General features: G+C 41.5%; 1 protein-coding gene and 49 non-coding genes across 50 annotated transcripts; 1 reads left to right on the forward strand and 49 right to left on the reverse strand.

Annotated features, from left to right (window-relative positions):
• Positions 1 to 78256: 78256 nt before the first annotated feature.
• On the forward strand, positions 78257 to 392542 carry ADRA1D (adrenoceptor alpha 1D). Its single transcript, XM_033952751.1, has 2 exons — positions 78257 to 79523; positions 391170 to 392542. Exons 1-2 carry the CDS (start codon positions 78575 to 78577, stop codon positions 391730 to 391732), a joined length of 1512 nt encoding a protein of 503 aa, XP_033808642.1. The 5' UTR covers positions 78257 to 78574; the 3' UTR covers positions 391733 to 392542.
• A 24060-nt stretch (positions 392543 to 416602) lies between these two features.
• TRNAT-UGU lies at positions 416603 to 416675 on the reverse strand. The gene has a single exon. It is a non-coding gene; the product is annotated as a tRNA-Thr (tRNA).
• Positions 416676 to 417183: 508 nt separating this feature from the next.
• TRNAT-UGU lies at positions 417184 to 417256 on the reverse strand. Its single transcript has one exon. It is a non-coding gene; the product is annotated as a tRNA-Thr (tRNA).
• A 1649-nt stretch (positions 417257 to 418905) lies between these two features.
• Positions 418906 to 418978, reverse strand: TRNAT-UGU. Its single transcript has one exon. It is a non-coding gene; the product is annotated as a tRNA-Thr (tRNA).
• Positions 418979 to 420721: 1743 nt separating this feature from the next.
• TRNAT-UGU lies at positions 420722 to 420794 on the reverse strand. Its single transcript has one exon. It is a non-coding gene; the product is annotated as a tRNA-Thr (tRNA).
• Positions 420795 to 422128: 1334 nt separating this feature from the next.
• Positions 422129 to 422201, reverse strand: TRNAT-AGU. The gene has a single exon. It is a non-coding gene; the product is annotated as a tRNA-Thr (tRNA).
• Positions 422202 to 422728: 527 nt separating this feature from the next.
• Positions 422729 to 422801, reverse strand: TRNAT-UGU. Its single transcript has one exon. It is a non-coding gene; the product is annotated as a tRNA-Thr (tRNA).
• Positions 422802 to 423328: 527 nt separating this feature from the next.
• Positions 423329 to 423401, reverse strand: TRNAT-UGU. Its single transcript has one exon. It is a non-coding gene; the product is annotated as a tRNA-Thr (tRNA).
• A 1755-nt stretch (positions 423402 to 425156) lies between these two features.
• TRNAT-UGU lies at positions 425157 to 425229 on the reverse strand. The gene has a single exon. It is a non-coding gene; the product is annotated as a tRNA-Thr (tRNA).
• Positions 425230 to 426564: 1335 nt separating this feature from the next.
• TRNAT-AGU lies at positions 426565 to 426637 on the reverse strand. The gene has a single exon. It is a non-coding gene; the product is annotated as a tRNA-Thr (tRNA).
• Positions 426638 to 427164: 527 nt separating this feature from the next.
• TRNAT-UGU lies at positions 427165 to 427237 on the reverse strand. Its single transcript has one exon. It is a non-coding gene; the product is annotated as a tRNA-Thr (tRNA).
• A 527-nt stretch (positions 427238 to 427764) lies between these two features.
• TRNAT-UGU lies at positions 427765 to 427837 on the reverse strand. Its single transcript has one exon. It is a non-coding gene; the product is annotated as a tRNA-Thr (tRNA).
• A 527-nt stretch (positions 427838 to 428364) lies between these two features.
• TRNAT-UGU lies at positions 428365 to 428437 on the reverse strand. The gene has a single exon. It is a non-coding gene; the product is annotated as a tRNA-Thr (tRNA).
• Positions 428438 to 430192: 1755 nt separating this feature from the next.
• TRNAT-CGU lies at positions 430193 to 430265 on the reverse strand. The gene has a single exon. It is a non-coding gene; the product is annotated as a tRNA-Thr (tRNA).
• A 1334-nt stretch (positions 430266 to 431599) lies between these two features.
• On the reverse strand, positions 431600 to 431672 carry TRNAT-AGU. The gene has a single exon. It is a non-coding gene; the product is annotated as a tRNA-Thr (tRNA).
• A 527-nt stretch (positions 431673 to 432199) lies between these two features.
• Positions 432200 to 432272, reverse strand: TRNAT-UGU. The gene has a single exon. It is a non-coding gene; the product is annotated as a tRNA-Thr (tRNA).
• Positions 432273 to 432799: 527 nt separating this feature from the next.
• On the reverse strand, positions 432800 to 432872 carry TRNAT-UGU. The gene has a single exon. It is a non-coding gene; the product is annotated as a tRNA-Thr (tRNA).
• A 1756-nt stretch (positions 432873 to 434628) lies between these two features.
• TRNAT-CGU lies at positions 434629 to 434701 on the reverse strand. The gene has a single exon. It is a non-coding gene; the product is annotated as a tRNA-Thr (tRNA).
• A 1335-nt stretch (positions 434702 to 436036) lies between these two features.
• Positions 436037 to 436109, reverse strand: TRNAT-AGU. Its single transcript has one exon. It is a non-coding gene; the product is annotated as a tRNA-Thr (tRNA).
• A 527-nt stretch (positions 436110 to 436636) lies between these two features.
• TRNAT-UGU lies at positions 436637 to 436709 on the reverse strand. The gene has a single exon. It is a non-coding gene; the product is annotated as a tRNA-Thr (tRNA).
• A 527-nt stretch (positions 436710 to 437236) lies between these two features.
• TRNAT-UGU lies at positions 437237 to 437309 on the reverse strand. Its single transcript has one exon. It is a non-coding gene; the product is annotated as a tRNA-Thr (tRNA).
• A 435-nt stretch (positions 437310 to 437744) lies between these two features.
• On the reverse strand, positions 437745 to 437817 carry TRNAT-UGU. The gene has a single exon. It is a non-coding gene; the product is annotated as a tRNA-Thr (tRNA).
• Positions 437818 to 439572: 1755 nt separating this feature from the next.
• On the reverse strand, positions 439573 to 439645 carry TRNAT-CGU. The gene has a single exon. It is a non-coding gene; the product is annotated as a tRNA-Thr (tRNA).
• Positions 439646 to 440980: 1335 nt separating this feature from the next.
• On the reverse strand, positions 440981 to 441053 carry TRNAT-AGU. The gene has a single exon. It is a non-coding gene; the product is annotated as a tRNA-Thr (tRNA).
• A 528-nt stretch (positions 441054 to 441581) lies between these two features.
• TRNAT-UGU lies at positions 441582 to 441654 on the reverse strand. The gene has a single exon. It is a non-coding gene; the product is annotated as a tRNA-Thr (tRNA).
• Positions 441655 to 442181: 527 nt separating this feature from the next.
• Positions 442182 to 442254, reverse strand: TRNAT-UGU. The gene has a single exon. It is a non-coding gene; the product is annotated as a tRNA-Thr (tRNA).
• A 1755-nt stretch (positions 442255 to 444009) lies between these two features.
• TRNAT-CGU lies at positions 444010 to 444082 on the reverse strand. Its single transcript has one exon. It is a non-coding gene; the product is annotated as a tRNA-Thr (tRNA).
• Positions 444083 to 445416: 1334 nt separating this feature from the next.
• TRNAT-AGU lies at positions 445417 to 445489 on the reverse strand. The gene has a single exon. It is a non-coding gene; the product is annotated as a tRNA-Thr (tRNA).
• Positions 445490 to 446016: 527 nt separating this feature from the next.
• TRNAT-UGU lies at positions 446017 to 446089 on the reverse strand. The gene has a single exon. It is a non-coding gene; the product is annotated as a tRNA-Thr (tRNA).
• A 1755-nt stretch (positions 446090 to 447844) lies between these two features.
• Positions 447845 to 447917, reverse strand: TRNAT-CGU. Its single transcript has one exon. It is a non-coding gene; the product is annotated as a tRNA-Thr (tRNA).
• Positions 447918 to 449250: 1333 nt separating this feature from the next.
• Positions 449251 to 449323, reverse strand: TRNAT-AGU. The gene has a single exon. It is a non-coding gene; the product is annotated as a tRNA-Thr (tRNA).
• A 530-nt stretch (positions 449324 to 449853) lies between these two features.
• Positions 449854 to 449926, reverse strand: TRNAT-UGU. Its single transcript has one exon. It is a non-coding gene; the product is annotated as a tRNA-Thr (tRNA).
• Positions 449927 to 451682: 1756 nt separating this feature from the next.
• On the reverse strand, positions 451683 to 451755 carry TRNAT-CGU. The gene has a single exon. It is a non-coding gene; the product is annotated as a tRNA-Thr (tRNA).
• Positions 451756 to 453089: 1334 nt separating this feature from the next.
• On the reverse strand, positions 453090 to 453162 carry TRNAT-AGU. Its single transcript has one exon. It is a non-coding gene; the product is annotated as a tRNA-Thr (tRNA).
• A 527-nt stretch (positions 453163 to 453689) lies between these two features.
• TRNAT-UGU lies at positions 453690 to 453762 on the reverse strand. The gene has a single exon. It is a non-coding gene; the product is annotated as a tRNA-Thr (tRNA).
• A 1755-nt stretch (positions 453763 to 455517) lies between these two features.
• Positions 455518 to 455590, reverse strand: TRNAT-CGU. The gene has a single exon. It is a non-coding gene; the product is annotated as a tRNA-Thr (tRNA).
• Positions 455591 to 456925: 1335 nt separating this feature from the next.
• Positions 456926 to 456998, reverse strand: TRNAT-AGU. The gene has a single exon. It is a non-coding gene; the product is annotated as a tRNA-Thr (tRNA).
• A 527-nt stretch (positions 456999 to 457525) lies between these two features.
• On the reverse strand, positions 457526 to 457598 carry TRNAT-UGU. Its single transcript has one exon. It is a non-coding gene; the product is annotated as a tRNA-Thr (tRNA).
• A 1755-nt stretch (positions 457599 to 459353) lies between these two features.
• On the reverse strand, positions 459354 to 459426 carry TRNAT-CGU. The gene has a single exon. It is a non-coding gene; the product is annotated as a tRNA-Thr (tRNA).
• Positions 459427 to 460760: 1334 nt separating this feature from the next.
• On the reverse strand, positions 460761 to 460833 carry TRNAT-AGU. Its single transcript has one exon. It is a non-coding gene; the product is annotated as a tRNA-Thr (tRNA).
• Positions 460834 to 461360: 527 nt separating this feature from the next.
• On the reverse strand, positions 461361 to 461433 carry TRNAT-UGU. The gene has a single exon. It is a non-coding gene; the product is annotated as a tRNA-Thr (tRNA).
• A 1755-nt stretch (positions 461434 to 463188) lies between these two features.
• TRNAT-CGU lies at positions 463189 to 463261 on the reverse strand. Its single transcript has one exon. It is a non-coding gene; the product is annotated as a tRNA-Thr (tRNA).
• A 1336-nt stretch (positions 463262 to 464597) lies between these two features.
• Positions 464598 to 464670, reverse strand: TRNAT-AGU. Its single transcript has one exon. It is a non-coding gene; the product is annotated as a tRNA-Thr (tRNA).
• Positions 464671 to 465197: 527 nt separating this feature from the next.
• Positions 465198 to 465270, reverse strand: TRNAT-UGU. The gene has a single exon. It is a non-coding gene; the product is annotated as a tRNA-Thr (tRNA).
• A 1755-nt stretch (positions 465271 to 467025) lies between these two features.
• TRNAT-CGU lies at positions 467026 to 467098 on the reverse strand. Its single transcript has one exon. It is a non-coding gene; the product is annotated as a tRNA-Thr (tRNA).
• Positions 467099 to 468433: 1335 nt separating this feature from the next.
• Positions 468434 to 468506, reverse strand: TRNAT-AGU. The gene has a single exon. It is a non-coding gene; the product is annotated as a tRNA-Thr (tRNA).
• Positions 468507 to 469033: 527 nt separating this feature from the next.
• TRNAT-UGU lies at positions 469034 to 469106 on the reverse strand. The gene has a single exon. It is a non-coding gene; the product is annotated as a tRNA-Thr (tRNA).
• Positions 469107 to 470861: 1755 nt separating this feature from the next.
• Positions 470862 to 470934, reverse strand: TRNAT-CGU. The gene has a single exon. It is a non-coding gene; the product is annotated as a tRNA-Thr (tRNA).
• Positions 470935 to 472269: 1335 nt separating this feature from the next.
• Positions 472270 to 472342, reverse strand: TRNAT-AGU. The gene has a single exon. It is a non-coding gene; the product is annotated as a tRNA-Thr (tRNA).
• A 527-nt stretch (positions 472343 to 472869) lies between these two features.
• On the reverse strand, positions 472870 to 472942 carry TRNAT-UGU. The gene has a single exon. It is a non-coding gene; the product is annotated as a tRNA-Thr (tRNA).
• Positions 472943 to 505393: the final 32451 nt, after the last annotated feature.

Here is a 505393-nt window from a genome sequence, read left to right on the forward strand (position 1 = left end):
GGCTCTGCCACGAATCGGGTTGACATAGCCGTCGTAGCACAAGTGAGCACAGGTTATGGCTCTCAAAAGAAATCTTAATCATTGTACTGCTGATGTTTGGCTCTTTTGACTAATGAGTTTGCCTACCACTGCCCCAAGGCAATGAAAAGGGATTGCTGTATAAGGATGGGGATGGGTTGAGGACTTGAATTATTTAGTGCCCTGTAACAGATTAGAAGCCCTTGCATTGTCAGAAACCCATGATAGTGGGGGTGGGAACTCAGATGGGACTAGAACCATCATAGTGTAATGGGTGGTACAGTTCACATACACTACTGACCATGAGATAGAGGCAGGTCAGTGAGGGGGTGGTGTTTATGGAAAAGCTAGAGAGAGATTCCTAGTGGTGATATTTAAAGTGCATAAGTTGATTGCAAAGCATAAGAGAAGAGCAAGGTGAAGGCAGGGTGGCCTTGGCCGGCCCTGGTGCCTAGCTGAGGTAACCCAGGTTCAAAGGACTTTTCCTGCCATCAAGGATGAGTTGGGAGGGCAGCAGTGCTATGTGAAAAGGACAGATGTTCAATGAAGTTTGAGGAATGCTAATGAACTATTTTTGGCCATTCAAACTCTGATTGGCATGTTCTGTGATTTGTGCACCTGTGGAATTGTCTTTTTCTTGTGAGTGGCATTTAAGCTCATTCATCAATGGGTGCTAAGCAATTTAGTGTATGCTAATCATGTTAGTGCATGCTAAACGCTAAGATATCCATAGGAATATAATGGGTCCCTTAGTATTTAGAGTGTGCTAATCATTAGTCCACACTAATGCAGTTAGGGGGGATTCTCTTACCGGCTTTCATCGGCCGGCACCTCCAGAAATGATGGCAGTTATGTGTCATTCACATGATGGTGTCGATAAGAGAATCGTGGCCGAAATCAAAATTATGCGCAGGATATGGCAACACTCGAGAGGGTCCAGAGAACAGCAACAAAGATGATAAGGGGCATGGAAGGCCTCTCATATGCTGAGAGGCTGGAGAAGCTGGGGCTCTTTTCCCTGGAAAAACGAAGACTTAGAGGAGACATGATAGAAACTTACAAGATCATAAAGTGTATAGAGAAGGTAGAGAGGGGCAGATTCTTCAGACTGGCGGGGGAAACAAAAACAAGAGGGCACACAAGAAAATTGAAGGGAGATAGATTCAGAACAAATGTTAGCAAGTTCTTCTTCACTCAGAGGGTGGTGGATACCTGGAATGCGCTTCTGGAGGTGGTGGTAGAGCAGAGTACGATTTTGGGTTTCAAAAAGGGTTTGGACATGTTCTTGAAGGAAAAGGGGATTGAGGGGTATAGTTAGAGGGGTACTATAAAGGATAAAATGTCTTAAGTAAAGGATCACTACAGGTCACGGACCTGGGGGGCCGCCATGAGTGCGGACTGCTGAGCACAATGGACCTATAGTCTGACTCGGCAGAGGCGATGCTTATGTTCTTATGTTCTTATAAATGTAGGCCTACCTGTCCTGTTCTGATGCTTAAAGCCACTTCTGGCATTGGCCACGCCTACCTCGGTCTTAGGCACTAGAAGGTAACTCCATAGCCACGATTCCAATGCTGCTGCGGTTAGTGAAGGTAAGCCACCACATCTCCTCTTTTAATTTCCTTTTAACTAGACTTTTAGGGCCGCTGGACTCTTAAGTTAGGCGGCGGTAGGATGCCTACCATGCCTAACTTTGGACATCCCATCGAGAATCTGGCCCATAGTACATGCTAAGTTACTTAGTGCCTGTTGATGAATTCCGCCCTAAATTTCATATATACTTTTGAACTAATGATACTTCAAAACACAAAAGAATAGGGTTAAATTCAGAAAGAACGATGAACCAAAAATCTAGTGGTGTTTTCTTTTATTCACCGAACGCCATGTTCTTAAAACTGTGAAATAAAATATAAAAGGTATATCAGGAAACTAATATAAAATATTTGAAATAAAATTACTACTGTAATCTTATTTTACAAAATGAATACATTAGCATGAGATGACTTATGTACAGTATAACTAAATATTTTATTACCATAAAAATATTTAAGAATAGAGCCAGTGCATGAAAAGTACTTACTGGATTCAGATCCAAGATGGCAACGGTATAGGGACGCTGTGCGGAAGCTCCTGAGAGTTTTCTCAATTGGATACTTTTTTTCGGATAATAACGATTTCCTACCTTCGACATGCCTAAGCGGAGAGGGAAAAGCGCCGCTGGGGCCTCGCGGCACTCAGAGACCTCCGTGTTCGGCAATATTGATGAAATCATCAGGCGCATGCAGGGAACGTCGGCAGGATCAGGGCTACCCCCACTGGAGACACTGCAGGAGAACGGCGTGCAGCAGTCCTCCTTGGGGCTTGAAACCACCTTTAGCCCTGACAACCGAGCACCTCCCCCGCATCCACGAACGGCTAGTTCCCCGAGGGAGGGGGAACTTCCGGGAATCGGAGTGTTTCCTACTCTAGAGGCAGCGGAGATCAGTCCGGGGGACAGAAAATCGGTTTTCCAGATTTCTCTGGGAAACCTGAATAAGGAATTCGAGGACAGGACATCTACGGGGGAAGGAATAGCCCAGTCCGGACAGATATTGGAAGACTTGCCAGTGGGTGAGCATAAGACTTTACATTTTCAATTTCCTCAGATAACTAAACCCCAGGAGGTTACACTGGACGCTCTGTGGGACCTGGTAGTTACTATTCCTAAAACTATAGCATCCCAATTAAATCAAGAGGAGGAACGGTTTAAATTGTATGATAAAGACATCCTGGAAATACGGAAAACTGCCACTGAAAATAAATTACAGATTGAAAATCAACAACAGAATATTAATTCCCAAAAAGTAATACAGGAGGCTTTAATTAAAGATAACACCAATTTAAGAAGGAAATTAGAGTCACTTGAAAATTCCACAAGAAGTAATAATCTTAGATTAATTAATTTTCCTAAGATTATAACAGTGACTCCTAGAGAAATGATTACTCGTTATTTGACGGAAATATTGGGAATTTCTGAATCTTCTATACCACCTCTAACTCAGGTGTACTACCTTCCTGTTAAGGATGTTAAAGAAGTTAATCAAGAGCCTTTGGATGTTACAGCTTTATTAGAATCCTCAGATAGGGAAGTAGCTACGCCGGCAACATTGCTTCTTTCAGTAGCTCTCACAATGGACAAGATATGGTTATTGAAATTATACTTCAAAAATAAATATAAAGAATTTTTGGGACTAAAAGTTCAAATGTTTCCTGATTTGGCCAGAGACACACAGAAGCGGAGAAAAGAATTTCTTCTGATGAGACCAGCAGTAATAGCCCTGGGAGCTACTTTTTTCCTTCGATATCCTTGTAAATGTATAGTCCATTATAAATTGCATAAATTTGTTTTCTTTGAACCATCTCAACTGACAACATTCCTATCACTGTCAAGACTGGAGAAAGAGCCAGCTCAGGATGGATAAGAAAGATAGACGACTGTTAGCACAGTATTAACTATAACTGTTTTTCTTCTTTAATTGATTACTTAAATTCCGTTTATTTTTAATCTTAGATCCTAAATAGAGGACTTGAGTGAGATTTAAGATACAATTATTTCTTGTTTTGTATTATGTTGTGGAAAAAATTTTTTTGCTTCTTCAATTTTGCTTTTCTGTACAAGTTTATACTTGATTGTTATATTGAAAATTTATAAATAAATAATAAAAAAAAAAAAAAAATATTTAAGAATAAATGTTTATTATGCACAGAGACAGGAAACCTCATAAAGAAATATCCGGGTCATGACAGGGATGTTATTCTACAGTAGATTATAAATTAATAATAATAATAATTTATTCTTGTATACTGCCAAAGCCATAATAGTTCAAGGCAGTTTACAATGAGAAGTACTGGACATTCAGTGAAAAAATACAATACAAATCATCAGAAATACATACAAGATAAAAAAGATAAGGATGTGCTGGAAACTATAGTGAATAGTGATCTAATGATACTATTATACGAATATCAAAATTAAATTACAGGTGCAATAAGAAAATGATCATTTTTATTATTATTTCAAAGTTTGAAATAACCACCACTTAAACATGAAAATCCAGTGGCATATAGGGCCCTATGTTTAAGAACTTTAACAGGGTAATTCTATAAGTAGTGCTCATAAATGGCCCCACATAAATGTTCATGTAGTTAGGGGACACACTGTACAGAATAGGGGCATATGCAAGCCTAATTGTTACAGTGTACATAAGGGGTGTACAACTTTGACTCTCGACAGGTTGGGTTTTCAGGATTTCCCCAATGAATATGCACGAGATCCATTTGCATATAATGGAAGCAGTGCATTGAAATATATAATTATACGCATTGAAATATATGATATTGCGCAGATAACAAATCTTAATAATTAATAATAATGTTTCAAGTTTATTATAAAATTTGATTAATCACCTATTTCGAATTCTAAGCGATGTACATATTTATAAAAATTACAAAGTTAAGGAAGACAAACATAACTGACAATTGCTAAATCTACTAAAACATATTAATAAGTCAACTTGCACATACATCAAACACAAAGAAAACTAGGAAAGAAATATAATCTGGTTATAAAGAAAAACAATTAGGGTTAAAAACAATAGGAAAGGGAAATGAAAACTATCAAAAATATCTAAAGATGGATTAAGAGCCATAAGCAGTTCATTTAATCATTGAATGCATCTTTAAAAAGAAAACACTTGAGTTTGCTCTTAAATTTCTCGTGCATATTTGTTCGGGAAATCCTGAAAACCCAACTTGATTGCAACCCTTGAGGACCGATGTTGGACAACCCTGGTGTACGCCCATCCGAGAAAGGGGGCAGAGCAATCAGTGCATAAATGCACATGTTGTATATCTAACGGAGCAGGCATGAGGATTATCATAGACTAGCTGCCACAGGCAGAAAGCTCAGCTTTGGTGCTCCAGGCACCCTCCTCCTAGCTGTTCTTGGGATGGGAACAGCATCTGTTTGGAGTGTCTGAAGATATGCAGGACTTTTCAAAGGCTAAATAAAGATAAGACAATACAATACAACGCAATGGTTTGTATGCTACAAGGTCAGTAAGAATAATAAAGTAGGTCCTGGGAAGTTGACAGTATTATTAAAACAAACTATAAAAAGGAAGGTTTAAAGGCATAATAAAAATCAATCATCTAGAAAAAAAAATTCAAATGAATGAGTTTTTAACTATCTACTGAAACAGGCAAGCATCATATCCCAGAGAGCTACGTGCAACAGGAAGAACATTCAAATGTGTCTGATAGTGTCCTCAGGGCTTCAAAAGCTCTGCATACAAGGGATAGGCAGGGAAATAGAAACAAATCACCAATATTTACTAAACTGCATTGGGGCTGCGGAGGCCATAGACCCTGATACACTCACAAAGAAACAACATAGATTCCCTTACACTGTGTCAAATAATGTGCTTCAGTCTAATGGCACATGTATCTCTTAGTGAAAGCAGAAGCCATGGATCCTGGAAGCTGCACTGTGATGTCATCAATCTGTTAGTCCACTAGCCATTACCATGCCCAGACATTCCTTAATTAAAAATAAATATGAAACACAGCACTGGTCCAAAGACTCACAAGAGTGACAGAGTGAAATAGTTAAAGTGTTAGGGTAAAACTATATTGGGCAATTTACCAAATGTGTGAACTTTATCTCTTTTACTATGCCTTCACCCAAAGTCTGTATTATTTTAAAACTATTGTCAGGAAACTGTTTCCAGATCCCACAAATCTCCCTTCACAAACAATTCTCCCCAAATATAACAACAGAAACCAGAAATGAACTTAAACAATCAAATTAGTTTATTGGAAAATTTAATTCAGAAAAATTACAAAGTAAAAGAACTTAACTTAGTACAGCTGGTTAAACTGGAGGCAAATAGATGATTTTCACATTTTAAACTTAACCAAAGTCAGCTCACTCTTACTCTAAATACTCCTAACCCAAAAGACAAACTAGTTCCTCAGTATTATAGTTGTACTACAGACTATATTACCCAAGCGTCACATGCTCTTAGTGGAAGAGAGCCAACAGAAACCCCTCAATCTATCTCTGAATCTTTTATCCATAAAATTTATACCATGTGATCATATGGAAAGTTCCAAAATTTCATGCATATGTGACCCAGGGCACAAGTCCTCTTTGCACAGCTCTCTCTAAGGAGGGGCAAAATACACACCACCAGACACTCTTCATCGGCTAGTTTATGCTATACCCCTTCTCATTAGCATAGGATTGGTGGATACATGATCATGCCAATCTTCTTTTCCCAGAACCTCTCTCTCTTAGGCTCAGGTCACTCTGCTCCGCACATCCAGGCATGTCATGACACTGATAAGTCTGTTCTTCAGCCCTGTTCTTCTTTGCATTATTATCTGTATTTGGGTCCAACTTAAACATATGGTCATTGCCAATCATCAGATAGCAAATCAAAGGGCTTCTACTAATCTGAAAAACAACCCAATTAAATAACTCAGGTCTGGCAGCCATTTCAGAGAGAGACAACTTCCTCTTGTCTTCCAATTTAAAGTTAGCAATTGTCTCACTAATCCTTTTATCCCAGTTCATAAAGATAAAATAATATACTTAATTCCTTACAAATGTAGGATAACAGTTGTCAACCTGCATGACACACTCTAATGAGGTGAAAGATTGATATATATATATTGTGACCAGTAAGGCTCCAGGCCTGCCAAGGTCCCTGTGAAAGCTGGAAGGAAGGGTGGCAAGAAGCCCAAAAAGGGGATTGCCAAGGCCAACTCCCAGTACCAATCTGACCCACCTGAGGATACCACAGACCCAGAATGGGGGGACAAGGAAACCCTACACAGCCACTACCCTCCACACAGCAGAGCTAGGGACATAGATTTTAAACCTATTCCTAGGAATAGGGAGGAAAGCTATTGCCCTAGTGTCTACCAGGGGAGCCAGAGAGAGACCCAGAGGAGAGCAGGCCCAGTCAGAGCAGGGCGTGGCTCCCCACATGAAAAGCCTGTGGATTTAACTAGGCTGTTAGGGAAGCTAGGGAGAAAGCACAGGTTTCTCCCTCAGGAAGAGGTTTCAGGCTCAGATGAGGGTAATGCCTTAGACCAGTGGTCTCAAACTCAAACCCTTTGCAGGGCCACATTTTGGATTTATAGGTACTTGGAGGGCCTCAGAAAAAAAATAGCTAATGTCTTATTAAAGAAATGACAATTTTGCATGAGGGAAAACTCTTTATAGTTTATAAATCTTTCCTTTTGGCTAAGTCTTAATAATAATATTGTCATTTATAGCTAAAGAGACATGATCAAGAAACTGTTTTATTTTTCTTTTGTGATTATGATAAACATACCGAGGGCCTCAAAATAGTACCTGGCGGCCGCATGTGGCCCCCGGGCCGCAAGTTTGAGACCACTGGCTTAGACCCAATGGAAGTGGAGGAATCTGGGTCCACTCCAGAGATTACAGCCCCAAACCTAGAGGAGCCGATGGCATTTAAGGGAGAGTTGGTTCCTGAAGAATTGTTAGCAGCACCTAAACTGATAGAAGTGGGTCTGGCTGCCATTTGCAAAGACTGAATGATGAACTGTGAGTTTTGTTTTCTGAATAGGGACATTTGCATGGAACTGTTTTGTTTTTGCTCCTGCCATTTTGATTGAGGATATTTTTCTTTTTGCCTTTTCATGATATGCAGGAGCTGTGGGTGTTTTTCTTTACATTGCTGTTTTGATCTCAGCTCATTTTGGGTAGGAAGCTGAGAGTGACTTTTTGTGGGAGAAATTTGTCACCAATTGGGAGGGATTTTGAAAGCTGTTTTTTTGCTTATTTGAAGACAAGCTTTAGGTACTTCTCCAAAGCCCAGCAGTGCAGTGATAAATGGAGGCTTTAAAATTTGGGCTGTTTGAACGTTGGGACTGTTAAAGCTAAGGAGTTGGACTTACCTGAGACTTGCAGTGTACAGGCTAGGGGAAAGAACTTTGTGGAGATAAAATACAGTTGGAGTTAAATTAACTGTATGGAGAAATCTTGAGAGTTACCCAGGATTTTCCCCTGAAGTTTTTCTTTTGGAATTATATTTTGTTTTCTTTTGCTCGGCACATTCTGACCATTAAACTTACTTTAAGAATTGTTTATCCTGGAATTTTGTGGTTTGGTTGTTTTTCTGTTTTGTTTTTTTTTTTTTTATAAAGTATTGCAGTTTCTGCAGGGTTGACTCCAGATCGATTTTAGCTGTAGCCACTAGGGGCACTGTGAAACCTGCTTAGAGGCTCTGGTGGTGGCTACAATATATCTCAAGAGACCTTGGGTGATGTGTCTGAGGATCTCAAGGTGACAAAACAATATGACTAGGTGGTGGCCATGGCCAGAAGTATTCTGGGCTACATAAAGAAGGGTATAACTTGCAGACGAAACGAGGTGTTGATGTGAGGGTATATGTGAGCACTTACATCTAATCTCAGGAAGTACTTCTTTATTTATTTATTTGTTTATATTTTTAGAGAGGGTGATAGATATCTGGAATGCCTTGTTGTGGAAGAGGGTGGAGATGAAATCACTAACAGAATTCAAAACTGATGGGTTAAACAAAAAAAGAATCCCATGTGGAAAGAATGGATCCAAACAAATTTAGATGGCAAATCTAGTAATTGGAAAGCAAGGCCAGTGCCAGGCAGACTTCTATAGACTGTACCATGATCATGGCTGGACAGATTTGGATAGGCTGGAGTAAGGCTTCAATGACAGCTTCAGTAGTTGGAGAACATAGCCAGCACCAGGCACACTTCTATGGTCTGTGACCTAAGAATGACAATTATGCATATGCAATATTGTATTAAGCCTTCAAAACTTGCCAAACTCATATTCCAGTTTATCTAGATCATCTGCATACCCTCTACATTACATCTTGTATCCTTCGTTCCTCACAAATAATAGACAAATTACCTACACACCAAAAGTCATGCATTCTTCTCAGTTAAAGGTCCATTCCTTTGGAGTGCCCTCCCACTGCACATTTCATCAGAATCTTCTATAGACAAATTCAAGTCTGCCCTAAAAATGTTCCTGTTCTGGGATGCCTATGATTAGAATAATAAATCTCAATTCTCTTTTTCAAATTACCTTTACATGCAGGTATTCGTGATCAACTTGCCCTGATACATCCTACCTATTTCTCCCCCCCCCCCCCCCGTTTTCCTGTCAGTTATTATATTTCCACCTACTTCCCCCTTCTTTTCCCATCATCTCATTCTTTACAGATTTTTTTCTTCCATATTACCATATTCTACCTGCTGATTATATTATTGTACACCACCCAGATGTATTTATGATGGATGGTATAATCAAGCACTAATAAACCTTAACCTGAAACCTGCAATGAGTTTATCTTGTTGGACAGACTGGTCTTTATTTTTATACAGGTCTTTATCTTCTGTCATTTATTATGTTACTATGTGACTGTCAATAGCCTGGCCTGAGGTTGCATCTTGAGGAACAGGTAGGTGGGGGGATCACATATTCACAGGAACCACACACATGAGAAAGATCAAGCATCCGCTGCTCCATATAGGTCTCAGCTGCCAATCCTGATCCAGCACTAAAACACCCTCCTCTTCTACCATCATGTTGGAATCATACCCAGAACCCACATTATGCAACAACACGCTAAAAGAAATGAAAAAGAAAGTGTGAACGATATATCAAAGCACAGGTTGCTACAACAAAGTCAAAAGCCCATGCTCTGGTTACTAGAGCCATCCCTGTGTCAAATATTTATTTATTTATTATTATTTATTTATTTAGGTTTATTCATCACTTTTTATGAAGAGATTCACCCAAAGCAGTTTACAATACATTGAATAATAATCAGGCATTCTTAAGTATTTTCCTTGTCTGTCCCGGCAGGTTCACAATCTAACTAAACATTGAACCCCAGAAGACATCATTAGGAGGCTAAGCATATACATATGCAATAAAGGAAAGTGCCTCCATCATTCTTCAGAATCCACGATGGACATAGCAAGATGGAAGAAGAAACCTCAGTCAGTGAACAATGACAACCTCTCTCTACTCTTTCTCCCTCTCTATGCAGATCAAAGATTTAAAGAAAAGAGCAGATTCCTGTGCCAGCATCACCGAGAATGGCTTCAGGAGGCCCAGGCAGAGGAGGAGAATGTAGTTCAGTACCAAGTGCTCACATATACCCACACATTTAGGGAATAGACATATAGATAGTCACACAGCCCAGCTCATGTATCAGCTGTAATTGGTATATTTAACTGCAGCATGCCACAGTGTACACCCATTACCTTTGTATGCCAGCAGAAAGTATAATAATAATAATAATATAATAATAATTTTATTCTTATATACCGCCAAAGCCATGATACTTCAAGGTGGTTTACAACAAGAAGCGCTGGACAATCAGCGAAGAGGTCACAATTCAAAGTCATCAATACAATTTTACATAATGGAAGAAGTGGAAAGCTATATAGTTCTTAAGGTTACTTGTTGAATTAGATTATGCAGGAAGACAATGATCCAAAACAGAAAAACAAGTCTACATCTAAATGGCTGAAGAGAAACAAAATGAAAGTTCTGGATTGACCTAGTTAAAGCCCTGATTTGAACCCAATAGATAGCTGTGACAGGACCTGAAACAAGCAGTTCGATAATGCGCACACTAGCTACAACAAGCAACACATTTCAGCCACCTCACCCAATACCTCAGATCTGCCTCTAAGGTAATCTGAACATCACTTCCTTCTCTTCTCTCTAGGGGCAGGACAACATCTTTTGGTTTAGAGGGGCCCAACAAACCAATCTCCTTCTCCAGTTACTGATGCAGAATTGGACAAAACATGGCTTAATCCATGATCCCTGTATCTTACACCATTTTACACCTAGCCCTCATTCCCCACACATTAGCACCTCTACCAAGCAAACATCTCTAGAAGCTCATCTCTAGCACCCAACCAGTAATCAATGACAGTTCACACTCTCTGTAAGAAAGGCCTCCAACCTCAAATTCCATGTTATGTTATGTGCAATCTTATATCCTGCCGAATCCTTGTTAATTAGAATTCTAGGCAGGTTACAGGCAACATATTGTTACACAGAATTTTTTTACACAGTTAAATATGTTACAAAAAATTATACTTGCTACATAAAAGTTATCAAACTATACTTAGAGTCTGAGGTAATATATGATAAATAGCAGCTGATCAAACTATCCCATTCCAACAATACCAAAAGCCTCTCTAATATCACATTGGCCATATCTCTTAGGCTCCTCCTAAGGGATCTGGTCAAGCAGAATCTTAGGCCACTCCCAGTGCATCTCAGAATGCACTGGGAGATGGGTTTAACATTCCAGTTGACCCAGGTGCCTAAGGTTCCTCTTACAGGAGGGACCTTAAGCGCCTGGACCAATCAGTCCCTTAGGCCCGCCATTCCTTTGAAGGCGGGTCTGCCAGCTGGATGCAGGTAGGATCTGTCCAGCAGGCCAACTAAACTATGCTAGGGGGGTCCTAGTGGGGGGTTGGAGGGTCTGAGTGGGGTTAGAGAGGTACTGGTGGAGGTGGGGAGTCTGGATGGGAATGGGGCAAACTTTCAGGGGATGGGGGGTCCAGGTAGGGGTGGGGCAAACTTTCCTGGGGTGGGGGGTCCAGGTAGGGGTGGGGCAAACTTTCCTGGGGTGGAGGTGAACTTTTGGGAGGGTGAGGAAGTGTCATCAGGAGGGACTTGGAATCCCTTCTGCTGGTCAACTTTTGGGGGGTTTGGGTATTGGCAGGAGGGACTGGGCATCCCTCCTGCCACCGACCATTGGATGTGTATGTGGGGTGTCGGCAGGAGGGACTGGGCATCCCTCCTGCCGCAGATCATTGGAGGGGTTCATGCTATGAGTCGGAAGAAGAGATTGGGCATCTCTCCTGCCATGATCATTTGGGGGGGTATAGCAGCGAGTGCTGGGAAGGAGGGATTGAGCATCCCTCCTGCCGCAATCATTGCAGGATTGGGGGGCATGGTTCCATGATTCTCTAACTAGCGCTTATGACAGATGCTGGTTACAGAATCATATTTGTAGGAGAAGGCCTGGTCCCTACCATGCCTAAAAGGTCTTGTTTTGGCGTTTGGGACTTGGACAATTTTTTTTTTTTTTTGAGAATAGGGCTTAAAGGTAGATGTAGTGGCAATCTGAGTGATTAAACTCCTGAACATACAGGTAGGTCATTCTAAAAAACAAAACACATTTTGGTCTTTTTTTCGAGAATGGACATTTCCCTGCTGTCTACTTTGGGCACCTAGGACCTTAGGCCAAAAGGGGACTTAGATGTTTTGTTTTGTTTTTATTATGATCCTCCAAGTCTTGTAACAGAGTGGAAAACATGAAAAAGGATCTGAATACGTTAAAAGAATGGTCCAATGTCTGGCAACTAAAATTCAATGCAAAGAAGTGCAGAGTGATGCATTTGGGGGATAGTAATCCAAGGGAACCATATGTGCTGGGAGGTGATAGGTTGATAAGCACTGACAGAGAGAGGGACCTTGGGATGATTGTGTCTGAGGATCTAAAGGCATCTAAACAGTGTGATAAGGCGGTGGCTGTAGCCAGAAGGATTCTAGGCTGTATAGAAAGAGGAATAACCAGAAGAAGAAGGGAGCTTCTTCTTCAAAGATTAGCCTCAATTGGTCTTACCATTCAAACTCTTTGATGGTTCCAATCTTATTTTTCTGATAGGTCTTCCACAGTACATTTCAATACATCTTCTTCCTCCTTTAAAAATAATTACGGCATTCCACAGGGTTCCATACTACTTCTCTTTAACATCTATCTAGCTCCATTACTAACTCTTTGTCAGTCAATTGGGTTTTCAGTCTTTGCTTATGCCAATGACATACATATTCTCCACACTATTGATCCTTCCAATCTTGCTGATATCAATTCTATCAACTCTAAGCTAGAAATAATCAGAGAATGGCTCCATTGTAACATTCTCTCTCTCAGTATCAATAAAACAAACTGTGTTCTCTATCCATGGAAGGATAACCTTCATCTTCTTGCCCCTTTGTCAATTGAAAACACTCCGATTGAATTACTCTCCTCAATCAAAATCTTAGTTGTCATCATTGATAACAAGCTTACTTATCGCCCACAAATTAGTGCCCTTGTTAAAAACTGTTTTTACAAACTAAGAATGATACGTTCATTAGCTTCTGTCCTAGATTCCCAATCACTTAATATTCTGATACATTCTGTAGTCATCTCAAAAATCGATTATTGCAAAAAGATATCAGATGCCTTTAAATGATCCAAAACTCTGCCATAAAAATCATTACAAATTCAAAAAAATATGACCACATCACTCCTCTATTGAAAAAAGCATACTGGCTATCTATACCTCACCGGATCACATACAAAAAACTAATGAACCCGCTTTTATAGACCATCTTTTGATGCTATACAATCCTCCAAGGGCTTTAAGATCCACTTCTCAGTGAACTCTCCACGTCCCCTCGCTAAAAATTATCGGCACTCATCGTGCCTCCATTTTCTCAATCACAGCACCCATGATCTGGAACTCTCTTTTTTCCATCAGAGCAGAACATAATTTAGATAAATTTAACGGCATTAAAATGCTTCCTTTTTAAGGATGCATATGAGTAATTTTCTTGTTTCTATATGATTTTCATTCTAATTTTTCCTCCCCCCCTTTGTGTCTTTTCCCTTTATTTATATAAGATTGTAGTTCCTCCCCCTTTCCTCTTGTTTTCCAATCATCCCTATGTCTACTAAGATTAGGACGGTTGTCTTGTTGGTAACCTGGAGTTTGCTTTCCTTTTTTAATCAATGTTTTATTTAACTGTACAATGCTTCAAATTTTATGATTTGCATTTAATCAAATTTTAATAAACTATGAAACTATGAGGTGTTGATGCCCCTGTATAGGTCGTTGGTGAGACCGCACTTAAAGTATTGTGTTCAGTTTTGGAGGCCGTATCTGGTGAAGGATATAAAAAGACTTGAAGCGGTCCAAAGGAAGGCAATGAAAATGGTAAGGGGTTTGAACCAAAAGAAGTATGAGAAGAGACTGGAAGACCTAAATATGTACACTCTGGAGGAGAGGAGGGACAGGGGAAATATGATACAGACGTTTAAATACTTGAAAGGTATTAATATAGAATCAAATCTTTTCCAGAGAAGAGAAAATGGTAAAACTAGAGGGCATAATTTGAGGTTGCAAGGAGGAAGACTTGGGACCAATGTTAGGAAATTCTTTTTTACAGAGAGGGTGGTAGATGCCTGGAATGCCCTCCTGAGGGAAGTGGTGGAGAGGAAAACGGTGATATAATAATAATAATTTTAAAAAGTGGGATAAACATAGAGGATCTCTAATTAGAAATTAATGAGCTAAGGCCGGTACTGGACAGACTTGCACAGTCTGTGTCCCATATGTGATGATTTGGTGTAGGATTGAGCTGGGGAGAGCATCGATGGGAACTCCACTAACTTGGAACATGAGGATGTTACTGGCCAGACTTTATGGTAGATATCCTGCAAAGAGGATAGTTGGATAGGCTTGGATGGCAACTTCAGCATTTGAAACCTAGGACAATACCAGGTGGACTTTACAGTCTAAGACCCAGGAATATCAAAGAAGAGACAAGTTAATTTAATCATGTATTTTTAATGAGTATAACTAATGGGCGGACTGGATGGACCATTCAGGTCTTTATCTGCTGTCATTTACTATGTTACTATGGTTTATGCTGTCTTTTGGGCATTATCTTTTTTTTTTTTTTAATGAGCCTGAATGTTTATAATTACCTTCATAAATTAGCACAACTGGCTCCCTTTTTGGCCACCTTCAAATTCTGTTTCAAACTCACCATTTTGACACTGTAGAATTATAAGCCCATTTTCCATAACTGTACTTCACTGCTGAATGTTCTAGAGGAGAAGGTGGTAACAATGAAGCATCTAAGCATAAGAGCCATTTTGCTTTTAACTGAGGGAATTAAAGATGACATTGATCTTCTAGCAAGGAAGTCTGAGGTTATACTTAGGGCTCCTTTTACGAAGCCATGTTAGCGTTTTAACGCGCGTAAAAGCACATGATAATTTGCCGGCCGCGCTAGTTGCTACTGCCTCCTCTTGAGCAGGCGGTAGTTTTTCGGCTAGTGTGGGGGTTAGCGCGCGCTAAAAAGGTACATGCGATAAAGCCGCTAATGCGGCTTCGTAAAAGGAGCCCTTAATTTTTTTATGCTATTAAGTTTGTTATATTTTCCTCTTTTCAAAGCATTGCTTCAGCCAGGTACTATAAGTGATTAAATTACATGTTGGGGTTATATTAAATTTTGTACTCAGATACAACAATGGCAAGACATCAATATTCTTGAATTTATAATTCAGGGAAAGACTAAATGCAATAGTTTTATGGAGCATCAGTGCTGCCTTAGAACTAGAGAGGGATCACTATAATGCATTTATTTTGTTTATTTTGACTGTTCTATTTACTAAACTACATTAGTGCTATCAAGGGTCTTAATGAATATTAAGACAATTCTAAGACATTTCATAAACATTAACTCAGTTTGGAAGGTACAATTTGTGCTGTAAGGCACTATTAAAATGTCTTTCCATGCTGGAAAGCAAATGAGTTCCTTATCAAAAATAGTCATGCCAGTTTGCATAAGCAATGTTTATGTTGCCAATGAGAAAATTAACTACATATGTAACGTGTGGCCCTATGATGTTCCTGCAAGCACGGAGCCTTCAGATCTGTGTAATACCAGGGGACGCTGAAAAGCTCTCAGCCCAACCAAGAAGAGAATGATGTGCAGCCATGAAACTAACAAGTTATTCCACACTTTTCTTGACACTTTTCATTTCATTTCATACCATTGAAACGAAAAGTGGCAAGAAAAGTGTAGAATAACTTGTAAGTTTCATGGCTTCAGTCCACATCATTCTTTTATTGGTTGAGCTGAGAACTTTTCAGCGACCCCTTGTACCTTCAAAGGAAGGGTTTTAGTACCCCTTCCATGCCATGTATGTCCCTCTTACTGACACTCCTTCAGTATATCCTAAAGCAGTTTTGATGAATCATTCATGCTCAAATTACTCTCCCACCCAGTACAACTCACTTGATAATGGCATCCATGATACTGCCAACCAAACAAGCAGAGAAAACCTGGATCCTTGCTGGGACGAACATTTTAAGGAATAAAAATATTGCTGGTTGAAAGGACATCTCTCTTGCTTTTTGTGTTCTGTATCCTTAAGACTGCAACATTCTTTTATTGCCCAAAGACTAAGGTGGATACACATCAAAAATCCAATGTTAGAAAGCCAGGATTTACATGTGTAACACACCCTTGTTAGCATTCCTAAGTCTGGGACTGACCTGACAGGAAGCTTGAATTTTTCCTTCTGTTACAATGTTCTGTTCAAAGTCTTTCTTATGTTTCTTATTACTATTTTACATCAAAATTGAGTAGCAAGATTCTCCAGCTTTTGTCAAAACAATTTGCATAATTATTTTTAGACAGATGCCATATCCACTTTCAGTTTGTCAGCCAATCAGATACCTGGCCAATTGGAGTCTTAGGCCACTCCCAGTGCATCCCAGAATACACTGGAAAGGAGGCCTAAGACTCCGATTTGCCCAGGTGTCTTTAGGGATCTGAGCCAATCAGAAAATTAGGCCTCTCCCTTATGCATCCCAGAATGCACCAGGAAGGGGAAGGCATGTCATTTTGGAATGGCTGACCTACCAGCCGGAGGGTATGAGCATCCCTCTAGCCGGACTTTCTTCGTACAGGTACAGGGAAGTTGGAGGGTGGGGGGAGGTTGTCGGGGTAGACTTAGGTATGTTGGGGGGGGGTTAGCTTTAGTGGTTCTGGTGAGATGTTGGCCAGAGGGAGTGTATAAATGCATCAGTGTATGGAAATCTGAATGATTGTGCATGTTTGCTGATCCTATATTCAAAATTTGTAGTCTAAGGAAATAACATTTCTTGTCCGGACACTCCTTTGTGAGCTATCATTAGTCTTTTAAAAACCGCTTGTGTTCTTACTTTTCTTTTCTTCTTTTATATATTTACTTTACTTTTTATTTTTTATTTTCACTTATTAGTCGCAATAATATAGCAATTTTCACTGCATATTAACTGTTAAATTACTTAGCTTTAGCTGGGAGCTGGTGGGTGAACAGTTGGGACCTTTTACTAAGCTGCGCTAGTTGTTTTAGCGCGCATTACAATGCCGCGCATGCTAACACCTCCATAGAGCTTGCGTTAGTATTTCTCTTTTAGCGCAGGGTTTGTGTGCGCTAATCCTCAGCGCGCGCTAAAAACGCTAGCACACCTTAGTAAAAGGAGCCCTTAATCTTCTTTCTCAATGGAGCGTTCCCATTTCACTTCATTAGGACCTTCTTCAGGAGTAGCTTTTCCCAGTAATAATAATAATTTTATTTTTTATATACCCCCAAAGCCAAAGTAGTTTGAGGCGGTTTACAACAAGAAGAGCTGGACAGTCAACGAAGAAATAACAATGAAGTCCTTGAATACAATGAAGTCTTAGAATAACAATGATGTCATTGAATACATGAATATTTGAAGGGAGGAAGAGAGAGAGTGAGAGTCACATTGTAGGAACGTCAAGTGCAAGTAAGTAGAGTACAGGGGTGAGGCTTTTTAAGAGTTCTTGGTTACAAATCGGTTGAACAGGATGGTTTTAACAAGTTTTCTGAAGTTAAGGTAGGATGAGGAGTGCTTGATGAGATTGCCTAGCCAGCCGTTCTGTTGACTTGCTTGGAAAGCAAGAGTTCTGTCAAGGAATCTTATGTATCGGCAGTTTTTTATTATTGGGTAGCTAAATATATGTATTCTGTGTGTGGGCCTGGTGGGACAAGCCAATTTAAAATGGGCGACCAGGTATAGGGGGTCCAAACCAAGAATGGATTTGAAACAGAGGCAGGCAAATTTGACCAGCACTCTTGCTTCTAGGAGCAGCCAATGGAGTTTTTGATAGTAGGGGATTATGTGGTCCTTCTAGGGGCAGCCAATGGAGTTTTTGATAGTAGGGGATTATGTGGTTTTTTTAATACCGAAGATCAGTCACACTGCTGAAATTTTGTATTATTCAGAGTCTTTGAATGGTTTTCTTGAGGAACTCAGATAGATGATGTTGCAAAAGTCGAGCAGGTTTAAAATTGAGGATTGCACCAGTAATCGGAAGGATGCTGCGTCGAAGAACTTTCTGATGGTTTTTAATTTCCATAGTGTCGAGAAGCCTTTTTAGATCAGTAGCTCTGTGTGAGTATTTAGAGTGAGGTGACGGTCTAGTGTCATTCCCAGGATTTTTATGGTGTCAACAAAAGGGAAGTTCTGTCCGTTCAGGGAAACTGAAGTGTCTTTGATTTTGTCGTTCGGGCTTGCCAGGAAGAATTTGTTTTTTTCTGCATTGAGTTTCAGTTTGAACTCAGTCATCCATGATTCAATTTGCTTTAAAGTTAATGCTAGATGATTCCTCGTCTCAGGAGCCAGGCTTGTTAGGGGGAGGATTGTGGTGATATCATCGGCGTAGATGTAAAATTTGATTTTTAATTTTTGCAGTAGATTCACCAATGGGGAAAGGTAAATGTTGAATAGAGTGGGGAACCCTGTGGGACTCAGTTACCGACAGGTCTGCAGCAGTCAGGTTTGTCATGACTCAAAATAGCCAAGCAAGTTAGTGAATCAATCGCTTGGCTATTTTGCATGGGGTTTTACTAATTTGCATGGGAGGATTGGGATCGGATCACTATAGGCTTTAGTGAATAGTGCAGGAGGGAAATTTGGTTGCAAAGGGCTTGCAAACCGATCGGTATACGATCGGTTTGCTTAGTGAATCCTGCCCTATGCCATTCACATACAGCTCTGGGGAAATGTGTGAAATAGCTTTATACTGGATAAACAGACAATTGTTTGCTGTCTGTGCTGGTAGGTAGCTTATGGCTGATGTAAAATTTGAATGTGGATATTATATGAATCACAATAATGATAATTATCTGGATTTTATTGCTCAGGTATAGAAGTATTCTCAAAAGCACTGTGCAAATATTCTTCAGTACTGTCTGCAGAAGTTTCTAACTATTTTGAGCTTGCTACCTTTAAATACTCATTTGCATAATTATGGAGGGAAAATTAGTTAATTTAGAATTCTTCGTCTCTGTTCTACATTTAACTATCTACCTAGTTATTTCATTTTATATAATTAACACTTTTTGACTTACTTCCATTTTGAAAAGAACATAACATGTATAATTACTATAGAATAAAACAAACACAGTTAAGTTCTGTGGTACAAACAAAGAAAAGTAAAAATGTTTCACATTCAAAAGGAACATTCTTCTGCATCCCATGGGACCACTCAACAAGGATAGTGCTTCATTAAAACACATTCTATTAAGCTTCTTTTTAAAAAGTACCTGTTTTAAAGAAACATAAAACACCCCAGTATCACTTTGAGTATCATGTACTTTCTCAGGAAATAAAATTCATTCCTGGAGAAGGCAGTTTTCAAATGATTTACATGAGTAAAAACAATTTTCCAGGAATCAGCTGAAAGTTGGATGGCTATAGCCCTTGGGTAGTATATCGAATTTTAATAAAACTTGAAACTTGAATTCTACACATTATGAAATATCACATGTACCTTTAGGTACATTGAAAAGATGCATTCCTGTGGGCATGTTTAGGTTAGGGAGGGAGAAGTACACATGGAACTGGCATTTTCTTTTTTCTTTAAATTCTTTATTCAGTTTTAACTCTTGCAACAAGTGTACAATATGCAATAAGATAATTCGTACAAATCACTTGACATTCTAACAATTATTGTCAAATGCATATAAAAAAGGCCCTTCCCCCACCCATCCCATTCATCAGGAATAAACCCATTAAATCACATAACATACCTCCCCATCCACACATTAAATATAGTCCTATGTAATAAAAAGGTGTCCAAGGTGTCTAATCATTAGAATATGCAATCAATGGCCCCAAATGACTTTTGCTGCAAAAATCTGCAAGTGCAAGTGGCTATGTCTCTTTGACCTTATGATAATTTTCCAAAAGGCAAAATATGTACATTCTTTTAAAAAAAAACAAGTGCAACATCCGTGGATTAAAAAATATGCGAGGTGTTTATCCAAGTGCAGACAGCTTTTATTACTGAACTGAACTGGAAATGGTCTCTGTTGGGCTAATTTCACTATTTGCTGGGCAAAGAGGAGAGGTCTGCAGGTAAAGGGACACTACTGATAAAGGACCATTTTGAAGGGATGAATGAGGTTGGCATGGTCTTACGTAGCTCCTAGAGGGAACTGGTATTATTTTGCAGAAGAGAGAGGATGGGACAGAAGAGGCATACCGTTCTCGAGCCCTCTTCTATTCACACTCGAATTCACTCCCTGATCATCTCACACATTGATTACTGTAACTCACACTATCATGGCATAACTCAAAAAGAAATCCATCGATTACAACTGATTCAAAACACCACCATCAAACTTAGTCACAAAGCAAAAAAATATGACGATGTCACTCCGCAGCTCCGTGAAGCCAATGATTACCAGTTTCCCATCGAACAACATGCTCCAACTCGCCTTCAAAATTAAACTCACTCACTCCGTAGCCTTCTTAGACAAATATCTCTTATGCATCCTCACAGGCCCCGAGATCCACTAATCAGAATTTGCTGATTGTTCCTCCAGTCAAGGAACTTTTCTATACACGTAGCACCATTTTTTCCGCTACAACCCCTGCTCTCTGGAATGCTCTGCCATCCGACATCCACCTTGAAGAATCCCTCAAGAAATTTAAAAACAAATTCAAAACCTTCCTATTTCAGGACACCTATCAAAACACAAGATAAGATCCTTTTCCTGCTCACATTAACAATGAAAGAGAACCACTTTTAAGAAGCAATTTCCCCTCCCTTACTTTCATCCCCTTCACCTTCTTACCTCCCTTTTAAATTTTATTGTAACTTCGATGTAATTTAACTTTTATCCTTACCCCAGTCCCTCTCATATCAAATTCGTCTATGTCTCGTCTAATACCTATGTTATTTATATACAGCCCCATTTGCTTTTCATTTTTATTCTAATTTTAGCATTGAAAACTGACCAGATACTAGTCGATGGTCGGTATATCAAATAGTAAATAAACTTGGATTCCTCAGTGGGCGAAACATGACACTAGATGTGGTGTATTTAGATTTTAGCAAAGTCTTTGACAGTGTTCCACACAGACATCTAAGAAAAGGACTGAGTGCCTTCGGGATGGGTCCCAAAGTGACGGAATGCGTCAAAAACTGGTTGAGTGGAAGGCGACAGAGGGTAGTGATCAATGGAGATCGCTCTGAGGAAAGAGATGTCACCAGTCGTGTGCCTCAAGGTTCTGTCCTTGGGCCTGTTCTTTTTAACATTTTTATAAATGATATTGCTGAAAGATTGTTGGGTAAGATTTGCCTCTTTGCGGATAATACCAAAATTTGCAATAGAGTAGACATGCCATATAGTGTGAATCTTCCCCACTAGTGGGGAAGATTTATTTATTGAATGGTGAGTCAGCTAATGGTGATATAGTGTGAATAACATGAAGAAAGACCTGGCAAAGCTCGATGAAAGGTCTGAAATTTGGCAGCTAAAATTTAATGCTAAGAAATGCAAGGTCATGCATTTGGGCTACAAAAACCTGAGGGAACGGTACAGTTAAGGGGGTGAAAGATTTATGTATGTGAAAGAAGAGTGGGACTTGGGTGTGATTGTATGTGATGACCTTAAGGTGGCCAAACAGGTTGAAAAGGTGACGGCGTAAGCTAGAAGGATGCTAGGTTGCATAGGCAGAGGTATGGCCAGTAGGAAAAAGGAGGTATTGATGCCCCTGTATAAGACTTTGGTGAGACCTCATTTAGAATACTGCATACAATTCTGGAGGCTGCACCTTCAAAAAGATATAAAAAAGGATGGAGTCAGTCCAGAGGAAGGCTACTAAAATGGTGCGTGGTCTTTGTCATAAAGCATATGGGGACAGACTTAAATATCTCAATCTGTATATTTTGGAGGAAAGGAGGGAGAGGGGTGATATGATAGAAACGTTTAAATACCTACATAATGTAAATGCTCATGAGTTGAGTCTCTTTTGTTTGAAAATAAACTCTGCATTGAGAGGGCATAGGATGAAGTTAAGAGGTGATAGGCTACGGAGTAATCTAAGGAAATTGTTTTTTTATAGAAATGGTGGTAGATGCATGGAACAGTTTCACAGAAGAGGTGGTGGAGCCAGAGACTGTGTCTGAATTCAAAAGGGCCTGGGATAGGCATGTGGGATCTCTCGAAGCGAGAAAGAGATAATGGTTACTGCAGATGGGCAGAATAGATGGGCCATTTGGCCTTTATCTGCCATCTGTTTCTATGGGCTCCTTTTATCAAGCCGCACTAGCAGGGTTAGCGCGTCGGACATTTCATCATGCACTAACCCCCGCGGCCGGCTAAAATACTAACGCCTGATCAATGCAGGCGTTAGCGGCTAGTGCAGCAGGAGGTTTAACGCACGGTATTACGTGATTTAAACCCCTACCGCAGCTTGATAAAAGGACCCCTATGTTTCTAGCCATGAAAAAAAAAAAATGCTGCTCCGAAGTCTATTCTCCTTGCAAGCTTTATATCAGGCTCCTTGGTTCCACAGCTTCCTTTTCTTTAGAAAAGGTTTTTCTTGTGTATTAATATTTTTCAGCTATTTTATCTTTTGCATTGTTTTTGTTTATTTTATTTAGTCATATAATTTTAACCAAAGGACAATTAGATGGTTTACAAAAATAATTTAAAATATCAGTAAACAAAACAAGACAAAAGATTAAGACAGACAAAAACCAGGCTAAAAGTTACACTCCTCATTTAGAAAAAGGGGAACACATAATGTAAAACAATAAGGAAAAACAGCAGTCATGTGCCAAGTCCATCACACCTCACCCCCAAAGACCTGAGAAAACATCTATGACTTTTTTAATTTAGATCAGAGTTCTTACGTCTCTATTAGCTAGACAAAAATTCCACAAAATATGGGACTAAATAAATGAAAAAAGAGCACCTAGTAGAATCCAATCTAGTTCTAGAAAGAGAAAGTACAGCCTAAAGATTACCTCATAGATATGGATGGAATGTAAGGAGTTATTATCCTATACATTACATTACATTAGGGATTTCTATTCCGCCTGTGCCTTGCGGTTCTAGGCGGATTACAATATAGAAGATATCTGGGCATTTCCAGTAGAATTACATTACAGAATAAGAGTAAGTTACAGGAACCGTAAAGAATTATGATACTTCAATTTCACGGAAGATAATACTTATCACAGAAGATAATACATATCACAGAAGATAATACATATCAACTGAAACAAGTTAAGTTACAGTAATTCTAGATCACAGACAAAGAGATTGTCCAAAGGCGTTGATTGGGAACTCATTGGATGGTGGTTAGAGTGATGGGAGATATTTTTTGAACAGTAGTGTTTTTATTTCTTTACGGAACTCTTTTATGTCTGTTGTTTTGGTCAGTAGTTTTGAGATGTCAGAGTCAATTTTAGCTGCCTGTGTCCCCAGAAGGTTGTCGTAAAGTTTCTTACGACGAGTACTGTTGAGAGGTGGGTAGGTGAAAAGGTTCTGTGTTCTCCTTCTTCTGGGTGAGAGGTAGTAGTGAAAACGGTTGTTTAGGTAGCTGGGTGCCATGCCGTGGGTTACTTTGAAAAGGAGACAGTAGAGTTTGAATTGTGTTCGTGCTTTTATTGGTAGCCAGTGAGATTCTAAGTATGCATTGGTAATGTGGTCGTGTTTGTTGAGTGAGTATATGAGTCTGAGGGCTATGTTCTGGATGGTCTGTAGTTTTTTTATTGTGTTGGTAGGGCAAGGTAAGTAGAGGCTGTTGCAGTAGTCTACGATACTTAGCACAAGGGATTGGACAATGATCCTGAATTGGTCTTTATTAAAGAATTTTCTGATTTTTCTTAGATTTCGCATTGTGAGGAATGCTTTTTGGGTGATTTTATGGATTTGTGTTTGCATTATGCAGCATCTGTCTAAATGTATACCTAGGATTTTGAGGGAGCTCTGTATTGGGTACTTGATTGAGTTTACTTCCAGTTCTGTTAGGGATGGTTTTTTGTCCTTCTCTAGTAGTAGGAGTTTAGTTTTGTCTAGGTTCAGCTTCAGCTTATGGTTTGTCATCCATTTTTCTACTGTTTCCAATGTGGTTTTCAGGCATCCTGTGGAGATTGGGTTATGGATGGCGAATGGAAGGATGATGGTTATGTCGTCCGCATAGCTGAAAGAAGTAATGTTTAGGGCGTCCAGGGTGGTGCCTAGGGAAGCTAGGAATAGGTTGAAAAGTGTGGGAGAGAGGGGAGAACCTTGTGGCACTCCGCATGGGTTGGACCATGGTTCAGATAGAGTGTCTTTTGACTTGACTCTATATGTTCTTGTTTTAAGGAAGCCTTGGAACCAGTTGTGAACTTTACCTGAGATTCCTATTGCGTCTAGTGTCTGGAGAAGTATGGAGTGGTCCACTAGATCGAAAGCAGCTGAGAGATCAAATTGGATGATTAGCAGTCTGTTTCCTTGGCTGAGGTGTCTTCGAGCTATGTCTAGTAAAGATACCAGAAGAGTTTCTGTACTGTGGTTGGTTCTGAATCCGGATTGGGATGGATGTAGGATGTTGTGGGCTTCTAGGTACATGGAAAGTTGTTGTGCTACTAGCCCTTCTATTATTTTGACGTATGTTGGGATAGAAGCGATTGGTCTGTAATTTGATGGGTTATTTATTAGGCCTTTGGGGTCTTTCAGTATAGGCGTAATTATGATTTCACCAAGGTCTAGTGGGAACTGGCCTTCCCTGAGTGTGGTTTGCAGCCACAGCGTGTAACTAGCTTTGAAATTGGTGGAAGCTGTTGCTAGTAGGTATGGTGGGCAGTTGTTCAGATCACATGAGGATTTGCAATATTTTTTGTAGAGCCTGTCCAGTTCAGACCACTGGGTTGTAGTGCAGTGAGATAAAAAAGAAATTCAATAGAAAATGCATGAAAGGTCAAAAGCAGGATTTTTCATTTAATCCCAGCTGCAAATGGAAATAAGTAATTTTTTTATATAAAGAAAGGGGTAATTCTGTCATATTTTTGTAAGAAATGTATTTTAAATCATTGGCTCCAGGACTCCCCACCCACCGTTTGGTATTGTTGCAACAAAATTCCATCTTTTAATGGTATGGGAATCCTTGTCCACTCAGTTTTTTCGTCATCATAGTAAGCTCTTCTTGTCCATTTGGGCGTCTTATTTAGATACTTTACCCCCTCTTATTAAAAGCCAAGTACTCAACCAGCTGCAGAACCCAGTAGTACTTGTGAAGCCAGTGGGTTGAGGATGGGCCAGGGGGGGGTTCTGTAAGGTGGGGCTTGGATGAGTCCAGGTATAAGAACCCAACCCGAGCTCTGACTATCTCCGCCTGTTTGGTGGTTTAGTGCTTTGTGCACTGTATTCTGTATTCCAAAAATGTTATATCCGCTGCTTTCTTGGTTTGTACTTTGTTGTTCAATAAACTGTTTTGAAAAAAAAAAAATAGCTTTATAGCTGTGTTTTGCAAAAGTTACATATGCCTTAGTGGTAAAAGAGCTTACAATGCACAATTATTATGTGATTTTTTTAGGTGGTTTTTTCAATAAATATACTGTTTAAACTCGACAGTGATCTTAACCATCTGAGATAGTAAACACCTAATATCATACAGTTTTTTGGAACCTCAGGCCACCACTCAGAGCTCAAACTCGTTCATTGCTCTAAGCTTTATGTGGAAGCTCCTCATTGGATCCTTTTATATTTTCTAACCTCTTTTTGCTTTTGTAATAAATTTTTTTGTTATTTCTTAAACAGTTTTATATAGACTCAAGGCTTAAAATATTAAGCACTACTTAGCTTGGTCTTGTGGTCTTTGGCTACGGGGAATTTCACACCAACATATTTCGCTGGATAGCTTTATCAAGGTTTTACCCCTTTCAAATTTTCCGCCAAAACTTGTGACCACTTCTCCACAAATATTTGTGGAGAAGTGGTCACAAGTTTTGGCGGAAAATTTGAAAGGGGTAAAACCTTGATAAAGCTATCCAGCGAAATATGTTGGTGTGAAATTCCCCGTAGCCAAAGACCACAAGACCAAGCTAAGTAGTGCTTAATATTTTAAGCCTTGAGTCTATATAAAACTGTTTAAGAAATAACAAAAAAATTTATTACAAAAGCAAAAAGAGGTTAGAAAATATAAAAGGATCCAATGAGGAGCTTCCACATAAAGCTTAGAGCAATGAACGAGTTTGAGCTCTGAGTGGTGGCCTGAGGTTCCAAAAAACTGTATGATATTAGGTGTTTACTATCTCAGATGGTTAAGATCACTGTCGAGTTTAAACAGTATATTTAGTGGTAAAAGAAACACCCATTTTGCAATGTTGCAATTTTCTAATCTACTGGTAGTAAAATCATGCATAAGGATGTGGATAGACGACTTGTCAAGATAAGAACAAAAGAACATAAGAGCTGCCTCTGTTGAGTCAGACCAGAGGTCCATCGTGCCCAGCAGTCCGCACCCGCGGCGGCCCATCAAGTCCACGACCTGTTAAGTGGTCTCTGCCTTTTCCTATAACCTATCTCTAAAACTATCTGTACCCTCCAATTCTATCTGTACCCCTCAATCCCCTTGTCCTTCAGGAATTTATCTAAACCTTCCTTGAACCCCTGTAGCCCTGCTCTATTACAATCTCCGGGAGCACATTCCATGTGTCCACCACCCTCTGGGTAAAGAACTTCCTAGCATTTGTTCTAAACCTGTCCCCTTTCAATTTCTCTGAGTGCCCCCTTGTACTTGCGGTTCCCCACAGTCTGAAGAATCTGTCCCTATCTACCTTTTCTATGCTTTTCAGGATTTTGAAGGTTTCTATCATGTCTCCTCTAAGTCTCCGCTTCTCCAGGGAGAAGAGCCCCAGCTTTTCTAACCTGTCAGCATATGAAAGGTTTTCCATACCTTTTATCAATTTAGTTGCCCTTCTCTGGACTCCCTCAAGTATTGCCATGTCCTTCCTGAGGTATGGTGACCAGTACTGGACACAGTACTCCAGATGCGGGTGCACCATTGCCCGATACAGCGGCATGATGACTTCCTTTGTCCTGGTTGTGATACCCTTTTTGATGATACCCAACATTCTGTTTACTTTTTTGGAGGCTGCTGCACATTGTGCTGATGCTTTCATTGTTGTATCCACCAACACACCTAGGTCTTTTTCAAGTTTACTTACCTCTAGCAGTGATCCCCCCAAGCAATAGTAGAGGGTTTCAGTTGAGATAACTACATCCGAATAACTGCTCTTCATCAAGACTGACAGCATGCTGTAAGACCAAAGTGCTATGAGTTCTCCATGGGCACCGGCCCCCGACTGAGAAGAGATCAATGAAGAGAGAGACGGAGTATCTCGTCCCAATGAAGATGGACCATGGGCATACCATGGGCAGAGGCCAGTCCGGAGATACTAGAATCACCAGGCCAAGAAGTGTTGCTATCCGGTAGAAGGCAAGACCAACCAGAGGCCACAGAGGTAACACATACAGCTTGTGAGCTGGCCAGGGCTGAACCAAGGCATCCAGCCCTAGGTTTCTGCACTGTATTCATCAACTGAAAAAGGCGACCAGGCCTTAGAGTTATCTGTTTCGGCTTTCTCTGCTGAAGACATCAAGTCCAGCTGGAGCTGACCCCTGTCCTATACGATCAGACGGAATGCCATCTGTGAGAGGGACCATTCTCCTGGGTCCAGGAGCTGCCGGCCGAGAAAGTCTGCCTAAATGTCGTAGACTTTGGCCACATGGGCTACTGAAAGAGACAAAGATGTGCTGCCCAAGGGAGTTCTTCTTGTGCCCCCTTGACAATTTACGTATGCCACTATCGTAGTGTTGTCGAAGAATACTCACAGTGCATTTCCTTCCAAAAGAGGCTGGAGACCAAGAAGCACCCTGAGCTCCAGGCGATTGATCAACCATTGCTCCTGAATGGAGCAGTTCCCGCAGTGAGCATCCCAACCTGACAGGCTGACATCCATCATAAAAGTCATCCACTGTAAAATCCAAAGAAGCCTGCCCTGGCAGAGAGCCCCCTCTCTTTGAAGCCACCAGCTCAACCTGCTGAGAACAGACTCTGTCCATCTTAAGGAGCGGCATCTTAAGGAGACAACACTTAAGGGGACCACTGAGAGGAGGGACTCTTGTAAAGGGCGTATGTGTGCTCGGGCCCAGGGGACCGCTTCCAAGGAGGCTGCCATTGACCCCCGAACTTGCAGAAAATGCCAGGCTGTGGGAGCCAGACAGTCCAGGAGATCTCTGAACTGTTGTTGAAGTTTCTTTCTGCGTGCCTCAGGAAGGATAGCATTTAACTGCACAAATGAGTCTGCGAGAAGATAAAATCTTCCTGGTTATGCAGGGCAGCTACTGTATAAGTCAAAAGCAAGCTGATTGTCTAGAACAGGGGTGTCAAAGTCCCTCCTCGAGGGTCGCAATCCAGTCAGGTTTTCAGGATTTCCACAATGAATATGCATGAGATCTATTTGCATGCACTGCTTTCATTGTATGCTAATAGATCTCATGCATATTCATTGAGGAAATCCTGAAAACCCGACTGGATTGTGGCCCTCAAGGAGGGACTTTGACACCCCTGGTCTAGAATGATGCCTGAGAGAGGATTTGAACTTTTCATAGTAATCTTTGACCTAGCAATAGTTGCCACATTTGGAATAGGCATTCCTTCCTTGAGAAAACCAAAATAGCCTCAGTCTTATCAGTGGTAAGCTTAAAATGATGAATAATGCACAGGAAGCAAAAGCCTCCAAAGAGATCCATGTTATAAAAAAAGATGAAAAGACTAACGGATTGTAAGAAAAAAATGAGTTAAAGTCTCGTACCAAAGTGACCAGATGGGCTATAAAATGTTAAATATTTAAGATTTGTGAGGTTTGAGCCTTGCATATACCACAAGTAACAGCTGTTGATGTTTAGACACTAGATCTTACAACAACATTCCCATCAGCTCACCAGATATGAATGAAATCATCTTAGAGCAAAGCCTCTGGTCCCAGTTTCTCAAAGTATGTTGAGAGGAATGATCAGTAAGATCAAATGCTGCAGTATCAACTAAAACATAATATTCCAAACAAACTGGCCCAAACCCAAATAAAAGCGAATCTTACTAATCAGTTCAGTAATAGCTGTTTTGGTACAGTGACCACACCTATAAGCAGATTGCTTAGGGGAAGGACATTGATGCTGTCTAAAAAAAAAAAAAATAATGACCAAAACCCCCCTTTCCTCAACCATTTTTACCATAGTAAAAGGACCCCAAAGTTTGTGTGGGGGCATGGCTGGGGACAGGGCCACACATCCTCTTTTTTTTTTTACAGACAAAATCTGGTAACCCTAATTTGCAGGTCGGGAGATAAATTAAGAATAAAAGTGACAGTCGTATGCCAGTCATATGCCTTAAAAGGCTGGGGGAGAGCGTCGGGAGCAGCACGGGCCATTCAGCGCGGCTCTGTGCGCTAAAAACTGCTAGCGCAGTTTTATAGAAGAGACCCTATGTCTTTTTCATGGTAGCAAAAATATACATTGTAAATTTGGTGCCTTGTCATTTCCTAATGTAATTCACTTATTGATTTGAGATCCTGAGCGCTGTCACTGTTATTACCAGGGCATGATGTCACTGAAAATCCCTAAATAATTCATTTGTATATATTTATTTCTCTGTTATGTATGGGTCAATCTCCTGAATTATTCTCAATTCAGAAGTTTCAGGAGTTTTATATGATATATATATATATATATATATATATATATATATATATATATATACTAGTTGTTTAGCCCGTTACATTAACGGGTGCTAGAAGGTAGTTAGCATCTCCCCTTTCTCCCATCCCCCCACGGTAGCCAGCATCTCCTTTTCCATCCCCCCATTCAGCATCTACCCTTTCTTACCCTCAGGTAGTCAGTGTGCCCTCTTCCTCTCTATACCCTATTTTGAAATGCAGTCCTTGCTCGGCCGCCGTAGCCTGCAGCCGCCGACAGCTGCCGCGGCCGACATCCACCTCGGGCCGCCAACAGCCGCCGCGGCCATCATCCACCTCGGAGGGGGGGGGAGAGTGTTTCGCGCGCATGCGCACTCCTACCTGCGGTGCCCTACACCGCACAGAAAACGGAACACGCGATGGGAGTGCGCATGTGCGGCTTAGGCTTTTATTATATTAGATATATTTAAGATAATCAGAAGCAGCACAGCAGAAATATTTGAATTCATACCTGCCAAAATATTGCTGAACTAACTTGTCAGTTTAAGACAGAGGAGTATTTGGAAAGGGAAGCACACAGGAAGAGGTTCACTTTACAGTGTCTGTGTTACAATCACATTCAGATATTTTAAAAGTATGAATAACATCTGTTTCCTAATAAATCAAGTTATTAAAGCAAATATGCTGCCATATATCTGATAATTTACACAATCAAAAGTGCTCAGTTATGTTTTATACTGCTTTCTAAAGGAAATATGAGAAACCCAGCAGATGGGTTCAGTGCTGAGTATACAAAGCACATATGCTCAAATCTTATCTTATTTTGTGTGATGTGGTTATGAATTAAGCAGTTTCTGTATTTGTAGTTAAAGGACACAACAGATGGTGAATGTTTGGTTTAAGTAATGCATCAATTTATGTGACCTTTGCTAATGATCAATTATTACTCAACACTACTCGAAAGTGCTTCTCTTCAGCATTCTGGACTTGATTTATCTAGATTCAAGAGTTGAAAAATCTGTTACATCTCTTATATTAGTTTTAAAGGTATCTTTTCACTTTGGATTACAGGGAATTTTATTATGTTCCTCCCACCTCCAAACTGTGTGGTAGACTTTCACTTTACTATAAGGCAGGGTTGTCAAAGTCCCTCCTCGAGGGCCGCAATCCAGTCGGGTTTTCAGGATTTCCCCAATGAATATGCATGAGATCTATTAGCATACAATGAAAGCAGTGCTTGCAAATAGATCTCATGCATATTCATTGGGGAAATCCTGAAAACCCGACTGGATTGCGGCCCTCGGGGAGGGACTTTGACACCCCTGCTGTAAGGGGTATTTCTTTTTCCAATGGGTTCCTCAGTGAATTTTTCTAGAAGAAAATGTAGCATCATAGTAAATGATAGCAGATAAGACAAGCTTGGTCCATCCAATCCATCCAGACTATCAATTTATGATTTAACCAATAATCAACAACATTACAAATTAACAATGTAAGATGTCTTCCCCTCTCCCATTGAAATACACAGCACTTGCACATGTGAAGGGGCATAATCAAAAGAAACATCCGTTTTTGGCCTAAGTTGCTAGTTGCTCAAAGTTGGCTAAGTAAAATGTCCATTCCCAAAAAACTCACTATTATATACAGTCCAATCACACAAAAGAACGTTTACATTGCCAATGGGGTATCAGATTTCCCTCCAAGCAACATAGCTTTAAGGGGTTAATTCCTCATGTTTCCCCGGAGGCACATTTCTTACTATTTTTATTGTGTTTCTTTACTTCACTTTTTTATTTTTTATCTTTTGGTCTTACTTTTTAACTTTCATTCTTATAATTTTTCATTCTTATATATAAATAATTCTATAAATATTTTCTTTCAATAAATACTTTTTTTCAATGGTTGAGTAATTAAATATTTCACTTAGCTTAATTTAGCTTTATTTAGCTTTCAGCCATTGCTTTAGATCCCCTCAGCCAACGCGTTTCGCTCTCTTTCTCAAGGCAGTGGGGAGGCTGAAAGACAAAAAACAAACTGCTGTTAATATTAAACCCGTGACTTCCCTGCCCTGTACTCACTAATGGTATGGACCTCTCTTACCTAATTCCTTTCACATCACTCATACAGCTGTCGGCTCTCCAAAGATGGCCGTGGCGTCCTGGCCTTGGACTGAAATACTTCCACCCCAATGACGTCACATCTGGACACCCAAAGATTATTTTTAAAAAACTATCAGATACTAATATTGATTTTAATATTAATTTAAGTCATTTACGTAAACTCCCCCAATTTCAAAATCACTACTCTCACTTACAGATCTACTTGCGCTATCCAGTCAGACATTTCATTAAGTCCTCCCAGGGCCATGGAGTTCAATTTAAACATCCATCTTAATTCCCGCAGGTTAAGCCTACGTTCAGCATTCCCTCCCTCCCACCCTACTACAATTCAATCTAACACTCGCCATTTCAAATCTTGAAGAGTGTGCCCAAACCCTTCCAATGGCGAACTAAGGGGGAAGATTAGTTTTCATTATGTACCCTCGATTTATGTTCCATTAAATGTATTCAGATCAGGCGTGTTGTACGGCCCACGTATAATTTAGGACATGGGCATTGAACCACATAGATAACATGGTCCGAATTACAATTAGTACAATATTTGGCTTGAAAAATCTCACCCGTACCTGGATGGGCACCACTGGCTTTGGCCACATGGCAGATGACAGCCCCTAGTAGTTGGGGCTGTTTCTTGCAATCTGTTGTGATTAATATATTCCCCTATGTTTTTCTTTCATCTGTAGGAAAATAAAGGGTGATCCGCTAGAATTGGATTTGCCAACCTAACTATGTGCCAGTGCTTTAATATAATTTGAGTAATATTGTAGGCATGAGTCGATTGGTCCTGAACAAACGCCAGTACTTCAGAAGAGCTTGCTTCCCTATCAACTTCCTGTAATAACCATTCACGTTGGGCATATTTCGCCCTCTTGTAAGCATTCTTCACCACTTCCCGTGGGTACCCTCGCTGATAAAACCGGTGCTTTATTTTCTTAGCTTGTACCCGAAAGTCATCTAGGGATCCACAAATCCTCCGAAGTCTGAGGAACTGGCTTATAGGTAAGCTTTTTTTTGAGACCTATTGGATGGAAACTGTGGTAGCGCTATAAGCTATTACGATCTGTCTCTTTACGGTATAGGGTAGTTGATAATTGAGCAGTATCCTTACTAATAATAATATCCCAAAAAGGAATTTCATCATGTCGAATAGTTGTTGTGAACTTAATATTTGCATCTATCAAATTCAATTCCTCCACAAACTGAAGAAGATCATCTTCCTTAGATGACCATATGCAATTATCAACTACCCTATACCATAAAGAGACAGATCGTAATAGCTTATTGTGCTACCACAGTTTCCATCCAATAGGTACCCATTTACTCAGTCAGGGGAAACATGGACCCATCCAGGTACGGGTGAGGTTTTTCAAGCCAAATATTGTACTAATTGTAATTCGGACCATGTTAAGTAAGACCAAAAGATAAAAAATAAAAAAGTGAAGTAAAGAAACACAATAAAAATAGTAAGAAATGTGCCTCCAGGGAAACATGAGGAATTAACCCCTTAAAGCTATGTTGCTTGGAGGGTAATCTGATACCCCAGTGGCACTGTAAACGTTCTTTTGTGTGATTGGAATGTATATAATAGTGAGTGTTGGAAGAATAAGAGATAATAGAAACAGTATAAAGGATGGCATTCCCAAAAAATACATCCAAAATATATATATATATATATATATATATATTTGAAAATCATCTAGTTGGACGACCAGCCGTTTGATCGTTCAGACTGCTAAGTCATCTATCGTTATACCCCATTCTCATCCAAAATTAATCCAAGTCAAAAACACCCAGAACAAGACCTTTTGGACGTGGGTGGGGTCAGCAAAGTGAGACTGGACACCCAAACATTGCACCAGAGTAGTGGGGTACCTTTCATGGCACTGCTGTGAACTTCACAAAAAAGGTGCTACATACACATCTCACCAGAACAACCTTATAGGTCATGGTGAGCCCCCCCAAAACACCCCCTCCCCAGAACCTACTAGACCCACCTGTCTACCACCCCAATAGCCCTTATTGCTGCAGGTGCACTTATATGGCAGTACATATGGGTTTGGACATCCACGTGTTTCACCATGCATGCAGTGGTTAGAGTGGGCCTGGATCCTACTCTCCATGGTTCACAAGCCCACTCCCAGACCACTTAAGCCACCTCTGTGCAGTTCTACTAGGCTTTCCTATGCCAGGCTGCCAGGTGCTGATGTTCTGGAAGCAGATATGTGACATTTTTATTACGATTTTGATGGCATTGGGGGCAGTAATCACTGGGGGAGTAATCACTGGGGGATCTGTACTTTGACTCTACAGTGGTTATCTGGTTACTTTGGATACATTTTTGTGACTTAGACCTGGTTTTAGATGGCCTAAGTCACAACGTCCAAGTTCCTTTTAGGCATAGAAACATAGAAACATAGAAAGATGACGGCAGAAAAGGGCTATAGCCCATCAAGTCTGCCCACTCTACTGTCCCACCCCATTAAGTCAGAGTGCTGCTCGACCCACGTAGAGATCCCACTGGATGTCCCATTTATTCTTAAAGTCGAGCACGCTAGTGGCCTTGATCACCTGCACTGGTAGTTTGTTCCAGTGATCCACCACCCTTTCTGTAAAGAAATACTTCCTGGTGTCACCACCAAATCTCCCTCCTCTGAGTTTGAGCGGGTGCCCTCTTGTGACTGAAGGTCCCTTAGGAAAGAATATGTCATTTTCCACCTCGACACGACCTGTGACGTGCTTAAATGTCTCAATCATGTCACCCCTCTCCCTGCGCTCCTCCAGAGAGTAGAGCTGCAACTTGCCCAGTCTTTCCTCGTATGAGAGACCCTTGAGTCCGGAGACCATCCTAGTGGCCATTCGCTGGACTGACTCAGCTCGAAGTATATCTTTACGGTAATGTGGCCTCCAGAATTGCACACAGTACTCCAGATGAGGTCTCACCATGGTTCTGTACAGTGGCATTATGGCCTCAGGTTTACGGCTGACGAAGCTTCTATTGATACATCCCATCATCTGCCTTGCCCTGGATGAGGCCTTCTCTACTTGTTTGGTAGCCTTCATGTCTGCACTGATGATTACTCCCAAGTCCCGTTCTTCTGAGGTCGTAGATAGTGTTTCTCCATTCAAGGTGTATGTTCTGCATGGATTTCTGCTGCCGAGATGCATCACCTTACACTTCTTTGCGTTGAAGCCCAGCTGCCATGTTGAGGACCAGTTTTCCAACTTGATCAGATCCTGCGCCAAGCCATCCGTGAGATCGCTTTCACCTACTGTATTACAGTTTGGCGTTGTCGGCAAACAGTGCTACTTTTCCCTGAAGCCCTCGGGACTAGTCCCTTATGAATATATTAAAAAGGGATGGTCCCAGGCAGTGTTGTTAAATTTTCGGTTATACATACAGTACGACTAAGGGCTCCTTTTACTAAGCTGCGATAGCGTTTTTAGCACACACAGAATTTTAGCGCGTGCTAAACCTGCGCTACATGGCTAGAACTAACGCCAGCTCAATGTTGGCATTAGCGTCTAGCGTGCATGCTAAAACCACTAGTGCAGCTTTGTAAAAGGAGCCCTAAGTGTAGGACAGCCCAAATCCCACCCTCGCCACTCATCCTGAAACACCCCTTTTAGCTCTGGGCATACTGCAGCACTGTGAAGGCCTACGTCATTTTTAGATACATCTAAAACCCGGTTCGATTATCGGCACTTGGATGACTTGTCTCACTGATCATCAAAGTGCCGATTTAGGCCGGTTTTTAGATGTATTTCTGTTTCAATTATGAGTTCCATAGCATATGAATGTGGTATAAAATGTGCATACTTGATCTTGATCTGCCTTTGAGCATATTTTTGGACATACACCACAGAAATCTGCCTTGCACTGGTCTTACTTTTAAACTACTGGAATTGTCTTTAAAGCCCACTGCAGCCCATTCTGATTTGTTTTTCCATTTTCAGGACACACACTGAACATGTCTGCCTGGTATTGGCATTACTTTCCCACAACTGGAGTTCTGTTACATAAGCACAGGAGTCTGTAAGTTAGGTGATCAATCCATGTTCATGAACTGCTTGCAGAAGGATGTCAATCACATATTTCAGCCCCTTGTCCTTCACAAGTGGAGTATAGTGCCCTCTTCAGCTTTTCTTTCTACAAGTAAACTGAGAAGGTTTGTTCTGATCTGCTCTGTTCAGCAAAGGTTGAATATGCGGAGCGTTTTACTCCACTACCTGGAAAGAACCAATGATTCTTGACTTTGTGACCATTTTTTGTTCTAACCAGTCAGTCAAGACAAAGTGTACCAGCCTCCAAAGCTTCTATCACCAGAAGGATTTACAGTGCAATTTTGACGACGTATATTGGCTGTGGCAAACAGCCACCTATTTCTCTCAAAGCTCATTCAACCAGAAATGTCTTCATTGGTGGAGTCCGACTTTATTGAACAAACGTCCTTTATCCTAATCTGTAAACACCACTCAACAGAATTGTCCTTGATAGGGCTGAGCACCAACATTATTTACCACCTGGATCATCATAAATCAGTTCTACTTATTTCATTGGATTTATCATTGGCCTTCGACACTATAGACCATCAATTATTAATTTGCAGGCTTCAGGATATAGGGATCACTTATCAAGTTTTAGACTGGTTTAAATCATACTTTAAAGATTGCTCCTCAAAAGTAATGTTTAACAGTACCTCCTCTAGCACTTTCTCTAATGATTTCAGGATCCCTCAAGATTCCATTCTTTCCCCTATGCTGTACAATATTTTCCTCGCACTGCTTATCACATTAGGACAATCCATTGGGTTTTCAATTTTTGCTTATACAGATGACATCCAACTTGCTCACCCTGTCAATCTTGACAACTCTATTCTCTGGAACTGGAGTTGAACTTGTATGAATAATTACTAATAAAGTACAGAGTTTGTTGAGTGCTGGGATTCCTTATGTGTTAGTGGTAGTTGCACACATCAGGTTGGTTCATTGATACACTTATGTTGCAAGTTCATGCTAATTATTGTTCTGTTACATCAGTTTCTTCAGTAAGAGCAGAGCAGAACAGAAATGTATGTTATCTCCAGGGAACTTCCCCATACCTCTCTCTTTTCTTCTGTTACAGTAGAGATTGATTGCTTTGGTACAAACTGAAGAGGGCTCTATACTTCACTGATGAATGAGGAGGTGGTGAAAGACGTAATTGACATTCTTCTGCAAGCAGTTTGCGAGCACAGATTATACATTAGGTGATCAGACTCCTGTGTGTATTAAAAGAAAGATTATTCAGGTATGAACCTGATCTTTCAATGATGTATAAGCACTAGAGCTGCCCAATTCTCAATTCAAATTGATTCACCAATTCACTGGCTGAATCAATTCAAATTAAATCATTAAAAAAAAAAAACGTCCTCACTGATTCAGTGGTCGGATCTCAGCTCCTTCTTTCCCATAGCAGCACAGGACCACAATCGGAGTGACAGTGCAGAGGAGGCAGATAGAAGAGCAGAGCTTCCTCCCACTAGAGAGCCACAGGAGCCACTGTGAGCAGCCAGTTGTCAGCTCCTGCAGTTGATCTCCCACCAACCTAAGGTGGGCAGCTATAAGCTACACTCCAAAGCATAGATCTCTGGGCCGGGCAAAGCTGCATACACCCAGCACCAAGAACCCAGCAGCTGCAGGCATAGACTTTGGAACTGGGGGCCATGGACTCCCCAAAACTGTGTCCTTTTGGTCTCTCCTCCTTCCCTCCCCTGCGACAGCTCCCCCATCCCTGCACTCCTACCTTCCCAGCTGGCAGTGCTTTCCCTTACACACTAACACTGCCGGCTGGTTGGCTGGCCAGTTCAAGTCTCCTCTCTATGGCAGACTGCACTAAGGGCAAACACATCTAGAAAGGTCATTTTCAAAAAAACCTCCAAACTCAGATGTCATATCAAAAAATCTCCCTCCATGTCTGTTAACATATTTTGAAATATATTGTTTAGATTTTAAAGAAACATTGGCACATTCTTCAGAATCTTGCTTGTCTTTCTGACAGAGAATTGGCGACTGTGCACAAGAAAGAAAAGAACCTATAAGACATCTTAATGCCATGAGCATTGCTAGAGTTCAGAAGAGTAGATAAATGTTCAGCAGGACATAATACATGTGGTACCTGCTCTACTTGTACAATCAATCTACTGACAAAACTTTTAAAGACTCCAGAACAGGCTATAACCTCCAGTTAAAACAATTCAGTAATTGTAAATGCATTGGAGTTGTATCTGCAGCCACAAAGTCCTTGTGGTCTGATATGGACTGGGAAAATGTCACATCAGTTCAGTAAGAGAATTATTAAACATAAAAGTGCTCTCAAATGTAGAGTGCAGAACAAACCACTTGCAGGATGTTCTAATCAACAGAACCATCTTTTTGAAGACTATAACATCTGTGTGTTACTACAACCAAGATGTTCTTGGAGAGGTGGAAATTTAGATGTTACTACTGAGGTCAGAATAGAGACTCGTTTCTCAGTTGAATACAGTATACCCATATGGGTTAGATCAAGAACTCAATCTTTTGTTTTATTTATGAGCTTTTGCTTTATTTTTTTATGATCATTACTTTATTTTATGACTGCACCATCTGGTTTCATTTATCTTTCTATGAGGGTCTGATTGAAAAGTAATGAGACTGTTTTCTTTCTTTTAATTCAGAATCAGATGGGGATCTGAACATTTTTCTTCTTCAAAACAGCATCCTTCACATTCAATACTTTTTTTATGCAGCATTTCAAAAATGATTCAAAGACATGTAGTAGACTGTTTTGCAAAATCACTTTAGTGCTGCGGCTATGGCGTTTTTCACTTCATCATCTGAAGAGAACTTCACCACCGTATATTTGCTGTAACATTTCAAGAGTTTGATTACCGCTCTTTCCAAGTTAAACACAAACTTCTATCACACACCTCATCTGTCAAGACAAAACGTATGATGTTCTTCCCTTCACTATGACCCTGCAATGAAGACTATGGCATAAAAACATAAGAATAGCCTTACTGGATCAGACCAATGGCCCATCAAGCCCAGTAGCCCATTCTCATGGCTGCCAAGCCAGGTCACTAGTACCTGGCCAAAACCCAAGGAGTAGCAATATTCCATGCTACCGATACAGGGCAAGCAGTGGCTTCCCCCATATCTTTCTCAATAACAGACTATGGACTTTTCCTCCAGGAACTTGGCCAAACCTTTCTTAAAACCAGGTACACTATCCACTCTTACCACATCCTCTGGCAACGCGTTCAGAGCTTAACTATTCTCTGAGTGAAAAAAATTTCCTCCTATTGGTTTTAAAAGTATTTCCCTGTAACTTCATCAAGTGTCCCCTAGTCTTTGTAATTTTTGATGGAGTGAAAAATTGATCCACTTGTATCCGTTCTACTTCACTCAGGAATCATATCTCCCCTCAGCCGTCTCTTTTGCAAGCTAAAGAGCCCTAACCTTTTTACTCTTTCCTCATACGAGTAGAGTTCCAGCCCCTTTACCATCTTGATCGCTCTTCTTTGAACCTTTTCTAGCACCACTATATATTTCTTGAGATAAGGAGACCAGAATTGAACGCAATACTCCAGATGAGGTCATACTATGGAGTGATACAGGGACATTATAACATTCTTAGTCATGTTAATCATCCCTTTTTAAATAATTCCTAGCATCCTGATTGCTTTTATGGCCGCCACTGCACATTGGGCGGAAGGTATAATCGTATTGTCTACGATGACACCCAGATCCTTTTCTTGGGCGCTAATCCCCAAGGTCGACCATAGCATCCAGTAACTGTGATTCAGGTTATTCTTCCCAATGTTCATCACTTTGCATTTGTCCACATTAAATTTCATTTGCCATTTGGACGCCCAGTCTTCCAATTTCATAAGGTCCGCCTGCAATTGTTCACAATCTGCATGCATTTTAACAATTTTGAACAGTTTAGTGTCATCTGCAAATTTTATCTTATTTTTAAGATGTGTTGCCTTTCAGTTAGCATTAGAAGGTTTTTTTGTCATATGATTCACAAAATTTTTTTAGAAATATTTATGGTTGTTATTATTAGAAGATAAGTTGAAGAATTAAAAATAAAGATATAATAGGGAATGGTTGGTGGTGGTGGGCATAAATGATTATAAAGATATACAAGACGGGGACTTGAAACGATATATATATATATCATAAGAGGTTCCAAAGACTGACCTCTGTATAGTTATGATATGCCCACCATAGATTTAATTGCTCAAAGAGGAAATAGGAAGAATACTAATAGAGACATATGGTAGAAGTTGATGTTAGGAATTGATGACAATAGTCTATCTGTTATCATAACAATAAAAACTTGAACAAAAATTTTTTTTTTTTTTAAAGTTTAAAATTATACTCTATTTTTTTGCTATAAAGGTAACTGTGTTACCGACAGGTCTGCCAATTTTTTGACAGGTCTGCCTGTTTTGTTTTGGGTTTTTATTCCATGGCACAGATATTTTGTGTGTATTACACACTAGAGAGTTGTGTGGGGACAGAAATCAAACCCATCCCTGGTAGAATCAAACCCATCCCTGTCCATCCCCGCTAGGAGTCATACTCGTCCCTTCTGGAATTAAATCCATCCCCGCCCATTCCTATAAACTTCAGAAGTAGTTATTTCATTTAATTATGCTACTGAATTAAAGGCTCTGGTAGAGACCCATTTACAAATAAACAAAAATACTTTATTAATTTGGAAATATTAATTGGGAAGAATACATACTTTGTAAATGGGTTTCTACCAGGGTCTCTAATGTAAATATAAAATATAAATAGTCTGATGATGAGGACCCCCAAACTGTCAGCTGAGGACTTCCTCTGCAGCTGACCAGGGGTCCCTTTTGCCAAGCTTGGCAGGCAACAGTAGTGTCCCTGAGTCACAGATGATGACACCTGACTGGCTCATGGATGCTGCCATCGACTGCTGTGCTTGGTGGAGGGGAGTTCTGGCAGTCTCTAGAGGAGGTCTTCTGCTGGCGATGCTTGGGGATCCCTACCAGCCACAGCAAGGGTCAGCAAGTACTTCAACACTGTAGAAATAAAACCAGAAATACATTTCCTTTTCTTTTGAATGCAATACAAAGACATCTGCTATATACATTTCCCAAAGCTAACATATTTTAGTCAATAAATTCCGTTTTTTACCTTTGTTGTCTAGAGACTTATTTTTCCATCAAGTTGGTCTCAGTTTCTTTTTTCTGCTTTCTCATCTTCTGTAAATTCTTCTGTTGCTGTCCTCCTACCATGGTCTAGCATTTATCCCTCTCTCATCCCCCGGACCATGTGCATAATCTTTTGCCCCTGCCCACCAGCCCCATGCCCAACATTTCTCCTTCTATCACCCCCTCTCCAGCACCATGCCACATCTCTCCCTCTATTCCCTCCACCACTATATCCAACATTCCTTGTTCTTGCATCCCTTTCAATGTCTCACTGTTCCCTTTCCACCATAATATTTATCCCTCTCATCTTTCTCTTCCCTATCATCTGTATCTCATTTCCTTCCTATGACCCAAAAAAATCTCCTCTTTCTTCCATTCCCCGTGTACACAAACATCTCTCCTTCCCTCTCACTAACAATTCTCCCTTTCTATTCCCTCCCCCACCTCAACATCTCTTTCCCTCCCTTCTTCCATCATCTCTCCCAAGTTCATGCCTTCTGTGTCCAAAAACGCACTCCCTCACCCCCCCCCCTTTCTGTGTCCCATATTTGCCTCCCATGTTTGAGTCCAGATAACAGCAGGTATTATTTAATTTGTCAGATATTTTCAAAATGAGGCTGCCATAGTATTAAAATCAAGGTATAACCCAGAAAGAAATCCTCCATTTACAACTTTTGCAAAATACTGCTGTCAAATTAATCTATCATGCAAAAAAATATAACCATGTCACTCCTCTCCTCCATAAAGCACATTGGCTACCTATTGCTCATCACCTATAAAATACTCCTCCTCACCTTTAAAACAAAAAACTCTAACCAACCGGCATTCATAGATAAACTTTCTCATCATCCAGGGCCCAACGATCTAACAATCAAAACTTATTTTCCATTCCATCAATACATGAACTGTTTTACAATACCACTCGCAAATCCATTTTTCCAGTCGCCACCCCCTCTCTGTGGAATGCCCTCCCATTAGATCTTTGATTAGAAAACTCTCTTGAAAAATTTAAAGCTAAACTTTAAACTTTTTAAAGACACCTATACTCTTTAGTACCAGCTCTCGCTTCGCAAACCCTTAACTCTTGTGAAGCCTTGAAACACCAAATGCTTCTTTTGAAGCGATCCCTACCCTAATGTCTCACCACTCCCCATTTACCTTCCTTTTTTACTAATTTTACTTTGATGTATTAAAAAAAACTTCCCCTCCCCAACTTCCCTTTTGTTTCATGTACATCAATGTGAATCCATCTAGTATTTTTAATATTTGATAAGATATTGCTTTTTTTACCTTTTTTTATTGTTTTCTTCAATCTCATTATATTGTGCACCATTTAGACACTTGTTTTGATAGGCAGTATATCAAAAATAAAGAAACTTGAAAAGGAAACATTTTATGCACTGTTCCTTTAATTTTATATGTGCTTTTCTTTTCAAAGTACAACCTCCTTTTTGTACTCCCTTTCAACATATTTCCTCTTTGCTGCATCGCACACATGCCCACACCCTCCCTCCTTTTCTGCCCCCTCCCGCAAGACTACTTTCTTGCCAGTGCCTTCCAGCCGCATTTTTTCGCAGGGCTGCGGGCCCTGCTCCCTGCATGTGACTGAAGCCTTCCCTCCGATGTCAGCTCTGACATCGGGGGAAGACTTCCGGGTCAGCTGCCTCTAACCCCGCGGGATCCTCAAGACCATGACCCAAGGGAGCATCCCCTTGGGATCTCTGTGACCTGAAGGAGGAACCCGTGGGATCCCCATAGTTCCTGATCCTGTACAGCTCTCTATTACATACACAAAATATCTGCCCCATTAAAAAAATCAAAAAAAAACAAAAACTAGACAGGCCTGTCAAAAAAATGGCTCCCCCAACAAACGCGTGTCCCCCCAGCATGTGGCGACACACAAATGGCAGGAGGGATGCCTACTCCCTCCTGCCACCCAATGCTCCCCCCCCACCACCACCACCACCACGCTGAAAAATATGGCACTCCCTCCTGCCATCGGCCCCTCCTCCCACCCGCCTGCCAGCCAAACACCCCCCCTCCGTGCTGAACACCCCATGCCGAAATGGCAGGAGAGATGCCCACTCCCTCCTGCCACCGCAATGCCCACTCCCCTCCCCTCATACCTTGGTTTTTGGGAACAGGAGGAACCGCAAACACCTCCTGCTTCTGTTCCTCCGCCCGGCCTGCTATACCACTTGGCCCTAGGCCCCACCCCGGTGTATTAAATGATGCATGAGGAGGAGCCTAAGGCCCTAACTGACTCAGATGCCTCATGCTCCTCTCTTGGGAGGGGCCTGAGGCATCTGAGCCAAACAGAGACTTCCTTAGGAAGGAGCCTAAGGAAGTCCCTGATTGGCCAAAATAAATGGAGGGCTGTGTATACCTTACAGATGGGGACTCAATCACTTGCTCTTTTACAGCCCACAGCTGAAGAGTCACCAGTGTGTGGCTGACTCATCCTGCTTGTCCATGGACAAAGTACAGTTACTTACCTGTCAACCACACAGAACTGCCTTCCTCACCTGCGGATGAACCTGTGGACCATAACCTAGGTACTTCTGAAGCAGGAGAAGCCAACAACAAGGCTATATAGGGCCACCAACGCATGCTCAGAGGAGGCTCTCCAAAAGCTTCCTCTAAGTTCTGGAAGCGCAAATCTGCTTTGGACTCGTCGGATGATGTCACCAGCGTGTGGCTGACAACTTGCTGTCCACAGAAAACTCGTCACAGGCAAGTAACTGCACTTTCCCCTCAATCCCATCAAACATCTCCTAAAAAATCAGGTCTTGATATCCACAAAGAATATTTATGATCTGTGTTTTGAATACTTTACTTCAAATAATTGGACTAATTTTCATATCTAAGAGTGAGAATCAAAACATAGCTCTAATGGCATACATCCCATTAAACAGATTGCTATGGGGATAAAAAATGATGTATTTGTCATAATGCACTGTGGAATCAATTCAGATCTCTTTGGTCAGTATTCATCAGCTATACAGAGGGAAGTTTTGCATCAAAACAAAACAAATTTGCCTACTATCCAATTTTTTTTTTTTCTTTTGATATGTCAAATACATTTATTCATGTAATATGCTTTGAACAAAAATGTTTGGAATATGCCCCAATTTACCTAACGGTCACTCTTAAATCATGTGGTATAAACTGATTGCTGTACATTTGAAGGTGGGCTGTGACTACATATCATAGTGCAGCAGAACGATAGGCATGAGAAGAGGTACTTGCTCCATTGCTACTGTCAAATAGTGAAGCACCCTGGATGCTTATACGAGCAATATGTTTGGAGAAATATATTCTCCAACTGAACTGAATTGCTTGATTCTCCTTCCTCCTTTCCCAGGCACTGTGCTTAATTGATCACATGACAAGGTAATTTTAAAATAAACACATCACTGCCCTAATTCATTCTCTTCCTGGTAGCAGGGCAGATTTATTTTTACCTATAAGAACATAAGAATTGCCACTGCTGAGTCAGACCAGTGGTCCATCATGCTCAGCAGTCCGCTCACGCGGCGGCCCTCTGGTCCAAGACCAGCACCCTAACTGAGACTAGCCCTACCAGCGCACGTTCCTGTTCAGCAGAAACTTGTCTAACTTTGTCTTGAATCATTGGAAGGTGTTTTTCCCTATAACAGCCTCTGGAAGAGCGTTCCAGCTTTCTACCACTCTCTGGGTGAAGAAGAACTTCCTTACGTTTGTACGGAATCTATCCCCTTTCAACTTTAGAGAGTGCCCTCTTGTTCTCCCTACCTTGGAGAGGGTGAACAACCTGTCCTTATCTACTAAGTCTATCCCCTTCAGTACCTTGAATGTAGCTAAACCCTGGCATAACCATGCCTTTTGCACGTGACCACTTCTGGTAAGTTACCTCCCTATGTGGCTTCTCACCTTCATTGTCTGTCTGAGATTAGCTCATAGCCTGTTTCTTCCCATGGTTCCTCTTTCTTAGGGTTGCCAGATTTTCAGGAATGAAAATCCGGACCCATGGCCCCGCTCCCAGGCCCGCCCCATTCCGCCTGAGTCATGCCCCGTTCCGCCCCAGCCCAGCCCCACCCCCTCAACTTGGTCACTTGTTGGGAGGGCATCTGCGCATGCGCTGGTGCGACATGATGATATTGCAAGCATGCACGCATGCGCGTGATGTCACCGCGTTGCATCCGCACATGTGCAGATGCCGCCCCGACATCGCTACTAGCTGGAAGCTTTTCAAAACCTGGACATGTCCAAGGAAATCCGGACGTCTGGTAACCCTACTCTTTCCCCTTCCACCACTATGGCTTCTGCACTCTTCTTCCTCCTGGTACTGACTTTTCCCAACCTAAACTAATGAACTCCTCAACACCACATCAATCACTTTTTGAACCCATTACCTCACCCTCCCTTTTGTCTACCTCCCGTTTCTCTGCCCTAAAACTTCAATACTTTCTCCCTTTCATTCAGCCATCCCCATTCTCCCTGCAAGCATTTCACCTGAGATGCAGCAAGCCCTCCCTTATTACCCCACTCTATTGCCCGTATCTTATTGCTCCTTCTTTTGCTCTCTGCTGGGGATATTAACCCCAACCCTGGTTCTCCCAACCAACTCCCACCCTATTCATATCAATCATACCACAATATCACCAATCTTATTTCTGTCCCTTTCGTTCGCCCCTCTTCCATGCCCTTCTCAGGTGCTCTATGGAATACCCGCTCTGTCTTCAATAAGCTTGCCTTTGTCCATGATCTTTTCATCTCTCGATTTTTCCATCTGCTTGTATGATTTACCGACATTTACTGATAAGTCCCTCTCTTCATTCCTCACTGACTACGACATTCATACTGGCAACCCCTCTGACTTATGCTTCTAGGCGTCTAGCCCTAACATCCTCATTTGATCTTCAGCTGACCACTGCCTTGATCTTGTCTTCTCCAACAGCTCTATCACACAATTCTCCGCGGCAGTCCTTCACCTCTCTGACCATCATCCGATAACCTTCACAATCCATCACCCTCCCCCCAACCCTGGCCGATCTACTGTACATTTAGGAATCTTCAGGCCATCGAATCTGGCACTCTCTCCACCACTGTTTTGCCCTTTCTCTCTACCACTATGCTACACAAGTCTGTAATTGAGACTGTCTCCTCCTATATCACCATTCACTCCTCTGTTCTAAAGATACTTGCTCCCCTATCCCATGCTCTGTAAGGCACCCCAAAATCCAGCCCTGGCTAAACTCTAAAATCCACTACTTACAATTCTGTGCCAGGTCTGCTGAATGGCTCTGGCTCAAATCCCATACTCATGTTCAGTGGCGTAACGAGGGTGAGCGGTGCCTAGAGCAGTGGCACCCCTCTACCACTTTCTTCCCCACCCCCCCTGCAATGTGCATGTGCCCCTTCCCCACACCTTTTTAACTTTGGTGCAAGCAGCCATGAGTTTGTTGCCCGCATTGGCTTCGGTGCTCTCTCTGATGTCACTTCCTAAGTGCGGGTCCCAAAGGTGATGTCAGAGAGCGTGCCGATGCCAACGATGGCAGCAAGTTGGTTGCTGCTTGCACTGAAGTTAGAAAGGTATGGGGGAAGGGAAGGGGCATGGGTGCAGCAGTGGAAGGCTTGGGAAGGGGGAGGCGGAGAGATGGAGGGGTGCCAACGCCCCGAGCAAGACCATGCCTGGGGCAGCCCTCCCTCTTACTCCCCCATTACCACACCACTGTTCATGCTGACTTCATTCATTTCAAATTCCTCCTGATCTCCTGTCAATATGTTCTCTCACTTGCCAAACAAGATTACTACACCCGGCTGACTGACTCTTTCAGCTCCAATCCTCGTCGCTTCTGTCACACTGAATTCCTTACTCCAGGTCCCCCCACCTCCAACCCCTCTGTCACTGGCTAAGTACTTCTATGACAAGGTTCTCAAAATTAACCTTGAGTTCTCAACCAAAACAGATCCTCCAGTCCGCTCTACAACCTCTCCCCCCCAGCCTTGTTCATTGCCACCTTATCTTCCTTTCCTGAAATTACTCCAAACTCACCATCTGTTTCTCTGATCCCATCCCCACCCATCTACTTACCACTGTCTCTCCAATTGGCATTCCCTCTATCTGCTATAACCTCAACCTATCACTCTCCACCACAACTGTGCCTAATGCCTTCAAACATGTCTTTTCATCTATCATCCTGTCTCCCCCTCCCCTTCTTATCCAAGCTACTTGAATGTGCTGTTCACTGCCGTTGTCTTGACTTTTTTTTCATTTCAATCCATCCATGACCCGCTTCAATTAGGCTTTCGCCCTCTTCACTCTACAGAAACTGCTCTTATGAAAGTATTCAATGACCTTCTCCTGGCCAAATCGATAGACCTATACTCCATCTTCTTCCTTCTTGATTGATCTGAAGCTTTTTACACAGAAAATCAATACGCTGTCCTCGCTTGGATTTCGGGGTTCTGTTATTGAATTTTCTTCCTATTTTCCCCATTGCACCTTTAGCGTATGCTCTAGTAGATTTTCCTCCACTGCCTTCCCGCTGTCGGTTGGTGTACCTCAGGGCTTTGTCCTGAGACCACTTCTTCCCTTAGTGCTCAAATCAAATCCCATGGCTTTCAGTGTCGCATCTATTCCGATGATTCACAGATCTATCTCTCTACACCTGAAATCTCGACAGACATTCATTCCTGCTTGTCTGACATCACTATCTGGATGGCTCGCCAGAGGAAGGCTACTAAAATAATCATTGATCTTCATCTTAAGGCGTATGAGGACAGACTTAAAGATTTCAATATATCTACTTTGGAGGAAAGGTGAGAGAGAAGGAATATGATGGAGAAATTTAAATACTTACATTTTCTATGCTTCCACCTAATCTTGCTCTCTATTTCTCACTTAGACCTTCTTGCATGCCAACTCTCCGACAACACACTCACAGACACCCTGAACTGTCTATTATGCTACATCACTCCAGGAAAATGGAACACCTCAAAACTTGAACTCGAAGAATTCATATTCCAGAACTCTCTAACCTCCACATACAATCTGCTCCTAGGAGACATCAATCTCCACCTCGAGGACCACACATCCAAACAAGTAGACGATATACTCTCATACCTCGACGCCCTATCCTACCAGATCCTCAATCCTGAACCCACACACGAAAAAGGCCACCAACTTGATATAGCAGCATTCACGTCTCATAACCTCCACACCCCAAAAATTCATATCACCAATGGTACCTGGCATCCCTCTCTTTGGTCAGACCACCACAAATACACTTTCACCATCAACTGGCCTCAAAATAACACAAAACCCAAACCACAAAAAACAACCTTCAAATCTAGACAGAAAATTGAGCCTGCCACATTCTGGGATAAAGTTGACCCTATAATCGCCCCCATCGACCCAACTGACTTCGTAAATCACTGGCGCATCCTAAGTGAAACAACCTTGAACGAACTAGCCCCTGAAAAAACCAAACATAGAACCTGCAGATCCTCAGACAAGTGGTTCGACTCCGAACTCCTCCTACAAAAAAGGCACTGCAGACAACTTGAAAGATCTTGGAAAAAAAAGAAAAATGATCAAACCAAATCCGCATGGAGAACCCAAATCAAACTATACAACATCAAACTAAAAGAAAAGCGCAAAACATACTACTCTAAACTAATTGGCACAAACACCTCTGACACAAAAACACTCTTCAACTTAGTAAAAAAACTTACGGACACAAACCCATTCCTTGCCACTCAAGGCAATAAACCACCAACAGCTTCTCAACTAGCAGAACACTTCAAACACAAGATCACTACAATCAGAAATACCCTCAACAACTCAACCACCAAACCCTACGAGATAATAACCCCCACAACGGAAGAAACCATATCTGCAGACAGAACATGGACCACATTCCCAACTCTACAATGGTCTGATTTGAACCGACTATACAAAAAATACAGCCACGCCTCATGCGACTTGAACTACTGCCCATCGTATCTGCTAACAAATGCCTCCCTTAAATTCAAAACCAACCTCATGCAATGGATTCAAAGCACTCTCATAGAAGGTCAATTCCCGCAAGATCTTGGAGAGATCATAATCACACCCCTACTGAAAGATCAAAAAGGCCCTATAGACGCTCCTACCAACTACAGACCTATCGCTTCGATCCCATTATATGTCAAACTGATTGAAGGACTTGTGGCTCAATACCTCACCAACTACCTATTCGACCATAATATACTTCACTCCTCTCAATCAGGATTTAGATCTCACCACAGCACGGAAACACTACTAGCAACACTACTAGACATAGCACGACAACACCTCAGTAAAGGACACAGGATCCTAATTATCCAACTGGATCTATCCGCCGCCTTCGATCTAGTCGATCACACCATATTACTCCAGATACTTGATGCAATCGGGATCTCAGGGGTGGTTTACAATTGGTTCCAAGGATTCCTCAAAACAAGAACGTACAGAGTTAAGACAAACAACACGAAATCTAACTCTTGGTCAAATCCATGCGGAGTCCCGCAGGGGTCACCACTATCGCCCATTCTATTCAATCTCTTCATCTCCTCCCTCGGCACCACTCTAGACAACCTAAATGTAACATCATTCAGCTACGCAGATGACATAACTATTATCCTCCCCTTTGAAATCCAAGATCACACCTCAACAGGACACCTGGAAATAATTCTGGATGAAGTAGAAAAATGGATGACAAACCACAAACTGAAACTAAACTCGGACAAAACCAAATTCCTAATGCTTGAAACGGACAAAAACCCATCCATAACAGACCTAGAAATTAAAGCAACCAAATACCCAATCCAGACCTCACTCAGAATCTTGGGAGTGCTGATAGACAGATGCTGCACTATGCAGACCCAGATCAACAAAACTACCCAAAAAGCATTCTTCACAATGCGCAACTTAAGAAAAATAAGGAAATTCTTTGACAAAGAACACTACAGGATAATTGTACAATCCCTGGTACTAGGTCTCGTGGACTACTGCAATATCCTTTATCTCCCATGCCCCACAAACATGATCAAAAAACTTCAAACCGTTCAGAACACAGCCCTTAGACTAATTTACTCACTCGGAAAATTTGACCACATCACCAATGCCTACCTAGACTCACACTGGCTACCGATTCGAGCCAGAATTCAATTCAAACTATACTGTCTACTCTTCAAAGTAATTAACGGTACTGCACCCACCTACCTAAATGACCGCCTAAACCGTAACCTTCCAACCAGAACAAGAAGAACACTGACATCATTCACATACCCACCACTCAAGGGTACTCACCGCAAAAAGCTTTATGATAGCCTCCTGGCAACACATGCTGCAAAACTCGAACCTTCCATCACCAAATTGTTAACCACAACATCAGACCTCAAGACATTCCGTAAAGAAATCAAAACACTGCTGTTCAAAAAATATATACAATCTACCTAACCTCCCTCACCCCTTCCCCCAAGAAACCAAAACACTGCCGTCCAAAACATCTTCCGATGTTATTAAGTCTTTACTATCATTCTGTTATTAAGTCTCAATCCTCAAACTGTATTCTCTATTGTCATGTACCATCCTGGAAATGTCCAGTTCTCTTCTTATGTAATCCGCTTTGAACCGCAAGGTACAAGCGGAATAAAAATCACTAATGTAATGTAATGTAATGTAATTTCTGTTAACAACACCCTCATCCTCTCTGTCTTGCTAGCTCTCAACCTTGGGGTAATCTTTGACTCTTTTTTTCTCCTTCTCTTCATATATCCAACAGATTGCCAAAACTTGTCATTTCTTTCTCTACAATATTGCTACAATCAAACCCTTCCTTTCTGAGTGCACTGCCAATACCCTCATCCATACCCTCATCATCTCTCGCCTAGACTACTGTGACCTGCTTCTCACTGACCTTACGCTAAACCATCTCTCTCCCCTTCAACCTGTTAAGAAGTCTTCTGCACACCTCATATTCCATCAATGTCACTATGCCAACATTACCCCATTCCTAAAGTCACTTCAATGGCTCCCTATCCATTTCTGCATAAAGTTCAAACTACTCTTACTGACCTACAAGTGCTGTGCAGCTCCTCAGTATCTCTTCTCTCTCATCTCCCTCCCACCCCCCCACCCCCACCCCGGCACTCTGCTCATTGGATAAGTCTCTCTTATCTGTACCCTTCTCCTCTACAGCCAACTCCAGACTCTGTCCCTTCTAACGTGCTGCACCATATGCCAGAATACATCAGGGTCCGTCTATGGCAGCATTCAATTCCAGACTCTGTCCAATTCTTTGAAGATGCTTTCAATTCCAAACTCCAACCTACCTTCTAAGTACCAATACCTGTCTTATCATTCCCTCTGTAATTTCCCCACCTGAGCACAATGTATTGATGCACCTACTTGTCCAGTTTGTCTGTCTTGACTAGATTGTAAGCTCTTTTGAGAAGGGACAGTCTCTTCTGTGTTTTGATGTACAGTGCTGCATACGTCTAGTAGCGCTATAGAAATGAGTAGTAGTAGTAGAAAGAAGATGTAGCAGTCTACAAAAAGCAAAAAAATAAAAAATCTCAAAGAGCAGCTGCTGATAATTTTAATAAATATTTCAAACACTGTCACAGTAAGAAACATAATTATTTAATAGAAGAATTTCTGGCCTCTGGAGATGCAGCCTGTTATTTTCCATGACATTTCCCTTCATTCAGTGTGCTCAGTGCTTATGACGTGCTTTAGCACGACTTACAAAGCAATTGTTAAACCAACCTAAGAAAACGAAAGCTGCTGATGTACAGTAGGTTATTAAAATAACGCAGACACGCTTGGAGAACTGAAGAAATCCCTGCATGCGGCTTTGATGGAAACCCAGAGGAATTTTGTTGTTTCATCTTGCTTTATTTTTCCTGTCACACCAGCTTGGCTACAGTTCTATCAGTTAGATGGAACAGAAAAGCTATTATGTCTCTTTCCTATAGTGTTCACTGACTTTTGTAGGATTTCTCAGCTAGCATGAGAAAACTGATACGCCATACCCTTCATGCAACTGGCATTTAGGCAGCCAAAGTTGAACACATTAAACGAGGTACAGGGGAAGCAGGGGTGCAAGCCAAGCCTCAAGGGTTCTAATCTCAGCTTTACCATGGGCTCTATAATCGCAGCAATAAACGTAATTACTAAAATGAGGAATGGATGAATCATTATATATTTTGCTTTCAGATCTCATCCAAATCTGTCTGCCTCAGCTGGAGAGGAGCATATAAGGGGTGAGTCATGTAGTAGTGTACTCATTCAGACATAGACCCAATTCTGTAAGGAGAGCTATTGTTATCCCTGGGAAAGAGCCCATTTATGAAAGGGCTATGTATGGTGTTTATGGAATTATTTACTCTGGTCTCTTGTCCCTGGTCCCAACTCTGCTCTCTTCACTGGCAATAAGAATGCTGACAAGAAACAAGGAAAGAGTTAGTCTGCAAATGGTAAGAACAAATCAAAACTATCAATATTTTTCTTAAGAAGTAATTTTGTACATAACAACCTTTCTATACAACTAATAAATAATTCCTAATGAAACAAAAAACAGAATATTTCCAGCTGATCCCCCTTACCCTATGAATATAAATAGCCATACAACCTTGTGCCTTCTAGTTTGTTTCCAGAAATCCTATGCAATACAAGTTCTAGTTACCCGATTCTTTGGAGGGAGACCCACATATATGGTGTAGTGGTTAGAGCTACAGCCTCAGCACCCTAATTGAAACCCCACACTGCTCCCTGTGACCCTGGGAAAGTCACTTAATCCTCCACTGCCCCAGGTATATTAGATAGATTGTGAGCCCACTGGGACAGACAGGGAAAGTGCTTGAAGTACCTATATGTAAACTACTTTGAGTGTGGTTGTATGACTACAAAAAGTCCCAATCCCTTTCCTTATAGAATTAAAACTTTGATACAACTTACTTTAGACTACTAGTGCAATCTTTAGTCTTGAGTATACTGGACTATTGTAATATAATCCATTTAGCAGGTCCTTAAAAATATTTGTAGACTGCATATTATTCAAACTCCCCAACCCTGAGAAACCCTCTCTATCCAAATTAGATTGTAAATTCTTCTGAGTAGGAACCATCTATTGAATATTAAATGTGCAACACAGAGAGAGAGAGAGAGAGAGACATAGAGAAAGAAAGAGGGCATGGAGAGAGAAAGAAAGAAGGGGGCAGGGTGAAACAAAGAAAGAAAGAAAGAAATGGGGCACGGAGAGAGAGAAAGACATAGAGAAAGAAAGGAGGCATGGAGAGAGAAAGAAAGAAGGGGGCAGGTTGAAACAAAGAAAGAAATGGGGCACGGAGAGAGGGAAAGACAGACATACAGAAAGAAAGGGGGCTTGGAGAGAGAAAGAAAGAAGGGGACAGGGTGAAAGAAAGATATGGGGCACGGAAAGAGAGAAAGAGACAGACAGAGAAAGAAAGGGGGCACGGAGAGAGAAAGAAAGAAGGGGGCAGGGTGAAACAAAGAAAGAAATGGGGCATGGAGAGAGGAAAAGACAGACATACAGAAAGAAAGGGGGCATGGAGAGAGAAAGAAAGAAGGAGCAGGGTGAAAGAAAGAAATAAATGGAGAATGGAGAGAGAGAAAGACAGATGTACAGAAAGAAAGGGGGCATGAAGAGAGAAAGAAAGAAGGGGGCAGGATGAAACAAAGAAAAAGTTGGGGGAAGGAAAGAGGTCTGGAGGAGAGGAATCATACAGGAGGCTAAAAGAAGGGAAAAAATATTGGATGCACAGTCAGAAGAATAAAGTGCAACCAGAGACTGATGAAATTACCAAACAAAGTAGGAAAAATGATTTTATTTTCAATTTAGTGATCAAAATGTGTCCATCTATGCTGTCTATATGGCCCCTTTTACTATGGCCCCTTGCACTATGGCCCCCTTTTGCTAAACCACAATAGTGGTTTTTAGCGCAGGGAGCCTATGAGCGTTGAGAGCAGCATGGGGCATTCAGCGCAGCTCCCTACGCTAAAAACCGCTATCGCGTTTTAGTAAAAAGAGAGGGGGTATATTTGTCTATTTTTGTATAGTTGTTACTGAGGTGACATTGCATAAAGTCATCTGCCTTGACCTTTTTGAAAACCTGCGGAATATAAATGATTATTAACATTTTCTCTGCGTACATTGTGCATTGTGTTTTTAAAATTTTATTGTTGGTAGATTGTTTTGACTTGGCCACGAAGGTAAGGGGGAGGGAGGGAGGGAGGGGAGCTGCTGAAAGACATCAAGTAATCCTTGCAGGCTTGACTGTGCAAGGAATTATTTTTGTAAAATCATGTTTTGTTATGTGACTAGCATTATTTAGACTTTAATTTCTATGAATGAATAGAATGAAAATGATATAAAATTACTTGCTTATTTTTATGTGCGTGCGCTGAAGGAAAATGGAGAGAGTGTGCTGAGGACGCTGAAGGGAAGTGGGGAAGAAAGAGTGGGGAGAAGACGCTGATTTATAAATTGACAATTGTACAGAATATTGTTTCTTTTTATACTTTAATATAATAAGTTCAATATAAAACAATTCAAGGCTTGTGTGGATGGAATCAGGTGGTTTGCGGGGATGGGAACCGAGCTTACAGGGATTAGTCCAATAAAATGGTATTTTCTTATTTCTCATTATATGTTTTATTTTTATTTGTTAATTTGTAAAGTGGTGATTATGTATCAGTTTTTTTCAAATTTACATCTACTGTCTTTATATTTTGCACGGTATACTCTTGTTGTGCAATATGTGGATTGTTACTAAAAATCATATTTTTCATATAGACAGGAGGTGGGGGTGTCAAATAATGATGGGCCCCGGGTGTCACATATGCTAGGTACGCCACTGCAGGTTACTGAAGGATTTATATTATTCAGTTATAATATTAGTGTCTTTTAAAGCCCTAAAAGTGTATCTAATATATATATTGGTTAGGGGGCCATATTAGTTATGCCCCTTCCCATTATATTCTGCACAATACAATTATCGCCATCAAACTGACGCGCGCTGTTCACCAGCAGGAGGAATGCCCAGCCCCTCCTGCTGGACTCCCCTCACCCTCCTTTGACTTTGGAGCAAAAAAATTAGCAAGGTTGACTTCTGTGCAATCTGGTCTTATACAAGAGAAATATGCAATCCATAGGAAATTGGAGATATTGGAAAATAGATCAAGAGCTTTAAATTTGAAAGTGCTTACTCTCCCTAAGAGACTGCTAGAATAACCAATTTATCTTTTTAAGAAATATTGTCAAAGGTTTTGGAAATTAACCAGGATTTAATTCCACCTTTAAGTAAAGCTTTCTATTTGCCCAACAAGCCCTTTCCTTTTGTTTTTTTCCTTATTTGTCTTTCGTTCCTATCCAAATTGTATTTCTAACCCTATTTCCTTTTATCTCCCATCTGTGTCTCATTTATCCCTTTTTAATATGCCAATTATTAGTTGATGTTTCTTTGTAATTTGTTTGGTTTTTTTCTTTTTTGTAAGTATTAATGGTATTGTTAATGGCATTTTTATTATGTTCATACTCTTTTTTTATATATATTGTAAACTATCTTAGAAATTAGATAAGAGATTAAATCAAATTTTAATAGAACCTTGAAACCTTGAACCCACTGGGGACAACATCCTGGTAAAAGGGTTTCTGTTCTGCCAGGTGATGTCTCTCTGAATACTGTAGTTTGAATATCTGGATTATTAGAAAATTCAGGGGATGAAGAATTAAGAAGAGCAATACTGCTTGTGGCTTTTGTGTCCCTTTGGATAAGGTCATCTATTGAGACTTTTCTTTTGTAGAAGGCATGTTTTCAGGCCCAAGGCAATTGCCTACTGGGCCTACCCTTTAATTCGGCCCTGAGTACAACAAGATGAACAACCAGTAGAACAATGCCAAGATGCACCAAAATTAGATATATTACATATTTTAGAGGTCTCTGATAAAGAAATGGACCAAACTTCTACCTTACTGACATCAGTGGCACTATTGCCAGGCAAAGTTTGCATTCTGAAACTATTCTTTAAAAATAGACAAAAAGAATTTCTAGGACTTCGAATTCAAATATTTCCTGATGTGTCGTGTGAAACCCAGAAATGTAGACAACAATTTTTACTTCTGAAAACAGGAATCACTTTGATTAGTGGGACTTTTTCCTTAAAATATCCATGTAAATGTATAGTTAATTACTGTTCTGTAAGATATGAGGTACATAATTAAAAAAAATTGTGTCCAAAAACCCGCCTATATCGACACTTGGATGATCAAAAAGACAGGTCGTCCAAGTACCAATAATCGAACAGGGTTTTAGACGTATCTAAAACCAGCTTAGGCCTTTTTACTGCCTCTGTGTGCCCAGATCGAAAAGAGGCGTTTTTGGAAGAGTGGGTAATGCGGGAGGTGGGCCGACCTAGACTTAGTTGTCCGGCAGCCATAATCAAAAAATTTGACAGGTTGTCTGGATGGAACTTATACTGTACGTTTTGACTTAGACCAAGTCAAAACAGGAATATATTCAGATCAGGCCGCTGAGCTGATCGCAGCTGCGGTGATCAGCTCAGCGGCCAAGGCAACCCGTCCTCCCACCCCCGTAATTATCATGGCAGGAGGGATGCCCAGTCCTTCCTGCTGACACCCCCACTCCATCTCAAAGGTTACCCACCCAGACCTCCCAAAGGCACCTCCACCCAGACCCCCCCACCAGGACTCCAAAACCCCCACCCTCCTCACCCCCACCACTACCAGCCATTCCAGCGAAGGCAGGCCTGCTGGCCAGATTCAGGCATGAGCCATCTAGCCGGCCATCTAAAACAGGTTAGAGGGGATCTGGGTGGGGTTAGGGGGGTCCAGGTGGAGGTGGCCTTTGGGTGGGCAACCTTTAGGGGTGGGGGTGTCGGCAGGAGGAACTGGGCATCCCTCCTTGCTCAATGCTTGCAGGGGAGGGGATTTGTGAGTGTCGGCAGGAGAGATTGGGCATCTCTCCTGCAGTGATGCTTGTGGGGTGGGTTTTGCGAGTGTCGGCAGGAGAGATTCAGCATCTCTTTTAACGGTGATCATTCTGGGGGGGGGTCACAGTAGATGTCGGCAGGAGAGATTAGGCATTTCTTCTGCTGCAATCATTTGGGGGTTTGTGGCGGGTGTCTGCAGGAGAGATTGGGCATCTCTCCTGCCACGATCATTGGGAGGGGTATGGTTCCACAATTCTTTAACCGGCGCTTATGCTTTTAGGTGAAGGACTGGTCCCTCCTATGCTTAAAAGGTCTTGTTTTGGGTGTTTGATACTTGGGCAATTTTTTCTGGGAATAGGGCTTAAAGGTAGACATAGTGGCCATCTGAATGTACAGGTAGGCCATTAAACGCCTGAATGTACAGGTAGGCCATTCTTGATTTTAAAAAAAACGACACATTTTGGATGTTTTTTTTGAGAATGGACATTTCCCTGCTGCCTACTTTGGGCACTTAAAGCCTTTGACCAAAAAGGAACTTAGACTTTTTTAAAAAAAATTATGCCCCTCCACGTGTTCTTTGAATCTTCACAACTGACAGCTTTCTTATCTTCAAAACTTCTTGAGGGAGGTAATATATAGAGCTCAGATAAAAATATGTATCTCTTATAGTCTTTAGCCGATTGTTTTTCCTTTTTGGGTGACTATTTCCATTCTTTCTGTACAAGAGGTAATGCTTGGTAAAAATGTAAACTTGATAAAAATAAAAAAAATAAAACAAACAAACAATATTAATTGCTTACTAATCTGTGCATATATTTAAGTGCCACTGTGTACAATCAAAGATCCACTGCCACACTCAGCCCATAATGTAGCTTGATGTTACTTGGTGTCAAATATGACTTCTCTATTTCCCCTGACAATGCATTCTTAATACTAAGGTCAATGATCCCTGAGGGTGTGCACCCTCTCCCTCCTAATCTTGCTTGCAGATCGTCAGCAGCTTTATCTATAGTTCATGTCGTTTTGACCATGTCATCTTGACCTGATATTGTGGCTTTCTTGTGGCCCAAACATTTCTTGGCATGTCCTAGAATCACTTGTCACAGTCAGCAGACAATTGTCAGCTTCTAGGGCAAAGATGAAGTCCTCTTGCAAAAGTATTATTTGTGCTGTCAGGAAAATAAGCACTTTTTGCACAGTCCTTAAACCTTATGGTAGGTTGGATTCAGCAGCACAATGTCTCTCCTGAGGGTCTCCTAAGGGTCTTTTTCCCTCTCACACCCCAGACTGTGATAGAAACCTCTACCGTGGTTTAGTAAAAGAAGGTCTAAATCTCTATTATGGTACATTATATAGCATGCCTGAATTTTTCCACCTTATGGCACTACATAACATTTCTTCTCTTGAGCAAATGGATTAGATGCTTCTGTTTGCTTGGGAGAACAAATACTTTATACTGCTGATTCTGCTTAGATTGCTTTAGGCAAAACAGTAAGTAATGGTCAGATATGGTCAGTTCAGCAAGGCATAAGCACCCATGCCACATGGCTCTAGAAAAAGGAGGATGGATTGAGACATCCAGGTTTTACTTCCATTGAAAGCAATAGAAGTAAAACCCGGATGTCTCAATCCATCCGCTTTTTATCTGGAGCCATATGGGAACCCTATCCATGGGTCAATGCAAAAACTTTAAGTGAAGGGAAAGAAAGCAGTTTTCTTCAAGAGTCTTTTGCACATCAACATTACACTTCATTGATTCTGCATTTTACGCCATACAAGGTCACAGTATAGAACATATATTAACAAATGATTCCAGAATAGATTGATAGCACATGTCTGTCTATATAGGAACCCAGTTAGGGATAGCTGAAGACAACTGCAGATATAAATCCTTTGATGAATTGTCCTTGTGATTTGCTAAAGCGGTATCATTCTTCCTCTCTATTTTTTCCTTGAAAATAGATAATGAGTTATTCATATGTCATAGACAAAAACAATATATTGTCAACAGTGAGACACTGAGAAAAACTGAATGAATTTCCCTGAAATGTAGTGGGATGCATTCATGTAACAGTGATGATGGAGACATCATGCAAAAATATCCTTTTTGACAAGATTAAGGGCTCCTTTTACTAAGCTGCGATAGCGTTTTTAGCACACGCAGGATTTTAGCGTGCACTAAACCCACGCTACATGGCTAGAACTAACGTCATCTCAATGCTGGCATTAAGATTTAGCGCACATGGCAATTCAGTGCACGCTAAAACCGCTATCGCAGCTTAGTAAAAGGAGCCCTAAATTACTGCGGTGCTCAGCTGTCATATGTTTTGCTTATCAGCATTCAAAAATTGAAACTTCCATTCACCTACAAGTGAAGTCAATCTGCAGTTCCTTTTCACTTTTCTTGTCTTATTTCTCTTAACTCCTCAAACTAATGAAAATAGATTTATTTATAGAATAGCTACTAATAAATATTTACAGGTTCTAGGGATTATTAGAATTATATTTTATTTATTCTTTTTATTAAAGAGGTTGGGCTCAGGAAGGACATGGTGGGACATAGCTATGATCCTAGACAATTTATTTGTCTGTGGTCAAATGGGGTGTGATAATTTGGGGGATAATTTGGGGGGTAATTTTGGGGTTAGATGGAGGATTGTGATGGGATGGTCAATGGGAAGGGGATTTTGGATATGGGCGGGGGGGAGTATAGGAGGGAGAGGACTGAATGAAAGATGACCATAAATATGAATAAAAATTTAAAAGAAATATGGAAGGTAATGGAAGTTTATGTTTTTCAATACAAAATGGGGACTGGTGGCTGGGACAGTTTCCATTATTTGAATGGTTATTATTTAGTATATTTATATTTTTTTATATGATTAAGTGAATAAATGTCTTTAAAACTTATCTCTTGGAATGTGGAGGGGATTTCATCTCCAATAAAAAGTAAGAAGATATTACAAAGTCTACAAAGCTTTTATAGTTTTTTTGCAGGAAACACATTTGTCTACACAGGAGCATGCAAAACTTCATACTTGGTAGATGGGTGATATTATTGTAGCCCCGGCCCTTAATAGGAAAGCAGGGGTAATTATTATTTTCCATAAATCTTTGATAGTAGAAAAAATACATACAAATATTGATCCAAAAGGTAGATATATTTTGGCAATTCTAAAAATTAATGGGCTGGAATTGACGCTTTGCAACCTATATGCTCCTAACACTTATGATTAAAAAATTTTTTCCAATATATTAAATAACTTGATTCAACAGGATTCTTGTTCTATTATAATAGGGGGTGACCCAGAAGTGGCAGACCCAGAAGTTGACAAATCAGTTCTTAGAAGGACAGATAAGCTTGACACTTCAAAAGGGGTTCCTTTATTGCGTGATTCTCTTCATTTATTAGATATATGGAGAGTGATGCATCCATTAGAAAGAGATTATATACATTGTTCTAGAGTGCACAATACTTATTCTAGAATTGATTATATTCTTTGTTTAGATATACTTTTTTCTAAGAAATCTCTGATCATGCATTTGTTTGGACTATATTTACTTTAATTTCTGAACCTTTGAGTACACCACAATGGAGATTCCCTTTAGATTTATATTATGATGAAAAATTTAAAGAACATATTTTTAAATGTTGGAATAATTATCAACTGAATAATGAGCAACATAAGGAAACTCCTATTTTATTTTGGGAAGCTGCAAAAGCGGTTTTGAGGGGAGAAATTATTGCATTTTCAAGCCAAAAAAAGAAAGTTCGGGATAGAGAGATTTTGAGATTAGAAAAGCATTTAATACAGATTAGACGTTATCATGCTAATTTACTAGCAATTTACTGGCAATTTATCATGCTAATTTACTAGCAATTCAACATCAATTGAATGAACTTTTGCATCAACGAGCTATCAAATCAGTCAAATATTATCAATATCAGTTATATAAACATGGTAATAAGACTAGAGCTTTGTTAGCTCGTTTGGTTAAAGGTGCTAGTGGTAACACTAGAATTTTCAAAATTCAATCCTCCCAAGGTCAAATATATACTAAAGAAAAAGATATTTGTAAAAAATTTCAAGATTATTATTCATCCTTGTTTACATATAGTCATGATGATGGTTTATTTATTGATACTTATTTATCTAGTTTAAATTTAAAATGTATAGGGCAGAATGACCAAATTCATTTAAATCATCTAATTGGGGAAGAGGAAATATTATTAGCTATTCAGCAAAGTCCATTGGGTAAAGCACCAGGATTGGATGGATATAGGGCAGAATTTTATAAGATAATGGGGAAAAATATCTCTTCCTCTTTAGTTTCTCAAAGGTTTAATAATCAAATTAATGAAAAAATTTTATCACAACTTTATGTTAATCACAAATTATTGTATTTCCAAAGCCTGGGAAAGATCCTAAAAAGGTTAAGTCTTATAGGCCAATTTCTCTATTATGTTATGAGGCTAAATTGTTGGCAAAAATTTTGACTAACAGATTGTCAAAAATTTTACCAGATTTGATTGCTGAGCTACAAGTAGGGTTTATTAAGGGAAGAACGGCGGTCAAAAATATTAGATTAATATTATCTTCTTTGGAATAGGTACATCTAAAAAATATTCCTTCGTTACTTATTAGCTTTGATGCTGAAAAAGCGTTTGATAGGGTTAGATGGGACTTTTTATTTGCAGTTTTAACTAAATATGGTTTTATAGGGTTTAAACATTGTATTCGGAAACACAGGCTAGAGTTTATGTAAATGGGATTTTTTCAGATTTTTTTCAAATAAATCAAGGAACGAGACAGGGATGCCCTTTATCACCGTTATTGTTCATTTTAACATTGGATCCGTTAATTAGAGATATAATTTCAAATACTGATATTAGAGGGGTTACTATAGGATAATTTACTTTCAAAATAGCTGCATTTGCTGATAATATTTTAGTTCATCTAACAAGTCCACATTTATCTTTGCAAACATTATTAGAAAGTTTTAGAGAATTTGGAGATTTTTCTGGATTTAAATTAAATATGGATAAGTCTGAGGCTTTAGCTACTAATGAAAATTTAATAAGAGAATGGGGTGCAAGTTTTCCATTAGAATGGACAGAGAGTCATTTTAAATATTTAGGTATTTATTTGCCAGGGGATCCTAGAAGGTTGTATAAAGTAAACATCCCTATTTTGTTTAACTATACAAAAATTAAATTACAAAATTGGCAAAATTTACCTTTATCTTTAGGGGGCAGGGTTGCTTTATTTAAAATGGTTATTTTTCCAAAATGGTTATATGTTTTTCAGATGATCCCGTTGGAGTTGAATAATAGTGATTGGCGTAAGTTACAAACATTAATTACAAAATTTTGTTGGACAAGTAAAAAACCAAAATTATCTTTTGAATTTTTATTGGGTTCAGGGACAAGAGGGGGATTAGGTTTTCCAAATATATGTATTTATAATCAGGCATGTCTGTTAAGACACATCAGAGATTGGATTCTTGAGGATGATTTGTTTACCCCTTTGTCATATGAGAAGGCTTTTTCCATCCATATCATTTATTATTTTTAATTCAAATACCAAATTCAAGATTACCAGATTATCTTAAAGATAATTCTATTCTAATTTCTTTGAGATCAGTTTGGAGTAAAATTCTGAAACTATGGGAATATCAATCTAATATAACAGATCTTTTACCAATTCAGGGAAATGGAGATTTTTCCCCAAATGGTACTTTTAGATTATGGGTAAATAAAGGGGTTAGTTTTATAGCTCAGATTTTGAATGATTCTGGAAAAATAAGAAGTTTTCCAGATATTTCTTTAACAGTGGATAGCGGTCCAGGATCATTATTCGGATATATGCAACTGGCACATTATATTAGTAAAATACGAAGAAGGAGAATTTCATTGGGTGTTCATGAAAGGTTTTTCAATTTTTTTAAATCAAAGTAATGATATTCCAATTTCTGTATCTTTATTAAATAAATGGTGGTGGTGTTTAATTCCAAATAGAACATATGATACTATTATACAAAAATAGTGTGATGAAATCGGGATGCAGATTTCTCTACAAGATTTTAGTCAAGCTATTTATCGTATATCCAAAATTGTTAAAGGTTATGGAGAGAATGTACGTATAGAGTGTTGCATAGGGCTTATTTCTCACAAGCATAAGCATTTCATGCAGGTCTAGTAAATTCTCCTATTTGTATCAAATGTGAGAAAGACCCAAATACTTTATCTCATGCATTGTGGCAATGTCCACTTTAAATCATTTTGGTCTGCCATCTTATTATTTTTAGGTGCTTTATGGAATATTCAATTAGTGGAATCTGTAAGGGAGGTAATATTTGGTAAAGCTGCTGCTTGTGGGGTTTTTGGATTAGAAATAAATATTTTATTTCAGAAGGCATGCATGATTGGTCATAAGTGTATTCTACAATATTGGTTACAGAAAGATCCTCCTAGTTTTTGGCATTCATGGAACCAATTCCATCGGATAATTTTATTTGAGGTATGGGAGGTTTGTAAATTTCCTAGAAGAACTAGGTATTTCTTGAAAATTTGGAATCCATATATTCACAATCTTTCCCATAGAGCTTGTAGTATGATTCTTAATGTTTTATATTGAGGAATAAGAAACTTTCATTACTTCTTAACACTTTGTAATATGTGTCATTTTTCATTATGGGGTAGGGAGGGAATTTGTTTGATGATAATAATAGTTGGAATTTCTTGAATTGTATATTTATATAATTAATTTATTACATTGTTATATTTTAAAAATTGGGGGATGTAAAGGGGAGGGAAGGGGGTTGGGAAAGGTATAGGGGGTATATATGGTATTATGAATAGGTAATATGGAAAATATATTTTGGAGAAATGATAAAATTATTTATGTAATATTTGAGCTTTGAATTTAATTGTAATGAGCATATATTGTATTATTGTATATTTGATTGATTTCTTCAATAAAATGTTTCAACATAAATCTTATTGATGAAGCTACTCTTACTTTTCTCCATTTTTATTCCAGTGAAGCTTTTAAACGAACCATTGATTTGAAAAAAAAGTTTTATTTCAAAATTATCCATAAATTCCCAAAGCTTCATCAAAAAGGAAATCATGTCAGTGAATATTCTAAAGCCAGCTTATTTAATTAATGTAACCCGGTTGTTAAAAATACTCCCCCACCCTTTTTTTTTTTTTTTTTTAACTAAATCGTGATAGTGGTTATTAGCGCAGGGAGGGAGCCATGCTGAATGCTCCGCACTGCTTCCGACGCTCATAGGAACTCTTTGGTCATTACCGCTATCACGGTTTAGTAAAGGGGGGGGAATTATTGGGAGGGTCCTGGTAGCCATCAGGTATCTGCAACAGGGGCCTGTTGTGTGCCAACTCGTAGTGTGTGGTGCAGTAGTTAAAGCTACACCTTCAGCATCCTGCAGTTGTAGGTTCAAACCTACACTGCTCCTTGTAACCCTGGGCAAGTCACTTAATCCCCCCATTGCCCCATGTACACTAGATAGATTGTGAACCCACCCAGACAGACAGGGAACATGCTTGAGTACCTGAATAAATTCATGCAAACCATTCTGAGCTCCCTGGGGAGAACAGCATAGAAAATTGAACAAATAAATAAATTGTGGCAGATACAAGCTCCTGTGAACTGCAACTGTTCTGGCCCATGGGAGGTGCTGGAGAGGCATGATTGGAAGAGAGACCATAGAGTTCTTTGAAAATAGTACCAGTGATTGTAAACTGGCAGTTTGACACTTAACACTTTAATATGTAAACACTGGATCAGTTGGGAGTTTAGAGATGGGTTTTGACTTATTCATTGGCTTTTAAAGATTTTAACATATTTAAAGTTTTAGCCTTTTATAAGTGCAGTAAACTTAAATATTTTGCACTTTATTATCGTGTGGTTACTATAGCTGATACTGTAACACATATTGATTCTCTCTAGAGTACAATCAAAAACGAATTCATTTGTATTTTACCTGTTCCTCACACCGCCTAAGTGGGTAAAGTACCACCTCGATTCCCCGAAAGTGAGCCCAATCCAAGTTACTTAGCCTTATCCATGATTACACCAGTAAAATTAAGGCTGGGTGATGTCCTCTGAGGTGCAGGGCTGCATTTATCTCATCCTCCTGTTTAGTGAATGGATTTGAACTTTGTCAGTTGATATCAAGCTAGTACTGGCTCCAAAAAAGTCTTTAGCTCAATTTGAATAGAAATTTCTCACCTCTGCCCAGAGACAGATCATTGTTCGCCTGCCCATCCCCCACCCCTCCAGCAAGATATCCTTTTCCATGGCACATCTTTCCAATCATTCTGCAGGGCTGAGGCCACCAATTCCCTTTCTCAAGAACTTATTCGATTACCATTGCATGGTATTCTCAAGAACTCTTCATAAGAACTGGGAAACCCCCCTTCCTATCCCTGTGGCCCCCAGAAAATTGGACACTGTGTAAAAAATAATTTTTTCTCCTGGTTTTGACAAAACACTACTCCAGCATCAGTCCCTGGTGGTAGTCAACTTTGAAAAAATCTACTCCATCCAGAGTCTATGCATTAGTGCCACCAGGACATGAAGGGCACTCTATAGACAAATTTGGCAGTCGTGTACCAAAACTCTATGTTGGCCAACAGAGTCCTAAACTACATTTTCTATATTTATCCCAGGACAAGCAGCCAGTATATTCTCACATGGTTCGAAGGATTCCTAAAATCCAGAACCTACAGAGTAAAATCGGATAAAAAATAAAAATCAGAACCCTGGTTCAATCCCTGCGGCGTACCCCAAGGATCTCCACTATTCCCTACTCTTTTCAACCTCTACACTGCCTCCCTCAGTGTCCACCTGGACAAACTAGGCCTATATTCCTACAGCTATGCAGATGTCATCACCATTCTCATACCATTCTCAACCAAAGCCCTCTAGAGTTCTCCATAGTTTATTGTGATCTACATAGTCAAAAGCTTTGAGGTAGTCGATGAAGAAAGGTATAAGGTTTTTTGATATTTTTTGCTCTTCTCCAATATCCATTTAACATTGGCAATGTCTCTTATTCCTCGATCAGTTCTGAAGCCAGCCTGAACTTCAGATAGTTCTTGCTCTCCTCAGGTTCCAACCTCCCCAGTTCCATTTCTCACTCCGTCTGAACTTCTCTCTAACTTCCAGCAAAACCCCTAATTCTGTATGTTCCTAAAGTCATCTCCTGCATGCAATACACCCACCTCTCATTCCCCCTACCCCTTTCCAGCACATGCCCCTACCTCTTATTCTTTTTCCTCCCTTTCCCGCCTATCATTGTATCTCTGCCCCACCTCAACCCTCACCCTCAGTCCAATCTCCACTTTTCTAACAACTCCCTCATTCTTTTGGCACATGCGCTGCTTTTCTCTGCTTCCTCCCATCCCCATGGCCTCACTAATCTTCAGCATTCCTTACACTTCTCTACAACTAGAGATCCACTTTTCTTTTCTTTTTTTTAATTTATTGATGCAAATTTAAAAATCATAGCAAGAAAAATCTAAACTGCCCAATAAAAAGCCTGTTTTTGCTCCTCCTCCTCTCCTGCGAGAATGTACCTGCCTCCAGGCCCATCCAAGTGTTGCCTCCTGCTTTCTTCTTCCTTAATCAATGTAATATAGCCACATTTGCAGTTTTCAAAAGGCATCCAGTAGCAGTACCTACACACTGCTGGCAGCTGACCTGGAAGCCTTCCCTCTGACGTCAGGTGATTTATCCTGTACAAAATCATATATGTTTTTTGTAGGTGCTATAGAAATAGGAAAAATAATAACATTTTCAGAGGTTTGTGCAATCAGCCATATCTCTACCCTCACCATTCCACAGCTGAAGTGCTGAAAGGGTCCAGTTGCTGTTGGGTACAAATGTCAGAACAAGAAAGTAAAAAGGTTTGCTGCTCTCTAGTGGTTACTATGAGTATTCATACTCTGATCTATGAGTGGCGACATTAACAATAAAAATTAATTCACTAAAGCCCTAGGTAGATTACAGAAGATGGACATTTTTTTCCTCTACTGATACATTGCATCCTTACAATGTAGAGCTACACAAAGCCAAAATATTTCTGAAAACTACAAACTGAGAACTCCAAAGTCTTTGTGGAACTAAAAAATTTCTAGACTAGCAAAACACAAATACTTCAAAAGATCAAACATTTAAAATGCCTTATTTTGTTTTTTGAGAAATCTAATGGAGCGTCTATCATCATAGGTTCGTGAAAAAAACTCCACAACATGAATAATAATGACTCGCATTTAATCTTGACTTTCAAAATGGTCATACTTCATTTGTGGAAGCAGTGTTCGAAGAGATTTAGATAAGTAAAATATCTTGTCATATTAAGTGTTTCGAACAATTCTCTGGAAGTTGGTGCATGGCTACATTTTGAAATTTTCAACTACAAATAATTGAAATCATATCACTACAAGTTTATTGCTGTGGACACAAAATGAAGTATGACCATTTTGAAAGTCAAGATTGAATGCGAGTCATTATTGTTTATGTTGTGACGTTTTTTCACAGACCTATGATGATAGAAGCTCCTTTAGATTTCTTACAAATCAAGGAGCCAAAAAAGTGAGATCTGTTTTTCTCCACTGTGCGGTCTTTATATAATTTCATTGTACTGTGATTTGATTCAATGTGTGACCCTGCAATAACTCAACAGCAGTACGCTATTAGTTAAGTGTGTGATGAGCATTTAAAACGTCCTTGTCCATTAGGTCAGTGGTTCCCAACCCTGTCCTGGAGGACCACCAGGCCAATCGGGTTTTCAGGCTAGCCCTAATGAATATGCATGAGAGAGATTTGCATATAATGGATGTGACAGGCATGCAAATCTACCCCATGCATATTCATTAGGGCTAGCCTGAAAACCCGATTGGCCTGGTGGTCCTCCAGGACAGGGATGGGAACCACTGCATTAGGATATAGTGTAATCACATTGTTTTGTTTTTTACCCTCCCTCACCCCTATTAGTTTATGGGAAGATAGTCAACAACTTTGTGGATGGTATCAGCAAAACATTGCAGTTAGTAGTTATAAGCTACAAGACAATACCAGGCATTGTCAGGACCGATAACATGACTGGGTATGCACCCCTGGCATTTGCAGATGGTGACAGCTTCTGAGGTGGGGAGTGGGGGGAGTGCAACCAAAGGAGTTGACAGGATTTTCAGGCAATACCAGCTGAAGAAAAGGAAAAACTAGCAGCTGGATCATAGGGTTGGTAAGGCATCATCTGGCCCTAGAAGATGAAGAAAAATAAAAGGAGCCAGTGGCCATTCCTACAAGACTGGCAGGGTCCCCCAAGTCTTGCCAACTCAAGAGAAATGTCAGGAACGGCAACTGCAGCTTTAGGAATGATGGGTATCACAGGCCCTATCAGCCAGAAGTGAGGAAATAACTGGAGACTACAGCAATTTGGCTGGATAGGTTTTCCTAGAGTTTACTAGTCAAAGAACTGGCAATCAAAGACTGAGAGGTAAGAGAGGTATATAAAAACTGAATAATGGATACTGCATAGGGCAGATGATGGCAGGCGTAAGAGAAAGCCTGATGGGAGTGTGGAGAGGACCAGTAGATCACGACTGCTGGAAAAGGGCACGAGGTAGATGTGGATTAGGACTTTTGACGAAGGAAGAGATGAGGTCAGTTGTAGCACAGTCTTCCATTTCCTACCCTTGTTCATCAAAACCCTGATCAGGATGTCATGGGGCATGGAATGGATGAAAAAGGCAGTCCTGAGACAGAAAACAATTATGATCTATGAAGGTCCAGAGAGACAGCAGTAGCAGCCTTTAAGTGAGAGAATTCTAGGACAATCTAGAGGGAAACAAGTGATAGAAAAGGTGGCAAGGAGCCATAAAATGAATGGGGAAGAGACAATATGACAAGCAGAAAGAGATTTAAAAAAAGATGGTAAGCATGACAGAGGAGAAAAAAAACAATTCATCATCAGTTTATTTTAATTTCTCTCATTAAATTAGTTGCCTCTAAAATAATTTCTCATAAGTAAATAGTTGGTCTTCTCAGACTCTGACCCACACACTCCCCTCCCCTAGTAGGCTATCATTAGTTCTCTGCATTCACTTTCTCTCGACTTGAAAATAGTATAGCAGGCATTGCAAAGAATACTCCTCTGAACCAATATTTGCTTGCACTTCTCATTCCATAGGAAATCCAGGGGGGAAGAAGGGTCATTTTGGTACCTGTGAACATGCACAAGCCTTGCCCTCCCTGTCTTAGGCCATGCATCACTGCTACTGCCAGAGGGGTAGAAAAACAAGCAATTTTCTGTCTCAATTTTAACAAAGTTTCTCTGTCACCAGCTGTATCCGTTGTAAGAGCAGCACTCAAAGTGCAAGCAGCAGCAATAATGAGAAATGCTCCACTCAGTGAACACTTATTCCAAACTAGCAAGCCATTTCTGTGAAGATAATTGATAATCCATAAATGATTCGGTTCAAGAGGAATCCTCTGATTTCCTGCAATAATTAGCCTGAGGTGCTCTATGTTGATCAGCACATTATTGATTTTCATTTGAGCCTTGGGCCTTGGTACTAAATGAACATTTTTCAAATAGACACAAAATGGGAAAAGCTTTACAACATCTGGCCCATAATTTAAACCAGCTGTTCAATCACTCTCACCACCCAGTTCTTCTTGATTTGAAAGCAGTGGGACTCCTTTAAGTAATTCATCAATTTGTTTGGAATAATTGAACCCCTTGTCCCATTTCCTATATTCTAGCAATGCAGGTGATAACCTGATTGATAAACAACCTAAAGAAAAAAAACAAAGAAATTGCCTGTCAATTTCTTTGGAGCCAAAATAAAACTCCAGAACATTAGATCATTTATTATATTATTGTCCCTTGATATTTCAGTTTTGGAGATCCATTTGGGATCAGATGAACAAAGTAATGGAAAATCCAGTGGCACTAACATACAACACTGTGCTATTTGGCTCTTTGATGAGAGCTAAAAGCTAAATATCATCTCACAATAACAAACTTCTCTTTATTATGACAGGGGTTGCCATACAGCTTATTTTAAGGAATTGGAAAAACTGGGATCGATTGGACTATACCTTTTGGAGGGAGTCTCTGTGTCACGTCTTTAAAATGGAACGTATTATGGCTATACTACAGGGACATTATAAGAAGCTTCTGATGATTTGGGAACCATTGACAAAATTTTGCAAAGAGTGATTGTTGATTTTGCTCTTTGTTCATGCACGTCCAGGGTGGGTGGGTGGATGAGTGGGAGGGGAGGTTGGAAAATATTTTTAATTGAGTGCAATTTTTGAATATGAGTATGGGAGGGTGAAATATCTATTCATCATAGATTACAATTTTGATTGAACTTAAATGCTTTTATAGTGTAATATGATTGTATAATATGATGCACTTATTTATGGCTTCAAAATGAATAAAAAAATTTTTTTTAAACCCCAGAACCACAAATAGTCCACAAGACAAGAAAAATCGCAACCTTATCCCCCTCTTTTACTAAGGTGCACTATGCTTTTTAGCACACGGCTAAACATGTGCTAAACACTAACGTGTGCATGTTATCCTATGGACACATTAGCTTTTAGCGCAAGTGTTGATTTAGCATGTGATAAACGCACGCTAAAACGCTTAGTGCACCTTAATAAAAGAGGGCAATAGTCTCTTTCTACTTCTCCCATCCCAAACTTCAGCATAACTACCAAGTTACCCGGTTCCAGGATGAAGACCTTTTAGTCTTATTTGTTTAGATTTATTTAACCGTCTTTTTCATGAAGAGATTCACTCAAAGCAGTTTCAAATTTATTTCCCAAAGCAATGTGGTTTTTGTAGTTCCTAAATCGACCCATTGAAATCAGTGCTGCAGGTCGAAACAGGATGAAGTTACCAGAAATCCAGGTCTGGCTTAAAAATATCCTTCCTGGCACTGACCTATGGAGGGTGTGGAGGTGGGGGTCCACCCCGGGCATGATCTTTGTAAAGGGTGAAGGCACCCGTCCTCCTCTCTGCCCCCCTGTCACGCACGTGCACCCCTTCCCTTGTACCTCTTTAATTTTTCCTGCGCAAGCAGCATTACGAGCTTGTTGCCTGCGTCAGTGTCACCTCTCTCTGACATCATTTCTAGGAAGTGACATCATAGGGATGGACAACACGACGCAGGGAGAAAGTTGTGCTGCTGCTCTCGCCTGGAAAATCAAAAAGGTATGGGAAAAGGCAAGGGAGAGTGCATGCGGCAGGGGGGTCAGGAAGGAGTGGGGGGTGGAAAAGAGGGCAAGGAGGGATGCCACCACCCCGGGCGCCACTTACCCTCGCTACGCCACCGCTTTCTGGGGGCCTTGCAACCTAAAGCAAAGCTCTCCTACTCTCATTTTCTCAAACTCTTCAAGGAAAAAAGTTTTGTTACTCACCTGACCCACTCATTAATGTGAATTGATTAACAGTCTATAAATTAATGAAGAAAAACAGGTGCAAATTTGTATGGTACTAGATGTTGAGGGCATTTTGCTTGCCAGGTACAAAGCTTTGGCTAACAACGGAATGCAGGGCAAGGTTCTCAAAGTCTTTCATTTCCAAGGTTTCTCGCCCCAGCCCTGAGGATCCCCCACATTCAGCCAGGATTTCAGGATATCAGAATGAGGTACAACTATACGATGGGAGGGATGTTATTGAATGAGAGTACCCAGGAAAGGGACTTAGGGGTAATGGTGGACATGACAATGAAGCCGACGGCACAGTGCGCAGCGGCCACTAAGAAAGTAAATAGAATGCTAGGTATAATCAAGAAGGGTATCACAACCAGGACGAAAGAAGTTATCCTGCCGTTGTATCGGGCAATGGTGCGCCTGCATCTGGAATACTGCGTCCAATATTGGTCGCCGTACCTTAAGAAGGATATGGCGATACTTGAGAGGGTTCAGAGGAGAGCGACACGTCTGATAAAAGGGATGGAAAACCTTCCATATGCTGAGAGATTGGAGAAACTGGGTCTCTTTTCCCTGGAGAAGAGAAGACTTAGAGGGGATATGATAGAGACTTATAAGATCATGAAGGGCATAGAGAGAGTAGAGAGGGACAGATTCTTCACACTTTCAAAAAATAAAAGAACAAGAGGGCATCTGGAAAAGTTGAAAGGGGACAGATTCAAAACAAATACTAGTTAGTTCTTCTTTACCCAATGTGTGGTGGACACCTGGAATGCGCTTCCATAGAATGTAACAGGGCAGAGTACGGTACTGGGATTTAAGAAAGGATTGGACAGTTTCCTGCTGGAAAAGAGGATAGAAGGGTATAAATAGAGGATTTCTGCACAGGTCCTGGACCTGTTGGGCCGCCGCGTGAGCGGACTGCTGGGCATTATGGACCTCAGGTCTGACCCAGCAGAGGCATTGCTTATGTTCTTATGAATATGCATGAGATGTGCATACATTGAAACCTCGCCATATGCAAATTATCCACAATGAATATGCATGAAGTAATACGGAAAACTCTCCAGGCTATGGGATACCCAGGACAGATTTGGAATGCTCTATCTTAATTGTATATCAAGAAATAGACAACTTTGGTCCTTAAGGACTAAGACCCAGTGGCGTCCCAAGGGGCTGGGGCAGTCTATCCCAGGTACAGCCAATAAAGGGGTGCTCTGATGACTCCTCTGAGAGCCGGCGTCAAGAGCTTCTTCCTGGCAGCAGCAGCAGAATTCACACTTCACTGCCTTTCTGCCAGATCTTGCCTTTGCAAAAACTGGAAGTAGGCAGGACTCAGCAGAGAGGACGGTCCGACACCAAGAACAGCAATGAATTGCGAACACTGCGCTGCTGCCTGGAGGGTGACATAGAGGGGGAGGGGGAGAAATGCTGCACTCAATTGGGGGAGAGGAAGGGAGGGAAGGACCAAGAAAGGAAGAGTAGATGAAAGAGAGATGCCGGACCATGGAAGGAAGGAAGGAAAGGATATGCTAGGCCATGGAGGGGTAGGAAGTGATGCCAGAGCATGGAGAGAGGAAATGGAAGGAGAGAGCTACTAGAGCAGGGAGAAAGGAGGGAGGGAAAGATAGGAGATACTAGAGCATGGAGGGGGAGGGAGAAATGGAAGAGAAATAGAGGAGGGAGATGCCAGGGCATAGGGGGAGGGAAGGAAAGGGAAGAAGACTGAGATGCCAGAGCATCAGTAAGAAAGAGAGGGAAAGGAGATGCCAGAGTATGGAGGGTGAGGGTGGATGGAAGGAGAAGAGAAGAGAGAGATCCCAGGGCATGAGAGGTAAGGGAAGAAGATGCTAGACTATGGGGTGAGTTGGAGTGGGAAGGAGATATAGAAAGGAGAAGAGAGAGATGCCACAACATGGGGAAGGAAGTGGAGACAGAAAGAGAAAAATGGAAGGGACAGAGAAAGAGGGCAGACGCTGAATGGAATGGAGAGTGAAGAGAAGATGAGGAAAGAAGAAACCAGAGATGACAAAAGGTAGAAAAAAGATGGGGTTTTTTTGTTGCTTTAGAATAAAGTAATATTGTAGCTGTATTGACAAATGCTTATAAATAGAAAATGGAAATAAGGTAATCTTTTTATTGAAATAATTTTATTACATTTTTTACTTACTTTTGGAGACCAAAATCCCCTTTCTTAGGCAGTGCTATACCAAGGGGGGGGGAGGGGGGAGCGGTCCACTCCGGGTGCAGCTACTAGGGGGTACTCCTCCAATCTCTTTTTATGTGGGGGAGGGGGAATTAAAAAATGATCGGTCACATACCCTAGGTACGCCACTGCAGCAACCTAGGGTCAGATTTTCAAAACTTACGGTTGCCTTTAACGCGGTCACTAAACCGGTTCCAGCCAGTTTAGCCTGCATGCATTGTAGCGATGGATTATCAAAACGGCTCATTGAGGTCTTTTGCGAGCTTTCTAGCAGTTTCTGACACTGCCAAGCAAATGGGCTCTTGAATATTGAAACGAGCACTCCAGAGGATTCTTCAATATCACCGAGTCATTCTCCAAGCGCAGCGGTGGCTTTTGGTGATAAAAATTCAGCAACAAGTCCGGGGGTGCTGGTACATTAACAGCACTGTGAAAAGTGCAACTTGTGGCATGTGTTTGACTATGATTAAAATAAAAATTACATGATTCACATAAATTATAGTTTTGGGGGGTGTTTTTTAAGGGGAGTGGTAAAAGCATGATTCTTGAGTGTGTGTATTATAGCCATGTCTTATGTGTTTCTGGCTGTGGTTCATGATAAAATTAAATATTAAAAACAAAAAACAAATTACAACATTTACATGGTTTTGTGGGAGAAAAGGCATGTCTTATGCATGCTTGTTAAAATATGACATTGCATATCCCCCCGCCACCATGCAACACCCCCCCCAACCCCCTCGGTAGCGGAAGATATGCCCACTCTCTCCTGCCAAGACACAAACTCCCTGTGTCTCCGACGACCCCCACCCTCTCCCCCTGGCTGGAGAGATGCCTACTCCCTCCGGCCAGCAAACTTGCCTCTTCAAAAGAGCATGCCTTCTTCTTCCCAGTGCATCCTGGGGTGCACCGAGGAGCCTGAGGCTCTGATCGGCACAGGTTGTTTAAGGTATCCTGGGTTGCACCGGGGCACAGCCTAATGCTATGATTGGGCCAGACACCTAAGGCCCCACCCATAGGAGGGACCTTAAACATCCTGGGCCAATCAGAGCTTCAGGCCCCTCCCAAGTGCATCCCATGATGCACCGGGGAGGGGATGGCCTGCAATTTTGAAGAGGCGGGCCTGCTTGCCAGAGGAAATAGGCATCCCTCCGCTGCTGTGGGTATGTGTTGCTTGGCGGCAGGAGAGAGTGGAAATCTCTCCCACTGCTGAAGGGATGTTGGGGGATGTTGCTTGGCGGCGGTGAGGGGGTTTGCTTGGCTGCAGGAGAGAGAGGGCATCTCTCTCGCTATCAGGTGGATGGTTGCTTGACTTTGACAGCTTGATTTGTTGTTATTGGGTGGGGGGGTGTTTATTCTGCACGTGCCCATTGCTATCACAAGCGATGGGTATATGCAAATTTAGTGAATCTTCGCTACTCTCTACCAACCTCATTTGCATGAGCATTTTTGGAAGAATAACTTGCTTTTTTAAAAATCGTTACTATAACGGCTGTGAATGCAGCCCATTGGTTTTTAATGCAAATTTTTGAGAATCTAGGCCCCCGTCAGGTTTTTAGGATTTCCCCAGTGAATATGCATGAGATCTATTTGCATGCACTGGCTCCATTGTATGCAAATAGATTGTATGGATCTCACACACTTATTGGGGAAATCCTGAAAATCTGACTGGGTTGTAATCCCTGAGGACCAAGATTGTCATCCCTGGAATATCACCTTTGTATTAGCAGAGATTCTCGAGCCAGTCCTTGGTACACACCCAGAAAGTCAAGTTTTCAGGATATCCATATCAAATATGCATGAGATAAATTTGCATTTACTATCTCCACGGTATGCAAATCTTTTTCATTTCTATTCATTGTAGTTTTCTTGAAAACCTGACTAGCTGAGTGTGTCTCAAGGATTAGATTGAGAACCCCTATTTATGACATTCCATGCATCCACGGTTTACTTAACCTCTCTTTTACTAAAGCCGGCAGTACGGGGCTGGCACGATATTGCTCCGATGCCCATAGGAATTGAATGAGCATTTGGCACATGACACTTGGCTGCGTGGCTTTGTAAACGGGGGGGGGGGGGGGGGAGGCTTTAATCTATACGAAAAATTTCCAGTTAATTGAGAATATGATATTCTGAGCAGAAAAGTGTTAAGAGGAGAAAACTAAAATATCTTTGGAAAAAAACACTTTAAATTAATTCTCTCTCTGATAATTAATTGAATGTACTAGAGCTGTACCAAATATCCGTATTCAAATCAGCTCCGATTAATTGCCCCAATTGCCTTATTTGTGATCAGCTGAATAGTGATTTAAATTTGAATACAAATAATCTGCGGTGTTTCTCAATTCGGTCCTGGAGGACCCCCTTGCCAGTCAGGTTTTCAGGATCTCCACAATGAATATGCATGAACTTGATTTGCATACACTGCCTCCATTATATGCAAATTTCTTTCCTGCATATTCATTGCGGAGATCATGAAAACCTGACTGGCAAGGGGGTCCTCCAGGACCGAATTGAGAAACACTGTTCCACAATGCTAAATCCTAATGAAACCCCCTCCCCCCCACATGATCTCTGATTTCATGTTGCTTCTTCCCCCCTATGGGCGTCAGAAGTAGCGCAGAGCATTCAGCATGCCAGTCTGTGTTAAAAACCGCTATCACGGTTTTGTAAAAAGGGGGGGGGGGGTATTATTTGTATTGTTAAAGTTCAATACCCATTATTTGAATTTGGCCAAATAATATTTTTCATGATTTGTATTTGGCTGAATAGTAAAAATATGCTATTTGGTACAGTTCTAATATGGGCACTGCTAATGTGCATATGTCCTGACGAAACAGAAGCCTGTGTACTCAGATCTTAGCTGAACTTAAATGTACAGCGCTGCGTACTGTAACGCTCTAGAAATGACAAGCATTAGCAGTAGTAAACTTGACTCCAGCATCTTGAAAGCAGAGTTACCGCCTTAGGTAGGGTCAGCCCAAGCCGACCGAACCAACCCTGCTTTTGCTCCATCTCGCGCCTGAAGTTGCAGCTCGGATTTCCCTCTGCAAAGCAGAATAACATTCAGTGAGTGAACCGGGTCTCCGAATTCCCAATTGAGGCGGGTTAGATGCTAGTCGGGCGTTAAAGTTTTAAGTAAACAGCAGAAATGACTGTGCCTTCTAAAAAAGACCGGGTCCCTTTATGATTCCACCGAATAGCTGAAAATACCGCAGGTGGCTTTCAGGCACTGCTCCCTGCCTCCGTCTCTTGAGCACGTACCTTTAAGGAACTTGCTGGCTCGGGAATGGAGCTGGGGAGAGGGAGGGGGTAAAGCTAAGTATATGTCTTGCTCCCGAGACCTGTTGGTGGAGCAGTCAGAACGGAATGATTAGGATTCGACAGCTTAATCTAGGATGAGCATGTCTGAGCATTTTTTTGCTGGAGAGAAAAAAAAAGAAGCAGGAAGTGCATTGAATGGGACCATCGGTTTACTCCGATTACCACGCTTTTGTGAGAGGGCTTTTCTGTCCTCCAGTTGACTGCTGGAAAAGCAGCTCTGGGCTTCACCTATCAGTCTGCAAGTGCCTGCTTGTTTGATATCGTCAGGACCAAGTTTCTGCTACAAAAAAAAAAAACAACCACACACCAAACCTCAGCACTCATCCCCCCCCCCCGCCCGCTGCATGTGGATTTATCACCGAAGTGAGTGTACAGTGGATGTAGCAGCGCAGACAGGGCTTTTCCCTTCTTCCTGAATCGAACTTTGTGGATCGCGGTCAGAGCAAGTTCGGAGAATCGCAATTCCGGTTCGCGTGTGGCGCCGTCGGACGAAGCGCAAAGGCCGCATGGGCGAGGAGGAGGACGACACGGTGCCTGAAGCGAGGGGCTCGGCTCCCAGCACCCACCTATGGAGCCCCTCTCGGGGGGGGGGGGTTGCTGCTTTCTATCCGCAGCGCGTTGTTTCTAGCGATGGCTGTATCGATTGAACAGGAACCCTTTTGAAAGTTTTTGGGGGTTTTTATTTTATTTTTTTAAATGACTGTTGTTTCGTCTGGCGAGCTATTGATGTTCCCGGACAGAGAGCTCAAGGTAACTTTTTTTTTTCCCCTGAATTATTCCGCCTAGAATAATTAGTTCCGCCTAGAACTGAAAGGTATTGGCGGGATAGAAAACACGAATGCAACGCAATTATTCTTTCACTGAGCAGCCTGGCACGGATTTAGGGCGAGGGTGAATATCGCAGCGGGGGAGAAGGAATCGCTCCGCTGTGCCTGCTTTTTACCACTGCCCAGAGCCACCCCCGGGACCCCCCCCCCCCCGCAGCGCCGATCTGAAAACGAAAAAAAAAAAAAAAGGAACTCCCAAGTTGGGAGCGGACTTTTCTTCTCGCTTTCCGGAGGGGGGACAGGGATGCTGAACTTCCTGGCTGATGTGAGCTCTGGCCGCCGGGGCTGCTACGCTGGTTGCGTTGCTGGTGAATGCCGGCTACGGACTCTTCCCCAGGCTGAGCGTCTCTTCTCGGAGATTGCGTTGGGCAACCGGGCGGGGGGAGGGGGGAGGGGATGATGTTCGCTCCCCTTGGCGCGATTACTTTGATACTGAAACCCAACCTTTATGGGGATCCGTTCGGCTTAAAATGACGTTTCCTGAGGTGGTCAATGTCAGCCTCAACTGGAGTCACACCGAAGGCAGCCGGCTCTCCCCGGCGGCCAATGCCTCTGAAAGCAATGCCAATGGCACCTACAGGGCAATAACTTTGGATCTGCAAGCCATTGGTGTGGGGGTCTTTCTTGCAGTGTTCATTTTGTGTGCCATTGTGGGCAACATCCTGGTCATCCTCTCTGTGGCTTGCAACAAGCACCTGCAGACAGTCACTAATTACTTTATCATCAACCTGGCCATAGCTGATTTGCTGCTGAGCACCACTGTGCTGCCCTTCTCCGCCACCCTGGAGGTCTTAGGATTTTGGGCGTTTGGACGGGTCTTCTGCGACATCTGGGCCGCGGTGGACGTCCTCTGCTGCACTGCCTCCATCATGAGTTTGTGTATCATATCGATTGACCGATACATTGGGGTCAAATATTCCCTGAAATACCCCACCATTATGACTGAAAAGAAAGCGGTGGTCATCCTTATCCTGCTTTGGCTGGCCTCCATGGTCATTTCCATTGGGCCTCTCCTGGGATGGAAGGAGCCCCCACCCCCCGATGAGAGCATCTGCTTTATCACTCAAGAACCTGGCTATGCGGTCTTTTCGTCTCTTTTCTCCTTCTATTTACCTTTGCTGGTCATTCTGGTCATGTATTTTAGGGTTTACGTAGTGGCCAGAAAGACCACTAAGAACCTGGAAGCAGGAGTCAAGAAAGAGAGGAATAAGTCCATGGAGGTGGTTCTCAGGATTCACTGTAGAAGTGCCACGGAGGAATCTACTGCCGCTTCCAGGAGCAAGGGGCACAATTTCAGGAGTTCCCTCTCCGTGCGGCTTTTGAAGTTCTCCAGGGAGAAGAAAGCTGCAAAAACTCTGGCTATTGTGGTGGGGTTCTTCGTTCTTTGCTGGCTGCCATTCTTTTTCATATTTCCTTTGGGTACGTATACATCTAAACTTTCTTTTAAGTTTCCTCTACTTGTGTTCTTATAAAAAAGCCTTTAGACAGTAATCTTTAACTCGGATGGAAAAACCGTTTTGAAAGCAGGATGAAAGGAACAATACAGTAATTGCATTTTCAATATACCTACCTAAGCTTCTTTTTACATGATGGCAATATGAGTATTATGCATAATATTGCTTTAGAAGAAACTTTTCTGATAGCTTTGTGTCACAAATTAGGTTTATGAAATGGTGGTGGTTTGCTTTGATGAGATAATAATGTTTCACACAAACTTGTATATACAATCCAAAAAGTACATTTATTTCTGAGTCTGTAAGGCGTACCGTGCCCTTTCTTTGGTACTCATTCCGGTATTATGAATAGCTACGCCAGCCCAGCATATTATATCAAAATATTCCATTCTGAGTGTATATGATCTTTGAAAAGCCTATTCAAAAAAGTGAATGGATAGTATATAAAATGGATTTGCAGTGGAACTGTATTATCGCATGACAAAGTTTTTTGGTCGGTTCTCGGCTGATGTGTATCGCAGCTCTTGGTCTTTCTCAGCTGTGTCCCTTTTGTGGTGCTCCTTGTAAGTCTGTGGCTTCTCAGAGTGCTCAAGTTCTTAGTATGGATGTAACTTTTTGTGGAAAAGACTGCATTGCCTCTATCACAGATACATTAAAACAGCTTGTGTTCCACAATAACTAGATGAAAGGGTATTATTCCCTGGATCAGATGGTTTTATTTATGTGATAGCTGTGGTGCCCACTGATTTCCTGCCAGTGCACTTTTTTCTTGGAAGGAAGATAATGTTTCAAAAAATTCCAGTTTTGCTTTGTCCATTCTCTTATTACACTATCACCCACCATTTCCTGTCTGCCATGCCTTATCTAGAATATTCCTCATGCCATCATGCCTTACCTAGAATATTTCCCCATTCATTGCTGTGGAAATTTAAAGTAACTCCTAAATGTAGTTCAACTAAGTAGTTCTGGGCAAAAAAAACAAAACGATTTATTTCTATTTTTCTCCTGTGATCTAGACCATTCCTGAAAAATCCAATCTATTTGCTATGCTTGACATTAACACCTCAAAACAGTGCCTGCATGCCTACTGACTTTTAGCTTTATCTTCAACAGAAACCTCAGCAAAATTACTCTAAACGGCACTTGTTTAAGAAAATTTGTTCCCTCTCTCTTTTGCTCTTGTAAATTGTGGATTCATATTTAGGAGTGTAAACCTGCATCCTCCCTCCCCCCCAAAAAAAACATCCCACAAAAAAAACAAGAATATTTTGTTGTTGCTGGATAAACAGTGGCTGGCAAATTTTCAGGACCAGTAGTGAATCATCAAGAGGGATTTGCTTCTCTAAAACGGAATCCCACACAAGAATAACAGCTTTCTTTTGAAAGATTTAGTTTGAATGACTCAGAAGGTACTTTTTCTGTTGTATTATGAGACAATGATTAGGTAAGAAAAATAGTCACAAAATTGTAGTGCTTCTGGGGAAGGAAGAGATATATTCTTGTTCTTTATTGCTGATCCAGCATGTTAGAGCATGTAATGACTCAACAGGTGACTTTGCACTTCTAATAAAATAACTTTCTGAACCTCAGATAAGCCCAGATTTGCCGAAGGAGGTAAACAGAGGAGAGGGGAAAAACATTGAGAAGAGAGAAGTAAAGGAATGCAGTCACTTGTCAACAGTAAATCTTGCTCTTCACAGAATAAGGTTGCTCCCATTGCAGCCCAAATGTGTGTGTGTGTGTTTTAAAATAAATTTTTAAAAAGAACAGGGATGATTAAAGGCCAGTTATTATATATTGCGATTTTATAGAGTATCTTGTAGGTCAGTGGTTCCCAACCCTGTCCTGGAGGACCACCAGACCAATCATGTTTTCAGGCTAGCCCTAATGAATATGCATGAGAGAGATTTGCATATAATGAAAGTGGCAGGCATGCAAATCAGCTCCATGCATATTCATTAGGGCTATGCTGAAAACCCGATTGACCTGATGGTCTTCCAGGATAGGGTTGGGAACCACTGCTGTAGGTAAGACAAATTGTGACCCATCTTGACTGTATACTATTCTGAGCTCTTTGGGGAGAATGGGATGGAAAAGAAATTACATAAATAAATAAAAGAAACATAAGAGGCCTTCAAGTTCTGAGCAATCACAAATCTATTTATTAATGGACCTGACACGGTCTGAGTTTCAGTGTGTCTACATGCATCAGAGGTAGTTCAATTCAACCCACAAAAGATTAGCCAAACATGCATACTGACTACCGTGTGCCCTTAGGGCTCCTTTTACTAAATGGCTCTAGAGGTTTTTGGCGCGGGTTTGAAAATGAAATGCTCCAGTGCTCATAGAATTCCTATGAGCGTTAGAGCATTCACCTCGCTGGCCTGCACTAAAAACCTGGAACGTTGTTTAGTAAAACCCAGCTTAAGTTAGGTGCCTATTTATTTAGGCACTTATCTTTAGGTGCCTCTTATAGAATTTCCCCATTTCAGTTCAAGGTTAGGCACTCTGACCTTGTAAAAGGTCAGAGGCCGATTTAGGAACATAATTCTCAAAGGCAGGATCACAGATCCTTTGAATATGGAAGACCTAAATTACTTCTTCGTTCCCTCAAACCCCCCCCCTCCAAAACCTATAAAGATAGCTATTACAAGGTATTCTGTCAGGAAAGCAGGCAAAATCAGTGTCTTTGTCACATTGCATAAGGCCAAGCACTCAAAACCAGAGATCTTTTCATGACACACAATGGTGTCAACTAAGGAGATGGAACCTTCAATGACAACTTTATAAACTAAAGGCCCCTTTTACTAAGCTGCGATAGAGTTTCTAGCGTACGCAGGATTTTAGCGCATGCTAAACCCACGCTACGCGGCTAGAACTAATGCCAGCTCAGTGCGGGCATTAAGGTCTAGCGCGCTAAAACCGCTATCGCAGCTTAGTAAAAGGAGCCCTCAAAGATATAAGGGAAAGCCTATGGAATGACAAAGGAATTCAAAGCATACTATTCTTGACTTCATAGCATTAAAGGGCAAATTCTATAAGAAACACCCAAAAGTTAGGCGCCTATATAGGCACTGTTCAGCGTGATTCAAGTAAAATTGGGTGCTGTTTAGTGAATCACGCTGAGCGGCACCTATTTGGGCACCTATTTTGGAGGCGCCCATTAAATAGGCCAGCTCTAGGCACAACTTAAGAGTTAGGCGCCTAGCTGACCGCTTAAGAGCCGTGATTCTATAAGAAGGCGCCAAACACATAGCCACGCCCATGCCTAACATGCATAGCGCCTATTTTTTTTGAGGGCCGCCTAAATTTTTAGAGGCGCCTTGTTACAGAATCGCGTTTTTCTTGATAGGCGCCTATGTTTCAATCAGTGCTGATTAAAAAGCTTAATTGGGCTTGTTCAATTTAGATAGGCGCCTATCTTGATGGGCGCCTCCGAAATAGGTGCCTGGCTTTAGGCGCTGGTTACAGAATTTGGGCCTAAGTGTTTCAAAACCTGAGCCAAGAAATGGAGGTATGGGTGCTGATGTTAAAAACCAAAAGTGATAAGCAGACATCTTGAGGATTTAAGCAAAGAAATGGATCCTGAAGGGTATGAAATGAATGTTTGGATAAATTTTCAATTCTTCTCCCTTTTCAGCACTACTGATTTCATTGGTAGCGAAAGTTCAGGATCTTCTATCTCAGGATCGCTATGTAATTTTGCTACAATTTGACTTATCAGTGGTTTTCGATGTCCTTAACCATAATACTTTGATTCAATTGTTAGCTAATATTGGTCTTAACAGAAAGGTATTAGACTGATTTAAAGGGTTTTTGATGTTAGGATTGTATTTTTTTTTTTAAATAAAACTTTATTAATTTTCCAAAACTTCAGTAGTGCAATACAACAAATGTAACAAATAATTAAACAATAAAAGCACATTCAACTTACACATGTTCATAATCAACCATTCCCCCCCCACCCAATGATTATTCAATAAAACACAAAAACATATATTACCGCAAAAACCTTACCCCATTCAAAATACTGATATCTTCTCATCCACCCCAAGTGTAAACATTTAAAAATCAATTTGTAACAGAAATAACCCCCCCCCCTTCCTTGGATATGTACCAAAATAACAAATACTGACTCACATTCAATAATCAATTATAATGAGGTAACATTAGATGTCAATGGGCCCCATATTACTTTAGATATATTACCATATCCCAAAGTTATAGATGTGATGTTAAAATTGTATTGAGTCCGTAATGAGGGCAGTTTTCATCTATCTGGACCTCTGCTTGTGGGGTACTGCAGGGCTCACCATTGTCCCCTATTTTGTTTGGTCTTAACAGAAAGGTATTAGACTTCTTTAAATGATTTTTGCTGTTAAGATTGTATCAAAAGTCCATAATGAGGGCAAGTTTTCATCTATCTGTATCACTACTTGTGGGGTACTGCAGGGCTCACCATTGTCCCCTATTTTGTTTGCAATCTTTGAAACTATTTTCAATCAAAATAATTTATAATTAGGCTGATGATATTTTTATTTTGTTGGAAGTCAACCCTTCTCTGAATAGTTTGAAATCAGATAATAATTCATGCATCTCAAGAATCCAAGATTGGGCATTTTCAATGTGCATGAAATTAAATACTACCAATACAGAATTATTATGGTTTGGGCCAAAAATTGAATAGTTGCCCAGCTCAATTTTTTTAGCCTCTGGTGACTCACTGAAAATTGATTTTTCATCTAGAATTCTGGGTTTTATTCTGGATTCTTCATTTTCATTATCTAATCAAATTAATCATGTTACAATTTTTTTTTTTTTCATTTTAAAGATGCTTAGAAGAGTAGTTCATCATCTTTTCTTTCAGCAACATTTTGCAGTTCTGGTTCAGGCCATTATTTTATCTCAGCCGGATTATGGCAACTCGCTTTATGCTTGTTTAAGTAAATGTAATTTGAGGAGGCTACAACTTATCCAGAATATGGCAACTAAATTGATATACGGTAAACATAAATATGACCAGGTCACACCTTTGCTGAGATCCCTTCATTGACTTCCTGACTGCTGGAGGATCCAATTTAAGCGTGCAACTGTAATTTTCAAAATCCTATATGGTATTTTTTTTTTCTCCTTTGGTCTCTGTTTCATTTAATTCACAAGAAATCTCTAATTCTAGGAGCTCTCAGAAATATAAACTTGGCTTTCCCACTGTTAAAAGAATTAAAACTGGCCAATTTTTGTTGATCATTTTCTTTTTTATTCGTAAAAGTTTGGAATGACCTTCCTTTCTATAATTAGAGTTCTCTTTCATCTACCTACCTGGATGACTAACAACAAACTACAGCTGAATGCCTCCAAGACCAAACTTTTTTATGGATCAGGAAAAAAAGTGCCAAATACACACGCCCAACACTATCATGGGACTCCACCTTACTAACAGCAGCAGATCAGGCACGCAGCCTGCCGCGATAGCAATACCACCAAGTGCCACCAAACGCGGCACTTGGGATTGCTATCGCGGCAGGAGAGATGAGCCATCTCTCCTGCCGCAATCCACACCCCAATCGGATCAGGCAGGAGGGAGCCTAAACCCTCAAACCATAGGATCAATGGTTTTGAATTTGCATTTTCAGTATTCATGGGGATTTCTAGCAGCCTAACACCAGTGAATAGTGAGAACGCACTGTGGGCTTGATTCTACAAATGACACCTAACTTCTAGCTGCTAGTCAGTGCGGTCGTTAATCAACCAATAGGTGCCTTTATAGAATCATGCTCAGCCATGCCTAGGCATACTTAGGCATTGCTAAGCGTCCCTGTGGTAGGTTCTGGTGTATTGTGCCAGGTTTTACCTGGCCTACTTTACTGGCACCTAAGTCAACCACACCTATTCTCCATCCCTGATTTTCAGGCAAGCGTCATTAGGTGTTGCAGGGCACCTTGAATTAGGTGTTGCTAGGTGTTACATGATATTTCACAAATTTATGAGCTGGCTTGGCGAAATCCACTGCTTATTCCTAGGATAAGCAGCATAAAATCTGTTTACTAGGGATCTAGCTAGGTACTTGGGACCTGGGTTGGTAGCTCTTAGGTTCTTATGATCATAAAAATAACTTTTAATAGGTTTTTAATGATGTGGTCAATTACCACATCATTTAGACCAATTAAAAACAATTTAGTTCCATGCAGAATTAAGTTAGGCATTACTAGGCATCTGTGATTAAAGCACCTAGCAGCACCTGACCTAGGCATTGTTTATAGAATCAGACCCTGTATGTTTATTTTGGGGTTATTTGGAAAGATATTGGAGAAATATTTTTTCCCAGACACTGTGTAGATTTGTCTGTTGTGATGTGATCTGGCATAGGCAGTGGAATGCTTTTTCATTGGGGGGGGAGGGGCAAAGGCTCCACCCGAGCCCCAGCAGGATCCTATGGCACAAACTCTCTTCAGCTCCTGACTCCCTTACCTACCTTCCCCAGTTGCTGTAATTTAAAATCTGGCAGCCGCCACGCAGCGTCAATGAGCAGGCCTGCACTGAAAGTCTTCATTCTGCAGCGACGCTACACAGCGGCTGCCCGAAGAGTTAAAATTAAGCTGCTGGGTGGTGGTGGTTGGTAGAGGTCTGCACGGGAACGGGGATCATGGGAATCCCGCGGGAACCCCCCCCTAACTAACAGGACTCCCACAGGGACTCCCTGGCCCACGGGACTCCCACGGGGACCCCCCCTCTAGCCAACGGGACTCCCACGGGGATGGAAGGCTTTGGAAGCAGGGTTTGTCCATATAATATAATGGACACGTCAGCCTTAGTAAAAGAGGGGGGTTTATAAGTTAATTACATGAACAGAAAACAAAAAAATAGTTCCACCAAAGAGATTCCACAAGGAAAACAGCAGCGCAAACACAAAAGAAACTGTGGAATTGATGATCCTGTCAGAACTAATTGCTGCTTTTTATGGGGACGGGCGGGGATGGAGGTAATTCCTTGCGGGGACGGAGAGGATATTGACGGGGATGGGTGGGGACGGAGAGGATCCTGGTGGGGACGGGCGGGGATGGGTGGGATTTCTGTCCCCGCGCAACTCTCTACTGGGTGGCCCCTTTGGCCTCCCCTGTTTGGATGCCTATGGTCCTCTTTCATGAGCTGAAACCCCAAGGGATGAAGCCGTTTTATGGTCTTTTCCCTTTGCCTTTTTATGGACTACCTTCCTTGTATCTCACTCTTCTGTTGTTGCTTCTGTAGTAGAAGCATTTGAATGACAAAGTTGTTAGCAGTTTAAAATTGTAATGTTGGATTCTTCTGGTTATACAGGCAGTGCACTAGTACCGGTAATATGGAAACCTTCATATTATTGTGTCTCGGTATGAAATAAAATGCACATGTTGGACATGTGGACTGTGAGAAACAAGCAGTGAAAAAGTGTTGATATTTTGTTGTAATCTGAGAGAATTACATGAATAAATTACTTAAGCACGGCTTAGTTTGATTAGAAACAGATATTAACTGAAAATGATGATTTTTTTTTTCTGGAAATTCTGCATCATTTCTCAAAGGATTTAGGTTCCTGGCTTTGGGAGTTAGATTCTTAAAACAGCCTGACCCCAAGGAGGTCAACATTCTAAATGGTTTAACTGGTCAGGAGAGGCTCCTATTTGGTTTAACCCTACTGAACGAACTGTCTGCCGATTTATTAACTGGATAGTGCTCCTGGATTTCACTGCTAACTGGACATCCCCCCAAACAAGCTAGGTTACAAGAGGAGTTAGGGTGGAGTGACAACTTAGCTGGTTAGAGGAGATATTCACTCCCTTAACTGGCAAAAGAAGTTGAATATCGACTGATGCTTGGTTAAATTCCAGGTCAGTGAACAAGGACATATCATAAATATTCAAAGTCTGGAGCCACACATGCTCCGGCATTGAATATCCATGGATCGGTCTGTCTTCAGCTGGAAGCCGTTTACAAGCCACTCACCATAACGGGCTGGGTATTACTCCCTAATTTGCTAAAATTAGGAGCTTAATAAATAAGTAGATGTGGGTGCATAGTTAGGATAAAAATACTGATTTTCAGAACTAGATGCCTAATATAGGTGACTAAGGAGTTCATTTTAGGAGGCTTCTGTGGCATTCACTATATAAATAAGAGGTTTATGAATGTAAATGGCTCAGTATGTTTAATGATTTCCAAAAAGCTACTTACTAAACTAAACCAAACCTTAAGTTTGTATACCGCATCATCACCATAAAGATAGAGCTCGGCACAGTTTACAGGTAAATTCAATAAATGAGGGAGGGACAAAATAAGAAATTAGAGGTTATGAAGAGGATAGCTAGCTTTACATTTTAAAGAGATAGCTTTACGTTTAGGAGAAAAGCCAGGTTTTCAGATGCTTTCGGAATAATTGGAATGAGCCTAGGTTCCGCAGCGGGGGCAGGGAGGTTATGCCAAAGCTCAGTGAATTTGAAGAAAAGGGGTTTCCCTGATTTCCCTACATACATGGCGCCTTTTTACACTTACACTTAAACAAAAATCACTATGCCTCCCAATTTATCTACAATCACACTCCTACATTTAATATTCTTCCTACTCCTAACCAACAGAAAAGCAGAAGGATATCATACTTCCTCTATCCCAACCTTAACAAAATCCCATAGATTCCCTCCACCTACCAGAAAACTATACTCGCCCAGAAACTTGATAGACTGCTCCTCACTCAACCATATCAGCATACCAACCAACTGGAGAAATAGACCAACCCTAAAACCAAAATCGGTAAACCACAACTATCACCCACTAACCAAAGAAAATCTCCTCCACCCAAACTGCTCACCCACTCCCCAAACACTTAACACTACATTATCCTGTGCATATATGAACATCAGATCAATAAGCACAAAAGCAGACCTTATTAAGGACTGGATAATTAAAAAACAACTAAGCTGCTTATTCCTATCCGAAACTTGGTTAACCTCAGAATCCGATCCCTCCATCACAGAACTCTGCCCAATGGGTTATAAAATTGAATTAATCTGCAGAAGAAAAAAAACATGGTGGAGGCCTAGCCATCATACTCAAAAACAACATCAATATAAAGACCCTAGACAAACACTCCACTCCCCACCTAGATCTCCTAGCCTGTCAACTATCCGATGATTCTCTCATAGAAACTCTAACATGCATCCTCTGTTACTCAACACCAAGAAAATGGAATGACAACAAACAAGCGCTTGAAGAATTTATTTACCAGAACTCCCTAACATCACCTCATAACCTTCTCCTAGGAGACATAAACCTCCATCTAGAAGATCACACCTCAAAACAAGTAATAAATTTACTCTCATACCTCAGTGCACTAAACTACCAGATCCTCAATCCCCAATCCACACACGAAAAAGGACACCAATTAGATCTTGCTGCTTATATGACCCAACATCTTCACAAACCCAAAATCAATATCTCTAATGGGGCATGGCACCCCTCCCTTTGGTCAGATCACTATAAATACACCTTTGACATCAACTGGCCTCAAAGCATTAACAAACAACCTCCAATAAAAACCTCCTTCAAAACACGCCAAAAAATCAAACCCTCCATATTCTGGGATAAAGCAGACCACGCCACCACCAACATAGCTCCCAACGAATTTATATCCCAATGGAGATCCATAAGCGAAACCATTCTAAATGAGCTAGCCCCAGAAAAACTAAAATTCAAAATATGCAGACCTTCTGATAAATGGTTCGACGCCGAACTTCTCCAATCTAAAAAGCTCTGCAGACAACTAGAAAGAGTCTGGAAAAAAACAAGAGTTTAGAACACACTAAAACTGCATGGAGATACCAAATTAATCAATACAAAACCAAACTCAAGGAAAAACGAAAAGCCTACTACTCCAATATGATAGGCAAAAAACCCCCAGACACAAAAAAGCTATTTAATCTAGTAAAGAACCTCACAGATACTAAACCTTACCTCTCCACCCAAGGTATCCACCCACCAACAGCCATCCACCTAGCAGACCATTTCAAAAACAAGATCACCAATATCAGATCTACATTCATCAACACACACACCCATCTAGAAAAGATAACAACAAACCCATCAACTAGCGAAGCCATCGTAGCAGACAGAAGCTGGTCCGATTTCCCAATTCTAGTCTGGTCGGATATGAACCGACTCTACAATTAATACAGCCATGCTTTCAGTGACCTAAATAATTGCCCCACCTACATATTATCAAACGCCTCCACCACATTCAAAACCAACTTCATGCTATGGATTCAAACCACATTGACAGAAGGCCAATTCCCACAGGACCTAGGAGAGATCTTAATCACTCCAATCATAAAGGATCACAAAGGCCCAATAGATAGCCCCTCCAACTACAGACCTATCGCTTCAATACCATTGTACGTTAAAATAATAGAAGGCCTAGTGGCACAATACCTCACTGAATATCTGGAAAAACATAACCTACTCCACTCCTCACAATCAGGATTCTGAACTAACCATAGTACAGAAACACTACTTATCACATTACTAGATACAGCCCGACAACACATCAGTAAAGGAAAAAAAAATGATATTAATACAATTAGACCTCTCCGCAGCATTTGACCTAGTTGACCACACCTTATTACTACAAATTCTCGACGCCATAGGAATCTCAGGCAAGGTCTACAAATGGTTTCAGGGGTTCCTCAAATCTAGAACCTACAGGGTAAAATACAATGATATCAAATCAGAACCATGGACAAATCCCTGCGGAGTTCCACAAGGATCACCTCTCTCACCTACGCTCTTCAACCTCTTTATCTCCTCCCTAGGAGCCACTTTAGATACCCTAGATGTCACATCTTTCAGCTATGCTGATGACATCACCATAATCCTCTCATTCGACCCATCAGAGACCACCACCACAACAAAGCTAGAAACAACCTTAGACACAGTAGAAAAATGGATGATGGATCACAAACTAAAACTAAATTCTGAAAAAACAAAATTCCTTTTGCTCGAAAAAGCCCAAACTCCTACCATCACTGAACTGAAAATCAAAAATACCAAATACCCAATACAACCCGAATTAAAACTCCTAGGAGTTACGATAGACAGATGTTGCACAATGCAGCCCCAGATCAACAAAACAACCCAGAAAGCTTTTTTAACCATGAGAAATCTCCGCAAAATCAGAAAATTCTTTGACCAAGCACAATTTAGACTAATCGTCCAATCCCTAGTCTTAGGTCTGCTGGATTATTGCAACTCCCTATATCTTCCTTGTCCAGCCACTATGATAAAACAACTCCAGACCATACAAAACACCGCCCTCAGATTGATCTACTCACTCAAAAAATATGATCACATAACAACTGCCTTCTTAGACTCTCACTGGCTACCCATACAAGCACGAATCCAATTCAAATTCTACTGCCTGATATTCAAAGCATTACACGGCTCTTCCCCCTCCTATCTAAATAACCGCTTAAACCAAATCTCCACCTCAAGACACAGAAGAACCTCGAACCCTTTCGCCTTCCCCCCACTCAAAGGCACACAACGCAAGAAAATGTTTGACAACCTTCTGGCAACACAAGCAGCAAAAATCAACCATTCCATCTCCAATCTTATGACAATATCAGACAACCTCAAAACATTCAGAAAAGAAATCAAAACCCTGCTTTTCAAAAAATTCATCCAAATATCTTAACCCCTCCTCTTTTACCTCCAGAAGATTCACCTACCTTCAGATAACCTTCCCCCAAATTACCCACCTTAACACCTTCCAATTAAACAAATACCATAAATAGATTGTAACCTACCCTCTCTAACTGCATTCCATATGTATTTTTCATACAGTTCTTCACTGTCAGTTTAATTTCCATCCTATAAGTTCACATAGAATTTTTCTTTTTTCAACCATCTTTATTTTCTCTTCTTTATTAATTTCCAGGTACTTTAGTTAGATTGTGAGCCTTCGGGACAGTAAGGGAATTTTTTAAGTACCTTCTTACTTCTCATTTATAATCTTAATGTATATTTTCTTCAAACCGCTTAGAACCTAAAGGATATAGCGGTATATAAGAAATAAATTACATTACATATGTATGACCACGGCATGCACAGTTTTCAAAGGGGTGTGGTTTGAGCAGGGCCAGATATATTTCATATTTTGCAAAGGAAATATATACCTTCTTCATTAAGGGGTCCATTTACTAAGGTTCGCTGGCCTTTTTAGCGTGTGCTAAATGTTAGCCAGCGCTAAACACTAACGTGCCCATTATAGTCTATGGACGCGTTAGCATTTAGCGTGAGCTAATATTTAGCGTGCGCAAAAATGACTAGCGCGCCTTCGTAAAGGACCCCTAAATGTAGATGTCTCTATTTATACCTTCTCTAAGGCATGCTTGCAGCTAAGTAATCATTTGGACTTGCATATTATAATACAGAGGAGCGATGAAGGAAAGGCAATTTTGCTACTATTCATGGCGAGGAAAAATGCCTGAAAAAAATGCAAAACGTAATCATTTTCTTGCTTTGCTTTTTAATGTGATTCCCTGGTATGTCCTGTGTTTTTTTTTAATCTGGAATTTGTTTGATTTTACCAGTTCTTTTCAAGCGTAGAATGCAAAATCATCACTTGTTTAAAACTCCAAGGGATGCCACTCTCTCTCTCTCTCTTAAATGTATTATTTTATTAAGTGGCTGTTTCCACTAGATCAGCTGCAACTTCTTGTGGTCTTCTTACAGCCTTAGAAGTGCTGTACAAAATGAGTGTAGTAAGCGTTTTGTACAATCCTCTGCAAGTTATGAACATTTAGACTTGGACATCCCTTTTTCTAATGTAACAACGTATGTAAAACGACTTTTAATCTATTGAAATAAATTGCAGATATACTGTATATTTAGAGAATCCAAACATTTAGGTGTCTAAGTTTGGGTGAATTTTCAACTTGACCTCGATTGGCCACCGTGAGAATGGGCTACTGGACTTGATAGACCATTGGTCTAACCAATAAGGCTATTCTTATGTTCTTATGAGTATTTTTATTTTTCAGATTACAAACTGTAAGCATACAATGTAACATGACAATAAAAATATACTTTATCAAAAGTATACAAGCTGAATATCCAAAAAAATCAAAAAAATAACCAACAAATATTCAGAATAAAGCTGCTAATAGTGGAAGGAAACAGGCTGAAAGGCAAGTAACTAACAAGGAGAAAAAGACCTCAGTGTTTCAAGGAAACAACCAAGAAACTATATGTTCAGTTATAAACTGCCATACAAAACACATTCCAGGTCAAAAAACTCAATGGAAAAGATTCATAAAGATACAGTTTAAAATACACAAATTAAACTGCAAAAAAACCCAGCAAAAAACTGTAAAAACTTGCACTTATCTTCCATTCATCTCCCACAAGCAGTGGAAATAAATATCCGTTGCTCCAATACGGAACCAGACACACTTTTCAAAGAATGAACACAGTATTCCCGACAGGCCCTGTTTCGCCAAGTGGCTGCGTCAGGGGAATATCTTTAGAAAAAGAGCAACAGCTTCAAAAATCTTCCTCAGGAAAAATGGAAGATTTTTTGAAGCAGTTGCTCTTTTTCTAAAGATATTCCCCTGACGCAGCCACTTGGCGAAACAGGGCCTGTCGGGAATACTGAGTTCATTCTTTGAAAAGTGTGTCTGGTTCCGTATTGGAGCAACAGATATTTATTTCCACTGCTTGTGGGAGATGAATGGAAGATAAGTGCAAGTTTTTACAGTTTTTTGCTGTTTTTTTGCAGTTTAACTTGTGTATCTTAAACTGTATCTTTATGAATCTTTTCCATGGAGTTTTTTGACCTGGGATGTGTTTTGTATGGCAGTTTATAACTGAACATATAGTTTCTTGGTTGTTTCCTTGAAACACTGAGGTCTTTTTCTCCATGTTAGTTACTTGCCTTTCAGCCTGTTTCCTTCCACTATTAGCAGCTTTATTCTGAATATTTGTTTAATAAAAATATACTGACACATTCAAAAGCCCTTTGCTATACATAAAAGTTAGGTGCTAAGGGGCTCATAATTGAAACAGAAATACATCTAAAAACCGGCCTAAATCGGCACTTAGACGATCAGTGAGACAAGTCGTCTAAGTGCTGATAATTGAACTGGGTTTTAGACGTATCTAAAAATGACTTAGGTTTTCACAATGCTGCAGTACGCCCAGAGCTAAAAGGGGTGTTTTAGGAGGAGTGGTGAGGGCAGGACGTGGGCTGTCCTAGATGTAGTCTTACTGCATGTATAACCAAAAGTTTTACAACACTGTCTAGAAGGAACTTGGACGTTGTGACTTAGACCGTCTAAAACAGGTCTAAGTCACAAGTAACCAGATAACCACTGTAGGGACAAAGTACAGACTCTTACACACTCCCCCAGTGATCACTGCCCCCCCCTCCCCGCCATATAAATTGGAATATCAACTTTACATATCTGCCTCCAGAACATCAGCACTTGGCATAGGAAAGCCTAGTTGAGCTACACAGAGGTGGCTTAAGTGATCTGGGGGGTGGGCTAGTGAACCATGGAGAGAAGGACCCAGGCCCATACATGCATGGTGAAACATGTGCATCCCCCCAAAAAACCCCAAACCCTTATATACTGCCGTATAAGTGGCACCTTCAGCCATAACGGCTATTGGGGTGGTAGACAGGTGGGTCTAGTCAGTTTGGGGGGTGTTTTGGGGGGCTTACCATGACCTATGTGGTGAGATGTGTATGTAGCACTCTTTTTGTGAAGTTCACAGCAGTACCCTGTAAGGTATCCCACTACTCTGGTGCCATATTTGGGTGTCCAGTCCATCACTTTGCTGACCCCTCCCACATCCAAAATGTATTTTTCTAGGTGTTTTTGACTTGGATGAATTTTTGGATGAAAATGGGGTATAAAGATAGGCGATTTAGTGGTCTGGACGATCAGACGGCTGGACGTACAGTTAGACGATTAAAAAAAAAAAAATATATATATATGTTGGACATATTTTTCGAAAATGGACATTTTCCCATGTCCGACTTTGGTGACTAGTGACTTAGGCCCAAAACTGACTTAGACAAATCTTTTGATTATGCCCCTCCACACGTTTTCTTTTAATGTTAAAACTGACCCCTCTGATTTAAGATGGTGCCTATTGTGGTAAGAGCACATAGCATAGCTGGTTTTAAGAAGGGCTTGGACAATTTTCTGGAGGAAAAGTCCATAGTCTGTTATTAAGAAAGACATAGGGTAAGCCACTGCTTGCCTTGGATTGGTAGCATGGAATGTTGCTACTCTTTGGGTTTTGGCCAGGAACTAATGACCTGGATTGGCCACCGTGAGAATGGGCTACTGGACTTGATGGATCTTTGATCTGATCCAGTAAGGCTATTTTTATTTTCTCTATAATTTTGTTATGCTACAATAAACATTACATTACCAAGTATGTTTTACTAAAAGGAATGTGATGTTTTATTTAGCAATTAAAACAGTATTTGCAAAAGAAAGAGTGTGAACTATATTGCTCAAGGTGTATGGAAGATGTAATGGGGCAATTTGACAAATTGTACAGTAGCAAATCGCCTGGACCTGATGATATACATCCCAGAGTACTGATAAAATTGAAAAATGAACTTGCAGAGCTGTAATTTATCTTTAAAATCTAGCATTGTACCGGAAGACTGGAGAGCAGCCAACACAACGTCGATTTTTAGGAAGGGTTCCAGAGGTGAATCGGGAAATTATAGACCAGTGAGTTTGACGTTGGTTCCAGGCAAAATGGTAGAGATTATTATAAAGAACAAAATGACAGAGCATATACATAAGTATGAATTAATGAGACACAGCTAACATGGATTTAGTCAAGGAAAATCTTGCCTCACCAATCTACTACATTTCTTTGAAAGGGTGAATGAACATGCAGATAAGGGCGAGCTGGTCAATATTATGTATATGAATTTTCAAAAGACATTTGACAAAGTACCTCATAAAAGTCTTCTGAGGAAATTAGAAAGTCATGAGACAGGAGGTAATATCCTATTATGGATTAAGAACTGGTTGAAAGCTAGAAAACAGAGAATACGGTTAAATGGTCAATATTCTCAATGGAGAAGAGTAAATAGTGGGGTTACCCAGGGGTCTGTGCTGGGACTGCTGCTTTTTTAACATATTTCTTAATGATCTAGAGATAGGAATAACTAGTGAGATAATTAAATTTGCTGATGACAGAAAGTTGTTAGATCGCAAGAGAATTGTGAAAAATTGTAAGAGGACCTTGGGAGATTGGGCATCAAAATGACAGATAACATTTAATGTGAACAAGTACAAAGTGATGCAAGTGGGAAAGAGGAACCAAAGCTATAGCTACATGATACAGGGTTCCACGTTAGGAGTCACCGCTTAGGAAAAGGAGCTAGGTGCCATTATTGAGGATATGTTGAAGCCCTCAGCAAATACAATGTTAGGAATTATCAGGAAAGGAATGGAAAACAAGGATGAGAATGGTATAATGCCCTTATATTGATCAATGATGTGGCTGCACCTTGAATACTGTGTGCAGTTCTGAATTAGAAAAGGCACAGAGAAGGGTGACAAAAATGATAAAAGGGATGGGACAACTTCCCTTGAGGTAAGACTAAAGTGGATAGGACTCTTCAGCCTGGAGAAGAGACTGCTCAGGGGAGATATAATAGAGGTCCATAAAATACTGAGTGGAGTGGAACGAGTAGATGTGAATTGTTTGTATACTTTTTCCAAAAATACTAGGACTAGGGGGCATGCGATGAAACTACTAAGTAGTAGATTTAAAACAAACAGGAGAAAATATCTCTTCACTCAATGGGTAATTAAACTCTGGAATTCATTGCCAGAGAATGTAGTGAAAGTAGTTAGCTTAGCAGGGTTTAAGAAAGGTTTGGATAATTTTCTAAAAGAGAAGTCCATAAGCCATTATTAAGCTGGCTTGGGGAAATTCATTGGGGAAATTATTCCTAGGATAAGCAGCATAAATTCTATTTTTCTCCTTGAGATCTTTCCAGGCTCTTGTGACCTGTGTTGGCCACTGTTGGAAACAGGCTACTGAACTTGATCGACCTTTGGTTTGTCTCAGTATGGCAATTCTTATGAATATATGAGGAGGAGGAAAGCATGATGTGAGGGTAGAATTGTTTATAGAAGGTTCTACTTGCAAGTATCTTTTGTATGGTTAATTGTCTGCAAGCTGAAAATAGGTTTAGGTTTGTACTGAACGGAGGAAAAATAATTGAAATAAATGGTATAGTGCTAATCATGTATAATGATAAATTGTGTCTTCTGCTTTGGCGCTCTCATGCAGGGGATAAGGCCTTGGTTTTCATGTCCTGTCTTCATTGGCCACCAGCTGTTCACATTTTCAGGATATCCCTAATGAATATTCATGAGAGCGATTTACATGCTCACTACCTCCACTGCATCCAAGTCTCTCTTATGTATATTCATTAGGGATATCCTGAAAACCTGACCAATTATGACCCTCAAGGACTAGGAATGAAGAGCACTGAGATACGGTTTATTAAGTCAAGTTCTGAGCCAGTTAAGCTTTATTGTTCTTTCTGGGTTAAATTCAGCTGCAGATATTGATTGGTTTATTCTATCAGGTGTTCTGTTATTAAGAGCATTAAAGGAAACTTGGAAAGACTGGAATGATCAGTCCATTTTCACCACCGAAAGGCAGCAATATCTTTAACCCATCTCCAGATCAGTAACATTCTGTAACTGCTAACATGGAGCCGCTGTATTTTTACAGAAACCAAAACTCTCTCACCTGCAATCATTGTCCAATACCACTGTGCCCCCTCTACAAAAAATTATCTGCCCACCCCTCCACCCACCTGGATTCCCAGACTGCCCAACCCAATCTGAAGGTCTAATTATTCCAGCTGAACCTGAGTGGCAAATTATGGCTGTAGAACCAAAACCTCTGGTTTTATTTATTTATTAGGATGTATTTTCCACATTTTTGAAGGAATTCACTCAAGGCAGTGTACAGCTTTGATCAGCCTCTATATTGTATGCTAATTGATACACTAAAAGGACAGCTGTATGCTGAAGTTACAGAGTATTACTTTTAAAACCAATAGGAGGAAATATTTTTTCACTCAGAGAATAGTTAAGCTCTGGAATGCGTTGCTAGAGGATGTGGTGAGAGTGGTTAATGTAGCTGGTTTTTAAAAAAAGGTTTGGACAAGTTCCTGGAGGAAAAGTACATAAACTGCTGTTGAGACAGACATTGGAGAAGCCACTGCTTGCCCTGGATTGGTGGCATGGAATCCTGATACTATTTGGGTTTTTGTCAGGTACTTGTGACTTGGATTGGCCTCTGTGAAGATGGGATACTGGACTAGATGGACCATTGGTCTGAGCCAGTAAGGCTATTCTTATGATCTTATGTACCCAGAACCAATACCAGTACAGCACAAGTGATTTTGCATAAGAAAGAAAGTACAGTGGTACCTTGGATTACGAGCATATTCCATTCCAGGAGCATGCTCGTAATCCAAAATGCTCGTATATCAAAGCAAGTTTCCCCATAGGAAGTAAGGGAAACTTGCTTTGATATGTTCCCACCCCCCCCCCTCCACGAGGCCAGCAGCGCTGCTCCCCCCCCCCCTCACGAGAACCGGCATTGCTCCCCCCGAAGGCCCCCCCGCGAACCGGCACCCTCCCCCCTGCGATCCGGCACCCCCCCACCGCCATCAGGCACCCCCCCCCCGCCGCAACCTGAGGTCCCCCCAACCCACCCGAACCCTCTTCTTACTTTTCTGTAGCCTCCCAGCGGTACCAGCATCAGCATGTCCTGTGCATGCCGGTGCCTGAAGATGTGCTTCCTGTGCTGGGCCTTAGAGTTCACGTTCAACGTGAGAGTTCACGTTTGACGTGAACTCTCAGACCCAGCACAGGAAGCACATCTTCAGGCACCTGCACCACGCACAGGACATGCTGGTGCCAGTGCCGCTGCGGAGGCTACAGAAAAGTAAGAAGAGGGTTCGGGTGGGTTGGAGGGACCTCAGGTCGCGGCGGGGGGGAGGGTGCCGGATCACAGGGGGGGCGCTCGCAAATCGAAGCGCGCTCGGTTTCCGAGGCGCCGATTTTGCAAATGTTTTGCTCGTCTTGCAAAACACTCGCAAACCGGTGCACTCATAAACCGAGGTACCACTGTATAAGTCTTTGCATGTACTCTGTATGTCCACCAGTGCTCCCTCTAAGGAGTGGCCAGGTGCATGCAATTTTTTTTGTGTGTGTGAGCAACAGGTTTTTAAAAATAACAATTTCTGATCCCAGTATTAGCAATGCATTTCTATATATAGCACAAAAAGCCATCACACATATGGTAATTGATTTAGTTTAAGTTTAATTAAATTTTTATAGTTTAATTTTGTTTGAAAGTCAGGTTGGGTTGTATTTTTGTGAGCGACCATATAATGACAATGTAAAATGTATGAGCGATTGCTCACACACTCCACTTAGAGCAGGGGTCTCAAAGTCCCTCCTCGAGGGCCAGAATCCAGCCAGGTTTTCAGTATTTCCCTAATGAATATGCATGAGATCTATTAGCATACAATGAAAGCAGTGCATGCAAATAGATCTCATGCATATTTATTGGGGAAATCCTGAAAACCCGACTGGATTGCAGCCCTCGAGGAGGGACTTTGAGACCCCTGACTTAGAGGGAACGTAGATGTCCTCATATATTTTAAGTATATGCATACATCTCAGCTTTGCTCCAGCTGCGCCCAATCAATGCCCTAGGAATGCCTACATATGGTGCACTCTTTCCATGAGCCTGCTTTATATACATATAAACATGCTTTACGTATGGAAACTGCTGGTTAAAATTACCCCATGACATATTAGAAGATGACATTGGAACAAAGGTTAGCTGTGTCAGAATCTGTATGCATAACAGCAGCCATGAATCCTGCCTAGAATGCTTCTGAACTGTAATGAGTAAAATGCCATGCTCATGAGGACTGGAGTGCAGGTCTTTTTAAGACGTGCTACCAGAATGTGGGAAATTCTCACACACAGAAGCCGTCTCCCAGAATCCTCAGCAGTTCTCCCAATCAGGGCATGAGTTATAGCAGTGCTTGTCAAATTTTTTTGTGGCTGAGGCCCCATGATTATGGCCAAATAAAATTGATGATCCCATGGAGTTTGTGACTCTGATGTTTGGATCCACAGTTTGGGAACCTCTGGTTCCATGTTTCTTTGTAAGGACACAATAAAAATCAAAGTTGTTTTCCTCTATTGCCAGCATGTGGCAGCATATCACCTAAAGAAGGCATAAGCAGAGTCTGAGCAGAGAGGACGCTAATAAGAGCAGTAGTACTATAATTTGGTTTCAGAACATAATGTTTGATGCAAATAACAATAAAAGTGAGCATCTCATGATACACTCGAAGCATTAAAAATCAGCAGAAGGATTTATAGAAAAACAATGAGCTTGTGGCGCAATCCAGGGATTATTATTTAATCTATGTCAAAAGAAAAAGTGTGGTATCAGTTTTGCGTAATATTATTTTTAAAGACATAATTTGCCCTATTTGTTTAGCGAGACAAAGGATTAGGAACTCATATGGGCTAGAGTCACCATAAGGAGAATGGATTGAGACATCCGGGTTTTACTTCCATTGAAAGCAACAGCAGTAAGGACAGATTGAGACATCTTCATGTTACTTCCACTGAAAGCAATGAAAGTAAAACCCGGATGTCTCATTCCGTCCTTTTTCTAAACCCATATGGTAACCTAGCATGGGCAAGGGTAAACTTCTCTCTTCTTCTAAGATTGGCATTGATTAACTTTCTCCCCTACTGACTCTCTCTCTCTCTTTCTCTCTCACACACACACTTCTTAGATTTTTATCTCTAACCTTTTCTAATTCATTTTCATCTCTTCACATCTCCACATTTCCTCTAAGTTTTATTTTTCTCTTATCCGTTTTATTCTCGCAGCATTTCCTCTAAATCTTTCCATCCTGTTATCTATCTTTTTGCAGTCATTCCTACATTCCATTTCTTTTCTCTTTTCCTTTATTTATCCTACCTAAATTCTGCCATTCTCCTCTTCCTCACACACCTCTCACTCTTCCCCCCCCACCCCATACACATACCTTCTTCACCACTCACTCACTCTCCTTTCCACACCTCTCCATAATTTCCTTATCCATGCCTCCCTTATTTGTTCTTCTACCCTCCCTCCATACTTTTCTATTCTCCATACAAACTTCTCCTTCCTTCTCTCTCTCCCCGCTGCTTCCCTTTCCCTTCATTCAGCTCTTCATTCTCTAAATCTTTTCCTCTTGCATTTTTTTATCTCTTGCTATGACCTTTTCTCCCTTCTTTATCTTCAACCCTTCCCCTCTTATCTTTCTCCATTCCTCCTCCTTTCTCCCATCTGTCATATCCCTCCTCCAAACACTCTCTCTCATACACTCTTCTGTCCCTCTTGACACACACTCTCCTCTCTTCCCAGGCCTTTCTTTCTCCCTGCCCTTCTCCACCCACACTTTCTCTTTCCTTTCCTTCCCTCATGGGATAGACTCTTCCTCCCTTTCTTTCTCACCCATAGCATACTCATGTCACCCCTAGTGTACTCATGTCCTCTCCCATTCCCTGTTTCCCTCCCTCCATCCTTTTCCAGCACATTATTTTTTGCCAACCTTTCTACAGGTACTCTCTCTCTAACTCCGTCCCAGGGCACGCCTGTTCCTTCACACACCTCCAGCAAAGCCCTCTTATTAAGTTATTTTTGTGAAACTTATGTGAAGACATTTTCACATGCTGGTTTAAAGACATCACAGATAATATGTTGCTAGGTATCATTATTCACGACTTGCATTAACTTTCCTATCTAGTGGGCGATGCGTAAAAGTTTACTATGAGAAAAGGAATGGAGAAAACGGTAATGCTCTTGCATTGATCCATAACGCAACTGCAGCTCGGTCACTGTGTCTCAAAAATATAGCAGAATTTAGAATCAGTATAACATAAAATAAGCCATTTATATACCGCAACACCACTCAGTTCTATGCAGGGAATTATATGCTTATTTGTAAAATACTTATTTATAAAATCTAGTAAATATATGAGCTTTCAATATCCTTCTAAAAATTTGGTACAAACTATAACTTGTTACCAAATTGTTACCAAAATGCTTATCCCAAAAACCAGCCTGATAAGCTAAAGTTCAATTAAGAAAGTGCTTATAAATACAGCCCTTTGCTGTTGGAAATGAAAATAAATGAAGTTTGCGCAAAGTTGGTTTTCTATCTGCAAAATTGAAATGATTTGCAAGGTAGGTTGGTATTAACCCATACAATGTCTTCTAGCAGATGCAACCCATTTAAAAAAGAATCCTTGCTTCAATTGGAAGCCAATGCAAAATCTCATATTTCAATACATGATCATCTTTTTTTCAGATTGAAAATCAATTGGGCTGCTGTATTCTGAATAAGTTGTCGTCTATTAATGTTCTTCTTATAAGAAGCTAGATAGATAATATTGCAATAATCTAAAAGGCTTAGAATCAAAGACTGCACAAGAAGTCTGAAAGCTGAAATTTCAAAATACAATCTGATAATCCCTAGTTTCCATAGCATAAAATAACTTTTTTTTTTTTTAAATCAAGGTGTTAATCTGAGCATCAAAAGAGTGGTCCAAGTTAAATCCTAAGATTTTAACGGAGATAATAGGATAAATGGACCCGTTCAAACTCAATGTATCCTCCTTTATTTTTTCTAGTAGTGATGCCAGGGAAAACTTTTTCTCTGTGTTAAGTTTCAGTTTAAATTCTCTCATCCATGATTCTACTACCTGGATTATTAGTATTAGCAACTATAAAGTTTCAAAAGATAAAAAAGAAATTTAGATGACAATAGTTATGTCATCTGCATAGCTAAAAATTTGGTTTTAAAAGAGGCTAACCTATTTCCTAATGAGGTTAGATAAAGGTTAAATAGCACAGGGGAAACTGGGGAGCCCTGAGGAACTCCACTTGAATTTTTCCATGTGAATAGTTGTTGGAACGAACCTGGTAGGTTCGATAGCCTAGGAAACCACTGAACCATTTTAGGACATCCCCAGATATACCAATTACATCTAAGTATTTTACCAAAATTTCATGATCAACAAGGTCAAAAGTGCTATTAAGGTCAGACTGCAAAATCATAGCATTCATACCGTTACTAAACAGCTGGTGAAGATAATCAAGTAAGGATGCCAACATAGGGCTCCTTTTACTAAGGTGTGCTAAACTTTTTAGCGCGCGCTAACCACGCACTAAACGCTAATACGTGCATGTTAGTCTATGGACGCGTTAGCAGTTAGCTCGTGCATAAATTTAGTGCACGCTTAACGCGCACTAAAATGCTTAGCGCACCTTAGTAAAACAGGGGGATAGTCTCTGTACTATAACATGATCGAAAACCAGACTGGGAAGTACGCAAAATGTTACATTTTTCAAGATAGTTTGTTAATTCAATATTTACCATGCCTTCCATAAGTTTAACAAAAAAGGGGATAGCTGCTATGGGCCTATAATTACTGCCAAAGTTAAAAATTCCCTGAGCAACTAAAATGGTAAAGGGAATAGAAAGACTCCCTTATGAGGAAAGCATAAAGAGTTGAGAACTCTTCAGCCTGGAAAAGAGACAGCTGAAGGGAGGTAAAATAGAGATGTATAAAATTATGATTGGGTGGATCAATTAAATTGTTTTTATTCTTTCAAAAACTACAATTAAGGGTCAGGCCATGAAGTTACCACATGATACATTTCAAAAAAATCAGAGGAAATATTTTTTCACTCAACATCTATTTAAGCTTGGGAACTTATTGCTGGAGGAGGCAGTAATAGCAGTTGTAATGTAATGTAATTTATTTCTTATATACCGCTACATCCGTTAGGTTCTAAGCGGTTTACAGAAAATATACATTAAGATTAGAAATAAGAAAGGTACTTGAAAAATTCCCTTACTGTCCCGAAGGCTCACAATCTAACTAAAGTACCTGGAGGGTAATAGAGAAGTGAAAAGTAGAGTTAGAGGAAAAATAAAATAACAAAAGCTTTCCGTGCTGGTAAGACTCTTTAAATCAGTCCTAATGGCAGGGAAGCACAGCTTCTGATGCACAAAATGGTTCTCTGTAGCTGCTACCGATCCTCATAGCAGCCACCGAGAACCCCTTTGCCAGTTCTCAGCTGATGGCATCTCCAGAGCCGCCATCAGCTAGATAGGATAAGGAGCTGGGCCTAGCGACTTCTCTTCTGAGCAGGTGCCAGGTACAGGTTGTCCCTCTTTTGCAGGACTACTCTGCACACATTGGCGTAGTAAGGGGTATGTGAGGGGGTGGTCTGCCCTGAGCACAGTCTTCCTAAGGGCACCGACACCCCTCCTCTTCTCTGCCCCCCCCCCCCCCACTTATCCCCTGATGTGTGCCCATGCCCCTTCCCTGTACCTTTTAATCTTTGGCACGAGTAGCGTCAAACTTGCTGCCCGCGTCAACTTTGACGCTTTCTCTGCCATCACTTCCAGAAGGAAGTGATGTCAGAGAGCTCTGAAGTTGATGCGGGCCGAAGTTAAAAATGTACAGGGAAGGGGCGTGCGTGGGTGTGGCAGGGGGCAGGGAAGAGAGTGGGAGAGGGGTGCCAGAGCCCCAGGCGCCAGTCACCCTCGCTACGCCACTGTCTGCACAAATAGTATGCATATGATTTGCATGTTATTTCTGTATGCATAGCCCTGTAAAATAGAATCGCTTCCAGTACAGCATTTTTTTTTACCATGTTTTTTGGAGCATTGTGCATCTTGCCATGAGTTTATAAGAGGTTTGGCCAAGTTCCTGTAAGATAAATCTGTAACCTTATTGTCCAGGTTGAGGTAGATGGGAAAATCCACTGTTTTCCACTGGGGGCATGCATTGAGGTGTGTTTTTTTTGAGTGGAGGAGGGGGATCGTGTCAGGTTCTTGTGTCCTGGACTGGTTATATTTGGAAGCAAGATCCTGGGCTTGATGGGCGTTAGGTCTGACCCAGTATGACATTTCTTAAGTTCTTGGGCTAGCAAGTGTTGAGGCTTATACAGATGAGGACAGAGCTTGCAAGGATGGGGCAAAAACAAGGAAAAAAACTTGCGGGAACAGAATTGCGATGGTGATAGATCCCACAGGGACAAATTTGTTCCCCGTGTCATTCTTTACTGAAGAGCTCATTGGCTCATGGCTCCTAAGATTTATACTCCACCATTGTCATTGGTTCGATGAACTCTGATGATTGCAAATTGAATGAGAATACATTAGCATGATGCTGTGATATGAAACTCAGTGTTTAAAATGTAACCATTCTTGAATTAACTGGCATGTGTAGCCATAAGACATTGAGCATTGACCAGAACTTATGCCTCTCCAGAAGATCAGAATGAAACTGAACTTAGCTCTCAAAGACTAAACTGGACTCTGTGAGGCACTCTGTATTTGTAGCAGGGAAAACTGGAATGCACTAAAGTTTTTTAATAAGAAGCTTGCATCCTTGAAAATGGCTTCAGGGTTTTATCAATATTCGCAGAACGTATTTACTGGGGGTTACTGAGAAGTAGAAAACATGTTGAAAAAAAGGTCTTGGGGAATTATATAGAAGCTGCATTATGATGATTTGGAGCAAGACATTGTGACCTTTAATGTTCTCATTTCTCTCTGCTGTTTGTTATGGCTCCTAAAGAAGCCTGGACACTAGTGAAATTTCCAGACTTAATGCAGATGAGGATAATAAATATTTGTTCTGCTAAATAGAGATAGGTGGTGGAGAGGCAAACTATGATGGAATTTAAAAAAAAAGGGAGTGTGTGGCACAGTGGTTAGAGCTACAGCCTCTGCACCCTGAAGTTGTGGGTTCAATTCCCATGCTGCTCCTTGTGAGTCTGGGCATGTCACTTAATCCTCCATTTGCCCCAGGTGGATTAGGTAGAGTGTGAGCCCACCAGGACAGACAGGGAAAAATGCTTGAGTACCTGAATGTAAACCACTTAGGCCAGGGGTGTCCAATGTCGGTCCTCGAGGGCCGCAGTCCAGTCGGGTTTTCAGGATTTCCCCAATGAATATACATGAGGTCTATTTGCATGCACTGCTTTCATTGTATGCTAATAGATCTCATGCATATTCATTGGGGAAATCCTGAAAACCCGACTGGATTGCGGCCCTCGAGGACCGACATTGGACACCCCTGACTTAGGCAATAAGTGATATATAAATGGGAAAAATAAATGAACACAGAGGATTGCTAATTAGAATATGAATGGGCAAACTTTCACAGTGTGAATCCAGCAAAGGATTTGTTTTGGATAGGTTGGAGGGAGCTTCAATGACAACTCCAGTAGTTGGATCCTAAGGACAGTAGTGAGCAGACTTCTAAGGTCTATGGCCCAGAAATAGCAAAGAAAAAAAGACATTTGAATTTAATCATGAAATTGTAAGATTGAATGGACCATTCGGGTCTTTATCTGCCGTCATTTATTATGTTACGCTGTAAGAATTCAGGAAATCTAGAAACCTGTACTTCATTGTGTACCCGAAGTGCTATAACATTAAATTAATGGTGTGCTACAATATGATGGTAATATTCTACTAAGTGAGTTGGTGCTATGTTTATTAAATGGAAACTGTATTGAAAATTCTGAATTTGATTAAAGATGAAAATTAAAAAAAAAATAAATAATCAAAACGTTTGTTGGTATCTGGTATTCATGTTGGTCTGCATAGTATGGTGATCACTGAATCTCAGAATGCTTTCTAATGTAACTTCAATATCTGTCTCTATTTGTCAACCCAGGTCAAGTAACAATTTATAGGAGAGAGCTCGCCAAATGTACTGTGAGATATTTTGATTTTTTGTTTTTTTTTTATATCTTTATTAGATTTTCAAACTACAATTGTGCAACAAATAATTCATATACATAAAATATTGCAAGACAAGCACAATAAACTTTCAGACATTAATATACAATTAAATTTTCCCCCACCCTCCCACCCAATACTCAAATAAAATAAAACCCACAAGAAACTATCTATCTATCTATCTATCTATCTATCTATCTATCTATCTATATAAGATGTTTCTTACAAGGAAATGGGATGGATTCTGATACTGTATATTGCCTTTCTTTCTGTGGTTACAATCAAAGTGGTTTACATATTATATACAGGTATGTATGTTGTACCTGGGGCAATGGAGGATTAAGTGACTTACTGCATCCCACTTAAGTTCCTTTTCTTGTAGATTTAACTCATCTTGAACATAAGAACATAAGAATTGCCGCTGCTGGGTCAGACCAGTGGTCCATCGTGCCCAGCAGTCCGCTCACGCGGCAGCCCTCTGGTCAAAGACCAGCACCCTAACCGAGACTAGCCCTACCAGCGCCCGTTCTTGTCCAGCAGGAACTTGTCTAACTTTGTCTTGAATCATTGGAAGGTGTTTTCCCCTATAACAGCCTCCGGAAAAGTGTTCCAGCTTTCTACCACTCTCTGGGTGAAGAAGAACTTCCTTACATTTGTACGGAATCTATCCCCTTTCAACTTTAGAGAGTGCCCTCTCGTTCTCCCTGTCTTGGAGAGGGTGAACAACCTGTCCTTATCAACTAAGTCTATCCCCTTCGGTACCTTGAATGTTTTGATCATGTCCCCTCTCAATCTTCTCTATTTGTGGGAGAAGAGGCCGTTTCTCTAATCTTTTGCTGTACGGCAGCTCCTCCAACCCCTTAACAATTTGGACCCTTTCGAGTAGTACCGTGTCCTTCTTCATGTACGGCGACCAGTGCTGGACGCAGTACTCCAGGTGAGGGCGCACTATGGCTCGGTACAGTGGCATGATAACTTTCTCTGATCTGTTCGTGATCCCCTTCTTTATCATTCCTAGCATTCTGTTTGCCCTTTTTGCCACCGCCGCACATTGCGTGGACGGCTTCATCGACTTGTCGATCAGAACTCCCAAGTCCCTTTCCTGGGAGGTCTCTCCAAGTACTGCCCTGGATATCCTGTATTTGTGCATGAGATTTTTGTTACCGACATGCATTACTTTACACTTATCCACGTTGAACCTCATCTGCCATGTCGATGCCCATTCCTCGAGCCTGATTATGTCACGTTGCAGATCTTTGCAATCCCCCTGCATCTTCACCACTCTGAATAACTTCGTATCGTCCGCAAATTTAATCACCTCGCTCGTCGTACCTATTTCCAGATCGTTTATAAAGATGTTAAAGAGCATGGGTCCAAGCACCGAGCCCTGCGGCACCCCACTGGTGATTCTCTTCCAGTCCGAGTATTATCCATTTACCCCCCACTCTCTGTTTCCTATGCTCCAGCCAGTGTCTAATCCACGTGAGTATTTCACCCTCGATTCCATGGCTCACAATTTTCCGAAGTAGTCGTTAATGCGGAACCTTGTTGAACGCCTTCTGAAAATCCAGATATACAATGTCGACCGGATCGCCCTTGTCTATCTGTCTGTTTACTCCCTCAAAGAAGTGCAGCAAGTTTGTCAAACACGATCTGCCTTTGCTAAAACTGTGCTGACTGGTCCTCATCAGCCCGTGTCCGTCAAGGTGATCAATGATGCTGTCATTTATCAGTGACTCTACCATCTTTCCCGGTACCGAGGTCAGACTCACAGGTCTGTAGTTTCCCGGATCTCCCCTCGAACCTTTCTTGAAGATCGGCGTAACATTCGCCACCTTCCAGTCTTCTGGAATCTTTCCCGATTTGATCGATTAGTTGAAGCAGTTGTGACTTCCCATTGACCACAGAATTTGATCATTTTCCTGTCCCACTCTTCCTAGCTCCAGGTACATTCCCCTCCCCTTTTGCACAGCAGCACTTCCCTTGGCACTCACGGATTCCAGGCCAATGGCTACATTTCTGACTGCAATGTCTACATCAGATTCAATGGAAGAACCAAGAAAGGGTCCTGATTAACCCTCACCCACAACTTATAAATACCAAAGTAGTGAGAAATGTAATAACAAAGCAATTAACTCAAAACAATACACTCAACAAATCTTTCATCTTCAACAAGGGAAGACATCATAGATATGCTGTGAGATCAAATTTCTAATCACACATCCTCCTTCTACACCAAAGATCAATGGAAACCACACCAGCGCTGGAATCTTCATAAGATGATCAAGATAAGTGATACCCACTTTGAATTATTAATTAATACATAATATTGGTACTATTTATTTAAGGGGGTGCAAGCTCACAGAGTTTTTGTAAAAATTTTGATATAATTATATTATTATAACAATTTCTTTAGTGTACGGGGAGGACATGTGATTAGAAATTTGATCTCAGGATTGGGATTTGAAATAACTGAGGGTTATAAGAGATCCTATGATCGCAGCATACCTTTGATTTCTTCCCTGTTGAAGATGAGAGATTTTATGAGTGAATTGCCTAGTTATTACATTTCTTTCTACCCAAAGTCTCTTTGGTATATATCAAATTCTTTGCCATTAAGCTTTGGAAGTCCAGCAAGGATCACAGTTTGAAACCTCAAGGATTACATACCGGATGCCACTGACTTTATACATCATAAGCCCTCTTGAACTAAGTTGCGCTAACCAGTTAGCGTACGCTACTCGATTTAGCGTGCGCTAAACGCTAACACGTGCATGTTAGTCTATGGACGCGTTAGCGTTTAGCACGCGCTAATCGGTTAGCGCACCTTAGTAAAAGAGGGGGTAAGTGCTTCCAGTTTTAGTGTCAATTAAATGCCTCTCTCCTGAGACATAAAGATTTCAAAGGACACTTATCTTAATTTACGGCCTCTTTTACAAAGCTGCGGTAGCGGCTGCCACGCGGCAACAGCCCAGAAGCGCTTTAAATCTCTATGGGCTTCAGGGCCGTTAGCGCAGCCGCTAGCGCGGCTTTGTAAAAGAGGCCGTTAGTAATTGTATCCAGGTCATTTTTCTGCTCACAAGCACTGGCATATGCATTATCAACATTCCAAAATTGGCGCTCGGCACTTGTTGCCTCCCATCCAACTCTTAATACTTGCAAGTACTACACAGACACACTGTTCTTCGACAATATGTGGATTTATTAATGGCCACAGCCGTAAATGCCCTACTGCAACATCATCTACAAACAGGCAACGGCCTCGGCCCTTTTGTCGTTGCGCCCCCCCCCCCCCCCCTATAGGGTGGGGCGCTTGTCCTTTACATTAACAAACCTCAGCATTTCCAAAATCTAACCTGACATTGGCCAGCTTTTTGTTTGTGGCTGCATCAGGGAATTCTTCTGACTATAAAGGGAAACATATATATTAACAAACAATTCTATTGCTAAACAACAACAAAAATAGTGTATATATTCATGCAGCAGACAGTTTTAAATCTTCTTTATCGTGGTTCAACAGCTGGTAAAATTTGCTCTTGAAAAACCATTGTAACCAATTTCTGTTTAAATAGACATCATCATTCAGAAATATTCATTGACTGTACTCAAAGATATGTTTTATCCAGACACTTAATTAAAAAAACATTAGCATTTATAAATTACAATAAAGAAAACAGCTTTGAAAGGAAACACTAAAAAAACAAAAAGGATTATAGTTCACATTGATGGAAGCAAGAATTAAGAAAACCATAGGAAGATGGTATATATTACAATAAACAGCAAGGAAACAAAAGCAAATTATACATCTTGTTGAAACTTTATATGCCCTGAAATAACAGATGCATTAAGGCCAGTCAATATATTAATTAGAGACACTTTCCCCTTCCAAAAAGAATCTCAGCTGAGAAACCTCATAAAATATATCTATTATTCTACAAGAAAAGTATACATTTACACAGGGAAACACCTATATTGGAAGGTGGCTCCAAGTAAAATGACATGCTGTTTTAATTCTGGGAATAGTTTCCTCCTAAGCTGAGTCTGTTTGGAAACATCTAGAAAGATCGGGACTTTTTGAACATAGTGTCTCTAACATGAAAAAATTCTATCTTATTTATTTTGGTGAAAAATAAAATCAGTAGTGTTAAACATGATTTGATATCTTCTACCGATGACTTCTGTGTTTCCAGATATTGAAAGTAGCAGGACTAGTATGACCTGCTAATTTTTGGCCACAGATTTTTTCAGATGGTCTATGCAAGGAGTTTCTACATTCAGTTTAGTTTCTAAATCCTGCAGCTTACTCATTGAGGAGGTTATGATGGTAACAAAGGCAGAACAAACCTTATATAGACTTTCAACAGCTGACCAAAGTGCATCACCTGTTTTGCCGTCATTCCAGATCATTGATTGAACCATATCTGTGTCATTTTCTTCTTGGTTGGGCTGAGAACTTTTCAGCATGCCCTCAGAGAGAATTTGTTAATATTGAAAAGGAAATTTGAGATGCAGCACTAGCTGCAGAATCTCCAGTTCTCCCCTTCTCCGTGGTGCCTCCCTCCATGGCTGATACTTTCTGTTCAGTGGGCTTTGAATCCAGGTCAATTGCATTCATTCAATTCATTCATTCGGCTTTCCCGCAGAGGAGAGAATCCTGCATTCACCGTGGGCCTCATCTGGGGCAGCCTCCTTGGAGCGGCTGGGGCACGGGCAGTGTGTTTGGGAGGGAATGAATGGATGGGAGAACATCGCAGGGGAGGAGACATAGGCATCCTGGGACTGTCTGCCAAGTCTCTTCCCTGAAGAAGCCCTTTCTGGAAACGTCAATCGCTCCTCCTAAACTTACTTGCTCCACTTCATCACTGACGCTGAAACCGTGGATTGAAGACAAAGTTTTATTTTATTTTTCTTTCCAGCTTATGATTTATCTTTAATCTTATCTATTGTTTTGCCTTTTGTCTTTGTTTTGTTCTATTTCTATCATTTAAATTTCTCCAGAATTCTTCTGTTCAACGGCTCCCCCTTCTGCTTCTATTCCTTTCTCTCCTCTCTTCTACCTTCCAAAGTATTTAGATCAATGCTGTCTTGTTAAAATGTTTATTTTATTTTTATTTTTCCTCTAACTCTACTTTTCACTTCTCTATTACCCTCCAGGTACTTTAGTTAGATTGTGAGCCTTCGGGACAGTAAGGGAATTTTTCAAGTACCTTTCTTATTTCTAATCTTAATGTATATTTTCTGTAAACCGCTTAGAACCTAACGGATGTAGCGGTATATAAGAAATAAATTACATTACATTACATTGTGTCTCTGGCTTCCATTCTGAACTCCTACCTATGCAGTGATCTAATACTCATAATCCTGAGACATGGAGGGCTAAATGAAACCTCACTGGCTAAGACAGAGTTCTTCCTTGCTCTCACAGCAGCTTGGCCCACAGCAAGAGGGACTACAAAACCGGCTATTGCAGTTTGATGCAAAGAAAGAGATGGCACGGAAAGAGGGATGGGTGAAAACACTTCTTATCCTGCCCTGACATTAGGCAAGGAAAGCTTTAAGGAAAAATATGAAGGAAAGCAGGAGTAACTTATTGACATGTCTTACTCAGTTGCCATCTCGCTCCCCAGTTATATCAAATTATTGGCTAATTTTACTGATTATTTGGATATATTAACTGCCTTTTCATAAAGAGATTCACCCAAAGTGGTTTACAATCATTGAATAGTAATCAGATATTTTAAGTATTTTCCTATCTGCCTTGGCAGACTCACAATCTAACTTTGGAACCTGGGGCAATGGATTGCAAGGTGACTTGCCCAGAGTCACAAGGAACAGACTGGGATCAAACTCACAGCCTCAGGGTGCTGAGGCCGCAGCTCTAACCACTAGGCCATTGTTTCTCAACACGTGGTACACGTACCCTTAGGGGTATGTGAGCCGCTTGTTGGGGGTATGCAGCATTGTGCAGGTCTCCAACCCCCCTTCCTCCTTTGGCCGCCACCACTGCTGAGGATCCCATGCCCTCCTTATTGCCTGCTCACCCAGCCCCATCTGCCGAAGCCACTGCCGCTGCCGGGGATCCCATGCCCTCCTTCCTGCCTTCTCCCCTCCACCAAAGCCGACCCAGAAGGCTTCCCTCCGATGTCAGAGCTGACATCAAAGGAAAGCCTTCCGGGTCAGCGGGGGATCACAGTTACCTCCTTCCAGGGGGGATTTTCCTTCCTGCCTTCGGTGGCACTTGTTGCAAGGATGCAAAAGCGGCTCTTTTACGCTGCACGTGGCTGACTTGGAAACCTTCTCTCTGACATCAGAGCTGATGTCAGAGGGAAGACTTGTGGGTCAGCCACATGCAACGTGTGAACCGTTGCCCACTGAAGGCAGAAGGAGCAGTCCAGCTGGACGGCCCTGCAGGAAGCGAGTGCAGCCTTGGAGTGAGCAAGTAAGGGAGAAAGGGGACATGATCTGGGACATGGGGGGAAAGAGCATGTTGGGACATGGGAGGGCCACAATTTTGGAACAAAGGCTGGAAGGCAGAGAGAGGAGCATGAACTCAGGACACAGAAGGAAGGAAGGGGCATGAACATGGGATATAGAAGGGAGGGAGGGAGGGGGCACTAACTTGGGACATAGGAGGGAGGGAGAATTGTTGGGCATGAGTTTGTAAGTGAAAGGGAAAGAGATGGTGCACATGGGGAAAGGAAGAAAGAGGAAAATTGTGCATAGAGAGAGAGGAGTGAGATAGAGATGCATGGGGAATAGAAGGATTAGAGGGAGAAATGTTGGATAAGGTGGTGGAGAACTGGAGAGATTGAAGGGGATGCAAGGGGAAGAATGTTGGACATAATGATGTAGAAAGAGATGTGGCATTGTGCTGGAGAGGGGTGATAGAAGAAGAAATTGGCATGGGGCTAGTGGACAGTGGTGAAATATGCTGCACATGATCCAGGGGATGAGAGAAGGAGAAATGTTGGATGTGGCAGTACAGGAGGTGAGAGATGCACCATGGATCTCTCTCTCTCTCCCCACTCCCTTTTCAGCAAGGGAGGGAATGAGAGGACAATGAGAGAGAGAGGGAGATATTGCCAATATGGGTGGAGTAGAGAGGAAGAAAAGTTGGATTCATGAAGGGACAGAGAGAGATGTTGGTTGGGTGAAAGGAATGAGGTCCGAAAGAAAGGAAGCTTGCAGGAGGCAAAAAGAACAAATTATTGGATGCACAGTCAAAAGGAAGTGCAACCAGAGACTCTTGAAATCACCAGACAACAAAGGTAGGAAAAATGATTTTATTTTCAATTTAGTGATCAAAATGTGTCAGTTTTGAGAATTTATATCTGCTGTCTATATTTTGCACTATATTTGTCTATTTTTCTATAGTTGTTACTGACGTGACATTGCATATTTTAAAGTCATCTTCCTTGACCTCTATGAATATATAACATTTTCTCTGCGTACAGTGTGCATTGTGGTTATTTTAATAATTTTGTGGTTACCATTTTGTATTAATAAGATTATATTGTGTGTATATGAAAAATGGATGGAAGAAATTGCATTACAATTAGTACTATTGTTATGAGGGGGGGTCAGGGGCGGAGTTTGGGCAGAGGTACTCGGTTGATATTTGTGAGACTTAGGGGGTACTTGGCTTGAAGAAGTTCAGAATCTCTGCACTAGGCCACCCTTCCACTCCATTTCTAAAATGTGCAGACTACTTAATATGTATAATTCAATCCAACATGTTCAAAACTCTAAATAAAACCTCTATTTTTGCTCAAGAAGTATCATCTACATTTTTCAATCAGTACCTCTTATGACTGGATGCATTCATGGTATGCCACTAATAATCTCACTAACCAATCTGAAGTTTCATTTAATCCTTCCGGAGCCATGGAGTTCAACATGAACATCCATCTCAGTTCTTTAAGGTTCAGGTTTTTTTCAACATTAATCTCAGACATCAATCAATCTCAGACATTAATCTCAGACATCAATCAATCTCAGACATTAATCTCAACTAATAATCTCAGACATCAAGCGTTTTATAAAAAAACATAAAATGCAATTGATACCCAAGCACAACAATCGATAATAAAAATACAATTAAAAAAAGTTTATCTAATATTCAGAGGCAGGGAAGGTGACTATTTAGAGCAGTGGTTCTTAACCTTGTTGGAGGTACTGAACCCCACCAGTTTCATATGTGTGTTCACCGAACCCTTCTTTATTGGAAAAATAAAATATGATTTTTACAAATTCAAAACATAGGTATACAGTGAGGGAAAAAATAATATCAATTTTGAAAACAAAAAAGTTCTCCTATATTTTGAATAATAATAACATAATAATGAAATTTACTGCAAATCAGTGTGACTTCTGCTGTTGCCTCTCAGAGACCAGTTCAGAAATGTGCGGCTTTACCTTGGCAAGTGCCACTCTCATGTCATTTTCACAACAAAGTCTGTTCCTTTTCTTCGTTTTTATGTCCAGCATCCTCGAAAAGGATTGCTCGCAAAGATATGTTGTAACAAACGGTATGAAAATTTCCAGAGCTTTCTTAGCAATAACAGGGTACGTTACCAATTGTTGACACCAAAACGTTGAGAGCGTTGTTGTTCTGAAGAGTTGCTGTTGAACCTGACTCTGCTGAATTTCAATGATTTCATCGAGGTATTCATCATTGACATCTGTTGTCTCAACACTAAACGTGAACGGCTGTCTCACCCATGCTGGATATGACTCTCTTGTAGGGAAGTATCCGTCGAGAGACTTTGCAAGCTCATCTAAGTGCGTGGCAATAGTTTGCTTCAGTTCCGCGGGTACAGAAATGTCTCCGATTCCAGATACATCTTCGATCTTACTTACACAGTTGTCTAGCAGGGGAAAGTTTGCGAAGTTATCGCTTTCTGTTCGTCGTTTCCATAATGGTAGCTTTTTTTTTTAAAAGCTTTCAGGTTTTCTTCCGCTTCGATGATGTTGACTCCACCACCCTGCATCTGCTTATTGAGATGATTGAGAGCTGCAAAGATATCAGCCATGTACGCTAAAATGAGAATGAACTCAGAATTTTTGAAGCAATCTGCATGACAATGTTGCTGCTCTTGCAAAAACAGAGCTAATTCCACACGCATGGCAAAAACACAATTCAGCACCTGTCCCCGGGATAACCACCGAACGTTAGAATGGTACAGAAGTACCTCGAATTCAGATCCCATTTCTTTACACAGCTCCTTGAAGATGCGGTGCTTCAGAGTATTATTTCGCACATAGTTCATGCATTCCACAACAATTTTTAAAACTTCTGCCAGTTTTGGAGGCAAGGCTTTTGTTGCCAACGCATGCCTGTGCAGAATGCAATGCGTAACAATGATGTGTGGTGCATCGGCATTCACTAGCGCACCAAAACCGGACTTTCTTCCGAGCATGGCTGGAGCTCCGTCCAAACAAACTGCAGAAACCATATTCCACGAAAGATTGTTGTCTTTGAAGAAGTCATCCACAAGTTTCTTCACATCAGTTGCCTTAGTTGTTGTTGTAAGAGGCTTACAAAATAAAAAATCTTCCTTTATCATGTCGTCTTTCACATAGCGCACGAATACTGCAAGCTGGCTTAGACTGGAAACGTCTGTGGTCTCGTCGAGTTGAAGGCTGAATTTTGCCGAGCTTGAAATCAGAACTGCAACTACTTGAGCCAAGATGTCTTTGCTCATGTCCTCTATTCTGTTGGTGATGATGTCATTTGAAAGAGGAATTTCAGATAACTGAACTTCAGCCGCTTTTCCCAGCATGATATTCGCCATCTTCAACACAGCTGGTTTTATGAGTGTTTCACCAATGGTGTGTGGTTTGCCCTGCTTTGCGATCAGGTAAGCAACTTTGTACGATGCTGTGAGGATCGGTTTGTTGATGGGTACAAAGCCGAGAACAGGCAGAGTAGCCTTTTCATCGAATCTTGCTCTCTTCACCTTGAATTCAGCGAACATTGTGTTCTTGTATTATCCATCTCCATGCAACTTAAGAAAGTGTTCCCTTAGTTTTGCCGGAGCTAGACTAGAATTACTCAACTTGGCATTGCAAATCATGCAATTAGGACGCTGACTCCCATCACGTTCCGTTATACATGTGAATCCATATTGTACATATTCGTCCAACCACTTTCGTATTTTTCTCGACATAGTTAGTAAGGGATTAAAATATTAAGATAGGTATCACACGACGTACCATCACAACAGTTACAATTCAACTACTGTGTGCATCAAATCCCCTGCAGCACAGATAGGCCAAGCGATGTTGCGTGATCACCTGCAGCCAATTATGGACAAGCGGGGCGTATCATCACGAATCATAAGCGCTTCGGTCATGTTCAATCATCTATCAGTTAAATCACAAATTTTGATCAGGAATTGATTGATGTATATAAGGCGTTAGTTACAGATTGATAGATCAAGAAACCAAGTACACGATCAGTCTTGGATCAAAATCACTGAATAACTGATAAGATGATTGAACGTGACCGAAGCGCTATATGAGTCGGAGGTGTGTTTTGACCTCCGCCGAACCCGCGAGACTGACTCACCGAACCCCTGGGGTTCGGTCGAACCCAGGTTAAGAACCACTGATTTAGAGGCTTGTTTACTGAAGTACACTAAAAATCGGGCACTAACTTCATAGGGCATGGGTACTGGGTGAAGAATAGTTATGAAAAGGACAGTGCAATAAGTGTACAATACATATTGCGCCTGCTGTCAGTTGTTCAGTTAGCCCAGGTGCACCTACAAGTAAGTCCGCACTTATTTCAGATAAACATAACACATGGTAAATACTAATTTCTAATGCTAATCTAGTGTTTACTTGTATATTCCACATTTACATGACACGTTCAGTGTGAATCACAAAGGGCCTGTCTTACAAAGCCGCGCGGCAACAGCCCTGAAGCCCTTTAAATCTGTACAGGCTTCGGGGCCGTTACCGTGCTGCGGCCGCTAGCGCGGCTTTGTAAAACATGTCCTAAGAAGGACAAATGGTAATAGCAAGGATGTCACGTCTGAGCCCTATTCTACGAGAGCTGATTGAAAAGTATTGAGACTTTTTTTTATTCAGAATCAGATGACTCCACAGGATCTGAACATTTTTCTTTTTTAAAGTATCATCCTTCACATTCAGTACATTTTTTTGCAGCTTTTCTAAGGCAATTCAAAGACGTGCAATAGACAGTTTTGCAACATCATTTTAGAGAACTTTCTGCGCGGTTGTTTTTTTCAAGGTTTTAGGGTTTCAAGAGTTTCATTAATGCTCTTTCCAAAATTTAACACAAACTTCAATTACACACCTCTGGCGTACTCTCACAGGCATGTCTTCCTCAACTGCCATGATGAAACGTATGAAGTTCTTCCTCTCGCTGTGGCCAACCAATGAACACCATGGCAGTCCAACTGCAGGTTCTGAAACGTCGATATATGAGCTTCCCAAGAACCAGTACAGAGTTGCCACTTCTACTTCTTGGAAAGAAAAACAGAGGTAGCCTCATTACTTTTAAATCAACCCTCATATAAAGTGTGCTTAAAATTTAGGCACTGACTAATGTGGCGCTAAGCATGATTCTATAAAAGTTACTCATACTGTATAGAATCACACTTAGGACTGCCTAAGCAGGCTTAGGCTTCGCTAGGTGTCCTAACTTTAGGTACACCCAGTTTATGCTAGGGTTTTCTTTGCCCAAATACTTGTGCCAAAGTTAGGTGCCTAACAGCGCCTAATTCACAGCGAGGTGCCTAACTTAAAAGTTTGTCCACAATCCACCCTTGACCCTGCCCACTTTTAAGTAGGTGCTTTGGATAAGGCGCCTACTTAGCGAAAGCTAGAAGGATGCTAGGTTGCATAGGGAGAGGTATGGCCAGTAGGAAAAAGGAGGTATTGTTGCCCCTGTATAAGACTCTGGTGTGACCTCATTTAGAATAATGTGTACAATTCTGGAGGCTGCACCTTCAAAAAGATATAAAAAGGTTGGAGTTGGTCCAGACGAAGGCTACTAAAATGGTGCGTGGTCTTCGACATAAGGCGTATGGGGACAGACTTAAAGATCTCAATCTGTATACTTTGGAGGAAAGGCGGGAGAGGGGAGATATGATGGAGTCATTTAAATACCTACGTAATATAAATGCGCATGAGACGAGTCTCTCTTATTTGAAAGGAAGCTCTGCAATGAGAGGGCATAGGATGAAGTTAAGAGGTGATAGGTTCCGGAGTAATCTAAGGAAATACTTTTTTTACGGAAAGGGTAGTAGATGCATGGAACAGTCTCCCAGAAGAGGTGGTGGAGATAGAGACTGTGTCTGAATTCAAAAGGGCCGGGGATAGGCACGTGGGATCTCTCGGAGAGAGAAAGAGGTAATGTTTATGGGGATGGGCAGACTGGATGGGCCATTTGGCCTTTATCTGCCATCATATTTCTATGTTTCTTTGTTTATAGAATCATGTTTTTCGAGTTAGGCGCCTAACTTTCAATTAAGTCTAATTAAAGCTAATTATGAGGTGTTAAATGCCAATTATCGGTGCTGATTAAATCTATTAATTAAGCTAGGCATCTACATTGGCTAGGTATGCCAATGTAGGCACATAACTTTAGGCAGACTATATAGAATTTGCCAGCTAGTGTTTAAATAATGTTAAGAAATTTTTGAAACAAGTAAGTTTTTCGCCATATGATGAAATGGCATATAATCAGGTTGGATTCTTACCTCAGAAGGTTTATTATTTCATACTAAAGCAGCCTGATAGGTAAATGTTGCTCTAACTTGTTATTTGTAACCCAACCCTTTTAACATGAGGAAAATATAAAAACTGCTGAACATTTACTAGTGATTCTGAAGATAAGATTACATGATACATATATATACAACAGGTTTTAAACCACATACGGCAACTAATGCAATTTCTTTAGCAAAGGTGTTGCAAGATCAAACTTGCTATCAATGCATAACCATCTAGCTGCCACATTTTGGAGTAATTGTAATCGAATATATAATTTCTTGGAGCTTCCCAAATAAAGAACATTACAGTAGTCAAGCTGAGATAAGACATAAGCCTGCACTATAATTTTTTTTAATTGCTCAAATTAAAAATAATTGCATAATTGGAATAATTGGCAAAATCTGAAAAACACTTTTGCAACCAGCATCTTAAACTGAACTTCTATAGTCATAAAAGGATCTAAACCCCTAAAAAGTAGTTTTCTCAGATGGGATCTCAGTATTGCCCAAAATAAACTACCATAAAATGTAGGGTCATATTGAGACCCTAAACAGAGCATCTTCTTTTCCTTCTTTAGATTCAGGTGGTGAGAGGAAACCCAGTTGTTCACAATATCGAAACTCAGACAAGTGAATGTAAATTTGATGTTACTGGTGGAATCGGATTCAACAGTGTAATGTCATCTGCATAACTGTAGTCACTTATTCCTAAATTTAGGAGATCCTCTCCAAAAGATCTCATAAGAATATTAAACATAGAGGGGGATAACAGTAAACCCCAAGGGACCCCAGTAGCTTTTCATGAATAAGGAAGAACTCTAGGCATTTTATCTCGGTAGGTTTTGCATGTCAAAAAAAAACATGGAATTATCGTAATACTAGAGCTGATATTCCTACTTCACTTAGGCCCTCTTTTACTAAGGTGCGCCAACTGATTAGCACATGCTAAATGTTAACACGTGCATGTTAGTCTATGGACGCATTAGCATTTAGCGCATGCTAATCGGTTTGCGTACCTTAGTAAAAGGGGGGTTAATTTCATCATAAGAACATAAGAATAGTCATTCTGGATCAGACCAGTAGTCAATCTAGCCCAGTATTCTGTCTTCACAGTGGCCAATCCAGGCCACAAGTACCTGGCAGAAACCCAAATAGTAGCAACATTGTATGCTATCAATCCCGGGGCAAGCAGCGGCTTCTCCCATATCTATCTCAGTAGCATGCTAAAAGGACGTGTCTCACTGCTTCGTGTGTCCCTTTGTGGGCACCTTTAGTGGGCACCCTTAGTAAGCATCTATGAGCATCTCAGTAAGTACTTTGTGAATAATCTGAGTTAGTTTAAGATTCATAAGCAGGGCAGCATTAACCAATAGGCCAAGTAGGGTCCGAAATGGTCAGGGGGGCCCGATGAAGGAGGGCATCAACATTGTTTTTTCCAAACGGCGATGGGCCCCTCCAGCATCTATAGGCTACGCGGCCCCCCCCCCCCAAATCGGCAATGCGGGCCCCACCCCGATCGGCAACACAGCCCCCCCATCGACGGAAAGTAAGACAAGCAAGCAACGTGGGTAAGAAAGGCAACGGGAACTGTAATTGTGCAAGCGGTGCTGCTTGCCCAAAGCTTCCCTCTGACGCAGCTTCCTGTTTCTGCCTGGGCGCATGGTGGGGTGGGGCGGGGCAGGGGGCCCAGTGTACTTGTGTGCCTAGGGGCCCTTGACGAATTAATCCTGCCCTGTTCATAAGTGCTATTAATCTAGGGACCATTTTATAATAGTTTGTACACACTTTTTAGTATATGCTGGAGCTGTTAATTAATATTGAGTAATTCCTTTGAGACCTTTATAGTCAAATTCATCATGAAGCTTATCTCATTACTAAGTTGCTTTTTATTTTTGTTTTTATTTAATCATATATGTTCTACTTCAAGCCCATCTTTAGCTATTTCTTCTAATTCTATCTTAAACAATGTTACTCAATTAAACCCATTCCTCATGATTTTGAGAATCCAGTTCAATTCCTCCTTCCACATCTGCAGCACAATATGCCGAAAGTTCAGATGAAGAATGCGCCTCTGCTGCTGAGGAGGAGATGTATGAACCTGAAGTGGATGAAAAACAACCTCATCTGCTAACTAAAGAAGATCTTAGTGATCTGGTTAGATACTTGTCACTGTCAAAGGAGAAAGCAGAATTGTTGGGTTCAAGGCTGAAGCAATGGAATCTTTTAAGGCAGGACACCAAAATATCTTTTTTTCCGTGATTGTCGCACCATCCTGGCTTCCTTTTACCAAATGGAAGGAAACATTTGTTTCTGTACTGATATTAATGGTCTCGTGCATGAACTGGGATATGAACATGTCTGACGAATGGAGACTGTTCATTGATTCAAGCAAAGCAAGCCTTAAAGCGGTGGAAACCTGAAGCCACATTCAGAGCAAGATTTTGTAAATAGTATCCAAAACTAGGTGCCAAAATTCTGTATTCTCTGAGCATAATGATCTTTAAAGAATACTAGTTTGGTGCACATTTTGGCGTTGATTCTATAAATGGCTCCTAACTGCTGGTAGCTGTTGAGCAGAGCTGTCAATCATCCACAAGGCAAAATTTATAGAATCATGCCTAGTGGCACCTAAGTGCTCGTAACGCAGGGTTTTCTTGGCCTAAATGAGTATACCTAAGTTAGGCACCTATGAGCGCCTAAGTCAAGCCATACCCCAAATCTGCCCCAAATTTGTCCCAAATCCGCACCTAACCATACCTACTTGCTGGTAGGTGACACGGTGTAGATGCCTACCTTGAACTGGTAGGTTCCTACCTATTTAGGCACCTACCCAGCCAATTTTTTTAAATCTTTTTTTTAATTATTTAATTGTTTTTTTTTAACAGTGATTTCAATTAATGGTACCAGTTTACGAGCCCTTTGTGACCCGATTTCCCTCTGACCCGATTCACTAACCTGTGTCCCGATCATCCTCCGATCCACGCATACAATTTAGGGGGAACAGCATTCAAATGATGGCAGGCAGCGATTCACAAACCAAAACCCTGCAAAGCCGACTGGGCTGGCCAATCACAAACAAGCAACTGCTGAGGAGCAGTCGGTCGGGCCCTTTCTGACTGCTCTGTTCTCTGCCCTGTTTTTCTGCTCTCTGCCCCAAACTCCTGCTTTCAGCCCTGATCGCTTGCCTTCCCCAAACTCCTGCAGCCTTGACTCTCCCGCCTGTCCTGATCTCCTGCTGCCCTGAACTCCTGCAGTCCTGACTCTCCCGCCTGCCCCAATCTCCTGCTGCCCCGATCTCCTGCCTGCCCTGAACTCCTGCCTGCCCTGAACTCCTGCCTGCCCTGAACTCCTGCAGCCCTGACTCTCCCAACCTTCCCCGCAGTGCAAGCCCGTGGTTTTAACCCGCAGGCTTAAAGCGGGTTAAAACCACGGGCTTGCAAAAAAAAAAAAAAAAAAAAAACCACAAAAAAATTCCTATTGAGAGCATGCGCAGACTATCTACAGGCAAGGAAGATGGACTGCGCATGCTCAAGGATCACTCTCTAGCAATCTATGCGGTGGGTGGGGGTGGGGGGGGCGTGTCAACGATCATCCCCATTTGCATGCAGGCCTTTACTGAATTCGTTGGCTTGCATGCAATCGGGCACGGATCGGACACGGAATCGGGGGTTAGTGAATCTAGCCTCAAATCTGGAAGATTTATTTAGTACTGACCTCTATGTAAAAACTCTGCTGTTTAGCAGGTGCACTGTGAATTGGCTCTTTAATCTTTCAACATTTACCCCATTTTTTTATATTAGTTATTGGGGTAAAGGCATTTCTGAGTGTCATTGCTTAAGGATGATCACACTGCTAGGGAGTCTAATAAGTAAGCAACAAGGAACTTAGGATTCACCATAAGAGAAATGGAAATATGATGTTTTCAGTAGCAGGTGTTCAGCTCTGGAACTCACTTCCTGGAGTTATGAGACTGTGTAAAGATCGGGTATGTTTCAGGAAACAACTGAAAACTCAATTGTTCGTTGATGCATTTATGGATTAACTCTATGTTGTTATAATTTAGCATCATATTGCCTCGATGGGTTAATTAAGGGATGTTGAGAGATAAGTAAGAGTTTTAGTTTCACTGTCCTGCTAAGTAGATGTTATTTTGTTTGATGTACTTACGGTTTGTCATTATATTATGTATGTTACTTTATACATCGCTTCGATTGTACGCGGTTTATAAATCTTTTAAATAAAATAAATAAATAAACTAGTAAAAATACTTTCCTGATGGTTTTCCCAGATTTCCTTGTTTCTCTGTTCTTAGCTGCACTCTGATCCAACAAGGTCAGGCTCACTGATTAGTCCCTGCAGGGACCAGGGAGCTTCAACATTAACATGAGAAAGAGTGGGAGTGAGAAAAACATCTTCCCTGAGTGAGATTTCAGCTTGTCTTCCCCTCCTGTAGAAGAAGATGCACAGTGTGCATATAGCAGAATGAGGGAGGAATGCCCTTCTCATACTGTCAGAAATTATGCACTGGCTTCTGCTGTATACCTACTTTTATCTGTGTTAAAAAGTCTTTATTCATTCAATTTTCTGTACTGTTCTCCCAGGGGGGCTCCGAATGGTTTACATCAGTGGTCTCAAACTCAAACCCTTTGCAGGGCCACATTTTGGATTTGTAGATACTTGGAGGGCCTCAGAAAAATTAGTTAATGTCTTATTAAAGAAATGACAATTTTGCATGAGGTAAAACTCTTTATAAATCTTTCCTTTTGGCTAAGTCTTAATAATAATATTGTCATTTATAGCTAAAGAGACATATGATCAAGAAACTGTTTTATTTTACTTTTGTGATTATGATAAACATACCGAGGGCCTCAAAATAGTACCTGGCGGGCTGCATGTGGCCCTTAGGCCACGAGTTTGAGACCACTGGTTTACATAAATTTATTTAGGTACTCAAACATTTTTCCCTGTTTGTCCTGGTGGGCTCACAATATATGTAATGTACCTGGGGCAATGGGGGGATTAATTGACTTGTCCAGAGTCACAAGGAGAAGTGGGGGAGGGGGGTTTGAACCCACAACCTCAGGGTGCTGAGGCTGTAGCTTTAACCATCGTGTCACACTCTCCCCCTCTTATCGGGGTGGAAGAGGGATTTGATTTGAAATTTTAAACTGGATAGCTTGTTTGTTTGTTTGTTTTTTTGTAAATCTTTATTGACATTTCAAACTTTATAATGTATACAATTAAAGAATCAGAAAAAACTGTATGAAAATACATTGTTATCATCACATTATTACATTGAACAATTTTTTTTAACCCCTTCTTATCTTAATTATAATAAACAAAATGTAAAGTACGCCCATTAAGAGCACCCATGTAGTATTCACTCGCTATTTGTGTGGGTGGTTGATTTGAACTGAAATTGCACGTGTATATTTTAGAATAAAATTGCGTGCATGATATTTTCTGTCCCTTACCTCTCTCTGCCTTTTCCTTCTAGAACACCTCTTTTTAACCCAGATATTGAAGCCCAGTCAATTTACCCTTCTCATAATGTGAATAACAAGTTATGCTTTTAATCTAATCTATGAATAATAGTTAACAGAAAGCATATCAGCTACAAAGAATGCAAGAAACCAATGTTAAAAATGTTCATAATAACGACTGTGGTCTACCAGTTCAGTGTGGCAGAAATTCCTTATTAATATTATGAAGGTCAGGCAAAGGGCTCTGCATACTTAGTGGAGTACTGCAGCCAAGTGTACCTTCATCTCAGCGCTTTGAAAACCAACCACTTTCCAAAGTTTCAAGGAATGTTATGTTAACCGGCGATGGATCAATCATTAGCAACACACTAACAATTTGGAGCCAGCTCTGTGGGTACCGAATACCCCCAACAGTTGCTTATCGTGTCTAGAGAAGGTCATTTAAATTGCGTTTTGCACTCCCACCTATTTTGAAATGTCAGTACCTATGACTTTTGCTAAATTCTTTCTGCAGAAAAGGAGGACTGGGCAGTGTCTAAAGATGGATACAGGGTCATTATGAAATTATCACAAAACTGTTTAGAGATGTGAAAGTACTTAAACCACTCACAGAAAGGAGAGCAGATAGAGCAATCAGACTGGTTAGAGTATAGCACAAGATACTGAAATTGTCAAATCACCACTTACAGCTCTGCCTAACTTGTCTGTAAAGACAGGGGAGTTTGTGCAAAAGTACAGGAGGATGGATGTAGTCCACTCCATAAATATGAGAAGTAAGAAGAGACAGGGTGACGACAGACCCATCATTCTAACTTAAATAGTAGATAACGCAATCAAAACATCACTTAAGAGTAAGTTAAAGTGGATTTTAAGGACCCTAGATAATATGATATCAAAGGCAAGATCTTGCCAAATAAAGTAGGAATAGGACAGCATTTTAGTTGAGGGACTGGATAAGCAGAGAACTCAGTGCTAGATGCACTAAAGCAGTGCCTCGCAAACTTTTTTAGCTCCAGCACACTAAATGGAGCGAATGTTTTTTGCGACACATTATAACTGAAATTATAAAATTGGAAAGCCAACAAAAAATTAAAGGATCTTTTTACTAAGGTGCGCTATCCGTTTTAGTGCACGCTAAATATTAGTGCGCACTAAACGCTAACACGTCCATAGACTATAATGGACGCGTTAGCATTTAGCACACGCTAAAATGGCTAGCGCGCCTTAGTAAAAGGACCCCTAAATTTGAGTTATTTATTTAGCGTTCCTTAAGCCATGTATGGGTAATTGTAACAACGGTGAAACTAAAGTAGACAGAATAGAATTGCTAATCAATACGATGGATGTGCTTATTTTTGAGTGCAAAACACAGCTTGATAGTCAACAAGCATTTCATCATCCGCCATCTGCAATCGTTCTCTTTTTTTCAATTTAATTTCTGTCGGAGCTGAAAATCCAAGTTCACAAAGATAAGAAGATCAAAACAGTAACAAAGCCTTGATTGCTTTGTTGCTCAAGTTAGAATAACTAATGTATATAAAATTATAAATAAAACTAAATTACTTGCCATTAGTTTTCAAGGACAAATCACGTCGAAGAATGATGCTTGTCTGGATGGTTGTATCCACATGTACACAGACGCTCTGGTGGTCTAATGGTAGGCCAGGACAGGGTACAGGGCAGGTCTAAGTGCAGTCCCAGGTCTAAGTTCAGTCCCAGCCTCTAAGCAGTCCCAGTCCCCAGCCACTCCCAGTCCCCAGCGGGACTTGTGAGAACTGATGGCAGCCATTCAGGAAGCAGCGCAGGGCCAGGCTGGAGTGCAAAAAGTTTGCTCCTGCCTTGTGCGCCGCTGGCCCCGAGATAACGAGGACTCAGGAGGCATCCATCCAGCAAGGGAGGGGCAGGAGCACGGAAAGCTCGCTCCTGCCGATGCACCACTGAACCACCACAATTTAAAGGTACCGGGGTGGGGGGAATATTCGCTCCATAAGACACACTTTTATTTCCACCCATTTTTGGGGGGGGGGAAAAAGTGTGGCTTATGGAGCGAAAAATACGTAATACACAAGACTGATAAGGAAAAACAAAAAAAACAGAAAAGTAGAGAAAAATAGACCTACTTATCTAGCTCCTTGATTTGCTAGAAATCTCATGGAGCAAGTATCATCATAAGTCTGTGAAAAAAACTCCACAGCATTAATAAATTCTTACATTCATAAACAGATACTTTCATGAACTATGGGTTTGAAAATGAAGGCATCCTTTCTGAAGCCACAGCCATTTTGAAGAAGACTGATGAAGTGGTATGCTGGCATAATAGTAAAAACATTTTTTGACATCATCTGACACAGCTATGTTTTGAAGCGAAACTAAAGGGCTTCTGTTAGGTTCTGGGCATGAAAGGATGGCGCTTCAGAAGGATTGAGGTGTAAGGAGCACAATACTTTGAAAACATTGTTTTGAAGAGCACTGATGTGTTTGAGATAAGTACCAGTTTGAGTCGTACAACTTAGGTTGTTGCAAGCTGATGGTTAGAGTGATCCCTTGTTTCCTCTATATTCCATGCAATATCACATTTATTTCCATAAATAATGAAAAGTCATATCCCCATGAATGATTATAGAGGATCCACAATTTAAAGACATATAAGTGATTTTTGGAACTGAATGAAAGTACAGTATGGGGCTAATAATCAAAACGGAAATACGTCTAAAAACCGGCCTAAATCGGCACTTGGATGATCAGTGAGACAAGTCGTCCATGTGCCGATAATCAAACTGGGTTTTAGATGTATCTAAAAATGACTTAGGCCTTAATAGTGCTGCAGTACACCCAGAGCTAAAAGGGACATTTCAGGAGGAGTGGTGAGGGCGGGGCATGGGCCGTCCTAGACTTAGTCGTACTGCATGTATAACCAAAAGTTTAACAACATTGCCTAGATGGAACTTAGACGTTGTGACTTAGGCCATCTAAAACCAGGTCTAAGTCACAAGAAGGTATCCAAAGTGACCAAATAACTACTGCAAGGACAAAGTACAGACCCCTACGCACTCCCCCAGTGATCACTGACCCCCCCCCTCATAAAAATCAGAATAAAAATGTCACATATCTGCCTCCAGAATATCAGCACCTGGAAGCCTGGTATAGGAAAGCATAGTTGTAGAACTGCACAGAGGTGGCTTAAATGGTCTGGGGGCTGGGCTAGTGAACCATGGAGAGGAGGACCCAAGCCCATAAGCCACTCTAACCACTGGATGCATGGTGAGACATGTGCAGCCCCCCCAAAACCCTTATGTACTGCCATATAAATGGCACCTGCAGCCATAAGGGCTATTGGGGTGGTAGAGAGGTGGGTCTAGTTGGTTCTGAGGGGTGTTCTGGTGGGTGTTTTGAGGGGCTCACCATGACCTATAAGGTTGTTGTGGTGAGATGTGTATGTGACACCCTTTTTGTAAGGCTTTGGATCAAATTAATACACTTTTCCTCATAGACACAGAACTGGGAAAAACATTCTTGCTAGTAAATTAGGTTTTTAGTGTGTGATTCAGTATTTTCAAGTGTATTTTATGCATGATAGTATCCTACATCCTACTATATCGTGCTCTATGGCAGTGGTATTCACTCATTTTTAGTCAGGGCCAATTGGCATTCAAATGAACTGAAGGAGAGCCACCAAATATCTTCCCATGCATGGCCATGACACTACCAACCAGCAAGTTTCATTGGCATCCATCACTTCCAGACTGCCTTCAAACATTTCACTGGGGATGCACATTTCCAAATGTATTCTCTTCTTCTATTGAGAAATAACCGTCAAGCATACAGCTCTTCCTCTCATCTTCCCCCCTCCCCTCCTTTCTGACCTAAGCATGGATAGAGAAGCAGAGAGTAGTGGGGGTAAAAAACCTCAAAAAGACAAGGTGGGCTGTCCCAGAGATCTCCGTGGGCTGTTCTTGTCCCCGGGCCTTGCACTGAAGAATATTGCTGTATGGGTTTTGCCCCACTGATAGATTTTTGGGCCAACAGGAAAATCAGCTGTCATCAAGTTTGAGCCACTGTAGCTTTAGACAGCATTAGCGAGCAAATAGGAAGGCCTCCATCATTGGTTTGGTGGACAAGCTCAGAATGGAAGTATCTAAGGTTTAAAAAACAGTAACGATCCTCTTCAAAATCAGCCAGACCTGACACCTGTTCACACTAGAAGGTAGGAGACTAAAATTCTTTTACAGGAGGGGCTCACAGTTGACTCTAAGTCCTTGCCAGTTTAATAACCACTTAACTATTACTGTATATTGAACGTGTTCTGAAAAATAACTATATATCAGGTATTGTTATGTATGTCTTCTGTGATTATTGAGATGGAGACTAATTAATAGATATGCAACCAGAAATTTAAATGTGGTGGAAAAATGCAGGGAAGAGTCACGGACCTGGCCTCATTGAAAGAAAGCTGTAAGGTGTTTTACTATTTCAACTCTGGGCACAGACCTTTCTAGAGAGACAGACTCCCTCCACTGGAGAATGTTTAGTACAAAAATGGTTAAATCACTTTTGACTTCAGCACAGTGGGCGCAACATACCCTTGTAGGGGTAGGAGGTAACTATGGCTTAAACAGAGATCACGGGTGTACATTCTGAACATCTTTTTTTTTTCCTGCAAGCATCTAAACACTTTTAAGTAATTAAAAAATGAACGAGTTGGCAGACATAGTATTGTTTTTCAGGCTGCATAGCTTCCCTTGGTATGTATTTCATAAATGAGCGGCATTTTTCATTGCATGCAAAAGAACTGTTTGCTTCCCCAATAAAACCTAACGCTGGCAGACTCTCTACAAGCTTGCCTCAGACTTCTTGTCTACACACACATCCATTCTGACCTGTGGCAGTCCCACTGCGTAAATCCTTGTCCTTTCCCAGTAATGAGCCCCAAAGGTGCTGGAGAACATTGTTCCGTTTTGAACAGGGTGACCTGTTTGTAAACACCGTGAGAATCGGACCGGCAAATTACATGAGCCGTTCTCCAAGGAAATGCTAGCGAATTTCAGCAAAATAATGCGTATTGCAAATGTGAGGAAAGTAGCCAACCCATTTTTATTTTCTTCAGTATGTTCACAAGTAGTTTGGGACGTGGGATGAAAGTATTTCTATAGGCAGATAACCACCAGCGTGAAGTTCATGTGAGCTAAGGGCATGGCATTTCTGAGATACATTCCTGCCCATTTGGGTTTCATGTTTTGCTTTCCCAAACTTTAATTGTCTTATGACTTAAAAATCTGGCGCCAACCTTCAGTAATTGTGTGTATGTGTTTTCCATATAACATTCCATGGATCCTAGACCTAGTTTTCCATTGTATATATACTTTCAACAATCTAACACCTGGAAGAAGTAAAATGGCTTTTACTGCAAAGTAAACATGGGTTTTCTAGATTTTAGTTCAGTGGTTATGGCATTTCTCAGGCATGCGACAGTGACAGGCAATCTGTCTTCTCAAAGGTCTCTGCTTATCTTGTAAAAGATCTACAGTCCATGTTGTGGCCAGGGAACACAATTCCAGGCTGGAAACAAGAAGAGCTGTGGAAAATGTTGCCAACAAATATAAGTACTCTTGGGCTGGTTGAAGCAGCAGGCGACCCTTGAAAGGGGACAGATTAATTAGATTTAATTTAGCCTTGTCCAGTTCCAGGTGAGGGGGGAGGGGGAGTCAATGGATTTTGGATTATCTGTGCTCTAGCTAGAGAATGACAAGGGGACAGATTTGTCCCCAATCCCCGCAGGATCTGACTCCATCCCTGTCCTGTCCCCACAAGTTCTGACCCTGCCCCATCCTTGCAAGCTCTATCCTCATCTGCACCAGCCGGTTCATAGACAGTGGAGCGCAAGACGTCAGCGCGCTGACAATTCGGCGGAAGGCAGAAGCGCGCTTGGGAAAAAATAATTTTTAAAGAGCTACGACGGGGGGTTTGGGGTGGCAAACCCCTCCCCCACACACATACACACACTTTATTGGTTAGTGTTCACGCTGCTGTTGGAGAGGGGGTTCGTGGGGGTTGGAAACCTCCATTATAGCGAAAACGGAACTTTTTTCTGATTTTTTTTGGGAAAAGTTCAGTTTTCTCTATAATGTGGGGGATTTCACCCCCACACGCCCCCACAACGGCAGCGCGAACACTAACCAATAAAGTGGGGGGTTGCCACCCCAATCCCCCAGTCGGAGCTCTTTAAAAATTATTTTTTCCCCTGCGCGCTTCTGTCTTCCGCCGAATTGTCAGCGCTGGATTGTCGGCGCGGCTGGTGTCTGGCGCGCTTTTATCCCGTCACCGCACCAGCCTGTATGCAAACAAAAGTCCGTCTGCTTTAAATAAAGTATCTGGCAGTGGAAGGAATGCATACTGTTTCTGAGTTGAGGATCACAATTTGAATATTTTTGCATGGTAAATTGTAAGGGGGATAAAACATTTAACTGCCTAGGATAATAATAATAATAACAGTTTATATACCGCAGTACCATTAAGTTCTATGCGGTTTACAAAAGATTAATGAAGTACAAGTTGAGAGAACTTAAGGGATGGGAAAACAAGAGGGGGATAGAGCAAGGGAACCGTTATAGAGGGGAAAGAGAGGAGCGGGTCAGCTGTCTAGATACTTCAGGAACAGGTGAGTTTTGAGGCGCTTCCTGAATACCTCGTAAGTGGTGGGTGAGAGCAGTTGTTCTAGATCTTTACCCCATAGAGCTGCTTGATGTGAGAGAAGGTGTTCATGGTGTTTTTTTTTTTAGTTTGCAACCTCTAACCGGGGGAGAAACGAAGTGCAAGTGGGAGCTTCTCTTGTGTCTGTTGGCTGAGAAGGAGAAGAGGTCAGTTATGTATTTAGGGGCTAGACCATAAAGAACTTTAAAGCAGAGGCAGGCGAATTTAAACTTTACACGAGCTTCCAACGGCAGCCAGTGTAGCTGTTTGTAATATGGCGTCACGTGATCAAATTTCTTTAGACCGAAGATAAGTCTGACCGCAGCGTATTGCATTAATTGTAAGCGTCGCATATTCTTTTGGGAGATTGCTAAATAGGCGATGTTACAGTAGTCGAGTTGACTCAGTACGAGGGATTGTACCAGGATTCTGAATGCAGAGTTGTCAAAATATGATTTAATGGATAGCCGCATAAAACACAGTTTGCAGGACACAGTTCATCCTAGCCAGTTAAGCATTGAATACCACACTTACCGCCTCCTTTACAAAGCCGCACGAACGCTTTTAGCACTGACACTCATAGAATTCCTATGAGTGTCCGAGCTGTTACCACCACGGCTGGCGCTAAAAACACTAGCGCAGCTTTGCAAAGGAGGGGGTTAACCAATTATGTTTTATCTAGCTGCATACTGCATATGTCTGAATATCCAATGCCGATGCCTGGATATGGCCTGGCATTGAATATCTGGGAATAAAGCCAGCAGTGGTCAGCAAAACAGTGATTTCCGCTGGCTGAATATCGGACCCAATGTTTGATGCTACAGCCTGTAGAAGGGTTATGTTGCTAATACTGAGATAAACCCAGAATCAGGATTGGGGGTTTCTGTACAGTGAATTCTATGGGGAAATACTCTAATTCAGTTCTGTACCCATTGTTGCATGAGGAAGACCCTTGTAGATGCAGAATATATTCTTACATATAATACCGTGGCAGTGCAAAGTCAGATGTCAAGTTTTTTTTATAAATAGAGTTCCAGGCAATGCAATTTAACTCATATAATTTTTGTTGAGTATAACCAATGTTGTTCTGTTTAGTTTGAGAATATAATTCTTGAGGCAACTGCCTGACTAGGGTTTAGAATGAAGTGGACCTCTTCTTCCTCCGTACTGATCAGAGTTTTCAGGTGATCCTCTTTTTTTGTTGACTGAGAGATGCCACCTCATCCTTCGACTTAGAAAGCAGATTGCTGTGAGGTGCCCCTGGGGGTAAGCGCTGTCAGTAGAGTGGGGCCAAGAGGAAAACAGATATGCCTGGGGACAAGTGTTGGCTCTGGGGAAGGAAGGCAGGAAAAAAGTGCTGCCTTATAGGTGGAGGGAAGAAAAGTACTTCTAATGGATGGCACCAGGAAAAATATTGCTGCCCATTTGGGGTGCTGGTGGGGGAGGGGGGAGAGAGAGAGATTTTCCTATCCATGCAGTATAGTATGGGGAATTGCTGGTAAGGAGGGCGAGAGGAAGGGAAAAAGAGCTGGGATTTCAAGAAGGAAAAAAAAAGGATGCTGGTATCAGACCTTGGGAAGGGAGAGAGGGAACGTGCACTCTCTTCTTGCTAATCATGTGAATGTGAAAGGGGGCATAATGAGATAAATTTCCCATAGTTCTGGCTCATTTCAGTTAAATTTTTTTTTACTGTTTTAATATGCTGGCTTCATATATTCAGTGTTTTAGTCTGGCATGTGTGTAATCATAATGAATATGTATGAGATGAAATGCTAATGTGCCATACTCTACCCTTTGCCCTCTCCCCCAAATGAAATAGTCAAACTGTGCTCATGTTCGAGCTCATTAAGTCTCTAATGCCTGAAAAATATGCCTGTTCAGTGGGAATATCATGAAAGCCCAACTGGTTGGCTGCCAGAGTTTCTTCACTTTCTACTTAACTGTATCCATGGCATCCTGTTTGTCTGTCTGGATTGTAAGCTCTTTCGAGCAGAGACTGTCTCTTTTGTGGCTCTGTACAGCGCTGCATGCTTCTGGTAGCGCTGTAGAAATAATTCATAGTAGTACTAGTAGTGTGAAGAGTTTCAGTCTTTGAGAAGTAGAGCTGAGATTGTGATGTCATAATGCCTCATTCTACCAACTCCTAAGAGCCAATCTCATCAGTGATGTCACAATGGCTTGATTGTCCTGTACTCCCCTCTGCCCTTCAATCCATGACATCATGTTTGTCTGTTTTGGCAGTTTAGATTGTAAGCTTTTTTGGGCATGGACTGTCTTCTTTGTGATTCTGTACAATGCTGTGTATGCATTATATAAATGGTAGTAGTACTAAGGCATTCTCTTGTTTTTGTGTCAGTGGGACAGTATTACCATAAATGGCCCTGTATGCCAAAGTGTCTCAAATTAAATTTTGCGCCAGTTTTCACCCTAACTTCAGTTTTCACCTAGCTCACAGTTCTAAATAACTGAAATAACTTGTACTCCATATGCTCTCTTCATTTCACATTGCTATTAGATCATTACAGACAGTAATAAGTGAAATGGGAGAATGACATGGATCAGATGAAATCCCTTCCTTCTGCCACCCTTCAACTTCATCTAATGAGCTGAAAAACTGCCAGTTTCCACTGAAAATAAAATACAACTTGCACCAGACATCTGAACTGAGATGAGTCAAGCATATTCAAGTCAGATGAGAGATATATCAGCCAAAGTGACTGAAAATAATGGAGAAATAGGCAAAGAAAACAGAACAAACTGAAGCTGGCATGAACAGCAAAATACAGTTTTTCTGCAGTCCTTAATCAACATGTGGTTGGTCTTCCATCAACTTGGGGTGAGGATGGCTCTGAGGTACTACAGAATAATTTAGTTAAGAACATAAGAATAGCCTTACTGGGTCAGACCAATGGTCCATCAAGCCCAGCTTGGAAAAAAAGACAGCTGAGGGGAGATTTGATTGAAGTCTACAAAATCTTGAGTAGGGTACAAGTGGATCGATTTTTTTACTCCATTAAAAATTACAAAGACTAGAGGACACTCAATGAGGTTACAGTGAAATACTTTTAAAACCAATAGGAGGAAAAAAAAATTTCACTCCGAGAATAGTTAAGCTCTGGAACGCCAGAGGTTATGGTAAGAGCAGATAGCGCAGCTGGTTTCCTGGAGGAAAAGTCCATAGTCTGTTATTGAGATAGACCTGGGGGAAGCCACTGCTTGCCTTGGATCGGTAGCATAGAATGTTGCTATTCCTTAGGCTTTGGCCAAGTACTAGGGACCTGGATTGGTTGCCGTGAGAACGGGCTACTGGGCTTGATGGACCATTGGTCTGACCCAATAAGGCTATTCGTATGTTCTTAAACCCAGCTGGATTTCCAGACTATTCAAATTAAATGTACGAGAAAAACTTGAATATGTTGGTGATCCAGTTTAAATAAATTTTATCTCGTGTACATTTTTAGTGGATATTTAAAAATCTAACTAGCTGCAATGTCACCAGGAGAGGTTTTGGAACATGTAATGTAGGGAAAAGAAGAGATATATAATTTTATGTGTAAATATGTGTTATATCTGGTTTGGGCTTACAAACACAAATATCCGTTCAATTGAATGCAAACATTTTCTCCAAACCTTTCAGCCTACCAGCATTTCATTGCATCTTCATAGAGCATGGGGTAGATGGCATGGTAGCATGCCTGAGTCCTGAAGGCTGCTTAATAGTTTTCAAGAGAAAAATGAGAAGAAATAATGTTCTTATGCTGTGCTTATTACACAAGTGCCCTTGGGTACATGAGGTAGCAGTAAGCAAGAAAAAAAAAAATTACTTGTACAAAGCCATTATATTCAGTGGATTTTATTTCTGTGCCCAATCAGGAACCACATATCTCAGGTGATGTTCCATAAGAAACTAGGGAAAATAGTATACAGCACATTTCCACGAAAATAAGATGACATATTGCGGGTTATGTGATCTGTCCTGCCTCAGGCAAATCAGAACTTTCTCCCCACCCCCACCCCATGTCCAGGGTGGCTTTCAGGAATATGGCTCTCCACACTTGAAGTGTACAAGACACAAAAGATAAAGGCAATGAGCAGTTTGAATATACTAGGTGCAAATATAGAGAAAAGGTAAAAAAAAATGGTTTGGACGAGAGTGGGCCACTGGATGAGTCACACAGGGTAAAACTACGGTTTGGTACAGTTCTGGGAAAAGGCCTACTCCCTCTCCTTCACCAGGAACAACACAGTAGAACAAGACGCTGAAATCAAAAGCAAAACAAATACAATTTTATTTGTATTATATTCAAATAATTGGACTGCAGTCACAAATATAAATTCATAATGAAAGCATGGCTCATTGCTCTTCTACCTCTGTTGCTCTGCTTTGTCTCTCACATACTGCAGCCTGCAGCAATCCAGCTTTTGGGCCCCCCCCCCCCCCCTTTTAACCTTTTGGCTGCCAAGACTTCAGCTCACTTTCCCCTGTAGCTGTTCTACTCCTGCAGTCCTTCTAGTCTGGCATTCTTTATAGACAATGTAAATGGGTTCCAAACTAATTATTGTTACACAGTATTGTATAGCTTAGGCACTTGTGCTTTGTAAACACATTAGTTTCAAATATAGGGTGTTATGTTAAAATGGCAAGTAAAAATGTCTGCAAACATACAAAAAAAAAAAAAAAACCCTGAAAAGAAAAATATTGTGAAACAAATACATTTTCATGTGCAGATGTCATCGGTCAGTCCCAGAGCAAAAGAAATGCCAACCACCCACTCTTTCCCTGGTGGTATTTTATATCATGTTATCCAGCCAAGAACACTGAGGTGAACTGGTATCACACTGATATTTTTTTCTCTGCAGGAACCAGAGGTAGAAGCATCAGTATGACCAGAATAGAAATATGTAATAGACTCATCACTGAATGCTGGGAAGCCTCTAACCACTCAAAGATCACTGTGTCTTTCAGTCAGCGGGGTCTGGTCTCTCTGCCAGCCTTGCTGCCTTTGGCCAAGCCACATAACAGCTATACAGCTCACTATTAGATTGGTAGAAGGCACTTATAGATGCTCTGGAGAGAGACAAACACCGCCTGATACAAGAACTGTCCCCCTTATATGTAGTCCGCAAAAATATAAGAATTTATATTCAAATATACCTGTGATTCCCAAACTTGTTGTCAGGTTTTCAGAATATCCATAATCATTATGCATATGCTTAGGAAGAAGGTGTGGCCTAGCGGTTAGAGCAGGGGTGTCAAAGTCCCTCCTCGAGGGCCGCAATCCAGTCGGGTTTTCAGGATTTCCCCAATGAACATGCATGAGATTTATTTGCATGCACTGCTTTCATTGTATGATAATAGATCTCATGCATATTCATTGGGGAAATCCTGAAAACCCGACTGGATTGCGGCCCTCGAGGAGGGACTTTGACACCCCTGGGTTAGAGCTACAGCCTCAGCACCCTGAGGTTGAAAGTTCAAACCCCATGCTGCTCCTTGTGACCCTGGGTGAGTCACTCAATCCTCCATTGCCCCAGGTACCTTCGATAGATTGTGAACCCACCAGGACAGGTAGGGAAAATGCTTACTTACTATAAACCACTTAGATAACAGCTCTGATGCTCATAGAATCCCTATGAGCATTCGAGCTGTTACTGCTGCAGCCAGCGCTAAAAATGCTAGCGTAGCTCTGTAAAGGAGGGGGAAAATAAAATATTACCATATTTTTTTGCTCCATATGACGCACCTAGTGTAGAGGAGGAAAAATCAAGAAAAAAAAAATTCTATACCAAATGGTATACCCTGCCTGCCTACGCTGACATGAAGTCTTCTTTCTGACGTCGGAGAGGACGTTCTGGGCCAGCCAATCGTAGCGTTAATAGCAGCAGCCTAAGGGCGGTAAGATAGTAGCGGACCGGGGGAAAGGAAGGAGGGAGGCTTTTTTTTTTTTTTTGCGCAGTAGGGAGGGAAGGAGGTAGGCAGACAAGCAGGCTGGCTTTGGCCAGGGAGGGAGGGAGAGAGGTAGACAGGCGGGCTGGCTGGCTTCGGGGGAGGGGGTGGGGGTGGGACAAAGTCTGGAAGGCAGTGAGAGGGACATAGGAAGGAAGCACTGGGGGCACTAAAGACATGGGAAGGAGGCACTGGGGGCACTAAAGACATAGGAAAGGGCACTAAGGACATGGTAAGGAGGCACTGGGGACACTAAGGACATGGGAAGAAGGCACTGGGGGCACTAAGGACATAGGAAGGAAAGAGGGAGGGAATAGAAAGGGACAATTCTTGGGCCTGAGTGCAGAAAGAAAGAAATTAATGAAAGAAAGGATGCACAGTCAGAAGGAAACGCAACCAGAGACTCATGAAATCATCAGACAGCAAATGTAAGAAAAATGATTTTATTTTCAATTTAGTGATCAAAACATGTCAGTTTTGAGAATTTATATCTGCTGTCTATATTTTGCACTATATTTGTTTATTTTTCTATAGTTACTTAGGTGACATTGCATATTTTAAAGTCATCTGCTTTGACATCTTTGAACCCCCCCCCCAATATAAATAATTAACATTTTGTAGTTTTTAAAAATTTTATGGTTACCATTATGAATTAATAAGATTATGTGTACATGAAAAATGAATGGAAGAAATTGGGGGGTGGGGCTAGGGTGGGCTTGGGAAAGGGTTGTGGTGGGGCTAGAGCGGGGTTAGGGCAGGATTGGGGGCGGGACTGACAATTAATAGATGTTCCCTTTTGATGAAAAAAATAAATGGTCATGTTAAGCATAACCCAGAGTTCTGAATCAATAAAGTTTATTGAAAGTCTTGAGAGGAGATGTAGCCTAATAGTGCAGTGGGCTGAGAACCTGGGGAACTGGATTCAAAAACCACTGCAGTTCTTTGTGATCCTGGGCAAGTCACTTAACCCTTCTTTGTCCCAGGTAAAAAAAAAAACTTAGATTGTTAAACCACTAGGGACAGAAATAGCACCTACATATAATATGTAACCACTTTGGATGTATTACAGAGAGGGGGAATATGGAATCCATGACTCTTTATACAAGACAAAAAGGAATCGTTAAGTGTGTAGAGTCTAAACACAGTATATAGTTCACCTTGTCTCCATTCCTGCCACCCTGGGTTTGATGAAAAACTCCTCTTCTCACTGGTATTATCCTAATCAGAGGAATCCAGTGTTCTCCAATCCTCTCTTAGTATTTCTCCTCTGGAGGCAGCCTACAGGCACCCCTTACCCTGCACACTTGGCCAACTCCTGTCCTCTGATTCCTCTGCTTCACTTCCATGATCAGTGGAAATCTTTTTTTTTCCTGTCAGAGGCCTACTTTTGCTCTAATAAATGTGCTTAAGAAATACTAAAGTGTTGACTTAGCCAGTCAACTACATAACACATGGTAGTACAATGGTTATGTCAGACCCAGACAGGAATCTGCCTTATAAATACTGTTCTGCATCCCCTCTGAGATGATATTTTCTCCTGCCATTACCTTACTGGTAAGGAGAACCTTCCCAAGTTTCTAGAAAGTATTAAAGATCAGATGATGTAGTTAGCAGAACCACTAAAGGTCTGTATGCCAAGATATGGAACTTTAGAACATACAGCCCTGTAAAAAGAAAAGCCACTTTTAAAAGCAATTTAAAGCAGTGAAGCTGAGTTCCTTCAAGCAGAGGCAGAGGAACGCCTTTTTGTTTGGGGATGCCCAAGCTTTGCCCCATAATAATAGTACTAATTGTAATGCCATTTCTTTCATTCATTCTTCATATACATGCAATATAATCTTATTAGCAATATACAATCTATAATGGCAACAACAAAATCAAACTACTCAAAGCACATTGAAACATCTGCATTCCTTAATGCCATATACTGAAAGGAGTTTTTCCTCTTTGTCTCTTAAAGCAGCTAATACAACAGTCTTATCAATTCCATCCTACATCTACTTAGAAGGTAATAAAAACCATATTAAAAAAAGCCTCTCCTTTCTCAGCCCCTAATGACTGCTGCTTTAATAGGAATTTTGTCTATTGGTTTAACAATATTTAATTCAGCTGTACCATTCCATATCTAATTAACTCAAAAATGTACATGACACCTGAAATATGAAAATGAAAATTGTCACGCTACTAAAATATATATTTTTGTACTACTGATAATGGGCTTTAAACAACATTTGGGGCAGCCCCCTCATGCTCTACAACCCCCTCCCTGATGCTCTCATCTACAGCACCCTATGTTCTCCAGGCCACTCCCTGATACTCTCCCAAGAAGCCACAGTGCCACATTTGAGAAAGAGAAAAAGTGCTCCCCTGTGAATTAACGGTCAGCGATTCGCAATCCCGGTCATTTGCAGTATTTTCTAACCTCGAATGACCGGGCAGCCAGAGAGGCAGGAGAGGGCAGCCAGAGCGCCGACAAGTGATGGAAATCATTCGTGGTATGCTCCGACCGCCTCTTCCTGCACTAAAGTCGGGCCTCACCAATCAGGAGTTGCTTTGACATGCCAGAGGTGTTCACATATAGGTGAATGGGGGGTAAAGAGGACTCCAGCTAATGCCCAAAAGTAGACCTGGTTTTACAACACCTACATTTTAGGTGTTAGGTAGACACGTTAGGACGCTGGGCGGCATGCAATTCTGTAAATGGACATCTATATGAAAGCCATGCCCATGCCTATCCTGATAGGTGTAGCTTTTTTCTATGGGCATCCACAAAATTGTGGATGCCTATTTTGTGAATTGCATCCAGCCTTTGGACGTCTAACTTCCAATTATTGCTTGTTAAAGTCATTAATTGAGCTTATTATCCACTTTATTTGGATGCCTAAATTGATGGACATCCACATTGTGGACCTAAAGTTAGACATCCTTTATAGAATCTGTCCCTTGTTGTCTGGTCATTTTCTTTTTCTAAATATGTTGGTCCCAGTCTTTGATTTCTGCTTTCCTTGTTTTCCTCTTAACAATCTTGACAAGATTTCCTGTCATGTTTCTCTTCTTTCTTACCCTTTTCCACTCAGCTTTCTTCAATTTATTTTTCTTCCTCAGTCCAGATTTGTCTCCCCGGCCCCCTTTTACTAAGCCGACATAGAGGTTTCTACCATAGCCCGGAGTGCTAAATGCTCCACCGCTGTTCTGACACTCATAGAATTCCTGTGAGCATTGGAGCAGCATCGGCGCATTTAGCGCTCCAGGCCACGGTAGACACCTCTACCATGGCATAGTAAGAGGGTTTTAATTCTTTCCAACTATACAGTATAGTCTACAGTTTCCTTTTTCTTTTTTCTTTTTTTTTTTTTTTTACTGTGTCTACCTACAGCTTCCCTCACTCTGGCTCTCCTATTTAAATTCTTATTTCCCAGTGTCTCACAAACTCTATCCAATTTCTTCCCCCATCCAGCATTTGACCCTGTCTTCTACTTCCATCCATCTGCTCCTCCTCTTTCTTCCAATTTCTATCCATCTACTTTCCACTTTCCATCCATCTGCTCCTCCTCTTCCATTCAGTGTGTACTTCCTCTCTCTTCACCATCCAGCATCTGCTCCTCCCTCTCTTTTCTCCCATCCAGTCTCTGCCCCTTCTCTCACTCCCCTTCTATCCAGCACCTGACCTCCTCTCTCCCCCTTCCATCCATCACCTGACCTCTCTCCCTTCCATCTAGCATGTGCCTCTCTCCCTTCCATCTAGCATGTGCCTCTTCCTCTCCTCCCTTCCTTCCATCCATGTCTATTTCCTCTTCCCCTTCTATCCAGCATCTTCTCTTCTCTCTCTTCCTCTTACATCCAACATCTGCCCCTTCTATCTCTGCCCCTTACATTTAGCGCCTGGCCTCCTCTCCTCACTTCCATTCAGCATCTGCTTCCTCTTCCCCTTCTATCTAGCATCTGCGCCTCTCTCCTTTCTCTTTCAATCCTGCATCTACCCATCTTTCTCCATCTTCCATCCAACATCTGCACCCTCTCTCTCTCGCTTTATTTCTCTTCTCTCTTCCAGACTGTACCTGGCCCTTCTCTTTCCCTCCCCTTCCATCCAGCACCTGACCTCCTATGTTCACTTCTATTCAGTGCCTAACCCCTCTCACTCCCCTCCACTTTTATCCAGCAAATGACCTCCTCTCTCCCCCTCCCCTTCCATCCAACACCTGACCTCCTGTGTTCACTTCTATCCAGTGCCTGACCCCTCTCACTCCCCTCCACTTCTATCCAGTGAATGTCCTCCTCTCCCCTCCCCCTTCCATTCAACAAATGACCTACTCTCTCCCTCTCCCCTTCCAAATGACCTCCTCTCTCCCCCCTTTATCCAGTGTTTGTTCCTCTCTCTCCCCTTTCTATCCTGCTTCTGCTCGCTCGCTCTCTCTCTCTTCCCTTCCATTCAGCATCTGACCTCCTTCTCTCCCCATTTCCATCCAGCACCTGACCTCCTCTCTCCCCCTTTCCAGCCATTGTCTGACCCCCCTTCATCCAGCATGTCCCTCCCCTTCTCTTTGGCTGTGGCAAAACAAAGATAAAAGCATTGCAGGGCTGCGCTGCTCAAGTTGCAGCTGCAGGCCCTGCCCCCTTCTGACATCACTTTCAGTTTGGGGGCAGAGCCAGAAGCTGTGATGATGAAAAGAGTAGCCCCATGATGCATTTATTGTTGTTTTGCCACTGCTGAAATAACTGCAGTGGTAGAGGGGTATGGGGAGATTTTTGGGGGTGTCATGCACCCATGGCTCCCCCTGTTCTGATACCATGCCTTTAAGAAAACACTGTCAAAGTAATCATTGGATTTAATTGGTTCTTAACATTTAGTACCCAGATTTTCGTTTCATTCTTCTTTAAATAATCTGCCTTAACAAATATACAGTGTTATTTTACTTTTGCCCATACACTTCTCTGATTACGCCCTCCTTTCCAGAGCAGGTGGCAGTGGAGACATTGGAAAATACCACAAGTTTGAGAAAATATTTGGAGACACATTTGTTTTAACATCAAGAAAGAAACAACAGCACTGTGTCCAAAGCACTTACTCAAATATATTGAGCGGTAAGTTTGATTTGGGAGAAAGCTGACAAATGAAAACAGATATTATCAAAATAAATAAACAGCAAGCTTTCCCCTAGAAACTGAAGACAAGGAGGCACTGGAAAAAGAGAGGCACAAGCAAATAGTTTTTGAAAAAGCTGAACAAAAAAGATTTTATAAACATAAGGGCCCTTCTACCAAATTATGTTTAGTTTTGCACTTAGGCCCTGATTCTGTATAGGACGCCCAAGAGAGGTGTCCTATATAGAATCGGTCCTACACTAAACCCCGATTCTGTAACCGGTGTCCAACCGGATGCCCAATCCTCCTGCCAGAAAGCTCGATGACCCGACGACCCCTCCCTCCCCCAACTAACCTTTACATGTTGGTCGTCTGGACGGGTCTTGCTGCCGTCCAGCCGATGGGCCCGCCTCGTGAAAATGATACGGGCCCGCCCCTTCCCGGCCCATCCCCGCTAAATCTAAGGCCTGATTGGCCCAGGCTCTAGAAGCCTGGACCAATCAGGCCTTAGGCATAGCGGGTCCGCCCATCCCCACTAATCCTAAGGCCTGATTGGCTAGAGAATAGCATGGGGACAAAGTTTGTCCTTATCTCTGTCCCTTCTTTCCCCATCCCTATCAGGCCCCTGCGAGCTCTGTCCCTATCCTTATCCCCGTTCCCATCTCCACTCCATCCCTGAAATCTCTGATCTCATCTGCAGAAGCCTCAAACAGTTATGTAGTACACAACCAGAGATATAGAAAGAGATGCCTTTATTACTGTTCTGTGCAAAATGTAAAGATGGCAAATGCCAGGGATGGTATTAAAGAAGTGTAATTAGGGCAACTGCCCTTGGTTCCTGTTGAGAGAGAGCCCCAAGTCTGCTGGAAACTGGAGAATATGCAGCCTGGTAGTGGGCTTTGGGAGTCCCCTTTCAAATTTCTGCCTTGGGCCCCAACCATGTCTAACATCAGCTCTGGCAGGATGTACATTTCAAATCTGACATAATCACAAAATAGAAAATAAAATTTTTTTTGTACCTTTTGTTGTCTGGTCACTTTATTTTTCAATTCATGTTGCTCTCAGGCTCTGGTTTCTGCTTTCCTCTGTCTTCTCTTAACTCACTCACTAGGGTCTCCTATCCATTTGACATCTCTTCTGTCTCCATGCCCACCATAACATTACATGACAATCTGCTTCTATACTGAAGTACTGTGAAGCTCTATGTGGTTTACAAAAGCAAAGTAGTTACAATAGGATGAAATATCTTAATTACCCAAATATTTATTGAACAAATACATTTTCAAGTGTCTCCTAAATACTTGATACGTGCTAGAGATCGTGATGAAGAGATTTAGGTCTTTATCCCAAGATGTTGCCTGATAGGACAAGAGGTGATTATGGTATCTTTTGAATCCTTTGACAGATGGAAAGGTAAATGTTGTATGTGAACTCCTAGAGGGGCATAATAAAAAAAAAAAAAGTCTAAGTCCCCCTTTGGCCTAAGTCAGTAGACACTGAAATTGGCAGCAGGGAAATGTCCATTCTAAAAAAAAATCCAAATTGAGGGTTTTTTTTGAGAATGGCTTGCCTGCACGTTCAGCAATCTACTGGCCCAGACTGCTACTATGTCTATCCCTATACCACATTTCCGCTCAAAAAATCACCCAAGTCTCAAATGCCCTACCCAGACCTTTTAGGCGAAGGAAGGGCCAGTCCTTCACCTAAAAGCTGGATTCTGTAACCGGCATCTGTCAAAAACAACACCAGTTACAGAATCCCCCCCCCCCCCTTCTATGGATCCAGCACCTTTCTCATTTCCCTCCAGTCCCCTTCTTTCTCCCATGGGTCCTGCCAGAACTTCTCTCCATTTCCATCCTCCTCCCTTTGGGTCTGGCATCTTTTTCTTCCCACTGCTTATAACTTACATGCTTTTGCAGTCCAGCAGAGATTCATACATGCTGGCTCCATGGCCTTCCTTCTGCCTCCATGGCCACTTTCTTGACCTCTCTAGTGTGAATTCCTGCAAAGCAGTCAAAACAGGAAGTTGCAGTAGAAAGGGTGGTATATGGCAGAAAGAAGACCATGGAGCTGGCCTATGTGAATCGCTGCTGGGCTGCAGGTGCATGTAAGTTATAAGCAGCATTAAAAAGAGGTGACAGATCGATGGGGAGGAGGACAGGAAAGTAGCAACGGTCTTTTTTTTCCCGTGGGAACAAGGCTTTTTATTATTTTCATAGGGAGGTATTTTCATAGGATTGCAGTGTTACCATTACTGCAGATTTACTGTGGTAAATCCACAGTAACGGTAACCATGTCATTCTCTAATCAGAATGTTGCCAGGGAGTGTGAGCAACCACTACAATGAGAGACAATTGACTGGATTTCTTGATTTTAGCCATTCATTGTTTCGGATGCAAACTGTTCTCGATGCAAATAGTGTAGAGAGTTTATAGTCCTCAAAAAGTAAATTCATGCCAGAGATAGTTACTTATCTATATATATTTTTAAAATTAAGATTTATGAATCATTTGTTTCTTTAGTCAAACATATAAGATAATCACCATAAATCTGGCATTACAGTTTGCCAGCTGTATGAAGTCCATTCGGACTTGCCATCCAATAAACCGTAGACTGTCATTTGGTCAAAGATCAGTTTCATTGTGACAATCCAGTCTCTGTTAAGAAAACAGAGCTTGTCTGAAGATATAATTTCTGACTTGGAGCTCATGGTTTTTCCTGCTTGTGTTCTTTGGTCTGCTACCCATATAAATAGTATTTAAAGTAAATACATCCTTTGAACACTCCTGTGAGAGTGGCAGCAGGATAGCCAAGCTCTGTAGGAGGGAGAGTTGAGTGACCAAACGGTGGCTTGTGTGCTCGTAAGTCACATCCTTATATCACTTTTTATTTTGCACTGTATTGCTCAAATAATGTTTCCTTTTGTGTCAGATGTGCTTCACCATTTGGCCACATGATACTGTCGCCACATCTGTTTTTAAATTTTCAGTTTTATTCCAATTTTTTTTTTTTAACTTAACATTGTATGAAATCAAAGCATATATAAACAAGACCCCTGTAGATACAAGCTTAATGCAAACAAAACTAAATAGGCCACTAAAAAGAACCTTTAAATATAGTGTATAATGTTTATAATGTACCTATTATAGATTATCTAAACAAAGATGGGGAGATGGAGGGATAGTGACATGAAAGAGAAGAAAGGAGACTCATGATGAGTAACTCCTAACAATAAACATGGGAAACGCGGGGAATGGAACAGAGCTTAAGGGCTCATAAGAACATAAGAAATGCCACTGCTGGGTCAGACCAGTGGTCCATCCTGCCCAGCAGTCCGCTCACGCGGCGGCCCTCAGGTCAAAGACCAGTGCTCTAAATCAGTCCAGCCTCACCTGCTATGTTCCAGGGTGTCAGGTCAAAAGCGCGCCGGGACAAAGGCGTGCGCAGACAATTGAGCACAGCGTGGAGGCGCGCGCTGCAGAAAATTACTGTTTTTAGGGCTCTGACAGGGGGGCGTGGGGGGGAACCTCCCCACTTTACTTAATAGAGATCGCTCCGCGTTGTGGGGGGTTTGGGGGTTGTAACCCCCCACATTTTACTGAAAACTTCACTTTTTCCCTGTTTTTAGGGAAAAAGTTAAGTTTACAGTAAAATGTGGAGGGTTACAACCTACCAAACCCCCCACAACACCGGCGCGATCTCTATTAAGTAAACTGGGGGGGCTCCCCAACAAAAACCCCCGTCGGAGCCCCTAAAAACTGTTATTTTCTTCAGCGTGCGCCTCCGTCTTGCGCTCAGTTGTCGGCGCGCGCCTTTGTCTTTCGCGGGGTTGTCTATGAACCATGTTCCAGTTTAGCAGGAGCTTGTCCAACTTTGTCTTGCATCCCTGGAGGGTGTTTTCCCCTATAACAGACTCCGGAAGAACGTTCCAGCTTTCCACCACTCTCTGGGTGAAGAAAAATGTCCCTACGTTTGTACGGAATCTATCCCCTTTCAACTTTAGAGAGTGCCCTCTCGTTCTCCCTACCTTGGAAAAGGTGAACAGTCTGTCTTTCCCTACTAAGTCTATTCTCTTCAGTATTTTTACAAAGGTGCGTTAGGGCCTTAACGCACGGAGTAGCACACGCTAAAATGCCGCGCGTGCTAGCTGCTACCACCTCCTCTTCAGCTGCGCACCTTTGTAAAAGGAACCCTAAGTTTACTTAACAGTGCCCTGGGTCTCTCAGTTCTAACCAGTAGCCACAAAAAAAAGATTTGGTTTTCAGGATATCCAACAGTCAGAGAGCAGAGCATCTAACTAACAACCCGTTCCGTTTAATTTTTCTTTATTGTTATTTTATGTTTATCGGGTTTTCTTTTTTTTCTTTCTTCTTTTTCTTTTCTTTTTTATTCATATTACAGCTAGTTCACTTCATGATTGTTAACCGAGTCAAGCTCCATTTTTTTATAGAGATGACCTGGTCTATAAATTTAACTTTTCGGGGTCCTTTTACAAAGCCGCGCTAGCGGTTTTATCGTATGCATCGGATTAACGCGCGCTGTAGCGCGCACTAGCCGGAAATCTACCGCCTGCACAAAATGAGGCGGTAGCGGCTAGTGCGTGCGGCAATCTAGCGCGCGCTATTCCGCATGTTAAGGCCCTAGTGTGGCTTTGTAAAAGGAGCGCTAAGTTTAATTTAGAAAACTGTCCATTTGTTGGAATGGAAAATTTTTTTTTATAGTATCTACCATGTCTAGGGTGTTTGTTTAACATCATTCTCACCCATGAAGACATTGAGCTGTACCTGACATTTAATGAGTCATATTTTAAATCTAACAATAACAACAACAAAAATCCAGGCGAAGTTCAAAGCAAATAATACACTAGTATAAAACAGAGTAACCGAAGATAGCATCAACAATTCAAGACAATCAGACTTCCTCAGCTGGATGTTCTAGATTTATCCTAAAGAATGCAACAGCAAGTGAGCAATGAGGTCAGTGCCTATCATATAAACCCCTTACGTCAGTTAACTCAATAAATAGCTTTTTAGATTACAAGTACAAGAAAAAGTCACATATAAATTAATTGAAACCTTCCCAAACTCATTGTTAATATATGGAAACGGGGTAAAATGTGAACCTTCCTGGTGGTTTTGAATGCAAGCAGCAGCTCAAACTTTTCAGAACTAGTTTATGAGCAATTTAAACAGCTACAGGTACCAGTGCAAAATATCAAATTCCTAATGTTTCCAAACAGCTAATGGCCAGAAAGAAAGATTGGTTACTTGATAGTTCATCTTGCTCATAATTCTAATAAAAGATCAGCTGATAGGTTCTCATTTACTGAAGTCATATAAGTACCATCCCCATAGATTTCTCTGTTAATTCCTCATCTAGAAATCGTTTAGCATCAGTTGTAAAACAGATAATGTGCTTCAACTCCAGTCAGGTTTTTTTTCCCCCCACAGTATAATGTAGCAATGGTAGCCTTTATTAAACCACCTTTTAATGCAAGCACATTTGAAAACAATTTTCAAAGTGGTTTGCCCATGTAAATAGCAATTTACCTGGGTAAAATGGTCTGACTGATAATTGCATGCCTCGAGGGCCAGCTTAGCAGAAGTGCAATGTACTGGTGCAAAGTGATCTGGCTTTGATTCCTGGCAGAGCTCTGCTGTTCCCGCTTTCTTGGGTTAACCAGGCTGAGAAATGAGTCATAGTTTGTATTCTAAACTGACAGCTAGTGGCCAGATATGGGTGCCATGATTGCCACAGTAATTTTATTAAAGGAGTCTGGGAGGTGAGAAACCAGCTTAAGCATTGGGCAAACTAAGATGCTGCCCAGGACAGCAGCCTCTAGGAAGGCAAAAGCAGCTGCAGTCAAAAAAAATTAGATTCTGAAAGATAATTGGGTGTGGAGGTCAGAAGCCTGAAACTTTGCCTTAGATGTCCCCTTTTACTAAACTGCAATAACGGTTATTAGTACAGGGAGCCACGCTGAATGCTTCGTGCTGCTCTCGACACTCATAGGAACTAAACATACAGCGCTGCTCCCTACGCTAATAACTGCTATCACGATTTAGTAAAAGGGGGTGAGGGAGTAACATCCTTGTACTGGGCCTGATTGGAGAAAAACATTGCCTAGTCCTTGTGAGTGAAAACTCATGTTGCTAGATCAAAGTCTTATTTCTGATTGAGCTGATATCCAAAGGACCAGGATGAAACTATCAGAGAGGCACTACTGTGGATACATTAGGGGCAGGGGAGTAAAACACACAGTTGCAAAAATCCAGCCAGTAAAAAGAGAAGTGCAGCATACCCATAACCCTTTCTGCATTTAAACATGGTTCTTGCATTTGTTGCAGGGAAATTATAATGTACAAACACGATGGTACTAGAGGTTTTTGGCACAGGACGGTGAGGTAAATGCTCCAACGCTCATAGGAATTCTATGTGCTCTGAAGCATTTACCTTGCTGGCCCATGCTAAAAACCTCTAGCCCCATTTAGTAAAAAGAGCCCTTAGTGATAAATTCTATAAAAGTGTGCCACTGTGTTAGCAATCATTAATGCTGTCTATTCTATAACAGGTCACTTAAATTAGGCATCGATTTGGGACCTTAAGTTATAGAATCTAGCACTTGGGCACATGTCTGTTAACAGTTAGACATTTAAGTGCTAGCTGAGTGCTAACGGGTAGTCTTTAACCTTAGCATACAACGCGCCTATTTGTCATATTCGATGAGGGGGGGGGGGGTCAATAATTTATCTACCTGTGTATGAAAGAACATAACAAGCGTGTTGAAACAAGTCTGTGCATGTTGTGACATGTCTCAAGGTTACTCATACACAGTTGCAGCTCAGTGCGAGTCTAACATTCTAAGAGGCAGGATGTCAGGAGAGTCCTCATGTGAATCAAATAAGAAACTGCTAGATTTGGAGCACCGTTCCGTGATAAAATTTCTCATAAAAGAAGGGAAAAAGCCAAGGAAGATCCATGAACACATAACTGCAGTTTATGGTGTCTGCCCCATCATCCTACAAAGTAACATTTTGGAGCAAGCAGTTTACCATATTTTTTGCTCCATAAGACGCACCTGACTATAAGATGCACCCTAAATTTAGAGGAGGAAAACAAGAAAAACACTCATTCTGAACCAAATTCTCCCTGCTAGGCTCTGTATCCAACCCCACACTCCTTGCCAAGCTCTGACCCTGTCCCCCTCCCTGCCAGGCTCTGTACCCTATCCCCCCTCTGATGGTCTAGTGGTAGGTTGGGACAGGGCAGGCAGGGACAGGGCAAAGGGCAGGAAGGGCTAGTAGCTGGCAGGCAAGGACAGGGAACAGGGCAGGCTAGGCTAATAGCTGGCAAGCAGGGCAGGCAGGCAGGGCTAGAGCTGGGAGGCAGGCAGGGACAGGGCAGACAGGGCTAGTGGCTGGCAGACAGGGCCCCCCACCCCAAGGCAGGCAAGCAGGCAGGGCCCCCACCCCCCGGCAGGGCTCCCCACCCCCGAGGCAAGCAAGCAGGCAGGCAGGCCCCCATACCTTTTTTAAAATTCTGCCATCTAGCGCTGTATGGCAGGAGCTTTTAGCACTCCTGCCCTTCCCTCCGCTGGCTCCCAAACTCTTGCATCAGCAGCAGAGGGGAGCACTTTTTAAAATCCTGCTGTCCAGTGCAGTATGATGGAATGATGAGTAGATTCTGATGAAGTGAACAAAATGTACAAGATGGAAGATATGGAATTAAGAGTTGATCAAGATAGGGAGTGAATGGTTACTTCCACAGACCTTCCAGTATGAGGGTCATCTTCAATGGACTCTCTACGCCACTTACCGTATTTTTCGCTCCATAAGATACACTTTCCCCCAAAAAAAGTGGGTGGAAATAAGGGTGCATCTTATGGAGCGAATACCCCCTGTACCCCCTTACCTTTTTAAAAATCCTGCCGTCCAGTGCAGTATGGCAGGAGCTTTCAGCGCTCCTGCCCTTCCCTCAACTGACTCCAAAACTCTTGTGGCAACGTCAGAGTGGAGCACGAGGAAGATTCAAGCTTTTTGCGTTCCTGCCTGGTCCCGCTCCGCTCCGTGAATGGCTGCCGTCAGACCCGCTAGAATCACATCTTTGTTTTCTAACAGACGCCTTAAATGTAAGCCAGCATTTTACAGGCCTACATTTAAGGCGTCTGTCTCATGCCTACAGAAACAAATAGGGACATTTACGGATGCCCAAGGCCACTTGCAGTGGAAACCATTTTGGATTTGGGCATCGGTAGGCATGTCTAGATGCCTCCATAGGTACATCATATGCCTATATTGTAGGCATCTTTTATGGCACGGATTAAAAATAAATAAATGTGCATCCCGATTGGCTGGTGAAACGGCAATAGGACGTCTACTGCCACCTACAATTGGGACATCATTTGTAGAATCAGCCCATAAGGTATGATGTGATTCTACATATGCATACTTGATTTGCCCTTGCCATTTTCAGGGCAGAAACTGTAAAAGTCTGCCCAGCATTGACATTGCCTTTCAATTACTAGTGTTGCCATCTAATCACCACTAACCCCCTCTTTTACTAAGGTGTGCTAACTTATTAGCGCACGCTAACGCTAACGCGTCCATAGATTAACATGCACGTGCTAAATCGATTAGCACAACTTAGTAAAAGAGGGCCTAAGCTTGTTTGGTTCCACGCCTTCCATACAGGTTAGTGATTTTTATTTATCTTTTGAGATAATTATTTTTCCTGAAATAATGTTCAAACCGTTATCCCTTTAAACCCTATAACTGTATGTTGAATAATTGTATTCTTTATAATAGTTTCTACCATTTTTCCCAGCACTGATATCAGGTTCACTGGCTTTCAGTTTTCCAAGTTTATTAAAATCCTAGTCTAGAAGCCCGTTACATTAACGGGTGCTAGAATATATATCTGTCTGTCTCTCTCCATCCCACTGTCTCTCTCTCTCCCTGGCCCCCTTTCTCTGTCTTTCTGTCCCTCTCCCTGACCCTGTGTCTTTCTTCCTTTCTTTCTGTCTCCCTCCCTCCTGCTGTGTGTCATTTTTTCCCTGCATTTCCCCGTGCAGCAGCAACAGCATTTCCCTTCCCCCCCACCCCACTTCCCTGTGCAGCAGCAGTATTTCCCTTCCCCTCCAGGTCCCTGTGTAGCAGTAGCAGCATTTTCCCCCACCCCCCTTCCCTACTCTTACCACGATGTGGCCTGCTCCTTTTGGCCCCTCCCCCTTCCCTTCCCGCGGTCTAGCCTGCTTCAAGGGCCCCCCTTCCCTTATTGCGTTCTTTGCAGGCAGGCCCAGCTTCTCCCTACTTGTTACCTTTTATTAATTGTGTTGCCCTCCCTCGCATGGCTGCCTGCCTTCCTGGTCCCGTTGAGTGGCTTGCGGCTGTAGTTTTTTTTGTCAGCGCTTCCCTGACCGTCCCGCAGTCTGGCCTGCTCCGGGCAAATCTTTTTTTTTTTTAAGTATTAAAGTTGTTGCAGCGGCTCCTCTCAATCCCCGCCAGCGTCGGAATTGAGCCGACACCGCGATCTTTTGGAGAGCAGGAAGTCCAGTGCTGGCGGCCAGTCCTGCCGGCAAGTGTAAGTAGATGCTGTAAGGCTGGGGACTCATGCATGCGCACTCCTGCGGCCACGGACTTACATCTCACAGATCAGAGATCACGGAAGCACGCAGGTATGTGTGCGCGTGCACAGCCAGGGTTTTATTATATAGGATGGTATCCCAAAATTCAACTGAAACCATCTAAGCAGTTTATAATCTAACATAAAATTATTCTACTAAAATATGGTATTTTATAGAACATCACATAAAAGTGAGGACCAGGGGAGAACTACAATATTACAATAAAAAAGATAGGGAGGGAAATGCACTATGATAAACTATCCCCCTCTTTTACTAAGGTGTGCTAACTGATTAGTGTGCACTAATCGATTTAGAATATCATAGACACGTTAGCATGTAGCATGCGCTAAATCAATTTGCGTGCGCTAATCGGTTAGCGCACCTTAGTAAAAGAGGGGGGTATGTCTTTCAGAATTTTCTCTCCTGTTGATAGGTTAATTCTATTTAATTAAAAGCATCATTATATTAAAAAAAAGTCTTCAAATCTGTCTTGAATTTATCTAAAGATGATTGTAATCAACTAAACACTGGCAGTGAATTCATAATGAAGGGCCTTGTATTGAAAAAAAAAAATCAATCGTCAAATGTGTTCATGAATAATTACTTCTAATAATCCTTCGTAAACAGTACTATGTTGAGGTCATTGCGGTTGTCCAGGTTGTGCTGTATTCGACTAAGTGGAACCAAAATTTCAGTCATTGTGCTATGGCTTTCTTCAGGGTTTTATCTTGGCTAATCCGCAATCTTTAGGTATCATAGCTAATTAGTTTACAAAAAGATTTTATTAAGACTACGATTAGTTCAGAATACAGCAGTTCGCTTGATTTTTGGTCTCAAGAAGTATGATCATGTTAGTCCTTTTTATGCTAGATTACATTGGCTGCCTTTTGAGGCCAGAGTGCTTTTTAAATTTGGGTGTATCTGTTATAAGGCCCTTTTTGGTTTATTACCTTCTTATTTGGTATTTTATTTGTAATTGTTCACTTCATTAAAATTTACCAGATATTCAGGTATGTTTCTCTTCCCTACCCCAAAGGCCTGCCTAAAAGCCTTTGTTTTGGATGTTTGAGGCTTAGGCTTTTAGGTTGATTATATAGTATAAGTTTAAGTTTCACAAAGTATAAGTATAAGTTTCACAAAGAGTAACATATAAAATTGCCCTTTTAACATTTGGAACTCTGCAGACAAATGCCCCAGCCTTCATAGACAGATTACTGATTCCATACGACCCACCAAGATCCTTAAGGTCCATAACTCAATTTAACCTCAATATTCCTTCCCTAAAAAATATTGGCACACGCCGTACCTCAATTTTTTCAGTTACAGCCCCAACAATCTGGAACTCTCTTCCATTATATTTAAAAATGGAAAAAAACTTAAAAAAATTTAAAAGCAACTTAAAATGCTTCCTTTTTAATGACGCTTTTAACTGAAAAAAAAAAAAAAAAAAAAGAGAGGCTCATTTTAGAGATCAAATAAATAATATTTGTTTTTAATTCATACCCATTTCCCTAATTCCTTTTGTGTTTACCTTAAATGTATCTTACATTTACTTTATTAATTGTATTTCTTACCCTCTTTACCACTTGTGTCTATTGCATGTCTGCCTATAATTACCTAGTACGTTCAGCCGTCAGTCGTGTCGATCATAGAAAGTTTGTATTAAATGTTTTATTTACTTTTTACTGTAAAGTTATTTTATATTCTGTACAACGCTTTGAAGAAACGAAAAAGCGTTTAATCAAAAATTGAATAAACTATAAACTATTAAACGTAGTGGTGGTCTGGGCATTTAAACAGCTGAACGTAGAGGCAGGCCATTATAAAAAAAAACCTCCTTTTGGACGTTTTTTTTTATAATGGACATTTTCCCTGCTTCTACTTTCAACGTTTAAGGCCTTAGGCCGAAAGGGGACTTAGACATTTTTTTTTTATTATTATGCCCCTCTACGAGTTTCTGTCTCTATGACAAGCCTCTTTCACCTACCTTACTGACACTTTGGGCTCTTTTTACTAAGGTGCGTTAGGGCCTTAACGCACGGAATAGCACACGCTAAAATGCCCCACGCGCTAGACCTTAACGCCAGCATTGAGTTGGCGTTATTCTAGAAGCATACCGCGCGGTGTAGCACGCAGTAATTTCATGCATGCGCTAAAAACGCTAGCGCACCTTAGTAAAAGGAGCCCTTTGTCTCGAACTTGTCAATATTATATTCTTTTTCCTATTCTTGTCATTTGGATCCATCTTTTATTTTTAGAAAAATTGTCTATAATAGCCTCTCTCACCTCACCTTAAACCATGCCTGCAGTCATTCTGCCTTCCTTCTGCCTCTTTTAATGTGTGCAATATACCTAGGTCTGTACTTACAAGTTGGAATTTATATTCTAATGTTTGTAGCCTCTCCTTTGACCTTTTTTCCTATCAATTTTCTTCATTTTTTTTAGCTCAATCTCTTGACTAAATCTTTGAAAAAGAAATAAGAAACATAATAGAGCAGCAACACTCCATAGCCCCAAACATCAAGAAAGTGAATATCAGGAAATATTATAAAATAAAATACGCAAGTCAGTCTGAAAGTCATCAGTGAGATCCCTAGAAATGAACAATGACTAGATGAAAAAGCAGCAAAGAAGAATTAAGAATCATTCTAAAGCTGTTGCTGTGGTCGCCAGATTTTTTTTTAGAATGATTGTAATTGTAAATGTTTCTGGGCCGCTACCACCTCATATTTATAACACTGTAGAACAGTATTCCAGCAGAAAGCAAAGTTGTTATTATAGGATATTTTCCAATTACCGAGTAGCTATTGTAAAGCAAGAGAAATCATGATATATTGGCCAATAATCATCCCTAGGCAGGGGATAACTGTAAAATTTTCAATGAGGAACAAAACATAATTTCCAAAGTAGGTGATGGGGGACTGGAAATAAAATAAAAATATCCTTTAATATGGAGGCCCAAAAGAGGGAAATTTGAGCGTACTCTAAAATCAAAGACTCAGAAAGCTGATAACTTGGTCAGAGTGCCAAAATTGTGGCATAGGATATGGGCCAACACTGTACAATTTACTCCAATTAACTTGATGCATGAAAAACAGAAGGGACGGCATATTGTTAGCCAATTGGGTAGAGTGAGATACCTTTCTCCAAAAGTGATCCAATTAACATCAAAAGGGGCTAACTTTGCCTCCTCCAACTGGTATATGACCTGGATCACAAGGGAATGCTTTTGCGTTGAATCATGAAGAGCTTTATAACAAAGGGATGCAAAGTGACCAAAACGTCCACCGACTCGCGCTGAATGAAACAGGCAGCCTCCATGATCTGCCAGTATTCACTCTGCAGACCTGCAACTCTGTAGACAGTACCAGAATTGCAATCATTGGGAAAACTTGGTGTTAAAAAGTGAGCACGAATGCTTTGAGAAAAGCAAAATCACAAAATTCATTTGAAAATACTTGGTAAATATACCAAATTCCACAGTGAACCTAGTCATTCCAGTACAAAAGCACATTATTAATCTTAATTAAAGGATGTTTCCAAATGTAGGACATAATATGTACTAGACAAAAGATCATGCTAACACAGAGAGTGCCTGTTAGCAGGCACCAGAATAGCTGCAGATTCCAGCTGGATCCAAACAGGAAGTAGAATAGTTTCAGCCAGCACAATCCATAATGTAATAAAAAAAATAATAAAAAAGCAATATGGTAAATGTACAAGTCGGGGAAGTTGACCCCATCTGCAGGCCTCAGCACCTTAAGTGTATGGAAGGCGAGTCTTGCAGGTTTGCAACTCTAAAGGAAATGAGCAAGTGCTGATTCACAATGTTTATAGAATGCTGAGGGAAATATGAAAGTCTCATGAGAAATCCACTCCAAAGTCTCTGCTGGCCCATTTGAAATCAAAAGCTGCTACATCAGCATGGATGCAAAGATCATTCATACGCATTAATTCTGATTTAACTCTGTTGATCTTATAACAGGAGAACCGAGATAATTGTGTGATCATCAATTGAACAACGACTTATAGAGAATCCTCAACATTAGGTAAAAACAGGAGAGCATTGTCCCCATAGACAGCCTGTTTGCCTGCTGATTCTCTTGGCCCAGTGCCTCTGTGTCTGCTTGCCAAGTAGCCAACAAAAGGGGTTTGAATAGCAGAGGTGAAAGGGGAACCCTTGCCTAGTGCCACAAGCAAGTGGGAAAGCTTCACAGAAATATAGAAACATAGAAACATGATAGCAGATAAAGGCCAAATGGCCCATCTAGTCTGCCCATCCATAGTAACCATTACCGTATTTTCAAGCATATAACGTGCGCATTATATACAATTTTACAAACCGTGCATTACCATGCGCGTTAGAGGCGTGAGCGCGTTTTACAACTTTTTTTTTACATAGTTCCCCCCCCGACGTCCGATTCACCCCGCAGGACCGCTCACACCCCCACCCCGAAGGACCGCTCGCACTCGCACCCCGAAGGACCGATCACACCCCCACAGCCTCCCCACCCCCCACCATGGAGAAGCTCCTACCGTTGTCCTGCTGCTTCCTCTGCCGGCGGTCCCGGCCCTTCTGTGAGCCCTGCGTCTGCTGCTTCCTCTTCCGGCGGTCCCGGCCCTTCTGTGAGCCCTGCGCCTGCGCTGCTTCGTCTTCTGGCGGTCCCGCCCTTTCTCTGATGTCAGAGAAAGGGCGGGACCGCTGGAACAGGAAGCAGCAGACGCAGGGCTCACAGAAGGGCCGAGACCGCCGGAAGAGGAAGCAGCAGACGCAGGGCTCACAGAAGGGCCGGGACTGCCAGAAGAGGAAGCAGCAGACGCAGAGCTCACAGAAGGGCCGGGACCGCCAGAAGAGGAAGCAGCAGGACAACAGTAGGAGCTTCTCCATGATGGGGGGGTGGGGAGGCTGTGAGGGTGCGAGCGGTCCTTCGGGGTGCGAGTGCAAGCGGTCCTTCGGGGTGGGGTGCGAGCGGTCCTGCGGGGGGGGGTGAATCGAACATCGGGGGGGGCATCAGGCTTTCAGGGTGGGGACAGGACTTCAAGGGGGAGAGGAGAGTCGGGGCGGGCGAAAGGAGAGTCGAGGTGGCCAGAGGAGAGTCGGGGCGGGCGAAAGGAGAGTCGGGCGGCGACGGGAGAGTCGGGGTGGCATGTGCGGTATACGGGTGTGCGCGGTATATAAAAATTTCTTTACATAAATTTGTGTTCCCCGCGCGCTATACCCGTGTGCGCGTTTTACACGGGTGCGCGGTATATGAGTGAAAATACGGTACTTCCTCTCTCTAAGAGATCCCATGTGTCTATCCCATGCCTTCTTGAACTCAGACACAGGCTCTGTCTCCACTACTTGTTAACTCTGATGCAACATTGTGGACAGGAATAAAGAATAGCAATATATTGTGCAAAGGTAGTCCCAAAGCCAAACCAGCAGAGAACAGTAGAACTCCCACTCAGTCCTGTGAAAGACTTTCTTGGTATCGAAGGACAATGCCACTGTAGAAGACTCACTGACTATTATTTAGCACACAGCAATCTTGCAGTATATTGTCACAGGGCTGCCTCTGTTCCTAGTGAGGAAGCCTTGCCAGAAAAGGATAAATGAGGTTAAAATCCTTGAAAGTATTCCTAAGCCGGCTAAGGAGAGTCCCAAAGCAGCCCCTATGAATACTTACAAGCCAAGCCTACCAGCAGTGAAACCTCCTAAAGCCCTGCCTAAAGCAGGCAGATCTGGTTTAGCTTTACCTAAGCCAGTTATAAGAAAGCAAGTGGACAGACTACAACTCCCAGCAGGCATAGAGCCAGGGAAAGGAAAGAGCAGGGCTGGAATACAAGCCACTCCCAATCGGGATCAAACTGGAGGCTGCCCTAACACACCTGCAGGGAGGATTAATCAGCTCCCTGCAGTGAAAGAAAAGGAAGTAGTTTTCTCAAAGCAGGGGAGCCAGCTCCAGAAGCAGTTGGAGAGTCAGCCTCAGAGTACACACCTGCTCCCGACCCAGCAAGCCAGAGCCAGTCAGCAGATTGCAAGCCCAGAGAATCAGGAAGCCACAGTCTACTTCCTGGCTACTAGCCCAGGCAGAGTTTGATAAGATAGAAGCTATAGAGGACGGTGAGTCTGTGTTTGGGCAGGACAATGAGATGGCTGATGAAGACCTTGCTTATGATATGGAGATAGAAGAAACAGAGTTGCCCATTATAGAAGGAATGGAAATAAGCTAATCTTTTCCTGTTAAGGAGAGCTGGGATAAAATTTGGACTGTGTACTAGATTAAGAGAAGGCTGAGATTTTTGTTTGAAGAAAACTTTACAGTTGGGACAAGTTTTTTTTCTATTTGAGATAATGGGCTTGGAACTGACAATTTATATTTTGAATGCTGCAATGATATACCAGGTGATACAAATCTGGAAAAGCCTGTTTGAAAGTTTGCTTTTGCTTTTGATCAATAAATTATACCAGGAAATTGCACCTCTGTCATTGGACCTGTTTTTGTTTTTTTTAATTATTATTCCAATACCAAGCTACCAATAGAACCTCACATTACTGCTCGGCTGAGGGTAAGCCACTTGTTGAGCCCAGCTTGGCCACGCCTGGTCACAATATACAGTATTCAAACAAAAACAGAAGAAAACTTAAATTGTCCAAAAATGAAATCAACTGCAAGTAGAGGTCAAAAAAGGTTTCAAGTACAAATTAACTACCAGAGCTTAATTTTCCCAAGGCTTTCCATTTTTAGGCACTTTATGTACTCCAAGCACTTTATTGATTTAAAATTTTTGCACAGCATAAGTCACTTTACCTAATGACCTGTGATTGATTGTTTTTCCCAATAAGGTCTAAGAAAACTTTGAATAAAACAATGCCTTGGGAAAGTTAAGGTCTGGTAGTTAATTTGTACTTGAAACCTTTTTTGTCCTCTGCTTGCACACAATATACAGTATACAAGCACAATTTTCACTATATACAGATATACCTTCACTTCAAATTAGAAATTTATTCTTGTACTTAAATGACTTTCTGAGGTATAGCCTTTAAGATTTATTAGCTAAATGGTATCTCTTCTAAGAATTTGCCAACTTCTTTATTAGGTCAGTAGTTTTTTAAATTGTCTTAGCTATTTTTTCCTTATATTATGAAATTCAAAATTGAATGCACTTATCTATCTTCTCTTCAGTTTGTTAAAGTCAATGAACTGGAGACATTTTCACCCCCTCAATGAATTCATGTTTTGGTGAAACAGCTAATTCTTGAGGGTCTCCTACAAAAACCAAAAATCCTTATCAGAAAAAATATATATGTATTCATTTTTACAGCATTCCTTTAAATAAACTCAGATTTCAATATATTGGAGAAAAAAAATACTCTTGTAATACGGCTGTTTTCTAATACTGAGAGGTACCAACCTTTAGTAAGATCAGGAATGTTTCTTTTGTGGTTCTTTCAAAAATGGCCGTGGCGTTCTTAAATTTCTATAACAATTTGCATGTGAGCCAGCAACCTATCACAGAGCCTGGCTTATACTGACGTCATCCATTCTATCTCTCAATTCACTTCTGTTGGAATTACTGAATCTAATTTAAAAATATATATATATATATATATATATATATATATATATATATATATATATCCAGTGCTGTTCTTTTTAATTTAAGATTTTCTCAACATTCAGATCAGACTTTATCAGGGGTAAACAATAAATAGCATCTACAATAAAACAAATAAATAAATATATAAGTAATATAGAGAGCAAAAATACCTATATAAAATCATATATATATATATATATATAAAATAAAATCATACCCAGGACTCATGCCTGCTGAAACCTAGTATAAATGCTGGCACCCAAGTTACATGTGTTGAGGCAGTATCCTGTAACCATGTATGCAACTTTGTGGAAGGCCCTGATGCACCTATGAGATTCTTCGAGAGTAGTCCAGCTTTGACTACCTCCTAACCCTCATCACAATGTTATCTTAAACACCCAGACCCTCAGAAATGCCACCAAGATACTCCGAAACAGACTGGAGTATCTCTTTTATATCAAGATAACAGGAACTTTGTGGTTGCGACGTGGAAGAGTAGCTTCATACAGGGATAACAGCCCTGAAGAAACCCTCGGGGTGAAACATGTCGGCTTTTATATCCCTTAGCATTTGACCACTTTAAGCTAAGTATTGTTAAAATCACTAATATAAAAGAGATTTATTATAAAGTATTTATTGTTTTATAAGAGACCCGGTGAGGATTGAATGCATAAAGCCAGATACTATGAAACAGACTTGAGTATCTTGGTGGCATTTCTGAGAGTCTGAGTGTTTAAGATAACATTGTGATGAGGGTTAGGAGGTAGTCAAAGCTGGACTACTCTCGAAGAATCTGATTGTATACTCTCTCATTCATTGAGACACGCTGTCACACAATTTATTACTGATGCACCTATGGCCACATTGATGGAAAGAAGTACAATTCTTGCAAAGAGGAATGACTAAGTCAGTTTTTACAGTTTGACCACAAAGAAGAATTCCAGCCTTCTGGTGCATCAGAATGAGAAGCTTTCTTCAGCTATCTCAAGGACATTTCAGAATATGTGTCGTGATATCCAGGACTGTAAATTATGGCACCCTAGCATTACTTTATAATACAAACCAGAGGAATTCATGCCACAGCAAAATGCTACTGTTAAAAGCTATTCCTACTTCCCTACATTTTTGAACTGTTTTTTGTTTTGCTGTGGTAAACCAAGTAGAATTGGTAAGTAGCAGTCCACTCCTCTTATGCTGATAAATGACGTGTACATGTGGAAACAGTGCTGGAAAAACACCACTTTTCTCCGTGCTTCAAATCAGTGTGTTGCTCTTTAAATGTCTGCACTGAATTATTGTCAGTAGCTAATAGCTTCCACTTTTGCAGAAGCGAAGATGAACCTATAGCATTGGTGCCCAAAATGATACTCGCAGCCCAAGCTAATGGCACTTACCTCCTCTCCAACACAAAAGAAACCCTGAGCATGTTTTGCACATGGGAAAGGGCTGTTATAAAATTCTGTGGGTCTGTACACATGCAGACAAGACCATGAATGTTTTAACACAGACCATGAGTAGGTCTTACTGGTGACATAGTTTATGCAGGGGCACGGAGTCAAGTGCATGCATTGATTATGTGTATTTGCACAAAATGGAGGTAGTGTACAACAGGACAGGTGTGTAAGAGGTTTTAGAAAATTGATTTAAAATAGGCATTTTTTTGAAGGTAACATAGGCACCTATGTACCTTTTCTTAAATAGGCTTCCAAGAATCAGTATGTTTGTTTATCAAAAATTGATATTCTGCCAAATCTTGCAAAAGTTTTAAGCAGGTTACATATAAAATACAAAGTTAAAACTAAAAAGAACTCCATGACATAAAGAAAAGACCTAAGCTCCTCATTCATATATCTAAGATATGATCAGAATCTATTCTCACAAAAAAAAAAAGAAAGATTAATCAGTGGGTCAGTTGCCTGTGAATCTCTTGAATTAATGAATATGTTCATTTGGAATAGAATCAATACCAAAAGCCCTTTGAAAAAAAATGTTTTCAGTAATTTTTAACGTTTTATGATTCAGTTCGGTACGAATAGCTTGCTGGGTGCTAAAAAGAAGAATGCCTTATCACATGTTGATTCCTATTTCGTTCTATACACCGATGGAAGGACTAGTCTATTGTCCTGTAAAGGTCTTAATGTTCGATTTGGGGTATATGGAATAGTCAAAGATTACAGATAGCAAGGTTCAGAAGTATGTAATGCTTTATGCATCAATATTAATACCTTGAATCAAATTCTATAAATAACTAGTAACAAATGATATTGTAAAAAGAAGGGGGTGACTCTATCATATTTACTTTTATGCCTTAGTAGCTTTAATGCTGCCTTCTGCAGAGTTTGTAGCCATCTTATATTAAATTTTGATAAACCAGCATAATAGTTATCCCATCCAAATTCAACGTCACATCTGGTGCTGGAATATTAATAACTCTTACCGAAATTTACTATTAATTTAAGATCCACAAGCCAGGTTTTAACTTTGGCAAGACATTCATGAAGACATGATCAAATGTAAAATTGTACACCTCTTCCAGTGATGATGTACTTGTACATCTGTGCATATCCGTGTATTTTATAAAATGCATACATACAGTGCAATTCTACTTCTGCTGCACCCAAATAGTACACTAAGAATGCTTATGCACAGGAGTAATTTAAGGAAATACTCTAAGGAGTAATCTAAGGAAACACTTTTTTACTGAAAGGGTGGCAGATGTGTGGAATAGTCTCCTGACAGAGGTGGTGGAGACAAAGATTGTATTTGAATTCAAGAAAGCATGGGCCAGGCATGTGGGATCTCTTAGGGAGAGGAGGAAATAGCGGATGTTTCGGATGGACAAACTGGATGGGCCATTTGACCTTTATCTGCCATTGTGCTTCTATGTTTCAATCATTGCACATGTTCAATTGCCCCAATCTGATCATTATAACTGTGCCTGATAAGGAGAGATTCTGCAGCTCCAGGCGAAACGCGTCAGAACCCAGAAGTGTTTTGAATGAATGATCTCAGTGCGAATAAAGTGAAAGTGAATCAGGCACAGTTATAATGATCAGATTGGGACAACTGAACATGTGCAGTGATTGAAAGAGGTCATAAAGACGCTTGATTTTCGGGTTTCAACTTGTTGGTATGGTGTGGTAGCCTCATTTCTGAGCACTGTTCTAACAGGAGCTTCAATATTCCTCACGATTGAGTGTGCTAGATTTTTGCATTGTTTAGCCCAAAGTTTGGCACCAGAAAACATCAAGACCCATCACTGTTGTATAAAGTGTGCTCTAAGTTAGCGCCCTTTATGGAATAGTGCATAGCATCATTTCCTGTGTCCATATTTGGGCACCAGGCAGGGCAGGATTAATTTGTCGAGGGCCCCTAGGCACACAAGTACACTGGGCCCCCTGCCCCGCCCCACCCCACCATGCGCCCAGGCGGAAACAGGAAGCTGTGTCAGAGGGAAGCTTTGGGCAAGCAGCACCGCTTGCACAATTACAGTTCCCGTTGCCTTTCTTATCCGTTTTGCTTGCTTGTTTTACTTTCCGTCGATGGGGGGGGGGGGCTGCGTTGTCAATCAGGGGGGCCCGCATTGCTGATCGATGCTGGAGGGGCCCATCGCCGTTTGATGTGCCACTTCCTATATTGAAGATCCCTGCCTTTCTGTTGGATGGCGCTCTGCAGCAGCATTCACTGTATTTTGTGATCACACATATATATATATATTTACTACCTTGAGCAGAAGTGTATTCATTTTTATATACTGATTTCAAAATGAGAATATTTTGCATTACAGCAGAACCTCAGTATTTGTGGGGGTTGGGGCAGAGCCGGCCCACAAATATTTAAAAATCGCAGATAATTTTTTGGGCCGGCTGTGACCCACCCCTGCCTCCCTCCTGTGTCCTGGACCATCCCCAGACCTTACCGGGTGGTCTAGCAGCGACGTAGGACAGGATCAATTGTCCTATGTTCCTGCCCCTTGCAGAGCCGTCTTCAAAATGGCTGCTGTGAGTTCCCTTTGTAGTCTTGAGACTATAACGGGAACTCGTGGCAACCATTTTGATGATTGCTCTGCACGGGGCAGGAGCATTGGATGATTGATTCTGCCCCGTGTCGCCGCTAGACCACCAGGTAAGGTCTGGGGAATGTCTGATGTAGAGTTTTGTTGTGTTTTTTTTAAATCACGAATAACCGAATCTGCGGGTATTGAAAACGCAGATTCGGAAGGGAAACTGTAGAGCCCACCAACTCATCATGTTTTGTTTTTTCTAAAATCACAGGATTAAAAATAAATTTTTTTTTCTTCATTCGTTGTTAATAGAAGGCACTGTTCTGAAAGAGTGCACACATTCTCAAATATGTGTGAATGGTGCATGCAAATAGTATGCACTTTTATTTATTTAAAAAAAAATTATATCCTGCTTTTCAAACAAAAAAAATATCAGTCTTCCATCCCTTACTGATACTCACAATTTAGTATGTAAGTGTATATGGGAAACAAAAATATCAGATATTTGTGACCATACTTTGGGCCTGTTTTACAAGGCCGCGCTAGCGACTGCGCTGCGGTAACGGCCCTGAAGCCCATAGAGATTTAAAGGGCTTCGGGGCCATTGCAGTACGGCAGCTGCTAGCACGGCTTCATAAAACAGGGGGTTTATATTAGGACTCCTGTAAAAATTTACATGCATATAATAAATGAGACAGGAGACCTATTTGTATCTTTCAGGATCAATGTCTGTTCCCAAATCCCACCCAATATTTGCCTTGCTTAATTGGAGTCCAGTAGCTTTTGTGGAGCAGGGAATATCCTGTGGACCATGAATTTCTGTTGCAGCTCACAAATACCTATATCTATAAACAACCTGATACATCTTATAAACCCACCACTACTACTATTTAACACTTCTATAGCATTGAAGGGCATACACAGCACTGTGCATTTTGACATTAAATAGACAGTCCCTGCTCGGAAGAGCTTACCGCCTATCTTGAACAGACAGACATGACATAGAGGGTTGGGGATGCAGATCCCAAGGAGGAGAGTTAGGAGTTGAAAGCAGTCTCAAAGAGGTGGGCTTTTAACTTGGATTTGTACACTGCCAGAAACATAGGCCGCCACAGGGATTCAAGCTGTTTGTTCCAGGCATACTGGGCAGCAAGACAGAAAGGACAGAGTCTGGAGTTGGCAGAGGAAGAGCAGGGCACTGATAGGAGGGACTTACCAGTTGAATGGAGTTTGCGGGGGGGGGGGGCGGATAGGGGGGAAAGAAGTGAAGACAGATAATGGGGGCAGCTGAGTGAATGCATTTGTAGGACAGTAAGCATTGGCTTGCTCAAGTTGAAAAGCAGTCATCCATTTCTTTAAAAAAAAAAAAAAAAAAAATTTATTTAGTTTTTAATGCCAACAGAAAGTGCAATACAACTTACCTACAAATAATAATAATCAAATAAGCCCTTATAAACAATCAATCTATACAAAAAATAAAAATTCCCTCTCCCATCCATCATTACCATCAGGAATAATACCAAACCAAAAGATATACCCCCCTTCCCGCTCCCACCCCCCCTGGATACAATACAACGGAAAATAAAGACAAAGAGCAACTATAACAAATCTACAAAAGACATCAATGGACCCCAAACCAATTTGAATATCTTATTATACCCCAGCAAGTCAGCATTCATTTTCTCATACTTATAAGTTAAGCATAAGCTCACCCACCAGAAAGGAAAACTAAGGCGATCCCAATTCTTCCATTTGCGAGTAATCATTTGCATGGCTATCCCAGTCATAATTAGGAAAAGCCTGCATTTATAGCAGTCCAGAAACTTCTATGTAACAAAAAAAAACATGTTTGTCTCATAGATGCTGATGCTGTACATCTCATCCTCCAAATTCATGGCCATTGAGATGCAGAAATATGCTGCTTAATCTCAATGCTCCAAATGTCTCTAAGACAAGTTTTTGGCTTTTTATTCAAGAATTCAGATATGAATTTATACCATCTGATGTCCTAGCAAATCTGTCTGGAAGCATAGAACCTGCAAGCTATAATATTTTTTTTAAATTTCGCCATTAAGGGAATCCCTTCTCAATGGCTTGCTTCAACTGCAACCACTTATAAAGTTGAGACTTTGAAATACCAAAAGATTGTTGCAGTTGTGAAAAATTAAGCATTTTCCTATTTGAAATAACATCATCTAGTGTACATATGCCTGCCTGCATCCAGTGCTTCCAGGCGATCTTAGACTCGCCAATTTGAATCTTGGAGTTTAGCCATAAGGATTGACACATAGATTTCTCTACTAGAATTTCTGTTAAATTGTTAATAAATTTCAAGGTTTTCCAGGTGTCAGATATAATACTATTGTCCTTAACGTAACTAGGTAACTTGATACTCAACACATGAGCCAGTTGTAATGGGGAGATAATTTGCCACTCTAAGTGCAGCCAATCAGGAAGATGTTCCATGAGCTCAGGAAGGACCCAATCCATACCCTGACACAGTATATAGGCCTATAAAAGTTTGGGAAAGTTACCCCACCTACCGTAATTAGTTTTTGTAAAGATACTAAAGCGATTCTAGCAGTTTTACCTTGCCAAATAAATTTGATAAGAATGCTATTCAACTTCTTGTAAAAGGACCCCTGAAAATAAACTGGCAACATACCCATTTGGTAGCAAGCCACAGGTAAAATCATCATTTTAACTGTTTGGACTCTCCCCCACCAAGACAGATGTAGTGGGTTCCACTGCTCACACATTTCTGAGACCTTTAGCAATAAGGATTTTTCATTTTACTTTCATCGTCTCTTCCAACGTTTTCTGAATCCAAATGCCTAAATATTTTATACCCTCTTCCTTCCAAAGAAAAGGGAATCCTTTTGGACAATGTACGTTTAGCAGAAGAACCTCCGATTTACTTCAATTTATTTTATATCCAGAAAATTTTCCAAATCGGTCAATCAAACTTAGTAAATGCGGAATGGTAGATTCAGGATTCCTCAAATGAAGCAAAATATCATCTGCATAAGCAGAGACCTTATATTCCTGACCTGCATAAGGAATACCCTGTATCTCCTCTGCCTGTTGAATAGCCAATAACAAGAGTTCCAGAACAATATCAAATAACAAAGGAGATAATGGACACCCTTGTCTAACTCCCCTCTCCAGACAAAAACAAGCAGTCATCCATTTCAATTAAATTGTAGTGTAAAAAACCACACTGCATTAAGGGGCCTGAGGTACTAAAATGATTTTCCCATTTATGTGTCTATGGGGAAAAGTACTTAACTCATAGGGCTCTTCCTGAATGCCAATCTGGCATAAACAGAAAGCAGATCTTCATACAAACAGTAATTGGTTCAAACTCAAAATAGAGAAACTCTGTATATAACTCCTGCCAAGAGTGCAAAGATACTAATTAATTCTGGAATATAAATCAAGTCCTGCATTAAGCCTAGTCCATTAGTTGTTGGCAAACGATGATAACTATATTCAATCTACTGAATTAATCTAAGACATAACAGATTTAGCTAGCAAAGGCTACTGAATGGAATAATACACATTTAAAAAAAAAAATAAAAAACAACTCTTTTCATAAAATTGTTGTGACTGAAAGGATGCAGCTTGTTGTCATGCTTTTTAGAAATATGCCCTCCTCCTCCTCCCATTTGGCACATGATAGTGACGATACTGAATTGTTCAGTCATCTGCTATGCAATGGCTCCCCGCAGTCTAGTAGGCTGATTTATTAGTCAAGAGAATCTGGCCTAGGGCCACTCTGATGGACCAGTGATCAGTCCTCTACACTTTCCAGAAGGCACCTGGGTTTGAAGTTTGGTTCACATTACTTAGGCAGAAGAAAGCTGAGAATGTGGTGTTGGAATAAGGATAGGAAGTAGTGCCAAAGTGGTTCAAGAACTCCTGGTGGCCACTAAAAGCACAGACCTATACATTAGCCATAAGGAGACTGCATCTTTCTGACTTTGCTACGACATCGTACTGAAGCACTGGTTTGTCTATGGAAGTGGCTCTGGGGGAAATACAGAATAAATGGGAAATTTTGAAAGAGGAAACTAGAAAAGTGTAAAAAAAATGTATCACATTGATAAAGTTTAATGGAGATTTTTAAGAAAATGGTACCACGCATGGGAAGAGTCACTGGTGTAGTAAGGAGTGGGGGAGGTGGACCACCCTGGGCGCCTTATTTGCCATCAAGTTTCTATGTTTCTATCTTCCCGGGGGTACTGGCGCCTCTCCTCCTCTCTGTCCCCCTCCTGCGTACCTCTAGAAATGTTTGCCGGCATGAGCATCATCTTCCACCTGCTGCTTGCGCCAGCCTCGGATCATTTCTGATGTCACTTTTTGGTCGCGGGACATGATGTCAGTAGGGAGCTGAAGCCAGCACAAAGCAGCAGGTGAAAGATGCTGCTTGTGTCAGTAAACATTTCAAGAGGTACATGGGGACAAGGAGAGATGTTCAAGCAGCGAGGGATGAGGGGCAAGGAGGTGTACTGCATGGTGGGGAAGAGCAGGGGGGGCACATGCACCAATGCACCATTCTCCCTAGCTCCAAGGAAGTCTTCGCCATTTGGAAAAAATAGCTTTCATTATGATTTGCTGGAGTCCCAGAACTTCAGCAATATCTTTGTAAGTCTTTCCCTATATATGAGTATTTCAACAACTTTTTTACTCATTTCTTCTGGAATATCCTTTGATCATAGCATAGCATTTTTGTAGAAACTGTTAAATGGCAACTTCACTCTCATGGTAAGGTTCAATGAATAATGTTTAGATTCAACAGGGTAGCCAGGATGTGGTCAATCAACGGAATCTACAGTAATTATCAATTAAATTTGATCAATTGGTTGACTTTCTAAGGGGGTTATAGATGTTTGATAACTTTGTTCCTTAAATAAATGATGTAATAATTTAAAATCTATGTTATGTATTTACTCAGGTTCCCGTTGTCTAATATTACGTTTGGTTTAAAAAATGCAAACCATTCAGTATGACTTACTGTATGTGCAATAATAGGATAAATCAGGAGAAATGCAAGAACTCTCACATCCAGTGCCAAATGGGCTTCTTGCACCATTCTATTCGACTTTCCAACTAAACATTAATTTTGTTCAAATTGTTCAAATCTTCGTCTACATGCAAGAGAGTTGGCAGTTGCAATGTAACCTTCCATGAAGGCAGCTGGGGTTTGATCCCTATTTTCATCTTGTTGCTACTCCTAGATGGTCCCCTGGGGGGTAGAAGAAGAGCCTTACATCTGCTATATTCTGGTGGATGTTGGACAATCGTTGTGCCTTCAGATTTGGAAGCTAGATGCTAAACACTCTAGCCAACTTCTGAAGTAGCCCAAAACAACTGATGTGCAATAATCTGCAAAAAAAAGCTTACAGTAAATTATCTTGAATTCATCTCCATGCATATTCTCTTTCACTCTTGTCCAATGAAAGCGTGAAATAATGGAATTAGCATCCAGTCTACCCCCTGTCTCATAAAATGTAAAGGCTACTGAGACTGTCAGTCTTAAATGTTGCAAGACAGATTAGCTGGCATGCTTTTTTATTGTTATTAAAAATTTTGGATTAAGATGTTAGAAATATTATTGTATTTAATGAATCCCCTCATTGAGAAGCTAAAGTTTTTGTTCCAACAGACGAGATATCTGGATCTGAACCCACATTTGCAAGGATCAAGGGCCACTCCACTAACCATTAGACTACTCCACTCTGTTCCAATCTACTTCTGCTCTAAGAATGAGAAAATTCAAGGTAGAAACATTGAGAAGAAAAAGAAAAGTAACATATCAAGGGGGACAAATAAGTTTTGCAGGTTTGAATAGAGGTAGAGCAGAGGTTAGTAATAGAGAATACAGATGACTTTGCGTTTTACTCATTCAGAATATTTTGGGTCATTTGGAGAAATTTTGACCATCTGGTCTGTTATCTATCTTCATATAAATGACAGCAATACCTGTGATCCAACCAATAAATGCTTTAAAACAATTGTTAATATGAAAGGAACCCTCAGACCAGACAAAATGTTTATTTATATACCACTTATAATCTAAGTGGTTTACATTCAGGTACTCAAGCATTTTTCCTTTTTTGTCCTAGGAGGCTCACAATCTGTCTAATGCACCTGGAACAATTAGAGATTAAGTGACTGCCCAGGGTCACAAGGAGTAGCATGGGATTTGAACCCTCAACCTCAGGGTGCTGCGGCTGTAGCTCTAACCACTGTGCCACATACTCCCCTATATGTTGTCCGCCTTATATAAGGGCTTTAAGGGTCACAAATGGTTCTAGCTTCCTTTGGGTCCATTAACTGTGTTGGTGAAACCATAATATGTGTTCACTAACCTGCTACTGTGGCCAAGCTCAAAATAAAATGTAGTTTGTACTGAATATACAGTACATATAACTTATCTGACTTGAAGGGACGCTGGTATCAATAAAACCATTATTCAAAATTCAAATTGGCCATCAATGAAGTCCAGTCTAGTCAAAAAAGAAGACACTCCCTCAAATAAAACACCCAACTCCGCAAGTTTTGTATGCAAACTGATTCCAGGGACTCGGATGGAAACTTGGAGTTCACTGCATTTAGCAAGTAAGTCTTTTAAGCATCAAGTCAGATATTGGATTGTAGGTCCAGTATTTTTGTTTGTCCACTATTAGAGTCTGTGGACTGGTTCATAGCAAATGAGCCAGATATTCAGTGACCCACAGAACAGACAGGATAGCCAGTAAATTTTAGCAGACTTTTTTTAGAAAAATATTCAGCTGTATCTAATTGGCTCAGTTTTCAGTTGAGTATTCCTTTGAATCTAGCTGTTAAATTTCATCTGGTTGGGAATGCTAAAAAAGAACAGCCTTTTATCCCTTTTTTATTGGGGGGGGGGAACAGGAGGGAGATGGGGTATCCCAACCAGGCACTCTTTTGTCAGCTGAGAAACAGAGAGGGAGAGTGGAGAATTAAGGGACTCTTCTTTTTTAAAATGAAATACAGTTGAGAAGAACTTTTTTCATATATTTCATAATTATGAAATGCAGGAAGAGAGTGCAAGGAAGAACTTAGGGAAATGTTATACATAATTTTGATACGTGGAAGGAAAGGAAGGATGGCCAGACAGATTTAGGCCTGCTCTTGTGGCATATACCAGTAGATTTGTCAAGCCAAATTGGCAGCTGGCAGTGAAACTCAATACTAGCTTCCTAATTTCTCCTCCCACACATGTCCATAATTTGATAGCTAGATTTAGTCTCCTACTGGAAATTTGATGAATAAATTTGGTGAGATAAATGAAATCCTTTGAAAATTGACTATGTTATATCCTTAGCCATTTACATATGCTTGAATATTGACCTCTATAAGGATCATTTTATAAGCCATTTCTGTGAGTAACATACCCCGTCTTTTACTAAGGTGCACTAACCGATTAGCGTGTACGCGTTAGTGTTTAGCGCAAGCTAAATCGATTAGAACGCGCTAATTGGTTAGCGCATTTTAGTAAAAGAGGGCCATAGTGGTTTACATGCAGAAATAGGCTTTTATAAATTTCTTCAGGGTATGTGCATGCACCTTTCATGCACATAGGGCTCCTTTTATGAAGGTGCGCTAGCATTTTTCTAATGCCTCCATAGAGCTGGCGTTAGTATTTTCCATGTAGCGTGGGGTTAGCGTGTGCTAAAAACGCCAGCGCACCTTCATAAAAGGAGCCCATAAATTTCTCGAACCTGAGCAGACAGGTTCCTATGGGTGAAGTTTAAGGAGGGTTTGAATTTTCTATTTTATAAGTTATATATATTATAAGGTTGCACATAAGGATGTAAAATAAAATGGGAAAATGGTGTGTACTTCAGAGCTGATGTAACCTTCAGCAGGAGCCTTCCAGGGTGAAAGTTTTATAATGACATGTATGTGCATAGGCTTCTTTTATAAATTAACAAAAATGATGCACAAATCAGCCATATAATTTAGGTGACCTGTTTAAAAAAAAAGCTACTTTAAACCTTCCAATCTAGTCCCTTTCTCAGTCAGCATCATTCTCCCCAAACTGATCCTCTTCCCAATAAACCTAATTACTCTCAAATCCAGTCCCCTTCCCAATCAGCATCACGGTCAGATTCTGATTCCCATTTCTAATCAGCATCATCCCGGTGCCCTTTCAAAAGAGAATCACATGACATACCAGATGTTTCCTGGTGGGGTAATGGTAGAGGAGGAGCAATTCCCAGATATTCCTGCTCCTTTGCCAGCTCAGGTTCAAAATGATGGTTCTGACTCCCAGCAGTACTCACAGAACTGCTGCTAGGACTCAGCTTCCAGCTAAGCTTCTTGTGGTATTAAGTGTGGTGGTAACAGCACATGGCAATATACTGTGCATTACATTTAAATGCTGTCCATGCTCTACTCATAACCTGCCCAGTTCATGCTCCGTACCACATTAGGCAATAAGCAGTTAGTATGAGAATTTTAGTGCACTGGCTGTTTTAGCCCCTATTAACATTAGTGTGTGGAAAAACTGCTAAGTGCATTTCATTAAACATGGCCCAGTGTTCTGAATATATTTTGGATGAGAGAAAACACACCAGATATCAGGGAAACAAACTAAAAAATGTTCTGTAACCCTTTCTTGACAGGTATGCATCAAACTGATTATTTTCAGTATAATTTAACAGTTTAGAGTTGGCATAAGGCTGGAACCAGCTGGAACTGGAAGGCAGATGGCACAGAAGTCCACTCAGTACGCTTCTTTCATCCAGTAAGTCAGTCCATGCCAGTATTTAGCTTCTGAATCAAAGGGTTTATGTAAACGTGAATTCTTCAGGCAATAACATGGGGTGATTTTCAGCAACTCCGTGTAGGCAAAAGTAGAAAGCAGGTGTCAACAGAGCTTCTAGTAACTGTCCTTAGGGACCATCCTAGGGTTGCCAGATTTTCCAGAACGAACCCTAGACCATCCCATTCTCAGTAGAGATCCCTAGCAAAAGTTATTTTATGGCTTTATGCTGTGGGCCCAACCCCTAAAGGTTAGCTGCTCTGTAAGCCTCTTATCAGTTAGGTTGGGCTTTATGAGCCTTGTGACCCACCAGCTAGGTCAGGACTAGGTTTACCATAAGGATCTAGAAAAAGGAGCACAGATTGAGCCAGTCTAGATTTTGCTTTCATTAAAAGCAATGAAAGTAACACTTGGACTGGCTTAATTGGCCCTCCATTTTCTAGAGCCATATTATGATAACTCTAGTTAGGACCCCAGGGGTCTTGGAGTTTAGGAGTTAAAATAAGTCCTTACCTGAGATAGAAATATGCCATCTGCTTACAGCAAAAAAATCCCTGTAGCCAAACAGGAGTCTTGGGGGACCAGGAAGTGATGTCAGACAGAGAGCCAAGGTCAGCACGACCAACAGGTTGGAGATGTTGCTCGTACTGGCAAAGAGCCAAAGAGGTACGCGGGGGTGGACAGAGAGGAGGAGAGTTGCTGGCACCCCCATCAAGAAGGCACTCAGGGTGGTCTGCCAGCCGCCAACCCCCTTACTAGGCTACTGACCACAGTAGATCCAGGAAAGGAGTGTGGCTGAAAACACTCTAGGGAAAAACCACTATAAGAAGGAGCTGCTAGGGAGAGAAGAAAGGAAAATTCTGCTACGCTCCTGAAGGTGAAGGGGATACTTTTTAAATGAATGAAAAAGTTGTTACTCAAGCCTTTTGAAAGCTTGGTTATTTGCTAGACAACCACCTAAGCTAAGGAGGTGGCTGATATCTGAGAGGTTAAAGTAGTGAGAAGAGTAGTTCAGCCATTGTAGAAAGGAATTGCCTTGGGGCTAGTCCTCCCTGCTGCAGAAAGGCAGACTCTATTCATGCAGTCCTTGGCTCTGGTGGAAGCTTTAAGACTGGGACAAACACTAATGGCGACAGCCTTAAAGTCATAAACCATATCATACCATACTATACCACGTTGTTTCTTATACCCCACAAATATCAACTGGGAATTCTATGTGCGTCAGAGCATTTACCACGTCGGCTTCCACTAAAAACTTCTGGCACGGCTTAATAAATAGAGCCCAGAGTTTATGGTTCACTTTTTTATGTATCGTTACATCTACCCAAAATCGAAGTAGTTTACAGTATCAATATAAAAGCTAATTTTTTTAAAAAAAAAGACAAATCCAAGAATGAGGAATAAAAGTTACAGTTTAGCAAGCTGTTATGAGCAAAGCTGTAAATGTCCTAAAATATGAAAGATGCTTCCAAAGAAGCAGAGGGCTCAAAACTCATCCACTAAAAGAAAGAAGTGTAGGGGATGCAGTAGAGCAGAAGTGATAGCACACCATAGAGGAGATCAAGGACTGGGAGCACTTTTTTACATGGTGTAAAACACCCTGCCCCCCCCTGCAGACCATACACTTCAGCCTTTTGTCACCTAAAATTTGTAGTAGTTGTTGGTCGAGTTACCTCAAGCTGAGTGCATGAACCAGAGGTGAGATATGTACAGAGAAATGCACCAGCCAAATCTTGACTTTAGAGTGAGTGTCAAGAAGAACCAGGCCAGGAGGTTTTTATTAGTTGATTAAAAATTCAGTTTTGATCTTACAATATTTTTTTTAAGAAAAATAAAACTCTGTAAAATGCATATAATTAATTTCAAAATTGCATTTACATCAGTCATACAAATACTTCAAAAACTTTTCCTCCTCCCTCCCACCCCAATACAAGAACAAAAAACAAATGCATTATTTCAGACATATAGTGAAAACCATATTGAACTTATTGATCAATGAAAACATCCCACCCACCCTCCCTGGCACAGTTTGATAGAAGAGGCCCCCAGGGTTTAGCACGCCTTAGTAAAAGGACCCCTTACAGCATTATCTTTGCTGTATAATATAAAAAAAAACTTTAAACTTTTTAAAATATATATTTTTTTAAAACCCTCTGTCTGGTCTCTCTTGCTCTGAGACAGCTGTAACATATATTTATTTTGGTTACATTGGTTTTATGGATCATAGGGGAAAGGACCAATAAATGGGCATTTTTTATTATCATCCTTATCAATATCATTTAATTGTTTTTCTGTGTGGGTTTTTCATTCGTGTCCCAAGGATATTCAAAGATTATAAAGCAAGCCATCAGAGACCCTTTAACTTGTGCTGTGTGCTTGGGATGAGGATTTTGGAGAAGATTTTGATTTTATACTCAGAGGCCAAAATAACCTGTGCACCCCATTCCTGGAGGACTGGCTATGCTTTATTTGATCATAATGGATAGTAGTTTTCTCAAATAAACACTTTGTAATGTATTGTCCACCTTCAAAGAACCTTTTAAAATAACTGTCTAATCAAATGAGAATAAAAACACATGTTTAGAGACTTTATTGAAGCCCTCTGGTACTTCATTAGCAAAGTTTTATGTACTTTATTTAAGAAAGAATTATTTTTATATGCCTTCTGGTATCACACCAGAATTTGTGCAGCTGAAAGTCATGTCGGCTGCTCACAGGGGTACATTCACCATGGTGACAGGGCCTAGTAGCCTGGAATCAGAGCTGGGAACGTCAACTTTTTTTTTTCCATTTGCTTTTTTTTTTTTTTCTTGGTTGCGGTTTTTTCACTGACCCACAAAATGAGGACACTGCTCTAAAATCTGTTTTCAGTTAAAGCAAATAAGCAAGAATCAACGAGCCTGTTACTTACCCATTAGTGCTCTTCCAACTCCAGACAGAGGGCTGAGTGGAAGAAAATGGTTCAGCTCAACGCAGCAAAGAGAACTATTTCCATCCCTCCTAAATTCAGTCCATAAATGTACATAGAATGGTTCAACTGAATTACTTGTTCTGAAACTCATAGCAATTTTCAGTAATATCTCACTCCAATAGCATGAATAAAGTATAGCTCATATCAGACATGGTATGCAGTCACGAATGCCCTCCTGAAGGAGGTAACGGAGAGGAAAACAGTGATGGAATTCAAAAAAGTGTGGAATCTCTAATTAGAATATGAATGGACAGACTTTCATGGTCTGAATCCTGCAAATGAGATGGTTTGAATTAGGGTTAACAGATGTCCGGATTTCCCCGGCCATGCCCTCCTTTTGAGGACATGTCCAACTGTCCGGCTGGCTTTTTAAATCCTGTCACTTTGTTTGGGTTTTGAAAAGCATCCTGACAAAATTGCGTCAGGACGGGGTATCCACGCACGCGCGGATGTCACACGGTGACATCACATGCACGCATGTGTGACATCAATGCGTCACATCTGCACATGCGTGGATGCCATCTGGAGGCGGGACGTGACAGAGGTGGAACTGGGCAGTCCTAGGGGCATAGCCATGGGCCCCCAGGGAGCTCCTCCACTCAGCAGCACTTGCACCAGACTTAGGCAAACATTTAACCTCTTATCAACAATGCAATCTTTGTAAATGTTGCCTTACTTTAAGCCTCTTAGGCAAACAACTCAGCAGCACTTGCACCAGCTTCCAGCCATCAGCCCCCCTCCCCGGGAGCTGCATCAAGTCCCGAAACCTCTGCTGACCCCCTCGGGGCTCCACAAACACCGGGAAATGAGAGTGACACCTCGCCAGCCGCTTTCCTTTCTCCTGCTTCGGGGCCAGCGGCGCACAAGGCAGGCACGAGGTTTTTGTGCTCCAGCCTGGCAGCTATTCAGGAAGTGGCGCGGGCCAAGGCTGGAGCACTAAAAGCTTGCGCCTGCCTTGTGCGCCGCTGGACCAGCACAAATTGAGACAAATTTGGCAGGCCGGATCAAAAAACTACACGGGCCGGATATGGCCCACGTGCCGTAGTTTGCCCATGTCTGACCTAAACCCATGAGACATTAAATTGACTTAGAGGAAAAGTATGCCCATTTGCAGATGATACCAAGATTTGTAACAGAGTAGAGGGAGTGGAAAATATGAGAAAGGATCTGCAAAAGTTAGACGAATGGTCTAATGCCTGGCAACTAAAATTCAATGCAAAGAAATGCAGAGTAATGCATTTGGGGATTAATAATCGGAAGGAACCGTATATGCTGGGAGGTAAGAAGCTGATATGCATGGACGGGGAGAGGGACCTTGGAGTGATAGTGTCCGAAGATCTAAAGGTGATAAAACAGTGTGACAAGGCAGTGGCTGCTGCCAGAAGGATGCTGGGCTGTATAAAGAGAGGCATAGTCAGTAGAAGGAAGAAGGTGTTGATGCCCCTGTACAGGTCATTGGTGAGGCCCCACTTGGAGTATTGTGTTCAGTTTTGGAGACCGTATCTGGTGAAGGACATAAGAAGACTTGAGGCGATCCAGAGGAGGACGACAAAAATGATAGGAGGCTTGCGCCAGAAGACGTATGAGGAGAGACTGGAAGCCCTGAATATGTATACCCTAGAGGAAAGGAGGGACAGGGGAGATATGATTCAGACGTTCAAATACTTGAAGGGTATTAACGTAGAACAAAATCTTTTTCAGAGAAAGGAAAATGGTAAAACCAGAGGACATAATTTGAGGTTGAGGGATGGTAGATTCAAAGGCAATGTTAGGAAATTCTACTTTACGGAGAGGGTAGTGGATGCCTGGAATGCGCTCCCGAGAGAGGTGGTGGAGAGTAAAACTGTGACTGAGTTCAAAGAAGCGTGGGATGAACACAGAGGATCTAGAATCAGAAAATAATATTAAAAATTGAACTAAGGCCAGTACTGGGCAGACTTGCACGGTCTGTGTCTGTGTATGGCCATTTGTTGGGGGATGGGCTGAGGAGGGCTTCAGTGGCTGGGAGGGTGTAGATGGGCTGGAGTAGGTTTTAACAGAGATTTCGGCAGTTGGAACCCAAGCACAGTACTGGGTAGAGCTTTGGATTCTTGCCCAGAAATAGCTAAGAAAAAAATTAAAAAATTTAAATTGAATCAGGTTGGGCAGACTGGATGGACCATTCGGGTCTTTATCTGCTGTCATCTACTATGTTATGTTATGTTATGTTACTTCTAAATGAGTGAAACCAGTTTTAAAATGTATCAGTCATTTTAAGAGTAGCGTACGATATACAGAATTAAAGCCAGATGATATATCAAGTCAACTGTGTACTTCCATGCCTATTTCCCACTCTAATTTGGTTTCCTCATGACAACAATTAGTCACACTCTTTCCAGCCCCCTCTCTGTGGAGTGTCAGATTCCATATGTTGGAAACCAGCTGAACATTTTCCTGCCTCTTCTCTGTGTGAGATTGGGCTCTTTAAGGCCATGACCTTTGGGAATCACTACTATAGACTTAAAATTGTGTCCAAGATAATATTGGTATACTGTGTACTAAAGTGCCCCATTTATAAGGCGTTCAAAGGAACATTTTAAAGTCTACAATTGTTTGCATGCTAAAGGGAAATTGATTTGGCTCTTCTCATAGAGAAGGCCACATTTAGGAGCTGATATCCAGTTGGTAAGAACCAAATTACCGTAAATAACATGTTATTTTAGGCCTGCTGTATCATCCAGTCAATGTTAACCAAATAGCTCTGAATAAGAACACATTCTGGTTTACTATTTTGGCACTTTTCTGGTACCTTCCAGTTTTAAATTAATTTATCTAGGCCAAACATCAACTTGCCCAGCCAAATGTTAGCCATCTGAAGCCAAAGTGAAAGTCCATGCCAACTCCACAAAAATAAAATGACTGTAATCTGCATTTCTGACCTCTCAGCAGGAGCTCTGCTTTGTGCAGTATGAAATTACTAAATCAAATGGGCCCAAATGTTCAATGAACTGTATAGCTCCTTTGGAAAAAAAATGACAAGATGAAAACTGAAAATACATCCATAACTAGGGGAAAAGAGGGAGTTAAAGTTGCTCAGACTTGCTCAAGTGTTTGATAAATGAAACTGAAAGTTGTTATTTTTACAGTATTTTTAATGGAGCTTGTCATTTTGATGAAAAGTAGCGTTCAGCAAAAGCCCTCCCCTCCCCCATTTTTGTTTGTGTAGCTAAGGAGGTATGATGGTAAATCAAAATTAGACCTAGAAGATTTAGCTGTAAAGACAGAAATGAACTTTAATTTTAAATAAATGTTTGCAAATAAATAAATACTGATATTTATTTCTTTTTCAAAGTTATTACCGGTAAGTCAACATATATAACAGCTCCCTAAATTGTAATTTTCCTGCAAATGTCCAGTTATCTTCTTTTGTAATCCGCCTAGAACTGCAAGGTACTGGCGGAATAGAAGTCACTAATGTAATGTAATATAATACCAAGTTTAATATGATATGAGTGGCTGGCAAATGTCACTAAGCACCATCACCTGCAGTTAGGTTACTGTTCTTCTACATATAAAGTCACAGGAACTAGGCTTTTTCTCATTTTGGGGTCCTTTTACTAAGGCGCAGTAGCCGTTTTAGAACGCACTAAATGCGTCCATTATATTCTATGGAAGCGTTGTTGTTTAGCGTGTGCTAGCGCACCTTAGTAAAAGGATCCCTTTGTGATTTTCCAGGAATTTTTGACATTTTACACAAATTTTTATCATTTGTTCCTGTTTTCATTGTGCTCTTACTATTTATTTCCTTTTTCTCTAATTTTATATTTGATACATATAATATAGCTAGACAGACTTTTTACTTAAATGCACTATATTTATTAAATAACTCAAATCATAGCACCATTTTACATATTAAACAAAATGAACGAATCCATATCGCACTTCCAATTAATAAAATGTGTGTTATCCACCTGGGCAGCAGCCTGGTGGAAGAAAACCTGGAGCTTGTACTCAGTTCATTCAAAGACCTTTTCTGAATAGTCAACCTGTTCCACCTCATAGTCTGTGTGTTTTATTGCATTCCTCCAATGCTCTAACAAGCATTTGCTGGTTCTTATTCCAATTCAGACTGTATCCAGTCAGCCCGATGTAGCACCACGTTTCGCTATTACAGCGTCATCAGGAGCTGAAACTTTAGCAGGTTTTCAACTTCATTACTTCTTCAGTTCATCATAGAATAGCAACTACACGGGTTCACAAGCCTACTCTCTCTTCATCTGAAACTTATGTTAGATTCCTCCAAGTGCTTTTCTAAATTCTTCTTGTGCCATTCTGAAAAAATGCTTTCTTTGTGAAATTCACCCCCCACCCCCCTATTTAGGAAGCTGGGTTAAGCTTTTTTTATCGCTGGCTGTGGCAGCATTAGCCCCAGCGCTCATAGAATTTCTATGAGCATCGGAGCTAATACCACAGTGGCCGGCGACAAAAAAGCCTAACATCTTCCTAAAGGGGGGGAGGGGGTAATTTTTTAGGTGCATTGCTAAATAATCATTTTATTTTAATTCAAAAACATGGCTTTGCAGGAATGTTATGTTTCATTTCTTAAATTTTAACATTTTTGGTCCAAATAATCTAACAGAATTATTGCTCAAGTGGGCCCAGCATTGATGGAATATTACTGTTATTGAATTAGTGAGAAAAACATTGTGTCCATGCATACAATCTGTATTTCTGCTGCTAAGGAGGATAGGGGACTGGCATTTAGGGTCATATGTTTTATAAAGGCCACACTGGCACCTATGCATCTTTATGAAACTTTAGAGAAAGTAGCTGCACAAGTCAATCACGTACTCCAAGGCCCATATAATTATGCACTTGCATATGCCAGGAAGAATAGATGCCTAAAGGTGGAATGTATATGGTTGAATACCAGTCTCACACCATCCTCATAGCTGGAAACACCTAAGCATGCAAGAACTGCCATACTAGGTCAGACAAGGTCCATTCCAGCAGTGGCCAATGCAGGTCACTAGTACTTATGTATACTTTCAATAAAAGCAGTCACTGTGATCATTTTATTAGATGGTGCCTATCTGGAATTTCTTAAAGGATAAATATTTTATAAAGACAACATAGACACCAAAGTGCTTTTCTAAAATAGGCTTTCAAAACTTAATTTACAGTAGTTCTGAAATCATGCTGCAAAGAAGGTGAAAATGAGTAAGTTACTATGTGTGCATTTATATATGGTGTTCTCCACAAACAGTACTTCATAATATGGTCATTTCTAATTTTTACTTATTCATTGGTCTTCAGAAGTACCAGTATTAGCCAATTGGTTTGAGTGGCTAAATACTATGTGGCACTAGCTTCCTCTTCAGACCATTATGTTTTATATAAAGTGCTTTAGTGCTTCTATACTTCAGTGATTGAATAAATAAATAAATAAATACTTAATCTTTCAACTTATCTTTTTTTCTACATTTTCTGAGTTTTCCCTATGTCAGTAGTTATCGGGAAGGGACCTGTAATTCCGACATGTTTCGCCCGAAGGCTGTATCAAGAAAAAGTCCCCCCTTCTGCTTTAGCTCCACACCATCCCGATCATTGGTAATTTTGTGACAATCAGCAGCCTGGAAGCTTTCCCTCTACCGTGTCCTGCCTCTGTGGGAGCAGGAAGTTAAAGTAGAGGGAAAGCTTCTGGGGCCACTGAAGGCAGTGTGCTCAGCTGACTGACGCTGCTAATGGCCCGAAGATTACACATTAGGATATCAGCTATGGATCTGCATTTGCCATAATGCATGATGACTTAGAATATAGGAAAGTCTGCGTACAGTGGGTTCCCAAACAGCTTACTGATCTGTACAAGCAACAGCATGTGGAGATTGCGACCCAGTTCCTGAGATGCTTTAAAGAAAATCCGAGTATTCTGGAGAGAATTGTCACATGGGTGCATCACTGCAACCCAGAGAGCAAAAGACAAGCATGATGAAGTAAAGGAAGCAGTGCTCACCTAGCTTGAGGAACAGCTGATAAACGTCTTCTTTGCAGGAATGCAGAAGCTAGTTGAACGATAAAACAAATGTGTCATCTTGCATGGAGGCTATGTAGAAAAGTGATATGTTCAATTGCTCACAGTTACTTCTATTAAAGCCGTTAAATGCTTTTTGCCTTTACTTTTTGATTTACCCTCATATTTCCTATGATACAAAGCATATGGATTAGTAAACCACCTTTGACAAGATTTTAATCTTTCTTCCCCCCATCCCTGCCCCACCAGACACAGACATCTACACATACACACACACAACATGAACCAGATGAACCTGATCCTACTCAGTTTATCTAATACACAACTGTGTGGTCCTCAATGTAGATGGTTTAGATTAAATCCAAGCTTCCATGTTGTATGAAAAATCAGAACCATTTCCAATACAGCTTTGATTTCCCTTTTCCGACCTATCTCCGAGGGTCAGAATCAGCCGTGTTGCACAATACTTATTTGGATTCTGCACACAGAAAATGTCTTTCCCATAGCAATGCATTCTCTGTTTATAGGTAATTATGTATAAGACAAACAAGATTTGCCCAGTTTAATTGACATTCAGACTATTCTGGTGTGCAGAGCCCCTTATGTGGGCGATGAATACCACTTGAAAGAGTTTGTAGAGATAAAAATGCAAGATTTGAAATACTCAGCTTTGGGTTTGACATTATGACTCAACTGACCTGTAATGCAACAGTTTATTAGCATTGATTTCTTCTGTAAACTAGAGTATTTTTCAACCGAGAAACAAAACATAAGAGCTGTTTACATGTCACTCTAAATTACAGCGGTATGTTAGAAATGCTCAGTACCTTCCACTGAAATGCAAAGCTCAAATCGATGATGGCATTGTTCCTTGGCCTGGCCAATTTCTCAGAGCGGCCTCTGTATTTCAGGAAATGGCTCTCCCTGTATTAAGAATAACCAGAGCTGATTCTGTTTGAACCTCTTTTTAGAACATAGATTCTCACCTAGTCCTCAGGACATATCCAACCAGTCAGGTTATCCACATGAATATATTGATTAGATTATAAACCCTGTCGAGCAAGGATTGTCTCTTACATGGTTAATGGAATGTACAGTGCTGCATGCATCTGTAAACTTATTCCAGGACATTTCTACCTAGGGTAGACATGTCCTGGAATAACTTTACTACTCCTTCCTGGCAACAGTTCTGCAAAACCTACATGAAATACGCTGATTCCTATTGCAGATTAGACTGATTATGAAAGTTGCTCCAGTCACCTTCAAAGCCAAGCTATACAATTGGCTTTCCTCTCTCTTACTGACCGGTACATTTCCCGAGGATCTAGGTCAGATTTTGATCACACCAATTGTAAAAAATCCTAAAGAATCTACTAAGCTGACATCAAATTACAGACCTATTGCGAGCACTCCCTTATTTGTAAAGCTGATGGAAGGTTTGGTCAACCAGGACTTAGTAATGTATTTAGACAAATTACTACATGACAACCAATCAGGCTTTCGATCTGGGTTTAGTACTGAAACAGTCATTGCATCGTTGCTAGATTTCCTTCATAGCTTATTCAGTCAAGTTAAAAGTGCTCTAGTACTGCAATTAGACTTAAGCAGTGCCTTCAATTTGGTCGATCATGCCATTCTGATTGAGTGTTTGGTGTCAATTGTTCTTTCAGATAATGTGTTAAAATGGTTTCAGGGTTTTTTGACTAAACGATCATATCAAGTCTATAGTGATTATAAACAATCCAGCAGCTGGGTAAACTCTTGTGGAGTGCCGCAGGGCTCTCCCCTATCCCCAACATTGTTTAACATTTACCTCGCCTCACTGGGGAACTTATTGCAAAGCTTAAAAATCAAATTCTATATATATGCAGACGATATCACTATAGTCATCCCCCTTACAACCCTGTCGTCTGAAACAAGGAACAATCTGTCATTCATTTTAAAACAGATTGAATTATGGATGACTAAATTCAAATTTAAACTCAACTCAGACAAAACCAAATTTTTCTTAGCAAGCCCAAATGACAAAATTAAAGACTCAACAATTTTTGTGAATGGTCAGGCCTTCCCTATTGAAGATTCCATAAAAAATTCTGGGAGTGACTCTGTACAGACACCTTACCCTAAATGTACACACAGATTTATTGGTTAGGAAATGCTTCTCAATATTATGGAAACTCAGAACCATCAGAAAACATTTTGACGCAGTATCATTCCGCTTATTGGTTCAATCTTCCATTCTAGGCATACTTGACTACTGTAACATCATTTATTTGGGAACCTTCAAAAAAACCCTCCAAAGACTCCGAGTCATTCAAAATTCGGCAGTTCAACTGATTTTTGGGTTGAGAAAATGGGAACACATTAGTCCCTATTATCAAAAACTTCACTGGCAGTCCCTGGACGCACAAATTTTGTTTAAATTTTTTTGCCTGTGATATAAATCAATTTTTGGCCAGGCCCCTATGTACCTGGTTTCTCAATGTAATCTGGACAGTTCTTTTTTTTTCCCCCTCTTTATTGATTTTTAATCTAAAACAGTGCCATATAAATAAAAGAACAATAATTATTACATACATTGCACTATTAACTGTACAGGTAACATATATATCATTCATAATTTTTCCAGTTTTCTACAATTAGTAGTAACATAACATAACATAATATATAATATGTAATGAAGAAAATAAAGTTACCCAAATATAACTCTCAATATTTAATATTTAATCTAGACAGTTCTATTAGGCCCATACGCAGAATTCATATGTTCACCTATCCATCTTTAAAGGACTGCCGCTACAAAATATTCCTGGACAGAACTCTTGCCTCCCAGGCAGGTAAATGGAACGACTGGCTGGGTAACATTATCATGCATTCCTCATCCTACTTCAATTTTAGAAAATCAATAAAAACAAATTTGTGTAATCTGTGTAATCTTGGTTCCCGTTTGCCACCCCAAAAAGAATCAACATGTTTTCCCCTCAGGACCAGCATAGCCTCCCTACTTTCCTTCTCCCTTCACCCCAGGTTCAGTCTCTCTTCTATCCAATCCAAGTATACAAAGTTGTTGAGGTCACTGGCACAAATCAAATTAGGCCTTCCTCTGAACAGCCCCGGTTCTTCTCCTTGCCACCATTTCCTTTTACCATTTGGTGCTGGTCCAGAAGAAGGACTGGTCCAATCGCTGCCAGAAACCACAACAAAGTATGTGGACTCGCAGTGGAGGGAAGAGAGACTGAACCCATGGGAGGGAATGTTGTTGGGGAGAAGGAGAAACAGTACCAGAGAGAGAAGGTGAGTGAAATGTTGCCCATAAGGAAAAGGAGAGAAATGCTTCCCATGAAGGAAAGGGAAACGGGAGAAATGCTGCACCTGAAGGGATGAGGGAAAACTAGATTTGAGGAGATGAAAAAGATGAACATGAACATGTCCAAACAGACATAGGACAGAAAGTAAATAAGAAAGGAGTTGAGAAAATAAATAGGAAATGGACAGGAAGCTGTGGAAACAGAGTTAAGAGCAAATACAGAGGAAAGCAAGTTAATACAGTGACCCCTGGGCAGCGATCATCTTCGATTTACACAGACTCATGTTTGTTTTGTTTGTGGTTTAATTTGATACCTTGTCAACCTAGGACCACTGATGAAGGCGTGTTAACCGAAACACAGACTGTGTTGGGTCCCTTGGTTTGTTAAAAGGTGGTAACATTAACCACATTCAATTATTGGTATAATAAACATAGCCTGCATCTTGTATGCTTGTCTGCAGTTTTCCTTTGTTTTCCTTTGTGTTGTTTCTTACTGCAGATTGTGTTGGATTTTCTTTTTGTTTTTTGTTCAGAATAATAAAATCATCAGACCACAATGGTAGGAAAAATGATTTTATTTTCAGATTACTGATTGAATTATGCTGATGATGAAAATTTACAGCTGTTTGCTTTTATTTTGTACTGTACAGGAGAACATGCATTTCTTTCTACCAGTAGAATCCCAGTTAACTGATATTCAATAACCAGCACGCTGCACCAACCATAAAAAAAGATTGCCAACAAAAAAAATTGTCTCCTGCGCTCCTGACCTGTAGAAAGATTTATACATGACTAATCAGTTACATAAACAAATATGTGCCTGTTTGTCAGATGCTAGGAAAAACCATAATCTCCTTACCCAAGGTTCGTTATTATGCCAGTTTATACTAAGAATAGAGACCAAGGCTATGGGAAGAATTTTATTATGAAAAAAGAAAAATATAAATCATAAGCCAGTAGCAATAACTAATTATTGTTCACAATGTCTCTGTACATACATATATGAAACTCAGTACACAATTATCACACCACACTTGCTAGATAAATGAGTAAAACTAATTCTTACACACATTAAATAATTCCTTATAATAATAATAACAGCTTATATACCGCAATACCGTGAAGTTCTATGCGGTTTACAAAGATTAAGCAAAGGTACAAATTGATTGACTTTAAGAGGGGAGGAAGAAAGAGGACAGGAAATCCATTTTTGAGGAGAGAGTGATCAATAGAACAAGTTAATTGCTATAGAGGGGAGAGAGAAGAGAGGATCAGTTGTCTAGATACTTTAGGAACAGGTGTGTTTTCAGACGTTTCCTAAATTCCTCATAAGTAGTGGGCGAAAGCAATTGTTCTAGGTCTTTACCCCATGATGCTGCTTGGTGTGAGAGAAGATGTTCATGGTGTTTTTTCAGTTTACAACCTCTCACTGGGGGGGGGAAACAAAGTTGGAATGTGAGCTTCTCTTGTGTCTGTTGGCTGAGAAGATGAAAAGGTCAGTTATATATTTAGGGGCAAATCCGTGTAGTGCTTTGAAGCAGAAACAGGCAAATTTAAACTTTATGCGCACCTCCATTGGCAGCCAATGCAGCTGCCGGTAGTAGGGTGTCACGTGGTCAAACTTCCTCAGCCCAAAGATCAGTTTGACCGCTGCATTTTGCATCAATTGTAAACGCTGCATGTTCTTTTGGGAAATTGCTAAATAGGCGATGTTACAGTAGTCAAGTAGACAGTACGAGGGATTGGACTAGGGTTCTGAATGCCGCTGTATCGAAATAAGCTTTAATGGATCTGAATTTCCAGAGAGTGAAAAATCCCTTTCTGATCGAGGAGTCCACCTGGTCTCTCATGGTTAGGCACTGATCCAAAGTTACACCTAGTATCTTTATGGTAGGTTGGATAGGGTAATTAAGATTATTGATACATAGTGGTGATTTGGTGTCAAGCGGATGTGGCGAAGCAACGAAGAAAGTTGTCTTTTCTGAATTTAGTTTGAGCCTAAAGGTTGTCATCCAGTGTTCCATCACGTTTATGGCTTCTGAAGCTTTAGAAATAGTTTCAGAGATAGAATTAACGAATGGGATGATGATCGTAAAATCATCTGTATAACTAAATAGTTTTATCCCTAACTGGGTTAGCTGCATGCCTAGTGAGGACATGTAGACATTGAAGAGCAATGGAGATAGCGGAGACCCTTGTGGCACACCAGATGGATTGCTCCAGGTATCTGAAAGTTCATAATTAAAACGTACTTGATAAGTGCGGGACATAAGGAAGCCACGGAACCAATTCAGCACCTCGTCCCTGATACCAATGGCGTCTAGGCATTGCAGCAGTTTCCCGTGATCTACTAGATCAATAATAATTCCTGATTAGCAGCAACTAAAAATATAGCTTATCACCCCGAGTAACTTTACATCTCCTTATCCCGAACCACAATAGAATTCTTTTATCTAACCCCCAGCTGATAAGATAGATAAGTTCCTTATTCTCACCATCCGATTAGGTCAGGTGAAAGGGAAGACGTCTTCTACTCAGCACTGAAGATAAGAATTCTCTTGGTACAGGAACAAGAGTCCGTTAATCACTGGAACAGCTATAAATTAGGTTGGCAGCCGAGGTTTCCTTTATGTAATGGAATCCAGATGTATAAAAGTCCGGTTTCTCTCTCTCAGGCAGAGAGTCACAAGAGGTAACTTTTCAGGTCTTAATTATTATAGATGATGTGCAGACAACACCTATGATAAGATGCAAGCTCCCTCACATCCTAACACAGACTAAATTAATAATTAGGCACATTCCACTTGGTTCATCAGATGACCTCTCCGGACCAATCCAGAAACATAACTTAGATGAATAGCCTTTCTGTATAGAGTCTCGTTCAGGCCGTGAAACAGAGGCACCTTCATTAGATAAGAAGCACAGGAGCAATTCCTCCCCCAAGATTCACACAGGCTGAGCATGTAGGCATAGCTGGATGTCCTTGACTAGAATACAGTTCTGGTACATACCCAGAATGCATCAAGCAGAAACAGCAAAGATGTTTTCTTCTTTGTCTTCTTGCATTCATGGTTCATGCTGGAATGATTTCTTCCATACAATGGTTCAGGCTTGATGATGTCAGAGAGGCCTAACCTTCAGGAGCAAATAAGGAAATACCCCTACAGACCCAACAACCTCCAAAATCGTGCGCTCCTGACCCAACAAGTCCCCCTCCAGATTCCAAAGCAACAGCAGCAACAATAATCTCCCTCCCCTCTCTCCAGCCCCTGAAGCAGCAGCGGCAGCCAATCCTGACAACACCCTCTCCCTCCCTCCGGCCCCCAAAGCAGCAGAGCCGGTCATGACAACCCCCCTCCCTCCATCACTTACCCAAAGCAGTAGCAGCAACTGGTGAGCAGAGGCAGTGTCATTAACAGGTTGCTTTTCGCCAGCCCCAGCAGGGCCTTTCCTCTGCCGTATCACTTCCAACACGGCAGAGAAAAGGCCTTTCCGGGTTGATCAGAAGCAGCCTGTGCACAGTGCTGCCTCTGCTCACCAGCTGTCAAGTGGTCCTATACTGAAAATCATCCCCACTCGACGACTTCCAAATTGAATAAAATTTTGTGTGGATGTTCCCTATAGCTGCAAATGATGCCGTGTAAAATTTTTCAGCTGGATCTCTACTGGTTTGAGACCTAGAGGCTGCTGAATATAGGTCACTCTCAGAGCACTGTGTTCTGCATAACACAAAATGACAACTTTGTCCTGCCACTACAGCCCAACAAAGCCTCCAAGAGTATTGAAATTTTGCAGATTAATATAACCCCTGGCACTAACTTCATGTGCAAAGTTTGGAATGTAATACTAGTTTACCTCCCCTTTTATGAGCCAGCAAAGTAATAATAATAATAACAGTTTATATACCACAGGACCGTGAAGTTCTATGCGGTTTACAAAGATTAAAAGACGGTACAAATTGATTGAACTTAGCAGGGTGAAAGTTAGTGATTAACAGCTCAAGGGATCAGTTATTGAGGAGAAAGAGTTGTACGGGTCAGCTGCCTAGATACTTCAGGAACAGATATGTTTTTAGGCGTTTCCTGAATTCCCCATAAGTAGTAGGCGTAAGCAATTGTTTTAGATCTTTACCCCAGAATGCTGCCTGATGTGAAAAAAGGTGTTGTTGGTGTCTTTTGAGTTTACATCCTCTAACTAGGCAAGAAATGTTATAAAATAAATTTAATGCTTTCTTTGTCTCCTCATTGCTTCTGACCTGTATTATGGCATCATAACATGCACATAGGATTTGCATTAAGAGGCTTTGCAGTCAATTGGAAGCAAAGATATGCAATAAACTCTCAGGTAACCGGCACTCTCAACTAACCTGAAAAAAATTGTTGGTAAAAAAAAATAAAATTGGCTGCCGCATTCCTAGACAATGTCCAAAGTCATACTCTTGACCCAACACCCCCTTCCCTCCCTCCCTCCAGCCCAAGAGGCATCCATCCCTCCCTCTAGCCCTAGAGGCATCAGCAGCAGAGGAATGACTGCCAGGGCTGGCCAGAAGCTGCCTGTGTACCGGTGCTTCCTCTGCTCGCTGGATGCTGCTACAGCTTTAGGTAAGTGAGGGAGAGGGATTGTCAGGACTGGCTCTGCTGCTTCAGGTAAGAGAAGGAATTAGGAGAAGGGGAAAGAGAAAATGGGGAGAAGGGGGAGAGAAAGTGACCCAGAAAGAAGAGAAGAACAGATGTTGGACCTATAAGTGGGGGTGGGGAAAGGAGACAAAACTAGTTTTTACAGTAATTCTCTAGCAACCAGAAACTACAGTTATCCGGCATCCACCAATCCCCCATGTGTGTCAGATAGCTGAGAGTCTACTGTAATTGCACAAAGAACTGATATTAATGCTTTATACAAATTTTGGCCTTTTTTGGGTGCAAATACCTCAATTGTACATTGTACAATTTTTTAATTTTTTTTATATCACTTGAAAGAGTGTCTCTTTTTTCTACAAAAGCTATTTTGGTTCATATTGGCCTTGCTTTGGCTAGAAGTTAGGTTTCAAATACAGTGGTACCTCAGAATCCGAACGCCCCAGAACTCGAACGTTTTGGAATCTGAACTTTTTTTTGTAGTAAATTTTGCCCCAGAATTCAAACTCTGCTTTGGAATCCGAACACCCTGCACATTGTGGCCCTGATTCTGCAAAGTGCTCCCGATTGTAGGAAGATGTAGGCGTCCTACAGCTGTCTAATCAGCCAAACGGGAGGCACTTTTTCTAAAATAAAATGTTCCACAGGCATAGCGGCCACGGCTACGGCCGCCAGTCTCCCCTCCCCAACCCCCGATGATTGCAGCAGGAGGGTGCCCAACCCTCCTGCCGGACACCCCAATGGCCCCCCTAAGATTGCTGGCAGGAGGGTACCCAACTCCTCCTGCTGGACCCCCCCCAACAAAAGCCCCCACCCCGGAACCCCTCCTTGGGCTTACCTCCAATTTGGCTGGATGGTAACTCACACTGTCCAGCCAGCAGGCCCGCCTCCGTCCAAATGAGGCGAGCCCGCCCCTCCACTGCCCAACCCACAGAATCCTAGGGCCTGACTGGTCCAGATGCCTAAGACCCCTCCCGCTATAGGGCTTGTTTGAATAATAAAAAGCTCATGATTAGCGGGGTCTCCACATCAGGTAGAGCAGTGCATCTTAGCCCAGTTCTCAGAACATACCTAGCCAGTTGAGTTTTTAGGATATTTACAATAAATGTATATGAGATAGGTTTGTATGCCAAGGAGGCAGTGTATTCTCATGTACAGGCAGTCCCTGGGTTAAGAACGGGTTCCATTTTTTTAAACAGTTCTTAAGTTGAATTTCTATCTAACTCAGATCCTAATATTCTCTCCACCTCCTTGAGGCCCCTCTTGCATCCCTGTCCATCCATCCTACTGTTCCCTCTCCACCACCACATCCAGCATTACTCCCTCTCATCTCTCTCTTCTCCATTCATCTTTATCTCACTCAGACTTCACTGTTCCCTCTAAGCTGAGCAGGAGTCCTCCACCCATAGTCTCACCAATAGAGGGTGCTGTTTTACTGTCACATTTTTCAATTGTGAGGGACAGGCAAGTTCTGCAGGACTCCAGGGAACATACCTGTCCTTAGCGACTGAAAATATTCCACCCCCTAGTGGTAGCAATGCAGCTGGAGGACACCTGCTCAGCTTAGAGGGAACTGAAGTGAGTCCTCTCCCACCACCATGTCTAATATTCTCTCTCCCTCCCTATGCCCAACAATTCTCTTTCTTCATCTCCCCATGTGCACCATCTCTCTTTCCTTCTCTCTCAGACACCTAATTCACCTTTCTATTCTCTCCTCCATCTCAGCATCTTTCCTTCACTCCCTCCATTCTTCCATCCTATGGCGCATGCTCCCCTCCCTCCCTCCATTCTGTGTCCCAAGTTCATGCACCCTCTCTCCTTCATTCCATCCTTTGTCCGAAGTTTGTACTCCCTCCCTCCCAAGTCCCAACACACCCATCTGTCTACCTTCTTTAAGATGCGGCCCTCTCTCTACCTCCCTCCATTCTATGCCACAAGTACATGCTTCCCTCTGGCAGGTGTTTACCTTCTGGCAGGCTCCCTCCTCCATCCAGCCACAGTTGTTTCTCTGCACAAAGTGGCAGGCAATGGTTCCTACGTGCATTAAGTGGCTGAGCCGTAAGTCTTCCCTCTGACGTCAGTGGAAGCTTTTCCCTCCCTGTGCAGAGAAACAACTGTGGCTGGAAGGAAGAGGGAGCCAGACAGAAGGTAAACACCCACTGGAGGGAGGAATATACTTGGGGCATAGAATAGAGGGAGGGAGGGAAAGAGAGGGGCATGATGGAACTTGGGGAGGAGGGAAAGAGGCATGTTGGGACTCGGGAGGGAGGGAGAGGGGTATGTTGGGACATCAAAGGTAGAGCCGGAACCCCCATTCATAAGTATGAGTCCGATGTAAGTCTGATGTTCGTAAAATGGGGCTGCCTGTATATTCATTGTGGATAACCTGAAACCCAGCTCACCCATACACATCATAAAATGAGGACTGACTGTATATTCATTGTGAATATCCTGAAAACCAACCCAAACAAACAAACACACACACACACACACCTGCTTTAAGCAAAGTGCCTGGCAGTGGAGGAGGCTTCTGTTGTTCCTGAGGTGATCATCACAATCTGAATATTTTTTGTGTAATGTGTTGTAAGGGCAATAGCTTCATTGTTGGGGAATATGGAGTTTGTGGTACAGAAACTTCAAAGTTTATATTAATATTCTGATGAATCCTGTAGAGAATCCAATTTCCATGCCCACAAAGAAAAATTTGATGAATGATGCAATTAATTTTAATAGCAGTTTTACCAGCTAGTTGAAATTGGCTAGAGACAGTGGAGGGCTTCTATTATATATGGAAGACTGCTAATTTAAAAGTGCCCCCCTGTTGCCACCCCATATATTTTTGTTTCAGATGTTGATATCATTCACATAGAAGCAAATCTTTCTAAAAAACTATTCCACATTATCACTTAAGAAAATGTTGGAAAAAAATGAAATCAAAGACTAATCCCTGTGCTGTATCACTGTTTTATTTATCATATATATAAATAGTATACAGTCAAACCTCAGTTTGCGAGTGTTTTGCAAGACGAGCAAAACATTCTCGCAAAACTTGTCTCGCAAACCGAGTGTTGACTCGATTTGCGAGCACCCACCCCGAGAACCGGCACCCCCCGCCCGACCAACTTTAACTCCCCCCCCCAGTCTGGCACCGGCACGAGAATCGGCATCGCTCCCCCCGCTCGCAAAGCCCCCCCCCCCCGCTCAAATCGGCACCCCCCCCCCCCCGGTGAGAACAGGCATCCCCACCCGACCAACTTTAACTCAAGCCCCCCCCCCCATCTGGCACCGGCACACAGCCACAGGATGTGCCAGTGCTGCTTGAAGATCTTCTTCCTGCCTCTGCTGGCTTTGAGCATGCTCAAGCCCTTCTAATTCTCCCTCTCACCATGATCGCCATGATCTTCCTTTGGTTAAAATATGCTGCTTCAGGTCTGGCAATTTGCTGAATTCAAGATACTTCCCTCTCCTTTTCTTCTGATAAATTGAATTTTCCATCAGCAAGGTGAGCCTAACTAGCCTGTAGTTCCAGCCACCTCCCGCTTTCTACCATTTCTGATTCATTTTATGAAATGTTTAACATAAGCACTTTTCTTTCCTATTAGGAGAATAGTCTCAAAATCCAGTTACAGAGCTGCCCTTTTACATAGAAATATGTAGGAGACAATTTGCAGCATCCACCATCTCCATCTCTCCCTAAGAGATCCTACATGCTTGTTTCTTGCCTTCTTGAACTCAGACACAGTCTTTGTCTCCACTAGAGAATGACACTGGGAATAATTTTCCCTGTCCCCGCAGGAAATCATTTTCCCGTCCCGTCCCCACGAGTTCTTTTCCTGTCCCTGCTCTATTCCTGCAAGCTCCATCCTCATCTACACAAGCCTCAAACACTTTAAAATCATATGTGGTTGAGGCTTATGCAGTTAAGGCAGAGCTTATAGGAATGGGGCAGAGACAGGGACAGCGACAAAACTCATAGGGATGGGAAATTGAGTTCCTGCGGGGACAGGGACAAATTTGTCCCCGTGTCATTCTATAGTCTCCACCACCTCTACCAGGAGATTATTCCATGCATTCACCTCTTAACTTTACCCTATGCCCTCTCATTCCAGAGCTTCTTTCTTAATGGAAGAGATCTGCCTCATGCGCATTTATGCCACATAGGAATTTAACCCTTTATGTGGCATTGTTGCTCAGAAGCAACATGTGTCTTCTTTGGCTCTTATAGGAGATCTGAATCTCAAATGCCAGTTTACTTGGCACTGTTGCTCTTGTTCAACATCAAGTTACATAAAGCAGCTGTTTCACCATCTGCCAATTAAAGGGTTAAACATCTCTGTCATATCTCCCTTCTCCTTTATGAAAAAGACCTTATGACAGTTTGTAAAGGAGAAATTTGCATGTTGCTTTCCATTTTGAAATTGAGAGCCTAAATGGGCAGTTTAACATTATACCCTTAAATTTTGGTTACTGGCTTCATTTTACTTTTCTTATTCTAGGCCCCAGAACTATGTCTGTGGTCTGTCATAAATTCTCTTTTGTAGGATCTGGTCTGAGGATGGATCGAGATGGTTTTCATGTTGGCTGGAAGAGAGGTTACAGCTGTTTACATCTGGCAAAAGAAGTAGGTTTCTTACATGGTTGTGTTACTTTGTGTAATCATATTTCCTTACCTGCTTTGGCTTGTAGGGCATGTGTAACTAGAACAGTAGGCAGATGGTCCACATACTGTTGTTGTTATTATTTTTTTAAATTTGATTTTGCTGAATTTCCCCTGGCCAGACTTCAGAAAATGTGCGAAGCCACAGAAAACATAAATTCCTTCTCATCACATCTTGGGTTCCACTGGTTAACTTTTTGTTTATGTTTATATTTTTAATAAAAAACATTTTGCTTTGCTGCAGAGTCAGGATAGTAGTGTCGCAGTCTTGCATGGACTAATTCGGATCATTCAGCTTGCCACATGCAACTACAAAGCACAGTGAAATACACACGTGGTATCTTCAAGCAAGGAGGCACTAGTGAATACATAATTCACAAGAAACCCACAATAACTTTTGAAGCCTGGAATTGCCAATTGGATTCTTTTTTGCAGAATGTGCCGATCCATTTCTGGTCCCTACCTCCCATGGCATGCATGTGTGGAATGGGAAGAAGCAGGACTGGATTACCCTGTCATGGACATAACATAGTAACATAGCAGATAAACAACTGGAATTAGTTAGAAATATGATGGCAGATAAAGGCCAAATGGCCCATCTAGTTTGCCCATCCGCAGTAACCATCATCTCTTTCTGTCTCTGAGAGATCCCACGTGCCTATACAGTCTCTGCCTCCACCACTTCTTCCGGGAGGCTGCTCCACGCATCTACCATCCTTTCCATAAAAAAGTATTTCCTCAGATTACTCCAGAGCTTATCACCTCTTAACGAATGCTAGGAAGTTCTTATTTACTCAACGTGTGGTGGATACATGGAATGCGCTTTCCAAAGAGCGTAATAAGGCAGAGTACGGTAGTGGGGTTCAAGAAAGGATTGGACAATTTCCTGCTGGAAAAGGGGATAGAGGGGTATAGATAGAGGATTACTGTACAGGTCCTGGACCTGTTGGGCCACCGCGTGAGTGGACTGCTGGGCACGATGGACTTCAGGTCTGACCCAGCAGAGGCATTGCTTATAGTCTTATGTTATGTTCATCCTATGCCCTCTCATTCCAGAGCTTCCTTTCAAATGAAAGAGACTCGACCCATGCACATTTACATTAAGTAGTTGCCAACCTCATCCCTGCCACCTCTGCATGATGGAAGGAAACAGGCAACCCTCTCAACAGACCCTGGAATGCAAATTCTCTGGTAACATACAGAGCTTTAATGTGCATTTCTAGCAGTTCTGACTGGCAATGCACCCTTGCCAAAGCATCTGGAATAAATGGGAATGATAAAAACAAAATATGTACCCAGCAGCCTGACTGCGCTTTTTAAGTGAGTTGAAAAAAAATAAATTGCAAGGCCTAGAAATGCATAAACAAGCTATAACCACGCACCATGCAAATGGCTTTCAAAAGAACTTCTAGTTCATATTTAAAAAGCCTTTGAAATCTGTTTTCCTGGCAGCCAGCTGTACAATAGCACTTGAAAAAGACTCTACTCGTATGGATTCTCGATCCAAAATTCAGGGGCAGTAGGGCATCTTGTTGCTTAGGAAGGCCAAGTTCTGTGCCTGCCCTTTCATCTGCCTGGCTGCTGCTGTTGTGTGTGGCTAACATTTGATAGGCACCCATGGTCGTCATTGATCTCAATAGATATGTGTTATAAATATTTATAAATATTTTACTTTAAATAATTAAATAAATAGAAATACTCATCTTCATCTACGCGCGTAGAGAAAGATGAGTATTTCTATTTATTTAATTATTTAAAGTAAAATATTTAAAAATATTTATAACACATATCTATTGAGATCAATGACAACCAAGGGTGCCTGAACACTGTATGATCCAAAAGTCTAGTGGCATACGGGTGGCACTACTGAGATCTATAAGTCAAACAAAGCTGTACTTGGACTCTATATATGTTCTACTGTGTTATTGCCAAATAGAGTTTAGAGAACACTATTGAGCTAGTTGGTTTCATTGTATTAGCATTTGATAGGGCCGCGGCCCCTGTTGTCTTCCCTATTTCACGGCCGATAAAATCAGTTTATATCAAGAATCTGAAGAGGGGTTTTATTTATTTATTTATTTAATTCATTTTCTATCCCGTTCTCCCCAACGAGCTCAGAACGAGTTACAGGCTAACATACACGGAGGGGCATAATCAAAAGAAATGTCTAAGTCTGATTTGGACGTAGGGCGCTAGTCGCTTAAGGTTGGCAGTGGCAAAATGTCCATTCTCGAAAAGTACGTCCAAATATTTTTTCCCCAAAAAAATCATCTATCTGTATGTCATCTGTATATCATCCAGACTGCCAGTACATCTATATTTATACCACATTCTCGTCCAAATATTTGTCCTAATCCCAAACATGTAGAACAAGATCTTTTGGATGTGGGAGGGGCCAGCAATGTGATGAACTGGCCATCCAGACATGGCAACAGAGCAGTGGGGCACCTTAAAGGGCACTGCTGTGAACTTCACAAAAAGTGTGCTACATACACATCTCACCACAAATCCCTTATAGGTCATGGTGAGCCCCCCCCCCCCCCCAAACACACTATACCCACCTGTCTACAACCCAATAGCCCTTATGGCTGCAGGTGACACCTATATGGCAGTTCAGTAAGATTTTGGGGGGGGGTTGGTGGGCTCACATTTTTCACCATAAATTGTGATTAGAGTGGCTTATTGGCCTGGGTCCTCCTCTCTATGGTTCACTAGCCCAATCACCAGACTACTTAAGGGGTGGCCTAAGGGATCTGGCCAATTGGAATCTTAGGCCACTCCCAGTACATCCCAGAATGCACTGGGAGAGAGGCCTAATATTCTGGTAGGCCCAGGTGCCTACGGCCAGGTGCTTAAGGCCCCTCCTCTGGGAGGGGCCTTAAGCACCTGGGCCAATCAGGGCCTTTGGCCCCTCCCCAGTACATCCTATGATGTACTGGGAAGGGGAAGGCCCGCCCTTCAGTGAAGGAAGGAAGTGAAGTGAAGTGAAGATGGAGGAAGCATCCGGCTGGCTGGCCAACTTAAAACAAGGTACTTTGGGGTCCGGGTGAGCTTGGGGGAGGTTCTGGTAGGAGGGACTGGGCATCCCTCCTGCCAAAGTTCTTTGGGGGTGGGGGGGTTCTGGTAGGAGAGACTGGCATCCCTCCTGCCGATGTTCTTTTCGGGGGGGGGGGGTTTCTGGCAAAAGGGACCAGGCATCCCTCCTGCTGGGGGATGTTTTGGGAGCTGGCAGCAGGAGGAATTGGGTTCTCCTGCTGTGAACATTCGGAGGTGGGGGGAGGGGGTTGCTTTGTGAGTTCTGGTAGGAGGGATTGGGCATCCCTCCTGCTGGTAGTCTTTGTGGGTGGGGATCTCTGCCGCAGCCGCTAAACTGATTGTGGCAGGGAGATTCTCTTGCCGCGATCAATTCAGCAGCAACCCGATTCTCTAACAGGCGCCTGTGACATGGATGCCGGTTAGAGAAACGTGGTGTTAGGCGGACTTAGGTGTATGTCCGTGAGGACAGACACAATTCTATATACAGTAGGATATCCGTGTGCACTACGAAATTAGCACATGTCAATTTAGTGAACAATTACAGTAAGCATTACCATGCAGGCAGGAGAGGATGTGTTCATTCACATGCCAACTGCATAGTCTGTTATGGGGCAGGAAATGTAGTGCATTTCAATTAGTATGTGATGCCTTACCAGGCTCTGCCACCAGTACAGGTGGCATGGATGCAAATACCATCTCTTAATGGCACTAAAAGAAGAGTGTCCAAGATGACAAAGACGATGGAGCTCCTCCCGCATGAGGAAAGTCTGAAGAGGTTAGGGCTCTTCAACTTGAAAAAGAGATGTATGTAACTCTGTATCCTGTTCTGAGCTCTTCCAGAAGGATGAACTATAAAACCAAATAAATAAATGAATACATTTCATCCCCTTGCATTGATAATTATAATAATCAATTTATTCTTTTATACGCCATAACCAAGAGCTCTAGGCGGTTTACACCATAAGAAATCGAACAGTCAGCAAAATACATTCATACCATAAAAATAAAATCATTATAAAAAGTTAAAAATGAATTGCAATCTTAAAAATACCCAACTAAGTAATAAATTTGTCAAACAAAGAAGACTTAACTAATGTTCGAAAAGAACAGTAAGATTTGGCTTGATGAATACATTCCCCATGCCAGGATTGTAATTTACCTGCCTGAAACGCTAAGGTCTTATCAAAAAAGGTGGTAAGGAGCTGACGAGGGACTCGGGAGCCAAAATCCTGGTCCCCTTGCTTGAAGGTATAGTGGCCGGGGACATGATCCAAAAACAAGAAATCTCTTCCATGGGCTGGGTATTTGCCCTTCAAGGGATGTATTCTCTTGCCGTATCTGTCAGGAAAAAGCAGAGGGATATATCCTTTAAAGGGCTTGTTTTGGAAATTATGGGGTGAGAGAAAGAAGTCAGAGCCAGTGGCGTACCTAGGGTATGTGGCACCCGGGGCCCATCATTTTTTGACACCCCCCCCATGTAAAAAAATATTTTTTGTAATGACCATGAAACGGAATAAATGGTCAGAATAGAAACAGAATAGAAAATTTTCTTATATTCCAAACATAACATAACATAAATTATGTCTGAATTGTCATGACATCAGAAGTACATATGGAGTAGTTGCAGGTGATGCTTGGGACAGTTCTGATTGTGTTAGTTCGGTTTTATGTGTTTTTTGAATAGAAGGGTTTTTATTTCTTTTTGAAGGTTTTGCAGTCTGTGGTCGATGTCAATTGGTTGTAGAGTTGGGGGTCGAGTGTTGCAGCTCGAATGGCTAGGAGGTTGTCGAACAGTTTTTTTCTTTTGACGTTTTTGGTTGGAGGGTGTGTGAATGGTGCGTGAGTTCTCCTATGTCTGTTTGAAGTGGATTGAATTATTTAGCTGAAGAAATTAGTTACCCCCTCATCCCACACACATTAATTCTCTTCCATTTTTGTTCCCATTATAAAAAACACTGATAAGTTCCCAGAAAAAAAATACATTAAAATAAGAAGTGAAAACAAAGGCCCCTACAGATGAGAACATAATATAAGAATAGCCTAACTGGGTCAGACCAATGGTCCATCATGCCCAGTAGCCCATTCTCATGGTAGCCAATCCAGGACACTAATACCTGGTCAAAACCCAAAGAGTAGCAACATTCCATGCTACCGATCCAGGGCAAGCAGACTCTTCCCCCATGTCTTAATAACAGATTATGGACTTTTCCTCCAGGAATTTGTCCAAATCTTTCTTAAAACCAGCTACACTATCTGCTTTTACCATAACTTCTGGCCACTTCATTTTTAAGTTTAGATCTTTCCTTTCAAACAGAGACCTTGCTAGATGTCAAATACAGCACAAGGTAACTTCACATGGACTTAGCTGTGCAGGAAATGTGAATCTCCTCATACACCCACCATATAGTGCAAAAATGTGCAAAGGTCTGTTTTTTTCTTTCGATCACTACATAGCCTAATGCCACACAAGCAGCGCTGTTACAAACATATTCTGTAGGTCAATGCTAAGGATAACAAAGTTTCCTTCCTTGGACCAGAAGGAGATATTGATAAACCACTGGAAGAGATCCCAAAACAACACCCAAAGACCCACTCAGTGTGTGAACCAGTTAAGTGGAGTGGACTAACTGGGGGGTGGAAATGGGCCCGGAGTTTGCTCAGCAGAATTTCCCAGACCACCTCTTCCTCTCAACACATTGACACGCTGCCACAATCACCACTAGGAACACCTCACTGGGTAGGCCAGCTATGCTATAAACTTTATAAAACACATTATTATATTTTCTTAAAAGCACATATTTTAACTGAACTCTCTGACATCCTCAGCCTTTCCATTCACAAAAATAGAAGGAAGAAAAGTTCCCATTTCCTGCTGTCTCATGTCCCCAGCCTATACAAAAAGTCTGACCAAATCCTCGTTTCACTTGCATTATAAAGTACAGAGGATGCTATCTCTCCTCAATCCCAGGTCCTAAAGTCTAAGACAGTAGCGCAAACTAATGCTGCCAGATTCAGGAAAAAAAATTTTGATTCGATTCAGCCTATTGAATTGGTTTTTCAATTCGATTTTCCTGCCCAGTTGGGTGATTTTTTTCAAAACTCCTGGTGGGTTTTATAGCTTTTTCACCCCCTTTGGCTTCTCCTAACCACACTGGCGCTGTGGTGTAAATAAAATAAAGAAACAAAAATGACTTTTCCTCTCTCTGTTAAATCCTAGCTCACGTTTGCAGTCCAATACTAGCTCTGACAGGATACACATTTCAAATCTGACATATTATAATCACAAAACAGAAAATAAAATTAATTTTTCTACCTTTTGTTGTCTGGTTATATTTCAAATCTTGTTGGTCCAAGGCTCTGGTTTTCTTCTGATAACTTGCTTGCCAGGGTCTCCTTCTTTCTGCATGCTAACCATCCATCTGCCAACTCTGTCCTACCTTTCCATTTCCCTTCCCTTCCCAGGAAGTCTGGTATCTTAACTTTTTTTCATCTCCCTCCACAGATCCACCTTTTCTTAACTACCCTTTCATCCGGCATCTCTCCGTCCTTCCCCACCACCCCAGAGTCCACCATCTCTCCCTTTCTTTTCCTAATTACTCTCCTATCCAGTATCTCTATCCCTCCTCCACACCATCCCTTGTGTCCAATTTCTCTCCCTTTCTGTTCCTTCCCTCCCTAAATCCCATGGTCCATCATCTCTCTCCCTCTCCTCTATTTTCAGACCCATTATTTCTTCCGCCCCCCCAAAGTTTGGCATATGCACGTCTCTTTGAACACCCCCTTCCCTCCGTGTACTTCTAAACCAGGGTCCCCCCAAAGGCCTGTCCCCCCTTAAAGGTCTGCCTGTCCCCCCTTGAAGGCCTGCACCCCCCTTGAAGGCCTGTCCCACCCCCTTGAAGGCCTGTCCCACCCCCTTGTAGGCCTGTCCCCCCCTTGAAGGCCTGTCCCCCCCTTATAGGCCTGTCCCCCCCATGAAGGCCTGCCCCCCCTTGAAGGCCTGCACCCCCTTGAAGGTCTGCACCCCCCCCAAAGGCCTGCACCCCCCCGAAGGCCTGTCCCCCCCTTGAAGGCCTGTCCCACCCCCTTGTAGCTTGTCCCCCCCTTGTAGGCCTGTCCCCCCTTGAAGGCCTGCCTGCCTGTCCCCCCCCCTTGAAGGCCTGTCCTCCTTGAAGGCCTGCACCCCCTTGAAGGTTTGCACCCCCCCCGAAGGCCTGCAGCCCCCCGAAGGCCTGCACCCCCCAAAGGCCTGTCCCCCCCTTGAAGGTCTGCATCTCCCCCGAAGGCCTGCACCCCCCCCGAAGGCCTGTCCTCCCCTTGAAGGCCTGTCCCCCCCTTGAAGGCCTGTCCCACCCCCTTGTAGCTTGTCCTCCCCCTTGTAGGCCTGTCCCCCCTTGAAGGCCTGCCTGCCTGTCCCCCCCTTGAAGGCCTGTCCCCCCCTTGAAGGTCTGCACCCCCCCCGAAGGCCTGCACCCCCCGAAGGCTTGCACCCCCCCAAAGGCCTATCCCCCCCTTGAAGGCCTGCACCCCCTTGAAGGTCTGCACCCCCCCGAAGGCCTGCACCCCCCCGAAGGCCTGTCCCCCCCTTGAAGGCCTGTCCCACCCCCTTGTAGGCCTGTCCCCCCTTGAAGGCCTGCCTGCCTGCCTGTCCCCCCCCCCTCACCCTTGAAAGCCTGCCTGCCAGCCTGCCCGCCCGCCCCACCCTGAAGGCCTGATGCCCCGACCCACCCCGAAGGACCGCTCGCCCCCCTGGCCTCCCCGCACCACCTATGAAGCAGCCGCAGCAGGATCGTGACGTCAGCGATCTCTGCGCTGCTTAGGCGCTGCTTCCTGCGCCGCGGTCCCGTCCCTCCTCTGATGTCAGAGGAGGGGCGGGACTGCGGCGCAGGAAGCAGCGCCCAAGCAGCTCAGGGATCGCTGATGTCGCGATCCTGCTTCACAGGTGGTGCAGGAAGGTCAGTGGGGCGAGCGGTCCTTCGGGGGTGGGGGGGACTGAACGGCAAGGCCGGGAGCACCCCCTCACGACTGGCACCCGGGGCGCACCGCCCCCCCCCCCGCCCCCCCTTGGTACGCCACTGGTCAGAGATCCTTTTTTTCTAGTAGAGCAATGAAGGTTCCAGCACTGCTTGACAGGCAAAACCTTAGAGGTCTCTACATTAATGTTTTATGTTTATTTGGATGTACTGTCTTACAATAGCAAAATGTTAAAGTACTATACGAGTACAGATTAAAATACAGTAAAACTTTGGATTGCAAGTAACTTGGTTTGCAAGTGTTTTGCAAGACAAGCAAAACATTTTATTAAATTTTAACTTGATATACAAGCAATGTCTTGCAATACAAGTGCATACGGTATACACGCATCACAACTGAGCCGATGGTTCTTCTCTCTGTGACGCTGCAGGAGTGTAGTGACTGTTCTAAACGAGCGAGGTCTTATAATACAAGTACGTATAATATTTTGTATTAAAGTTTTTGAGATGTGGAACAAATCGTCTATGTTTCCATTATTTCCTATGGGGACATTTGCTTTGATAAACGAGTGCTGAGGATTACAAGCCTGCTTCTGGAACGAATTATGCTCGCAAACCAAGGTTTTACTGTATAAGGAAAAGGGGTACATTTGCACAGGAAAGGAGAGTAGAGAAATGAAGAACAGTAGGGGAAAGGAGATAAAATAGACCTGCATTCCCCACCCTACCACTAATTACCTCCACTCTGGACACCAGGAAAGGTGAAGGGAAGAAAAAGAATTTCATGTGGTAGCCTTCATTCACAGATAGAAGACAGCATATTCCATAGGAAATGGGCTAGAAATAAAATGTTGTCTGCCTTGTAGATTCTAGTCTCGTGCAAAAAAAAAAAAAAACCCAAAACAAACAGGGGGCAGAAAAAGCTGATAATCTTACAAAGAGTAAAGTGAACATGGTAATGAGGAGTGTTAAGTCAAAAACATGGGCCAAGGCCAATATTTCAAACTGAATCCTACAACATACTGGTTGCCGGTAATGCTGAATTAGTAAAGGTGTGATATGAGTAAGATTGTGTTTCTGGCCCAAAAGTGGACTTTAATAGCAGTATTTTGAATGGTCTGGAGATGCTTTAGGTCAATAATAATGATCCCAGTGTAAACTACATTGCAGAGGTCTAGAAACATGAAGGAGAATGAATTGAGCATTATCATCTAACTAACATTGAACAGGATGAAATTTTCTGAGGGGAAAAATGCTAGTAGTGGACACCTGGGTTGAGAATAGAATGTGAGCTGATAATAAATTTCCATTTTTTCAAGAGTCTGGGAACTTTTGGGCGTGGAGGGCTGCCAGTGGAACCAGGAAGCAACCAGCTTAGAGGAATTCAGAATAGTCAATGAGTCAATGAAACAATTCTGCAGCTGTGTGAGATTAGGGGAACAGGGATCAACATATGCTATAAGCAGGATGTCATCTCTACAAGAGTAGAAACTGATGCTTAGATCTGTACTGACTAAGGAAAATATTAGATTAAAAGCACAAGCAAGGAACCCAATAGGACACCACAAAGAAGCAGGTAGTAGGGCGAGTCATAGGTGATGGAAAACAAACTGTTATGGAGAAAGCACTTGAACCATTGAAGAACAAGACCGCCTAAGCCAATTTCCATCTCTTTTTTTTTTAAGCTGTCTTATTTTATATTATAAACCATTTTGTTCTGAACAAGTTTCATAAGCAGCATAGAGCCCATGTATTATAACACCTCTACAGAAGCTCATGCAAACCACTCTGAATTGACTCCCCAGTCATTAGTAGTGGTATAGAAGCTCACAGTAACCCATATGAAATCACAAGAGATGGTGATTTTTATCTCATCTCTTGTGTTTTCATATTGGCGCACTAAATGCTAAGGCGCCTATTATATTCTATGGACGCCTTAGCATTTAGCACGCACTAATCATTTCATATTGTGACTTTCATATTGTGACTTAGGGGTTCTTTTGCTAAGGCGCGCTAACCAATTTAGCGCGCACTAAATGCTAAGGCGCTCATTATATTCTATGGGTGCCTTAGCATTTAGCGCACGCTAATCTTTAGCGCATGCTAAATCGGTTAGTGCGCGCTAAATCGGTTAGCACACGTTAGTAAAAGGACCCCTTAGTGAGATCTTGGGGGGAGGGGGTTGTTTTTGTTTAATTTTTGTTTTATATCAAATACATAAACATAAATATGTCATGAATGACCAAATCAAGTGTGGAAACTGAATCGAAAGAGATAACTATGGCTACCATCCATCTGTCGAGTATGCTTTGGGTTTCACTCAGAAGGGTGACAATGTCTTTTTCTAGCACTGGTGATACATACTTCGAGTCACTGTAGCACTTTCTTGGACAGCTTACATCCTCTCAGTATCCTTAAAATTAAAAAAAAAAAAAATTTAAAAAAGGTACCAACTTGCAATCTGAACAGTAATCAAACTTATGCAATGTTACTTCATTTTTCTTAATTAAATGCTGTTGCTTCGTTCAGTTGACTACCCTGAGATCATGAGATACATATTACTGTATATTGACATGAACAATCATAACTCTTGACCACTATTCACTATTTTATTTCATACAATTATTAAAAAATAAAAAAGCAAAAGGGGCAGATACAAAATGGAGAGAACACATTCAATTGTCCATTACTAAAGAAAAAGGCAAAGAAAGAAAAGAGAACTGGAAAAGAAACAACAAAGGAAGATATCAGAAAAATAAAATAGATGAGGGAACAAGAAAAAAAGATGCTGAGCCAGGAAATCAAGCCAGAAACATTGAAGACTAGAAACTATTTTATTATCTGAAAGACAGTATTAAGTAGAATTTTGAGGGAGGGCGAAAGATGAGAGATACTATACTGTATAGCCCAGTACCTTCTCACTCCCCTCACCCTCTTCCTCTGCTTCAGTCTCCTTAAATAAGTGAGTCATCAGCTGTATTGAAAGGATATAAAAATCTATTCAAAGCTTATCACAGATGTATTGTTAGTCTTATAAAGAGGTATCATCTGCAACTTTTTTAATGACCTTTATTTTTACATAGCTATGAAAAGATAAATAGATGTGTAGGAAGACATTTAAAACAGTCTCTCAGCTGAACTGCGAATTTTATGTCCAAATGTTCAGCCTAGATAAGTGAGAAATGCATACACTGATTGGTGCCTGTAGATGTGGCATGTAAGTAATTTCCTGTGTAGACAACTCCAAATCAACTTTAAAACACCAGCTATGGAGCTGCCTGCAATTATAATAATTCCTGAAATCACTGAACCTGAACTATGCGGAGATGACGGGTCATTTTTGATAGCTATACCTAATTGATCTTAATTTATAGAATCGGAAAGCTATTTAGGATAATCCCACTGATCATACAGTTGATTGTAAGATGGCAAAAGTACATATGGGGTAAATTCTATATATGGTGTCTAGATAATTGACGTCAAAAAACCCACTATTCTATAAACCATGCTTAAAGTTAGTTGCGATTTATAGACTAGTGATTAAGCCCAGGAACTGTGCCTGACTTCAGGCATGGCCAGTTGTCCCAACAAAAATGTGGTGCAAATGCCTATACCCAAATTTAGGCGTAGATGCCCTTTTTCTATAACTACTTAAAGGAACGCCACCAATCTACCAATGATCCACTCATTTCTGTGCCCCATTCTTTGGCTCACTTGAAAAATTTAAATTTGGATCCCACACCTAAATGTACATGCCTAACTTGTAATTGATTCTAATTAGCACCAATAATTGCTTGTTAACAATTATTGGTGTTAATTAGCTTGTTATTAAATTGCATTTGCAAATCAGCACTTTTATAGAATTAGGAGGATAAAGGGCAAGTCTATGAATTGGATGCTAACATTTACTTGCCCACTGTCGTCCAAATTCTATAAAGGGCGCAGATCAGCACCCAAAATAATTAACTGATGGGCTCCAATTATTTAATTAACAAGCATTTAATTGGCACTAGTTACGCTTCGGGCACCTATTGGCAATGGGTGCCCAAACTGGATTATGTGCAAGTCAAAAAGGGTCATTAGCATAGGAGGAGCATGAGCAGGCCAGGAACATTCACAGAAGGTGCACACAGTGTGTGGGACAGGATTCTGGCTAGGCCCAATTGCCCCTCTGAATCCCGGTCCCTGAGTTTGAATAAAGGTAGCGGAACACAGCCCTCAGTGCCTCCAAAGATTGCACACTGACATTTCCCTGGTTGAATAAGGCAAACACTTTAATGGCAAATAGACTCCAAATATAATGGCAGAAATGGCACGAGCAAAAAGAAAAAGGCTTCTGTGATTTCAGTTCATTCTTATTAGAAAACAAATAAGTTCCACCTCAGCATCAGCACCTTTAGACTCAGTCCAGTCTTCAAACAAAAGTCCAAAACTTTTCCTTCTGGCCCCACTCCTGGGCCTATCAAAACAGTGCATTAATCAAACACTTTTTCTTTTGGGAAAAAAACACTCTCCCTGGCTCTGGCTGAGGCCCTGTTGGGTAGAGCCGAATCCCCAACAGGCTGGGAGGAAATTGGCCCGTACACTACAGGTGTTGCCGCCTTCCCAAAAGACAGGCTCCGGTTTTAATGGTTTCAATTCCTCACCCACAAGCACAACTCAGGGCAGTGCACAAGCTGCTCCAAAAATAAAACCCAAAATTGCAGCTACTGGTTTTCTACAGTTCCTGTAGATATTCCTTCGGGATAGCTGCCCCCCCCCCCCCCAATGTCCCCAGCACAATACTCTGGCAGGAGTTAAAACAAAAATATCCAAATGCAAACTTCAGTGGAAAAAAACTGCTTGGCTTAACAGCCTACTCACAGTCCATCTGCTGTTCTCCCCAATCAGGCAAAACATAGTCCTCTGGGCACTCCATATCATAATCCTCAGGCTGGGCTCCTGAGACTGGCTTGGTATTGCTGTCTTTCAGTTCCTCCATTTCCCAGTTCCCAGAGTAACCGCCTTGTGCTTGCCCTGGTTCAGCTGGAAGGACTGGCTTCCTTCCCAGCTTACGTTCAGCTGCTTGTTCCAGCTGTTTCCCCCCTTTCTCTGACGAGGAAAGCTCAGTAAATGGGAGCCTCGGCAACCAGCCACGCCCCCCTCCTAGCAGGGATAGACAAGCTCTTAAAGGGCCATGCGCTCTCAATGTCAGCCTGAGCTCTGGGCACTCTTAAAGGGATGGGCTCCTTTCCTAAAGTTGTGCAAAGGATTTCTAAATTGTTCAGGATGTTTCCTATACCTGATAACAGGGTTTTTAATGGGGCTTACAGGGACTTTTTACCTGTTTCTGGTAGGGCTAGCAGGATTTCTGTCACAAGTGTAACAAAATAACGGGGATCGGTGCCCAACTTAAACACCAGGATTTATACCAGGTTTCAGTTGGCATACATCTTCATGCCCAAATTTGAGTGCAGAATTTGGCTATTGTATAAAGAGCACTCATCCAAAGCCCCTTTTATAAAATAACATTGAGGGCTGATTTTAATTGGCGCCTCATTTCCAGTGTCATTTATAGAATTTCCTCCTGTGCTTGTAAATATTTAGAATGCTAGCCTTAACATATGTACGTGCACACATACCTGCGTAATTGCTAGCAGGCACCAGAACACTATTCTGCAAATATATACATTACTTTCATCGTGTATTTAGAAACATAGAAACATGACGGCAGATGAAGGCCATATGGCCCATCAATTCTGCCCATCCACAGCGTCCACTATCTCATCCTCTCCCTAAGAGATCCCACATAACTGTCTCACGCTTTCTTGAACTCAGACACAGTCTATGTCTTCACCATCTCCACTGGGAGACTATTCCACGTATCTACCACCTTTTCTGTAAAAAAATATCTCCTTAGATTATTTCTGAGCCTATCACCTCATAACTTCATCCCATACCCTCTTCATTCTGGAGTTCCCTTTCAATTGAAAGAGACTTGCCTCATATATATTTATGCCGCATAGGTATTTAAACGTCTGTATCATAATTCCCCTCTCCTGCCTTTCCTCCAAATTAAGGAAGACATTCCTATGAATGAAATATAGGTGTATCTCCTACGTATGCAGGTAACTTACAGAATACAGATACTTGCAGAATACAATACAGTAAGTTACACATGTTCCTTCTACATTTGTGTGTTGCATTTATTTATTGGGGTTTATTTACCACGTTTTCATGAAGAGATTTACCCAAAGCAGTTTACAATACTTTGACTAAAAATCAGGTACTCATAAGTATTTTCCCTATCTGTCCTGTCAGGCTCACGATCTAATTGTGGCACCTGGGGCAATGGTGGATTGAGTGGCATGCCCAGGGTCACAAGGAGCAGGCTGCGATCAAACTCACAATCTAAGGGTGCTGAGGCAACAGATCTAACTAGCCCACTTCCCTCCCTCTCCCATTGCTATGGCTGGTATCAAGCTTCCCTGGTGGTCTATGATAGAACCTAAGCTCTTACAGTGTGGGCACAGTACCCCTAAATGAAGGTGCCTGCTGATAGAATTGCTTTCATGCTGCTTCCCCGTAACACCAGCAACAAAAATGATTTGAGACCATTCATGACGCATATTTTGTGAGACCCTCAGCTATTTAAAATTCTGATAAAGTTAAGGCATTGGTACCTATGCTATAGGAAAGTAAGACATCTTTGACTACTCCAGATTAAATTTAGCCACAGCACAGATAAACAAACTTGTTTATAGCAGGGTTATCCCTGTTCTGTCTTCGAGGGTCACAAATAGGCTATGTTTAAGATATACCTAATGAATATGCAAAATGCCCTCTCTGTACAAGAAGCTATTTGATATCATAACATACAATAAATATTACCAAAATATCAGTTTTTATTATACTTGTATATTAATCTTCACAAAACCACTTAAATACATACAGTGCTACTACATCACTCCAGAGAAAAGAAGATTTACCGTAATCACAAATAATTGTGCAAGTGAAATCAAGAAGGACAGACATTATGATCTTTTGCCAAGGAGAGTAACAAGTTTAAGAAGTTCAACATTCGACTTTTTATTATGAATATGTGAATTGTGGGGTGTAAGCAGTGGGGGATAGTCTCGTTGGGAAGGTTTGTGATTGATGTAGGAGCACTGCTGGAGGTTGTGATAGGACAGAGCACACTACGGGGTTTTAAAGAAGGATTGGATAAATTCCTGACAGATAAAGGAATTGAGGGATACAGATAAGGGCAAAGATAGAATATAGAAAGAGTATCAAGGCGAAATTTAAGGGATCACATACAGGTCATGGACCTGATGGGCCGCCGCGGATATGGACTTCTGGGCGCGATGGACCACCGGTCTGACCCAGCAGAGGCGACTTCTTATGTTCTTATGTGGTGGCACCCATATGGCAGTAGAGTAGGGTTTTTGGGGGGGTCTCACATATTCCACCATGAATGTAGTGGTTAGAATGGCTTATGGGCTTGGGTCCTCCTCTCTATGGTTCACTAGCCCACCCCACAGACTACTTAAGCCACCTCTGTGAAGTTCTATTAGGCTTTCCTATGCCAGGTGCTGATGTTCCGGAGGCAATTATGTACATTTTTATTCTGAAATTTGTGGGGGTCAGTGAATATGGGGGGATAGTGTGTAGGGGGTCTGGTTATCTGGTCACTTTGGATACCTTTTGGACACTTATACCTGTCTTTACATTGTCTAACTCACAACATATAAGTTTCATCTAGGCAGTCTCGTCAAAACATTTGATTATCGCTGCAGGACGACTAGGTCTAGGTTGGCTCACATCCCGCCCTAACCACTTACTCCAAAAATGCCCCTTTCAGCTCTGGGTGCAAAGCAGGATTCAAAGGCCTAAAATGTCCCTGGATGCGTCCAAAGAGTCGTTCCGATCATCGGCACTTGGACAACCTGTCTTTCAGATCATCCAAGTGCCAACTTGGACAGGTTTTAATATCAATTATGAGCCCCATAGTGCATATGTTACCTGGACATACCATGGAAAAACTGAAGGAAGGAATTTTTGATGGTCCTCAGATCAAACAATTTATAAATGACCCACATTTCATAGCATCATTGAATGATATCGAATCTTGAGCCTGGTCTTCATTTGTTGTGAAAAACTTTCTTGGCAACAAGAAGGCAGACAACTACACACAATTAGTAGAGGATATGCTCTTTCATTTCAATAGGCTTGGCTGTATGTAACATGAGTGTTAAAGTCCATTATTTGCACAGTCACTTAGATCGCTTTCCAGAGAACCTTGGTGACTTAAGCAAAGAGCAAGGTGAAAGATTTTACCAAGACATAAAAACAATGGAAGCCAGATATCAAGGAAGTTGGGATGCACACATGATGGCAGACTATTGTTGGAATCTTATGCATGATTGTCCTGGCAGATCCCACTCTCAGAAGTCTTACAAAAGGAGCTTCTTGTGCGTTGAATGACTGGAAAGTTTGTATCATAAACTTGTGCTTTTGGTATGAAATTTAAGTAGATTTTCATATTGTGTACTTTTCTTTTAATTTTTAATATGTTTCCTTCATGCTTAAAAGATCTTAATTTAAATACTACATTAAAATATCCAGATTTTTTAATGGATGAGTAGAGTGAAGAGTGAGAAATGGCATATGTTCTCAGTGGCATAGTAAGGGAGGGAAAGGGGGGGTCCTCACTGGGCGCTATGTTGGTGGGGGCGCCAGCACTCTTTCTCCTCTCCGTCCACTCCCCACCTCTTCCCACTCCTCCCCTCACCACACGCACGCCCCCTTCCCTCTAGTTGAAGTTGTTGCTCGTGGCAGTCAACAATGTGCTCCTCACGATCCCGTCTCCTCTCCCGCTGATGTCACTTCTGGGTGCTGCACATAGGAAGTGATATCAGAGGGAGAGCCGACAGGGATTTTAGGCTGCCGCGGGGGTTAGCGCGTGATGAAATGTCTGACGCGCTAACCCCTGTAGCGCGCCTTGATAAAAGGAGCCCATAGTTTATATTTTGCCTTTAAACAAGGTGGATTACAACCAAACATACACAATTAAAAAATAACAAAACAAAACAAACATATCTAAAATACATCCAAATTGCCAATTCATATAACATACTTCATCTGCATCTGCATAACAAGAGGGATACCATTGGTAATCTGCAAGTTTGCTTTGAAAGTTTCTTTCAGGTGCATAATGCAATTTCCATAATGTTGTTGAGGGTAAATTGATTCTAATAAGATACTGAGGCATGGCAAAATGCTGAGATCTCAGAGGGGCGGAACTGCCTTGATATGAAATTTGCAATAGTTATGTGCAGATGTGCTCCTGAGAATGTATGAAAATGATTCAGGGTTGTGACTATATGAATTGGTTCAGCTATATAGTATTCTTGTTAAAATGAGTGAATGGGATGGATGTTCACAGGGAGCTGAGATAAAATTGCAGAGCTATGTCTGGAATAAGTGAACTGATGAGACTGGAAAGTGACTGAGTGAAAAAGAAAGAGCAAGTGCTTTTTTTTTTTTTCTTCTTCTTCTTAAGGGCCATTTCCAATATATAGTGTTAGATTGCTGTTTTTAGACCTACTGGGAGAAGTAATGCTTTCCATGAGACATGCAGTGGAGGGGAACTGAATAGCAGATTCTTCTTATGGAGTTCTGAATGCAACATTTGGATCCAAGTTTTTGCTCTAGGGTAATTTCACAGTTCATACTTCTGGAAGCATTCAACTGCACAAATCGCAAAAGGTTTATTTTATGTTGGGTGCTGATACTAAAACTACGTAGTGTAGATAAACTATGCTTTACAGTGTTAGTATCCTTTAAATGCTAATGTTGATTTGTTCAATTCATAAAGGGGTCCTTTAATTAAGGTGCGCTAACCGGTTTAGTGCGCACTAAAGATTAATGCGCACTAAATGCTAAGGCGCCCAAAGAATATAATGGATGCCTCAGCATTTAGCATGCGCTAATTTTTATCACGCACTAAATCGGTTAGGGCTCCTTTGTAGAAGGTGCGTTAGCGGTTTAACGCGCATAATAGCGCACGCCTAACCGCCAGCCGTGCTAGCCGCTACCGCCTCCTCTTGAGCAGGCGCTAGTTTTCCGGCTAGCATTGGGGGTTAGCACGTGATGAAAAGTCGCACGCGTTAAAGCCGCTACCGTGGCTTCATAAAAGGAGCCCTTAGTGTTTCCTTAATAAAAGAACCACATAGAAAAAAAAAATCCTATAAATTCAATAAAAGTATGAACATTTTGTAGCGGTTGCCAATAGCTCATTGATTCTAATGTATTTTAATAATTAGGAGGAATTTTAGTAAGCTATGGCCCCCTTTTTATCAATCTGCATTAGAGCATTTTAGAATCATCATTTGCTTTGATTTTTGTTATAAACTTTACTTATTGTAACTATTTCTGTATGGGCAAAGGTAATCCTTTGGCCTTATTTTATACAATCTGTCATGATTCATTTGTATTCATAATATAATAAAAATTGATTAAACTTAAAAAAAGAACAGGCCGGTGAGGTAAACGCTCCATCGCTCATAGGAATTGAACGAGGATCAGAGCATTTACCTCGCCAGCCTGAGCTAAAATGCTCGACTGCAACTTGATAAAAGCGATCCTGAATTAGGTACCAACGCACCTAACATAGCAAAATTGGTCTAAAGTGCCTTATGTTTTGCCATATGCACACGGTAATTATTTTTGTGTATTTGTTGAGGGGGCATGTCAGGGGTGAAGAGGGGGCACTCCTGTGCTAACCAGTTAGGTGGTGGTAAGCACTCCCGTGGTAATTTTTAAAAGCAACTGTGCACTAATGGCAATATTAGCACACAGATGTCACTAGGAAAAAAATGGAAAAGGATATGATATGATAATATGTATCCCAAAAATTCAAACAATGTCACTCACCAGCAGTGGGTTGCCACTCTAAGATCTAACATGTCTATTGCTATTTTGAATGATCAAGTTTATTACATATTTTACAACCGTGATAAAAAATGTCCTTAAAGTGCAGGAATGACCCACATAAGGGCGAGCTAAAGCCACTTTTTGCTGCATCTTAGTATGACACCTATGCCCTCACTGATGTTACCTAAGCTACAAAGATCGTAATGCATCTGCTCTAATTTTACTGATGGTTCCTTAGCTATAATACTAATGAGCATGCAAATGGTTAAAATGCAGGATGGTGTTGGGACAATGCTGAGTGCAAACTTGTCCTGTCTTCCTGGCTTCGCTGAGGGAAATTTTTATGAAGCTCTTTGTGAGCTCCTGGGAAGAGGGGAAGGGTCAGGGGTAGGAAGAAGAGCCAGTATTAAAAAATATGTGGGTGGATGGAAGGATAGAGAGACTGTCTAACTGTGGCATACTCTTTATGGGAGAGGGGAGGATGGCTATGTGGTGTATTTTATTTTTGAGAGGTTAGGAGAGGACTTAGCTCCTTTGGGAAGCAGCATGGAAATATTAGGTAATACTTCATCCCAGCAGTCTCCAGTGTCAGTGAAGGAACTTTTTCCTGCTTTCCTAGAAATTTCATATCTATAATGGCTGCCATTATTGGCTATTCAGTGGCATTGCAGACTCTAGCAGGTGGGTCTTTGAATACAACAAATTTGTTCATAGGGCTAGTTTTAATGGCATTTTTCGAAGGGATTACTTTGGGCCCTTTCATGTGCTTAGGCTTTGCATGGTAAAACAGAACATAAGAGCTGCCATACTGGGACAGACCGAAGGTCCATTAAGCCCAGTATTCTGTTTCTAACAATGGCCAACCCAAGTCATAAGTATCTGGCAAGATCCCAAGGAGAAAAACAGAATAAATGCTTCTTATTCTAGGAATAAGCAGTAGATTTCCCTAAACTTAAGGACTTCTCTCTTAGGAAATTATCCAAACTTTTTTTTTAAATTCTGCTAAGCTAACTGCTTTCACCACATTCTCTGGCAATGAATTCCAGAGTTTAATTACTTTAAGTGAAGATATATTTTCTCTGGTTTGTTTTAGATCTACTTCTACTACTTGACCCCTTATATTGTACCTGTTCACTGCTTACATATATTAATTGTATCTATATTCGCTGATTGTCCTCTTTCGCTGATTGTCCAGCCCTTCTTTGTTGTAAACCGCCTCGAACTACTAGGCCTTGGCGGTATATAAGAAATAAAATTATTAGTCTACTACTTAGGGCTCCTTTTACTAAGCAGTGCTAGCAGTTTTAGTGTGCGCGCTGGACGCTAACGCCAGCATTGAGCTGGTGTTAGTTCTTGGCGCATAGCGCGGGGTTAGCACGCGCGGCAATGCAGTGCGCGCTAAAAACGCTAGCGCACCTTAGTAAAAGGAGCCCTTAGTCTAGCCCTAGCAGTAAAAGAAAGAAACTGACTTTTCCAGTGGAAGGCAGAAGCTGACAAACATCTTGACCATTTCTAGAAGAAAATGGCATTCTCTGCAAGTTTTACTTCCTTAAATTGATATCTAATTTATTTGCATATTTTGCTTATACAAATGACTCCACACTAGATCCAGTGTCCTTTTGGTTTATACAGCATAGAAACAGAGAAAATGACTGCAGATAAAGACCATATGGCTGCCTATCTATACCAACTATTAATCTTTTTATCTGATTCTCTGTGATTGTCCTGTACTTTCTTGAATTCAGATACAGCCTTTTTTCCTCCACTTGGAGTTTGTTTCACACATCTACCACCCTGTCCATAATGAAGTATTTTTTAGATTACTTCTGAGTTTTATCTCCTTTTCCCTTCATCCTATGTCCCCTCATTCCAGAGCTTTTTTTCGGTTGAAAAAAGACTCGTCTCCTGTGCATTTATGACTTGGAGACATTTAAATGTCTCATTCATTTCTCCCCTCTCCTGCTTGGTATATCTATTGAGATCTTGATTTATTTACCACCTTTTTGAAGGAATTTACTCAAGTTGGTGTACAACAAGTATAAGTCAAACATAAGCAGTAAACAATTACAGTAGCAAAAATATTCAAATTACGATCAAATTTGGCATGATATGTCAGTCCTTTCTGTTCTATCAAGATGCATTTAAATTCACCTATTTAAAATGTCACTAATATATATGCTGGAAGAGTAGGGCCATGCCTATACATAAAAACATAAGAATAGTCTCACTGGGTCAGACCAATGGTCCATCAAGCTTAGTAGCCTGTACTCACGGTGGCCAATCCACTAGTATATGGCCAAAACCCAAGGAATAGCAATATTTCATGCTACCAATCCAGGACAAACAGAGGCTTCCCCCATGTCTTAATAAGAGACTATGGACTTTTCCTCCAGGAATTTGTCTAAACCTTTCTTAAAACCAGCTATGCCATCTGCTTTTACCACAACCTCTGGCAACATGTTCCAGAGCTTAACTATTCTCTGAGTGAAAAAATATTGCCTCCTATTGGTTTTAAAAGTATTTTCCTGCAGTTTCATTGAGTGTCCCCCTAGTCTTTGTAATTTTTGACAGAGTGAAAAATCAGTCCACTTATACGCATTCTACTCCACTTGGGATTTTTTAGACTTCTATCATATCTCCCCTCAGCCTTCTCTTTTCCAAGCTGAAGAGCCCTAACCTTTTTAGTCTTTCCTCATTACAGAGGAGTTCCATCCCCTTTATCCTCTTAGTCGCTCTTCTTTGAATCTTTTCTAGTGCCACTATATCTTTCTTGAGATAAGGAGACCAGAATTGAATGCAATACTCCAGGTGAGGTCGCACCATAGAGCGATACAGAGGCATTATAATATCTTTAGTCTTGTTAACCATCCCTTTATTTGAATACAAATATGCTTTCGTACCATGCTCCACAAAACAGAGAAAAATGAAGGCAGGTAAAGATTTTATGGCCTCTCTAGTTTGTCCATCCAAGCCAACTACACTCCTCACTCAATATTCATGGGGGTTAGGGGCAATGTTCCCTCTAAGGATTGATGAGGTGTGTGCAAAAAAAATATGCATGAGTGACAAGTTACATACTCCACAAATTTATGAGCAGGCGCGGAGGACGAGTGCCCGTGAGATTGTGGGAGGGTTAAATACTCAAAACTTAGAAGAATAACAATTTACTTAAAGTTTTTGCTTTGCCAACTTTCTGGTATCTTTACATACAGTGGCGTACCTAGCATATGTAACACCTGGGGCCCATCATTTTTTTGGCACCCTCCCCCCCCATCTGTACGAAAAACATGATTTTTAGTAACAAGCCACACGTCACACATGAGTACCTAGGAAAAGGCAGCATCTTACATATTGCAGTGAGCAGTACATCAATACACCCATTGTAAAACTAAACAAGCCAGACCAGCACAGATCAATCCTACACCGTCTATCCTAACAGAAAACCATGTCTTTCGAACACATAGAACACAGAAAACACCTTCGCCTAGTATGGAATATGTCATCACAAACTAACCGCTCCCCCTTTTACAAAACTGTAGTGTGGATTTTAGCCACGGTGGTAACAGCTCTGATGCTCATAGAATTCTGAGCATCAGAGCTGCTACCACCACGGCTGGTGCTAAAAAACACTCCACAGTTTTGTAAAAGGGGGGATAAAATAGAAATACACAGCTTCAATGCTTTAGCTCAGGGGTGCCCAAACTTTTTGGGCTTGCGAGCTACTTTAAAATGGCCAAGTCAAAATGATCTACCAACAATAAAATTAAAAAACACAAAGCACACTATACGCTGAGAAAATGTTAATTATCATTCCTATTCTGGGTTTTTTTCAAAGAGGTCAAGACAGATGACTCTATGCATTGTCACCTCAGTAACAACCATACAAAAATAGACAAATATACCCCCCTTCCTGCTGCTCTCGACGCTCATAGGCTCCCTGCGCTAAAAAACACTATTGCGGTTTAGTAAAAGGGGGCCATAGTGCAAAATATAGACCGCATATATAAATTCAGACACATTTTGATCACTAAATTTAAAATAAAATAATTTTTCCTACCTTATCTGGTGATTTCATGAGTCTCTGGTTGCACTTTCATCTTCTGACTGTGCATCCAATCTTTCTTCCCTTCTTTCAGCCTGTATGCTTCCTCTCCTCCAGACCTCATTCCCTCCCCTAAATTTTTCTTCCTCTCTCCCTGCCCTTTCTTTTTTTTTTCTCTCTTGATGCCCCCTTTCTTTTTTTCTGTTTCCCTTCTGTCTCCATGCCTGCCCCCTTTCTTTCTTTCTTTCTTTCTCCCTACCCTCCACAAAGCCACTGCTGCCACCATCGGGGGAAACAGGCCCCAAAGCCACCGCCGCAGCTGCCCCAAGCTCTCTCTGCTTCCCACTGTCGGGCCGACCAGCATTCCCCCGAAGTCAATTCTGCCGTCGGAGAGGAAGTTCCGCCCAGCCAGTTCCTCTCCAACGGCAGCCTTAGGGGGGTGCACAGCCGGCCAGATCCGGACCTGGCCGGCTGTGCACCCCCCCTAAGGCTGCACCCGGGGCGGACTGCCTCCCCCCCCCTTGGTATGCTACTGAAGACGTGGCAGCGGCTCCTCTCACGAATCCCCACTTGCGTCGGAAGTCCGATGCAGTCGGGGATCTTGAGAGGAGCCGCCGCTGCATCTTTCAACTTAAAATACACTAAGGCGAGCAGGGCAGACCGCCGCCGCTTCCTCTCACCTCCGCCCGCCCTCGATTGAGCGACATGAGAAAATGTATGAGCAACGCCACTGAAAATAGTGAGCGATTGCTCATGCGCTCAGCTTAGAGGGAACATTGGTTATGGGTAGAGCTGGCCCACGAATATTGAAAATTCACGAATAACTTTTGGGCCAACTCTGACCCACCCCCGCCTCCTCCCCGGCATCCCAGACCTTACCTGGTGGTCTAGTGGTCTTTCGGGGCAGGAGCGATCTTCCTACACTCCTGCTCCGTGCAGATCACTCATCCAAAATGGCTGCTGTGAGTTTCCATAGTCTCTCGAGACTACAACAGGAACTCATGGCCGCCATTTTGGATGAGTGATCAGCACGAGGCAGGAGCTTAGGAAGATTGCTCATTCCCTAAAAGACTGCTAGACCACCAGGTAAGGTTCTGGGAGGTTCAGGAGGCAGGAGGTAGGTGGGGGTGATTCTGGTTTTATGAAATCGTGTAAAATCGAAATCGCGAGCCCTAAAACTGTGAATCGAGAGCGTGAAGTGTACTGTCCCTTTCTCTCCTTTAGAGATCCAATGCACTTGTTTCAAGCCTGCTTAAATTCAGATACAGTCTCCAATTATATATAGTACTTTTTCAACTTGCTAAAATCCTAGAACTTTCCTTGCATGTCATTTATGAAGTTCAGTCAAATACATTTTCTCATGTATGTCCAGGTTCAAAAACTAACAACTGTGTGTCCTATTCTTGCTTAAGCAGGACATAGAACAATATCTTTAAAAGAGGGAATGGGGACTTTGACATTTCAAAGTGGTGGGCATTGGAGGATTAAGTGACTTGCCCAGGGTCACAAGGAGCAGTACCTTTCCATAGAGCAGAAGGAATAAGGCAGCAGCTCTACCAGTGAGCCACATCTTCCCCACCGAGTCACACAGTCCTCTGTTAAACAGCAACAACAACAACAAAAGGTCCAGGAACTGAAGCTTTTGAAATCTTGCTTGGTATTATTTATCATAGTCAGAATTAACTTGCCAAGTCTGGATTAATACATACAGGGCAGATCTGTAAGTTCACCAACCATAAGAAAAGCTTTGGCCTGAGGTAAAACCTAAAAAGGGTCGGTTTGACATATTGTCCTAGACTGAGTTATCAGTGTTTTTGGCCACAACTTGAGAAGAAAATGCCAAGAAAAGCTAGAGCTCTCTGTAGCAGCAAAGCAAAACAAAACGATCAGTCCCTTTTTCCCCGATGTGTTGCCTATGTCGTCTACAGTTTTGTTTATATTTCTACATAGACAACCCTTCACATTATTGACATAAGATAATTTAAGCATTACTGAAAGATATGCTAGGACTTTGGGGGGAATTATTGTAGAAGCATCCCCTTGCGTACATAACAGCTTTTATCATATGTAGATCAGTTACCATTGAAAATTATGATTTTAGAATGCCGTTGTTTACATGTAGATATTCACGTCATGTGCAGATTGTAAGGGGGAATAGTTTGGATGAGCTGAAAATCTACATGTGTAGCTCACCTTTTACAAGGCGAATACCTCTGGAATCCTAAAAATCTCCCGAACCTGGCACTTTGTCTGGGTTTTGAAAAGAGTTGAGATCTTGGTCATGTCTGAAGGGCATCTGCGCATACGGTGGCATTCATGCATGTGATATCATTGCATCACACCGCACATGCGCAGATGTCCTCCAGATGCGGCCCCAGAGAGATGAGGTTCGTGTGGGACCAGAGTTAGGGGGGGAAGGCGGAATGAGGCAGGACAGGGGACAGAACGGGGCAGGGCCACGCATTCTCTTTCTTTCAACCCCAAATCTGGTAACCCTAGCTACCACAGCTTTGTAAAAGGGGCCCATAATTTGTAGTCATTTCCATTTCACTTTCTTCTGATATAATATACATGCTGTTTGTTATGGGCCAATAAAAGCATTTTCAACAAAAAGGGGGGAATTGGGGAATGCCCTGACCTGGATGGCTCACTTCACATCGCAGCGTTTTGTGTAAAATGGGCTTTCACGTATTTCATGGCATTACTGTAGTAAATAGTGGTTTCACAGTATAGTATATATTGCTATCATTATTTTTAATCTTTTCAGTTAATTCATATTTGGGTCTTTCGTAGTCATCTTGCCCCCATCCTTTTTCCCTCCTGTAATTATCTATTTGTGTATCTATTTATACCAAACATACCATATATAGAGAGAAGGAGTGTGGGAGTGTGTGGCGCAGGGGTTAGAGCACTCTGAGGCTGTGGGTTCAAATCCCTCGCTGCTCCTTGTGACCCTGGGCAAGTCACTTAATCACCTCATTGCCTCAGGTACACTAGATAGAGTTTGAGCCCACCGGGACAGATAGGAAAATATGATAAAGTGCCTGAATGTAAACCATTTAGGATATAAGTGGTATATAAGTCATAAAATAAAAATAAATAAATGTGATAATGGATGCTGCGGATGAGCAGACTGGATGGGCCATTTGGCCTTGGTCTGCCATCATGTTTCTATATACTGTGAAAGTACAATGAATCTTCTTGCTAAATTGAAATCTACAATAGAAACGGATCATAATGTTGCAAATGCTCTCAAAATGGGATGCCCATTTCAGTAAGATACCTCTTCAACTAAAGAAGTAATGGGGGCACACTGGCAACGCTGTCTTGAGCTTGTCAGAGAGGAAACCATTACAGTGACACTTGCCAAAGAGTGATATCTTTCACTGCATGTTTACCAGGGCCAGCTCATGGGACTCTGGTGCCCTGTGCTAACTTTTGCATTAGCCCCCCACCTTAGGGTTGCCAGATTTTCCAATTGGCAGTGTTTGGCTATTGCCAAACTGTCAGGCATGATGATGGAGGTTTCATGGTGTAGGGCAGTGGTTCCCAAACCTGTCCTGGGGGACACCCAGCCAGTCAGGTTTTTAAGATATCCCTAATGAATATGCATGAGAGAGATTTGCATATAATGGAAGTGGCAGGTATGCAAATCTCTCTCATGCATATTCATTAGGGATATCTTGAAAACCTGACTGGCTAGGGGTCCCCCAGGACAGGTTTGGGAACCACTGGTGTAGGGCAACACTGATACATCAAGATCTTGATGGTATGTCAACCTTGAAGGAAGCAGAAGTCTATTTTATACCAAAAACTTCAGGAGGAAAATTTTTGGACATTGACTGATGAGCTGAGGCTGACCTGAATGTTGGTCAAGCAATGACCTTAAATAGTCAAGTAAATCTGCTAGAGAATGGCTGAATAGATTTCACATTTCAGTTTGAAGAAATCAAAGCTCTGACCTAAACCTTCTTAACATGTTGTGGCAAGACCTGAAGCAAACTGTGCAGGCAAGAAATACAGTATTTACTTGAAGTTATTGCGGCTTCAGGAGCAGTTACCCAAGTGAAGGATTTACATTCCTGCTCAAGCAAAGATATTTACTGTTGAATTGTTTTCTTAAGTAAGTAATATGCATGTAGTTTGAGTGCGTTATTTATTAAGTAGAGTTAGCTTCCTCTCTTTTCAGGGTTTAGATTAAGTACTAGTGTTTAGAGTATAAATTATGCTAAAATACAGACCACCCTAAGAAGTTCAAGTTTCAAGTTTATTGAGATTTTGATTTAAACGCAATATCAAGTATTTTCAATGCATATAACAATAATAATTTGGGGGGGGACAAATAAAACAGTTTAAAACCATAAACATACAGTTTTATCCATAGTTACATTAAAGATACGTAAGGAATGAAAGGTTAAATTACATTTGATTTAAAATAAACAATTAAATATAAAATAACAGTTAGGGAAGAACTTTAGGAGAGGTATTAAAGAGAAAAGAAAAAAAAAAAATTTTATGAAGACATAGTCTAAGAGTAATTGTTTAGGTAAGACCTGATCTAAAAGTAAATAGGAGAGTTTGAAATGAGTATATGGTGGAAGAAAAAAAGGACAAAATGCACACACATGCATATATATAGAGAGAGAGAGAGAGAGAGGAGGGGTGTCCAATAATTTATCTACCTCAGTAAGAAAGAAAAGAGTTTTTTAAAAATTTTGTTCTATTTTTCAATATAGTCCCCTGATAGCGCCATACACTTCATCTACTTTACATGCAATGGCTTTAACCGCTTTGAAAATAATTCTTCTGTTTGACCTTCAAACCAGGATGTCACAGATTTCTTGATGCCCTCATCACTTGAAAACTGCTGTCCATTGAGAGATTTCTTCAAAACTCAGAACAGGAAATAATCTGAGGGAGCCAGGTCAGAATTGTAGGGTGGATATTTCAGCAGCTGAAACCCATATCTCAGCAGCCTGTGATTGTCGTGACATGTGCACCGACGCATTGTTGTGCAGAAGCAGCATGCCTGCTGTGAATTTTCCTTGTCTTTTCTCCTTGATTGACACTCGCAAAGCAATCATTGTGTTGGCATAATTCTTCCCAGTTATGGTTGTCTTGTGTGGCATGAACTCCAGAAACAAAAGTCCTTCATCATCCCAGAAGACAGTTGCCATGACTTTGCCTGCAGATTTTTCCACCTCAAACTTTTTTGGAGTGGTGGATGACTTGTGCTTTCACGGTGACACGTCAAAACCACACGGGACATTGCTAAAAACTGTTACTGTTAGCGCCCAGGGGATGGAACCCCCCCACTAAACTGACAACTATTTGCACTCACATTGGGGGTGGAGTGGAGGGAACCCCCCCTCCCCACTACACTAAAAACTGCCGATTACCCGAAAACCAAAGGAAAATGGCAGTTTACAGTGTAATGGGGGGGGGGGGTTTCTCTCCCCCCACACACCCCAACATGAATGCAAACACTTCTCAGTTTACTGGGGGGGGTTCCCCCAGACCCCCACTCACAGCGGTAACAGGAACAGTTTTTACCCGGCGTGCAGAAGTCCTGTGCAGGATTGTTGGTGTGTCAATGTCCCGCGCGAAACCGCTTCCACTGCATTGATTCCATTTTGAACTCAGGATCTCTGTGATAGACCTGTCTCATCTCCAGTCACCAAATGATGAAAAAAAATTCACTTGTTCTTCACGAAGTATCTCCACGTTTTTCTGTCAGCACTGGAGCCTTGTGGCCTTCTGACATGGTATCAGCATTCTTGGAACCCATCTTGTGCTAACCTTGAACATGCCCAACTTTTCATGAATTATTTTCTAAACTGTACCTGCCAAGATGCCCATTTCTTTAGCTATTCAGGAAACCTTAGTTTGTCTGTCTGACAAAATTAAATTCTCAACTTTCTTGCACATTTCTGTGATCAGTGTGAGGGTCATCTTCAATGGACTCTCTACCCCACTCACGGCAACCAATCAGCCAGTGGCCTCAAACAGAGTGGGAGAGCTAGAAGATTGTTCCTGCTCCATGTACCGAATGGCTACCAAAGTCCCAAAAGGAACGCGGGGGAGGTGGAATCATCCAGCAGACTCGAACAGAGCAGAAGGGCAGGAAGATCGCTCCGTGCACCAGCCGGCCACATGGGACCCGAAAGGTATATGGAGGAGGTGGGAGGGAGGTGTGGATGTCCAATTTTGGCAGGCACAGGAGGCAGAAGGGATTCCTCCTGTCCTAACCACCGCGAGACTGCCAAGGAGTCAGGGGGTATGCGGGGTGGTGGGGTGGATTTGGCCAGGGCAGGAGACGGGTCTTGCGGCAGGCCTGTGGAGGCCTGCAATAGGTCCGAGAGGGGGGGTAGGCGATGGCCCAAATATAAGCCAAGACCCCCATTTGTGGGCCATTTTTTTTAAACCCAAAAATCTCAGCATATATTTGAGTATATACGGTATTAACATCTTAAAGAAGTTAAAAGTTCTGGATATAGGGAAGCATAGGGAAGTAAAGTGACTTGGTCATGGTCAACTGGTAGGGGAAAGCAGTTTGGGTGTCTAGTTTCATTCACTTCCATGCTCTAATTCTGCTGCCTTGTCATTCCTAAACTGCAAGCTAGGTAAAATGTAGGGCCTGTGAATTAAATGCAGCTGAGATTAGCAATGAACGACTCTGTGTATGAGCCAGAGTTTCATACTTCTTATTAGAAAGAAAAAACAATCTGTGTAAAGAGCTCCAAAATAAGCACGCAAGACCCTGGGCTGTTTAAACTTGGAGGCTGGAATTCTTTAGCAAAAGTTAAACATGAAACAAAGAGGATTTTTTTTTTTTTCCTTTGTTTTAATTTTCCTAAATTATTTTAACTTTTGTCGATTAAATCTGTGACTTCAGGCTCCACTTACTGTGAATGATTGAAGAAAAGGACCTGACATTTTCCCATACAGTACTTGCCATTACTGAGAAGCCAGGACATCTGACTGCATTCAGTTTCAGCAAAGAACCCCTTTTCCTGGGAAAATTGCTAGAGAACAGAATGAGTATGGAATACATTGGAATACCAGAATGAGTTTTTTATTCTGGAATGGAACATTACTACTGTACTTCACAGAAACAAATACAATTGTGAGTCTAACAATGTGCTAGCAATCTCTGAATGAATATTGTTTTAATAGCTACTTATTTTCACTTGGTATATATACATATAAGGAGGAATTCAGTAAAAGTCGGCCAAAGTTAGGTGCTGGGATGATGTGTGCTAAGCGCAAATTCTGTAATAACATTTAAGTGCAGAACTGCTTTTAAAGAATACTAACTTAAGTTCACATTCTTATGCCTAATTTTAGGCATTAAATACATCAAAAAGCTCTCTCCCCAGAAAAAGCTTTACCCCCCCCCCTCCAGATTCTCTAACCGGTGCCCATGTCGGCAGCCACTGATCACATGTCAATCATGTGACATGGCTGGTTAGAGAATCGTACCACAAAGATAGGCAGCTGAAATGTAGGCTGGAAAACCCTGGTCTACATTTCAGCCACCTATCTTTGCCAGGGGATCCTTGCCATTAGCTCATCATGATAGGGGATTTTCTCCCAATCAGCTGAGCAGCTTTGGGGAGTCCTGACGGCTCAGCTGATCAGGGGAAGTTCCCCTGCTGTGATCAGCTCAGATGGCTGTGATGGGCAGAAGACCCCCCCCCCTGCCCCACAATCAGCAGGAGGAATGGGATGCCCACTCCCTCCTGCCTGATGCCATTCCCTCAATACTGGCATTGGCCCTGCCTACTTTGGTGTTTGGTGGCCTAAAGCACCTACATAGGTGTGGTTCCGGCACCATTTATTTAGACGCTGGTAGGTGCCTCAATATTTTGCTGTTTCTAATGGCGTTTTTCAATTAATTTAGGCATTGGTAGGGTTTGCCAGTTTTAGAATTTCCCCCTTAATGCCTGACTTATACTATTCAGAAAAAATAAATATGTCCAGAATATAGTATTTGCTCAGAGACCAAATGAGACAGAGTCCCAAAATGTGTCTCACCTACCAATCATCGCATATGCTTTATTTGATGACCAAATAAATTAATATGTTCACTATGTTTCACACGGCTGCCTCAGGAAACCCACCAACATATTTCCAAAAAATTTCCAAAACACAGGGACTCTATGAGTCAAAAACAGTATGTTAAAACTTAGGAGCCAACTTTTCAAAATAATTGGAAGTGCTAAACCCAGTTACCCATTCTTGGATACACTTAAGGAATTTGCTCAATATTGGGGGTGCTCAAGCATCCACAGCACCCATAGAGCTGGCTCCTGTGAGTTAAAAAATGTATAACATACAACATATATCCATATCAGGTGATCATAATCTCTCCTAAAAACTTTAAGGCAGCAAACCGGAGTTTACCTGTTATTTTGTTCCTCTTCAGTGTCCTTCATGTTTCCAACTGTCAAAAAACACCACAATCATATACAGTATATGTGCTAATGTTCAAAAATGCACGTGGTGATGTCAACAGTTGGCAGCAGCCAATGAAAAAACTGCTGTCAAACTTTCTAAAAACTAAAAGGTACTTTTGACCTCGATTGACAACTATGGAAACAGGAGACTGGGTCAGATGAACTATTGGCCTTACCCAGTATAGCTATTGTTAAGTTCTGTGAGGAACAAGTGAGTACAGGCTGTGTTCAGTGGGGTGTCTGTGCCAGCACAAATAAAGTGATCTTTTCCCTGACACAGTATGTAGTAAAATTCTGGCTGGCCATCATCGGCTTTTACTCCTTTGAACATATAAATCGTCCCTTTTGATGTTTCTTTAGAGAGAGTTATTTTTTCTTTGTTTGATAGAATCAAACTCAGTACCCCTGGTTCTTAGGCAGCTATGAAAAAGGGCTCATGTGGAGCCTAAATAATGAGGGAAATAAGGTATCTCAACAATGTACAGAAGAGAGGATCCAACCCAGATTCTGCCTCATTGCGGATATGCTGTAATACAACATTGAAACCTGCCTGTACAAGTCATTTTGTTTTCCTGCTTGACAAAACTTTTTTAGTACCAGGCTTATTTGTGGCACACCACATTTCTGACTGGAATACTTCTGTTAAATAGAAGCATTATGTATCGGGCCTTAAAACTGATTTTCCTTTTCTCCAGTAAGATAATCCATGCCTGGTTTTCCCAGAAGCTTACGGGAGTGAGGGACTGGATCTCCGTGAATCCTCTAGGAGCTCCATAAGCAATATCAAGACAGAATATGACATTTACAACCCACGTGCAAAAGCTTCTTATCCAGAAAATATGCAGAACTGTTCTAGAGCAATGATAGGAGAAAGCAGTGGCGTAGCGACGGTAAGCTTTTCTTCTCCCGCTTTCTTCCCCAACCCCCTGCTGCGTGCAAGCGCCCCTTCCCTGTATCTTTTAAACTTTGACGTGAGCAGCTACTAGCTCTCTGCCCGCGTCGGCTTAGGCGCTCTCTCTGATGTCACTTCAAAGGTGCGGGTCCCAGAAAAGATGTCAGATAAAGTGCCGAAGCCAAAGCGAGCAGCACGTTGGTGGCTGCATGCGCCGAAGTTAAAAAGGTACAGGGAAGAGGGGCACGCACATCAGGGGGAGGAGTGGAAAGAGGGGGTGGACAGAAGGAGGGGTGCCAGCGCCATGAGCATGACCGTACCCGGAGCGGACTACCCCCCTCCCATCCCCTTACTACGCCACTGGGAGAAAGTAAGTACATGTTTTTAGTAAGGGTAAGCCCGGTTTATTAAGTGAATGATTTCATTAAGGGTCAGCCTAGTTCTGTTGGTGGGCACTGTTCCTTCTAAGCTGAGCAGGAGTCCACTTATTGTCCTGTCAGTTGAGAGTATGCTCACATTTTCAATAGCGAGAGAAAGGCAAGCTCTGCAGGATTCCAGGGACCCTGCAGGTCATAGGCATCAGAATGGAGGGGGGGTCCCAGGGGCTGTGGCCTCCCCCAAAATTGCTATCCTTGGTGGTCCAGAGGTGTAGCGGGCAGGTGCGCACTTTCCGCCCTCCTGCTCCGTTGCTAACCCGGTCGGTGTTGGCTGGTTTCTTCTGACGCTGAGCGGCAATGAGCAGGAGTGTGCTTTGGCGCTCCTGCTCAGCGCTCAGTGGCTTCTTGATTGGGTCCCGTGAATTCTCGCGATTTGCTAGGATTTGCGGGAGCCAGTCAAGAAGTCACTGTGCGCCGAGCAGGAGCGCCAAAGCACACTCCTGCTCATTGCCGCTCAGTGGCAGGAGAAACCAGCCGACATAGACCGCATAAGGCCAGAGGAATAGGAGGATGGGGCAGGGTGGAGAGCGAGCGAGGGAGGGAGGCTGGCTGGCTGGGTACAGAGTCTATATAGAATACTAAGTTTAAGTTTAAGTTTATTAGGATTTTATATACCACCTATCAAGGTTTTCTAAGCGGTTTTACAATCAGATACTCAAGCATTTTCCCTGTCTGTCCCGGTGGGCTCACAATCTATCTAACGTACCTGGGGCTGTGGAGGATTAAGTGACTTGCCCAGGGTCACAAGGAGCAGCGCGGGGTTTGAACCCACAACCCCAGGGTGCTGAGGCTGTAGCTTCAACCACTGCGTCACACACTCCTGAGGTCTGATGAGAACCAGAGAAGTGACATGTTCCTAAACTATGATTGGCACTTTAACTGGAGTTTTCTGTTTATTTAAGGAGCAATTCAGTTAACATTCACTGGTTTTTCACATTCCACTCACTGAATATCAGCAAGAGAAGTTAGCCATCGTCCTTTTGAATTTGATAAGGCATAAGATAGGCTACGTTCTTGGCAAGGAGGTCACTCAACCAGGGACTTGTCCTTCAATCATGTCTTCCTTTCAATATCAATGACCCAGCTCTGCTCTGTTTCAAGTTTCAAGTTTATTCAGTTTTTGATGAATCGCCTATTACAGGTTCTAGGCGATGTACATATTACAATTTAAATAGAAGAAACTTACAAAAATAATTCAAATTACAATTTACAAAATTAAAAGAACACTCACATGAGGTTAAGGAATGGGGGTAAAAGTTACAATAATTGGGTATAGTTAAAGAAAAGGAAAGAACAATGGGAAGGGTGTTATAAGACCAGAGCACCATGTAAGAAAAAAAATTTCAAAATAATTAAGAAAAATCGTAGGCATCTTTAAATAAATAGGTCTTTAAATGTGTTTTGAATTTAACAATATCTGGTTCGGATCGAATATACTGTGGTAAAGTATTCCACCATTGAGGGCCCATTACTGTAAAAATATCCAGTCTTCTGGTCCCAATAATTTTTAATGAGGGTACGGAAAGTAAATTTTGTTCTGATGATCGCAGTGAGCGTTTTGGCTTATAAGGAATTAATAGTTTGGATATGAATTGGGGTTCATTAGATGCTAATGTTTTAAAAATAAGAAACATTATTTTAAACATGATCCTGTGACCTATAGGTAACCAGTGTGCGTCCTTCAAGAGAGGGGAAACATGGTCAAACTTTTTTGCATTATAAATTAATTTCACAGCTGTATTCTGGATGATTTGTAGTCTCCTTTTCTCCTTATTGGTAATATTTAAAAATAAAGCGTTACAATAGTCGATTTTTGATATTATAAAAGAATGTATTAATATTTTCAAAGATGATGTGGTAAGGAATTTAGAGATTGACCTAATTTGGCGAACTTTATAGAAACAGTTTTTAACTACAAGGGAAATATAATCATGGTATGATAGATTCGCGTCAATCAGTATACCAAGGATTTTAACAGAGGGGACCAAATTAATTTGAATGCTATTAAGATAAAAAGGTTTAATGAGTGTTATTTCTTTCTTCCAAGTAAACAGAATAGATTTTGTTTTGTTTATATTTAATGCAAGTTTATTTGTATCTAACCAGTTTTGAATTTGTTCCAATTTTTGATTTATTGCTGAAATTTCTGAGTAGTTTTCGGGGTCCAAGGGATGTATAAGTTGTATATCGTCTGCATAGGAAAATGGTATAAAGCCTAAGGCCTGACTAATTTCTAATAACGGAGATAGGAAGATGTTGAATAATAAAGGGGACAAGATAGAACCCTGTGGTATACCAAATGATGTAGTAAATGAATTCGAATTTACATTATTAAATCTAACTGTAGAAGTTCGGTTTGTAAGATAAGATTTGAACCATTGTAGTACTTGTTCGTTTATTCCTTTTTCCTCAAGTCTAAATAAAAGTAAATCGTGATCTATGGTGTCAAAGGCAGCCGAAATGTCAAGGGAGAAAAGAATAACAGATCTGTGGTGATCTAGAAAGTATTGAATATTGGAAGTCAGTCCTATTAATGAGTATTCAGTGTTATGAAATTTTCTAAAACCAGTTTGATTCGGATGTAGTGCGTTTGTTTTCTCTATGAAGTCGGATAGTTGATTAAATATCAGCTTTTCTGTTAATTTTGCTATGAATGGTATATTAGTGATTGGGCGAAAATTTGATGCTTCATTTATACTAATTTTGTGATCTTTGACGATAGGAGTAATGGATGCCTTTTTCCAGTGGGATGGGACAGTAGATGTAAGCAGATTATTCTGAATAAGAGATAGTATAAATGGACCAAAATGAGAAAAATATTTTTTTAGATAGAATGGAGGTATCAAATCGAATTGAGAACTTTTTAAATTCATTTGCGGAAATAAGGATTGAATTTCTTGAAGAGACGGAATTTTGAAATTAGAACATTTTGATGTTGGAATTAATGCTGTAGAAGAATCTAGGTTATTTAAGATAGAGGGTATAGATTGAGTGAATGAGTTTCGGATTTTATTTATTTTTTGAACAAATGCATCTGCTAGATCTTGAGCTGTTAGAGTAGAATTTTGCATAGAGTTATTTATATTGTTTTTTGGATCCATAGATTTTAAGATTTTATATAGTATCGACGTGTTTTTTGCTTTTTCAATTTTTTTAGAATAATATAATTTTTTGACTAAGTTTATTTTTGTTTTGTAAAATGAAACCTTATCTCTATATAGTTGAAGATTCTCAGTTGTTTTATTCTTTCTCCATTTTCTTTCGAGGGAACGCACTTGTTGTTTAATTAATTTTAATTCTGAGTTGTACCAGGGATTATTGGTACGGCGCAAGGGGAGAGGTTTAATTGTTGATGGGGAAAATTTATCAAGAAGGTTTAACAGAGTTGTATTCCATGCCGACATCTGAGTTTCAATGGTACCAGATTGTGTTATTAAAATTTCTGGATCGAGGAAAGACGTTATATCTATATTTTCTAGCTTATCAAAATCTCTAGTGGATATAGTTTTAGTTTTAGTTGGTAAGAAAAGGTTAGTATTATTAGCAAAGTTAAAAATAAATGTTATAAAATGATGATCCGACCAAGGAACAGGTACGACTGAAAGACCTGTAAGATTAGATTGTTGAGCTTGTGGTAATAGTAACATATCTAGTGTGTGATTGGCTATATGCGTAGGAATTGATATTTGTGGTTGCATCTGAAGGGGCATTAAAATGTTAAGTAGGTCCTTTGTGTTAGGGTTGTCTAAATCGTCAAAATGTACATTAAAATCACCTAATATAAACGGAATAGTAGTCGCGGACGAAAAGTCAAAAATAATATCCTGAAGTTGTGTCAATTTATTTGAATCTACTGGAGGTGGTACATATAATAGTAGAAAATGGGTCTTATTATTTATATTACTTTTTAAGTGTAGGAATTCAATAACTGAGGCTTTTGGAGATTGGTCGATTAAATTTAGAAAATTATGTTTATAAATAACCGCAAGTCCTCCGCCCCTACGGTTATGACGATGATTGTAAAGAAAATTGTAGTTGGAGGGACGACAAAAGGATAAGTAAGATTCTTCACCTTCTGCTAACCAAGTTTCTGTAATGAATAAAGCATGTAATTTTTTATTTTCAATTTCATCTTTAATTAAATGATATTTGTTTTTAATAGATCTAGAGTTAATTAATCCCAATTTTAAATCACTGGTACTGCATGTTCTTGAGCTATTACTGGTGGGCTTAGAGGTTGGAATTTGTAAAAGAGAAGAATGCGTTATTTTGTGTGTTTTGAAGTTTTTAAATATAGGTCTGTGTCCCCAAAAAGGTGGAATACTATTTCCAATTGGGTTAATTAACAACTTGTGAAATGTTTGCTTATTGAGATCAGAAGTTTGATTCATTGTTACAAAAAAGTTTAACGTTAATGAATTGATGAAGATAAGGAAAAGTAAACTATTGAATAGAAAAACGATATTAGGGGTTTGTACTTTTATTTTGCCCTCAGGCTGCGCACGAAGGAGCGCACCAAGGAGCAGGTTCTGCGTGCGCCGCAGTAGGCTGGTTTATATTGTACATCAGCTGACCTGATGGGGGAGGAGTCCGGCGCGCCGCCGCTATGCGGCGGCAGAAGTAGGTGTACGGAGCTGTAAGGCTGGAAGGAGGATTAAATGGCACAAAAGTTAAAAAGCAGGTACTTAAAAATAATAAGAGCAGATAAAACAAATAAAATTACAACAATTAAAAGTTTAAAGTGCCTAGTAGCATGTGCAAGGTGCAGAGTGCAGTGGTTCAGCGTGCGCCGCAGTAGGCTGGTTTATATTGTACATCAGCTGACCTGATGGGGGAGGAGTCCGGCGCCCCGCCGCTGTGCGGCGGCAGAAGTAGGTGTACGGAACTGTAAGGCTGATGGGGGAGGAGTCCGGCGCTGGCACAATGATAAGCACTGCACCAATCCTTTCTAATGTTGCTTGGCTCACTGCATAAGAGCATGTGTGAGGTGACTTTGCCTACTTACTGACAGAACTATTGCTCTTGGGCTCTTGGGTTGGGTGCAGAGTCTGACAGGGAGAGGGGGGCTGGGTGCAGAGTCTGACAGGGGAGATGGGTGCAGAGTCTGACAGGGAGAAGGGTGAGGGGGGCTGGGTGCAGAGTCTGACAGGGAGAGGGGGGCTGGGTGCAGAGTCTGACAGGGAGAGGGGGGCTGGGTCAGAGTCTGACGGGGGAGGGAAGGGGGCTAGGTGCAGTGCCTGACAGGTAGAGGGAGGGAAGGAGGCTGGGTGCAGACTCTACACCCTCTACACCCTCCCAGCCCCCCTTTCCTTCTTCCCCTTGCTGAGCTTGGCAGAGAGAGAGGCTGGGTGCAGGAGGTAGGGAGTTGGGAAGGTAGGGAGGAAAGATGCTCAGGGAATTGGGAAAGACAGATACTGCACATACTGGGAGAGGGTTGGGAAGGACAAATGCATGGGATGGGGGGGGTTAGGAAAGTAGAAAAAGAGAGAAGAGTAGTGGGAAAGGATAGAAAGAAATGCTGCTGGTGGGGGAGGGAAAAGGAACAGAGAATTGTTTGACATAGATGTGTGGTGTGAAAGGGAAAGAGAGATGATGTATATGGGGAAAGGAAGAAAGAGGGAGAATTGTTGGACATTATAATGGTGGAGAGGAGGGAGGTAGAAATGTTACACTGGGTGGGAGGAGAGATGACCCAAAGAAGGGAGAGATGTAAGACCACTGAAATGGGAAGGAGAGAGAGAGAGAGAGAGAGAGATGCTTGACCACAGAAGAAAGAGGGAGGAAATGGTACACATGATAGATGGGAAGGGAAAGCATGGAAAAGTAGATTTTGAGAAGAAAGCAGAAAAATGGAAGAAAGTTGAATGTTAAAAGTTAATGCTCAAAACGGATGTATGGCAGAAAGTGAAGGAGAGAAAAACAACAAATGGATAAGGTGGCCCTGGATACACAGTTAAGAGCACATACAGAAGGAAATGCAGCCAGAGACTGGGAAAAGAAGTTTTGAAAACCAAGATCACCAGACAACAAAGGTAGGGGGAATTATGTTATTTTCAATTTAGTGATTGAATTGTATCAGCTTTGAGAAATTATATCTGCTGTCTATATTTTGCACTATTCAGGAAGAAATGCATTTGTTTCTATTTCTCTGGGGGTTGCACTGCATGCAGAGTCTTGCATCTTAGGGTTTTGTTTGTATATATTAGTACTTTTAGTTTGTGGTCCTGTATTTGCATAGGAGTTATCTGTGTTCTGCACGTATGACCAAGGCCAGGTGTTCTGGTAGGAATGAATGTTGAGAACCATAAAAGTGTGCTTTGCATAGTTTAATTTTGTGGTTAACCATTATGTATTGTTAATAAGATTATATTGTGTGTATATATGAAAAATGAATGGAAAAAATGGTATTACAATTAGTACTATTATGGGGAGGGGTCTGAGGTAGAGCTTGGGTAGGGTCTGAGTTAGAGCTTGCGGGCCCCCCCCCCCCCCAACCAAAAGCATTCCGCTGCTTATGATAGAGAAGGAAGACACAGTATTGAAGTGCCGCCCCAACTGGCAGCAATGCAGTTGGAGGACTCCCGCCCAGTTCAGAGGGAACAGTGTTGGTAGGCTGTAGATTTCAGAGGTGATTTGTTACTAAATAATTATTTTGATATCATCATTTATACAGTATATGTGCTTGTAGTTGTATTGCAGCCAACTTGTAGGAATGAAAACCAAATTCATCATGTCAGTATTTGACTCTGGGAGCTTCATTTCTATGCACTAGGGCAAAGTGTTATTCCATTTAAATATTCGGGAAGGTTGAACAGGAGAATCTGCTTGGCTTACATACAAACATCAGAATATGAGTTTATCCTTTCAATAAAATCTCTTTAAAGACATTTACATTTCCAAAAATTGGAATCTCACAGGCTGAGTCTTTAGCTGGTAAGATTTATGCTCATTATCCTGATGTTGGCAGCATGTAGAAGATCTTGCACAGAACCTGTTATGATTGCTTGGAGGGTTTTTCTTATTAAGCATGCAAGCCATAAGCCGTGACTGGATGTGCAGCAAGACAAACAATGCCACATGCTCTGGTTGTGTGTGAAATACAAGGCCAGGCTAAATTCTCCCTCTTCAAGCCTCATGTTTGCACACGGTCCCTTCACAGGATAGAGGTGTTCTGCTAATTCTTATTTTTGTTCTGATCCAGTCCTTTCTACAATAATTTCACAAGATGTGTTTGTCTCGTACAAGGATGTATCTTATGTCACTGAAGAAATATGGCACACAGTTCAAGTACTAGTAAGAAATTGCAATGCTGAACCCACTGACTCAAACCTGTGGGATATCTACTAATCAAATACTATTAATTTTTTTGTACTATTTTTTTGTATGGACCTTCAGTATACAACCAGGCACATTCTACTTCTGGTTGTTTTAATCTCCATCAGTCCAACTTTTATTGAATATTGATAAAAAATATTTTTGTATTTCTTTTTGTACTGGAGAAATATGAACAGTTGACTTCCAGTTCATCAGATTATAAGCTTGCTGGTTAAATTTTTCTCATGACATCACAGCATCTGCTTGTAGGTGTTGTCTTCTCCTTTTCAATTTCATGAAGTAGAAGGTTAAATTAAAGAGGACTGCAGCAACTCTTCAGCCTTTCCAACATATCAAGAAGACAACCACTCAGTAAGCAGAAGAAAATTTCAGTTTAATCATCTTGTTACTGATCTGGTAATTACAGAAAATGTGTCTGTGATGTACATGGTGAGGCAAAAAATAGTAGCCCCTTAGAGATTTTTAATGTTTTCCCAGCAACCGCTTGGAATTTCATCTACATTTATGTGCTAAGTAAAATGAGATTATCTTTAAACATGGCAAAGTTACAGACTTTTTAGTGTGATCACCCAATTTTTGTGCATTCACAAATGTTTGCATCATAAAACTTACCATCATTTGAAAAGAAATTAAACGGGGTACCAGCTTACTGTTAATGATGTCACAGTGATGAAGACTTATGTCTGGGGAGAAATGTTGGAGGCCTATCACAAGAAGAATGTTGTGTGGGGACAAAAATCAAACCTGTCTCCGCCGGAATCAAATCCATCTTGGTCTGTCCACACCCCATGGGAGGTGGCCTATGGGATCTGGCCAATCGGAATATTAGGCCACTCCTAGTGCATCCCAGAATGCACTATGAATGAAGCCTAAGATTCCAGTTGGCCCAGATGCCTAAGGCCCCTCCTATAGGAGTGGCTTTAAGTACCTGGGCCAATCAGGGCACAAAGACCTTCCCCAGTGCATCCCACAATTCAACAGGAAGGAGCAGGCCCGCCATTCATGTGAAGGCAGGCTAGCCAACTGGAGGCAGGAAGGATGCCTACAGCTGGCTAACATTTTAAGGTCGGGGGGGTTCTGGGGGGTCTGGGGGATGATGGGATCAGGGGGGTGGAGGGAGGTCTGGCAGGGGGTTGAGGTCTAGCAGGAGGGACTGGGCATCCCCATGTTCTAGATCCTGCCTTTAAGAATGTTTGGGGGTGGGGGGGTTCTGGCAGGAGGGATGCCGGCATCCCCATGTTCTAGATCCTGCCTTTAAGAATGCCAGAAAAGAATTATACCACTACTATCTTTAAAATAGATAAGATGAACATTATTGAGCAGGCCATGCAATTTACAAAAGGGGAAAGGGATGGGATTTGATATACTGGCTTTTTGTGGTTAAAATCAAAGTGGTTTTATATAGGTACTTGTTTTGTACTGAAGCAATGAATGGTTAAATGACTTTCCCAGAGTCACAGGGAGCTGCAGTGGGAATCAAACTCAATTTCCCTGGCTCTGAGGCCACTGTGTTAACCACTATGCCACTCTTCTGCTCTGCTGCACGCCTGTGTGCAGTAGAAGCAGTGAATGCAGAAAGATCTCATATATATTCATTGTGGAAATCCTGACAACCAGGCTGGCTTGTGGATTTGAGGACCCCCCTGCTCTATGTCATCAGATCCTTTTCTTTTTGTGGAGGCACTTATGTTCTACTTTCTCTACCTGTGTAAGGTACATGATGTGTTGGCATAGAATATTTTCAATTTCTGGAACAGAGGATGGCTGTCCTACTTGTGATTGACTGTTATTGGAGGAGAAACTGTGATAATATAGAGAGCCTAGTGGAAATAGCTTCCCCAGCCATCGTACCTTTACTGTGTGGGGAAGAAACTTGATTTTATCCTCCCTAGTACTTGTACATCTGACTAAGAGGAAGAGGGTCTCTGAATCCCAAAGCCCCTGCATTAGGAAAGACTAGGAGGACAGGGTATTTAACAGAGCCTGCACAGCTGTTAGGTTTGAACAGTGAAGCTACAACAAGCTCACTACCCTTTCCTAGGATTACCAGACGTCTGGGGAAACCCGGACATGTCCTCTTTTTAGAGGACTGTCTGGGCTCCCGGAAGGACTTTCCAAAACCCTGCATTTGTCCAGTTTTTGGAAAACCCCAACAAGCTCTGGCCACATCTGGAGGGCCTCTGAGTATGCCCGGATGATGTCACACTCATCAGAGCATGCTCCAGGCCCTCCAGATGTGGCTGGAGCTCATCCGGAAGAAGAGAAGAGGTTTTGTATGGACAGCGATGTGGGTGGGGCTGGAGGCAGGACTGGACGAGGCTGGGGCACATGGGCCCAACCCGACCATGTGCCTCAGGCCCTGCCCCCAGGAGGGACCTAAGGCTCCCGGGCCTATTCTGATTGGCCCAGGCGCCTTAGGCCCCACCAGTAGGCGGAGCTTTGGGACGGATGGGCCAATCCGGCCTCATTCCGTCGATGGCTGCCTGCCGGACAGGCGGGTTTGGCTCCCGTCTGTCCGGCCAACTACAGAAAGGTACGGGGAAGGGGGTTGGGGGTGTCGTGGGGGTCGGCCAGGGGGGTCGCGGGTCGGCTGGGGGGGACGGTCGGAGGTTCTTGGGGGGGGGCGGTCGTTGGGGGGGGGGGGGGGTTTGCGTCGAGGGCAGGAGGGCCTGGGATCCCTCCTGCCCGTAATGTAGTGCAGGGTGGGGTTAGGGGGTCGCCGTGGCCAGGAGGACTTGGGCTCCCTCCTGGCCCGATATTGTCGGGGAGTTGGGGAATCGGCGGGGCAAGAGGGCTTGGGCTCCCTTTTGCCCCGATCGTGTCGGGGAGTCGGGGGGGCAAGAGGGCTTGAGCTCCCTTTTGCCCCGATCGTGTCGGGGAGTCGGGGGGGCAAGAGGGCTTGAGCTCCCTCTTGCCCCGATCGTGTCGGGGAGTCGGGGGGGCAAGAGGGCTTGAGCTCCCTCTTGCCCCGATCGTGTCGGGGAGTCGGGGGGGGCAAGAGGGCTTGAGCTCCCTCTTGCCCCGATCGTGTCGGGGAGTCGGGGGGGCAAGAGGGAACCAGGCGGAGAGAGGGCAGTTAAGCGCAGTGCCTGCGCGGAAGGATGCAGCTCGGGCGACTTCGTTGTGTGAAACGAAGTTCGTTGTACGGATCAAGACATAAAGTTCGTTGTGCGCAGCGTTCGCTGTGCGAGGCGTCCGTTAAGCGAGGCACCACTGTACATAAGTTTACACGAAATGCACATTAAACTTATAGACATTAATGTACAACTATTACCCCCCAACCCCCACCACATAATCTGAAAAAGTACATACCTACAGGAAACCTTCCATATATTTCCCGAAAGAAATTCAAATGCAAACCCCCTTCCCCCTCCCCCTCCTGGATGTGTATGCTTAAGGGTCGATAAAATAAAATTAGTTATCATTCCTTACAGAACTTAGTCAACAGTTACCAAACATCCATAAATTTCTTATACCGTCCCTGTTGTGCGGCCATTGAATGTTCTATTTTAAAAGTCAAAATACTCCTAGAATTGGCTAAATCCCCTTGTGCCTGAGCCAGAAGTCTGTAACTGCAATAAATACAAGAACAATAATGGAGTTAAGGTCAAAGATATCAGTATGAGCCCACCATGAATCATGGGAACCTTTTGGCTCAGGCTAAGTCTCACAGGTGACTAGCACCAGACGTACGTCTAAATGAGAATTGCCTCATACATCATAAAATCTATGACCATCTCCCATAAACAAAATCATTCGTTTCAAATGAAAAAATACAGGCTTATAGTTCAGGAACAAGGGGAACATAAGGACATAACAAACAAATACCCCATCACAGACTAAACCAACACAATAAATATGATAAATTATGAAAACTAAGGAAAATATGTGAATGGTGGTTGAAGATTTACACATGCATAATTCTAAGTTTCAAGTTTAATGAATACTAAAACATTTAAATTGATAAGTTAATGTATAACATCTAAAAGTTAATCTGAATAAATATGAAATTCCATTAAAAAGATTATGTTGTGCAAATTGTGCTAGATGTGCAAATCTGCCCAGACCCTGAGAAACAAATAACTACAGTACAATAACAAATTGTATAATAATAATAATAATAATTTTATTTCTTATATACCGCTGTACCGTGAGGTTCTAAGCGGTTTACAGTAGAAACAGAAGAAATGCAATAAGTAAGATTAATTAAGATGAAGAGAAAGTACTTAAGAGTTCCCTGACTGTCCCAAAGGCTCACATTCTTGCTAAAGTACTTGAGAAAAATAAATTAGTTAGGTTATAAACATAGAGTAGAAGAAGGTAGGAAAACAGTTCATAGGAAAAATAATTTCGAATACATTATACATTATATATTGTTCAAGGCGGAATACAAATTATAGGAATTACCAAAAGAATTGCGTAATATAGATTATCTAGATAAATTACATAACAGTGATTCGTGTACATTACATGGTGTGGTAGAGGATTCAATTTTGAGAATTACATATCAAGGGAATCAATTGATAACAGAATATAGTGGAGATTATCAGTATATACGGTTTACAGATTGGAAGTTACCTAATAATGAAGTAAGAAATCTATTGGATAGTGTGGAAAATGTTTATATAGGAATCAGAGTATGTATGATAGGAAAGGTTCTAAGAATTGATTAATGTGTTATTCTATAGAGGGAGAGCTTGTGCATAAAGGGAGGATATTAGTTGGTAATGACGTGTTTTCTGAATAGAAATGTTTTGATTTCTTTTCGAAACACTTTGATGTCTGTTGTATTGATCATTAGTTTGGTGATTGTGGGGTCAATTTTTGCTGCCTGTATGTTCATGAAAAGTGCCAGTGCCAGCACCAATACAAGAATTTCTACCTATAATAGCAGCAAAATCTTACTCGTTAGAATAAAGTGCAATAACTCAAGTACCAATACTAAATTTCAAACATTCAAATGCAGATATAAAAAATATATAAATATCACTCATATGACCCAACTATAGTGGCTAATAAAGCATCGGTACTGTAACATATAACTATAACATATAACCAGGGGCTCAGACTATTACCAACCCCACACATATACACACACAACACCACTCAAACCAAGAACATATCGTCATTCATCACCACTCGACAGAGCTCCGTTTCGTGTCTTCATCAGGAGCAGGATGCCAAATAATATAATATAATGGCCCAGTGGGAAACACCGACAACCAAATTTCACAGTTAGTCAGTCCAAAATTCAAAACCAAAAATCAAGGAAAATAATCAGAGCTAGCGTGTACAAATCAAACAACGCTGCGATTGACCTTAACTCCATTATTGTTCTTGTATTTATTGCAGTTACAGACTTCTGGCTCAGGCACAAGGGGATTTAGCCAATTCTAGGAGTATTTTGATTATAGTTTTTATTGGCTATATATCTTATAGGGTTTTCTTTTTTGCTATTTTAAAAGTGTCATTTAATCTATCACAGTTCTTCCAATTCCTCAAAATGAATTGTAAGGCAACCCCTGTCATTATAAAGAGAAGTTTCATTATTTCGGGCAGATATTTGGCTTTTAGCCCTCATTAACGTACCAAATAGGATGGTATCATACGTCAATGCCACTGGATTTTCTAATATAATGTTCACTTGATCCCAAATAGATCTCCAAAATTTAAGTATCAAGGGACAATAGTATAGTAAATGAGCCAAAGTCCCAGCTTCAAGATGGCTTTTCAAAACCTAGCACTTTGTCTGGATTTTGAAAAGCATTGATATTGTGGCCATGCCTGGAGTGCATCTGCACATGCACAGATGTGACATGGTGATGTTACACGCATACATGCATGTGTGTGACATCATTGTGTCGTATCCATGCATGTGCAGCTGCCCTGCAGACGCAGCCCCAAAGAGACGAGGTTTGTGTGGGGCCAGAGTTCAGGGGGAGAATGAGAAAGGGCTGTGGGGGCGGGGGGGAGAATTGGGCGGAGTCACATGTCCTTTTTTTTCTACCAAAAATCTGGTAACCCTATACTAAAGTGGCATGGAGTGGAGGCATGGCCTAGTGGTTAGAGCAGCTGCCTCAGCACCCTGAGGTTGTGAGTTTAATTCCCACAGCAGCTCCTTGTGACTCTGGGCAAGTCACTTAACACATCATTACCCCAGGTACAAAATAAGTACAGTACCTGTCTACAATATGTAAACCACACAGAAAAAATAGTATATCGAGTTCCATCCCATTTGCCCTATGTTCTTGTCTCTTTCAAAAGGCTCAGAGTTGAGGAAGGAAGTGTGGAATATGGTTCCCTGGATTTGATTGTACTATTGGAAACTTTGAGCAATAGTGCCATTTTGGTAATTCCTTTCTTGCTAGCCTCTGAGAGGGATACAATTTTTTTAGTTTTTTTCTCATTTAGGGTACAATTTTTTTAATGTACATAAAATTTATGCCTTTCCTGATCTCTGGGTCAAGTGAAAGGGGATCAGGAAATAATTTCTACAGTTTTGACCCCAGACTTTGGCATTGGGGTCGGGGATGTTTCTTTTTGAAGTTTCCCAGAAAGTGTTTTGTTAAATTTCTAGGGAATTTATGTTTTCCTGGAGCCAACATAGAAACATAGAAAAAGACGGCAGATAAGGGCCGCAGCCCATCTAGTCTGCCCACCCTAATGACCCTCCCCTATTTAACTCTGTGCAGAGATCCCACTTGACGATCCCATTTCTTCTTAAAATCAGGCACGCCTTTATCTAAGGCGCGCTGGCCATTTTAGTGCACGCTAAACGCTAATGTGTCCATAGACTATAATGGACGTGTTAGCGTTTAGCGCATGCTAATATTTAGCGCATGCTAAAATAGCTAATGCACCTTAGTAAAAGGACCCCTTTGTGATAAAACAGACTATCAGTGGAAGCCTAGAGGGTACGGGGCTCATAATCAAAAAGAGTTTTTTCACCCTCTGGAAACTTAAATCCATTAAAGCATACTTTGATAACTCTGCCTTCAGAATCTTGGTACAATCCCTCGTATTAAGTCAACTCGACTACTGTAACATCGCCTACTTAGCAATCCCCCAAAAGAATATGCGACGATTACAACTAATGCAAAACACTGCGGTTAGACTAATCTTCGGTCTAAAGAAGTTCGATCACGTGACGCCATACTTCAAACAGCTACACTGGCTGCCGATGGAAGCTCGTGTAAAGTTTAAGTTCGCCTGCCTCTGTTTTAAAGTTTTCTATGGTCTAACCCCTAAATACATCACTGACCTATTCTCCTTCTCAGCCAACAAACACAAGAGAAGCTCCCACTCGCACTTCGTTTCTCCCCCGGTTAGAGGATGCAAACTAAAAAAACACCATGAGCATCTTCTCTCACATCAGGCTGCTCTATGGGGTAAAGACCTAGAACAACTCCTATTGCCCACCACTTATGAGGTATTCAGGAAACGCCTCAAAACTCACCTATTCCTGAAATACCTAGACAGCTGACCCACTTCCCTCCTTCCCCTCTCTTGCCCTTTCTCCCCATTGTTCCCACATCCCTTAAGTTAACTCAACTTGTACGTCAACTCAACTTGTACTCCACTAATCTTCTGTAAACCGCATAGAACTTAACGGTATTGCGGTATATAAACTGTTATTATTATTATTATAATCGAAAGAGAAAAACGTCCAAAACCCAGCCTAAGTCGGCACTTGAACGAACATTTCTCAAAAACATTCAAGCGCCGAAAATAAAAATGGGTTTTGTACGTATTTCTAAATGACCTAGGCCTTCATAGTGCCGCTCAACGTCCAAAGCTAAACGGGGCATTTCAGGAGGCGTGTCGAGGGCGGGAGTTGGGCGGGACGTGGGCTGGCTTAGACTTAGTCGTACAGCATGTATAACTGAAGGTTATACAGCCCAGGATCGACAGAACTTGTACTTGTATGTACTTGTAAAACATGGTCTAAGTCACAAAAACCCACCTAAACTCACCAGATAAGCACTGCAAACACATAACACAGACCCCCACACACTACCCCAGTGATCACCAACCCCCCCATAAAAATTTTATTCACAACTTTAAATTTCAGCCTCCAGACCATCATCACTTGGCCACCTGTCATAAGAAAGCCTAGTCGTCCAGCCCAGAGGCAGCTTAAGTCGTCTTGGGGGTGGGTTAGGGACCCATAGAGAGGAGGACCCATCCCCATAAGCCCCTGTAATCACTGCATTGATACTTAAACATGTGCATTGCCCTATACGCCCCCAAAACCCTTTTTGACTGGCATATAAGTGGCTCCTGCAGCCATAAGGGCTATTGGGGTGAATGATAAGTGGGTGTAGGGGATTCTGGAGGTGGTTTGGGGGGCTCACTGTCACCTATAAGGGAGCTGTAGTGAGGAGAAGTCATGGCACCCTTTTTGTGAAGTTCACAGCAGTGTCCTGTAAGGTATCCCATTATTTAGGTGGCATGTCTGGGTGTGCAGTCCATCACTTTGCAGACCCCTACCACGTCAAACGGCTTGTTCTAGGCGTTTTGGACTTGGACAGAAAGTTGGACGTAAATGTGGTATAAAGATGGACGATTTAGTGGCTTGGACGATCAGATCGGCAGGACATATAATTAGACGATTTTCGAAAGTAAAAAAAAGTTGGACGTATCTTTCGAAAATGTGTCTTAGGCTCTTTTTAACTTTGGACGACTTGCGAAATGGACGTAAACGGACTTAGACGTCCCTTTCGATTATGCCCCTCCACATCTATGGATTGTAGGCTAAATTGGTACCCTTACTATCTGTATGATATGCTATGTCTTATATTATCTGGATGCATTATGCTTTTTGTTACTCTCTTTTCATTATGCAAAAATGCTGGAGACATTATCTTTGCTATTAATCATGTACCGTACATCTATCTAATTAGGATTTATTATGTAGAAAAGACTGCAATTGTGTAGGTTCATGAAAAATATATCACGCATTATCATATTTCACAAAACATTTTACAGGGAACCTCAAGAAGATAATTCTATTATGCTGAATAACTCTTGTATGCCAGCTCAGGAATTGCTTCTACCTTTCCTGAGTCTCCTTGCAAACATCCAAAAAATACCATATATGTTGGCCCCAAAACAATACAGATTTGTGTTGAAAGAACAAATTCAGAAGATGATTTCTCAAATTCAAATGACACAAACAGAATTGCACAATCTTCCATAACTTCTATGGAGGTCGCTAATCCTCTATAATAAAACCCTAAGCGCGCATGCGCACTTAGGACGGCATGTTCCCTGACAGTGTGATGTTCCCTCCGTGCCAAATTCCATTTTCGAACACGGAGGCAGGGAACACTCCGGCAACTCCCCCCTCCTGCCCTCACTCACCTAGACAACAAACCGCTGCCGTCACTGCTGCTCCTTTTCAAAGCAGCCTGCTGAGGATCGCTGGCAACTGTAGCGAACCTCGCAGACCGCTCTCCACCTCGGTAGCACGTGCCCTCTGACGCGATCTCATGTACGGCGACCAGTGCTGGACACAGTACTCCATGTGGGGGTGCACCATGGCCCGGTACAGCAGCATGATAACCTATTCCTCTCAGTATTTTGAATGTTTCGATCATGTCCCCTCACAGTCTCCTCTTTTCAAGGGGGAAGAGGCCCAGATTCTCCAATCTCTCACTGTACGGCAACTCCTCCATCCCCTTAACCATTTTAGTCGCTCTTCTCTGGACCCTTTCGAGTAGTACCATGTCCTTCTTCATGTACGGCGACCAGTGCTGGACACAGTACTCCATGTGGGGGTGCACCATGGCCCGGTACAGCAGCATGATAACCTTCTCTGATCTGTTTGTGATCCCCTTTTTGATCATTCCTAGCATTCTGTTCGCCCTTTTCGCCGCCGCAGCACTTCATGCAGATGGCTTCATGGACTTGTCGATCAGAACTCCCAGGTCCCTTTCCTGGGAGGTCTCTCCAAGTACCGCCCCAGACATCCTGTATTCGTGCATGATATTTTTGTTCCCGGTATGCATCACCTTACACTTATCCACGTTGAACCTCATTTTCCATGTTGATGCCTATTTCTCGAGCTTGATTATGTAATGTTGTAGATCTTCGCAATCCCCCTTTGTCTTCACTACTCTGTCTAACTTCATATCGTCTGCAAATTTAATCACCTCACTCGTCGTACCAATGTCCAGATCATTTATAAACATGTTGAAGCACCGAGCCCTGCGGCACCCCGCTGGTGACGCTCTTCCAGTGTGAGAATTGTCCATTTACCCCCACTTTCTGTTTCCTATGCTCCAGCCAGTTTTTAATCCACGTGAGTATTTCACCCTTGATTCCATAGTATGCAATTTTCCGAAGTAGTCGTTCATGTGAAACTTTGTCGAATGCCTTCAGAAAATCCAGATATACAATTCGACCAGGTCGCCCTTGTCTATAGAAACATAGAAATAGATGGCAGATAAGGGCCACGGCCCATCCAGTCTGCCCACCCTAATGACCCTCCCCTACCTTTGCCTTGTGAATAGATCCCATGTGTCGATCCCATTTGGCCTTAAAATCAGGCACACTGCTGGCCTCAATCACTTCAAGTGGAAGACTATTCCAGCGATCAACCACACTTTCAGTGAAAAAGAATTTCCTGGTGTCACCTCGTAGTTTCCCGCCCCTAATTTTCCATGGATGCCCTCTTGTTGCCGCGGGTCCCTTGAAAAAGAAGATATCCTCCTCCGCCTCGATGCGGCCCGTGAGATACTTGAACGTCTCGATCAAGTCCCCCCTAGAGCGAGTATAGCTGTAATTTGTCTAACCGTTCTTCGTATGGGAGATCCTTCAGTCCCGAGACCATCCGGGTGGCCATTCTCTGAACCGACTCCAGTCTCAGCACATCCTTGCGATAATGCGGCCTCCAGAATTGCACACAGTATTCCAGGTGGGGCCTCACCATGGATCTATACAATGGCATAATGACTTCTGGCTTACGGCTGACGAAACCCCTGCGTATGCAACCTATGATCTGTCTTGCCTTGGATGAAGCCTGCTCCACCTGACTGGCGGCCTTCATGTCCTCACTGACGATCACTCCCAAGTTTCGTTCTGGTACCATTCTAGTTAGGATCTCACCATTAAGGGTATAAGTCTTGCATGGATTTTGGCTGCCTAGGTGCATAACTTTGCATTTTTTGGCATTGAAGCTGAGTTGCCAGGTCCTAGACCAGCGCTCTATCTGCCTGTTTACTCCCTCGAAGAAGTGCAGCAAGTTAGTCAGGCAAGATCTGCCCTTACTGAAGCCGTGCTGGCTGGTCCTCATCAGATCATGTCCGTCAAGGTGATCAATAATGCGGTCCTTTATCAGCGCCTCTACCATCTTTCCCATTACTGAGATCAGACTCACCGGTCTGTAGTTTCCCAGCTCTCCCCTCGAACCTTTTTTGAAGATCGGCGTAACATGTAAAGTGTGTTAGATGTTATTGTATCTCCCAATTCATTGCAATAAAATGCACAACCAACATACCCCTATGAGATTTAAACAGCCTGTGGATGAACTCGATAGGAAACCATCTTAAAATGGATTTTGAAACTATTGATTTGGACATTTGGACAAACAAACAAAAACACCCATCTACGTACTCTTTTGAGCTGCTTTTTGGACATTTTTCTGTTTTGAAAATGAGCCCCTATATACGTACATAAAAAACAAAAAAAAAACAAAGTTATAAAATTTAAAATGAAATGAAAAAATTTAAGATTAATTGAATTTAACTTGCTGGTAATCCTGAAACTCAGTGGTGTGTTTTATAGGCAGCATAAGCAGGGAACTGTTTCTCAGTGCTTTATAGACCTGAATAATGAGCATATGCTGAAAACACTGGAGAGATACTCACTGGGCTTTTGTTGATGAAAAGCAGTTGGAATCAAGTGTGAATCAAATAAATAATTCCCTTGCATTGTATTGGGTCATTGTTAAACTTATTTTAAGGAAGAAAGGAACAAAGAATTGCTTTCCACACATTTCTGTAATTGTAGAAACTTAAGTTTTTTTAAAGGTCAGTAGCAAATAGAAGAGAAGTATATTAAGCTAGTTATTTAAAGTTTGATGATGAAAAAGAAAGGAACAGTTTAGCTTTGGTGTCAGTGGTATTACATTACATTAGTGATTTCTATTCCGCCTTTACCTTGCGTTTCAAGGCGGATTACATAAGAATTGTTATGATAATAAGAAGTACCTATTGTTAAGATATTAAGAAGTACTTAAGGAATATTTTGAACCTTTTTTATTTTGCCAAGAAGTAGTTGGTAATTGCAGGAGGTGTTTGGAACCTGTTTGGTCGTGTTACATTGGTTTTTTGAATTTTTTGAAGAGTAGGGTTTTTGTTTCTTTTTTGAAGGTTCTGTAGTCTGTGGTCGAAGTCAGCAGATCGATGAGTTGTCGGTCCAGTTTCGCTGCTCTGGTGGCCAGTAGGTTATCATACATTTTTCTTCGTTTGACATTTTTGGTTGGCAGGTGTGTGAATGTTGTGTGGGTTCTCCTTTGTCTGCTTGACGAGAATTGAGTAAGTCGATTGTTCCAGTAGCAAGGGCTGTCTCCGTTTATAGCTTTGAATAGTAGGCAGTGGAATTTGAAGTGCACTCTAGCTTGTATTGTGAGCCAGTGTGAGTCGTGGTATGCTTCTGTGATGTAAAGACCATCTTCTATCCTAACTTCAGTCTTTTCCATCATTTTTTTATTTGACATATTGCTTAAGTTTGAGGACCGATTCAGCACTTTTGTTACCCTGCTCAATACCAATGTGCAGATTCTGCACTGGATGTTTCCTATCCACTTGTCTGTGCCTCCGGGATATTGACAGTAGCTTTACTTTTCACTAGGGATGGCTTATTTACAAAAGAAATTCCGTACAATAGAGCTATGTTTGCAGGGGCTTCGTGAAACCAAAACTTTAGCTCTCTTTGAGAAGCTTTGCAAAGTGCCCTTTTCAGCAGCCTCTCTCCTTCTGACCTCTGTAGGCTGTCTTAGCTGTTGAAGGAGCAGGATTTTTTTCTTCACTGCCTCCTGTTTGCTATGCTTCCCCATTGTGTCTTCCCCCTCCCCGGTCATGGCTTAGATTCCAGGCATACTGTCTTCCGAGGATTCCAGCTCCTCTGGTTCTTTTCTTCTGTACAATGAAATTTCCTTTTGGAAGCTCTTTCGCTTTCACCCTCTAGGAATCCTCCTATTGTGCTGCCTATCTATCTAGTGCCTAGTCCTAGTCCTAAAATCATATCTGAAAGTTTTCTTCAACTCCCCTCCTCGTTAATATTTGCCTCATTTGTATAATGCTCCTAGGGTAATTGGTGTAGGGGCATTATTTGAAAGAAGTCTAGCTTTAGTTCACTTACCTGTCTTACGAACATAAGAACATAAGCAATGCCTCTGCTGGGTCAGACCTAAGGTCCATCGTGCCCAGCAGTCCGCTCACGCGGCGGCCCAACAGGTCCAGGACCTGTGTAGTAATCCTCTAACTATACCCCTCTATCCCTTTTTCCAGTAGGAAATTGTCCAATCCTTTCTTGAACCCCAGTACCGTGCTCTGCCCTATTACGCCCTCTGGAAGCGCATTCCAGGTGTCCACCACACGCTGGGTAAAGAAAAACTTCCTAGCATTCGTTTTGAATCTATCCCCTTTCAACTTTTCCGAATGCCCTCTTATTCTTTTATGTTCTGAAGGTTTGAAAAATCTGTCCCTCTCTACTCTCTCTATGCCCTTCTTGCTTTACAATGCAGCTGTAAGGATTACCTAATTTTAGGTTTATCTTTTCAAAAGCTAAAAAAATATTATAACCCAAAACAACCTCCAACACACACATTGATATATTGCAATATTACTTAAAGAGAGTGTCTTCAGACCTCATCAGGGAAGCCATGAATAAGTCCCTACTACCTGATGATATGCTCTGCTCTTAGCATGTCACAGCAACACAAAACAACAATTGTGGCACTTAACTGTGCAGAAGCTACTTTCTGGCTGGGCACATTGTGGCCACATGTGTCAGTGTTTCTCAACTTCTTCAAGCCAAGCATCCCCTAAATCAAACAAGTTTCAGCCAAGTATCCCCATGTTCAGATCTATTTCTCCCCTCTCTTCTCTTGCCTTGCAGCAGTATCTTTCTCTCTGTCTCCCCTTGCTATGCAACATTTTCTCTCTTCACTCTCTCTCGCTCCTTGCCATGCAGCATCATCTTTGTCTGCTTCTCTCCCTTTGCATCATCTCCTGTTTCTCTTTCTCCCTTACCCTCCTGTATTCCTGGGTCAGCTAAAGCAGCAGTAACAAAGGAAAATTAGTTAGCTGTCAAAGAGATACTAACACTATACTATTAGCAAGGCTATAGTAGTCTTTCTGGAAGAGTGAAATTCCTTATCTGTCACAGCTTCCAAGCTTGTTCTCACTACCAGAACTGCAACTGACAGCTGTTGGATTTAGTAAATAGGAACTATTTATACAATATTAGAACTGGACCCTTTATAATTATTCTGATATGAGAAGAAGGTCCTAATCCTAGAAGAATTAACCATTTGGATTCAACCCACTGAGAACACTCATTAAACTGTGTTTATGGTGTGAGTCCTATTGTAACTACTACTGTTCATTCAGTTGTGTCCGACTCTTGGATACTCTGTAGGCTAGTCCTCACCATGTTTCTCTGTTTTCCACAGCTTCTTTTGATTGCTTGATATTCATTCCCATGTCATTCTTGGTGGTATCCAACCAACAGGCCTTTGGTCTCATCTGCTTCCTTTTACCGCTGACCATTCTGAGGAGCACCTCCTTGCCTAGTGAAGTCATCCTCATCACATATCCAAAATAGGTCTGTTTCTGTCTGGTAATCTTGCTTTCCAGGGACAACTCTGGATTTATATAATCAAGAACATCTTTGTTGGTGATCCTAGTTGTCCATGGGATTTGTAGAAGTCTTCTCTAGCACCATAACTTGAAGGCATCAATTTTTCTTCTGTGTCCATGTCTCGCAGCCATAAGTCATGATCGGGAGCATAATTGCAGTAATCAGTCTTTGTATGATAGTGACTGAAATGTCCTTGCACTTCCATATTTGCTCCATGCTCACCATGGATGCATGCCCCAGTGCTAATCGACATTTGGTCTCTGCTGTTGAACTGCCACTGTGATCAGTGAGAGATCCAAGGAAAACAAAGCTGTCAACCACTTCTATTTCTTCATTGTTGATCTTTATGTGGACTTTCTTGTTGGCAGTAGTCATGATTTTGGTCTTCTTGATATTCAAGTAAAGTCCCATCTTCTCACTTTCTTCTTTCAGCTTCAGGATCAACTTCTTGAGGTCCTTCTCACTCTTTGCCAGCAGGGTAGTATCATCTGTGTATCTCAGATGTTTCTTATACCTATTTTCACCCCACCACTCAAATCATCTAAGTCCAGCTTCCTCATGATTACTTCTGCATAGAGGTTGAAAAGAAAAGAAAAGGAGAGAGGATGAATCCTTGTCTTCTACCCTTTTTGATCTTGAACCATTCTGTATTCCCCATACCTGGTTCACACTGTAGCTTCTTGATCATAGTAGAGCGATCTGATTAATCTATCAGGTGCACTGGCACTCCTACCTCACTCAGAGCTTTCCAAAGTTTGTCATGCTCAACACAGTCAAAAGCCTTGGTATAATCAATGAAGCACAAGCTGAGCTTCTTCTGGTACTCCTTATTGCAATACCTGAGATCAAAGATTTTGGACATTGAATTTGAATGAGGATTAAGAGGTAATTATATAAAGCCTTTTCTTCACAGAAACCATGTTATACATGTGGAAACAGTTGTATGAATAATAGAGATGTGCATTTTTTGTATAATGACATGGGAAATATCAACAATTTTTCCATGTTATTTGTCCAAAACAACAGAAGAAAGCACAAACCTTTTGTTTTGTGTTTTATCCTGTGTCCTAAATAGTTAAAATGAGGAATTCCTTGCTTTGGGCCCATGTCATAAATGGTTTCATTCCCCAGGATCCCATTTATTTTTATCCTTGCCTTCACTCAGTGCATGCACACTCTTTTCCAAGAGAGCAAGTTCTCTAGGAGGAAGGGATATCTGTTCTCTTAGGCTTCTGCGGCTGGTTTCATGACTTGCAGTGTCCAGGTCTTGCCACATCTTAGTAAGTGGAACCAATGTTTCATCCATCATGCTGTGGTTTTCATGATGGCTGGAATATCTTCAAGGCCCAAATAGAGATTTCCCTCTTTACCCCAAATATTCAGAGACGGATATGGGTTGACCCAACCAACTTTACTGAATGCTGGTACAAAATAATTGCTACTATGAGGTAGTTTTTCTGTTCTAAGGTTGTACCACATTGGGAAGCACATTGTACAAACACACATCTTTCTTGAGTTTATGTTCCTTTTAGAATAATTATCCTTTTTTTTTTAGGTCAGGTTTTCTGAATTATTGGGAAAATTTATTCCTCTGTGAACTAAAAAGTCACAGTCTCCTCCAGATCACTCTCTTTTTATCTCCCAATGGAGCTCAGAATGGTTTACATGAATGTATTCAGATACTCAAGCATTTATCCCTGCCTGCCCTGGTGGGCTCACAATCTACCTAATGTACCTGGGACAATGAGGGAATTAAGTAACTTGTCCAGGATTACAAAGAGCAGTATGGGTTTGAATCTATAACCTCAGGATGCTGCAGCTGTAGCTTTAACTACTGCGCCTTACTCTCCCCCAAGTGCTTTAACAGTCAAAGGATTAGATAAAACCTCTGGCTTTCACAAGCACTTCATGCAAGACTCTAACTTAAAACTCAAGGGAGGCTTCACACTGGACACAAGCATATGAAACAAAGATCAACTCTTGCTAAATAAAGCCATTATGACCAGTGTTAAAAAAAAGTAGAAATCTCAGTGCAGCTTGGATTGATTATACGAAAGCCTTTGATAGCATCTCACACTCCTGGATAATATATTGCCTTGAAATTTATAAAATAAACAGTAAATCGATCAAGTACATTAAACTTCACCATGAAAATGTTGCAAACTATTCTCCATCTACAGAATGAAAATGGATAGTACAGTATAATCTCATTATAACGGACTTCAAGGGTCCTGGAAAAACAGTTCGTTATATACAGAGTTGCATTTTTTAAAAAACTTTATTTAGGTCAACATGAAACAATGTACAATCAATGAACAACAGTCACTGCACAACCATATCAGCCATATCAATAAGAAAACTCAGCAAAACATTGGTATGGCACAAAATGCTTGCAAGACCAGAACACTAAAAGATGTTCTAAAGCATTATGTCGTACTGTACTGGAAAGAAAAATAATCTGTCATTTTCTTCTGGGCTGCATTTTGATACTGCATGTCCATTATAGCCAAACAAAACTACAGCTAAAAGCAGCTCTGGGGACCAAATTGTTTGTCCGTTATATGCGAAAATCCGTTATATGCGAGTCCACTATATGCGGTGATTTTCTGCTTGTTCATAAAGGTGCAAGGACCAGCAGACCTCGTCTGCTATAGATGATATTCCATTATAAGCGAGTCCATTATATGGGTGTAATTTTGGTCTCTATATTATTATTCAAGTCATAAGTAAAATCGGTAGTGTCAGTCTAGAAGAAAGGGAAAACCCTTTCAGGATGGGACCTAGGAAGCGTATCAAGATAGCAACTCCCAAAATACAAGAAAGACTGCAAGAACATTTTTCAAAAAAATTACAATCCCCACTCGCAACATACACCCTCCCATCCTCCACACAGAACTATCCAACTCAAACAACACACACAAGCCACTTTTTTTGTGTTCCTAGGTAAACTAGTTGTAATTTTTCCACTTATGTAATCAAGGATTTTAATTATTAATGTGGACTTGAGAAGGAGTAGTTTATATATTTTCTTGGATTTTGAGTTTCTCAATTTGGGGGGGGAGCAAACTTTTCTCTTGACTACACCATCTTTTCTGTACAAGATTAATTCTTGATGGTATTATTTTAAAAATTGATAAATAAATAAATAAATATATGCTTGGATCTTGACGAGTTGCCACCAAGGTCTAAAAATGTGCCTTGTGCTTTAATTATATATTGAAATATATATTATGAGTATAGGCATCTGGAATGATCTGATTAACACATGCAAAATCATGCAAATTCAGATGTTATCTCCTTAATGAACTTAAGTAAGAAGGCCCTAATGTTTCTTACAAAGAGGATGTGTGTGTGATAGTGGAGAGTTGGTGGGTGGAGTGAACCATTTCTTTAAGCCTGCCCCTGTGGGAGGTGCTAAAGTGGTTCAATCTTTAGCTTTAGAAAGTGGGGTCTTGGAGAGAAAGGAAAGTGTTCTTTTTTCTCCCCCTGTAGTGTGCTGCAGGTTTGTAGCATAGTCTGAGGTCATGAGTGCCTTAAAAAGACCTCTTACATCAATAGAAAAGGCATTGTAGATTCCTTTCTATACAAAGCAATGCAGTCCAAGACCACGAAAATGTGGGACAAACATATAGAAATATGTCCCATTCTATTGCGTGCCATGGGCTTGATTAAAAGCAGTTTCCAAGTACAACTTGATAAATGGCCATACATATTACATCTCCTGAACTATAAAAGAAAACTCTCCTTGGCTTAGAAATGAGATTCATTACTGCCGTGGTATATGCAGAGCTAATCCATTAGGAGACTTTTGCTCTTCCACCTTTCCAGGCAACAACTAGGCAGTCACCTAGGTGACACAAACAAAAGACTAGGCACCCTGGATGCATGTTTATTGAACTTTTATATATATATATATACTTTTCTAGTTCCGAACAAGGAAAGATCAGTTCTGGGGAAAGAGGGAGCGGAGCGACTACTTTTTAGAACCATGCATGAATCCCTTGCTTTAATTTTTTGGTCATTACTGCTCTGGTTTCAGTGGTCTCCACGTATGGTTTCACTGCTTTCCAGATTACATTTCTCTCGCAGCAATAATTACTTTGTTATTGTATCGCCAATATACAGTATAGTACAATGCATAAGGATTCCAGTGGGCAAAAACAGCTGCTATGGTTTAAAATCACCTTGAAAAGCACCAGACCTTTAAGTGGCTCCCCAGGGTAAAGGCAACTCAGTGAAAGGTCGAACTCACACTGCTTCTTTTAATACATATTATTCATCCATTCTTTTTTTTTTTTTTTTAGAAATTGATTTTGGAATTAATAAGCAGCAACTAAATGTTTTTGCATGTATTCTATTTATAGCCGCAGGAAAAAAAAAAAGTAAGGCAAGAGATGTGAAAAAGCCAACAAATAGAAAGAACAAATGAAAAAATACAACAGACGTCAGGGGAAGGAAAGGAAGGATAGGAGATGTATCGCGCGCATTGCTTTGAAGTGGGATTTTATCTTCACTGCTGAGCATGCTGTTTGAAATCCTTAGGGAAGCCTTCATCCTCTGCTCTGGGAAGGGGGGGGGAACCATATGTTTTCATATACAACCATTTTGTTGTTATGTTTCCAAATGAGTTCTCACATGAGGTAGAGAATGACACGGGGACAAATTTTTCCCTGTCCCCAGGGGAACTCATTCTCCCATCCCATCCCAGAGAGTTATTTTTCTGTCCCTGCCCCATTCCTGCAATCCCTGTCCTCATCTGCACAATCATAAGTGTTTGAGGCTTGTGCAGTTAAGACAGAGCTTGCAGGAATGGGACAGAACTCACAGGGACTTGCATACCACCTTTTTGTAGTTATACAACCACACTCAAAAAGGTTTACATATAGGTACTTCAAGCATTTTCCCTATCTGTCCCAGTGGGCTCACAATCTAACTAATGTATCTTCCTGTGTAGAGATTGACATGGGGACAAATTTGTCCCTATTCCTGTGGGATCCCAATATGGAGAATGTGGCATAGTGGTTAGAGCTACAGCCTCAGCACCCTGATCAATATGGATTCTATATATAATAATATTAATAATAATAACTTTATTTTTCTATACCGCAATACCACAAACAGTTCAGAGCGGTTTACAATGTAAGAGACTGTACAAACACAGCGAAGATACAATGCAAGGGAATGTACTATGCAGCTGGGAGCAGTTTACAATGCAGGGGACTGTACATATTCAGTATAAGTATTTATACAGCGAAGAACAATGCAGATTTACAATGCAAGATATTGTACATATACAGCAGAGGTATTTATACAGTGAAAATACAGTGCGAGAGACTTATAGAGCAAGATACAATGCAAGGGACAGTATAATGCGGTTGAAGCGGTTTACTATGCAATGAAAGTTACATATATAGTGAGGATACAGGGTGGTGAATGACAGGGAAAAATGCAACCAGTATCAATTACAAGAGGGTGCCAAGATGGGGAGGGGTTAGAGAAGGATGGAAGTATTAGATTGAGGGGAGAATTTGGTTATTTGGTGAGGAGGGAGGGTTCGAGAAATTTGTCATAGAGGAAAGATTTGAGAGATTTCCTGAAGGATGAGTAAGATGGGGCAATTGAGATGAGGGTGGTCAGGCAGTCTGTCCATCTGCCAGCTTGGAACGAGAGAGTTCTATTGAGGAATCTTTTGTAGGAGCATCCCTTTGGGGAAGGGTAGGTAAACAGATAGGCATTACGCGTGTGAGTGGTTCCAGGGAACACAAAGTAGTGAAACAGATATATCGGGGACAAGCCAGTTAAGGTTTTGAAGCAGAGGCAGGCGAATTTGAAGATGACTCTCGCTTCTATTGGCAACCAGTGAAGTTTTCTGTAGTAAGGGCTGATATGGTCTGACTTTTTGAGGCCATAGATTAGGCAGACAGCGGTGTTTTGGATGAGTCTGACGTTTGATGGTTTTCTTGTAGGAGCCCAAATATATGATATTACAGTAATCCAGTGTGTTTAGGATTAGGGATTGGACCAGCAGTCTGAAGGAGGGGAAGTCGAAGTAATGTTTGATGGTGCAGAGTTTCCAGAGGGTGTAAAAGCATTTTTTGACCTGGGCATTGGTGTGGTCTTCGAAGGTCAGGCAGCGGTCTAGAATGACTCCAAGGATTTTGATGGTGGGATTGATAGGGTAAGTTAGGCCGTTAAGTTGTAAGGTGGTGGTTGTTAATTTGTGGTTCGGACTTGCAAGGAAGAGTTTAGTCTTTTCTGGATTTAGTTTCAGTTTGGACCGAGTGGTCCAGTATTCGACCTGGTGAGTACTGATGAGATGTGCTGTTCTGTTTCTTGTGACAATGAGAAGATGGGTAATGTCATCTGCATAAATGTAGGATTTCAGCTTTCGGTCAGATAGCATGTGTCCCAGAGAAGCCATGTAGATATTGAATAGTGAAGGTGATAGGGAGGAGCCTTGTGGAACTCCACAGGGGTTGGACCAGGTATGGGAGTAGGTTCCCTCATTGTGTACTTGGTAGGTGCGTTTTTTTAGGAAGCCTGTGAGCCAAGTTAGTACCTGTCCCCAAATGCCTATAGAATCGAGGCAACTAAGCAGAATGTCATGGTCTACCAGGTTAAAGGTGCTACTGAGGTCAAACTGGAGTAGAGGAGCACTGTTTCCCTGGGAGGAGGAGGTAGTCGGTTAGTGATGCTAGGACGGTTTCCGTGCTGTAGTTAGTGCGGAATCTAGACTGGGAGTCATGAAGGATGTTAAATTTTTTGAGGTAAGACATGAGGTCCTGGTTTACAAGGCCTTCCGTAATTTTGAGGAAGAAGGGTATGTTGGCAATGGGTCTGTAGTTGGTGGCTGTGGAGAGAGGTTCTTTGGGGTTTTTGATAGTTGGAGATATGAGAATGTGGCCGAGTTCCAGCGGGAAGTAGCCAGTGATGGGAAGGTGATGGGAAAAACAGTAGCACAATTCAAGAATACATTGGATAAACACAGAGGGACTGATTCTATAAACTGTATCCCGATTGTAGATGGCGGTAGGTGTCCTACCGTCGTCTAATAGACCAATCGGGTTGCACTTAAAAAAAAAATTTATGGGGTGAAGGGCACCTACAATGTAGACATTGTGTGCATGTGTACGGAGTAGTCTATGCCTAAGGTCGGCGTAGGTTTGGTTTAGACTGGAAGTGGCCTTAGGCATGGTTTAGGTGTGGTTTAGTCAGGACAGATAAAACCCCAGAAAGAGGACAAGAATATTTAATGCACAGCGCTGCATACATCTGGTAGCGCAGTAGAAATGATAGCTAAAAACACAGAAACATATAAAGGCCAAATGGCCCATCTAGTCTGCCCATCCGCAGTAACCATTATCAAATCTAATCTAATCTTCCATTTGTGTGTCGCTCATACCTATTCAGGCTCTAGGTGACTTACAGAGGGGGTTAAAGGGGCTGGGGGGGTACATAGAAGGATGGCCTTGTTTGGGGGGGAAGGAAAAGAAGGGAGCGGGAAAGGCTCAGCTGTCAGGTATGAGTTATCTGATGTGTCCAGAATAAGACGAGGTTAGGTTCATTTCAAAGAGATACATGTTGGATTCAGCAGTCAAATAAGAAGGTTTTCAGCTTCTTCCAGAATGACATGTGATTAGTATCTTTTCTGATCATTTCTGGTAAGTGATTCCAAGCTTTTATGCCCATGAAGGTAAACATGGCGTGGAACATGTGCCTATAGTGGAGATTTTTTTGTAGAAGGCAGACTTAGTTGCATTCTGTCTTTGATTCTCCTAGAAGTGGACCAGGCAGTTGAGAATAGCTGGGTAAGGGGGTTTCCGTGGATTATGTGGCTGAGATTCCGTGGATTATGTGATGTAAGATGAAAGGTATTTTGAAGAAGATCCGTGATGAGATGGGTAGCCAGTGCAGTTGTTTGAAAAAGGCTGAGATCGAGTCATATTTCTTTAGGTTGAAGATTAGTCTAACTTCTGTGAGCTGCAGTTTGTGAAATTGAGTGGTATTGATTCCCATGTAGGCCAAGTTGCAGTAGTTCAGCTGAGGCAGTATCATCAACTGGACGATCTGCGCATAATGATGTTGATGAAAGTATGGCTTAATGAGTTTTAGTTGGCGCATGGAGAAGATGGTCTTTATCCTGAGGTTGGAGACTTGGGCTTCCATCGTGAGTGTGTCATCCAGGATGGAACCAAGTACTTTTGAGGAATTCTCCACTGCGAGGCTGGTACTGGATTGAAGATTACTGCTCATCAGGGCGTTCTGCTGAGCTGTGTGGAAGCAGATGGCTTTGGTTTTGGTGGCATTTAATTTAAGTTTGTTTGTAGTTGCCCAGGTGTGAATTTTTGCTATGTTGTTTGAGATTTTCTCCTCAGCATTAGGTTAGTTAGTTATGGGTATGAGAAGAAGAATTGTAATTTTTTGTTGTTTTTTTAACATTGTAAACCGGCCAGGTGTTCTTCAATGGTCGGTATATTAAAATTAATAAACTTGAACTTGAATGTCATCAGCATAGGATAGTAAGATTTCATCTTCTAGTTTAATATTTCCAAGTGAGCTCATGAACAAGTTAAATAAGATAAGGGATAACGGGGAACCTTGTGGGACTCCACAGAATGCCTTCCAGGGGTTATCTCTTTCTCTCTCTGAGAGATCCCACGTGCCTGTCCCAGGCCCTCTTGAATTCTGACACGTTCTCTGTCTCCACCACCTCTTCCAGGAGACTGTTCTACGCATCTACCACCCTTTTTGTAAAAAAGTATTTCCTTAGATTGCTCCGGAGCCTAATCATAGTAGTAGTAGCATGGGAGGCTCAGAGCAGGAAGCAGATAACCTAAAAGTATGCTTACACTATGTACCTTTGAAGGAGCAGAAAAGTAACTGTGAGGTAGTAAAGCTTTTTATTTTGTAACTCTATACACACTGGTCTGTTTGGTGCCTATTACCACCCCCACCCCCAGCTGCTTGTTGGAATACTGAGCCTGTGAGAGGAACAGATATTCTTATGTTTTCTGCTTGAATCACACTACTGTATTACTTTTTGGGGAGCTTTAAAGCAGGGGTGGGAAGCCACAGTCCTCAAGGACCACAACCCAGTCAGGTTTCCAAGATATCCACAGTTAATATTTGTATAGAATGGAAGCAGTATATGCAAGACTACAACTAAGGGTCACTGGTGCTATTTTGGAGCTCTGGGGATTGCTCCTGCCTGAACCTAGACACCAGGGCAGAATTAAGGTATTGATGGGGATGGGGGGGTTCTCAGTTTAGGGAGTGTAGGTAAGGGTGGGGTGAAGGTGAGGATTTGGTAGGGCTTCTGTTCAAGAAGGGACGGATAAGGATTGAGAAGTGTGTGCTAACTAAACTAAACTAAACTAAACCTTAAGTTTATATACCGCATCATCTCCACAAAAGTGGAGCTCGACACGGTTTACAGGAATTAATATAGAAAGGAACTCCAATGGAAAGGAGAAGGGCTTAGTAAAAAGAAAGAAAGAGGGGACTTAGTATAATGGAGAGGGAGGGAGTAGTTACATTTTAGCGAAAAGCCAAGTTTTTACTGGGGAAGGGGGTGTTGAAAGCCCCTACTGGCCCTTTGTGCTGCAGCCCAGGAGCATCAAGCCAAGGCTTTGAGGCCCGATGCTCTCAGGCTGCTGGAATAACACTGCTTGTGAAGTGGCTCACAAGCAGAGTTATTCATTTATGATGGGGGGGGGGGAGTTAAGCTGCGTAACTGAGATACTGCAGATTGATGCCTCCCATGGTAAATCAAGGGGCAGTAGGAACTCGCCTTTTCCCACCCCATTCTAACTCCCAGACTTTACTGTAGATATCCTGCAACCAATGGGATGGTTGGATAGGCTGGAGTGAGCTTTGATGGCAACTTCAGCAGTTGGGACCTAGGGTGGATTTTAGTCTGTGGCCCAGAAATAGCAAAGAGATAATTTAATCATGTATTTTTTAATGAGAATAACTAATAGACAGACTGGATGGACCGTTCAGGTCTTTATCTGCCATCATTTACTATGTTACTGTGGTCACAGGTAAGGTATTTGTTAAAAGCCTTCTGAAAATCCAGAGCCCTTCAAGAAAGACTCTTCTAAAAATTCAAGTTATGAGATAGAAGGCAATGCCCTTTTTTGGATCAGTAACCAATTAAAAGATAGGAAACAGAAAGTAGGACTAAATGATCAGTTTTTCCAAGGGAAATAAATGCCCAGGGCTTTTTTTTTTTTATGCCTGTATATGCTGGTCCAGTGTACCGGCAGCTTTTTTCCCTTACCGGCTCATCCTCCGCCCCCCGCCCCCCCCATCTCCCACGGCTGCTGCTTCTTCTGACGAGCAGCAGCAAGAGGCAAGCTAAGTAGTAGCAAGCGTGGGGCCACAGTGCTCAGGCATGTTGTCGGCTCTGCCACAGAACAGGGAGTTGGTGTCAGAGGGGCAGGGGATTGGCAAAGCTGACAGCATGTGAATTTAGCCAGAAAAGTCCTCAGTCTGCTGTTATTACTTTTGCTGCACTGGCATTCTCGAAGCACAATCCAGAACAAACACTGGAACTGAGACATTCATCTTTGGAATTTGTTATGCAACTTCTGGATAAAACCTGCAGGATCACTGAGGCATTGCTGCTGTGGGGGGGGGGGGGAGATCCTCCAGAATTCTGGCTTATTCTGAAGTGTCACTATGCCGGCTCATCTTCCAATTTTCAAGATCCAATAGTTGCCACTCCAGTTCCTGCTTAGAGGGGTTCATTTGCATCTGCAGCTGAGGTCCTCCTTTGAAAGTTCTTGCTGTATTCTAACCTCAAACCAGTGGCGTAGCGAGGGTGAGCGGAGGCGCCTCTCCCCTGCCATCGTCTCCACCCCTCCCCTCCCCCAATCCCCCCTGCTGCACACGCCCCCTTCCCTTGTACCTTTAGTTGTTCACTGCTGTGAGTGGGAAGAGGCGGAGGAAGCAGAGAGGAGGAGAGGTGCCCACCAATATGACACCCGGTGCAGACCGCCCCCTTGCCCCCACCCCATCCCCTTAACATGTCACTGCCTCAAACCTCTAGTCTCAGCCTCTGAGGCTGCCATATCTCCTGCACAAGAGGTTGATAGCTTACCTTTTATTGGAAGGTAGATGAAATCAGTGGACAGACTTGACCTCTCATCCACACTTTGGCATCATCTCAAAGTCATCTTCAACTACTCATTGGGTAAGCTTTAGTTTCTGAGGTATATAAATTGCATTAGGATACTGGACAGAAATGTCAGAGACCTCAGTAGAGCCTCAGCCAAAAGCAACCACGAGCATCTGCACTCACTTATTTTAGATTTTTATTCTAGATAACAACCTTTTAGCTCGAGTTATACATCTCACTTTTCTCATTCATGAGCCAGGATCCAAGCAGAGGTGGCTCTCAGCTATGTGAAATAATGCACTTCAGACAGGAAAAGGACAGAGAGATGTTTACAGCACCCATGTGCTGAGCTGGAAATCTGTGCAGTGTCTCCAGGGGCACCCCAATATTTTCCAGCATGGCTTTGATCACATTTTCATAGTAGCCATACTTGAGCACCATGGCCCCGCACTTACTAGTGCCTGCTTTTCCCGCCACTGCTGCTCATCAGAAAAAGCAGTAGTGAACCAGGAGAAAATGAAAGGGGGTTGGTTCAAAGGATCCTGGATAGAAAGATGGGGAGAGAGAAGTGAGATAGAAGGGGTAGAGAAGGAAGTAGAGAGGAAAGGGGGCAGATGATGACGCGGGGAGAAGAGAGAGAGAGAGTGGAAATGCTGGATAGAATTGGGGAGGTGCAAGCTGTGGCTAGATAGTAAAAAAAAGAGAAATTGAAGATGTAATAGTAATGTTGGTAGAGGCAGAAAATAAATTGAAGAAAACTGGAAGGAAAAAGAGGAGAGAAAAATGACAAACGAACAGGAAATTCTGGCAATACAGTTAAGAGAAGATGAGGAAAGTAGAAACCAGAGACAGTGATCAACACAACTGAAAGAAAAATGTCACAATACAACAAAGATAGAAAAAAATTATTTGTAGTTTAAGATAAAGTAGTGTGGTAACTGTTTTATCCCCCTTTTTATCAAGCTGCACTGCCGAGCGGCAACAGCTAAATGCTGAGCCACCCATACGAATAGAATGGGAGGCTTGGCATTTAGCTCGCGATGCTCAGGAGTGCATCTTGATAAAAGGGGTGGTTAATTTATTGTTTTATTTGTAGTTGTTATTTTGTAATGTAGTGATTGGAATATGTCAGTTTTTGAAATTTACATCTGCTGTCAGAGTCTAGTTTTTTTTTTGGGGGGGGGGGTTCGGCTGAATTTTTGTCTACATATTTTATTCATTTATGATCACTCTTAGGGGTTCTTTAGTTTTACATAGGGACTGGTATCCTATTTTTTTGAGATGTGTTTTTCTATGCTCCATGACTGGAAAATGGGTGTGGCTACTGTGGAGACAGAACCATAGATAGTGAACCTGCCCTTAATATTGGCCCTGTATGAGTACCGGTACCTTTTTTCCTACAAAAATGCCCTGCAAATGCCCCAGGGACTTGTATTGGAAATAGGGGCTTTTTAATAGATGCATAGAATGATCTTGAAATTAAAAAAAAAAAAAAGAATTCAGTAAGATGGTTTACATTTTCAGATGAGACAAAATTATTTAAAGTTATTAAATCACAAGCAGAGTCTAAAGTATTATAGGAGGACCTTGTGAACAAGTGCAAAGTGATGCACATGGGGAAAAGTAATTCTAAAATGTAAAGGTAGTCCCAGGAGTTGCCATCAGACTGGTACCTAGGAGCAGAGTGTCATTGATTGAGTAGACACTCCCACAGAACCCCTAGAGGTGACATCAGCAGGGTTTGAGGCCCAATAAGGTCTGGGCAATGCCACAAAGTACCAGAGTCACCATCAGATCAGTACCTGTGAGCAGAGTGTCATTGATTGAGCAGGCATTCCTGCAGACCCCCTAAAGGTGACATTAGCAGGGTTTGAGGCATGATAAGATCTGGGCCTTTCCACAGAATGTGACCCATAGGCACATGCCTGAAAGGGCATGACCAAAGGGGCAAGTCCTGCTCTTTGGAGCCCCTTCAGAGCATGGAGGAGCAGGAATCTATCTTTAACATCATGGGAAAGAATCGTAAAGACAAAGCTCTACTGTGTACAACACAGGAACATTGATTTTGTGAGGTCCTATGGATCAACATCTTAGAATAGTTCTTCCTTGGGAACCACTGGAAACTGTGAATACTTCATCTCCTACAGTGGTCTCTCTCTCTCTTTTCTCCTGAATGTACCCGACCTATCAAGAACTAGCACCTCAGATAGAGCAGTAGCTGAATTTCCTGCTTCTCAGCTTCAGGATGGATTTTCTGGACCTCCAGGGTTAATGGGGAGCTTTCCCAGAGCCCCTGTTCCAATGGCAGTTCAACCTCATGTGAACTATGCTCAGAGGGGAACATTAGATCAAGATCAAGGAAAGTTAGTTTCTTTACAGGAGATTTTGGCACGTGATCATTAGGAATGAACATTCCTTTTTTTGTAAAAATTTTTTATTATTTTATAAACTACAGTGTATTACATTTGTTATAGAACAATTATTACAGAACTATTCATTCCAGGTACTATTCCCTTATTGTGTACGTTTTCCGAAGAGGGTTCAATTAAATGACTTATGTCGGCCACTGTTTGCGTGACAGTTTTGTGACAGGCTGTTTCTGGTGGTTTGACATTGCTTTCCAAAGCCCCCCCCCCCCCCTTCTCTGAGACAGAACTGGTGAATGCAAGGCTCTGAATCTCTAGTTTCACTCTTAAGCATTTCATTTGCTTTTAGTACTCAAGCTCAAAATCTGTAAAAGCTCTCTCTCTGTCTTATTCTTTTAACAACAGATACCAATTCAGGATACTGTAAGAATAATTTAGCTTTTTTTCAGAGATAAAAACTCATGCTTAGGAAAGGGGAAAACAAGAAAGTTTGTCACTAGTATATGCATAGTTATTTTGGGCAGTATTGGTAATACATAATGCAGCACTTCCACCTAGCTGACAGTGTAGAACACAGCTGCACTGATTATATTACATGTATTAATATGGACTAAAATCAGTTTTAACATCTTCGAAACTATCAGACTGCTGAAGTCTTTCACAGTGATCATGTTTTATATGCCATACAATAACAGTCATTTGGGTGGGCTGGATTACAGAACAGGACAGAGGAAGAGAAAAAGCACAATATTACCATTGTTGTTCATACTGGAGACATCAGCTATGAGAAGTATTAGTTCTGTAGGATTCTGTCCTAATCTGATTCTTCAGTCGTGAACCAGCTATGACCTTTTTTTTTTTACACATTTAAATTTTGTTTCATAAATCTGATCAGTCCAAGTTTTTCTTCACTGGAAAAGTGCCTGATCTCTTTTTCAGGTTTCAGCTAATTTGTGGGGACCTGAGCACCCTTACTAGCTTTTACCAGAGTTTGGTTAATGCACCTTGATCTACATCAGGGGTAGGGAACTCCGGTCCTCGAGAGCCGTATTCCAGTCGGGTTTTCAGGATTTCCCCAATGAATATGCATAAGATCTATTTGCATGCACTGCTTTCAATGCATGTTCATTGGGGAAATCCTGAAAACCCGACTGGAATACTGCTCTCGAGGACCGGAGTTCCCTACCCCTGATCTACATAGTAATATAGAATGGCATTTTCGAAAGAACATCCAAGTCAGAACTGGGATAATCTGTTTACAGTGTCCAAGAAAAGTCCCATCTCACAGACGTTTTTCAACAGGAAAAGTGTTGGGATTTACTGTTTGAAAATGCATGAGAAGGAAGTTCTTGTGCTGAAAACATCCAAAATGAACAGCCATTTTTCAAAATAAAACATCTAAAATATGAACGCAAAAACCAGGCATAAAATGTCACAGTGACCAATTTCCCTTACCAGTTTGGATTGGAGGAGGTAGACAAAAAACACTGTGGAATTAAGGAGCAACCCCTCCTCCTTATCCATCCAATGGAGTGCTGCTCAATAACAGCTGTTTCTCAAACCCTAAATATGCATGATGGTAGATGTAACTCCAGATGTCAGTCTATAGAACATAGATGTTTAGCTTCCTTCTGAAATGGGAATTAAACATCCATGAATTTGCCATGTCTTTGTCTCACCCAAAACACGCACTGACCATGCCCTTCGGTTTGAGACATATACAGTATATTTCAGATTTTCAAAATAGGGACAGACATTTATGTAAGATAAACATTTAAGTATTGGTTTATGCACATCTGAAACATGAATGGGGCTTGTAAAAGAAGAGCCATAGAGGGGCATAATAAAAAAAACGTCTAAGTCCCCTTTTGGCCTAAGGCTTTAAATGTTGAAAGTAGAAGCAGGGAAAATGTCCATTATCAAAAAAACGTCCAAAAGGAGTTTTTTTTTTAATAATGGCCTGCCTCTACGTTCAGCTGTTTAAACGCCCAGACCACCACTACATCTAAACTTATACCATATAATCAACCTAAAAAAAGCCTAAGCCCCAAACGTCCAAAACAAGGGCTTTTAGGCGAAGGAGGAGCCAGTCCTTCACCAGTTACAGAATCCACACACCCCAGCCCACCCCCTCCCCGACGATATCGGGGCAAGAGGGAACCCAAGCCCTCCTGGCCCGCGACCCCCTCTAACTCCCACCCCCCACTAAAATATGGGCAGGAGGGATCCCAGGCCCTCTTGCCCTCGACCCAAACCCCCCAATGACCGCCCCCGATTGGCCCCCCTGCTGACCTGCGCCCCCCCCCGCTGACCCCCACGACACCCCCACCCCCCTTCCTCATACTTCAAAAAATGTTGGACGGACGGACGGGTGCCAAGCCCGCTCATCCGGCAGGCCAGCCAGCGCAGGAATGGGGCCGGATTGGCCCAGGCAGCTCAAACCCCGTCCACAGGAGGAGCGTAAGGCTCCTTGTCCTATTCTGGTTGGCCCAGGCACCACCTGTGGGCGGGGTTTGAGCCGCCTGGGCCAATCCAGCCCCATTCCTGCACTGGCTAGCCTGCCAGACGGGTGGGCTTGGCACCCGTCTGTCTGGCCAACATTTTTTGAGGTACGGGGAAGGGGGCTGATCAAGGGCTTGGGGGGGCGGTCATTGGGGGGGTTGCGTCGAGGGCAGGAGGACCTGCGATCCCTCCTGCCTGTATTTTTGTGAGGGGTGGGGGCTAGAGGGGGTTGCGGGCCAGGAGGGCTTGGGCTCCCTCCTGCTCTGATCATTGGGAGGGAAGGGTGGATTGCAGCAGGGGAGATAAGCCATCTCTCCTGCCGCAATAATTGCTGTATGGGGGTAGGCAGGTTGCTGGGGCCGCTGAGCTGATCGCAGCAGCCACGATCAGCTCAGCGTCCCTTTTTCGGCACTTATACCTGTTTTAATTTGGTCTAAGTCAAAACGTATAAGTGCCGACTAGGCAACCTGTCAAATGTTATACCGGTTGCACGCCTAGGTCTAGGTCGGCCCACCGCCCACCCTTTCCCCTCCTCTAAAAACGCCTCTTTTCTCTCTGTGCATTTAGAGGCAAGGGAAAGGCCTAAGCTGGTTTTAGATATGTCTAAAACCAGCTTTGATTATGGGTACTTGGACGATCAGGCTTTTTGATCATCCAAGTAGCCATTTAGGCCACTTTTTAGATTTTTTTTTTTTTTTAATTATGAGCCCCATAGTGAACTGATTTCATGCACCATGACTGAAGAAATCTAGAAGGAGCCATAGTGGAAGGAAACAACCTACGAGTAGGTCCATCACTATAGAGTTTGGGGAGATGGGGGTATATAAAAATAATGGAAGAATGCTGAGAAGTTATTGGAGACTTTTGGTGCAGGGTCCCAGGTGTCATGCATCTGTGCTAGAGACTGAAATGAGAAGGAGTAAACCTGTCAGATTAAATCACAAAATACAACTGTAATCATGAACAAAGAGAAATATTTTTCTCTGAAAAGGTTTCAGTGCTCTTGGACAATGAGCCCAATGAAAGATGTATATTCAGATTACTTTTGCAGTGATAACAGATGAAGCAAAATCCTTTAGAAAACAAGTGGCATAGACTGAGATCTGTTTTGTTTGATAGAACATGTCATTAACATGGTCACCTGTCTTACAGGGGGGGGTGTTCAACTAACCCCCTCTTCTACAAAGCTGCGCTAATGGCTGCCGCGCGGTAACGTCCCCAAAGCCTATAGAGATTTAAAGGGCTTCGGGGCTGTTGCCATGCGGCTTTGTAGAAGAGGGGGTTAGTCTTTTCTTAAGTAAATAAAATGTTACTTTATTGTTCCAAAACCTATGCTAAGACACCCATAACATACTGAGTGTAAGAATATCACATTAACAGCTGAAAACTGTCGCATTTCTGCAACTAACCATAACATTGTTTAATGGCAAATTTGGAATAGCTACTGCGGATTAAACTCATTAACTCAAGAAGCAAGGCTATTAGCCCTGCAAAAGTTGCGACTTAAATACATAGAACAGACATTACACTCTTTTTTTTAAATTGCCTTCTTGCTTTAGGGAAAAAGAGATCTTGCCAATAATTTTCTGTGAAGAGAGATCAAAGAGATGGTTGTCATCGGCAGAAGCATATTACCTCTCTTCATTTGCATAACATACACATTTTCCTGTAGCTTTTTTCAGGACTAGAAGGAAAAACATGTACTCTTGAAAGGTGATTACTCCAGAGGAGACAGATTGCACTTTAATGATTAAAGTTAACAGTGAGAAGACAGTGTACAAAGTAAGAACAGTATTCAAAATATTTTTAATCATCAAATTGTATAGATAAACTAACTAAATCCTTTCTGTCTTAATGTCTCTTTCCTTCCCAAGATAAGATGGGTTGGAATCAAAAGCTCTCTTTTCCAGCTATGCCACTTCCACAGTTATGGCAAGTGTGGAAAATGGTGATAAAACTAAACTAGGAGAATAAACTAACTGTAAAGGGGCTCATAATCAAAACTTTAAAATGACCAAAAACAAGCCTGTCGGCACTTGGATGTCCTAATAGAAGGAACGTCCAAGTGCCAATAATCAAAATCAACTTTCTGGACGTGCAGCAGGACTTCTAAGCTGCTGTGCATCTAGATAGCAAAGGGGCATGTTGAGAGGTGTGTTATGGGTGGGAATCATGCAGGCTTCAACCTGGACATACCCCAGCCATAATCAAATCTTTCCTAGCCACTGGCAGTTAGACCTGTTTGAGTTGCGTCTAAATTCTACAAAGGTTCCCAAACTGGCAAGAAGTGGCAAGAAGACCACTGGAGGATTTAAGGCATGACCCCCCACCCCTTACTCCACCAATAGTCACGACCCCATCCCACTACCGAAAGAGTGATTAAAAAAAAACCCTATACGCTTCCATCAGTTGATGGCGGCAAAAGGAATCCCCATCAGCTGAACCAGTTTCAGAGATTCTTGGTGGCTCAGCTGATGGGGATTTCCCCTGCCAGGATCACCTGAGCCGCAGAGCCCTACACCCCTTCCCCTGACATCCCCTACGTCTCCCTGAAATACCTCATCACCCTGATATCACCCACATCCCCCTGACATCTCTACATTCCCCTGATATCCCCCACATCCCACCTGACATTGCGACAACCCCATGATATCCCGTACCTCCCCCAACATCCCTGACATCTCCATCCCCCCATGCCCCCCCAAACGTTCCTGGGAACCCCTCCCACATCCCCAGACCCCCCTCCCCCCAGTATCTTCAGAAGAGCAAATGGCAGGAGGGAATATCATTCCCTCCTGCCTACAAGGCCGCATGTTGCAAATGATGGGGGCTTCCCCCCTCCTATTGCATCTTGGGATACAGTGGGAGGGGCCAAAAGCCCTGATTGGCCAGATAGATTGAGAGAAAAGGAGCTTATGGTAGAGAATCCAAGGGATTGTGTAGTGGATTTTCTTGGGAAGGGGGAAAAAGAATGTGAAGAAAATTTGGAGAGGGGCAAAATAATGTTCTAAGATCTTTGTGAGGATCAGGAAGGTGAGGAGAGCTTATCAAGGATCTGTGGAACAAGGAATGTAGGGAGAGCTATTCATGAATTGGTGGGGAATGTACATACTTGGAAATGGAAGAGGGAAGAAAACAGAGAGAGAGGGAGATGGAAGGTAGAAAGAAGACTCTGAATGAAGAAGGAAATAGAAAAAAGTTCAGGGATTGATGTGGAAAGAGAGAGAGGACAGAAAAGAAAAAAGGAAGGGTCCCCATAGAATCACAGATGGAAAAAAGCAGTGGTGGTGTCCAAGAGGAGGAATAAAAACCAGTTCAGGAATCCACCAGGATTCAAAGATTTGTTATGACACAGCACACAAGATGACCTGACATGGTCATATTTTGGCATGAAATGACTGCCTCGGGGGTCCACAAACTGCATAACACACAAAACAAAATGGATATAATATACTAATATTCTGTGATTGAAAATATTCCTTGGAGCCTCCTAAAACTGTAGAATAAAATAAACCAAACAAAAGAAAGCTTCAAATAACATAATGATATATTTTTATGAGATTAAAATGTATCCTAGTAATAAATGTGTTTTTTCACATGTTTAACCCACCTAGAAATAAATGTGTTTTATACTATGTTTACCCCCTCCTTTACAAAGCCGCACTAGCGTTTTCAACACCAGCTACCGTAGTAACAACTCTGACGTTCATAGAATTTCTATGAGTGTCTGAGCTCTTACCACTGCGGTTGGGATTGTAAAGGAGGTGGTTAGTTTTGATCTCATCTTGAAGTAAAATATGCAAACTAAACTTAAAATATAAAAATTTATATATGTATAATCTTATTGTATAATTTAAAATTCAATACCTCATATCTGTGTATATTGATTTTGTGCATAAAATTCATATTCTAGAATGATAAAAGTACCAAATTTAAATGATTTAAAGGAAGTTTGGAAATCACTTGCATCACCCAGACCAACAAGTCAATGGTAAAATCAATGGCCTTTGACCACTGTCTCCTGCTGGAAATCCCCACCCCCCGGACTTCCAAACACTCCCAACCGATGATACACCCCTCTATTCTGGGATGCCTTGGGGAGGGGCCTAAGGCTCTGATTGGCTCAAATGCCTAAGGCCCCTCCCATAGGAGATGCTTTAGGCACCTGGGCCAATCATATTCTTAGGCCTCCTTCCCAGTGCATCCTGAGATGGAGGGGGGGTATCATCGATTAGAGGGGTTCAGAACTCCCGGGACTATTCTAGTGGGAGACAGTGGCCAAAGGCAGCATCCTTTTACCATTGATTTTTTTTATTTTTTAGAAAACGTGCATCCCGATTGGTTGGTTAGACTGGTAGAATGCCTACCATCACCAACAATCGGGATGCCATTTATAGAATCTGCTACTTAGAGTACAAGTGCTTGACACATCCCTACCTTTCCCTGCCCATGCGCCTCTCACAGTAAAATGCCACACTCAAAGCAGTTTACATTTATTTATTTATTTATTTATTCATTCAATTTTCTATACTGTTCTCCCAGGGGAGCTCAGAATAGTTTATATTCAGGTACTCAAGCATTTTTCCCTGTCTGTCCCAGCGGGCTCACAATCTCTCTAATGTACTGTACCTGGGCAATGGGGGACCAAGTGATTTGCCCAATGTCACAAGGAGCAGTGTGGGTTTGAACCCTAAACCTCAGGGTGCTGAAGCTGTAGCTCTTAACCCTGCGCCATACTCTCAAATATAGCATTATAGAAGATAGCATGGCAAACATTGTCAGACAGAGATGGCAAAACATATGGCCTCTTTTACAAAGCCGCGCTAACGGCTGCCACGTAGTAACAGCCCCGAAGTCCTTTAAATCTCTTTGGGCTTCGGGGCTGTTAGCACAGCACAGCCGCTAGCACGGCTGGACCGCCTGTATTTACACTCTGTAAAGACATATTATGAATATGAGGTCTATGTTTGTATTTATATGACAAAATGCTAATAAAACTGATTGAACTTAAAAAAAAAAAAAAAAAAAGAGGCTGATAGTTAACAAAGCATGGTAAAACATAATATGACCAAACATGGTATGGTGAAACAGCATGGTGAGCATAGTACGTCAAGACATAGCACAGCAAACATAGTATTACAAAGCATGGTTAACGTAGTATGACACGATTTGGCCAAAATGGTAAAGCAAGCATGTATGACGCAACATAATAATAATAATAATAAATTTGATTTTTGTATACTGCCATACCATGATTTCTAGGCGGTTTACATCAAGAAAAGCTGGGCAATCAGCGAATCACATTATACATCACATAAAAGATCTCATAAAATAGAATGTTAAAATAATTAAGACATAAATTTATCAAACAGGTAGATTTTTAGTACTTTTCTAAAAAGAAGATAAGACTGAGCTTAAGGAATTAGGATACTCCACCATTTTACTAGCCTGGATTGATCAAAAAATCTTGCGTAGCGACAAGCTTTAGGTGATGGAAATGCAAACCAATAAGATTTGTGTGTATTCACGTTTGTTCTATGAAATTCAAAATGAGGGACAACATAAGCTGGAGCCAGACCAAATAGTACTTTAAAGCAAGTGCAGCCAAATTTAAATAAAACTCTTCCATCAAATGGCAACAAGTGGAGTTTTCTATAATAAGATCTAACATGGTCATATTTTTTTCAGACCAAACAGCAAACGAACTGCTAAGTTTTGTATTCTTCTTAATCTATTAAGGACTTTCTTATGGGATCCTAAATAAATTATATTACAATAATCCAGGACAGACAGAATTAATGATTGAAACAAAAGTCTGAATGACACTGGATCGAAATATTTCTTAATCGTGCGCAGTTTCCAGAGGATATAGCATGGAAGACATGGAACGACAAACATTGCTCAGCTATACTTTCTTTCTCTCTCTCTCTCTCTCTTTCTCTCTTTCTTTTTTTCTCTTTTTCTTTCAATCTCTCTCTCTTTCTTTCTTACTCTCCCATTTTCCAAAGAGAGTTCAAAATGGGTTACATAATATACAATTAACAGGTTACAGTATAAGTTTTTATCCTAATTCAATACATACTAGGGATCTAATATCAATATACATAATATACAGTTTACAGGTTAAATTTGCCATAGTAACAGTTCAAGATGTTTCAATACAAGTTTTATCCTAATGTGACATATTCTGAGGATCTAGAACCAATATACATCGGTCAAGGCGGGAGAGTTAGGTGAAGAGGTATGTTTTTATTGCTTTCCTAAAGTTGAGGAGTCCTTCAAGGGCTTTGATCTGCAGGGGCAGTCGATTCCAGTGACTCGGTATGAAGTGGGAATAAGTATGTCGTTTTGCAGTTTGCAGTTGAAGGGCATGACCGGAGAGGGGGGGGGGATGTTTAGGCATATTTCATCCTGGGAGCGGAGGGACCTGTTTTTCACGTACTGAGGAAGCTTGGCTGTCATGTCATGCAAGGATTACAGGGGCTGGGACAGGCGATAGCTCGCCTCAGGGCGGACTGCCATATTTACCATACTATGTTTTGCCATCCTATGTCTGCCATGCTGCAAAGATGGTGAACAGTATGAAAGAGTGCAGAAGAACATTTTATGAGAAAAGTGGTGGTAACATTAACCGCATTCATGATTTTGGTTTAATAAATTTAGCCTGCATCTTTGTACATCTGTCTGTAGTTTTCTTTGTTTTGACTTAAATAATTGAACCTATTAAAACAGTAATCTTAACATGCTGCCAAATTCTAAATGGGTTTTGGAAGGGCATAAAGTATCAAAATTCACAGTTACAATATGAACAATAACAATAAAAAGTTTAAAAAAATAAAAACATGGGAGGAACACACTTTCTTTCTGCTATTCCTTATTAGGAAAATTATCAAGGAGCCCATGAAACAATTTATTCATATGCAAAAAAATAAAAAAAAAAAGCCAAAATGAAAATAAATCTATAAATTCTCTAATTCATTCTTTGGTTCATTACTTTCATAGTTTTTAGCTTACCAGACAGCATCCACTGAGAATTGATTGCATTGAAACCAATTGCTATGCATGTTGTATCATTTTAAAAACACAATTTTCCTGTACTGTCAGAAAACAAATGTTAAACTATTCCTGCTGTCAAATACAAACCTCCAAAGTTTATATCTAGTCACTGAAATTCAGCTTCAATACTGCAATCACCTCTGAATCACTCGAAAATTGCCACCCTTTCAAACTCTGTGTAAAGTTTGGAAACAGAAAATAGTCAGAGCAAGTTCTGGTGAGTAGAGTGGATGGTCTATGCCAGTGTCTCTCAAACTTTCTCGAGCTGGGGCCACGGCTTGAGGCATCCAGAAGAGCACGGACATTGCCATGATGACATCATGCATATGCATTATCATGTCAACGTCCGCACATGTGCAGAGGCCTTCCAGATGGGCCCTGAGATGCCAGTAGGGGGTGCCAGCAGGGAAGAGGGCCAGAGAGAAGGAGGCACTGGCGCCAGCTGATTGCCTACAGCAGTGTTTCTCAACTGCTTCAAGCTAAGTACACCCTAAGTCTAACAAATATCAACTGAGTACCCCAACCACAGACTTTCTTAGGCCCACCCAAGCTCTGCCCCAGATCCCATCCCCTTTACTAATTGTAATGCATTTTTTTCCATTCATTTTTCATATATACACAATATACGATCATGTTATGTTATTTTATTGCGAATTGCATTGGTTGCCTGTGGAAGCTCGGGTATTGTTCAAGTTGGGTCGTTTTTGTTATAAGGTTTTAAATGGTGCAGCCCCTACTAATCTGGCTAATAGTATTTCCATAGCTACGGACAAATGCAGTAGAAAAACTCATGCTCTATTCAATTTCCCTTCTGTAAAAGGTTATAAAAGCAAGAAATTCCTAAATCACTCTTTAGGATCTCAGGCAGCTTCTCATGAAAAAGAATTTTGATCATTGTTGCTCACAGCTGTTTCTTAGACATTTTTGAAAACAACTAATAACCTATCTTTTCTCCAAATACCTGATTAGCTGACTCAAAAGCATTCTTCACAATGCGCAACTTACGAAAAATAAGGAAATTCTTCGACAAAGAACACTACAGGATCATTGTTCAATCCCTGGTACTAGGACTTGTGGACTACTGCAATATCCTATATCTACCATGTCCTACAAAAATGATCAAAAAACTACAGACCATTCAGAACACGGCTCTCAGACTAATCTATTCCCTCGGAAAATATGACCACATAACTAACGCCTACCTAGACTCACATTGGCTACCGATCAGAGCCAGAATCCAATTCAAACTATACTGTCTAATCTTCAAAGTACTCAACGGTACAGCACCTGCCTATCTAATCGATCGCCTACACCGAAACCTTCCACCCAGAATAAGAAGAACACTGACACCATTCTCATACCCACCACTCAACGGCACTCATCGTACAAAGCTTTACGATAACCTTATAGCAACGCATGCAGCAAAACTCGAACCCTCCATAACCAGATTGTTAACCTCAACATCTGACTTCAAAGCATTCCGCAAAGAACTCAAAACGCTACTTTTCAAAAAGCATATTCAAAACACCTAATCTCCTCTTCCACATACACCGACCAGGTTACCCACTCCCTGACACCATATCCTCAACCGACCAAAAAATAAAAAAAAAATAAAAAAATAAAAATAAAAAAAAACCTAATTCTTCCTACCGATTTATTACCTACCAACGCCTGGAAAAAGATTTGATATGTAATGTAATATAACTGCTCTCATCCAATGTTACCAAGTCTATACTCATTCTGTAACTATGTCTTACCCTAAATGTCACGTACCCTCCTGGAAATGTCCAGCTTCTTCTTATGTAATCCGCTTTGAACCGCAAGGTATAAGCGGAATAGAAATCACTAATGTAATGTAATATAATGTAATGTAATATGATTATGTTTAACGTTTATGATCTTTTGTAAACCGCATAGAACTTTTTTGGTAACACGGTCTATAAGTATGTTATGTTATGTTATATACACAGCAGATATAAATTCTCAAAACTGACACATTTCAATCACTATATTGAGAATAAAATCATTTTACCTACCAGCAATCCTCTGCAGGCTACTGTAATTAGCTTTAAAGGTGAAACCGGGGGTTCAGGAGGGAAGCCGGAGGACGTTAGAGAAAAGGGGAAAACATGCAGGCCTTTGGCAAATCGAGCAGCACTGGCACTGTATCGCGTAGGGAAGTTACCTGCAGGCGCCTCTCTTCCTCCTCATTGTGCCGCAGCACACTTGGAATCTCAGGAGGCACAGAAGTGTGCCTCAGCACACAGTTTGAGATACACTGGCCAATGGACTAAAACTCCAACTGTGTAAAAACATCCGTTGTTTTGCCAGCCTTATGAACAGGTGCATTGTCTTGCAAAAAGTGAACTCCTAGCTTCTCTCTCCTTTTCTCTTTCAAAGCCTCCTTTAATTGGCACAGCAAGTTACAATAGCATTCTACACTGATTGTTTGGCTCCTGGGAAGATAGTCATTACAACGCCCCCCCCTGATCCTAAAACACTATGGGGCTCATAATCGAAAGAGAAAAACGTCCAAAAACCAGCCTAAGTTGGCACTTGGACGAACATTGTCCAAATACGTCCAAGTGCCGATAATAAAAACGGGTTTTGGACATATTTCTAAACAACCTAGGCCTTCATAGTGCCGCTGAATGGCCATAGTTAAATGGGGCGTTTCAGGAGGAGTGTCGAGGACGGGATTTGGGCAGGACGTGGGTCGGCTTAGACTTAGTCGTACGGCATGTATAACCGAAAGTTATACAGCACAGGATTGACGGAACTTGGATGTTGTGACTTAGACCATTTAAAACATGGTCTAAGTTTCAAAAAACCACCTAAGGTGACCAGATAAGCACTGCAAACACATAATACAGATCCCCACACACTACCCCAGTGATCACTGACCCCCCCCCCCCATAAAAATATTAATCACAACTTGAAAATTGTGCGTCCAGAACATCATCACCTGGTAGCCTGGCATAAAAAAGCCTAGTTGCTGCACAGAGGCATTTTAAGCCATCTTGGGGGTGGGTTAGGAACTCATGGAGAGGAGGACCCATGCCCATAAGCCCCTGTAATCACTGCATTGATATTGAAACATGTGCACTCCCTATACACTCCAAAACCCTTTTGTACTGGCATATACGTGGCTCCTGCAGCCATAAGGGTTATTGGGGTGGTAGATAAGTGGGTCTAGGGGATTCTGGAGGTGGTTTGGGGGTTCACCATGACCTATAAGGGAGCTGTAGTGAGATGATGGCATGGCACCCTTTTTGTGAAGGTCACAGCAGTGCCCTGTAAGGTACCCCACTATTTAGGTGCCATGTCTTGGATGGTCCATCACTTTGCAGACCCCTCCCACATCCAACAGAGCTTGTTCTAGGCATTTTTGACTTGGATGAAAATGTGGTATAAAGATGGACGATTTAGCGGCTTGGACGATCAGATCAGCAGGACGTTGTAAGGATTGTTAGTGGCCCCCACAATATATGGTTGGTGGGGTCACTTGAGAGGCGCCCTTACACACGCCAGGTCCCAGGTTCAGTTCCCTCACAGAAGATTCACCAGGTGTAGAATCAAATAAGAAACACAGCCAGAGGTGATTGCATAAAGAATATATATTATAGAAATAGGCTTACAGAAAAGCAATATTTATAAACATTACAATTAAGCATTACAATTAAGTAGAGAGCAAAGCAGTTTCCCTGCCTTACAGAGTTCAGAGGCAAAGAGACAGAGTCTGAAGTTCTAGGGAGAGCCAGAGAGAGAGAGAGAGAAAGGGGGATGGGGTGATGGTCTAAGTTTCGGGTTCCATAGATAAAGAGAAGGATAGACAGAGAGATAGACAGAGAAAGAGAGAGCTTCATGTGTGTTGCAGAGAGGAGGCTTTTATAGCTTGGAATCTTATTCCAAGAATATAGAAACTATTGTATGTCCCAGTATCTTTCTGTTTAGAATTTGTAAACTGTTTGAAACAATGGTTAATTTAATTGATAAGGAAGGTGTGATACTTGCAGGGATTAGTCTCTGGCTTCTTTGTCCCATTCAAGCAGCCTATCTTCTTGATAAACAATCCAGTCTGGCTGGATGCTTAATGTATGTGAATTCTGTGCAGGAGCACAGAATTCTGCATCAACATTCCAGAGTCAGATAATTTCCCATAGGCCTTTGCTGACATTAGTTCTGCCAACTGAAAATGCTGATAGCTATCAATAGCTATGCTGACAGACGTATAGTTAGAAGATTTTCGAAATGAAAAAAAATTTGGACATATTTTTCGAAAATGTGTCCTAAGCTATTTTTTACTTTGGACAACTTGCGACTTGGACGAAAACAGACTTAAACGTTCCTTTCGATTATGCCCCTTTAAGGCTATGACCTACCTATCCTGCTGACTTTTGGGACTTGAATTTCCTTGGCCAGGAGTTCATATCGTTTGAGGCCTTCCAGACCTTGCTGCATCTTCAGTCTCAAAATCTCCATGCTGAAAGTTTGCACACCACTTCTTCACTGTGGATTATGATAGGCATTTGTCACTCAGGGCTCCTTTTATGAAGGCATGTTAAGGCTGAGAACTTTTCAGCACTCCCTCGTATAAATATAGTATTATTAAAATATTTCTTATATGGCAAAACAAAGCAACAGTAAATAATGATAATGAAATCAAAACATTCAAAAAAATATTTGAGGAAAGGAAGTAAAATGGGGAAGAAAGAAAAAGGGAAAGAGGAAAATTAAAAAGGTGATGGAAGGGAAAGGAAAGTCAAAAAGAGAAAAGGGCACAAAAAGAGGATGAGGAAGGGGAGTAATGAAAAAAGAGGAAGAGAAGGCAGTTTGTAGTTAGGATGCTAACTTAATTTCTATCAGAAATTATTTACTTTTAGTTTAACTTGCAAATCTCTCCTTGAAGTGGACTTTAGAAATAGTTTCTTTTTGTAATATTTCTTGTAAATTATGTTTCACGAATGTTATTCTTTTCTTGTATATGTATACTTGATATGCATAATTGAAATGACTATATTTTTTAAAAAAAGAAAGAAATTGCTGCTTCTGGTCTGGATGGACTTATTGAATGAAAGGAGAGTGTTGAGTGTATGGATTTATTGTGTTCTTTGGCTTCCCAGCTCCAGCTAGCCTGTCCTCTCAAAAGCAATCCTAAATTATGGGGGTGTGGGAGAGGGAAGGGAAGAAGAGGCGAGGAGAGAGATGCCAGTCCATTGAAAGAGGGAAGGGAAAGAGATGGATGCCAGACCAATGGGGGTGAAGGGAGAGATGGAAGTGGGAAGCATAAAGTTTCTAGAAGGGGAATAAAAGGAGAGAAGATGCCATATAGAAGGGGCAGAGAGAGGGTAGACAGTGGATGAAAGGAAGAGAGTAACAAGAAGATGAGGAAAGCAGAAACCAGAGAACACAAGGTAGAAAAAAAAATTCTATTTATTTATTTTTTTTGCTTTAGGGGAGATGCATCACTGTTTCTGTGGTATTGCATTGTATGCAGAATCCAGCTTCTTGGTGGTTCAATTTAACCTTTGTCTACGTACATACTACAGTGAGTAGTACAACATCAATACACCCATTGTAAAACTAAACAAGTCAGTCTAGTACAGATCAATCCTGCACAGTCAATCCTAACAGAAAACCATGTCTTTCGAACACACAGAACACAGAAAACACCTTCACCTAGTATGGAATATATAATCACAAACTAACCCCCCCACAAACACACTTTTTACAAAACTGTAGTGTGGTTTTTAGCCATGGTGGTAACAGCTCAGACACTCATAGAATTCTGAGCATCAGAGCTGTTGCCACCACAGCCAACTCTAAAAAACGTTCTACAGTTTTTTAAAAGGGGGAATAAAATAGAAATACGTAGACACAGGTTAAATTGAACCACCAAGAAGCTGGATTCTGCATACAATGCAACACCAGAGAAACAGCGATGCATCTCCCCTAAAGCAAAAAATAAATAAATATAATATTTTTTTCTACCTTGTCTTCTCTGGTTTCTGCTTTCTTCATCTTCTTGTCACTCCCTTCCTTTCATCCACTGTCTATCCTCTCTCTGCCCCTTCTATATGGCATCCTCTCTCCTTCTATTCCCCTTCCAGAAACTTTATACCTCCCCTTTCCATCTCTCCCTTCACTCCCATTGGTCTGGCATCCATCTTCTTCCCTTCCCTTCTCCAGTGGTCTGACATCTCTCTCCTCTCCTCTTCTTTCCTTCCCTCTCCCACACCCCTATGGTCTGGCATTTCACTCTCTCCTCTCCCTTCCCCCACTTCCATCAGCATCTGCCCCCTTTCTTTCCCTCCAACCCAATTCCATCCAGTATCCTTTTCCTGCACATCAATTCCATCAGCATTTGTCCCTTTCTTTCCCTCTAACCTAATTCCATCCAGTATCTTTCCCCCTTATGTCTCTCTCCCCTTTCCCTGCACACCAATTCCATCAGCATCTGCCCCATTTCACTCTTCCCACCACCCTTCCATACCACCCTGCCCCTTTCTCTCCCTTCACCACCCTTCTATGCTCCTCTATCCCTCCAAACCAGCAAGGTCCCATGATGACTGCTTCTGCTTCTGCTGCCTCTGCTCCGGAAAACGTAACTGACGTTGGAGGTGGTAGGCCGGCAGACGCAGGGAGTTGTGGCTGCTGGTCTAACCTCTCCGATGTGGCAGCAGACGCAATCATCAGGGAACCTTACTGCACTTCAGCGCAACTGCTGACTCTGCTTCAGAATAAGAACAGCAGCCGCGCTGAGGTGCAGGTGCCGTTTAGAGCAGCGCTGGAGGTTCCGGATCCGGCCGGTTGTGCACCCCTCTAGGCTGGCACCCGGGGCGGTCCGCACCCCCCACCCTTGGTATGCCACTGAGTAACAGTAAGTTGCGTGAGCAGCTGGGCACATGATGGTAGGAGTCTGATCAGCAGACAAGACTCTTGTTGCCACATCAAAGGCAGCCAAGACGCACATGATGTCGTTTAACAGTTGTTCACTTAAATCCAAAAGCAACTTCTGCAGTTATTCAGTTGCCAATTATCTAAGATGTGTTCAGTTTTTACATATTGATACTAATTTCAAATTAGAGAGTGACATGCAGATAAAGTTTGTCCCTGTCCCTGTCCCATCCCCGCAGGCTCTGTCCTCGTCTCCGCCCCATGGTTAGCTGCAGGTACCTGTCCCCGTGTCATTCTCTACTTGCAACCTATGAAGTGTTTCTCAGGAAGACCAAGTACTGCAGTATGGTAATAATCTTTCCAAAGTAGTCATTTGTAGTGGTCTGGTGTGTTCTGTTTTCTGAATATGAAGTATATGGTCAGAGTGCTTTCTTTTCATAGGTAAACCTGATGCTGGGTGAGTCATGGCTGTCAGTGTTAGTATTATGGAATAGCAGGTTAGTAAAAGTTTTGTGTTATTGCAGGTTTTGTATTACTTCATAGTGTGCCTGGCAATGGAAAGAAATTGTGTTGTGTTTTTACAGAATCAGTCTTCAGGAAGAGAGAATAGTAATTAGTGGTTGGAATATGTCAGCTTTTGGAATAAGTTTCTCTTATGTGTCTGTTTTTGCACAGTAGAAAAGGCAATGCTACATGAGATTTTCCTGAAACAATGTGAAAATCATATGTACACTATTTAAAATTTATGCAAAATTATGCATGCTTTATGTAGAAATAACAAAATATCAGTCCCTCTTTCAGTACAGTACATAAAATGCAGTATATTAAAAATTTGTCAAAGATGCAGAGTTAGTTATATTCATGTGTAGAATTCCCCTAGGAATACGAACAGAATGTAACATAAATTTGTTCCATGCATGCTCTGCCCACTCCCAGACTCCTTAATTTATTTAAATAAAATCTACTTGCTTCCTGGTTAGGGAACTTAACTTGGTGATGTTTGCAGAAGCAAATAATTGTAATGTTGAATTGTACTGGTATATTGCTAAAGATGTGCTTATTGGGATCATATTTTTGTTTCAGTTACCTTGCAAGATGTTTGTGGTCCTTAGAAAAATGAACATCAAGACTACCAGGCTGAAATCTGTTAACATAAATAATTTGGCTTGATTTCAATGTAATGTGATATTTTGTGGGTCAGCAGGAAAAAAAAAAAAAAAATCCCCTGGCAGCTGTTTTCCTACTATCTGCTCCTAGTTAGCACATATCTATTTCCTGAATTTTGCATTTTGTTTCTCTGAATGTGTTTGGTCCGAATCATGTTTACCATTGTTTACTAACCTCTAGTGATAGTAATTTCATCTTCTGTATGAAAGGAGTATTGTTAAACACTAGGATTCATTCTGAGCTTTGTCTGAACAGCATTTTCTCTGATTTACAGATTGTCTAATTTCAGTGGACACCTATTTTATCCATTTCTGAGATTTCAGGTCTTTCCCAATCCCCATTACTGCACCCAAACACTTACCCCCTCTTCTATTACACTGCGCTAGCAGCTTTTAGCGCAGAGCGCTGCACTGAATGGCCCACGCTGCTCCTGATGCTCACAGGAACTCTATGATTGCCGGGAGCAGCACAGGCCATTCAGCACGGCTCCCCACGCTAGAAAACTGCTAGCACAGTTTAATAGAAGAGGGGATAAGTGTTTGGGTGCAGTAATGGGGATTGGGAAAGACCTGAAATAGAAGATGCCCTTAGTTCTAGATGTATTTATACTGTTCTCATAACATGGGTCCGTCAATACTAAACAATTAGCTAAATCAGCCCAACATCCAAAGGAAGACTTGCTTTTCTTGATTTCCAGCTTTCGATTGCAAGGTATGGCCTCCAGAACTGAACACTATATTCCAAGTGGAGCCTCACCAATGACTTGTACAGGGGCACCAACACTTCTTTTCTGCTGGTGATTCCTCTCTCTATGCTGCCCAGCATCCTTCTAGCTACGGCCACCATTTTGTCACACTGTTTCGCAGCCTTGAGATCCTCAGATACTATCATGTCAAGGTCACTCTTCCTGTCTGTGCATATCAGCGTCTCACTTCCAAGCATATACTGTGCAGCTCTCCTTTGGTTTATACTCCCCAAATGCATCACTCTGTACTTCTTCGCATTAAATTGTAACTGCCAGACATTAGATCATTATTCCAACATTCGCAGATCTCTTCTCATGTTTTCTATTCCCTCTGGTGTGTCTTCACAGTTGCAAATCTTTGTGCCATCTGCAGAAACCAATAAGGTTATTTGAAGAAATTATGACATACAAAAATCTTTAAGAAAATGAAACATATAAACAGTGATAAAATCATACCTTATGAATGGATCACTAGGTCTAATCCTTCAGAAATATCACTCACAAATATATTGAACAAAATGGGCCCCAATACTGATCTCTGAGGCATACCACTACTCACCCTTCTTTGCTCTGAGCAAATTCCATTCACTACCACTGTTGTCGGCCATCAACCAATTTCTAATCCAGGTCGCTACTTTGGGCCTTAACTTCATAGAAACATGATGGCAAATAAAGACCAAATGGCCCACTAAGTTTATTAATCTAATCTTCCATTTGTGAGTCGCACAAACCTATTCAAGCTCAAGGCGACATGAGCCTCCTATGAGGAACTAAGTCAAAGGCTTTGCTGAAATCCAGCTAGATTTAACGAAATTGATCAGATTCATTTGACCTGATTTCCCCTTGGTAAAACCATATTGTCTTAGATCTTACAACCTGTTGGGATTCCAAGTAGTTCACTATTATTTTCTTCAGCAGAGCAGACTTACTGACCAGTAGTATCTGACTTCTCTGTTACCACTGTTGTCTGTCCATCAACCAATTTCTAATCCATGTCACTACTTTGGGTCTTAACTTCATAGAAACATGATGGCAAATAAAGACCAAATGGCCCATTAAGTTTATTTATCTAATCTAATCTAATCTTCCATTTGTGAGTCGCACAAACCTATTCAAGCTCAAGGCGACATGAGCCTCCTTTGAGGAACTAAGTCAAAGGCTTAAATATTGGGTGTAATAAACATTGCCTGCATCTTGTACATATCAGTCTGCAGTTTGGTTCTTGTTTTTTTCGCTTGTTGCTTGGTATACTGCAGACTTTGTTGGATCTCTTTGGTGTTGTTTGCTGAAAACAGACCATATTAGTTCTTTTCCAATCCCATGGAACATCTCTTATCTCCACGGATTTATTAAATAAACCCACAAAAGGTCCTGCAAGAACTTCTCCAAGTTTCCTCAGTAACCTAGGATGGATCATATCCAGTCCCATAATTTTGTCCACTTTTAGTTTTACCAGTTGTTCATAAACACTTTCTTCTGTGAACAGACTGATATCTACTCCATTCCTATATCTACCTTGGTCAGCCAACTGAGGTCCTTCTCCAGACTTTTCTTCCATGAACATAGAACAGAAGTATTTGTTTAGCACATTTGCTTTTTTCTCATCATTTTCCATATAGCTCTCAGCATCTCCTCTTTTTAATCTCTAGCCATTTTTTCTTCTGCCTGTGCTTTCACCAAGCGTATTTCTCTCTTCACTTCTTTGAGTTTTATCTGGTAGTCTTTTCTGCGTTTCTCTTCTTGTGTTCTTTTGTATTCCTTGAACACTGCCTCTTTTGCCTATATTTTTTCAGCTACCTGTGACCCCTGTATGTACAAAGATTCCATCTTCTCTCTTCAAGCTGATCCATAATGTTCCTCCGTTCCCCAGGACCCCTGTATTTCAGCTGCTGTAATGTTGTTTTTCACATATAGTGCCATTCCTTTACCCCTTCAGCCATCTCTATCCTTTCTAAAAAGATTATAGCCCGGTATGGTTACATCCCACTCATAGAAATCAATGAATCATGTTTCTGTGAGAGCAACAATATCTAATTCAGCTTCTAACATGAGGGCTTATAGATCCTGAACTTTATTAGCTAAACTACAAGCATTTGTGCTCATCGCTTTCTAGCAACATTTTACTGGTATCTTCTGTATAGTATTTTGCTTACTCTTCCCTTCCCCTTTGTTGATGATGGTATTAGTATTAGCTTTTCCACTGCTGTTGCATTTTAGCATTTTGTGGGGGTGATTTTTTGATTCTACCCACTTCCCTTTGTCACCCCCACACTCTAGTTTATACACCTATTAACATACAGGGTCCTTTTACTAAGGTACGCTAGTGCATCTTAGCGGGCACTAAAACTTAGCATGTGCTAGATACTAACACGCGGCAACGCGTCGACTTCCGGTTGCCTTCCGGCCGGGACACTCAACTAGATGATGTGAGCATTACTGCCTAGCAATGTCGTATTATACAATTCTGTTCATCTTCATTTTGTTGTAATAGTATTCATTTTTTTTAGCTGTGTATGTAAATTTTGGGCGTTATTGTGATAGCAGGCTAAATACATTATGTGAGTGAATGCATGAATGCATAAGAATTAATAAATAAATGTTGATATGCATTTTGATGGCCAACAGTGATCCATTGTAAGGGAGTTGTTTGGACTAATATTATGAACCCAACATTGAAATGATTTCAATGTACAGAAGAAGCTACTGGCCATTTAAATCACCCACCTGGGGCTAACCACACATTTTCTGCAACAGTGAGTTGGATAGTACCAATGAAAATACCTCATTAGCTCCCAAGCTGAAACCGACTACTCTGGGAGGCATTCCAGGGACAGAGTGAATATTTGGCACTTAACCAGTCAAAGGGCCCCTTTTGCAAAGCCACCGTTGCAATTCCCACGCAGCAAATGAGACGAAGCCCTTTTCAGTCCTGAAATTTTAAATTCAATGTTATTTTAGTTTCCCACGTATTCACCTTTATAGGACCCCCAGGGTATGTATTCTTCATTCGTTTTTTGTCCCATATAGTTCCCTTTGTGTCTTTCTAGCTTGTTTAAACACAAGTATTCACTGATCATTTGTTTAGCATGGTCTTCACATGTCCACCATTTTTATAATACATTTAAGTTTTTCACTTCACTCTGCATTTTGCAGACTCAAATATGTTCTGTTTTCACATATTTATGATATTTATCACTTTTTTCACCAACTCATTTTTATTAGTTCCATTTACATCACTGTGTCCTTTATCACATATTTTTCATACTCTTTGCATGTCGGATATCATTCACAGTCTCACATCTTATCACCACTACTATTCATAACTTACATGCATTCTTAATGTACCCCTCATTATTTATAGGACCCCTGAAGAAGACTTTTTGTCGAAACGCGGACCGTGTTGGGTCCTGTATCCCTAGCGGACTAGGTCCTTTAAGGCTCTTATGTGGATGATTTATTTTTATGTGGATGAAATTATTTTATGTGAATGATTTCAGTGTACCTTTGGAACTTTGACACTTTCAAATAAAGTCCATTTAGGAACATCGTCACTCCACAGTGTTTTTTTTTGTTTTCTCTGGATTTTCTTCTTTGTGGATATTTTGGGGTCAATTCCTTTTGTTTTTTGCTTGTTGCAATTGCCGCACCAGGATTTGCTACCACGGCTTTGTAAAAGAAGCCCAAAGTTAATTGCTTAAAAGGCAGTTCTTTATAGCGGTTAAGTGCCAAATATCGCACTTTAGGGCCCCATTTTGCAAAGCCGCAGTAGCAGGTCCTGGCGTGGCAAATGTGATACAGTCCATAGGAATTGCTATTGCAGCTTTGTAAAAGGGGACCTGAACCAGCTATATTTTGGCCAGCTCCATATACCCAAAAATTCAGTGCTGGAGCCCGATATGGCTGATTGCTGCCGGCTGAATATCGGGCCCTGAAAGGTTTCCTAGCTTTCTGTATGAATTAATTTATTTGAGAATGTGGTTTCACTTCCACAGCTTGGTCTACATCTTAGGAGACGTTAATGTTTGTTATGTATTCTGAATATTTCTTCTCTACTGGGTCATTTATTGGCAGGTTACAAGTCAAAAAACAACACCTACTGTAGTTTTAATGTTAAACAGTATGAAGGATTGAAATGACCCACTGCCAATTATAATTAATAGCACCTATTTAAGTATCCTTGAACAAAACAGGAAAGTCTAAAGTAAATGTCACTATAATTTGTTATATAAATAAAATGTTGTCCTATCTGTACTAGCAATCATCCAGCAGAACAAATAAATCAATGCAAACCCTGTCTTCAGATAAAATGAAACTAAATTGGCAACAGGGAAACCTTTGGAGCTGCGGTGCATGCCGAAAACAGCAAGTCTGTTAGAGGTTTATTGCAGCCATGGAGAAAGCCCGTCTTGCTGAATGAACTACTCCAACTTAATAAACAAGAGCCTGATTCACCAAGCCCTTTTTTTATGTTGTACAAAATCTGTGTCTATCTGAAAAAAAGAGCTTATTAAATTTATCTGTTTAGTTTCTCTGTGACAGAGCGTAGGTATCCTGTTAGCTGATCCTAAGCTTTCTGTATTGAACTAAAGCATCAAGGTTTGTAGAGTGATTCAATTGAACCACTGTAGTCTATCACCTGCAGATGATACAGACTCAATGAAAAGTATTAAAAAGACAAATGCTGCAGCACTCTTCAGAAGTTAGAAACTATAGATCAGGGGTGCCCACACTTTTTTGGCTTGCGAGCTACTTTTAAAATGACCAAGTCAAAATGATCTACCAACAATAACATTTTTTTAAAAAAAACAAAGCACATTGTACGCAGAGAAAATATTAATTATCATTTGTATTCAGGTTTTTTTCAGAGGTCAAGGCAGATGACTTTAAAATATGCAATGTCACCTCAGTAACAACTGTACAAAAATAGACAAATATACTCCCTCCCCTTTTACTAAACCATGATAGTGGTTTTTAGCGCAGGGAGCTGCGCTGAATGCCTCTCACAGCTCCCAACGCTAAAAACCACTATTGCGGTTTAGTAAAAGGGGACCATAGTACAAAATATAGGCAGCAGATATAAATTCTCAAAACGGACACATTTTGATCACTAAATTAAAAATAAAATCATTTTCCTACCTTTTTGTCTGGTGATTTCATGAGTCTTTAGTTGCACATCCTTCTTCTGTAAATCCAATATTTCTATCTTTCTGTCTTTCTTTCTACCTCCTCCCCTTTACTGTCTGTCTCTCTTTCTTTCTCCCCCCTGCCCCTTCTTTATTTATGTCTTTCTTTCTCTCTCCCCCTGCCTGTCTTTCTTTCTCTCTCCCCCTGCCCACCCAAGCCATTGCGCCGATTTCTCCACTTCCTCGATTCATCTTCTCTCTCCCTGATGCCCCCCCGTCCCCATAAGCCACCATGCCGATTTCTCCCTTCTTCCCCGAGCCAGGCCTGGAGCGTACAAGTGCCGGGCCCACAAGCCTTCACCTCCGACGTCAATTCAGACATTGGAGAGGAAGTTTCAGGCCAGTCAGGCAGCGATTAGCTGGCTCAGAACTTCCTCTCCGATGTCAAAATTGACATCGGAGGTGAAGTCTTTTGGGTCCGACACTTGAACGCACCTGGCCTGGCTCGGGGAGGAAAGAAGTAAAGATTGCAAAGGCAACGAGATCGACTCGCGTTTGGGCACCCCTGCTATAGATAATATTTGTTATCAGAGCAAGTTAACTTAAAGACCTGTATTTTTAAAAAAAAAATCTTATGACGAATAATGACTATTCTCTTTGGCAAAGAAAATGAATGTATTTTATGTAAAACTGGCTTCTTTAAGGTCCTTTTTTATCAAGCTGCGTAAGGATTTATTTTAATCACAAACCGCTGCGGTAAAAGCTCCAAAGCTCATAGGAATTCTATGAGCGTTGGAGCTTGTACCTCAGTGGTATGCGATTTTTTTAAAAACCCTTACGCAGCTTGATAAAAGGGGGCCTCAGATTCTAGTTCCAATTTCATCTTTTTTCTTCTCTGTCTCATTCTTGTTTTTATTCTTTTTTTATGTTGTGAGCTGCATAGATGATAATTCTGATAGAATGGGCCCCCTAGGCAATAAGACTCTTGGACCCATCCTGCCCCCAGGCCATAAAGCATCTCTCTTTCTTCACTCACCTCTACTCCCCCCAATTCAACATTTCACTCTCTTCCCTCCCCCTTCACCCACCCCCCCCCTCCTCCCAGGTGCATAATTTCTTTATCTCGTCACACCCCACACACACCCCTACCGGACCATCATCTTTTCCACTTTCTCTCCCTCCACCCCCTGTCCCTGGTCTACCTTAAATGGTATCTTCCAAGAGGTGCCTGTCAGCAATTCAGAGATGCTGCAAGTGGTCTGCTTGGAGCCTCTTTTCTAACCCTCCGACACAACTTCCAGTGTACGTGGGAGTGGATTGGTTCAGAAGTAGGCGACCACCAACAGCATCTCTAATTTGCTGCTGCTGCAAAGCACCTCGTGGAAGACTCCATTTATATTGGATCGCGGGCATTGAAGACATTGAAAGGCACTGGGCCCCCTGCTCTGGGCCCTCAGGCACTGCCCAGTTGCCAGAATGGTCAGTCTGACCCTGCTTGAAATCTAGGTCAAAACCCATGGGGGTTTTAATCTGGATCAGCATGATGGTTCAGCATAACAGTCCTAGCAAGATAGTAACCTTGAGCCAGTTGAAGCCATAGACATAAAGATGTGCCAGTGATGGACTAGTGCACAGTTTAAAGGGGTTTGCTGAAAAAGAAGAGACTGTTCATAGTAACTGAAGGATAAAATTGCCACCAGCTTTGACATGCAGCTCCTGATTGGTAAGGCCCGATTTAGTTCAGGAAGAGGCGGTCGGAGCATACAGCTAGTGATTTCTTGCACTCGCCGGCGCTCCGGCTGCTCTCTCCTGCCTCTCCCGCTGCCCTCTCCAGCCTCTCCCGCTGCCCTCTCTAGTCTCTCCCATCGAAAAACCATATTCATGGTTTTTCATGATTCGCAGGGGTTCCTAGAACGGAACCCCCGCGAATATCGGGGAAGTACTATACTCCTGAGTTTATCACCTCTTAACTTCATCCTATGTCCGCTCATTCCACAGCTTCCTTTCGAAAGAGACTCAACTCATGCGCATTTACAGTACATCATGTAGGTATTTAAAAGTCTCTATCGTATCTCCCCTCTCCAGCCTTTCCTCCAAAGTATACAGATTGAGATCTTTAAGTCTGTCCCCATATAGCATAAAATCTGTTTTTACTCTTTCTAGTCCAGGTACTTGTGACCTGGACTAGACACTGTTGGAAACAGAATACTGGGCTTAATGGACCTTTGGTCTGTCCCATGATGGCAATGCTTATGTTCTTAAGGTAAGGTAAGCTAAAGCTGTTTCTAAAAGATAAGCATAAGAATCCCTGGTGAAAAAAAAGAGCATTGACCTTATAGTAACAGCTTTTATGTGACAAAATTAGCCACCGATGAATATTCAGCCACCAGCATTCAGGGTGTTTGTAAACACTGACTGGGCCAGCTAAATTAGACCTAGATTTTTAATGTTGGGTCATGTCTGTGCACCAGTGTCAGATATCTAGACTGCTGCCAAAAGATATGCAAGTCTCATAACATACTTATGTGGATCAGGCTGAATAGAAGCTGGGAGTGCACCTGTCAGTTTTTCTTATTATCCCTTATCCCAGTGGTCTCAAACTCAAACCCTTTGCAGGGCCACATTTTGGATTTGTAGGTACTTGGAGGGCCACAGAAAAAATAGTTAATGACTTATTGAAGAAATGACAATTTTGCATGAGGTAAAACTCTTTATAGTTCATAAATCTTTCCTTTTGGCCAAGTCTCCAATAATAATATTGTCATTTATAGCTAAAGAGACATGTGATCAAGAAACTGTTTTATTTTACTTTTGTGATTATGATAAACATACCGAGGGCCTCAAAATAGTACCTGGCGGGCCGCATGTGGCCCCCGGGCCACAAGTTTGAGACCACTGCCTTATCCTGAGATCAGGCTTCCCTGCCCCTGGGGCTTACCTTATGTCCCTGGTGATCCAGTGGAATATCAGGGACAGGAGCCATCCCCACTCGTTTCTGCCCCTAGTGGCCCCAGAGGTTAATATGACTGCAGTGAGCAGTGCAGCGGTTGTTGTAATGCATACTCTAAGAATTGAATGAGGGTGGTCACTGCCTTAAACACTTGCTCTTTCCTGCATCCTTCATCAGCATTAATAGCAGTGAACACAATTCAAGTTTTGCAATAATATCTATCCACCATGAAGGACTGTACTCATATCCTCCACAGCCACAACAAGGCACCATTACCCCCCCCCATATACACACACACTGCCACCACCCCACCAGAAACAATGCACAGACTGATACCAGAACTTATATAGGTAGAATACAGACCTCCGTGGTGTGTAGATATTATTGTAAAACTTGAATTGTGCCCTTGTTTTTGTTCTGGTTATATCGGCTCAATAAAAAAAAGATTTAAACATAATAGCAGTGAGCAGAGCTAGGGCAGGTGTTGTCTAGGCTGTAAAGCCAAGAGCAGGGAGTCACAAGTTTCCTGCAGTTTGAAAGCAATGTAAAACCTGACTAAAGATATACTATGTACTAAATGAAAAACATTTTTAAAGTTTAATATGGTGAAACGTGGCAGGCAACTTACACCAATTGTTTAATTTCCCTTAGTCTTACTTGGGAGTTGATTATACAAAGTCATTTAGACAGTATAAGTTAAACATTAGAGTGTGATATTTGCAACTGAGAGCTTTAGTTCTCTGCTTGAACTGCTTGGGCTGGATTATAATATCAAAATTAGGAAAGATGGAAAAATATATTTTATAAAGTTGATTATATTTTGTCACCTTTCTTCTGACAGAAAAATCACTGGTTCTCTTAGTTCCTTTAAGGTATTATAAATTGCCACCTATTTTTAGAAAGAGCCAAAATTGCGCTGTTTTAATCTTTTTTTCTCTCTCGAAACATATTATTTACAACTCCTCCATAAAGCCTGCAGAACATAAATATCCTCACAGCTAGTCTATCCTAGTACAGAAGACCACTGTCGGTTTACTTAATGGAACAAAAATTAGAGCTTAAAGAAACCTAGAAGTACATTTGAAAGCCCAAATTGAGCAGAGAGATTGGAGGGGGGGCAGAAGTAATTCTATCCTTGCATTTGGCAGTTCATTGATAGCTTAGAAGACACACTATTCAGAATGTGCTGTTTAAAACCCAAGTTTAGGGAGCCAAATCCCTGAAAGTACAGTTTATAATAAAACTATTTTTGGCAGTTTAATGATACATCAGAATCGCATGCAAGGCTGCATGACAAAAGTACTCAGGCATCATCATTCTCCTGAAATAACTGCTGTGAAAGCAAAGCTGTACTGCAGAGGGAGAATCCAGTGAATACTGAGACTGAGTGGTTATTGATGCCCTCTTTTCAGTGATTAAAGAGCAGATAAACTCAGGAGTGCCCGGTTCATTCCCTGTTCTTCTAGAAAGGGGTACAGTGTAGTTATCTTTCTGCACTACCAATCCTCTATAATAAAACCCTAAGCACATATGCGCACTTAGGACGGCATGTTCCCTGCGACCATAGTGTCTGGGTCCATGCCGAATTCCATTTTCAAACACGGAGGCAGGGAACACGCTAGCAACTCCCCCCTCCCACCCTCACTCACGAACCGCTGCCACCGCTGCCGCTCCTCTTCAAAGCAGCCTGCTGAGGTTCGCCGGCCAGCTGTAGCAAACCTCGCAGGCCGCTCTCCACCTTGGTAGAACGAGAGCGGCCTGCGAGGTTCGCTACAGCTGGCCAGCAAACCTCAGCAGGCTGCTTTGAAGAGGAGCGGCAGCAGCGGTTCATGCCGGTGGGCCAAAAGACACCAGGAAGCCAGGATGGAGGGAGGGTAAGAACAGGCAAGCACAACAGGGCAGGCAAGGGAGACGGGGCAGGGGGCTGCTTTGGGGGGAGGGGTGTGCTGGGGGCAGACAGCAATCATGCTTTGCTCTGGGAGGGGGGAACAGATGGGGGCCACGGTGCAGGCAGGCAGGCATGGCACAACAGAGGGCAGGGGAGGGGGAAAGGGGGCTGCTTTGGGGGAGGGGTGTGCTGGGGCAGACAGCAATCATGTATCCCATGCTGGTAAGAAGTAGATGGGGAGAGGGAAAGGGGGCTGCTTTGGGGGGAGGGGTGTGCTGGGGGTGGGCAGACAGCAATCATGCTTTGCTCTGGGAGGGGGGAACAGAAGGGGGCCACAGAGAGACAGGCAGGCATGGTGCAACAGAGAAATACAGGCAGGCAGGGGGCCAGGGAGACAGACAGAAAGAAAGACAGACAGACAGGGGGCCAGGGAGAGACACAGACAGAAAGAATGACAGACAGACAGCGTCCAAGGAGAGAGAGACAAAGAAAAAAACCCCCAGAAAGACAGATATCTACTCTAGCACCCGTTAATGTAACGGGCTTAAACACTAGTAGTCACATATTGTAACACCCAGGTTACTTTTACCCTCCTACTGATGCAGAAAATGAGGCTTATCAGCATTCTGTGCTCAGTCATCTCAGGGTTCTAGTTGTCTTCCTCTCTCTGTGATCTGTCCAAATGGTGGGGTGATTCTCTTGGATGCTTTGAGCCCAGATCCATTTCTGCTGCTGGAAATGTCCAGCAGGCTGAATGGTTGACTGGAATTTGATTAATGAACATAACATAAGAACATAAGCAATGCCTCTGCTGAGTCAGACCAGAGGTCCATCGCGCCCAGCAATCCGCTCACGCAGCGGCCCATCAGGTCCAGGACCTGTATAGTAGTTCTCTATCTATACCCTTCTATCCCCTTTTCCTTCAGAAAACCCTTCTTCAACCCCAATTCCATACTCTGTCCTATCACACCCTCTAGAAGCACGTTCCAGGTATCCATCACCCTTTGGGTGAAGAAGAACTTTCTAGAATTGGTTCTGAATCTGTCCCCTCTTAATTTTTCCGAATGCCCTCTCGTTCTTGTAGTTTTCGAAAGTTTGAAGAATCTGTCCCTCTCCACTTTCTCTATGCCCTTCATGATCTTGTAAGTCTCTATCATGTCCCCTCTAAGCCTCCGTTTCTCCAGGGAGAAGAGCCCCAATCTCTCTAATCTTTCAGCATATGAAATGTTTTCCATACCCTTTATTAGTCGTGTCGCTCTCCTCTGCACCCTCTCGAGTATCGCCATATCCTTCTTTAGGTATGGCAACCAGTATTGGACGCAGTACTCCAGATGCGGGCGCACCATCGCCCGATACAGTGGCAGGATAACATCCTTCATTCTGGTTGTTATACCTTTCTTGATAATACCTAGCATTCTGTTCGCCTTCTTTGAGGCCGCTGCACAATGTGCCAATGGTTTCATCGTTTTATCAACCAGTACCCCCAAGTCCTTCTCTAGGCTACTTTCACCCATTACCAGCCCTCCCACTGTATAGCTGTACATAGGGTTTCTGTTTCCTACATGCAAGACTTTACATTTCTCTACATTAAAATTCAACTGCCATTTTTTTGCCCACTCTCCCAGTTTGTTCAGGTCCCTTTGTAGATCTTCACAGTCCTTTGTAGTCCTAACACCACTAAAAAGTTTTGTGTCATCTGCGAATTTTATAACCTCGCACTTCGTCCCTGTTTCTAGGTCATTGATAAATACACTGAACAACAGCGGTCCGAGTACCGAGCCCTGCGGTACACCACTCGTGACCCTTCTCCAGTCCGAGTAGTGTCCCTTCACTCCTACCCTTTGCTTCCTACCCGCCAACCAATTTTTGATCCATCCATGTACATCTCCTTCCACCCCATGGTTCTTCAGTTTCCGTAGTAGGCGTTCATGGGGTACCTTATCAAAGGCTTTTTGGAAGTCCAAGTATACGATGTCTATGGGGGGCCCCTTCGTCCATTTGTTTGTTAATTCCTTCGAAGAAGTGCAGTAAGTTCGTTAGGCACGATCTTCCCTTGCAGAAGCCAGTATCAGTGCTTCTGCCATCTTCCACGGAACCGAAGTCAAACTTGCCGGTCTGTAGTTCCCCAGGTCACCTCTCAACCCTTTTTTAAAGATGGGCGTAACATTTGCTATCTTCCAGTCCTCCAGGATCACGCCTGTTTTCAGGGATAGATTACAAACCTGCTGTAGTAGTTCCGCTATTTCCTCCTTTAGTTCTTTCAGTACCCTAGGGTGGATTCTGTCTGGGCCCGGAGATTTGTCAGTTTTTAATCTATCTATCTGCTTGAGTACATCTTCGAGGCTTACCTCTATGGATGTTAATTTTTCTGTTTGATCTCCTTTGAAGATTTTTTCAGGTTCCGGCACGTTGGATGTGTCCTCTCTTGTAAATACTGACGAAAAGAACATATTTAGTCTATCCACCACTTCTTTTTCCTCCTTCACCACTCCCTTCCTATCTCCCTCATCCAGCGGTCCCACCTCCTCTCTTGCCGGCTGCTTCCGTTTAACATATCTGAAGAACGGTTTGAAATTTTGTGCTTCCCTGGCTAGCCTCTCTTCATATTCTCTTTTTGCTCTTCTAACCACTCGGTGACATTCTTTTTGATGCTTCCTGTGTTCTTTCCAGTTTTCCCCAGTTTTGTCCTTTTTCCACATCCGGAATGATTTTTTTCTTATCTCCTATCGCTTCCTTCTTGCTCCCTTCTACTCTCCTTGCCCGATGCTGTGCAAGTCTCTATCATGTCCCCTCTAAGCCTCCGTTTCTCCAGGGAGAAGAGCCCCAGTCTCTCTAATCTTTCAGCATATGAAAGGTTTTCCATACCCTTTATCAGTCGTGTCGGAGTCACTTGCCTATAGACCTGCCCTATTTGACTCAGCTGGCAGAGTGAGGTGTGAATCCCGTCTCTCTCACTACATAGAATGCCACCCCCATAGCCGTTCAAAGCTTAAAATTAGACTTCTGGCTTCTATACATTTTCAACAAAAATATATGATCTCATAAAACAGTCCAAGAAAATTTTTATTTTCCAATCATAGAGGAAAAGATCTCAGCAACCCTACAGACAATCCAAGTTGGATAAACAAGTCTGTATAATGTGGGTTCTGTTGTGTTTCATTGATCATAAACCTCTCTGTTATTTATCAGATTCTTAATCTGATCCTAGTAAGAAGTCTATAGATCACTATTGCTTTTAACTTTTTTGTTTAAATGAATAGTGAAAAGTGGTACACACGAAACACACAATTCAGGGTGTTACTTATCTTAATTATGTTGTGCAAACATCTCCCGCTGCTCAGTGAACCTGAATGCAGTTCACCAAATCCCCGATGGGACCTGTTTCACCATTTACATAGGATTTTTCAAGGGTCAAAAATTCTTACAGGGGATGTTTGTTGTGGCCTAATGGTTAGAGCAGATCCCTCAGCACCTTGAAGTTGTGGGTTCAATCCCAGCACTGCTCCTTGTGATCATGGGCAAGTCACTTAACACTTCATTGTACCATGGACAGATTGTGAGCCCACCAGGACAGATAGGGAAAATGCGTAGCATAACTGACTACTATTCAATGTAAAGCCACCTTGGGTGGATCTCTTCATAAAGCTGGTTAATAAATAAATAGTTTTGCACCACATAACTAATTTTGCCTTCTGTGACAGTCCTATACTGCAGATGAGTTTACAGGTGAACAGATGGCAAGAGATTTTCAGAGCTTAGCTATAGCTAAAGCCTAAGAAAATAAGGTGTACGATAAGCCTGATAATATTACTGCCCTTAGAGAAGACTTGAAATCACTACAGTAACTGATCATTTATTTATTTATTCAGTTTTCTATACCGTTCTTCCAAGGGAGCTCAGAATGGTTTACATCAGTGGTCTCAAACCCAAACCCTTTGCAGGGCCACATTTTGGATTTGTAGGTACTTGAAGGGCCTCAGAAAAAAAATAGTTAATGTCTTATTAAAGAAATAACAATTTTGTATGAGGTAAAACTCTTTATAGTTTATAAATCTTTCCTTTTGGCTAAGTTTTAATAATAATATTGTAATTTATAGCTAAAGAGACATTTGATCAAGAAACTGTTTTATTTTACTTTTATGATTGATAAACATACCGAGGGCCTCAAAATAGTACCTGGCGGGCCACATGTGGTCCCCGGGCCGCGAGTTTCAGACCACTGGTTTACATGAACTTATTCAGGTACTCAAGCATTTTTCCCTATCTGTCCTGGTGGACTCACAATCTATCTAATGTACCTGGGGAAATGGGGGGGTTAAGTGGCTTGCCCAGGGTCACAAGGAGCAGCATGGGTTTGACCTTCACAACCTCAGGGGGCTGAGGCTGTAGCTTTATTTATTTAACAAACCTCTCAACCGCTTATTACTAGGAGGCTTACAAATAGCAGCATTGGAGAGTTGAAGGGGTAACTAGAATATTACAGCCCAGAAGAGCTCAGTCTCAATTGCTCTCTCTTTATTCTAGCATGTGGGGAGCCTCTGAGTTATACTGATGCTCAGCTTCACAGAGTTCCCCTCCAGTAACCAACATTGTAAATAAGATTAATTGCCGTTTGAAAATGTTTGGAATACATGATATTATTTCAGTGCTTCCTCTTATGCTTCTGGCTTACGTTTGGCTTCAGCTGTGAGGGAATGGTATGTTCTTTCACTTTATGTTTGCAGAGGCAGGGAAGCTTAGTCGGTTCCTATAATATCAATCAAGAACGCAGATGATTAAGAGCAATCGAAGACACTTGAACGTGTTCTTGGGTATTACAGTACCAGAGTACAAAAGGCAGAGATCTAAGCTCTGTGGTTCCTGGAGTCTGAAGATGTAAGCTTTAGAAGTACATGATACAGAGGTCAGAACTCGTGCAAAAGACTTATTTTTATTTTATTGGCTGGGAAGATTTGTTTCCTTTAGGGACTTATTTTGTGCATCCTGTTTTCACATATTAAAACTACTCAAAACAAGACAGAATATGTTTCATTCACATCTTACCCTGCTCATGGGTCACCCTGTGGATATTTTCTTGAAAGCCAAATCACTTTCAGCTTTGTCTCCCCAACAAATATTGTAATTTATCCCTTCCCTGCAAACCCATTTGTTTCTATTTGTGTACTGTTTTGTTTTGGTCTTTTTAACCTGTCCGTTTTAGTATCATTTGTAAACCATTATTTTAATTTTTGTAACGGTAGTAGACACAAGGTTTAAGGTATGGCAGGAACATCATGTTTCTACATGACCGGGACATGGCATAAGGAAGGGCTCGATGGACAGCCAGAGGCAGCCTGTTATAATCACTAATGCTGCTAGCAAGGAAAGGCAAGTTATGAGAAACGAGTAGGGGCAAGGGAGTGAGGTGGTAGAGAGATAGAAGAGGGATGCCCACTCCCTCCTACCACTGGATTCTCTCCTGAACTCCCCCCACAATACACACACACACTCCCCGACCCCCCCAGCACATTCCTCCAGCTCCAAGCCCTACCTGTGGAAAATGACGGGTCTTCTACGCCTCAGTGCACCTTGGGAGGGGCCTTAGGCGTCTAAGCCAATCAGGGCCTTAGGCTCCTCCCTCTGTATCCCATGTGATGCACAGGGAGGGGCTTAAGGTTTGATATCTGAGAAAATCAGGACCTTAGGCCCCCTCCCCATACATGGAGAGGCCTTAGGTGTATGAGTCAATCAGGGCCTTAGGTTTGCCCTGTGCATCATATGGTGCACTGGGGAGGGGAAGGCCCGTTATTTTCCACAGGCAGGACTTGCAGCTGGAGGAACGTGCTTCCCTCCAGCTCCAATATCTAGCAAAGTGGAGTGGTTTGGGGAAGCATCTGGAGGCAGGAAGGAGTGGTCATCCCTCCTGCCTTTTTATTTCAGGAGGAAGAGAGTAGGGTAGAGGATGGTTGGGGGGGCACGGGATCCAGGACCAGGTATGGGCATGACGCGGGGGTATTTGGCCAGGCAGGAGGGAGTAGGCATCCCTCCTGCCATTTTTGCTGCCATGGGGGGTCATGGTGCCGGTTCTTGGGGGGAGGACCATCAGCATAGGGGGGGCTTTGTTCTTTCTTTTTTTTTTAATGGGGCAGATTGTGCTTGTGCCATTTAAAGAAGCCCTAACAGCAATGACAGGAGGCTTCCCCTGTCACTGCTGTTAGGGATCTGCACATGAGTCAATCGCTCACTGAGCGATTGATCTGTCGGATTTGCATACAAATGGTTTGCACCTCTATGCAAATCATTTACATGTAAACTTGGTAGCATTTCGATCACTGTTCCACAATCATCCAGAGAATCAGCCAACTGCAATCCAATCGGTATTACTGACTGACTTTAGTACATCTAGCCCTTAGATGCTTCTAAAACAGGTCTAGCTCTGAATGTCTAAGTTCCGCCCAGGACATCTTGTAAAATGTTCGATTACCGCTGCAAGACGGCCATGACTAACCCACCTTTATGCATGCCCAAAGCCCGCCCATAACACACCTCTACCACGCCCATCTCAAGCTCTGGACACACAGAGGCTGGGACACCTCGCTAGATATCCAGAAAGGCGGTTTCAATTATCGGCACTTGGATGCCCTGGTGATTAGTGTGTGCCATTAATGTATTGGTGTGTTTTGTTTTAGGATGAAGAAAAAAGCGGAAACGTGATCAAGTGTCCAAAAAAGTAAATCCTAAGATTAACAAATGATACGGAGCACTAAATGTTGCATATAATGTGCATTTAAAACAGAGGAGAAAAGACCTCAAAAAACCCCTGGAATACAATCAAAGAGATCATAACCAATTGGGGTTGGTTTTCATCACAGGTCAAAAACCCCTGTATAAATTATTTAAATATATTTTATAATTTTTATGTAAATACATTTTTTATATAATTCTTGTGTAATAATCAATATGAAATAATGATTGATTCTCAAAATTTCTCAATTGATAACATATGAGCATCAGAAAAACCAGCTTAATGATGTTAATACTGTCCAAAATTGTTGAATACAACTTTGTAATATCAGGCACTTATCTTAGTAACCCGACGGAGGCCCCATCCGTTTCGCTCCAACGGGCTTCTTCGTGGGTATTGATAAGGCTTGTTATAGAGCTGGACAAAATCTAATTGTGCTCAGAAGTTCTACGATTTAGCTACATGATCCTTTTCTGCGATTTAGCTACATGATCCTTCTTTCGAAAGAAGGATCATGTAGCTAAATCGCAGAAAAGGATCATGTAGCTAAATCGTAGAACTTCTGAGCACAATTGAGAGATTTTGAGAATCAATCATTATTTCATATTGATTATTACACAAGAATTATATAAAAAATTTATTTACATAAAAATTATAAAATATATTTAAATAATTTATACAGGGGTTTTTGACCTGTGATGAAAACCAACCCCAATTGGTTATGATCTCTTTGATTGTATTCCAGGGGTTTTTTGAGGTCTTTTCTCCTCTGTTTTAAATGCACATTATATGCAACATTTAGTGCTCCATATCAGTTGTTAATCTTGTTTTAGGATGAAACATTCTAAACTAAAGATAGGTTAAAAAAAAAAGATTAACAAATAAAAGTGCTCAGTTTTTTCAGGTATTTAGTTAACAAGTACACAATGTAACAAAACTTTTACTTCAGTATAGCAATGCATTACTTTTATGTCGTTACTATACAATACTTGGTCACAGTAGAGCAGTAGCAATCTCCCAGTCAGGCCTGTCCCACCAGTGCTCGTTTCTAAACTGGACAGTACTATTTGTCTTTCTTGCTATAAATATTTGTAGTTCCCCGCCCCCCGCCCTCATGTTTCTTTTGTAAGTTTAGTTAGGTCTTTTGAGTTTGTCATGTGTACTTACCTGTATCCCATTTTATTAATGTACAATGCTTAGAAATGCCGACAAGCGTTAAAATCAAATTTTAAATAAACTTGAAACTTGGGGTTCCTTATACACAGGCGCGCTAGCGGTTTCTGCGCGTGCTAGCCGCTGCCGCCTCCTTTTAAGCAGGTGGTAATTTTTTTAGCTAGCACGCGCATTGGCGCACGGTAATCTTGTGCGTGCGCTAAAAACGCTAGCTCACCTTAGTAAAAGGAGCCCTTGATTTGGAATAGAGTTCCAGTGAGACATGAGCAACTGAGACTATTTCAGCTCCGGTTTGACTCATAACATAACATAGATTCTTATATACCGCAGATAGGGTATTTTTTTACGAGAGGAAAAAGAGCTTGGGCAATTTAAAACTGAACTTAAAACCTTCCTTTTTAAAGATGCTTTTACAACATAATTTTAGTATCAGTATCATGTTTTCCTATATAATACCTGTGTTAACTATTTCCCTTTGTGTTTTCCCTCAATGTTTCTTCTTTACTTTATGAATTGTAGTTCATCCCTCCTTTCCCATGTTTATCAATGTTAAAATCAAGAGTTCTTACCCATTTTTTAAAGTAATTGTATGTACTGTATTGTTTGTTTTATTTTTTTATATTTAATAATTGTAAATTTTAAAGTGTACATCGCTTATAATATTTGATTAAGCGATTGATCAAGTCTCCTAATAAACTTGAAAACTTGAAACTTGATACCCTGCGGTTCTGTGCGGTTAACAAACTAAAAAAATTACTGACCATTCACAGTATGATCACAGTAGATTAGGCAAAATATCTGCCAAAGAAGCATGTTTTCAGTAGAAATAGATATCTAAGTACCAACTTGTTTATCCCACATTGCTGCCTGAAATGCCAAAATTTTGCTAAAGCATCGTATATAAACACATCTTTTTAATGATGGAAAGTCAAAAAAACATACTTGGCGTAGATGTTTCCATAGAGTAGAGCAGTGTTCTTCATTGCGAGGCCTGGAGGTCAGTGGCAGCTCTCACTGACCCTAAGGCCCTCTTTTACTAAAGTGCACTAGCCGATGTAGCACGCATTAAATGCTAACGCATGCATGTTAGTCTATGGACGCGTTAGCGTTTAGCACGCGCTAATCGGTTATCGCACCTTAGTAAAAGAGGGGGTAAGTGTGACTCCCTAGCACGGTGTTCTTCAACCACCGGTCCACAGAAATTTCCTGCCGGTCCACAGGGCCAGCACGTGCATCAGGCCCAAAACAGTGTTCTTCAACTGCCGGTCTACGGTGCGATCGATGCGGCGTTATCTTCGAGCCAAAACCCTCTTCCTCACCGATTCAGTGCAGAAAGCCACGGGCAGTGGCTCCTTTCGGGCATCCTGCGCCTGAACCGGAAGCCTTCTCTCTGACGTTGCAACGTCAGAGGGAAGGCTTCCAGATGAGGCACGAGACGTGCAAGGTGCAATTAGTACTATTATGGGGGCGGGGTCTAGGATGGAGATTGGGTAGATGGGCGGGGTCTGGCCCACGACTTAGCCCAGTGTTCTTCAACCGCCAGTCCACAGAGTAATTCTTTTATTTCTGCCGGTCCATAGGTGTAAAAAGGTTGAAAAACACTGCCCTAGCACTCTTCTCCCAATAATAACATATACTCCCTCTAGTCCAGAGGCTTTCTGCTGGCACTATCTCCAAAACAGCTGCTCTGTTTTCCTGAACTGTGTGTCTCTCAGTGAGTTTGAATTACACAGCAGAAGGGAAACATAGCTTGGAGGGATTGGGGACAGGATGATAGCTGACTGGGAGAGGAGACTGATTTCAGTTGAGAGTGATTGGGGGAGAGTATGGATCATATTAGAAGAGTGTCATGGTTAATCTGGCTTGGGGAGACTAGATCAGCTGAGAGAGTCAAATTTCACTTTATTTACACAAATTGTCTTGAGTGCACCTGAGAAGTGGACTGGCTATATCACTGCTCTGGACCCATCCATTCGATCAAAGACTGATCCTGGCTCTCAGGTTGAAGTTTGTTGTTTTGGAGGGGGGGGGGTGTTTGCCAGTGTGGCCTCTCATTTCAAACACACGAAGACCGCTGGGGTAAGGTGTGGGGCAGGGGACTGTGGCTAAGCCTGATGCTGGGGGGGGGTCGTGTTTGTTTAGGGGGGGTTGTGTTTTTTAGTTTGGCCGGTGTTGGGATCCCATTCAAATTAAATGAAAATGAATTTAGTTTTTATTATTTTTCTTTTATTTTGCTATAAAAATCAAATTAAATGTCACAGGGAAGTTTGGTTGAGGTTTATTATTTTGTATTAATGAAAGCAGTTTCTTATTTATTATTAGCACTCCAGTTTCCCATTAACGTCCCCGTCCCCCCCCCCCCCCGCCCCCCCCACACACACACACACACCTTTTCTGAAGTTGTGTTAGGCTTTTTTTTATCACCGGCCACAGTGGTAAATGCTCCGACACTCATAAAATTCCTGAGTGTCGGAGCTAATACCGCCGCGGCCTGCAGTAAAAAAGCCTAATGTGGCTTCATAAAAGGGGGCCTAAGTCTCATATCCATTCCTGGACAGGCAAAATTGTTCTTCATCATATTAATGTCTAGCAAATTAATGTGAGATAATATAAATTCTAGTATTTGGTGCAATGCAGATGAAAAGATGTTCAGTCTGGCTTCATGCTTAGATGATGGTTACCTTCCTAAATGGCTTTTTCTTGGAAATAGACCACATTGGAGTCCATTAGTGTTTTGGCCTGCAGTTTCTGTGACTTGCCTTTGGAAGTTCCTCTCACCTAGCACATAGGCCACTTTGCGTTCTGAATCACAAGCAGAGAGAGCCCAGCTGCCTGCCATCTACTGAGAGCATGTACACCTCCCCTGGCTCATTGCAAATAGGAACATTATTGCCATACAGAAAGAAAGGTTTAAAGTGTTTTCATTCATGTGGCAGCTGCACTCATCTGAAAATCTCATTCATCAGCTTTAAATGTTCTTAGGTGATTCGATTTTGGTGCTGTACAACTCCTTTATAAATCTGTAAAGCGCTTTGTAAGCTCCCAGATCCAGATGTGTTTTTAAACCTAGTTCCAGAGCTTCAAACACACATTTGTGGCTCTCTAAAGCAGTGTCTTGCAAACTTTTCCGAGCCGCAGCATACTGAACTCGGTACCACAGCTGAAAGGTCATAAGAACATAAGATTAGCCTTACTGGGTTTTCACAGTGGCCAATCCAGGTCACCAGTACCTGACCAAAACCCATTCCAGCATCTCAAAGAATAGCAAGATTCTGGAACCCCAATGAGAGCAACATTCCAGGGCTGAGATTGTGATGTTATAATGCCTCATTCAACAGTGCCTCAGAGCCAACCTCATTAATGATGTTACAATAGCTTAATTGCCCTATAATTGGCTCAAGTAAGAACATAAGAATAGTCTTAGTAAAAAGACTCCTAAGTCACAAGAAACAACAAAAAAAGTGAATTTAATGGCTTTTGTTACAGCAAACAATTTGTAATATAACAGTCCAAACCTCACCCTTTTTTGTGAAAAAAAACCAACATTAAAAAGTTACAAAAGTTCAAATGTAACTTTTTCAAACTGCTTATGAACCCATGATGTGAAAGCAGTCATTCTCAACATCTTGGATCTGAGACTTTAACAACATTTACCCAGAGTTGGTCATATTTATGTTAAACCTTTAAAAAAAAAAACCCCAGATGAAATGCCCTGGCCCAAATTTACATTTCAGGCAACAATGGAGTGAAAATCAGCATCTTTTGGATTTGAGTTATTGCAGCCTCTAAAATGAAGAAAAGAAATAAAGAAGTTCAAATTGCTACAACTAAACCCCTGGATCCTTTATCCGGTTCCTAAATAATTTGCTCTTTTTGAACAAATGCCCGATGGTGGTTTTTATTTAAAAAAATCTTGTGCTTTCAATGTTTGATATTTTTTTTTTCCCGTTCTCAAATTGAAGGATTTTAAATATTTGAGTATAACATAGTGTACGTGTCCAGTTTTGGAATAAGGTGACTTACAGACCTTTTGTACTTTTTTATACTTTTACCAGGAATTTTAATCTTACCTATTAAATGGTCAAAAAGTAAAACTTTTTTATGGTCACTCACAAGTCAACTTTGTTCTATGAAAGATATTCTTCTTCAAATTTGGGAAGAAATCCCTATGGGTGTTGGAGCGATTATCGCAGCATAGCCCATAGTTATTAGCTCTTCAGTAACAAAATTGCATTAATCATAATGTGACATAGTAGATGATAGCAACCTATCCGGTCTGACTGCTTAAATATAAGAACCTCAAGAATATAGGATAACAAGTCCAAGTGTTACTCTTAAGGGAGAAAAGACCTCAGTGTCTAATAGGGAAAATCAAAGCAACCCATATAGACAGGCTAGTTGCAAATATCACTTGCAGCCAGCAGACACATCCTCGGTCAAAATCTCCCAAAAAGTTGAGGACACAATTTCACAGTCAATTTCAACAGTCTTAATTCTAAGTCTCAAAAAGTTTTCAAAAAAACACTTATCTGAAAATTGTTGTCTTCTCAATCAAATTGCAAACACAAGAACTTGATCCTGGAGCTTGGAAGCAGGAGAAAATCACTCCATAGGAGACAAACTCAGAGCATTTGTTAACAACATTTGTTAACAATTCCATCTCTTAAAATCATAAATACACGACGCCAATACATTTTTTCTGTTACTGCACCCCAAACCTGGAATTCCTTACCCTTCCATTTGAGACAAGAAACCAACTTAGAAAAATTTAAAAGTAATCTGAAATCTTTTTTATTCATTGATGCTAATCTAATCTAATCTAATCTAAATCTTGGGTTTATATACTGCATCATCTCCGCAGATGGAGCTCGACACGGTTTACATGGTTAGGGAAGGAACGGAACTCCAGTGGAATTATATAAGTATGAGAGAAGAGAGGTTGGTGTGAGAGTGCCAGGAGCGGGACGGGGTTACGTTCTGGAGAAGAGCCAGGTCTTCAGATGCTTACGGAATGGTAGAAGGGGGCTCAAATTGCGGAGAGGGGAAGGGAGACTGTTCCAGAGCTGAGTGATTCTGAAAGGGAGGGAAGAGCCAAGTTTACCAACAAGGGAGATGCCTTTTAAGGAGGGGTAGGATAGTTTTAATTTTTGAGTGGATCTAGTGGAGGTTAGATTTGAGGAATTCCAGGATAGAGGGATAAAAGGAGGAAGGATACCGTGGAGGATCTTGAAGGTTAGGCAGGCACATTTAAAGTAGACCCTGGAAATAACGGGAAGCCAGTGGAGTTTGGATAGGAGCGGTGTGACATGGTCAAATTTACTTTTTGAGAAGATAAGTTTGGCCGCGGTGTTCTGGATTGCCTTCATAAGTCAACAATAATTTCATTATAAAATAATTCCAAGACTTTGTTCTTTTCCCTGCCTCATGTACTTTCCCTAAATGTTTTCCCCATCTTTATATTATAATGTAACTTCTTGCCCCTCTCTTTCCTAAGTGTTTCCAGTATTGTTAAATGTGTCATTAGTTTTGTCAATATTCTTTAATGTATTACTTTATTAAATTGTAATTTTATTATGTACATCGCTTTGAATTACGATAAAGCGATCAATCAAATCTGAATAAACTTGAAACTTGAAACTTGAGCATAGCAACTAGTGGTGATATTTAGTAGCTGCTATGCTCTGAGTTTGTCTCCTATGGAGTGATTTTCTCCTGCTTCCAAGCTCCAGGATCAAGTTCTTGTGTTTGCAATTTGATTGAGAAGACAACAATTTTCAGATAAGTGTTTTTTTGAAAACTTTTTGAGACTTAGAATTAAGACTGTTGAAATTGACTGTGAAATTGTGTCCTCAACTTTTTGGGAGATTTTGACCGAGGATGTGTCTGCTGGCCGCAAGTGATATTTGCAACTAGCCTGTCTATATGGGTTGCTTTGATTTTCCCTATTAGACACTGAGGTCTTTTCTCCCTTAAGAGTAACACTTGGACTTGTTATCCTATATTCTTGAGGTTGTGCTATGTGGATATAGATTTATTTAACAGCCTCTCTTGGTTCTATTTATTTTTTGCTTAAATATAAGAACATAAGAATAGCCATACTGGGTCAGAACAATGGTACATCTAGCCCAGTATCCTATTTCCACAGTGGCCAATACAGGTGACAAGAACCTGGCAGAAACCTTTGTCCTCTTTTCTGGTTTTCTACTACCTTAGATAGCTTAACAAAAAAATCCCCATACTTAAGCCAACATCAGCTCCCCCCCCTCCCCCCATATCTTTATCCCAGCATATCAGCCCTGCTCCTTTCACTGTCCTCTGTCCAGTACAGTAGTAAGGGGTGGGGACTGCCCCGGGCACCGTCTTGGTTGGAACGCCAGCACCCGTCCTCATCTCTGCCCCCCGTTCCTTCTCGGCCCGCCCCTCTGCTGTGCAAGTATGCCCCTTCTGTTCCCTCGTATCTCTTAAATTTTCCTGGCGTGAGCGGTATTACAAACTTATTGCCCATGTCAGTGTCAGCTCTCTCTGATGTCACTTCCGGGTTAGAGGTCTAATGTTTGACTTAGGCCAAAAATTGGGGAGGGGTCTTCAATTATTGGCTCCCCTCTGTCATTTCTTCCTTCCCTTATGACCACCATCTGAGTCCTATTCCTCTTATATCTCTTTCCTCCTCTCCCTTTTCCCCCAATTATCAGTCCTTGAAAATTTTACCCCACACATATCCTGTCCTGTGGCTGTCAGCACAGCCAATCTTGAGCCTAATCCTCTTCCCTCCACCTGGTCCACCCTCCTATACACTATGGCTAGGGTTACCAGATGTTCGGATTTACCCAGACATGTCCTGTTTTTAGAGGACACGTCTGGATGTCCGGACGGCTTTTCAAAACCCTGTACTTTGTCCGGGTTTTGAAAAGCTTCCAGGTCGGGAGTCGCGTCAAGAAGACCTCTGTAAATGTGCAGATGCAAAGCGGTGACATCACACGCATGTGTGTGACATCATCATGTCACACCTGTGCATACACAGATGCCCTTTTGACGTGGCTCCTGAGCAAGAGAACAGGTTGAGGGGGAGGACTGGAGCAGAATAGAGTGGGGCTGGGTGGAACTGGGCGGGCCTGGGGTCATGGCCATGGTTCCGGATTTTACGTGAGTAAAATCTGGTAACCCTAACCATGGCACCTTCTCCGATCCATTTCCACATATATTTCTCATGGCCCATTCCTTTTTTATCTCCATCTAGAGTCCTCAACTATGAGGGGAAAAAAAGCAATCCTACTGCAACACAGGACATGCTCTCCTGTAAATATGAATATGGGTGTATATATACACACAATACTCCAACGATATTCGCGGGAGTTCCGTTCCAGGAACCCCCGCGAATATAGAAAAACTGCAAATATGGTTTTACAAGTTTACAAGTTTTATTGGGATTTTATATACCGCCTATCAAGGTTATCTAAGCGGTTTTACAATCAGGTACTCATGCATTTTCCCTGTCTGTCCCGGTGGGCTCACAATCTATCTAACGTACCTGGGGCTCTGGAGGATTAAGTGACTTGCCCAGGATCACAAGGAGCAGTGTGGGATTTGAACCCACAACCCCAGGGTGCTGAGGCTGTAGCTTCAACCACCACGCCACACAGGGAGATAGGAGAGGGCAGCTGGAGAGGCAGGAGAGGGCAGCCGGAGCGCCGGCGAGTGAAGGAAATAACTCATGGTATGTTCCGACCGCCTCTTCCTGTACTAAAATCAGGCCTCACCAATCAGGAGCTGCTTTGACCGCAGCTCCTGATTGGTGAGGCCTGACTTCTCTGCAGAAATTTCACTATAACATAAAAGTAGACAATAAGGAGGAGGAAAAAGTTGATACTCATCGAGATAATGTGCAAATGTTTACCCTCTAGTATCATACCCATAGTGCTGTGAATGTCCTTCAAGGATGGGATGAAAAGGAGGAACAGTTGGATCATGGGCTACCCCACAAAAAAAAGGTAAATCCAGATATGTCCATTCAGAAGATGGGAGTCAAGCAACCAGGAGTCATCCAGAAGATCTTGGAAATCCAGGCAACCTTAGAAGAGAATCAAAAGTGTGGAAGTATTTGCAGAGATATTTAACATATTTAACGATATCAAACGTATTTGCAGAGATATTTAAATATATTGAAGCTATAAATTCATAGGAGTTAAGTTTCTTTCAGAGGAAGAGAGGTTCTGCAATGAGAGGCCATGGGATGAAAGTGAAAGAGGGTAAATAGACTCAGCAGTAATCAAATACACAATACCACTTTTGTACCTTAAAACTAATCTCCCATTGAAATTAATACAGATTTTACTTAAGTCTAAAAAAATGTTTACAACTTAACAAAATTCTTTAATAATTAGTTTTCATATGAATATTTTGTGCATATATCTAAGGAGATTCTATTCAACTGGAAAGGAGCCATACTCCACAAACCATATTGTGAGTCCCTAGCACTTTGTGCTCTGAAGCTCAGAGAATTTTTAATTTGTTTTTCCAATGTGACATTGGATGTTTCTAGGGAAGTAAATCTCCACCCACCTACTCCGATAAATGGGTGCCGAATGGTTAATAATTCCAAAGTATGATATTGTTCTATTTGGAACTAGCTAAAAAAATAAATCTCCCAATTTCTGCAGCTAAGAACAGATTACTCCTTGTTATGACTGGGAGTGCTATACAGATGATCACAAAAAAACTGGAAGAATTGTTATAGACACCCCTCTCCCCCGCACCCACCTTACTACACCACTGCCCAGACCTAGCTAGCAGAAAAATGAAACCAAACTACTCTGATTATAGAGTACAGAATAGTAAGAATTATAATATTTGTATGTTACAATATAATATTAACATGTTACAGTGAAGGGGGCTGGGTAGCCAGCGAATTTCAGAATACAGTTGGTGAGGAAGTCACTGAACGTTCAGTGAATACAGGTACAATTAGAGAGAATACGCAGTATCAACATGATGAGTATTAGCTTTAAAAAAGGAGGGAGTTGTCTAACTAGGTAATAAATCTATTGAACAGAGCGATCTTAATTTCTTTCCGGAAAGCGCCGTAGGTCGATCTGGCTTTATCAATGAAGTTGCCTAGCCAGGATTGCCGTCTACCAGCTTGAAACTTAAAAGTTCTGTCCAGAAAGGTCCTGTATTTGCAATCAGTGATCTTCGGATAGGCAAAGAGGTTGCGATTTCTGGTTGTCCTTTTGGGGTGTATAGTACAGCTTATCTAATCAAATAGGACAAAACTCCTTTGATTATTGACCATTTCCTCTCAAATCTTTCAGGTTCCAACAGTCAACAGGTCACTCCCTTCCCTCCTTTTGCTTTTTCCTTCATTGCCTGCGTTTCTTTAACATATTTACCTCTCGTTTAATTGTACGTCAATACACCTTTCTCCGTATTCGCTGTGATAGGGAATTTATAGAACCGCAAATACAGAAAAACTGCGAATAACTTTTTCATGTTATTCGCTGTTTTCTATTAAAAACCATCGTGAATATGGTGAAACTGTGAATAACATGGTGGGAGACCTGGCCTGTTCCTGAAGGAGAGACAAAACACAGTGAAGAAAGTGCTGGGAATCAGCGATTTTCTCTGTAAATGCTTAGAATCGGCGATTTCTCTATGCAAGCTGACAAATATTTTTGGGGGGGGGTGGGCCAGCAAGCTAAAACCATGAATAATCGAAACCACGATTACTGAAACTGCTAATAAGGAGGGAGAAGTATATTATGTCCTGTTTATATTAGTCCTTCGATTGTTTTCCCTCTTTTTTTAAATTGTAAAACGCCTAGAATTCCTGATAGGCGTTTAATCAAATTTTAAGGAAAATTGGAAACTTGGAAGTAGGGGGTTAGGGAGTTTCTTAGGCACGGGTGCTTTACAAGCAAGTGGGGGGTGGGGGGGTTAGGAGTTAAAAGCAACCTCGAAAAAGTGGCTTTTAGCCTGGATTTGAATACTGCCAGGGACGGAGACTCTGATCAATTGATTAACTATCTGTGTATGTTTGATTTCTGGAAAACATATGATTCATTTAAATTGGCTGTGACTATATTGGAGAAAGAGGCACCCACAGGAAGGGGAGTTAATTGGAGAAGTGCTAGCTCTGCTCTCCTGCTGGCTGGTCAAGCTAAGATGTGAGGACTTGAGAAAGGTAAGAGAGGCAAGTAGAGGGAATAATCTTAGTCAGTTCCAAGCAGATATCAATTACAGGCTTTGCTATGGCTGGTTTCTAACTTGCAGCAATAGCTGGCCTAGTTTGAGTTTAAAAACCAGCCAGACCAGCTGAATTACATGAAGTTACCAACTCTGTCTCCCTCCTATCACCACCCCTCATCAGGATTCATTCCTGAAGCATTTTCTTCCTAACTTCTTAATAATTCCTTCCCAGGTCCTTATTTGGTTGGTGCTAGGTCCAACCCACCATTATCAAGTATATTCTAGTGGTAGCAAAATAAAACAAATCATTGTGGGGTTGGTGATCCAGAATGTGTTCCTTGGTAAAAAGTAAGAGGTGCAGAGTCAAATAGGCTCTGAGTGGAAGTGTGGCCTAGTGATTAGAACTCCTGCCTCAGCATCCGGAGGTTGTGAGTTTGATTCTAGTCTGCTCCTTGTGACTCTGGACAAGTCACTTAATCCCTCCATTGCCCCAGGTAGCACAACTACAGTAGATTATGAGCCTGTCAGGACAGATAGGAAAAATACTTAAGAGCGCCTGATTATTATTCAGTGTATGGTAAGCCACTTTGGGTGAATCTCATCATGAAAAAGGCAGTTATTAAATAAATATCAACTCCTGTACTGATTTTTCCTCCTCTTTCTTCTACCACCATCTGAAGAGCTTCAATGATAGCAGCAGAGCCATGTTCAGGAGTAGGTTGGCACCACCAGCAGCCCCATGAGATATCTTGTGGCATGAAGGCCCAGACTATTTCTTTGGTTTCTCCCCTCCCTTTAGTGTTAGGGCTACAAGCATGGCTGACTCAAAAAAATCTCTTGCCAAAAAGGAGAAAGGTGAGGACTTTTTTTTCCACATCAAGTCTCACAACTGCAAAGGGTCACCTTGAATATAAATAATTGTTCCACAAAATGAAAGTGGATTGAGTAGGGTGGGTCTAAAATCGGAGATGGGTTGAAGGTGCTCTGGTGGTACACCATATTATATCTAATAAGATTGTAAATTTATGAATTGAAATCCACATTACATTTTTATTTGATAAGGCAGAAAATCAAGTCAAAAAATATAAGAAAACATTTGCTAAGGTGTAAAGTCTTCATGATTTTCAATGAGGAACACCACAGGTTGCTAGCTGAAACTTTACTAAGAATAAAAGTCTTTGCACAGTTCATGATCCTCATCTTGGCAGATAAAACATTGCTTTATTCTTCATTATTGATGCCAAATTTCTCTTGTGAAATCTATTTATTGACCTCTTCTTTTGTTCTAAGGACAGTGTCACATTGATTTGAGTTCTACAATAACCAGATACTTTATTAGTAATGATTTAAACCTGGGTTGTTTGAGAATCCTAAAATTGTACTTTTTCTTTCTTTCTTTCTTTTTTTTTTGTGAAAGCTAGCTGTGCACAATATAGTCATTTGTAGGCATTAGATCCTGAAAATCAGTGACATACGGAAGTATAAATGCAGTAGGCTGTCCAGGCACCAAGATTTGGGGAGAGTGTGATACAGTGGTTAAAGCTATAACCTCAGCACCCTGAAGTTGTGGGCTCAAACCCATGCTGCTCCTTGTGACCCTGGGGAAGTCACATAAAACTCCCATTGTCTCAGGTACATTAGATAGATTGTGAGCCGACAGGGAAAAATGCTTGAGTACCTGAATAAATTCATGTAAAACCATTCTGAGCTTCCCTGGGAGAACAGTAAAGAAAATTGAATAAATAAATTTGCATATGTTAGAGATAAATGAATTTTTGTATTAAGGTCCTTTTACTAAACTGCGGCATAAAGTGGCTCTAGTAAGCCCTTCTATGGGTTTTCCTATGTACTAATGTCATTTTTACTACAGCTGTAAAATGGCCATGACCTTCAAGAGCACTATTTTAATGGGGTTCCCACCAATGCTGACTACCTTTTCCATCATTAAGTCGATTTGCAGATACGTGTTTTACTAATTTATTGTAATTGCTGTTTATAAATAGCTTCAAAATTGTTAATAGTTGAATATAGAAGGGAACAAAAGGCTCCTTTTACTAAGCTGCGATAGTGGGTTTAGCGTGTGCTTAGTGCGCGCAGAATTGCCACGCACGCTAGATGCTAATTCCAGCATTGAGCTGGCGTTAGTTCTAGCCGCGTAGTGCAGATTTAGCGCACGCTAAAATTCTGCACGTGCTAAAAATGCTAACGCAGCTTAGTAAAAGGAGCCCATAGTGTTGCTAAGATGGTTCCTTTATTAATAATAACAACAATAATTTATTCTTATATACCACCAAAGCCATAATAGTTTGAGGCGGTTTACAATAAGAAGTGCTGGACAGTCAGAGAAATAGGCACAATGTAAAATCAAATACATGCATACAGAATAAAAGAAGTAAAAACAGTAAAATTCTTAGGTTACAAATCGATTAAACAATTTCGTATTTACGGATTTTCTAAAACTAAAATAGGATGAGGAGTGCTTAATAATGTTACCCAGCCAATAGTTCAATTTACCTGCCTGGAAAGCAAGAATTCTGTCCAGGAATCTTTTATAACGACAGGCCTTTATTGTTGGATAAGTGAACATATGAATTCTACATGTAGGCCTAATAGAACAATCCAAATTAAAATGAGAAACAAAGGGTTCCTTTTGCTAAGCTGCACTAGCGGTTTTAGCGTGCTCTTAGTGCACGCTACAATGCCGTGCATGCTAGGCACTAACGCCTCCATAGAGCAGGCGTTAGTATTTCCACATAGCACGGGGGTTAGCACACGCTAATCTTCAGCACGCGCTAAAAATGCTACCGCTTAGGGGCCAAACCAAATATTGATTTAAAACAAAGACAAAAAAAAATTTAAACAAAACTCTTGCTTCCAGGGGCAGCCAGTGTAGTTTTTAATAATAGGGACCTATATGTTCCCATTTTTTCAAACCAAAAATCAATCGAACTGCCAAATTTTGAATAACTCGGAGTCTTTGAACGGTTTTCTTAAAAGTTTCCAAATAAATGATGCTTAAGATGGAAGATTGAACCAATAAACAGAATGATACTGCATCAAAATATTTTCTGATGGTTCTGTTTCCATAATATCGAGAAATATTTTCTAATCAATAAATCCGTGTGTTCATCTAAAATAAGGTATCGATCCAATGTCACTCCCAGAATTTTTATGGAATAGTCAATAGGAAAGGCCTGACCATTCAAAGAAATCGATGAATCTTTAATTTTATCATTTGGGCTCGCCAGAAAAAATTTGGTTTTATCTGAATTAAGTTTCAATTTAAATCTGGTCATCCACAATTCAATTTGCTTTAAAATGCACGACAGATGATTCTTTATCTCAGAAGTCAAGTTTGTAAGGGGATTAACTATAGTGATATCGTCCGCACAGATATAAAATTTAACTTTTAAACTTTGCAATAAATTCCCCAATGTAGCAAGATCAATGTTAAACAGTGTAGGGGATAGAGGAGAATCCTGCGGAACTCCGCAAGAATTTACCCAACAGCAGGATTGTTTATTATCACTATATACTTGATACGATCATTTACTCAAAAAAACCTGAAACCATTTTAACATATTACGTTTCTTTATAATATTTATTTTATATTTTTTAATTTTTCTTGCATTTTGGGTTTGTTTGTTTTTAAATATGTGGTGATATTAATTTGAATAACATACCCTACCTACTGTTGCCATCTTGAAAAATTACCATGTGGGCACTTACTATGACCTATTTTGTAGGCAGTAAAGGTCTGATTCTATAAATGGCGCCCAAAGTTAGGTGGCAGTAGGCACCCTACCGCCACCTAACAATTGGTTTAATTGGTTTAATCTGTGCACTAATTGGCTACATCGATTTAAAACCAATTAAAACATAATTTTAAAAAATGGATGCACCTATGGGCACATCCAAAAAGGCTGCCATTATCCTGCCTACGGAGGAGCCTTTGACGTCTTATGCCACTATAGGCATGGTTAACTCTGGAAATGGTGTTGGGCACTGTAAGGCACCTCCCTAAGCGTGATTCTTGTGAGAGGTAGGCATCGGAAATGTAGGCCTTTAAAACCCTGGTCTATGTTTTTGTTGTCTACCTTTCATGTAGCCGCGATTCTGCAAACGGCGTCATTGCATGATCAACACATAATCGGTGCCTGTTTACAGGCAGTCGCCAATAACAGCGCCATTTACAGAATCCGGGCCTAAGGGTTCATGCGGTAATCCTGCGCTATTTAGGGATAGGGGATGGTATTTGATATACCACCTTTCTGTGGTTACGGTCAAAGCTGTTTACATATTATATACAGGTGCTTATTTTGTACCTGGGGCAATGGAGTGGTAAATTACTTGCCCAGAGTAACAGGGAGCTGTAGTGTGAATTGAACCTAGTTCCTCTGGTCTAAGGCTACTACATTAACCATTAGGCTACTCTTCTACTCCCACAGGAATGCCTGCTCTCTCCCCTCCCTCCTCCCCCCCTCCAACACACCCCTCCAGAAAAAGCCTGACAAACATATTTATAGCACCTGGATATTAGCAAGCACTAATTTGGCAGTTACCATAGGATGCCTGGTGTCTCACTGAACACCATTTTAAACTGCACTAGGCACATGTTATCACCTAACACATCTAAGTAAAAAGACCCCAATGGGAACAGCGTTTTACCTCCAACATCAAGGTGCTTTACATACTCTAAATATGAATTTAAAGATTTATTTTTAGTATTTCTTTACCCCTTATAGCCTAAGTGGTTTGCATTCAGGTATGAAAGCATTTTTCCCTATCTGTCCCAGTGGGTTCACACTCTTATCTAATGGGGCATTGGGGGATCAAGTGACTTGCCCAGGGTCAATGGAGCAGCGTGGGATATGAACCCACAATCTCAGATTCAGATCCTTATTGGTCACAGCAAATGTCATGATCATGTGAGTGTGGAGGAGGGAAGAGCTCATTGGAAGATGGCATCCAACAAAGAACAAGGGAGACTGAGAAATGGCGTAGAAGTGCATGTGTAAGTGAGCATGTATTTTACTGCTTAAAGTACACACCCCATTATAGAATTACCCCCACTATGTGTATGTGTGTGTGTGTGTGTGTGTGTGTGTGTGTGTGTGCTTAATTGTGATATATATTAGATTTGAATGCTTCTTTGTATGCTTATGTTTAACATATAAGATTCTACTACTGGTTTTCAAGATACGTTTTAATCAGTCTCCACCATATTTGGACAACTATCTAATATCTTATTCACCTTCTTGTACACTACGTTCCCTCCAACAAAATCTTCTCATAGTTCCTTCTGCAATGCAAGTTGTAGAAACATAGAAACATGATGGCAGATAAAGGCCAAATGGCCTATCTAGTCTGCCTATCCGCAGTAACCATTATCTCTTTCCCTGTCCGAGAGATCCTACGCCTTCTTGAATTCACAGTCTCTGCCTCTACCACTTCTGGGAGACTGTTTCATGCATCTATCATGCTTTTGGTAAAAAAGTATTTCCTTAGATTACTCCAGAGCCTATCGCCTCTTAACTTCATCCTATGCCCTCTCATTGCAGTTTCCTTTCAAATGAAAGACTTGACTCATGCATATTTATATTACATAGGTATTTAAATGTCTTTACTGTATATGCATCCAATAGAGATCGTATATTTTCTTAGTTAATGGTCCTCAACTTTGGAATGCTCTTCCGAATCATATTCAATTAGAATCTAATTAAAGAGTGTTTTAAAACATTATTAAAAACTTTTATGTTTATGGATGTATTTGCAACGATCAATCTGAATTTAAATGCACAAATTTAGCTTATGCTATATTATTTCATTTACTTTACTATTAATTTTGTATTTCTATCTTTTTATTCTATTTTAGTTTAGTTTTTTAGAATTACAGTGGTACCTTGGATTACGAGCATAATCTGTTCCAGGAGCATGCTCGTAATCCAAAATGCTCGTTTATCAAAGCGAGTTTCCCCATAGGAAATAATGGAAACTCGCTTTGATGCATTGCGCCCCTCGAAGGCCCCTTCCCCTACCATCAGAACGTGAACTCGCTCAGATGCTCAAGGCCCAGCAGACGAGGGCCGATCTTCAAGAGTGCCCAGATAAGCGTAAGAAGCGGCGGGGGGGTGCCCAATTGTGTTGGGAGGGGTCGGATCGTGTCGGGGGGTGCCCAATTGTGTCGGGGGGGGGTCGGATCGTGTCAGGGGGGGGGTCAGATCATGGCGGGGGGGGGTGCCGGTTTGAGGTAGGGGGGTGCCGGATTGCGGGGGGGGGTGCTCGTAAATCGAGCCATGCTCGGTTTCCGAGGTACCGATTTTGCAAATGTTTTGCTCGTCTTGCAAAACACTCGCAAACCGGTGCACTCGTAAACCGAGGTACCACTGTAATTGTAAACCACATAGATGTTTTGCCAATGTGGTATATCAAATGCTAAATAAACTTGGAAACTTGGTGTGTGTATGTCTGTGAGGGCAGATCCATGTGAAGTGTAAGGTATGTGTATGCACACACACACACGAGGAAATGTAGATCAGTGGTTCCCAAACCCTGTCCTGGGAGACCCCCAGCCAGTCGGGTTTTCAAGATATCCCTAATGAATATGCATGAGAGAGATTTGCATACCTGTCGCTTCCATTATATGCAAATCTATCTCATACATATTCATTAGGGATATCTTGAAAACCCGACTGGCTGGGGGTCCCCTAGGACAGGGTTTGGGAACCACTGATGTAGATGCACGTTTTGTTACTTCTGTTACATACTTTCTTTTTTCTTCCTCTCCTCTACCTCTCATCCCCCTCTTTCTTCTCTCTCATTTTTACCACTACTCTAAACTTTATGTAATCCTGGTCTCACTCACACACAGTTTCAGGCACTAGCTAGCTCTTTGGGTCAGCGACCCACCACCAAGATTCACAAAAAGAAAGTTCTGTTTTTGATCCGGTAGACTGAAAGATCACTTTCCCAGAACTCAGTCACCACACTCAGTCCTTACTTTATCTCACCAAGGAATCAAGCTGAGACTAAATGCAAATTATGAATAACTCAACTTTACTTGAATACTTGATTGAAGTTTCTGTCTCCAGACTATTTACAGTCAGTTCTTAAGTGAAAGCTTTCAATGTGTTTCCCAAACTCTTCAAACAATTCCTTTTAATACACGCAGTGAGCCATTCTGGGTCTCACCCTCTTCCCTCAGCCTGGGACCATGCTTTCTTCCTGCCAAGTCGAAACACTTCACACAGACTCTCACTTTCATGTTTTCTCACTGAGGTGCATCTCCACACAATCTTTGTTCTGTCTTCTTCTGATGACACCCTCAGGGAGGCAAAATCCCAATTACTGTCTTGGTGAGACACTCCGGGTCCCATCCTTGCTTCTCAGCCCAGGACCATGCTATCTTCCCGTCAAACAGAAAAAAACTCTACTGTTTGCTCTTTGTAGCAAACCCACACAAGCTTTCCCACCATAAGCTGTCAGCAATTTCAGGAGTCTCCTTCAGTACTAGGACTCTGGTATCTGGAGTCTCCCTCAGTATTAGCCCTGCTTTCCCGCCTCTTCTCTCTTTAATGCTACTCCCTCCTCCCACTCTGGTTAGAATCCTCCAACTCCTCCAACATAGTTCTTCTATACACACACACACACACACTCAGCGACTCCCTGAAGAATCCTGTGCCTCCTGCTCTGCAGCAGAGGCATTCTTCTGGGGGGGGGAGGGGGTCACATTTATATCACCTGCTTCCCTGACATTAGCTGCTTCTCTTCTTTAGGTGATGGGGCCCAGGTTCCTTAAGACCTGCCATTGATGTCACCAGCTCCCTCACTTTTTTAGGTAGGAGGCCTATGGCTCTCTATTTCTGTACTTCTCCTCCATGTCTGTATGCAGGTTTATTTATGCACTAGTCTTTAAGCCCGTTACATTAATGGTTTTAGAATAGATGTGTCTGTCTGTCTTTCTTTCTTTCTCTCTCCCTCTCTCTCTCTCCTCGGCTGACCACCACCACACCTAGCCTGCTTCCCCTGTCCAGCAGTAGCACTTTCTTTCTGTCTCTCTCTCTCTCCTTGGCTGTTGTGTCTGTCTTTCTTTCTTTCTTTCTGTCTCTCTCTCTCTCTCTCTCTCTCTCTCCTTGGCTGCTGTCTATCTGTCTTTTTTTCTTTGTCTCTCTCTCTCTCTCTTTAGCCATTGGCTGTCTTTCTGTCTGTCTCTCTGGCCCAAGTCTGTCTGTCATTCTTTCTGTTTGTCTCTCTCCCTGGCCTCCTGTCTATCTGTCTTTCTTTCTCTCTTTCTCCTTAGCCGCTGTCTATCTGTCTTTTTTTCTTTGTCGCACTCTTTGCTGCTGGCTCTCTTTCCTTGGCCCCTGTGTCTGTCTATCATTCTTTCTGTCTATGTCTCTCCCTGCAAATCATTTGCATGCAAATTTGATAGTGAATCGATCGCCCTGCCACAGATCAGATCGGATCGCTCACGGATCTGATCGGATCTGTGGGCTTAGTGAATCTAGCCCTCTGTTGGGTATGATGAAGATGCAGCATTTTTTAAATCAAACTTATGGCATGCAGAAGAAGCTAGATTCTATAAGAAAGGAATCTGCAGTGATTGTTTTCAAGCACAAGAACTGGTCAAGCTTATAGTGTTAGCAGGGAAATGATATTATAATTATTATTATAAATGAAGTTTATATAATAGAAAATAATTTGAAAAATTTATTGCTCTTTTTTCAGTTCAAAGATTTTTATCCATTTTAATAAAATACAAGTGTAATACAAATATAAATATTAACAAGGCAAGGTACAGACAAGTTGTACAAAGCAAAGAATCATAAAATATTATTTATGCAATACAACAAGCTGACCCCTGCCTGTCTAAAAAGAGAGCGTCAGCCCAACCTGCAGCCATAACCATATGCAATATCCAAAGCACAGAGGAAAACCAGAGTTATTTTAGATTCAAACAATTTTTATTGATGCATACAATATTAAAAACAACATAGAGTATCACATTATGTATAATACAACAACAATGCATCAAATAATATAAAATAAGAAGCATAAATACCCTCCACCTCCCCACCCAAAACCCTCCCCCCCCATGGTATTCTCTAATTCACCTCACTATGACACATCAATACACTCTAGGAAACCCATCTTAAGACCGCACCTGAGTTATTTTAAATTTATTGCTCTGGATTGTAATTTTTCAGAGAATGTAGTCCTCGCATTCAGTAACATCAGTATGCCTTTTTATTCCATATGAACAACTAGACATGCATGAGGAAGGGAAAGAGGGGCATGCGTGCGGTGAGGGGAGGAGTGGGAAGGGGTGGAGGGGGTGGATAGGAGGAGGAGTGCTGGTGCCCCAGGGCAGACCCCTCCCCCTCCTTTACTATGCCACTGCTCCTGAGGGTTTAGCAGAGAGCTGGCAACTACAAGCTGACAATCCCTAGTAGACCTCAATGGTTCACATTCAGAGAAGCAAACAGTGGCATAGTAAGGGGGGATGGGGGCAGGTTGTCCCAGACACCCTCTTGGTTGGGGTGCCAGCACCAGTCCTCCTTTCCGCCCCTCTTTACCAGCCCCCCACTACTGCACGCGATCACCATTTTCCTTCCCCTGTTGCCCAAGCAGCAACCCTAACCTGCTGTTCGTGCCGACATCACTTCCTGGACCCATACCTAGGAAGTGATGACAGAAGAAGAGTCGATGCAGGCGCGAGCAGTAGGTTGGGGTTGCCGCTTGCACCGCAAATTTTAAAAACCAGTGGGGGAAGGGTAGGGGCACGCGCACGGCAGGAGGGGGCGAGGAAGTAGCAGATGGGGTAGAGGGGTGAAGAAGGAAGCAAGAGAGAGACATCACCACCCCTGGGCGCCTCTCACCCTCACTACGCCACTGGGAGCAAATCTTAGTTTTCAGTTTTAACTTCGGCTGAAACCAGGTAAGAAGTTTTGGTTGCAGTTTCAGTTTCTGACAAAAATAGTTTCAGTAGGAGTTTTGGTGCTGGCCGACACTGACAAAAAAAACCCCCAGTTTCGGTCAGTCTCTATATTCAAAAAGATAGGTGGACTGACTTTTAATAACAGGCACTTCATAGTTTTACAAAGTGTGGCTAGAATTGTTGATCTTCTAAAGAGCAAGCACCTAAATAAAGAAAATTAAAAATAAAGGAGCCTTTTAACTAAATTGTTTAGGCACTAGCATGTATCTAACACAGCTTAAAATGGCATACTGTGACATACTCAGGTATCCTGTGTAAAGTTAGTCCATATGTTTTGTTTTGTTATGTGGTTTATTAACCTATTCTGGTTTTGTTTAGTACCCCTAATTTTAACTTGTTTTTATATAGTTTTTATTATAAACCAGAGAACAAATTCATATCAAGTTGCATTGAATTACCAGACCTCAAATACCCAAGGCACTACTTAAATGATTTTTCATGCCCTTACTGGGGTGGTATATTCATCATTGGGCTAGGTAAAGTGACCTGTGCTGTAAGTTTTTTTTATTATTTTTAATATCAGTTTCAGTAAATATAAAGTGCATAAGGTGCTATAGGAAGGAAAGCACTTATCTTTTGTAAGGGCATGAAAAATCATTTATGCAGTGCCTTGGGTATTTGAGGTCTGGTAATTTAATGCAACTTGATATGAATTTGTTCTCTGGTTTATAATAGTTTTTTTATTTTGAACAAATTTTCATTTTCTTCAATTCCAGTTGATTTATTTAGTTTTTTAACATTTTACACCGCTTAGAAATTTGATTAAGCGGTATAAAATTTTTTTATAAACTTGAATCCTATGGTAATGCCAAATCTGTGCGCACTTAAAAATATTTTTTTATATTTTTTGAGAGGGAATGGCAGGAGGAACAGAGGCATCCCTGTGCTAAATGGTTCTATGAATGGCGCCTTAAGTTAGGCACCAACAGGTGCCCTATCGGCACCTAAATTAAGGACTCCTTTTACGAAGGTGCGCTAGCATTTTTAGCACACGCACAAGATTAGCAAACGCTATAGCGCGCGCTAGCCAAAAAACTACTGCCTGCTTAAAAGGAGGCGGTAGCAGCTAGTGCGCGCTAAAACCGCTAACGCACCTTTGTAAAAGGAGCCCTACGTTAACAACACTGGTAAAAAATGAAGAAAAAAAAATGTAGATGCCTACTGATGCCTAAAAAAAAAAAGCGCCGGAATCGCACCTATGGAGGCGTTTTATGATGCCTAACGCCACTGTAGGCTAACACCGGAATTGGCTTGAAGTGTTTTAAAAGCACTTATGTAGGTGCTTTCCTCACATGAAAGGAAGGCGCAGGAATTGTAGGCCTTGAAAACCCTGGCCTACATTGCTGGTGCTTACTTTACACATGGTCGCGATGCTGCATCCGGCGCCAGTACACAATACCAGCACTGGTTGCAAAATGCGGCCCTAGGTGTTCGTATGGTAATTTTTTAAAAGGGCGTTACCCAGAAATTTAAAGAAATCTGGGGTCCATTAGATGATTTTGTAACACATGTTCAAGGTAACTGAAGTTGTCATAAATTAATCTATTTTACCTGATCAGATATTACAAGCTAAATACACTTCCATTAAAGGGAGGGATTATAAGATAAGAGGGTTTATTCCAATATATATGTGTTATAAATAAGTGCTTTTATTAAATAAGTTTATTGTATTTGATTGCACTGTCTATATGTTTTTCAAAATCAATAAATAAAATCAATAAAAAATGGTCATGCACTATGTATCCACCAGCAGGGTCTCTAAGCAGAGAACAACAGCGCCCCTGGCGACCACAGCAAAACTGATCTAGGTGTGCCACTCAGAAAGGAATCAGCCCTGCAGGGCCCGAAATAAAGTAGAAATAAAACACAAAATTCTGATTGCAAGAAAGTTCTCAATATGGTTTTAATAGTCAGAATGTGCCAAAGCACCTCAATCAATTCAAGTTCAGCAAAATTCAGCAATAAGGAAAATTCTAGCACAGTTTCCAGGATTTTCACTTTCAAAATCAAAAACTTAACTTTTAGCATGAACAGTTTCTTTACTGGTATGTGCAAAGTTCTCTTCCCTAGCATCTCAAGGCAGGGAACCGGTAAGTCCAGCTCCTGAGCTGTATCAGTCCCAAGCTCTTAAATATTTAAAAAAAAAAAAATTATGGAAGCCTCCAGCTGCTATAAGCACTGCTGGGGCTGGGAGAATTGTCTTAGGTGTTGCCATAAAATAAAGCTCAAGAATCAGCTCCAAAAATGTCCACCCGGATAGTGGCAAACCTCTCCCTCATAAGACAATCTAAGCTCCTTAAACAATCCTTCCTGCAAGGTAAAAACAGCAACTTTTGCAGGTAGCACACAGCAGTGCACAAATCATTAAAAAAAATAAAATCCAGTTCTTTTCTTCAGGATACATGCCAGTGCTCCACCCCATACAAAGTCCAAAAACTATTTTTTGTTGTTGTTGTTGTTCAGTTAACAAAAGAAAAAAATATTCAAAAACAAAACTATATCCAGGCAGAATTATTAGTTAGTGTCCCAAACACAAAAAGCATAAAAACAGCACTGCTTTCAATTAGGGCTTGGCAGCCAAACTCACGTCCATTAATTCAGGTGTTGCAAACAATTCCTCTGAAGCCAACGCCCCTTGAAGCTCCATCAGCTCTTCCTGAGCTGGTACTGCCAACTCTGGGGTGGACCTGGCTTCCTCTACTTCCATCTGGTCAGAGGCATTACCCTGGCTTAAACATGCAACCTCTTCCTTAGGGAGAGATCTGTGCTTTCTCCCCAACCTCTCCTCTACCAGAGTAGCAAAATCTACTGGCTTTTCATGTGGGGAGCCACACCCCACCATGGCTGAGCTGGATCTCACCTGGGTCTCTCAAGGGTTCCCCCAGTGGGCACTAGGGAAATAACAGACCACAGCAGGCACGGAGCCTGACTGGCCATAGCTAATAGCAATATCAGCTCATGGCCATTTATACAAAAATTATGGGAAAATGGCCTTAGAATGTGTGGCACCTTTTTGTTTCAGCTTTGTAAAAGGATCCCATAGAGTTTATTTCATGTATAATTAAGACAATTTTGATTGAAAAATAAAATTAGAGTTATTTCTAGAAAGAAGAGCCGATTTTCAGATTGTGGGAGGCAGCCTGGTTACTTCCCGCAGTTGGCGATAAAGCTGGAAATTCAATGCTGGGGCTATATTCGGCAACTAGCATTGAATTACATAGTAACATAGTAAATGACAGCAGATAAAGACCTGAACGGTCCATCCAGTCTGCCTAATAGTCACACTCATTATACATTCATGGTTAAATAGTCTTTTCTTTAATATTTCTGGGCAATAGGCTATAGAAGTCTGCCTGGTACTGTCTTTAGGTTCCCACTGCTGGAGTTGCCATTGAAGCCCACTGCTGCCTATCTTAACCATCCTGTCACTGAAGTTTCTATCAAAGCCCTCTCCAGTGTTGTTTTCAGCCACAGTTGACACAGCCGGCCAAGCTGGTATTTCATCAGCTGAACGGCTAAGTCATAGTGGCGAAAGACAGGCCCTCTTAAATAGCAATTCTGTCTGGCTGCTAAACTTAGCCAGTCGGCCAATGAATATTGGCGTTAACCAGCTATGTTGCGCAACATTGCCGCTGACCTGGATATTCAACTGTCTCCCGATGAATATTCAAATTAGCCGATTTAGCGCAATTTAGCTGGCCAAATTACTTATTGGCTAAATAGCACTAAATATCGGGTAGAGTGAGCTCAATATTTTGATTGTGGAGTTAACTGAGCTGACTCCTGTGGTCGGCATTGAGTTTGCATATTCAATGCCAGGTCATTTCCAGTGACCAGAATTGAATATCCAGTCTATTTTTAACTACCCTAAACTTAAATGGCTAAGTTAAGTTTAAGCACTGGCCAATTAGTTAAACAGCTCAATTTGTCCACTAAACTTAGCCGGACAGCCTTTTAAATTTCACAGAGAACTGACTAAGCTGCAAAATATAGCCATCTATCCACTATCTCTAAACACTAATATTCAGCGACTCTCAGGAGGGCCTTGGCCTGGTCTACCCATTCTATATTGGATATATACCTGTATTGCTCCAGTTGCCACAGCTTATTCTTTCAAACAGTCAGTGGATAATTCAGCTGCAGTAACAAAAGGTATATTTTCTGATGTCATTGCCTAATGCATCTGCTTTTTCCAGATCTATTTCTAGGTTCTGTTTTTGCCACCTTTCAAACTCCTCATCTGCTGCAGGTCATAGCGCCTTATGCATGTTAGCTCAGCTTCTGGAGGGAGAGCATGGCACCTCCTTGTAGGAGGGTCAGCCCTATTTCTGGATGGAGATAAAGGCACCTCTTGCCAGTTCAGCCTGGCCCCATTTAGGCCCCCTTTTACTAAAATGTGCTAGCAGTTTTTAGTGCTGAGAGCCATGCTGAATGCTGTACGCTGCTCCCGACGCCAATAGGAACTCTATGAGCATTGGGAGTAGTGGGGGCATTCAATGTGGCTTCCGGCACTAAAAAACACTAGCGCAGTTTAGTAAAAGGGGGTCTTAGGGTCCAGTTCCATCTGTGCAGATAGCCTGTGGCACCTCCTGCCTATTTGCATGCACTCCTATCTGCATGCACAGCTTTCATTGTATGCTAATACATATTCATTATATGCTAATACATATTCATTGGAGAAATCCTGAAAACCCGACTGGATTGTGGCCCTCAAGGAGGGACTTTGACACCCCTGCATTAGAACATTCAAATAACATAGATATGATGCTACTGCTTTTCTACAATATAGTTTATCATTATAGCCGAGAGGCCAAGTGCAGATATTAGATGGGGACAAGATGAGTGGTACAAACTCCATTTTTGGGTCTACTCCACCTGGGAATCTGAAGGAGAAACATCCTCCCTTTCAGCACAGTTCCACCTATGGCTCAGCATCATTCTGGATGTAGAGAAGGGTGCTTTCAGCCATGGCTCCTTTCCATGATTCACCCCTTTCTCTGGCATTGGTGTGGTGCCTAATGCCTGTGTGGGGCACTTCCATCTCTGGATGCAAAACAGGACACCTTCGGTATGTTCAGCACAGTTCCTTTTCTGGATGTAGAGTATATCTTGGGTTGCATCGCTCTTGGCTCCCTCGCTGGCCTGCATGTGTGCCATGGCTCCATTGCTAGATGTGGAATGCAGTTCTCACTACATGTATGCTACAGCTCCATTGCTGGATGTAGAGCGCAGTTCTGGCCGTGTAGCATGATATGATTAATTATGCTGGATTTAGAGTATAAATTAATGCCTGAGCCAAGATATGATTAATTTGGCTGGATTTAGCAATTATAGAAATTATTGCTTGAAATAAAGAGTGTTTCTGATTTGAACTCTAAGAAACTGCCAACTGCTGTAAGTTAAGCACCTATTCAGTGGAGAACAAAGAATGGCAGGGTGTGTGCCCAGTATCTCGTCACACCACATTCAACTAAGCAACAGTTTGAACTACCCCAGTCTGCAAGGACAATACTTATTATTGGTATTTGAAACTCCAAGATGAAAGACAGTATACATAGCAGAGCCTAAGCCACTCAAGGCTGAAAAGATGGCCATTTGCCTGCAGTTTAAAAACAATGTCAGTCTTTAACTTAGCAAAGACACTATTATAATTCAAATATCTACTGGCCTGGACAAAGCAAGCCAAATAAATTAAAGCAAGCCAAATTAATTAAAATTCAATCAGATTACCTCATACAATCAGGAAAAGGAAAAAAGTTTTGAATTGAAACTCTGCTCTGGGATTGGACAATACTATGCCAGCCTCAGGGATTGGACACTGCTTTTGGGTTCCTGCCTATCACACTTCAATTCCCCAGAATCCATAAAACAGGAAGATTCACCCATGTTTTCTCTTTTTGGACCATCTCTGGAAACATGTTGTGCTCTTTCTCCACTGGACAATCAACATGCTATGTGCTCCTAAAAGAACTTTGCAAACAGCATGGCCCTGCATCATAGTGAATAACTTTTCAATCCAGCTAAATTAATCATTCTGCTCCTCTAGCAATATTTTATCTTATGGCACATTTTCTTTTGTTTATCGATCCTAATTTGATCATATAAATAAATATGCTCTGTAAAAATAAAATTTCCAGTTTGTCTTTACATGCTCTAAGTTTCTGTTCTTTAATATAGATAGATAGAAAGATATAGATATTATACAGAGCTAAGATTTCCCCAAATTAATATCTCTTTATAAAATATATTCATCTCTTTAAGAGTAATATATTTTAATGGTAGAAAATTAGGCCCTGTTTTACTAAGGTACACTAACCGATTAGCGCGCGCTAATCTATGTAGCGCATGCTAGACACTAACGCATGCATGTTAGTCTATGGATGCTTTAGCATTTAGCATGCGCTAATTCTATTAGTGCGCTAATCAGTTAGCACACCTTAGTAAAACAGGGGGTTAGTCTTATAAGCATATAATAGCTGCATTTGTGCCATGACCCCATTGCTGGAGGTGGAGCATAGCTCCGGCTGCATTTGTGGTCATGGCTCTATCGCTGAAGGTAGTGTGCAGCTCTGACTGCACATAGGCCCAGGCTCCATCACTAGATGTTGAGCACAGCTTCATCTACCGGGTTGACATCGGTTTCTAGTTGCGGCACTGCTCCATCTTTGGATGTAGAGCGCAGCTTCATCTACCGGGTTGACATCTGCTTCCAGTTTCTTGGCACTGTGCCATCTTTGGATGTACAGAGCGTGTTCAGCTGCCTGTCTGGCACTGCTTCATCTCTGGATGTAGAGCATGGCTCCACGTGCTTGCTTGGCAAAGCTACATCTTTGGATGTAGAATGCTGCTTTGGATGCCTGCTTAGCGTATCTCTATCTTCGGATGTAGAGTGCTGCTCCGGGTGACTACATGGTGCAATTCCATCTTATTGGGTAGAGTTATGTGTCGACTGCCTGCTTGGCGCAGCTTTCTCACTTGATATAGAGCAGCCATCCGGCTGACTATGTGTCAAGGCTCTGTCTCCAGTTGTTGCACTATGATTCATCAAGGGAGACTGGGGATGCTTCCATGGTGGAGCACACCTCGGATTTCTACTGTCGACCACAACACAGTTTCAAAAGACTGTGCATAGCACCATCTCCGGAGGTCGAGCATAACCTCTGGTATAATTAGTAGACACATTCTGTATGGGCTATTGTGCAAATCTTCCATCTGGGTTATCAAATTCATCTCCATGGAGCAGCTCCTTCTCTAAGGGGGCATGCGTACCTTCGTCCTAATGGTTGCAGGGTTTTTTTCAGCTCTACCACCCTTCAAAGTTCAGAGCTGTGCTTCCTTTCTAACTCTGGGAGGTCTAGCACCCAAGGTATGAGTATTTGACACCACTGTGGAGTTGTCTTACTCCCTTACCTTCCAAGTAACAGTTTGTGCTCCTGGTGCGGGTCTAGAAGATAGCAAATCTCCTTTGGCCCATTCTGCAACTCTTTTGGGAATGGTGGAACATGGGTCTTGGTATCCCTTATTTCTATATACTGGTTTCTGACCTACCCTACTAAAAACTGCCTTGCTACATCCCACTTGTGTGGATTCATCTGCTGATGATGACAAGGAAATAAACATGTATCATACCTGATAATGTTGGTTCTTTTAGTCACAGCAGATGAATCCAGAGCTCCGCCCTTTATGCTTCCTTCTGTTTTGCCTTTGCTCTATAGGAGTTGGCCCAGTGGGTGGCCTTGAGTTGGATGTGAGGTGAGAGTTCTGTGCTGATAGGCCTGTTCAGTTGATCCTTCTGCTTTATTTCAAGGAATACTGAAATTACCAGTGAGCATACCATGATATATAGGACAGAGCTCAGCTTGGAGCTCTCTATCTCCATCTGTTGTTGGATGGACACAGCCCACTTGTCTGGATTCATCTGCTGTGACTAAATGAACAAACATTATCAAGTATGATGTTTCCTTTCTGCTGGCATGTAGATCCTACACAAAATCCTCAATTACTGGATTAAAGATATTTAACAAGTAAATGCCTTACTTCACAATTATTTTTTTTTTAATGTAGTGTGTTGCTATCATGAAATCTATTGCTGTGTCGTATAGTAAAACCTCATTCAACAAATGAAGGCCTGCCAATTAATTCACTTAGAAAAGCAAATACATAATAACACCATATCTAAGTGAATTTTCAAAAACCATGCAAAATCAGTAGATCCTTTGTAGCAAATGTAGCAAAGAAAATAAGAGAATTGACAGTCAAACAATTTGCTCAGTTAACTTGAACTGTGTACTGTATATTCAAAACTGGTTGCTTAACTGATAATCAAAAAGATCATCTTGAGTTAAAAACTAGCCTGGTAAATTCTCTGCCACATATGACCCATTGAATATATCAGCCCCAAAATGAAAAGTGGTATTGTTTGCTAATAATTTACATGTTGTGAAAATCTTTTCAGAGGAAAACTAATGCCAATCTAAATCTAATACCATCCCATTTATGAACTGTAGTGTCTTGCTTTCCTATTTCCAGTTTCCAAGCTATTTATTTTGTTTTTAGGACCTAAATAAGATTTGCTGCCATCTGTTTACTTGGAAATTTTGTTGAATCTGACATTATGGCCCGGATTCTGCAAATGGCGCTGTTAGCAGCGGCTGCCTGCAAAAGTGGTGCTCTTCATGTGTCCATCACGCAATGGCACTGTTTTCAGAATCGCGGCCACAACTAAAGCAGGTGCTAGAAATGTAGGCCAGGGTTACAGGCCTTCATTTTTGGTGCCTACTTTACATGAGAATTGCATCATAAAGGCGCCAAAGGATGCCTACATCAACCTCCGGCATAAAACATGCCTGCTTTAGATGCAAGTTTCAGGTTTTATTAAAATTTGATATACTGCTTTATCGAAAATCAAAGCGGTTTTACAAAGTATTATTAAAATTAATAAGGGACAACAAAACAACATCAAAAACAACAACAGAATACCGACAGACAAACAATGACTTACTGGAATGAGAGGTGACATGGCGGAACCACAATGTTTACATAGAAAAGAGCAGAAAAGGGGAAAAAAAACAGAAGGGAGGGGAAGCAGGAGCTTCAGCCAAAATGGCTGGGCTAACAAAAGCTTAAAACATTCTTAAAAGACGATCATAATTCAAACGCAACCTTAGGCGCCTCTATGGATGTGGTTCAGTGGCACTTCTTGTAGTCATCGCTTACATGTTATCCTATGGACGCGTTAGCGGTTAGCGCACACGTTGATTTAGCGTGTGCTAAATCCGCGCTAAAACAGCGCACCTTTGTAAAAGAGGGCCTAAGTTACTGTAGGCAGCAGCAGGGTGCCTATTCCTGCCTAACTTACGGTGCAGTTTTGAGAATCAGGCCCTCTATAACTAAAGCAACCCATCAGGGAGAGAGAAATAAATGCAGTGAATCTGCAAGAGATTATTTATTTACCAGCCAGTAGTTTGATGAACTATTGACTAATCAGTATATCATTTTTAGAGTTATATTAGTTAAACGTGAAAGGTCATATGACCACTTTTCAATATGTGGTTTTGCAAATTGCAGTGAAGAGAAATGACAAATCTTTATTTATAATGCCAGCAAATTAAAACTACCTCCAATCTAGACTCAGCCTGCACATGGTCACGACCACATATTCATTCTGTCTCCTTTTGAAGTCAGCGCAGGCATCTCAGTAGGAAATGGGACATCCAAGTCAGGAAGTTTTCCATGTGTTTTACCAAAGGCTCATCAAACATTTTACACATTTTGTAAAATTTGTAAAAGAAACACCGGGAAATATATGCATACATGCCAGCACATTCAGCAGGAACAGCCACATACTACAGGGTGGGCCACGGAAAAGTTGCCCGCCTCCAGTGATAGTATGACAAGGTGAACGAACCATTTCCGAACCAGACTCTGAATACAATGTTTAACTGGTTGTTTTGTTCCTGGGTACTTGTCAGAACATAGCCTTCCACAATCACTATTCGCTGCTCCAGGGAGAACACCATCTTTCTGGCACCGGTATTAGAGGCGGGCTACTTTTCCGTGGCCCACCCTGTAGTATGAAGGACATTCAGTGAAAGAGCAGCAGTATCTGGAACTTTGAAGATGTAAATTACAATTTTGCAACCTACACGTGTAAATGACTTCCAGGAAGCCAAATGAAAAATTTATTTATTTATTTATTTATTTAGTAGGGGAGGGGGGATTTTTAGTGTGGTATTAAGATATCAAAGAAGTAAGTACAGCTGCCACCTCAGTCACCCTACCAGACCCAGGTGCAACCAGTTAGCTGACATGCTGGTCTCAGAGCAAGTATAAATATCTGTCTCAAGTATGCATGTGTTGCCTTTGCAAAAATTGAAAATACTTGCATACTTCTGTGACATCCCAAAACAGGCACACAACTTGCCCCCTTAGAAACATGTACATTTCAGCTTTCTAACATAGCTGTTTACATGTACTGGGCATTTACATGTGGAGAAATGCAAAGTAATGCATTTAGGCAGAAAAAATAAGGAATACGAGTATAGAATGTCAGATGCAACTCTGGGTAGGAGCGAACAAGAAAAGGACCTGGGTGTATTAATAGATAGGACCCTGAAACCGTCAGCACAATATGCGGCGGCGGCAAAGAAAGCAAATAGAATGTTGGGCATGATAAAGAAGGGAATCACGAGTAGATCAGAGAGGGTCATAATGCCGCTTCATAGAGCAATGGTCAGACCCCACTTGGAATACTGCATCCAACATTGGTCTCCCAACCTAAAGAAGGATATAAAACTGCTGGAGAGGGTGCAACGAAGCTAGTGAAAGGTATGGAGAAACTGGAATACGAGGATCAACTTAAGAGACTGGGATTGTTTGCCCTTGAGAAAAGGAGACTGCAAGGGGATATGATCGAGATCTTCAAAATACTGAAAGAAATCGACAAAATAGAACAGAAAAAATTATTTACATTGTCCAATTTGACACGGACGAGAGGACACGGAATGAAGCTAAGGGGGGACAAGTTCAGGACAAATATCAGGAAGTTCTGCTTCACGCAGAGAGTGGTTGACACCTGGAATGCTCTCCCAGAGGCAATTGCGGAATCGACTGTCCTAGGTTTCAAAAGCAAACTAGATGCACATCACCTTACGAGAGGCATAGAAGGATATGGGTGACTAAAAATTTCGCCAGGTGTACACCTGGTGGGGCCTCCGCATGTGCGGATCGCCGGACTTGATGGACCAAGGGTTTGATCCGGAGATAGCGCTTCTTATGTACTTACAAGCCCTCAACAGTGGCTTCCAGAGCAGGCCATGCTGTGGCTTAATGCTGGCAACAGTATTTATTTATTAACTGACTTTATGAAGAGATTCATCTACCCAAGGCAGAGTGCAGCACGTACAGTTCAACATAAAACTTGCAATTTTATTAACAACATAACGATAGTGAAATGACCAAATGTAAACATAAATACAATGAATGAAGTAAACTCAAAATCAGCAACTTAAAACTTAATAATAATAAAACTTAAAACTTCCACATGAAAGGCTGCTTAGGAAGCTATGGAACAACGGGGTGGGAGGGGATGTGCACAGATGGATCGAGCACTGGTTGTCGGGTAGACTGCAGAGGGTCGGAGTAAAGGGCCAATTTTCTGACTGGCGGGGAGTCACGAGCGGTGTGCCACAGGGATCGGTGCTGGGGCCGTTACTCTTCAACATATTTATCAATGACCTGGAAAAGGAGGCAAAGTGCGAGGTTATAAAATTTGCAGACGATACCAAACTGTGCGGCAGAGTTAGCTCCAGGGAGGAGTGTGAGGACCTGCAAAGGGACCTAGACAAGCTGGAAGACTGGGCAAACAAATGGCAAATGCGCTTTAACGTGAAAAAATGCAAGGTCATGCATATAGGGAAAAAGAACCCGTTGTTCAACTACAAAATGGGGGGGGCATTGTTGGGAGAAAGCAGTCTTGAGAGAGACTTGGGTGTGCTGGTGGATGCATCACTGAAGCCATCTGCACAGTGCGCAGCAGCCTCGAAAAAAGCCAACAGGATGCTGGGCATCATAAAGAGGGGCATAACAACCAGGACGCGGGAAGTCATCATGCCATTGTATCGATCGATGGTGCGTCCTCATCTGGAATACTGCGTTCAATATTGGTCGCCGTACCTCAAGAAAGACATGGCGGTACTTGAGAGAGTCCAAAGGAGAGCAAAGAAACTGGTAAGAGGGCTGGAACACTACTCATATGCTGAGAGGTTAGATAGGCTGGGGCTCTTCTCTCTGGAAAAAAGGAGGCTCAGGGGTGATATGATAGAGACCTTCAAGATCATGAGGGGCATAGAGAGGGTGGATAGGGACAGATTCTTCAGGCTGAAGGGGACAACAGGTACGAGGGGGCATTCGGAGAAACTGAAGGGAGATAGGTTCAAAACAAATGCAAGGAAGTTTTTCTTCACCCAAAGGGTCGTGGACACTTGGAATGCGCTACCGGAGGAAGTGATCGGGCAGAGTACGGTACAGGGATTCAAACAGAGACTGGACAGATTCCTGGGGGATAAAGGGATCGTGGGATACTGAGAAAGTATAGTGGGATACTGGGATACTGAGAAAGTATAGAAACCCAACCAGGTCGTGCATGTGCAAGACCGGAGGGCTAGGACTTCGATGGGAAGATAGGACTCATCAGGAAACCAAGGTGGCATGGGGGCCCCTTCTGGTGATTTAGACAGGACATGACCTGTTTGGGCCGCCGCGGGAGCGGACTGCTGGGCGTGATGGACCTATGGTCTGACCCGGCGGAGGCACTGCTTATGTTCTTATGTTCTTATAATAGGACTACCGTAATAATAGGACTATACATATTTAACAGCACTTTCAAATAAGTGATATAATGTCAGTATAATACATAAGAACATAAGAATTGCCGCTGCTGGGTCAGACCAGTGGTCCATCATGCCCAGCAGTCCGCTCCTGCGGCGGCCCCTAGATCAGCCCTACCTGCGTACGTTACGGTTCGGCAGGAATTTGTCTAACTTTGTCTTGAATCCATGGAGGGTGTTTTCCCCTATAACAGCCTCCGGGAGAGCGTTCCAGTTTTCCACCACTCTCTGGGTGAAGAAGAACTTCCTTACATTTGTACGGAATCTATCCCCTTTTAACTTTAGAGAGTGCCCTCTCGTTCTCTCTACTTTGGAGAGGGTGAACAACCTGTCTTTATCTACCAAGTCTATTCCCTTCAGTATCTTGAATGTTTTGATCATGCTCCCTTTCAGTCTCCTATTTTCAAGGGAGAAGAGGCCCAGTTTCTCTAATTTCGGCAACTCCTCCAGCCCCTTAACCATTTTAGTCACTCTTCTCTGAACCCTTTCGAGTAGTACCGTGTCCTTCTTCATGTACGGCGACAAATGCTGGATGAAGTGTTCCAGGTGAGGGCGTACCATGGCCTGGTACGTTGGCATGATAACCTTCTCCGATCTTTTCGTGATCCCCTTCTTAATCATTCCTAGCATTCTGTTTGCCCTTTTCACCTCCGCTGCACATTGCGCGGACGGCTTTATCGACTTGTCGACCAGTACTCCCAAGTCTCTTTCCTGGGGGGTCTCTCCAAGTACTGCCCTGGACATCCTGTATTCGTGTATAAGATTTTTGTTACCGACGTGCATCACCTTAAACTTATCCACGTTGAACCTCATTTGCCATGTTGCGGCCCATTTATCGAGTGTGTTTATGTCACATTGCAGATATTTGCTATCCTCCTGCATATAGCCTGAAACACCTAATAAGCACACATTAGATTATGTCCAAATAACATAGATATAATGTTAATTTTTTCTATGATACAGTTTATCATTATAGCCGAGAGGCCAAGTGCAGATATTAGATGAGGACAAGATGAGTGGTACAAAGTCCATTGGGATAACAAATGGGTGTCTAAACTCAAGACAAGTTGTTTGCATAGTTAAACAAGATATAAGGGTCTGATCTAAGTTACAGGGTGTGTAGCAAGCTAGTCCTGGTGCAGAATAAGAGTATAGTCAGTCACTAAATAAATACCAGTATTAATTTTGTGTGGATTATGTATCTGTAAATAATATATGTTTGCCATGAGAGTTGCATGCTGTAGTCTTGGACCCCAGCCTATGAAATGGTAAAGAGCACAGGTGCCTAAGACTCAAACATGAAAGAGTGGAACAGAACCCAGGACAGCTGTTACCAAACCCTGGAGGTAATTTTATACCACACAGCAATTAGTAGGAGCTGCCAAACGGATATCTTCTCTGATGAGATGGAAAGCTCACTCATTGGCACATCCGACCTGCTTTCTAGCTGTCAGTAAAACTGCTTAGTAGATTGGGAGTATGCTCAGGAGGTAACCACCTGCTAACAAACGGGTCCCTGCACATAAGCTGCTCACCAATATGCTCTGCGCCTTCAAGGCCTTCTGTACAGAACTTTAGAGTGACAAAAAATGTTAGTTTTCTGTGGCTTTTTTTTCTTATTTACAGCACATTGAAATAGATACCCTGAAAACAAGAAGATACCTGTAGATTAAAAGTTGCTAAATCTACCAAAAGCCATTCAGGGCTAGATGCATTATAGTGTCCTATCTAATGATCGTTGTAAACGAGTTTGACTGGTTTAGCGACCTATTGTATTTGACAACCCGTGTGGTCCTACATTCTCCACTTCATGCATGCAAATGAAGCCCTAAACTTGTATGCCAGAATTGGGTCAAAGCAGATAGGTCTGCCTGTGTTTTTCTTTTTTTTTTCTGTGGGCACAGATGTTATACCCAAATGCTGTGCCATACCCACCCCCACCCTCTGACGACTCCATACCAAAAAATTGGCAGGAGGAATGGCCACTCGCTAGTCAGGGCCTTTGGCCCCTCCCTGTGCATCCCAGGATGCAATGGGAAGGGGAAGGCCTGCCATTTTGGAGTGGCAGGCCTGAGAGCAGGAGGGACCGGGCATCCCTCATGCTGTCATTGATTTTTAAAGTACGGGGAGGTTTGGAGGGTGTGGGGATTGGTTCAGGGGGGGACGTGGGGCATCCGGTGGCAAGAGGGAGTGGGCATCCCTCCTGCCAATTTTTTTTTAGGAAGGGAAGCGGGGAAAGGGAAGAGGCGGTTGGGGGGCATGGCGAGGGTGTTCAGTGCGGGAAGTGTTGGTTTGCAGCAGCAGGAGGGAGTGGGCATCATTCTTGCTGAGTTTTGGAGAAGGGGAGGGGTCAGTTCAGGGGTCCTTGAGGGGGGGATTCAGTGTGGGGGAGGTTTGTGGGCAAGAGGGAGTGGGCAGCCCTCCTGTTCATTTTTTTCATGCCCAGGTTCATTCGTCAGGGGAGGTGTCATGGAGCGGCATAATCCGGTTGGGAGGGGGTTTTTTGGGGGTTTTTTTTGGCAGATGTGTGTGTAACACTAAAAAAAAAAAAAAAAAAAAAGAAATAAAGAAAAAAGCCCCAACATCTGAGTGGCAGGAGGCTGGTTTGAAGCGTCCCCTGCTGCTCAGCTGTTTGGGCTTCCCCAAACCAGCTCAGCACATGTATGGAAGTCAGTGGCGTACCAAGGGAGGGGGAGGTCCTCCCCTGGTGCACGCCCCAAGGGGGTGCACAACTGGCCACTCACCGGGGAATAGGCTGCCACTGCCGCCATCGGGAACAAGCCGGCACCGAGTTCTCCCTGCTTTTCTTCTCCGCGGGGCCAACCAACTCTCACCACCCAACGTCAATTCTGACTTCGGACAGAGTGAGCTTACACGAATTGAAGACTAGCATGAGCGATGGGTTTTGGGGGAGGGTTTATAAGGTTTTTGATTAGCTCATTTGACAAATTTTTTGAAAAGTATAGTTTCCAGTTCTTTCCTGAATGTTTTGTAGTTGGTCAACTTGGTCAGTAGCTTGGAGTCATCTTGGCCAGTAGCTTGGAGAGGTGGCAGTCTATTTTCGCTGCTCTGGTGGTTAGTAGTTAGTCATATAGTTTTTTGCTTTGTATGCCTTTTTGCTGGGGGATGGGTGAAGAGAGCCTGTGTTCTCTTTTGTCATGAAGTGTTATTTTTGATCAGATGTTTGCTTAGGTAGCTTGGACCAGTTCCATTTAGGGCTCTGAAAAGGGTGCAAAAGAATGTATATTGTATAGTGCAGACCAGCAAATACAAATGCATAATACACATTACAGAAAAGAGCACCACAATACAATCAGTACAGGAAACATTTAGTTTTAAATACAGACTATCTAATGCAGATAAATAGCATTAGATACAATTACAGTTATGAGTCGGGAGTGGTACCAGAGGACTGGAGAAGGGCAGATGCGGTCCCTTGCCTAAAGTGGAAGTAAGGAGGAAGTAGGGAAATACAAGCTGGTAAGTCTATCTTCTGTGGTAAGCAAATTAATGGAAATGCTTTTAAAACAGAGAATGGTGAAGTTTCTGGAATCCTGTGGACTACAGGACTGGAGGCAACATGGATTCACTAGAAGTAGGTCTTGTCAGACAAATCAGATTAATTTCTTTGATAGGGTGGCCAGAGAATTAGATAGAGGGAGTGCGCTAGATGTGGTGTATTTAGATTTTAGCAAAACCTGTGACAGTGTTCCACATAGACATCTAATAAATAAATTGAGTGCCCTTGAGATGGGCCCCAAAATGATGAGCTGGGTCAGAAACTGGTTGAGTGGAAGACGACAAGGGTAGTTGTCGATGTAAATCGCTCTGAGGAAAGGGATGTTTGTTACTAGTGGTGTGCCTCAAGTTTCTGTTTGTAGAAAGATTTATGGATGACTAATCAGTTACATAAACAAATACGTGCCTGTTTTAGTCAGATGCTAGGGAAAACCATAATCTCCTTACCCAAGGTTCGTTATTTTGCCAGTTTATACTAAGAATAGAGACCAAGGCTATGGGAAGAATTTTATTATGAAAATAGAAAAATATAGTTCATAAGCCAGCAGCAATAACTAATTATTGTTCACAAAATATCCGAATACATATATGAAACTTAGTACATAATTATCACACCACACTTACTAGATAAATGAGTAAAACTAATTCTTACACTCTAAATAATTTCTTATAATAATAATTCCTGATTAGCAGTAGTCTATTACAGTTTTTCAGCAAGGTGCTTCACTTCTCCTTATCTCAAACCACAATAAGATTCATTTATCTAAGCCCAGCTGATAAGATAATAGAATTCCATATTCTCATCATCCGATTACGCCGTGACAAAAAATCAGGTGAAAGGGAAGACGTCTTCTACTCAGCACTGAAGATAAAAAAATTTTTGGTACAGGAAAGAGTCCGTTAATCACTGGAACAGCTGTAAATTAGGATGGCAGCAAAGGTTCCTTTATGTGATGGAATCCAGAGGTATAAAAGTCCGGTTCTCTCTCTTTCAGGCAGAGAGTTACAAGAAGTAACTTTCCAGGTCTTAATTATTATAAAAGATGTGCAGAGAAAACCTAAGAGAAGATGCGAGCTTCCTCATATCCCAACACAGATTAAATTAATGATTAGGCACATTCCACTTGGATGACTTCTCCGGACCAATCCAGAAACATAACTTAGATGAATAGCCTTTCTGTATAGAGTCTCGTACAAGCTGAAACAGAGGCGCCTTCCTTAGATAAGACCAGCACATGAGCCATGACTCCCCCAAGATTCGCACAGGCTGAGCATGTAGGCATAGCTGGATGTCCTTGGCTATAATACAGTTCTGGTACATACCCAGAATTCATCAGGCAGAAACAGCAAAGATGTATTCTTCTTTCTATTCTTGCTAGATTTAGGCTGGAATGATTTCTTGCAAACAATGGTTCAGGCTTGATGATGTTAGAGAGGCCAGCCTTCAGGTGTAAATAAGAAAACACCCCTACATGTTCTTTTTAACATTTTTATAAGCGATATTCAAGAAATATTTATTAAGAAACTGCACTTAAAATAGGCAGTAGTCCGACGGAGCCATGTTTCGCCGCTTCCAGGGGCTGCGTCAAGGGCTGTAAGAACCTTTTGGTGTAAGAATGTGATGTCACCTAAGTGATAGATTCAAAGTTCTTGAAACAAGGGACTGTAAGCTGCTGCTACTACACAGAAGTTTGTATCTATCACTTAGGTGGCATCGCATTCCTATACCAAATGGTTCTTATAGCCCTTAATGCAGCCCCTGGAAGGGGGGGGAAACATGGCCATGTTGAGCTACTGTCTATTTTAATTGTAGTTTCTTAATAAATATCTGTTGGAAGGACTTTTCCATCTGATCTGCTTCTTCCTTATTACCACTTTTAAACACAAAAGTAAACAAAAGTGTGCAGCATTAGGTTTTTTGTGCCGTGTACTTGATGTTAGGTTCCATCGACTCGTGTTCAAGTCAAGTTTTCATGGCAGAATACAGAAGTAGATTGCCGGGTCTTTCTCCTGCACAGTATAAATTCGATTTCGCCGCAGCAAATCTGCCTCCACCAGATGGGTGGCAAATCGTTAGTCTGACACCTCCGCTGAAACCTGTCCGCCTTGGGAGGCCCTGCTGGTAGTGAAACTACCGACGGCATAGCTTTCAGGTTCTCAGATGCGCTCAGGCCCCAGTGGCACAACAAACCTGTGTGCCATGTACATGTCCACGAAATGGAGCACTGGCGAGTCTTTCGGTTTCTTTAGCTGGCAGAACATGGCCTATTGTGGAATATGATGTGAACTGTTCCTGCCAGGACAATAGAGAGGGGTCAGGGAGGGGGGGGAATATAGTTTGGCAAGTGACAGACATTCTGCTCAAGCAGTCCTTGCAGTGCAAACACTCCTTTCTTTATCAAAGTTGCTGTGCCACCTCCCATCAGCTTTGTCTCACTAAATTATCTGAGCAAATTCCTGGCAGCTGGATATGCACTTAAGAATTTTAGCTCCCTCTGCCAAGCCCAAGTGGTGCAATAGCAATGGCAAATTATTTCAGCTATTTTTTTTTACAAGTCTTCAAACTGGTGGTGGTAGATGAGGTGGTTAAAGGCTTCTTTGGTTGCTGGACAGCCTCAAAAAGTAAATACAATACAACATTTATTTATTTGCCACAAACACCTCAACAAAGTTCATTGTGGTTTAACATCAATAAGAAATGGAGACAGTATCTAGAATTACAATCTTAAAGTCTTAACCTTCCCCCCTTTTATCAAGCTGTGTTAGGATTTTTATTGCAGACTGTGGCGGTAAAAGCTCCGACGCGAATTCTATAAACATCGGATTTTACCGCCACGGCCGGTGGTAAAAAAAAACCCTAACATGGTTTGATAAAAGTGGGGCAGGGCAAATTTGCCACTACTTTAACACATGTTCATTAAACAAATCTGTTTTCAGAGCCTTCTTGAAACTTTTACTTTTATAATTATCAGAAGTTAATTAAAACTGGTTAAGTTTTGCAGCTTGATAAGCAACAGTGGAGGTAAATAATCTGATGTACTTTATTCCTATAACCTCTGGAAATTGAAATGGAGAATTCTGTCATAAACCATGTAAACTAAACTAAACTAAACTAAACCTTGGGTTTATATACCGCACCATCTCAGTAAATGCAGAGCTCGGCACGGTTTACAGGAATTAGGATGAGAGAGAACTCCAGTGGAGAGTTTAAGAGTTAGATGTAAAAGGGTGGGGAAGGTGGGAGAGGCCTAAGAGGGGGGAAATGTTACAGTTTTGAGAATAGCCAGGTTTTAAGGTGTTTACGGAAAAGTTGGAGGGAACTTGAGGATCGGAGTGGGGAGGTAAGGTTATTCCAGATCTCAGTGATTCTAAAGGGGAGGGATGACCCAAGTTTGCCTGCATGAGAAATACCTTTTGTGGAAGGGAAGGATAGTTTAAGAGTTTGGGAGGATCTGGAGGAGGTAGGGGTTGGGGAGTTCCAAGATAGAGGGATAACGGCAGGAAGGATGCCATGTAGGATCTTGTAGGCTAGGCACGCACATTTGAAGTGGATCCTGGAGATTACTGGGAGCCAATGGAGCTTAGACAGGAGTGGCGAGACGTGATCAAATTTGCTTTTCTCAAAAATAAGCTTAGCCGCGGCGTTCTGAATCCGCTGCAGTCTGTGGAGGCTTTTCTTGGTCAGGCTGAGGTAGATAGAATTGCAATAGTCTAATCTGGAGAGGATGATGGATTGTACTAGGACTGCGAAGTGTTTTTGGTGAAAATAGGGTCTGACTTTCCTTAGCATGTAATCCTGCTTCAGAACAGAATGGCAAAGAGACATATACAATGATGCTTTTCTTTGATATATCTTAAACAACAGAGAAATTTAAACCGTATTCTGGATTCCACTGGAAGTCAATGTGGCTTTATCAGATATGGTGTAATTCTGTCTCCTGTTTTCAATCTGAATTGCAGTATTTTGTAGTTTGGAATTTATGGGGGTCCTTTTACTAAGGATTTAACGCGCGCTAACCGAATATAATGGGTGCCTTAGCATTTAGCGCGCACTAGTCTTTAGAGCGCGCTAAATCAATTAGCGTACACAAAATCAGTTAGCATGCACTAAATCGGTTAGCACGCCTTAGTAAAAGGACCCTTATATAAGATAGACTTTGGGCAATCCAAATAAATGTTACAATAATCTTTCGATGACGAGAACAGAGATTGGACTAATAGTCGGAAATGATAGTGATCAAAATACTTTTTAACTCTTCTCAACTTCCAGCATAGTCCAAAAGACTTTTTTTTTTTAATAAAAAAAATTGACATCAGGTTCCAATGATAGATTACTATCAAACTGTACTGTACACCCAAAATCTTAATTATTATATTTCCTGGTAATCAATATTATCAATCAACAAAAGAATATCTTGATGGGGACTAGTAGGTGGATCTACTACCGTGTTTCCCCGAAAATAAGCCCTAGCAGGATTTTTGGGGTAGGTCTTAATATATCAGTAACACGGCAGAGTTACTGATGATGTCATCAGGGATGGGCAGAAGAGAAGGGAAACTGCCGGCAAAGCCCAGGACTAAGGCTTATTTTGGGGGTAGGGCTTATATTAAGGGAGTTAGGAATTCACGGGCGGACAAGGCCGAAGCAGCCTGTTAGAGTGCTGCTGGACCGACGCTGCTTAGGGACATAAGTAGGGCTCACGGAAGGGGGTGCTCTCTCAAGGGCCCTGCTGCACGAGGGGTGGGAGGGAGGGAAGGGAAGCTGGGCAAGGGTCCTGCTGCACAAGGGATGGGAGAGAGGGGAGGAAAGATGCTGCACATGTGGGGGAGAGAAAGGAAAGAGGAAGAATTGGGGTGAAGGAGAGGAAGGGAGAGATGATCATGTACATACCCCGAAAATAAGGCCTAGTGTCATTTTTGGGCCTAAAATTAATATAAGACACTCTTATTTTCGGAAAAACATGGCAGTAACAATTTATCCCCCCCTTTTACGAAGCCGCATTAGGCTTTTTTATCGCCAGGCATGGCGGTATTAGCATTGATGCTCATAGGAATTCTAAGAGCATCAGAACTAAAACTGCCGCTGCCGCAATAAAAAAAGCCTAACGTAGCTTTGTAAAAGGAGCCCTTTGAATTTCAATTGAAGTTAAATAAAGGAAAAAAACCTACCATCCACTGATCTAATAAATTCATACAATGGCTTAGATCACTTCTTGATCTATTTTGCTTGAAAAGTTAGCAATATTGTAATATCATCTGCATATATAAATGTGAAATAATTAAACTTTTCTAATTCAAAACCTAAGAGATGTAAAAATACATTAAGCGAAGGTGATAAGGGGGTCCTTGACAATTACCTAACAGCATCGATTACATCCTAACTTTATGGGCTCCTTTTACTAAGGTGCGCTAGAGTTTTTAGCGCACCCTGCATTGTCGTGGACGCTAACCCCACGCTATGCACCAAGAACTAATACCAGCTCAATGCTGGAGATAGCATCTAGCGCAGGCGGCAATGCAGTACTCGCTAAAACCGCTAGCACAGCTTAGTAAAAGGAGCCCTATATGATCTGGACAAAAAAACCTTGATACCATGTTGCAACATCCCCCATAATTCCATTATAATTTAACAATCTTAATACAAGCAGTCTCTGGTTTAAGAACGAGGTCTGTTTTTTAAACCGTTCTTAAGTTGAATTTGTATGTAACTCAGATCCTGTACAGTACACAGTCTATGAAAACATTATAGAACATTAAATATTAAAGAAACAGTTCTCAAAATAAAGTACTGTAGTTGAAACAGAAAGAAAAGATAGGAGGTTTACACTTATTTTTGTTCTTCATTAGTCCCACTGTTCCCTCTCCACCAACACATCCAACATTTCTCCTTTTCAACTCTCTCTTCCCCATGCAATCGTACCTTATGCCTCTCCCACCACTATGTCCAATATTTCTTTCTCCCTCCCTATGCCCAACAATTCACCTGCTTTCATCATTTCCCTATGTGCACCATCTCTCTTTCCCTCTCACTCAGACACCCAAGGTATCACTCCAAGATGGCAGCCAGTTGTCATCGGCTGTGCTGTCTCCCTCACCCCGTTTATTTTATTTTTGCCTTTACCCTGCATACTTCGTTTTTCAATATTTTATGTTCATTTTATTCTTTTGTGTTATCTATTTCACTTTTAACCTGGTTTGTTTTTTGGAGGGGCCCTGGAGTAAACAGCTTCTCAAAAATTAAGATCATTATGACCATTGGCTCCTGTCTAATGGTCAGGGGTCTTCCTACCTTCTCCTGCCATCTGGTTCCAAGGTGGCGATTCAGGGATGCCGGCTCAGATGGATGGATTGGAGTTGGGCTCCTTCGGCTCTTCGGTGACACGGCTCAGCCTGTCAGACCTGCATGGATGATTTGCGGGCCTGTGCCGTTGCTGATGGAGGTTCCATGTCCTACCTCTTGTACTGGGGCCTGCTGGTCTTTTTGGATCCTGCCTTTTCTGTCTCTGGCCCAGCGGTCGAGGGTCAGAGGTCCTCCTGATCGCTCTCCGGGGATGGTAGAGATCTGGCTTCCGTGTGGCTCCTTTGCTCTACCGGCGAGGTGGCACTGTGCCTGGTAGCCATTCTGGCTGTTTTTCCCATCTGTCGCTGCTGGGATGGGCATCGTGGCATTCCCCTGTTGATGGGATTGTGCTGCCGGTCATGTGATGTGCGACTGGGTTGCGGTTGTGTTAGAAACATAGAAACATAGAAATAGATGGCAGATAAGGGCTATGGCCCATCTAGTCTGCCCACCCCAATGACCCTCTCCTACATTTCTCTGTGAATAGATCCCACGTGTCTATCCCATTTGGCCTTAAAATCAGGCACGCTGCTGGCTTCAATAACCTGAAGTGGAAGACTATTCCAGCGATTAACCACCCTTTCAGTGAAAAAGAATTTCTTGGTGTCTCCGTGCAGTTTCCCGCCTCTGATTTTCCACGGATTCCCCCCTGTTGCCACGGGACCCTTGAAAAAGAAGATATCTTCTTCCACCTTGATGCGGCCCGTGAGATACTTGAATGTCTCGATCATGTCACCCCTCTCTCTGCGTTCCTCGAGTGAGTACAGCTGCAACTTATCCAGCCGTTCCTCGTACGGGAGAGCCTTGAGTCCCGAGACCATCCGGGTGGTCATTCTCTGGACCAACTCCAGTCTCAGCACATCCTTACGGTAATGTGGCCTCCAGAATTGCACACAGTATTCCAGGTGGGGCCTCACCATGGATCTATACAACGGCATAAAGACTTCAGGCTTACAGCTGACGAAACTCCTGCGTATGCAACCTATGATTTGCCTTGCCTTGGATGAAGCTTGCTCCACTTGATTGGCAGTCTTCATGTTCTCACTGACGATCACCCCTAAGTCTCGTTCTGCTTCAATTCTTGTTAGGATCTCGCCATTAAGGGTGCAAGTCTTGCATGGATTTTGGCTGCCCAGGTGCATGACTTTGCATTTTTTGGCATTGAAGCTGAGTTGCCAGGACCTAGGCCAGCGCTCCAATAGGAATAGGTCGTGCATCATGTTGTCGGATATTGAATGCCCACTACATTGCTTAGTTTGGCGTTATCGGCGAATAATGTTATTTTACCTCGCAGCCCTTGATCGGGCCCAGGACCAAGCCCTGCGGCACTCCACTGATTACCTCCGTCATTTCGGAGGGGTGCCGTTCACCACTACCCTCTGAAGCCTAGCTCCAAGCCAGTTCCCAACCCATTTCGTCAATGTGTCGCCCAATCCTATAGAACTCATCTTGCTCAGCAACCTGCGGTGTGGTACGCTATCGCATGCTTTACTGAAGTCCAGGTATATGATGTCCAGGGACTCCCCAACATCCAGCTTCCTCGTCACCCAGTCAAAGAAGCTGATCAGGTTGGATTGGAAGGATCTCCCCTTAGTAAATCCATGTTGACGGGGATCCCGTAGATTCTCCTCATTCAGGATCGTATCCAATTGGCGTTTGATTAGAGTTTCCATTAGTTTGCACACTATTGATGTGAGACTCACCGGTCTGTAGTTTGCTGTCTCCATCTTGGAGCCTTTCTTGTGGAGTGGAATGGCGTTAGCCGTCTTCCAGTCCAACGGGACGTTACCCGTACTAAGGGAGAGATTGAAGAGCGCGGATAGCGGTTCCGCCAAGACATCACAGAACTCCCTGAGCACCCTGGGGTGTAGGTTGTCAGGCCCCATTGCCTTGTTAACCTTAAGCTTTGACAGCTCGCAGTAGACACCGCTGGGTGTAAACTCGAAATTACTAAACGGGTCATCTGCGTCAACCCTTGTCTGTAGCTGAGGGCCAAGTCCTGGCGCCTTGTGGGTGAAGACTGAGCAGAAGTATTCATTTAACGGTTGGGCTTTTTCCGAGTCCGCTTCTACATAGTCTCCGTCTGGTTTCCTAAGACGTACTATCCCGCCTGAGTTCTTATTTCTGTCACTGATATACTTGAAGAAGGATTTATCTCCTTTCTGGATGTTCTTCACTATAGACTCCTCCATGCAGAATTTGGCCTCCCTAACTGCTGTTTTGATGGCTTTTGACTTGGCCAGGTAACTTCCCTAGAGTCCTGTTTCCCTGATTGTTTGTAAGAGATGAATGCTTTTTTCTTCTCCTTGATGAGGTCCGAAATCTCCGCAGAGAACCACTGTGGCTTATTGTTCCTTATTGGTGGGCTTCCTCTGCCAGATCCTGCTCGGATCATCAGATCCTTCAACAACTTTGTGGTTCAGTTGGCTGGTGACTGGATTTAATGGCAGGCCTCTCCAGAGACCACTGTTTCTTCAGGACTATTTTCTGAGCTTTTTTTAAAAAATTATTTTATGTTTATTATTTCTTATTCCAGAGATTGGCTTCATCCCCTTGTACTTCACTGGATTGACCCGATTTCAAGATGGAATTTATTGATTTTTCTGCTAGGTTTCAATCTATTTTGATTTTAGTTTTTTCTTTATTCTCCTAAATATTTAGTTTTGGTTCAATCCTTATCTTATTTTATTTCAATTTTATTGGGTTTTTTTCCACCAGGGTTTATTTAATTTTGCTCTTTCCTCCATTCCTCTTGTAAGCTAATGTGTATTTAAATATTTTGTTATGTTAATATGATAATATGTTAATGAATGTTTAATATGGTGCTTTAGTTAAATTGTGAGCCTTTTTAGACAGATAGGGAAGTTTTAAGTACCTAGTGTTAACCACCTTGAGTCGACAATAATTGTAAGGAAAGCGGTATATCAAATAAACTGAACATACATATACCCATGACCAACAATTCTCCCTTTCTGTTCCCTCCCCCACCTCAGCATCTCTTTCTCTCACTTCCTCCATTCTTCCATCCTATGTCCCAAGTTCATGCTCCCCCCTCACTCCATTCTGTGTCCCGTTTTCATGCTCCCTCCCTCCGTTCTTCCATCCTTTGTCCAAAGTTTGTGTTCCCTCCCTTCCTTCTGTGTCCCAAAGCGAGCCTGCTTCTTCCTTCTTTTGCCAACGCAGTCCCTTTTCCTCCCTTCCTGTCCCAATGCGACCCTCTTCCTCCCTTCTATGTCCCAATGTGCCCCTCATCATCCTCCTCCATTCCGCATCTCATATTTGTGCCTACCACATTTACCTTCTCTTGCCGGCTCCTTTCTCCCAGCTGCACTTCTTTTGTTAAAGCCACAAGCGGCGACTCCAGCACGTGGTCCCCAGGTCTTGCAAAGCCACGATCAGCAGCTCGTACATGCGGGCTGCTGACTCTGAAACCTTCCCTCTGGCATCTGGCATCCGGGTCAGTGGGCCGCATACACGAGCCACCGATTGCGGCTTTGCAAGATCAGGGGACCATGTGCTGGAGTCGCCGCTTGTGGCTTTGACAACAGAAGTGCGGCAGGGAGGAGGGAGCCGGCAAGTGGAAGTAAAATGCGTGAGGCGTGGATTTGGGATGCAGAATGGAGGGGGATGATTGTTTGATTGACACTCGGTCAGCAGCTGTGTTTTAGGTGGTTGCCTCAGACAGCACCATTTATAGAATCTGAGCCTCAGTATCTGAGGTATACTGAAGTGAAACCTTAGCAACTGAACTACAAAGCGAGGTGAGATGTATTATCAACCCAAATCACAGCCAATCACATTCCAGCTGTAGCTATCTGTACCTGCGTGCCTTAGGGCGAGGTATGCATGCAAGCATTATTGTCCAATTCTCAAGCAAGCCTCTTCTAATTCACCTTTGCCTGGGTGATAGCATACCTTCATCAATCAGGCCAGCAGACCTATGTGCATACCACAGAAAAAAAAAGAATTTGCTTGTACGTAGGCGTATGGGAAATATGAACAAGTATCATGCAAAATTACTTTGTAGTTGATTGCTGATTGTGAGAGGAGGGGGATCAGCAAAGCAGGGTGCCTTTACGCAAGGAATCTAAGCACTTTAGCAGTGCCTTTAAGCAGGATATGAGCACTTTAACAGTGTAAAACTCTGGAAAGATATCTTGAGGTAATAGCCAGTAAAGGGTTTTATGAAGAGGTTCATGGTATCACACTACAATATCTAGTCATTCTGTCACCACTTAATTAACACATGATCCATGGCCTACAAAGTACTGCACAGATTCTAAGCTGGCAAATGAAACCCCAGATAAAGCTGCTTAAGATAAGAATCTTGTATGGTTTTAATGTACAACGTGGTGTACATCTAGCAGCGCTGTAGAAATGATGATTAGTAGTGGAATGTCACTCCCAGTGGTGTAAGTCAAATGAGGCCTGAGAGCATACTTTTGCTGCCTTTTTTTGTGGTACAATCAAAAGGAGTTTAAACATTATACGAGGGCTGTTCAAAAAATATCACACCTTTATTCATACTCATATTCATTATTGTTGTATTCAGATACAACAATCTTATACTAATCTCCTTCAAAGTAGTCCCCTTGGGCTGCCACACACTTCTTCCAATGATTCTGCCACTGTCGGAAGCAGCGCCGGAACGCCTCTTTTGAGATTGCTCGCAACTGGTCCGTCGCATTCTGCATGATGGCTTCTCTTGACTGAAATCTGGTCCCTTTCAGGAGCATTTTCAGCTTGGGGAAAAGCCAGAAGTCGCACAGAGCCATGTCGAGAGAGTAGGGCGCCTGAGGAATAACAGGTGTGTTGGGTTTGGACAGGAAACTCCATATCAAATGTGAAGAATGAGCAGGTGCGTTATCATGATGGAGCTGCTAATTGCCCTCTGCCCACAGGTCTGGCCATTTGCATCTTACAGCGTTATGAAGGCAACGCAGAACCTCTTGATAGTACCCCTTGGCGATTTGACGATCCTGCATCACTAGGGTCCTCATTTGGTCAATGACGATCTCATTTCTAGATGTTGAGGGCCTACCAAAACGTGCTTCACTCTCCACTGATGAGCGGTCATTTCTGAAACGGTTGTACCACTCCTTTATCTGTGTGGTGCCCATTGCTTCATCCCCGAAGGCCTGTTGAATCTTGCAAATCATTTCCACTTGGGAATTGCCAAGCTTTACACAAAATTTAATGCAGTAGCATTGTTCAACTTTTTCTTTCATTTTGTCAAATAAAAATCCGACGGCGCTCACTTACACTTCGTCACTCATCAGCGGTCTAACAGTGACTGACAACTTCTGTAAGCAGGAAAAAATTTAAGCATGCATATTAGGATCGCCTACATACGTGCACCAAACCACGCCTCCCTAGCTTTATTTGTTTACGCAAGAAAAATTAAGGTCTGATAATTTTTGAACAGCCCTCATATACAGTTACTTTCTCTGGCTCTAGTAGATTTACAATCTAAGTTTCTGTACCTAGGGCAACAGACGGTTGAGTGATTTGCCCAGAGTCACAAGGAGCTGCAGTGGAAATTGAATGCAGTTTCCCAGGTTCTCAGGCAGCAGCCACTGCACTAACCATTAGAACATTCCTCTACTCAGCCTTAAGATTTTAAGAGGAAGAGTATGGCAGACACTAATTACTGTAAATCAAAGACAAAAAAAGAAAACTGCAGCCCACTGTACAAGCTGCAGGCAATGTTTATTACAATAAATAATTTGTTGCTTACAGATAGACCACCTTAGGACAGGTAAAGGGACTCAACACGGTCCATGTTTCGATCAACACATCTTCATCAGGGGTCCCTAGGATGGTAGTAATAAAGTATGCTCACAACAATTATTCCATGATCTTTGGGATACGGTGTCTGGAGAAATTGTCACTGCTGAGAGAGCACATCCTGTAGGCAGTCAGCCATCACCAGCACCTCTCCTCCTCCTTGGTGTCTCTCCTCCTCTCCATGCCTCATCTTTTTCAGGACCACTACTGGCAGCTCAGGGCCCCGTCTGGAGGGCCTCCATGCATGTACAGATGTCAATGTGATGGTGTCACACATTTGTGTGAAATCGTCATGGTGATATCTGCACACTTCCAGGTGCCCTTGATCCGCAGATGCCAGTTTAGTGTGCTGAGTCTCATAAAGTCTGCGAGACACTGGTCTAAGTTAGCATCACAGGGCCTGATTCTACAAATGGCACCTAGTGGCAGCTAACTCCTAAACATCATTTGGTGCGATTGTCAATCAACTGCGAGACGTCATTTATAGAATCATGCCTAGCGGCACCTAATTCAACTTAGGCACTAGTAGGCATTATAATGTTAGGCGTCAGTATATTAGACCAAGGTTTTCCTGGCCTAAATTACAAGTGCCTAATACAGACACCAAGTCATACCATGCCTATTCTTTGCCCCTAACCACACGTACTTTGCGAAAACTCGCAGCAGCCAATTAGCTAGTGGCTCTGCACAGGCAGGAGTGAATGAAGGTTGTTCCTGCTAAAATTCACTGCTGGACCACCAGGGAAACTAAAAGTATGCGGGGGAGGCAGGAGGGAGATAAAAATAATTAGAATCAGCTGGGACCAGAGGTAGGAGGGATCCCTCCTGTCCCAGCCAGTGCTGGACCACCAGGTCTCATGGTAGGCCTGACAGAGGCTTACAAACAGGTTCAGGAGGGGGTTGGGTCAGTGCTGGCCCAAATATAAACCGAGGAACCCCCTCCCCAATTTTTGGGCCATTTTTTTGGCCCATAAATATTGGTTTATATTTGAGTATATATGGTAAGCGAGGAGAGATTTTAAGGGCTACAGAGTGCATTTATAAGTCAGTAAGAGGAGTTTGAACTGTATTTGGAAATGGATGGGGAGCCAATGAAGTAACTTGAGGAGTGGGGTAATGTGAGCACAGTGGCTCTCATGGAATATGAGTCATGCAGCAGCATTTTGAATGGATTGAAGGGGTGAGAGATAGATGCAGTAGTCTAAATGTGAGGTGATGAGAGCGTGGATAAGGGTTTTGGTAGTGTGTTGAGAGGAGAGGTTGGATTTTGGTAATATTATAGAGGAGGAAGTGACAGGTTTTAGAAGTTTGTTGGATCTGAGTGGAGAAGGAGAGAGAGGAGTCAAAGATCACCCCAAGATTAAGAGCTGACAAGACAGGGAGGAGGAAAGTGTTAAATAGAGAATGGCGAGAGGGGTTAGGTGAGTTTAGATGGAAAGATAAGGAATTCAGTTTAAGCCATATTCAGTTTGAGATGGCAGTAAGACATCCAAGCGGCAACGTTGGACAGGCAGGCGGTAAGAGGGGCCAAAAGAGACTACAAGGAAAAAATAGCCAAGGAGGCAAAAAACTTCAAGGCGTTCTTTTGATATATTAAAGGGAAACGACCCACGAAGGAAGTGGTGGGGCTGTTGGATGACTGAGAAATGAAGGGAGTGCAAAAGGAGGACAAAGCCATCGCCAACAAACTGAACACATTTTTTGCGTCTGTTTTTACTGAAGAGGATATACGCAACATACCAGAAGCCAACAGGCTATAAGCAGGAAATGAAGATGGGAAACTGACATGGTTGACGGTCAGTCTAGAAGAGGTATGCTGGCAGATTGATAGGCTTAAAAATGATAAATCCCTGGGACTGGATGGCATCCATCCGAAGGTAATCAAGGAACTGAAAGGGACTATAGCTGAACTGCTTCAACTGATAGCCAATCTGTCGATCAAATCGGGAAGGATTCCGGAAGACTGGAAGGCGGCGAATGTTACACCGATCTTCAAGAAAGGTTCAAGCGGTGATCCAGGAAACTACAGACTGGCGAGTCTGACCTCAGTACCGGGAAAGATGGTAGAGGCGCTGATAAAGGACCGCATAATTGAGCACCTTGAAGGACATGATCTGATGAGGACCAGCCAGCATGGCTTCAGCAAAGGAAGATCTTGCTTGATGAACTTGCTACACTTCTTCGAGGGAATAAACTGGCAGATAGACAAGGGTGACCCGGTCGACATTGTATATCTGGATTTTCAGAAGGCTTTTGACAAGGTACTACATGAATGACCACTTCGAAAATTTGCGAGCTATGAAATTGAAACATAGAAACATAGAAAGATGACGGCAGAAAAGGGCTATAGCCCATCAAGTTTGCCCACTCTACTGTCCCACCCCATTAAGTCAGAGTGCTGCTCGACCCACGTAGAGATCCCACGTGGATGTCCCATTTATTCTTAAAGTCAAGCACGCTAGTGGTCTTGATCACCTGCACCGGTAGTTTGTTCCAGTGATCCACCACCCTTTCTGTAAAGAAATACTTCCTGGTGTCACCACCAAATCTCCCTCCTCTGAGTTTGAGCGGGTGCCCCCTTGTGACTGAAGGTCCCTTAGGAAAGAATATGTCGTTTTCCACCTCGACACGACCTGTGACGTACTTAAATGTCTCAATCATGTCACCCCTCTCCCTGCGCTCTTCTAGAGAGTAGAGCTGCAACTTGCCCAGTCTTTCCTCGTATGAGAGACCCTTGAGTCCGGAGACCATCCTAGTGGCCATTCGCTGGACTGACTCAGCTTGAAGTACATCTTTACGGTAATGTGGCCTCCAGAACTGCACACAGTACTCCAGATGAGGTCTCACCATGGTTCTGTACAGTGGCATTATGACTTCAGGTTTACGACTGACGAAGCTTCTATTGATACGTCCCATCATCCTCCTTGCCTTGGATGAGGCCTTCTCTACTTTTTTGGCAGCCTTCATGTCTGCACTGATGATTACTCCCAAGTCCCGTTCTTCTGAGGTCTTAGCTAGTGTTTCTCCATTCAAGGTGTATGTTCTGCATGGATTTCTGCTGCTGAGATGCATCACCTTACACTTCTTTGCGTTGAAGCCCAGCTGCCATGTTGAGGACCAGTTTTCCAACTTGATCAGATCCTGCGCCATACCATCCGTGAGATCGCTTTCACCTACTATATTACACAGTTTGGCGTCATCGGCAAACAGCGCTACTTTTCTCTGAAGCCCTCGGGTCAAGTCCCTTATGAATATGTTAAAAAGGGATGGTCCCAGGACTGAGCCCTGCGGCACTCCGCTAGTCACCCCCGATGTCTTAGAGAGGGTGCCATTGACCATCACCCTCTGAAGTCTTCCACTCAGCCAATCATTGACCCATGCCGTTAGTTTCTCACCTAACCCCATCGATTTCATCTTGTTTAATAGTCTACGGTGTGGGACACTGTCAAACGCTTTACTGAAATCCAAGTACACTCTGTCCAGAGACTCTCCCGAATCTAGCTTCCCTGTCACCCAGTCAAAGAAGCTGATAAGATTGGATTGGCATGACCTGCCCCTAGTGAATCCATGTTGACAGGGATCCCTCAGATTATCCTCATCCAATATCGTGTCTAATTTCCCTTTAAGTAGAGTTTCCATGAGTTTACACACTATTGATGTGAGACTTACTGGTCTGTAATTCGCAGCCTCCGCTCTGCAACCCTTTTTGTGCAGAGGAACAACATTGGCAGTTTTCCAGTCCAGGGGGGACTCTCCCCGTACTTAGGGAGAGATTGAAGAGCATGGCTAACGGTTCCGCCAAAACATCACATAGCTCTCTGAGCACTCTTGGGTGCAGATTGTCCGGTCCCATGGCTTTGTTCACCTTGAGCCTTGACAGTTCTTTGTAAACATCAGCTGGTGTGAACTCAAACTCCTGAAATGGGTCATCCATGCTTTGCTTTGCATCCAGCCGAGGCCCGTGCCCTGGTGCCTCGCAGGTAAAGACTGAACAGAAGTAATCATTCAGTAGTTTGGCTTTATCGGAGTCAGTTTCCACATAATTCCCGTCTGGCGTTCTAAGGCGCACTATCCCGTTTGTGTTCTTTTTCCTGTCGCTAATGTATCTGAAGAAGGATTTGTCCCCTTTCTTGATGTTCTTTGCTAGAGTTTCTTCCATACGAAGTTTGGCCTCCCTGACTGCCGATTTGACCGCTGCAGACTTTGTCTTGTATTCAACGTTTGCTTCTTTTTCCCCCATACGTTTGTATGATAGAAATGCTCTTTTCTTCTCCTTGACGAGGTATGATACCTCATCTGTGAACCATTGGGGTTTCCTTTTTCTTTGTTGTTTGGTTACCAATTTTATGTAGCGGATAGTTGCCTCATGAAGGATCGATTTCAAGGTGTCCACATATCTTCCACATTATCAGTTACTTTTTGAACCTGCAGCATCTGGTAGACGAAATCTCCCATGCATGCGAAGTCAGTGCCCCTGAAATTGAGTACCCTTGTTTTTGTTTGTGATCTAGGGAAGCCTTTCTTAAGGTTAAACCATACCATGTTATGGTCACTGGTGGCTAGCGTCTCTCCCACCGAGACGTCTGAGACGCTTTCCCCATTTGTAAGTACCAGGTCCAGGATGGCCTGGGCCCTAGTGGGCTCTAGTACCATTTGTCTGAGCCGTACTCCCTTCATGGACATTAATATCCTCCTGCTATCACAAGTTGTTGCTGATAGTGTGCTCCAGTCTACATCAGGCATGTTGAAGTCTCCTAATAGAACAGCCTCGCCCCGCAAGGTGATATTCTCAATGTCTTCAATTAATTCTGCGTCCTTTTTCTCCAATTGTTTCGGAGGTCTGTATACCACACCAAGGTACAGGCATTTTTCTCCACCTCTGGCCAAGTTTACCCAGATGGATTCCCCAGTATACTTGATATCTGTGATCCTGGTTGTCTTAATGTTCTCTTTGATATAAAGTGCTACCCCACCACCTAACCTACCCTCTTTATCTTGTCTAATCAGGTTGTATCCTGGTATGGTTATATCCCACCCATGAGAGTCCGTGAACCATGTTTCGGATATTGCTACTATGTCTATGTCTGCATTAACTATTTCTGTTTCTAGTTCTTGAAATTTATTCCCTAGGCTGTGTGCGTTAACATACATAGCTCTCCACTCTTTCTGTTTGCTAAGCTCCTGTTGTGAGCCACCCATTTTAGTCAAATTGTCTCCTAGCGATTCGTTTGCAGTAAGGGTACTTACCTCAGACCTAGAAGCGTAATGTTGGTTCGCTACATCAGGATTGTTACTTACTGCTCTGGTGTAAAAGTGGGTACCCACCCCCGACTTACCTAGTTTAAAGCCCTTCGAAGTAGGTGGGCTAGTCTGTGTCCGAAGACATTCTTACCTCTGTTGGTCAGGTGGAGTCCGTCTTGTCCTTGTAGTCCCTGTAGTGTCTCTCCGTGATTCAGGGTGAAATACTCACGTGGATTAAAAATTGGCTGGTGGATAGGAGACAGAGTGGGAGTAAATGGACAATACTCGGATTGGAAAAGCGTCACCAGTGGAGTGCTGCAGGGTTCAGTGCTTGGACCCTTGCTCTTCAACATATTTATAAATGACCTGAAAATTGGTACGATGAGTGAGGTGATTAAATTTGCAGATGATACGAAGTTATTCAGAGTAGTGAAGATGTGGAAGGATTGCGAACATCTGCAACGTGACAAACACGCTCGAGAAATGGCCGTGACATGGCAAATGAGGTTCAACGTGGATAAGTGTAAGGTGATGCATGTCAGTAACAAAAATCTTATACACGAATACAGGATGTCCGGGACAGTACTTGGAGAGATCCCCTCAGGAAATAGACTTGGGAGTACTGGTCCACAAATCAATGAAGCCGTCCGTGCAATGCGTGGCAGCAGTGAAAAGGGCAAACAGAATGCTAGGAATGATTAAGAAGGAGATCATGAACAGAACAGAGAAGGTTATCATGCCGCTGTACCGGGCCATAGTACGCCCTCACCTGGGATACTGCGTCCAGCACTGGTCACCTTACATGAAGAAAGACACGGTACTACTCGAAAGGGTCCAGAGAAGAGCGACTAAAATGGTAAAGGGGGCTGGAGGAGTTGCCATACAGTGAGAGATTTGAGAAACTGGGCCTCTTCTCCCTTGAAAAGAGAAGACTGAGAGGGGACATGATAGAAACATTCAAGATACTGAAGGGAATAGACTTAGTAGATAAAGACAGGTTGTTTATCCTCTCCAATGTAGGGAGAACGAGAGGGCACTCTCTAAAGTTAAAAGGGGACGGATTCCGTACAAACGTAAGGAAGTTCTTCTTCACCCAGAGTGGTAGAAAACTGAAACGCTCTTCTGGGAGGCTGTTATAAGGGAAAACACCCTCCAGGGATTCAAGATAAAGTTAAACAAGTTCCTGCTGAACCAGAACATATGCAGGTAGGGCTGGTCTCAAGGCACTGGTCTTTGACCTGGGGGTCACCGCAGAAGCACAATGGACCACTGGTCTGACCCAGCAGCGGCAACTTCTTATGTTCTTATGAGAAGAGAGGAAATCTAGGCAACGGCAATGAATAGCACGTTCAAGTAGTTTGGATAAGAAGGGGAGGAGGGAGATGGAGCAATAGTTGGAGGGGGATGCGGGGCCTAGTGTGGGTTTTTGAGGAGAAGTGTAACTACAGCATGTTTGAAGACATCAGGAACTGTTGCAGTGGAGAGTGAAAGGTTGAGAATGTGATGTTGGGAGGAATGACAGTGGGATCGATGGCTCTGAGTAGGCACCATTTATAGAATCAGGTCTACAATGAATGGAGTAGATTAACATGACAGCTTCAGATATGTCCAATTTGACAAGTCTTTTGACATATAATAGTGATTCCACACTTGTGGAGCAGCTATAAGAACCATTTGATGTATGAATGCGATGTCAACTACGTGATTGATTCAAACCTCTATTGTATTTTATCACAATTTATTTATGTTATTTATTTAAAAATGTATTACCTGCAACATTTTACAATTTTGAGAGGGGTACAGTAAAACATACACAATAAAATCATGACATAAAAACAAATACAATACAATATAGCATTCAAATAAATAACATTCAAGGAAACACTTTCTTAAATAGAATAATCTTCACAAGTTTCTTAAACTGGAACACAGTAACACTCTTTACCTCAACAAGTAAGGCACTCCACAATGTGTTTAAAATACAGTATTTCTTCCTAGTATCATGTATGGCTTCTAGTTATCTCTCTTATAGATAGATAGATATGATGTCTGATTACATAAGTGCTATGGTTTGGGGATAGACCTGGTGACCTACCCCATAAAACCTTCACTAAACTAAACTAAAACTTAGATTTATAAACCGGGTCAACACAAATAGGAGCTCGACTCAGTTAACAATAAGAGAAAGAAGAATAGGCTAGATTATGAAAATATAACTGATTTCCAAAATGTTTAGCAAACAGAAACTCTATGGATCAGAGTCAATATGTTTCAAATATGGTGCTCAACAGTGGGTCCCCGGGGCTGGACAGCATCATTCGAACAACTGGGGAAGAGCAAAGGTGGACCCATTAGTGTAGTAAGGTGGGGGGGGGGTGCAATGGGGGCAGTCTGCCCCGGGTGCAGTCTTTGTAAAAGGAGCAGGCACTCAACCTCCTCTCTGATCCCACCTCTTTCCTAACTTCCCCATTGTGCACCCCTTCCCTTCCTTCCCCTCGTACCTCTTTAATGTTTCCTGCGCAAGCAGCATTACGAACTTGCTTCCCGCATTGGTGTCACCTTTCTCTGACATCACTTCTGGACCTAGGAAGTGGCATCAGAGGGATAGCTAACACGATGCAGGCAGCAAGTTTGTGCTGTCGTTCTCTCCTGAAAAATTAAAAAGGTATGGGGGAAGGGAAGGGGGGGATGTGCACAGCAGGGGAGGCGGGAAGGAGCAGGGGAGGTGGAGAAGAGGGCTTACCCTCGCTACACCACTGGGCAGACCCGAAGTAATCAGGACAAGGATAACGCAAGAGGGGGAAACCCGCATGGGGCCCAATTGCTGATGTAGTCCATGTTGAAAAGGGCCTCCTGTTACCTATAAAATTAGATCATGCCTGAAAGTACATGCAGTGGAAATAGGTGTGTACTTATAGAATAGGTATGCTCAGGGGAAAAATTTGGGTAGAGCGGGAGCAGTTGTGATTTAAGCACAAATTTTGTGCAGTAACATTTAGAGCAGTAAATAAATAAATGATACTGTGGTAAGTACACAATTTGAGGGTAATAGTTAATCATGATTAGACTATAGACCTCAGATCAGGCCACAGAATGTACCTGTTTTTTCTACTTTAGACAAATTTTCCACTTGAGAAAAATTCCGGAATTGGCAGATTTAGCAAAGCCAATATATACCTTAGATTTTAGTCAGTCAGCTCTTATAGTGCCCATATGGTAAAGCTTTTAAAAAAAAGGTATCCACATAATTTACAGCTGCCTCAGAACTCACTGGCCCATATTTTTATGGGCTACAATGTTTTTGAACCACATACCCTAGTACTTAAACAGCTGGATTGGTTTCCAGTTGAGAATAGACCACAACTTCAGATGCTGAATCTAGTTTTAGATCTCCTGAGGGATTAAGAAATGGTTGTCAAAAGGAGCAATTAGAACGGTTTATTCTGTGGCAAATTGTACTGTCATCAAAGGGAGCATTGCTGCATGAATCAACATTCCATTAATTGTCGGCTATATATCATTTGGAGGAGAGTCTTTTTGGTTTGCACTTATGGAACAAACTCCCACTGGAGCTGCAAATTTTTCCTCATTCGGAAGTTGTTGAAAAGTCTGCCTAGTGCCAACCCACTTTGGGAATGCTGCTCATTTTTTGCTAGATGTGATAGAGTATCAAATTATTTAGTTTCTGATTGCTTGTTTTAGCTTGGGGGTGAGGTTAGTGATCAAATTGGGGGCTTGCTATGATTTTCTTTGGGGGTAGGGGTGTTTGGCTTTATGTGTTAATGTGTTTTTATTTTAATGCTTCATCGATTTTATGGTTGCACTGATGCTATATTTTAAAAATCTATATTATTGTAAATGTAACTTGCCAGAAGCATTTGTCTGAAAGGGTGTGAGCTAAATATGACTAAATAGAAAAAGTATGCTGACAGCTCACATACAATGAGTGATGAAAGATTAAATTGGCCCTTGGGATCTCTTGCTTAGTAGTTTATCTCTGGTGATTTGGTTCTTCTGGAATCATGTGGCTTGGTAGAACACCATACATTTAAGATTCTAATAAACTTAGGGCACCAGTACTTATTCAGACAATAGCAGTTGCCAAGCATGCTGAAATGTATTTATAGAAGTAGGAGTCCATGGCCATTGACCAAATATGGAAGCACAAAGACGCCTCAGTCACCATCAAACAAAGACTGATCACTGCCATTGTGTTCCCAATCGTGACATATGGCTGCGAGACATGGACACTCATAAAAATGGATAGAAGAAAAATCGAAGCCTTCAAGCTGTGGTGCTGGAGAAGACTTCTATGAATCCCGTGGATAGCTAGGATCACCAACAAAGATGTTCTTGATCATATAAACCCAGAACTGTCCCTGGAAGGCAAGATTACCAGAGAGAAACTGACCTATTTTGTACATGTAATGAGGGTGAATTCACTAGAAAAGGAGGTGCTACTTGGAATGGTCAGTGGTAAAAGGAAACAGGGGAGACCAAAGGCTTGTTGACTGGATACCATCGAGAATGATACAGAATGAACATCAAGCAATTGAAAGAAGCTGTGGAAAACAGGAAACAGGGCGAAGACTGGCCTACAGAATCTCCAAGAGTCAGACACAGCTGAATGGATAGTAGTAGTAGTCCAAGACCATAATAATCTTATTTTTACAAGTCCCCATATCTCCTCCTTTCACCTCCTTGCGCTTCCATTGCTCCTTCTAGTACAAGGAACTCCTTCCTCTACAAATCTGTTGCTGCCTTTTCTTATTAATATTTCCAGGTACCTATCCTACAATTGTAAGAAGACCAGATAGGAGCCTGCAGAGGAGGTGGTAACAGAAGTTAGTATATTTGGGTTTTAAAAAGGTTTGGACAAGTTCCTGGAAGAAAAGTCTATAAACTGCTATTAAGGTAGACACAGGGAAAGCCACTGCTTATCCCTGGGGATAAGTAGAATGGAATCTTAATACTTTGGGGGATTCTGCCATGTACTACATAAGAATTTAAAAATAGCCATACTGGGTCAGACTAATTGTCCATCTAGCCCTGTATCCTGTTTCCAACAATAGCCAATCCTGGTCACAAGTACCTGCCAGAAATCCAAACAGTAGCAACATCCCATGCTACCAATCCCAGGGCAAGCAGTGGCTTCCCCGTGTCTATCAACTAGAATACAAGAGATGGATCTTTGGTCTGGCTCAGTACGGCTATTCTTTATAATTTTTGTAAATTCATTTTTTGCTTTTTGTTTATATTTATACTGTTTTAATTAGAAATATGTATTGTATTACTCCTAGCTAATAGCTAGCTTCTTAAATTGTAATCTGCTCTGAATTATGTTATAGAATAGTAACAGACTATAAATATTATACTATATTATGTTTCTAAGTGTCAGTAGTGGGGCCTAAGAGAACTGCAGAAAAGCTGTAGTTATTTAGAAAGGCAGAATGTTCAGGCACTATGGAGAAAGGAATAAAAGCAGTAACTAAAGCAACCAAAGAGACAGTATCAGTCAGAGGGAGCATGATTATGTGGCACTACAGTCCTGGAGATGTGGAGGGGCATACCGGTAATCAGAAATGTGACTAAGTCTGAGGTTGGACATTATGTGCAAGACGTCCACAAACCCAGGAGGAAAAATGTCCATTTTCAAAGCTTCCAAACGTCTATCTTTTATTTTTGAAAATGAGCAAGGTATGTTTTGGTCCTTAGGACGTCTACTTTTTTTGCCCATTTTCAAAAATAAAAACGTTCACACAAAAAACATACAAAAGCAAGTTTTGTTGACATATCCACCAACTACCTTGTCTGATTGTAGCAGAAGAAATCCCTATGAGGTGAGCCAGTTTCTGGTTGATAAGCTGATGGGGATTCCCCCTGCCAGGATCAGCTGAGCCATGGAGACCTACACCCCTCCCCCTCATCCCCGACATCCCACTCACATCTCGACATCCTCATGATATCCCCTACCTCCCCCAACATCTCCGCCCCCCCACCACATCCCTCCAATATTCCTGGACCCCCTCCCACATCTTCTCCAGAATACCACCCCTCCCCGTACCTTCAGAAGATCAAACAGCAGGAGGGAAGCTCACTCCCTTCTACCTACAGGGCCACATGCTGCAATAACAGGGCTTCCCCCTCCCAATGCATGTCGGAATGTGAGGGGGTGTAGGAGATGTGAGGGAGAAGCTGGGGATGACCGGGGGATGTAAATGGGAGGGGTGTAGGGCTCAGCTGATCCTGACAGGGGGAATCCCCATCAGCTGAGCCGCCAGATAGGGATTCCTTCTGCTGCAATCAGCTGATGGTAGCCTACGGGTTTTGGGGGATTTTTCCCACTGGGGGAGTAAGGGGGGAAGAGTAAGGAAGTGGGGTCATGGCGTACTCTCCACATTCATATGAGAGGTTTTTTTTAATATCAATGATCGAAATCTGGAACTGGAAAGTCAAACGAGTTCTTTATTGCCAAGTTTGAGCAGGTTTCTGAGATTTTTTTCCTCTCATTTAACAAACACTTAGCATGTGACACAGATAGAAGTCTTTGTGTATATTTTTAGCTTTGGCGCTATTAGGGCTTTTTAGTCCATCTCCTGTGAGATTAGTGTTAAAAATCCTGAAAACACAGATGACTACAGGGCCCCCTAGACAAGTTTTAGAAGCCCTGTCAAAAGGGTCCCATGGATGATCCAGCAATCAAAGTTTTTCTTCCCAAGTGGTTCTGTGATGGGAGCGCTAGATGTTACTTCTCCATCTTTGGGTGTAAGCATGACAGTATTGCATACCTTGCAATTGGTAACTCAAATAGATAATTTATGGAATATTTTCATTACAAGCAGAAACCAGAACTTGTCCAAACCATACTTGGAATTTGCAGATCAAATTTCTGGGGGATTGGGATCATGTAAAAATCCCTGACTCATAGGTGTGATATTCCAAAGTATTTCTTCACTTAGATTGCATCATTCCAATTTAGCAGGCTGTACCTCTCCATTTTGTCTTCATATTTTTAGTTTGACTCAGAGCCAGGAGCAGATTGTGACCAAAATTAACCCGGGCATGAGGATCCTGGGATAGGAAGCAATGTTCTGTTGTGGATTGGGTACTGATTAATAGATACAAAACAGAAGGTTGGGTTAAATGTTTTTCCATGGAGGAAGGTGAATAGTAGAGTGCTGCAGGGATCTGTTCAGGGATCAGTTCTATTTAAACACATTTATAAATGATCTGGAAATGAGATGAGCGAGGTGATTAAATTTGCAGATAACACTAAACTATTCAAAGTTGTTAAAAAACCTGGGGGACTGTGAAAAATTGCAGGAAAACCTTAGGAAATTAGAAGACCGGACAACAAAAGAGTAGATGAAATTTAGGGCTCCTTTTACAAAGGTACACTAGCAATTTTAGCGCACGCTAAAATGCCCCGCGCGCTAGCCGCTACCGCCTCCTTTAAAGCAGGCGGTAATTTTTCGGCTAGCACACCTTTGTAAAAGGAGCCCTTAATGTGGATAAGTACAAAGTGATGCACACTGAGAAAAATAATCCAAATCATAGTTACTTGATGCTAAGTTCCACTTTTGAGTCATCACCCAAGAAAATGAAATCTTCTGCTCAATGTGTGGCATGAACCAAAAAAAACAAAGAGAATGTTTAAGAATTATTAGAAGGTCGAGGGTAGAGTCAAAATGACTAAGTGACTATGTCTCTTTTCCTGATCTTCCTTTAATTTGGAGAAAAGGAAAGGAAAAAAAATCAAGGTCTATCCCTCACAGATCTCCAGATCGGTTCATAGTCAAATGCGCGCAAGACAAACGCGCATAGACAATTGAGTGCAAGCCAAGTGAGCACAAAGACAAGTGAGCGGAAGACATCTAAGCACAAGAAAAGTGAGCGGAAGACAAATGAGCACAAAGACAAGTGAGCGCAAGATAACTGCGCCAAGACATAAGCGCGCAGACAAATGGGAGCAGACAAATTAGCGCAAAGACAAGTGAGTGAAAAGACAAATATTCATTGGGGAAATACTGAAAACCTGACTAGATTTAAACACAAATAAATGATTACAGGTGCTAAACTTACAGAACTTACTGAATGTTACACACCTCTAGTAGGAGGCATGGTTACATTAGCATTTGACTATGAACTGAGACTAGATTGCTGCCCTCAAGCAGGGACTTTGAGATCCCTGTACTATAAGATCCTGCATGCTATTATCTGGTGACGGGACAAAAGCACGTGGCCGGCGCTCACTTGTCTTGCGCTCAGTTGTCAACGCTCAGATGTCTTGCGCTCAAATGTCATGCTCATGCTTTTTACTAGAAATCATTTGCGCTCACTTGTCTTGCGCTCACTTGTCCGCACGCATATGTCTTGCACGCATTTGACTTGCCACCCTCCAGACCTCCCCATCCTGGATCAATGGATAAATTTTTGATTCATGGAGAACTTCAGGTAGAAAAAGTCATGGACTCTCAACCACTTTGCACAAAGAACATGGAGTCCCCTGAATGTTCCTTGGCTATTGAAACACTAGATAAACACTGCTGTTGTATCATCAATTAAATCATATATATTCTGTTGTCTACATTAAGTTAGGCTCATAGTCAAGGCTAAATGTCCAACTTGACTCATATTCACTGTTGATGTCAAACTTCAATACATTATAAGTCTTCGTTAAAGATATTTGTATGGGCCTTCAGAAAGTAATCAGACCAGTACAGCCGATTGCTTGTAATCTTCGTCGGTCCAGCCTTTATTAGTGTTTGATATATTTTTTTGTGTGTGTATTTCTCTTTAAATCTACCATATAACTAAAATATAATTTAAGGAACCTCACTTAACTTATAGTGAATTCGTCCTATATTCACCTCTCCCAACATGCAAGTTTCAGAATGAAATCTTTCATCAGGGTTGAGGGAAACTGCAAGACAAAGTGTAAAAATTCTATACCTTGCTATCTCATATACAACTGACAACTTAACAAACAGAGAATGCTTCTACTATAGTAATTTAACGAGAAAAGTACACGAGTTTCCACCAACTGTGATTCTACCGGGGTGGTATATTTGATTCAATGCCCTTGTGATAAAATCTATATTGGACATACTATGCATTCTATTACAACTCGTTTAAACGAACATAAATCTCGGGTTCGCACTGAACGCAACACTGCCCCCTTGGTTAGACATTGGCAACTTATGGGGCATCAGTGGTCAGAGATAGATGGAGGATAATAGACTGTCAATGCAGGGTGGGAGGGTGGTAACTTACAGAAAGCTTTAGCTGTCAAAGAACAAAAATGGACATACAAGCTTAAATCCCTGGTCCCTTCAGGTTTAAATGAGGAGATCCTTTGAATATGTCTGGTTCAATCGTGTCGGATTGGGCTGGAGCGGTGCTGCGCACTGGTGCATTGATGATGTCATACGCTTCACGATGTGCGTTAGGCCAGCTGTATTTAATACCCGAGATTACAAACCGCGGCCATGTTTGACAGCCCGTGTTAGCTCCCGCAGTTGGTAAGTTTTCTCTCCCTTCTCTCTCTGCTTTTCTCGTTAAATTACTATAGTAGAGGCATTCTCTGTTGGTTAAGTTGTCAGTTGTATATGAGATAGCAAGGTATAGAATTTTTACACTTTGTCCTGCAGTTTCCCTCAACCCTGATGAAAGGTTTCATTCTGAAACATGCATGTTGGGAGAGGTGAATATAGGACGAATTCACTATAAGTTAAGTGAGGTTCCTTAAATTATATTTTAGTTATATGGTAGATTTAAAGAGAAATACACACATAAAAAAATATATCAAACACTAATAAAGGCTGGACCGACGAAGATTACAAGCAATCGGCTGTACTGGTCTGATTGCTTTCTGAAGGTCCATACAAATATCTGTAACGAAGACTTATAATGTAATGAAAGTTTGACATCAACAGTGAATATGAGTCAAGTTGGATATTTAGCCTTGGCTATTGAGACATCTCTTTTCCCGGTTCACTGAAAGCCACTGCTGCAGTCTGGTGCCTCCTTTAAATCAAGCTTGAGACCCGATCAATTGAATGCTGAAGGTCTTAGCTGAGGAAGCAGGGCATGTGTTTGCACTGAAGCATTTGAGATCTCACTTACCATGCCGACTACGGAGGAAGCACTCTGGGAATTCAATTGGAAGTAAAAAAAAAACAACAAGAAAAAATCCAACAAAGATTGCAGTGGAGGAAGAACAGCAAATGAAAAACAAGAAAAAACTGCAGACAGTATGTACAAGATGCAGGCTGTGTTTATTATATGAAATATTAAATGTGGTCAATATTACCACCTTTCAACAAACCAGGGGACCTGACACGATCCATGTTTCAGTAAACACGCCTTCTTCGGGGGTCCCAAGTTGATACGGTTTGGATGTTAAACCGCAATTCAAATTGATGATAGACAAAAAGCCTGTACAAATCTAGAGTGATTGCTGAACCGACAATCTCAGCATAATACTCGCACCAAAGCAAAACGGGCAGTCTCATTTCCATTGAGAGGAAGGTCTTTCGAGATGTCACATAGAAACAGACCAGGGACAATCAAGCACTATTTAACAGGTTGACTTTCAGTCTCAATGGCCTGAACATTCTTCTCTATAGGGAATCTATAAGTCCTATCGGTGCCATTTAATTCATTGAACCTTAAATTTCAAGAGAAAGAAATGAAGAGTAAAGTTTTGGAATCCCTTGAAAATCAAGCAAAGATCTTTAAACTTGAGGGTAACTAGTTTTACAAGATGTCCTCTAAGATCTCCATGCAGATGTTTAATTATGTCAGCCAAATATGCTTTCTTTCACCCGTCATAGTTGACATCTTTTTCTGGCTGCAAATAAGAAATTTGGAGCCGATTTTAGTTCAGTGTCAGTTAGCTGTTCGGGTTAATATGTTAATGGTTTGGAGTTTATTGCACTCATACTGCTTTCCTTTTTCCTAGTATTTTGATAAAAATATTACTTAAATCATATAATTATCTTCACCCCCACTATGGTGGACTTAAGGGATTAAGGCATTGAGGTTTTTTTCTTTTCTTTTTTCTTATTTTCTTATGGAATAATGTATTGGATTAATCCTTTTTCTGTACAAGCAGGATGTGCTTGGCTATTATATTTGTAATCATTCTCTTTTCTATAAATAAAATAAAAGAATTATTAGAAAAGGAACACTCCATGGTGTAACCTCACATTGAGTACTCTATACAGATCTGGTTGCTAAATCTCAGAAAAGACAGAGTGGAAATTAGAAAAGGTTCAAACATGCATGATTAAAATGATTAAAGAGATAGAACTCCTCTCATATGAGGAAAGTCTTAAGAGATTAGAGTTCTTCAGTTTGTAGAAGAGACTGCTGAGGGGAGGGGGGATATGTTTGAGGTCTACTTGAAGGGTATTAACGTAGAACAAAATCTTTTCCAGAGAAAGGAAAATGGTAAAACCAGAGGACATAATTTGAGGTTGAGGGGTGGTAGATTCAGGGGCAATGTTAGGAAATTCTACTTTACGGAGAGGGTAGTGGATGCCTGGAATGCGCTCCCGAGAGAGATAGTGGAGAGTAAAACTGTGACTGAGTTCAAAGAAGCGTGGGATGAACACAAAAGATTTAGAATCAGAAAATAATATTAAAGATTGAACTAGGCCAGTTACTGGGCAGACTTGCACGGTCTGTGTCTGTGTATGGCCGTTTGGTGGAGGATGGGCAGGGGAGGGCTTCAATGGCTGGGAGGGTGTAGATGGGCTGGAGTAAGTCTTAACAGAGATTTTGGCAGTTGGAACCCAAGCACAGTACCGGGTGGAGCTTTGGATTCTTGCCCAGAAATAGCTAAGAAGAAAAAATTAATTTAAAAAAAAAAAAAATTTTAAATTGAATCAGGTTGGGCAGACTAGATGGACCATTCGGGTCTTTATCTGCCATCATCTACTATGTTACTATGTTACTATAAAATCTTGAGTAGAGTAGAACAGGTAAATGAAAATTAAGAACATAAGAGCTGCCATACTGAGACAGACCAAAGGTCTATCAAGCCTAGTATCCTGTTTCCAACAGTGGCCAACCCAGATCACAAGAACCTGGCAAGATCTTAAGGCGTTAAATAGATTTTATGCTTCTTATCCTAGGATTAAGCAGTGGATTTCCCCAATTCTATCTTTAAAATGGCTTATGGACTTTTGTCTTAGGAAATTACCCAAACCTTTTTTAAATTCTGCTAAGCTAACTGCTTCCACCACATTCTCTGGCAATGAATTCTAGAGTTTAATTGTACATTGAGTGAAGAAATATTTTCTCTTGTTTGTTTTAAATCTTCTCCTTAGTAGCTTCATTGCATGCTCCCCTAGTCCTAGTATTTTAGGAAACTATAAACAAGCAATTCAAATCTACCTGTTCCACTCCACGCAGTATTTCATAGACCTCTATAATATCTATCCTGAGCCAACAAGTCTCCAGACTAGCAAGCCCTAGTTGCGTTAACTTTTCCTCATAGGGAAGTCGTCCCACTCTTTTTATCATTTTTGTCGCCCTTCTCTGTACATATTCTAATTCCAGATTCACAGGATCTTACTGCAATCTTCACAATCTGCTTGTGGTTTAGTGAGTTTGAATAATTCTGGTGTTTTGTCACTGCAACCAGAAGATTTTGTAGTATCAGTGATTTCTATGACAGGTGACAGTTTTGTTAAAAATGTTTAGTACTAAAATAACTACCATAAAACCTAAAGTTCATCTCTTGATGAAGATTTGATCCATGTACCGTACCTTTAACCTCCAGCAAAGCCTGCTTTATAAACCAGCTAAAAATTGAAGCTAGGCAGTCGTCTTTGTTGCATTCTTTCCATTTTCCAGCCCTAGAACTAATAATCTCAACAAGCTTTTTCCTTTCTCTTTTTTTTTTTTTCTTCCTTCTCTTGTTTTTCCCACCCTCCTGGTTTTTTCCTTTCTCATTTCCTTTGTAATATGATGTATAATTTTTCTGCTTTCCCTTTCATGTCTAGTGGCAACTTTTATTGTGGGTTTTTTGGGTTTTTTTAGTCTGTGTAAGTACCCCCCTGTATTTGTACTTTTGTAAAAAATAAAAAAGTTTATTATATAAACTGCCTAGGATTTAATTAGGCGGTATATCAAATGTAATAAACTTGAACATAAAGTTCTGCTTCTTGTATGCAATTATTAAACATTTATGGGTGGGTTTGTTGGGGGGGGGGTTACTTTTCTGCCTTGCGTGTAAATTAATCTGTTTGTGAGACTGTGCCAAGCACCTCTAGAGCTAACATAAAAGTGAAATAAAACCGATGTATTTTATATTGTAGATGTTAATTGAACATACAAGAATTGTTTCTGCTCTTGTTTTTTTGATATATTTGTTTAAAAAAAAAAAATCACATGGTTTACTCTTGATATTTATTGTGGAATTACAGAAAGCATGTGTATTGAAAGAAAACAAGTTGACGTCTCTTGTATGGGCGAATTGGGTAGGCAGTTTGACAAATAGTGTTTGCAATTCTGACAGAATTTTACCCCTGTTTTACCCTGCAGGAGAGATGCAGAGAACTTCGTACTGCTCAGAAAACACTGGGTGGAACATCATTTTTTTTTTTTTTAGCAACTAGTGCTCAACACAAAGAGCATGCAAATTATGGTGTCCATTTATTAAGGCACGATAACCGATTTAGCGCATGCTAAATGCTAAGGCATCCATTATATTCTATGGGCGCCTTAGCATTTAGTGTGATAGGCATATTCACCAACAAAATAGTCAAAAAGAAAATCAAGCAATTAGGCAAAACATCATGTGGTGCATTCAATCCTGGTCAGATTATTGTTCAGGATTCTTTATTCCTCAATGGTGCAAAAACAGAATGGCCAACAAGAAACAAACAATTAAAAAAAAACTCAAGGTATAAATCCTGCACAGCAAATCAGGATATCCCAAAATCCCTGTGCCTCAGCAATTGCAGCACAGCTTTCTGTAGCTAGGCCCCACCTGGGCCTAGGCCTGATTTAGACCCTAGAATCGGGCCTTACTCAAAAAAAGAGTTTAAGCTCAATTATCACACTGCATGACTTTCACCAAAACACAAAGCAAAAGGAAATGTTCAGGAAGCCATCAGCTCTGCCCTTGAACTGGGGCAGGAGAACTACCAAGTTTGTCTTCAAGCTATTCACAGCATTCAAATATTCCCACCTGAGATCTTGACAAACTTCTCCCAATTGTACAGTTCTAAGTTCCTGTGTATTACTGCATTCAAAACAAAAATATAGCTCCATAAAGCAAAACATTCCTCAAGCCAAACAAACTGAGAAAGCACCAGCAATAGTCCTTTATAAAACCTCAGCCATAGAGCCCTGCCCCCACCTGGGGCCTTGAATTAAGTCTCAGCAATGCTGTGAGCCCATGTAGCAAAAGGAAAAAGAAAAAAAAAAAAAACTCTTCAAATAAAGTCACAGGCTGTAACACAAGTCCCATTAATTGTCCACACAAAAATCCAAAGAAGCATTCAAAATAGTTCAGTAGTTAGCTTTGGAAACTTCTCACAAAACAAACACAGTTTTTCAATTAGTGGCCTTGCAGGCAATACCTATTTCCATGGCTTCTGGTTCTGGAAATACCTGGTCAAAAAACTCCATTTCCTCCTCTTGAGGGATGGCCTCAGCTTCCTGGCATGGAGCTAAATCATCCACCTTCATGAGCTCCAGATTATTAAGTTGCTCTGGTCTGGCTGGCTGCTGAGCAGTGGAGAGAGAACCATTCCCCTTCCTTGTCCGCTCTAACTCTGGAGGGAATGCTACTGGCTTTTCAGTGTGAGAGCTCTGCCCTGCTCTCTGTGGGCCTGCACCGCCCTGAGGCTCTCTTGGGCTCCCCCTGTGGATGTTTGGGTAAATGCAAGGTTTTCTCACAGGGGCATTTTGCCTAAACCTAATATTCCGAGGTTTGGAGACAAAAGCTTGCAGAACTGGGCTGAGTCTCCATCTCCTTGGCTTCTGACTGGTCAGAAAGAAACTCCTCTTCAGTCAAATTCTCCCTAATGTAATGAGGGAACCTAGGCTGCTGGGCTCTAAGGAGCTTGGGAACAACTTTCTAGCCCTGTTTCTTGCTCTCCTGGGGCTTTTAACTGGGAACATGTCAGGCACGAAGCCTGACTGGTCACAACAGCGCCTCTAACTGACCTTTCCATTTCCCCAACATGTCCAACGTAAAAAGATGTTTGAGTATACCTTCGAATTTCAATGCCTCAAAATATGGACTAGTTTACCCTTATTTCTACATCAGCTCCCCAATTGCTACAGCTTTAGAAACATGCTAAAGGCCCATCTCTTCTCTGTATGATTCACAAGTTGCCTATCCACTTATGTAATCCTTATGTAATCCACTTCTGTAATCCTAATGTAACCCAAAGATTACTCATTATCTTGACTGTAAACCACATTGAATCCTAGTTGAAAGTTGTGGGATATAAGAAACTGTATGGGATGGTATAAAATTTACAATAATTCCTCCCCCCCATAGATACAGTAATACTGCATGTAGCCATATAGAAGTTCCATCAATAGCAGTATGCCCTATACTTTAATAAATGCCTCCGTATTTCCCTGTTCAGTTATCTGGCTTATAAGGATCTCTTGACTGAATATACACATAAAGATGTATTGGTAACTTATTTCCACAGCTTTATGTACTTGTCATCCTACTGAATATTGTCTCTCACTATTATATACATCCTAGTTTGTCTGTGGGAATCAGGGGGGCAACTCTTTTAAAAGCCATAAAACTATCTGTAGCTACTGGTTGTTACTAAACAGTCCTGCAACATTATTTACTATATTTGTTTTTTGGAGCTAAAATTTAAAAAAATCATTCTGAATCAAAAAGTTATTTTCAGCATGCTTGCGACAGCAGAGAAGCCTTCTTCTTGCAGTAAGTTCTTCTTGTGTACAACAGAGCCACCTGCTGGCTAGAAAAAGGGGTGTAGCCATTACACCAGGCAGACTTGGTCACAGCATGACTAATTTAGCAGCCAAGATAGTGTACCTAGCATCTAGTTGGTTGGCAGTATTGTTATACCATATGATCCTAGCATTGTCTGCTTTATCAACACAGCTTTTAAACCAGTCCACTTTAGCAGGAATTAAACAATGAGGTCTGGCTGTATTTATAACAGTCTCAAATATGTATATTTGCTCTAAACGTGGTATTTGATACAGTAATAAAATAAATAGTTTTTCTACCTCTGTTCCATTAGAGGATAGGGTTCCAGTGCCAACCATTTCTTTCACTGTAATGTTTCATTTGGAGTCCCATATTCCTCAGTGTTTTGATTTTTCTAGAAGACTAAGATATCTGTGAAGTATCTTTTGATGAATAATGGATGTACGGTAATCAGTTTAGGGTCTCTACACTGGATGCTCCTTATCAACTATAATAAAAAGTTAAGCGCGCATGCGCTATTGAAAGATCGTGATTCCTGGTGGCGTGAGGTGTGCTTGAGGTGCGTGAGGTGTGCCAGTCCTCACGGTGCCTGCGCTAGCTGGAGGCACGTGAGTATGCAGAACACACCAGCGACTCCTCCCTCCCACTGCCGCTCCTCTTCAAAGCGGCCTGCTGAGGTTCGCCAGCCGCTGTAGCGAACCTCGCAGGCCGCTCTCCACCTTCCCGACATGGTGCTGAAGAAGGAGCTGGGGTTGCCGCTGCTGCCACACTCGCAGTCTTCCTGCAGCCCCGCCCACTGCCATTAAACAGGAGAACCTGCTCGACGATCTGGGCCGAGAGGTGAACGATGCAGCCCCTGTCCTAGACCGACACCAGCTCCAGTTGGAGGGATGGAGGGATGGTAAGAATGGTAGGGGGGTTGGAAACAGAAGGGGGCCCGAGGCAAGCAGGCATTGCACAACAGGGGACCAGGGGGAGAGGGAAAGGGGGCTGCTTTGGGGAGAGAAGGGCAGACAACAATCATCAGAGGGGAACAGAAGGGGGCCACGGAGCACGCAGGCATGGCACAACAGGGGGAGAGGGAAAGGGTGCTGCTGGGGGGGGAGGGGTGTGCTGGGGGCAGAAAACAATAATGCTTTGCTCTGGGAGGGGGGAAGACAGAAGGAGGCCACGGAGAGACAGGTAGGCATGGCTCAACAGAGAAATACAGGTAGGCAGAGGGCCAGGGAGAGAAACAGACAGAATGAATGACAGACAGACAGCGTCCAAGGAGAGAGAGACAAAGAAAAAACCCCAGACAGACAGACATCTGCTCTAGCACCTGTTAATGTAACAGGCTTAAAGACTAGTACTCTAATAAACATACATTATAGTGCTTTGGCTTTACTTAATTCTAGCTCTGCTGAAGTGTGTGACTCTGAATCCATCTTGTTTTCTTCTATTTGCTACTCAGGTTGTATTTCTTTGGACAAAAAACATGGATAGAAAAGGGAGTTCACCAGCAAACAGACACTTTTAGACCATGAGCTGATATATATACTGCATTTACTCAATATAAATAAAAGGACACTGCCCTAAAAGCAAATCCATAATTGATATTTGGAAGATGAAAGTAGATACTGTAGATACTGTATCTAGTCAAAACTCACTCTAGTTACTTTAGTTAGTCACCTCCAATGACATTGTAGTAGTATTGTGTACACCTATGCAGAGGACCTAGACTAGATTCCTAGGCCAGGACTCTATTCCTTGAACTAACCAGGGCTGGAAGTGTCTCAGAGGCAGTATTCAAAATCCCCAGGTCAAACAAATTTCTCACTGGTGATACCTACTAGCCAGACTCAAAATCATGGATTTAGTTAGGGGGGGCAAGGGAGGAGAGAGTACTTCGCTTCCCCTCTCCTTCCTCATGTGGATCAGTATCTTCCCCCCTCTCTCTTTCCTCCCCATTTGGCATCACCCGTTCCTCTCCCCTCCCTCCACAGTAGTTCACCCCTTCCCCTCAATCCTCTTATCGCAGCTTCTTACAATTATTGCAAATACCAGCATTAAATAGAAACAAAAAAAAAAGTAAGCAGCAGTGAGTCTGGTGCTGAAGCACTCAGCAAGACTCTGGCAGTCCTACCCCCTCAGTTCCTGCTGCTGTGGGGTCAAGACCAGAACAGCCTTGCCAAGTGTTTCAGTCAGGCCTCTTTGCTCCAGGTGCCAGCTGTAAAAAAGGCTCACCTGACTGGTACTCGTAATACTGCCTTTTATTATTTAGCTCCAATTATGTAGAACAGTCTCCTCTAGGAGTTCAGGGAAGAACTGTCTGTACTTTGGTTTAGAAAATATTTAAAAGCTTATTACTTTCGGCTGGCTTTTGGGGTTGAAGTGGAATACAGTAGATGGTTAGGGAGATGAGTGATGAAATCTGTGAAAGCAAAGAATACATAAACCCACTAATCAGCGCCAAAGTCAGCGGTAGCCTTAAAAGTGACTGCTGATTGTGTGTCAATCACATGATGGCACCTGATCATGGCAGGGGAATCTATGATCAGCTGAGCAAGCAGGATTTCCCAAAACTGTGGCTTTGGGGAGTACTGCCAGCTCAGCTGATTAGTGAATCCCCTGCTTCGATCAGCTAAACCAGCAAGGAGATCCCCTTTTCCTCTCTTCCTCCCTCCCACACACTGATCCACCTAGCCCCCCTCAAAAGAGAGCCCCTTCCTGCCATGACTGATACCCCACAAACACCCTGACACTCCTCCACACACCCTGACACCCCTCCACACCCCTTGACATCCACCAGCCTCCCTCCCAACTTCCTCCTGCCGATAGGGCTGCCTCTTCAGATACACTGGGAGAGGGCTCAGGTCCTAAGCCAATCTGGGCTGCCTTAGGCCACTCCCAGTACATTTTAGGATATACTGGGCCCTTCCTAAGGCACTAAACCAATCTCGTATAACTTTGTCACCTCCCAGTGAATCCCAAGATTCACTGGGAGGGTAAAAATGAAGCCTTACTGGGTCAGACCAATGGTCCATCAAGCCCAGTAGCCCATTCTCACGGTGGCCAATCCAGGTCACTAGTACTTTGCCAAAATCCAAGGTGTAATAATATTCCAATAATCCCTGATTGGCCATTGTTTTTGGCCAATCAGGTACTTCCTTAGACTCCTCCCTAAGGAAGTCCCTGATTGGCTGAGGTGCCCCAGACCCCTCCCAAGAGAGGAGCCTGAGGCGCCTCAGCCAATCAGGGCCTTAGGCCCCTCCCTGTATATCACATGATACACCGGGGTGGGGCCTAAGGCCACACTCGTTGGAGGAGAAGGACTGAGTACCCCTCCTGCTCCCAACTGTTTAAAGGTATGGGGAGGGGGGTGGGCCAGGCCAGGCCAGGCTGAGGGCGGGTTTGCGATGACAGGAGGGAGTTGGCATCCCTCCTGCCTTATTCATTCGTTTGTGTGTGTGTGCGTGTATGGAGAGGGGTTGGGCAGCGTCGGGCCCGATGGCAGCAGCGACGGCGGCGGATTTCGATGCGGGGGAGCATTTTTTGGTTCGGGGAGGGGGGCACTCTTGGGTTAAAACACGGGCTTGCAATGTGTTTTACAGAATATATATAAAGGAAAAAAAAATTTATATATAGTATTCTGCTAAAAGCATTGCGAGCCCGTGGTTTTAAAGGGCAGAAGAGGGTCAGGAGAGTCGGCAAAGGATAGAGTCAACTGGTCTTCAGCAGTTACTTCTTTTCTGATCGGCATGCTCAATCAGTTTTTCTTAAATTGTTTAGTGAATCGCTGCCTTCTTACATTTGCATGCCATTTCCCTCATTTGCATGCACGGATCGGATCGGGTAGGGACAGAATCGGCACAGAGGTTAGTGAATCAGGTCAGAGGAAAATTAGGTCACAAAGTGGTCGGGACACGATCGGTGTCCTTAGTGAATCTAGCCCTTAACCCCCCCCCCCCCCCCCCCCCCATTGCCTCAAGTACTTTAGATAGATTGTGAGCCCACCGGGACAGATAGGGATAAATGTTTGAGTACCTGAATAAATGCATGTAAACCATTCTGAGCTCCCTTGGGAGAACAGTATAGAAAACTGAATAAGTAAATGTATTTATTTAAAAAATTTCTTAACCACCTATAACTAGGTGATTTTACAAAAAAATAATCATATAAAAAATAAAAAAAAACATACAGCACATATGATATAAACAATATCAGCCATCTTTTACACCTGTGCTAGACAACAGATCTCTAACCGTGAATCTACAATATTCCATTAGGTATCAACCTGATTTAGAAATGAAACCAAACTAAAGAATGGCAAATTTAATTGGCTTTGACTGAAGAACCTGAAAAGTTATTTTAGCAGTGATATAAAAGGCATTGGGGCATGATGTTAAGCAGCATAGGGCGTCGAGATAATTCTAACCGTTTTGTCAGCCAATTACAATGTTTCATTAACCAAGGCACTTTTTTCAAGATGTAATTGGGGACTGACTTACCGTGCGATGGAAGATGTTATAAATCTTACTCTAGTAAGTCTTTAAAGAAATCATAATGGGACAGACACATTAAACAAATATACCCCCTTTTTTTACTAAGATACGCTAACCGATTAGCGTGCGCTAATTGAATTAGTGCGTGCTAAACGCTAATGTGTCCATAGACTAGCATGCACGCATTAGCGTTTAGCGCACGCTAAATCGATTAGTGCACGCTAATCGGTTAGCGCACCTTAGTTAAAGAGGGCCATAGTGCCTGGACCTGACTCTATGTAGATGTTTTGCTTTCTGTAGGTATAGCACCTTCTAAATCATTCCATTCACAGTGAAAATATATTCTTTTATTTCCCATGAATGAATGATCCTTGTGTCGCTCTATCAGTGGCATCTCTAGCCAGAAGCAGTGGGAGGAAGAGAGATAATAGAGAAGCCAACCCAAGGATGGGGGAGGGGGCAAACTAAATGCCATTTCAGCACATTGAGCCCATCACATCACAGCCCTTTTTCCCCATATTTAATAAAATATAAAAAGTACTAGAAAAAGGATTCAAAGTCTTTTATGCATAAAGAGACCCCTAGTCAGTTTCAGCCATCCAGTAAAAATATCATATATCACTCAATGAATTCTAGGTAGGAGTGAAGGCTGAAAATAAATCTTAGACTTCCGGCTTCTTTAACCCACATTCCATGTTTCCTAAGAACGGATCAAGGATATTTCCCCTTACAACTCACCATACAGAAATATAAAATATATGATCTCAGGAACAATATTTTACATTTAAACGATTTTATTAGTGATCACTACACAAGCAGTATAAACAGTCAACAGCCATAGATAATAAGAACATAAGCAATGCCTCCACTGGGTCAGACCTGAGGTCCATCGTGCCCAGCAGTCCTCTCACGCGGCGGCCCAACAGGTCCAGGACCTGTGCAGTAATCCTCTATCTATACCCCTCTATCCCATTTTCCAACAGGAAATTGTCCAATCCTTTCTTGAACCCAGCCCCATTACACCCTCTGGAAGCGCATTCCAGGTGTCCACCACCTAGCATTCATTTTGAATCTGTCCCCTTTTAACTTTTCCGAATGCCCTCTTGTTCTTTTATTTTTCGACAGTTTGAAGAATCTGTCCCTCTCCACTCTCTCTATGCCCTTCATGATCTTGTAAGTCTCTATCATATCTCCTCTAAGTCTCCTCTTCTCCAGGGAAAAGAGTCCCAGTTTCTCCAGTCTCTCAGCATATGAGAGGTTTTCCATACCTTTTATCAGACGTGTCGCTCTCATCTGAACTCTCTCGAGTATCGCCATATCCTTCTTAAGGTACGGCGACCAATATTGGACGCAGCACTCCAGATGCAGACGCACCATCACCCGATACAATGGCAGGATAACTTATTTCGTTCTGGTTGTAATACCCTTCTTGATTATACTTAGCATTATATTCGCTCTCTTAGCAGCCGCTGCGCACTGTGCCGTCAGCTTCATTGTCATATCCACTATTACCCCCAAGTCCCTTTCTTGGGTACTCTCATTCAATAACATCCCTCCCATCATATAGCTGTACCTCGGGTTTCTACTTCCCACATGTAGTACTTTACATTTCTCAACATTGAACTTCATCTGCCATCTCATCGCCCATTCCCCTAGTTTGTTCAAGTCCCTTTGTAATTCTTCGCAGTCCTCTTTAATCTGAGCTCTACTAAATATTTTGGTGTCGTCCGCGAATTTTATTATCTCGCACTTCGTTCCTGTTTTTAGATCATTTATAAATATATTAAATAGCAGCGGTCCGAGCACCGAGCCCTGTGGAACACCACTCGTGACCCTTCTCCAGTCAAGTAATGGCCCTTCACTCCTACCCTCTGTTTCCTACCCGCCAACCAATTTCTGATCCATTTATGTACGTCTCCTTCCACCCCATGGTTCTTCAGTTTCCGAAGTAGGCATTCATGGGATACCTTGTCAAAGGCTTTTTGGAAGTCTTGGTATACGATATCTATGGGGTCTCCTCTGTCCATCCATTTGTTAATTCCTTTGAAGAAGTGCAATAAGTTCGTTAGGCATGATCTCCCTTTGTAGAATCCATGCTGGCTGGTTATCAGAAGTTTGTTTCTTTCAAAATGTTCATCGATGTTATCTTTTATCAGTGCTTCCGCCATTTTCCCCGGAACCGAGGTCAGACTCACCGGTCTGTAGTTTCCCGGGTCACCTCTTGATCCCTTTTTAAAGATGGGCGTAGTGTTGGCTATCTTCCAATCTTCCAATCCTCTGGGATCACGCCTGCTTTCAGGGATAGATTGCAAATTTGCTGCAGTAGTTCCGCTATTTCCTCCTTTAGTTCCTTCAGAACACTTGGATGGATTCCGTCCGGCCCGGGGATTTGTCAGTTTTTAATTTTTCTATCTGCCTGCGTACGTCGTCAAGGCTCACTTCCATGGATGTTAATTTTTCTGCTTGATCTCCATTCAATGTGCAGCCCTACTGTAAACCCACGGGTTAAAACCACGGGCTCGCGAGTCAAGTAAAAAAAATAAAAAAACAAAAAAGTTTTGTTCACGGAGAGCAAGCACATGCGCAGACAGGCCTAGAAGATGGTCTGCATATGCGTCGGGATCTCTCTGCAGCGATCCGCGTCGTTGGTGTAGGGCGTGCCTTCGATCGCCCCATTTGCATGAGGACGTGTTGTGGATCAGTCGCCCGGGAAAACTCAGAAACGGATCGCACATGGCCACGGATTGCAAAAGGAGGTTAGTGAATCTGGGCCATTGTGAGCATAGCTCCAGAAGAGATATGCTCCTAGAACAACTACATGCAGGGAAAGAGAGAACACAACCTGCAAAGCACCATAGATAGCTTGACGATAGCAGGGAAATCAGCTAGCAGAGGAGACAGACAGAAGTTGGAGGTGATGTGATAGGGCAAGAATGCAATATCCAAGTCTCCAATCTCAATTTATTCTCTTAGTAGGCACATACCTCTTGTATTCATATTTTTCAAAGAAAGTTTAATGAAGATTCAGCAAATCCACAACTCGCTTTGTTGTTTTCCACTTCCATTCCTGGCTGGATTGTAGGACCTGGTTATCCCTTTGAAATCATTCTTTTCACATTGTATTCAATTTCTCTTTATTGCTTATCTGTGACAAGACATTGTGATGTGTTGGGTTCTGGATCAGGAGATGCACGTAATGGATAGAGACACTGGTATCGTAATTCATTTGAAAAGTATTTCATTTCACAATAGCAAAGCTGTTGGAAAAGGTACTTGAAAGCTCAGTGTTCAGCATTCTTCAGCAGTTTTATTGGACACGACATCTGTTCTACTGTCACATACCAGATCGACAGATCTGTTTACTAAGGTTTTTCTACTCAAATGATGAGCTAATGATCATAGTAGAGGCAACAGGAAGACATAATGCATGACCAGAAAAGGTCAACCAAAGATTACATTACATTACATTAGGGATTTCTATTACGCCTGTGCCTTGCGGTTCTAGGCGGATTACAATATAGAAGATATCTGGGCAATTCCAGTAGAATTACATTACAGGATAAGAGTAAGTTACAGGAACAGTAAAGAATTATGTTACTTCAATTTCACAGAAGATAATACATATCACAGAAGATAATACATATCAACTGAATCAAGTTAAATCGGGTGTAGTGTAAAAGAGTTACAGTACATTCTAGATCACAGACAAAGAGATACTATAGGTGGGTGTTTCCAAAGGCGTTGATTGGGAACTCATTGGGTGGTGGTTAGAGTGATGGGAGATATTTTTTGAACAGTAGTGTTTTTATTTCTTTACGGAACTCTTTTATGTCTGTTGTTTTGGTCAGTAGATTTGAGATTAGACTATAAAAGGGACTTTCTTCCTTTTCAAAGTATTCCAAAATGAAGATGGTGAGGCTAGATTTTATAAGTATCGGTGTCATACTGACTGAATTCCTTTTCATGCAGTAAGCATATTTTAAGTATTCTAATGGTATCTGTATTACCCCATGCATTTTGTACCAATCATATACCATACCATACTGATTCTTTTATCCTGACTAAGAATCATTGCGGCTTACATAATAATAGAAATGATACAGAGGTATAGACTTCATATACAATGGAACCTCGGTTTGCGAGTAACCCAGTTTGCGAGTGTTTTGCAAGATGAGCAAAACACTCAGCAAACTTTTGACTTGCAAACCGAGCACTGCCCCGATAAACAAGCACTTACAAACCAGGAAGCGCCGCTTCGGGGGATTCCTCTTCCGTCTTTCGGCCAGCCTTCCATGTCGGGTGCCTTCTGCAGGTTGGAGGACCTCTGTCTGGGCCTGCGCGGCCGGGTGCTGTCCCGCCTGCGCGTTGCGTGTGACGCGCACAGAGTCAATCATTGTCGTGCGTGGCGTGTGGGTGGGGCAGCGATCGGCTGCATGGGCTCGGGTGGGGGCTCTCCAGCATGCGAGGGGTATCCGACGTGGAGGGCTGGCCGGCGGATGGAGGTGGCATCCCTCTGAAGGCACTGCGGGGTTCTCTGGCGGCTGGTGGACATTACATGTATCCCCCCCCCCGAAGTGGCACTGTGGGGTTCTTTTTCCGATGACGGACGGAGGAGGCAGACGGAGGAGACGGCGCTGCAGTACCCGGCCCCAACAGGTACAGATTGGTTCTGGAACCAATCGTTGCTGTTGCCACTATTGTCTATGGGGAACTTGGCTTTGATAAACGAGCATTTTGGATTACAAGCATGGTCCTGGAACGGATTATGCTCGTAATCCAAGGTACCACTGTACATAAATAACTGGTCAGTGCGGTGAAGTGAATAGATGCGTTTTCAGTGCCTTCCTGAATTGTAAGTATGTGGTAAGTTGTCGTAAGCTGCTTGGGAGTTTGCGCCAGACTTTGGGTCCTTGGAATTCAAAGGTGGTCTTGAAGTGAGCTTTTCTCCGGACCTGGCGTGGGGAGGGAGTCATTAAAAAAGGGGTTTCTTTGGATCACAAGAAATTATCATTAGAAAAATTTTTTAATTACACACAGGTGTAACAGCTTATACATATATCAGTACAATATAAGTGACATCCTGCTCAAACCGTTAATACGGATACCTTAATTTAAATAAAACTCTCCCAAATAGTAAGTTCACTAGGAGGTTGAAGTATCATATAGAGGCGAAAAGCTCAGTACATAGAACCTCTTATAACATTTATCTTATTTCAGGTCCTTATCCTGAATATATCAACTGCCATATAATCATTTACGTTGAACCTCCGTCCCATCCTTATATGTAAACTTTATTTATGTCTAACTAGAACTGTAGATTAATTTTCATATCAAAAAAGAAAGGTGACCCTTGAGGGGAGGAATGTTGGCCTAGTGTCTAACACTCAGTAAGCTTGGTTCTAAGAGAGCAGTTGTAGAGGATCTGCATTAAAGATAGTTTTCACAGCAACCTGTGAACTACTTTCTGCCTCTAGGGAATTACTTTGGTAGGATTTTTCTGCCCTTTCTTTTTTTTCTTCCAGGTGTATTTCTGTATCACAGTATGGCTGGGAAACATCATATCACCAAAGCTGCTGCTCAGGTTACAACTTCTGTCTCTGTGCAGATAGAAAATGTTACCCAGGCAGAGGGAGTGGTTCCATTCTTCAGCTTGAATCTCTCATGAAGGAAGTAAAAGAACTGAGAGAGGAGGTGGCAAGACCAAGAAGCATCCATGAGAATGAGAGGTACATCGATGAAATGGTTCATGAGGCGTCAAAGATTTCCAGAAGTGGGGAAGAAGAGGCTGTGCTGAGGGAAGGCAGCTGGACTCAGATTACAAAACCTCCGCCCTTGAACTGAAGAACCGGTATGCTGTCCTGGAAGTGGAGGAGATGAGAGCATTCCAAGGAGAGGAAGGACCAAAGCTTGAGATCCCCAAAATTACTGGATCCGTGACCACTAGGAGGCATAAGGTAGTGGTAGTTGGCAATTCCCTTCTAAGGGGTACAGAAGCATCCATCTGCAGACCAGACATGATGTCACAAGAGGTATGCTGTCTACCTGGTGCCAAAATCCAAGATGTTACGGAGAGCTTGCCAAGACTCATCAAGCCTGATGACTACTATCCGATGCTGCTCATCCACATTGGCACTAACAATACTGCCAGGTACTACTGCGAACGTGCCAAAAGTGACTTTGTGGCTCTGGGAGAGAAAGTAAAGGAGTCAGATGCACAGGTGGTATTCTCATCCATCCTCCCTGTCGAGGATAAAGGCCAGGGCAGAGAAGCTCGCATCCTGGAGATGAATGCATGGCTACGTGGATGGTGTTGTCGAGAGCATTTTGGTATCCTGGACCATGGAATGATTTTCCAAGGGCTGCTGAGCAGGGATGTGTGCATCTAACAAAGAAGGGAAGAAGTGTCTTTGCCAGCAGGCTGGCTAATCTACTGGAGGGCTTTAAACTAAAAGTGATGGGGCAGGGTGATCAAAGCTCTCAGTTAAATAAATCATTGAATGCCTCTACACAGATGGGAAAAGGGGGGCAGTGTCTGGAAAGCAGTATATACTAATGCTCAACGTATGGGAAGCAAGATTCTGGATCTAGAAGCTGTGATGGAAGAAGAGGGGTTGGATATAATGGCGATCATGGAGACGTGGTTCACAGAGAACCATGACTGGGATGTAATTATACCAGGTTATAATCTGTTCAGGAAAGACAGGGTAGGAAGAAAAGGAGGGGGAGTAGCGTTATATGTTAAAGATCATATTAAAGCCACACAATTGCAGGATCTGCAGGGCAAGGAAGAGGCACTGTGGATCAATTTGGAAAGAGGGAATGGTGAATATATTTACATTAGTATGACATACAGGCCTCCTTCACAGACGGAAGAAGTAGAAAGAGATTTAATGTAGACATTCAGAATATATCTTAAAAAGGGGAAGTCTTTCTAATAGGTGATTTTATGTTCAAATATATTTATTGATTTTCAAATCATATAATCAAGAATACCTTGTACAGAAAGCAAATTAGCAATTCTAATTAAAGCAAGAAACATTCCAATAACATTAAATCATATATTAACTAAAATGCTCAAGTCCTCTAAATTGGATCCAAGATTTCTTATAAAATAAAACCAAAATTAAAGAATTGAACTTAATGTACACTCTTTCATAAAGTTAGCTGGAAGGCTGATTGCTGGGATTAACCTATAGTCATAGAGCTTATGATTTTTCTACCTCCAATCGGGAGAGCGCTAAAAAAGAAGTCAACTGATTAGGCTCAAAAAAAACATATTTAACTGATCGGTGATGGACTATACATTTACAAGGGTGTCGCAAATAAAAAGTAGCACCCAAAGATATAACACCTGGCTTCAACAAAAGAAATTCACGACGACGCCTTTGCGTCTCTCGTGATAAATCAGGAAATACCTGGACTTTACAACCCATAAATTCTTTCTGTCTATTTTTAAAGAACAGTTTTAACAACCATACTTTATCAATAGAGAGAGCTACTGTTATTATCAAAGTGCTCGGTTCTACAACCTCTTTATCTGATTTTTCCAATAACTCTGATACATCCAATAGTCCTTGATCCGACGGCTTTTTTGGTAATTTAGTCTTATTAGGTAAATAATAGACTCGTGATAAAGGAGGTAATGAATCTTCTGAGGCCCCCAAAACTTCAAGAAAATATCTTTTAAACATTTCTCTAGGAGGTGTCAGTGGAAGCTTAGGAAAATTAATGATTCTTAAGTTATTGTATCTAGAGTTATTTTCTAAGTTCTCCATTTTTCTTCTAAGATTGATATTGTCTTTCATTAAAGATTCCTGTAATTGTTTGGATGATTTAATGTCCTGTTCAAGCTTTTGAACCAAGAAATTAGAGGCAGTCATATCCTTTTTCAAATCTTTAAGTTCAGTAGAATGTTGAGATAATTTCCCCTCAATTAACTGAAGTTTGGGACTTATGGTCTTCACTAGTCCGGCCATAAGATCCCATAGTGAGTCCAGAGTTACTTCTGAGGGTTTTTCCAAAGAAAATACAGGTAAAGAAATGTCATAGTGCTCACCGTCCAGTTGAATACCTTTACGCTGTCCCTGAAGGTTAACTCGCCTCTCAGATGATTCCCCCTCAGCTTCTTCAAAGGAGCTCATATCCATAAGAGCTCCTGTCAGCAGGCTCTGTGATGGACTACTTGCCTCAGGGGAAGACAAGACCCCGACCTCCGGGGTTACCCTACCCCTTGGAGAGCTGCTTAGCTGAGGTTGCGGGGGCGGCGCCCTAACGTCGGGGCTCAACGATGTCTCCAATCCCGGAGGAATCTCGACGTCCTCACTGACGCCGCCACTCCTCTGCGGGCCTCCCTCCGACGCCGAAAAAATACCCTGCATCCGCCTGATGAGTTCCCCGATGTCTCCAGCCGCGGGGGTGGCCGTGGGCCGCGAGGCACCAGCGGTGCTACGGCCCCTCCGTTTAGGCATCGGGTAAGTAATTGAACCGCTTACAAATTGTTTGAAAATTGTTGAAGAAAAAAATCATCAGAGCGGCATCTCAGCGCGTCCAGCCCGACGCCATCTTGGATCCTCCACTCTAATAGGTGATTTTAACATGCTTGATGTTGATTGGGGTATTCCTATTGTGGGTTCTTCTAGATGTAGGAAGATTCTGGATTCTGTACAAGGAGAAATTCTTCAGCAGTTGGTACTGGAAACTACGCAGGATGGGATCATACTGGATTTAGTGCTTACAAACAGGGAAAGTGTTTCTGATGTTGCAGTGGGTGATCATCTGGCATCCAGTGATCACTGCATGGTATGGTTTAATATTAATATGGGTATAGAGAAGTGTTGTGGTTTAACTTCTACTATACAGATACAGCTCTCTGCATAGTTCTCAGGTTTTTGTACTGAAGCATGGACTTCTCTAAGTTACTGACAATGAAGGAGTCTGGGACTGGTTTTCCTAAGTGTTGAACTAAGTTTTCTCTTTAATAAAATGCTGAATTATGTTTAGCTGCAGACCTAACTTATCTCATGTTCTAGCCTGCCAGCACTGAGTGTGTTATCTTGGGCATTCTAGCTTCTTATGGCTATCTCAGCATAAACGACATGTAACAGAAAGACTGCAGGGCTTAGATAAGTGACCTGCTAGTGTGAGCTTAGGACCAATGATTGTTAAGAAAAGTAACACGTGAAAAGTTTTTTCTAGAATTCAGTTGTATAGCCAGAAGAATGCATAAATATTTCTGTAACTTCCTGGTTTCGGGACTTCTGAAGTCAGCTTGGGCTCAGGGGTCCGCATATGCTGAATAAAAATCTGTGCTTTCTTCAAGTCTCTAAGTTTTGTGGCTGCCCAAAGTGACCTTTCAACAACTGTAAGTTTCCTGTTCAGCCAACCCCTAATTCCTTAATCTTTGATGACACCAATTAGACTCTGAATCAATTGAACAGTTTCCACTGTGAGAAGGAATGTACAAGCTTGAACTACTTTGAACTATTATCTGACTGTAAGTTGTTTGCTCAGTTCTTTAATAATGAAGCAAACAACTTACAGTCAGATAATAGTTCAATGTAGTTCAAGCCTTTACATTCCTTCTCACTCCACTAACATATCACATCTAAGCTTGGAGTGTCCACATTGTGGAGATGACACTGTTCTCTAGACTTAGAAGTAATCTAAGCTGTATTTGGATTGTCAGAATTAAAGGATAAAAAGCCTTGTGGGAGAACACCACTCTCAGGCTCTCACTCTGGCATGTGCTCAGCAAATATGGCCACTGCTCTCCTCTGACTGAAGAAGGAGGCGGACCCATGCTCTGTGGAAGCAGCTCAGACTACTGGAAGCAAAGCTCTCTGGGTAGTTGAGTCCACAGAGCACCCATAACTACTATACATTTAAACAAATATTAGCTGAGCAAATGCCCACATAACATGTGGGCATAACAAGAGGGCTCATTCAAAACCAAAAGTTCTAGACTTTTAAAAAAACTAAATTTGTTCGGATGGGGGTTTATGTTAAGGAATTGTGTGGGTGAGAACGTCTGGAAGGAGTGGAAATGCGGTGGGCAAAACTGAAAGGAGCGATTGTAAGGGCGACAAACCTTTTTTGATGCAAGTAAGTAAAAGTAAGGAAAAGAAAGCCGCTTTGGTTCTCAAAAGTAGTAGCTGAGAAGGTAAGGAATAAGAGGTTAGCTTTCATAAACTAAACAAGATTGCAGAAAGAGGAAGACAGGCAAAAATATCTGGAAAAGTAAAGAGAGGCTGGTCATGTAGTCAGGAAAGCAAAGATGCAAATGGAAGAAAAAAATAGCTGACATGGTAAAACAGGGAAACAAGACATTTTTTAGATGTATTAGTGAAAGGAAGAAGTGCTAAAGTGGCATTGTGAGACTCAAAGGTGAAGGGGAGGAAGCTGATAAAGAAAAGGCCAAGTTTCTTAACAAATATGTCTGTTCTGTGTTCACGGCTGAAACGCCGGGAGTAGGATTGCAGAAGACAAACGTGAATAGGGATGGAGGAGTAATAGACCTTGATTGATTTTCAGAGGGTTGTGTTCGTGAGGAGCAGGTTAAAATAAAGGTAGACAAAGCGATGGGACCAGATGGTGTACATCCGAGGGTGTTGAAGGAACTTAAGGAAGTTCTGATAGCTCTGCTGACTGACCTTTTCAATGAGTCTCTAGAGTCAGGAGTGGAGAAGAGCTGATGTGGGCCCTCTTCTCAAAAGTGGAAGTAAGGAAGAAGTAGGGAATTACAGGCCTGACTTCTGTTGTAAGCAAATTAATGGAAATGCTTTTAAAACAGAGACCGGACTGGAGGCAACATGGATTCACTAGAGGTAGGTCTTGTCAGACAAATCTGATCAATTTCTTTGACTGGGTAACCAGAGAATTGGATAGAGGATGTGCGTTAGATGTGGTATATTTAGATTTTAGCAAAGCCTTTGATGGTGTTCCACACAGACGTCTGATAAATAAACTGAGTGCCCTTGGGATGGGTCCCAGTGTGACGGGCTGGGTCAGGAACTGGTTGAGAGGAAGGCGACAGAAGGTAATGATCAATGGAGATCGCTCTGAGGAAAGGGATGTTACCAGTGGTGTGCCTCAAGGTTCTATTCTTGGGCCTGTTCTTTTTAAAATTTTTATAAATGATATTGCTGAAGGGTAAGATTTGCCTCTTTGCGGATGATACTAAAATCTGCAATAGAGTAGACACGCTGGATGGTGTGAATAACATGAAGAAAGAACTGGCGAAACTTGAAGAATGGTCTGAAATTTGGCAGCTAAATTTAATGCTAAGAAATGCAAGGTCATATATTTGGGCTGCAAAAACCCAAGGGAATGGTACAGTTTAGGGGGTGAAGAACTTATATGCACAACAGAAGAGAGGGACTTGGATGTGATTGTATGTGATGATCTTAAGGTGGCCAAACAGGATGAAAAGGTGACGGTGAAAGCTAGAAGGATGCTAGGTTGCATAGGGAGAGGTATAGCCAGTAGGAAAAAGGGAGGTATTGATGTCTCTGTATAAGACTCTGGTGAGACCTCATTTCGACTATTGTGTACAATTCTGGAGGCCGCATCTTCAAAAAGATATAAAAAGGATGGAGTCAGTCCAGAGGAAGGCTACTAAAATGGTGCGTGGTCTTCGTCATAAGGCGTATGGGGACAGACTTAAAGATCTCAATCTGTGTATTTTGGAGGAAAGGCGAGAGAGGGGAGATATGATAGAGATGTTTAAATACCTACAAAATATAAATGTGCATGAGTCAAGTCTCTTTCATTTGAAAGGAAACTGCAATGAGAGGGCATAGGATGAAGTTAAGAGGTGATAGGCTACGGAGTAATCTGAGGAAATACTTTTTTATGGAAAGGGTGGTAGAGTCTCCCGGAAGAGGTGGTGGAAGCAGAGACTGTGCCTGAATTCAAGAGGGCCTGGCATAGGCACATATTTCTATGTTTCTATATAAGAAAAAAAAACAGCAGCACTTATTTAAATGGCTGTTCGCCAGTTCCAACATTGAATTTGTTCTCGAGTCGTATACATTTCTGTGTGCAATTTACACGACAACATTCTTCAGCATATGTGTAAATGTATTGGAGTCATAACATAGGTGTTAACACTTATGTGACTGTTTAGAACAGGGGTGCCCACTCTTTTTGGGCTTGCGAGCTACTTTTAAAATGACCAAGTCAAAATGATCTACCAACAATAAAAATGCTAAACATATATATATTTATTTATATATATATATACACACACCGAGTGTACTTTGTATTTATGTTCAAATATTTTTTTATTATACAGCCCCCTCCCCCGAAGGCCTGACCCCCCCCCTGAAGGTCTGCACATTCCCCCTCAAAGGTTGACTCCCCCCCTGAAGGCCTGCACTACCCCTTGAAGGACTGCACTCCCCCCCCCCCCCCCCGAAGGCCTACCCTCCCCACATCCATTTACCTAATTCCAGCAGGGAGCAGTCTGCAGAGAGGATCGCTGGTACTTTAGCGATCCTTGCAGGTTGCCATAGGCCTCAGGAGCTGTCTTCCCTCTGCCCCAAGCCTGTCTCTGACTTAGAGGAGGGGCAGGACCACGGCAGAGGGAAGACAGCTCCTGAGGCCTATGGCAACCTGTAAGAATTGCTAAAGTACCACCTGCCACCGGCCGTCTCCCATTCGTCCCCTTTGGAGATCCCTACAGGAATAAGGAAGTTAAATTAATAGAATACTTAGGCACAGAAAAACAAAGATATACTTCCAAGAACTGCCCCATAAGAACTGCCTGTCATAATGCTCATTAGTGGAACTGAATAAAAGACAAGTACAATCGATTTAGAAGGGGGACGATCCGAGTGCACAGCTTGGAGGGGTGCACAGCCGGCCAGGTCCGGGTCATCCTGCCTTTCTTTTTCCCCGGTCCGCACTCGGGGCTTGCGCCTGCCTGGTCCCGCGCCGACGCTTGAATGGTGCCGTCAACTCCCGCGAGTCTCGCGATAACCAACAGCACCATTTGGGCGGCGGGTGCGAGCCCCGTGCGCAGACCGGTGGAAAGGAAGGGCAGGAGGACCCAGACGGCTGTGCATCCCTCCAAGCCGTGCACCCGGGGCGGGGGCGGACCGCCCCACCTCGGTACGCCACTGATTGGAAGGCCGATTTTGGGGGTTTTAAAATTGTATATCGGGCAGCATTAGGCCTCGCTCTTACCTCAATCATAACAGGCGCTTCTATTTCTTGTGATGCGCTGAGCTCCGTCCCCCACCGACCTTCACCCCGCCCTTCCAGCACTCTGATTGGCCAGCGTTCTTTAAGAGGCGGGCCAGTCAGGAGGGGAAAAAAAGAGAAGGGAAGAAGGGAACCTGCTGTGCGATCGACTGGGGTCGCCTGAGCGAACGACCTGTCGATCGCGATCGACGCGTTGGGCACCCCTGGTTTAGAATAATGGCACTTATTCAGGTATACAGTATGTGCACATATGCACATAAAGGTCAAGTTTCTACCTAAGCATTACTCTTTAAATACACACATAACTGACATAGGGTTAGATTCTGTAAATGGTGACCAGATTTGGGCACTGGAAAAAATGAGTCGAGCACTGTATATAGAACAGCACATAGCGCCGGGATCCACGCCTACCTTTGGGAGCGAGGATCTACACCAACTGAAATCCTGCATGTATATTAAGCACAGATCCTCCGAATTCTACAATACTGTGCACATCTGTAGTAAATGCCTCTGACCCTCCCATGCTCCTCCCAATGGCCACGCCCCCTTTTTAGTTGCACACTAAAAGATGTATGCCCACATTTTTATAAAATAGTGCTTAGCAAGATGTTCATGTAAATCCAAATTGACAATTAATGCTAAAATTGATTCTTAGCACCCAATTATTGGCTCATTACTCATTTAAATTGGGAGCTGACCCAAATCTGCACACAGTTTTGAGCAACATTTATAGAATCCAAGGGACACTGTGTATTTGATAGGGGGCGTGTACAAGGATGTGTACTGGACAGGACACATGCATAATTTATAGAATACTATAAGTTAAACATTTATAGAATATTATAAGTTAAACACGTCTGACATTTAGGCGTGAACACATACCAGCTTCACAGGGAAGAGTATGGCACTGTGGTTAAAGCTACAGCTTCAGCACCCTGGCGTTGTGGGTTCAAACCCACACTGCTCATTGTGACCATGGGCAAGTCACTTAATCCCCCCATTTAGGGTTACCAGATGTCCGATTTCCACAGACATGTCCTCATTTTCAAGACGGCTTTTCAAAACCTGGCACTTTGTCCAGGTTTTGAAAAGCTTTTTCTAAATCGCATCGGGCAGGAGGAAATCCGCACATGCGCGGATTTCCTGCTGCCCAAGAGCAGGCAGTGGAGGGTGGGATTTGGGGCGGGGCTGGGGCGTAATGGGATGGGGATGAGTGGAACTGGGGGGCCTTGGGGCAGGTTTAGGGGTCCAGATTTTACTATAGTAAAATCTGACAACCCTATCCCCATTGCCCCAGGTACATTAGAGAGATTGTAAGCCAGCTGGGACAGACAGGGAAAGATGCTTGAGTACCTGAATAAATTCATATAAATTATTCTTAGCTCCCCTGGGAGAACAGTGTAGAAAATTTAATAAATAAATGGTGCACCTAATTTCTGCAGTTTTGCTCATACTCCATAAAGGAAAGTAGGCTATAGAGAATTGTCTGAATATGAACAGTGACACCTACTGGAAAAATAAAAATGTACACTGTTCTATTGTGTATGATAAGAGCAACTACTAAGCTGACTCATGATCTGAAAGCCATCTCTAGATCAGATGAACCTTGACACAGAGCGAAGCGAAACCAAATCAAAACAGTGGAGGCATAGATGAATCAAAGTGAAACATGGTTAAATGACATATAATTGAATAGAATGGTGACCCCCCTGTATTTTACCCAAAATTTACTCAGTGGTCATAAACAATTCCTTTGCTCCTATTAAAAACTTTTTCCATTCACAAATTCAATCTTTGTCAATAATCAAAATGATTTATCTAAGGCAGTGTATCACAAACTGTGTGCCGCAGCAGATTCCAGATTTGCCCTGATAAGATGCCGGTAAGGAGGAGAGGTACTGGCTGACTGTTTATAGGATGTACCTTTCATGGCCAGCGCCGATGACTCTCCTTGCTGGCGTCTCTCCTCCTCTCACCACACCTTACCGTATCCAGGATCCCCCATCAAAGTGGCAGCTTCAGGGTCGCGTCTGGAGGCCCATGCGCGGATGTCGACGTAATGACATGACATGTTCCATCGACGTCCGCACAATTCCGGGTGCCTTCCAGCTGGAGCACCAGGTATAGTGTGCCACCGGCCAAAAAGTTTGTGGGACACTGATCTAAGGGATATTAACAGCAAGTAAATTTTGTTTAAGATATAGTGGGTCATCATTATTTTGCATAATTTGTATTTTTGTCCATTGACTTCATGATATTTGACTTCCTTGGTATTTGACACAAGTAATGACACTCTATCAGCCTCTCAGATCTTTGAGCAATGCGATTATCTGCAAATGAGTTTTTACATGTTGATTATGAAAATAGGAGAGCATTTGTGATCTCAGTAGCAGGGGTATCATTATGGAATAAATTGACAGGACCATTAAGAGTACTTTCAGATCTCCAGAAATTTAAGAAGATATGGAAAACTACTTTGTTTATGGAGGCTTTTAACTAAATGAATAGAAATATTTTTTATGAGGAAATTGGTACTGGTTTATGTTGTATGTATGTATGTTTTTATTATGAAGATTGTATCCTGTAAACCGCTTAGATTTAAGTGGGTAAGAATTTTTTTAAATAAATAAATAAACAATTTTTCTGTTCTTAAATGATATATAAACCTTATAAGATAACATATATAGGCCTCTATCATAAAAGCATCTCCCCATATAAATAGCTACATTTACACCTCTAGAAAGCATGCATGCACAAATAATTTTAGAAAGTTGTTCAAACATGAAGATCAACACCATGCACAGATTTCAAGGGAACATGTAGGGGGTGGGGCAGAAATCTACAGTATATGTGTATTTCCCATTTAACTAAGGGAGTAGGTGTGTGGAAGCAAATCACTGTGAGGTTTGACATCAGCTCAGACTTCACATAGATTTTTAAAAGGTGCTAATTTCTGCCAGGGTGATATATGAGGAATTAAGTAATTCTCCTTAATCCCCCATTGCTTATTTCTGTCTCCAGAATGTCCCAGCTCTGATTTCTGCTTTCTATATATCAGTGTATCACAAACTGTGCGCCAGTTGCAGCGAGAGGCACATCCTGTAGGCAGTCAGCTGGCGCTAGCACCTTTCCTCCTCGCTGGCTCCACACCTCTTTGTACCTCTCCTCCCGCCCCTTTCCCACTGGCATATCAATTTCAGCGGTAGGAAATAAAGAATGACAAAGGGAAATAATCTGTCCCTATCACTGCCCCGTCACCGCACCACCGTCCCCTTCAATGCCCCGTCCCCGCCGTCCCCTTCACTGCCCCGTCCCCGCCGTCCCCTTCACCGCCCCATTCCCATCCCCGCCGTCCCCTTCACCCCCCTTCCCCCCCGTCCCCACAGCATCCACCCAACCCTCTCGCCACCTCATCGCCCTTGAACAGCTCGAGAATCTCCCTCCCTCCCCCTTACCTTCACGGCGCGTTAGTAAAGAAACTTATTGAAGCCGGCGGAAACTGCCTACCTGTGCCTGCAGTCGTGTGTGTGTGGGCGCCTCAAACCATCTTGATGTCATGACATCTGGGATTTGCGTGTCGTGTCTCCTTTGAATCTCAAAACGTTCCAGTGAATCATTACGTTTATTGGTCATACCAGGGCAATCACCAACGGCGGTAGCGCATAAGATGGATGGAGTCGTGGCAGATGTTGCTAGGAAATGAGGTGGCAGTGTGAGGTTTGTTGCTGTTCAGACTTGTAACAGACGACTAAGGACTGGAGTGGAGCTGGGTCTGCTCTGATCAATATGGTATGTGCTTTTGCTTAGGTCCCTGACTGGGCTCAAGCTTTGTTGGGCGTCAGGGCTGCCAAGAACTCCCAAAGCCAAATCTACGGCCAAATCTATCTTCCTCCTTCCCTCCCCCTCACCTTCGCGGCGCTTTAGTAAAGAAACTTACTGAGGCCGGTGGAGACTGCTTGCCTGCCTGTGCATGTAACTGCCACCATGTCATTCTCTAGTAGGAAATTCACAGTCCCATCTGGAGAGCCTCTGCACATGCGCAGACGTCAATGTGACAACATCACACATGTATGTGATGTCATCGCGTCAATGTTTGTGCACCCCTGGAGGCCTTCCCAGCTGCAGCCCTGAGTTTAGTGTGCCACATCTTGAAAATGTTTGTGAGACACTGCTATATATAATGGGCTTGCATGTGCTTTAATTTAGAGTTTCTCTAATTGTGTGTCTTTGGGGGAATAAACTTCTGCTTAAGGATATATATTTTATTGTGACCATTCTGTAACCCCTGTTTACTTTTCTCAGCTATATAAGGCTACTGGGAAAGGAAAAGATATTTATCAGTTTTCACTGCGCACCATTTTACGAAGATGCGCTAGCGTTTTTAGCGCACGCAGGATATTACCGCACGCTACGCGGCTAGCACTAACGCCAGCTCAATGCTGGCGTTAAGGTCTAGCGCGCGGGGCAATTTAGCGCACGTGGCAAGTCAGCGCGCGCTATTTTGCGCGTTAATGCCCTAACGCAGCTTAGTAAAAGGAGCCCCATATTGGCTGTATGTATCTGGGCAACGAGTTTTAGATGTCACAGTCCCCCTTTTTCTCGTCCCATTTTCTGTCAAGATTAATTCCACTCTAAAGTGCATGTACTTATTCTTTAAGTTAACTTAACTTTGTGCAGTGTAGGTATAGATGTAAGCCATGTAATATATTCATTTGGATTTCCATGATGTTTTCTTTAAGTGCCAAAATGGTGGTTTCTTAAGAGGAATTTGCGCTAGCCTTTAATGGTAAATTAGAACTGCACTTTAACATAAGTACTTGACATTTGCAGAAAGGTAATTTAAAAGCGTAATTTTGTCTCTTTCTAATACCATTGACTTTTTTTTATGTTTCAGGCTCCTACTTTCCTTCTCTGAAGGCTTCTGATCTTGGTTTCAAGGTGATCTTCTGGCTGGGATACTTCAACAGCTGCGTCAACCCAATAATTTACCCCTGTTCAAGCAAAGAGTTTAAAAGAGCTTTCATCAGGCTTTTAAAATGCCAGTGCCGTAGGAGAAGACGCCCTCTTTGGAGAGTTTATGATCATCAATGGAGGACATCTATGACCAGTTCAGGACATGGGTCTGATGGGGAACTGAAGCCCCAACTTGCTGCCATAAATAGTTCTTTCATTTTTAATCCCACCTATCAAGAAAGAAACAGTAACAGGAAAATGCGAACCTTTAGGAGATGGAAAATGTTCACTCCTTTTCAAAGACCATCCTCCCAGTTGAAAGAAAAAATGAACAACCTTTCGAACAAAATAAGGAATGGCTCAACTAAGAACAGTGTTGCTGCCACTCGTAAGACAGAAGTCGAGTCTGTTTCTATGGGAATACCAAATGACTTCACAGAACATATTGAGTACCAAATGTATGATTTAACTGACTGCTATGGACTCAAAGAAACAGATATATAAGAGAGAAAAAAGCAAACCTTTATTTTTTATTTTCACTATGTAGTTTATTTTCCAATTATGAAAATGAATACAATGTCAGGAATAACTGACTGGATGACAAGTACAGTATTCTACCCAAAATATACCAAAAGTTTCCCTCTATGGCCCTCATAAGAATCCAGCAATACAGCGTGTTGAGCTGTAAGATTTCCAAAGTTTGGGTTGTAGCAAGGAGATAGCAGACAGCAAGAAAAAAAAATGTAATATCTGACACATGCATCATAATCCTGTTTACCTAAATACAACGCGCTGTTGAAGCCCAAAAAGTGATACCTTATGTTAGGGTCAGAGGCACAGTGTAGTTTGGCAGTGATGCATTAACACTTAATCCTACAGTATCAACAAATGAAAAATATTGTGTCATAGATGTACCATGGGGGAATACCCCTAGGGCATTTGACAGGCATTCCTCGCCGTTCAATAGACTGCACTGAGTAATACCAGCGGCAGTAATAGGTATTCATTTTGTCAGCAAAATTGGAAATCATCAATAGAAATTATGGTAAATGTACGTGCCGGTATCTTTACTTTATCACCTATTAAGTTATTTTCTTCCTATTTGTAACTGCAGGTGGGAATTGTCAGGACCCATCCTATGCACTGTACCCTGCTCTTAATCAATATCCCATTTCATCATTTTGGAAAATTCTAGTGAGTAAAAAGGAGCTTTTAAAGGCATTATGCTACAAGTTTATGTGATTCCTAGGTTTCCTAAAGCAGTACACCATGCAATTTCTGAAGCAGGAATGTGCATCCCATTGGCACGCATTAAGGGACTCTTTTACTAAAGCTTAGCAACCCCTAGTAGAAATGATGTGCGTCCTATTTCATGCCTATGGGTAGGATTACCAGACATCCAGATTTCCCCGATGTCCTCCTTTTGAGGACACATCCGGGGGGTCCGGGCGGCTTTTCAAAAACCTGGCACTTTGTCCGGGTTTTGAAAAGCTTGGAACAAATCACTGTCAGGCAAAAGGGCATCTGCGCATGCGGGGGGGGAGGGAGGGGCTAGGGCAGGATTGGGGGTGGGACTGGGGTATAATCTGGCAGGGATGGGTGGAACTGAGTAGACCTGGGGGCGGGTCTAGGGGGTCCAGATTTTTCAAATGGAAAATCTGGTAACCCTACCTATGGGCTACATGGCACATAGAGCACGCTGAGGTCTGTTAGCATGCACTAAGCTTTAGTAAAAGGGTCCCTAAATGCACCAAAAATTGACTTAATGCACATCAAGTCAATTTGCACATGTTAAAAAAAATAGTTTTACTACACATTAAAAAAAAATTGTTGTAAAACCAAATGTATAATACAAATGGAACAGCACCCGAAAATCAAGAAAAGTTTTGAAAATTCAGAAAATAGGCTGACATTTTTGGCCTGTGCACATCCCTATTTCAGCTCAAGAGTTTGTAGCATGGTGAACTATAGAATTATAATGATTTTGTGTAACTCTTATTATTCCATATTCATTGTAAAATCATGCATAGAAATAAGTGGATCAATATGGTCGCTATGCCACTTTCTTTTTTGTTAATATTCGTGTTTAATTAGTTTAACAATTAGAGATGTGAGACTTTGGACATGTTGGGAATACATAAGAATTGCCGCTGCAGGGTCAGACAAGTGGTCCATTATGTCCAGCAGTCCGCTCATGCGGCGGCCCTTAGGTCAAAGACCAGTGTCCTATTTGAGTATAGCCTTACCTTCATACGTTCTGGTTCAGTAGGAACTTATCTAACCCTTTCTTGAATCTCTTTGGTTTGTGGAGTCTCATCGGAATGTAATCCAGAACACTGCCGTTAAACTTATTCATAACAGTAAAAAATATGATTACGTTACTCCTTTTCTGATCAAATCTCACTGGCTTCCTATTAATCACCGCATCACTTTAAAAATTTTATTACTAGTATTCAAAACTCTTGTCACTAACAAAACCCAATTTATCAATAAATCACTTATTCCTTATAGTACGTCACGTTCCCTTCGGTCTACTAGCCAAAAGCTCTTAGTAGTTCCCTCCCTGAAAATTATTGGAACTCGACGACAAGATATGTTCTCGGTGATGGCTCCACAACTTTGGAACACTTTACCTCAGCAATTGAGAGAGGAAAATAATTTGAGTCATTTTAAAAGTAACTTAAAAAGTTTTCTTTATAAAGATGCTTTTAATTTTTAAATTTCATAAAAAAATTTTGCAATACCTTCTTCCAGGTTTCCACCTCTTCCCCCCCTAATGTTTTCCCATTTATGGTTCTTTCCTGCACTCTAAAAATATTGAATTGTAGTTCTGCCCTTTTTTTTACCTAGTGTCTCGGTTGGTCTATAAGTCTGTTGGTCTTAACTATTGTTTTAAAATTTTTAAACGTTATGTTAAAATAAATGGGTTTAAAAAAAAAAAAATGTTCTAACTCGCTTAGTAAAAATTAAATTAAGCGACTCATCAAATTAAAATAAACTTGAACTTGAACTAAATACACTTAAAGCAACCCTGGAAATCTAATGCTGAAAATTATAGGATTTCAACTTTTTCTAACCCGTTTAGAACTCCAGAATAGGGATAATGTGTGACAATGAAGCCACATCCATGCACATGGAAATAGGTATCTAAATCTGCTGGCGTTATAATTCAACATTATTACATGCCAAGGAGTGTTATTGCTAGGGTTACCAGATTTTGTTAAACGAAAATCCGGACCCATGGCCCCGCTCCCCAGGCCTGTACCATTCTTCCCGGCCACACCCCATTCCGCCCCCTCGATCTGTTTGCTCATCGAGATAGCATCTGCGCATGCGCTGGTGTGACACAGTGATGTCGTGCGCATGCAAATGACATCACAGTGTTGCTTCCGTGCATGCGCAGATGCCGTCCCAACGTCGCCCGTTGCTGGAAGCTTTTCGAAACCCGGGCAAAGTGCCGGGTTTAGAAAAGCCATCCAGACCCCTGGACATGTCCCTGAAAAGGAAGACATGTGCGGGGAAGTCTGGTAACCCTAGTTATTACAGGCTGGTAAAGCTAGCACATGATATTTTGTTGTTATTATTATTTTGGATTGAATTGTCAAATGATGGCTCCTGTCCTACATACCAGTTCCCATTTACCCTCTCTTTTTCTAAAGCTGGTAGCACGGGCCAGTGTGGTAAATGCTCCAACGCCCATATCAATTGAATGGGCCATCGGAGCGTTTGCCATGCAGCACTCGGCTGCAGAGCTTTGTTAAAGAGGGAGCCTTAATGAGGTGTGTGTAAAAGTGCCAACCTAGATTCACTGTCTCTCCCCACGTTATTGTCTAGTTTTTCATGCGGTCGGTCGTGGTTTTCTTTTTCAGCGTCACTGTCATTAAGAAAACGTAGCTATCTGCTTGGGGAGGTGACTCCTGACACTTGAGCTTTGCACTGAATCGCCAGACCTGTGGAGATCGAATTGTGTTGTACCTAACCAGAAGCTGGCATTCTAGCTTTTCATGTGACCAGTTTCTTTTCTTACACATATGCAGGAGGTCACTGTTTTAGAAAGATGTAGTCATTCATGGGGTAATTTTAAGGTTTTATGTGCATAATATTGTGGTTTATGTACAGAAATATCTTATTCTAAAACTGTCTGGGCCATATCTGGGGAAGAAAATGTGCATAATGCCCCTTCACACTTTACATACTTTTACTTGTGGCTGATTGCAGGGCTGGTGCATGTATATTTTGCACCCTTGGCAAACTTATAATTTCCTACACACCCATACACTCTCTAGCTCAGTGGTCTCAAACTCTAACCCTTTGCAGGGCCACATTTTGGATTTGTAGGTACTTGGAGGGCCTCTGAAAAAATAGTTCATGTCTTATTAAAGAATTGACAATTTTGCATGAGGTAAAACTCTTTATAGTTTATCAATCTTTCCTTTTGTCATTTATAGCTAAAGAGACATATGATCAAGAAACTGTTTTACTTTTGTGATTATGATAGACATGCTGAGGGCCTCAAAATAGTACCTGGCGGGCCGCATGTGGCCCCCGGGCCGCGTGTTTGAGACCACTGCTCTAGCTGTTGTCCATCTTGCAACCTGCCAACTCAAGCTTGACTTCCCAAAAGGCTATAACTCAGCACTTCCCCAAGCTGCTCAGCTCCTGTGGCTGACAAGAGAAAGGGCAGTTAGTATTGTGCTAGCTTCCTCTGCCATCTGGAGCCAGTCTTGCAGTATGAGCAGTGAGGTCATGATACCAGAGACTGGCCCTGCGCTAAAGAGCAAACAACATTATTAAATGCCTTCTTTCCTGCAGGGAAGGGGTAAAACGCAGACCTGACGGACCTCGCGGATCTAAACCCGCACGGCCTTAAAAATCTGAGGTCCGTGTCCGTGCCACTTGTAGTTTCTGTCTCTGACAGACCTCAATGAGATTTTAGCGCTGACGGATCCGTCTCAGCTTAGAGAGGGAAAAGTATTAGGATCCGTCAGCGCTAAAATCTCATCGAGGTCTGTCAGAGACAGAAACTACAAGTGGCACTGACACGGACCTCAGATTTTTAAGGCCATGCGGGTTTAGATCCGCGAGGTCCGTCAGGTCCGTGCGGGCTGCGTTATACCCCTTCCCTTTCCTGCAGACCACAGGGGCGAGCCACTGGGTAGGGCCTCCAGAAGAAATGGACCTAGGAGAGAAGGAATGTAAATTACTTGTCTGCTGTTTTTTTGCTGCTCCCAGAATGTTGGAGTTCTAGGTGGCCACTTAGTTCACCTAAAAAACTGGCCCTGAGAAAGGGCGAGGTTTGGACTAAGGTTACCAGAATTTACTATTGTAAAACCAGATCCGTAGCCCCGACCCCAAGCCCACCCAGTTCACCCAGCTCCGCCCGTTCCACCCAAGTCATGCCCTTTTCAGCCTCGCCCCCCCAGCCCTGCCCCTCTCAACCTGTTCTCGTGCTCGGAGCCGCATCAGGAGGGCATCTGCAAATGCGCAGGTGTGACACGATGATATCACACGCATGCTTGTGACATCACCGCGTTGCATCTGCGTATTCGCAGATGCCCTACCAACATGGTCCTGAGGTGGAAGTTTTTCAAAACGTGGACAAAGTGCCGGGTTTTGAAAAGCCATCCGGACATGTCCTCTAAAAAGAGGCCGGGCAAATCCGGACTTCTGGTAACCTTAGTTTGGACGCACACATACTTTTTTGATTTTCAAAAGTATAAATGTAATTTTTCAGAAAATGATGTGTGTTTTAAATGGCAGCTGTGAATACGTGAGCATGGGGTTTTAATGGAGCAATTTTCAAAAGGAAAGTATGCATATACTTTCCCCTCTGAAAATGGATTATTATTCATGGGCATATTGGTTGCAAAAGCTTGTTGGTTTGTTGCAAAATTACCCACCGTAGGGGTAATTCTATTAAGAGTCACTTAATTGTAGGCAGTGAGAATGTTCACACATACCAGTATTCTAATCGTTTACATATGTACAGTAAATGAGCCCTTTGGGCCAAGTGGTATTCTGTAAGTACGCACCTAGATATGACAGTATCTGTTTTGTTGGTGGGTGTTTGCAGGGTGGCATTTGGACAGAATGTGGGTGGGGTAGATAGTTTTATGAGTAGGTTATAAAAGCTTATAATCTGCACGTGACCTTTAGCAATTTAGGTATGAGAATTTGTACCAATGCAATGGCTGGTGTAAAATTTTGCATTTTCAGCCTCTTAGCTAGTATTCTATCAAGAAAATTTGGTGCCTACTTTTCTTTATGGAATAGGCTTCATTTAGCTGCCTTCCTAGAACCTAAATCTGCTGTCATTGTGTCTTGAAAATAAGGCCCTGACTACTAATTATATCCTAGTTTTCGTTATTCATGTATCCATTGGACAATAAACATATAAGAACATAAGAATAGCCTTACTAGGTCAGACCAATGATCTATCAAGCCCAGTAGCCCGGTCTCATGGTGGCCAATCCAGGACACTAGTACCTGGCCATAGTCCATAATCTGCTATTGAGGCAGACATGGGGAAGGCCACTGCTTGCCCTGGATCGGTAGCGTGGAATGCTACATGAATCACAGGCCTAATGTAACTACAAGCATGTAAATATGGCAAGGTCACATGTAGCATACAGCTTCTTTAAGTTATATATGTAAATCGAAGCCCCACCTATCCCCATCCTTGCATTTACATGCCAGCCCCTGAATTCTATACACTAAAAACTGTGCAAAAATTTGTGCACCCAATTTAGTTGAATAATGAGCCAATTAGCACCAATAATTGGGCTCGACCCATCGGTGCTAATTGGAAACCATTAAAAGTTACACACAGGGCATAGTGAAAGGGTGGTCTGCCCTGGGTGCCATCTTGGTGGGGGCGCAGGCATCCCTCCTCCTCTCTGCCTCCACCTCTTCCCATTCCTCCCCTCACCACATGCACAGCCCTTTCCCCCGTACCGCTAGCTGTTCACCACTGCGAGCAACATCTTCAGAGTGCTCCTCGTGACCTCGTTATCTATCCCGCTGACATCACTTCCGGGTTCCGCGCATAGGAAGCAGCATCAGAGGGAGAGCCGACGGGGTCACGAGGAGCACGTTGAAGGTCTTGTTGCTCGTGGCGGTGAGCCACTGCAGGTACAGAGGAAGGGAAGGGGGCATGTGCACGGCAGGGGGTATTGGGGGAGTAGGCCTCTCACCCTCACTACGCCACTGGTTACATATGCATATTTATGCTTCCAGATCAACTCGTAAGATTCACATGTGTCCTCAAAAAAGGGGATAGAGTCATAGGAGGGTCAGGGGCGGTCCTGTAATTTATGCGCACTGCTATAGAATAAGGGGAATCTGCACCTAATTGTGCTGCGAGGATTTACACCGGGGTTTAGCTGATATGGATGATCATGCCAAAAGTTAGGTGCAGTTTACAGAATAGCATGTAATGCATTTTTTAAGTCGGCACCCATTTTTCAGCACCACTTTATAGAATTCAGTCCTGTGCGGGTTAGGTGCATCGTCACAGAACGCTGCTTAGGCTGGCACTTTTGTTGGCAAGTGTGCACTTTCTGTGCCCAAGTGCTAGTATTGATTCATTTGCATACAGAAGGAGTGCATAAATATGGCTGCTTAGTTTATAGAATAGCCCGTAGAATGCATGATATTTGCCTCTTAACGTGCGTTAAATGGCAAAAAATGTGCATTAGTTTACCATAACGCAAGTTAGTGTAAAATGCCAAAGCCTTTATAATAAATGAGATACATATATTTAAATGGGGCAGGAGCAGTGTTCCCTCTAAGTTGTGTGGGAGTCCTCTACCTACTTTCCTGCCAGTGAGGGTGCTGAGCACTGTTCCCTCTAAGCTGAGCAGGAGTCCTCCACCCACAGTCTCACCAATAGAGGGTGCTGTTTTACTGTCACATTTTTCAATTGTGAGGGACATGCAAGTTCTGCAACATTCTAGAGTCTGTCCCTAACGATTGAGAACACAATATTGAAGAACCACCCCACCCTTGCGACATTGTGGTTGGAGGGCTTGGGAACATTGGGTAGGGGTGATCCCAAGTTGTTCCTACACTGGAGCTACTTGGAATTGCTCCTAATCCAGTAGATATAGCTGGAAGTAGGCTGAAGAGGACCTCTGGATGGGCAGGAGTCTTTGTCAGGGGGGCCTGGGGGAGGACTAGGACTGAGAATATATCATTTGCCTGGGGAGCTTTGGAGGGGAGGGGGGATCTGGATTTTATTGCGCTGGCCCCTTTATGATATGCTGACAAAGTGCAGAAAATCTTCACTTGTAAAATTAATCATAGATTGTCTTAATCCTTTTCTACAAGAGTCATATACGAATTGCCGAACTGGGACATACCAAAGTTCCATCAAGCCCAGTATCCTGTTTCCAACAGTGGCCAACCCAGGTCCCAAATACCTAGCTAGATCCCAAGTAGTAAAACAGCTTTTATGATGCTTATCCTAGGAATAAGCAGTGGATTTCCCTCTTTTAGGAAATTATCCAAACCTTTTTTTAAACCATGCTAAGTTAACTCATTTCACTACATTCTACAGCAACAAATTCCAGAGTTTAATTACATGTTGTGTGAAGAAATATTTTCTCTGGCTTGTTTTAATCTACTACTTAGTAGCTTCATCACATGTCCCCTACTCCTAGTATTTTGGGAAAGAGTGAACAAGCGATTCACATTTACCCTTTCCACTCCACTCATTATTTTATAGACCTCTACCATATCACCCCTGAGCCATCTCTTCTCCAAGCTGAAAAGCCCTAGCCATTTTAGCCTTTCCTCATAGGGAAGTCATCCCATCCCTTTTATCATTTTTGTCACCCTTCTCTGTACCTTTTCTAATTCCATTATATCTTTTTTGAAATATAGTGACTAGAACTGCACATACATATTCAAGGTGTGGCCAAACCATAGAGTGATACAAGGACATTATAACATTTTCATCTTGGCTTTCCATTCCTTTCCTGATAATTCCTAACATTCTATTTGCTTTCTTAGTAGCCGCCACACATTGAGCTGAGGGTTTCAACGTATGCTCAACAATGATACCTTTTCCTGGGCAGAACCCAGCATCACATAGCTATAGTTTGGGTTCCTCTTTCCCACATGCATCACTTTGCACGTGCTCACATTAAACATCATCTGCCATTTTGATGCCCAGTCTTCCAGTCTCACAAGTTCCTCTATCACAATCTCCTTGCGATTTAACAACTTTGTGTTATCAGCAAATTTAATTATCTCACTAGTTATTCCAGGGGTCTCAAAGTCCCTCCTTGAGGGCCGCAATCCAGTCGGGTTTTCAGGATTTCCCCAATGAATATGCATGAGATCTATTGCATGAACTGCTTTCAATGCATATTCTAAACTAAACTAAACTAAACTAAACCTTGGGTTTATATACCGCACCATCTCCACGAATAAGGAGCTCGGCACGGTTTACAGGAAGAAAGATGAGAGAGGAACTACAGTGGAGAGATTAAAGAGTTAGGTGTAAATTAGGGAAATCATGAAAACCCGACTGGATTTTGGCCCTCAAGGAGGGACTTTGAGATCCTTGATTATTCCCATCTCTAGATCATTGATAAATATGTTAAAAAGCAGCAGTCCCAGAACAGACCCCTGAGGAGCCCCACTATTTACCCTTCTTCATTCAGATTATTAACCATTTAAACCCACTCTCTGTTTTCTGTCTTTCAATCAGTTCTCCATCCATAAAAGGACATACCTCCTATCCCATGACTTTCTAATTTCCTCAGAAGTTTTTCATGAGGTACTTTGTCAAATGCTTTTTGAAAATCCAAATACACAATATCAATGGGTTCACTTTTATCCACATGTTTATTCACCCCTTCAAAGAAATGCAGTAGATTGATAAGGCAAGATTCTACTATAAATGAAAGGAAGAGACCATACATTAAATTGCAATAATTCTTCCCCCTGTCCCCCAACCACCCCAGATTAAAAAATTCTCAAACTAACGAGATACCCAGTAAATTGCATAGTAATAAAACTCTAATGCTGCCAGAGCGTGCTTGTCATACAGATTAGATCCCGTACACTAAGCATTTTTCCAGCACAAACAAAATGAGAAAACCCCTTCAGTGATTTAAGCCCATAATCTGAGGCCTACTAATGAATTATATAATGCTGAGCTGGTCTGTACAGGTTTTTGAAGAGGCTTGTCCCGCTGCCACTGTCTGTGTACAACGCATTACTAGGAAATGTCTTAGCCTTGCTTATGTAAGACATGCATTCCTGGCAGCTTCCTTTCCTGCTGCTTCTGATTTCATTAAGGGTTTGCCTACAAGTTGTATGAATCATTCCTTTCTGTTACTTAATGTTTAATTAGCTCATCCTGCCCTACCTAGATATGCATCAGAATTCAGACATTCATAAGCCTAATCTACCAATTTCTAGGGTCGCACAAGGGCACAAGTTTTTCTCTGTGTTTCCTTTTCTTATTTTTGTTAACCCCGCCCCCCTTTTGCTAAGCCGCGGTAGGAATTCTATGAGAACAGAGAATTTAGCGCTCAGAGCCGTGGTAGAAATCTCTACTGCAGCTTAGTAAAAGAAAGGCTAAATTTTTTTGGCCCATTTTTATTTCATGAATTTATGCTTATAAAAATCAGTTTTCAGGCACTCAAGTTGCCCTTACATCCAAAAACTTTTGACAGACTTCACCAATGAAAACTCTTACTAATCTCACATGGGAACACAGCAGAAAAAAAAATAGTTGACCGCACAAATGATCAGTAGTGAAGTTTGAAGTCTTTTTTGTTAGTGCTACTATGTAGAAGTTTCATACTTATCCTAATCCAACCCTGGTTCTTGTATATGATCATAGTAACATAGTAGATGATGGCAGATAAAGACCCGAATGGTCCATCCAGTCTGCCCTTCCTGATTTAATTTAAATTTTTTAATTTTTTCTTCTTAGCTATTTCTGGGCAAAAATCCAAAGCTCTACCTGGTACTGTGCTTGGTTCCAACTGCCAAAATCTCCGTCAAAACGTACTCCAGCCCATCTACACCCTCCCAGCCATTGAAGCCCTTCCAGCCCATCCTCCCCCAAATGGCCATATACAGACACAGACCGTGCAAGTCAGCACAGTACTGGCCTTAGTTCAATATTTACTATTATTTTCTGATTCTAGATCCTCTGCGTTCATCCCACACTTCTTTGAACTCCGTCACTGTTTTCCTCTCCACCACCTCTCTCGGGAGCGCATTCCAGGCATCCACCACCCTCTCTGTAAAGTAGAATTCCCTAACATTGCTCTTGAATCTACCACCCCTCAACCTCAAATTATGACCTCTGGTTTTACCATTTTCCTTTCTCTGGAAAAGATTTTGTTCTACGTTAATACCCTTCAAGTATTTGAACGTCTGAATCATATCTCCCCTGTCCCTCCTTTCTTCTAGGGTATACATATTCAGAGTTTCCAGTCTCTCCTCATACGTCTTTTGGCGCAAGCCTCCTATCATTTTAGTCGCCCTCCTCTGGACCGCTTCAAGTCTTTTTACGTCTTTCGCCAGATACAACGCTATGATGTTTCTTTCAACCAGCTTATTCCTGTTACCTACTCCTTCAGTGCAGTGGCGTAGAAAGGGGGAGCGAGGGTTGGTCTGCCCCAATCGACATCTTACTCGGGGTGCCGGCACCCCTCCTCCTCTCCGCCTCCTCCCACTCCTCTCCCCTGCCGCATGCGCATCCCTTCCCTTTCCCCGTATCTTTTTAACTTTAGCGTGAGCAGCCACCAACTTGTTGCTCGCGTTGGCTTTGGCACTCTCTCTGACGTCACATCCGGGACCCGTGCCTAGGAATTGACAGAGAGAGCACCAAAGCCGATGCGGGCAGTAAGTTGGTGGCTGCTTGCACCAAAGTTAAAAAGGTACCGGGAAGGGGCACGCGTGCATGGCAGGGGGGTAGGCCCTGGCTGCCGCTTACCCTCATTGCACCACTGCTTCAGTGATATCACTAATCACAACTTTGAGGATGAACGTCAAGCCACAAACTCTAGATCAGTGTTTTTCAACTTTTTTACACCTATGGACCGGCAGAATTAAAAGAATTATTCTGTGGACCGGCATCAATTCGTGGACCGGCGGTTGAAGAACAATGGGCTAAGTCATGGGCCAGACCCCTCCCATCTCTACCCAATCTCCACCCAGACCCCACCTTCATAATAGTACTAATTGTAACACTATTTTTTCCATTCATTTTTCATAGATACACAATATAATCTTATTAACAACACATAAAGGTTAACCACAAAATTAAACTACACAAAGCACACTGACAGCAGATGTAAATTCTCAAAATTGACATAATTCAATCACTAAATTCAAAAATAAAATCATTCCCCCCTACCTTTGTTGTCTCCCTCCCTCCATGCTATGCCTTACCTTCAGGCCTGCTCCCACCTGGCCATTTTATGCTGCCCCTGGTATTATCTTCAGGCCGGCTCCCTCTTTCTCACTGATGCAGTGCACAAAGCTATAGGCAGCAGCTCCTTGTGCATCCTGTGCCTCATCTGGAAGCCTTCCCTCTGATGTTGCAACGTCAGAGAGAAGGCTTCCGGTTCAGGTGCAGGAGGCGCGTAGGAGCCACTGCCCGTGGCTTTGTGCACTGAATCAGTGAGGAAGAGGGAACTGGCTTGAAGATAACGCCACATCGATCACACCGTGGACCAGCGGTTGAAGAGCACTGTTTTTGGGCCTGATGCACGTGCTGGCCCTATGGACTGGCAGGAAATTTCTGTGGACCGGCACCGGTCCACGGACCAGTGGTTGAAGAACACTGCTCTAGATTATGGCACCTCACTGAAGCCAAGCTGATTGGTTCAGTATGTTTCAAATACTGGGTTGAGAACATTGAGTCCTTTCAGATCCCTTTCCTACAGGCCAGTTGAGCTAAGTGCAGCGTCCATTCCACAGTAGAAGTTCAGAATCTGTATTCATGGTCACAAAAGCTAAAGAAGGCACCATGATAGACTAGAAGAGTCACAGTACCTTATGGTCACATCCTCCTAGGATAGGGATGGGTAACCATGATCTTTGAGGTTTTTCCAGATTTCCACAATGAATATACATGAGATTGATTTGTATATACTGCTTCCATTGTATGCAAGTAAATCTCATGCATATTCATTATGGAAACCTGGAAACCTGACTGGGTTGTGGCTCTCAAGGACCGTGAATGCCCACTCTCGTCCTACGACATATTACAGGGCAGAAATAGGCAACTACTATTTACCGTATGCTGTGAAATTAAAGATGGTAGTTTAAAAAATTTAGAAGATAAAAGGAAAAAAGAACTCATCAATTCCTTTTTTTTTTTCTTCCCCCAAGCATTTGTTCTACTTTTCTGTGTGCAATATTCATCCCAAAAGAAATTCATCTGTAATAATATTATTCCTTTAAATATTTAGGAGCAAGTTCAAATGATTTTTCATGTAGTATATTACTGTGAAAGAATCAGTAAAACTTTCATAAGGTCTAATTGTAAGATTTGGAAATGCGTACTTTATTTCTCAGACAAAAAAATTGCATTGCCCCCACCACAAGACTCCCCCAAACTGACCCACCCCTCCCCCACTCTACTTCCTAAAAATAAAATTGGCAGGAGGGATACCCTCCTGGTGCATCCTGGGATGCATAGCGAGAGGCCTAGGGCCCTGATTTGCTCAGACACCTAAGGCCTCTCCCAGGGAAGGGGCCTTAGATGTCTGAACCCACCTATGGCACCCCCGAGAGTAGGGACTTTAGGCAACTGAGCCAATCAAGGCCTTAGAAACAGAAACATGATGGCAGTTAAAGGCCAAATGGCCCATCTAGTCTGCCCATCTGCTGTAACCATTATCTCTTTCTCTCTCTCAGAGATCCCATGTGCCTATCACAGGCCTTCTTGAATTCAGACACATTCTCAGGATTCAGACACAGTCTCAGGATGTACCGGGAAAGGGAAAGCCTGCTATTTTGGAGTGTCATGCCTGAGAAGCAGGAGGGAGTGGGCATCTCTCCTGCCGATTTTGGCTGACATGGGGGAGGGATTTCTCGGTGGCAGAAATAAGTGGTCATCCCTCTTGCCTTCATTCTGGTTCTGAGGAGAGGTCATCGGGAAGGCTGTCATCGAGGGGGGGCAGCAGCACAGCATTTTTTTTTTCTTTATATGAGCAAGATATTGTGTATGGGTTACACACACAACATATGTGCCCATAGAAATTTTTTTTTTTTAAAAAGCAGGCAGACCTGTCTTTTTTTTTGTTGGGGAGGGTCAGTAGAAGAATTTGCATGGGTTTTAATTTGCATGGGTTTTAATATTAATTTGCATGGGTTTTAATATTAATGACTTTATTTGTATGGCTGAGGCGAAGAATGAGCGATCTTACAAAAAAATGCAGTGAGTCATTTTGTGCATTGAGTCGGCAAATATGATTGCTTGTTTTAGTGTATCTAGCCCTTGGTTGGTTAGGCTAAGAACTTTTCAGCACCCCCTCATAGATACCATGAATTAACTGTTAATTGGCAGATAACATAGCGGAGTTAATAGCACTTGAACAGGTGAAGCAATACAATGCAATTAGCACATTGTAAGGGCATTTCTTCTCCATTCACTGTATGGGAAGGTGCTGAAACACCCTCAACAGTAATGCTGCCCGATTCACAATTTGAATCGGTTCACCGATTCACTTCAGGTGAATCGATTCAAATCGATTCAAATAAAAAAAAAATTGGTTCCCAATTCGGTTGACCCTCCCCCCTCACCCACTAAAGCAGGAGCGGCAGCACTGCTCTTGCTGGCCGGTCGCTGCCGCAACTGCTATAGAGGGCGAGGGGGGATGGTCAGTCAGGAAGTGCTGCTATCCGGCTTCCCCCTGGCATCCGTTTCCCTCCCCTGGCGTTCGGCTTCCCCCCCCCCCCCTGGTCTCCCCACACCGCTTACCTTCGAGGAACAGCCTGCAGATAAGATCGCAATGTTAGCGATCTTTTCACTGCTTCTGAGCTGTTTCCTCCGCGATCCTGCCTCTGACGTCAGAGGAGGGGCGGGACCGCAGCAGAGGAAGCAGCTCAGAAGCAGTGAAAAGATCGCTAGCATCGATCTTATCTGCAGGCTGTTCCTCGAAGGTATGCAGTGTGGGGAGGTCAGGAGGGAAGCTAGACACCAGGGGAGGCCAGGGGGAACACGCAGGCCTTCCCGGGGGGGGGGGGGGGGGGCGGTGAGCAGTTATTCCGGGTAGGACAGGCGTTCAGGGGGGGCAGGCAGACCTTCGGGGGGATGCAGGCCTTCAAAGGGGGGGACAGGCTTTCGGGGAAGGTACAGGCCTTCAGGGTGGACAGGCAGGCAGGCCTTCAGGGGGGATGCAGGCCTTCAAGGGGGGACAGGCAGGCTTTCAGGGGTGGGATGCAGACCTTTAAGGGGGGACAGGCCTTTAAGGGGGGGAACAAGCCTTCAAGGAGGAAGCAGGCCTTCAGGGATGGTGGGACAGGCAGGCCTTTAAGGGTGGGGTGCAGTCCTTCAGGGGGAGTTGCAGGCCTTCAAGGGGGGACAGACCTTCAGTGGAAGGGGGCCCTGGGGTAGAAGCACACGGAGGGAGGGAGGGAAGAGGGTTCAAAGTGACGTGCATATGCTGGACTTTGGGGGGAAGAAATAATGGGTCTGAAAATAGAGAAGAGGGAGAGAGATGATGGACAATGGGATTTAGGGAGGGAAGGAACAGAAAGGGAGAGAAGTTGGACACAAGGGATGGTGTGGAGGGGGGGAAGAGATACTGGATAGGAGGGTAGTTGGGAAAAGAAAGGGAGAGATGGTGGACCCTGGGGTGGTGGTGAAGGAGGGAGAGATGCTAGATGAAAGAGTAGTTAAGAAAAGGTGGATCTGTGGAGGGAGACAAAAAAAGGAAAGATGCCAGACCTCCTGGGGAGGGAAGGGAAACGGAAGGGGAGGACAGAGATGGCAGATGGATGGTTAGCACGGAGAAAGAAGAAAGAAGGAGACCCTGGCAAGCAAGACAACCAGAGCCTGGGACCACCAGGATTTGAATATTGACCAGACAACAAAAGTTAGAAAAAATAATTTTATTTTCTGTTTTGTGATTACAATATGTCAGATTTGAAAAGTGTATCCTGCCAGAGCTGGTGTTAGACCGCAAACGTGAACTAGGATTTAACAGAGAGAGGAAAAGTCTTTTTTGTTTGTTTTGTTTATACCACATCACCAGTGTGGTTAGGAGAAGGCAAAGGGGGTGAAGAGGCTATAAAATAAATCCACCAGGATGTTTGAAAAAAAAAACCACCCAATTGGGCAAGAAAATCGAATCAAATTGAATCAAAAAAATTTTTCCTGAATCGGGCAGCACTACTCAACAGTGAATAACAAGGTTGTAATATGTAGTAGCTGCACTTTAGTATGAAATCTGAATTTATTCTAAAACCTCATCACAAGTGAAAAATAGGATAGTCAGCCCTGAGCATGACCTAAAGGTGGTGAGTTTAGCCCTGAGAGGGAAAAGAGTTCCTAGATCCAATTCTTAGCATGAGTGGCAGAAATTGCAGCAGGCATCAGACAGTAATATATCATTTTTTAATGTAAAATGTGCAGTGCGCCCTATTTCTATCTTCACTAATAAATGAGATGAGTAAATAGAAATAGATTGTAAACAAATTCACAAAGTATTAGATAAGAAGAAAAGCAAATTAAATATCAGAAGGAAAAAATATTTATACTAAAACTGCAGGTTACATAAAGTGAGATCAAAAATTGTAGTGTATTATTGAAATATGCTGCATAATAGAAATTTGTGTTTAAGCCTATTTTGTATAACAAGAATTTTAATTTGAAACCTATATTGATGATTATTATCCAACAAAGATTTTTTTTTTCCCAGAGGCCTAAAATAGGGAAATCTTTTTTGAATGAGGCCCATTGTTAGATATGGTTAACCTGAGTGCTGCTAATAATGTATATTTATGTGGAGAATCCACTCATTTTGCTATGCACTTTTAGACACAAAGGCCCTGATTCTATAAATGGCACCTACACTAGGCGATGCTAAGTAGATAGATCAGTAGTGCCTAGCCAAGTTCTGCATAGAACTCAAACGTAATTGTCTTAATTGGTGTGGTAATTGAAAATACCATTAAAAACTAAACTAAAAAAAAGAAAACAATTGAGTTCCACTTGGAACTCGGTGAAGCACCTAGGCCTATGCCTACCTGAAAAGCAGGTGTGGTTAGGAGGCAGAGAATGGGCATGGAATGACGTCGGTATCAATAGGCATCTGTTAGGAACCATTAAATTAGGCTAGAAAAACCCTGGCCTAATATACTAGTGCCTACCAGTATGACGTCTACTGATTCCTAAGTTGAGTTAGGCGCCGCTAGGTGTGATTTTATGTAAGATGTCTAGCGGTTGATTGACAACTGCACAAAACAGTGCCTGTTAGTTGCCGCCAGGTACCATTTATAGAATCAGGGCCAAAGCCTTAATTTTATCCTCAAAGAAAGGATTTATTACATTGTGTATGTTAATGTTGTTAGCATACATTATTAGTGAATAGGTTCTATTACTGTATATAAGATGGGACTAATGATAAATAACATGTTTTAATGCATGTCAATGCACAGTAACATAACAGCACCTTTTAGTAAATCTAGCCACTTTATCCTTTGGATTTCATATACGGCACTGAAATACCGATGCTGAATCCAAGATACATGAGCAACTAAGGCCCCTTTTTATCAAGCCGCATTAGGGTTTTTTTTATCTCCAGCTGCTGCGGTTAAAGCTCTGACGCTCATAGAAATCTAATGAGCGTCGGAGCTTATACCATAGCGGCTGGCGATAAAAAAACGTAACTTGACTTGATAAAAGGGGGCCTAAATTAGCTAATGAGCTATCATGTAAATAAACTATTACAATTAATTGGCACTAATTTAGATTTGCATGTACCACATAGTGTGCAGCTCAAAAGGGGGAATGGGCAGGTAAGGAGCATTCCAAAAATTTGCACACCGTGTTTATGTGTTTAAATGTCATGAGTTGAGTGCCATGATGATCTTGACCCGACACAGCACTGTGTTTCGGTGTAAAATACACCTGCTTCAGGAGTCACATATATTGAATCAAAGTGTAATAAATGGAATTAAATCAACAATGCTCTGGAAAGAGAGCCTTTGTGGATAATTTTCCAAATTCAAGAATGGCAAGCTTCCAACTTCATCAGCAGCTCACAAACCTTGGATTTGGAAAACTATCCACAAAGGCTTTCTTTTCAGAGCATTGTCAATTTAATTCCATTTATTACACTTTGATTCAGTATATGTGACCCCTGAAGCAGGCGTATTTTACACCGAAACACAGTGCTGTGTCGAGTCAAGACCATTGTAGATGGATATAATAAAAAAAGAAAAAGCGGGGGAGTGAGATAGAACACGTCAACCTTGAGACAAGCAATCTTTTATTTCTATAAACTCAAAATAAAGAAACACATGAATATTGATGGCCCAACTGGATCCTTTCAATATAAGGACATCGAGTTTATAGGACTTTTTATACATATGTTTTTATTCATGTGTTTCTTTATTTTGAGTTTATAGAAATAAAAGATTGTCTCAAGGTTGATGTCTTCTATTCTACTTCCCACTTGTTCTTTCTTCCTTAGACTTTAAGTGGGGTTTCTATTCTCTTTACTTTGTTTTGGATGGATATAATAAACATTTATTTGACATAATCCTTTTGGCTCCTTCTACTGTGGAAAGTCTGTTGTCCCATCCCACTCTGCTTGTTTCCTGTTGCTTTTGTGGGTTTGTCTTCTGTTGGACTTCCTGTGGAAATGAGTTGAGTGCCAGCATTTAAACCAGGTTCAGCTGGTGTAAATCGAAGCACTCACCTCATAGTGTATCTCAAACTGCGTGCCAGGGCACACTAGTGTGCCTTCTGAGATTCCAAGTGTGCCGCGGTACACTGAGGAGGAAGAGAGGCGCCTGCCAGCTGACTTCCCTACACGGTACAGCGCCAGCGCTGCCCAATTCGCCAAAGGCCTGCATGTTTCCCCCTTCTCTCTGGCCAGCTTCCCCCCGGCCTCCCAGTTTCACCTTTCAAGCTAATTACAGCAGCCTGCACAGGATCGCCGGTAGGTAAAATGATTTTATTTTCATTATAGTGATTGAAATGTGTCAGTTTTGAGAATTTATATCTGCTGTATATATTGTGTGTATATGAAAAATGGATGGAAAAAAATTGCATTACAATTAGTAAAGGGGATGGGATCTGGGGCAGAGCTTGGGTAAGCCCAGGGAGGTCTGTGGTTGGGGTACTCAGTTGATATTTGTTAGGCTTAGGGGTTTCTTAGCTTGAAGTAGTTGAGAAAAACATTGCTGTAGGCAATCAGCTGGTGCCAGTGCCTCTCCTCTCCGGCCCTCTTCTCTGCTGTCACCCCTTAGTGGTGTCTCAGGGCCCATCTGGAGGGCCTTTGCACATGCGTGGACATCGATGTGATGATGTCACGCATACGCGTGATGTCATCACGACGACATCCACACACTTATATTACATTAGGGTCTTCTATCCCGCCAATACCTTTCAGTTCTAGGCGGTTTACAACAAGAGTTGGCCTGGGCATTTCCAGGAAGAATACATGGTTAATAGATGTGGTATGCGTCGGGATCTGTGGAGGGTCGATCAGATTTAGATAGATCATTTGACAAATTTCTTGAATAGAAAATTTTTAAGTTCTTTCTTGAATGTTTTGTAGTTGGGCGTCATAGTCAGCAGTTTGGAGAAGTGGCGGTCTAGTTTCCCTGCTCTGGTGGCTAATAGTCCGTATATTTTTTTTGTTTTGTATACCTTTGATTGGGGGGGTGGGTGAAATGTGCATGAGTTCTCCTTGGTCTGGATGTGTTTTTCCTGTTTAGGCGGTTGCTCAGATAGCTTGGTCAATTTCCATTTAGGGCTTTGAATAGGGTGCAGTAGAATTTGTATTGTATGCGTGCTTGTACTGGGAGCCAGTGTGAATCTCGGAAAGCGGTGATGAAGTGGTCATATTTTTTCAGCGAGTAAATCAGTCTAAGAGCTGTATTTTGGACTGTTTGTAATTGTTGTAGCATATTGGTTGGGCATAACAGGTATAGGATATTACAGTAGTCTAGGAATCCTAGGATTAGCACTTGTACCAAGAGGCACTTCTGGGTGCCTCAAGACATGGCCACTACCTTTAGTGTGCCCTGGCTCGAGACAGTTTGAGAGACACTGCTTAGCACCTTTTTTTTTTTTTTTTTGCGCCATTTATAGAATTCACCCCAACATGTCTAACCAGCTTTTAAAAGAGGCGTGCCTAATTTGCTCCATTCTGTTGCCCTAGACTAGGCCGCTGAAAAGTTCTCAGCCCAGCCAAGAAGAGAATGACGTGGAGCCAAGAAACTTGCAAGTTATTTCACACTTTTCTTGACACTTTTCGTTTCAATGATATGAAAGGAAATGTAAAGTGTCAAGAAAAATGTGGCATAACTTGTAAGTTTCATGGCTACACGTCATTCTCTTCTTGGTTGGGCTGAGAACTTTTCAGCGGCCCCCTCATATTGTGATGTCATAATGCCTCATTCCACCAGTGCTTAAGAGCCAACCTCATTGGTCATGTCACAATGGCTTGGTTTCCCTATAGATGTGCCCATTTGCTAACTGCATTGGCCTCACTAAAATGAAGTGTCAAGAAAAGTATGAAATAGCTTGTAAATTTCATGGCTCCACATCATTCTTTTCTTGGTTGGGCTGAGAACTTTTCAGCGGCCCCTTGTAAACCGAGAATACAAGATAGGAAAATGTGGTGTACCAAAACAAAGAACTATAACACTAACCTGGTTTTGCTAACATGTGCCTTTAATGTGCTGTCTTAGTGCACATGGATAATGGCACTGGTTGAAAGCCAAACATACTGGTTGTGTAAAGTTATAATTTTTTTTTTTAATTAAATTGCAAGCATACTACAGCAGTAAATTACTACAGGTAAATTGTAGTATAAGGTTAAAATACTGTTTGGTCTGTATTTCCTGTTCCAATGGCTATTTTATTTTGATTGTTTTTAGGTAAACGGCACTGAAGCTTTGTACAATTGTAGCTGACTGATGTAGTAAGGATTACCGAAGAGGTTTGGTCACTGCTCTTGAATAATGACGTCTGTTGAGACAATCTGGGAGAAATCTTTTTGAAAACAGGGATCCATAATTTCAGTACACTGTAATCTTTCTGGTGAGAATGCTGCGATATATGCAGTTGGAAAGCTAAGAAATCTCATCCAGAAAGCCATTTGCAGCATGCAAAATGGTTTGATTGTCTTTCTTTTTCCTCTTTCTTAACATCCCAGTTCTATTCAGATTTCCAAGAGGCCTGTCAGAACGGAGCACAGATCAAATCCTCATTTATTATAGAATACAATGTAATTGTAGGTCAACAGCAGAGGCCCAGTATGATTTAGAGACTATTACACAGCAACAAACCTCATTGTGTGATCAAAAGGATTTTACAGTATTTGGGTAAACACTGTTGATATACCTTTGAAATCCTTTTGTAAATTGTTGTATATGGCAATGTGTAAGTCTTAAGTGAAAGCATGTCAAGTGCCTGCAGTTATTAAACTCGCTGTGACACCTGGCACTAAACATTTTGAAAATCACTATATCCCCCTTCCTGAGTCATATGAGGTTGGCATGAGGCTAACAGTCTCGGTTTTTAATCTTATGACATATAGACTTTTGGACAGAATAACATTGTATTTGTCTGCTTGCATATGGGTAAACTGAAATGCTAAGAGAGAATGTGACCTGTCATAGGTCAAATGGCAGGTCAGAGGCAGAAGGATTTTCAGTTTGCATCCCAGACCTCACCGACCACTTTTCCCAGCTTCTCTTATGTTGCCTAACAAAGATAAAGTGGTCACAGAAAACTAGAGAATTAAGTGAGATGTCTGCAAAGCTTAAGTTCCCAAAGATGAAAACACTCTTTCATTTTTAGGATCTCCTCTTAGCTTCTGGTTTTTAACCTAGCTGACGGGAAGAATGGCATTTTCTTGACTGGTGATTTGTGTTGTATATCAGGATGTCGAATTTCATTGTACTGTAAGTTTTCACAAGTAACAACATTTTACTTAATGCTCCTTAATCAAACTTAAATAAATCCTACTATTTTAAAAGGCTTGTACTGAAATTATACAGAATATATATATATAATTAGCTATGAAAATGCCTCTTTCCGTAAAACTAAGGGCCTCTTCTATCAAACTACACTAGCAGTTTTTAGCGCAGGAACTCTATGAGCGTCGGGAGCAGCGCAGGCCATTCAGCGCAGCTCACCACGCTACAAATTGCTAGTGCAGTTTGATAGAAGAGGCCCTAAATTATGCAGTTAAATTAAATATAACGTTTTTTTTTTAAAAATGGAATGCCAGCACAACAGATTAATGGTAGCTTTGTGCGTTCTAATGCAAGAGTGCTGGGATTAATTCCTGGACTCACCTGCTCATCAGATTGACCTGGTCTGGGGATGCTTTAGAAACAGTATTCATGGCACTCCCTAAATAATACCTAAAGGTGGGATCATAGGTTACACATAAACTGAATTCTAAAGGCAGGTATCATCAGGTACATTAGACAGAGTGTGAGCCTGCCAGGACAGATAGGGGAAAATGTTTGAGTACCTGAATGTACCCCACTTAGGGCTCCTTTTACTAAGGTGCGCTAGCATTTTTAATGCACGCTAATGATTAGCGCGCTAACCACGCGCTAAATGAAAAATACTAACACAAACTCTATGGAGGCATTAGCACTAAAACCACTAGCGCACCTTAGTAAAAAGAGCCCTTAGATTATAAGTGGTATATAAACACTAAAATAGATAAATCTATTGCCCCCTTACTGAGGACTGTTAGTGCAATGGAGAGAATATAGAAGGAGGGTAAGAGAGAAAGAAATAGAAGAAAATTCCCTGCTAACTGTGGATGAGGCCTTATGGCCCCTTTAACCTACTTGGGATAGTTTCCAAGAGAGCTCAAAACACCTTAACCCCCTTAAAAAAACCTTTTAAAATGTACAAAAAAATTAATTTTGTTCAAAAGTGATGGGTTTTTTCCCCCACTCATGTTATTACAGTCGAAGAAAAGGTTGTATACCTTCTTTGTAGACTAGAATGATGATGAGATCATCCCTTGACCATGAGCATAAGGAAAAAAATATAGTAAGAATTAGTCATTATTTAATGAGTTATGAAAATAATCTGTATTCATTTATTGTTTACAAAATGTATATAAGTGTACATTTTCTTGATCTAACCTTTGAGGGATTTTTTTTTTACATATGGAATTTTATTTTTGTCAGGTGTATTTATTGATAAATGTCCTTTCATTTTGTGCTTTGTATCAATAGATGTATGCTCTACAAAAGATGTATGCTGTTTTTCATAAGGTACATGTACAAATATTTCCAACTTGCATTTGTTTAAAAAGTCATCTAAACTCTCTCGTTCTCTGTTGTTTTCAAATTGTTTTTCTGTAAATTGCACTTTTTCATTCATTTTTATTCACCAAATTATTAATATATGTTTTATAAAATTATTAAAAGTATGACTCCTGTATCAATTTAGATATCCACATATGTGTGTGTGTCTGTGTGCTGTACTGTATATCTACAGTTTATTGGGGGGGGGGGGGTTTCAGTGAAGTTGATTACCCAAAGAAAGAATGCATAAAGGAAGGAAATAATGAAACAATCAAAGAATTATTAAAATTATAACATTTCAGTGGGCAAATATAGACTGGACAGTCTCATGGATTTCAAAAAGGAACAGTTGTAAATTGCAGCAGTCGAGGCCTCACATGCATGTTGACAAAGGAGGGGCTCGGCTGGAAAAAGTAGACCGGAGTAGACCGGTGATGTTGCCTCTTCGTCGATGAAGCTTCTAAGAGGCTGGTAGGGGAACAAAAGGGCTGACCCAGGGGCATCATAGGATTGATTTTTTTTGCCAGTTTTGACCCACCATCGGGAGCAAGGAAGAGAAGGTGAAAGGGAAAGAGCTGCTAGACTCATAAGGGGAGCTAGCAATTTAGAAGAGATATCCTACCTAGGTAGCAACAGATTTCTTGAATTATTTCTATGTAAATTGAATCTGAACTCAAGAAGGGAATAAGATGGAAGTCATATTATTGGCACAGACTGGTGATATGGATAACAGTAAATTCGGAGCAGGGACATTTAATCAGTGTAACACCGAAAATAACTATTGAATTCAGAGCATCTGAACTCCAAAGCTGATTCAAAAAATCTGAGAGGGATGCGCATTGATTAGAGCACTATCCATTCGCTAGCGTACCTGAATACATTGAGTGCAATCTACATCGGTATCAAGCGTGTTAATCCAGAATGCTTGTTTTAGAATGCACATTGAAAAGGTTTGCATTCTAAAATGATTATAAAAACGAATGTATGGAAAGAACTGATAAAAACATCTGAAATTCAGGAGAATAAGCCAGGCAAAACCATTGTTTGCTCTGAGCACTTGCCTAGGATCGAAGTTCTAGAAGGCAATGGCAACAGTTCCAAGCATTAGTAAAGCAGAACATTGAAATGTTGTAATTTCATCGTAAAGATTTTGGAATGGAGCACCTGTAATCATTGCATTTAAGCTTTTTTTTTGTTTTTGTATTTTTTGGCTAATCCATAAAATGTCAGGGAACATTAAGCAAAGTAGAAGATGAAAAGTGTGAAGAAGACAACAGTAGCACTTCATTGCTAGAAATTGGGCTTTAATAGGTTTACTAGACCAGTGCTCTAACCACTGAGCTACAGAGCCTGCCACAGTGCTGTTCTTTCTTTCGTCTATGGTCACTTGGAGAGAGATCCCTACTTACACTAACTTTCCAAATGCACACTTCCCAGAAAATATCATCAATGGCCTTTCTTGCCCCCTTTCGCTTTTTTCAATCTTTTTGGCTTTGCTATCTTCTAAAATAAGAATTCGAGTAATTTCCCTCTATAAACATAGAAAATGGGCTATTCATGCACACGTGGCAGGTTTCCTTTCTTTCCATTTCTTCTCCTTTCTTGGTTATATATCCATAAAATGGCAGGGAACATTAAGCATAGTAGAAGATGAAAAGTGTGAAGACAACAGTTGCAGCAGCAGCTCTTCATTGCTAGAAATTGGGCTTTAATAGGAAGCCACTGAAAATATTCAGTAAGCGAATTAGCCATCATGTAGAGAGAGCAGGCTGAAGAATGAGGAAGAGGTTCTACTCAGGGATCAGAAATGGTAAAGGATAGCGTGCCTGCTTTCAGTAAAGGAAGCTGATACTTTTTACACAGTAAAGCAAATCTAGGCTCTGATGAGAATTGAACTCGCGACCCCTGGTTTACAAGACCAGTGCTCTAACCACTGAGCTACAGAGCCTGCCACAGTGCTGGTCTTTCTTTCGTCTATGGTCACTTGGAGAGAGATCCCTACTTACACTAACTTTCCAAATGCATACTTCCCAGAAAATATCATCAATGGCCTTTCTTGCCCCCTTTTGTTTTTTTCTATCTTTTTGGCTTTGCTATCTTCTAAAATAAGAATTCGAGTAATTTCCCTCTATAAACATAGAAAATGGGCTTTTCATGCACACGTGGCAGGGTTCCTTTCTTTCCATTTCTTCTCCTTTCTTGGTTATAAATCCATAAAATGGCAGGGAACATTAAGCATAGTAGAAGATGAAAAGTGTGAAGATGACAACAGTAGCAGCAGCAGATCTTCATTGCCAGAAATTGGGCTTCAATAGGAAGCCACTGAAAATATTCAGTAAGCGAATTAGCCATCATGTAGAGAGAGCAGGTTCTACTCAGGGATCAGAAATGGTAAAGGATAGCGTGCCTGCTTTCAGTAAAGGAAGCTGATACTTTTTACACAGTAAAGCAAATCTAGGCTCTGATGAGAATTGAACTCATTACCCCTGGTTTACAAGACCAATACTCTAACCACTGAGCTACAGAGCCTTCCACAGTGCTGGTCTTTCTTTCGTCTATGGTCACTTGGAGAGAGATCCCTACTTACACTAACTTTCCAAATGCACACTTCCCAGAAAATATCATCAATGGCCTTTCTTGCCCCCCTTTCACTTTTTACTATCTTTTTGGCTTTGCTATCTTCTAAAATAAGAATTCGAGTAATTTCCCTCTATAAACATAGAAAAGGGGCTTTTCATGCACACGTGGCAGGGTTCCTTTCTTTCCATTTATTTTCCTTTCTTGGTTATGGAACATCAAAAGAATTCAAGAATCTTAGAGGATGTCTAATCCTTTCCAGGAAAGAGACAAAACTTAGAATGGTCAACTTTACACATTTCAACGTAGAAACATATTTTTTAAGGGAAAGGAATGCAACGTTTACAAAAAGCATAAGCCCCCCAATACCAAGTCTCTGAGCTATGGCTCATTTTCAAACTAATTCGGCACCTCGCTTAAGGTTTGGCAACACATTTCAAATAGGGATAACGGTCGACAGAAACTGTTTTTCTCAGTTTCCAATAAAATTCAGACAAGTTCTGGTTCATCACATTTAAATGCCCTACCAGTCCGCAACAGCTATGCTCTGATATCATTCACCAAGCTAGCATGGAAATGAGAGACATGGACTCCTACTTTATAGATACCTGATCTGATTCCTAGATGGGGACACAGGTATCAGCTCATCGGATGACCTGAACTTTATCTAGATTCAGATCTGAAGTGACAGTGCTAAGTTCTCTGGGAGGAAGTCGCACTAGCAATTTAGAAGAGATATCCTACCTAGGTAGCAATAGATTTCTTGAATTATTTCTATATAAATTGAATCTGAACTCAAGAAGGGAATAAGATGGAAGTCATATTATTGGCAGAGACTGGTGATATGGATAACAGTAAATTCAGAGCAGGGACATTTAATCAGTGTAATACCGAAAATAACTATTGAATTCAGAGCATCTGAACTCCACAGCTGATTCAAAAAATCTGAGAGGGATGCGCATTGGTTAGAGCACCATCCATTCGCTAGCGTACCTGAATACATTGAGTGCAATCTACATCGGTATCAAGCGTGTTAACCCAGAATGCTTGTTTTAGAATGCACATTGAAAAGGTTTGCATTCTAAAATGATTATAAAAACGAATGTGTGGAAAGAACTGATAAAACATCTGAAATTGAGGAGAATAAGCCAGGCAAAACCATTGTTTGCTCTGAGCACTTGCCTAGGATCGAAGTTCCAGAAGGCAATGCCAACAGTTCCAAGCATTAGTAAAGCAGAACATTGAAATGTTGAAATTTCATCGTATAGATTTTGGAATGGAGCACCTGTAATCATAGGATTTAAGCTTTTTTTTTGTTTTTGTTTTTTTTGGCCAATTCATAAAATGGCAGGGAACATTAAGCATAGTAGAAGATGAAAAGTGTGAAGAAGACAACAGTAGCAGCAGCAGCTCTTCATTGCTAGAAATTGGGCTTCAATAGGAAGCCACTGAAAATATTCAGTAAACGAATTAGCCATCATGTAGAGAGAGCAGGCTGAAGAATGAGGAAGAGGTTCTACTCAGGGATCAGAAATGGTAAAGGATAGCATGCCTGCTTTCAGTAAAGAAAGCTGATACTTTTTACACAGTAAAGCAAATCTAGGCTCTGATGAGAATTGAACTCATGACCCCTGGTTTACAAGACCAGTGCTCTAACCACTGAGCTACAGAGCCTGCCACAGTGCTGTTCTTTCTTTCGTCTATGGTCACTTGGAGAGAGATCCCTACTTACACTAACTTTCCAAATGCATACTTCCCAGAAAATATCATCAATGGCCTTTCTTGCCCCCCTTTCACTTTTTTCTATCTTTTTGGCTTTGCTATCTTCTAAAATAAGAATTCGAGTAATTTCCCTCTATAAACATAGAAAAGGGGTTTTTCATGCACATGTGGCAGGGTTCCTTTCTTTCCATTTCTTTTCCTTTCTTGGTAATGGAACATCAAAAGAATTCAAGAATCTTAGAGGATGTTTAATCCTTTCCAGGAAAGAGTCAAAACTTAGAATGGTCATCTTTACACATTTCAACGTAGAAAATATTTTTTAAGGGAAGGAAGGCAACGTTTACAAAAAGCATAAGCCCCCCAATACCAAGTCTCTGAGCTATGGCTCATTTTCAAACTAATTCGGCACCTCGCTTAAGGTTTGGCAACACATTTCAAATAGGGATAACGGTCGACAGAAACTGCTTTTCTCAGTTTCCAATAAAACTGAAACCTCCGCCGAAACTGTCTGAAAGCTTTGGTCCGAATCAGAAACTGCGGCCCAAACTTATCGCCTGCTTTCAGCCCAAACGAAAAGCAAGAGCGAATGCTCAAGTTTGCTCTTGTGAGCGTGAAACAATGAGGGTCTCTGAGGATTGGCAGGCATTGCACTCTGCTAAACCCATAGCATCCAAGCCAGAATATAATTTAAATAATGAAAGTCCGTATTTAACCTCCAAGCAAAATTGCCTCCACCCACATGCAAAACGAAATGTGCAGAAGTAGCCGGGTATTGCTCCTGCTGTAACAACACCCACAGATGACCAGTGATTGTACGATAGGCCCAGAGGAGCCTAAGGATGGTAGTAGCTTTGGTAGAGAGCAAATCCACATATAGAAATCCAGCAAGAGGAGCAATTTCTGTTCCGATTGATTAAGGATGAGTGACAAATGGGACAAAGCATAAATTTTCTGCTTTCATCGAAAACACATGGTCATTTTTAGTCAAAAGCATGACTGAAAATTAAAATTACCTTTGGACTGAACCGAAACAGGGCAGCAAATTGAGTTTGAGACAGTTAAGGCACAGTAAGCGAAACTAAGCTTAGGGTCAACGTCTAAGCTGAGCTGATCTTTCCATTTTTTCAGCTTCTAAGTTCAAGACGGAAGCACGTATGTTATTTGGAAAGTATAGCATTGCATTGCAAACGTAGAGATGTTTTCTACGCTCCTGAAAAATTATTCATTTCATCTCCATGAATAATTGACCAAAAAAGTCATTTCTTCTATTAAATGAAAGTCCACTTAGAAAAATGCAAGAGTTGGTGTCAAGCCATGCAAAAGGGAGAAATAAACCATGTGCAGAATTGTCAGAGATTATGTCAATCTATGCAGGCCTTAGTTCAGATGTCAAGATCCTACGATGCATCCCGTGCCATTCTCTGAGGTGCTTTTGGAAATAAGCTCTCCTTTGGTTCAAGGGTATGATCACTCACTTACACTTGATAGACAAGCCTAGTTTGTACAGCCCGACAATCTAATGCTTCTGGCCAGCATTACAAAGCTGTGCATGCCTTGTTGGGAGATATTCTTCCCAGGATCTTATAGTTTTGACAACTTTTAATACTTGAAATATATTTTTACAGTCTAGATCATATTTTGAAGACCAAGCAGGCTATATTAAGTTCCAAGCACTGTTTACAGAAAAGCGTAAGGAGGCCCTGATGAGGGTTGAACTCATGACCCCTGGTTTACAAAACCAGTGCTCTTACCACTGAGCTACAGAGCCAATTGGGAAGAAGCTCCTCTGTTAGATTTCTCTCCAGTAAACACATTTCCTACTGCTACTTCTGATTCTTTTCTTAGTTTGTTTATTTCCTACGTGTAGGGAAGAGATTTTGTTCGCAAGTGGAAGGAGCCTGCCACATGAGTTGGCAACATGTTATTTTCAGTCCTTACTTTGCCTAGTGACAAATATCACGTTCATATTTTAAGGGGCAAACAAGAGCAATTCAGACAAGTTCTGGTTCATCACATTTAAATGCCCTACCAGTCCGCAACAGCTATGCTCTGATATCATTCACCAAGCTAGCATGGAAATGAGAGACATGGACTCCTACTTTATAGATACCTGATCTGATTCCTAGATGGGGACACAAGTATCAGCTCATCGGATGACCTGAACTTTATCTAGATTCAGATCTGAAGTGACAGTGCTAAGTTCTCTGGGAGGAAGTCGCACTAGCAATTTAGAAGAGATATCCTACCTAGGTAGCAATAGATTTCTTGAATTATTTCTATGTAAATTGAATCTGAACTCAAGAAGGGAATAAGATGGAAGTCATATTATTGGCAGAGACTGGTGATATGGATAACAGTAAATTCGGAGCAGGGACATTTAATCAGTATAACACCGAAAATAACTATTGAATTCAGAGCATCTGAACTCCACAGCTGATTCAAAAAATCTGAGAGGGATGCGCATTGGTTAGAGCACCATCCATTCGCTAGAGTACCTGAATACATTGAGTGCAATCTACATCGGTATCAAGCGTGTTAACCCAGAATGCTTGTTTTAGAATGCACATTGAAAAGGTTTGCATTCTAAAATGATTATAAAAACGAATGTGTGGAAAGAACTGATAAAACATCTGAAATTGAGGAGAATAAGCCAGGCAAAACCATTGCTTGCTCTGAGCACTTGCCTTGGATCGAAGTTCCAGAAGGCAATGCCAACAGTTCCAAGCATTAGTAAAGCAGAACATTGAAATGTTGAAATTTCATCGTATACATTTTGGAATGGAGCACCTGTAATCATTGGATTTAAGCTTTTTTTTTTTGTTTGTTTGTTTTGGCTAATCCATAAAATGGCAGAGAACATTAAGCATAGTAGATGAAGAGTGTGAAGAAGACAACAGTAGCAGCAGCAGCTCTTCATTGCTAGAAATTGGGCTTTAATAGGAAGCCCACTGAAAATATTCAGTTAGTGAATTAGCCATCATGTAGAGAGAGAAGGCTGAAGAATGAGGAAGAGGTTCTATTCAGGGATCAGAAATGGTAAAGGATTGGGGTGTCTTCTTTCAGTAAAGGAAGCTGACACTTTTTACAAGGTAAAGCTAATCTAGGCTCTGATGAGAATTGAACTCACAACCCCTGGTTTACTAGACCAGTGCTCTAACTACTGAGCTACAGAGCCTGCCACAGTGCTGTTCTTTCTTTCGTCTATGGTCACTTGGAGAGAGATCCCTACTTACACTAACTTTCCAAATGCACACTTCCCAGAAAATATCATCAATGGCCTTTCTTGCCCCCTTTCGCTTTTTTCAATCTTTTTGGCTTTGCTATCTTCCAAAATAAGAATTCGAGTAATTTCCCTCTATAAACATAGAAAATGGGCTTTTCATGCACACGTGGCAGGTTTCCTTTCTTTCCATTTCTTCTCCTTTCTTGGTTATATATCCATAAAATGGCAGGGAACATTAAGCATAGTAGAAGATGAAAAGTGTGAAGAAGACAACAGTTGCAGGAGCAGCTCTTCATTGCTAGAAATTGGGCTTTAATAGGAAGCCACTGAAAATATTTAGTAAGCGAATTAGCCATCATGTAGAGAGAGCAGGCTGAAAAATGAGGAAGAGGTTCTACTCAGGGATCAGAAATGGTATAGGATAGCGTACCTGCTTTCAGTAAAGGAAGCTGATACTTTTTACATGGTAAAGCAAATCTAGGCTCTGATGAGAATTGAACTGACTACCCCTGGTTTACAAGACCAGTGCTCTAACCACTGAGCTACAGAGCCTGCCACAGTGCTATTCTTTCTTTCGTCTATGGTCACTTGGAGAGAGATCCCTACTTACACTAACTTTCCAAATGCATACTTCCCAGAAAATATCATCAATGGCCTTTCTTGCCACCTTTCGCTTTTTTCTATCTTTTTGGCTTTGCTATCTTCTAAAATAAGAATTCGAATAATTTCCCTCTATAAACATAGAAAATGAGCTTTTCATGCACACATGGCAGGGTTCCTTTCTTTCCATTTCTTCTCCTTTCTTAGTTATAAATCCATAAAATGGCAGGGAACATTAAGCATAGTAGAAGATGAAAAGTGTGAAGAAGACAACAGTAGCAGCAGCAGCTCTTCATTACTAGAAATTGGGCTTTAATAGGAAGCCACTGAAAATATTCAGTAAGCGAATTAGCCATCATGTAGAGAGAGCAGGCTGAAGAATGAGGAAGAGGTTCTACTCAGGGATCAGAAATGGTAAAGGATAGCGTGCCTGTTTTCAATAAAGGAAGCTGATACTTTTTACATAGTAAATCAAATCTAGGCTCTGATGAGAATTGAACTCACGACCCCTGGTTTACAAGACCAGTGCTCTAACCACTGAGCTACAGAGCCTGCCACAGTGCTGGTCTTTCTTTCGTCTATGGTCACTTGGAGAGAGATCCCTACTTACACTAACTTTCCAAATGCACACTTCCCAGAAAATATCATCAATGGCCTTTCTTGCCCCCCTTTCACTTTTTTCTATCTTTTTGGCTTTGCTATCTTCTAAAATAAGAATTTGAGTAATTTCCCTCAATAAACATAGAAAAGGGGTTTTTCATGCACACGTGGCAGGGTTCCTTTCTTTCCATTTCTTTTCCTTTCTTGGTAATGGTACATCAAAAGAATTCAAGAATCTTAGAGGATGTCTAATCCTTTCCAGGAAAGAGTCAAAACTTAGAATGGTCAACTTTACACATTTCAACGTAGAAACATATTTTTTAAGGGAAAGGAAGGCAACGTTTACAAAAAGCATAAGCCCCCCAATACCAAGTCTCTGAGCTATGGCTCATTTTCAAACTAATTCGGCACCTCGCTTAAGGTTTGGCAACACATTTCAAATAGGGATAACGTTCGACAGAAACTGCTTTTCTCAGTTTCCAATAAAATTGAAACCTCCGCCGAAACTGTCTGAAAGCTTTCGTCCGAAACAGAAACTGCGGCCCAAACTTATCGCCTGCTTTCAGCCAAAACGAAATGCAAGAGCGAATGCTCAAGTTTGCTCTTGTGAGCGTGAAACAATGAGGGTCTCTGAGGATTGGCAGGCCTTGCAGTCCGCTTCACTCTGCTAAACCCACAGCATCCAAGCCAGAATATAATTTAAATAATGAAAGTCCGTATTTAACCTCCAAGCAAAATTGCCTCCACCCACATGCAAAACGAAATGTGCAGAAGTAGCCGGGTATTGCTCCTGCTGTAACAACACCCACAGATGACCAGTGATTGTACGATAGGCCCAGAGGAGCCTAAGGATGGTAGTAGCTTTGGTAGAGAGCAAATCCACATATAGAAATCCAGCAAGAGGAGCAATTTCTGTTCCGATTGATTAAGGATGAGTGACAAATGGGACAAAGCATAAATTTTCTGCTTTCATCGAAAACACATGGTCATTTTTAGTCAAAAGCATGACTGAAAATTAAAATTACCTTTGGACTGAACCGAAACAGGGCAGCAAATTGAGTTTGAGACAGTTAAGGCACAGTAAGCGAAACTAAGCTTAGGGTCAACGTCTAAGCTGAGCTGATCTTTCCATTTTTTCAGCTTCTAAGTTCAAGACGGAAGCACGTATGTTATTTGGAAAGTATAGCATTGCATTGCAAACGTAGAGATGTTTTCTACGCTCCTGAAAAATTATTCATTTCATCTCCATGAATAATTGACCAAAAAAGTCATTTCTTCTATTAAATGAAAGTCCACTTAGAAAAATGCAAGAGTTGGTGTCAAGCCATGCAAAAGGGAGAAATAAACCATGTGCAGAATTGTCAGAGATTATGTCAATCTATGCAGGCCTTAGTTCAGATGTCAAGATCCTACGATGCATCCCGTGCCATTCTCTGAGGTGCTTTTGGAAATAAGCTCTCCTTTGGTTCAAGGGTATGATCACTCACTTACACTTGATAGACAAGCCTAGTTTGTACAGCCCGACAATCTAATGCTTCTGGCCAGCATTACAAAGCTGTGCATGCCTTGTTGGGAGATATTCTTCCCAGGATCTTATAGTTTTGACAACTTTTAATACTTGAAATATATTTTTACAGTCTAGATCATATTTTGAAGACCAAGCAGGCTATATTAAGTTCCAAGCACTGTTTACAGAAAAGCATAAGGAAGCCCTGATGAGGGTTGAACTCATGACCCCTGGTTTACAAAACCAGTGCTCTTACCACTGAGCTACAAAGCCAATTGGGAAGAAGCTCCTCTGTTAGATTTCTCTCCAGTAAACACATTTCCTACTGCTACTTCTGATTCTTTTCTTAGTTTGTTTATTTCCTACGTGTAGGGAAGAGATTTTGTTCGCAAGTGGAAGGAGCCTGCCACATGAGTTGGCAACATGTTATTTTCAGTCCTTACTTTGCCTAGTGACAAATATCATGTTCATATTTTAAGGGGCAAACAAGAGCAATTCAGACAAGTTCTGGTTCATCACATTTAAATGCCCTACCAGTCCGCAACAGCTATGCTCTGATATCATTCACCAAGCTAGCATGGAAATGAGAGACATGGACTCCTACTTTATAGATACCTGATCTGATTCCTAGATGGGGACACAGGTATCAGCTCATCGGATGACCTGAACTTTATCTAGATTCAGATCTGAAGTGACAGTGCTAAGTTCTCTGGGAGGAAGTCGCACTAGCAATTTAGAAGAGATATCCTACCTAGGTAGCAATAGATTTCTTGAATTATTTCTATGTAAATTGAATCTGAACTCAAGAAGGGAATAAGATGGAAGTCATATTATTGGCAGAGACTGGTGATATGGATAACAGTAAATTCGGAGCAGGGACATTTAATCAGTGTAACACCGAAAATAACTATTGAATTCAGAGCATCTGAACTCCACGGCTGATTCAAAAAATCTGAGAGGGATGCGCATTGGTTAGAGCACCATCCATTCGCTAGAGTACCTGAATACATTGAGTGCAATCTACATCGGTATCAAGCGTGTTAACCCAGAATGCTTGTTTTAGAATGCACCTTGAAAAGGTTTGCATTCTAAAATGATTATAAAAACGAATGTGTGGAAAGAACTGATAAAACATCTGAAATTGAGGAGATTAAGCCAGGCAAAACCATTGCTTGCTCTGAGCACTTGCCTTGGATCGAAGTTCCAGAAGGCAATGCCAACAGTTCCAAGCATTAGTAAAGCAGAACATTGAAATGTTGAAATTTCATCGTATACATTTTGGAATGGAGCACCTGTAATCATTGGATTTAAGCTTTTTTTTTTTTGTTTGTTTGTTTTGGCTAATCCATAAAATGGCAGAGAACATTAAGCATAGTAGATGAAGAGTGTGAAGAAGACAACAGTAGCAGCAGCAGCTCTTCATTGCTAGAAATTGGGCTTTAATAGGAAGCCCACTGAAAATATTCAGTTAGTGAATTAGCCATCATGTAGAGAGAGAAGGCTGAAGAATGAGGAAGAGGTTCTATTCAGGGATCAGAAATGGTAAAGGATTGGGGTGTCTTCTTTCAGTAAAGGAAGCTGACACTTTTTACAAGGTAAAGCTAATCTAGGCTCTGATGAGAATTGAACTCACAACCCCTGGTTTACTAGACCAGTGCTCTAACCACTGAGCTACAGAGCCTGCCACAGTGCTGTTCTTTCATTCGTCTATGGTCACTTGGAGAGAGATCCCTACTTACACTAACTTTCCAAATGCACACTTCCCAGAAAATATCATCAATGGCCTTTCTTGCCCCCTTTCGCTTTTTTCAATCTTTTTGGCTTTGCTATCTTCTAAAATAAGAATTCGAGTAATTTCCCTCTATAAACATAGAAAATGGGCTTTTCATGCACACGTGGCAGGTTTCCTTTCTTTCCATTTCTTCTCCTTTCTTGGTTATATATCCATAAAATGGCAGGGAACATTAAGCATGGTAGAAGATGAAAAGTGTGAAGAAGACAACAGTTGCAGGAGCAGCTCTTCATTGCTAGAAATTGGGCTTTAATAGGAAGCCACTGAAAATATTTAGTAAGCGAATTAGCCATCATGTAGAGAGAGCAGGCTGAAAAATGAGGAAGAGGTTCTACTCAGGGATCAGAAATGGTATAGGATAGCGTGCCTGCTTTCAGTAAAGGAAGCTGATACTTTTTACATGGTAAAGCAACTCTAGGCTCTGATGAGAATTGAACTCACTACCCCTGGTTTACAAGACCAGTGCTCTAACCACTGAGCTACAGAGCCTGCCACAGTGCTATTCTTTCTTTCGTCTATGGTCACTTGGAGAGAGATCCCTACTTACACTAACTTTCCAAATGCATACTTCCCAGAAAATATCATCAATGGCCTTTCTTGCCACCTTTCGCTTTTTTCTATCTTTTTGGCTTTGCTATCTTCTAAAATAAGAATTCGAATAATTTCCCTCTATAAACATAGAAAATGGGCTTTTCATGCACACGTGGCAGGTTTCCTTTCTTTCCATTTCTTCTCCTTTCTTGGTTATATATCCATAAAATGGCAGGGAACATTAAGCATAGTAGAAGATGAAAAGTGTGAAGAAGACAACAGTTGCAGGAGCAGCTCTTCATTGCTAGAAATTGGGCTTTAATAGGAAGCCACTGAAAATATTTAGTAAGCGAATTAGCCATCATGTAGAGAGAGCAGGCTGAAAAATGAGGAAGAGGTTCTACTCAGGGATCAGAAATGGTATAGGATAGCGTACCTGCTTTCAGTAAAGGAAGCTGATACTTTTTACATGGTAAAGCAAATCTAGGCTCTGATGAGAATTGAACTCACTACCCCTGGTTTACAAGACCAGTGCTCTAACCACTGAGCTACAGAGCCTGCCACAGTGCTATTCTTTCTTTCGTCTATGGTCACTTGGAGAGAGATCCCTACTTACACTAACTTTCCAAATGCATACTTCCCAGAAAATATCATCAATGGCCTTTCTTGCCACCTTTCGCTTTTTTCTATCTTTTTGGCTTTGCTATCTTCTAAAATAAGAATTCGAATAATTTCCCTCTATAAACATAGAAAATGGGCTTTTCATGCACACGTGGCAGGTTTCCTTTCTTTCCATTTCTTCTCCTTTCTTGGTTATATATCCATAAAATGGCAGGGAACATTAAGCATAGTAGAAGATGAAAAGTGTGAAGAAGACAACAGTTGCAGGAGCAGCTCTTCATTGCTAGAAATTGGGCTTTAATAGGAAGCCACTGAAAATATTTAGTAAGCGAATTAGCCATCATGTAGAGAGAGCAGGCTGAAAAATGAGGAAGAGGTTCTACTCAGGGATCAGAAATGGTATAGGATAGCGTACCTGCTTTCAGTAAAGGAAGCTGATACTTTTTACATGGTAAAGCAAATCTAGGCTCTGATGAGAATTGAACTCACGACCCCTGGTTTACAAGACCAGTGCTCTAACCACTGAGCTACAGAGCCTGCCACAGTGCTGGTCTTTCTTTCGTCTATGGTCACTTGGAGAGAGATCCCTACTTACACTAACTTTCCAAATGCACACTTCCCAGAAAATATCATCAATGGCCTTTCTTGCCCCCCTTTCACTTTTTTCTATCTTTTTGGCTTTGCTATCTTCTAAAATAAGAATTTGAGTAATTTCCCTCAATAAACATAGAAAAGGGGTTTTTCATGCACACGTGGCAGGGTTCCTTTCTTTCCATTTCTTTTCCTTTCTTGGTAATGGTACATCAAAAGAATTCAAGAATCTTAGAGGATGTCTAATCCTTTCCAGGAAAGAGTCAAAACTTAGAATGGTCAACTTTACACATTTCAACGTAGAAACATATTTTTTAAGGGAAAGGAAGGCAACGTTTACAAAAAGCATAAGCCCCCCAATACCAAGTCTCTGAGCTATGGCTCATTTTCAAACTAATTCGGCACCTCGCTTAAGGTTTGGCAACACATTTCAAATAGGGATAACGTTCGACAGAAACTGCTTTTCTCAGTTTCCAATAAAATTGAAACCTCCGCCGAAACTGTCTGAAAGCTTTCGTCCGAAACAGAAACTGCGGCCCAAACTTATCGCCTGCTTTCAGCCAAAACGAAATGCAAGAGCGAATGCTCAAGTTTGCTCTTGTGAGCGTGAAACAATGAGGGTCTCTGAGGATTGGCAGGCCTTGCAGTCCGCTTCACTCTGCTAAACCCACAGCATCCAAGCCAGAATATAATTTAAATAATGAAAGTCCGTATTTAACCTCCAAGCAAAATTGCCTCCACCCACATGCAAAACGAAATGTGCAGAAGTAGCCGGGTATTGCTCCTGCTGTAACAACACCCACAGATGACCAGTGATTGTACGATAGGCCCAGAGGAGCCTAAGGATGGTAGTAGCTTTGGTAGAGAGCAAATCCACATATAGAAATCCAGCAAGAGGAGCAATTTCTGTTCCGATTGATTAAGGATGAGTGACAAATGGGACAAAGCATAAATTTTCTGCTTTCATCGAAAACACATGGTCATTTTTAGTCAAAAGCATGACTGAAAATTAAAATTACCTTTGGACTGAACCGAAACAGGGCAGCAAATTGAGTTTGAGACAGTTAAGGCACAGTAAGCGAAACTAAGCTTAGGGTCAACGTCTAAGCTGAGCTGATCTTTCCATTTTTTCAGCTTCTAAGTTCAAGACGGAAGCACGTATGTTATTTGGAAAGTATAGCATTGCATTGCAAACGTAGAGATGTTTTCTACGCTCCTGAAAAATTATTCATTTCATCTCCATGAATAATTGACCAAAAAAGTCATTTCTTCTATTAAATGAAAGTCCACTTAGAAAAATGCAAGAGTTGGTGTCAAGCCATGCAAAAGGGAGAAATAAACCATGTGCAGAATTGTCAGAGATTATGTCAATCTATGCAGGCCTTAGTTCAGATGTCAAGATCCTACGATGCATCCCGTGCCATTCTCTGAGGTGCTTTTGGAAATAAGCTCTCCTTTGGTTCAAGGGTATGATCACTCACTTACACTTGATAGACAAGCCTAGTTTGTACAGCCCGACAATCTAATGCTTCTGGCCAGCATTACAAAGCTGTGCATGCCTTGTTGGGAGATATTCTTCCCAGGATCTTATAGTTTTGACAACTTTTAATACTTGAAATATATTTTTACAGTCTAGATCATATTTTGAAGACCAAGCAGGCTATATTAAGTTCCAAGCACTGTTTACAGAAAAGCATAAGGAAGCCCTGATGAGGGTTGAACTCATGACCCCTGGTTTACGAAACCAGTGCTCTTACCACTGAGCTACAGAGCCAATTGGGAAGAAGCTCCTCTGTTAGATTTCTCTCCAGTAAACACATTTCCTACTGCTACTTCTGATTCTTTTCTTAGTTTGTTTATTTCCTACGTGTAGGGAAGAGATTTTGTTCGCAAGTGGAAGGAGCCTGCCACATGAGTTGGCAACATGTTATTTTCAGTCCTTACTTTGCCTAGTGACAAATATCATGTTCATATTTTAAGGGGCAAACAAGAGCAATTCAGACAAGTTCTGGTTCATCACATTTAAATGCCCTACCAGTCCGCAACAGCTATGCTCTGATATCATTCACCAAGCTAGCATGGAAATGAGAGACATGGACTCCTACTTTATAGATACCTGATCTGATTCCTAGATGGGGACACAGGTATCAGCTCATCGGATGACCTGAACTTTATCTAGATTCAGATCTGAAGTGACAGTGCTAAGTTCTCTGGGAGGAAGTCGCACTAGCAATTTAGAAGAGATATCCTACCTAGGTAGCAATAGATTTCTTGAATTATTTCTATGTAAATTGAATCTGAACTCAAGAAGGGAATAAGATGGAAGTCATATTATTGGCAGAGACTGGTGATATGGATAACAGTAAATTCGGAGCAGGGACATTTAATCAGTATAACACCGAAAATAACTATTGAATTCAGAGCATCTGAACTCCACAGCTGATTCAAAAAATCTGAGAGGTTTGCGCATTGGTTAGAGCACCATCCATTCACTAGAGTACCTGAATACATTGAGTGCAATCTACATCGGTATCAAGCGTGTTAACCCAGAATGCTTGTTTTAGAATGCACCTTGAAAAGGTTTGCATTCTAAAATGATTATAAAAACGAATGTGTGGAAAGAACTGATAAAACATCTGAAATTGAGGAGATTAAGCCAGGCAAAACCATTGCTTGCTCTGAGCACTTGCCTTGGATCGAAGTTCCAGAAGGCAATGCCAACAGTTCCAAGCATTAGTAAAGCAGAACATTGAAATGTTGAAATTTCATCGTATACATTTTGGAATGGAGCACCTGTAATCATTGGATTTAAGCTTTTTTTTTTTTGTTTGTTTGTTTTGGCTAATCCATAAAATGGCAGAGAACATTAAGCATAGTAGATGAAGAGTGTGAAGAAGACAACAGTAGCAGCAGCAGCTCTTCATTGCTAGAAATTGGGCTTTAATAGGAAGCCACTGAAAATATTCAGTAAGCGAATTAGCCATCATGTAGAGAGAGAAGGCTGAAGAATGAGGAAGAGGTTCTATTCAGGGATAAGAAATGGTAAAGGATTGGGGTGTCTTCTTTCAGTAAAGGAAGCTGACACTTTTTACAAGGTAAAGCTAATCTAGGCTCTGATGAGAATTGAACTCACAACCCCTGGTTTACTAGACCAGTGCTCTAACCACTGAGCTACAGAGCCTGCCACAGTGCTGTTCTTTCATTCGTCTATGGTCACTTGGAGAGAGATCCCTACTTACACTAACTTTCCAAATGCATACTTCCCAGAAAATATCATCAATGGCCTTTCTTGCCACCTTTCGCTTTTTTCTATCTTTTTGGCTTTGCTATCTTCTAAAATAAGAATTCGAGTAATTTCCCTCTATAAACATAGAAAATGGGCTTTTCATGCACACGTGGCAGGTTTCCTTTCTTTCCATTTCTTCTCCTTTCTTGGTTATATATCCATAAAATGGCAGGGAACATTAAGCATGGTAGAAGATGAAAAGTGTGAAGAAGACAACAGTTGCAGGAGCAGCTCTTCATTGCTAGAAATTGGGCTTTAATAGGAAGCCACTGAAAATATTTAGTAAGCGAATTAGCCATCATGTAGAGAGAGCAGGCTGAAAAATGAGGAAGAGGTTCTACTCAGGGATCAGAAATGGTATAGGATAGCGTGCCTGCTTTCAGTAAAGGAAGCTGATACTTTTTACATGGTAAAGCAACTCTAGGCTCTGATGAGAATTGAACTCACTACCCCTGGTTTACAAGACCAGTGCTCTAACCACTGAGCTACAGAGCCTGCCACAGTGCTATTCTTTCTTTCGTCTATGGTCACTTGGAGAGAGATCCCTACTTACACTAACTTTCCAAATGCATACTTCCCAGAAAATATCATCAATGGCCTTTCTTGCCACCTTTCGCTTTTTTCTATCTTTTTGGCTTTGCTATCTTCTAAAATAAGAATTCGAATAATTTCCCTCTATAAACATAGAAAATGGGCTTTTCATGCACACGTGGCAGGTTTCCTTTCTTTCCATTTCTTCTCCTTTCTTGGTTATATATCCATAAAATGGCAGGGAACATTAAGCATAGTAGAAGATGAAAAGTGTGAAGAAGACAACAGTTGCAGGAGCAGCTCTTCATTGCTAGAAATTGGGCTTTAATAGGAAGCCACTGAAAATATTTAGTAAGCGAATTAGCCATCATGTAGAGAGAGCAGGCTGAAAAATGAGGAAGAGGTTCTACTCAGGGATCAGAAATGGTATAGGATAGCGTACCTGCTTTCAGTAAAGGAAGCTGATACTTTTTACATGGTAAAGCAAATCTAGGCTCTGATGAGAATTGAACTCACGACCCCTGGTTTACAAGACCAGTGCTCTAACCACTGAGCTACAGAGCCTGCCACAGTGCTGGTCTTTCTTTCGTCTATGGTCACTTGGAGAGAGATCCCTACTTACACTAACTTTCCAAATGCACACTTCCCAGAAAATATCATCAATGGCCTTTCTTGCCCCCCTTTCACTTTTTTCTATCTTTTTGGCTTTGCTATCTTCTAAAATAAGAATTTGAGTAATTTCCCTCTAATAAACATAGAAAAGGGGTTTTTCATGCACACGTGGCAGGGTTCCTTTCTTTCCATTTCTTTTCCTTTCTTGGTAATGGTACATCAAAAGAATTCAAGAATCTTAGAGGATGTCTAATCCTTTCCAGGAAAGAGTCAAAACTTAGAATGGTCAACTTTACACATTTCAACGTAGAAACATATTTTTTAAGGGAAAGGAAGGCAACGTTTACAAAAAGCATAAGCCCCCCAATACCAAGTCTCTGAGCTATGGCTCATTTTCAAACTAATTCGGCACCTCGCTTAAGGTTTGGCAACACATTTCAAATAGGGATAACGTTCGACAGAAACTGCTTTTCTCAGTTTCCAATAAAATTGAAACCTCCGCCGAAACTGTCTGAAAGCTTTCGTCCGAAACAGAAACTGCGGCCCAAACTTATCGCCTGCTTTCAGCCAAAACGAAATGCAAGAGCGAATGCTCAAGTTTGCTCTTGTGAGCGTGAAACAATGAGGGTCTCTGAGGATTGGCAGGCCTTGCAGTCCGCTTCACTCTGCTAAACCCACAGCATCCAAGCCAGAATATAATTTAAATAATGAAAGTCCGTATTTAACCTCCAAGCAAAATTGCCTCCACCCACATGCAAAACGAAATGTGCAGAAGTAGCCGGGTATTGCTCCTGCTGTAACAACACCCACAGATGACCAGTGATTGTACGATAGGCCCAGAGGAGCCTAAGGATGGTAGTAGCTTTGGTAGAGAGCAAATCCACATATAGAAATCCAGCAAGAGGAGCAATTTCTGTTCCGATTGATTAAGGATGAGTGACAAATGGGACAAAGCATAAATTTTCTGCTTTCATCGAAAACACATGGTCATTTTTAGTCAAAAGCATGACTGAAAATTAAAATTACCTTTGGACTGAACCGAAACAGGGCAGCAAATTGAGTTTGAGACAGTTAAGGCACAGTAAGCGAAACTAAGCTTAGGGTCAACGTCTAAGCTGAGCTGATCTTTCCATTTTTTCAGCTTCTAAGTTCAAGACGGAAGCACGTATGTTATTTGGAAAGTATAGCATTGCATTGCAAACGTAGAGATGTTTTCTACGCTCCTGAAAAATTATTCATTTCATCTCCATGAATAATTGACCAAAAAAGTCATTTCTTCTATTAAATGAAAGTCCACTTAGAAAAATGCAAGAGTTGGTGTCAAGCCATGCAAAAGGGAGAAATAAACCATGTGCAGAATTGTCAGAGATTATGTCAATCTATGCAGGCCTTAGTTCAGATGTCAAGATCCTACGATGCATCCCGTGCCATTCTCTGAGGTGCTTTTGGAAATAAGCTCTCCTTTGGTTCAAGGGTATGATCACTCACTTACACTTGATAGACAAGCCTAGTTTGTACAGCCCGACAATCTAATGCTTCTGGCCAGCATTACAAAGCTGTGCATGCCTTGTTGGGAGATATTCTTCCCAGGATCTTATAGTTTTGACAACTTTTAATACTTGAAATATATTTTTACAGTCTAGATCATATTTTGAAGACCAAGCAGGCTATATTAAGTTCCAAGCACTGTTTACAGAAAAGCATAAGGAAGCCCTGATGAGGGTTGAACTCATGACCCCTGGTTTACGAAACCAGTGCTCTTACCACTGAGCTACAGAGCCAATTGGGAAGAAGCTCCTCTGTTAGATTTCTCTCCAGTAAACACATTTCCTACTGCTACTTCTGATTCTTTTCTTAGTTTGTTTATTTCCTACGTGTAGGGAAGAGATTTTGTTCGCAAGTGGAAGGAGCCTGCCACATGAGTTGGCAACATGTTATTTTCAGTCCTTACTTTGCCTAGTGACAAATATCATGTTCATATTTTAAGGGGCAAACAAGAGCAATTCAGACAAGTTCTGGTTCATCACATTTAAATGCCCTACCAGTCCGCAACAGCTATGCTCTGATATCATTCACCAAGCTAGCATGGAAATGAGAGACATGGACTCCTACTTTATAGATACCTGATCTGATTCCTAGATGGGGACACAGGTATCAGCTCATCGGATGACCTGAACTTTATCTAGATTCAGATCTGAAGTGACAGTGCTAAGTTCTCTGGGAGGAAGTCGCACTAGCAATTTAGAAGAGATATCCTACCTAGGTAGCAATAGATTTCTTGAATTATTTCTATGTAAATTGAATCTGAACTCAAGAAGGGAATAAGATGGAAGTCATATTATTGGCAGAGACTGGTGATATGGATAACAGTAAATTCGGAGCAGGGACATTTAATCAGTATAACACCGAAAATAACTATTGAATTCAGAGCATCTGAACTCCACAGCTGATTCAAAAAATCTGAGAGGTTTGCGCATTGGTTAGAGCACCATCCATTCACTAGAGTACCTGAATACATTGAGTGCAATCTACATCGGTATCAAGCGTGTTAACCCAGAATGCTTGTTTTAGAATGCACCTTGAAAAGGTTTGCATTCTAAAATGATTATAAAAACGAATGTGTGGAAAGAACTGATAAAACATCTGAAATTGAGGAGATTAAGCCAGGCAAAACCATTGCTTGCTCTGAGCACTTGCCTTGGATCGAAGTTCCAGAAGGCAATGCCAACAGTTCCAAGCATTAGTAAAGCAGAACATTGAAATGTTGAAATTTCATCGTATACATTTTGGAATGGAGCACCTGTAATCATTGGATTTAAGCTTTTTTTTTTTTGTTTGTTTGTTTTGGCTAATCCATAAAATGGCAGAGAACATTAAGCATAGTAGATGAAGAGTGTGAAGAAGACAACAGTAGCAGCAGCAGCTCTTCATTGCTAGAAATTGGGCTTTAATAGGAAGCCCACTGAAAATATTCAGTTAGTGAATTAGCCATCATGTAGAGAGAGAAGGCTGAAGAATGAGGAAGAGGTTCTATTCAGGGATCAGAAATGGTAAAGGATTGGGGTGTCTTCTTTCAGTAAAGGAAGCTGACACTTTTTACAAGGTAAAGCTAATCTAGGCTCTGATGAGAATTGAACTCACAACCCCTGGTTTACTAGACCAGTGCTCTAACCACTGAGCTACAGAGCCTGCCACAGTGCTGTTCTTTCTTTCGTCTATGGTCACTTGGAGAGAGATCCCTACTTACACTAACTTTCCAAATGCACACTTCCCAGAAAATATCATCAATGGCCTTTCTTGCCCCCTTTCGCTTTTTTCAATCTTTTTGGCTTTGCTATCTTCTAAAATAAGAATTCGAGTAATTTCCCTCTATAAACATAGAAAATGGGCTTTTCATGCACACGTGGCAGGTTTCCTTTCTTTCCATTTCTTCTCCTTTCTTGGTTATATATCCATAAAATGGCAGGGAACATTAAGCATGGTAGAAGATGAAAAGTGTGAAGAAGACAACAGTTGCAGGAGCAGCTCTTCATTGCTAGAAATTGGGCTTTAATAGGAAGCCACTGAAAATATTTAGTAAGCGAATTAGCCATCATGTAGAGAGAGCAGGCTGAAAAATGAGGAAGAGGTTCTACTCAGGGATCAGAAATGGTATAGGATAGCGTGCCTGCTTTCAGTAAAGGAAGCTGATACTTTTTACATGGTAAAGCAACTCTAGGCTCTGATGAGAATTGAACTCACTACCCCTGGTTTACAAGACCAGTGCTCTAACCACTGAGCTACAGAGCCTGCCACAGTGCTATTCTTTCTTTCGTCTATGGTCACTTGGAGAGAGATCCCTACTTACACTAACTTTCCAAATGCATACTTCCCAGAAAATATCATCAATGGCCTTTCTTGCCACCTTTCGCTTTTTTCTATCTTTTTGGCTTTGCTATCTTCTAAAATAAGAATTCGAATAATTTCCCTCTATAAACATAGAAAATGGGCTTTTCATGCACACGTGGCAGGTTTCCTTTCTTTCCATTTCTTCTCCTTTCTTGGTTATATATCCATAAAATGGCAGGGAACATTAAGCATAGTAGAAGATGAAAAGTGTGAAGAAGACAACAGTTGCAGGAGCAGCTCTTCATTGCTAGAAATTGGGCTTTAATAGGAAGCCACTGAAAATATTTAGTAAGCGAATTAGCCATCATGTAGAGAGAGCAGGCTGAAAAATGAGGAAGAGGTTCTACTCAGGGATCAGAAATGGTATAGGATAGCGTACCTGCTTTCAGTAAAGGAAGCTGATACTTTTTACATGGTAAAGCAAATCTAGGCTCTGATGAGAATTGAACTCACTACCCCTGGTTTACAAGACCAGTGCTCTAACCACTGAGCTACAGAGCCTGCCACAGTGCTATTCTTTCTTTCGTCTATGGTCACTTGGAGAGAGATCCCTACTTACACTAACTTTCCAAATGCATACTTCCCAGAAAATATCATCAATGGCCTTTCTTGCCACCTTTCGCTTTTTTCTATCTTTTTGGCTTTGCTATCTTCTAAAATAAGAATTCGAATAATTTCCCTCTATAAACATAGAAAATGAGCTTTTCATGCACACATGGCAGGGTTCCTTTCTTTCCATTTCTTCTCCTTTCTTAGTTATAAATCCATAAAATGGCAGGGAACATTAAGCATAGTAGAAGATGAAAAGTGTGAAGAAGACAACAGTAGCAGCAGCAGCTCTTCATTACTAGAAATTGGGCTTTAATAGGAAGCCACTGAAAATATTCAGTAAGCGAATAAAGGAAGCTGATACTTTTTACACAGTAAAGCAAATCTAGGCTCTGATGAGAATTGAACTCACGACCCCTGGTTTACAAGACCAGTGCTCTAACCACTGAGCTACAGAGCCTGCCACAGTGCTGGTCTTTCTTTCGTCTATGGTCACTTGGAGAGAGATCCCTACTTACACTAACTTTCCAAATGCACACTTCCCAGAAAATATCATCAATGGCCTTTCTTGCCCCCCTTTCACTTTTTTCTATCTTTTTGGCTTTGCTATCTTCTAAAATAAGAATTTGAGTAATTTCCCTCTATAAACATAGAAAAGGGGTTTTTCATGCACACGTGGCAGGGTTCCTTTCTTTCCATTTCTTTTCCTTTCTTGGTAATGGTACATCAAAAGAATTCAAGAATCTTAGAGGATGTCTAATCCTTTCCAGGAAAGAGTCAAAACTTAGAATGGTCAACTTTACACATTTCAACGTAGAAACATATTTTTTAAGGGAAAGGAAGGCAACGTTTACAAAAAGCATAAGCCCCCCAATACCAAGTCTCTGAGCTATGGCTCATTTTCAAACTAATTCGGCACCTCGCTTAAGGTTTGGCAACACATTTCAAATAGGGATAACGTTCGACAGAAACTGCTTTTCTCAGTTTCCAATAAAATTGAAACCTCCGCCGAAACTGTCTGAAAGCTTTCGTCCGAAACAGAAACTGCGGCCCAAACTTATCGCCTGCTTTCAGCCAAAACGAAATGCAAGAGCGAATGCTCAAGTTTGCTCTTGTGAGCGTGAAACAATGAGGGTCTCTGAGGATTGGCAGGCCTTGCAGTCCGCTTCACTCTGCTAAACCCACAGCATCCAAGCCAGAATATAATTTAAATAATGAAAGTCCGTATTTAACCTCCAAGCAAAATTGCCTCCACCCACATGCAAAACGAAATGTGCAGAAGTAGCCGGGTATTGCTCCTGCTGTAACAACACCCACAGATGACCAGTGATTGTACGATAGGCCCAGAGGAGCCTAAGGATGGTAGTAGCTTTGGTAGAGAGCAAATCCACATATAGAAATCCAGCAAGAGGAGCAATTTCTGTTCCGATTGATTAAGGATGAGTGACAAATGGGACAAAGCATAAATTTTCTGCTTTCATCGAAAACACATGGTCATTTTTAGTCAAAAGCATGACTGAAAATTAAAATTACCTTTGGACTGAACCGAAACAGGGCAGCAAATTGAGTTTGAGACAGTTAAGGCACAGTAAGCGAAACTAAGCTTAGGGTCAACGTCTAAGCTGAGCTGATCTTTCCATTTTTTCAGCTTCTAAGTTCAAGACGGAAGCACGTATGTTATTTGGAAAGTATAGCATTGCATTGCAAACGTAGAGATGTTTTCTACGCTCCTGAAAAATTATTCATTTCATCTCCATGAATAATTGACCAAAAAAGTCATTTCTTCTATTAAATGAAAGTCCACTTAGAAAAATGCAAGAGTTGGTGTCAAGCCATGCAAAAGGGAGAAATAAACCATGTGCAGAATTGTCAGAGATTATGTCAATCTATGCAGGCCTTAGTTCAGATGTCAAGATCCTACGATGCATCCCGTGCCATTCTCTGAGGTGCTTTTGGAAATAAGCTCTCCTTTGGTTCAAGGGTATGATCACTCACTTACACTTGATAGACAAGCCTAGTTTGTACAGCCCGACAATCTAATGCTTCTGGCCAGCATTACAAAGCTGTGCATGCCTTGTTGGGAGATATTCTTCCCAGGATCTTATAGTTTTGACAACTTTTAATACTTGAAATATATTTTTACAGTCTAGATCATATTTTGAAGACCAAGCAGGCTATATTAAGTTCCAAGCACTGTTTACAGAAAAGCATAAGGAAGCCCTGATGAGGGTTGAACTCATGACCCCTGGTTTACGAAACCAGTGCTCTTACCACTGAGCTACAGAGCCAATTGGGAAGAAGCTCCTCTGTTAGATTTCTCTCCAGTAAACACATTTCCTACTGCTACTTCTGATTCTTTTCTTAGTTTGTTTATTTCCTACGTGTAGGGAAGAGATTTTGTTCGCAAGTGGAAGGAGCCTGCCACATGAGTTGGCAACATGTTATTTTCAGTCCTTACTTTGCCTAGTGACAAATATCACTGTTCATATTTTAAGGGGCAAACAAGAGCAATTCAGACAAGTTCTGGTTCATCACATTTAAATGCCCTACCAGTCCGCAACAGCTATGCTCTGATATCATTCACCAAGCTAGCATGGAAATGAGAGACATGGACTCCTACTGTATAGATACCTGATCTGATTCCTAGATGGGGACACAGGTATCAGCTCATCGGATGACCTGAACTTTATCTAGATTCAGATCTGAAGTGACAGTGCTAAGTTCTCTGGGAGGAAGTCGCACTAGCAATTTAGAAGAGATATCCTACCTAGGTAGCAATAGATTTCTTGAATTATTTCTATGTAAATTGAATCTGAACTCAAGAAGGGAATAAGATGGAAGTCATATTATTGGCAGAGACTGGTGATATGGATAACAGTAAATTCGGAGCAGGGACATTTAATCAGTATAACACCGAAAATAACTATTGAATTCAGAGCATCTGAACTCCACAGCTGATTCAAAAAATCTGAGAGGTTTGCGCATTGGTTAGAGCACCATCCATTCACTAGAGTACCTGAATACATTGAGTGCAATCTACATCGGTATCAAGCGTGTTAACCCAGAATGCTTGTTTTAGAATGCACATTGAAAAGGTTTGCATTCTAAAATGATTATAAAAACGAATGTGTGGAAAGAACTGATAAAACATCTGAAATTGAGGAGAATAAGCCAGGCAAAACCATTGCTTGCTCTGAGCACTTGCCTTGGATCGAAGTTCCAGAAGGCAATGCCAACAGTTCCAAGCATTAGTAAAGCAGAACATTGAAATGTTGAAATTTCATCGTATACATTTTGGAATGGAGCACCTGTAATCATTGGATTTAAGCTTTTTTTTTTTGTTTGTTTGTTTTGGCTAATCCATAAAATGGCAGAGAACATTAAGCATAGTAGATGAAGAGTGTGAAGAAGACAACAGTAGCAGCAGCAGCTCTTCATTGCTAGAAATTGGGCTTTAATAGGAAGCCCACTGAAAATATTCAGTTAGTGAATTAGCCATCATGTAGAGAGAGAAGGCTGAAGAATGAGGAAGAGGTTCTATTCAGGGATCAGAAATGGTAAAGGATAGGGGTGTCTTCTTTCAGTAAAGGAAGCTGACACTTTTTACAAGGTAAAGCTAATCTAGGCTCTGATGAGAATTGAACTCACAACCCCTGGTTTACTAGACCAGTGCTCTAACCACTGAGCTACAGAGCCTGCCACAGTGCTGTTCTTTCTTTCGTCTATGGTCACTTGGAGAGAGATCCCTACTTACACTAACTTTCCAAATGCACACTTCCCAGAAAATATCATCAATGGCCTTTCTTGCCCCCTTTCGCTTTTTTCAATCTTTTTGGCTTTGCTATCTTCTAAAATAAGAATTCGAGTAATTTCCCTCTATAAACATAGAAAATGGGCTTTTCATGCACACGTGGCAGGTTTCCTTTCTTTCCATTTCTTCTCCTTTCTTGGTTATATATCCATAAAATGGCAGGGAACATTAAGCATAGTAGAAGATGAAAAGTGTGAAGAAGACAACAGTAGCAGGCAGCAGCTCTTCATTGCTAGAAATTGGGCTTTAATAGGAAGCCACTGAAAATATTTAGTAAGCGAATTAGCCATCATGTAGAGAGAGCAGGCTGAAAAATGAGGAAGAGGTTCTACTCAGGGATCAGAAATGGTATAGGATAGCGTGCCTGCTTTCAGTAAAGGAAGCTGATACTTTTTACATGGTAAAGCAACTCTAGGCTCTGATGAGAATTGAACTCACTACCCCTGGTTTACAAGACCAGTGCTCTAACCACTGAGCTACAGAGCCTGCCACAGTGCTATTCTTTCTTTCGTCTATGGTCACTTGGAGAGAGATCCCTACTTACACTAACTTTCCAAATGCATACTTCCCAGAAAATATCATCAATGGCCTTTCTTGCCACCTTTCGCTTTTTTCTATCTTTTTGGCTTTGCTATCTTCTAAAATAAGAATTCGAATAATTTCCCTCTATAAACATAGAAAATGAGCTTTTCATGCACACGTGGCAGGTTTCCTTTCTTTCCATTTCTTCTCCTTTCTTAGTTATAAATCCATAAAATGGCAGGGAACATTAAGCATAGTAGAAGATGAAAAGTGTGAAGAAGACAACAGTAGCGGCAGCAGCTCTTCATTACTAGAAATTGGGCTTTAATAGGAAGCCACTGAAAATATTCAGTAAGCGAATTAGCCATCATGTAGAGAGAGCAGGCTGAAGAATGAGGAAGAGGTTCTACTCAGGGATTAGAAATGGTAAAGGATAGCGTGCCTGTTTTCAATAAAGGAAGCTGATACTTTTTACACAGTAAAGCAAATCTAGGCTCTGATAAGAATTGAACTCACGACCCCTGGTTTACAAGACCAGTGCTCTAACCACTGAGCTACAGAGCCTGCCACAGTGCTGGTCTTTCTTTCGTCTATGGTCACTTGGAGAGAGATCCCTACTTACACTAACTTTCCAAATGCACACTTCCCAGAAAATATCATCAATGGCCTTTCTTGCCCCCCTTTCACTTTTTTCTATCTTTTTGGCTTTGCTATCTTCTAAAATAAGAATTTGAGTAATTTCCCTCTATAAACATAGAAAAGGGGTTTTTCATGCACACGTGGCAGGGTTCCTTTCTTTCCATTTCTTTTCCTTTCTTGGTAATGGTACATCAAAAGAATTCAAGAATCTTAGATGATGTCTAATCCTTTCCAGGAAAGAGTCAAAACTTAGAATGGTCAACTTTACACATTTCAACGTAGAAACATATTTTTTAAGGGAAAGGAAGGCAACGTTTACAAAAAGCATAAGCCCCCCAATACCAAGTCTCTGAGCTATGGCTCATTTTCAAACTAATTCGGCACCTCGCTTAAGGTTTGGCAACACATTTCAAATAGGGATAACGTTCGACAGAAACTGCTTTTCTCAGTTTCCAATAAAATTGAAACCTCCGCCGAAACTGTCTGAAAGCTTTCGTCCGAAACAGAAACTGCGGCCCAAACTTATCGCCTGCTTTCAGCCAAAACGAAATGCAAGAGCGAATGCTCAAGTTTGCTCTTGTGAGCGTGAAACAATGAGGGTCTCTGAGGATTGGCAGGCCTTGCAGTCCGCTTCACTCTGCTAAACCCACAGCATCCAAGCCAGAATATAATTTAAATAATGAAAGTCCGTATTTAACCTCCAAGCAAAATTGCCTCCACCCACATGCAAAACGAAATGTGCAGAAGTAGCCGGGTATTGCTCCTGCTGTAACAACACCCACAGATGACCAGTGATTGTACGATAGGCCCAGAGGAGCCTAAGGATGGTAGTAGCTTTGGTAGAGAGCAAATCCACATATAGAAATCCAGCAAGAGGAGCAATTTCTGTTCCGATTGATTAAGGATGAGTGACAAATGGGACAAAGCATAAATTTTCTGCTTTCATCGAAAACACATGGTCATTTTTAGTCAAAAGCATGACTGAAAATTAAAATTACCTTTGGACTGAACCGAAACAGGGCAGCAAATTGAGTTTGAGACAGTTAAGGCACAGTAAGCGAAACTAAGCTTAGGGTCAACGTCTAAGCTGAGCTGATCTTTCCATTTTTTCAGCTTCTAAGTTCAAGACGGAAGCACGTATGTTATTTGGAAAGTATAGCATTGCATTGCAAACGTAGAGATGTTTTCTACGCTCCTGAAAAATTATTCATTTCATCTCCATGAATAATTGACCAAAAAAGTCATTTCTTCTATTAAATGAAAGTCCACTTAGAAAAATGCAAGAGTTGGTGTCAAGCCATGCAAAAGGGAGAAATAAACCATGTGCAGAATTGTCAGAGATTATGTCAATCTATGCAGGCCTTAGTTCAGATGTCAAGATCCTACGATGCATCCCGTGCCATTCTCTGAGGTGCTTTTGGAAATAAGCTCTCCTTTGGTTCAAGGGTATGATCACTCACTTACACTTGATAGACAAGCCTAGTTTGTACAGCCCGACAATCTAATGCTTCTGGCCAGCATTACAAAGCTGTGCATGCCTTGTTGGGAGATATTCTTCCCAGGATCTTATAGTTTTGACAACTTTTAATACTTGAAATATATTTTTACAGTCTAGATCATATTTTGAAGACCAAGCAGGCTATATTAAGTTCCAAGCACTGTTTACAGAAAAGCATAAGGAAGCCCTGATGAGGGTTGAACTCATGACCCCTGGTTTACGAAACCAGTGCTCTTACCACTGAGCTACAGAGCCAATTGGGAAGAAGCTCCTCTGTTAGATTTCTCTCCAGTAAACACATTTCCTACTGCTACTTCTGATTCTTTTCTTAGTTTGTTTATTTCCTACGTGTAGGGAAGAGATTTTGTTCGCAAGTGGAAGGAGCCTGCCACATGAGTTGGCAACATGTTATTTTCAGTCCTTACTTTGCCTAGTGACAAATATCACGTTCATATTTTAAGGGGCAAACAAGAGCAATTCAGACAAGTTCTGGTTCATCACATTTAAATGCCCTACCAGTCCGCAACAGCTATGCTCTGATATCATTCACCAAGCTAGCATGGAAATGAGAGACATGGACTCCTACTGTATAGATACCTGATCTGATTCCTAGATGGGGACACAGGTATCAGCTCATCGGATGACCTGAACTTTATCTAGATTCAGATCTGAAGTGACAGTGCTAAGTTCTCTGGGAGGAAGTCGCACTAGCAATTTAGAAGAGATATCCTACCTAGGTAGCAATAGATTTCTTGAATTATTTCTATGTAAATTGAATCTGAACTCAAGAAGGGAATAAGATGGAAGTCATATTATTGGCAGAGACTGGTGATATGGATAACAGTAAATTCGGAGCAGGGACATTTAATCAGTATAACACCGAAAATAACTATTGAATTCAGAGCATCTGAACTCCACAGCTGATTCAAAAAATCTGAGAGGGATGCGCATTGGTTAGAGCACCATCCATTCGCTAGAGTACCTGAATACATTGAGTGCAATCTACATCGGTATCAAGCGTGTTAACCCAGAATGCTTGTTTTAGAATGCACCTTGAAAAGGTTTGCATTCTAAAATGATTATAAAAACGAATGTGTGGAAAGAACTGATAAAACATCTGAAATTGAGGAGATTAAGCCAGGCAAAACCATTGCTTGCTCTGAGCACTTGCCTTGGATCGAAGTTCCAGAAGGCAATGCCAACAGTTCCAAGCATTAGTAAAGCAGAACATTGAAATGTTGAAATTTCATCGTATACATTTTGGAATGGAGCACCTGTAATCATTGGATTTAAGCTTTTTTTTTTTGTTTGTTTGTTTTGGCTAATCCATAAAATGGCAGAGAACATTAAGCATAGTAGATGAAGAGTGTGAAGAAGACAACAGTAGCAGCAGCAGCTCTTCATTGCTAGAAATTGGGCTTTAATAGGAAGCCCACTGAAAATATTCAGTTAGTGAATTAGCCATCATGTAGAGAGAGAAGGCTGAAGAATGAGGAAGAGGTTCTATTCAGGGATCAGAAATGGTAAAGGATAGGGGTGTCTTCTTTCAGTAAAGGAAGCTGACACTTTTTACAAGGTAAAGCTAATCTAGGCTCTGATGAGAATTGAACTCACAACCCCTGGTTTACTAGACCAGTGCTCTAACCACTGAGCTACAGAGCCTGCCACAGTGCTGTTCTTTCTTTCGTCTATGGTCACTTGGAGAGAGATCCCTACTTACACTAACTTTCCAAATGCACACTTCCCAGAAAATATCATCAATGGCCTTTCTTGCCCCCTTTCGCTTTTTTCAATCTTTTTGGCTTTGCTATCTTCTAAAATAAGAATTCGAGTAATTTCCCTCTATAAACATAGAAAATGGGCTTTTCATGCACACGTGGCAGGTTTCCTTTCTTTCCATTTCTTCTCCTTTCTTGGTTATATATCCATAAAATGGCAGGGAACATTAAGCATAGTAGAAGATGAAAAGTGTGAAGAAGACAACAGTAGCGGCAGCAGCTCTTCATTACTAGAAATTGGGCTTTAATAGGAAGCCACTGAAAATATTCAGTAAGCGAATTAGCCATCATGTAGAGAGAGCAGGCTGAAGAATGAGGAAGAGGTTCTACTCAGGGATCAGAAATGGTAAAGGATAGCGTGCCTGTTTTCAATAAAGGAAGCTGATACTTTTTACACAGTAAAGCAAATCTAGGCTCTGATGAGAATTGAACTCACAACCCCTGGTTTACAAGACCAGTGCTCTAACCACTGAGCTACAGAGCCTGCCACAGTGCTGGTCTTTCTTTCGTCTATGGTCACTTGGAGAGAGATCCCTACTTACACTAACTTTCCAAATGCACACTTCCCAGAAAATATCATCAATGGCCTTTCTTGCCCCCCTTTCACTTTTTTCTATCTTTTTGGCTTTGCTATCTTCTAAAATAAGAATTTGAGTAATTTCCCTCTATAAACATAGAAAAGGGGTTTTTCATGCACACGTGGCAGGGTTCCTTTCTTTCCATTTCTTTTCCTTTCTTGGTAATGGTACATCAAAAGAATTCAAGAATCTTAGAGGATGTCTAATCCTTTCCAGGAAAGAGTCAAAACTTAGAATGGTCAACTTTACACATTTCAACGTAGAAACATATTTTTTAAGGGAAAGGAAGGCAACGTTTACAAAAAGCATAAGCCCCCCAATACCAAGTCTCTGAGCTATGGCTCATTTTCAAACTAATTCGGCACCTCGCTTAAGGTTTGGCAACACATTTCAAATAGGGATAACGTTCGACAGAAACTGCTTTTCTCAGTTTCCAATAAAATTGAAACCTCCGCCGAAACTGTCTGAAAGCTTTCGTCCGAAACAGAAACTGCGGCCCAAACTTATCGCCTGCTTTCAGCCAAAACGAAATGCAAGAGCGAATGCTCAAGTTTGCTCTTGTGAGCGTGAAACAATGAGGGTCTCTGAGGATTGGCAGGCCTTGCAGTCCGCTTCACTCTGCTAAACCCACAGCATCCAAGCCAGAATATAATTTAAATAATGAAAGTCCGTATTTAACCTCCAAGCAAAATTGCCTCCACCCACATGCAAAACGAAATGTGCAGAAGTAGCCGGGTATTGCTCCTGCTGTAACAACACCCACAGATGACCAGTGATTGTACGATAGGCCCAGAGGAGCCTAAGGATGGTAGTAGCTTTGGTAGAGAGCAAATCCACATATAGAAATCCAGCAAGAGGAGCAATTTCTGTTCCGATTGATTAAGGATGAGTGACAAATGGGACAAAGCATAAATTTTCTGCTTTCATCGAAAACACATGGTCATTTTTAGTCAAAAGCATGACTGAAAATTAAAATTACCTTTGGACTGAACCGAAACAGGGCAGCAAATTGAGTTTGAGACAGTTAAGGCACAGTAAGCGAAACTAAGCTTAGGGTCAACGTCTAAGCTGAGCTGATCTTTCCATTTTTTCAGCTTCTAAGTTCAAGACGGAAGCACGTATGTTATTTGGAAAGTATAGCATTGCATTGCAAACGTAGAGATGTTTTCTACGCTCCTGAAAAATTATTCATTTCATCTCCATGAATAATTGACCAAAAAAGTCATTTCTTCTATTAAATGAAAGTCCACTTAGAAAAATGCAAGAGTTGGTGTCAAGCCATGCAAAAGGGAGAAATAAACCATGTGCAGAATTGTCAGAGATTATGTCAATCTATGCAGGCCTTAGTTCAGATGTCAAGATCCTACGATGCATCCCGTGCCATTCTCTGAGGTGCTTTTGGAAATAAGCTCTCCTTTGGTTCAAGGGTATGATCACTCACTTACACTTGATAGACAAGCCTAGTTTGTACAGCCCGACAATCTAATGCTTCTGGCCAGCATTACAAAGCTGTGCATGCCTTGTTGGGAGATATTCTTCCCAGGATCTTATAGTTTTGACAACTTTTAATACTTGAAATATATTTTTACAGTCTAGATCATATTTTGAAGACCAAGCAGGCTATATTAAGTTCCAAGCACTGTTTACAGAAAAGCATAAGGAGGCCCTGATGAGGGTTGAACTCATGACCCCTGGTTTACGAAACCAGTGCTCTTACCACTGAGCTACAGAGCCAATTGGGAAGAAGCTCCTCTGTTAGATTTCTCTCCAGTAAACACATTTCCTACTGCTACTTCTGATTCTTTTCTTAGTTTGTTTATTTCCTACGTGTAGGGAAGAGATTTTGTTCGCAAGTGGAAGGAGCCTGCCACATGAGTTGGCAACATGTTATTTTCAGTCCTTACTTTGCCTAGTGACAAATATCACGTTCATATTTTAAGGGGCAAACAAGAGCAATTCAGACAAGTTCTGGTTCATCACATTTAAATGCCCTACCAGTCCGCAACAGCTATGCTCTGATATCATTCACCAAGCTAGCATGGAAATGAGAGACATGGACTCCTACTGTATAGATACCTGATCTGATTCCTAGATGGGGACACAGGTATCAGCTCATCGGATGACCTGAACTTTATCTAGATTCAGATCTGAAGTGACAGTGCTAAGTTCTCTGGGAGGAAGTCGCACTAGCAATTTAGAAGAGATATCCTACCTAGGTAGCAATAGATTTCTTGAATTATTTCTATGTAAATTGAATCTGAACTCAAGAAGGGAATAAGATGGAAGTCATATTATTGGCAGAGACTGGTGATATGGATAACAGTAAATTCGGAGCAGGGACATTTAATCAGTGTAACACCGAAAATAACTATTGAATTCAGAGCATCTGAACTCCACGGCTGATTCAAAAATCTGAGAGGGATGCGCATTGGTTAGAGCACCATCCATTCGCTAGAGTACCTGAATACATTGAGTGCAATCTACATCGGTATCAAGCGTGTTAACCCAGAATGCTTGTTTTAGAATGCACCTTGAAAAGGTTTGCATTCTAAAATGATTATAAAAACGAATGTGTGGAAAGAACTGATAAAACATCTGAAATTGAGGAGATTAAGCCAGGCAAAACCATTGCTTGCTCTGAGCACTTGCCTTGGATCGAAGTTCCAGAAGGCAATGCCAACAGTTCCAAGCATTAGTAAAGCAGAACATTGAAATGTTGAAATTTCATCGTATACATTTTGGAATGGAGCACCTGTAATCATTGGATTTAAGCTCTTTTTTTTTTGTTTGTTTGTTTTGGCTAATCCATAAAATGGCAGAGAACATTAAGCATAGTAGATGAAGAGTGTGAAGAAGACAACAGTAGCAGCAGCAGCTCTTCATTGCTAGAAATTGGGCTTTAATAGGAAGCCCACTGAAAATATTCAGTTAGTGAATTAGCCATCATGTAGAGAGAGAAGGCTGAAGAATGAGGAAGAGGTTCTATTCAGGGATCAGAAATGGTAAAGGATAGGGTGTCTTCTTTCAGTAAAGGAAGCTGACACTTTTTACAAGGTAAAGCTAATCTAGGCTCTGATGAGAATTGAACTCACAACCCCTGGTTTACTAGACCAGTGCTCTAACCACTGAGCTACAGAGCCTGCCACAGTGCTGTTCTTTCTTTCGTCTATGGTCACTTGGAGAGAGATCCCTACTTACACTAACTTTCCAAATGCACACTTCCCAGAAAATATCATCAATGGCCTTTCTTGCCCCCTTTCGCTTTTTTCAATCTTTTTGGCTTTGCTATCTTCTAAAATAAGAATTCGAGTAATTTCCCTCTATAAACATAGAAAATGGGCTTTTCATGCACACGTGGCAGGTTTCCTTTCTTTCCATTTCTTCTCCTTTCTTGGTTATATATCCATAAAATGGCAGGGAACATTAAGCATAGTAGAAGATGAAAAGTGTGAAGAAGACAACAGTTAGCAGGCAGCAGCTCTTCATTACTAGAAATTGGGCTTTAATAGGAAGCCACTGAAAATATTCAGTAAGCGAATTAGCCATCATGTAGAGAGAGCAGGCTGAAGAATGAGGAAGAGGTTCTACTCAGGGATCAGAAATGGTATAAGGATAGCGTGCCTGCTCTCAGTAAAGGAAGCTGATACTTTTTACACAGTAAAGCAAATCTAGGCTCTGATGAGAATTGAACTCACAACCCCTGGTTTACAAGACCAGTGCTCTAACCACTGAGCTACAGAGCCTGCCACAGTGCTGGTCTTTCTTTCGTCTATGGTCACTTGGAGAGAGATCCCTACTTACACTAACTTTCCAAATGCACACTTCCCAGAAAATATCATCAATGGCCTTTCTTGCCCCCCTTTCACTTTTTTCTATCTTTTTGGCTTTGCTATCTTCTAAAATAAGAATTTGAGTAATTTCCCTCTATAAACATAGAAAAGGGGTTTTTCATGCACACGTGGCAGGGTTCCTTTCTTTCCATTTCTTTTCCTTTCTTGGTAATGGTACATCAAAAGAATTCAAGAATCTTAGATGATGTCTAATCCTTTCCAGGAAAGAGTCAAAACTTAGAATGGTCAACTTTACACATTTCAACGTAGAAACATATTTTTTAAGGGAAAGGAAGGCAACGTTTACAAAAAGCATAAGCCCCCCAATACCAAGTCTCTGAGCTATGGCTCATTTTCAAACTAATTCGGCACCTCGCTTAAGGTTTGGCAACACATTTCAAATAGGGATAACGTTCGACAGAAACTGCTTTTCTCAGTTTCCAATAAAATTGAAACCTCCGCCGAAACTGTCTGAAAGCTTTCGTCCGAAACAGAAACTGCGGCCCAAACTTATCGCCTGCTTTCAGCCAAAACGAAATGCAAGAGCGAATGCTCAAGTTTGCTCTTGTGAGCGTGAAACAATGAGGGTCTCTGAGGATTGGCAGGCCTTGCAGTCCGCTTCACTCTGCTAAACCCACAGCATCCAAGCCAGAATATAATTTAAATAATGAAAGTCCGTATTTAACCTCCAAGCAAAATTGCCTCCACCCACATGCAAAACGAAATGTGCAGAAGTAGCCGGGTATTGCTCCTGCTGTAACAACACCCACAGATGACCTAGTGATTGTACGATAGGCCCAGAGGAGCCTAAGGATGGTAGTAGCTTTGGTAGAGAGCAAATACACATATAGAAATCCAGCAAGAGGAGCAATTTCTGTTCCGATTGATTAAGGATGAGTGACAAATGGGACAAAGCATAAATTTTCTGCTTTCATCGAAAACACATGGTCATTTTTAGTCAAAAGCATGACTGAAAATTAAAATTACCTTTGGACTGAACCGAAACAGGGCAGCAAATTGAGTTTGAGACAGTTAAGGCACAGTAAGCGAAACTAAGCTTAGGGTCAACGTCTAAGCTGAGCTGATCTTTCCATTTTTTCAGCTTCTAAGTTCAAGACGGAAGCACGTATGTTATTTGGAAAGTATAGCATTGCATTGCAAACGTAGAGATGTTTTCTACGCTCCTGAAAAATTATTCATTTCATCTCCATGAATAATTGACCAAAAAAGTCATTTCTTCTATTAAATGAAAGTCCACTTAGAAAAATGCAAGAGTTGGTGTCAAGCCATGCAAAAGGGAGAAATAAACCATGTGCAGAATTGTCAGAGATTATGTCAATCTATGCAGGCCTTAGTTCAGATGTCAAGATCCTACGATGCATCCCGTGCCATTCTCTGAGGTGCTTTTGGAAATAAGCTCTCCTTTGGTTCAAGGGTATGATCACTCACTTACACTTGATAGACAAGCCTAGTTTGTACAGCCCGACAATCTAATGCTTCTGGCCAGCATTACAAAGCTGTGCATGCCTTGTTGGGAGATATTCTTCCCAGGATCTTATAGTTTTGACAACTTTTAATACTTGAAATATATTTTTACAGTCTAGATCATATTTTGAAGACCAAGCAGGCTATATTAAGTTCCAAGCACTGTTTACAGAAAAGCATAAGGAGGCCCTGATGAGGGTTGAACTCATGACCCCTGGTTTACGAAACCAGTGCTCTTACCACTGAGCTACAGAGCCAATTGGGAAGAAGCTCCTCTGTTAGATTTCTCTCCAGTAAACACATTTCCTACTGCTACTTCTGATTCTTTTCTTAGTTTGTTTATTTCCTACGTGTAGGGAAGAGATTTTGTTCGCAAGTGGAAGGAGCCTGCCACATGAGTTGGCAACATGTTATTTTCAGTCCTTACTTTGCCTAGTGACAAATATCACGTTCATATTTTAAGGGGCAAACAAGAGCAATTCAGACAAGTTCTGGTTCATCACATTTAAATGCCCTACCAGTCCGCAACAGCTATGCTCTGATATCATTCACCAAGCTAGCATGGAAATGAGAGACATGGACTCCTACTGTATAGATACCTGATCTGATTCCTAGATGGGGACACAGGTATCAGCTCATCGGATGACCTGAACTTTATCTAGATTCAGATCTGAAGTGACAGTGCTAAGTTCTCTGGGAGGAAGTCGCACTAGCAATTTAGAAGAGATATCCTACCTAGGTAGCAATAGATTTCTTGAATTATTTCTATGTAAATTGAATCTGAACTCAAGAAGGGAATAAGATGGAAGTCATATTATTGGCAGAGACTGGTGATATGGATAACAGTAAATTCGGAGCAGGGACATTTAATCAGTGTAACACCGAAAATAACTATTGAATTCAGAGCATCTGAACTCCACGGCTGATTCAAAAAATCTGAGAGGGATGCGCATTGGTTAGAGCACCATCCATTCGCTAGAGTACCTGAATACATTGAGTGCAATCTACATCGGTATCAAGCGTGTTAACCCAGAATGCTTGTTTTAGAATGCACCTTGAAAAGGTTTGCATTCTAAAATGATTATAAAAACGAATGTGTGGAAAGAACTGATAAAACATCTGAAATTGAGGAGATTAAGCCAGGCAAAACCATTGCTTGCTCTGAGCACTTGCCTTGGATCGAAGTTCCAGAAGGCAATGCCAACAGTTCCAAGCATTAGTAAAGCAGAACATTGAAATGTTGAAATTTCATCGTATACATTTTGGAATGGAGCACCTGTAATCATTGGATTTAAGCTTTTTTTTTTTTGTTTATTTGTTTTGGCTAATCCATAAAATGGCAGAGAACATTAAGCATAGTAGATGAAGAGTGTGAAGAAGACAACAGTAGCAGCAGCAGCTCTTCATTGCTAGAAATTGGGCTTTAATAGGAAGCCCACTGAAAATATTCAGTTAGTGAATTAGCCATCATGTAGAGAGAGCAGGCTGAAAAATGAGGAAGAGGTTCTACTCAGGGATCAGAAATGGTATAGGATAGCGTGCCTGCTTTCAGTAAAGGAAGCTGATACTTTTTACATGGTAAAGCAAATCTAGGCTCTGATGAGAATTGAACTCACTACCCCTGGTTTACTAGACCAGTGCTCTAACCACTGAGCTACAGAGCCTGCCACAGTGCTGTTCTTTCTTTCGTCTATGGTCACTTGGAGAGAGATCCCTACTTACACTAACTTTCCAAATGCACACTTCCCAGAAAATATCATCAATGGCCTTTCTTGCCCCCTTTCGCTTTTTTCAATCTTTTTGGCTTTGCTATCTTCTAAAATAAGAATTCGAGTAATTTCCCTCTATAAACATAGAAAATGGGCTTTTCATGCACACGTGGCAGGTTTCCTTTCTTTCCATTTCTTCTCCTTTCTTGGTTATATATCCATAAAATGGCAGGGAACATTAAGCATGGTAGAAGATGAAAAGTGTGAAGAAGACAACAGTTGCAGGAGCAGCTCTTCATTGCTAGAAATTGGGCTTTAATAGGAAGCCACTGAAAATATTTAGTAAGCGAATTAGCCATCATGTAGAGAGAGCAGGCTGAAAAATGAGGAAGAGGTTCTACTCAGGGATCAGAAATGGTATAGGATAGCGTGCCTGCTTTCAGTAAAGGAAGCTGATACTTTTTACACAGTAAAGCAAATCTAGGCTCTGATGAGAATTGAACTCACAACCCCTGGTTTACAAGACCAGTGCTCTAACCACTGAGCTACAGAGCCTGCCACAGTGCTGGTCTTTCTTTCGTCTATGGTCACTTGGAGAGAGATCCCTACTTACACTAACTTTCCAAATGCACACTTCCCAGAAAATATCATCAATGGCCTTTCTTGCCCCCCTTTCACTTTTTTCTATCTTTTTGGCTTTGCTATCTTCTAAAATAAGAATTTGAGTAATTTCCCTCTATAAACATAGAAAAGGGGTTTTTCATGCACACGTGGCAGGGTTCCTTTCTTTCCATTTCTTTTCCTTTCTTGGTAATGGTACATCAAAAGAATTCAAGAATCTTAGATGATGTCTAATCCTTTCCAGGAAAGAGTCAAAACTTAGAATGGTCAACTTTACACATTTCAACGTAGAAACATATTTTTTAAGGGAAAGGAAGGCAACGTTTACAAAAAGCATAAGCCCCCCAATACCAAGTCTCTGAGCTATGGCTCATTTTCAAACTAATTCGGCACCTCGCTTAAGGTTTGGCAACACATTTCAAATAGGGATAACGTTCGACAGAAACTGCTTTTCTCAGTTTCCAATAAAATTGAAACCTCCGCCGAAACTGTCTGAAAGCTTTCGTCCGAAACAGAAACTGCGGCCCAAACTTATCGCCTGCTTTCAGCCAAAACGAAATGCAAGAGCGAATGCTCAAGTTTGCTCTTGTGAGCGTGAAACAATGAGGGTCTCTGAGGATTGGCAGGCCTTGCAGTCCGCTTCACTCTGCTAAACCCACAGCATCCAAGCCAGAATATAATTTAAATAATGAAAGTCCGTATTTAACCTCCAAGCAAAATTGCCTCCACCCACATGCAAAACGAAATGTGCAGAAGTAGCCGGGTATTGCTCCTGCTGTAACAACACCCACAGATGACCAGTGATTGTACGATAGGCCCAGAGGAGCTTAAGGATGGTAGTAGCTTTGGTAGAGAGCAAATACACATATAGAAATCCAGCAAGAGGAGCAATTTCTGTTCCGATTGATTAAGGATGAGTGACAAATGGGACAAAGCATAAATTTTCTGCTTTCATCGAAAACACATGGTCATTTTTAGTCAAAAGCATGACTGAAAATTAAAATTACCTTTGGACTGAACCGAAACAGGGCAGCAAATTGAGTTTGAGACAGTTAAGGCACAGTAAGCGAAACTAAGCTTAGGGTCAACGTCTAAGCTGAGCTGATCTTTCCATTTTTTCAGCTTCTAAGTTCAAGACGGAAGCACGTATGTTATTTGGAAAGTATAGCATTGCATTGCAAACGTAGAGATGTTTTCTACGCTCCTGAAAAATTATTCATTTCATCTCCATGAATAATTGACCAAAAAAGTCATTTCTTCTATTAAATGAAAGTCCACTTAGAAAAATGCAAGAGTTGGTGTCAAGCCATGCAAAAGGGAGAAATAAACCATGTGCAGAATTGTCAGAGATTATGTCAATCTATGCAGGCCTTAGTTCAGATGTCAAGATCCTACGATGCATCCCGTGCCATTCTCTGAGGTGCTTTTGGAAATAAGCTCTCCTTTGGTTCAAGGGTATGATCACTCACTTACACTTGATAGACAAGCCTAGTTTGTACAGCCCGACAATCTAATGCTTCTGGCCAGCATTACAAAGCTGTGCATGCCTTGTTGGGAGATATTCTTCCCAGGATCTTATAGTTTTGACAACTTTTAATACTTGAAATATATTTTTACAGTCTAGATCATATTTTGAAGACCAAGCAGGCTATATTAAGTTCCAAGCACTGTTTACAGAAAAGCATAAGGAGGCCCTGATGAGGGTTGAACTCATGACCCCTGGTTTACGAAACCAGTGCTCTTACCACTGAGCTACAGAGCCAATTGGGAAGAAGCTCCTCTGTTAGATTTCTCTCCAGTAAACACATTTCCTACTGCTACTTCTGATTCTTTTCTTAGTTTGTTTATTTCCTACGTGTAGGGAAGAGATTTTGTTCGCAAGTGGAAGGAGCCTGCCACATGAGTTGGCAACATGTTATTTTCAGTCCTTACTTTGCCTAGTGACAAATATCACGTTCATATTTTAAGGGGCAAACAAGAGCAATTCAGACAAGTTCTGGTTCATCACATTTAAATGCCCTACCAGTCCGCAACAGCTATGCTCTGATATCATTCACCAAGCTAGCATGGAAATGAGAGACATGGACTCCTACTGTATAGATACCTGATCGGATTCCTAGATGGGGACACAGGTATCAGCTCATCGGATGACCTGAACTTTATCTAGATTCAGATCTGAAGTGACAGTGCTAAGTTCTCTGGGAGGAAGTCGCACTAGCAATTTAGAAGAGATATCCTACCTAGGTAGCAATAGATTTCTTGAATTATTTCTATGTAAATTGAATCTGAACTCAAGAAGGGAATAAGATGGAAGTCATATTATTGGCAGAGACTGGTGATATGGATAACAGTAAATTCGGAGCAGGGACATTTAATCAGTATAACACCGAAAATAACTATTGAATTCAGAGCATCTGAACTCCACGGCTGATTCAAATAATCTGAGAGGGATGCGCATTGGTTAGAGCACCATCCATTCGCTAGAGTACCTGAATACATTGAGTGCAATCTACATCGGTATCAAGCGTGTTAACCCGGAATGCTTGTTTTAGAATGCACCTTGAAAAGGTTTGCATTCTAAAATGATTATAAAAACGAATGTGTGGAAAGAACTGATAAAACATCTGAAATTGAGGAGATTAAGCCAGGCAAAACCATTGCTTGCTCTGAGCACTTGCCTTGGATCGAAGTTCCAGAAGGCAATGCCAACAGTTCCAAGCATTAGTAAAGCAGAACATTGAAATGTTGAAATTTCATCGTATACATTTTGGAATGGAGCACCTGTAATCATTGGATTTAAGCTTTTTTTTTTTTGTTTATTTGTTTTGGCTAATCCATAAAATGGCAGAGAACATTAAGCATAGTAGATGAAGAGTGTGAAGAAGACAACAGTAGCAGCAGCAGCTCTTCATTGCTAGAAATTGGGCTTTAATAGGAAGCCCACTGAAAATATTCAGTTAGTGAATTAGCCATCATGTAGAGAGAGCAGGCTGAAAAATGAGGAAGAGGTTCTACTCAGGGATCAGAAATGGTAAAGGATAGGGGTGTCTTCTTTCAGTAAAGGAAGCTGACACTTTTTACAAGGTAAAGCTAATCTAGGCTCTGATGAGAATTGAACTCACAACCCCTGGTTTACTAGACCAGTGCTCTAACCACTGAGCTACAGAGCCTGCCACAGTGCTGTTCTTTCTTTCGTCTATGGTCACTTGGAGAGAGATCCCTACTTACACTAACTTTCCAAATGCACACTTCCCAGAAAATATCATCAATGGCCTTTCTTGCCCCCTTTCGCTTTTTTCAATCTTTTTGGCTTTGCTATCTTCTAAAATAAGAATTCGAGTAATTTCCCTCTATAAACATAGAAAATGGGCTTTTCATGCACACGTGGCAGGTTTCCTTTCTTTCCATTTCTTCTCCTTTCTTGGTTATATATCCATAAAATGGCAGGGAACATTAAGCATAGTAGAAGATGAAAAGTGTGAAGAAGACAACAGTAGCGGCAGCAGCTCTTCATTACTAGAAATTGGGCTTTAATAGGAAGCCACTGAAAATATTCAGTAAGCGAATTAGCCATCATGTAGAGAGAGCAGGCTGAAGAATGAGGAAGAGGTTCTACTCAGGGATCAGAAATGGTAAAGGATAGCGTGCCTGTTTTCAATAAAGGAAGCTGATACTTTTTACACAGTAAAGCAAATCTAGGCTCTGATGAGAATTGAACTCACGACCCCTGGTTTACAAGACCAGTGCTCTAACCACTGAGCTACAGAGCCTTCCACAGTGCTGGTCTTTCTTTCGTCTATGGTCACTTGGAGAGAGATCCCTACTTACACTAACTTTCCAAATGCACACTTCCCAGAAAATATCATCAATGGCCTTTCTTGCCCCCCTTTCACTTTTTTCTATCTTTTTGGCTTTGCTATCTTCTAAAATAAGAATTTGAGTAATTTCCCTCTATAAACATAGAAAAGGGGTTTTTCATGCACACGTGGCAGGGTTCCTTTCTTTCCATTTCTTTTCCTTTCTTGGTAATGGTACATCAAAAGAATTCAAGAATCTTAGAGGATGTCTAATCCTTTCCAGGAAAGAGTCAAAACTTAGAATGGTCAACTTTACACATTTCAACGTAGAAACATATTTTTTAAGGGAAAGGAAGGCAACGTTTACAAAAAGCATAAGCCCCCCAATACCAAGTCTCTGAGCTATGGCTCATTTTCAAACTAATTCGGCACCTCGCTTAAGGTTTGGCAACACATTTCAAATAGGGATAACGTTCGACAGAAACTGCTTTTCTCAGTTTCCAATAAAATTGAAACCTCCGCCGAAACTGTCTGAAAGCTTTCGTCCGAAACAGAAACTGCGGCCCAAACTTATCGCCTGCTTTCAGCCAAAACGAAATGCAAGAGCGAATGCTCAAGTTTGCTCTTGTGAGCGTGAAACAATGAGGGTCTCTGAGGATTGGCAGGCCTTGCAGTCCGCTTCACTCTGCTAAACCCACAGCATCCAAGCCAGAATATAATTTAAATAATGAAAGTCCGTATTTAACCTCCAAGCAAAATTGCCTCCACCCACATGCAAAACGAAATGTGCAGAAGTAGCCGGGTATTGCTCCTGCTGTAACAACACCCACAGATGACTAGTGATTGTACGATAGGCCCAGAGGAGCCTAAGGATGGTAGTAGCTTTGGTAGAGAGCAAATCCACATATAGAAATCCAGCAAGAGGAGCAATTTCTGTTCCGATTGATTAAGGATGAGTGACAAATGGGACAAAGCATAAATTTTCTGCTTTCATCGAAAACACATGGTCATTTTTAGTCAAAAGCATGACTGAAAATTAAAATTACCTTTGGACTGAACCGAAACAGGGCAGCAAATTGAGTTTGAGACAGTTAAGGCACAGTAAGCGAAACTAAGCTTAGGGTCAACGTCTAAGCTGAGCTGATCTTTCCATTTTTTCAGCTTCTAAGTTCAAGACGGAAGCACGTATGTTATTTGGAAAGTATAGCATTGCATTGCAAACGTAGAGATGTTTTCTACGCTCCTGAAAAATTATTCATTTCATCTCCATGAATAATTGACCAAAAAAGTCATTTCTTCTATTAAATGAAAGTCCACTTAGAAAAATGAAAGAGTTGGTGTCAAGCCATGCAAAAGGGAGAAATAAACCATGTGCAGAATTGTCAGAGATTATGTCAATCTATGCAGGCCTTAGTTCAGATGTCAAGATCCTACGATGCATCCCGTGCCATTCTCTGAGGTGCTTTTGGAAATAAGCTCTCCTTTGGTTCAAGGGTATGATCACTCACTTACACTTGATAGACAAGCCTAGTTTGTACAGCCCGACAATCTAATGCTTCTGGCCAGCATTACAAAGCTGTGCATGCCTTGTTGGGAGATATTCTTCCCAGGATCTTATAGTTTTGACAACTTTTAATACTTGAAATATATTTTTACAGTCTAGATCATATTTTGAAGACCAAGCAGGCTATATTAAGTTCCAAGCACTGTTTACAGAAAAGCATAAGGAGGCCCTGATGAGGGTTGAACTCATGACCCCTGGTTTACGAAACCAGTGCTCTTACCACTGAGCTACAGAGCCAATTGGGAAGAAGCTCCTCTGTTAGATTTCTCTCCAGTAAACACATTTCCTACTGCTACTTCTGATTCTTTTCTTAGTTTGTTTATTTCCTACGTGTAGGGAAGAGATTTTGTTCGCAAGTGGAAGGAGCCTGCCACATGAGTTGGCAACATGTTATTTTCAGTCCTTACTTTGCCTAGTGACAAATATCACGTTCATATTTTAAGGGGCAAACAAGAGCAATTCAGACAAGTTCTGGTTCATCACATTTAAATGCCCTACCAGTCCGCAACAGCTATGCTCTGATATCATTCACCAAGCTAGCATGGAAATGAGAGACATGGACTCCTACTGTATAGATACCTGATCTGATTCCTAGATGGGGACACAGGTATCAGCTCATCGGATGACCTGAACTTTATCTAGATTCAGATCTGAAGTGACAGTGCTAAGTTCTCTGGGAGGAAGTCGCACTAGCAATTTAGAAGAGATATCCTACCTAGGTAGCAATAGATTTCTTGAATTATTTCTATGTAAATTGAATCTGAACTCAAGAAGGGAATAAGATGGAAGTCATATTATTGGCAGAGACTGGTGATATGGATAACAGTAAATTCGGAGCAGGGACATTTAATCAGTATAACACCGAAAATAACTATTGAATTCAGAGCATCTGAACTCCACGGCTGATTCAAATAATCTGAGAGGGATGCGCATTGGTTAGAGCACCATCCATTCGCTAGAGTACCTGAATACATTGAGTGCAATCTACATCGGTATCAAGCGTGTTAACCCGGAATGCTTGTTTTAGAATGCACCTTGAAAAGGTTTGCATTCTAAAATGATTATAAAAACGAATGTGTGGAAAGAACTGATAAAACATCTGAAATTGAGGAGATTAAGCCAGGCAAAACCATTGCTTGCTCTGAGCACTTGCCTTGGATCGAAGTTCCAGAAGGCAATGCCAACAGTTCCAAGCATTAGTAAAGCAGAACATTGAAATGTTGAAATTTCATCGTATACATTTTGGAATGGAGCACCTGTAATCATTGGATTTAAGCTTTTTTTTTTTTGTTTATTTGTTTTGGCTAATCCATAAAATGGCAGAGAACATTAAGCATAGTAGATGAAGAGTGTGAAGAAGACAACAGTAGCAGCAGCAGCTCTTCATTGCTAGAAATTGGGCTTTAATAGGAAGCCCACTGAAAATATTCAGTTAGTGAATTAGCCATCATGTAGAGAGAGCAGGCTGAAAAATGAGGAAGAGGTTCTACTCAGGGATCAGAAATGGTATAGGATAGCGTGCCTGCTTTCAGTAAAGGAAGCTGATACTTTTTACATGGTAAAGCAAATCTAGGCTCTGATGAGAATTGAACTCACTACCCCTGGTTTACTAGACCAGTGCTCTAACCACTGAGCTACAGAGCCTGCCACAGTGCTGTTCTTTCTTTCGTCTATGGTCACTTGGAGAGAGATCCCTACTTACACTAACTTTCCAAATGCACACTTCCCAGAAAATATCATCAATGGCCTTTCTTGCCCCCTTTCGCTTTTTTCAATCTTTTTGGCTTTGCTATCTTCTAAAATAAGAATTCGAGTAATTTCCCTCTATAAACATAGAAAATGGGCTTTTCATGCACACGTGGCAGGTTTCCTTTCTTTCCATTTCTTCTCCTTTCTTGGTTATATATCCATAAAATGGCAGGGAACATTAAGCATGGTAGAAGATGAAAAGTGTGAAGAAGACAACAGTTGCAGGAGCAGCTCTTCATTGCTAGAAATTGGGCTTTAATAGGAAGCCACTGAAAATATTTAGTAAGCGAATTAGCCATCATGTAGAGAGAGCAGGCTGAAAAATGAGGAAGAGGTTCTACTCAGGGATCAGAAATGGTATAGGATAGCGTGCCTGCTTTCAGTAAAGGAAGCTGATACTTTTTACACAGTAAAGCAAATCTAGGCTCTGATGAGAATTGAACTCACAACCCCTGGTTTACAAGACCAGTGCTCTAACCACTGAGCTACAGAGCCTGCCACAGTGCTGGTCTTTCTTTCGTCTATGGTCACTTGGAGAGAGATCCCTACTTACACTAACTTTCCAAATGCACACTTCCCAGAAAATATCATCAATGGCCTTTCTTGCCCCCCTTTCACTTTTTTCTATCTTTTTGGCTTTGCTATCTTCTAAAATAAGAATTTGAGTAATTTCCCTCTATAAACATAGAAAAGGGGTTTTTCATGCACACGTGGCAGGGTTCCTTTCTTTCCATTTCTTTTCCTTTCTTGGTAATGGTACATCAAAAGAATTCAAGAATCTTAGAGGATGTCTAATCCTTTCCAGGAAAGAGTCAAAACTTAGAATGGTCAACTTTACACATTTCAACGTAGAAACATATTTTTTAAGGGAAAGGAAGGCAACGTTTACAAAAAGCATAAGCCCCCCAATACCAAGTCTCTGAGCTATGGCTCATTTTCAAACTAATTCGGCACCTCGCTTAAGGTTTGGCAACACATTTCAAATAGGGATAACGTTCGACAGAAACTGCTTTTCTCAGTTTCCAATAAAATTGAAACCTCCGCCGAAACTGTCTGAAAGCTTTCGTCCGAAACAGAAACTGCGGCCCAAACTTATCGCCTGCTTTCAGCCAAAACGAAATGCAAGAGCGAATGCTCAAGTTTGCTCTTGTGAGCGTGAAACAATGAGGGTCTCTGAGGATTGGCAGGCCTTGCAGTCCGCTTCACTCTGCTAAACCCACAGCATCCAAGCCAGAATATAATTTAAATAATGAAAGTCCGTATTTAACCTCCAAGCAAAATTGCCTCCACCCACATGCAAAACGAAATGTGCAGAAGTAGCCGGGTATTGCTCCTGCTGTAACAACACCCACAGATGACCAGTGATTGTACGATAGGCCCAGAGGAGCCTAAGGATGGTAGTAGCTTTGGTAGAGAGCAAATACACATATAGAAATCCAGCAAGAGGAGCAATTTCTGTTCCGATTGATTAAGGATGAGTGACAAATGGGACAAAGCATAAATTTTCTGCTTTCATCGAAAACACATGGTCATTTTTAGTCAAAAGCATGACTGAAAATTAAAATTACCTTTGGACTGAACCGAAACAGGGCAGCAAATTGAGTTTGAGACAGTTAAGGCACAGTAAGCGAAACTAAGCTTAGGGTCAACGTCTAAGCTGAGCTGATCTTTCCATTTTTTCAGCTTCTAAGTTCAAGACGGAAGCACGTATGTTATTTGGAAAGTATAGCATTGCATTGCAAACGTAGAGATGTTTTCTACGCTCCTGAAAAATTATTCATTTCATCTCCATGAATAATTGACCAAAAAAGTCATTTCTTCTATTAAATGAAAGTCCACTTAGAAAAATGCAAGAGTTGGTGTCAAGCCATGCAAAAGGGAGAAATAAACCATGTGCAGAATTGTCAGAGATTATGTCAATCTATGCAGGCCTTAGTTCAGATGTCAAGATCCTACGATGCATCCCGTGCCATTCTCTGAGGTGCTTTTGGAAATAAGCTCTCCTTTGGTTCAAGGGTATGATCACTCACTTACACTTGATAGACAAGCCTAGTTTGTACAGCCCGACAATCTAATGCTTCTGGCCAGCATTACAAAGCTGTGCATGCCTTGTTGGGAGATATTCTTCCCAGGATCTTATAGTTTTGACAACTTTTAATACTTGAAATATATTTTTACAGTCTAGATCATATTTTGAAGACCAAGCAGGCTATATTAAGTTCCAAGCACTGTTTACAGAAAAGCATAAGGAGGCCCTGATGAGGGTTGAACTCATGACCCCTGGTTTACGAAACCAGTGCTCTTACCACTGAGCTACAGAGCCAATTGGGAAGAAGCTCCTCTGTTAGATTTCTCTCCAGTAAACACATTTCCTACTGCTACTTCTGATTCTTTTCTTAGTTTGTTTATTTCCTACGTGTAGGGAAGAGATTTTGTTCGCAAGTGGAAGGAGCCTGCCACATGAGTTGGCAACATGTTATTTTCAGTCCTTACTTTGCCTAGTGACAAATATCACGTTCATATTTTAAGGGGCAAACAAGAGCAATTCAGACAAGTTCTGGTTCATCACATTTAAATGCCCTACCAGTCCGCAACAGCTATGCTCTGATATCATTCACCAAGCTAGCATGGAAATGAGAGACATGGACTCCTACTGTATAGATACCTGATCGGATTCCTAGATGGGGACACAGGTATCAGCTCATCGGATGACCTGAACTTTATCTAGATTCAGATCTGAAGTGACAGTGCTAAGTTCTCTGGGAGGAAGTCGCACTAGCAATTTAGAAGAGATATCCTACCTAGGTAGCAATAGATTTCTTGAATTATTTCTATGTAAATTGAATCTGAACTCAAGAAGGGAATAAGATGGAAGTCATATTATTGGCAGAGACTGGTGATATGGATAACAGTAAATTCGGAGCAGGGACATTTAATCAGTATAACACCGAAAATAACTATTGAATTCAGAGCATCTGAACTCCACGGCTGATTCAAATAATCTGAGAGGGATGCGCATTGGTTAGAGCACCATCCATTCGCTAGAGTACCTGAATACATTGAGTGCAATCTACATCGGTATCAAGCGTGTTAACCCGGAATGCTTGTTTTAGAATGCACCTTGAAAAGGTTTGCATTCTAAAATGATTATAAAAACGAATGTGTGGAAAGAACTGATAAAACATCTGAAATTGAGGAGATTAAGCCAGGCAAAACCATTGCTTGCTCTGAGCACTTGCCTTGGATCGAAGTTCCAGAAGGCAATGCCAACAGTTCCAAGCATTAGTAAAGCAGAACATTGAAATGTTGAAATTTCATCGTATACATTTTGGAATGGAGCACCTGTAATCATTGGATTTAAGCTTTTTTTTTTTTTGTTTATTTGTTTTGGCTAATCCATAAAATGGCAGAGAACATTAAGCATAGTAGATGAAGAGTGTGAAGAAGACAACAGTAGCAGCAGCAGCTCTTCATTGCTAGAAATTGGGCTTTAATAGGAAGCCCACTGAAAATATTCAGTTAGTGAATTAGCCATCATGTAGAGAGAGCAGGCTGAAAAATGAGGAAGAGGTTCTACTCAGGGATCAGAAATGGTAAAGGATAGGGGTGTCTTCTTTCAGTAAAGGAAGCTGACACTTTTTACAAGGTAAAGCTAATCTAGGCTCTGATGAGAATTGAACTCACAACCCCTGGTTTACTAGACCAGTGCTCTAACCACTGAGCTACAGAGCCTGCCACAGTGCTGTTCTTTCTTTCGTCTATGGTCACTTGGAGAGAGATCCCTACTTACACTAACTTTCCAAATGCACACTTCCCAGAAAATATCATCAATGGCCTTTCTTGCCCCCTTTCGCTTTTTTCAATCTTTTTGGCTTTGCTATCTTCTAAAATAAGAATTCGAGTAATTTCCCTCTATAAACATAGAAAATGGGCTTTTCATGCACACGTGGCAGGTTTCCTTTCTTTCCATTTCTTCTCCTTTCTTGGTTATATATCCATAAAATGGCAGGGAACATTAAGCATAGTAGAAGATGAAAAGTGTGAAGAAGACAACAGTAGCGGCAGCAGCTCTTCATTACTAGAAATTGGGCTTTAATAGGAAGCCACTGAAAATATTCAGTAAGCGAATTAGCCATCATGTAGAGAGAGCAGGCTGAAGAATGAGGAAGAGGTTCTACTCAGGGATCAGAAATGGTAAAGGATAGCGTGCCTGTTTTCAATAAAGGAAGCTGATACTTTTTACACAGTAAAGCAAATCTAGGCTCTGATGAGAATTGAACTCACGACCCCTGGTTTACAAGACCAGTGCTCTAACCACTGAGCTACAGAGCCTGCCACAGTGCTGGTCTTTCTTTCGTCTATGGTCACTTGGAGAGAGATCCCTACTTACACTAACTTTCCAAATGCACACTTCCCAGAAAATATCATCAATGGCCTTTCTTGCCCCCCTTTCACTTTTTTCTATCTTTTTGGCTTTGCTATCTTCTAAAATAAGAATTTGAGTAATTTCCCTCTATAAACATAGAAAAGGGGTTTTTCATGCACACGTGGCAGGGTTCCTTTCTTTCCATTTCTTTTCCTTTCTTGGTAATGGTACATCAAAAGAATTCAAGAATCTTAGAGGATGTCTAATCCTTTCCAGGAAAGAGTCAAAACTTAGAATGGTCAACTTTACACATTTCAACGTAGAAACATATTTTTTAAGGGAAAGGAAGGCAACGTTTACAAAAAGCATAAGCCCCCCAATACCAAGTCTCTGAGCTATGGCTCATTTTCAAACTAATTCGGCACCTCGCTTAAGGTTTGGCAACACATTTCAAATAGGGATAACGTTCGACAGAAACTGCTTTTCTCAGTTTCCAATAAAATTGAAACCTCCGCCGAAACTGTCTGAAAGCTTTCGTCCGAAACAGAAACTGCGGCCCAAACTTATCGCCTGCTTTCAGCCAAAACGAAATGCAAGAGCGAATGCTCAAGTTTGCTCTTGTGAGCGTGAAACAATGAGGGTCTCTGAGGATTGGCAGGCCTTGCAGTCCGCTTCACTCTGCTAAACCCACAGCATCCAAGCCAGAATATAATTTAAATAATGAAAGTCCGTATTTAACCTCCAAGCAAAATTGCCTCCACCCACATGCAAAACGAAATGTGCAGAAGTAGCCGGGTATTGCTCCTGCTGTAACAACACCCACAGATGACTAGTGATTGTACGATAGGCCCAGAGGAGCCTAAGGATGGTAGTAGCTTTGGTAGAGAGCAAATCCACATATAGAAATCCAGCAAGAGGAGCAATTTCTGTTCCGATTGATTAAGGATGAGTGACAAATGGGACAAAGCATAAATTTTCTGCTTTCATCGAAAACACATGGTCATTTTTAGTCAAAAGCATGACTGAAAATTAAAATTACCTTTGGACTGAACCGAAACAGGGCAGCAAATTGAGTTTGAGACAGTTAAGGCACAGTAAGCGAAACTAAGCTTAGGGTCAACGTCTAAGCTGAGCTGATCTTTCCATTTTTTCAGCTTCTAAGTTCAAGACGGAAGCACGTATGTTATTTGGAAAGTATAGCATTGCATTGCAAACGTAGAGATGTTTTCTACGCTCCTGAAAAATTATTCATTTCATCTCCATGAATAATTGACCAAAAAAGTCATTTCTTCTATTAAATGAAAGTCCACTTAGAAAAATGCAAGAGTTGGTGTCAAGCCATGCAAAAGGGAGAAATAAACCATGTGCAGAATTGTCAGAGATTATGTCAATCTATGCAGGCCTTAGTTCAGATGTCAAGATCCTACGATGCATCCCGTGCCATTCTCTGAGGTGCTTTTGGAAATAAGCTCTCCTTTGGTTCAAGGGTATGATCACTCACTTACACTTGATAGACAAGCCTAGTTTGTACAGCCCGACAATCTAATGCTTCTGGCCAGCATTACAAAGCTGTGCATGCCTTGTTGGGAGATATTCTTCCCAGGATCTTATAGTTTTGACAACTTTTAATACTTGAAATATATTTTTACAGTCTAGATCATATTTTGAAGACCAAGCAGGCTATATTAAGTTCCAAGCACTGTTTACAGAAAAGCATAAGGAGGCCCTGATGAGGGTTGAACTCATGACCCCTGGTTTACGAAACCAGTGCTCTTACCACTGAGCTACAGAGCCAATTGGGAAGAAGCTCCTCTGTTAGATTTCTCTCCAGTAAACACATTTCCTACTGCTACTTCTGATTCTTTTCTTAGTTTGTTTATTTCCTACGTGTAGGGAAGAGATTTTGTTCGCAAGTGGAAGGAGCCTGCCACATGAGTTGGCAACATGTTATTTTCAGTCCTTACTTTGCCTAGTGACAAATATCACGTTCATATTTTAAGGGGCAAACAAGAGCAATTCAGACAAGTTCTGGTTCATCACATTTAAATGCCCTACCAGTCCGCAACAGCTATGCTCTGATATCATTCACCAAGCTAGCATGGAAATGAGAGACATGGACTCCTACTGTATAGATACCTGATCTGATTCCTAGATGGGGACACAGGTATCAGCTCATCGGATGACCTGAACTTTATCTAGATTCAGATCTGAAGTGACAGTGCTAAGTTCTCTGGGAGGAAGTCGCACTAGCAATTTAGAAGAGATATCCTACCTAGGTAGCAATAGATTTCTTGAATTATTTCTATGTAAATTGAATCTGAACTCAAGAAGGGAATAAGATGGAAGTCATATTATTGGCAGAGACTGGTGATATGGATAACAGTAAATTCGGAGCAGGGACATTTAATCAGTGTAACACCGAAAATAACTATTGAATTCAGAGCATCTGAACTCCACGGCTGATTCAAAAAATCTGAGAGGGATGCGCATTGGTTAGAGCACCATCCATTCGCTAGAGTACCTGAATACATTGAGTGCAATCTACATCGGTATCAAGCGTGTTAACCCGGAATGCTTGTTTTAGAATGCACCTTGAAAAGGTTTGCATTCTAAAATGATTATAAAAACGAATGTGTGGAAAGAACTGATAAAACATCTGAAATTGAGGAGATTAAGCCAGGCAAAACCATTGCTTGCTCTGAGCACTTGCCTTGGATCGAAGTTCCAGAAGGCAATGCCAACAGTTCCAAGCATTAGTAAAGCAGAACATTGAAATGTTGAAATTTCATCGTATACATTTTGGAATGGAGCACCTGTAATCATTGGATTTAAGCTTTTTTTTTTTTTGTTTATTTGTTTTGGCTAATCCATAAAATGGCAGAGAACATTAAGCATAGTAGATGAAGAGTGTGAAGAAGACAACAGTAGCAGCAGCAGCTCTTCATTGCTAGAAATTGGGCTTTAATAGGAAGCCCACTGAAAATATTCAGTTAGTGAATTAGCCATCATGTAGAGAGAGCAGGCTGAAAAATGAGGAAGAGGTTCTACTCAGGGATCAGAAATGGTATAGGATAGCGTGCCTGCTTTCAGTAAAGGAAGCTGATACTTTTTACATGGTAAAGCAAATCTAGGCTCTGATGAGAATTGAACTCACTACCCCTGGTTTACTAGACCAGTGCTCTAACCACTGAGCTACAGAGCCTGCCACAGTGCTGTTCTTTCTTTCGTCTATGGTCACTTGGAGAGAGATCCCTACTTACACTAACTTTCCAAATGCACACTTCCCAGAAAATATCATCAATGGCCTTTCTTGCCCCCTTTCGCTTTTTTCAATCTTTTTGGCTTTGCTATCTTCTAAAATAAGAATTCGAGTAATTTCCCTCTATAAACATAGAAAATGGGCTTTTCATGCACACGTGGCAGGTTTCCTTTCTTTCCATTTCTTCTCCTTTCTTGGTTATATATCCATAAAATGGCAGGGAACATTAAGCATGGTAGAAGATGAAAAGTGTGAAGAAGACAACAGTTGCAGGAGCAGCTCTTCATTGCTAGAAATTGGGCTTTAATAGGAAGCCACTGAAAATATTTAGTAAGCGAATTAGCCATCATGTAGAGAGAGCAGGCTGAAAAATGAGGAAGAGGTTCTACTCAGGGATCAGAAATGGTATAGGATAGCGTGCCTGCTTTCAGTAAAGGAAGCTGATACTTTTTACACAGTAAAGCAAATCTAGGCTCTGATGAGAATTGAACTCACGACCCCTGGTTTACAAGACCAGTGCTCTAACCACTGAGCTACAGAGCCTGCCACAGTGCTGGTCTTTCTTTCGTCTATGGTCACTTGGAGAGAGATCCCTACTTACACTAACTTTCCAAATGCACACTTCCCAGAAAATATCATCAATGGCCTTTCTTGCCCCCCTTTCACTTTTTTCTATCTTTTTGGCTTTGCTATCTTCTAAAATAAGAATTTGAGTAATTTCCCTCTATAAACATAGAAAAGGGGTTTTTCATGCACACGTGGCAGGGTTCCTTTCTTTCCATTTCTTTTCCTTTCTTGGTAATGGTACATCAAAAGAATTCAAGAATCTTAGAGGATGTCTAATCCTTTCCAGGAAAGAGTCAAAACTTAGAATGGTCAACTTTACACATTTCAACGTAGAAACATATTTTTTAAGGGAAAGGAAGGCAACGTTTACAAAAAGCATAAGCCCCCCAATACCAAGTCTCTGAGCTATGGCTCATTTTCAAACTAATTCGGCACCTCGCTTAAGGTTTGGCAACACATTTCAAATAGGGATAACGTTCGACAGAAACTGCTTTTCTCAGTTTCCAATAAAATTGAAACCTCCGCCGAAACTGTCTGAAAGCTTTCGTCCGAAACAGAAACTGCGGCCCAAACTTATCGCCTGCTTTCAGCCAAAACGAAATGCAAGAGCGAATGCTCAAGTTTGCTCTTGTGAGCGTGAAACAATGAGGGTCTCTGAGGATTGGCAGGCCTTGCAGTCCGCTTCACTCTGCTAAACCCACAGCATCCAAGCCAGAATATAATTTAAATAATGAAAGTCCGTATTTAACCTCCAAGCAAAATTGCCTCCACCCACATGCAAAACGAAATGTGCAGAAGTAGCCGGGTATTGCTCCTGCTGTAACAACACCCACAGATGACCAGTGATTGTACGATAGGCCCAGAGGAGCCTAAGGATGGTAGTAGCTTTGGTAGAGAGCAAATCCACATATAGAAATCCAGCAAGAGGAGCAATTTCTGTTCCGATTGATTAAGGATGAGTGACAAATGGGACAAAGCATAAATTTTCTGCTTTCATCGAAAACACATGGTCATTTTTAGTCAAAAGCATGACTGAAAATTAAAATTACCTTTGGACTGAACCGAAACAGGGCAGCAAATTGAGTTTGAGACAGTTAAGGCACAGTAAGCGAAACTAAGCTTAGGGTCAACGTCTAAGCTGAGCTGATCTTTCCATTTTTTCAGCTTCTAAGTTCAAGACGGAAGCACGTATGTTATTTGGAAAGTATAGCATTGCATTGCAAACGTAGAGATGTTTTCTACGCTCCTGAAAAATTATTCATTTCATCTCCATGAATAATTGACCAAAAAAGTCATTTCTTCTATTAAATGAAAGTCCACTTAGAAAAATGCAAGAGTTGGTGTCAAGCCATGCAAAAGGGAGAAATAAACCATGTGCAGAATTGTCAGAGATTATGTCAATCTATGCAGGCCTTAGTTCAGATGTCAAGATCCTACGATGCATCCCGTGCCATTCTCTGAGGTGCTTTTGGAAATAAGCTCTCCTTTGGTTCAAGGGTATGATCACTCACTTACACTTGATAGACAAGCCTAGTTTGTACAGCCCGACAATCTAATGCTTCTGGCCAGCATTACAAAGCTGTGCATGCCTTGTTGGGAGACATTCTTCCCAGGATCTTATAGTTTTGACAACTTTTAATACTTGAAATATATTTTTACAGTCTAGATCATATTTTGAAGACCAAGCAGGCTATATTAAGTTCCAAGCACTGTTTACAGAAAAGCATAAGGAGGCCCTGATGAGGGTTGAACTCATGACCCCTGGTTTACGAAACCAGTGCTCTTACCACTGAGCTACAGAGCCAATTGGGAAGAAGCTCCTCTGTTAGATTTCTCTCCAGTAAACACATTTCCTACTGCTACTTCTGATTCTTTTCTTAGTTTGTTTATTTCCTACGTGTAGGGAAGAGATTTTGTTCGCAAGTGGAAGGAGCCTGCCACATGAGTTGGCAACATGTTATTTTCAGTCCTTACTTTGCCTAGTGACAAATATCACGTTCATATTTTAAGGGGCAAACAAGAGCAATTCAGACAAGTTCTGGTTCATCACATTTAAATGCCCTACCAGTCCGCAACAGCTATGCTCTGATATCATTCACCAAGCTAGCATGGAAATGAGAGACATGGACTCCTACTTTATAGATACCTGATCTGATTCCTAGATGGGGACACAGGTATCAGCTCATCGGATGACCTGAACTTTATCTAGATTCAGATCTGAAGTGACAGTGCTAAGTTCTCTGGGAGGAAGTCGCACTAGCAATTTAGAAGAGATATCCTACCTAGGTAGCAATAGATTTCTTGAATTATTTCTATGTAAATTGAATCTGAACTCAAGAAGGGAATAAGATGGAAGTCATATTATTGGCAGAGACTGGTGATATGGATAACAGTAAATTCGGAGCAGGGACATTTAATCAGTATAACACCGAAAATAACTATTGAATTCAGAGCATCTGAACTCCACAGCTGATTCAAAAAATCTGAGAGGGATGCGCATTGGTTAGAGCACCATCCATTCGCTAGAGTACCTGAATACATTGAGTGCAATCTACATCGGTATCAAGCGTGTTAACCCAGAATGCTTGTTTTAGAATGCACATTGAAAAGGTTTGCATTCTAAAATGATTATAAAAACGAATGTGTGGAAAGAACTGATAAAACATCTGAAATTGAGGAGAATAAGCCAGGCAAAACCATTGCTTGCTCTGAGCACTTGCCTTGGATCGAAGTTCCAGAAGGCAATGCCAACAGTTCCAAGCATTAGTAAAGCAGAACATTGAAATGTTGAAATTTCATCGTATACATTTTGGAATGGAGCACCTGTAATCATTGGATTTAAGCTTTTTTTTTTTTGTTTGTTTGTTTTGGCTAATCCATAAAATGGCAGAGAACATTAAGCATAGTAGATGAAGAGTGTGAAGAAGACAACAGTAGCAGCAGCAGCTCTTCATTGCTAGAAATTGGGCTTTAATAGGAAGCCCACTGAAAATATTCAGTTAGTGAGTTAGCCATCATGTAGAGAGAGAAGGCTGAAGAATGAGGAAGAGGTTCTATTCAGGGATCAGAAATGGTAAAGGATAGGGGTGTCTTCTTTCAGTAAAGGAAGCTGACACTTTTTACAAGGTAAAGCTAATCTAGGCTCTGATGAGAATTGAACTCACAACCCCTGGTTTACTAGACCAGTGCTCTAACCACTGAGCTACAGAGCCTGCCACAGTGCTGTTCTTTCTTTCGTCTATGGTCACTTGGAGAGAGATCCCTACTTACACTAACTTTCCAAATGCACACTTCCCAGAAAATATCATCAATGGCCTTTCTTGCCCCCTTTCGCTTTTTTCAATCTTTTTGGCTTTGCTATCTTCTAAAATAAGAATTCGAGTAATTTCCCTCTATAAACATAGAAAATGGGCTTTTCATGCACACGTGGCAGGTTTCCTTTCTTTCCATTTCTTCTCCTTTCTTGGTTATATATCCATAAAATGGCAGGGAACATTAAGCATAGTAGAAGATGAAAAGTGTGAAGAAGACAACAGTAGCAGCAGCAGCTCTTCATTACTAGAAATTGGGCTTTAATAGGAAGCCACTGAAAATATTCAGTAAGCGAATTAGCCATCATGTAGAGAGAGCAGGCTGAAGAATGAGGAAGAGGTTCTACTCAGGGATCAGAAATGGTAAAGGATAGCGTGCCTGTTTTCAATAAAGGAAGCTGATACTTTTTACACAGTAAAGCAAATCTAGGCTCTGATGAGAATTGAACTCACGACCCCTGGTTTACAAGACCAGTGCTCTAACCACTGAGCTACAGAGCCTGCCACAGTGCTGGTCTTTCTTTCGTCTATGGTCACTTGGAGAGAGATCCCTACTTACACTAACTTTCCAAATGCACACTTCCCAGAAAATATCATCAATGGCCTTTCTTGCCCCCCTTTCACTTTTTTCTATCTTTTTGGCTTTGCTATCTTCTAAAATAAGAATTTGAGTAATTTCCCTCTATAAACATAGAAAAGGGGTTTTTCATGCACACGTGGCAGGGTTCCTTTCTTTCCATTTCTTTTCCTTTCTTGGTAATGGTACATCAAAAGAATTCAAGAATCTTAGAGGATGTCTAATCCTTTCCAGGAAAGAGTCAAAACTTAGAATGGTCAACTTTACACATTTCAACGTAGAAACATATTTTTTAAGGGAAAGGAAGGCAACGTTTACAAAAAGCATAAGCCCCCCAATACCAAGTCTCTGAGCTATGGCTCATTTTCAAACTAATTCGGCACCTCGCTTAAGGTTTGGCAACACATTTCAAATAGGGATAACGTTCGACAGAAACTGCTTTTCTCAGTTTCCAATAAAATTGAAACCTCCGCCGAAACTGTCTGAAAGCTTTCGTCCGAAACAGAAACTGCGGCCCAAACTTATCGCCTGCTTTCAGCCAAAACGAAATGCAAGAGCGAATGCTCAAGTTTGCTCTTGTGAGCGTGAAACAATGAGGGTCTCTGAGGATTGGCAGGCCTTGCAGTCCGCTTCACTCTGCTAAACCCACAGCATCCAAGCCAGAATATAATTTAAATAATGAAAGTCCGTATTTAACCTCCAAGCAAAATTGCCTCCACCCACATGCAAAACGAAATGTGCAGAAGTAGCCGGGTATTGCTCCTGCTGTAACAACACCCACAGATGACCAGTGATTGTACGATAGGCCCAGAGGAGCCTAAGGATGGTAGTAGCTTTGGTAGAGAGCAAATCCACATATAGAAATCCAGCAAGAGGAGCAATTTCTGTTCCGATTGATTAAGGATGAGTGACAAATGGGACAAAGCATAAATTTTCTGCTTTCATCGAAAACACATGGTCATTTTTAGTCAAAAGCATGACTGAAAATTAAAATTACCTTTGGACTGAACCGAAACAGGGCAGCAAATTGAGTTTGAGACAGTTAAGGCACAGTAAGCAATAGTTGCTTCTTGTTCTTTGAATGAATTGGTGCTGGGGTTACTAAGTGAATATGCAACCATGTAGGCATTCAGCTGAGGATCCCATAATGAGTCTGCAAGAAAGCAATTAAATCAGCATTTTAATTAAAAATATGATAAAAGGATAGAATTGACGTTTCCAGTTATATGACCATTCTGATTTGGATGACATAAGAGTTCCAAAGACCAAGCAGCATGTCTTTTCCTTGATATTCGCAGTGGGGAGGGAGAGAATTGCATAGATAAATTTAGTCCACACTTGAACAGAAATTCAGAAATTAAAGAAGATTAGAAATGCTCATTTTAATCAAACCCATAAACAAACATATCATTAGCCAGAGACATATACAATAGACAGAACATATCAGGATCCATGTCAAAAAAAATAGACGCTTACAGACCATAAGCCAAACAAATTTAAATTGTTAACCATGCAACTATTCTTTCAAAGATAAAGCTCTCATTAGCATTTTGAGTGGTTGTGCTCATGTTTTTCTGCCTAATTAATCAACATGCTTATGATAGTTATGCAATGGCTTTGTCTATATCTGTAGAGATACAGATAGATAAAGTTCAATTTAAATGAAGATACTGTGGCTTTTCCAGTGTGTCTTTGAGAGTTTAACAGAGCAAAGGCGACGCCTGATGCATGTCAGTACACTCCAACTTAGATAGTATAATAGCGCTAGATAATATATCAATGCTTTATAAATTCTTTCTTAGTCCAGTTTCTTTACAACAGTACATCTTAGGAATTCAGATATCCACCCTTATCGATAGATACAGGTGGTGGGATTCTTCATGATTCCAAGTACTATTTCCCAACTATTTACTTATTTCAATTATTTTATATAAATATATAAATAATAGACTTAGCTTATTCAAAGTCCATTCCCCTTCCCGACATGTTTCGCCAAACTTTCTTAAGGTCGGGGGAACTAAAACATAAAGGTTAGCAAAAGAGGGAGTTACTCAACAAGCATTAAAATCCCACTATTATTCTAATGCTCTAATGTTACCTTATCTTTTTCATATGCTTTATATTTTACCTGGACATTACAGCTGCTCCTCATTCTAATGCTCTAATACTACCTTATCTATTTTATATACTTTATATTTATTTATTTTAACTGGACATTACAGGATAGCTTTTCCTAGTATAACCAGCCATTCAAAAATGGCCGCAGTCTTTTAAACCAGCACTAAAATACCCTCCCCAATTATGACATCATAGCATCACATGATCTACTGATCTACTGATGGAGGCCTGGTCAACTATCAACTTGGGCCTCCAGTCCATAGTTTCATTCAAACCCTCCGGAGCCATAGTTTGAAGCTCAAACATCCATCTCAGTTCCCTAAGATTCAAAGTTTGTTCAATATTGCCTCCCTCCCACCCTATGTGTATAGCATCTAAGACCCTACATTTCAAATCTATTAACTTGTCCGCACAGTTTCCAATGGCGAACCAAAGGAGAACTTTCATTTTGGGTATTAACTCTAGATTTGTGTTCGGTGAGTCTCACTTTTATCTTGCGAGTTGTACGTCCGATATATAGCTTGGGACAAGGACATTGTATCAAGTATATAACATGATGAGAATTACAATTAGTGAAATGCCTAGTTTGATTTGTTTTACGCGTAATAGGATGATTCCATATTTCACCCGCTAGAGTGTATGTACACCATTGGCATTGTCCACAGGGCAGATGAATTCCCTTGGTATGAGTTTTTGGTTCCCTCAGAATACTGTGATTTATACTTTCACCAATGCTCTTACCTCGCTTGTAAGAACATATGGGCTTTATCACTTATAGTTGGAATCGCTAATTTTACAATGTGCCAATGTTTCAACACAATCTGTGAAATTGCTTGAGCATAAGTAGAATATTGTTGAACAAAAGCGATGGATTCTTGAGTAGTATTATCATGTGAATCATATAGTAACAATAGTTTGCGCTGAGCATACTTTGCACGCTTGTATGCTTGCTGAACGGCATCCCGGGGATAGCCTCTTTGGTAGAATCGTCTCTTCATATCCTTGGCTTGAAGTCGGAACTCTTCAATTTTATAAAAGCAATAAAAACAAATTTGTTCAATCGATTGTAACCTAATTATCTTATAATGTATCACTGTACCTCAAATACGATGACTTTGTATTGTACCACTTCACTGTTTGTCCCTCTGCATCTCCAATTTCTCCCTCTGTATCTCCACCATATAAGCCATGCATCTAAGGTCCATAGCCCAGAAAAAAGATATTTTAATTTAATCATGAAATTGTAATGCATGTAATTACAGGGCAGACTGGATGGACCATTCAGTTCTTTATCTGCTGTCATTTGCTATTTTACTTTGTAATTACAGGTTCCATGGATGGTGAATTCATGAAACAGCCTCCCAGTGGAGGTGGCAAGACGAAAACAGTGTCTGAATTCAAGAAAGCTTGGGACAAGTACATGGGATCTTTAAGGGAGTGATAGGGAGAGTAGATGGCATGGATGAGCCTCCAGGATTGGCCACATGGTCATTATCTACTTTCTCTGTTTCTATGTATGTTCAATGACATGCCCCATAGATTGCCTCAGGATATATACCGGTCAGAAATAAGCACATATCAGTTATTGGCCCATCTATCTTACAGTTCATTCATTACTCTTTCAGTGGCAGTGTCCTTCACTGCACCCTCTATTTGTGTGAGTGGCCAAGAAAGGGAAAGGAAGTACATGTATACTTTAAAAAAGAAAAAAAAAAAAATCAAATGTGTCTATGTGATTTTCCATGGCAAACCATAACACCTTTAGGGTTGCCACCTCACAATCCAGCCTGTGTGTACTTTTAGCTGGTTTCTGGAGGGCAATTTTCAACCAGACTTATTTACCTGAGAAAATCACTTTGAAAACTGCTTTTCACAGTACCTCCCTACCATAGTGATTGTTTGCCGTGTATATAGATGTGCAGGAATGAAAAGAAAACATCACTGCTCTTTTATGTGACTTATGCTGAAGTGATACACGAACAATCAATGAATGTCAGCTTTTCAATTGACAGCAAGTATTGTCTAAGGAATTGCGTCACACCTGTCGTCCTGGTGACACATTACAGAATTGCTGGCCATTCATTTGCTGACTTTTTTGTTTTGTTTTTAGTGCGACGATAAAGAGAAACAACAGAGGTGATAATTTGTTCCAAAGGAAAAAAATCTGTATTTTAAAATTAATCCCTTTGATTCCACTTTGATGGAATGGTAAATTGGATTTTTAAAAATATAAACCTAGAAAATTATTTCTGGATAAGACTATCACTACATATGTTTCTCTATGCTTCATAATCAATAACAGGATTATTTTTTTTAATGGATCTTGATATGATAAAATACACAAGCTGCATGACGTTCATTTTATTTTCATTCCCTGAGTAGTCGTAGTAAATAGAATCATGGGATTAACCCCCTCTTCTACGAAACCGTGCTAGTGGTTTTTAGCACAGAGAGTCGCGCTGAATGGCCCACGCTGCCCCCGATGCTCATAGGAACTCAATGAGCGTCAGGAGTAGCGTGGGCTATTCAACATGGTTTTCTGTGCTAAAAAGTGCTAGCATGGTTTCGTAGAAGAGGGGGTAAGTGATGAATTAGTCTATGTACATATGCCCTCACATAGTTTACTTCTGGGGATGTACATTTTTCAGTGCTCCCTCTAAATGTGAGGAGGAGAGGCAGATGTCTATGAAGAGCTGGCTGATTTTCTGGCACATTACAGACAGTGAATTACTATTGCATAAGATAAGTAAAATTTTCAATTCACTACATAATTCACTACATGGACTACAAATTGTATGGGGACTCTTTTTTTTGAATAACATTTATGTTAAAAAAAACAAAAAAACAACACATTAAGAGAGTTCACCTATTGATTTTTACCTTATTATTTTGGGTTTTTGAAATACACATTACAAGGTCCAAAGATGTTCTCACAATGAATTGCCCCCATTTGGGGATTAGATATAACAGCTCTGTGTGTGTGTTTTGAAAGAATATTTTCTATATAATATGAATATGTGAAGCAGAGATAGGCTGCTGCTGCTTAAACACTTTTCAGATTGCTTACATTTGCTAGCTTCAGTTTGCGCCAGCAGTGCTCTGATTTTCAGTGCATAGTTCTCTCGATGTCTTTAGCATATTTTATTTTAGTAGAAGCATCACATTGGACCCCAGAAGAAGGTTGCCCATAACCGAAACACAGACCGTGTTGGGTCCATACCACAAAACTCTCACTGTGTATTATATGGACTTACCAACCAATCTGCGTCACTCCAAATATTTACTATCCTTCATCTCCTCACTAAACTTCTTTGTGCCGGCCCCTGAAAAGACCCATCAAAAAGGCCACCAATTATATTTAGTATCCTTTTCCTCCAAAGAACTAGTTAATCCCAGGATTAACTGGAAACAAGCTACCTGAACTGATTCTTTGTGGTCCGACCACCGATTATGCAATTTCCAAATTAGCTGGCAAGCAAGACGCCCGCCAACCAAACCCAAGAAGAATAAAAGGAATAAGAAAATGACAACTAGCAGAAGACTGGTGAATCCAGTGGAATTCTGGTCACACTACGACTTAAAGTCTAACCCAGATTCTGACTCCTCGGTAGATTCTTGGACTAATACGAGTACACAGATACTAAACAAAATGGCCCCCATCAAACTAAGAAAAGTGAGAAATAAGAATTTGGAAGGCTGGTTTGACGCTGAGTTAGGAAACGTGAAAAGGGAGTTACGGAAACTCGAAAGACAATGGTTGAAATCAGGAGATAGTGCAGGGAGATTGAATTGGAGACTAAAACTAAAAGAATACAAAAAATTAATAATAAAGAAACATACTAATTTCTATGGCCAAAAAATAGGCTCACCAAACATGAATAGCAGAAACCTCTTCAAATTAGTCAACAAGCTTTATGATACTCAGGCCTCCTCCTGTTCCACCTTAGACTCCCCAGCATTTGCAGACGCTCTGGCCAAGTTTTTTAACAACAAAATAAAAAACTTAAGATCCGAACTAACGGTCCCCACTACCAACCACAGGACTTACCCAGTTGCTCAATACAAAGACGGACTTAGGGCAGACATGTCCTGGAATAACTTTACTACTCCGTCCTGGCAACAGTTCTGCAAAGCTTACATGAAATACACTGATTCCTACTGCAGACTAGACTGCTGCGCACCAAATATTATGAAAGTAGCTCCAGTCACCTTCAAAGCCAAGCTATACAATTGGCTTTCCTCTCTACTACTGACCGGTACATTTCCCGAGGATCTAGGTCAGATTTTGATTACCCCAACTGTAAAAAACCCTACAGAATTCACAAAGCTGACATCAAATTACAGACCTATTGCAAGCACTCCCTTATTTGTAAAGCTGATGGAAGGTTTGGTCAACCAGGACCTAGTAATGTACTTAGACAAATTCAACATACTACACGACAACCAATCAGGCTTTTGATCGGGGTATAGTACCGAAACAGTCATTGCATCGTTGCTAGATTTCCTTCATAGCCTATTTAGTCAAGGTAAAAGTGCTCTAGTTCTGCAATTAGACTTAAGTAGTGCCTTCGATTTGGTCGATCATGTCATTCTGATTGAGTGTTTGGAGTCAATTGGCCTTTCAGGTAATGTGTTAAAATGGTTTCAGGTTTTTTTGACTAAACGATCTTATCAAGTCTATAGTGATAATAAACAATCCAGCAGCTGGGTAAACTCTTGCGGAGTGCCGCAGGGCTCTCCCCTATCCCCAACATTGTTTAACATTTATCTCGCCTCACTAGGGAACTAATTGCAAAGCATAAAAGTCAAATTCTACATCTATGCAGACGATATCACTATTGTCATCCCTCTTACATCCCTGTCATCAGAAACAAACAATCATCTGTCATTCATCCTGAAACAGATCGGATTATGGATGACTGAATTCAAACTAAAACTCAACTAAGACAAAACCAAATTTTTCTTAGCAAGCCCAAATGACAAAATTAAAGACTCAACAATTTTGGTGAATGGTCAGGCCTTCCCTGTTGAAGATTCCTTAAAAATCCTGGGAGTGTCTCTGGACCGCCACCTTACCCTAAATATACACACAGATCTACTGGTTAGGAAATGCTTCTCGATATTATGGAAACTTAGAACCATCAGAAAATATTTTGACGCAGTCTCATTCCGCTTACTGGTTCAATCTTCCATTCTTACTACTGTAACATCATTTATTTGTGAACCTTCAAAAAAAACCTCCAAAGACTCTGAATCATTCAAAATTCAGCAGTTTGTCTGATTTTTGGGCTGAGAAAATGGGAACACGTTAGCCCCTACTACCAGAAACTTCACTGGCTGCCCCTGGAAGCACGAGTTTTGTTCAAGTTTTTCTGCCTTTGTTATAAATCAATTTTTGGCCTGGCCCCTACGTACCTGGTTTCTTAATTTAATCTCGACAGTCCTATTAGGCTCAAATGCAGAATTCACATGTTCTCCTTCCCATCCTTAAAGGACTGTCGCTACAAAAGATTCCTGGACAGAACTCTTGCCTCCCAGGCAGGTAAATGGAATGACTGGCTGTGTAACATTATCATGCATTCCTCATCCTACTTCAATTTTAGAAAAGCAATAAAAACAAATTTGTTCAATCGATAGTAACTAATTATCTTATAATGTATCATTGTACCTCAAATACGATGACTTTATATTGTACCACTTCACTGTATTGTACCACTTCACTGTTTGTCCAGCACCTCTTATTGTAAACCGCCTCGAACTATCATGGCTTTGGCTGTATATAAAAAAAAATAAATTATTATTTCATGTGAAGCCTTTTTAATAAACTTTTAGATCAAGGACATCGATTCCACAGTTTTGTCTTTCTGCTCCATTTTCCAACTTGCTGAAAAATTATCCTTTGAGGCAGATTACTGCTGTAGTTGAAATGCCATTACTTTGGAATTTCTGTTTTATTAGCCTTTCTTAGACTGCTTGTAATCTTTGAATATCTTTTTTGGAGATATTGCCTCAGAAGAGGATACAATATACGTGCTACGTAAGGATACATGTACAGTGGCCTCATCCCATTTCTTTTTACTCATTAATTTTGGCCTCTGACTTGCCACCATCTTGGAATCATCAGACATATAGCACTGGTGCTCTGTGGCTATTATGCTTCCAAATGTTCAGCAGCCTTGATTAGTATGGAGGTGTATGCCTGTAGGCACCTGCTCTTATACCTGGCATGTAAATGTGATGACATAGCTGAAAATTGTAACTTTGTTCTGTACTGTGATAAATTCTATGAAAAGAAAGTGGTCAGCACCTGATTTGCTGTGTTTCTCATTTTCAAAATGGAAAGTTTCTGTCCAGTTATAAATGTAAAATCATTTAAGGCCCCTTCTATCTAACATGTAATATGATGTACTTTTTAGGTCCTTGATTCTGTGTTACCACAAGAGTCACTCAGCATTATGTAGACCATCTTCTGAGAGGCTTTGCTAGCATTCCTGGGGGAAGAACTGAGGAGACGCTCAGAGTGATAGGGACTTCCAGTCTTGGGGCTATGAAATCTGGCTGGTGAGTGCAACAAAAGCATAGCAGGAGAAAGGAGGCACCAGGTGATAACTGTGAATAAGAGCTGATTTCAAAATAGAGCCTATATCCTGTCTTTCCTGGTTGTTAACTACAACAAGGCAAGGTACTATTAAGCATAGGAAATAATCATACAGATGCAAACAAATCAAATAAAGTACATAATAAAATAATGGTAAAACCAAATAAAATGTTCAAAAAATACATAATTAAAACAACAGAAACAAGGCCCAGATAGTTAGAGCAGCCAGAGCTTTAGGCCCATTCTGAAATTGAGGTAATTGGTGCTTTGGTTCGGGGACTAACATTGTCTACAGGCGAGTAACTAACAATAGACAAAACGTCGAAGGTGCTAGGCATTGTCCTCAACTCCAGACTTACTATGGGAGAGCAGATTTCCTCAATGGTCAAAAAGACTTTTCTTCGGACTGGGGCAATTGAGAATGATAAGATCAGCCTTGAGGCTGATCAGCTTTAAAATAGTAACTCAGGCAATCTTACTCCTGTATCTGGACTATTGCAACTCTCTATATGCTAACATCCCAATGAAAGGTCTTAAGAGACTGCAGTTGCTCCAGAACACAGTGGCTAGACTGATCCTTCACACGACCAGGTTTGAGAGGGCCAGTCTGCTACTAGTGGAGCTGCACTGGTTGCCAGTTAAGAGCAGAATCCAATTTTTTAAAAACTTTTTATTTATTCAATTTATGAATTAAAACAAGCATTTCAAATACTTGTATACAGATTTACAAACATTATTAACAGAAAATTTATAAACCCAATTCCACTTTTACTAAGGTGTGCTAACAGTTTTAGCGCAAGCTACAATGCCGCGCACGCTAGACGCTAACGCCTCCATAGAGCTTGCTTTAGTATTTTTTGTTTAGCGCGGGGTTTGCGCGCGCTAAAAACGCTAGCGCACCTTAGTAAAAGAAGCTCTTAATGTAAACAAGTGCAAAGTACTGCATATAGGGAAAAGGAACCCAAATTATAGCTACATGATGCAAGCTTACTCATTAGGAGTCACTGCTAAGGATTTAGGTGTCATTATTGATAATACATGAAACTCTCTGCTCAGTGTGTAGTGGCAGCTAAAAAAGCAAATACTGTAGAATGTCTGCAATTATTAGGAATAGAGAACAAAACTGAGAATATGAAACTCACTTTGAATATTGTGTTGCAATTTTAGTTACTATATCTCAAAAAAGATATAATGGAATTAAAAAAGGTACAGAAAAGAACCCAAACTGGGCAGGCTAGGCCAGGCCCACCCATGGCTATGTCTCTGCTAAGTAGTAAATTTAAAACAAATTGGAGAAAATCGTTCTTCATTCAATGTATAATTAAACTCGAATTCAATGCCAGAGAATGTGGTAAAAGCAGTTAGTTTAGCAAGGTTTAAAAAAAGGTTTGGACAAATTCCTAAAAAAATAAGTCCATAAGCCACTATTAAGATGGACTTTGGAAAATCCACTGCTTATTTATAGGATATACAGTATAAAATCTGTTTTACTTTTGGGGGGGATCTTGCCAGGTTTTTGTGACCTGAATTGGCTACTGTTAGAAACAGGATACTGGGCTTGATGGACCTTTAATCCGTTCTACTATAGCAATGCTTATGTTCTTATAAAGTCCAAATCCCCCGATCTCTCTTCAAAATGGGATGATCCACCATATCTAAAACAGCAGAAGTCTGGGAACACTAATAGGGAGAAGACGACATTAGTCAAATAGTGGAGTATCTCACTAGAAAGCAAGTAAGCATACACAGTGCTAAAACTAGTGCTAAAACTGGAATGAAACTCCTTTAGATCTATTGGATTGGCAGGAAAACAGTACACTCATCTTAAATTGCACAGCTGGAAATAGATCAATAGTTCTTTGGGACCTTAAAATCACATTTTCCTCTAAGGATAGCTTGAGAAAAAAATAGCTTGCTGCTTTTTCATAGCACACCTGAATGTTCTGGCTTCACTGTGAATCATTTGTTGATGTGAGCTCTGTAAATAGACACTTTCAGAGCCACCAATATTAGCTTCAAACTGAATTGTTTTTCAGGACTTGACCTTTTGGTCAATAAAAAATTAAGAACATAAGAATAGCCTTACTGGATCGTACCAATGGTCCATCTAGCTCAGTATCTCATCTTCACGGTGGCCAATCCAGGGCACAAGACTGATGATATCCCCTATATCAGTGGTATTATATAAAACAATACAATGTGTTACTTGAACTTATATTCCAAATTATATGGTTCAATGTGGATCACACAATAAGATCGTTCAAAAATCGAGATGTCACAAAATATAAATGTAATAGTCTAGAGTATTTATTTAAAACTCTTTTATACCATTTACAAAAAAAACTGAATAGTTTATATCAATTAAAACATGCATAAAATTTTTTTAAAACCATATCATACAATCTACATAATAAAACAATTTCTTCTCTTCAATTGTCAACTAATAAATGGCAAAAGTACAATAGCAAACATGGTTAAACAGATTATTTTCTTCAAAAGCTAATATATCACAAAAATGCAGTAGCAAACAGCTGAGTTCTCAACTGCTTAAATTGAAACCAGTTTACACACAGTCAATTGGCCCACCAGGGCAATCCATATTTTGACACCAGCAATACAGAGATACCTCACTATAGTTTCTGCATAATTTCCCTGCACTATTGGAACAGATTTGATTTTCAGATTGGGTCCTTTATGTTTATATGTGTTTTTATGTGAATTATCAAGCTGTACCTATAATAAAGTCCATATCAGGAACATCAACTCTCCACAGAGTCTTTTTGCATTGTTAGACATGTTACAGGTATGGAAGCTCAGCTGGCTACTCTGAGGGCTACTTCTATTTCTACTATGAAAGATTCTCTATTCATTTAAACTTGGAAATGGAAAATGCCTGCAGATCTTGTAACATGTGCCTCCTTAATTTTCCTTCAACTTACTTGTTAGCTCCTGAGATAATTTTTAGAAAGTATCTGAAGGAAGTTATGGGTCTGACTAATTTCTGAAACTATGCAGCTGAGTAATTGGAGCTCCCTTACAAGGTAAATCATAGAAAAGTGTTCAACAGGGAGTGGACCAGTTGGTGACTCCTGCTGTAAACCTAACAAGGGTGTGTTTTGTTTTGTTTTGTTTGGAAGACTCAAGATATTATCACTACTAAATCCACTCTTCGTGTTACTTTAGTTCTTGAAAGCGATGTCACTACTAATGAAAGCATACTTTGGGAAAAAGGAAATGAGCTTTTGTGGTGGGGAAATTAATGTATTTCCTGATTTATCCAAGGCTACTCAGCTTAGATGTAAGGCCTTTTAGGTCTTGAAGTTTCGAGTTGTAGCCCTGGGTGCAACTTTTTTTTTTCCTTAAATACCCTTTCAATGTCACTTATCAGGGAAATGAATTTCTTGCTGGGAATCTTTACAGTTTAAAGATTTTCTTAAAGGTCACGAGAAATAGGTGCTTAGGTAGGAGTTAATTTCTGCAAGTGGCTCAATAATCATTTTCTTCTTTTTTTTGTATAATATACTATAGTTTTGGTTATAATTCTCTCTCTCTTTCTCAAGATGTTGAATTAATGGGATGTTTGTTTTCTTAGATGGATATCATTGTGGAAAACCGATCTTATTTCTGTAGTGTGGCAATATATGAAATAATCTTCAAATAAAATAAATCAGATTCTATAAGTTAATTTCTTGAGGAAATCCTGAAGAGAGTTCAAGGAACCCAATTTGAGAATCACTAGTATATGTGTTGCATTGAAAGTATTTAAATTTTCATAAGTTGTATGGGTTCATTTATAATTGGAGCTCTTACAGAACAAGAACTTCGAAGGGATTACATTTCTAGAAGGTAGTTTTGAACTAAAACATGCTTACACTATTCAGTATACAGTATGCATAAAATATTACAGTTTATTGTATCATATATAAATATGTACATATGTTTTTCCACAAGGTGGTGCTCTTAGCTTTATTAAATGCAGATCTCTAGATTTCCAATGTAAAGATGCAGTTTCAGAGAGTTCCTGGGAGCAAAAAGCACATATCTTCGATCAAGGGATCCTTTTGCAAAGCTAAGGTAGCGATTACCCTACAGCAAATGCACTGAAGCCCATTCAATTCCTATGGGCTTCGGTGCATTTGTCACAGGAAAATCTCTACTGCAGCTTTGTAAAGGGAGTCCAAAATAAATTAAAAGAAAATTAGAAATCACTCTGTGCATTATTTTGGCAACACATGAATCATTGCCATTAAAATCAAGTTTCCTCAAAGGCCAAGGAAGGAAGGAGCATGAAAGACAAAAGCAAAAGAAAACAGATTAAAAGGAACGAAACATAGGTAGAAGAAGCCAGGGCTGGATTTAAGATTATGGCACACATAAGCAGGACCAGAGACAGGAGAGGGGTTCTCCCTTAGATGAGGGGAAGAAAAGCACTATGGTGCTGCCCAATTCATGACCCCCAAAGCAAGTGAAACCAGTTTATTCTGCAGACTAGGTATATGACACTTTCAAATACTTCCTTAGGCATTTGCCTACATTGCCTATTCCTAAATCTGGGCCTGCATGAAAGGATGCAATAGATGGCAAGATGCAATAGAGCCAGAGCCAGAAGCTAAATGGGAAAGAAGCTGCTACAGGCCACAGCATGAAGAAGGTACACTGGCATACTACTAGGAGAACCAACACAAAAGAGGACTACAACAGAAGTCAATCCTTGCTGGTTACAATACCGCTCTCAGAGATCTGTGCTGTCCTCACACAATAGTGTTTGGAACCATTTTCACAGGTAGAAGATATCTTTCATAGAGTCGGTATTTTTTATGCAAAAACCATAATCATGCAAGCTCATATAAAGTGCTAGGTACAATAAATAAATAACTTTTTTTAAAAAGAATAAATATCCAGAGACTTTTTGCACTTATCTTATAAAGAGCTGGCTTATGATTCTCGGTTGCTCATAATATGGCTGAACGCCACTCAATTTGATATTTCCCATTCAGTCAATGCCAGTGTGACTATTTGGTCTGATATTTCTAAACTATTTAAGTCCTTGATAGGCATGGAAGTAAATAGTGACATGCTTATTGAGTATTGCAAAAAAGAAAGGATCCCAAGAGGATTGCGAGTATCAAAAGCTCCACAGATATTCAAAGAGGACTCCACCTTTGTAGAAACATGGAATAAAATTCTTAATAAATGTTCCCTAGATCTTATGCTCTTAATCATTGAAAACAGCAATAAGAATATCAATGATTTAAAGATGAAAATAGATGCTGATCTGGTGGAACTTAAGACAAAATCAACGGAGGAAGAATTTTCGAGTAGTTTTAAAAAGCTAAATGAGAACATGGAAAGCTTTAGAGAGAACTTGAAGAGAAATAAATTAAAAAAATATAAACGTGATGAACAGGATTACGTGTCAAATAGGGTTTACTCGTGGATGCATACATCTAATTCTCAAGACACAAAAACAGATGCTGCTGGTCAATCAGATGCCTCTTCCTCATCCGCCTCTTCAAGTAGTGGGAGTTCCGCGTCTTTTTTACAAAGAGGGCGAGCAAACAGAAGAGGACGGTCGAGAGGAAAGAGGGGGACTCAACAGTCAAGACCCAACACGAGATCTCAGTCCAAAAGGAACCAGTGGTGATCAATTTATCACAAAGACCTTTAACGGATGTGGAATTAAGAGTTTTGACCTATGGACTCTCATTTGTTCCTTCCTCTTCATTTGATTTTTTCCAATTTAATATAGATTTGGAGAAACTAATAAGGAAGCTGCAGTTAAGAGTTTATTTTTCTAATAAGGACTATACGTGTGATAAAACCATCATTATTCCAAAATCGACTTGGTCCCCCCCTATCCCCTTGGACCCTATGGTCCATGCGTTTAAACAATGTGTTTTAAAAGATGTGGAAATGTGGCGAAGATCTCAGAGAAGCTTTCATAATAATTTGAAGAAGGTAGAACAATTGGCCATTTCCACTCTGAAATCAGACAACACTATTGTAATTAAGAGGGCAGATAAAGGGGGTGCTTTAGTCATTATGGATCAAGTTAAATACCATACTGAAATTATGCGGCAATTAAATGATGAGGATGTGTACGAATTGTTAACATCGAATCCTTCTTCCCGTTTACAAAAACAAATTTCAAATTTAACTGATCGAGGAGTAGATGAAGGCTTTTTAACTTCTCGAGATTACAGATATTTAAATAGAAAAACACCAGTGACCTCTACTTTCTATGTCTTGCCAAAAATACACAAATGTTTGACAGATCCCCCTGGGAGACCTATTATGTCCTCTAGGGGTTCATTGTTAGAACCTCTGTCGACATTTGTAGATGAATTCCTGAAACAGGAAGTTCCGAAAATTGACTCCTATCTTCAAGATTCAAGAGATGTCATAATAAAATTGCAAGAAATTCCCAGTGAATTGTTTCCTTTCACTTTGGCTTCCTTTGATGTCACAGCATTATATACTTCTATTCCCCAGGATGCTGCCCTGAACATCATTACTGAGGTATTGGACAAGAGAGAAAGACCTCATGCTATTCCCACGGAATTTTTATCCAATCTGGCAGAGATTACCATGAAAGAGAATTTTTTTATATATGACCAATTGTATTATAAACAACGAAAAGGGGTAGCGATGGGGGCGGTATTTGCCCCCTCTGTCGCCAATTTATATATGGCAAATTTTGAGTCATGCTGGCTTTCGCATTCCCCGTTTGATAAAGAACTATACAGTTGGCACAGGTATATAGATGATGTTTTAGTTTTGTGGAAAGGTGGAGAAAAACGTCTTCAGGATTTCCTTCAATGGCTTAACAACTGCGATGCAAGTTTGCACTTCACGATGTGTTGGTCTAATTCCAGCATCGAGTTTTTGGATCTTCATATTTCTCAAAAAGATGATCAGTTTATATTTGATGTTTTTACTAAACCTACTGACAGAAATATGTTTTTAGATTATCGCAGTTGCCATCCCAGTAGTTTAAGAAATAATCTTCCTTTCTCTCAATTTTTGAGATTGAAAAGGAATTGTTCGTCTAAAGAAACTTTCAAAAAAAGATCTAAGGAATGGATAGCCAAGTTTGTAGATAGAGGCTATCCTCAGACAACTCTGAAGAGAGCCCTGAAGCGAACTAAACATTATCAAAAAGAATGGTTGTTTCACAAAAAATCAAAGGAGATGACACATGATGATACCATTATGACTTGTGCACTCCGTTACTCTAACGATGGGAATTGTATTGCTCATATTTTGAAAGAGAACTGGAAGATTGAAAAGGATTCAGGTCCCAATTCCTGCCCCATACTTTCTCTGTCTCTGTCATATGTAAGTCAGGTACCTGGGGACACATCTTAAAGACCAGAAACCATCTTTCAAATATGTCCGTCTTTTATTATGAGTTTCACATATTTATACGAATCAGGTTTGCCAGCATGTGATGGCATGTGACGTAAGGTCACATGAAACTTTAAACACATCAGCATTTTTCCTAGCTAGAGATTGAAGTCCAAAAGGTAAGAAAAAGCCTTAACCAGCAGAGCTTCTTAACTAAAGCTGTCTGTAAATACGGCTTAACAAAACAATTGAATTCACTTTACTACAGAATAAGAAAACACATCTCTCAAATATACAATGGCCTTGTAGTATATCAGCAGGAGAAGGCAAACAATCTGGATTTACAACTTCAAACACAACTTAAGGAAAACTACATAATAGAATAGCCTTATAATATTTGGTAAGAGAAGGCAAACAATATCTGGATTAAACATAGCATAAGAACACACATCTTTTCAAACATTAGATGTCCTTATACCATCTTCAAAGAAGGGAAAGATAAACAGGGCCTACCTTTGCATCTTTAAGCAACATATGCCTAAGGACACTTACTAAAGTTCTGATACGTGTCCCTTCAAATCCCCTCTTACGACATGTAAATGACGTCACAAATACACAGCATGAGCTGGAAGGGAGTGATACCCTAGGTATGTCTCTCAAGGAGGGGTCTTTTAGGAGCTGTAATACGAATAACACAGTACATGAGCAGTCAAGACAAGAGTGCAAATAATAAGAGATTATGCATTCAACTAAAGTGCTGATCCCAAGAATTAGATAAATCAGAGTTACATTTGAACTCAGCAAAGAGGTCTGCTAATTTCTGAATGTCCATAGGAGGACCTATATTGTCAGAAAGAAAAGTACAACAGCATAAAATACTGAAGAGAATTTAACAGAATTCTCAGCTAGAATCATATCTAGGGCCATATGATTTTGAGAACCATCTGAGAAGTGGAGCCTAATTGATCAGTAATACTTTGCAAGGCGTCCCTAGAATAGTTCACAAAGCGTTGCTGATTATAATAATTTTAACTAATCCAATCAACATTCTTATTAATAGTAATAAAGGGAATAAGGAACTCAAACCCAGCCTTAACCTGAGCTCGGGCCTTAAATTCATCTGGGACCCCTCTTGGGACCCCTATAGCATCTATGTATACATCTGATCAGATTTATATCAAGACAAATAAAAGGAAAAACCATGTGAATAGGAAGGATGCCTTTCAGAAAAATATGCAGAAGCATAGTAACCTTAACTAAAGTGCACTGGCCTATCCACTGGCTGGGTAGCTTAACAGGGAGCCAAAAGTCTCCATAAAGCCAGTAAATATCAAATCTGATGCAGCAACAATAGGGCATACCTATGAGCCAAGACAGAACAATAACCTGGGGGTAAATTACCTACAAAACTACCCTGTGTCAGATTAGAAACATGACATGTGTAATTGCCCTTATAAATGATAACGGCAATATCAAGCTTTTGCTGTCCTGGCAACAAAGGGTATTTAGAACACTGCAGTGCACAAAGGGGATAGGTAAATAACCCAAAAAGGCATGGTTGGATACCAGGAGGGAGGTCCAGATGTACGGTTCCTAGATGGGGTCTAGCTTGAGCACATATGTAACAAGTACTCTTATTATGTTGATCAGCAGTGAATTTCATCCATTCTAACCAAAGGTTACGTTCTGAAAACCCTACCTCAACAGCCACAATATCTTCAAAGGTGGGATTGGCAATAGCCATCATGTCAGTAAGTTTATTGAATGTAGGGGCCAGTGGGTTAGTATTTTTTGGGGCCCCCACAAAATGGCGGGAGAGGATGAGTGGAGGTAGATAGATCCCGTAAGAAAACTGATGATAGCTAGACCCACCCTTAAACCACATGTCCATAATGTACATACCTTCATCAGTAGGTCTAGGGTTGTCAATAGTAAGAGAAAGCTTAATAATTTGTGCAGGAACACTTTTCCTATAACAGTGTCCAACCTTATGAAGGGTCATACAAGTAAGCAGTGATTTACCATTTTGGTCCACTGTTTTTCAGAGTATTTTCTAGTTTATAAACCCAGTCAGTATTAATATTCCACCCTACCACTCCCCAGAATGCACACTTATCCCCCCAACGTAAGTCAGTAACATATACATATATGTCCTTAGTTTTAGGAATCTCTGAGGACCAATAGCACAGCCTTGGGATATCAATTGATGAACAGTCCACAATGTCACAATACTCAAAGGAGAAGGTGGCAACTTGCACACTGCTGGAATTATACCAAAGGGTAGCATCGGTCTTTTCTGGATTCCAATTGAAGGACAGCCTTTGCGAGGGAGTAGTCCAGCTTGACGTCGTGTTCGCAAAGAGGTGTCGGGGGTGCTGTTTACAGCAGGAGTGTCATTTACAGATGGGTATGGGCAGAAAGTGTCGTGGACCCAGAACACATCATCCCTGTAGACCCAGTGAAAAGGATTCATACAGGGAGAAAAACTAGCAGCAGCAGTGCCAGTAAGAGAATGATAAAGTTGGTAGAATGCTGCAATGAGATCATCATGTTGTTCCACTGGAGGAGGTGAAATCTGCGCAGGGAAGACTTGCTTCTGGGGTTTTAGGTTAACCCTCTTCAAGCGACTTACGTGGATCCAAACAGGAAACTCCTCAGTGAGTGCAGCGGGCCTGGGCACAGCGATCACAGTAGTGGGAAGGCCAAAGGGGAAATCCGTCTGCTTCCGATCCTTGGAAAGCTGCTGGACAATCACCAGGCTGGAAAAAATGGGTAGGAATCTGTGGAGAGAAAGGAGAAGTGCAAGACACGTTTCTTTGAACAAGCCCTAATATTTCAATTAGCTTTTGGACGTATTCCTCCTGTATCAAGGGAAAATCTACCCATGGGGCGGGGAAAGGTCATCCCGTGAGAATCTCAAAGGGAGAGCAGCCAGATGTCTGTGCATACAGAAAGAGATACTTGAAAAGAAATGCTTGAAAAGCATTCCAAATATCATTCAGCAGCTGTACTCCAATGTGATCCAAATAAGAGATAGAAAACAAGAGAAACCATGTTACCTGTACTGAATGTGGCAACATGCACAATACCAATTCATTTACTTGGCATAGCCATGGCAAAAGAGAGACAATACTCACTTACTTAAGGTTCTTAATTGAACAATCCAAAAGGATATGTTTTTATCGTGCTGCATATAACTATTATGCACCTCAGAGAGACCATACTGATGTACTGAATGTATTCAGAAATGTACATTGAATGGATCATATGTGGGGAACACCACGAAATAAACGCTGTATAAAGTAAAACTTTTTTCTTAAACATATAACCCTTAACTAAACTATATTCAGAATATAAAAGCTAAAAGTAAAAGAACATTGCGCAGTTAGGCTAGTAAGAAGTGGAAAAAGAGCTCTAGAAATGGCCAATATTATGTATCCTGGGGTACCCACTAAACTAAGACAAGTAGACATGACACAGACAAAACATAAAGTTTTAAGCGTGGAGCTATTTCTCCATCTGTCAAGTGTGCAGGGCTGAATTTAACTCTGCAAATAAACACATTGATATAAAAAAAACCAAAACAACAAATAATGTATATCATAACCATCTCATATTTGAAAAAAGGCATAAAGCTAATGTCTCTTTGGAGCGTCTCTATCTCTGCAGTGATAAAGAGGACCCGTGGAAAACACTAGAAATATCTGTGCCAAAACTGATCTGGGATGGCTATGTATACATCCGGACAAAAACATTTTAAATTGGCAACATCCTAATTTCAGCTAAAACAATAGAAAGGAATTGTATTTTCCAATTTATTTTCAATTCACAACCGTGCCAGCTGTAATTATTGAGCTATATATCTCTGTATCAAGGAGCAAAAGGTCAAGAATGAAAATATCACTAGCAAGAAGTTAAAATGTCAAGCGAGCACTACGATAACCAATACCATGATATTGGGCAATGAATAAGGGAGAGCTAGCAGCTGGTATCCAGGGTTTCCCCTCTTTGCACCAAAGTCCGTCCAGAAGGGCGGCTTTGGGCACCTGCCAAATACCAGGCATCAAATTCAGAGGAAGCTGTGAAAAAAGAGAGGAAGAGAATCTTGTTCACCCTTGAGACCCAGAAGCCTATTTAAAAGAAGGGCTTGGACATCGTGAAAAGTATGAAGGGTAATGGGGTGACCTAGGATCAGAAAAGTAACCATCTCTACCACCATAGCACAAGCAGCCAGGGAACTTGAACAGGAGTGGCTATAAAAAAAGGCAACAGAGCGTAATTTACCGCCATGTTCTCCCTTCATGGTGTTACAATAGTCCCAAACAAAGAGATAAAACATGTGGGCATAAGCAGGAAAACCCAAACTTGAGCTAGAAACCAAAGCACATCTTAAATGTCCAACATTTCATAAGTCCATCTGATAAGAGCAGTCATTTCAGAAACCAGGGTCTGTCTCAAAATCTGGTCATAGAAGGAACAAGCAGAGATCCATTGGCGGCAGTGACCAATCATAGCAAGAAAAGTAAGCATGTCTTTCTTGTTAGCTGGGCGGGGCAGAACAGCAGCAATGCAGAAAGTGCAGATTTTCCTCTGACCATGAGACAGGACAAAACCCAGGTATTTCACTTCAGATGTACACCAGTGCAGTTTATTTCATGACACCTTGTGACCACACACAGACAACCATTATAAAAGGTACAAACTATCAGCCTGACAGGTCTCTAGAATTATGGAACACAAAAGTTGTACAAAATAAGAATAGGACCATGAGGGGCAGTGCATGACTTGTAGAATAGCCCGAAGGACATTCCACACTGGGTATACTGTTGCTTAAAGGTGAAGGCAGCCTCACCAAAGGGATTAAAAATAAAACATTCTTTAGGAAAATGACAGAAAAAAAATCATTGGCTGCCGGTGGAATGGTGGAAGAAACATAAGTGCAATGAGAATTACCAAAACATTAACAGCCCGAAATCTAGGACGAAACAGGGAATGCCATCAACTTTGACAACAAGAGCGATGGGCGTATTATAAAAAGAGATGGTAGTTTTGATAATGCCGGAGAAAAGTCAAGAGACGAGCAGTGGAATCTCACCTTACTGCTTTATAAAACCAAGAATGAGTAACTTCAAAGAAGCACTATAGGGGGTCAGTGGAAGCCCAAACAGAGAAGTCTGGGGGAAGGGACAAAAACATTCATGCACAGACCCTGATAATGAAAGCAAAGAACAGATTAGCTTTGCTCTGCACAAGAAAGAAAACCTTTAAAACGGAATTTTTTCTTTTTCTTGTTTCTTTTTTTTTTTATGATCCAGCACAGAACACAAAGAAAGCAGCCGGTAGAAAAAACGCACAAAATTAGGGCTTGTGTACAAACTACAAGGGAAAGATCTTAGACTGATTCAAACAGCGCATTCAATTCATTCCACATAACAGCATGTCCTACCTCAGTAGTAAACATTGGTGACACAGAAAGATGGGAGCTGAAGGAAAAATTTCATACACACACACAGCCGTACAAGTCTCATTTGTCTAGGAGTAAGTGCCTTTATGACTTATTACAAAACCCAATATAACAATGCAAAAATATTCGCTTATCTTACCTTATAAGCGAGGTACAGTAATAAGAGACAATAAAATCTTATACTCTATAAAAAACCTTACAAATGACAGAGTGGGCAGGGGGGTTCTATAAATAATTTCATTCTTTCCGAAAGAATGGCAGCTGCGTATATATATGAGGGGTGCTTACCAAAAGTACCCCGAGATTTTTCCCCAAAAAAACTCCATAATAGAACCCAAAGCTTGAACTTAAAATAAAGGGTGGGTACAGGTCACCACTACCCAGTGAGTATTAAAGAACAGAAAAAATTCAGAAATACTCACAAAATACTGGTGATATCATCTGCCCATCGCGGACGTGCCCCCAACTGAAAAGGATTCAGGTCCCAATTCCTGCCCCATACTTTCTCTGTCTCTGTCATATGTAAGTCAGGTACCTGGGGACACATCTTAAAGACCAGAAACCATCTTTCAAATATGTCCGTCTTTTATTATGAGTTTCACATATTTATACGAATCAGGTTTGCCAGCATGTGATGGCATGTGACGTAAGGTCACATGAAACTTTAAACACATCAGCATTTTTCCTAGCTAGAGATTGAAGTCCAAAAGGTAAGAAAAAGCCTTAACCAGCAGAGCTTCTTAACTAAAGCTGTCTGTAAATACGGCTTAACAAAACAATTGAATTCACTTTACTACAGAATAAGAAAACACATCTCTCAAATATACAATGGCCTTGTAGTATATCAGCAGGAGAAGGCAAACAATCTGGATTTACAACTTCAAACACAACTTAAGGAAAACTACATAATAGAATAGCCTTATAATATTTGGTAAGAGAAGGCAAACAATATCTGGATTAAACATAGCATAAGAACACACATCTTTTCAAACATTAGATGTCCTTATACCATCTTCAAAGAAGGGAAAGATAAACAGGGCCTACCTTTGCATCTTTAAGCAACATATGCCTAAGGACACTTACTAAAGTTCTGATACGTGTCCCTTCAAAGATCATGGAAACTAGTCCTCTGTTTGAAGATGTCCACCTTAGAATAGCTTTCTCTAGGAATAAGAACTTAAGAGACATTCTTTCCCCAACTGTTTGCAATATAGTTAAGCCACTGAGCCCGGCGAGGGTTGGTTTTTTTAAATGTGGACATTGCAGCGTTTGCAAAATCATGGTCTCCCAAAGTGAATTTACTGATCCGGTTAATGGGAAGATTTATAAAATCAAACATTTTTTAACATGTTCCACGGACCACATTATTTATGTGATTTGGTGTCCGTGCAACAAGTTATATGTTGGGATGTCCACAAGACCGTTCAAAACGAGGTTGGGTGAACATAAATCAAACATCAAATGTTGTAAACGTAATGCACCCTTAGCTGAACATTGCATTAGGATGAATCATTCTTTTTCCGACTTAAGAAGCTTTGGGATTGATAAAGAAGAACAGCATATGAGAGGGGGCAATAGGCAACGGAGGTTGCATCAGTGGGAGTCCCGATGGATATTTAAACTGAATACGACAAAACCAAATGGGTTAAATTCTGGGATTGACTGGTATTCTTTTTTCTAAGTACTGTATTCTTTTTTCTAAGTATTCTTTTTTCTAAGTTTTCTATATTTTCTCTAAATTTTTTGATTTTTTTCATATTTAATGTAAAGTTTTGGATTTGTTTAGTGAGTTCTGCGTAAATAAAGCGCATGCGTATGTTAATTTTTAGAAGGGAATATAAGACGCAGGCGCGGCGTCTGTAGCTCGCCAGCGCCATTTTGTGTTAATACCTATACTGTAGCACAGTAAGTACATCCGTCTTAGTCAAATTAAGTTCTTGTATCACATTATTTGAAATTTAAGTTTTGATTTTTGTGTTGTTGCTCTATTGCAGTTTCTAACTAAAGACCCCTGAAGAAGCCCTTTATTTGTGGCGAAACGGGTCCCGTAAGAAAGGGCGTTCAGCCATATTATGAGCAACCAAGAATCATAAGCCAGCTCTTTATAAGATAAGTGCAAAAAGTCTCTGGATATTTATTCTTTTAAAAAAAAGTTATTTATTTATTGTACCTAGCACTTTATATGAGCTTGCATGATTATGGTTTTTGCATAAAAAATACCGACTCTATGAAAGATATCTTCTACCTGTGAAAATGGTTCCAAACACTATTGTGTGAGGACAGCACAGATCTCTGAGAGCGGTATTGTAACCAGCAAGGATTGACTTCTGTTGTAGTCCTCTTTTGTGTTGGTTGGATTTGATTTTCATTTGAGGACTGATTTGCCTACTATAGTGATTGAGTACAATACTACTAGGAGAAGCCAGGAGCCCAGTATGAGAAAAGTTCTCATTGAGAACTAGTGACATTGAATTATGCTGGCATTACTAAAACTCTAAATCAGCCCCGGTTTTCATCCCCTTCTCATAACAGAATTTCTAAAAATTGATATAAGCCCCTGTAAGACTTCTAGTCCACCTAAAAACTAAGCAGAGTACAACCATACATACATAAAATATTAAGTAAGCATGGTAACATTAACAAAAACAACATTTAAAATCATTTTTTGCTGCTTGTCTCTTATTTCCCGCTATACAAATCTGACTAAGGTTGTTTTCAGCAGCTTTTTAAAATTGCATATATTGTCCATTATCCTTAACTGTCCAATTAAGTTGTTCCACATTTTCACCCCTGCTATCAAAGTTAGGAAACACCTTACACTTTACCACTAACAGATAGTTTATCACTTTATCTGGCCAAGCTTTAGGGGTGACTCTCTAAGACCAGGTCATGAGCTACAAGAAACTGACCTCATTCATCATTATCCTGTGCTGTTGTTATTTTCAAGCACCAAGGTTCTCCATGGTGGTAGGTGATGATGGAATAATGCAAAGCAAATTTGAATTATAAAACAGTATGACAACATCTGAAATTAGGGTAATGATACTTCAAATCTTAAAGACATTACCATGCAATGCAAGACTGAAGAGGGCTTTATACTAGAAATCATTGGGGCACGGTGATCAAAGCCCCCAGATGAATATAAGCACTCAGGTAAGTAAATCACTAAATACCTCTACAAATGGGAAAGGGGGGGGGGGGCAATGTCTGGAAAGCAGTATATACTAATGCTTGAAATATAGGAAACAAGTTTCTGGATCTAGGGCTGTGATGAAAGAGGCTGTGTTGGATTTAGTGGCAATCATAGAGGCGCGGCTCATAGACAATCATGACTATATAGTCATGGATACAGTTGTACCAGGCTATAATCTGTTCAGGAAAAGACAGCGTAGGAAGAAAAGGACGGGGAGTGGCAATATATGTAAAAGATCATATTAAAGCCACACAATTGCAGGATCTGCAGGGTAAGGAAAAGGTACTGTGGATCAATCTGGAACAAGGAAATGGAAAATGTATTTACACTGGTGTCATTTACAGGCCTTCTTCACAGACAGAAGTGGACAGAGATTTAATAGTAGATATTCAGAATACAGCTGTAAAAGGGGAACTATTACTAATAGGTGATTTTAACATGCCAGATGTTGATTGGGGTATCCCTATTGCAGGGTCCTCTAGAAGTAGGGAGATCCTGGATTCTCTACAAGGAGAACTGTTCAAGCAGTTGGTAATGACACTCACATGGGATGGGGGCCTTACTGGACTTAGTGCTTACAAATGTGGAAAGATATTCTAGTAGCATCTAGTGATCACATCATCTGGCATCTAATGATCACTGTACGGTGTGGTTTAATATTAAGACAGGTGTAGAGAGGGCTCATTCAAAAGGTTCTAGACTTTTTTTAAAAAAAAAACTGTTCAGATGGGGGATTACGTCAAGGAATTGTCTGGATGGAAACATCTGAAAGAAGTAGGAAAGCAGTGGGCAAAACTGAAAGGAGCTATTGTAAGGGCAAAAAAACATTTTGTAAGGAAAGTAAGTAAAAGTAAGAGGAAAAAGAAGGTCACTTTGGTTCATAGTAGCTGAGAAAGCAAGGAAAAAGAGGTTAGCTTTAATAAACTACAAAAGATGTCAGAAAGAAGAAGACAAGACAAAAATATCTAGAAAAGTTAAGAGAGCCTGGTCAAGTAGTCAGGAAAGCAAAAATGCAAATAGAAGAAAAAAATAGCCAACATCTAGTGCACATGTTGCCTCTGGTTCTGTATCCACTGGATTCCAGAAACTTCACCAGTGATAAACATAAGCCAGTTGATAAGGTATATTTGGACTTTCGAAGACATCTCACAAAGTCCCTCAAACTTATCAGGAAACTTAAAAAAAATATATCATAAGGGCAATGTTCTATTGTGGAGTGGAAAAGGGCTAACAGTCAGTCAAAGTAGGAACAAATGGCTACTTAAACAAAAAAATGTCAGTAGTGGGACCCATGTTGTTTAATAAATCTAGAGAAAAGTACAATGAACAAGATGATTAATTTTGTATCATCTGCATATGAAGTAACTAGAACAGTAGAAAATTATGAGGATTTGGGAGGAAGTGACGTCACCGGCACGAATGGACGCTTGCTAGGTGAGCTCCGTTCCAGCCCGAGCTAAAATTCCCTTCTTGGCTGTGAAATCGCGCTTTCCTTCCTTCCGCCTGGTCCCTGCAGTGTGGGAGAGAGCTCCGATGATGGCGACGTGCAAACAACCTCCCGGAGATAAGATCGGGCAGCGCACGCTGGAGCAGACGCTCGGCAGAGGCGCACGTGGTGGGTCAGCCCCGGAAGATGGCGGCAGTGGCGGTTAGCGGTGGTTGACCCGTAGACACCGCCAGCCTTGGAATTGGCTATGGGATCTGTGGAACCGTTGACCAATGCAGACATGCAGCGCTGGATCCAGGAGGTGAAATCTGATATAGCGGCTGTGGCAGTGCAGGTTCGAGAGACGGTGCAGGAATTGCACTCAGATCTCATTGAGGTGGGCTCTCATGTGGATGTTGTTGACACCCGGCTGGACACGTGCGAGGCGACAGTCACTGGAGTGCAGCAGAAATTGGAGGATGCTGGAGCTGATTGCCTACTCCTGCTGGACAAGGTTGAAGATTTGGAAAACCACACTCGTCAGAATAATTTGCGGGTGCAGGGGCTCCCGGAGATACCCGAGTATAGGGATGTTCGTGATGTGGTTCTGCGTCTGCTGCGCTGGCTGCTCCAGGATGACTCCTTGGATCCGGGGATAGAACGGGCGCACCAAGCTTTGGGCCCGCGGCTCTCTGACCAGACCAAGGATGTGGTGGTTTGCTTGCAGAGCTTTGTGATCAAGGAGCGGGCCTTGCGGAGGGCCCGGGATTTGGGCACAGTAACCTGGGAGGGCCATCGTCTGGAATTTTATCAAGATCTGGCTGCTAGTACCCTGAAGAAGGTCACTAAGGCTCTCCAGCGGGGCAACTTCCGCTACCGCTGGACCTATCCTTTTGGTGTGGTTATTACCATCAGTGGAGTCCACACCAGGGTTGTTTCTGTGCGGGAGACCCGCGACCTGCTGTTAAAAGCGGGCACTTAGGTGCCGGAGGCTTCGGGCCCGGAGTTACAGAGCGGGTCCAGCCCTGGCCAGGCCTTGGCCCCTTCTCAATGGCAACAAGTGGAGCATGGTGCTTGAGGGAGATGTGGGGGTCCTGGTGGTGGAGCCCCCCCCCCCAAGCGGTGGCCTCTACTTCTTCAGGACTCACCTGAACTGCGATGGGAGTGGGTAATGCCACCCTGTATAGGTAGACTGTGACTATGTGGGGGGGGGGTTTGTGTGGAGGGCTGTGTGCCTTGGTTCTAAAGCGCCTCAGGGATCGGACGGGTGGGAGGTGATGGATGGCTGTTGAAGAGAGGCTTGTTGTTACATTGTGCCTTGTTTTTGCTTCCCTCCTGTACTCTGGTTTATTTTTATACGGTAGGTTGGGGATCTTTGTGGGGTGGGGGAGGTTGTTGGTTGGTTGGTTGACTCTATTATGGGGATCTGTTTTGTCGTTTGTCTTGGGATGTGTAGCGGGCGTTGGGGACTAACTTCCTGGTTTGTCGATGGGAGGATTGGCTGCTCCCATTGAGGGGGATGGGGGTGGAGGGGTGTGGTGGGTGGGTATAATAGGGGGTGGGGTAGGGTTGGGTTGAGGGTGGTAACAGTTCTTGGGCAGGGGGTTCTTCCTTTTCTTCCATCTTGTTGCTCTCAAGGTACCTGTTGTTTCTTCTTTTTTTCTTTTTCATGGCTAGTACACTTCCTGCTTGGCAGGATAGTAACAGGTCATGATCCACAAGGTCGAAAGCGCTACTAAGGTCCAGTTGAAGTATGAGCGCGTTTAGACCCTTGCTTAGTAGATTGCATAGACCAGCGATGAGTGATGCAATTACTGTCTCGGTGCTGAATGCCTGGCAGAAGCCTGATTGGAGTCATGGAGTAATAGAAAGTGTTTCAGGTGATTCATCAGTTGACTTTGTACTATACCCTCCATCAGTTTTATGAAGAATAGGGTTAGTGCGATGGACCTGTAGCTGTGAGGCTGGGAAGTGGTATTATTCTCGTCTTTTATGATGGGTCCGATAATGATGTGTCCTCTTTCAGCTAGGAAGTTTCCTCTGTTTAGTGTGTCTGTTAGCCAAGAGTAAAGATCTGTCAGGAACTTATCTGAGACTTTAGACATCAGAGCGGGTGGGCAGGAGTTGAGGGGAGAACATTTGAGTGAATTTCTTAAATAGGAAATGGAATTGAGACAAAGTTGGATTAGTGAAGGAGCTTCAGCTCATGTCAGCTCAGAGTACGTGACTTCTTGGGTTCAGAGTGTTTGCGAGGTTGGTGGAGTAGTTTGTACTGAGGAGACTCTTGCAGCTTGTATTTTAGAACAAAAATAGTGAGAAAGTTTCAAGTTTTATTAAAATTTGATGTGCATGCAATGTCAAATATTTCAAAGCGAATTACAAATTTAAAATAGGGGAAAAACCATATGGCAATTTAATATAAATACATACATACAAAATTCAGTACAGATACAAAAGGAAAGGAGGATGAACTACAATTGTTAAAGCAGAAACAGAACATTTATGGGTAACAACGGGGGGGGGGGGGAGCAAAAAGTGAAAGATAAAATAAAAAAGGAGAGAAAGAAAAGAAAATTAAGTCCTATAAATGAGGACTGATTAAAATTGGATGTTAAGGTTTTAAACGTAGACTGGTTATCTTGTCTATGCTTCAAATGCATCCTTATACAGAAAACTTTTTTAAAAGCCTTTGAATTTTTCTAATGAGGTTTCCCCACGCAGATAATTTGGTAAGTTATTCTAGAGCTGAGGAGCTATAACTGAAAAAAATAGTAGATCTCCTAGTGCCTATGACTTTTAGGGAGGGGATAGTCAAAAGATGCTGTTCTGTAGATCTGAGTGTCCTTTTTTTAAAATTTATTTATCATATTTTCCATAAACATACCAAGTATCCACTTGTACAGAAAGATGGAGTTATCTAAAGAACACAAACAAAACACAAAATTTTGTTTAGTTTAACCACAATCAAAAAGAAATGTAACTTAACTTCAGCTCAAGTCCACAAATCATAGATCCAAGAAGTAAAAACAGCGAGCACTAAACGTGAATCATTAGAATAGAAAGAAAGGAAAACAGGAAATACAATCAGCTGAAAAGTATCCAACTTAAATAAATGAGCACTCATGATGTCCCTGCATTCAGGTGAGCAGCCGACAAAAAGGTCGTCAGTTGAGTAGGGTCAAAGAAAACCTATTTTTGCTTTTGATATAGTATCACACATTTGCATGGGTGTCGTAAGAAGAAAGAAGCTCCAAGAACAATAACACCCGGCTTTAAAATCAAAAATTCACAACGTCGCTTTTGGGTATCTCGGGCTAGGTCAGAAAACATTTGTATTTTGTGTCCCAAGAATTCTTTTAATTTATTTTTAAAGTAGAGTCTTAATAATCATTGTTTATCTGGTGCCAGGGCAACTATAAGGAGTAAAGTTGCTGGTGTCGCCATTTCCCTGTCTGACTGATCCAAAATTGTCGAAATGTCTAATGACTTTTGGTCCTTTGGTAATTCCTGTGATTTTGAATGTTGTCCTTCTTCCCTTCGTATAGGCAAATAGTAGACCTGGGTAAACGGCGGCAGCAGTTCCTCTGAAATTCCCAATATTTCTACCATATATCGTTTCAACATATATCGCGGAGATATTGTAGCCACTCTGGGAAAATTGATTAGTCTGAGATTATTATTGCGAGAAATATTATCCAATGCTTCCAATTTCCTTCTCAAATTTATATTGTCTTTCATCAATGTTTATGTAAGCTGTTTGGTGACTGTATTTGAGTTTTTTAGTTCTTGCATATCAGTCTGTGAGCTTGTAATGTGTACTTCATGGGTATTTAATTTTTGTTCGACTTGGCACAATTGAGGCTTAATAGATTTTGCCAGATCTCCCACTAGATCCCAAATTGCTTCTAGGGTTATTTCTTGGGGCTTATCTATAGTGGTATATTTTCCAGACACAATTTTACTCAATTCAATTGACCTCTCCTCTTGTAGGTGTCCCTCTTGCATGCTGTAATCCCTCTTGTTGGTAACAACCTCAGGCACCTTAGGGTTCTCCAAACGGGAGTCCTGCTCCAACTCCAAGCTCCCCTCTCTGATATCCAAAGCCTCACAGGAGGGGAGCTCACCACCTTCCGATAGCTCCTCCTCCCGTGGGGAGCTGGCAGTCCGAGATAGAGGGGGAGGTGCTCTAGAGTCGGGGCTAAGGGAGATCTCAAGTCCCGGGGAGACCACCTGCAGCTCGCCACCATGTGCCTCCATCAGGTGTGCCGACGCCGGATCTGAGTGTCCTAAATGGAGTATACGGTATAAGACGACGGTCAAGAAATAATGGTGCATTTGATAGCCAGATTTTAAAGGTTAATAATACAGTTTTGTAAGTGATTCTATAAGAGATTGGTAGCCAATGTGCTTTTTTCAGAAGTGGTGTCACATGATCATATTTTTTTTAATTGGTGATAATTTTTATTGCTGTATTTTGTATAATTTGCAATCTTCTCAATTCTTTCTGTGTTATGCCCTGATACAACATGTTACAGTAATCTAGCCTAGAGATAATTAAAGAGTGAATTAAGATGTTAATGGCTTCTGGTTTTAACACTTTAGCTAAGGATTTGATTAGCTGTAACTTATAGAAGCAGTTCTTTACCATTGAGATGATCTGGTCGCGATATGAATGTTTCTGATCTAGGATTACTCCCAGTATTTTTGTAGTTGTTACTATTTGTAGTGGAGTTTTATCTAAGAGTATTTGAGATGAAAATGTTAGATTATCTTTCCATGGAAAAAACATTGCTGAAGATTTTGATACGTTTAATGCTAACATGTTGTCTTTAAGCCATTGACTGATTTGCTTCAACTTGGTGTTTATATTATTTATGTCATTGGGGTCTTCCATATTCAATGGGTATAAGAGTTGAATATCATCGGCATAGGCATAGGAAGACAATTCAATTGATTAAGGGTAAGTAAAAGTAACAGAAAAATGTTAAATAGTAGCGGTGAGAGAATTGAACCTTGAGGTATACCAAAGGAATTAGAGTAATTATTTGATGTAGAATTGTTGAAAACAACCGTTGAGAAGCGATCTTGAAAATGTGATTTGAATCAATTCAATAGATGGCCTGAAATGCCAATGGAGGATAATCTATTGATAAGTAAATAATGGTCAACAGTGTCAAAGGCTGAGGATAGATCAAGTGATACTAGAACATATTTGTGATGATCCAAATAGTACTGAATGTTAGTTGTAAGGCCAATCATGGAGTGTTCTGTCAAATGGTTAGTCCTAACGCCTGTCTGATTGGGATGTAGGATGTGCTTTGTCAACAAAGTCAGTTATGTTTTTTCGACTAAAGGATGTCTAAATTGAATTGGTTTATTGTGTCTTATATTACATGAAATTTACTTTTAATGGATCTTGCATTAATTAAAACTAAATTTATATTTCTTGCCTGGGTTGAGTTTGATATGGTAATGGGAATATCCATATAAATAGGAGATCTAGATGTTAACTTACCCTCTATCGATGGTCTGTTACTCCAGATTACTGGGATCTGAAGAGTTGAACAATCCATGTAAGTTTGTATCAAAGACAGAAGGAAAAAAGTCAAAGTGAATAATGGAAAGTTTGTCCTTAGAGCTGATCCCTTATAAAGGGACATGCACTTAGGATGCGCACAAAGGAATGCATTAAGGAGCGTTACTTGCTCCTTAAGCGTGCTCCTTTGGCACGCGCTGAAGGCGTGTGCCTTTGCGGCATGTGCCGCAAAGGAGGATAATTTAAATGGAATGTACCGGAAGTCAGCTGCTAGCTGTGTCAGCGTGCTGCTGCTTTGCAGCGGCAGCTCAAAGGGAGGCTTCAGAATATCTGAAAGAAAGGGAGTTAAAAAGAGGCACAAAACAATACATCAGCAATAAAAACAAATGTAAAAACGCAATCTGGTATCGCAGAGGTGGAGGGTGAGATAAAGTGCTCTAGTGCTGTGCAGCAGTAGAATGGAGGGAGAGGAGTCTTGGGTGGGGCTTGTTAAGAGGTGTGACGTCAGCCAGGTTGTTGACTAGTCTGAGTAGCTTCTTTCGAGTCGAGACTATGCTGGTTTATTTGAGAGTACTATATTTCGCGTTTCTCTTTCAGTTGGGATTTGTATTCTCGTGATTTCTCTTGCTATTTCAGTTTGGTGTCTTCTCCTCTAGTCTTGATCCAAGCCCGTTCCAGGCGTCTTAACTTGTC

Source organism: Geotrypetes seraphini, chromosome 1 (assembly GCF_902459505.1).
Source record: "Geotrypetes seraphini chromosome 1, aGeoSer1.1, whole genome shotgun sequence".
In the NCBI taxonomy this organism is placed as follows: Eukaryota; Metazoa; Chordata; class Amphibia; order Gymnophiona; family Dermophiidae; genus Geotrypetes; species Geotrypetes seraphini.

What these genes read in the sequence shown, in the direction of transcription:
- ADRA1D (XM_033952751.1), top strand. Translation starts at nt 78,575, where the DNA reads ATGACGTTTCCTGAGGTGGTCAATGTCAGCCTCAACTGGAGTCACACC. An exon ending in CTTTTTCATATTTCCTTTGG is followed by an intron (nt 79,524 to 391,169) that starts GTACGTATACAT and finishes TTTATGTTTCAG; the next exon opens with GCTCCTACTTTCCTTCTCTG.